Source organism: Podarcis bocagei (genome assembly GCF_964188305.1).
Source record: "Podarcis bocagei genome assembly, chromosome: W".
NCBI classification, from domain to species: domain Eukaryota; kingdom Metazoa; phylum Chordata; class Lepidosauria; order Squamata; family Lacertidae; genus Podarcis; species Podarcis bocagei.
Window position 1 is genome coordinate 867587 of NC_138131.1, and position 576716 is coordinate 1444302.

Genomic DNA, 576716 nt, shown 5'->3' on the forward strand with positions numbered 1-576716 from the left:
CTTGGGGGGTCTGCTTTTTGGGGGCAAACAAGCCAAGCAACGGCTTGTGGTCAGTCACCACGGTGAAGGGCCGCCCATACAAGAAATCATGGAATTTTTTTACTCCCTTCACAATTGCCAGACCCTCCTTGTCAATTTGCGAGTAGTTCCGCTCGGTTGCGTTGAGTGTCTGGGAAAAGTATGCCACCGGTACCTCTCTTCCATCTGGGAGTTCGTGTCCCAGGACAGCGCCAATGCCATAGGGTGAGGCGTCGCATGCTAGCACCACCGGCAGCCTCTCGTCGAAGTGTGCCAAGACCGAGTTTGAGACAAGCAAGTCCTTGACTGCCTGGAATGCAGCCTCCTGGCGCTGGCCCCAGACCCAAGGGGCCCGTTTGTCCAGGAGTCTGTGTAGGGGCTCCGCTACCGCCGCCTTGTGGGGAAGGAAGGAATGGTAAAAGTTCAATAGTCCCAAGAAGGCCTGAAGTTCAGTCTTGCTCTTGGGCGCTGGGGCATCACAAATGGCCCGTACCTTGTCCCCAGTCGGGTGGACCCCTTCTGCGTCCACCATAAATCCCAGAAAGTCCACCTGAGGCACTCCTAGTAGACATTTTTCCCGCTTCACCTTGAGACCCGCCGTCTGGAAACGGTGCAGAACGGTGCGGAGGCGGTCCTCAAACTCCTCTGGTGTGGGCCCGGCAATCAACACATCATCGAAGAAGGGGGTGACGCCAGGAATCCCTTTGAGGAGAGAGTCCATTATATTCTGGAATATGCCTGGTGCCACGCTGACCCCGAATTGCAGCCGCTTTACCCTGAACGCTCCCCTGTGCGTCACAATCGTCTGTGCCTCTGCTGTGGCCTCATCTACTGGCAGCTGTTGATATGCTTGGGCCAAGTCCAGCTTGCCAAAAATTTTCGACCCAGCCAGGGTGGCAAGGACATGGCTGACCACTGGCACTGGGTATGCGTGGGCCGTGAGGGCCTTGTTTATGGTACATTTGTAGTCTGCGCAGATGCGGACCGAACCATTAGGCTTGACGGGTGTGACGATTGGAGTTTCCCAGTGGGCATTAGGCACCGGCTCCAGCACTCCTTGCTCCACGAGTCGGTCCAATTCCTCGTCTATACGGGGTTTCAAGGCGAACGGGACCCAGCGGGCCTTGAGCCTGACCGGTCGTACTGCGGGGTCAAGCTGTAGCGCAACGGGGGGGCGCGTATACTGTCCCAATTTCCCGTCGAAAACCCCTGGAAATTCCTTGCATATGGCGTCCACGTCCACTTGTAAGCTAGTGTGGTTCACCCCGGTGACAGCTAGCCCTAGTGGTCCAAACCATGCCAATCCCAGTAAGCTAATGTAGGGGCCCTTAACCACAAGCAAGTCCAGTTGCCGCGTCCGCCCTCGGTATTGCACCCTGAAGGTCCCCACCCCCATTGTGGGGACCTTACGTTTCTGGAAGTCCCGTAGGGTCAATGGGGCCGGCCTGAGTTTGGGGCCCCCAGTAGGACACAGTTTCCTTAAGGTCCTTGCCGAGATTATGGATAGAGTTGAACCCGTGTCAAGCTCCATGCGGCATGGGGCCCCCTCTATCTGTACCTCTACATAAATTTTCTCTACGTTGGGGTGGGGCAACTGGTATACCTGGCAGTCCGTGAGCTCCGTCGAGTTGCCTTGGTGCATTGGGCCCCGGGACCTGGGGCTCTTGGATTGGTCATCTGATGCCTGGTGTCGGGTGGGCCGAGCCCGACACACCCGGGCGATGTGTCCTGATTTTCTGCACTGCCTGCACTCTGCGTTGCGGAAACGACAGGTCCTCCTCTCGTGACTCTCCCCGCAGCTTGCGCAGTTTCCTCCTTCTCGTCGAGGCAGCTGTGGTCTGTGCGCTGCTTGAGTGCGCTGCTGTACTCGGTGCACCTCCTCCCTGTCGGATCCTGAGTCGTCGGTGAGGTCTTCGTGGTGGACCCTCAGTTGGGATGGCAGGCTCGGCCGTGCCTCTTGCGTCGAACTCTCGGCAGCTTCCGTTGCCAGGGCCTCCTCCAGAGCGACCTGGAACGTTAGGTCCTTCTTAGCGTAGAGGCGTCGTTGCAGCTTCTCATCCTTCAGGCCACCGATGAGGCGGTCACGAAGCATGTTCTCCAGCTCTGAGAAGTTGCAGAACCGGGCGGCTTGGCGCAGAGAGGTCACAAACCCAGTTATGGTTTCCCCAGGGGCTTGCCACTTTGCGTAGAAGGCATTTCGACGAGCCACCACTGAGGGCTGCGGCAAAAAGTGCCCCTTCAGCTGTTCCATTATTGTTTTGTATGGAACAGCAGCGACGTCTTCAGGCGCAAGGAGAGCCCGGGCGACTTCAAACGTCTCCTCTCCGCAGACGCTGAAGAATATCGCCCTCTTCTTGGCGTCTTCTTCGTCGGTGACCCCTTGGGCTTCTAGGACGAAGGTGAAACGGGAGGCGTACGCTTCCCAGTCTCCAGATGCTGGGTTGAATGGCGAGAAGCTGCTGTTGGCTGCCATTCTGAGATCCTTGTCTCCCGGAGCTGAAGCCTGGATACACGGTGCGAGGCAGCGGTGCGGCAGGTGGCGGTGCTGCGGTGCTGTGTGTGGCAGTCAGCTCAGCGGGATCCCACCTTTGTCGCCAGTGAAATATACTCAGAGTCGCAAAGTGATTTCATGCTCTTTATTCAGCTCATAGTGGTGAGGAGGAATGAATGAAAGCCCCCTCACAGTATCTGCTTTATATACACTATTTACACAATGGGCTGCACATGATTGGCTAATTCCGGAATTCTACTGTAAGCCAATCAGGTTGTGGATTCACTTATCTCTGGAGCATGATTGGGTGGTTCCTGCCAACCAATCATACTGCTGCATTGTTCTTGGACCAATCAGACTGCTGCATTCTGAATCCTATTGTTCTAGGACTAATCAGACTGCTGCAATTTGGATCCTATTGTTCTAGGACCAATCAGACTGCTTCAGTTTGGGTCCTATTCAACTCAGTACATAACAGGCTGAGAGCCAAGAGGGCATCTTTAGATGCTTCCTCATCGAAGGAAAATGGCAGAGAGAGAGAGATGGCTGCCTGCCCTGTGCTTTTGTCATTACCTGCACAGGTGAGGCCACACCCACCTCTGGCCACATGCGGAGGAAGTCCGTCCCCAGGAAGTTTGCCTGCTTGCTGGACAGACATCCCTCCCCATGTTCTAACATGTACACTCTAGGAATGTTGTCACTGACTGCTCCTGTGTTAAGGAAACTGTGTCCTACTGGGGGTCCCAAACTCAGGCCGGCCCCATTCACCCTCTGGGACTTCCAGAAACGTAAGGTTCCCACAATGGGGGTGGGGACCTTCAGCGTGCAATACCGAGGGCGGACACGGCAACTGGACTTGCTCATGGTCAAGGGCCCCTACATTAGCTTACTGGGATTGGCATGGTTTGGACCACTGGGGCTAGCCATCACCGGGGTGAACCACACTACCTTACAAGTGGACGTGGACGCCATCTGCAAGGAATTTCCAGGGGTTTTCGATGGGAAATTGGGACAGTATAAGGGTCCCCCCATTGCTCTACAGCTTGAACCCGCAGTACAACCGGTCAGGCTCAAGGCACGCCGGGTCCCGTTCGCCCTGAGACCGCGTATAGATGAGGAAGTGGAGCAAGGAGTGCTGGAGCCAGTGCCTAATGCCCCCTGGGAAACCCCAATCGTCACACCCGTCAAGCCTAATGGTTCAGTCCGCATCTGCGCAGACTACAAATGTACCATAAACAAGGCCCTCACGGCCCATGCATACCCAGTGCCAGTGGTCAGCCATGTCCTTGCCACCCTGGCTGGGTCGAAAATTTTTGGCAAGCTGGACTTGGCCCAAGCATATCAACAGCTGCCAGTAGATGAGGCCACAGCAGAGGCACAGACGATTGTGACGCACAGAGGAGAGTTCAGGGTAAAGCGGCTGCAATTCGGGGTCAGCGTGGCACCAGGCATATTCCAGAATCTAATGGACTCGCTCCTTAAAGGGATTCCTGGCATCACCCCCTTCTTCGATGATGTGTTGATTGCCGGGCCCACACCAGAGGAGTTTGAGGGCCACCTCCGCACCGTTCTGCACCGTTTCCAGACAGCGGGTCTCAAGGTGAAGCGGGAAAAAATGTCTACTAGGAGTGCCTCAGGTGGACTTTCTGGGATTTATGGTGGACGCAGAAGGGGTCCACCCGACTGGGGACAAGGTACGGGCCATTTGTGATGCCCCAGCGCCCAAGAGCAAGACTGAACTTCAGGCCTTCTTGGGACTATTGAACTTTTACCATTCCTTCCTTCCCCACAAGGCGGCGGTAGTAGAGCCCCTACACAGACTCCTGGACAAGTGGGCCACTTGGGTGTGGGGCCAGTGCCAGGAGGCCGCATTCCAGGCAGTCAAGGACTTGCTTGTCTCAAACTCGGTCTTGGCACACTTCGACGAGAGGCTGCCGGTGGTGCTAGCATCCGACGCCTCACCGTATGGCATTGGCACTGTCCTGGGACACGAACTCCCGGATGGAAGAGAGGTACCGGTGGCATACTTTTCCCAGACACTCAACGCAACCGAGCGGAACTACTCTCAAATAGACAAGGAGGGTCTGGCAATCGTGAAGGGAGTAAAAAAATTCCATGATTTCTTGTACGGGCGGCCCTTCACCGTGGTGACTGACCACAAGCCGTTGCTTGGCTTGTTTGCCCCCGAAAAGCAGACCCCCCAAGTGCTGTCTCCTCGCGTCCTCAGGTGGTCAATTTTCCTTGCCAGCTACCAGTATGCACTGATTCACCAACCTGGGAAGGCGATGGGCCATGCGGACGCCCTCAGCAGGCTACCATACTGGAAACAGGCCCCGACCCAGCATCTGCACAAGAGGTTATGAGCCTGGAGCTGCTTCCCGACCGCCCCATTCAGGCACAAGAAGTTGCACACCATTCCAAGAAAGATAGGGTCATCTCCCGGGTCCTGGACTGGGTGTGGAGGGGATGGCCCAGCAGCAGCCCCGGGCCAGAATTTGCTGGCTACACAACCCGCAAACATGAACTGTCGGCCCACAAGGGGTGCCTGTTATGGGGAAGCAGGGTCGTTGTTCCCCAGCCCCTCCGCAAAAGGGTCCTCACAGCCCTACACGAGACACACCCAGGGGTAGTAAGAATGAAGGCCCTTGCCAGGAGTTATGTGTGGTGGCCAGGGATCGACGGAGAGATAGAGGCCTGGGTCAAACACTGCCAGGCCTGCCAAGAATCCCGCCCAGATCCCCCAAGGGCCCCAGTCCAGTCCTGGGAGTCCACCCGAGCACCATGGTCACTCCTGCATGTGGACTTCGCTGGCCCCTTTCAGGGGAAAACATTCTTCATAGTGGTGGACTCCTACACCAAATGGCTGGAAGTCGCACTGGTACCGTCCACTTCTACATCCGCAGCCATCCGGGTACTACGCAGGCGGTTTGCAACCCACGGGCTCCCTGACACTCTCGTCTCAGACAACGGGACTGCATTTACGTCAGGAGAATTCCAAACCTTCACAGCGCAGAACGCCATCCGCCACATCCGTTCAGCGCCGTTCCACCCTGCCACCAATGGCCAAGCAGAACGCATGGTGCAGACCACCAAGGACACCCTTCGCCGCATGACGCAAGGGGACTGGGAGTACCGCCTTGCCACATTCCTTCTAGCACAGCACAGCACCCCCAGCTCAACGGCTGGCCGGAGCCCCGCTGAACTACTAATGGGTCGGCGCCTTGCAATCAGATTGGACCGCCTTCACCCCGATAGAGCTCAGGATGAGGTAGTGGTGGGGGAAGGCAGGAACCCCTTGACCTTCGAGGCCCAGGACCCAGTGTACGCAAAGAATTTTGGGGCAGGCCCAGCATGGGTACCCGCCACAGTCACCAGGGTCACTGGCCCAGTGTCGTACAAGGTGCTAACTGATGGGGGGCAATGCTGGCGCCGCCACTGCGACCAGATACGGCGACGATTCCCAGGAGAAAACCAGGAGGAGGAAAGGTCAGAGGAGTCCCAAGGAAACAGAGGGGCAGTGAGGCCCATAGACCAGGAGGGGCCAACAGGAGAGGCAGAATCAGTAAATACAGAGAGGACCCGCGAGGCCGAAAGGACACCGGAACCAGAACCACGACTGAGCGAGCCGGTTGCGCCAGACCAAACAGGCCCATCACAGCCAGCATCCTTGGAACATGAGCCAGAACCTGGAGCCCGGACCAGGGAACACCACAGGCTGCAACGCACACGTAGGCCGCCGGCGTACCTCGAGGACTATGAATGCGACCTCCCGGGCAGGACTGGAACTTAGAGGGGAGGGGTGTTATGTACTGAGTTGAATAGGATCCAAACTGCAGCAGTCTGATTGGTCCTAGAACAATAGGATCCAAATTGCAGCAGTCTGATTGGTCCTAGAACAATAGGATTCAGAATGCAGCAGTCTGATTGGTCCAAGAACAATGCAGCAGTATGATTGGTTGGCAGGAACCACCCAATCATGCTCCAGATATAAGTGAATCCACAACCTGATTGGCTTACAGTAGAATTCCAGAATTAACCAATCATGTGCAGCCCATTGTGTAAATAATGTATATAAAGCAGATACTTTGAGGGGACTTTCATTCATTCCTCCTCACCACTATGAGCTGAATAAAGAGCATGAAATCACTTTGCGACTCTGAGTATATTTCAGATCTGCTCCAGAATCTTCCCTGGTATTGATGTTAGACTGACTGGGCGGTAATTATTTGGGTCCTCTTTTTCCCCTTTTTGACAACATTTGCCCTCCTCCAGTCTGCCGGGACTTTGCCTGTTCTCCAGGAATTCTCAAAGATGACTGCCAGTGGTTCTGAGATCACATCTGCCAGTTCTTTTAATACTCTTGGATGCAGCCTTTTTTGTTGCTTTAAACCTCTCTAGCAAGCCTGAGTTCATTCTGTGCTTTAGCTTTTCTGACTTACCATCTGGCCTGGGGCGGGGCCTGGGGCCTCATAAGGACTGCGTGCTGCTTGCGGCCTGCTGCCCAGGAAGACTCCCTGAGTGAGTGCCTGAGGGCCCTGCTCTTGCCACTTACCATCTGGCCTGGGGCGGGGCCTGGGGCCTCATAAGGACTGCGTGCTGCTTGCGGCCTGCTGCCCAGGAAGACTCCCTGAGTGAGTGCCTGAGGGCCCTGCTCTTGCCACTTACCATCTGGCCTGGGGCGGGGCCTGGGGCCTCATAAGGACTGCGTGCTGCTTGCGGCCTGCTGCCCAGGAAGACTCCCTGAGTGAGTGCTTGAGGGCCCTGCTCCTTCCTGCCACTTACCATCTGGCCTGGGGCCTCATAAGGACTGTGTGCTGCTTGCGGCCTGCTGCCCAGGAAGACTCCCTGAGTGAGTGCCTGAGGGCCCTGCTCTTGCCACTTACCATCTGGCCTGGGGCCTCATAAGGACTGTGTGCTGCTTGCGGCCTGCTGCCCAGGAGGACTCCTCTGAGTGAGTGCTTGAGGGACCTGCTCTTGCCACTTACCATCTGGCCTGGGGCCTCATAAGGACTGTGTGCTGCTTGCGGCCTGCTGCCCAGGAAGACTCCCTGAGTGAGTGCTTGAGGGCCCTGCTCCTTCCTGCCACTTACCATCTGGCCTGGGGCCTCATAAGGACTGTGTGCTGCTTGCGGCCTGCTGCCCAGGAGGACTCCCCTGAGTGAGTGCTTGAGGGCCCTGCTCTTGCCACTTACCATCTGGCCTGGGGCCTCATAAGGACTGTGTGCTGCTTGCGGCCTGCTGCCCAGGAAGACTCCCTGAGTGAGTGCTTGAGGGCCCTGCTCCTTCCTGCCACTTACCATCTGGCCTGGGGCCTCATAAGGACTGTGTGCTGCTTGCGGCCTGCTGCCCAGGAAGACTCCCTGAGTGAGTGCTTGAGGGCCCTGCTCCTTCCTGCCACTTACCATCTCGCCTGGGGTCTCATAAGGACTGCGTGCTGCTTGCGGCCTGCTGCCCAGGAAGACTCCCTGAGTGAGTGCTTGAGGGCCCTGCTCCTTCTTGCCACTTACCATCTGGCCTGGGGCGGGGCCTGGGGCCTCATAAGGACTGCGTGCTGCTTGCGGCCTGCTGCCCAGGAAGACTCCCTGAGTGAATGCTTGAGGGCCCTGCTCCTTTCTGCCACTTACCATCTGGCCTGGGGCGGGGCCTGGGGCCTCATAAGGACTGCGTGCTGCTTGCGGCCTGCTGCCCAGGAAGACTCCTTGAGTGAATGCTTGAGGGCCCTGCTCCTTTCTGCCACTTACCATCTGGCCTGGGGCGGGGCCTGGGGCCTCATAAGGACTGTGTGCTGCTTGCGGCCTGCTGCCCAGGAAGACTCCCTGAGTGAGTGCTTGAGGGCCCTGCTCCTTTCTGCCGCTTACCATCTGGCCTGGGGCGGGGCCTGGGGCCTCATAAGGACTGTGTGCTGCTTGTGGCCTGCTGCCCAGGAAGACTCCCTGAGTGAGTGCCTGAGGGCCCTGCTCTTGCCACTTACCATCTGGCCTGGGGCGGGGCCTGGGGCCTCATAAGGACTGCGTGCTGCTTGCGGCCTGCTGCCCAGGAAGACTCCCTGAGTGAGTGCTTGAGGGCCCTGCTCCTTCCTGCCACTTACCATCTGGCCTGGGGCCTCATAAGGACTGTGTGCTGCTTGCGGCCTGCTGCCCAGGAAGACTCCCTGAGTGAGTGCCTGAGGGCTCTGCTCTTGCCACTTACCATCTGGCCTGGGGCCTCATAAGGACTGTGTGCTGCTTGCGGCCTGCTGCCCAGGAGGACTCCTCTGAGTGAGTGCTTGAGGGACCTGCTCTTGCCACTTACCATCTGGCCTGGGGCCTCATAAGGACTGTGTGCTGCTTGCGGCCTGCTGCCCAGGAAGACTCCCTGAGTGAGTGCTTGAGGGCCCTGCTCCTTCCTGCCACTTACCATCTGGCCTGGGGCCTCATAAGGACTGTGTGCTGCTTGCGGCCTGCTGCCCAGGAGGACTCCCCTGAGTGAGTGCTTGAGGGCCCTGCTCTTGCCACTTACCATCTGGCCTGGGGCCTCATAAGGACTGTGTGCTGCTTGCGGCCTGCTGCCCAGGAAGACTCCCTGAGTGAGTGCTTGAGGGCCCTGCTCCTTCCTGCCACTTACCATCTGGCCTGGGGCCTCATAAGGACTGTGTGCTGCTTGCGGCCTGCTGCCCAGGAAGACTCCCTGAGTGAGTGCTTGAGGGCCCTGCTCCTTCCTGCCACTTACCATCTCGCCTGGGGTCTCATAAGGACTGCGTGCTGCTTGCGGCCTGCTGCCCAGGAAGACTCCCTGAGTGAGTGCTTGAGGGCCCTGCTCCTTCTTGCCACTTACCATCTGGCCTGGGGCGGGGCCTGGGGCCTCATAAGGACTGCGTGCTGCTTGCGGCCTGCTGCCCAGGAAGACTCCCTGAGTGAATGCTTGAGGGCCCTGCTCCTTTCTGCCACTTACCATCTGGCCTGGGGCGGGGCCTGGGGCCTCATAAGGACTGCGTGCTGCTTGCGGCCTGCTGCCCAGGAAGACTCCTTGAGTGAATGCTTGAGGGCCCTGCTCCTTTCTGCCACTTACCATCTGGCCTGGGGCGGGGCCTGGGGCCTCATAAGGACTGTGTGCTGCTTGCGGCCTGCTGCCCAGGAAGACTCCCTGAGTGAGTGCTTGAGGGCCCTGCTCCTTTCTGCCGCTTACCATCTGGCCTGGGGCGGGGCCTGGGGCCTCATAAGGACTGTGTGCTGCTTGTGGCCTGCTGCCCAGGAAGACTCCCTGAGTGAGTGCCTGAGGGCCCTGCTCTTGCCACTTACCATCTGGCCTGGGGCGGGGCCTGGGGCCTCATAAGGACTGCGTGCTGCTTGCGGCCTGCTGCCCAGGAAGACTCCCTGAGTGAGTGCTTGAGGGCCCTGCTCCTTCCTGCCACTTACCATCTGGCCTGGGGCCTCATAAGGACTGTGTGCTGCTTGCGGCCTGCTGCCCAGGAAGACTCCCTGAGTGAGTGCCTGAGGGCTCTGCTCTTGCCACTTACCATCTGGCCTGGGGCCTCATAAGGACTGTGTGCTGCTTGCGGCCTGCTGCCCAGGAGGACTCCTCTGAGTGAGTGCTTGAGGGACCTGCTCTTGCCACTTACCATCTGGCCTGGGGCCTCATAAGGACTGTGTGCTGCTTGCGGCCTGCTGCCCAGGAAGACTCCCTGAGTGAGTGCTTGAGGGCCCTGCTCCTTCCTGCCACTTACCATCTGGCCTGGGGCCTCATAAGGACTGTGTGCTGCTTGCGGCCTGCTGCCCAGGAGGACTCCCCTGAGTGAGTGCTTGAGGGCCCTGCTCTTGCCACTTACCATCTGGCCTGGGGCCTCATAAGGACTGTGTGCTGCTTGCGGCCTGCTGCCCAGGAAGACTCCCTGAGTGAGTGCTTGAGGGCCCTGCTCCTTTCTGCCACTTACCACCTGGCCCAGGGCGGGGCCTGACAGGCCTCACTAGTACAGTTGTTATTGCCGGAGGGGCACAGGGTGTTTTTAAAATGTTTTTTTAGAAAATTTTCTTTGGATTTTTTGTATGTGGGGGGTGGGGGTGGGATGGATGTTTGGTTGGGCTTGGGGAATTATTATTTTTTTATTTTGATGTTTTTGTAATTTTTACATTTTTTTGTTTGTATTGTTTTATTGGCTTTGTTTGTTTGTTTAAGGTGTTATTTTGTTTTTAGGGGGAGGGTTCAGGGCTGCCGGGGAGTGGGCCCCAGCCCATAAAATGGCTGGGGCATGTTCCACAGGGGGAGATGCACTGGGACAACCGATCTCGGTGATCACGGGTAGGAGGAGGAGTTACGCTAAGGCCAGACCATGTCATTACAGAGGAGGCAGGTTTAGTCGTTGTCTGAGGACTATCCCTGCCTCCGGGTCTGGTCCTGACCGGATGGATACTAGAATCAGCAAGGGATACCCACATGACCTGAAGGTGCTGCTGTGCAATGCCAGGTCAATGATTCATAAGACCACTGCCATCCATGACTTGATCATGGATGGAGGATTTGACCTGGCATGTGTAACAGAGACTTGGTTGGATGAAGCAGATGGGCCTGTCCTTGCCGCTGCTTGTCCACCAGGTTTCTCTTACGCACAGCAACCCAGGTCATGTGGGCGGGGAGGGGGGGGTTGCAGTGATTTTTAGGAAGTCATTGGTTTGCACCAGGCGTCCTATTGGGAAGACCCAGTTTTCTGAGTGCATGTTCTGGAAATTGGGCAATAGGGGCAGTACAGGATTCCTTTTGGTGTACCGACCTCCCCGCTGCACCAAGGATTCCCTGCCCGAGCTGCTTCAGGTCGTGGCGGATGTTCTCCTGGAGACACCTAGCTTGGTCGTCCTAGGGGATTTTAACATCCATGCCGACACGACCTTACAAGGGGCCGCTCGGGACTTCGTGGAAAGCATGGCCTCCATGGGGCTGTCCCTGAATAAGTCTGGCCCAACCCATAGCCGTGGACATGCCTTGGACCTGGTGTTTACCTCTATGGATGTTGGTGATCTGACACTAAGTAAAAGCGAAACGAAAGAAGTGCCATGGTCAGATCACTTCCTGGTGCAACTGGACTTCTCTGCGACCCATCCCCTCTGCAGGGAGGTGGGAGCAATTCGGATGGTCCGCCCCCGCCACTTAATGGATCCAAATGGTTTCCAGAGAGTGGTAGGGGATGCTTTATCCCATGTTGATGGCCTTTCATCTGATTCCCTGGTGGCCCGCTGGAATGTGGAGTTAACCAGGGCTATTGACTGTTTGGCTCCGAAGCGCCCTCTCCGATTGCATGGAGCCCGGACAGCCCCGTGGTTTTCCCCGGAGCTGAGGGCAATGAAACAATCGCTGAGACGGCTAGAGCGCCGGTGGCGGATAACTCATTCCGAATCTGACCGGACACAGGTTAGAGCTCAATGTCGAGCCTACCAAGTGGCGATAGCGACGGCGAAGAAGAATTTCTTCACCGCCTCTATTGCATCTGCAGAAAACAGCAGCAGGAGACTTTTTCAGGTGGTTCACAATTTAGCGGAACCACCTGCAACATCGGGGCCCAGTACGGGCCACATGTTCTCCTGTAATGATTTTGCAAAGTTTTTTGCAGATAAAATCGCTCAGATTCGGGAAGTAGACTCCACCGTGGGAGCAGGGCCGGGGCGGGAGAGTGCTAGAGTTCTGTCTAGTCAAGTTGAGTGGGATCAATTCCAATCGGTTACCTCCGAGGATGTGGACAGGCTGCTTGGACGAGTGAAACCAACCACCTGTCTCCTGGATCCTTGCCCATCCTGGCTTATAAAAGCTAGCCGGGAAGGGCTGGGCGATGGGCTTCGTGGGGTGGTGAATGCTTCCCTCCGTGAGGGAGCCTTCCCAGACTCGCTGAAAGAGGCGGTTATTAAACCGCTTCTTAAAAAACGATCTTTAGATGCGGCCACGATGGCCAATTATCGCCCAGTCTCAAATCTTCCATTCCTGGGCAAGGTGATTGAGCGAGCGGTTGCCGAACAACTCCAGGCACGCCTGGAAGAAGCGGACCATTTGGATCCCTTCCAGTCGGGATTCAGGCCTCATCATGGGACTGGAACTGCCTTGGTCGCACTGGTTGATGATCTCCGGCGGGCTAGGGACAAAGGTGAGAGCTGTTTCCTAGTTCTGCTGGATCTCTCAGCGGCGTTTGATACCATCGACCATAGCATCCTTCTGGACCGTCTTGAGGGGCTGGGAGCTGGGGGCACTGTTATACAGTGGTTCCGCTCCTTCCTCCTGGGCCGTGTTCAGAAAGTGGTGGTGGGGGATGAGTGTTCAGACCCCTGGGCTCTCACTTGTGGGGTGCCTCAGGGTTCTGTCCTCTCCCCCATGCTTTTCAACATTTACATGCGGCCGCTGGGAGAGATCATCAGGAGCTTTGGGCTGGGTGTTCATCAGTATGCGGATGATACCCAGCTCTACCTCTCTTTTAAATCAGAACCAGTGAAGGCGGTGAAGGTCCTGTGTGAGTGTCTGGAGGCGGTTGGAGGATGGATGGCGGCTAACAGATTGAGGTTGAATCCTGACAAGACAGAAGTACTGTTTTTGGGGGACAGGAGGTGGGCAGGTGTGGAGGATTCCCTGGTCCTGAATGGGGTAACTGTGCCCCTGAAGGACCAGGTGCGCAGCCTGGGAGTCATTTTGGACTCACAGCTGTCCATGGAGGCACAGGTCAAATCTGTGTCTAGGGCAGCTGTTTACCAGCTCCATCTGGTACGTAGGCTGAGACCCTATCTGCCTGCGGACTGTCTCGCCAGAGTGGTGCATGCTCTGGTTATCTCCCGCTTGGACTACTGCAATGCACTCTACGTGGGGCTACCTTTGAAGGTGACTCGGAAACTACAACTAATCCAGAACGCGGCAGCTAGACTGGTGACTGGGAGCGGCCGCCGAGACCATATAACACCGGTCTTGAAAGACCTGCATTGGCTCCCAGTATGTTTCCGAGCACAATTCAAAGTGTTGGTGCTGACCTTTAAAGCCCTAAACGGCCTCGGTCCAGTATACCTGAAGGAGCGTCTCCACCCCCATCATTCTGCCCGGACGCTGAGGTCCAGCACCGAGGGCCTTCTGGCGGTTCCCTCATTGCGAGAAGTAAAGCTACAGGGAACCAGGCAGAGGGCCTTCTCGGTAGTGGCGCCCGCCCTGTGGAACGCCCTTCCAGCAGATGTCAAAGCGATAAACAACTACTTGACATTCAGGAGACATCTTAAGGCAGCCCTGTTCAGGGAAGTTTTTAACGTGTGATATTTTATTGTATTTTTGGTTTTTATGGAAGCCGCCCAGAGTGGCTGGGGAGGCCCAGCCAGATGGGCGGGGTATAAATAATAATTTATTATTATTATTATTATTACTTTGTGTCTACACGTGCTGGCTATTTGTCTGAATTCCTCTTTGGTGATTTCCCCCCTTTTCCATTTTTTGTACACATCCTTTTTTAATTTTAACTCAGTTAAAAGTTCTTTAGATAGCCACCCTGGCTTCTTTAGGCACCTTCCATGTTTCCGTTTCATTGGTATTGCCTGACGTTGTGCTTTTACTATCTCCGTCTTAACAAACTCCCAGCCATCAACTCCCTCTTAACAAACTCCCAGCCATCATGAACTCCCTGTCCTTTTAGTATTACTGTCCATGGGATGTCACCCATCACTTCCCTAAGTTTTATGAAGCCGGCTTTCTTAAAGTCAAGAAATTGAGTCCTAGTATGCTTGGCTGCTCCTTTCCGCTGTATAGTAAACTTCAGAAGAGCATGATCACTTGCGCCTAATGATCCTTCCACTTCTACCCCACTAACCAGGTCATCAACATTGGTTAGGACCAGTTCTAAAATGGCTGTTCCTCTTGTTGCTTCTCCCACTTTCTGGACAATGAAGTTGTCTGCAAGGCCAGTGAGGAATCTGTTTGACCTTATGCTCTTGGCTGAGTTTGACATCCAACAAATATCCGGGTAATTGAAGTCCCCCATTACTACTATCTCCCTTCCTTTTGCATGCTTGGCCATCTGTTCCAGGAAGGCATCATCTATGTCCTCCGTTTGGCTTGGGGATCTATAGTAAACTCCCACAACGAGGTCACTGTTATTCTTCTATCCCTTAATTTTGACCCAAATGCTCTCACTTTGGCTTTGAGGTTCTAAATCATGGATCTCTTCACAGGTATACACATCCCTGACATATAACACCACTCCTCCTCCTTTCTTGTCTGGTATGTTTCTCTGAAATAGATTGCATCCCCCCATTATTACATTCCAATCGTGGGACTTATCCCACCAGGTTTCAGTGATGCCTATTATGTCATATTTAGTTTGCTGTACCAAGAGCTCAAGCTCATCTTGTTTATTTCCCATGCTTTGCGCATTAGTGTACAGACATTGAAGTCCATTAATCATTCCCCCGTGTCTCTTATTTAAGGATTTTTTCCTCCCACCACTAGGTCTGCGTGCTGTTTGCTCCATTTGGTCTATGACATTTGGATGATCATCTTCATCAATTGATAGACTCCTACCTTCAGGAGCACTGTCTCCCTCCCCCACATTAGTCAGTTTAAAGCCCTCCTGATGAGGTTTCTGAGATTTTTGGCAAAAACATTCCTCCCAACCGTTGTGAGGTGCAGCCCATCGCTTGCCAGAAGTCCATCTTCAAGAAACTGCAGTCCGTGATCTAAGAATCCAAACCGTTCCTGTTTACACCATTTGCGAAGCCAGCTGTTCACTTCCACTATTTTTCCCTCTCTCCCTGGGCCACGTCTTTCAACTGGGAGGACAGATGAGATGACAATTTGTGCATTTAGTTGCTTCAATTTCCTGCCGAGAGCCCCATAGTCTCTTTTGATCTTCTGGAGGCTATTGCTTGCAGTGTCATTGGTTCCCACATGAACCAAGAGGAAGGGGTATTTGTCAGTGGGTTTTATGATTCCTTGTAGTCGTTCAGTTACATCTTGGATGCTAGCCCCGGGGAGTCAGCACACTTCCCGAGACATCTTGTCAGGCCCACAGATCACTGCTTCTGTTCCCCTCAGTATGGAATCCCCTATCAGCAGGACTGCGTGCTGCTTGCTGCCTGCTGCCCAGGAGGACTCCCCTGAGTGAGTGCCTGAGGGCCCTGCTCTTGCCACTTACCATCTGGCCAGGGGCGGGGCCTGGGGCCTCATAAGGACTGCGTGCTGCTTGCTGCCTGCTGCCCAGGAGGACTCCCCTGAGTGAGTGCCTGAGGGCCCTGCTCTTGCCACTTACCATCTGGCCAGGGGCGGGGCCTGGGGCCTCATAAGGACTGCGTGCGGCTTGCTGCCTGCTGCCCAGGAGGACTCCCCTGAGTGAGTGCCTGAGGGCCCTGCTCCTTCCTGCCACTTACCATCTGGCCAGGGGCGGGGCCTGGGGCCTCATAAGGACTGCGTGCGGCTTGCTGCCTGCTGCCCAGGAGGACTCCCCTGAGTGAGTGCCTGAGGGCCCTGCTCTTGCCACTTACCATCTGGCCTGGGGCGGGGCCTGGGGCCTCATAAGGACTGCGTGCTGCTTGCTGCCTGCTGCCCAGGAGGACTCCCCTGAGTGAGTGCCTGAGGGCCCTGCTCCTTCCTGCCACTTACCATCTGGCCAGGGGCGGGGCCTGGGGCCTCATAAGGACTGCGTGCGGCTTGCTGCCTGCTGCCCAGGAGGACTCCCCTGAGTGAGTGCTTGAGGGCCCTGCTCTTGCCACTTACCATCTGGCCTGGGGCGGGGCCTGGGGCCTCATAAGGACTGCGTGCGGCTTGCTGCCTGCTGCCCAGGAGGACTCCCCTGAGTGAGTGCTTGAGGGCCCTGCTTTTGCCACTTACCATCTGGCCTGGGGCGGGGCCTGAAGCCTCACAAGGACTGCGTGCTGCTTGCTGCCTGCTGCCCAGGAGGACTCCCCTGAGTGAGTGCCTGAGGGCCCTGCTCCTCCCTGCCACTTACCACCTGACAGGCCTCACTAGGACAGTTGTTATTGCCGGAGAGGCACAGAGTGTTTTTAAAATGTTTTTAAAAAAATTTCTCTGGATTTTTTGTATGTGGGGGTGGGATTGATGTTTGGTTGGGCTTGGGGAATTTTATTATTATTATTATTATTATTATTTTGATGTTTTTGTAATTTTTACATTTTTTTGTTTGTATTGTTTTATTGGTTTTGTTTGTTTGTTTAAGGTGTTATTTTGTTTTTAGGGGGAGGGGTCAGGGCTGCCGGGGAGTGGGCCCCAGCCCATAAAATGGCTGGGGCATGTTCCACAGGGGGGGGATGCACTGGGACAACCGATCTCAGTGATCACGGGTAGGAGGAGGAGTTACGCTAAGACCAGACCATGTCATTACAGAGGAGGCAGGTTTAGTCGTTGTCTGAGGACTATCCCTGCCTCCGGGTCTGGTCCTGACCGGATGGATACTAGAATCAGCAAGGGATACCCACATGACCTGAAGGTGCTGCTGTGCAATGCCAGGTCAATGATTCATAAGACCACTGCCATCCATGACTTGATCATGGATGGAGGATTTGACCTGGCATGTGTAACAGAGACTTGGTTGGATGAAGCAGATGGGCCTGTCCTTGCCGCTGCTTGTCCACCAGGTTTCTCTTACACACAGCAACCCAGGTCACGTGGGCGGGGAGGGGGGGTTGCAGTGATTTTTAGGAAGTCATTAGTTTGCACCAGGCGTCCTATTGGGAAGACCCAGTTTTCTGAGTGCATGTTCTGGAAGTTGGGCAATAGGGGCAGTACAGGATTCCTTTTGGTGTACCGACCTGGGGAGGCCCAGCCAGATGGGCGGGGTATAAATAATAAATATTATTATTATTATTATTATTATTATTATTATTATTATTATTATTATTATTATTATTATTATTATCACACGCCTCCTCTTAGGTTTGGTCAGGGTTCTTCCATGAGCTGTCCATTCCAAGGTCGCCTGCACATTCCCTGAGGGCTGACTTTGCTGCTCGTCTTCATATACCTGATCGACTGTCTTGAGGGAGAGATCCTCAAATGGAGTCTGCTCTTCGTCTTCCATGCTAGGGGAGAGGACCTCAAAGAAGAGTTGGTGAAAGAAGATTGGAAGAAATTTAAAGATTATCTACAGAAATATTGTAAAATTAATGAATGTTAGAATGATGTTAGAATGAAGTTAAGTGGTTTAAGCAGTAATGCTATAAAGGTGTATGTAAAAATGGATTGATAACAGGTGAAAATTTAAAGTTATACTATATTAAGTTAAAGGATTAGGAGAAAATAAAGAGGGAAAGAAATTGCTGAATTAACTAATTGAATTGGAATACAAAAAAGGGGAGGTATGAGGAGGTCAGGGAAACAAGGATATGAATGTAAGGCATGGAAAGATTGATTTATTTTTTTCTTTTTTTTTCCTTTGTAAGTGTTTTTATTTTTCTATTCTGTATTTTGTATTTTATATTTTTCTTGTATTTTTATTTTTGTTTTTTATTTTTTAATTTCTTGTTTTTATGTAATTCTTTCCTCTGAAATTTTAATAAATATCATTTTTTAAAAAAACAAAATATGTTGGACATAACATAATGATGGCTGACTGGGAACGGTTATGGACCACAGGTATGAAATTTAAGGCATGTAATGCCTTAAGAGAAAATTTAATGAAAATGATTTATAGGTGGTACATGACACCAGCTAAGCTTCAAAAAATCTACCATTTGCCCGATAATAAATGTTGGAAATGTAATGAGACTGAAGGTACATTCTTTCACCTTTGGTGGACATGCCCAAGGATTAAGGCATTCTGGGAGATGATTTATCATGAAATGAAAAAGGTATTTAAATATACCTACCTTAAGAAACCAGAGGCCTTTCTCCTGGGCATGGTCGGCCAATTGGTGTTAAAGAAGGATAGAACTTTTTTTATGTATGCAACAACAGCAGCAAGAATACTCATTGCGAAATATTGGAAGACACAAGATTTACCCACCAGGGAAGAATGGCAGATGAAGTTGATTGACTACATGGAATTGGCGGGAATGACTGGCAGAATCTGAGACCAGGGAGAAGAGTCAGTGGAAGAAGACTGGAAAAACTTTAAAGACTATTTACAGAAATACTGTAAAATTAATGAATGTTAGAAAAATGTTGGAATGAAGTTATATGGCTTTAGTAGAAATGTTATAAGGAATTAAGTATAAATAGATTATTAGAGTATTAAAGGGAAAAATAAGGTTAGAATGTGTTAAGACAATTATAGGATAGAAAACAGTGGAAGATGGAAAGGAATTGCTGAAACAATTAATAGAAGTGGAATACAAAAAGGGAGGTGTGAGGAGGTCGTGGAAATTAGTGAAAGAAAGATAACATATTGAAATTGGACTGTGTTTTAAATGGTTTTTGTTTTGTTAGTTGTATGTTAGTGTTTTGTAGTGGTTTTTTTCTCTTTTTGTATTGTATTGTATTGTATTATTGTAGGTTTTTTCTTTTTTGGTTTTTTGTAGTGTTGTGTTTAATTTGTTGGAAAACTAATAAATATTATTATAAAAAAGAAAGAAAGAGAGGGGTCGATGAGGATTTGGGTAACTTGTACAGGGGTTTATTTAGGGTTTTCCTATCTCTTGTTGCGTGGCAACTTCCTAGTGATTTTAGTGAGCTCTAACTATCCGGTTTCCTTTTGTTCCTTTCCTTACTTCCTATTCCAAAACCTGGGGTTCCTTTCCACTCTGCCAAATCTCGCCCAATTCCTCCTGGGCTATCCCTCCTGGCAACCTCCTACCTATCGTCACAATCTCAGGAAAAGGGGCCCTACTGAACGCCCGAGCCGTGCGGTGCCAGATCGGGTGATCCCTGGATAGAGTTTTGAACCGAAAATCCCCCTTGCTTTCGGAAGCGGGCTCACTTACGTGGCACCGACCGGTGCGGCTGGGATTAATGATAGAAAGCCAGACCCCTTCCTGCCCCCTTGCCGGGGCACTAGGGAAGTTCGGAAAGAGAGCTCCAACCCCTTGCTTTCAAATGGGATGCCCGTTGCGGTGATTCAGCTGTCTTTCAAGCCAGTTCTCTCCGTCTTACTTTCGGGCTCCCAGTTGGTGCGGCTGGCTGGAGATTTTAAGAAAAGAGATGGAGCTCAGAACCCCCCTTTCGGGTTGAGCAGCGGTGCACGGTCTCTCTCACTAAGCGGACCAAGAGAAAGGTAAGAAGGAGCGATAGAGAGGAGGGCAGAGAATTCAGTTGCCAGGAGATTACCACCCCCTTCCCACCAGTGCACTGGATTTCCCTTTTTCCTTATACTCACGCGTCTTCAACTGTGACCCCGGGATCGATGAATAAGCCGGCTGGATCCCTCTTTGCTCCCCGGCTGAACTCCTGGGGCATTCAATTAGCGCCCGTAAGATGGCCGGAGGTCCAAAAGGATCTTCCTAGGCAAAATGGTCTGAGCCGGCTGAAGATTTCAGGGCCCCCAGTCAGCAACGCGGGAGAACCGCACGTCCCGGTTCGGGTGCCAAATGTTACTGTAAAATCTGGGTGCGAGGCTGCTCTGCCACCCAGCTCGTCGGACTAAGTCCGCGGGTCCCTGCAGAGGAAAATGAGCTCAGCCGGAGACAGGAGCAAGCTGCAGAAGATCCAAGTTTATTGTGCAACAGGTTCAAGGCAAGATTGAACCCCGGGAAAGGGGTGACATGAACTTTTAAAACTTCCCTCCATGTCCCAGAATACAGTGCAAAATACATTACAGTTACATCATGAATACATTAGGAAGAGGTTGGGTTACACTGGATTAACATATGGAGGGGGGAATATGCAGAACTGGAGATATGCACAGATAAGCACATCCTGAGTACCGGTGATGAGAAGACAATGGTTCATGTATGCATAGCCTGCCACCTGGCATTGCCCAGAGGAAAGGCTTGGCAGAGCGATTTGACAGGATTAGGGTCTTCCTGAGTACGTGACACCTCGCTTGAGGGATCGTGGAGGGCAGGGGAGGTTTCATGGAGTCCTGGAGAGACTGAGCCGATTGGCACCAAAAGCAAGAAAATCGGAGTTGTGGTTGATTTTATACGATTTTTTAAAGATTTTAGTCCATTTTATATTGATAATTGAGGTTGGAAACAAAATGGATACATTGTAGCAAGATTTGACACTTTTATGAGTTCACAAGTTTCGGTTCCATTGTTCTCCCAGCGTGGAGCCGTCAGCAGCTTGTCAAGAGGTTGAATGAGGCGTGCAGGAGCTCGCTGAGCTAGCTCTGCAAAGCGAATGCATGGTTCTGATTGGGTAGAACGCAGCCATTGAAAGGAATAGGGAATACAGCTTCGTACGGTCAACCCATAGTAAAGATAGAGCGGGAGGGAAGGCATAAGATTTTGGGCTTATTTCACCCGTAATAGCGGGTCGGTGTAGGAAAGGGGAAAAGGCACTTTATTTATGGGGCTTGGGGTAGAGTGTGGTGCTTGTGCATCGGTGTGGGGGCTGAGGGGTCCACGTGGGGCTGGGTACCCTTGAGGTCATCGCCTCGGACCCTCTGGTGACTGGCAGAAGGGTGAAGAAAGGCATGCCCCCCCTTCCGTATCAGTAGTTGTGTTTTCTACAGATCAGTTTCATTTGTTGTGAGACATTAGTGTTGCATGCAGTGTTGGGTTAGGAAGAACAGAGGGGGAAAGAGGGGGAGGGTGGGGTCGGTTGGCAATGCTTCTCTTCTACTTAGCGTACAGGGGAAACTCGGGAAATTAGAATATCGTGGAAAAGTTCATTTATTCAAGTAATTCAACTTAAAAGGTGAAACTAATATATGAGATAGACTCATGACATGCAAAGTGAGATATGTCAAGCCTTTATTTGTTATGATTGTGATATTATGGCATACAGCTGATGAAAACCCCAAATTAACAATCTCAGAAAATTAGAATATGAAATGAAATCAGCAAAACAAGGATTGCAAATAGAGCAATATTTGACCTCTGAGAAGTAGAAGCATGCATATGTACTCAGTACTTGGTTTGGGCCCCTTTTGCATCAATTACTGCCTCAGTGCGGCGTGGCATGGATGCTATCAGCCTGTGGCACTGCTGAGGTGTTATGAAAGACCAGGATGCTTCAACAGCAGCCTTCAGCTCTTCTGCATTGCTCGGTCTCATGTGTCTCATCTTTCTCTTGGCAATGCCCCATAGGCTTGACAACCATATGTCAGGAGTGCTCTGATGGTGTTTCCTGCTTGGCAGGGGGTTGGACTCGATGGCCCTTGTGGTCTATTCCAACTCTATGATTGTATGATTCTATGATTCACTATGGGGTTCAGGTCAGGTGAGTCTTCTGGCCAATCAAGCACAGTAATCCCATGGGCATTGAACCAGGTTTTGGTACTTTTGGCAGTGTGGGCAGGTGCCAAGTCCTGCTGGGAAATGAAATCAGCATCCCCATAAAGCTTGTCTGCAGAAGGAAGCATGAAGTGCTCCAAAATCTCCTGGTAGACTGCTGCGTTGACCCTGGACTTAATGAAGCACAGTTTGGGGTACTCTCATTTTGACTCAAGAAAATCACCATTTTATAGTTCAAATTGGGGAAAATAAATGCAGTACAGTAAATGGACAAAAGTGCAAAGATTCACAAAATGTTTTGGGGTGTGCGTACCCCTGCATCCCCCCCAGAAAAAAAGCACTGGTTGTAACTGAGACCTGTGGGTATAGGGCGGTATAACAACAACAACAAGGTCTGCCCCTCTCCTTCTCTCCTAGGTTCAGCCGACTGAGGGACATGGCAGCCCGCAAGAAGAAGGGGACCCGCAAAGTCCCCAAGAAGTCCAGGGTTGCTGTGGGCCCACGTGAGCAAATGCTTCCTTTTCATTTTGGAGCGTAAGGAGGGGTGGCCTTCATGCTCTAATCCTCAACTGTGGAAAAGAAGTAGAAATGAACTAACCTGCCCCCATGTCCTTTCCTTCTTCTCTTGTTGCAGATGGTTCAGAGACTGGCAGGGTCTGGGCATCGCCTGTGGTTAGTATTTGAGAAAACAGCACAGTACATACAAAATCCCTCACCCACCCCCATCCACCAGTGCTGTTTATACCCCCATTTTGGCAGTCTCAGATGCAGAGAAGCCCTCCTGCCATGAACTGACAGTCTGACTCTTGCCATTTCAGCAACTGGAGAAGGATGAGATGTTCCTCTGCTGCGTGCTGGCCACTTGCTTGGAGGCCCGCCAGAGAGAAAAGGACAGGTTGAGGTACTCGAAAAAGATGGCCGTCAAGGCAATTGCGGTGAGTGAGAGGTTGCATGAGGTATCCAGGGGTGAGGGGGGCAGGAGAGCTGGGGATGGGATTGGGGGGATGCTGGGCAGAAGGAAGGCCTGGCGGGGTCTGGCCAAGAGAAGGGTTGTGCAGGCATTTGGCATTACATTGCCAATTCCTGCACTGAGTTTGGGGTTGGAGGAATCCATCTGATGTCCATAGGGAACTGACGTTTTCCCCCTCCGCCCTCTGTTCTCTATCAGGATCTCATGGGACGGATTGCGTGCTTTACGCAGCCTGAATTGGCCCTTGCTATGGCACTGGAAGCCCTGTACCATCTGAGGTATACCGGGCTTTTTGAGCTTGGCGAGGAGCTGGCGGGGGGGGGGGAGGGGAGCAGAATGTGGAAAGGTGTTACCAAACCTTGCCACTGCAGTGAATTCGATTGGAAGATTTGCTTACAATTTCTTGGGTTTCTTGCGTTCAAAAAGCTTTATTCATGCAGCAACTATTTACAGGATGAGTGGAGATGTGAGAGAGAAAATAGAAGCTATATTGTCTAGAGATGACTGCGAAATGGCTCAGCTTTTAGGGGTGGGATTAACTAAGACCTAGAGGCTTGCAACCAAGTGCCAGGTAGACTGCCGCATAAACAGTGCCCTCGTGTGTTTATTTTAATTTTACCTTTATTCATTTTTACCCTGTAAAATCTATACGCTGCTTGATTGTCAAAAGTGGTTTAAGCTAACACATGCATTCAGTTCAAGAGAATGAAATGTATTTGATGCTTCCCCCCCCCATATGAGACCGAGTCTAAAAAGGTTTCCCTCCTTCTCTCCAGCCTCATGAAGCCCAAATTACCACTGAAGCTCCACAGCCTGATTGCGCATGCAGCCTTTGCGGCGGTCATTGAGGTCAAAACTGAGCCCGACAAGCAGGTAAGTTGTTAGCCTTGAAATTTGACTTCTCTAGTTGTTGTTTCTTCTTCACACGCTTTAAGCACTGCTCCCATTGCTCAACATCTGATCTCTCTTTTTCCTGCTTGGCGCATCCTCTCCCTCATTGCCATTGCCTGCAGGAGTTAGAGGAACGTTATACTCTGATGCTGGGAGGCCTCCTCTGGGAGGCCCCAAGCACTAAGACCCTGAACTTGCTGATGAATGTAAGTATCTTGATGGCCTCAGTGGCTGTTTGACCTAGAAAGCTTTCATGGAGAAGCCGCCACCTAGCAGTGCACCTCTTGGGCCCTTCCCCTCTTGTAAGGCAAGCTGGCCACATGGACCAGCCAACAAAGGCCCATTTGCCCAGACAGCCAAAGGAGGGCCTTGGATGCAGAGCTACAATTTGGGGCTGGAGGACATTGCCATTTTAGAACAGAAACGGATCTCTCTCTGAGAGTGTAAAGGGCTTCACAGTGGTCTGCCTCTTTCCCCCAGACCAGCCTCCTGATTCTGAGGTCCCCTTTCCTCCCACAGGAACTGAGAGGTTACACAACAAGTGCGATTGCAGCGGAGAGGCAACTGGCAGCCAGTGGCATTAGCTGGCTGATGTCCTATGCAAGAAGGCTCAGTTGCTTGAAGGTAAGTCTCTCACCTTTGGCACCTTCACAGCCCCAAGAGGCTCCCAGAGTGGCTTCTGAAAGGATTCCCACAGGAGGAATCACAGTCTGGTATCAGGCGCACAACACAATGCTGGACAAGGCTGGGATGCCGGACAAGGCTGGAGACATTTCCTGCCCTCTTCCTTGATCTTACACTTCCACCTCTGCCTAGTAGGCTGCAGGACCCATTGAGGTCACCTGGGGCAAGGGATTGGGGCCAGGCAATAGAACTCACTCATCCCATGATGGAAGCAAGTCTTCCCTGGCTTGGGTCTGCTTCCATGTTCTCTTGCACCCATTATTTGGGGGGGAGGGTTTAGGATCAAATCAGTCATCTGATCCAGTACGGTCTTGTCTTTTCTCTACAGCATGCTCTCGTCCCTCTGGAGCTGGCTCACTTCTGCCCCAAAGAAGGTAACACCCACAGCCTGGGGACATGGGACGCACTTTCCAGAGCCCACTCAGTAGCTGCAGCATCCTTGCTTGATGCAGACCTCCTGGGTCATGTGGCTGTGAAATCCTGCCGCAGCACAAACATGGCCAAACTGCAGGCTTGGAAGGAGTCGTTGCCACCAAAGACAGGATCCATAAAGCCTCCTTGTAAATAGGGTGGAATGGGGGCCAGGTCAATTTGGTGAATCAGTAAATGTGGCAGAAATTCATCTCTCTTCTCCTCCATTCTCTTCCAGATGACATAAGACTTGATGTCAGTTTCGATTATGGGGATAAGGCACAAGTTTCAAGGCTCAGCGATGATGGAGTGGCAAGTTTTGCTTGCTGTTTCATTGTGTGTTGTTGCTAATTGTGATCATTGCTGTTGTTTTAGAATTCTTGCCTATGAAATATTACTTTTTTATTGCTTTTAAATTGTTGCTTTTTAAGCTGTCGTTGTAAAGGAAAGTGTTGTGCTAATATTGATTGTATTCTGAATTGCTTCAAGAAGCCTCATAGCAATGAATAATATTAAGAGTAATAATTACTTTACCTGACTTAATTATAAAAAAGCATTGACATGCATATTTTAAATTAGCGGTTAAGGTCTTAAACTACACATTTTAGTAGTTTCACATCTGTATTCTTTACTGTGTTCTAGCTTATAGATTTTGATTTTAACCTACATATATATGAGAGCCAGTGTGGTGTAGTGGTTAAAAGCGGTAGTCTCGTAATCTGGGGAACCAGGTTTGCGTCTCTGCTCCTCCACATGCAGCTGCTGGGTGACCTTGGGCCAGTCACACTTCTCTGAAGTCTCTCAGCCCCACTCACCTCACAGAATGTTTGTTGGGGGGGGGGAGGAGAATGTTAGCCGCTTTGAGACTCCTTAGGGTAGTGATAAAGCGGGATATCAAATCCAAACTCCTCTTCTTCTTCTACATGTTCTCTATCTCTGTATAAGTCCATATTCTGGTTTGTGGCTGTAATAAATTGATTCGTTCATTCAATAAAGCTTCAGTGGTTTTGAAATTCAGTAAATTGTCTCTGCCTCCATTTTTTGGTATTGAGGGAAACGCTCTATAAAATAATCAGAAAACATCAGGGTTGTAGTCAACATCAGTCCTTTCCACAGCAGACCTATTTAAATTGATGGGCACAAATTACATGGCTGTGTTGATTTTCACGCATCTCTTCTGAGTAAAACTCAGTTGACTACTGTAGGGATAATTGCGGAGTGGGCAGTGGGGTCCGGAGGGAGCACACTCCCCACCAGCAGGCAGCCACAGTCTGCCTGCACGCATGACCCTGGGGTGCGTAGCATACTCCCCCTCACAGACAAAGTCATGGCTGTCTGGAACATCGTTCCCTCTGTCTGACCTTTTGCGGTCTCAGCAGTCTGCGGTGTCCTGTCTGTAACCTTTGTCCCTGAGACCTTTTGTCTCCTTCGTCATACACTGTGCAAGGGGAAAATGACGTGGTGGAAACAGGTACCAAAATAACTTTGTACCACCCCACGATCTCGGGACCAAAGGTGAGTAAAGGTCACAGCCCAAAATGTATCTGCCTAGCTTGCATATTTGTCTCAATAAAAGGAGGCTCCACAGGACTGGTCAACAGCTCGCTTCAGCCCACCTGTGAGCAGCTCACATGATGATCAACTCCTGTCTTGTGCCTTCACTTCAGACTACTCCTCACAGGATATCATGGAATTGTAGAGTTGGAAGGGACCACAAGAGTCATCTAGTCCACCCCCTGCAATGCAGGAATATTTTGCCCAACGTGGGGCTCCAACCCACGACCCTGAGATGCAGAGTCTCACACTCTACTGACTGAGCTATGGGCAGATATCTTGTTTGAGAAATGTGTCCCTTGGAAACATTTTGGTTTTATCCTCTCTGCAGGAGTTGCTATGCCTGATCATTCCATCTAGTTCTGTCGAAAGAGAGGTGGGGGTTGTTTTCTGATTTCTTAATTGTGAATATTTTGGGGGGGAGGGGAGGCATAGGTGGAAAGGAGATACTCAGATGGACCAGAGTGAAATGGGGGCTTCGGGATGGCTTGGGGAAGTCTAAAAGTGTCACATCCAAACCAAAACTCTTGGTTGTTGGATGCCCCTGCCTTCTGTCATCATTTGAGCTTTCCTCTGCTTCCCTTTCAAGCTGCTGTCTGGAAGGAGGCCAAAGCCCACTTAAACATAAGAATGATTATAAGAAAGCATTCATTCAACAGCCAGAGTTGAATGAAGACGATGTGCTAGGAGGAGAATGAGCTAATTAAACCATTCTGCAACACACACACACACACACTGCAATCCGAACCCCAGTGCTGTTATGAGGACAATGGTCACAACCACACATTTCAAGAAGCATTGCACTAAGAGTCACAGATTCACCCAACACATCCTGGGAACCTCTGTTTGCTACAGATCTAACATCTCTCAGCACCCTTGGCAAACTACAGTTCCCAGGATTCTTGAGGGAAAGCCTGGACTCTTTCAAGTGGTGTAAGAGCTTTAAATGTGTGGTGTGGAATTCCTCCAAAAGAATCGGGGAACTGTGCAACCCTCTCTCTCTCTCAGGCTACGGTCCTGCCCCAGGCTCAAGAGGAGGAGGAGGGCTCTTTATTAGATTAGGTTTGTATCCTGCCTTTCTATTTTCATGCTCAAGGCAGCTAAACCGTCAGAACTACAGAAATCAATTATAATAATCAATACAATAAGAATAGCAATAAGAGTTATTTACCAAATCTAAATAATCTGATAGAAAATTGAGGGAGGGGTGATCTCTCCATCAGCTGCAGTCTATGGACACAACATTTCAATGATTATTATTATTGTTATTATTATTAATTTCCTTTCTATACCACTTTATATTTTCAAGAAAAAATTCAAAGCAGTTTACAGCATATTAAAACATAAATAAAACAATCTGAAGAATGTCAAATATAGAGTATACAGTTAAAGCAACATAGTTAACCAAAAACTGAAATATTAAAGATTTCAAAATAAAACATTACAAAGGAAGTCAACTACAGAATACATAATTAACAGAAAGTTAACAAAAAAACTTAAGCATCACCCCCCAAAAAAACCAACATTGCTAAGTAAAGTCAAATATAAAATGCACATTTAAAACAGCAGAATTCCCAAGAGAATAAAATATGTCATATGCATGACACGGCTGTTTAGCAGGCACAAAAAGATGGGGCAAAAGAATCCAATAGTTTGGGTTTCTTGTCAGGCCGAGCGATGTCCCTCTGGTCTCACCAGGAGCCTCTTTAGTAGAGCTGGTGTCTGGGCCCTGCCCCCCAGGCCAGGTGGAAAGGGCCTTGCAGGAAGCGGCCTTCACAACTCACAACCGGCCAAGGCCATCATGATGACACACAGTTCAATAGGGGAAGGTTTCTGGCAGGTGGGCATCTAAAGCCTACCAGACTGTCCACGCAGACCTTGTTGGTCCACTTGCAACCTCTCTAGGTGGAGCAAAGTACTTCATGGTATTGATTGATGCTTTTTCCAGGTACATTCATGTGTTCATGCTCAAGCAGAAATCAGAAGCGTTTCCGAGGTTCAAGGAATTCTGTGGTTACAAAATGTCCATGGAAAGCAACTGCAAAACCACTGGTTGGCTTTGTGGGAATGTTCTGGGGTGCAGGAGAGGATATATTGTGAGATTATATCCTAGTCCAACTTGTGCTAACAAGTTCCCAAAATATCAGCAGAGTTTATAACATTCCCCCTTTTAAGTTCGCAACGGTAACGTCTGCACAGGTTCGCTAGAACCTCTATAATAATTACTCTGGTAATTTCCCCCTTTTGATCCCTCTTAAAATACAAGACACGACACAGTCTTTATAAAAGTATAAAAGAGTTTACTCACGTTCTGTTCACAATATGATCATAGAATAGAATCATAGAATCATAGAGTTGGAAGAGACCACAAGGGCCATCGAGTCCAACCCCCTGCCAAGCAGGAAACACCATCAGAGCACTCCTGACATATGGTTGTCAAGCCTCTGCTTAAAGACCTCCAAAGAAGGAGACTCCACCACACTCCTTGGCAGCAAATTCCACTGTCAAACAGCTCTTACTGTCAGGAAGTTCTTCCTCATGTTTAGGTGGAATCTTCTTTCTTGTAGTTTGGATCCATTGCTCCGTGTCCGCTTCTCTGGAGCAGCAGAAAACAACCTTTCTCCCTCCTCTATGTGACATCCTTTTATATATTTGAACATGGCTATCATGTCACCCCTTAACCTCCTCTTCTCCAGGCTAAACATGCCCAGCTCCCTTAGCCGTTCCTCATAAGGCATCGTTTCCAGACCTTTGACCATTTTGGTTGCCCTCCTCTGGACACGTTCCAGACAGGCTTAAAAAGGTAAAATACATTTAGAATCTATCTTATAGGAAGATAGTCCTATTGTCCTCTCTTGGCTGAGAGCCAAGAGGGCATCCTGCTTCTTCGAAAGATGAAGATGAGAGAGGCAAGAGGCAAGAGAGAGAGATGACTGCCTGTCCTGTGCTTTTATCATTTACCTGCACAGGTGAGGCCACACCCACCTCTGGTCACATGCGGAGGAAGTCCGTCCCCAGGAAGTTTACCTGCTTGCTGGACAGACATCCCTCCCCATGTTCTAACATGTACACTCTAGGAATGTTGTCATTGACTGCTCCTGTGTTTACATCCCAACAGGCTTTCACTGAGTTCTGTGGACACAGTAAAAAAAAGCTGCCATCTGGTTTCTCTGTGGATGTTCGGATTGTGGAACACAGATTTGCTCTCCACCGTAACCATGTCTCTCCGCATACCACTTTATTTCCCCCCAGGTAGGTGGCTACTATTCACTTGTAGGAAGATGTGCTTATTTAGATTACAACATTGCAGTGGGAGCAAAAGCCACCTTTCTTCTCTCAAGAGGGTTAGTCGAGTTTCTGTTGTTACGGAAAAATCCAGGTGGGAGGCTGCTCAGAGCCCGTGGGTCCCTGCGGAACAAAGAAGGAGTCCAGCCACCAACCGGAGCAAATAGCGGAGACCAAAGTTTATCGCGCAACAGGTTCAGAGAGGAATTGAACCCCGAGAACGGGGTGACAAGGACTTTTAAAAGTTCCTATCTTATACCAGCAGACAGTTCGCTAAACATCACCACTCCATCAAAAAAGGGGAGGGTTATACATGATTAACATAGGAGGAATGTGTTGGGGTAACATGCAAATACAGGATATGTCTTGGGAAATCTGCTCCACTTCTCAGTGGGGAGGAGTTGCGGTGGACCACGTGGCCACCCACTCCCCACCAGGGGCGGGGGACTCTGTCCCCCGTTGTCTATGGGATCCTGGCCACGTCAGAGCCCGGCCAGCCAACCCCCAGAGAACTTCCTCTTTGGCTCGCTTCCTCAATCACCCGCCCTCCCTCCCTATTTTGCAGGTTAGGCAATGGCCTTGCTATGGACTTTGGTTGGTCGCCTTGGTTGTCCGAGGGGCCTGGTAGGAATTTTACAACTTGGCAAATTGGCACTGGCCACTTGGTTTTCGCCTACCTCGTAGCAATCGTCACAACTTTGTTAGGGTTGCGGTTAGGAATTGTTTGACCTTGTGTGGGGTAGGTGAGGTGTGGCCATCACCTGCCCCTCCATGATTAAGGGTATTCCGTTAAAGGAATCCGGGGTGTTGATCTAGTCTGAAGCCCAGCTGGGGGGCTAAGGCCTTGACACGACCCCGATGGGAGCACCAGGGGGAGCTTGAGTTGGTTCGCATCGACAGGGCTACAGCAAACTAAATATGACATAATAGGCATCACTGAAACCTGGTGGGATAAGTCCCACGATTGGAATGTAATAATGGGGGGATACAATCTATTTCAGAGAAACAGACCAGACAGGAAAGGAGGAGGAGTGGTGTTATATGTCAGGGATGTGTATACCTGTGAAGAGATCCAAGATTTAGAACCTCAAAGCCAAAGTGAGAGCATTTGGGTCAAAATTAAGGGAGAGAAGAATAACAGAGATCTCATTGTGGGAGTTTACTATAGATCCCCAAGCCAAACGGAGGACATAGATGATGCCTTCCTGGAACAGATGGCCAAGCATGCAAAAGGAAGGGAGATAGTAGTAATGGGGGACTTCAATTACCTGGATATTTGTTGGATGTCAAACTCAGCCAAGAGCATAAGGTCAAACAGATTCCTCACTGGCCTTGCAGACAACTTCATTGTCCAGAAAGTGGGGGAAGCAACAAGAGGAACATCCATTTTAGATCTGGTCCTAACCAATGTTGATGACCTGGTTAGTGGGGTAGAAGTGGAAGGATCATTAGGTGCGAGTGATCATGCTCTTCTGAAGTTTACTATACAGCAGAAAGGAGCAGCCAAGCATACTAGGACTCAATTTCTTGACTTTAAGAAAGCCGACTTCATAAAACTTAGGGAAGTGCTGGGTGAGATCCCATGGACAGTAATACTAAAAGGAAAGGGAGTTCATGATGGCTGGGAGTTTGTTAAGAGGGAGATAATAAAAGCACAACGTCAGGCAATACCAATGAGACGGAAACATGGAAGGTGCTTAAAGAAGCCAGGGTGGCTATCTAAAGAACTTTTAACTGAGTTAAGATTAAAAAAGGATGTGTACAAAAAATGGAAAAGGGGGGAAACCACCAAAGAGGAATTCAAACAAATAGCCAGCACATGTAGACACAAAGTCAGAAAAGCTAAAGCACAGAATGAACTCAGGCTTGCTAGAGAAGTTAAAAGCAACAAAAAAGGCTTTTATGGGTATGTTCGTAACAAAAGGAAGAACAAAGAAACAGTGGGGTCACTCAGAGGAGAAGACGGTGAAATGCAAACAGGGGACACAGAAAGGGCTGAACTCCTCAATGCCTTCTTTGCCTCAGTCTTCTCCTCCGAAAAAGAAAACAATGCCCGACCTGAAGAATTTGGAGCAAATGATTCAGCAAAGGAAACATAGCCCAGAATAACTAAGGAGATAGTACAAGAATACTTGGCTAGTTTAGATGTATTCAAGTCTCCAGGGCCAGATGAACTGCATCCAAGAGTATTAAAAGAACTGGCAGATGTGATCTCAGAACCACTGGCAGTCATCTTTGAGAATTCCTGGAGAACAGGCGAAGTCCCGGCAGACTGGAGGAGGGCAAATGTTTTCAAAAAGGGGAAAAGAGAGGACCCAAATAATTACCGCCCAGTCAGTCTGACATCAATACCAGGGAAGATTCTGGAGCAGATCATTAAGCAAACAGTCTGTGAGCACCTAGAAAGGAATGCTGTGATTACCAATAGTCAGCATGGATTTCTGAAAAATAAGTCATGTCAGACTAACCTGATCTTGTTTTTTGACAGAATTACAAGCCTGGTAGGTGAAGGGAACGCAGTGGATGTAGCCTACCTTGATTTCAGCAAGGCATTTGACAAGGTGCCCCATGAGATTCTTGTAAAGAAGCTGGTAAAATGCGGTCTTGACTCTGCTATAATAATAATAATAATAATAATAATAATAATAATAATAATAATAATAATAATAATAATAATAATAATAATTTATTATTTATACCCCGCCCATCTGGCTGGGCCTCCCCAGCCACTCTGGGCGGCTTCCATAAAAACCAAAAATACAATAAAATATCACACGTTAAAAACTTCCCTGAACAGGGCTGCCTTAAGATGTCTCCTGAATGTCAATTAGTTGTTTATCGCTTTGACATCTGCTGGAAGGGCGTTCCACAGGGCGGGCGCCACTACCGAGAAGGCCCTCTGCCTGGTTCCCTGTAGCTTTGCTTCTCGCAATGAGGGAACCGCCAGAAGGCCCTCGGTGCTGGACCTCAGCGTCCAGGCAGAATGATGGGGGTGGAGACGCTCCTTCAGGTATACTGGACCGAGGCCGTTTAGGGCTTTAAAGGTCAGCACCAACACTTTGAATTGTGCTCGGAAACGTACTGGGAGCCAATGCAGGTCTTTCAAGACCGGTGTTATATGGTCTCGGCGGCCGCTCCCAGTCACCAGTCTAGCTGCCGCGTTCTGGATTAGTTGTAGTTTCTGAGTCACCTTCAAAGGTAGCCCCACGTAGAGTGCATTGCAGTAGTCCAAGCGGGAGATAACCAGAGCATGCACCACTCTGGCGAGACAGTCCGCAGGCAGATAGGGTCTCAGCCTACGTACCAGATGGAGCTGGTAAACAGCTGCCCTAGACACAGATTTGACCTGTGCCTCCATGGACAGCTGTGAGTCCAAAATGACTCCCAGGCTGCGCACCTGGTCCTTCAGGGGCATTGTTACCCCATTCAGGACCAGGGAATCCTCCACACCTGCCCGCCTCCTGTCCCCCAAAAACAGTACTTCTGTCTTGTCAGGATTCAACCTCAATCTGTTAGCCGCCATCCATCCTCCAACCGCCTCCAGACACTCACACAGGACCTTCACTGCCTTCACTGGTTCTAATTTAAAAGAGAGGTAGAGCTGGGTATCATCCGCATACTGATGAACACCAAGCCCAAAGCTCCTGATGATCTCTCCCAGCGGCCGCATGTAGATGTTGAAAAGCATGGGGGAGAGGACAGAACCCTGAGGCACCCCACAAGTGAGAGCCCAGGGGTCTGAACACTCATCCCCCACAACCACTTTCTGAACACGGCCCAGGAGGAAGGAGCGGAACCACTGTATAACAGTGCCCCCAGCTCCCAGCCCCTCAAGACGGTCCAGAAGGATGCTATGGTCGATGGTATCAAATGCCGCTGAGAGATCCAGCAGAACTAGGAAACAGCTCTCACCTTTGTCCCTAGCCCGCCGGAGATCATCAACCAGTGCGACCAAGGCAGTTTCAGTCCCATGATGAGGCCTGAATCCCGACTGGAAGGGATCCAAATGGTCCGCTTCTTCCAGGCGTGCCTGGAGTTGTTCGGCAACCGCTCGCTGAATCACCTTGCCCAGGAATGGAAGATTTGAGACTGGGCGATAGTTGGCCATCGTGGCCGCATCTAAAGATGGTTTTTTAAGAAGCGGTTTAATAACCGCCTCTTTCAGCGGGTCTGGGAAGGCTCCCTCACGGAGGTAAGCATTCACCACCCCACGAAGCCCATTGCCCAGTCCTTCCCGGCTAGCTTTTATAAGCCAGGATGGGCAAGGATCCAGGAAACAGGTGGTTGGTTTCACTCGTCCAAGCAGCCTGTCCACATCCTCGGAGGTAACCGATTGGAATTGATCCCACTCAACTTGACTAGACAGAACTCTAGCACTCTCCCGCCCCGGCCCTGCTCCCACGGTGGAGTCTACTTCTTCCCGAATCTGAGCGATTTTATCTGCAAAAAACTTTGCAAAATCATTACAGGAGAACATGTGGCCCGTACTGGGCCCCAATGTTGCAGGTGGTTCCGCTAAATTGTGAACCACCTGAAAAAGTCTCCTGCTGCTGTTTTCTGCAGATGCAATAGAGGCGGTGAAGAAATTCTTCTTCGCCGTCGCTATCGCCACTTGGTAGGCTCGACGTTGAGCTCTAACCTGTGTCCGGTCAGATTCTGAATGAGTTATCTGCCACCGGCGCTCTAGCCGTCTCAGCGATTGTTTCATTGCCCTCAGATCCGTGGAAAACCACGGGGCTGTCCGGGCTCCATGCAATCGGAGAGGGCGCTTCGGAGCCAAACAGTCAATAGCCCTGGTTAACTCCACATCCCAGCGGGCCACCAGGGAATCAGCTGAAAGGCCATCAACATGGGATAAAGCATCCCCTACCACTCTCTGGAAATCATTTGGATCCATTAAGTGGCGGGGGCGGACCATCCGAATTGGGGACACCCCCATGGAGGCCATGCTTTCCACGAAGTCCTGAGCGGCCCCTTGTAAGGTCGTGTCGGCATGGATGTTAAAATCCCCTAGGACGACCAAGCTAGGTGTCTCCAGGAGAACATCCGCCACGACCTGAAGCAGCTCGGGCAGGGAATCCTTGGTGCAGCGGGGAGGTCGGTACACCAAAAGGAATCCTGTACTGCCCCTATTGCCCAACTTCCAGAACATGCACTCAGAAAACTGGGTCTTCCCAATAGGACGCCTGGTGCAAACTAATGACTTCCTAAAAATCACTGCAACCCCCCCTCCCCGCCCACGTGACCTGGGTTGCTGTGCGTAAGAGAAACCTGGTGGACAAGCAGCGGCAAGGACAGGCCCATCTGCTTCATCCAACCAAGTCTCTGTTACACATGCCAGGTCAAATCCTCCATCCATGATCAAGTCATGGATGGCAGTGGTCTTATGAATCATTGACCTGGCATTGCACGGCAGCACCTTCAGGTCATGTGGGTATCCCTTGCTGATTCTAGTATCCATCCGGTCAGGACCAGACCCGGAGGCAGGGATAGTCCTCAGACAACGACTAAACCTGCCTCCTCTGTAATGACATGGTCTGGTATTAGCGTAACTCCTCCTCCTACCCGTGATCTCCGAGATCGGTTGTCCCAGTGCATCTCCCCCTGTGGAACATGCCCCAGCCATTTTGTGGGCTGGGGCCCACTCCCCGGCAGCCCTGAACCCTCCCCCTAAAAACAAAATAACACCTTAAACAAACAAACAAAGCCAATAAAACAATACAAACAAAAAATGTAAAAATTACAAAAACATCAAAATAAAAAAAATAATAATTCCCCAAGCCCAACCAAACATCCATCCCACCCCCACCCCCCACATACAAAAAATCCAAAGAAATTTTTAAAAAAACATTTTAAAAACGCTCTGTGCCTCTCCGGCAATAACAACTGTCCTAGTGAGGCCTGTCAGGCCCCGCCCTGGGCCAGGTGGTAAGTGGCAGGGAGGAGCAGGGCCCTCAGGCACTCACTCAGGGAGTCTTCCTGGGCAGCAGGCCGCAAGCAGCACACAGTCCTTATGAGGCCCCAGGCCCCGCCCCAGGCCAGATGGTAAGTGGCAGGAAGGAGCAGGGCCCTCAAGCACTCACTCAGGGAGTCTTCCTGGGCAGCAGGCCGCAAGCAGCACACAGTCCTTATGAGGCCCCAGGCCCCGCCCCAGGCCAGATGGTAAGTGGCAGAAAGGAGCAGGGCCCTCAAGCACTCACTCAGGGAGTCTTCCTGGGCAGCAGGCCACAAGCAGCACGCAGTCCTTATGAGGCCCCAGGCCCCGCCCCAGGCCAGATGGTAAGTGGCAAGAAGGAGCAGGGCCCTCAAGCACTCACTCAGGGGAGTCCTCCTGGGCAGCAGGCCGCAAGCAGCACGCAGTCCTTATGAGGCCCCAGGCCCCGCCCCAGGCCAGATGGTAAGTGGCAAAAGCAGGGCCCTCAAGCACTCACTCAGGGAGTCTTCCTGGGCAGCAGGCCGCAAGCAGCACACAGTCCTTATGAGACCCCAGGCCAGATGGTAAGTGGCAGGAAGGAGCAGGGCCCTCAAGCACTCACTCAGGGAGTCTTCCTGGGCAGCAGGCCGCAAGCAGCACACAGTCCTTATGAGGCCCCAGGCCAGATGGTAAGTGGCAGGAAGGAGCAGGGCCCTCAAGCACTCACTCAGGGGAGTCCTCCTGGGCAGCAGGCCGCAAGCAGCACGCAGTCCTTATGAGGCCCCAGGCCCCGCCCCAGGCCAGATGGTAAGTGGCAAAAGCAGGGCCCTCAAGCACTCACTCAGGGAGTCTTCCTGGGCAGCAGGCCGCAAGCAGCACACAGTCCTTATGAGACTCCAGGCCAGATGGTAAGTGGCAGGAAGGAGCAGGGCCCTCAAGCACTCACTCAGGGAGTCTTCCTGGGCAGCAGGCCGCAAGCAGCACACAGTCCTTATGAGGCCCCAGGCCCCGCCCCAGGCCAGATGGTAAGTGGCAAGAGCAGGGCCCTCAAGCACTCACTCAGGGAGTCTTCCTGGGCAGCAGGCCGCAAGCAGCACACAGTCCTTATGAGGCCCCAGGCCCCGCCCCAGGCCAGATGGTAAGTGGCAAGAGCAGGGCCCTCAAGCACTCACTCAGGGAGTCTTCCTGGGCAGCAGGCAGCAAGCAGCACACAGTCCTTATGAGGCCCCAGGCCCCGCCCCAGGCCAGATGGTAAGTGGCAAGAGCAGGGCCCTCAAGCACTCACTCAGGGAGTCTTCCTGGGCAGCAGGCCGCAAGCAGCACACAGTCCTTATGAGGCCCCAGGCCCCGCCCCAGGCCAGATGGTAAGTGGCAAGAGGAGGGCCCTCAAGCACTCACTCAGGGAGTCTTCCTGGGCAGCAGGCCACAAGCAGCACACAGTCCTTATGACCCCCAGGCCAGATGGTAAGTGGCTGGAAGGAGCAGGGCCCTCAGGCACTCCCTCAGGGGAGTCTTCCTGGGCAGCAGGCCGCATTCAGCACGCAGTCCTTATGAGGCCCCAGGCCCCGCCCCAGGCCAGATGGTAAGTGGCAGGAAGGAGCAGGGCCTTCAAGCACTCACTCAGGGAGTCTTCCTGGGCAGCAGGCCGCAAGCAGCACGCAGTCCTTATGAGGCCCCAGGCCCCGCCCCAGGCCAGATGGTAAGTGGCAGGAAGGAGCAGGGCCCTCAAGCACTCACTCAGGGAGTCTTCCTGGGCAGCAGGCCGCAAGCAGCACGCAGTCCTTATGAGGCCCCAGGCCAGATGTTAAGTGGCAAGAGCAGGGCCCTCAAGCACTCACTCAGTGTATTTGTAACTGGCTGACTGACCGAACCCAAAGGGTGCTCATCAATGGTTCCTCTTCACCCTGGAGAAGAGTGACTAGTGGGGTGCCACAGGGTTCTGTCTTGGGCCCGGTCTTATTCAACGTCTTTATCAACGACTTGGATGATGGACTCAAGGGCATCCTGATCAAATTTGCAGATGACACCAAACTGGGAGGGGTGGCTAACACCCCAGAGGACAGGATCACACTTCAAAACGACCTTGACAAATTAGAGAACTGGGCAAAAACAAACAAGATGAATTTTAACAGGGAGAAATGTAAAGTATTGCACTTGGGGGGGGGGGAATGAGAGGCACAAAAACAAGATGGGGGACACCTGGCTTGAGAGCAGTACATGTGAAAAGGATCTAGGAGTCTTGGTTGACCACAAACTTGACATGAGCCAACAGTGTGACGCGGCAGCTAAAAAAGCCAATGCAATTCTGGGCTGCATCAATAGGAGTATAGCATCTAGATCAAGGGAAGTAATAGTGCCACTGTATTCTGCTCTGGTCAGACCTCACCTGGAGTACTGTGTCCAGTTCTGGGCACCACAATTCAAGAAGGACACTGACAAACTGGAACGTGTCCAGAGGAGGGCAACCAAAATGGTCAAAGGCCTGGAAACGATGCCTTATGAGGAACGGCTAAGGGAGCTGGTCATGTTTATCCTGGAGAAGAGAAGGTTAAGGGGTGATATGATAGCCATGTTCAAATATATAAAAGGATGTCACATAGAGGAGGGAGAAAGTTTGTTTTCTGCTGCTCCAGAGAAGCGGACACGGAGCAATGGATCCAAACTACAAGAAAGAAGATTCCACCTAAACATTAGGAAGAACTTCCTGACAGTAAGAGCTGTTCGACAGTGGAATTTGCTGCCAAGGAGTGTGGTGGAGTCTCCTTCTTTGGAGGTCTTCCACTGCCTCCCGCAGTATGGTCAAACTCATGCTGGCAGCTTTGAGAACACTATCCAGTGAGCACTCAGGGCTGATTTCCTTAAGAATGGATAGGTTTGATCTTCTTGCAGTCCATGGGACTCTTAAGAGTCTCCTCCAGCACCATAATTCAAAAGCATCAATTTTTCTGCTACAGCTTGTCACACCCAAATCCTCCAGAGGAATCTGCCAAAGTGCTTTTCCAGGCAAAAGGGGGCAGAGAGAGAGAAACCAAGAACCTCAAATTCACTAGACCAGGGATGGGGAATTGTGTGGCCCTCTAGATGTTGTTGGATTCCATCACCCCTGATCGTCGGCCATGCTGGCTGAGGCAGAAGGCCATTGGATCTGGCAATATCTGGGAGCCCACAAGATTCCCAGCCTCCGCCCTACACAAACAACCAGGCACTCAGCTGTGAGGCATGCCTCTTACCGGAGGGAGGGTCACTCCAGAGGCAGCTGTGGCATGAGGGTGCTGGATCATGCCTTTGTGGGCACATTTGAGGATTAAAGAGGACCCCCTAGGAAGCGTGCTTGGAGATCTTCCTTACCACGTGGCTCTCTGGCAAAAACACAACAGTACTAACGGCCATATGGAACCACACCTCAAAGCTGGATCAGACTTCCCAGATCCTGTAGCCTACATCAGGAGGAAGACTGGGGCAGAGGGGTCTAGAGTGGGAGTCAGAGCTGCTGCTCTTAGGGCTGCATGTCTGAAGCATGGGCAGAAATCTTTGGGTGTGAGGTTGCGTGGGGCTGTCTCTTTGTGTTTTGCTGGTGCCAAGCCGCCAGCCAGCCAGAGGCAGGCAACCAACTGGCTTCAGGGGCAAGCTCCTTTGCAAAGCCAGTCTGACTTCACCAAATGCAATGACAGAGTGACCATTCGGCCCGTGTTCTGCTTCGCTGTGAAATTGTGTGTGTTCCTCAACGCAGAGAGCCTCTTTTTCAACGTTAAGCTGGTCTAAGGAAGAAAAGCATAAGAGTTAGTCTTGAATCCCCACACACATGTGCTGGGAGATGCCTGCACACCGCACATGTAAAGCACATCTTCTCCCACCCACACCCAAAAAGTCCTGGGAACAATGGTTTGTTAAGGGTGCTGGGAATTCGTAGCACTGTGAAAGGAAAAGTAAGGTTCTTAGGATGCTTTGGAGGGGGTGGAATGTTGAATACACAGCGGCCACATGGACGGACGGACACACACACCCCAGCATAGCTTCAACTTTTAGCACAAAAAGTCTTCAGCCAGATGTCATGCAACCCTTTGGCAGGGGCAACTTATCATTTTATTGATTTTCCATAACAATTAAAAAGGCGGACAATCTTGCAAAGGAGTGTTGCCATTTAAACTGCTGGTGTGACGTAGGAACCGAACAAAGAAAAGGAACAAGCTATGAAAAACGAAACATCCCACCTGGGCACGGTTTCTGAGAGAGCAACAGCAGAAGACCCAGACTCTGGCAAGATGAGCATTTGCCCAGTGGATTCCGGCCACTCCATGAGGGCAGACAGGGGATGACTGCGGTGGCCGCCAGCCCCTTCCCACTCCATCTCAGATACAGAACTCATTTGCTCTGCCACTCCTTGGCTCTGGCACCACCTACTGTTGGCCTCCTTGCCTTCCACCCTCCCAGTCCCAATGAGCACCATCCACCCCTGTTCCAGAGGCGCAGAGCAGTAGTTAGGTGATCTTGCGCCCCGGCAGAACCGTCCAGATTGCGCCCCCAGCCACGAACAAGTTAGCCCTTCTTTCCTCCGCTCCTCCAACCCCCCCTATTAAATTCACCCTGGAAGTACAAGTATCAAAAAGTAAAATGTTAGAGGTTCCCCCCCCCCCATAGCAATATAATTGGATTCAGCTAGCTGGTCAGTCTACTTTCGGTTTCACTCATGGCTCCTTGTTAAATTAATACTGCATCAGAAACCCCCCAAGCAGATATCCAAAGTTCTTTGGCATTTCTCCAGTTGTTAATGAGATGTCTCTTCTAGTCCAGGGGAGTCTTTTGATCTTCTTCCAGGAAACCAAGAGTGCAATTTTTCTTAGTCTCCCTTGCTTTCCTGGTGACCTTCAGCTTAAAGACAAACTACTCTGGAGTGAGAAAAACCCATCACACTCAAAAAGCCCAGCTGGAGGGACCTGGAAGTGTGAGGGAAAGAGCAGTTTTGTAGTGGGTTTGTTGCACAGCAGCACCAAGTTCACTAACTGACTGATTCAGAGTGAATCCCATTCAAAAATAGTGCAATGGTGTGTGTTTCAGCCAGCCATCCGGCTGCTGCAACTATTCCCTGGGTGCCACCACACTGTCCTGTCTGTGTGTTTGGAAGGGAATGGGAGCTATGCTCCCCCCGGAGACACTCCACTCCTTCTTCCTTAGCTGTGTTGCTCAACAGTTGAGGCAACCTTCACAGTTCTGGGATGCCGATGCCAAAGACCTGGAAGTGTGCTGTCAATATATTTACAGTGCAGGGGTTCCTCCGGAGGAGACGACCACTTGTTTGTTTTGCGTTCATGTCTTCCTTGCCCAAAACTTACAACAGTGGTTAGACTCTACTAAGAAAATGGTCAGAGTGCTTTAATCCATTCTCATTGGAAAAGCTGAAGTTCTCGGCTGGACCTGAATCCCTTCCACAAAATACTGACAGTCTGGAAACACCCTGGGTGCAAACATGTTTTACTGGGGAAAGGATCTTTGCCTCTTCCTCCTTCCTAACCTGCAGTAGTGCCCTGGCAAATCACAAAGTGCAGGCTCCCTTCATGGTACTCACAGCCACACCGCTTCTAAGGTTATACAAATTTAAAATATCAACAATAAACACAATAAGGCTATAATGATACAATCTGAATCATTAGGGGTGCATTGCAGCAGTCATTGCAAATCTCCATGAGTCGCCTTTCAGCCAGAAGCTCTGCAGTACAGGTGGTTCTGATGATTCCCCTGTAAGGAAGGCTTACAATGTAGGAGGCTTTGAGGCTCTGCGAGAGGGGGGAAAGTGGGGACATCTTAGAAGTATGCATGATGTGGGAAAGGTGCAGAGCGATGTTTTCTCCCTCATAATATCAGAACCTGGATCTGGGGCTGAACCCGGGATCTGCACGCCAAGGCTGGAGTAAGAAAGAGCCCTTGCCAGCTGGCCACGTTGGGCGCCTGGCTGAAGAGTGGAAGCTGGGGGTTGGAGGGACATCGTGCTGCTCCTGGCAACCCCCACCCAACCCGACGTCCTCAGATGAGAAAGCCGGGATGAGTCATGCTAGCAGCCTGTGGCCTTGATGGGCTTTGAGGCAGCCCAGAAGAAGAAGAGGAGTTTGGATTTGATATCCTGCCTTTCACTCCCCTTCGGTAGTCTCAAAGCGGCTAACATTCTTCTTTCCCTTCCTCCCCCACAACAAACACTCTGTCAGGTGAGTGGGGCTGATAGAATTCAGAGAGCGAACCTCCTGGGAGGAGCAGCACTTTTCTCAAGGGACAGAAGCACCCGACTTCCCCCTCCCACTTGCCGCCCGCCCCCCTCTTTCTCCGGCGGCTCAGTTTAGCGGCTCATCCCAGGTGGGAAAGGGTGACGGATAAAGACAAATGGTTAATCTATTGAGAGATCTTAAAGTGGAAACGGGGAGATTGTAAAATTTAAACAAGGGTTTTTCTTTTACACTCAATAAAAGAGGGTTGGGGTGTTGTTTATGGGTTCTTTTTCCGGGGGGGGGGTGCTGTTGCTGATGATAATTTTTTTCCTCTTTAGTTTGGATTATATGATTTACGTGGAATCTTATTATTTATGTGGATTTTTTTTTTCAATTTCGTTGTGTACTTTTTGATATTTTGTTCATTGTTTACGACTAGTTTTGTTACATTTGCAGTTATGTAATATTTTATTTTTTTTGTAAGCTGCCTTGCACATGGTTTGAAATTTGGAAAGGCAACATACAAATAAATGATTGATTGATTGATTGATTGAGAGATTCTAGTTGGAAATGAAGACTTGGGGTATGGAAGAGTGGAAGACGGGTTTTGAGATACAATTGTGCACATCATGTGATATCAAAAATGTACAAACTTTTGTTGAAATCCTAAATGGAAGAGGAACAGATTAAAAAGTGCATGATTAAAGGGGCAAGATTTTCTCTTTTTTTTTTGGTTATATTGTACAGTTGGAATAGTGGTAACATATGTGGACTAAAGAGTTAAAATATACATTGAGTTATGGCTTAAAATAGACATATATATATATATATATATATATATATATATATATATATGTATGGTTGGTATCTAACTCCCGAGAAGTTATTTAGAATACATGAAAACATACCAAATATTTGTTGGAAATGTCAAGAAGATGAAGGGACATTTTCTCGTGCTTGGTGCACATGTGAAATAGCTTAAAACATATGAGATACAAATACATACATTGTTTTTGAAGGTTCCTATTCAACTGTTGGGACTTACCGATATACAGTAAGCCTTGCCTGACCATAGCGCTGCAGCAGCTCCCAGCCAAGTGCTAGGAAATGTTCCCCAGCAGATGCCATGCTAGGAGGTCCTGCACCACTGGGTTTTTCAGGCATTCAGAGAAATTGTGGATTTTAGGACTTAGAAATGGGTCAGCAGCTTCATTTGGCACTTCCAGAAAAGACTGCCCCTTCAAATTCTGTTTCTGTTTAGGCTGGGTGTTCATCAGTATGCGGATGATACCCAGCTCTATCTCTCCTTCAAATCAGAACCAGTGAAGGCAGTGACAGTCCTGTGTGAGTGTCTGGAGGCGGTTGGAGGATGGATGGCGACTAACAGATTGAGGTTGAATCCTGACAAGACAGAAGTACTGTTTTTGGGGGACAGGAGGCGGGCAGGTGTGGAGGATTCCCTGGTCCTGAACGGGGTAACTGTGCCCCTGAAGGACCAGGTGTGCAGCCTGGGAGTCATTTTGGACTCACAGCTGTCCATGGAGGCGTAGGTCAATTCTGTGTCCAGGGCAGCTGTTTATCAGCTCCATCTGGTACACAGACTGAGACCCTATCTACCCGCAGACTGTCTTGCCAGAGTGGTGCATGCTCTGGTTATCTCCCGCTTGGACTTCTGCAATGCGCTCTACGTGGGGCTACCTTTGAAGGTGACCCAGAAACTACAACTAATCCAGAACGCGGCAGCCAGACTGGTGACTGGGAGCGCCCACCGAGACAATATAACATCGGTCTTGAAAGACCTACATTGGCTCCCAGTATGTTTCTGAGCACAATTCAAAGTGTTGGTGCTGACCTTTAAAGCCCTAAACGGCCTTGGTCCAGTATATCTGAAGGAGCGTCTCCACCCCCATTGTTCTGCCCGGACGCTGAGGTCCAGCACCGAGGGCCTTCTGGCGGTTCCCTCACTGCGAGAAGCCAAGTTACAGGGAACCAGGCAGAGGGCCTTCTCGGTAGTGGCGCCCTCCCTGTGGAACGCCCTCCCACCAGATGTCAAAGAGAACAACAACTACCAGACTTTTAGAAAACATCTGAAGGCAGCCCTGTTTAGGGAAGCTTTTAATGTTTGATGTATCACAGTATTTTAATATTTTTTTGGAAGCCGCCCAGAGTGGCTGGGGAAGCCCAGCCAGATGGGCGGGGTATAAATAAATTATTATTATTATTATTATTATTATTATTATTATTATTATTATTATTATTACTACTACTACTACTACAATAATTAAATAATAATATTTTTTTATTATTTCTACCCCGCACATCTGCCTGGGTTTCCCTAGCCACTCTGGGCGGCTTCCAGCAAAAGATCAAAAATACATTAAAACACCAGTCATTAAAAGCTTCCCTGAACAGGGCTGCCTTCAGGTGCCTTCTAAATGTCATATAGTTGTTTATTTCTTTGGCATCTGGTGGGAGGGCGTTCCACAGGGCGGGCGCCACTACCGAGAAGCCCTCTGCCTGGTTCCCTGTAACTTCGCTTCTCGCAATGAGGGAACCACCAGAAGGCCCTCAGCGCTGGACCTCAGTGTCCGGCCTGACCGAAGGGGCTGTATTGAAGCACAATAGGGGGTGGTGTAGGGACTTTGCGCAGGTGATCGATGGTCAAGAAAAGGCAACCTTCGTCCTGTTTTATGTCAGGAGTTGGGAATTCTAGAAGTAGTACTCCTTTTTGCACGTTCTTACTTCCTGTACTGCTTGAATGGAAGAGGAAAACTTCACTTCCTAATTAATTATGTTAAGCGAGGCAAATGTTAGGTCAGGAAGCTCAGCGCAGTATACCTGAAGGAGCATCTCCACCCCCATCCTTCAGCCCGGAGGTCCTCCTCCCAGGGTCTTCTGGTGGTTCCCTCCCCGCGAGAAGCGAGGTTGCAGGGAACCAGGCAGAGGGAGGGCCTTCTCGGTGGTGGCAGCCTCTCTGTGGAACGCCCTCCCTACAGGTGACAAGGAGATGAGCAACTATCAAACCTCTGGAAGGCAGCCCTTTATATATATATATATATATATATGTCAGGGTTGCTTCCAGATCCTAGCTCACAGAGGATCACGCTAGCCAGCGATCATTAATTAAAAGTCTTTATTGAGTTACAGTTTCCATTCTCAAGCTGCTGCGTGCAACTCTACGTCTTATGCTTAGATCGGCGAAGCTTCGTCTGAATCTCCGCCCCTTGTGCACCAATTTAATATCCTATCCCTGCTCCACCTTTTCCGCCTGACTGTTCTTCTCTGGGTCCCTCTGCCCCCAGGGGTCTCTTCCTTCCGGGATTCCTCTGACGCGGACCCCCCGGACCCTCCTATCTCCTTGCGCCGGGCTTTAGGACCTGGCTCCCTCTCCGGGCTGCCTACTGCGCCACCTTCCTGTGCATTTGAACTTGGCGCGCGCGCCCAACCTTCCACCTTCCGTCTAACCGTCTCTTCGCTCCCCGATGGAGGTGTGGCCACTCCTGACTCATGCCCTCCCCCCTGTTGTGAGCTGCCAGCGCTTGATCCCTGGCTCCCTTCCTCTTCCCTACTCTCTGGCGGTGACGCTGGTCCTGATTTCCAACTGCTCTCCTCTGAGTCCCCTCTGGCTCTATCTCCCTGGGGTGTCCCCCTAGTCTCCCCCCTTGCCCTGGCCACTGGTGCTCCTTTCTGTGAATCTTCTGATTCACTGGAAAGACTCGGAGATCTCGGGTCGTCGTCATCACTCATCTTTTCTTCTGCTTCCTCCCCCTCGCTCTCTGTTTCCTCCCTTGCCCTTGCCTCTGCTCCTGAACCCCTGACATCCATCCCCCCCTCGAAGCCCCCCGTTCCCCCCTCCCCTCCTTCCGGTGCGGGAGCTGGGTGCTGCTGCGGCAGAGGGACGAACGTCGGATACCGTTCGCTTCCCGTGGTGGGCCTCCATTTGAAGTCTCCCGGTTCTTCCTCCCTGCTCTCGTCGACGACGGTCACCTCCGCGTCCATCTCTGTGCCGCCGTGCTCGAAACCAAGGTCGTCCCCGAAAACGTCCATGTCCGTCTCTCCCTCACTTCCTCCTGGCGGCGTTGCTCGTCCTGGACCTTCCTGCCACTTCCTGCGCCACTGCTCCTCTGGTCTATCGTCCCACCAATACGAGGGTTCCGAGGCAGATCCCGAGGGCGACCCCTCCGGGGAATGGGCATCTCGTATCGGGTCCTCGTCCGAGTCGAACCCCCGGAACGTGCTTGCAGAAAGTGTGGGAGTGAAAAGCCAGTCGTCGAAAAGGTCTGCTGGCATTGGTCTATGTGGGAAGAGGGCATGAAACTCGTCCTTGAGCAGAGGTTCGTCCAAGGCGTAGCCCGGCACCCAGCTGTTCGCACTGGCCGGGGTGCCCTCCTTGGCGAGAAGGTATTCTACTCCCTCTTCCCCCCACCTGGAGTCCAAAATCTCCGTGACTTCGTTGATGCGCTCCTCCTGTGCCACTCCCGCGTGCCCGGTTCTTTCTCTGAGCGGACTCGGCGCCGTTCCGGGTTCCTGAAACCTGTGCGGTGCCTTGTAGGGAGTGAGCACCGATCTGTGGAACACCGGATGCATTCTGGAACCCTCTGGAAGCGCCAGCCTGAAAGCCACCGGGTTGACCTGCTCTTCGACTTGGTAGGGCCCCAGTTGCTTATGCCCTAGTTTCTTCTTGGCCAACGACCTGGTCGGCACTGCGTGGGCTGCTAACCAGACCCAGTCCCCGACATGGATCTCTTCGCCAACCCTTCTGTGTTTGTCCGCCTGCACCTTGTATGCGTGTTTGGCCAGCTCCAGGTGCCGCCGCAGCTGATCGTGGACCTCCTGCAACTCCGACGCGAACGCATCTGCTGTCTGCGGCTCCCCCTCCACCATTCTTTCTAGTCCCGGGAAGGTTCTGGGGTGCCTCCCGTTGTTGGCGAAGAACGGCGTGACCCCCGTGGACACGTGCTTCGTGTTGTTGTAGGCGAACTCGGCGAGAGGCAGGTAATCCACCCATGTCGCAGGCTGTTGATTCGCATAACATCTCAGGTACTGCTGCATGACGGCATTGGCCCGCTCCGCTTGCCCGTTGGTCTGCGGGTGTCTCGCCGACGCCAGGTTGATCTTGACGTTCAGGAAGCCCATCAGCTTTTGCCAGAAGTTCGAGATGAACTGTCGCCCTCGGTCGGACAGAATAGACCGCGGCAGACCGTGAACCTTGAACACGTGGTCTATGAACAGTTTGGCGGTTTGTTCCGCCGTGGCCACCTTCGCACACGGAATGAAATGTGCCATCTTGGAGAACAAGTCGACCACCACCAGCACAGCCGTCTTGCCCCTCGAGCTGGGCAGATCCGTGACAAAGTCCAGGGCCACTCTCTCCCATGGTTCGCACGGGGTTTGCAGCGGTTCCAGCAGTCCGGCCGGCGGTCTGTGTACTGGTTTGGCCCTCTGGCAGGTGTCACACCTCGCCACGTAGTCCGCGACTTCCCCTCTCATTCCTGGCCACCAGAAGTCTCTGGCGACTAATTCCACCGTCTTCTCCTTGCCAAAGTGCCCGGCCGTGGGCGCGTCGTGCAGCTGCTGCAGTACCTTGGCGCGAAGTTCGTCTCCCGGCACGTAGATGGCCCCTTTATGGAGGAGCAATCCATCTCGCAGTTGGAACTCGTCGGTCACCGCCGTGCCCCTGTGCACCTCTGCCATTTTTGCTTGCGCGAAGGAGTCATCCTGCAACGCTCGTCGCACCGCCTCCAGGTCAACCGTCGCCGCAGCGCACGCCCACACTGTCGGTGCGAAGATGTGCATGGCGGCCGCTGGCGTTGCCTCCTCCAGATACTGTGGCTTACGGGATAGAGCATCCGCCATGATGTTGGTGTCCCCCGGGACATACTCTATTCGGAAGTCGAAGTTCGCAAAGAACTCAGCCCAACGTATTTGCCTCTGGTTCAGGAACTGTGCCGTGCGCCAGTGCTCCAGATTCTTGTGGTCTGTGCAGACCTGCACCGTGTGCTTGGCTCCGATCAGGAAGTGCCTCCATGCTTTGAATGCTGCATGAATGGCCAGCAACTCCCTGTCCCAGATGGTGTAGTTCTGTTCGGACTTGCTGAGCTTCCTGGAGTAAAACGCTCCCGGCCTCCAAACCCCCTGCGGGTCCTTCTGCAGCAGGACTGCTCCAACGGCTCTGTCTGAGGCGTCTGTTTCAACCCTCATTGGCCTGCTGGGGTTGACATGAAGCAGCTGTTCTTCCGACGCGAAGAGACGCTTGAGTGCCTGAAATGACTGCTCTGCCTGCGCTGTCCAGATGAACTTCTTTTTCTTGGAGCTGAGCGTGTCCGTGATGGCCGCTGTCTGCATAGCAAAGCCTTTGATAAACTTGCGATAGAAGTTCGCGAAGCCGACAAACCGTTGGACCTCCTTCCGGTTGCGTGGGCTTTTCCAATCCAACACCGCTCGAACCTTGGCGCTGTCCATGGCGAGTCCCTTGTCAGACAACTTGTAGCCCAGGAAATCCACCTCCGTTACGTCGAATTGGCACTTCTCTAGCTTGGCATAAAGCCTATGCTGCTGTAGCCTGCTCAGCACTTCCCTGACGTGTCCGTCATGCTCCTGCTGCGATTCCGAAAAGATCAGGATGTCATCCAAGAAACAGACGCACGTCTTGTAGAGGAGCCCCGCCAACACGTGATGCATGAAAGCTTGAAAAACGTGGGAGCCATTTTGCAATCCAAAAGGCATAACTCTATATTCGTAGGTGCCCAGGGGCGTGAACATGGCTGTCTTCCACTCATCTCCTTCCCGCATGCGAATGAGGTTGTACGCCCCTCGCAGGTCCAACTTGGTGAACACGCTGCCCTTGCGTACCTTTGCTAGGAGGTCGTCGATTCGGGGCATGGGGAAGTCCGATGGCTTGGTCACACTGTTCAAAATGCGGTAGTCCACTACGAGTCTTTTCTGGGGCGTGTCTCGCTTCTTAACAAAGAATACCGGACTGCCCCCCGCTGCCTTGGACTCTCGGATGAATGAATGAATGAATAGTTTATTACGGTCATAGACCAGAAGAAAAGAAAAAAACATAAAAGGCAGCAATAGTTTACAAGGGAATGATGGTGTCAATTTAAAGTTGTAAAATTATACATAAAAACAATACACATATACACACACACACATATACATACTCATATATGCACTACAGTATATGTATGGGCTTAAAAAGGGGGGGGGGGCTTATCCAGGGGTCAGATCTTTTACTTTTTTACAGCTAATGCCCTCCGCTTGATCGCGGCCGCAGAAAACTTGGCCACTTTCAGTGTTACTTCTGGGTTTTTATCTCCTAGTAGGATTTTCAGCCGCTGAGATTCAGATCGACCTGGAAATTTCTGAACTATAGGGGAGATAAACAGTAACCTGATATCCCCGTAAAGGTCGCAGTGTAACAGCACATGTGAAGCCGTTTCCACCTCCTTCAGACCACATGGGCAAACTCGTTCAGCATAGGGTGTGCCCTCGTATCTGCCCTTTAGTAAGGCAGATGGCAATACATCAAATCTGGTAAGGGTAAACGCCCGCCTATATTTTGCGATTTGTAGGTCCAGCAAATATGGGGTTAGATTAAACCCTTTTCCATAATCTTGGATAGCTGGATATTTATCTATCTTGCTCATATGGTCCTGAAGCTCTACATCTCCTATTCGCTGGCTCACCATCATTTTAGCCTTTTCAAAGCCTGAGGCTATGAGTTCTTGTGAGGAAAGCCCCAGGCCCCTCAATTTTTCATAAAGCGACAATCTTCATTTAGACTGGAACGGGTCTAGTAGAGTCAATGGAGCCACTCCCACTGGGAAAAATATGAGTTTTAGCCAGAAGTGAATCTTCAAGATCCATATCCTGGCATTAATAGGGAGTTGGCCAACCTCCAGCCTAATGGCAGTGTTAGAGACACAGGTAGGTAACCCTAGTAGGGAACGATAAAATTTAGTTTGTACAGATTCCAGGGACTTGAGTTTTTGACAGTTAAATATCTGGGTGCCATACGTCAATTGTGGAAGTATTTTTGCAACAAAGACCTGGGAGGCAGCAGGGACATATTGACCTCCTTTTCTGTAAAAGAATCTTATAATAGCTCTGGAAGATCTTTGCGCATTTACAATGGAATCCTTAATCTGATGGCACCAGGATCCCTTCTCATCAAAAATTATTCCAAGATATCTAAAAGATGTTACTTGCTCAATAGGTTGGTTATTAATTTTCCATTTATGTCGGAGTTTTCTCTTGGAGAACACCATAATTTTTGATTTAGTGTAATTTACTATTAGGTGTTCAGCTTCGCAATACTCTGTAAGAGCTCGTAAAAGTTTTCTTAGACCCACACAAGAGAAGGAAATAAGTGCCGCATCATCCGCGTACAAAAGGACCGGGATTGGTGTATTATTTAGATTTGGGGAATGAGTGCTTGCTTCCTCCATCTTTCCGACTAAGGAGTTTATATAGAAGTTAAAAAGAATAGGAGCAAGAACACAGCCTTGCTTGACACCATGGGAACTTTGGATTTCCTTTGATAGGTTCCCATAACGGTCGCATCTAACACAGATCCGAGTGTTTTCATGTAGTCTACGGATAAGAAGCAAAAGACGTCTATCGATGTTTGTGACATTTAGTTTTTCCCAAAGTCTGTGCCGGGGTATCGAGTCGAAGGCTGATTTAAAATCTATAAAGGCTACATAGAGAGAGCCTCCTTTCTTTGAGGTGTATTTCTCCACTAGATGTTGCAATACCAATCCTTGGTCTAGAGTTGATCTATGTGCCCTGAAACCAGCCTGGGCTTCCTTTAGGATGTGCTCCTGTTCCAGCCAGTCCGCAAGCTTTTCACGTAAGTGAGTTGCATAAAGTTTGCTGATGATGCTTAAGAGACTGATTGGTCTGTAATTGGCTGGATCAAGTTTGCAGCCTTTCTTGAATATGGGAACGATGATTGCCAATCCCCAGTCTTCTGGTATTATTGCTGTTTGATCTATGCTGGTGAAAAGGGTGGCAAGGACTGGGGCCCACCAGTCAATATTGGCTTTGAGAAGTTCAGGAGAGATGTTATCTGCTCCCGGGGCTTTTCTGTGTTTGAGTGCCTGAATAAGCCTCCTAATCTCCGCGACCGACACCGGAGGCCACTCATCACCTGCCGCACACTGTATTAGTGGCTGAGTCAAAGGCAGAGCTGAATATGAAGATTGGAAAAATGCCTCCCAAGTCCCTGCAGGTATAGTATACTCCACTTCTGAGGAAGTAGGTCGCACTCCATTTGCTACCAGTCTCCAGAAGGTGGCCGAATCTCTCTCTCTGGATGCATCTATTAGGCATTTCCATTCTCTTTTCTGTGCCAGGAGTTTTTTGTTTTTGATCAAAATTTTATAATTCCGTTTATCTTCAAACCAGCCCGTGGGGAGTTGGGGTAAATTGGCAGATCTATAATTCTTGTATTTTTTCAGTAAATTTAGCTTCATATCCTGACATTCTTGATCAAACCAGGGTTTGGAGTTTTTATATACTGAGGATTGCCTACTTGGCCTGTTCCTTTTTTCCTTCAGGGGATCTTGAAGGAGTAAAATTAACTCCTGAAATAAATTTATCTTTAATTCATGGCTTGAGGAAGTTATAAGGTTTTCTCTCTTAATGAGGAATTCCTTTGAGCATAGCCTACTTGAAATTTCCTTATGCAGTTCATCTGTCCATCTAATGCGCGAATATCTGAGCTCCAAAGCTGTAGGGCTCGAATGCTCGATTTTTTCAGCGCAGGATAAATCCTTTCCCGCATCTACGAGTGCACTTAATGGCAGATGATCACTGTCTAAGCGCTCCTCCACTTTACATTCCAGAACTTTGTTTTGAAGATCATACGACACGATTATATAATCAATTGTGGAGGCGCCATTGTTAGATATAAATGTGAATTCTCCGACCTTCTCCCCCTCTGTACGGCCATTTAATATAACCAGGTCCAACTTATTGACCAAGTGTAGTAGGCATAAGCCGGCATAATTGCAGCCTTTATCCTTTGAGATTCTAGCTGGTATTGGGTGGGTTTCCTCTATAATGGGGACTGTTTCGTGGAAATGGGCACACAAAGCCTCATCAGATTGTCCAGTTCTGGCATTTAGGTCGCCTGCCACCACTACAGAGGCATCAGGAAATTGATTTAGTAGTTTGTCAAGATACTGTTCTAACTGAACCCAAGTATTCCTTATCAATCTTTTCTCTCTTTGTGGGGGTAGGTATACATTAATCAGCAGCCAGCTGTGGGTTCTCCACTGTACTTGCACAGCTGTGGCCAGATGGTCTAGTGGGTCTAGTTTTTTAAATGTGGCCCTTAGCCTTGTTGAGATTAAAGTAACTAACCCACCTTTAACTCGCCCCCCTCTAGTACTTAAAAGACCTGGGAGGGAGAACGCAGAAAAACCATTTAACTCCACTTCACTTGTGCTCCAGGTCTCCTGAAGAAACGCAATGTCATGTCTCTGGATATATTTAGCAAAGGATTGGTCAGAGACCCTCTTTTGCCAACCTGCAATATTCCAAGTTAGCAAGGCAAGGTTGCACGTTGTCTTGCCAAAAATTGATCTTAGTCAATTTGCCTTTGAAAGATTTTTTGGGCCTATCTTTTTATCTGTTGGTTGGATTTCATTCATTTTGGCAATGTCCATAGATGTATTATCGCCCAGGTACTCAATGGAATCAGTTGAAGGGTGCAGCGTGCTAACGTTAGTGATCAGTACTCCTTTTTTTGGCGAATCTACCTTGAGGTGTTCTATTTGACTGATACCAAGTTCATCCTCATCCAGGTATCTCATGCTGGTCCAAGAGCGCGTTGTGGTTGTCATAGGGATGGTTTCCTTCTTAGATGGTAGGTTGTTGCTATCCCTTACGCACTGTGTTAGATCTGTTGTTTTCAGGTTTATCTCTGCAGCTGCAGAGGTAGTATAAGGGTAGTCTTTCGTGGTTGCCATAGGGATGGTTTCCTTCTTAGATGGTAGATTGTTGCTGTCCCTTACGCACTGTGTTAGATCTGTTGTTAACAGGTTTATCTCCGCAATTGTAGAGGTATTATAAAAGTAATCTTTCATGAGGTCTGTCTTGGCTTTTACAGAGAGGTTTTCTTTCTTCAATTGGTCCGTTGCCGGTTCTTTCTCTCTTACTTTTTCCTGAGCATTCATCTCTGTTAACTTATTTCTAAGGGTCTCCAATCTTCTCAAGATCTCAGATTGGGCAAAGAAAGGCAACAATCCAAACTGGTTTATTAATGCCTTTTCTTCTGGGTAGAAGTTATCCATCCCCTCATTAGGCAATCTCATCTCCTGTCTTGGTTTCAAAGGCCCTTGCTCAGTATGTTCCAGTTTGTCTTTTGAGTGTCCTCTCTCCTCCTTTGGTTTACAAGTAAATCTTATCTCAGCTGTCGTAAACTCATCAGGGAACAATTTCAAACATGTGCTGTTTTCGAAGAATCTTGTTACCGTTATCCTTTTCTTTGACAGCAGATGTCTTGATCTATATATATATTTAGCCAAGTTTAGATCTTTGAAGGAGGCAATCACTCGCAGAGAATATCCATTGTAGAATATGAAATCTACTGAGGTAATGTCATTTAATTTTATCTTCCCTGGTAGCATATCATCTAAAATATTCACAAAATGCACCGAGCGTTCTTCCTGTGTAAGGAAGCCCTTTGGCTTCGGGTAGTTAAGAAAAGCTAACTTCCTATCTGCCAACATCAGTTTCCATCCTTTATCCTGGGGCAAGTCTTGCCCTGCTACTGGCTCATCTTGAAATCTGCCATAATCAATAGTATGGGGTGAGTCTTCTTTAATATTTATGGATCCTTGGGGTTTCAGCATAGGGCACCCGGGTAGTGATTCCGTTTCCTCACTTGTTTTATTAGGCAGCAATGATGTTTCTTTCAAAGACTTCAGCTGGATCTTTTTTCCTGGATCCACACTGTTGTTCTCTCTGCTGCCATGTGTAGCAGGTTTATTAGAGTTTGTTTTTGATTTTGTTGGAATCAGCTTATATAGTCTTTTCCAGCATACTTTGCATGCACGTCGGTTTGTAACAGATTTCCTTGCAGTTTTTATGTTCTTACTTTTCTTTTTAGTTTCAGCTTTCTTCTTATGGGATCTCTTACTAATGCCTCGCTTCTTTTGATTTACTTCGATAGGAAATTCAGTTTTAGGGACAGCTACATACAGCCCTATGTCCTTTCCTTGGTGTAAATGATTTTCCGCTGCTGATCCTTGTGTGCACTTGCTGGTTGCTGGTTGCTTTGTATATTCTGGCTCTTGAGGAGTGGTTTGTAGATCAACACCATGAGGTTCTGAGCCTTTAGTTTGGAGGGGATAATTTTCCACTAATGTCAGGAGCAGCCCATTTGTTATTGTTAAGTATTTTTTCATAGCTGCCAGATCCAGATTTATAGAGAGCAGCCAGTCTTGAGGATAGCAGTCATTATTTTCCGTCTGGGAGCCCATAGATGAAGTCTGGGGTTTCTGGGAGTTTCGGGTTTCTTCCTGTAACTCTGTAGATAATATCTCAGCCAAGACTATTTCATGGGCCAGGCTCATTGTATTTCTATTTTGGTTGTTATTCTCTGTGTCCTGTATTCCTCTAGAGAAGGTTGAGTGATCTTGAGCAGCAGAGGGAAAAAGAAGAGCCTCATCCTGCTTCAACTCAGCCATCTCAGCCAGCTTTTGCTCATTTCCATTTCCATTTCCATTCTCGTTGTCCCTTGTGTGTAAAAAGTATTGCGTGATTTTACTCTGTTTCTCATAGCACTCCTGGAACAATGGACTTGTCACTATCCCCAGGTCCCTACGTTTCTTTCTAGTAAGTACCATTTGTAAATCTTTGTCCACCCAGCTATGGGCTAAAGTCCAAAATGAGGCAAGATTTGGGATAGCTGTTTATGATTTGTAATTTGATAGCTTATAGTTCAGAGCGTAGCACGGAGTTGGCAATAAATCAGCTGTCACCCGTTTTCCTTATTGTCGGTCAGACTTGAGGGGCGCGGCATCGCGGGGAGCAAAACCCTCCGGACATCAAGATAACAAGGTAACAAGGTAGCAAAGGAGCTCTTTTTTTAAAAGCAACAGGCTAAAAAGACTATTAACCTACTTAAAAACTCTGGAGGAGTTAAAATATATTATAAAGGGAGTTTCAAAGGTTGGCTCAATGTCGAGCCTGTTTAAAAAGCAGATTTAGAACTTGCCTCAGATAACCTCCAGAACTCTGCAGCTAGTTCGGCGGCCATCTTTTCCTCTTGGACTTGGACTCTCGGATGAAACCGCGCTCCAAATTATGATCTATGAACTCCTTGAGGTCCTGCAGTTCGTCCTCAGACATGGAATACAGCTTCCCTTTGGGCAGCGCCGCCCCCGGCAGCAGGTCAATTTTGCAGTCATATGGTCTGTGGGGGGGTAGCCTGTCTGCCTCCTTCTCGCAGAACACCTCCAAAAATTCTGCGTACTTGTGGGGAACCGCTTGCAGCGTGCCGAGCTGCAGCTGTGACTCCTCCTCCTCCCCGTCCTGCCGGGGCACGATGCAGTGTTCAGCGCAAAAGGAAGAGCCGAAGGTTAGCTGCCTCTGGTACCAAGCCAGCGTCGGGCTGTGCTTGTCCAGCCAACTCATGCCCAATACAATGGGCGTGTCCGACAGTTGAGTGACGTTGAAGCTGATGACTTCCCTGTGATTCCCAAGTCGCATCACCATTGGTGGCGTTTGCTTCACCACTTGCCCCCCCAGCAGCTCCCTGCCATCCACCGTGACAACCTGCAGGGGCAGCGTGGCAGGCAGTAACTGTATAGCGTGCCTGTCGACAAAGTCTTGCCCTATAAAGTCCGCATTGCTTCCCGAGTCGATGGTGATTGGCACGTCTAGGGTGATCCCATTGGGCAGCTGGAGAGACGCGGTGAGCCTTACTACTGGTTTGGGCGGGAGGGGGTCCATGGGCTGTAAAATCTCTGGGGACTGCTTCACTGAGACGTCTGGCTGGGCCCCAGTGCCTCTTCCTCCAGCCAGACTGCGTCGTTTCCCTGCTGTGGTTCTCCTTGCTGCGTTGCTGCAGTTACCATTGCTGAGGCTGCAGTGTGCTTGTGGAGCCTCCGGGGACACTCTTTCGCCATATGCCCTGGCTCCTCACAGATGTAACACTTCCTGTTCCCTCTAGGAGGCTTCGCTTTCACTGCTGCCGGTGCTAGGGCTCTGGCTGCTGACTGAGCCCTTGCACCTCCCACCTCCATAGGTTCCGCCCCTCCTCCGGGCGGAGGCGTGGATTGCGCACGCGCTGCTTCTCTGGGAAGGAAGGAGGAGCCCCTGGCTGGTTCGCGCCCTCCACGCCCTTCGTCCCTGCTCCACGGACGTTCTTCCAGCCGCACCCCCACCGCCAGCGCCCTCTGAACAATCTCCTGCGTGGTCCGGGGTCTCTCCCCCCTCGCAATTTCATCTTTAACTGAACTGTGCAATCCCTCCCAAAACAGGTCTCTTACAGGGGCCGAATCTCTGTCCCATTCCAGGGCACTGACCAAAGCGAAAAAGCGGGCATGGTACTGCCTTACGCTGGCTCTCCCTTGCCTTAGTCCATGCACCTCCTTCCGGGCAAGATCCACGTCAATGCTTGATAAAAAACACCCATCCATCGCTTTAATAAAGGCACCCGCATTTTGGAGCGCAGGATCCTTATCTCTCCACAAATTGCGCAGCCATGCTTTAGCATCTCCATGCAAATGTGACATGATGAACCCCACCTTCTCTTCTTCATCTCTAAAGTCTTTGTGCAGCAGTTGCAGTGCACACATTACATCTGCTCTAAAGTTGGGGTACTGTTGCAAATTCCCATCAAAGTGAGAGACCAGACCGCCTGTGCGTCTCCCCAACCCAATCCCCTCCGGTTTGGGTGTCTGTTGCCCTTGCTTCGTAAGCACTTCCAACCTGACCTGGAGATCCCTGTAGGCGGCAGCTGCGTCCTCCTCTCTCTTCCTGGATGCCAGAGCCTCGGCATTCAGTCGTGATACTGCTTCTCTGAGTTCTGCTATTTGCTGTTCGGCCGTCATATTGTCTGCCGTTCGTGAGCTCGTTAGTAGGCACCCGCTTTCTCTCCTCTCCGCGAGGCCGTGGATGCCCACAATTTAATGAGACGAAGCTTACTGTCAGGGTTGCTTCCAGATCCTAGCTCACAGAGGATCACGCTAGCCAGCGATCATTAATTAAAAGTCTTTATTGAGTTACAGTTTCCATTCTCAAGCTGCTGCGTGCAACTCTACGTCTTATGCTTAGATCGGCGAAGCTTCGTCTGAATCTCCGCCCCTTGTGCACCAATTTAATATCCTATCCCTGCTCCACCTTTTCCGCCTGACTGTTCTTCTCTGGGTCCCTCTGCCCCCAGGGGTCTCTTCCTTCCGGGATTCCTCTGACGCGGACCCCCCGGACCCTCCTATCTCCTTGCGCCGGGCTTTAGGACCTGGCTCCCTCTCCGGGCTGCCTACTGCGCCACCTTCCTGTGCATTTGAACTTGGCGCGCGCGCCCAACCTTCCACCTTCCGTCTAACCGTCTCTTCGCTCCCCGATGGAGGTGTGGCCACTCCTGACTCATGCCCTCCCCCCTGTTGTGAGCTGCCAGCGCTTGATCCCTGGCTCCCTTCTTCTTCCCTACTCTCTGGCGGTGACGCTGGTCCCGATTTCCAACTGCTCTCCTCTGAGTCCCCTCTGGCTCTATCTCCCTGGGGTGTCCCCCTAGTCTCCCCCCTTGCCCTGGCCACTGGTGCTCCTTTCTGTGAATCTTCTGATTCACTGGAAAGACTCAGAGATCTCGGGTCGTCGTCATCACTCATCTTTTCTTCTGCTTCCTCCCCCTCGCTCTCTGTTTCCTCCCTTGCCCTTGCCTCTGCTCCTGAACCCCTGACAATATATATAATGATATTTATTGAAAAAAGATTTTTAAAAAAATTACAAAGAAAAAAGACAAACAGACAAAAACAGAAAAAGTGAAAGTAAAAATAAAACCAACATTTTCAAATTCTCCACCTTCGTTACCTTCTTTCCATGACCTCCTCCTCCTCCCATCTCTTGTATCTTAATTAATAATTATCACAGCAAATCCTTTCCATAATTCATAATATTCTGTCATTGCATTACCTTGCTCTATTTTCATCTTATTTTATAAAAAAACTTAAAACTTAAAACTTAAATCTTATTTTTGCCAACTTCTCATAACCATTACCTTTTTACCTAATTCTTTAAACATTTTTGACAAGAGCCAAGTAATTTCATTTCAGCATTTTCCCAACGTTCATCAATTTTATACAACATTCCTAATGATAAAAAAGAAATAAAAACAATCCAATCTTCTTCCAGCGTCCCTTCCCCCCGGTCCCGGGATTGTCAGTCCTTTTTATCCCATTAGTCTGGCACATTAACCTGGTGATCTTATATCTGAGGACTTCAAGTCTCTTCCATGTCTCTTCCGCAGCTCTTCTTCATATTTTCCTTTCACTCGTGGGAACTCCAGCTTGGTAGTGTTTTTGACCCTTTTCAGCATATCAGCCCCTTTCCCATAGTCCAGACTAGACTCCATATGGTATTTTTTCAAATTCCCTCCAAAATTGGAAGCCCCAACAGCTCCAAACCTCTGACGGCCCATTGCCAGACTTGGAAAGTCCAAACATCCCTGCATAGGGAGGTCAGTCCAACCCCCCATTTCCAAATCAATCCAAACTTTGTCTTTCCTAATCTGGTTTTTTCCAAGTTCATTTGTCACATCCAAAGGCTCATTTTCCTGCTGGGCCAAAAGTCCCTCCATCTCTGGCATCCAAGATTCTGCGACATCCTCTTCTCTCATCTGCTCTTGTTGGCTTTTTGCAGTATAGTAACGCTGCAGAGAGCTTGCTGGGGAGATCATGCATTAAAAAGAAAGGACTCAAAAAGTACTTAAAGGTTTTAATAAGAAAAACAAAAACTCTATTTACACTAAATATATTAACACACAAACATGACCCAACCACCAACCCATCCCCCAGGGTAATGGGAGAGCTAGGTGCTGCTCCTTATATTTTGTTGTTGTTGTTGTTTAGTCGTTTAGTCGTGTCCGACTCTTCGTGACCCCCTGGACCAGAGCACGCCAGGCACTTCTGTCCTCCACTGCCTCCCGCAGTTTGATCAAACTCATGCTGGTAGCTTCAAGAACACCATCCAACCATCTCATTCTCTGTCGTCCCCTTCTCCTTGTGCCCTCCATCTTTCCCAACATCAGGGTCTTTTCCAGGGAGTCTTCTCTTCTCATGAGGTGGCCAAAGTATTGGAGCCTCAGCTTCACGATCTGTCCTTCCAGTGAGCGCTCAGGGCTGATTTCCTTCAGAATGGAGAGGTTTGATCTTCTTGCAGTCCATGGGACCCTCAAGAGTCTCCTCCAGCACCATAATTCAAAAGCATCAATTCTTCGGCGATCAGCCTTTTTTATGGTCCAGCTCTCACTTCCATACATCACTACTGGGAAAACCATGGCTTTTACTATACGCACCTTTGTTGGCAAGGTGATGTCTCTGCTTTTTAAGATGTTGTCTAGGTTTGCCATCGCCTTTCTCCCAAGGATCAGGCGTCTTTTAATTTCGTGACTGCTGTCACCATCTGCACTGATCATGGAGCCCAAGAAGGTAAAATCTCTCACTGCCTCCATTTCTTCCCCTTCTATTTGCCAGGAGGTGATGGGCCCAGTGGCCATGATCTTCATTTTTTTGATGTTGAGCTTCAGACCATATTTTGCGCTCTCCTCTTTCACCCTCATTAAAAGGTTCTTTAATTCCTCTTCACTTTCTGCCATCAAGGTTGTGTCATCTGCATATCTGAGGTTGTTGATATTTCTTCCGGCAATCTTAATTCCGGTTTGGGATTCATCCAGCCCAGCCTTTCGCATGATGAATTTCAGAAGCACTGTTGGGTGCTTTCTGTAAAATAAATGCCCTATTGGATCAGTTAAGTCAGATGACGGATTTGATGACTAATGCGGCCAGAACATTTGAACAGGTAGTGGGAAACTATATGGAACCCACCCAGGAACTTAAACAGGAGTGTGTCCTGATAGAGCTGTTGAATGGTTTCTTTAAATGTAAAGGTTCATCATTGTTCCACTCCATGTGCTTCTGAAAACATTGTCCTGCAAGGTCACAAGTCCTTTCCCACGATTGTAATCTTGACAGCTGCAAGCTCCCTAGAATTGGTTACTGTTTCACGGTCCCCTCTAGGGGGAGAACTTCTGGTCATTCTTTCTTTTAAGGACAATAGCAACACAGTTTCTTTCTTTAAGATATTTTGTCAATATTTATTCCTTTAAAATGCGAAAGGAAACAATGGAATCACAATGTTACTCTTCTTTTAACAATTTGTCAAAAACATTTGTCTCTGGTTAATGAGCTTCAAGACGTCAATTCTGACACCCCGCTCCAGGCTCAGGATGGTGGAAAGTTACTTTACTTTAAACTCACTTCTGCAGGTTTAAACAGTCCAAAAAAAGATCCCCCTTCTTCTCCTGGAAGGCAGCCCTTTATAGGGAGGCTTTGAATGTTTGTTGTTTTAATATGTGTTGGAAGCCGCCCAGAGAGGCTGGGGAAACCCAGTGAGGTGGGTGGGGTACAAATAACACAATTACATTTATAGCCCCCATTTCCTGCAAGGAGGTCCAGTTGGTGTGCAGAGTTCTCCCCCCCCCCCCATTTTATCCTCACAACAGCCCTTTGAGGTAGGTTAGGCTGAGCGTGAGTGCCTGGCCCAGGGTCACCCAGTGAGCTTCAGGGCTGAGTTTGAATGCCTGCCCCCAGCATTCCTCCTCTGCAAGGCCTGCCTCCTCCCATGACAAAGTCTGCTCACACACTCTCAAGCCCCCATGGATGGCTGAGGCAGGTAAGGTTGTGTGTGTTGGAGGAGGGCAGGAGCAGGCAAGGTGAGCCATGCCCCCAAAGGAGGCAGCTGCAGCAGCCCCCTCCTCCTGCTGCCCTCCAGGAACAGGGCGGGGAGGGACCAGCCCCCAGGAAGGACATGTTTGCCTCCCTCTGCAGTGCTCAGAACAAGAGGGGAATGAGGCCACCCAGGCCCTCTGGAGCACAGAAGGGCTCACCATCCTTGACTTTCCCCCTTCAACTGTTGGGAAAAAGCACCAATGCAAAAGCCAGCTCCAGATGGCTGGAATGCAAAACAGGATGTTGTGGTTTGCAGAATAACTGTTGGAGAAAAGGAGGAGTCTATTCTCTGTACTGAGCACCGGATGTTAGCTCAGAGTGTCATGTGACCTGTGCTGGAAGTACAGGGGTGGAGTTGTGACTCTTCTGATGGAGACTGAAGGGTGCAGTCGCATTTCTATGTACTGCTGAATGACAGGAATAAAACATGTAAATAGGACTCCTGTCTGTCTCATTTCCCCTCCCTGGGGACAATGCAGGGAGGGAGAGAAGCAGAGGGTGTGTTCTTTCTCACGTCTAATGAGAAGACTCACCGGTTTGTTTACCTAGCCTGCCGGGAGTCGCAGACGGAAGGTAAACACAGTATCTCACTCAATTGCCTCGGGGGAGGCCAGGTACCTCTGACTGTGAGCTGAGATACTGCCTTTTTACCCAATCCCTCATTTTGAGAAAGTCTCCTCTTTTGAAGTCAAATGTGACTGTTCTGGATTTCCTTAGCAATTGTCCACTTCCATACCGTGTATATTTGATAGCACTGTGGTCACTGTTCCCATTTGATTCAACCACACCTACATCTTGTCAGTTGAGAGCATCAGGCAGAGCACCCAGCACCTACCAAATCCTTTTTTTATTCCAGCAGGTCTTTTTAACGGAAGTCTGATGTCATCAATGTTAACTTTTTCTGCAATGTATTTCTCGTGTGTCACTTCAGAGATGATTATAGTCAGGTGGTGTATAAGCTGTTTAAATAGTAAATAGTTGAATGCAATTTTAAAAATAATAATTGTATAACAAGGGGGAAAGCATACTTGTATCTGACCATATTTTAATGGGCACAGACTTTGATAAATAGCATCCTAGCCATAGGCTAATTTTGTGGAGTTTAAAGCTAAGCATACAAGTTCTCAAAGCATGCTTTGAAATCCATATGAACTCTAGTATGCTGTCGGGGGAAGAGGAAGGATGTGGTTGGCTGAAATGAAGTCCGATCCTGTACAGATAAATCACTAGTGGAAGCGCCAACAGAAACGTGTACAGATTCTTTTATTATTATTATTATTTTTAATTAAATTAAATTTTATTTCCAATATGCACTATTTTAAAATCACAAACATATCACAAACGAAAAAAATAGACAAAGTTATACAATAAAACATCAAGACATAATTACATTTCTCCAAAAGTACTGATTATCATATCATCATTCTAACTTCCCTCCACCACGATTTGAGCTGTATCACCTTATTACCTTTCTTGCATTTCCTTCTTTCAACCTTTATCATTACTTCGCAGATTCTATAATTCACCTACTGTTATTTTGATATTGTCTAAGTTTTTTTTCCATATATAATATAAATTTCTTCCAATCATTAATAAAGTTTTTGTTACTCTGGTGCCTAATCTTCTGTGTCATTTTTGCTAGCTCAGAGTACTCAAATAGCTTGTTTTGCCATTCACTAATAGTTGGGATCTTAGATGATTTCCAATTTTGTGCCAACAGTATCCTGGCTGCTGCCATTGCGTACTGGAACATGGTTTGATCTTCTTTCCTAATCTCCTCACCGACCATTCCCAGAAGGAATGCCTCTGGTTTTTTAGGAAATGTATATTTCAGTATCTTTTTCAATTCGTCATAGATAGAACCCCAAAACCTCTTCACTTCTTCACATGACCACCACATATGATGGAAGTCACCCTCTTTTTTTTTTACACTTCCAACATCTTTTGTCTCCAGTTTTGTACATTTTTCCCAGCATAACAGGTGTAAAATGCCAGCGATACATCATTTTTTCCCATATTTTCATGGAGGCTAACACATGCTGTAAATTTCATATCCTTAGTCCAAAGTTTCACCCATCTCTCATATTCTAAATTGTATCCCAAATCTATGGCCCACTTTATCATGACCTCCTTCACCTCCTCGTCTTTAGTATCCCATTCCAGTAATTGATTGTACATTTTAGATAAAAGTTTACTTTTTCCTTCTAATATTTCCACCTGGAATTTTGATTTTTTCTCATTCATCCCTATTTTTTTATGTTCATTCCATAGGGCATTAATTTGGTGTACCTGTAGCCACCCTATTGACTTATCCTTTAAATCTTCATATGACTTAATTCTCCACCCTTTAACCGATTTAATCAAGAGGTCTTCGTAGGTCCATTTTTGGTTTCCCGTATTTAAATTTTTGGTTGATAATATGTTAACTGGTGATAACCACCAAGGTATGCCCTTTTCCAGCAATCTTTTAGTTCTATTCCATACCTCTAACAAGGCTCCTCTAACAATATGATGGGAGAATCCCTTATGCACCCTTTCTTTGTCCTGCCATAAATAAGCGTGCCAGCCAAATCTACCATCAAATCCTTCTAGGTCTAACACATCCAGATTCTCCAGAACTATCCAATCCTTAATCCAGCACAAACATGCAGCCTCATAATATAGTTGTAAATTCGGGACGGCAAACTCCCCTCTTTCTCTCCTATCTGTAAGCAGTTTAAACTTGATTCTTGCTCTCTTCCCCTGCCAAATAAACCTGGACAGGATCCTCTGCCAGTTCTTAAACATTGTCGTGCCTCTGATTACTGGAATATTCTGAAATAAGAATAATATTTTTGGAAGGATGTTCATTTTTATGGCAGCCATTCGTCCCTCCCAGGAGAGTGTTAATCTGCTCCAGCTGTCTAAATCTTTTTTAATCTCATTCCAGGTTCTATTATAATTATTTTCCACTAAATTTATATTTTTTGTGGTTACCCAAATGCCCAAATACTTCACCTTTTTCACTACCTTGATCCCTGTTTGTTGTTCTAATTGAGTTCTTAAGTCATCAGCCAAATTCTTTGTCAGTATTTTTGTCTTAATTTTATTTAACTTAAACCCAGATAGTTTTCCAAACTCCTCAAGCAGCTCTAGAACTTTTCCCACACCTTTTAACGGTTCTTCTAATGTTATTACTAAATCGTCGGCATATGCCTTGTTGGTATTAAAGGGTTAAGAAGCTCTAATCAGGACACTCTAATCACTGAGCAGCTGGAGGTCGTTAGGCTTCCAGGAATGTGAGTTTGTATAAATAGTCAACTCACTCGTGTGTTTGCCTTTCCCCCCCTTCCTTTTTCTTTTGGGGCGTGTTTGCTTAAATGTGTGATTCTTCACCAGTTTTTGTTTTGTGTAAATAAACCTTTTATTTGAGTTCCAAACCGCTTGCTCCAAGATTCCTTTATTGAAAAGATTCTGACTCTCCAGCCCTTCTTGAGCCGCTGTGCGAAAAGCTCTGCTGTAATGGAACGTTGTCGCATCGGAAGTGCACTGGACATTTGATAAGCATTAAACTAATTAAAGTTTAATGGGACAGGTTATGGTTGTTTGTACGTCAAGAAGGAGATAAGGAGTGCAGTTCAGAGTGATTTATGCAAGGACTGGAGCGAAGACAGAAGCGGTTGCCGACAACGAAAGCCTTCAAAGCAGCTTGAGTCCTGCAACGTGCCTAGGAAAAGTTTTAAAGAGGCACTGCGCAGTTTGTACTCGCTGGAAGACGCCTTATTCCTCGAGGAGCCACCTCAGCAGCTGGGAGACGGTCTACAGGTCTGTGAGTATTGTTCCTAAGCCCCAGGGAGGATGGCAGAGTCCCAGGAAAGTTTTACTGTCCCCTTTACGCGACTCAATGGGAAAAATTGGTAAGATTGGAAGGCTAGAGTAAGGGTTTGGTTGCAAGCAAAAGAGTTGTGGAGTTGTACTGAAGCACCGCCTTTACAGGCAGCTGCAGACGCGTCTGCAGAAGACAAAGCAGCAGCGGCAGCTTCTCAGAAACGCGACAGGAAAGCCCAAGGTCTACTAGTTTTGGCAGTGGGACCAGAGCAAATGCCTTATGTTTCTGAGGTAAAGAACACACATGAGGTCTGGACGGTTTTGCAGCGGTTAAATTCCAGAAACACTGCGGGGGCCAAGATCCATGCTACAAGATGTTTGTTTGATTTACGTCTCCAACCGGGAGCGTGTGTGAAAGAACATATTGCCAAAATGGTGTCTGCCTTTAATCAACTAAGACAGCTGGGCATTCCTTTCTCTATGGAGCAGCAGTCATACATTTTGTTGTCTTCTCTTGATAAAAGCTATGAGACTCTAGCTTTAACTTTGGAAGCTATGCCTTCATCTGAATTAACCCTTGAATACATTTCTTCTCGACTTGCTGATGAACAGGATAAAAGGCAAAGAGAAAGAGGTTTGTCTTCAAAGGGGAGTTATGCTGTGCCTAAGAGTGGGGATGCTGAGTTTGAGAACACAGTAAATGCTTTCGCAGCTAGACACTGTTTTCGCTGTGGTTCCTCTTCCCATTTAATCAGGAATTGTACACGTGAACCTGGTCAAGACAGCACCAAGGCCGTTGCCCCTAGTTACCAGACAAGGAGTTCCAGGGGACGTCGAAGAAGAGGAGGAGGTCGTGGCTACTCCCACAGAACACAGCACATGGCTTCAGCAATGGCGTTGATGGAAGGGCGTGGCCAAAGCAGCAATCTACGCTGGTTGATCGACAGTGGTGCATCTCACCACCTGGTGGCGCCATCTAGTGTCCGTTTGCAGAAGTGCAGACATTTGCAAACCCTTAAAGTTGTGACAATGGCAGATTCAACTAAACGTTCCTTAGAGACTGTAGGCACAGTGTTTTTGAAGTGTTTGCAAACAGAAATTGATGCCTACGTGCTAAAGGGAATGAAGGGGTGTATTTTGTCTGTGTCAGAACTTGATAGAAATGGGTTTATTTTATTTTTTTTATAAATTTTTTATTGCGTTTCTTTCCATAGGTTCACAGATTCAGTTACAAGGCAGGGAACAAGAAACAAATTTTAGAAATAAACAAAAGTAAAAAAAAAAGAAAAAATTAGATATGTTTCAAATCATCTTTCCATAAGTCACTATCAATTAGACCTCCTCACGTCCTCCCAACATTGCGTTCTTTAAAATCACAATATCAGCAATTTATTACCTTATTTCACCGCTTACTGTGCCTTTCAATTATTATGTTACCAATTTCAAAATGTTGTAATTCAATTTTAGTACCTTTATAATAAACATAATATATTTGTTTCAAATTGTCTCCCTTTTTTTTTTGTTATAACTTACTTTATCATTTACCTAATCAAATTGCAGAAGCATAACATTTCCTAATCGTGCACAATCTTAACATTCAAGCAACTTATGGTATTTTTGCAAATAGTCTTTAAATTTTTTCCAGTCCTCCTCAATTGTTTCCTCGCTCAGATCTCGAATTCTGCCAGTCATTTCTGCTAATTCCATATAGTCCATCAACTGCGTCTGCCAGTCCTCCAGTGTGGGTAAATCTTGTGTCTTCCAATGCTTCGCGATAAGAATTCTTGCTGCTGTAGTTGCATACATAAACAAAGTTCTATCCTTTTTTAACACCTTCCGGTCCACCATGCCCAGAAGGAAGGCCTCCGGTTTCTTGGGAAAGGTATATTTAAATACCTTTTTCAATTCATTATATATCATTTCCCAGAAGGCCTTCACTTTCGGGCAGGTCCACCAGAGGTGAAAGAATGTCCCTTCTGTCTCTTTGCATTTCCAACATTTGTTATCAGACAGGTGGTATATCTTAGCTAGCTTGACTGGGGTCATGTACCACCGGTATACCATTTTCATAATGTTCTCTTTCAAGGCACTACATGCCGTAAACTTCATACCGGTGTTCCACAACCTTTCCCAGTCCTCAGACATAATGTTATGTCCAACATCCTGTGCCCATTTTATCATAGCAGATTTAACTGTCTCATCCTGTGTATTCCATTTAAGCAGCAAGTTATACATTCTCGAAAGTACTTTAGTCTTTGGTTCTAACAATTCCGTCTCCAATTTCGATTTTTCCACCTGGAAACCAACTTTTTTATCCATTTTAAAAACCTCTTGAATTTGAGCATAATGTAGCCAGTCTCGCACCTTACTTTTTAGTTTATCCTGGCTCTGCAGCTTCCAGTTATCTCCTGTTCTTTCAATTATTTCCCAATATTTTGGCCAGTAGGCCTCCATATTGGGTCTTTTTTTTAGAACCTTGGCCTCCATCGGTGATAGCCACCTCGGGGTCTTACCTTCTAGTAAGTCCTTATACTTCATCCAGACAGCAAAAATTGCTTTCCTGACAATATGGTTTTTAAACAATTTATGAACTTTCGCCTTGTCGTACCACAAATATGCGTGCCAACCAAAAGCATTGTCAAACCCTTCCAGATCTAGGACATCAGTGTTCTCCAACAGGAACCAATCCTTCAACCAACAGAAGGCTGCAGCTTCATAATACAACCTCAAGTCCGGCAGGGCAAATCCCCCTCTTTCTTTCGAGTCAGTTAGTATTTTAAATTTTATTCGGGGCTTTTTGCCCTGCCAGACAAACCTAGATATATCCTTCTGCCATTTTCCAAAACATTCCACTCTGTCCACGATCTGTAGGGTTTGAAACAGGAATAACATTTTCGGCAATACACTCATCTTTATAGCTGCAATTCGACCCGACAAGGTAAGTTTCAATCTTGACCAAATTTCCAAGTCCTTTTTAATTTCCAACCAACATTTTTCATAATTGTCTTTAAATAGATTCAGATTTTTGGTGGACAAAAATACCCCCAGGTATTTCACTTTTTTAACCACACTTAATTCTGTTTCTTTCTGGTACCCCTCTGTTTCTGTAGATGTCAAATTTTTAGCCAAGACGTTAGTTTTTTGCTTGTTTAGCTTAAATCCCGCCACCCGACCAAACTCCGAGATAAGTTCAAGAACTCTTTTTGTACTAGATTCTGGCTCCTGTAATGTTAAAACTAGGTCATCTGCAAAGGCTTTCAATTTGTACTGTTTCGCTCCGACCACTATACCCTGCACCAACCGGTCCTCCCTAATCATGTTCAGCAACACCTCCAGGACAGAAATGAATAACAGAGGAGATAGAGGGCACCCCTGTCGTGTCCCTTTTTCAATTTTGAGTTCCTCCGACACCACATTGTTCACTATCAGTTTAGCTTTTTGTTCTGAATAAATTGCCTCTAATCCATTTTCAAACCCCCGCCCCACTCCCATCCCTTCCAAATTTTTCTTCATGAACATCCAAGAGATGTTGTCAAATGCTTTCTCCGCATCAATAAAGATTAGCACCGCCCTTGTGTTCCTAATCCGCAAAAGCTCCAATATGTCGATGATGTTCCTGGTGTTATCAGACATATGTCTACCAGGGAGAAAGCCTGCTTGGTCCTTGTGAATTACTTCATTTAGTACTTTTTTAAATCTACTTGCTAGAATGTCTGCAAATATTTTGTAATCCACATTCAGGAGTGAGATGGGACGGTAGTTCTTAAGCTGAGTCTTTTCCGATTCTGACTTGGGTATCAATGTGATGAATGCTTCTTTCCACGTTTCCGGTGCCCTCTTCCCCTCCATAATTTGATTGCATACCTCCAACAAAGGTTGTATCAAATAGTCCTTCAAAGTCTTATAATATTTGGAGGTAAGCCCATCCGGGCCTGGAGATTTGCCAAGTTGCATATTCTGGATGGCACCTTCAATTTCCTGTTGAGTTATTTTACAATTCAAGATTGATCTTTTATCTTGACTTATTTTAGATAGTCCATTTGTCTTTAAGAATTGGTCTATCTCAGGTTCTTTCTGAGGCCCCTGTGCATAGAGTTCTTTAAAATATCTGTGGAAGCACTTCCTGATTTCTTCTGGTTTCTGAACTGTTCTTCCTTCAATCTCTAGATTTGTAACCGTGTTTAGCTTTTGTCTTTTTTTCAGCTGCCATGCTAGCAGCTTTCCACATTTATTTGCTGATTCAAACGATCTCTGTTTCATTTGTTTGATTTTCCATTCTATCTCTTGGTTAATCAATTTCGAATATTGTGCTTGATGGAATTTAATTTCTCTCAGCACCTCCTTTGACTTTGGTTTAATTCTCAACTTCTTCTCTCCTTCACTTATTTTCTCTAAAATTTTCTCCTTTTTTCCATTCCAGAATTTTTTCTTAATTGTGTTCTGTTGTATCAGAAACCCTCTCATGACTGCTTTACTTGCGTCCCAGATCGTTCTTTTTTCCACCGTAGTGTTCAAATTTATTTCAAAGTAGTCCTTTAGCGTTTTTTGGGCCTTCTTCACAATCTCTTGGTCTCTTAACAAGGTGTCATTCATTCTCCATCTAAAGGATCCGGTTGGGATAAGTCTCAATTCCATTTTCAAAGCATTATGGTCGGAGCAGGTTTTTGGGCAGATTTCCACCTTTCTTGTTTTAGGTGCCAGCCCTCTAGATATCCAAATTTGGTCAATTCGTGTCCATGACAGATGGGCCTCAGAAAAGAAAGTTCCTTCTTTACCTAAGGGGTTCCTTGTCCTCCATATGTCAATCAAATCCATATTGTCTGTCATTTCAAAAAAAGTTTTGGGGAGTCTGCCGTCTGTTGTTAGATTTTGGTTTTGAGATTTGTCCATATTTGTTGACACCACCCCATTCATGTCTCCCATCAAAATGATGTTAGAATAGTCCATATAGTCCAGCATAGTCTCATGCAGCTTCTTGTAAAATTCTGATTTCCCGTCATTTGGTGCATAAATTCCTAATATCATAATTTTCTCTCCTTGTGTTTGAATTTCAATTGCCAAAATTCTTCCTTGGTCATCCTTAAATAAAAATTTTGGTGACAGATTCTCCTTTGCATATATCACCACTCCTCTTTTCTTGACTTTATCCGATGAAATAAATTCTTGACCTAATCTTTTATTAATTAACACTTTCCTATGGAGCCTGGTCACATGTGTTTCTTGTAAACATATTATATCCAATTGTTCTTTCTTCAAAATATGAAATATCTTCCTTCTTTTTTCCGGGGAATTTCCGCCATTTATATTCCAACTAAGTAGCTGCAGAGACATCCTGTTCTATTATATTGTTCCTAAAGTGGGGTGTCTTCCTTTTCCTCAGATCCCGAGGGTGTAGGCGTTGGCCCGCCTCCAGGCGGTGCTGGTATAGGTGGGGGTGGTGGCCAAGATGCTCCTTTTTGAAGATCTTCCCCGTGGTCGTGCAGGAACTTTTGGTTGTCTTCGGTTGTTCTAATTTTAACCTTCTTTTCTTTGTAGGTAAAAGATAGTCCTTGTGGAAACTCCCACCTATAGGGTATTGCGTTGTGTCTCAGCAATTTTGCTAACTCTGTGTAGGTAGCTCTGAGATCCAATAGCTGTTTCGGGATATCTCTGTAAATTTCCACCCTTTTATCTTGTATTTCAATTGCTTTTTTAAAGTGAAGGCCTAAAATCTTGTCTCTCTCTTCCTTTGATCTTAAAATTATCAAACAGTCTCTGGATCTGTCCTTCCTTACCAATCTTCCCAGTCTGAATGCCGAAACAATTTTAAAGTCTGTATCTTCCTTTATACCCCAGAACTTGGAAAATTCTTGTGTCAGATATCCAATCAGATCTCCTTGCTCAAGTTCTGGGATACCTCTCAATTTAAGGTTGTTCTCGCGATTTTTCAGTTCCACCATTGACAGGTAGGCTTGTTGTTCACCCACCTGTTTGTGCAGAGGCTTAACTTCTCCCTTTATCTCCTCGACCTCCTTCTGTAGAATTCCCACTTTCTGAATAGCTTCCCCAGCTAATTCACGATTTTCCGCTGTTGCTCCTTGCAGATTCTCTATTACTTGTGTATGCTGGGAAACTTGTTCAGTCAATTTTTGAATCGAGGATGTCGCTTGATCTATTTTCAAAGACTGGTTGTCCACCTTTTGATTTAACTTTGACAATTGCTCCAATATTTGTTTCAAAACTGCATCTGATCCACCTGCTGCCATATCTTCCTCAGTGGGCTTCTCAGTCTTTTCAACTTCCACCTTTTGTGCCACCAACACAGTTGGAACCGATGATCGGCGTCCTTGGGTCAGAGTTGTTTGTAAAAGTTGTGCTGGTTTTTTTTCCTTTTCTTTTTCCTTGGCCTCTTTAGCTTCCTTGGCTTTAGATGCTCTTGTTTTCCCTGCACCACTCATTACACATCTGTCAATGTTCAAGGTCAAATTGTCTATTGTTCCGTGGGAAAGACAGATCCAATTATAAACAGTCAGTAGAGAGAAAGTCAAAACAAAAATCAGTTCCCAGGTTTTTGTAATCCCAAAGCCCTCTAGGGGGAGTACCACCAAACTTCAGGAACAAAGAAGGAAGTTTTCCGCCATTAAAATTCCAATTTGACTCAGTTCAGAAAGTACAATAGTCCCTGCACAGACCCAAAGTTCTCCAAAGCACTTTTTAACGTTAAACAAAGTTTCATGAAAGGTGTCTGTAACAATGTCACATCCAGTCTATTTCTGCTCAAAAGTATCGGTTAAGTTCCAGTAAGTTTCAGTAACTGTATCCGCAGTTTAACAGATCTCTCCTACCTGGCAGCCCGACAATCTGGCTCTTTAAGGTTGTTGCCCAAAGAGTAGGAGGAGAGTCCCAACTTAAGCTTAAAGTCCCTTTTATTCAGTAGCAGTTCCTTTCTTTCACTTAGAAAAAAAAAAACAACTCCAAAAGTGCACGAAAGTTTAAGCTTCCCACTGTCCCTTTTAATGTGCTTCCCGCTTCTCAAATCTTTGCTTTGATCTTGCCAGCAATGCCGGGAGGCGGACTTCCCTTTTCTCGTCTCCCGGTTTCAGCCAAATTTAACAAATTCTTTGTCAGTTTTAATGTCCCTTACTCACGGGTATGTTGCTTGCAGCTTGATGTTTTTAGGAAGAAAGGTCAGCGCTCATCTGTAACAGCCGCGCGGCTTCGCTTCCGCGGAAAGAGCGATGAACTCACAGCACCGCTCCCCCTCCTTCACTCCGGATCTCCTTACGGGGTCCCTTCTGTGATTTCAGGGTAGCTTCTGGTGCCCGCCGAGTCCCACGACCACGGGCTCACTCTACCCGTGGTTTTTCTTAGTGGGTCGCCGCTATGCCGCAGCGTGCGACCCTTTTCCGCGGAGCCCCTCTTCAGAGAACGAAGAGGACCGCCATTACAGTTTCGCGCCGCCTCCGGAAGTCGATAGAAATGGGTTTAAAACTGTGTTTGAAAATGGGGTTTACACTATTTCAAAGAATAACGTATCTCTTTTGCAGGTGGAATGCAGAAATGGGTTATATTATTTTGAGACAAGTCCAGATGAAGTTGAACAGGTTCATGCTGGTTGTGTGAACTCGCCTACCCATAATTCTTGTGTTCATTTATGGCATCGCCGTTTGGGACATATTAATTTTCAGTATGTTAAAAGACAACCTGAATTATCAGAAGGGTGCAAATTGAACAAATGTACTAAGTATTTGAATTGTACTGCATGCAAAAGGGCAAAGGTTCATAATTAATTAATTAATTTTTATAATGAATGATTTTAGAATGTTGTTTATGTTGTACTTTTGTACTGTTTTATTGTTGTTAGCCGCCCTGAGCCCGGCTTCGGCTGGGGAGGGCGGGATATAAATAAAATTTATTATTATTATTATTATTATGCAGCTATCCCAGTTCAAATAGGAAATCTGACAAAGTATTCCAACTTGTGCATATGGACCTATGTAGCCCAATGCCTGTTGCTAGCATGGGAGGTTCGAGGTATGCACTGTGTCTCTCAGATGACAAAACAAAGGTTACATGGTTTTTTCCTCTCAAAATAAAAGCAGATACTGCAGAAACAGTTAAAAATTGGGTTCATGCAGTAGAACTTGAATTCGGTACTAGAGTACTTGCTTTTCAAACAGACAGAGGGTCAGAATTTACCGGGTCTGTGTTGCAGAATTTCTTTAAGAAAAAGGGAATTAAGCATCGTCTGTCTACACCTTATTCCCCACAAGAAGGAGGTGTGGCCGAACGTGAAAACAGGGTTCTGCAAGAGTTGGCAAACTCTATGTTGTTTGATGCTAAACTTCCTCAAAGTTACTGGGCAGAAGCCTGGCAGACGGCTACTCATGTTCTGAACCGAGTATATAATTCGGTAATTGATACTACGCCATATTTTGCTTTATATGGGAAGAAGCCCAAAGTTAATTACTTTCGGGTGTTTGGATCTCAAGCCTATGTACTTATCCCAAAAGCGTTAAGGAAAAAGGGAAGTCCAAGGGCTAGGAAACTCAACTTTTGTGGGTACGAACCACACGCCAAATCTTGGAGGTTCGTGAACCCAGATGGGGATACTACAAGAGTGGTCCTCAGTAGGAGCGCTGAATTTTGTGAGCAATCCGGATGGACTCACTTACATGCTAACCCTGACATTTTGAGAGATGATTTAGGCATTTATGCTGAGAAAGAAAGTCCAGAGGGTGATGAGCCAGAAGGGGATGGTGCACATGGTTCAGATGCAGATTCTGACCAGGCACAAGGTTCTTCTCCTAAGGTAGAAAAGCCAGAATCTAAAAGTGTTCCAACATCGCCAGTCATTAGGCCTAGCAGACAGCAAAAGCGAAGCAGGTCACCTGCAACACCAAGCCCAAGGGAGGTATCTAAACGGAGGTCTTTATCCCTAGAGGCACGTCCAGACATAAAGTCAGAGACAGATTCTGACAGCCAACGGTCAGAGGGGGCACAAGAGGAGCAATTGCGCAGGTCAAAACGTGCCACAAAGGGCAAGCCGCCAGAGCGGTTTAAGGTGACAAGTGTATACGTAAATATGGCACAGTGTGAGCCGGATAGCTATGTAGAGGTACAACAGCTTCCAAGCTCAGAAGCCGCAAAGTGGCAGGAAGCAATGGAAAAAGAGATGGCTTCAATGAAGTCTCTCGGTGTGTTTACAAGTACAGAGCTTCCAAAAGGCCAACAAGCTGTAGGTTGTCGATGGGTATATCGTTTAAAGCCCACAACTACTGAGGAGTTGCAATATAAAGCCCGACTAGTTGCAAAAGGGTTTTCGCAGCGCAAAGGAGTTCACTATTCTCAAATCTATGCCCCTACTTCAAGATCGGAGTCATTAAGAATGCTTTTAGCCTCTTCAGCTAAGAAGGGAAATAAGCTGTTTCATTTCGATGTCAATGTGGCTTATTTAAATGCAGACTTACAGGAGGAAGTCTATATGACGCCACCACCAGGTTTTGAAGGAGACAAGCCAAACCAGGTCTGGCGCCTACACAAATCCATTTATGGGTTGAAACAGTCCGCCCGTAATTGGAATTCCTGCTTAAACGATGCTCTAGAGAGCATGGGGTTCAGAAAGAGTGCAGCAGATGCGTGTCTTTATCTAAAAGGCTCGGGATGTGAACAAGAAGCAGTTTTGATATTTGTTGACGATTTATTATACAGTGGAAAGGACGATAAACTTGGACTTCCGGAGGCGGCGCGAAATAAGTAATGGCGGTCCTCTTTGCGCTGCAAAGAGGGGCTCCGCAGGAAAGGGTCGTTCGCTGCGGCAAAGCGACGACCCATTAAGATAAACCACGAGCAGAGCGAGCTCGTGGCCGTGGGATCCGGCGGGCACCTAGAGCGACCCCCAAAACGAAGAAGGGTCCCCGTAAGGGGGTCCGGAAGCGCGGAGGGGAAGCGGTGCTGTGGATTCATCGCTCTTTCTGTGGGAGTGAAGCCGCGCGGCTGTTGCTGATGAGCGCCGACCTTTCTTCCTTAAGTATTGGACTCTAAATCATCTACGCGTGAGTAAGAAGAGTATTAATTTCGGGACTGTAAATTGAAAATTTGGCTGAAAGCGGGAGACAAGAAAAAGGAAGTCCGTCTCCCGGTAGTGCTTAGAGATCAAAGGCAAAGGAACTGACAAGCTGGAAGCAATAGAAAGGGATTTTAAAACGGGAAGTATCATGCGTCTGGTGGAGCTAGTAACTGAAGGGAAAGGCAAGCTTTTATTTTTTTATCTGCTATTGTGTTGATTTTACTTGAGGATCTTCTCCTTTACTGGACTTTAAAAACTTTAAAAACCCCAGTCCCGGGCTTGCAGGGGGAAAAAGGCTGTTTTGCGGATACATATACAAAGTTGAAATGGATACATAGAAGCATCATTGGTGGATACAATTAAATAACTGTATCTTGCATCTTCAGATAAACTATTGTGGCAATATTCAAAGGGCTTTGCCAGTGGAAAAAAGTTTTCTTTAAGGACTATTGTTAATTTACTTAACTGCAGGAACTTTAATGGCGACTGAAACTTTGTTTCTTCTTTCCTGAACTGCAACAACACTCCCTCTAGTGGAGTTTGGGATTTACAAATTCCTGAGAACCAACTTTGTTTTGACTCTCTGTGGTTTGGTTATCTACTTTGAGGCCTGTCTTTCCCATGGAACATTTGACAGCTTGACCTTGAATCCAAAGACAGGTGTGGAATGAGTGGCCCACCAAAAACAAGAGCTGCGTCGAAAGCAGGAAAAGGCCAATTAGTACAAACAACTCTGATTTCTCAGGCTCGCAGATCTTCAGTCCCTGCTGTTTTACAGGGAGCTGTACCCTCAACAACAGCTCCATCTAAGGAAGCTGAACAGCCAACAACTGAGGATATGGCAGCAGGGGGATCTGGCACTCTTTTAGAGGAAATGCTACAACAATTTGCAATTTTGAACAAAAAGGTTGATGACCAAACTGCAAAAATTGACTTAGCTACATCTTCAATCACTAAACTTTCTGAACAGGTGGCTAAGCATTCACAAGACATTGGGAATTTAAAGGATGCTACATCTGAAAATCGGAAATTGGCCGAGGCTGCGAATGAAAAAGCAGGTCAAGCAATTCAGAAAGTGGATGAATTGAAAGGAGAAGTAAGGCCGCTTCACAAACATATTAGCGACCAGCAGGCCTACCTGTCTATGGTGGAACTGAGAAACAGGGAAAATAATTTGAGATTACGCTCTATCCCAGAGATTGAGAAAGAGGATTTGACCGGCTTTTTGACAGCAGAATTCTCTAAATTCTGGGGTATAAAAGAAGATACAGATTTTAAAATAACAACTGCATTTAGACTGGGAAGAGTTGCCAAGAAAGACAGGCCTAGAGATTGTTTGATCATCTTAAGGACCAAGCAAGAGAGAGACAAACTACTTGACCTACATTTCAATAAAGCACTTGAGATCCAGGACAGAAGAGCACAAATTTACAAGGATATTCCTAAACAACTACTGGATCTCAGATCTAACTACACTGACCTAGCTGGACTTTTGAGAGGCAACGGAATACCTTACAGGTGGGAGTTTCCACAAGGCCTATCATTTAACTACAAAGGAAAGAAGATTAAAATCAAAACGAAAGAGGATAGCCAGAAGTTTCTACACGATCACGGAGAAGACCTGCAGAAGGGAACAGCAGTTCCTTGGCCTCCACCTGAGTCTGGGAAAGAGCCAGCACCCTCGGATTTAGACAAGAAAGAAGACGCCCCATAAAGAGCAACAACAGATTGATACAGGATGTCTCTACAGCTGTATAGCTGGAATATTAATGGCGCAAATTCCCCGGAAAAACGCAAAAGGATTTTTCATATTTTGAAGAAGGAACATTTGGATATAATCTGTCTGCAAGAAACTCACGTGACCAGGCTTCACAGGAAAGTGTTAATAAACAAAAGATTAGGCCAAGAATTTATCTCATCAGACAGAGTTAAAAAGAGAGGAGTGGTGATCTATGCAAAAGAGAATCTATCACCAAAATTTTTGTTTAAAGATGAACAAGGAAGAATCCTGGCAATTGAAATACAAATCCAAGGAGAAAAAGTTTTGATATTAGGAATCTACGCACCAAATGAGGGGAAATCAGAATTCTACAAGAAGCTTCATGAGACATTACTGGACTATCTGGACTATTCTAACATCATCATGATGGGAGATATGAATGGGGTGGTCTCTACCTATATGGACAAGTCACAGAACCAGAACCTGACCAAAGATGGAAGACTACCAAAAACTTTCTTCGAACTAACTGACAATATGGATTTGATTGATCTATGGAGGACGAGAAACCCCCTAGGTAAAGAAGGAACTTTCTTTTCTGAGGCTCACCTGTCATGGACAAGAATCGACCAAATTTGGACAACTAGAGGGCTGGCACCTAAGACCACAAGAGTAGAAATCTGCCCAAAGACATGCTCCGACCACAACGCTCTGAAAATGGAAATGAGATTTACTACTGCCGACTCCTTCAGATGGAAAATGAATGACAACCTGCTAAGAGATCAAGAGATTGTAAAGAAGGCCCAAAAAACTTTAAAGGACTACTTTGAAATTAACCTCAACACCTCGGTGGAAAAAAGAATAATCTGGGACGCAAGTAAAGCTGTTATGAGAGGGTTTCTGATACAACAAAACACGATCAAGAAAAAACTTTGGAATGGGAAAAAGGATAAGATATTAGAGAAGATAAGAGTTGGAGAGAAAAAATTAAGATTGAATCCAAAATCAAAAGAGACTTTAAGAGAAATTAAATTTCACCAGTCACAATATATGAAATTGATCAACCAAGAAGTGGAATGGAAAATCAAACAAATGAACCAAAGATCTTTTGAATCTGCGAATAAATGTGGGAAACTGCTAGCTTGGCAGTTGAAAAAGAGACAAAAATTAAATTATGTTACCAATCTAGAAGTTGAAGGAAAAAATATCCAGAAACCGGGAGAAATTAGAAAGTGTTTCCAGAAATACTTTAAAAAACTGTACACCCAAGGGCCTGAGGAAGTGACTGAGATAGAACAATTCTTGAAAGATAATGGCCTACCAGAACTATCTCAAGAGAAGAGATCAATCTTGAATTGTAAAATAACACAACAGGAAATCGAGGTTGCCATCCAGAACATGCAGCTAGGCAAATCTCCAGGCCCTGATGGACTTACCTCCAAGTACTACAGGATGTTAAAGGACTACTTGACACAACCATTAATGGAGGTTTGTAACCAGATTATGGGGGGAGGGAGGGCACCAGAAACGTGGAAAGAAGCATTCATCACACTGATACCTAAAGTGGAAACTGAAAAGACTCAACTCAAGAACTACCGTCCCATCTCACTCCTAAACGTGGATTACAAAATATTTGCAGACATTTTAGCAAATAGATTTAAAAAGGTTTTAAATGAAGTAATTCATAAGGACCAAGCAGGCTTTCTCCCAGGTAGACATTTGTTTGATAACACTAGGAATATTATCGATATTCTGGAACTTTTACAAACAAATATTAACACTAAAGCAGTGTTAATTTTTATTGATGCGGAGAAGGCCTTTGACAATATTTCTTGGAAATTTATGAAGAAAAACTTGGAAGGGATGGGAGTGGGAAGGGGGTTTGAGAACGGAATAGAAGCAATCTATTCCGAACAAAAAGCTAAGTTGATAGTGAACAATGTGGTGACAGAAGAACTTCAGATTGAAAAAGGAACACGTCAGGGGTGCCCCCTGTCCCCTTTATTGTTTATTTCAGTCCTGGAGGTTTTGCTGAACATGATAAGGAAGGATCGGCAGGTACAAGGAATACGGGTCGGAGTGAAACAATATAAACTGAAAGCATTTGCAGATGACTTGGTTTTAACATTACAGGAGCCAGAATCTAGTACAAAAAGAGTTCTGGAACTGATCCAGAAATTTGGTCGGGTGGCGGGTTTCAAGTTGAACAAACAAAAAACTAAGGTGCTAGGGAAAAATTTGACAGCTACTGAAACAGAAGGGTTTCAGAAGGAAACAGAACTAAATATTGTTAAAAAAGTGAAATACCTGGGGGTCAATCTCTCTTCCAAGAACTTGAATTTATTTAAAGATAATTATGAGAAATGTTGGTCAGAAGTTAAAAAAGATTTAGAAATTTGGTCAAGACTGAAGTTATCCTTGTTAGGCCGAATTGCAGCTATAAAAATGAACGTTTTGCCAAAGATGTTGTTTTTGTTTCAGGCCTTGCAGATTGTGGACAGAGTGGAATGTTTTGGAAAGTGGCAGAAGGATATCTCTAAATTTGTCTGGCAGGGCAAAAAGCCCCGAATAAAGTTTAAAATACTAACTGATGCAAAGGAGAGAGGGGGGTTTGCCCTGCCGGACTTAAGGTTATATTACGAAGCTGCAGCCTTCTGCTGGATGAAAGATTGGATTTTGTTAGAAAACACTGATGTCCTGGATCTGGAAGGCTTCAATAACTCGTTAGGTTGGCATGCGTATTTGTGGTATGACAAGGCAAAAACATATGGAATGTTTAAAAACCATATTGTCAGAAAAGCAATATTTATGGTCTGGAAAAAATACAAAGACTTATTAGAAAGCAAAACTCCGAGGTGGGTATCACCAATAGAGGCCAAGGCTCGGAAAAAACCCAATATGGAGGCCGGTTGGCCGAAATATTGGGAAATAATAGAAAACATTGGAGACAACTGGAGGTTGCAGAGCTTTGAAAGGTTAAAGGGTAAAGTGCAAGATTGGCTTCATTATGCCCAAATTAATGAGGTTTTTAAGCTAGATAAAAAAACAGGATTCCAGGTGGAAAAATCGAAACTTGAGACAGAATTGTTAGAACCAAAGACCAAGCTATTATCGAGAATGTATAACTTGCTGCTTAAATGGAACACTCAGGATGAGACAGTTAAATCAGCCATGATAAAATGGGCTCAGGACATTGGTTATAACATCATGTCTGAGGACTGGGAAAGGTTATGGACCACCGGTATGAAGTTTACGGCATGTAATGCCTTGAAAGAAAACATTATGAAAATGGTATACAGGTGGTACATGACCCCAGTCAAGCTTGCTAAGATTTACCATTTGTCCGATAATAAATGCTGGAAATGTAAGGAGGCTGAAGGGACATTCTTTCACCTCTGGTGGACCTGCCCAAGAGTGAAGGCCTTCTGGGAAATGATATATAACGAGTTAAAAAAGGTGTTTAAATACACTTTCCCTAAGAAACCGGAGGCATTCCTCCTGGGCATTGTCGGCCAGAAGGTGTTAAAGAAGGATAGAACTCTTTTCATGTATGCCACTACAGCAGCAAGGATTCTTATCGCCAAGCATTGGAAGACTCAAGATTTGCCCACACTGGAGGACTGGCAGACGCAACTGATGAACTACATGGAACTAGCTGAGATGACTGCCAGGATCCGAGATCTGGGAGAAGAAGCAATGGAAGAGGACTGGAAAAAATTTAAGGACTATTTGCAAAAGTATTATAAGTTATATGAACTTTGAGATGCCGTATGACTTGGAATGTTAGCCCCAGCAATGAGAGTGGATTATATAAGAAATTGGATAATATTTATGAAAGAACCAAAGTTTAAATGTGTAAAAACAATAATATGCTATATTTCTAGAGTAAATGGAGAATAAGGGATTTAAACTTAAATTGCAATTGAAAGTACAAAGCAACACATGAAACAAGGGTATAACTTGCTGATAATTTTTATTGTTAAGAATGCATTGGGCGGGAGATGTGGGGAAGTCCGATAGAAATTTGAAAAAAGTTGTTGAAACGGTCGGGATTTTCTGTTTTTTCTTCTTTTCTATTTTCTATGTCTTTTCTTTTTTCTGTTGTATGTGTAACTGGAAAAATGTAATAAAAATTATTATAAAAAAAAAAGAAAGGACGATAAACTTGCACAACAATTTGCCACAAAGCTTGGAGAAAAGTTTCAGATAAAATCACTAGGCAATGTATCTGTTTATCTAGGAGTTAAAATTCAGCAAGATGAAGATGGGAACTATTGGCTCAGCCAAGAAGCTAAGATCCAGCAGTTGCTGGAAAGGTTTAAAATGGACAACTGTGCTGGTGTTAAAACCCCAATGGAGTTAAGTTACACAAAGGATGCTCAAACTGAGCAACAGGCAGAGTTCTGTAATCCCGGGGTTTATCAGTCAGCGATAGGCAGTCTACTCCACATTGCACAGTGGACTCAGCCCGATATAACATATGCTGTCAACATGCTGTGTAGACAAGCTGAAAAACCATCAATGCATGCTTGGCAAGGAGTAAAAAGAGTTTTAAGGTATCTCCGAACTACCAAAAGGTTTCGCTTAAAACTATCAGCAGAGGGCAGCACACAACTTGAATGTTGGGCCGACAGCAGTTGGGCAGATGCTGGACCAGATAGAAAATCAGTGTCAGGAATGGCGATAAAATTTGGAAATGCACTAATTGGTTGGAGATCAAGAAAACAATCACTTATAGCTTTAAGTTCAACTGAATCTGAGTTCAATGCATTATCAGATGTATGTAGAGAACTGGAATTTTATAAGCAACTGGTACAAGAATTGTTTGGAGAATGTTCCCTACCTATCAGAGTGTGGGAAGACAATCAACCTTGTATTAAACTAGCTAAATCAGGTCAATTCAAGGCACACACAAAACATTTGGATATCCGTTATCAAAATGTATGCCAAAGTGTAAAACAAGGTTTAATTGAACTAAAGTATTGTCCAAGCCAAGAAAATCTCGCAGACGGTTTTACAAAAGCTTTGAGTCCGCAATCTCATAAACGTTTCTGTTTAGGTTTAAATTTGAATTAAGGTTGGTACAGCTCAGTGTTACGAGCGAGAGGGGGTGTTGGTATTAAAGGGTTAAGAAGCTCTAATCGAGACGCTCTAATCACTGAGCAGCTGGAGGTCGTTAGGCTTCCAGGAATGTGAGTTTGTATAAATAGTCAACTCACTCGTGTGTTTGCCTTTCCCCCCCTTCCTTTTTCTTTTGGGGCGTGTTTGCTTAAATGTGTGATTCTTCACCAGTTTTTGTTTTGTGTAAATAAACCTTTTATTTGAGTTCCAAACCGCTTGCTCCAAGATTCCTTTATTGAAAAGATTCTGACTCTCCAGCCCTTCTTGAGCCGCTGTGCAAAAAGCTCTGCTGTAATGGAACGTTGTCGCATCGGAAGCGCACTGGACATTTGATAAGCATTAAACTAATTAAAGTTTAATGGGACATGCCTTTAATTTATATTCTTTCACTCCTAATTTAATTCCTCTTATTTCTTGTGTTTCCCTTATTTTATTTGTAATTATCTCCAGTACCATGATAAACAGAAGGGGGGACAAAGGGCACCCCTGTCTTGTACCTTTTGAAATCATAAAGGAATCTGTAAAGTTATTATTAATGATTAATTTAGCCCTTTGGCTCGAATAAATTGCTTTGATACCCTCCAAGAAGGGCCCTTCTATCCCTACCCTTTCCATGCACTTTAGAAGAAAACACCAAGATACATTGTCGAAAGCCTTTTCGGCGTCAACAAATACCAGAGCCGCAGGAATTTCATTTTTAGACTCTAAATATTCAATGATGTTAATTATATGTCTTGTATTATCCTTCAACTGTCTGCCTGGTAAGAATCCGGCTTGATCTTTATGAATTAATTTCATCAGATATTTTTTCAATCTTTTTGCCATTACTTCAGCAAAGATTTTATAATCATTATTACGTAGTGATATCGGCCTATAGTTTTTTATGTCAAGTTTATCCGCATCTGGTTTTGGTATTAGAGTGATATGGGCCTCTCTCCATGAGTCCGGTATCCTCCCTCCCTGCAAAATGTTGTTAAATACATCACATAGAACAGGTGTTACATATTCCTCCAAGACCTTATAATATTTTTGCGACAGACCGTCTGGACCTGGGGCTTTCCCTGGTTTCATTTTTTTAATAGCTTCCTTAACCTCGTCCGTCATTATTGGTTTATTTAGATGGAGTATTTCGTCTTCTGTTAGCCTCTCACTCCCATTTTTCTCCAAATATCTTCCTATTTCTGCTATATCTTCATCCTCCTTTCTTTTAATAATAATAATAATAATATTTTTTATTTATATCCCGCCCTCCCCAGCCAAAGCCGGGCTCAGGGCGGCTAACAACAATCAAATAATCAGTCAAATAATCACACAATCTAAAAATATTTCATTATAAAAATTAATTAAATCAAATTGATGGCAACCAATTAAGCAGAATTCTGTGCAGGTTGCCAGAGGAGGGAGTCAGGCTGCGCCCTGACCAAAGGCCTGGTGGAACAACTCTGTCTTGCAGGCCCTGCGGAAAGATGTCAGATCCCGCAGGGCCCTAGTCTCTTTTGACAGAGCATTCCACCAGTTTGGAGCTGCAGCCGAGAAGGCCCTGGCTCTAGTTGAGGCCAGCCTAACCTCTCTGAGGCCTGGGACCTTGAGGATGTTATTATTTGCAGACCGTAGGTTTCTCTGTGGGGCATACCAGGAGAGGCGGTCCCGTAGGTACGAGGGTCCTAGGCCGTATAGGGCTTTAAAGGTTAAAACCAGCACCTTAAACCTGATCCTGTACTCCACCGGGAGCCAGTGCAGCTGGTATAGTACCGGATGAATGTGCTCTCGCAGCGAAGACCCCATAAGGAGTCTCGCCACGGCATTCTGCACCCGCTGGAGTTTCTGGGTCAGTCTCAAGGGCAGCCCCACGTAGAGCGAGTTACAATAATCCAGTCTGGAGGTGACCGTCGCATGGATCACAGTGGCTAGGTCAGGACGAGAGAGATAAGGGGCCAACTGCTTAGCTTGGCGGAGATGAAAAAATGCCGCCTTTGTTATAGCTGTAATCTGCGACTCCATAGAGAGGGAGGTATCGAAGATTACACCCAAACTCTTAACGGCCGGTGCTGGCACTAATTGCACCCCCGCAAGAGATGGGAGTTGCCCCCTCGATCCCATATCGTCCCACCCCAGCCAGAGGACCTCTGTCTTCGAAGGATTTAACTTCAACCGGCTCCCACGTAACCATCCAGCCACAGCTTCCAGACATCTGGTCAGTGTGTCTGGGGCCGAGTCAGGATGGCCATCCATCAACAGATAGAGTTGGGTGTCATCAGCATACTGATGGCAACCCAGCCCAAAACTCCGGACAAGCTGGGCGAGGGGGCGCATAAAGATGTTAAAAAGCATCGGGGAGAGAATTGCACCCTGAGGCACTCCACACACCAAGGAGTGGCGTGATGACAATTCCCCCCCAAGCGCCACCCTCTGTCCCCGACCAGAGAGAAACGAGCGCAGCCATTGAAGGACTGTGCCCTGGATCCCCACGTCGGCAAGGCGGTGGTCCAAGAGTTCTTGATCGACCATGTCAAAGGCTGCTGACAGATCTAGAAGAATCAGCAGCCCTGACCCGCCTCGATCCAGCTGCCTGCGGAGATCATCTGTTAGGGCGACCAGAGCCGTCTCGGTCCCATGACCAGCGCGGAAGCCGGACTGGAATGGGTCCAGAGCAGATGTTTCATCCAGAAACCTACCAAGCTGTTCAGCAACCGCTCTCTCAATCACCTTACCCAGGAATGGAAGATTCGAGACCGGGCGGTAATTGGATAGATCTGAGGGATCTAATGATGTTTTCTTTAAGAGCGGACGCACCACCGCCTCCTTCAGTTCCCCTGGGAATATCCCGGTGCCAAGGGACAAATTGATGATATCCCCCAGGGGGCCCCGCACCTCATCTGGACACGCTCTAATCAGCCATGACGGGCACGGGTCAAGAGGACAGGTGGTGGGCTTTCCAGCTTGGAGGAATCTGTCCACATCGGCTGGAGATATCCGGTCAAAGTGGTCCAATACTGGACCCGAGGACAGTCGAGGGGCCTCCAGTTCCTTTATTGTATCCAAATTGGCAGGGAGGTCATGGCGGAGCAACAGGACCTTCTCCGCAAAAAAGCTCGCAAATGCCTCACAGCTGTGTGTCAGATTGTTATTTAAATTTGGCTGTCCTTCAAGGGACGCTAAAGACCGAATTATACTAAATAATTGCGCCGGGCGAGAGCTAGCGGATGCAATGGAAGCCGAGAAGTAAGACTTCTTAGCAGCCTTCACTGCCATCTCATAGGTTTTCATAAAAACCCTATAAGATGTTCTTGAGGCTCCGTCACGGGCACCCCGCCATACTCGCTCTAGCCGTCTGAGGTCCCGCTTCATTTTCCGAAGCTCCTCGGTAAACCAGGGAGCCCGGTTTCTGCGGGGTCGCAGAGGGCGCTTAGGTGCGATCTCATCGATGGCTGCCAGGAGCTGGGTATTGCAGCCCTCAACAAGCTCAGTCAATGAGTCGCCAGGGGGAGTAAGGTCCCGCAAGGCTTGACGGAATCTATCCGGGTCCATAAGCCTCTGCGGGCGAGCCCAAATCGGCTCGCCACCTAAGCAGGGTGGGGATGGAAAGTCAATCCTGGCTTTCAGAGCGTAGTGATCAGACCATGGCACCTTCATCGAAGGAGACATGATCACATCTATACCGGCGCCAAAGATCAAATCCAGCGTGTGGCCTGCTTGATGTGTGGGGCCCGAAACAAACTGGGAGAGCCCTAGTACAGGGTTTCATAAAACTGGAGAAACTTTCCCTTTATTTCCTTTGGGTCTTCTATTATATATTCCTCTGTTTTGATCTTATTAATCACCATTTGTTTTTTCCTTTTCCTTAGCTGCCATGCCAGCAATTTCCCCGTCTTATTTGCAGACTCAAAGTATTTTTGTTTCATTGATTTTATCCTCCATTCTACCTCTTGCCCTATTAATATTGAGTATTGAGTTTGCAGCACTTTAGATATTTGTTTCATTTTTTCATCCTCGGGATTTGTTATTAGTTTTTCCTCACACTCTTTCAGTTGTTTCACTATTTCTTCCTTTTTTGATTCTCTTAACTTCCTTCTATAACTATTCTGTTGAATCAGAAATCCCCTAAGGACTGCCTTACTTGCTTCCCAGACTATATCAATTTTGGTTTCTTTGTTTAAATTCCACTCAAAATACTCTTTCAGGGTGTTTTTGGCTTTCTCAATGATCTCTTCGATTTCCAATAGGTAATCGTTCATTCTCCACCTATACTGTCCCAATGATTTACATTTTATTTCCAAACTAATTGGATTGTGGTCGGAAAGTGTTCTGGGTTCTATCTCACACTTCCTTGTTCTTAATGAAAGTTCTCTTGAGGTCCAAATCTGGTCGATTCTTCCCCAACTTTGATGTGATTCTGAAAAGTGTGTAAATTGTTTTGTTATTGGGTTTTTATACCTCCAAATGTCAATCAGATCTAGGTTTTCCTGTAAGTCTTTAAAGGATTTTGGAAGTTTCCCTTGGTTCGTTTTTCTCCTTTTTTCACTCCTATCCATTCCTGGGTCAGGGACTCCATTTAAGTCCCCTAATAAAATTAACTTATGATTCTCTAATTCTAGCAACATTTGTTCCAATTTTTTAATAGAATTTTGCTTTTTTGTGTTGGGGGCATAAACCGTTATTACATTAAATTTTTCTCCTTGATGATTAATTTGAACTCCCAAAATTCTTCCCTCCTCATCCTTACATATTAACGTCGGTTCCCATTTCTCTTTAACATAAATCACCAGCCCTCTTTTTTTGCTGACACCTGAATTAATAAATTCCACCCCCAGCTTTTTGTTAATCAATACATGTTTATGTTTTTTAGCTATATGAGTCTCTTGGCAGCATATCACATCATAATTTTTGTTCCTCAAAACTCGTTATTTTATTCCTTTTGGATTTTTCATTTACACCATTTACATTCCAAGACAAAAACTTCAAAGACATTAATAAAACTAACTTCTAATTGCTCCTCGTTCTCTTTCTAACCTTCTTCTTCCGCTTCTTCTCCGCTCTCTAGTCCTTCTTCATTCTCCCCCGCCTCGCCCCCTCCCCCTCCCCTCGCCCCCGCAGCCTCTCCCCCTCCCCCCTCCCCCTCCTTCTCTATCTCTTGTTCTGTCTTCAACCTTGCCAAGTTCCTTCTCATATCTCCTCATAAATTTTTCAACCTCCTGTTGGTCTGTCAGCTTAAATTTCTTGTCCTTAAAAAAGAAGGTGATTCCTTCAGGAAATTCCCATCTGTAACGTATCCTATTTCTTTTCAGGACCGCTACTATTTGTCTATATCCTTCCCTTTTGGGTAAAATTCTGACTGGAATTTCCTTAAGAACGATTATTGGTCTACCACCAATTATTAATTTTTTATGGTAACTCGTTTTTAATATTAAATTCTTCATCTCAATTGAGTTAAATATTACTAAACAGTCTCCAAGCGGTCTTTTGGTTCTATTTTGAAGTACTCTCATTCTTATTCTGAAGGAGTTTTCAATTGTATATGCAACATCTTCTTCTTTCAGTTCTAACCATTTTGCTAATTCTCTGATCATCTTTTCCTTTATATTCTCATTTGTCTCTTCCTCTATCCCTCTAAATTTTAAATGTAATTGTTTCTGTCGCATTTCTGTCATAGCAATATTATCCCAGATTTGTTCCTGCCTTTTATTCACCTCTTTCATCTCTTCCTTTATTTTTTCAGTCTCTTTTTTCTGTTCTCTCATATCTTTTTGCAATTTTTTGTTAGTTTCCTCAAATGCTTTTGATTTAACGGATAATTCCTGGATTTTTGTGGAAAGTTCTCCCACCGCTCCTTCTATCCTCCTATCTATCATTTCTTGCATTTCTTCTAATTTACTTTCTAAATGACTTTCATTTTGCTTAAACTCCTCTTTAATTTTAAGCCATAGAAAATCAAGATCTTTAATTTCCTCTTGTCTAGATGTTTTCCTATCAACTGGCGTTCCTCCCACCTTTTTACCATTTCCCCCCGACATTTTAAACCTTCTACCCTCTATTTGTGATGTCACTAAATCTCTCCCTGTTAGGGGCTCACAATCTCTTTCTCTTCAAATAGTCAAACTATGCCTCCTTAAACGTATATGTACACTAGAGGAACAGCAAGTTATCGTATCTTCTACTTAGCCTTAACGGCTTTTGGTTAGTTAGTCCAGTTCTCTCTTTTTCAATAAACAGCTAAGAGTCTCAAAAAATCTTCCAAGGTTTGTTTATACTCCTTATTTCATTCTAATCAATCTGGCTTATTTCCTCCAAACTTCAGCCACTTGCTGGCCTAATCCCGTGTAGAAAAGAGGTGGTGTAAATCTTAATGATGGCTCTCAGAAGAAGTGCTTAATCCGTTGTTATAATAATCCACTTAAACAAATAATAAACATTTGAAACTATTAAGTTCGTTCCAATGAGGTGAGAGTCAATATACCTATTAAGGTGAGGGACAGTTTTAAATTAGCAGTTTAACCAGTATTATCGTGTTAGAAGACTGTTTTTCCTCCAGTTTAAGCAACCAGACCGTTCTTTGAGTTTACCTTCCAGTTCTATTTCCTCAACAAAGGGAAAATCAGACAAGAAAAGGAGTCACCAAACTGTCCATTGCATTAATTAAACGTAATAAAGAGAGTATAGAAATGAAGGGCAGGGAAGACAAAGGGGAGGAGAGGGGAGAGCCAGCAGGTGGCTTAATGCTATGAAGGCTGAGTAAGTCCAATTATGGAGGAAATAAGCGGGGGGAGTGGAACCCCAGCACACGAATCCCTGTAGCATATATCACTTTTCGCTTTATTTAATTCCTCCGTTCCTCTCTTGGAGCTCCTGTAAAAGTGTCCTCCTTTATCTCCTTATCTCTCTATACCGCTTTTTAGTCTCCTTCTCTCAACTTTAATATCCAAAGTCTCTTTGCAACTTAAACTGTACGTTTGCCGAAAGTTAAAAAAGAAAAACCCATCCAACAAGCTTCTCTTCCAACTAGCACCTTCTATTGTCACTTTGTATCTCCAATTTGGGCCAACTTTATAACCAATAATTGTTTCCTGTTGTCCAAAGTTGCCACAACATTCATTACTCACTCAGTCCGGCCGTTTTGTAAATTTTACCCTTTTAAGCTGTCTGCGATGTAGTTGCCTGCGCCATTTTTAGCTCACCGTCGGGTGTGTTCCTTTTATAAATCCTAAAGCAACCCGGATTCACTCAACTTAAGTTCCAATTTCTCTGAATATCCCGACATCTCACACATTGAGGAATCCTTTCTTATCTGACGAAGGTTTGTCGCACTTCTCGGCAGAAGCTAGAGGCATTACAGCACGGAGTCGTTGCTCTCCCGTTCTTGCGCTTGCGGCTCCACCCTGGGCGTCTTTCCGCTGTAGCGAAAAAGCTCCAAGCTGTGCAAAAGCCGCTCCCACGCTGCCGGGAAGCCTATCCCCCAGGGTTTTCCCCCTGGGATTTTGGGGGGGCGCAGTGCCTTTGCGGCTCCCCCAAGCCTCCGAGCTGCTCAGAAAGCCCTTTACGAGGCTTTCCGCGCTTCCTCGCCGTCCGCGATCCAAACCGGAAGTCCGTGTACAGATTCCACACGATCATGAGGAAGCCTGAATCTGGGCAGGACCTTGTCTCTTTGCCTGTCATTTGTGGCTGCTCCACCCAGGTCTGAGACGCCTTCCGGAGTGAAACAGTGATCGGGGGGGGGGGGCGGGGGAGGCAAGAGTATGGAGCCCTCTAAACCCCTCCGCGGGTAGTTTGAAAACAGACTCCTTTTGTCTGGATCTTCCCCGCGCAAAGATGGGTCTGTATGCATTTTGAGCAGAGGAGGAGGGTCTGTGGAACTGCCCACCACTGCGGTGTACTGTTCCCAGGATAGGTAAAGATCATTCAACAGTTTTCAAATCGAAAAACAGTGTTTCATTTTGAGATCCTTTGTAACACCATCCAGTTCATTTAAGCACAACCTACGACCCTTGAGGTTTTTACTGAAGCAAAGGGATTGATTCCATCCCTGTATCAAACAGCTGTGATTTGAGGATCGTCTGTTTCATAGCAGCTCCTGTGGCCCTTCCCTCTGCTGCATTTGGCATGAAATTGCCGGTGATTTCCCCAGGAGTCAAAAGGCCTACCTACTCTGGGCTTATTCTTGGGAATTACTTTGCAACAAAGAAGAAAGCTTTTCGTCTTCTGCTTCTTTTCATTTTTGTGTTTTCAAAATGCTTGATATCTGACACTGATTTCTGTATATTGTGTTTTCTTTGTTTTTCAAGCTTTCATAAAAAATAGCCTTTGAAACCAGCTGGTACAGTGGTCAGAAGATTTGCCTTCGTGTCCACAGAATGGAGAAGAAAAGTTCGTCCAATGCATCCCTGGGTGCGACCCCAGAGACCTCCGGCTGCCACCTGGCTGAGCCTTCTCATTGCCAGCTCACTTTGATGCCCTCTGTTCCCAGAGATACCACTGGAAGAGCTGCTTCCCTTAGCCAGGAAGAGTTGGGGTCCCAGCAGCCTTCCCAGCAGGCCTCCCACATTTCCTCCTCCTTGGGCAGTGCTCCATTGCAGGTCCCCGAGCAGCTTTCTGAAGAAAGGCCCCATGGCACTGGCCAAAGTGCTTCCCTCCCATCTCTGGATGAGGTTTCTTCTTCCCAGTGCACCACCCAGGGAATGGGTCGCCAGCGTGCAGCGACGTTCTCTAGCCTGCAGTCTGGGAGTAGGAAAAGTGTGATCACCTTTGCGGGGACCCAGGCTGTTTCCTCTGCCTCTAAGTCTCCAGAGGGGTCTGTCCCAGCTCCGAGCACAGCTGATCCGGCTAAAGGCGGCCAGGGGCAAGGCCAGGTAAGTCCAGATTGAGAGGTAGGGAAAGGGCTTTGGGGCTGTAATGCCCTCCTTGAGTCTCTCCAGCTGGTTTGGACAACTGCCCCCATCCCTGACCCCTGGCCATACCGCCTGGGCCTGGTGAGAGATGGAGCCCCAGAACACCTGGAGTGCACCAGGCTGGGGAAGGATGTCGTGAGGTGGAAGGCAACAGGAAGGCAGACAGCCCATCCCGGGGTCGGTCCTTTTCCTCCTTCTAGCTTAATGGCTCACCTGAGCCGCCATCCTTTAAACTGGGGAAGCAGCAGCAGCGGCTCATCACAACTCACAAGTTAGGAAGTCCTATGTTATAGTGCCCATCTTCTTGTTATGTCCTCTTGGTGGGGAGAATCGTGCCGTTTTCCTGTGGGTGGGCAGCCAGCCAGCAGCAGGCTGGCAGGTGGGCCCAGGGAAATGGCTTTGTTGGGGGAGCCTCAGAACTCGTCCTCTGCATGTTTGTTCCCTGTTGCCCCAAAGTGGGAACTGTCTTGCAATTCAGGCTTCTGGCACACAGGTAGAGAAGGGGAGCCGTTTGTCTCTTCAGATGCCTGGGAGAAGAGAGCAGTGGGTGGGGGCAGCCTCTGCTCCCCCTTCTAGAAAGGAGGCCTTTGCCAACCTGGGTGCACTTCTGCTCCATGTGGGGAAAGTGTTTATCCATCATGGACTTGGGGGGATGCTGCTGCCAGCCAATATGGGCTTTGAAGGATATTTTTTTACTGTAGGCCTGTTTATTCTGCTGCGTTTCAATGTTTGCCTATTTTTGGAGCTAGTTGTAAAGTACCTTGAGATTCCCACATAAGAGGTTGCAGGCAAATACTCTAAAAATAAGAACTCCCCCCCCCATCATGTCACAAAGTCAATTGACACAGAGCCTAGAATAATGCCAACGAGCTCTTCTACCTGGAGGTGCAACACCAGCCCTTCAACGTAGATGATGCCTTCCTGGAACAGATGGCCAAGCATGCAAAAGGAAGGGAGATAGTAGTAATGGGGGACTTCAATTACCCGGATATTTGTTGGATGTCAAACTCAGCCAAGAGCATAAGGTCAAACAGATTCCTCACTGGCCTTGCAGACAACTTCATTGACCAGAAAGTGGGAGAAGCAACATGAGGAACATCCATTTTAGATCTGGTCCTAACCAATGTTGATGACCTGGTTAGTGGGGTAGAAGTGGAAGGATCATTAGGCGCGAGTGATCATGCTCTTCTGAAGTTTACTATACAGCGGAAAGGAGCAGCCAAGCATACTAGGACTCAATTTCTTGACTTTAAGAAAGCCGACTTCATAAAACTTAGGGAAGTGCTGGGTGAGATCCCATGGACAGTAATACTAAAAGGAAAGGGAGTTCATGATGGTTGGGAGTTTGTTAAGAGGGAGATAATAAAAGCACAACGTCAGGCAATACCAATGAGACGGAAACATGGAAGGTGCCTAAAGAAGCCAGGGTGGATATCTAAAGAACTTTTAACTGAGTTAAAATTAAAAAAGGATGTGTACAAAAAATGGAAAAGGGGGGAAACCAACAAAGAGGAATTCAAACAAATAGCCAGCACGTGTAGACACAAAGTCAGAAAAGCTAAAGCACAGAATGAACTCAGGCTTGCTAGAGAGGTTAAAAGCAACAAAAAAGGCTTTTATGGGTATGTTCGTAGCAAAAGGAAGTACCATCATGAACTCCAGTATTAAAAGAACTGGCAGATGTGATCTCAGAACCACTGGCAGTCATCTTTGAGAATTCCTGGAGAACAGGCGAAGTCCCGGCAGACTGGAGGAGGGCAAATGTTGTCCCTATTTTCAAAAAGGGGAAAAGAGAGGACCCAAATAATTACCGCCCAGTCAGTCTGACATCAATACCAGGGAAGATTCTTGAGCAAATCATTAAGCAAACAGTCTGTGAGCACCTAGAAAGGAATGCTGTGATCACCAATAGTCAGCATGGATTTCTGAAAAATAAGTCATGTCAGACTAACCTGATCTCGTTTTTTGACAGAATTACAAGCCTGGTAGATGAAGGGAACGCAGTGGATGTAGCCTACCTTGATTTCAGCAAGGCATTTGACAAGGTGCCCCATGATATTCTTGTAAAGAAGCTGGTAAAATGCGGTCTTGACTATGCTACCACTCAGTGGATTTGTAACTGGCTGACTGACCGAACCCAAAGGGTGCTCATCAATGGTTCCTCTTCATCCTGGAGAAGAGTGACTAGTGGGGTGCCACAGGGTTCTGTCTTGGGCCCGGTCTTATTCAACATCTTTATCAACGACTTGGATGATGGACTCAAGGGCATCCTGATCAAATTTGCAGATGACACCAAACTGGGAGGGGTGGCTAACACCGCAGAGGACAGGATCACACTTCAAAATGACCTTGACAGATTAGAGAACTGGGCCAAAACAAACAAGATGAATTTTAACAGGGAGAAATGTAAAGTATTGCACTTGGGCAAAAAAAATGAGAGGCACAAATACAAGATGGGTGACACCTGGCTTGAGAGCAGTACATGTGAAAAGGATCTAGGAGTCTTGGTTGACCACAAACTTGACATGAGCCAACAGTGTGACGTGGCAGCTAAAAAAGCCAATGCAATTCTGGGCTGCATCAATAGGAGTATAGCATCTAGATCAAGGGAAGTAATAGTGCCACTGTATTCTGCTCTGGTCAGACCACACCTGGAGTACTGTGTCCAGTTCTGGGCACCACAATTCAAGAAGGACACTGACAAACTGGAACGTGTCCAGAGGAGGGCAACCAAAATGGTCAAAGGCCTGGAAACAATGCCTTATGAGGAACGGCTAAGGGAGCTGGGCATGTTTAGCCTGGAGAAGAGGAGGTTAAGGGGTGATATGATAGCCATGTTCAAATATATAAAAGGATGTCACATAGAGGAGGGAGAAAGGTTGTTTTCTGCTGCTCCAGAGAAGCGGACACGGAGCAATGGATCCAAACTACAAGAAAGAAGATTCCACCTAAACATTAGGAAGAACTTCCTGACAGTAAGAGCTGTTCGACAGTGGAATTTGCTGCCCAGGAGTGTGGTGGAGTCTCCTTCTTTGGAGGTCTTTAAGCAGAGGCTTGACAACCATATGTCAGGAGTGCTCTGATGGTGTTTCCTGCTTGGCAGGGGGTTGGACTCGATGGCCCTTGTGGTCTCTTCCAACTCTATGATTCTATGATTCTATGATTCTAACACATCTGCATGAGGTGCTGTTGTCACACGGCTACGACTCATAAGACATGAATGCAGGTCTGAATAGTGCCCCTTTGGAAACCCCCACCCTCCATGCAGAAAAAGAGCATCTGCCCCTGAAATCCTTTCAGTATAAAGTGTATGAATGACTGGCAGCTAAAAAACTGTCTCCTCGGCTATTTGGCTCATGTGTCTCATAGAACACTTTCTGGGAGAGCTTGCTTGCAGATAGGGATAGCGCACGGTTGGAGATCCTTTTATTTGTAATTGCTCTGGTTGCTTAAAAGGGTAGTTGGCGGATGAAGTTAATCAAGTAAACTTTAATGGTTTAACCTGCCAGAAAAAGGGCCAGTTTAAAACAGCGGCTGTCTAGTTCACAGAGTTCCTGAACAAGCCTGCATGGAAACAACGGTTTCTATAATGACTGAAATGTGCTTCATTTGCAACTAAGTAGAGCCTCTCTGCTAATGCAGAGCACAATCCACAGCTTCAGGCAAGGCCATTTATATACCCAGAATCCAGGGCAGCCTCTTCTCCTACTCCTCTGAAGTACCACCACTGCAACACCAGCGCTTGGCCTTCTGGCACCTGCAGGCTAGGGAAAGAGCTCTTTAGCACCCTGGGGTGGAGCTCCTTCTCAGCAATAGCACTGTAGGCTCATTCCCAACTTCTTCAACCAGTGCCTCTGTGCCTTCTGCAAATGTCTGGAGTAAATGTCTAGCAGGAAGTGTCTGTCCTCTCCAGGATGTTGAAATACTGAAGAAGGCGCCCAATAGCCCAAAGACGGGGGCGGAAACAGTACTTAAGGATGATCAAGCATTGCCTATGAAGGTCCAGGAGCTTGAAGAAAAACTCCAGCTGTTGCCAAAAATACTCCAGGATCCGCAAGGAAGAGGTATTTTTGAGAATCCCGTCTTCACAATTTCCGGGGACATGGCCCTCCCAGTGTTAAGGTGGGGAGGTGGGGTTGGGAGTTTGCAGATAAGAGTCAAAAGTTAAAAATGTAAAGGCTAATGGAATTCTATTTAAAAATCAAAAGTCGCTGTGGTGGTTCAAGTTATAGTGTGAGACAAAAGACAAGATGGAAAAGAAAAGATAAGGAAAAGAGAAAAGAGATAGAGAGAAAAAGAAAAAAGAAAAAGAAAACACAAAAAATCCTACTGAAAATGGTTGGTTTGTTTGTTCAGAAAAGAGAAGGGGGGAAACATTGTAATAAGTAAATAGAAAAAGGGAGGAGTGGGGATGGAAAAGTAGATATATATATATAATTCTTTAATGAGAAATTAAAAAAACTTTTTTTAAAAAAGTAGTGAATAGAAATGGATGAATAATGAGTAATAATGCATTAATAAAAAAGGGAGGGTTGTGTGTATAACTAAAGAAGGAGGAGGAGGAGGAGGAGAGAGAGAGAGAGAGAGAGAGAGAGAGAGAGAGAGAGAGAGAGAAGGGAACAAGAAAAAGGGGCAGTTTGAATTCTCCCGTGGGACCCCCAGGGCTTGGTGTCGGGTCCCTAGATGAGGGCTGAGGCGGCGGTTCCAGGAAATGGGCTCCAATGGTTCAGGCCGCCTACCTGGGTTCATAGGGCTTTAAAATACGGATAAGAAATGGACTGAAAATAAACTCAATAACATGAAGCATGGTTTTTGGTTTGCCCGCCTGCACTGGGGAGGGTCCACGCCGCGTTCTTCTAGCCCCCAGCCGGTCCCCGGTGCGCAGTTCCTCTGCTCTTTTGCTCCAGCCGCTGGTGATATAGGCTTGGGGTCGGAGCTGGGCTAGGTGGGGGGTTCCCTCTGGGCTCCCTGTCTATCCCGATCCCCTCCTATCCTTACCAATACAGTCGTACCTTGGATCCCAAACGCCTTGCAACTCGAATGTTTTGGCTCCCAAACGCCACAAACCCGGAAGTGAATGTTCCGGTTTGTGAATGTTCTTTAGAGCCCAAATGTCCGACGGTGCTTCCGCGGGGCTCCTGCAGCTAATCGGAAGCCGCGCCTTGGTTTCCGAATGTTTTGGAAGTCAAACGGACTTCTGGAATGGATTCCGTTTGACTTCCGAGGTACCACTGTATATCTTCTCGGAGCAGGGGCAATCCCATTGCCGCCTTCAGTTCTGGTAAAGCTAAGAATTGCTTGTGCCGATCTTGATGCCTTCAAGGCCGAGGCTGTCATCTGATGTGACCCAGTACTCCTATCAGAGAAGCAAATCCTCAAATACAGTCATACCTCTTCTTCCGCTCGGTTCAGGTTACGTCTTTTCAGGTTGCGCCCTGCGGCGACCCGGAAGTAACGGAACGGGTTACTTTCAGGTTTCACTGCTCGCGCATTTGCAGACGCTCAGAATGACGTCACGCGCATGGGCAGAAGCGGCAAATCGCGACCCGCACATGTGCAGACGCGGGTTGCGTTCTGCTCATGATGCGGACGGGGCTCCGGAACGGATCCCGTTCGCAACCAGAGGTACCACTGTAGTTGAAATGCCTGGCTTGTTCAATGGCTTGTCCATTTAGGAGCCATTTCTGCTTCCTGGGCTGTGCCCCCAATACTACGGCTTTTGTCTTGGAATAATTTGTATTCAACTCTTTGTTACGACACAGTCTCCCAAAGTTCTTTAGTAATCGCCTCATACCCACTTGCGTTTGTGCTAACAACACCGTATCGTTGGCATGTAGCAAAATGGATACATTCTGGGATAAATCTGAAACAGGGAAATATCTGGCCATTTGGGTTCCTTTATTACATCATTTACATAAAGGTTAAACAGCAGAATTTTAGAAAGTATTTCAAAGTGTTTAAAATGATTTAGGAATTACAAGGTTAACTTTTTAAAAAAGATATTAAATAAGTTTTAAAAGCCTGTATGTGTAACTGCTGATGATGTTGGGGGGTGGCGGCAGCTGTGCTTGTAAGACTCCCTTAAAACTGATTTACAGTGCTGGTTCTTGGGGATTGAAAGGGCACATAAAAAGGCCTTGCCCCAAATTAAAGAAAAACCAACAAACAACCCCAGTCAAACCTTTAGAAAAACCAGCCTGTGGAGCTCAGATGAACAAGTCCCACTTTTGTGCAACTTGACCCGAATGACATGCACAGATGCTCCCTTCTTTTTCTCAGCGATAGCAGCTCTTTTGGCTGAGGTGTGGCATGCAGCTGAAACAGTATTTAAGGAAGCTCAAGTATTCCATGTGAAGCTCCAGGAGCTTGAAGAGAAACTCCAGGCGTTGCCAGCAACACTCCAGGAGCCGCAAGCCAGAGGTATTTTTGAGAATCCTGTCTTCACATGGCCCTCCCTCCCAATGGGCTGATGAGCGCCGGCCATGTTGGCTGGGGCTTAGGGGAGTCCCACCACAGTCTGGAGCCCAGTTCAGTGCGCCTTTGTGGGCAGCTGGTAGCCATGCCAGGGTCGCCTTCGCTGCGTGGAAGGGGTGGCCTCCCCCCCACCCCCACCCCATGCGCAGGAGACCAGAGGCCAGTAGCAGACTGTGCATGTGCCTCTGAAGGGCACAAAGGTTTGCTGCCTCCTTGTGTGCCCATTTTCTTGCCAAAAAGAATAAAAATACAGCATATGGTTGCACATACCAGGCACCAATGTTAATGGTGGTTCTTTGGCTTTTCCTTCAGGTGAGGAACACGAGGAGGAGGAGGAGCAGCAGCAGCAGGAGGAGAAGGAAAAGTAAAGAAAATGGGGGGGATATATTTTCCTATATATTTCTATTATTAGTTCTATATATTGCTTCTTTGTCCGAAAGCACGTCAAAGTGCAAGTAGATAAATATGTACCGCTCCGGTGAGAAGGTAAACGGCATTTTCGTGCGCTGCTCTTCTGGTTCGCCAGAAGCGGCTTAGACAAGCTAGCAACATAACCTGGAAACTGTACACTTGCTCCCTCGGCCAGTAAAGCGAGATGAGCGCCGCAACCCCAGAGTCGGTCACGACTGGACCAAATGGTCAGGGGTCCCTTTACCTTTACTATTGCTTCTTTATTTAATAAAATTTATTTTAAAAAGCCTGCAAAGTGGTTTACCAAAACAAAAAACAAAAAACCCACCACAGCAGTAAAATCAAGAAAAATCAACAATCCTACTTTAAAACATACAAAAGCTAAAATATTAAAAGAGATGAAAATTACTTCAACTTCCTAAGCTTCTAGGTATGCTTGCCTCAACAAGAATGCTTTTAGCAGGTGCCTGAAAAGCGTCTAGCAAAGGCATGTGCTTTGTTGCAAGAGGCGGGGAGTTCCAAAGGGCAGGTGCTGCCACACTAAACCATGCAGTACAGATATTCTGCGGAACCTGTGGTAGCGCTTGAAACGGTTAGAATTCCAGCTCCATGATTGCAGTCATGGGATTGTTGTCTATGTTTTGACTCCACAGAGTGGGAAGTGACGGCGACAGGATGTTTGTGTTCCTGTGTTCCGTGAAGTGGGACTATTGTCCTTTGTTCTTTTTCTCTTTGCTGTCTGATGCTAGAGAGAGAGGGAGCCATGTTGCAGTGCTCCGTGTGTGTTTTTACATGTAAATCAAGTCGATTAGCCAAAATGCTGAGTTGCTGAGGTCTGTCACGCATGATCCACAAACTCTGCGGATCCCTAAGTGTGCCGGTGTCGCTTGGCATCGGTCGCTGTGATGTTCGGGCTGAAGCAAGCTTATGAAGCTCCCAAACGATCGACCAGGAGGGAGGGAACATGCCAGTCGGGCACGTGTCTCTGCCAGGGTGCTACTCGAGTGTAGGCTGAACTCCTGACGGAAACTACGGAAGGGGAGATTTTAGTGCTCTGAAAAGGAAAACATTGATTTCAAGAGCAGGCCTGCACAGCAGCAATCTACTCGCCTGCGAGTCTCATCATGATCAGTGGGACTTCTTCCCGAGCCGGCGGTGCATAAGATGGGCTGCACCCCTTGCACCCAACTTGTACCTAAAACTCTGCACCAGAGAAGAGTGGAGCTGGAAGGGACCCCTGAGGGTCATCAAGCCAACCCCCTGGGGCAATGCAGGAATCTCAAGTAGACTATCCCTGACCGATGGCCCCCCGTCTTCTGTTTTTCCTCTCAGCCAGGACCCACAACAACGGAGACTGGAGGTGGGGGGAAGATAAATTTTGATGAGGGAAAGGCAATGGGGCCGATTTGTCAGGCGCACACAGGCACAGCTTGAAGACTTTACGCAGAGAGGAACCCCACACGGGAGACACAGATACACAAGCACACAGAAGTCAATAACCCAAGAGTGGCTTCTAAGTGGGGGGTTGGCTGAGGACAGGGTGGGGCGGAAACATGTGGAGCTTTTAGACTCCAGAACTGGCACAAACAGGGATGGAACTCTGCTTCAATTCAAAGGGAGGTATGATTGGCAGGCAAGGTGACACAGCCAGTTATGTGGAAGGGAGGAGGAGGAGGGTGGGGAGGTCACAAGGGAGGAAAGAGCTCTGCCCCTCAGCTCGGAATTCTTTTGGAAGAGTGGAGGGGGAACAGAGGAAACCTTTCTTCCCTTTCAGTCTTTTCTCTCCCCCTCCTCCCCCCCTTTTTTTAAGAATACGGAATTTCCGAGGGGGAAATTCGCTAGGGATCTCGCCTTCCCCAGAAACCCCTCCACATACCTAGGGCGCGAGACAATGAGCTCGAGAAAGCCCTTTCCTTCCCCTGTCGCACCAAGCACCACATCTTTTTTTATGAATAAAAGACCCTGCTTCCCTCTTTCTGGTATGAAAGCGTATCAGTATGAACGGGGACTTGGGAATGAACTCTGTATTTACATACTGCTGCGTATAGCCCAATCAAAAGCATCGGATTTGGACAGCTAGCCAATAGCGCTTAGCGGCCTCTAGTGGACAGAATCTTTCCTGTGCCGCTGCCTGTTTCCGTTCTGCAGAGCAGCGGAGCTTCGCCAGCTTGACTGAGCTCCTGAGTGGCCGTCTGCTGAGAGAACAATGGACTCAGTCCATCAAAAGCCCATTAACTGGTTTCTATTGCCAAAAGTGATCCTTTGTTGCAAGAAATCTGTCAAGCCACTTCCCTTATGGACTGCCGGCTTAGGAAAAGCCCCTCACTTCAGAAAATCCACCCCCTGCATCAATTTCCTCCATTCCAACGCCATTCTTGCCCTTAAGGAAAGGACTCTTTCCCCCTCTATCTCCCGCCATAATCCCTCAAGCGTGAGGACACGTGTACACCCCGCCCCCGGGAAGGGCACAAAAGTGACACTTACTGAGCAGTTAGTTGGCCAAAGAAACCAAGAGCCCATCCCCAGACTTGCCCCAGGGTATGGATGTGCAGGAGGGACGCGTGTGGCGCTGTGGTCTAAACCATAGAGCCTAGGGCTTGAGGATCAGAAGGTCGGCAGTTCGAATCCCCGTGACGGGCTGAGCTCCCGTTGCTCAGTCCCAGCTCCTGCCAACCTAGCAGTTCGAAAGCACTTCCAAGTGCAAGTAGATCAATAGGTGCCGCTCCGGCAGGAAGGTAAACGGCGTTGGGAAACTGCCAGGGAGATAACGTCCATCATGGCCCCCAAGCCGGCTGCCGGACGATCCATCGGCCTCCCGTAGACACGCAGATCCAGCAATTAGGGGCACAAAGCCTTAGAAATAGACAGGCTGCATTCCTAGGCTGGTGCACCCTCTTTCAGCAGAAAACACAGCAGAAAGCTTGCATCGCAGAAGAGCATATTTTACAGACTTTATTTAGCGTAGAACAGAACAAAAGAAAACACGTCCATTCTCAGTCAGCGTCTCTGACTAACTGGCAAAAACGAAAGGAACAACAGCAGAAACATAAACATCCTGTGATCAGGACATGCGCAGACTCTGTGACTCCCAAAGCCTGCTCCCTTTTAAGGTGGAACGGAAATATCCTAACATCCTCCCCCTTTCCGTGTAACCTGTAGTACCTGTGGTTCAACCCAATTGCAACCTTTGTGTGTAAACCTTAAGTTGTTCTCTGTTAACAACCTTAGACAACAGATCAGCAGGAATTTCATTTCCTGCCATGTAGGACACCCGAATCAGTCCTTTCTGAATACACTCTCTTGCACGATGTAGCTTAATCTGCAAGTACTTGGTTCTTTGCTTGCAACTCTCGGAGTTCAGCAAAGCCAAACACGATCTATTGTCTTGATACACTTGTACAGGACATTTCACAGACACTCTGATGTCCTTAAACAGTTGCATCAACCATTCACAATCCATGAGTGAAAATGACAGAGCATTGAGTTCTGCTTTACAGGAACTTAGGCTCACTGTCGTCTGCTTCTTGCACAACCAGTCAAACAGGCAGTGGTTGTACATGTAGCATACTCCAGAAGTGCTTGTACCATCCGTGGTGTCACTTCCAAAACTTGCATCAGCGAAGATTTCAAGACCTCCAGTCTTCTGACTGGTGAACCTCAGCCTGTAGTGCATAGTCCCTTTCAAATAGCGGGCTATGCGCTTCAGAGCTTTCCAATCCTGAATCGTAGGATTGTTGGCATGTCTGCTAAGCAAATTACAGCTTACAGCTATGTCAGGTCTTGAACATCTGGCAATGAAATTCAGCTTGCCTAGAATGCATCTGTATAGCGTTGTGTCAGAAAACGCTTCAGCAGTACTGTCTACCTGGTAACCTGTCACCATCGGTGTGTCTGCTGGGTTTGCATCAACCAAATTCAACCTGGTTAATACATCAGCAATTTTCTGTGTTTGGTGTACCAGAAAATTACCTGCTTGGTCCCTCTCCACCTGCAGAGAAAGATAGTTGGATACCTCACCAAGATCCTTCATGTCAAAGTGCTCCTTCAGTTGAGCTAGGGTGCTTTGGTAGAAAGCCTGATTCTTCCAAAACATCAGAAGATCATCAACAAAACATAAACAATACAGTTTGTTTTGCCCCTCCTCCTTGACAAACACACATGGATCAGCTTTGCCCTGGTGAAAACCTAGAGAAAGCAATGTCTCAGTGAGTTTTGTGTTCCAACACCTGGCACTCTGCTTGAGACCATATAAGGATTTCCGCAGTTTACAGACCATTCCCTTCTGTATCTCCATCCCATCAGGTGGAAGCACGAACAGCTCCTCGTTCAAAATCCCGTACAAAAAAGCTGTATTAATGTCGTGGTGGGAAACATGCAGTTTCTCCTCCGCAGCGATCTTGAGCATCAGCCGAATGCTCTCATATTTGACTGTGGGAGAGTAGGTCTCGTGGTAATCCTGTCCTGGTACCTGTGAAAAACCTCTGGCAACCAATCTGGCTTTGTGTCTGACTACCTTGCCATTCTGGTCTGTCTTGGCCTTGAAGACCCATTTGCTGCCAACCAGTCTCATTCCTGGGACTACCGGTACCAGTTCCCAAGTTTGGTTCCTGTTCAAGGAATCAACTTCAGCCTTCATGGCATTAAGCCAAGGCTCAGCATCTTTAGAGGTTAACTCCTGAACCTCTTTGAAGCTTGAAGGTTCCCACACCTTCTCTGAGCTACTAAGAACAGCAGTTGCTGTCTTAGCAAACTCATCAGCATACCTCTTTGGAGGTCTGCCCTTGGTCGCCCTTTCAGATCTGCGTACTAGACGCAAGTCTTCTGGACTCATCTCCTCCTTCTTAGGAGAAAAGTGACCAATGGTGAACAGTGGTTTTTCCAGTTCATTGTCAGACGCATCAGATGGTCTGACCGAGGCCTTTGCGCTCTCGTAGTCTGCTGTGTCATCACTGTCACTGACATCAGCAGCAGCAGCAGCGCCGCCCACTGAACTGGAATCCGAACTCTGATCATCATCATCATCCTCATCCTCATCAGCTGCAGCTTTCTCATCTTTAGCTGCTTGCTTGACATCACCTTCATCCTCCTCTGGGTAACTCTGGAAAATTCCCACATTTCCCCCCCCCCCACTGAGGATTGTACTCAACACTCCTTGTGAACTTAATGGACTTAGAGTTATTCATCCATACCCTGTATGCACCTTTTTCGTACCCCATGAACAAACCATGTGCCCCACGCTTCCCAAGCTTGTTGGTTTGTTGTGTGCGTACCCACATGTCTGAACCAAAGATTTTCATGTGCTTGATGTTGGGCTTCTTGCCAAACATCTTCTCATAGGGGGTACAGCCAATGGGTGATGACAATCTGCGATTAAAGGTGTAAACCAAATTCCCCAGAGCCTCCCCCCAAAACTTATCAGGGAGATTGGCATCATGCAACAAGGTTTTTATTCCTTGCAGCAATGTCTGATTTGCTCTCTCCGCAAGACCATTCATCCATGGCGATCTGGGCGTTGACATGTCATGCTGGATTCCCTTCTCAGTCAGGAAAGCTTCAAACTGCTGAGAAGTGAACTCCCCGCCCCGATCAGTAAACAAACAGGAAATACGTTTACCGTGCACATTCTCCAACCAAGCACAGAATTCCTTAAACTTCGGAAACGCTTGTGATTTCTGTTCGAGCAAATACACATGAATGTACCTGGAAAAAGAATCAATTAGAATCATGAAATACCTTGCTCCTCCTAAAGAGGGCGCAAGTGGCCCAACCAGGTCCGCATGCACTAGCTGGTAGGGTTTGGAAGCCTGCCTGCTAGACTCCTTGCCTTTTGGAGCAACCTTCACCTTGTTCTCTGCACAAGATACACATTTCATGTGAAATTTACAGGGTTTGATGTTCAAACCTTCAACCACCTCTGGCATCTTGGCCAGTGCCTTCCAAGAGAGGTGACCAAATCTTCGATGCGCATCGTGAATGCAACCTGCATGAAGAACTTTGTTAGATTGTGCAACACAACAAGAATCAGCATTAGATACAACAGCAGTGTCGTCATAAGTTATATGGAACAAACCATCCATAAACTTTGCATGCAAATAGTCCTCTTTGCCTTTACTGATGACACAAACGCTCCTCTTGAAGGAAATCTGAAAACCACGCCCAGTAAGCTGTTGGACGCTAAGCAAGTTGCTCGCCGCTCCTGGAACAAAAAGTACATTACTGATGGTAGTGTGCAGACTTGCAAGTTTCACTGTCCCTTCTCCTGCAATTTGCAACGTCCTTCCATCAGCCAGGTGGATCTCACCTTCCTGAGGCTTGAAGGAGATAAAGAGGTGCCGATCCTTCGAGATGTGGCGATTCGCACCTGAATCAACAATAAATCTGCCTTTGGCTGTTGGAGCAGTCTTTACAGCAAGCAAACCTTTGTTTTCCAGCGGCGTGGGCTTTTGCAGCTTGCCCCCCTGCTCCTGGCCAGCAGACTTGCCTTTAGCCTTTGGTGAAGCTGTGACAGCAAGCAAAACCTTGCTTTCCACTGGCGTGGGCTTTTGCAGCTTGCCCCCCTGCTTCTGGTCAGCAGACGTGCCTTTAGCCTTTGGTGAAGCAGTGCCAGCAAACAACGCTTTGTTTTTCCCTGGCGCGGGCTCTTCACCCTCCCTCTGCTCCTGGCCATCTGCAGACGCCTGCCTGTGTTTACCTTTGCCTTTCCGGCCTCTGCAAAGGCGATGACCTTGGTTCTCACGAGAAACAGAGCTCTCAGCTGCCGACTCCTTGGCTCCCCCTGGAGGCTGGAATGCTGCCTGGGATGACGTGATGGTCAGCTCCCCCTGCAGCTTGCAACCGGTGCCCTCAGCATCCCTGCATTCACTCGCATTCTGGGAAACAGCTAGGACCTCCGATGCAGTCAAACTCTGGGCTGGGATTACTGGCAAATCAGCTTTTTTTCAAAGCATTCCACATTCCACGTGCAGTGGTGTTGCCAGCCAGCGTCTTAATTTCCTCAAGAGATACGGATAAGACTATTACGTCTATCGCTTTCGAATCAGCGGCTTTCCATCTCTCTGTCAGAGGAACTGGGGGGGGGGGGCTCAAATACAGTATGCCATACCCCAAACTGACGCAGCAAACTCTCACACCATTTTGCCCAGGTTTCATAATTCTGCCCATCCAACTTAGGGCACTGAGTATCTCCATAAGCTTGGAAAAACTCCATTTCCAGCCTTTGCTTTTAGCCGTGAGTCTTTTATGCCTTCAAAGACTCCTTATCTTGGCAGCTCATTAATCACGAAGCCTCTTTGGCGCAGCTCCCAGGCCAATTTAGCCTTGCCGGAGATCAAAGGCTCCTTGCCGAGGTAAAACAGAAAAGCGTCCCTTTCTTTCGCTTTCCCCACAACATACCTCTCTGACGCAGTCTGTTGCAGCTTTTACTCTCCTGTAGGTGCTGTGAATCTGGGCCCGAAACCTTGTTCTTGGGAAACTGCCAGGGAGATAACGTCCATCATGGCCCCCAAGCCGGCTGCCGGACGATCCATCGGCCTCCCGTAGACACGCAGATCCAGCAATTAGGGGCACAAAGCCTTAGAAATAGACAGGCTGCATTCCTAGGCTGGTGCACCCTCTTTCAGCAGAAAACACAGCAGAAAGCTTGCATCGCAGAAGAGCATATTTTACAGACTTTATTTAGCGTAGAACAGAACAAAAGAAAACACGTCCATTCTCAGTCAGCGTCTCTGACTAACTGGCAAAAACGAAAGGAACAACAGCAGAAACATAAACATCCTGTGATCAGGACATGCGCAGACTCTGTGACTCCCAAAGCCTGCTCCCTTTTAAGGTGGAACGGAAATATCCTAACAGTTTCGTTGCGCAGCTCTGGTTCACCAGAAGCGACTTAGTCCTGCTGGCCACATGACCCGGAAGCTGCACGCCGGCTCCCTCGGCCAATAAGGTGAGGTGAGCGCTACAACCCCAGAGTCGGTCACGACTGGACCTAATGGTCAGGGCTCCCTTTACCTTTAGCTTTACTTAAGAGGTGCCTGGACATGTTTGCCTGTGTTAAGCTTGTACTGAGTGAGAAGTCTGGACATGTTTGCCTATGGCCTGTCCACCGTCCCTCAGACCTGTGGGAATGTTCAGGGATGCAGGAGAGGATAGATTGTCTGATTATATCCTTATCCAACTTGTCTTAACAAGTTCCACAATTTAGCAGAGTAACATTCCCCTCTTCTAAAATTGGCAGCGGATGCGTTTGCTCAGGCTCGCTAAAGCCTCTATAATAACTGTTCTGGTATTTTCCCCTTATTCCCTCATAAAAGATAAGACATGACACAGTCTTCTATAAAAGTATAAAAAGAGTTTACTCACATTCTGTTCACAATCGGATCCCAGAAGGCAGACTTAGCTTAGAAAAGTAACATACACTTGAAAACTATTCCATAAGAACACAGTTCCTTTTTCCTCTCTTGGCTGGAGGCCAAGAGGGCATCTTTGGCTAAGCAGATGTTGCTTCTTTGATGCATGTGGTGAAAGAGAGAGAGAGATGGCTGCCCTGCCCTGTGCTTTTGTCCTTACCTGCACAGGTGAGGCCACACCCACCTTTAGTCACATGTAGAGGAAGTTTATCCCAGCCCAGAAGGAAACAGGAAGTTTACCTGCTGGCTGGACAAACATTCCTCCCCATGTGTAAACATGTGCACTCTAGGAATGTTGTACTTGACTGCTCTTGTGTTTCACATCCCACAAGAGCATGTGGTGGGCCGGACTATATTTTGAAAAAATATAGTAGCCTCACACCCCAGAATTTTCCTCATCAATGCCAACTCACCCATAGAGGCAGAATAGGAAGCCAGCCCTCCAGGACTTGCTCCTCTGCTGTAAACATAGTTAAAGTTGAGCTGCAGCTAGTAAGACCAAGCACTGGGCGCCTCTCACAGAATCAAAGGCTAAAATTGGGTCGAGTGCTTCTCTCCAGAATCTCTTTGCAGGATTATGGCTTCACATGCCTCCTTCTAATAGCAAATTCATCTGGGGAGACCCGATAGACGACAGCCAAACACATGGAAAGCACATTTGGTGGTGGGGAATAAGAGGGTGCTGCTCCACAAACCTTAAAAAGCACCCTCTCCAATGGCATGGCACTTGGATGACCCTGTGGTTCTACCCCTGGGGCTGAGGGTGATGAAACAATTCCTGAGACAGCTAAAGTGCTGGTGGTGAAAAACCCACTTCAAATGAGACCAAACACGGGTTAGAGCTCAACGTCGAGCCTACCAAGTGGCAATAGCGACGGTGAGGAGGACCATTGTTGCTGGATCTGTTGGTGAAAACAGTACCAGGAGACTCTTTCAGGTGGTTCATAGTCTAAGAGAACCACCTTTGCCATCAGGGTCTGATACAGAGTCCAAGATCTCCTGTAATGACTCCTGTCATGAGTTTTTTTGCAGATAAAAAGAGGTAGGCTCCACCAAGGCAGGAGGGTGCCAGAGCTCTGCCTAGTCAGAGACATAGGATGGCTTGCCAGTTCCCGGGGCCACGTGGAGGAGGGGGTAGGAGGGAGGGAAACAGACGGAGTATGCATGCGCATTCGACTGCCTAATGGCATCCACATCACCCAGGGGATCACAGCCACAGAGATAAGAAAAGCAGAGCCATCCCATTGTCTGGAGAGGTCACTTACCTGATCGCATGGACAAGCTGTTGTCATCGGACCCCAGTGATGGAAGCGTGCAGCTGTATTGAGGCAGCACTAACAATTTTGTGCCTGGGGTGACTGCCCCTGTGCCCCCGCAGCCCACTACGCCACTGGGTCTAGTCAAGTTGGATAGGATCCATTACAACCTGTTGCCTCTGAGGATGTGGACAGACTTGAACGAGTGAAACCTACCAGACCTTGACAGATTAGAGAACTGGGCAAAAATAAACAAGATGAATTTTAACAGGGAGAAATGTAAAGTATTGCACTTGGGCAAAAAAAATGAGAGGCACAGATACAAGATGGGTGACACCTGGCTTGAGAGCAGTACATGTGAAAAGGATCTAGGAGTCTTGGTTGACCACAAACTTGACATGAGCCAACAGTGTGACGCGGCAGCTAAAAAAGCCAATGCAATTCTGGGCTGCATCAATAGGAGTATAGCATCTAGATCAAGGGAAGTAATAGTGCCACTGTATTCTGCTCTGGTCAGACCACACCTGGAGTACTGTGTCCAGTTCTGGGCACCACAATTCAAGAAGGACACTGACAAACTGGAACGTGTCCAGAGGAGGGCAACCAAAATGGTCAAAGGCCTGGAAACGATGCCTTATGAGGAACGGCTAAGGGAGCTGGGCATGTTTAGCCTGGAGAAGTGGAGGTTAAGGGGTGATATGATAGCCATGTTCAAATATATAAAAGGATGTCACATAGAGGAGGGAGAAAGGTTGTTTTCTGCTGCTCCGGAGAAGCGAACACGGAGCAATGGATCCAAACTTCAAGAAAGAAGATTCCACCTAAACATTAGGAAGAACTTCCTGACAGTAAGAGCTGTTCGACAGTGGAATTTGCTGCCCAGGAGTGTGGTGGAGTCTCCTTCTTTGGAGGTCTTTAAGCAGAGGCTTGACAACCATATGTCAGGAGTGCTCTGATGGTGTTTCCTGCTTGGCAGGGGGTTGGACTCGATGGCCCTTGTGGTCTCTTCCAACTCTATGATTCTATGATTCTATTCTATGATTCTACCACCTGAAGAAGTGATTGTTCAACTGCTCATTAAAAAGACATATTTGGACCTGGCCATTATGCCCAATTATTGTCCAGTCTCAAACTTTCCATTCCTGGGCAAGGTGATTGAACGGATGGTCACTGAACGACTCCAGGCATGTCTGGAGGATAATGCAAAATACAGATGTCTTGGTAAAATCTCAGGATATACTATAAATAGGTCCAAATCAGAGTTGATGTTATTAGGAAATATATATTTTTGTTCAACTGTTTAAACAATACCAATTTCATACTTGTACAGAAAATGTTAATTATCTAGGCACATTACTACCATGAGATTTATCAGCAAAGTATTCCCCTCAGCTCCTCCTCCTGACTAGGCTGCTTCTGTGGGAGAAGAGAGCTGTCACGTGCCTTGCCCGCTACTTTTTTAACAACCCAGCTGACCTCAGTGCATTTTGTCCTTTCCCTCAGGCAGCAAAATGTCTTAGGCTGGCCTTGGGCATAAGTACTCGCCAAGTTGCAACGTTTTCTTTCAGAACCCACTTGCATAAAGTAAAAAAGGAAAAGAAGGGAATGCTTTTTTTAAAAAAAATGATGTGCCCAGAACTCCTTTCTCTGATCAGTGAGTAAGCCCAAACAGCTCCCACACATCTGGCCTTAGGACTTCCAGAGCGGATGTGTGATCCCAAGCTATTGTTTGACATGCCATATTTTTCATTTCAGCATTGGAGCGCTCTTGCAGAAACTGTCCCTTTGTTCAGAAGGTCACAGGCCCAGAGTGAAAAACTGACACTCCTAATTTCAAGCTCAGGCCCTCCAGGTGTTTCTGGACTCCAGATCCTATAATCCCAGACCATTGGTCATGATGGTGATGGGCACTGGAGACCAGCAAAATCTGGAGGGACACAGATCAACTCTGAGCCCAAAGTTTGGCTTTTGCTATTTTTGGACACCCTTGGTCATGAGCCAAGTGTGATTCTCGAACTGTGAATGCTGACTTTGCCAAACCCATACAGGCCCTTTTCATCTCTCATGCTCAGGAAGTAGCAGCCACAGCTCAGGAGAGGATTTTTCATTTGCTCCTTTTCCACGGGGTGGGGAAAACTCAACACTTTTAATCTTGTCTTATTTTTATGCAAATTGGGTGGTCCAAAACAAGGAGACTTATATCTGCACCCTCTCTTTAGCACAGATGGCCTGCAGGAGAATTTCCTGTCCTTAAAAGTGAAACGGAACTTTTTTGGCAGTGCAACTGCAGGGAAGGCATTGTCTGCTCTGCCACGTTTGCAGTTGAAGGCAGAGCTTGGGGGGGGGCAGGAATGTTCAACAGAGGGCAACCAAAATTATCAAGGACACGGTCAGGGGTACACGCATAGTGTAGAGAAAGTGGAATGCGATCAGTTTTTCATCCCTCCATAATTCCAGAACCCAATGGGGCCATCCAGTTGTGGGTTACTGGGTGGTTGTTGTTTTGATTTTGATTACAGTCGTACCTTGGAAGTTGAATGGAATCAGTTCCGGGAGCCAAAACGTTCAAGAACTAAGCTGTTTGAAAACGAGGGTACAACTGTATTTATTTTTTGGTTTTATATTTTCATTTTACTCTGTGAAACACCCTGAGACCTGCGGGTATAGGGTGGTATATAAATTCAATAATTAATAAATAAAAGCAAAAAAAGAAGACAGCCTGAGGCACTGCCAGCCCGAGCTGGGAAAAGAGGTGTGCGGGGTCACCACTGCCATGCCCCTTTCCCCAGCTCGGGCTGGCAGGGGCCATGACGGGCAGAGCAGCCCACTCCCGAGCCACCTGAGCCCAAGACCCCAACACCTCCCCCTCAACCTGGACATTTCCTTTAAAATGTAAAAAATTGCCCAGATAGGAATGTTGGTCCCCAAAAAGAGGACATGTCCGGGTTTCCCCAGTCATATGGCAACCCTAAATTGTGGTGGAAGATGACCCTGAAAATACTGGCAAAGCCTTGTATGGTACGGCATGGAAAGGGGAACTAGAATAAAGGACTGAAGGGGCTGCATTAGTGAGGTTGTTAGAGCAAGTTTCCTTGGAATGAGGCTCAGCGGAGACTGTGGTGTCTTTATGATATATGGTTTATTCACACACATATGCAACCTGAACCGAAGATGGAGAGGCTCACAGCAATAATGTCTTGCTTCTTCCAGTTACAGCCTTCGAATGAAGAAGAAATCAGGCATGGCTCTCTCTCTGTGACTTCTGCCAACTTCCAGCCCAGCTCTCTCACACAACTCTGACCTTTTCCTTTCTCATTCCCAGCCAGGCGAGGGAGGAGGCCCACCCTCATTTGCCCTCTGGCACAGAGCAGCCACAAGGTACATGGGTGGCAACTATGACCCTTGCTTGGTTAATTCAACAGTGGAATCCTCCATTAGATTTTCACCCTTGCAGACTAGCTCCCAAACTCACAAGGCTGAGGGACTAGGCAAGACCAAGGCTATTTCAAAACCAGTTTTTAGGTGCATTTAGCTTTGTGTTCTATAGCTTTTAGCCCAATATTGATTGATGGGGAATGGAGGCTTATTTTGGGATGGTTTGTGGTGCACAGCCCTGTCTTGCCTTGTCCTCGTGAGTGTGTGTGTGTTTCAAGGGCTTTTTGCTTGTTCACCGAGATTCTTCAGAAGGAAGAGACAAAAGAGTAGTGGTATTTTAAGACAACATAACAAAAACATATGCAGGCATAGCCTATTTCATCAGAAGCATAAAGGAGACTGAGGAGGTTGATTGATAGTTTAAGGTATTGGTTGAGGCTAAGGCACCTGAAAAATCATATCACCCCTTATATACCCAATGGATGGCTCTGCTCTGCAGATGACGGCTTCCTGCAGGTACCATCTTATGGGGGGTCCCTTCTCTGCTATCTTTTCAATGCCTACTTCCTCTTCCTCTTTCAAGAAGCCTTCTAAGGAGAGATTTTTCTTAGTCTGCTTCTGTGTAGGAACTGTTTTTGGATGTTTTGCTTGTTTAACTGTTGTGTGTTTGCTGCCCTGGACTCCTTTGGAAGGAAGGGTGGGATATAAGGATGCCGAGTAGTGCCTCCTGCCCATACCTGAAGGTTTTGTGGAGGCGCCATAGCCTCAGTGTGTCAGCACCTGCATTGCATGCAGAAGGTCCCAGGTGCAGTCCCTAGCACCTGCAGTTAGAAGCTCAATGTAGGTAGGAGCCTCTCTCTGCCCAAGACCTTGGAGAGCTTCTGCCACTCAGGCTGGAAGTGGGCAATACTGGGCTAAATGGATCAAGGAGGTTTAGGATCAGGGACTTCCTTCTCTTAAATGAGCTACCTTCCCAGGTGGATGAGCCCCACTGCTCGTCACTTCCCTCTACAGCACGGGCAGAAACCACCTTCTTGACTGTTGGACCCCCTAGTGGTCTCATCTGCTCAATTGTCTGGAGCCTGGCTGTCAGGGCTGATTCAGCTGCAGTTCAGCATCAAAACTCAGAGATGAGCAGTAAGGTGGACTCTTTCTTCAGAGAGACAAAACCAGACAGAGAAACTCCACAGGCAGGACTAGCCCCAGTTGCCAGAACGGAGGATCTTAGCCTCCTCCTAAGGCAGGGCTATCAGACATCAACAGCTTCTGGGTCTTCCTTTAAGATGCTCAACAATTTGGGGGTCTTCCTAAAAATAGCTCCACACCTTTCGGGGTGTCTTGGTTTCTACTTTTAGAAATATGGCATCCCTAGCCTAAGGCTCCTCCCCAGTCGGCTGACTTCCCAACAGTCGTGGAGGGGCTCTCTGTGCCTTTTGTTCTGCTCCATGTAATGCCTCCCTTGTTCCTGGGGACAGAGGAGGAGGGGAGAAGGGAACAGTGGACATGGCAGGTGCCTGGGGATCTTTTGCAGCCTCAGCCGCCGCCGCCACCTCCTCCTCCTCCTCAGCTGCCTCAGTCTCCCTTAAACCTGTTGCTTGTTTAGCCTCCAAGCCATCTGCTCCCCCTTCTTCTTCTTCTTCTGACCTGTCTCCTGCATCCCACCAGCAGTCTCCTGGCTTGGAGCCTTCCCACTTTGATGCTTCCCTGGGGGGTTCCCTGGCTGTAGCCTCCCACCATTCCTCCTCCTCTAGCCAGTACCCGACACTAGCTTTGCATGCAGGGGAAGCCCCTAACTCACTGAGGGTTTGAGACCCATCAACTCCCCTCACCTGGTTAGCCCGCCAGTTGAAGCCATTCCTGGGGTGTGGCTGCTGCTGCAGGCTGACAGTTTCTAAGAGCCGCAGGTGAGAGCTGTAGTGACCAAAGGTGGACAAACTACCCCAGAAGGAACACAACGTGCCCCCCACCAGAGGTACTACCCCTCCCCTTGCAACCTTGAGTCATGAAGGACAGAGAGTGGAGAGTTGAATGTGTGTAGAAACCAGCCTCCCTTAGGAAACCAAAGTTTACATTCATCACTCCACCCACTTTCACCTGTGGCCCCTTCAAGGTTTCCCAGAGGAGAATATGGCCCTTAAGACTGAAAAAGAGTCCCCAACTCCGAACTAGTGATGAACTGCCATTGATGGCTCCAGCTGGATGTTGAAATCTCCCTCTAAGCTCCTTCTCAGATCCATGTTCCCTTTCAACAACTGGCTTCCTCCTGCAGGTCAGACAGTCCCCTCAGTACAAGGACCCATTGTTTCTCCATGTGCATTTTCAGCCGCCTCCCATGTGACTGCCAGTGATATCATTTTCCCCATCCTCAGATTTTGCCCCACCCCCAGCAGCCTAAAATTCTAATCAGCTTATATCTTCAAAGGAAATAAGACATCTCCAGCTGAGCAAGACCTGGTATTTCCCCCTCTTCAGATAGCTCTGGATCTTCAGCTGCAGAGGGAAAATGCCCACGGTCCTTTCAAAATTTCCAATGTATTCGTAGGAACATCACCTGTCTTGGAAAAAGGAAGGAACAAATGTCTCAGATGCAAGCCCTTTAATCTGGAATTGCTATTCTTAACTCCATGTGGCTGGGGTGTTCTGGGGCTTCTGTACCTTGAAGTAATAATTTCTTGTTTGCATGCTCCCTGTTCAGTTCAGCTGGGGGATTAATTATGCCTTGTCATTTGATTCGTCAGGGTCTGTTCCATTCATGCCGGGTGAATAAAACGACTAATTCATGTCATGTCTAACTGGTTTGAGCGAAAGGCTTCTCAGAAGCTAGGGCATGTCATAAAAGACAGCAATGTACAAAAGCGGGTGGAGGGTGGACATTAAAATCAGTCCAAAGAATTCAAATGTCTGGGTGCTCAAGAAATGTTTAAATGATAGCACAGAGCTGTTGGCATAAAAAAGGTCTTCAAGAGATGCCTGAAAGTCAGCGTTTCATTACAGATCAGCCTTCTTTTCCTAGACCTGGGCCGAGGAAGCATGGGGCACCAGGTACCTGTGGCTGAGCCTTGAGAGACTGCTGTCCAAGGTGCTGAAGGGATTGAATACAAAGATGCAACTGTTAGCATGTCAAGGGGCATGATGGTGCTTTGAATGCATAAAGCAGATGCGGCCTAACTTGCACAGTTGCAGAATGAACTGAACTGAGCTGGAAGAAGCAGGACTACATGGGATGTAGAACGCTATACAGGAAATGGCTCGGGGTGGCCCACTGGGAGAGGCACATGATGCAAAAAGCGGCAGTTTCAACCCATTCATGGGAAGCAGAGCTCTGAAATCCTGGAGAGCAGCTGCTGGCTGTGGCAGACCATACAGAACTAGATGGCCCAGTGGTCTCACTGGGTTTTCAAGCCAGAACACAGCTTCAGCGCCCCCAGGACAAACCAATTTTTAATTCCCCAAACTCTTACTAATCAGAGTTTCTTTTTTTTTTTACTGATAAAAAGTAGGAATGTGTTGGGGTAACATGCAAATACAGGATATGTCTTGGGAAATCCGCTCCACTTCCCAGTGGGGAGGAGTTGCAGTGGACCACGTGGCCACCCACTCCCCACCAGGGGCGGGGGACTCTGTCCCCCGTTGTCTATGGGATCCTGGCCACGTCAGAGCCCAGCCAGCCAACCCCCAGAGAACTTCCTCTTTGGCTCGCTTCCTCAATCACACGCCGTCCCTCCCGATTTTGCAGGTTAGGCAATGGCCTTGCTATGGACTTTGGTTGGTCGCCTTGTTTGTCCGAGGGGCCTGGTAGGAATTTTTCCACTTGGCAAATTGGCACTGGCCACTTGGTTTTCGCCTACATTGTAGCTGTTGGGATATTTCCGTTCCACCTTAAAAGGGAGCAGGCTTTTGTGAGTCACAGAGTCTGCGCATGTCCTGTTCACAGGATGTTTATGTTTGCTATTCCTTTCGATTTCAGTCGGTCAGAGACGCTGACAAAGAACGGTCATGTTTTTCTTTGTTCTGTTCTACGCTAAATAAAGTCTGTAAATATGCTAAATATGCTCTTCTGCGGTGCAGCTTTCTGCCTGTGTTTCTGCTGATAAACATTGTGCACAAGCCTGGAATGTGGCAATCTATTTCTTTTTTTTATTATTATTATTTTTATATACAATTTTTATTGGTTTTACAAAATTTTAAAGAACAAACAAACACTTAAAAAAAAGACATACAAACACGTATAATTTCATAACGTTTTTTTCATAGACCTCTTTTCCGAGACTCCCCCATACCCCCCCTTTCTGCATCCCAATGTCCATAATTTTATAGCAACTCCCAATTGTTCCTTTCCAACCTCTGTCATCTTAATCTTCTCTATATTCTAACCTTATATCGCTGTATCCCTTTATTCCTGAAGACCACAACATTCTAAGGTTCATCAAGTTTATAATAGTTCTTAAGATAACTTTTGAATTTTCTCCAATCTTCTTCCGCCGTCTCTTTCCCTTGATCACGTATTCTGCCCGTCATCTCAGCCAGTGTCATATAGTCCATCACTTTCATCTGCCATTCTTCCAGAGTGGGTAAATCTTGTGTCTTCCAATACTTTGCGATGAGTATTCTTGCTGCTGTTGTAGCATACATAAAAAAAGTTCTATCCCTCTTTGACACCAATTGGCCGACAATGCCCAAGAGAAAGGCCTCTGGTTTTTTAGAAAATGTACATTTAAGTACCTTTTTCATTTCATTATAAATCATTTCCCAGAAGGCCTTAATCTTCGGGCATGTCCACCAAAGGTGATAGAAGGTACCTTCAGTCTCTTTACATTTCCAACACTTATTATCAGGCAAATGATAAATTTTTGCCAGCTTGACTGGGGTCATGTACCACCTGTATTTTTTTTTTTATATATAAATTTTTTATTGCGTTTCTTTTCATAGGTTCACAGGTTCAATTACATAGCAACAAACAAGAAACAGTTTTTAGAAATAAAGAAAAATAGAAAAAAAGAAAAAGTTAAATATGTTTCAAATCATCTTTCAATAAATTACTTTCCATTGGACCTCCTCACGTCCTCCCAACATTGCGTTCTTTAATCTAACAATATCAGCAATTTATTACCTTATTTCACCGCTTATTGTACCTTTAAATTTATTATGTTACCAATTTCAAAAGTTTGTAATTTAATTTTAGTACCTTTATAATAAACATAATATATTTGTTCCAAATTTGTCTCCTTTTTTTGTCATAACTTACTTTATCATTTACCTAATCAAGTTGCAGAGGCATAACGTTTCCTAATCGTGCACAATCTTAACATTCAAACAACTTATAGTATTTTTGCAAATAGTCCTTGAATTTTTTCCAGTCCTCCTCAATTGTTTCTTCGCTCAGATCTCGAATTCTGCCAGTCATTTCTGCCAACTCCATGTAATCCATCAACTGCGTCTGCCAGTCCTCCAGTGTGGGTAAATCTTGTGTCTTCCAATACTTTGCAATAAGAATTCTTGCTGCTGTGGTTGCATACATAAACAAAGTTCTGTCCTTCTTTAACACCTTCCGGTCTACCATGCCCAGAAGAAAGGCCTCCAGTTTCTTGGGGAAGGTATATTTAAATACCTTTTTCAATTCGTTATATATCATTTCCCAGAAGGCCTTTACTTTCGGGCAGGTCCACCAGAGGTGAAAGAATGTCCCTTCTGCCTCCTTACATTTCCAGCATTTGTTATCAGACAGATGGTATATCTTAGCCAACTTGACTGGGGTCATGTACCACCGGTATACCATTTTCATAATGTTCTCTTTCAAGGCACTACATGCCGTAAATTTCATACCGGTGTTCCACAACCTTTCCCAGTCCTCAGACATAATGTTATGTCCAACATCCTGTGCCCATTTTATCATAGCAGATTTAACTGTCTCATCCTGTGTATTCCATTTAAGCAGCAAGTTATACATTCTCGAAAGTACCTTAGTTTTTGGTTCTAATAACTCCGTCTCCAGTTTCGATTTCTCCACCTGGAAACCAACTTTTTTATCCATTTTAAAGACCTCTTGAATTTGAGCATAATGTAACCAATCTCGCACCTTACTTTTTAGTTTGTCCTGGCTTCGTAGCTTCCAGTTGTCTCCAATTCTTTCAATTAATTCCCAATATTTTGGCCAGTAGGCCTCCATATTGGGCCTTTTTTTGAGAACCTTGGCCTCCATCGGTGATAACCACCTCGGGGTCTTACTTTCTAGTAGATCCTTATACTTCATCCAGACGGCAAAAATTGATTTTCTGACAATATGGTTTTTAAACAATTTATGAACTTTCGCCTTGTCATACCACAAATATGCATGCCAACCAAAAGCATTGTCAAACCCTTCCAGATCTAGGACATCGGTGTTCTCCAACAAAAACCAATCCTTCAACCAGCAGAAGGCTGCAGCTTCATAATATAACCTTAAGTCCGGCAGGGCAAACCCCCCTCTTTCTTTTGAATCAGTTAGTATTTTAAATTTTATTCGGGGCTTTTTGCCCTGCCAGACAAACCTAGATATATCCTTCTGCCATTTTCCAAAGCATTCCACTCTGTCCACGACCTGTAGGGTTTGAAACAGAAATAACATTTTCGGCAAAACACACATCTTTATAGCTGCAATTCGACCTGACAAGGTAAGTTTCAATCTTGACCAAATTTCCAAGTCCTTTTTGATTTCCAACCAACATTTTTCATAATTGTCTTTAAATAGATTCAGGTTTTTGGTGGACAAAAATACCCCCAGGTACTTTACTTTTTTAACCACACTTAATTCTGTTTCTTTCTGGTACCCCTCTGTTTCTGTAGGTGTCAAATTTTTAGCCAAAACCTTAGTTTTTTGTTTGTTTAGCTTGAATCCCGCCACCCGACCAAACTCCGAGATAAGTTCAAGAACTCTTTTTGTACTAGATTCTGGCTCCTGTAATGTTAAAACTAGGTCATCTGCAAAGGCTTTCAATTTGTACTGTTTCGCTCCGACCACTATACCCTGCACCAACCGGTCCTCCCTAATCATGTTCAGCAACACCTCCAGGACAGAAATGAATAACAGAGGAGATAGAGGGCACCCCTGTCGTGTCCCTTTTTCAATTTTGAGTTCCTCCGACACCACATTGTTCACTATCAGTTTAGCTTTTTGTTCTGAATAAATTGCCTCTAATCCATTTTCAAACCCCCGCCCCACTCCCATCCCTTCCAAATTTTTCTTCATGAACATCCAAGAGATGTTGTCAAATGCTTTCTCCGCATCAATAAAGATTAGCACCGCCCTTGTGTTCCTAATCCGCAAAAGCTCCAATATGTCGATGATGTTCCTGGTGTTATCAGACATATGTCTACCAGGGAGAAAGCCTGCTTGGTCCTTGTGAATTACTTCATTTAGTACTTTTTTAAATCTACTTGCTAGAATGTCTGCAAATATTTTGTAATCCACATTCAGGAGTGAGATGGGACGGTAGTTCTTAAGCTGAGTCTTTTCCGATTCTGACTTGGGTATCAATGTGATGAATGCTTCTTTCCACGTTTCCGGTGCCCTCTTCCCCTCCATAATCTGATTGCAAACCTCCAACAACGGTTGTATCAAAAAGTCATTCAAAGTCTTATAATATTTGGAGGTGAGTCCATCCGGGCCCGGAGATTTGCCAAGTTGCATATTCTGAATGGCAACTTCAATTTCCTGTTGAGTTATTTTACAATTGAGAATTGATCTTTTATCTTGGCTTATTTTAGGTAGTCCATTTGTCTTTAAAAATTGGTCTATTTCCAATTCTTTCTGAGGCCCCTGTGCATAAAGATCTTTAAAGTATCTGTGGAAGCACTTCCTTATTTCTTCTGGTTTCTGAACTGTTTTTCCTTGAATCTCTAAGTTTGTAACCGTGTTTAACTTTTGCCTTTTTTTCAGCTGCCAGGCTAGCAGCTTTCCACATTTATTTGCTGATTCAAACGATCTCTGCTTCATTTGTTTAATTTTCCATTCTATCTCTTGGTTAATCAATTTCGAATATTGTGCTTGATGGAATTTAATTTCTCTTAGCACCTCCTTTGACTTTGGTTTGGTTCTCAACTTTTTCTCTCCTTCACTTATTTTCTCTAAAATTTTCTCCTTTTTTCCGTTCCAGAATTTTCTCTTTATTGTGTTCTGTTGTATCAGAAACCCTCTCATAACTGCTTTACTTGCGTCCCAGATTGTTCTTTTCTCTACCGTAGTGTTCAAATTTATTTCAAAATAGTCCTTTAGCGTTTTTTGGGCCTTCTTGACAATCTCTTGGTCTCTTAACAAGGTGTCATTCATCCTCCATCTGAAGGATCCGGTTGGCATAAGTCTCAATTCCATTTTCAAAGCGTTATGGTCGGAGCAGGTTTTTGGGCAGATTTCCACTTTTCTTGTTTTAGGTGCCAGCCCTCTAGATATCCAAATTTGGTCGATTCGTGTCCATGACAGATGGGCCTCAGAAAAGAAGGTTCCTTCTTTGCCCAAGGGGTTCTTTGTCCTCCAAATGTCGATCAAATCCATATTGTCTGTCATTTCAAAAAACGTTTTAGGAAGTCTGCCGTCTGTTGTCAAATTTTGATTTTGGGATTTGTCCATATTTGTTGACACCACCCCATTCATATCTCCCATCACAATGATATTAGAATAGTCCAAATAATCCAGCATTGTCTCATGCAGCTTCTTATAAAATTCTGATTTTCCATCATTTGGCGCATAAATTCCTAATATCAAAATTTTCTCCCCTTGTGTTTGAATTTCAATTGCAAGAATTCTTCCATAGTCGTCCTTAAATAAAAATTTTGGTGACAGGTTCTCCTTTGCATATATTACCACACCTCTTTTTTTGACTTTGTCTGATGAGATAAATTCTTGACCTAGTCTTTTGTTGATTAATACTTTCCTGTGGAGCCTAGTCACATGTGTTTCTTGAAGACATATTACATCCAATTGTTCTTTTTTTAGAATATGAAATATCCTCCTTCTTTTTTCCGGAGAATTCCCGCCATTTATATTCCAACTAAGTAGCTGCAGGGACATCCTGTTCTATTTATGTTGCTCTTAAGATGGGGTGTCTTCCTTTTCCTCAGATCCCGAGGGTGTAGGCGTTGGCCCACCTCCAGGCGGTGCTGGTATAGGTGGAGGTGGAGGCCAAGTTGCTCCTTTTTGAAGATCTTCCCCGTGGTCGTGAAGGAACTTTTGGTTGTCTTCAGGTGTTCTAATTTTAACCTTCTTTTCTTTGTAAGTAAAAGATAATCCTTGTGGGAACTCCCACCTGTAGGGTATTGCGTTGTGTCTCAGCAGTTTTGCTAATTCTGTATAGGTGGCTCTGAGGTCCAACAGCTGTCTCGGGATATCTCTATAAATTTCCACCCTTTTGTCTTGTATTTCAATTGCTTTTTTAAAGTGAAGGCCTAGGATCTTGTCTCTCTCTTCCTTTGATCTTAGAATTATCAAACAGTCTCTAGCTCTGTCCTTCCTTACCAATCTTCCCAGTCTGAATGCCGAGACAATCTTGAAGTCTGTGTCTTCCTTTATACCCCAGAACTTAGAAAATTCTTGTGTCAAATATCCAATCAGATCTCCTTGCTCAAGTTCTGGGATGCCTCTCAATTTGATGTTGCTCTCACGATTTTTCAGTTCCACCATTGACAGGTAGGCTTGTTGTTCACCCACCTGTTTGTGCAGAGGCTTGACTTCTCCTTTTATCTCCTCAACCTCCTTTTGTAAAACTCCCACTTTCTGAATAGCTTCCCCAGCTAATTCCCGATTTTCAGCTGTTGCTCCTTGCAGATTCTCTATTGCTTGTGTGTGCTGGGAAACTTGTTCAGTCAATTTTTGAATCGAGGACGTCGCTTTATCTATTTTCGAAGACTGGTCGTCCACCTTTTGGTTTAACTTTGACAATTGCTCCAATATTTGTTTCAAAACTACATCTGATCCACCTGCTGCCATATCTTCCTCAGTGGACTTCTCGGTTATTTCATTTTTTTTTTTAAATATTTTTATTGGGTTTTCACATTTTATATAAACACAAACAAGACACCAAAACAAACATAAAAAACAACGAACATGAATAGTTCCCGAAAATCTTATTTTCTAACCCTAGTCCTTGACTTCCCCCCACCCCCTCCCCTGCATCCCTATTCCCAAACTTATGTCAGCAAGTTGGCATTTCTTCCATCTTAATATTAGTCCTTTTATAAAAAACAAAAATAAATTTTCCCTAAGTTGGACCCCAATTCTCTTCCCTCGATTTCTCATTTTTTCTTACATAATTTTCTTAATACTAAACCCCCTGGTCTTGAGTGTTGTTTAAATTTGATACTTCCCTCCCTCCCCTCCCCGCTTTGCGTCCTTTCCCGAGACATGTCCAAAATAACAGTTTTTAGCCTGGATTCCGGATATCCGAGGCTCTCAATTCTCTTTTAGTCCCTCTCCGCCGGTTTTGTTGGTAGTCCTTTTTGTCTATCATCGAGTCTCGAAAGATTTCCTTAACAATCAATCCAATCAGTCCATAGTCTCTTCCCATATTTAAAAGCAACTGCTGAGGAATTTCCACAAGGCCTAAGTCTTGCTGATAGTCAAAATCAAAGTCTATGTGGAGGCCCCAATTGTACTTCTTTATTTCGAGCTCCTGAATTCCATAAAGTCCCAGGGCCTCCACTTTCATCTTCTGTATCTTTCGTAGGCTTAGAGTGGATTTAATCCAATAGTCTCCTTGCTTGTGTTCTCCAGATGTCGGCTTCTGGTTAGTACTTTCCCAGATAACTTGTTCTCTTTCTTGTTTTGTCTTCTCCTCTTCTTTGTTTATTGTTTCAAATTCAGCTGTGGGTTCTTTCTCACTCAGGCCCTCACTACTTTCAGCAGAACTACTTGTTTCCAAATCCAAGGTCGTCAATTGTTTACTCATAGCTGTAGTCTGCTCCTGTAGGGTTCCCACCAGTGAGAACATTCTTTCGATTTCTCTCAGTATCTTTCCACCCACAGCCATTGTAATTCCACAGAATTCCCCCTAGAGGGAATCTGGTTACTGAGTAACCTTTTCTCCAACAATCCTCTGTCCTATTATTGTTTCTTTGTTTCTCAAAATTTTAGTTCAATTGTAACTCCTTTTAATCCGGAGAGGTCTTAAACAGCAATTTTTTTCACTATTAATAGTCCATTTGACAGCTTTTGACAGCTGTCAAATTCTGCTCCTCTATACAGGCTCCAAAGCAGGTCGCTCCCGGGCCCGGGAGGGAGGGTTGTTTACCACAAAACAAAGACTCTTCCAACACTCCACTCTCCTGCTCAAATTTACCTTTCTAAATCTTGGAAGTTACTGTCTTTTTAAAACTCACCCTTTACAGGGTAGGCACTCCAGCTTAGTTCTTATTTCGTTGCTCTGGATCGTCTGCAAGGGGGGGTGTGGGGACTTCCTTTTAGCACACCCCCCGGTCGTCTCAAATTCAAAAGGTAAAAGTTTTAAAGTTCAGTTCCAAATTACTCACGGGTTCTTTTTTCAGTCCGAATTTCAAGGAAGGAAGTCAGCGCTCTCCAGTTATGGCTCGCGGCTTCGCTCAGCGGCGGTAGCGGTCGACTCTCAGTGCCACGCCGTCCCCTGTATCCCCTCCGTAGCCTTTAAAAAGGCTCATTGCGAATCAGGGGGGGCGCTTAAGGCACCCGCCGAGTCTTCAGTCCGCAGGCTTCCGCGCCTGCGGTTTTTAAGGGTCCCCGTGTCGCCGGCACGGCAAAGACCCATCCACCGCTGAGCCGATTCCCTCCGGAGCTCGGAGGGAATCCGCCATTTCCCGATCGCGCCAACCCGGAAGTCCCTTCTCGGTTATTTCAGCTTCCACCTTTTGTGCCACCAGTACAGCTGGAACCGACGATCGGCGTCCTTGGGTCAGAGTTGTTTGTACAAATTGTGCTGGTTTTCTTTCCTTTTCTTTTTCCTTGGCCTCTTTAGATTCCTTAGCTTTAGACGCTCTTGTTCTCCCTGCACCACTCATTACACATCTATCAGTGTTCAAGGTCAGATTGTCTATTGTTCCATGGGAAAGACAGATCCAGTTATAAACAGCCAGTGAAGGTAAAGTCAAAACAAAAGTCAGTTCCCAGGTTTTTATAATCCCAAAGCCCTGTAGGGGGAGTGCCACCAGGTTTCAAAGACAAAGAAGGAAGTATTCCGCCATTAAAGTTCCAAGTTAGTTCAGCTCAGAAAATCCAATAGTCCCTTCACAGACCAAAAGTTCCCCAAAGCACTTTTTAAAGTTCAACAAAGTTTCATAGAAGGTGCCTGTAACAATGTCACATCCAGTCTTTTCTGCTCAAAAGTATCAGTTAAACTCCAAAAAGTTTCAGTAACTGTATCCGCAGTTTAACACAGTCTCTCCTCCCCGGCAGCCCGACGATCTGGCTCTTTGAAATTGCAGCCCAGAAGAAAAGAAAAATAGGAGGAAAGTCCCAACTTAGAGTCTCTTTTAATCAGTAACCATTTCTACTTTCCGTTTAGGGAAAAGCAGGTCCATAAGTGCACGAAAGTTAAAACTTCCCACAGTCACCTTTTAAGCGCTTTCCGCTTCTTAAAACTTTGCTTTGATCTTGCCAGCAATGCCGGGAGACGGACTTCCCTTTTCTCGTCTCCCGGTTTCAGCCAAATTTAACAGATTCTTTGCCAATTTTAAACCCCTTACTCACGGGTATGTTGCTTGCAGCTTGATGTTGGTTTTTAGGAAGAAAGGTCAGCGCTCATCTGCAACAGCCGCGCGGCTTCGCTTCCACGGAAAGAGCGATGAACTCACAGCACCGCTCCCCCTCCTTCACTCCGGATCTCCTTACGGGGTCCCTTCTGTGATATTGGGGTAGCTTCTGGTGCCCGCCGAGTCCCACGGCCACGGGCTCACTCTACCCGTGGTTTTTCTTGATGGGTCGTCGCTATGCCGCAGCGAACGACCCTTTTCCGCGGAGCCCCTCTTCAGAGAACGAAGAGGACCGCCATTACAGTTTCGCGCCGCCTCCGGAAGTCGGGTCATGTACCACCTGTAAACCATTTTCATAATGTTTTCCTTTAGGGCATTACATGCCGTGAATTTAATACCGGTGTTCCATAACCATTCCCAGTCAGCAGACATAATGTTATGACCAATGTCCTGTGCCCATTTAATCATAGCCGATTTAACTGTTTCATCCTGTGTATTCCATTTCAGCAGCAAGTTATACATTCTTGATAAATTCTTAGTATTGGGTTCTAGCAATTCAGTCTCTAATTTTGATTTTTCCACCTGGAAGCCAATTTTCCTATCCTGTTTAAAAAACTCCATTATTTGATGATATTGAAACCAATTTTGTACCTTATGTTTCATTTTCTCGTGACTTTGTAATTTCAATTTGTCTCCCTCCTGTTCCAGAATTTCCCAATACTTCGGCCATCCGACCTCCATATTGAGTTTCTTCACTGCCTTAGCCTCCACTGGTGACACCCACCTAGGGGTTTTGTTTTCCAACAGATCTTTGTATCTTATCCAAACATTAAACAATGCTTTTCTGACAATATGATTTTTAAAGGCACTATGCAGCTTAATTTTATCATACCATAGATATGCATGCCAACCAAATGCATTATTGAAACCTTCCAGATCCAAAATGTCTGTGTTCTCGAGGAGCATCCACTCTTTCAGCCAGCAAAACGCCGCTGCCTCATAGTACAGTTTTAAGTCCGGCAGGGCAAAACCCCCTCTTTCCTTAGCATCTGTCAGTATTTTAAATTTAATTCTGGGCTTTTTGCCCTGCCAGACAAATTTCGAGATATCTTTCTGCCACCTCTTGAAACATTCCATCTTGTCAAGAATCTGCAAGGTCTGAAACAAAAATAACATCCTAGGCAATACATTCATTTTAATCACTGCAATTCGGCCTAACATTGACAGTTTCAAATTTGACCATATTTCCAGATCTTTTTTGATTTCTGACCAACATTTTTCATAATTATCCTTATACAAATTCACATTTTTAGATGTCAAATAGACCCCTAGGTATTTCACCTTCTTGACCACCGTCAACCCTGTCTCCTCTTGGAATTTCTCCTTTTCCATATCTGTTAAGTTTTTTCCTAAAACTTTTGTTTTTTGTTTATTCAACTTAAATCCAGCTACCTGGCCAAACTGCTGGATTATTTCTAACACCTTTTTCGTACTAGTGTTTGGCTCTTGCAAAGTCAATACTAAGTCATCTGCAAATGCTCTTAACTTGTATTGTTTAGCTCCGACCTGTACACCTTTGACCTGCTGGTCTTTTCTAATCATATTCAGCAAGACCTCCAGAACAGAAATAAAAAGCAATGGGGAAATTGGGCACCCCTGTCGTGTTCCCTTTTCTATCTTAAGTTCCTCAGTTAATACGTTATTTACAATCAACTTGGCTTTTTGTTCAGAGTATATTGCACCCAAACCATTCTCAAAACCTTGGCCTACCCCCATCCCATGAAGATTCTTTATCATAAAGCTCCAAGAAATATTGTCAAAGGCTTTCTCTGCGTCCACAAAAATCAATACTGCTTTGGTATTTATATTCACCTCTAGCTTTTCCAAAATGTCTATTATATTCCTTACATTGTCTGATAGGTGTCTTTTTGGGAGAAAGCCTGCTTGGTCCTTATGAATCTTCTCCATCAACACTCTTTTAAATCTTTTTGCCAAAATGTCTGCAAAAATTTTGTAATCCACATTAAGTAATGATATTGGGCGGTAGTTCTTAAGTTGAGTCTTTTCAGTCTCTGTCTTTGGTATGAGTGAAATATACGCTTCTTTCCACGATTCAGGTGCCTTTTTTCCCTCTAAGATCTCATTGCAAACTTCTTTTAACGGTTGAATCAACCATTCCTTCAAAGATTTGTGGTATCTAGAAGTCAGTCCATCTGGTCCTGGAGATTTGCCCAATTGCATTTTCTGAATGGCAGCCTCTATCTCTTGTTCTGTTATTCTCTGGTTCAGATCCAACTTACTCTGATGAGAGATTTTTTGTAATCCATATTTGTCAAGGAATTTGTCTATATCTTCTTCGTTTTCCGGTCCTTGAGTATAGAATTTTTTAAAATAACTTAAGAAGCAATTTCTGATTTCATTAGGTTTAGATATGTTCTTTCCATCCACTTCTAGACTTGTAACTGTATTTAGTTTCTGCCTTTTCTTCAGTTGCCATGCCAGAAGTTTACCACATTTATCTGCCGATTCAAATGTCTTTTGTTTCATTTGCTTTATCTTCCACTCAATCTGTTGATTCATCAATTCCATATATTGTACTTGATATAACTTAATCTCTCTTAATATCTCTTGGGACTTTGGTTTTACTCTTAATTTTTTCTCTCCTTCCTTTATCTTTTCCAAAAATTTTTCCTTCTTCTCATTCTGTTTCTTCCTTTTTATTGAGTTTTGTTGAATCAGAAAACCTCGCATCACAGCTTTACTTGCGTCCCAGATCACTCTTTTCTCCACGTCGGCCCTTAAGTTTATTTCAAAGTAGTCCTTTAAAGCTTTTTGGGCCTTCATGAGGATCTCCTTATCACGAAACAGGGTGTCATTCATTCTCCATCTAAATTGACCAGTTGTTGTAAGTTTCATTTCCATCTTCACGGCGTTATGGTCGGAGCAGGTTTTTGGGCAGATTTCTACCTTTTTAATCTTTGGAGCCATCCCACTAGTAATCCAAATTTGATCAATTCTGGTCCAGGTCATCATTGCTTGGGAGAAAAAGGTTCCCTCTCTCTCAAGAGGGTTTCTTGTTCTCCATATGTCTATTAAGTCCATATTTTCCGTCATCTCAAAAAAAGTCTTAGGAAGTCTTCCTTCCTTGGTAACTGTCAGTCTTTGTGCCTTATCCATGTTAGTGGAAACCACACCGTTCATATCTCCCATAATTATCATATTGTAATCCAGATAGTCTGTTAGAGTCTCATGGAGTTTCTTAAAGAATTCAGCTTTACCATCATTTGGTGCGTAAATTCCAACTATCAAAAATTTTTCTCCTTGTACTTGAATCTCAACTGCCAAATATCTCCCTTGTTCATCTTTGAAGATCATTTTTGGAGCCCACTTCTCTTTAACATATATGACAACTCCTCTTTTTTTAACTTTGTCTGATGATATAAATTCTTGTCCTAATCTTTTATTTATAAGTAATCTCCTGTGAGCTCTGGTTATATGGGTCTCTTGTAGGCATATCAAATCCAGTTGTTCTCTGTTCAATATATGAAAAACTTGTCGTCTCCTCAATGGCACATTGAGCCCATTACAATTCCAACTAAGGAATTGCAGGGCCATCTTGTTATTTTTCTGGCACTCCTCCAACAGCTCCAAGTTGTTGCTCTTCCTCTGATGGTGGTGGTTTGTGTCCAAACGAAAGATGCAGAATGTCTAATGCTCTCCTCTGTTCTGCAAGTGGGTCCACAGTTCCCTTCTGTAGGTCCTCTCGATTTCTTTCCAAAAATTTCTCTTTATCTTCTATAGTCTTTATTTTCACCTTCTTCCCCTTATAATCGAAGGACAATCCCTGTGGAAATTCCCACCTGAAAAGTATAGTGTTCTTCTTTAGCAGATAAACCAGATCCTTATAAAAGGCTCTCAAATCCAGGATGTGTTTAGGGATGTCTTTAAAGATCTGTACAGCTGAATTTCCAATTTGCAAGGCCTTTTCAAAATGTAGTCTTAATATTTTGTCTCTTTCTTCCTTGGATCCCAGTGTAATCAAACAATCTCTCGGGGTCTTTCTATTCTGTTTTTTCCCCAGTCTGAACGCTGTTGTAATTTTAAATTCGTCTTCCTCCAGATCTTCCCAACAGTCAGCAAACACTTGTGTTAAAAACTCCACGAGATTGTCAGCTTCGTCCTCTGGAACCAATCTCAGTTTGAGATTTCTCTCTTTTCTCTGTAATTCCCACAGAGCCAAAGTTGCTTCGTGCTCATACACCTTTTTGGCAATCGGTTGTAAGTTGTCTTGAGTCTCGCCAGCAATAGCTCTAACTTCTTCAGCAATTTTACGTGTAGCAGAATTTTCCTCAACTAATTTATTTATAGATTCTGTATTCTGGTCTAATCTTGCTGATATTTCTGTTAATTTTTGTGTGTTTTCTGAAGTCTGTTTTGTTAGAGACTCCAGGGACTGGTTTATCTTAAGTAAGGCTTGTGTCACAGCATCCATGGAGACAGCTGTCACTTTTTCTTGTCCTATTGTTCCTGTAGGTCCTGCAGAAGTTGCGCCTGTGATCGAGCCTCTTTTCTTTAGTTGCTGTTGCTGCTGCTGGTGCTGTTGTTGTTGTTTGGTCTTGGCTCTTGTGACTATCTCTTCTTGTGAACCACTCATGTCAAGGTCGTTTCTCACGGGAGCTGTTTCCCGATGGAAAGTTCCACTGTCTTAAGCTGTGTCGGCCTTTACTTTACCCTCTAGGGGGAGCAAATCAAAATGTCCGAATACAAAGGCAAAGAGAAAATCCAAATACGTAGGAAAAGAAGAAAGGGAAAAATTAAAACAAGTATAGCAGGAGGCTTGTAGCTGCAAGTTGCCACAGTTTCCCAATAAATACTGTCTCAGCCTACTCTGGTATACTGTAGCCAAGCTATGCCAAAACTTTGTTACTCAATGTAACTTTCACAGGAAAAAGTCAGTTCAGTGTCCTATTGTCTTATTAGGCAGACCATTTCAGTTTCTTGAGACAGCAGAGGATTTTTCTTTTAAATAAATCATGCAGTTACTAATGTCTCTTTTGCCTCCCCTCTGCCCTGCTAGCTAGAGGGGAGATCTAAGGTCCAAATGTCAGGTTTAATTAAACAAAAGCAAAGTCTTTGATGGATGCAGCTTTTCGGTTCCGTTGCTTTCACTTTCATGCAGTCGGGGGGAAGGCAGACTTCCTTAATTTTCGCCTCCCCGTTTTCAGCCAAATTTCAGATTATAATTCCAAATAAAGGTTCCTTTCTACTCACGGATTTATTCTGTCCAAAATTTACAGGAAGGAATCGGCGCTCTCCACTAATAGCGACGCGGCTTCACGCTGCGGGCTGGGTAGCGATTCTCAGCACCGCGCTCCCCCGATGTCGTTCCAGAGCCTTTAAAAAGGCTCTTTCTGCGGTAAAGGGGGGGCGCTTCTGGTGCCCACCGAATCTCCTTGTTCACAGGCTTCCGCACCTGTGATTTTAGGGGTCCCCCGCTTGCCGTAGCGGGGCAGACCCGAACTCGCAGGGCAGTCCTTTTCCGGAGCTCGGAAAGAGGACCGCCATTAGCGCTGGCGCCGACCGGAAGTCGACTGTGGCAATCTATTTCAAGGCTTCGTGTCGCTAACTGCTGGATCTGCCTGTCTACGGGAGATCGATGGACGTCCGGCAGCCGGCTTGGGGCCACGATGGACAATATCTCCCTGGCAGTTTCCCAACAACAAGGTTTCGGGCCCAGATTCACAGCACCTACAGGAGAGTAAATGCTGCAACAGACTGCGTTTGAGGTACGTGGGAAAAGCGAAAGAAAAGAGGGAGGCTTTTGGCTTTTCTGTTTACCTCGGAAGGAGTCTTTGAACTCTGGAAGGCTTAATTGGCCTGGGAGCCGAGCCAGAGAGTTCATGATTAATGGTTGCCAAGATAAGGAGTCTCTGAAGTTAAAAGGACTCACGGCTAAAGCGAAAAGCTGAAATGGAGTTTTTCCAAGCTTCTGAGGCAAATGCTGACTGTCCTAAGTTACATGGACAGAATTATGAAACCTGGGCAAAATGGTGTGAAAGTTTGCTGCGTCAGTTTGGGGTGTGGCATACCGTGTTTGAGCCCCTCCCGGTTCCTCTGACAGAGAGATGGAAAGCCAATGATTTGAAGGCGATAGACGTAATAGTCTTATCCGTATCTCTTGAGGAAATTAAGACGCTGGCTGGCAACACCACTGCACATGGGATGTGGAATGCTTTGATGAAAGCTCACAAGCCAATAATCCCAGCCCAGAGTTTGACTGCATCGGAGGTCCTAGCTGTTTCCCAGAATGCGAGTGATTGCAGGGATGCTGAGGGCACCGGTTGCAAGCTGCAGGGGGAGCTGACCGTCACGTCATCCCAGGCAGCATTCCAGCCTCCAGGGGGAGCCAAGGAGTCGGCAGCTGAGAGCTCTGTTTCTAGTGGGAACCAAGGTCATCGCCTTTGCAGAGGCCGGAAAGGCAAAGGTAAACACAGGCAGACGCCTGCAGATGGCCAGGAGCAGAGGGAGGGTGAAGAGCCCGCGCCAGGGAAGAACAAAGCGTTGTTTGCTGGCACAGCTTCACCAAAGGCTAAAGGCACGTCTGCTGACCAGGAGCAGGGGGGCAAGCTGCAAAAGCCCACACCGGTGGTAAACAAGGGTTTGCTTGCTGTAAGGACTGCTCCAACAGCCAAAGGCAGATTTATTGTTGATTCAGGTGCGAGTCGCCACGTCTCGAAGGATCGGCACCTGTTTATCTCCTTCAAGCCTCAAGAAGGTGAGATCCACCTGGCTGATGGAAGGACGTTGCAAATCGCAGGAGAAGGGACTGTGAAACTTGCAAGTCTGCACACTACCATCAGTAATGTACTTTTTGTTCCAGGAGCTGCAAGCAACTTGCTCAGTGTCCCACAGCTTACTGGGCGTGGTTTTCAGATTTCCTTCAAGAGGAGCGTCTGTGTCATCAGTAAAGGCAAAGAGGACTATTTGCATGCAAAGTTTATGGATGGTTTCTTCCATATAACTTATGACGACACTGCTGTTGTATCTAATGCTGATTCTTGTTGTGTTGCACAAACTAACAAAGTTCTTCATGCAGGTTGCATTCACGATGCACATCGAAGGTTTTGCCACCTCTCTTGGAAGGCACTGGCCAAGATGCCAGAGGTGGTTGAAGGTTTGAACATCAAACCCTGTAAATTTCACATGAAATGTGTATCTTGTGCAGAGAACAAGGTGAAGGTTGCTCCAAAAGGCAAGGAGTCTAGCAGGCAGGCTTCCAAACCCTACCAGCTAGTGCATGCAGACCTGGTTGGGCCACTTGCGCCCTCTTTAGGAGGAGCAAGGTACTTCATGATTCTGATTGATTCTTTTTCCAGGTACATTCATGTGTTTTTGCTCGAACAGAAATCGCAAGCGTTTCCGAAGTTTAAGGCATTCTGTGCTTGGTTGGAGAATGTGCATGGTAAACGTATTTCTTGTTTATTTACTGATCGGGGCGGGGAGTTTACTTCTCAGCAGTTTGAAGCTTTCCTGACTGAGAAGGGAATCCAGCATGACATGTCAACGCCCAGATCGCCATGGATGAATGGGCTTGCGGAGCAAGCGAATCAGACATTGTTGCAAGGAATCAAAACCTTGTTGCATGATGCCAATCTCCCTGATAAGTTTTGGGGGGAAGCTCTGGGGAATTTTGTTTATTCTTTTAATCACAGATTGTCATCACCCATTGGCTGTACCCCCTATGAGAAGATGTTTGGCAAGAAGCCCAACATCAAGCACATGAGAATCTTTGGATCTGACATGTGGGTACACTCCCCACAAACCAACAAGCTTGGGAAGCGTGGGGCACATGGTTTGTTCATGGGGTACGAAAAAGGTGCATACAGGGTATGGATGACTAACTCTAAGTCCATTAAGTTCACAAGGAGTGTTGAGTACAATCCTAAGTTGGGGGGAAATGTTGGAATTTTCCAGAGTTACCCAGAGGAGGATGAAGGTGATGTCAAGCAAGCAGCTAAAGCTGAGGAAGCTGCTGAAGATGATGAGGATGATGATGATGATGATGATCAGAGTTCGGATTCCAGTTCAGTGGGCGGCGCTGCTGCTGCTGCTGGTGTCAGTGACAGTGATGACACAGCAGACTACAAGAGCGCAAAGGCCTCAGTCAGACCATCTGATGCATCTGACAATGAACTGGAAGAACCAATGTTCACCATTGGTCACTTTTCTCCTAAGAAAGAGGAGATGAGTCCAGAAGACTTGCGTCTAGTACGTAGGTCTGAAAGGGCGACCAAAGGCAAACCTCCAAAGAGGTATGCTGATGAGTTTGCTAAGACAGCAACTGCTGTTCTTAGTAGCTCAGAGAAGGTATGGGAACCTTCAAGCTTCAAAGAGGTTCAGGAGTTAACCTCTAAAGATGCTGAGCCTTGGCTTAATGCCATGAAGGCTGAAGTTGATTCCTTGAACAGGAACCAAACTTGGGAGCTGGTACCGGTAGTCCCAGGAATGAGACTGGTTGGCAGCAAATGGGTCTTCAAGGCCAAGACAGACCAGAATGGCAAGGTAGTCAGACACAAAGCCAGATTGGTTGCCAGAGGTTTTTCACAGGTACCAGGACAGGATTACCACGAGACCTACTCACCCACAGTCAAATATGAGAGTATCCGGCTGATGCTCAAGATCGCTGCGGAGGAGAAACTGCATGTTTCCCACCACGACATTAATACAGCTTTTTTGTACGGGACTTTGAACGAAGAGCTGTTCATGCTTCCACCTGATGGGATGGAGATACAGAAGGGAATGGTCTGTAAACTGCGGAAATCCTTATATGGTCTCAAGCAGAGTGCCAGGTGTTGGAACACAAAACTCACTGAGACATTGCTTTCTCTAGGTTTTCACCAGGGCAAAGCTGATCCATGTGTGTTTGTCAAGGAGGAGGGGCAAAACAAACTGTATTGTTTATGTTTTGTTGATGATCTTCTGATGTTTTGGAAGAATCAGGCTTTTTACCAAAGCACCCTAGCTCAGCTGAAGGAGCACTTTGACATGAAGGATCTTGGTGAGGTATCCAACTATTTTTCTCTGCAGGTGGAGAAGGACCAAGCAGGTAATTTTCTGGTACACCAAACACAGAAAATTGCTGATGTATTAACCAGGTTGAATTTGGTTGATGCAAACCCAGCAGACACACCGATGGTGACAGGTTACCAGGTAGACACTACTGCTGAAGCGTTTTCTGACACAACGCTGTACAGATGTATTCTAGGCAAGCTAAATTTCATTGCCAGATGTTCAAGACCTGACATAGCTGTAAACTGTAATCTGCTTAGCAGACATGCCAACAATCCTACAGTTCAGGATTGGAAAGCTCTGAAGCGCATAGCCCGCTATTTGAAAGGGACTATGCACTACAGGCTGAGGTTCACCAGTCAGAAGACTGGAGGTCTTGAAATCTTTGCAGATGCAAGTTTTGGAAGTGACACCACAGATGGTACAAGCACTTCTGGAGTATGCTACATGTACAACCACTGCCTGTTTGACTGGTTGTGCAAGAAGCAAACAACAGTGAGCCTAAGTTCCTGTGAAGCAGAACTCAATGCTCTGTCATTTTCACTCATGGATTGTGAATGGTTGATGCAACTGTTTAAGGACATCAGAGTGTCTGTGAAATGTCCTGTACAAGTGTATCAAGACAATAGATCGTGTTTGGCTTTGCTGAACTCGGAGAGTTGCAAGCAGAGAACCAAGTACTTGCAGATCAAGCTACATCGTGCAAGAGAGTGTATTCAAAAAGGACTTATTCAGGTGTCCTACATGCCAGGGAATGAAATTCCTGCTGATCTGTTGTCTAAGGTTGTTAACAGAGAACAACTTAAGATTTATGTACAAAGGTTGCAATTGGGTTGAACCACAGGTACTACAGGTTACACGGAAAGGGGGAGGATGTTGGGATATTTCCGTTCCACCTTAAAAGGGAGCAGGCTTTTGTGAGTCACAGAGTCTGCGCATGTCCTGTTCACAGGATGTTTATGTTTGCTATTCCTTTCGATTTCAGTCGGTCAGAGACGCTGACAAAGAACGGTCATGTTTTTCTTTGTTCTGTTCTACGCTAAATAAAGTCTGTAAATGTGCTAAATATGCTCTTCTGCGGTGCAGGTTTCTGCCTGTGTTTCTGCTGATAAACATTGTGCACAAGCCTGGAATGTGGCAATCTGTTTCGAGGCTTCGTGTCGCTAACTGCTGGATCTGCCTGTCTACGGGAGATCGATGGACGTCCGGCAGCCGGCTTGGGGCCATGATGGACAATATCTCCCTGGCAGTTTCCCAACAGTAGCAATCGTCACAACTTTGTTAGGGTTGCAGTTAGGCATTGTTTGACCTTGTGTGGGGTAGGTGAGGTGTGTCCATCACCTGCCCCTCCATGCTTAAGGGTATTCCGTTAAAGGAATCCGGGGGTGTTGATCTAGTCTGAAGTCCAGCTGGGGGGCTAAGGCCTTGACACGACCCTGACGGGAGCACCAGGGGGAGCTTGAGTTGGTTCGCATCGACAGGGCTCCCCCTACCGGTGGCTTACCCTTACTGGGACTTCCTGCACAATGGGCAGGGGTCACATATAGTCAGGTCCAATCAATGCCTAAGCCAATACCACTCACATTCTTTAATTTCAATAAAGTTGTGGCCAAAATTTGCCCAGTAACATAAACCTAATATCCGTGTCCTTGTGTGAGTTATTTCCAACGAGGGGGGGGGCTGCGGGGTCTCGACACCCAAGTACATTCTAAGCACCTGCTGCAAGAGGACAATAGAACTTTGGGTTGCATAGTCTGCCGCCTGGGTAAGTCCGGAGGAGAGCTTTTGCCCAGCGATTGTCACCTACGGGTAAAGTACCTTCCTGTGAGTAGGTGACCTCCCGCTTGGGGAATTATGGCGGGGACCGAGGGGTTCCCCGAAGCAGACTGGCGGTGGAATGAAGAGAATCGGTGAAACCAGTGGTTTTCTATGAATTTCCAAGTGTTTTTAGGCTTTTTTAATACAGACGGTTCTTTTCGGAAGTGGCCTGGCCTGACATTGCTACATTGTATCTAGCTGGACCATAAAGAAGGCTGATCGCCGAAGAAAGGGTGCTTTTGAATTCTGGTGCTGGAGGAGACTCTTGAGAGTCCCATGGACTGCAAGAAGGTCAAACCTATCCATTCTGAAGGAAATCAGCCCTGAGTGCTCACTGGAAGGACAGATCCTGAAGCTGAGACTCCAATACTTTGGCCACCTCATGAGAAGAGAAGACTCCCTGGAAAAGACCCTGATGCTGGGAAAGATGGAGGGCACAAGGAGAAGGGGACGACAGAGGACGAGATGGTGGGACTGGGTTCTCGAAGCTACCAGCATAGAATCATAGAATCATAGAGTTGGAAGAGACCACAAGGGCCATCGAGTCCAACCCCCTGCCAAGCAGGAAACACCATCAGAGCACTCCTGACATATGGTTGTCAAGCCTCCAAAGAAGGAGACTCCACCACACTCCTTGGCAGCAAATTCCACTGTCGAACAGCTCTTACTGTCAGGAATGTTTAGGTGGAATCGACTTCCGGTCAGCGCCAGCGATTAATGGCGGATTTCCCTCTGAGCTCCGGAGGGAGTCTGCTCCGCGAGTTCGGGTCTTGCCACTACGGCGAAGCGGGGACACTAAAAAATCACAGGCGGTGAAGCCTGTGAGCGAGGAGACTCGGCGGGCACCTTTGCGCCCCCCCCAAACCGAGAAGGAGCCTTTTTAAAGGCTCTGGAACGGTAGCGGGTGAGTGGCGCGGTGCTGAGAGTCGTCACCCGGTCCGTGGAGTGAAGCCACGTCGCCATTATCGGAGAGCGCTGATTTCTTCCTGAAAATTGGATCTAAAAGTAACTACCCGTGAGTAGGTTTTAAAAACTTATTTGGATTCGGAATAAATTTAAAAGGAATTTGGCACTGAAACGGGAAAGGCATAAAAAGGAAGTCTGCCTTTCCGGACTGCAGACAGATTAAAGCAAAGAGACTGCAAAGCTGTAACTTAGGAAGGACTATCTTTGAAAACGAGTAAATCCAATATCAAAAAAGAGCAACCCCCCACTTGCATGCAGGAGCAGAGGGGGAGGAATATGTACTTTATATACCTGCTTGAAAAGGAAAGAAGGAAAATTTATCTGCTGTCCTAAACCCTGGGAACGGACTGCCTTGACAGGGAAGCCGACTAGAGGACTGTCAATTTGTTAAGGGAAATCTCTTTAAACTGACGTTTGATGTAACTCTGTGGAAAATACAGTGTCGTGGGACTGTTTTGAGCTTGGAGCAATTTGGGAATTGTAATTGTAGCCCTTTCAGAGACACTGGAGATTTTTAAAGGAGACATTTTGTTGCTAAAATTGTAAAGTGAAGTTGGAAGTTTCTCCCCCTAGAGGACTTTGCTGTAACAGTAACAATTAAGACATCAGCAGCTAAGCCACTGGAAATTTCCTTTTCAAAACAAATCTACAGGCGTGAGAGCGACCTTGGCTGTATGTGAGAGTGTTATGGCAGATGATAGAACCACTAGGTCTGGTAGACAATACAAGACTGACACTTCACAGCAGCGAAGGGCTTCAGTATCTGGTGGCACAGGAGCGGCTGCAGCTGTGCAACCAAAATCAAAAGCAATGTCATCTGACGTAGTGGCACAAGCACTTTGCAAAATTAATGAATCTTTGGATTTTTTGACAAAACAGGGGGCTGAAACAATTGCTGAGATTTCAGCAAAAATTGACTTGAATACTACAAGCATCAATGAACTGGGAAAGAAGGTGAATTCTAACACACAGTCTATTGAAAAACTTTTAGAGGAATCGGCCACAACTCGAAAGATTGCAGAGGAAGCCAAGGGTATTGCAACTGCTACCCAGGAGAAAATACCACCAGTCTATAAGAAATTAGAGGATCATGAGTTGACTTTGTCTATGCTTGAACTGCAAAGAAAAGAGAAAAATTTAAGAATTAGAGCGGTACCTGAAAGCGAGAAGGATAACTTGGTGGACTTCCTTACAAAAGAATTCTTGGATTTTTGGCAACAGGAGCTAGAGAAGGAAGAATTTAAGATAGTGACTGCATTTAGACTCGGCACAAGACAAAGTAGAAAGAAGCCAAGAGACTGTTTGATAACTTTAAGATTAAAAGAAGAAAGAGACAAAATTTTAAATCTGCACTATCAAAGAACTTTGGAAAGTGAAGATTCCTTTGTGGAGATCTTTAAGGACATACCGAAGCATATATTAGATGTAAGAACCTACTATAAAGACCTGGTTGTTTTACTGAGAAGGAACAAAATACCCTTCAGGTGGGAATATCCTCAAGGCCTATCCTTCAAATACAAAGGAAGGAAAATAAGAATAAAGACAGTGAGTGATAAAGACAAGTTTCTGAGAGACCATGAAGAAGATCTTTTGAAAGAGGCGGATTCTGGAGTGGAACCAATTCCACCAGGAAAAGAAATACTGGACAAAGCGAATTTATCATTTGGGCTGAAACTACCAACAAAAGAAGAACAACTACTTGGAGCAGTTTTGGGGGGGGGTAAATAACTCCATCATGGCTCTGCAACTTCTAAGCTGGAATTGTAACGGTTTGAACCTTCGCCGAAAGAGAAAAAATGTTTTTCACATATTGAAAAAAGAACAATTGGACTTGATCTGTTTACAAGAAACACATGTGATGAGGCTACATAGAAAATTACTTATCAACAAAAGATTAGGACAAGAATTCATCTCATCTGATAAAGTTAAGAAAAGAGGAGTGGTGATTTATGCAAAGGAAAAATTGCTACCAAAATTGATCTTTAAAGATGAACAAGGAAGATTTTTGGCAATTGAAATTCAAGTTCAAGGAAATCTGAATTCTTTAAGAAGTTGCATGAGACTTTACTGGACTATTTGGATTACAATTTAATTTTGATGGGAGATATGAATGGAGTAGTATCTACAAACATGGATAAAGCACAAAGACAGGTAGTCTCTAAAGATGGAAGACTGAAATGACTGAAAACATGGACTTGATTGACTTGGAGAACAAAGAACCCTCTCGAGAGAGAGAGGGAACCTTCTTTTCTGAAGCTAAAATGACATGGACTAGAATTGACCAAATATGGGTCACTAGAGGGATGGCACCAAAGATAAAGAAAGTGGAAATCTGCCCAAAAACATGCTCCGACCACAATGCTGTAAGAATGCAGATGAAGTTAACAACAGCTGGCTCCTTCAGATGGAGGATGAATGACACCTTATTTAGAGATGAAGAAGTATACAAAAAGGCCCAAAAAACTTTGAGAGACTATTTTGAAATAAACATAAAGACTAACATTGAAAAAAGAGTAATCTGGGATGCAAGTAAAGCTGTTATGTGAGGATTCTTGATACAACAAAATGCAATAAAGAAGAGAAGTCAAAATGAGAAAAAGGACAAGATTTTGGAAAAAATAAAAGAAGGGGAAAAGAAATTAAGATCTAAACCAAAGTCCCAAGAGATTCTGAGAGAAATTAAGTTGTACCAGACACAATATATGGAATTAATGAATCAAGAAATAGAATGGAAAATTAAACAAATGAGACAAAAGACATTTGAATCAGCGGATAAATGTGGTAAACTATTGGCTTGGCAAATCAAGAAAAGACAAAAATTAAACACGGTTACAAATTTAGAAGTGGAAGGAAAGAACATTTATAAACCAAATGAAATTAGAAATTGCTTCCAGAGATATTTTAAACAATTATATTCCCAAGGGCCGCAGAAAGAATCGGACATAGACGAGTTTCTTAAGAAACAAGAATTATAAAAAATTTCTCATCAAAGTAAAATAGCATTGAACCAGAAAATAACTGAACAGGAGATAGAAGGTGCCATTCAAAATATGCAACTGGCAAATCTCCAGGACCGGATGGACTGACTTCCAGATACTACAAAGCTTTGAAGGAGTGGTTATTACAACCTCTGAAGGAAGTCTGCAATGAAATTTTAGAGGGGGAAAAAGCACCAGAATCGTGGAAAGAAGCTTATATTACACTCATACCGAAAACAGAGACTGAAAAGACTCAGCTTAAGAACTACTGCCCTATATCGTTACTAAATGTGGATTACAAAATTTTTGCTGACATCTTGGCTAAAAGGTTGAAGAAAGTATTGATGGAAGAGATTCATAAGGACCAAGCAGGCTTTCTCCCAGGAAGACATCTGTCAGACAATGTGAGGAATATAATAGATATTTTGGAAAAGCTAGACGTGGATATAAATACTAAAGCAGTATTGATATTTGTGGATGCGGAGAAAGCTTTTGACAACATTTCTTGGAGTTTTATGAAGAAGAATCTCCATGGGATGGGGGTAGGGCAAGGATTTGAGAATGGTATGTGTCAGGGAACTGCCATCAGAAGGAAGGGAGGTGAAAGGGCTCACACAGGTTGGGAGAGACTCAGCAGCTGAAGAGGGAACCAGTAGGGGGAGAGGAGGTGAGCTGAGGGAAAGGCAGCTGGAGGGATGGCTCAGAGACACTTCCAGCGAAAACAGTGGGGAGGTTTCAGGACCTCCTGTAGGGACACCCACTCCTCGCCGGAAACTGTCACGCAGAGAGTCCAGAAGACGTGTTTCCGTTAAGGAGCTTTTATGTTGGAAGCGATTCCGAAAACAACCACTGTCGGAATCTGCTAGCGACTGACGGAGCCATGTTTAAGGGGCTCCATTACAGACAGAGGTTTGCAAACTTGACCAAACTCTGAGGGACTTGGATTTTACACACAAGCAGCTCATCGTCCCATCACAGCATTCCGACAGTCTCCGTGAGCAGCTTGTGCAGGAGAAGGCATCATGAGCAACCCAGCCGGAACCGGAGAAGCAGGAGCTGGAGCGGGTCCAAGCCTGGAAGAAAGGTACCGGGCGTTGGAGGTCCAGCTAGCGCTGCAGACGGCGAGGCTCGAGGAGAGGAGGGCTCAAGATGCAGAGAAGGGGAAAACCACCCCACTCGCCAGAAAGTTGCCAGGATTGGTGCAGAAGTTTGGGGGGGAGCCCAAGGACTATCATGCCTTTAGGACAGAGATGCAATATGCCCTTAATCTGCAATTTGATGACTTTCCCGACGAGGAATCGCGGGTGGCTTTTGTGATTGGGCATCTCGAAAAGGGGGCGAGAGACTGGGTGAGGCCCCTGATGGCAACGAATAATGACATCCTGAAGGACACGAGGAAGTTTTTTCGTGCCATGGATCTTATGTTTTCCAGCGATATTGAGCAGGGAGTGGTACGCAGACAGTTAATGGCGTGCAAACAGGGGAGCCAATCTGTTCGTGAGTACTGGACTGAGTTTACCATGTTGATCCATAAATTGGGGTGGGATCTATCGGCGGCACCCATTCAAATGCTCTTTGAAGAAGGGCTTTCTTCGGCGGTAAAGGATGAAATTTCCCGGGCGCCCAGAGCGGAGTCTATGGACCAGCTGACCAAATCAGCGCTGACCATAGGAGCGCGCCAAGAGGCGAGAGCCTTGGAGAGGCGGGAAGGGAAAGGGGAACGTTGGAGGGAGCTTCGCATTCCAGAGATTCCAGAGCCACCGTTCCCGCCGGGAGAGCCGATGGAAATTGGAACAGCGCGCACGCGCGCAGTTTCAAAGCCCAGTGAAGAGCGGAAGAAGGAGGGGAAGGGCGCCAAGAAATGTTATCTCTGCCAACAGCCAGGTCACTTTGCCAGAGTCTGCCCCCAAAGAACGGAATGGCAAGGGATGGCGGGAGCTGTTGGGGAGAGGGAGGAAAAGGTACCGGAGCAAGTAAAAGCCAACGCCTGGCTGCCACCGTCGGGGCACAGCAGCCAGGCCAAAGAGCAGTGAAAGTGCCCACGCCGGAACCTCCTAAACCCGCCCTAGTGATAGAGGTGTTACTAGAGCTGCCTAACGGACACCCACTAAAGATAAAGGCGCTATTGGACTCAGGCAGCTCCTGCAATTTCATGAGTAAGGAGTTTGCTGCTGAGCACCAGATACAGACTATCCCTTTAAGTAACCCTTTGCAGGTGACCACGATCGATGGAAGGGAGCTGCTGGGAGGAGAAGTCAGCCAGCAGACCGTCCCAATGATAATGAGGGTAGCAAGGCACACTGAGTTAATAGCGTTTAATGTGGCTACCTTGGGAGGAGCTCCCATTATTCTGGGGATGAGCTGGCTAGCGTTACATGATCCGCTAGTGGGCTGGCATCAGAGAGTGGTCTCCTTTGGGTCAGCACATTGTCTAGAACACTGCAAAGAGCGGGAGGCTCAAGGAGGGGCCAGAGCCACTCTAGCAGGGACGGAAGTAACGGAGAAGGGGAAGGTCCCCCAACAATACGCCGACCTGAGCAACGTCTTCAGCGAGAGGGAGGCAGACAAACTACCCCCACATAGACCCTTTGACTGTCAAATCAATTTACTCCCTGGGGCACAGCTCCCTGTAGGCAAGCTGTACGCCATGTCAGACAGAGAGATGCAGGAGCTAAGGGAGTTCATTGACAAGAACCTGAAGAGAGGGTTCATCAGAGAGTCCAGGGTGGTGGGGGGCAGCCCAGTGTTTTTTGTGGACAAAAAAACACGGACAAACCTAGACTTGTAGTGGACTTCCGGGCCTTAAATGCAGTGTCAGAACCAGTGACTTTCCCGATGCCCAGAATTGATGACATTTTGACAAGGGTCAGGAAGGGAAAGATTTTTACTAAACTGGACCTGAGGGGGGGCGTACAACCTGATACGAATAAGGAAGGGGGATGAATGGAAAACCACCATGTTCACCCCTTTGGGGGCATTTGAATATTTAGTTATGCCCTTCGGCCTACAAGCAGGCTCCGCGTGCTTTCAATCGTTTATGAACCACGTCCTGGGGCCTTTGCTTTACAAGAATTGTGTGGCCTTCTTAGATGACGTGTTAGTATATTCAGAGAATGAGGAGCAGCATGTAAAAGACGTCAGGGAAGTGTTGGCCAGACTGCAAGCCAATCAGCTGTGGGTGAAGCTAGAGAAGTGTCAGTTTCATGCCAAGGAGGTGGAATTCCTGGGGTACCGCTTGTCGGACAAGGGCTTGGCCATGGATCCTGGCAAGGTCCAGGCGGTGCTGGAATGGAAAACACCCAAAACAAGGAAGGGTGTGCAAAGATTCCTTGGATTTGGAAACTTCTATCGGAAGTTCATCAGAAATTTTGCCCACTTGACGGCTCCCATTACTGACTGTCTCAGCAGTAAGAGGAAATTCGTTTGGACGGCGGAGGCGGAGCGAGCTTTTGAGGAACTGAAAAGGGCGTTCGCTTCGGAAGAACAGCTCCTGCATGTGGATTTACAAAAACCGATGCGAGTGGAAACGGACGCATCAGACCGGGCTGTGGGGGCGGTGCTTCTGCAGCCTGGGAAGGAGAAGTCGGAGTGGAGACCGTGTGCCATTTTTTTCGCGAAAGCTGAACAAATCTGAGAGGAACTACACGGTGTATGACCGAGAACTACTAGCCATTCATGAGGCATTCAGGAGATGGAGGCATTTATTAATTGGGGCACAACATAAGGTGCAAGTGTGCACGGACCACAAGAACTTAGAGTATTGGAGAGCGGCACGAGTGCTCAACCAACGGCAAGTGAGATGGGCCCAGGAGTTCTCCAAATTCCACTTTGAAATTTGTTATGTGCCAGGTCCAGAAAATGTTAGGGCGGACGCTCTCTCACGCAAACCTGAATATTTGGAAGGGGAGGGGGCACCCGAAGAGAGACATGTCATCCCAGAGGACCGCTGGGTGTGTGGGGCGGCATTGGTGGGGCAAAGAGAACTGGTAGAGGAAACAGAGAATGATGAATACACCCAGAATAAGCTCAGAGGTCTTAGGGGTGAGGGAGAGGAACCAGGGGGTTTTGAGGAAAGAAATGGAGCTTTGTATTACAAAGGGGCACTGTATATCCCCGAAGGAGACTTAAGGGGGAGGGTACTCAAGCAGTTGCACGACAGCCCCACGGCGGGCCATTTTGGACAACACAAAACCATGTGGTTGGTCACCAGGGAATTTTGGTGGCCTAAGGTGAGGAAAGATGTACGGGAGTATGTAAGAGGGTGTGAGCAATGCCAGCGAGCCAAAGGGGAGAGGTGGGCGCCGGCGGGGCTATTAGAACCCTTACCAACCCCAGAAGGACCTTGGGAGGCAGTGTCGATAGATTTTATGACTGATCTGCCAAAGTCCAAGGGGAAAACAGCCATCATGGTGGTGGTAGACCTACTAACAAAGATGTGCCACTTTGTAGTGTTAGGATATTTCCGTTCCACCTTAAAAGGGAGCAGGCTTTGTGAGTCACAGAGTCTGCGCATGTCCTGTTCACAGGATGTTTAAGTGTTTGCTATTCCTTTCGATTTTGCAGTCGGTCGGAGACGCTGACTCAGAACGGTCATGTTTTTCTTTGTTCTGTTCAACGCTAAATAAAGTCTGTAAAAAATGCTCTTCTGCGGTGCAAGCTTTCTGGCTGTGTTTTCTGCTGATAAACAGTGTGCACAAGCCCTGGAATGAGGCTTCGTGTACCTAACTGCTGGATCTGCCTGTCTACGGGAGATCGATGGACGTCCGGCAGCCGGCTTGGGGCCATGATGGACTATATCTCCCTGGCAGTATTCCCAACAACAAGGTTTCGGGCCCAGATTCACAGCACCTACAGGAGAGTAAAGCTGCAACAGACTGAGAGGTACGTGGGAAAAGCGAAAGAAAGGAAGGCTTTTCTGTTTTACCTCGGAAGGAGTCTTTGATCTCCGGCAGGGCTTAATTGGCCTGGGAGCCGAGCCAGAGAGTTCGTGATTAATGAGCTGCTAAGATAAGGAGTCTCTGAAGTTAAAAAGACTCACGGCTCAAGTAAAAAGCTGGAATGGAGTTTTTCCACGCTTTTGAAGCTTCAGAGGCCACTCAGTGCCCTAAGTTACATGGGCAGAATTATGAAACCTGGGCAGAATGGTGTGAAAGTTTGCTGCGTCAGTTTGGGGTGTGGCATACCGTGTTTGAGCCCCCCCCCCGGTTCCTCTGTCAGAGAGATGGAAAGCCGATGATTTGAAGGCGATAGACGTAATAGTCTTATCCGTATCTCTTGAGAAAATTAAGACGCTTGCTGGCAACACCACTGCACGTGGGATGTGGGATGCTTTGAAGAAAGCCCACCAGCCAGTCATCCCAGCCCAGAGTTTGACTGCATCGGAGGTCCTAGCTGTTTCCCAGAATGCGAGTGAATGCAGGGATGCTGAGGGCACCGGTTGCAAGCTGCAGGGGGAGCTGACCGTCACGTCATCCCAGGCAGCATTCCAGCCTCCAGGGGGAGCCAAGGAGTCGGCAGCTGAGAGCTCTGTTTCTCGTGAGAACCAAGGTCATCGCCTTTGCAGAGGCCGGAAAGGCAAAGGTAAACACAGGCAGACATCTGCAGATGGCCAGGAGCAGAGGGAGGGTGAAGAGCCCGCGCCAGGGAAAAACAAGGCTATGTTTGCTGGCGCAGCTTCACCAAAGGCTAAAGGCACGTCTGCTGGCCATGAGCAGGGGGGCAAGCTGCAAAAGCCCACACCAGTGGAAAACAAGGGTTTGCTTGCTGTAAAGACTGCTCCAAAGGCCAAAGGCAGATTTGTTGTTGATTCAGGTGTAAGCCGCCACATCTCGAAGGATCGCCACCTGTTTATCTCCTTCACACCTCAAGAAGGTGAGATCCACCTGGCTGATGGAAGGACGTTGCAAATTGCAGGAGAAGGGACTGTGAAACTTGCAAGTCTGCACACTACCATCAGTAATGTACTTTTTGTTCCAGGAGCTGCAAGCAACTTGCTCAGTGTCCAACAGCTTACTGGGCGTGGTTTTCAGATTTCCTTCAAGAGGAGCGTCTGTGTCATCAGTAAAGGCAAAGAGGACATTTTGCATGCAAAGTTTATGGATGGTTTGTTCCATATAACTTATGACGACACTGCTGTTGTGTCTAATGCTGATTCTTGTTGTGTTGCACAAACTAACAAAGTTCTTCATGCAGGTTGCATTCACGATGCACATCGAAGGTTTTGTCACCTCTCTTGGAAGGCACTGGCCAAGATGCCAGAGGTGGTTGAGGGTTTGAACATCAAACCCTGTAAATTTCACATGAAGTGTGTATCTTGTGCAGAGAACAAGGTGAAGGTTGCTCCAAAAGGCAAGGAGTCTAGCAGGCAGGCTTCCAAACCCTACCAGCTAGTGCATGCGGACCTGGTTGGGCCACTTGCGCCCTCTTTAGGAGGAGCAAGGTACTTCATGGTTCTGATTGATTCTTTTTCCAGGTACATTCATGTGTTTTTGCTCGAACAGAAATCGCAAGCGTTTCCGAAGTTTAAGGCATTCTGTGCTTGGTTGGAGAATGTGCACGGTAAACGTATTGCCTGTTTGTTTACTGATCGGGGCGGGGAGTTCACTTCTCAGCAGTTTGAAGCTTTCCTGACTGAGAAGGGAATCCAGCATGACATGTCAACGCCCAGATCGCCATGGATGAATGGGCTTGCAGAGAGAGCGAATCAGACATTGCTGCAAGGAATGAAAACCTTGTTGCATGATGCCAATCTCCCTGATAAGTTTTGGGGGGAGGCTTTGGGGAATTTGGTTTACACCTTTAATCGCAGATTGTCATCACCCATTGGTTGTACCCCCTATGAGAAGATGTTTGGCAAGAAACCCAACACCAAACACATGAAAATCTTTGGTTCTGACATGTGGGTACACTCCCCACAAACCAACAAGCTTGGGAAGCGTGGGGCACATGGTTTGTTCATGGGGTACGAAAAAGGTGCTTACAGGGTATGGATGACTAACTCTAAATCCATTAAGTTCACAAGGAGTGTTGAGTACAATCCTAAGTGGGGGGAAAATGTGGGAATTTTCCAGAGTTACCCAGAGGAGGATGAAGGTGATGTCAAGCAAGCAGCTAAAGCTGAGGATGATGATGATGATGATGATGATGATGATGATGATGATGATCAGAGTTCGGATTCCAGTTCAGTGGGCGGCGCTGCTGCTGGTGTCAGTGACAGTGATGACACAGCAGACTACAAGAGCGCAAAGGCCTCAGTCAGACCATCTGATGCGTCTGGCAATGAACTGGAAGAACCACTGTTCACCATTGGTCACTTTTCTCCTAAGAAAGAGGAGATGAGTCCAGAAGACTTGCGTCTAGTACGTAGGTCTGAAAGGGCGACCAAAGGCAAACCTCCAAAGAGGTATGCTGATGAGTTTGCTAAGACAGCAACTGCTGTTCTTAGTAGCTCAGAGAAGGTGTGGGAACCTTCAAGCTTCAAAGAGGTTCAGGAGTTAACCTCTAAAGATGCTGAGCCTTGGCTTAATGCCATGAAGGCTGAAGTTGATTCCTTGAACAGGAACCAAACTTGGGAACTGGTACCGGTAGTCCCAGGAATGAGACTGGTTGGCAGCAAATGGGTCTTCAAGGCCAAGACAGACCAGAATGGCAAGGTAGTCAGACACAAAGCCAGATTGGTTGCCAGAGGTTTTTCACAGGTACCAGGACAGGATTACCACGAGACCTACTCACCCACAGTCAAATATGAGAGCATTCGGCTGATGCTCAAGGTCGCTGCGGAGGAGAAACTGCATGTTTCCCATCATGACATTAATACAGCTTTTTTGTACGGGATTTTGGGGGAGGAGCTGTTCATGCTTCCACCTGATGGGATGGAGATACAGAAGGGAATGGTCTGTAAACTCCGGAAATCCTTATATGGTCTTAAGCAGAGTGCCAGGTGTTGGAACACAAAACTCACTGAGACATTGCTTTCTCTAGGTTTTCACCAGGGCAAAGCTGATCCATGTGTGTTTGTCAAGGAGGAGGGGCAAAACAAACTGTATTGTTTATGTTTTGTTGATGATCTTCTGATGTTTTGGAAGAATCAGGCTTTCTACCAAAGCACCCTAGCTCAGCTGAAGGAGCACTTTGACATGAAGGATCTTGGTGAGGTATCCAACTATTTTTCTCTGCAGGTGGGGAGAGACCAAGCAGGTAATTTTCTGGTACACCAAACACAGAAAATTGCTGATGTATTAACCAGGTTGAATTTGGTTGATGCAAACCCAGCAGACACACCGATGGTGACAGGTTACCAGGTAGACAGCACTGCTGAAGCGTTTTCTGACACAACGCTATACAGATGCATTCTAGGCAAGCTGAATTTCATTGCCAGATGTTCAAGACCTGACATAGCTGTAAGCTGTAATATGCTTAGCAGACATGCCAACAATCCTACGATTCAGGATTGGAAAGCTCTGAAGCGCATAGCCCGCTATTTGAAAGGGACTATGCACTACAGGCTGAGGTTCACCAGTCAAAAGACTGGAGGTCTTGAAATCTTTGCAGATGCAAGTTTTGGAAGTGACACCACGGATGGTACAAGCACTTCTGGAGTATGCTACATGTACAACCACTGCCTGTTTGACTGGTTGTGCAGGAAGCAAACAACAGTGAGCCTAAGTTCCTGTGAAGCAGAACTCAATGCTCTGTCATTTTCACTCATGGATTGTGAATGGTTGATGCAACTGTTTAAGGACATCAGGGTGTCTGTGAAATGTCCTGTACAAGTGTATCAAGACAATAGATAGTGTTTGGCTTTGCTAAACTCGGAGAGTTGCAAGCAAAGGACCAAGTACTTGCAGATTAAGCTACATCGTGCAAGGGAGTGTATTCAGAAAGGACTCATTCAGGTGTCCTACATGCCAGGAAATGAAATTCCTGCTGATCTGTTGTCTAAGGTTGTTAACAGAGAACAACTTAAAGTTTATGTACAAAGGTTGCAATTGGGTTGAACCACAGGTACTACAGGTTACACGGAAAGGGGGAGGATGTTAGGATATTTCCGTTCCACCTTAAAAGGGAGCAGGCTTTGTGAGTCACAGAGTCTGCGCATGTCCTGTTCACAGGATGTTTAAGTGTTTGCTATTCCTTTCGATTTTGCAGTCGGTCGGAGACGCTGACTCAGAACGGTCATGTTTTTCTTTGTTCTGTTCAACGCTAAATAAAGTCTGTAAAAAATGCTCTTCTGCGGTGCAAGCTTTCTGGCTGTGTTTTCTGCTGATAAACAGTGTGCACAAGCCCTGGAATGAGGCTTCGTGTTGCTAACTGCTGGATCTGCCTGTCTACGGGAGATCGATGGATGTCCGGCAGCCGGCTTGGGGCCATGATGGACTATATCTCCCTGGCAGTATTCCCAACATGTAGCCTGCTCGCATGCAGTCACTGCGGAAGAGACAGCCAAGTTATTTGTAGAACACATTTTTAGGTTGCACGGGGTGCCATTGAGGGTGGTCTCAGACAGAGGAAAACAATTTACTTCCAGGTTCTGGAGGAAGCTCATGAGCTTACTGCAGGTGGAGGTCAACTTTTCGACTGCCCGGCACCCTGAAACCAACGGGCAGGCGGAAAGAGCAAACGGTGTCCTCCAGCAATACCTGAGGTGTTATGTCAATGACAGAGAGAATGACTGGGTAGAAAAGTTGGCGCTGGCGGAATTTGCCTACAACAATGCAGAGAATGTGTCCACAGGGATGAGCCCCTTCTTGGCTAATTATGGGTGTCATCCCAGGGCATTCCCAGTGGAAGGAGGGGAGAGATGGAGCGTCCCGGCAGCTGAGCATTTTGTAGAAGAAATGGAAGCAATCCATCGTCAGCTCCAACTCAACTTAGAAAGAGCGAAGGAAGAATACAAGAGGCAGGCAGACAAGAACCGAAGGGAAGGTGAAACCATAAGGGTGGGAGATCGGGTGTGGCTGTCAACCCAAGGGTTGCCGTTCAAAGGAGGTTGTAAGAAATTAAGACCCAGGAGATTGGGTCCCTTTGAGGTCATTCAACAAGTCAACCCAGTGGCTTTCAGGCTCCGGTTACCCAACCACATGAAACTGCATCCAGTATTTCACAGGTCGTTACTGTCACCGTATGAGGGGGGACGAGAAGGGATGTCCACTCGGGGACCGGTCATAGAAGAAAGGGAATGCAGCAGCCATGTGGCAGAAATCCTCGACGCCAGGTGGAAGGGGGATCAGGTGGAGTATTTGGTAGCGTGGGAAGCAAAACCGGAGTCAGAAAACACTTGGGTAATGGCAGAAGATATCAATGATGAGGTATTGATAGAAACGTTCCATCAAAGGTTCCCAAGGAAACCTCAGCCTGTGGAGAGGTTCCGGAGGGAATACTTTGGGACCACCGATGAGGAGGAGGAGTTGGAAGGATTCCCGGACTCGGAAGGGGAAGGGGAGATGGACTCTGAGGAGGAGGAGTACTTCGAGACCCGGAACCGCAACAGGTGGAGAGAAGTGTTCGAGACATCGGAAGATGAAGGAAGTTCCTTCCGGGGTTTTGCCCCCTCACCGCCCATAGAGGAGGTGGCAGGAGGGGGTGAAGGGGGCCCTGGAGGGGAGGTGGATGTCAGGGAACTGCCATCGGAAGGAAGGGAGGTGAAAGGGCTCACACAGGTTGGGAGAGACTCAGCAGCTGAAGAGGGAACCAGTAGGGGGAGAGGAGGTGAGCTGAGGGAAAGGCAGCTGGAGGGATGGCTCAGAGACACTTCCAGCGAAAACAGTGGGGAGGTTTCAGGACCTCCTGTAGGGACACCCACTCCTCGCCGGAAACTGTCACGCAGAGAGTCCAGAAGATGTGTTTCCGTTAAGGAGCTTTTATGTTGGAAGCGATTCCGAAAGCAACCACTGTCGGAATCTGCTAGCGACTGACGGAGCCATGTTTAAGGGGCTCCGTTACAGACAGAGGTTTGCAAACTTGACCAAACTCTGAGGGACTTGGATTTTACACACAAGCAGCTCATCGTCCCATCACAGTATGGGTGCAATATATTCTGAACAAAAGGCTAAGTTAATTGTAAATGTCAGGGGTTCAGGAGCAGAGGCGAGGGCAAGGGAGGAAACAGAGAGCGAGGGGGAGGAGGCAGAAGAAAAGATGAGTGATGACGATGACCCGAGATCTCCGAGTCTTTCCAGTGAATCAGAAGATTCACAGGAAGGAGCGCCAGTGGCCAGAGCAAGGGGGGAGCTTAGCGGGACACCCCAGGAAGAAGGGTCCAGAGGGGGCTCAGAGAGCAGCAGTTGGAAATCGGGGCCAGCATCACCAACAGAACGCAGTGGAGAGGAAGGGCACCAGGTACCGAGCTCTGGCAGCTCGCAGCAGGAGGGAGGGCATGAGTCAGGAGTGGCCACACCTCCATCGGGGAGCGAGGAAACGGTCAGGCGGAAAGTGGAAGGTTGGGCGCGCGCGCCAAGTTCAAATACACAGGAAGGTGGCGCAGTAAGCAGCCCGGAAAGGGAGCCAGGTCCTAAAGCCCGACGCAAGGAGACAGAAGGGTCCGGGGGGTCAGCATCAGAAGCGTCCCGGAAGGAAGAGACCACGGGGGGCAGAGGGACCCAGAGAAGAACGGTCAGGCGGAAAAGGTGGAGTAAGGCTAGGGTATTTAGCTGGTGTACAGGGGGCGGAGACTCAGACGGAGCTTCGCCGGTCTAACCCATAAGACGTAGAGCTGCACGCAGCAGCTTGAGAATGGAAACTGTAACTCAATAAAGACTTTTACAAAGTGACCGCTGGCTAGCGTGATCCTCTGTGAGCTAGGATCTGGAAGCAGCTCTGACAGTAAGCTCCGTCTTGAATTGTGGGCATCTACGGCCTCGCGGAGAGGAGAGAAGGCGGGTGCCTACTAGCGAGCTCACGAACGGCAGACAATATGACGGCCGAACAGCAGATAGCGGAACTCAGAGAAGCAGTAACACGACTGAATGCCGAGGCACTTGCATCCAGGAAGAGAGAGGAGGACGCAGCTGCCGCCTACAGGGATCTCCAGGTCAGGTTGGAAATGCTTACGAAGCAAGGGCAACTGACACCCAAACCGGAGGGGATTGGTTTGGGGAGACGAACAGGCGGGCTGGTCTCTCACTTCGATGGGAATTTGCAACAGTACCCCAACTTTAGAGCAGATGTAATGTGTGCACTGCAACTGCTGGACAAAGACTTTAGAGATGAGCAAGAGAAGGTGGGATTCATCATGTCCCATTTGCATGGAGATGCTAAAGCGTGGCTGCGCAATTTGTGGAGGGATAAGGATCCGGCGCTCCGAGATGCGGATGCCTTTATTAAAGCGATGGATGGGTGCTTTTTATCAAGCATAGACGTGGATCTTGCCCGGAAGGAGGTACATGGGCTGAAGCAAGGGAGGGCCAGTGTAAGACAGTACCACGCCCGCTTTTTTGCATTGGTAGTGGAATGGGACAGAGATTCGGCTCCAGTCAGAGACCTGTTTTGGGAAGGATTGAACAGCGCGGTTAAAGACGAAATTGCAAGGGGGGAGAGACCCCGGAGCTCGCAGGAGATCGTTCAGAGGGCGCTGGCGGTTGGGGTGCGGCTGGAGGAACGTCCATGGAGCAGGGACGAAGGGCGTGGAGGGCGCGAACCAGCGAGAGGGTTCTCCTTCGTTCCCAGGGAAGCTGCGCGTGCGCAATCCACACCTCCGCCAGGAGGGGGAGCGGAACCTATGGAGGTTGGCGGTGCCAGGGCTCAGTCAGCAACCAGAGCCCTAGCACCGGGAGCAGTCAAAGCGAAGCCTCCTAGAGGGAACCGGAAGTGTTACATCTGCGAAAGTCCGCAGCATATGGCGAAAGAGTGTCCCCAGAGGATCCACAAGCTCAATGCAGCCTCTGCAACGGTGACTGCAGCTACTCAGCACGGAGACTCACAGCAGGGAAACGACGGAGTCTGGCTGGAGACAGAGGCACTGGGGCCCAGCCAGACGAGTCAGTGAAGCAGTCCCCAGAGATTTTGCAGCCCACGGATCCCCTCCCGCCCAAACTGGTAGTGCAGCTCACTGCATCGCTCCAGCTACCCAATGGCCTCATTCTGGACGTGCCAATCACCGTTGACTCAGGAAGCAATGCGGACTTTATAGGGCAGGACTTTGTCGATAAACACGCTATACAGCTGCTGCCTGCCACGCTGCCCCTACAGGTCGTCACAGTGGATGGCAGGGAGCTGCTAGGGGGGCAGGTGGTGAAGCAAACGCCGCCTATGGTGATGCGCCTGGGAAAACACAAGGAAGTCATCAGCTTTAATGTCACCAGACTGTCAGACACGCCTATTGTCTTGGGCATGAGTTGGTTGGACAGACACAGTCCGACGTCGGCGTGGTACCAGCGGCAGCTGGTCTTTGGCTCATCATATTGCGCTGAACACTGCATTCTGCCCCGGCAAGAGGGAGAGGGGGAGGAGGCACAGCTGCAGCTGGGGACGCTGCAAGCAATCCCCCACAAATACGCGGGATTTTTGGAGGTTTTCTGCGAGAAGGAGGCGGACAGGCTACCCCCCCACAGACCATATGACTGCAAAATTGACCTGCTGCCAGGGGCGGCGCTGCCCAAAGGGAAGCTGTATTCCATGTCTGAGGAAGAACTACAGGAACTCAAAGAGTTCATAGATCATAATTTGGAGTGCGGTTTCATCCGAGAGTCCGCGGCAGTGGGGGGCAGTCCTGTATTCTTTGTTAAGAAGAAGGACACGCCCCAAAAAAGGCTTGTGGTGGACTATCGCATCTTGAACAGTGTGACCAAGCCATCGGACTTCCCCATGCCCAGAATCGACGACCTCCTCGCAACGGTACGCAAGGGTCGCGTGTTCACCAAGTTGGACCTGCGAGGGGCGTACAACCTCATTCGCATGCGGGAAGGAGATGAGTGGAAGACAGCCATGTTCACGCCCCTAGGCACCTACGAATATAGAGTTATGCCTTTTGGACTGCAAAATGGCTCCCACTGTTTTCAAGCTTTCATGCACCATGTGTTAGCGGGGCTCCTCTACAAGACGTGCGTCTGCTTCTTGGATGACATCCTGATCTTTTCGGAATCGCAGCAGGAGCATGACAGACACGTCAAGGAAGTGCTGAGCAGGCTACAGCAGCATAGGCTTTACGCCAAGCTGGAGAAGTGCCAGTTCGACGTGACAGAGGTGGATTTCCTGGGCTACAAGTTGTCTGACAAGGGGCTCGCCATGGACAGCGCCAAGGTTCGTGCGGTGTTGGATTGGAAAAGCCCGCGCAACCGGAAGGAGGTCCAGCGGTTTGTCGGCTTTGCGAACTTCTATCACAAGTTTATCAAGGGCTTTGCGATGCAAACAGCGGCCATCACGGACACGCTCAGCTCCAAGAAAAAGAAGTTCATCTGGACGGAGCAGGCGGAGCAGTCCTTTCAGGCACTCAAGCGTCTCTTCGCGTCGGAAGAGCAGCTACTGCATGTCGACCCCAGCAGGCCGATGAGGGTGGAGACAGACGCTTCTGACAGAGCCGTGGGAGCAGTCCTGCTGCAGAAAGACCCGCAGGGGGCTTGGAGGCCGGGAGCGTTTTACTCCAGGAAGCTCAGCAAGTCTGAACAGAACTACACCATCTGGGACAGGGAGTTGCTTGCCATTCATGCAGCATTCAAGGCGTGGAGGCACTTCCTGATCGGCGCCAAGCACACGGTGCAGGTCTGCACGGACCACAAGAATCTGGAGCACTGGCGCACGGCGCAGTTCCTCAACCAGAGGCAGATACGTTGGGCTGAGTTCTTTGCGAACTTCGACTTCCGAATAGAGTACGTCCCGGGAGACACCAACGTCATGGCGGATGCCCTATCCCGTAAACCACAGTATCTGGAGGAGGCGACGCCAGCGGCCGCCATGCACATCTTCGCACCGACAGTGTGGGCGTGCGCTTCGGCAACAGTTGACCTGGATGCGGTAAGGCGAGCGTTGCAGGATGACTCCTTCGCGCAAGCAAAGATGGCAGAGGTGCACAGGGGCACGGCTGCGACCGACGAGTTCCAGGTGCGAGATGGATTGCTCATCCGTAAAGGGGCCATCTACGTGCCGGGAGACGAACTTTGCGCCAAGGTACTGCAGCAGCTGCACGACGCGCCCACTGCCGGGCACTTTGGCAAGGAGAAGACGGTGGAATTAGTCGCCAGAGACTTCTGGTGGCCCGGAATGAGGGGGGAAGTCGCGGACTACGTGGCGAGGTGCGACACCTGCCAGAGGGTCAAACCAGTGCACAGACCGCCGGCCGGACTGCTGGAACCGCTGCAGACTCCGTTCGAACCATGGGAGAGAGTCGCCCTGGACTTTGTCACGGATCTGCCCAGCTCGAGGGGCAAGACGGCTGTGCTAGTGGTGGTGGACTTGTTCTCCAAGATGGCACATTTCATTCCGTGTGCGAAGGTGGCCACGGCGGAACAAACCGCCAAACTGTTCATAGATCACGTGTTCAAGGTTCACGGTCTGCCGCGGTCTATACTGTCCGACCGGGGGCGGCAGTTCATCTCGAATTTCTGGCAGAAGCTGATGGGCTTCCTGAACGTCAAGATCAACCTGGCTTCGGCTAGACACCCACAGACCAACGGACAAGCGGAGCGGGTCAATGCCATCATGCAGCAGTATCTGAGGTGTTATGCGAATCAACAGCCCGCGACGTGGGTGGATTACCTGCCTCTCGCCGAGTTCGCCTACAACAACACAAAGCACGTGTCCACGGGGGTGACGCCGTTCTTCGCCAACAACGGAAGGCACCCCAGAACCTTCCCGGGACTGGAAAGAATGGGGGAGGGGGAGCCGCAGACAGCAGACGCGTTCGCGTCGGAGTTGCAGGAGGTCCACGATCAGCTTCGGCGGCACCTGGAGCTGGCTAAGCACGCATACAAGGTGCAAGCGGACAAACACAGGAGGGTTGGCGAAGAGATCCGTGTGGGCGACTGGGTATGGTTGGCAGCCCACGCAGTGCCGGCCAGGTCGTTAGCGAAGAAGAAACTAGGACATAAACAACTGTGACCCTACCAAGTCGAAGAGCAGGTCAACCCGGTAGCCTTCAGGCTGACGCTTCCGGAAGGCTCCAGGATGCATCCGGTGTTCCACAGATCGGTGCTCACTCCCTACAAGACACCTCACAGGTTTCAGGAACCAGGAACGGCGCCGAGTCCGCTCCGAGAGGGAACCGAGCAAAGGGGAGTGCCACAGGAGGAGCCCATCAACGAAGTCACAGAGATTTTGGACTCGAGATGGGGGGAAGAGGGAGTAGAATACCTTCTCGCCAGAGAGGGCATCCTGGCCAGTGCCAACAGCTGGGTGCCGGGCTACGCTTTGGAGGAACCTCTGCTCAAAGAAGAGTTTCATGCCCTCTTCCCACACAGGCCCATGCCAGCAGACTTTTTCGACGATTGGCTTTTCACACCGACGCTTTCAGCCAGCACGTTCTGGGGGTTCGACTCGGATGAGGAACCGACTATAGACACTCGTTCCCCGGAGGGGTCGACAGCGGGATCTGCCTCAGAACCCTCGTATTGGTGGGACGATAGACCAGAGGAACAGTGGCGCAGGAAGTGGCTGGAGGTTCCAAGTCGAGCGACGCACCCGGGAACGCTCGAGGCGGAGACGGACGTGGACATGTACGGGGAGGATTTTGGGTTCGAGCACGGAGGCACAGAGATGGAGGCAGAGGTGACCGTTGTCGACGAGCGCAGGGAGGAAGAACCGGAAGTCTTCAGTTGGAGGCCCGCCACGGGAAGCGAACTGTATCCGACATTCGTCCCCGTGACACTGCAGCACCCAGCTCCCGCACCGGAAGGAGGGGAGGGGGGAAGGGGGGGCTTTGAGGGGGGATGGATATCAGGGGTTCAGGAGCAGAGGCGAGGGCAAGGGAGGAAACAGAGAGCAAGGGGGAGGAGGCAGAAGAAAAGATGAGTGATGACGACGACCCGAGATCTCCGAGTCTTTCCAGTGAATCAGAAGATTCACAGGAAGGAGCGCCAGTGGCCAGAGCAAGGGGGGAGCTTAGGGGGACACCCCAGGAAGAAGGGTCCAGAGGGGGCTCAGAGAGCAGCAGTTGGAAATCGGGGCCAGCATCACCAACAGAACGCAGTGGAGAGGAAGGGCGCCAGGTACCGAGCTCTGGCAGCTCGCAGCAGGAGGGAGGGCATGAGTCAGGAGTGGCCACACCTCCATCGGGGAGCGAGGAAACGGTCAGGCGGAAAGTGGAAGGTTGGGCGCGCGCACCAAGTTCAAATACACAGGAAGGTGGCGCAGTAAGCAGCCCGGAAAGGGAGCCAGGTCCTAAAGCCCGACGCAAGGAGACAGAAGGGTCCGGGGGGGTCAGCGTCAGAAGCGTCCCGGAAGGAAGAGACCACGGGGGGCAGAGGGACCCAGAGAAGAACGGTCAGGCGGAAAAGGTGGAGTAAGGCTAGGGTATTTAGCTGGTGTACAGGGGGCGGAGACTCAGACGGAGCTTCGCCGGTCTAACCCATAAGACGTAGAGCTGCACGCAGCAGCTTGAGAATGGAAACTGTAACTCAATAAAGACTTTTACAAAGTGACCGCTGGCTAGCGTGATCCTCTGTGAGCTAGGATCTGGAAGCAGCTCTGACAGTAAATAATGTGGTTACGGAAGAATTTAAAATAGAAAAAGGGACACGACAGGGGTGCCCAATTTCCCCACTGCTTTTTATATCGGTTCTGGAGGTTTTGCTAAACATGATTAGAAGGGACCAGCTGGTTAAAGGGGTACAGGTCGGAGCTAAACAGTACAAACTGAGAGCATTTGCAGATGATTTGGTACTTACATTACAAGAGCCAGACTCTAGTACTAAAAGAGTCTTAGAACTAATTCAAGAATTTGGTCAAGTTGCAGGATTTAAACTGAACAAACTAAAAACTAAGGTATTAGAGAAAAATTTAACAGCTATTGAAAGGGAGAGGTTCCAGAATGAAACAGGTTTAACTGTGGTTAAGAAAGTGAAATACTTGGGGATCAACATGACAGCTAAGAATGTGAACTTATTTAAAGATAATTATGAGAAAAGCTGGGCAGAAGTAAAATAAGATCTAGAAATATGGTTAAATTTGAAGCTTTCACTGCTAGGTCGTATTGCTGTGATCAAAATGAATGTATTGCCTAGAATGTTGTTTTTGTTTCAAACACTGCAAATTGTGAACAAGATGGACTGTTTCAAGAAGTGGCAGAAAGATATCTCGAAATTTGTCTGGCAGGGCAAGAAACCCAGAATAAAATTTAAGATTTTAACTGATGCAAAGGAAAGGGGGGGATTTGCCCTGCCAGACTTTAAACTTTACTATGAATCAGCAGCTTTCTGCTGGTTGAAAGATTGGCTGCTTCTTGAGAACACAGACATTTTGGACCTAGAAGGTTTTAATAACATTTTTAGGTGGCATGCATATTTATGGTACGACAAGGTCAAAGCTCATAAAGCTTTTAAAAATCATATTGTCAGGAAAGCATTATATAATGTCTGGATTAAATATAAAGATCTGTTGGAGAATAAAACCCCAAGGTGGCTGTCGCCAATGGAGGCAAAGGCTGTGAAAAAACTCAATATGGAGGCCAAATGGCCGAAATATTGGGAAATTTTGGAACAAGAAGGAGATAAATTGAAATTGCAGAGTTTTGAGAAATTAAAAGTTAAAGTGCGAGATTGGCTTCATTATTATCAAATAATGGAGGTTTATAAGATTGACAGGAAAACTGGCTTCCAGGTGGAAAAGTCAAAATTAGAAACAGAACTGTTAGAACCCAATACTAAGAATTTGTCAAGAATGTATAACTTGCTGTTGAAATGGAATACACATGATGAAACAGTGAAATCAGCTATGATAAAGTGGGCACAAGATATTGGTCATAACATTATGTTTGCTGACTGGGAACAGTTGTGGACCACCAGTATGAAATTTACGGCATGTAATGCCTTAAAGGAAAATATTATGAAAATGATTTATAGGTGGTACATGACTCGAGTCAAGCTTGCAAAAATTTACCACTTGTCTGATAATAAACGTTGGAAATGTAAAGAAACTGAAGGTACTTTTTTTCACCTTTGGTGGACATGCCCAAAGATTAAGGCTTTCTGGGAAATGATATATAATGAAATGAAAAAGGTATTTAAATATACCTTCCCTAAGAAACCAGAGGCCTTTCTCTTGGGCATTGTCGTCCAATCGGTGCCAAAGAAAGACAGAACATTCTTTATATATGCTACAACAGCAGCAAGAATACACATCGCAAAGTATTGGAAGACACAAGATCTACCTACCTTGGAAGAATGGCAGATGAAGGTGATGGACTATATGGGATTGGCAGAAATGACTGGCAGAATCCGAGACCAGGGGAAAGGGACGGCGGAAGAAGACTGGAAGAAATTTAAGAGCTATCTTAAGAAACATTGTAAAATTAATGAGTGTTAAAGTGATATGGCTTTAGAAATTAAGTGGTTTACAGCTGTAAAGATTAAGTTAAAAGAAAAGCAAGGTTAACAATTAGATAAAATTAAGGGTGAGGATTTGCTGAATTAAATATTTGAAATTGGAATGCAGAAAGGGGAGGTATGAGGAGGTCGGTGAAGTAAGTTTTAAGAAAATAAGGTTTTGAAATTATACTTGTTTTTCTTGTTTGTGTTTTTTTGTGTATTGTTGTGTTCGATTATATAATTTGTGAAATTCTAATAAATATCTTTAAAAAAAATAAAAAAAATGTTTAGGTGGAATCTTCTTTCTTGCAGTTTGGATCCATTGCTCCGTGTCCGCTTCTCTGGAGCAGCAGAAAACAACCTTTCTCCCTCCTCTATATGACATCCTTTTACATATTTGAACATGGCTATCATATCACCCCTTAACCTCCTCTTCTCCAGGCTAAACATGCCCAGCTCCCTTAGCCATTCCTCATAAGGCATCGTTTCCAGGCCTTTGACCATTTTGGTTGCCCTCCTCTGGACATGTTCCAGTTTGTCAGTGTCCTTCTTGAACTGTGGTGCCCAGAACTGGACACAGTACTCCAGGTGAGGTCTGACCAGAGCAGAATACAGTGGCACTATTACTTCCCTTGATCTAGATGCTATACTCCTATTGATGCAGCCCAGAATTGCATTGGATTTTTTAGCTGCCGCGTCACACTGTTGGCTCATGTCAAGTTTGTGGTCAACCAAGACTCCTAGATCCTTTTCACATGTACTGCTCTCAAGCCAGGTGTCACCCATCTTGTATTTGTGCCTCTCATTTTTTTTGCCCAAGTGCAATACTTTACATTTCTCCCTGTTAAAGTTCATCTTGTTTGTTTTGGCCCAGTTCTCTAATCTGTCAGGGTCATTTTGAAGTGTGATCCTGTCCTCTGGGGTGTTAGCCATCCCTCCCAATTTGGTCTCATCTGCAAATTTGATCAGGATGCCCTTGAGTCCATCATCCAAGTCGTTGATAAAGATGTTTGTCAGGGAACTGCCATCGGAGCCAGAGGGAGAGGGAGGAGTCCAGAGGGATTCCGGAGGGATTCCGGAGGGATTCCGGAGAGTGTCCCGGGAGGGAGAGAAGCAGCCCATCTTATGGGGAAGGAAATCAGCGTAGCACCAGTGGAGAAGGGGGGGCAGATGGGGGAATTGGCGAGGTGGCTCCATGACTCTTTGCCGGAGACCAGCGGGGAGAGCACGGGTCCTCCGCTGCCCACACCCTCCTTGCGCAGAAGGCTTCCGCGCAGGGAGAGTAGGCGGAGACTAGGCGTCAAAGAACTTTTATGCTGGAAGAAGTTCAAGAAACGCCCACTGACGGATTCTGCCAGCGATTGAGACAGCTACGGGTGAATGGCTGTCCGGACAGTGAGAGTTCACCCAGGTAACCCAGCCAGTGGTGGTGCCGATTTACGCACGAGCAACTCCTAGAACCATTACAGCAATCCGTCAGTCACTGACGTTGCTTGTGCGCAGCCCAGGAGAGGCAGCACGATGAGCCAAACAGGGACGGCCGGAGAGACGGAGCAACCAGCTGCAGTGCGGAGTCTGGTCGAGAGGAACCGAGACTTGGAGCAGCATGTAGCTATCCTGATGGCGCGGCTGGACGAAAGACGGGCTCAGGGTGCACAGGTCAGACCCACCCCCATCGCAAGGAAGGTACCGGGGTTGGTACACAAGTTTGGTGGGAAGCCCCAGGATTACAATGCTTTCCGAACGGAAATACAGTTCGCTTTGGAACTGCAGGCAGATGACTTTGCTGATGATGGGGAGAGGGCGGCTTACATTGTGGGGCATCTGCAGGATGGGGTGCACGAATGGATCAGGCTCCTAATGGCGACGCAAAATGATGCCTTGAAGGACCTTAAGAAATTCTTCCAGGCAATGGATGCGATGTACTCCAGCGAGGTGGAGCAAAGTGTGACTCGGCGGGAACTGATGGGGTGCAAGCAGGGGAGCCAGTCCGTCAGAGACTACAGGTCGCGTTTTGCGATGTTAGTCCACCGGCTCGGGTGGGATCTGAACTCTGAACCGATACAAATGCTGTTTGAAGAGGATCTGTCCCCTGCAGTGAAGGATGAGATGTCCAGGGCACCCCAACCACGGTCACTGGATGAGCTCACCAAGGCTGTGCTTGCGATCGGCGTACACCAGGAAGCGCGGGCTCAGGAGAAGCAGGAAATGCGAGGGGAGCGTTTCCATGACTACCACATTCCTGAGATACCAAGACAGCCTTCCCAGGCGGCGGAGCCAATGGAAATTGATGGCGCGCGCACAAGAGAGTTTTCAAACTCCAGTGAAGGTCATAAAAGGGAGGGAAAGGAGTGGAAAACTACCAAGAAATGTTACCTCTGTCAACGACCAGGACATTTTGCCAAGGTCTGCCCCCAAAGAAAGGCCTGGCAAGGGATGGTGGGGGCTGCTGGCTGCGACGAGAAGGGGGAGGAAGAGCAGGCGCAGGGAAACGACAACGCCTGGCTGCCAACCAGCAGGGGCTGCAGCCAGGCCGGCAACCAATAGAAATGCCCCAGCCTGACCCTCCCAAGGCAGCTATAGCCAAGAAGTGGTGCTAGAACTCCCGAATGGGCACCCCGTCAAAGTTAAAAGACTGCTGGATTCGGGCAGCTCGTGTAATTTCTTCAGCAGAGACTTCGCTCTGGAGCACCAACTCCACTTATTGCCTCTAGATTTTCCCTTGCAAGTGACCACCATCGATGGCAGGGATCTTCTGGGGGGGGGGGAGTTACACACCAGACCCCGCCAATGCGAATGAGGGTTTCCAGGCACACGGAGACCATTGCCTTTCACGTGGCCACAATGGCAGTGTTGGGATACTGCCAGGGAGACAAAGTCCATCATGGCCCCCAAGCCGGCTGCCGGACGATCCATCGATCTCCTGTAGATACAGTATCAGCGTTTAGCGACACGAGTTTCCAGAAATAGCTTGCCACATTCCAGAGCTCATGCACACTCTATCAGCAGATATTTCACAGCAGAAGTCACACTCAGGAGAGCATTATTTACAAGTTTATTCAGCGTTGATCAGAACAAAGAAAAACATGACTGCCTGCATCAGTGTCTCCAGACACAGAGAGAAAACGAAAGCAATAGGAAAACATAAATATCCTGTGAACAGGAAATATGCAGACGCTGTGACTCTCAAAGCCTGCTCCCTTTTAAGGTGGAACGGAAATATCCTAACATCTTCCCCCTTTCCGTGTAACCTATAGTACCTGTGGTTCAACCCAATTGCAACCTTTGTACGTAAACCTTAAGTTGTTCTCTGTTAACGACCTTAGACAACAGATCAGCAGGAATTTCATTTCCTGGCATGTAGGACACCTGAATGAGTCCTTTCTGAATACACTCTCTTGCACGATGTAGGTTAATCTGCAAGTACTTGGTTCTTTGCTTGCAACTCTCTGAGTTCAGCAAAGCCAAACAAGATCTATTGTCTTGATACACTTGTATAGGACATTTCACAGAAACTCTGATGTCCTTAAACAGTTGCATTAACCATTCACAATCCATGAGTGAAAATGACAGAGCATTGAGTTCTGCTTCACAGGAACTTAGGCTTACTGTCGTCTGCTTTTTGCACAGCCAGTCAAACAGACAGTGGTTGTACATGTAGCATACTCCAGAAGTGCTTGTACCATCCGTGGTGTCACTTCCAAAACTAGCATCTGCAAAGATTTCAAGACCTCCAGTCTTCTGACTGGTGAACCTCAGCCTGTAGTGCATAGTCCCTTTCAAATAGCGGGCTATGCGTTTCAGAGCTTTCCAATCCTGAACAGTAGGATTATTAGCATGTCGGCTAAGCAGGTTAGTGCTTACAGCAATGTCAGGTCTTGAACATCTAGCAATGAAATTCAACTTGCCTAGAATACATCTGTACAGCGTTGTGTCAGAAAACGCTTCAGCAGTACTATCTACCTGGTAACCTGTCACCATCGGTGTGTGCTGGGTTTGCATCAACCAAATTCAACCTGGTTAATACATCAGCAATTTTCTGTGTTTGGTGTACCAGAAAATTACCTGCTTGGTCCCTCTCCACCTGCAGAGAAAGATAGTTGGATACCTCACCAAGATCCTTCATGTCAAAGTGCTCCTTCAGCTGAGCTAGGGTGCTTTGGTAGAAAGCCTGATTCTTCCAAAACATCAGAAGATCATCAACAACAACTGGCACTCTGCTTAAGACCATATAAGGATTTACGGAGTTTACAGACCATTCCCTTCTGTATCTGCATTCCATCAGGTGGAAGCATAAACAGCTCCTCCCCCAAAATCCCGTACAAAAAAGCTGTATTAATGTCATGATGGGAAACATGCAGTTTATCCTCCGCAGCGATCTTGAGCATCAGCCGAATGCTCTCATATTTGACGGTGGGTGAGTAGGTGTCAGGGGCTCAGGGACAGAGGCACAGGGGAGAGAGGAGATGGAGAGCGAAGGGGAAGGATCTGAGGGCAGCATAGGGGAGTATGACAGTGACCCGAGAGATTCCATGAGCTTCTCCAGCGAATCAGAAGATTCCCAGAAGGAGGCGCTGATGGTCAGGGCGAGGGGGGTCCCAGGGGGGACGCACCAGAAACAGGGGGCCAGCGGGGACTCCCAAAGCAGCAGCTGGAAATCAGGACCAGCTTCCCCACCAGAGCAGAGTGGGGGGGGGAAGAGTCCCAGGTGTCAGGTCCAGCTAGCCCCCCCGAAGGGGGAAGCAGTGACAGGAGCAGTGAAACGGTCAGGAGGAAGGTTACCGGCTGGGCGCGCGCGCCAAGTTTAAATGTACAGGCGCGTGAGACAGCAGGCAGCCCGGATCGGGAACCAGGACCTAAAGCCCGCCGGAGGCAGGGGGAAGAATCAGGGGACTCAGCGTCAGAAGAGTCTAGGAAGGGTGAAACCCCAGCTGACAGGCGGACCCAGCAGAGGAAAGAGCAGAGGAAGAGGTGGAGCAAGGCTAGGGTCTTAAACTGGTGTATGGGGGGCGGAGACTCAGACGGAGCTTCGGCGGTCTAGAGTCTCAGACGTAGAGCTGCACGCTGCTGATGTGAAAGACAAACTGAACTTCAATAAAGACTTTTGTATATAACAACGGACTGGCGTTGGTCCTTTGTGAGCTGGGACCTAGGGCAGCTCTGACAGTAGGTCTCGTGGTAATCCTGTCCTGGTACCTGTGAAAAACCTCTGGCAACCAATCTGGCTTTGTGTCTGACAACCTTGCCATTCTGGTCTGTCTTGGCCTTGAAGACCCATTTGCTGCCAACCAGTCTCATTCCTGGGACTACCGGTACCAGTTCCCAAGTTTGGTTCCTGTTCAAGGAATCAACTTCAGCCTTCATGGCATTAAGCCAAGGCTCAGCATCTTTAGAGGTTAACTCCTGAACCTCTTTGAAGCTTGAAGGTTCCCACACCTTCTCTGAGCTACTAAGAACAGCAGTTGCTGTCTTAGCAAACTCATCAGCAAATCTGTTTGGAGGTCTGCCCTTCGTGGCTCTCTCAGATCTGCGTACTAGACGCAAGTCTTCTGGACTCATCTCCTCTTTCTTAGGAGAAAAGTGACCAATGGTGAACAGTGGTTCTTCCAGTTCATTGTCAGATGCATCAGATGGTCTGACTTAGGCCTTTGCGCTCTTGTAGTCTGCTGTGTCATCACTGTCGCTGACACCAGCAGCAGCGCCGCCCACTGAGCTGGAATCCGAACTCTGATCATCATCATCATCATCATCCTCAGCTTCCTCAACATTATCTGCTTTCTTCACATCAGCTTCATCCTCCTCTGGGTAACTCTGGAAAATTCCCACATTTTCCCCCCACTTAGGATTGTACTCAACACTCTTTGTGAACTTAATGGACTTAGAGTCAGTCATCCATACCCTGTATGCACCTTTTTCGTACCCCATGAACAAACCATGTGCCCCACGCTTCCCAAGCTTGTTGGTTTGTGGGGAGTGTACCCACATGTCAGAACCAAAGATTCTCATGTGCTTGAAACAAGGTTTCTTACCAAACATCTTCTCATAGGGGGTACAACCAATAGGTGATGACAATCTGCGATTATAAGTGTAAACAAAATTCGAGAGAGCCTCCCCCCAATACTTATCAGGGAGTTTGGCATCATGCAACAAGGTTTTCAGGCCTTGAAGCAAAGTCTAATTTGCTCGCTCCGCAAGCCCATTCATCCATGGCGATCTAGGCGTTGACAAGTCATGCTGGATTCCCTTCTCAGTCAGGAGAGCTTCAAACTGCTGAGAAGTGAACTCCCCGCCCCGATCAGTAAAGAGACAGCCAATACGTTTACCGTGAACATTCTCCAACCAAGCACAGAATGCCTTGAACTTCGGAAACGCTTGCGATTTCTGTTCGAGCAAAAACACATGAATGTACCTGGAAAAAGAATCAATCAGAACCATGAAGTACCTTGCTCCACCCAAAGAGGGCGCAAGTGGACCAACCAGGTCTGCGTGCACTAGCTGGTAGGGTTTGGAAGCCTGCCTGCTAGACTCCTTGCCTTTTGGAGCAACCTTCACCTTGTTCTCTGCACAAGACACACATTTCATGTGAAACTTAAAGGGTTTGATGTTCAAACCCTCAACCATCTCTGGCATCTTGGCCAGTGCCTTCCAAGAGAGGTGACAAAACCTTCTGTGTGCATCATGAATGCATCCTGCATGAAGAACTTTGTTAGTTTGTGCAACACAACAAGAATCAACATTAGACGCAACAGCACCATTGTCATCATAAGTTATACAGAACAATCCATCCATAAACTTTGCATGCAAAATGTCCTCTTTGCCTTTCCTGATGACACGCAGAATCAATAATAAACCTGGCCTTGGCCTTTGGAGCAGCCTTTGCAGCAAGCAAAACCTTGTTTTCCACCGGCGTGGGCTTTTGCAGCTTGCCCCACTGCTCCTGGCCATCAGACTTGCCTTTAGCCTTTGGTGAAGTTGTGCCAGCAAACAAAGCCTTGTTTTTCCCTGGCTTGGGCTTTCCACCCTCCCTCTGCTTCTGGCCATCTGCAGGCATCTGCCTCTGTTTACCTCTGGCCTTCCGGCCTCTGCAAAGGCGATGACCTTGGTTCTCACGAGAAACAGAGTTCTCAGCTGCCGACTCCTTGGCTCCCCCCTGGAGGCTGGAATGCTGCCTGGGATGACGTGACAGTCAGCTCCCCCTGCAGCTTGCAACTGGTGCCCTCAGCATCCCTGCATTCACTCGCATTCTGGGAAACAGCCAGGACCTCCGATGCAGTCAAACTCTGGGCTGGGATGGCTGGCAAATGGGCTATCTTCGAAGCATTCCACATCTGACGTGCAGTCGTGTTGCCAGCTAGTGTGGCAATTTCCTCCAGAGAGACGGACAAGACTATTAAGTCTATCGCCCTTAAATCTTGGGCCTTCCATCTATCTGTCAGAGGAACTGGAGGGGCTTCAGACACAGTTTGCCACACTTCAAACTGTCACAACAAACTCTCACACCACACAGGCCAGGTTTTATAATTGTGCCGATTTAGCTTTGGGCACTGAGCAGCCTCTGAAGCTTGGAAAAACTCCATTCCAGCTTTTTACTTGAGCCGTGAGTCTATTTCACTTCAGAGACTTCTTATCTTGGCAGCCATAAATCACGAAGCTTGCTTGGCGCAGCTCCCAGACCAATTAAGCCAGCCGGACATCAAAAGCTCTTGCCACGGCAAAACAGAAAAGCTTTATTCTGCTTTTCCTCCACATACCTCAATGCAGTCTGTTGCAGTCTTACTCTCCTGTAAGTGCCGTGAATCTGAGCCCGAAACCTGTTGTTGGGATACTGCCAGGGAGACAAAGTCCATCATGGCCCCCAAGCCGGCTGCCGGATGATCCATCGATCTCCCGTAGATACAGTATCCGCGATTAGCGACACGAGTTTCCAGAAATAGCTTGCCACATTCCAGAGCTCATGCACACTCTATCAGCAGATAATTCACAGCAGAAGTCGCACTCAGGAGAGCATTATTTACAAGTTTATTCAGCGTTGATCAGAACAAAGAAAAACATGGCTGCCTGCATCACTGTCTCCAGACACAGAAAGAAAACGAAAGCAATAGAAAAACATAAACATCCTGTGAACAGGAAATACGCAGACTCTGTGACTCTCAAAGCCTGCTCCCTTTTAAGGTGGAACGGAAATATCCTAACAGGCAGGACCCCCAATAATACTGGGGATGAGCTGGCTGGCACGGCATGATCCAGTAGTGTCATGGCATCAGCGGTCAGTCACCTTTGGATCAGCTTACTGCTTAGAACACTGTCTGGGAGGGAAGAACCCAAGAATGACGGTGGCAAGGGTGGCTGGCCTGGCCGTGGAACACAAAGGGGAGGTGCCACCACAATATACTGATCTGAAGGAAGTTGTCAGGGCTGCCTCAGGTCTCAGCTCACAAAAGACCAACGCCAAGTTCTTCTTATATACAAGGATGTTTATTGCAGTTCATAGTAAGTTCCACAAGCGAGGCGTGCAGCCCCCACGTCTGTTAACCTTAGACGGTAGAAGTCCCCTCTGAATCGGTCCCTCCCCTACACCAGTTTAATAGGCTTACGCTGCTCCACCTTTTTCTCCCCTTCCTTTTCCGCAGGGTCTTTCTGCCCGCCGGGGTTCCACCCCTCCTGGATTCTCCTGACGCGGAATCTCCAGACTGCTCTTCCCCCCTCCTGCGGGCTTTGGGACCTGGTTCCTCCTCCGGGCTCCCTGTTCTTCCGCGCGCCTCCTCATTTGAACTTGGCGCGCGCGCCCAACCTCTAACCTTCCTTTTGACAGTTATGCTACTCCCCTCACTGCCCTCCTCCCCTTCCGGGAGAATGGCTTGCTCTGACCCCTCCTCCTTCTCTGCTGCCGGAGCTGTTTCCCCTGACACACTGGAACCTCCCCCCCCCTTCGCTGTGCTCTGATGGGGAGGCTGGCCCTGATTCCCAGCTGCCGCTTTGGGGTCCCCTGCTGACCCCCCGCTCCTGACACTTTCTCCCTGGGGCTCCCCTTGCCCTGACCACAGGCGCCCCCTTCTGGGAATCCTCTGATTCGCTGGAGAGACTCATGGAATCCCTTGCGTCATTGCTATCCTCTTCTTCGCTGTCCTGGGATTCCTCTCCATCGCTCTCCATTTCCTGCCTTCCCTGTGCCTCTGTCCCTGTACCACTGACAGAAGTCTTCAGCGAGAAGGAGGCAGATAGACTACCCGCCCATAGGCCCTTTGACTGCCAAATCAACTTAATCCCAGGGGCTCAGCTGCCGGTGGGTAAGCTGTATGCCATGTCCGACCGGGAGATGCAGGAGTTACGGCAGTTTATTGACAAGAACCTGAAGAGGGGGTTCATAAGGGAATCAAAGGCGGTGGGGGGCAGTCCGGTGTTCTTTGTGGACAAAAAAGAGACTAATCAGCCCAGATTATTATTATTTTTTATAAAATTTTTATTGATTTTACAGAATTTTTTAAAGAACAAACAAACACTTAAAAAGACAAACATACACGTATAATTTCATAACATATTTTCATAAACCTCTTTTCTTGGACTTCCCCATACCCCCCCTTTCTGCATCCCAATGTCCATAATTTCATAGCAACTCCCAATTGTTACTTTCCACCCTCTGTCATCTTAGTCCTCTTTATATTCTGACCTTATATCACTGTACCCCTTTGTTTCTGAAAACCATAACATTTTAACATTCATTAAGTTTATAGTAGTCCTTAAGATAACTTTTAAATTTCCTCCATTCTTCTTCCACCGTCTCTTTTCGTTGGTCACGGATTCTGCCTGTCATCTCAGCTAATGTCATATAGTCCATCACTTTCATCTGCCATTCTTCCAGAGTGGGTAGATCTTGTGTCTTCCAGTACTTTGCAATGAGTATTCTTGCTGCTGTTGTGGCGTACATAAAGAAAATTCTATCCTTCTTTGACACCAATTGGCCGACCATGCCCAAGAGGAAGGCCTCTGGTTTTTTAGGAAAAGTACATTTAAGCACCTTTTTCATTTCATTATAGATCGTTTCCCAGAAGGCCTTAATCTTCGGGCATGTCCACCAAAGGTGGTAGAAGGTACCTTCAGTCTCTTTACATTTCCAACATTTGTTATCGGGCAAATGATAGATTTTTGCCAGCTTGACTGGGGTCATGTACCACCTATAAACCATTTTCATAATGTTTTCCTTTAAGGCATTACATGCCGTAAATTTAATACCGGTGTTCCATAACCATTCCCAGTCAGCTGACATAATGTTATGTCCAACATCCTGTGCCCACTTAATCATAGCCGATTTAACTGTTTCATCCTGTGTACTCCATTTCAGCAACAAGTTATACATTCTAGATAAATTCTTAGTATTGGGCTCTAACAATTCAGTTTCTAGTTTTGATTTTTCCACCTGGAAACCAATTTTCCTGTCCTGTTTGTAAAACTCCATTATTTGACGATATTGAAACCAATTCTGTACTTTATGTTTCAGTTTCTCATGACTTTGTAGTTTAAACTTATCTCCATCCTGTTCTAAAATTTCACAATACTTCGGCCATCCGACCTCCATATTGAGTTTCTTCACTGCTTTAGCCTCCACTGGTGACACCCATCTAGGGGTTTTGTTTTCCAACAGATCTTTATATCTTATCCAAACATTGAATAATGCTTTTCTAACAATGTGATTTTTAAAGGCACTATTAATTTTGTCATACCATAGATATGCATGCCAACCAAAAGCATTGTTAAAACCTTCCAGATCCAGAATGTCCGTATTCTCGAGGAGCATCCATTCTTTCAGCCAGCAAAAAGCTGCTGCCTCATAGTACAATTTTAAGTCCGGCAGGGCAAAACCCCCTCTTTCTTTAGCATCTGTCAATATTTTAAATTTAATTCTGGGCTTTTTGCCCTGCCAGACAAATTTCGAAATGTCCTTCTGCCACCTCTTGAAACATTCCATCCTGTCAAGAATCTGCAAGGTCTGAAACAGAAATAGCATTCTAGGCAATACATTCATTTTAATCACTGCAATTCGGCCTAACATTGACAATTTCAAATTTGACCATATTTCTAGATCTTTTTTTAATTTCTGACCAACATTTTTCATAATTGTCCTTATACAAATTCACATTTTTAGATGTCAAATGAACCCCTAGGTATTTCACCTTCTTAACCACTGTCAGCCCTGTCTCCTCTTGGAATTTCTCCTTTTCCATATCTGTTAAGTTTTTTCCTAAAACTTTGGTTTTTTGTTTATTCAACTTAAATCCAGCTATCTGGCCAAACTGTTGTATTATTTCTAAAACCTTTTTCGTACTAGTGTTTGGCTCTTGCAAAGTCAATACTAGATCATCTGCAAACGCTCTTAACTTGTAGTGTTTAGCTCCGACCTGCACTCCTTTAACCTGCTGGTCATTCCTTATCATGTTCAGCAACACCTCCAGAACTGAAATAAAGAGTAATGGGGAAATTGGGCACCCCTGTCGTGTTCCTTTTTCTATCTTAAGTTCCTCAGTCACTACATTGTTTACAATCAATTTAGCTTTTTGTTCAGAATATATTGCAGCCATACCGTTCTCAAAACCTTGACCTACCCCCCATCCCATGAAGATTCTTCATCATAAAGCTCCAAGAGATATTATCAAAGGCTTTCTCCGCGTCCACAAAAATCAGTACTGCTTTAGTGTTTATATTCACCTCTAGCTTTTCCAAAATGTCTATTACATTCCTTACATTGTCTGCTAGGTGTCTTTTAGGGAGAAAGCCTGTTTGGTCTTTATGAATCTTCTCCATCAACACTCTTTTAAATCTTTTTGCCAAAATGTCTGCAAAAATTTTGTAATCCACATTAAGTAGTGATATTGGGCGGTAGTTCTTAAGTTGGGTCTTTTCAATCTCTGACTTTGGTATGAGTGAAATATATGCTTCTTTCCACGATTCAGGTGCCTTTTTCCCCTCAAGAATCTCGTTACAAACTTCTTTTAGTGGTTGAATCAACCATTCCTTCAGCGATTTGTAGTATCTGGAAGTCAGTCCATCTGGTCCTGGAGATTTGCCCAGTTGCATATTCTGAATGGCAGCCTCTATCTCTTGTTCTGAAATTCTCTGGTTCAGATCCATCTTGCCCTGATGAGAGATTTTTTGTAGTCCATATTTATCAAGGAATTTATCTATATCTTCTTCGTTTTGCGGACCTTGAGTGTAGAGTTTTTTAAAATAACTCAAAAAGCAATTTCTAATTTCATTGGGTTTAGATATATTTTTTCCATCCACCTCTAGGCTTGTGACTGTATTTAATTTCTGCCTTTTCTTCAGTTGCCATGCCAAGAGTTTACCACATTTGTTTGCTGATTCAAAGGTCTTTTGTTTCATTTGCTTTATCTTCCATTCAATCTCTTGGTTCATCAATTCCATATATTGTGTTTGGTATAGCTTAATCTCTCTTAGAATCTCCTGGGACTTTGGTTTTGTTCTTAATTTTTTCTCTCCTTCCTTTATCTTTTCCAAAATCTTTTCTTTTTTCTCATTTTGTTTTTTCCTCTTTATTGAATTTTGTTGAATCAAGAAGCCTCTCATCACCGCTTTGCTTGCGTCCCAGATCACTCTTTTCTCCACGTCGGCCCTCAAATTTATTTCAAAATAGTCTTTTAAAGTTTTTTGGGCCTTCATAAGGATCTCCTTGTCTCGAAAGAGGGTGTCATTCATTCTCCATCTAAATTGACCAGTTGTTGTAAGTTTCATCTCCATCCTCACGGCATTATGGTCGGAGCAAGTTTTAGGGCAGATTTCCACTTTCTTAATCTTTGGAGCCATGCCACTAGTAATCCAAATTTGGTCAATTCTGGTCCAGGTCATCATTGCTTGAGAGAAAAAGGTTCCCTCTCTCTCCAGAGGGTTCCTTGTTCTCCATATATCTATCAAATCCATGTTTTCCGTCATTTCAAAGAAAGTCTTAGGAAGTCTCCCTTCCTTACTAACTGTTAGTCTTTGTGCCTTGTCCATGTTAGTGGAAACCACACCATTCATGTCTCCCATGATTATCATATTGTAATCCAAATAGTCCGTCAGGGTTTCATGAAGTCTCTTAAAGAAGTCAGATTTACCTTCATTTGGTGCGTAGATTCCAACAACTAAAAATTTTTCTCCTTGTACTTGTATCTCCACTGCCAGGTATCTCCCTTGTTCATCTTTGAATATCATTTTTGGGGCCCATTTCTCTTTCACATATATTACAACTCCTCTTTTCTTAACTTTATCTGATGAAATAAATTCTTGTCCTAGCCTTTTATTTGTGAGTAGTCTCCTGTGGGCTCTAGTTATATGGGTTTCTTGTAGACATATCAAATCCAGTTGTTCTCTATTCAATATACGAAATACTTGTCTTCTCTTCAAAGGCCCATTGAGCCCATTACAATTCCAGCTAAGGAATTGCAGAGCCATCTTATTCTTTTTCTGAAACTCCTCCAACAGCTCCAAGTTGTTGCTCTTCTTCTGATGGTGGTGGTTTTTGTCCAAACGAAAGATTCAGAATGTCTAGTGCTCTCCTCTGTTCTGCAAGTACGTCCACGGTCCCCTTCTGCAGGTCCTCCTGATTTCTTGCCAAAAATTTGTCTTTGTCTTGAATTGTCTTTATTTTCACCTTCTTTCCCTTGTAGTCAAATGACAGTCCTTGTGGAAATTCCCACCTGAAGCGGATGGAGTTTTTCTTTAACAGAAGAGTTAAATCCTTGTAGAAGTTTCTTAAATCCAAAATATATTTTGGGATGTCTTTGAAGATCTGTATAGCTGAGTTTCCAATTTGCAAGGCCTTTTCAAAGTGTAGTCCTAGTATTTTGTCTCTTTCATCCTTGGATCTGAATGTAATCAGACAATCTCTCGGGGTCTTTCTGTCCTGCTTTTTGCCCAGTCTAAAAGCTGTTGTAATTTTAAATTCGTCTTCCTCGAGATCCCAGCAGTCAACAAACTCCCGTGTCAGATATTCCGCAAGGTTGTCTCTTTCATTCTCTGGAATCAATCTTAATTTCAAATTTCTCTCTTTTCTCTGTAATTCCCACAAGGCCAAAGTTGCGTCGTGCTCATATACCTTCTTAGCAATCGGCTCTAATTTCTCTTGTGTCTCTCCAGCAGTAGCTTTGGCGTCTTCGGCAATTTTACGCGTGGTGGCGTTTTCCTCCACCAATTTATTTATAGATTCTGTATTCTGGTTTAGTCTTAATGATATTTCTGTTAATTTTTGTGTATTTTCTGAAGTCTGTTTTGTCAGAGACTCCAAGGATTGATTTATTTTAAGCAGGGCTTCTGTCACAGCTTCCATAGATACAGCTGTACCTTTTTCTTGTCCTGTTGTTCCTGCGGGTCCAGCAGTTACGCCTGAGATTGAGCCTCTTTTCTTTGTATGTTGCTGCTGCAGCTGTTGTTGTTGTTGTTGCTTAGTCTTAGCTCTTGTGAGTATCTCTTCTTGTGAGCCACTCATGTCAAGGTCGTTTCCCACGGGAACTATTCCCCGTTGGAAAATTCCACTGTCCTAGGCCGTGTCGAACTTTACTTTACCCTCTAGGGGGAGCAAATCAAAATGGCCAAAAATAAAATGTCCAAGTGCAAAGACAAAGGAGAATATCCAAAGATGTAAAAACAGAAAGTTAACACAGTTAAAGTCAATATAGCTGGAGGCTTGTAGCTACAAATTGCCACAGTTTCCCAGTTTATACTGTTTCTTTTTATAATGTACTGTAGCCAGACACTATATAAACTTTGTATCGCAGTATCACTTTTACAGGAAAAAGTCAGTTCAGTGTCCTATTGTCCTAAGAGGCAGACCGTTTCATGCTCTTGATGGAGGAGACAGCGGAAGATTTTTACTTCAGGTAGATCATGCAGTTATTAAAGTCTCTTTCACCTCCCCTCTGCCCTGCTAGCTGGAGGGGAGATCTAAGGTCTAAATGTCCGGTTTAGTTGAATAAAAGGCAAGTTTCAACGGATGCAGGTTTAAAGTTCCGTTGCTTTCACTTTCATGCAGTCGGGGGGAGGCAGACTTCCTTAATTTTAACCTCCCCGCTTTTAGTCCAATTTTCACAGTTTAAAAGGTCCCAATTGTTTTTCAGCTCCTACTCACGGGAATTCAGTCCAAATTTTCTTTTCAGGAAGGAATCGGCGCTCTCCGCTTATGGCGACGCGGCTTCACTCCGCAGGCTGGGTAACGACTCTCAGCACCGCGCTCACTCCCGATGCCGCTCCGTAGCCTTTAAAAAGGCTCTTTCACAGTACCGGGGGGCGCAAAGGTGCCCACCGAATCTCCTTGTTCTCAGGCTTCAGCGCCTGAGATTTTAGGGGTCCCCCGCTCGCCGTAGCGGGTAAGACCCGAACTTGCGGAGCAGTCCTTCTCCGGAGCTCGGAGGTAGGACCGCCATTAAGCGCTGGCGCCGACCGGAAGTCTCTAATCAGCCCAGATTAGTCGTGGATTACAGGGCCTTCAACTTGGTGTCGGAACCCATGAACTTCCCCATGCCCAGAATTGACGACATTTTAACACGGCTCAGGCTAGAGGAAGTTTCTACCAAGCTGGACCTCAGGGGAGCATGCAATTTGATTAGGATAAGGGAGGGGGATGAATGGAAAATTACCATGTTCACCCCCCTGGGGGCTTTTGAGTACTTAGTTATGCCATTTGGATTACAATCAGGCTCCGCCTGCTTTCAAGCATTCATGCACCACATGTTGGGGTCTCTGCTGTACAAGAATTGCGTAGCCTTTTTGGATGACGTCTTAAATCTATTCGGACAATGAGAAACAACATGTCAAGGACGTCAGGGAAGTGCTACAGAGACTCAGAGACTACAGAAGCATCAGTTGTGGGTCAAGCTGGAAAAATGCCAATTTCACACCAGAGAGGTCGAGTTTCTGAGGTACAAGTTGTCAGACAAAGGCCTAGCTATGGACCCCGGCAAGGTGAAGGCCGTGCTGGAATGGAAAGCCCCCAAAACCCGGAAGGATGTGCAGAGGTTCTTAGGGTTCAGCAACTTCTACAGGAATTTCATAAAGAACTTTGCGCACTTGACAGCGCCCATCACAGATTGTCTCACTAGCAAGAAGAAGTTCGCGTGGACAGAAAGCGCCCAGCAATCCTTTGAAAGGCTGAAGAAGGCGTTTCCTTCGGAGGAGCAGCTCCTACACGTTGATCTGGAGAAGCCCATGAGACTGGAGACAGATGCGTCCGACCGAGCCATTGGAGCGGTCCTTTTGCAGCCCTGGGGCAAGCAGGGTTGAAGGCCGTGCACCTTCTTCTCAAGGAAGCTGAGCAAGTCTGAGCAGAACTACACCGTGTATGACCGAGAACTGCTTGCGATCTATGCGGTGTTTCGGCGATGGAGACATCTGTTGATAGGGGCACGGCACAAGATCCAGGTTTGTACTGACCACAAGAACTTGGAATACTGGCGGACCGCGAGAGTGCTCAACCAGAGACAGATTTGATGGGCCCAAGAGTTCTCCAAGTTTTCCTTCGAGATCCGATACGTGCCGGGAGAGGAAAACGTAAGAGCAGATGCTCTCTCCCGGAATCCGGAGTACATGAAAGGAGAGGGACCACCAGAGATCCGACACGTGATTCCCGAGGACCAATGGGTGTGGGGGGGGAGCGTTGGTAGGGAAACGAGAACTGGCAGGGCTTTCTAGAGACGACGAGTTCACTCAAGCGAAAATCAGGGAACTCCGGGACGGAAGGGAAGACCATGGGGGGGGGGTTGAGGAAAAGGAAGGACTACTGTACTATAAGGGGGCACTGTATGTACCGGGGGATACCTTGAGGGGAAAGGTACTGAAACAACTCCATGACAACCCAACAGCTGGGCACTTTGGACAGCACAAGACCATGCTGCTCGTCACCAGGCAGTTCTGGTGGCCGAAGGTGAGGGAAGACGTACGGGAATATGTACGGGGGTGCGACCGATGCCAGAGGGCAAAGGGAGAGAGGGCTGCCCCCGCAGGGTTACTGGAACACTTACCTACACCGGGAAGGCCCTGGGAGGTGGTGTCCATTGATTTTATGACAGATTTGCCCAAGTCAAGGGGGAAGACAGCAGTCATGGTAGTAGTCGATCTACTAACAAAAATGTGCCATTTCATAGCCTGCTCACACACAGTGACGGCAGAGGAGACAGCCAGGTTGTTTGTGGATCACATTTTCGGGCTGCATGGGGCACCTTCGAGGGTAATCTCAGATCACGGGAAACAATTTACTTTCAGGTTCTGGAGGAGGCTCATGAGCTTGCTACAGGTCGAGGTAGGCTTCTTGAAGGCAAGGCACCCAGAAACTAATGGACAAGCAGAAAGAGCAAACAGTATACTCCAGCAATACCTACGCTGCTACGTCAGCGAGAGACAGAACGATTGGGTAGAGAAACTAGCGTTGGCTGAATTTGCGTACAATAACGCTGAACATGTGTCCATGGGGATGAGCCCGTTCATGGCCAATTATGGGTGTCACCCTAGGGCCTTCCCGGGGAGTGGGGAGGAAGGATGGATTGTACCCGCGGCAGAGCAGTTTATAGAAGAAATGGAGGCCTTGCACCAGCAACTCAAGATGAACTTGGAGCGGGCCAAGGAAGTTTACAAGAGGCAGGTGGACAAGCGCCGTCGGGAGGCGGAGGCCATAAGGGTGGGGGACCGTGTGTGGTTGTCAACCCAAGGGTTACCCCTAAAGGGAGGGTGCAAGAAGTTGCTGCCGAGGCGGCTGGGTCCTTTTGAGGTAACACAGCAGGTGAACCCCGTGGCATTCAAGCTCAAGTTGCCTAACAGCATGAAGATACACCCGGTGTTCCATAGGTCCCTACTTTCACCGTACAGGGAGGGGCGGGAATTTCTGGGGCGGGAAGGAGGAGTCACCACCCACCCACTGGCAGAGGAGAGGGAACACCGCAACCAAGCCACGGAAATACTCGATTCAAGGTGGCGAGGTCGTCAGGTGGAGTACTTGGTAGCGTGGGAGGGAGAACCCAGGTCAGAAAACACATGGCTCCCTGCTGAATAAATCACTGACGGGTATCTGGTGGAAGAATTCCACAGTTTGTTCCCGGATAAGCCCAAACCACTAGCGAGATTCTGGGAGGAAGAATTTGGAACCACAGACGACGAAGGGGACTTTATGGGTTTTCCTGCCTCAGAAGAGGAAGGAGGGGAGGTGTCAGAGGGGGAAGAATCAGACTGGGAGGTCCAACCTGCGGGAAGAGATAGGAGCAGGTGGGAAGCTGGCTTTGAATCCTCAGAGGATAGTGACAGCTCCTTCAGGGGATTCCCCGCATCACCGGCTGAGGGAAGAGACGAGGTTGAATTGGAAAATCGCGCCGGGGGTGGAGGGGGTCCTGGGGAGGAGGTGGATGTCAGGGAACTGCCATCGGAGCCAGAGGGAGAGGGAGGAGTCCAGAGGGATTCCGGAGAGCGTCCCGGGAGGGAGAGAAGCAGCCCATCTTATGGGGAAGGAAATCAGCGTAGCACCAGTGGAGAAGGGGGGCAGATGGGGGAATTGGCGAGGTGGCTCCCCTTTTCCATTTTTTGTACACATCCTTTTTAAATCTTAACTCAGTTAAAAGTTCTTTAGATAGCCACCCTGGCTTCTTTAGGCACCTTCCATGTTTCCGTCTCATTGGTATTGCCTGAAGTTGTGCTTTTACTATCTCCCTTTTAACAAACTCCCAGCCATCATGAACTCCCTTTCCTTTTAGTATTACTGTCCATGGGATCTCACCCAGCACTTCCCTAAGTTTTATGAAGTCGGCTTTCTTAAAGTCAAGAAATTGAGTCCTAGTATGCTTGGCTGCTCCTTTCCGCTGTATAGTAAACTTCAGAAGAGCATGATCACTCGCACCTAATGATCCTTCCACTTCTACCCCACTAACCAGGTCATCAACATTGGTTAGCACCAGATCTAAAATGGCTGTTCCTCTTGTTGCTTCTCCCACTTTCTGGACAATGAAGTTGTCTGCAAGGCCAGTGAGGAATCTGTTTGACCTTATGCTCTTGGCTGAGTTTGACATCCAACAAATATCTGGGTAATTGAAGTCCCCCATTACTACTATCTCCCTTCCTTTTGCATGCTTGGCCATCTGTTCCAGGAAGGCATCATCTATGTCCTCCGTTTGGCTTGGGGATCTATAGTAAACTCCCACAATGAGGTCACTGTTATTCTTCTCTCCCTTAATTTTGACCCAAATGCTCTCACTTTGGCTTTGAGGTTCTAAATCTTGGATCTCTTCACAGGTATACACATCCCTGACATATAACACCACTCCTCCTCCTTTCTTGTCTGGTCTGTTTCTCTGAAATAGATTGTATCCCTCCATTATTACATTCCAATCGTGGGACTTATCCCACCAGGTTTCAGTGATGCCTATTATGTCATATTTAGTTTGCTGTACCAAGAGCTCAAGCTCATCTTGTTTATTTCCCATGCTTTGCGCATTAGTGTACAGACATTGAAGTCCATTAATCATTCCCCCGTGTCTCTTATTTAAGGATTTTTTCCTCCCACCACTAGGTCTGCGTGCTGCATGAGTTTGACCAAACTGAGGGAGGCAGTGGAAGACAGGAGGGCCTGGCGTGCTCTGGTCCAGGGGGTCACGCAGAGTCGGACACGACTAAATGACTAAACAACATCTAGTTTTGATTGGATTAACAGGGTAACGAGGTTTCGATTGACTCAGTCCGTTGTTCTTGCAGCGGGAGCTGTCATCACCTTGTCAGCGCTCAGTGGAGCGTGCAAAACAGCTGGAGCTGAGCTGCCTCTGCAGAGCCATGGCATTGCTGCGATTGGCTGAAGGGCTACATTCAACGCCATCTGATTGGCTAGAGCGCATCCTCATGCAAATACATTGTTCATTTATCAAATACATCGATCGTGTATAGCATCGGGATAGGGGGTCAGAAATGGCGCTTTCTTCTCGGGGTTTTGGACTTTTGTGCGGTGCTTGGTGCAACGTTGTGATGGGGCGAGGGGAGTCCTAGTGTGGCAGGGTTCCCTTGAGGTCATCGCCTCGGGCTCTACGTCTCTTACTCGGGAGTAAGACTTCTCCCTCCATTCCGTAACACTCTTCATATGGACTTCATGGAGTGTGCACTCTTGCAGGGTCTGCTTCCAGAAACTACTATTGCAGATGTATATATTTTGGCAGAAATGGTTTACAAATATGCACGATGGCAAGCAGGCAGACAGGAACAGTTACAAAGCAACCTTGGTCCTGCCTAGCCTGGAAGCTGTTTCCAACTAGTGAACTAGAAACCTTTCAGCAACCTTTACAACCATCTACAAACCCCAAAGTTTGTATTTTCTTGAGCTTTCTCTCTTTTTTCTTTTCCAAATGAGTTTTTATTGGTTTATCATTATATATACATATAAACAAATACAAAGTATAATACATAAATTACATGTGTCATATCCAGTCCATGAATCATACATATATTACATAGTTGTTTTAAGCTCCACCAAGCCTTAGACTTCCCTCCACTCCTTTGGTAAATATCAGATAAATTCTGGAATCACGTATTTTATCTCCTTTACTTATTAGTCGTTCGCTGTTAGAGTTATTCGAGTCCCGCCAGTGTTGTCAAAGTTCTACAATTAGTTCTTATATACGTCAAATATTTGTTCCAATTGTCATGAAATTTCTGTTCGTCCTGATCCCTTAATCTTCCTGTTATTTTAGCTAGCTCAGCATAGTTTATCATCTTGATTTGCCAGTCACTTATAGTAGGTATTACCTCCATTTTCCAGTTTTGTGCTAACATGGTTCTTGCGGCCGTTGTGGCATATAAAAATAGATTTTTATCTTCTTTTTAATTTCTTTTCCAGTTATTCCTAGCAGGAAGGCTTCAGGCTTTTTTGGGAAAGTATATTTCAATTTTTTTTTAAGCTCATTGTAAATCAGTTCCCAAAAGCCTTTCACCTTACTGCATGTCCACCACATATGGTAGAAGTCACCTTCTACCTCTCCGCATTTCCAGCATTTCTTATTCTTCAATCTATAAATCTTAGCTAACTTCAGTGGCGTGAGATACCACCTATAAATCATTTTCCAAAGGTTCTCCCTCAATGCCTTACACGCCGTGAACTTCATATTAACATTCCACAATTCATGTCACATTACAAAATCAATATTGTGACCAATATCCATGGCCCATTTGGTCATAGCCTCCTTCACCTCTTCATCTTTTGTGTACCAATCAAATAAGAGATCATACATCCTAGACAAGTTTTATTTTTACCTTCCACATTAGATTTAGATTTTTCATCTTCAAATCCTAATTTCTTTTTGTCTTCTTTTAGCAAGTCGTTTACCTGGTGGTATTGCAACCACCCTGTAAATAAGTTCTTTACCTCTTCATAGGGTTTAAGTTTTATGCCCTGATCAGTTTTCCTGGTAAGTTCTTCATAAGTGGCTTCCCCCCCTCCATATTAGTTTTTTTTGACAGTCAGCACTTCTATTGGTGAAATCCACCAGGGTGTTTTCTTTTCCAGCAAATCTTTATTTCTTTCCCAAACTTGGAATATTGGTCCTCTAATTATATGATTTAGAAAGCCTCTATGAACTTTCACCTTCTCGCACCACAGGTACGAGTGCCACCCGTACCTGTTATCGAAGCCCTCTAAATCCAAAATATCAGTATTTTCCAGTTTTATCCAATCTTTCACCGACATTAAACACGCCGCTTCATAGTATAAACTCAAATCTGGTAATGAGAAACCTCCTCTCTCTTTTTTATCTACCAATATTTTCATTTTTATTCGCGGTCTTCTACCCTGCCAAATATATCTCGCCAAAGCCTTTTGCCGCTCTTTGCATTGTTTCAGCCCCTTAATTACTGGAATAGTTTGAAACAAAAATAGCATTCTGGGCAAGACATTCATTTTGATAACTGGTATTTTAATAATAATAGGGGTTGTTCGTGTGTAAGTTGCCGCCACTCCTGGCTAGGTTGCCTGGTTAAACCTTTCTGTCTAGACAGCCCTTCACTTCGTGCCTGTTTCAGTCGCTAGCAGAATCCGTCAGTGGGCGTTTCTTAAACCTTTTCCAGCATAAAAGCTGTTTGACGCCAAGTCTCCTCCTACTCTCCCTGCGCGGAAGTCTTCTGCGCAGGGAGGGTGTGGGTAGCGGAGGACCCGTGCTCTCCCCGCTGGTGTCCAGTGAGGAGTCCTGGAGCCCTCTCGCCGATTCCCCCATCTGCCCCCCTTTATCCCTGGTGTTGCGCTGATTTCCTTCCCCATCTGCGGAGCTGCCTCTCTCCCTGCTGGGTCCTTCTCTAGCATCACTTGGGAGCCTTCCCTCCACCTCTGGCTCCGATGTCAGTTCCCTGACATCCATCTCCCCCCCAGGACCCCCTCCACCCCCGGCCTGACCTTTTGATCCAACTTCGTCCCTTTCCTCGGCCGACAATGCGGGGAATCCTCGGAAGGAGCTGTCGCCATCCTCTGAGGACTCAAAACCCGCTTCCCACCCGCTCCGATCTCTCCCCACGGGGTGGGCCTCCCAGTCTGATTCTTCTTCCTCCGAAGCCTCTCCTCCCTCCTCTTCGGAGGCAGAAAAACCCACAAAATCCTCTTCATTGTCTGTGGTTCCAAATTGCTCCTCCCAGAATCTCGCTAGTGGTTTGGGTTTGTCCGGGAACAGGCCGTGGAATTCCTCCACCAGATACCCGTCAGTGATTGCCTCCGCGGGAACCCACCTTTTTTCCGACCCGGGTTCTCCCTCCCAAGCCACCAAGTACTCCACCTGGCGTCCTCGCCACCTTGAATCGAGTATTTCCGTGGCCAGATTGTGGTGTTCCCTCTCTTCTATCTGCGGTTGTGTGGTGACTTCTCCCTCTCGCCCTGGGAATTCTCGCCCCTCCCTGTAATGTGAAAGTAGGGACCTATGGAACACCGGGTGTATCTTCATGCTGTCAGGCAACTTGAGCTTGAATGCCACGGGGTTCACCTGCTGTGTTACCTCAAACGGTCCCAGCCGCCTTGGCTGCAACTTCTTGCACCCCCCCTTAAAAGGTAACCCTTGGGTTGACAACCACACCCGGTCTCCCACCCGTATGGTCTCCCCTTCCCTACGGTGCTTGTCTGCTTGCCTCTTGTAAATTTCCTTGGCCCGTTCCAAGTTCATCTTAAGTTGCTGGTGCAGGGCTTCCATTTCTTCCACAAACTGCTCTGCCGCAGGTACGCTCCACCCTTCCTCCCCACTCCCCGGGAAGGCTCTAGGGTGACACCCATAATTGGCCATGAACGGGCTGATTCCCGAGGACACATGTTCAGCGTTATTGTACACAAATTCAGCCAGCGCTAGTTTCTCTACCCAATCGTTCTGCCTCTCGCTGACGTAGCAGCGTAGGTATTGCTGGAGTATACCGTTCGCTCTTTCTGCTTGCCCGTTGGTTTCCGGGTGTCTCGCCGTTGAGAAGCCCACTTCAACCTGCAGCAAGCTCATGAGCTTCCTCCAAATCGGAAAGTAAATTGTTTCCCGCGGTCGGAGATAACCCTCGAGGGAGCCCCATGCAGCCTGAAGATGTGATCCACAAACAACCTGGCTGTTTCCTCTTCCGTGACCGCATGTGAGCAAGCTATAAAATGGCACATTTTTGTCAGTAGATCTACCACTACCATGACTGCTGTCTTCCCCCTTGACTTGGGCAAATCTGTCATAAAATCGATGGATACCACCTCCCAGGGTCTTCCCGGCGTGGGTAAGGGCTCTAGTAACCCTGCGGGGGCAGCCCTCTCCCCCTTTGCCCTCTGGCATTGGTCACAACCCTGTACATACTCCTGTACATCCTCCCTTACCCCGTACATACTCCCGTACATCCTCCCTTACCCTTGGCCACCAGAACTGCCGGGTGACAAACAACATTTGAATAGGTTCAGAGTCCAGATCCCACCCGAGACGGTGGACCAGCATTGTAAAGCGCGACCAGTAGTCTCTAACTGACTGGCTCCCCTGCTTGCACCCCATCAGTTCCCGCCGAGTCACACTTTGCTGCTCATCACTGGAATACATCGCATCCATCGCCTGGAAGAATTTCCTAAGGTCTTTCAAGGCGGCATTTTGCGTTGCCATTAGGGGCCTGATCCATTCCCTGGCCCCATCCTGTAGATGCCCGACAATATAGGCCACCCTCTCCCCATCATCAGCAAAGTCCTTCTGCTGCAGTTCCAAAGCATACTCTATTTCCGTTCGGAACGCGTTGTAGTCCTGGGGCTTCCCCCCAAACTTGTGTACCAGTCCCGGTACCTTCCTTGCTACGGGGGTGGGTCTGACCTGTGCATCGTGAGCCCACCTTTCGTCCAACCGCGCCGTCAGAAGAGCCACATGCTGTTCCAAATCTCGGTTTCTCTCCACCAGATTTTGCACTCCAGCTGCTCCCTCCGTGGCGTCGGCTTCTCCGGTTTGGCTCATTATGCTGTCTGCCTGTCGCTGCGCACAAGCAACGTCAGAGACTGATGGATTGCTTTAATAATAATAGGGGTTGTTTGTGCGTAAGTTGCCGCTACTCCTGGCTAGGTTGCCTGGTTAAACCTTTCTGTCTGGACAGCCCTTCACTTCGTGCCTGTTTCAGTCGCTAGCAGAATCCGTCAGTGGGCGTTTCTTAAACCTTTTCCAGCATAAAAGCTGTTTGACGCCAAGTCTCCTCCTACTCTCCCTGCGCGGAAGTCTTCTGCGCAGGGAGGGTGTGGGTAGCGGAGGACCCGTGCTCTCCCCGCTGGTGTCCAGTGAGGAGTCCTGGAGCCCTCTCGCCGATTCCCCCATCTGCCCCCCTTTATCCCTGGTGTTGCGCTGATTTCCTTCCCCATCTGCGGAGCTGCCTCTCTCCCTGCTGGGTCCTTCTCCAGCATCACTTGGGAGCCTTCCCTCCGCCTCTGGCTCGGATGTCAGTTCCCTGACAGGTATCCTCCCCCAAAAAGAAAGTTTCAGTCTCTCCCAGATTTCTAGATCTTTCTTAATACTCTTCCAAGTAGCTTCATAGTTATCTTTATATGTTTATGTTTTTAGCTGTAATCCACACTCCGAGTTATTTCACCTTCTTTGCTGCCATAATTCCGTTTTTTTGTTCTAATTCTACTATATCTTCCTTGCTTATATTTTTTGTCAACATTTTAGTCTTGTTCTTGTTGAGTTTAAGACCTGCCACTTTGCCGAACTCTTCTATCCATCTGAATGTTCTAGAATCCTTTCCCTTTATCTCCATATATACTTGATTATGTCCAAAGAGTTGAACATAACTGTCAGAGCTGCCCTAGGTCCCAGCTCACAAAGGACCAACGCCAGTCCGTTGTTATATACAAAAGTCTTTATTGAAGTTCAGTTTGTCTTTCACATCAGCAGCGTGCAACTCTACGTCTGAGACTCTAGACCGCCGAAGCTCCGTCTGAGTCTCCGCCCCCCATACACCAGTTTAAGACCCTAGCCTTGCTCCACCTCTTCCTCTGCTCTTTCCTCCGCTGGGTCCGCCTGTCAGCTGGGGTTTCACCCTTCCTAGACTCTTCTGACGCTGAGTCCCCTGATTCTTCCCCCTGCCTCCGGCGGGCTTTAGGTCCTGGTTCCCGATCCGGGCTGCCTGCTGTCTCACGCGCCTGTACATTTGAACTTGGCGCGCGCGCCCAGCCGGTAACCTTCCTCCTGACCGTTTCACTGCTCCTGTCACTGCTTCCCCCTTCGGGGGGGGCTAGCTGGACCTGACACCTGGGACTCTTCCCCCCCCCACTCTGCTCTGGTGGGGAAGCTGGTCCTGATTTCCAGCTGCTGCTTTGGGAGTCCCCGCTGGCCCCCTGTTTCTGGTGCGTCCCCCCTGGGACCCCCCTCGCCCTGACCATCGGCGCCTCCTTCTGGGAATCTTCTGATTCTTTTTTTTTTTTTTTTAATAAATTTTTATTGGTTTTACAGCATTTTTTAAAAAGAACAAACAAACACAAAACAAAACAAACATACAAAATACTTTCAAAGATATTTTCATAAACCTCTTTTCTTGGACTTCCCCATACCCCCCCTCTCTGCATCCCAGTGTCCATATTTGAACTAGCAACTCCCAGTTGTTACTTTCTAATCTCTGTCATCTTAGTCCTCCTTTATTATCTAACCTTGTATCCCTGTACCCTGTTACTTCTAGCAACCACAACATTTTAACATTCGTTGAGTTTATAGTAGTCCTTAAGATAGCTCTTAAATTTTTTCCATTCTTCTTCCACCATCTCTTTACGTTGGTCACGGATTCTGCCTGTCATCTCAGCCAGTGTCATATAGTCCATCACTTTCATCTGCCATTCTTCCAAAGTAGGTAAATCTTGTGTCTTCCAATACTTTGCGATGAGTATTCTTGCTGCTGTTGTGGCATACATAAAGAAATTTCTATCTTTCTTTGTCACCAATTGGCCGACAATGCCCAAGAGAAAGGCCTCTGGTTTTTTAGAAAATGTACATTTAAGTACCTTTTTCATTTCATTATAGATCATTTCCCAGAAGACCTTTATCTTCGGGCATGTCCACCAAAGGTGGTAAAAAGTACCTTCAGTCTCTTTACATTTCCAACATTTATTATCGGGCAAATGATAGATTTTTGCCAGCTTGACTGGGGTCATGTACCACCTGTATACCATTTTCATAATGTTTTCCTTTAAGGCATTACATGCCGTAAATTTGATACCGGTGTTCCATAACCATTCCCAGTCATCTGACATAATGTTGTGTCCAACATCCTGCGCCCACTTAATCATAGCAGATTTAACTGTTTCATCCTGTGTGTTCCATTTCAACAGCAAGTTATACATTCTAGATAAATTCTTAGTATTGGGTTCTAGCAATTCGGTCTCTAGTTTTGATTTCTCCACTTGGAAACCGATTTTCCTATCCTGTTTAAAAATTTCCATTATTTGGCGATATTGAAACCAATTTTCTACTTTGTGCTTCAATTTCTCCTGACTTTGTAGTTTAACCTTGTCTCCATCCTGTTCTAATATTTCCCAATACTTCGGCCATCCGACCTCCATATTGAGTTTCTTCACTGCTTTAGCCTCCACTGGTGACACCCATCTAGGGGTTTTATTTTCCAATAAGTCTTTGTATCTTATCCAGACATTAAATAATGCTTTTCTAACAATGTGATTTTTAAAGGTACTGTTAACCTTGTCATACCAAAGATATGCATGCCAACCAAAAGCATTATTGAAGCCTTCCAGATCCAAGATGTCTGTATTCTCGAGGAGCATCCATTCTTTCAGCCAGCAAAATGCTGCTGCCTCATAGTACAATTTTAGGTCCGGCAGGGCAAAACCCCCTCTTTCTTTAGCGTCAGTCAGTATTTTGAATTTAATTCGGGGCTTTTTGCCCTGCCAGACAAATTTCGAAATGTCTTTGTGCCACCTCTTAAAACATTCCATCTTATCAAGAATCTGCAAGGTCTGAAACAAAAATAACATTCTAGGCAATACATTCATTTTAATTACTGCAATTCGGCCTAACATTGACAATTTCAGGTTTGACCATATTTCTAGATCTTTTTTAATCTCTGACCAACATTTTTCATAATTGTCCTTATACAAATTAACATTCTTAGGTGTTAAATAAACCCCTAGGTATTTGACTTTCTTAACCACTGTCAAAACCTGTTTCCTCCTGAAATTTCTCCTTTTCCATGTCTGTTAGGTTTTTCCCTAAGACTTTAGTTTTTTGCTTATTCAACTTAAATCCAGCCACCTGGCCAAATTGTTGAATTATTTCTAAAACCCTTTTCGTACTAGTGTTTGGCTCTTGCAAAGTCAATACTAGGTCATCTGCATACGCTCTTAACTTGTAGTGTTTAGCTCCGACCTGCACACCTTTGACCTGCTGGTCATTTCTTATCATATTCAGCAACACCTCCAGAACCGAAATGAAAAGTAATGGGGAAACACTTCCGGTCGGTGCCAGCGCTTAATGGCGGTCCTACCTCCGAGCTCCGGAGAAGGACTGCTTCGCAAGTTCGGGTCTTACCCGCTACGGCAAGCGGGGGACCCCTAAAATCCCAGGCGCTGAAGCCTGAGAACAAGGAGACTCGGTGGGCACCTTCGCGCCCCCCGGTACCGTGAAAGAGCCTTTTTAAAGGCTACGGATCGACATCGGGAGTGAGCGCGGTGCTGAGAGTCGCTACCCAGCCTGCGAAGTGAAGCCGCGTCGCCATAAGCGGAGAGCGCCGATTCCTTCCTGAAAAGAAATTCGGACTGATTCCCCGTGAGTAAGAACTGAAAAATAACTGGGACTTTTCTTAATTTTAAAAATTGGGCTAAAAACGGGGGAGATTTAAACAAAGGAAGTCTGCCTCCCCCCGACCGCATGAAAGTGAAAGCAACGGAGCTCTAAACCTGCATCCGTTTAAATTCGTCCTTTGATCAGCTAAACCGGACATTTAAACCTTTGATCTCCCCTCTAGCAAGCAGGGCAGAGGGGAGGCGAATTTGACCATTAACTGCATGACTTATTTGAAGGAAAAAACTTCTGCTATCTCATCTACTTGAAAGTCTGAAACGGTCTGCCTTCTTAGTACATTGAGCTGACTTTTCCCTGTGAAGTGACATCTTGATACAAAGTTTCCACAGTGCCTGACTTTTGTACATTTTAAGAAGAAACAGTATAAACAGTATACTGGGCAACTGTGGCAATTGGAAGCTATAAGACTTTAGTAACATTGATTTTGACTGGGTTAATCTCCTTTCTTTCTACATCTTGGATGGTCTCCTTTGTTCATGTATTTTGAAATTTCCTTCTATGGCCATTTTGATTTGCTCCCTCTAGAGGATAAAGTGAAGTCCAGCACGGCCTAAGACAGGGGAATTTTCCAAGGGAGAATAAATCCCGTGGGAATTGACCTTGACATGAGTGGGCCACAAGAAGAGATAACTACAAGAGCCAAGACCAAGCAACAACAACAGCAACAGCTGCAGCTGCAACAAGCAAAGAGAAGAGGTTCGATCTTAGGCGCAACAGCCGGACTAGCTGGAACAACAGGACAGGACAAAGGAGCAGCCGTTTCTATGGAAGCTGTGACAGAAGCTTTGCTTAAGATAAACCAGACTCTGGAGTCTTTGACAAAACAGACTTCAGAGAACACACAAAAATTAACAGAAATATCAACAAGATTAAACCAGAATACAGAATCTATAAATAAATTGGTCGAGGAAAATGCTACCACGCGTCAAATTGCCGAAGAGGCCAAAGCCACAGCTGGAGAGACGCAGGAGAAATTAGAGCCACTTGCCAAGAAGGTCTATGAGCATGATGCAACCTTGGCCTTGTGGGAGTTACAGAGGAAAGAGAGAAACTTAAAATTAAGACTGATTCCGGAGAATGAAAGTGACAACCTTGTGGAATATTTGACACGGGAGTTTGCGGATTGCTGGGACCTGGAGGAAGACGATTTCAAAATCACAACTGCCTTTAGACTCGGCAAAAAGCAAGATAGAAAGACACCAAGAGATTGTTTGATCACACTCAGATCTAAGGAGGAAAGAGATAAAATTTTAGGACTACACTTTGGAAAAGCCCTCCAAATTGGAAATTCAGCAGTACAGATCTTTAAAGACATACCAAAATATATCTTGGACTTAAGAAACTTCTACAAGGATTTGGTGCTTTTGTTAAAGAAAAATCAGATCCGCTTCAGGTGGGAATTCCCACAAGGACTGTCATTCGACTACAAGGCAAAGAAAGTGAAAATAAAGACAATTCAAGATAAAGACAAATTTCTGGCAAGATATCAGGAGGACCTACAGAAGGGGACTGTGGACGTACTTGCAGAACAGAGGAGAGCACTGGATATCCTGAATCTCTCGTTTGGACAAAAACCACCACCGTCAGAAGAAGAGCAACAACTTGGAGCTGTTGGAGGAGCCTTAAGAAAATAACAAGATGGCTCTGCAATTCCTTAGTTGGAATTGTAATGGACTGAATGGGCCTTTGAAGAGAAGACAAGTATTTCATATTTTGAACAGAGAACAATTGGATTTGATATGTTTACAAGAAACTCACATAACTAGAGCCCACAGGAGATTACTCACAAATAAAAGGTTAGGACAAGAATTTGTCTCATCAGACAAAGTTAAGAAGAGGGGAGTGGTAATATATGTGAAGGAGAAATGGGCTCCAAAAATGATATTTAAAGATGAACAAGGGAGATATCTGGCTGTGGAGATACAAGTACAAGGAGAAAAACTTTTAGTTGTTGGAATTTATGCACCAAATGAAGGCAAATCTGACTTCTTTAAGGGACTTCATGAAACTTTGACGGACTATCTGGATTATAATATGATAATCATGGGAGACATGAATGGCGTGGTCTCCACTAATATGGACAAGGCACAAAGACTAACAGTCACTAAAGAAGGGAGACTCCCCAAGACTTTTTTCGAAATGACAGAAAATATGGACTTGATAGACATTTGGAGAACAAGGAACCCTCTGGAGAGAGAGGGAACCTTCTTCTCCCAAGCAATGATGACCTGGACCAGAATTGACCAAATCTGGGTTACTAGTGGATTGGCTCCAAAGATTAAGAAAGTGGAAATCTGCCCAAAAACTTGCTCCGACCATAACGCCGTGAAGATGGAGATGAAACTCACAATAACCGGTCAATTTAGATGGAGAATGAATGACACCCTCTTTCGAGATAAGGAGATTCTCACGAAGGCCCAAAAGACTTTAAAAGACTATTTTGAAATAAATTTGAGGACTGACGTGGAGAAAAGAGTGATCTGGGACGCAAGTAAAGCTGTTATGAGAGGATTTTTGATTCAACAAAATTCAATAAAGAGGAAAAAACAAAATGAGAAAAAAGAGAAGATCTTGGAAATGATAAAGGAAGGAGAGAGGAAACTAAGAACAAAACCAAAGTCTCAGGACATTTTAAGAGAGATTAAGTTATATCAAACTCAATATATGGAATTGATGAACCAAGAGATTGAATGGAAGATAAAGCAAATGAAACAAAAGACTTTTGAATCAGCAAATAAATGCGGTAAACTTTTGGCATGGCAATTGAAGAAAAGGCAGAAACTAAATACAGTTACAAGCCTAGAGGTTGATGGAAAGAGTATATCTAAACCTAATGAAATTAGAAATTGCTTTCTAAGTTACTTCAAAAAACTTTACACCCAAGGCCCGCAAAATGAAGAAGATATAGACAAATTCCTTGGAAGATATGGATTACAAAATATCTCTCAGCAAAGTAAGATGGACTTGAACCAGAGAATCTCAGAACAAGAGATAGAGGCTGCCATTCAGAATATGCAATTGGGCAAATCTCCGGGACCAGATGGACTGACTTCTAGATACTACAAATCGTTGAAGGAATGGTTGATTCAACCATTAAGAGAAGTTTGTAATGAGATCCTTGAAGGAAAAAGGGCACCTGAATCGTGGAAAGAGGCATATATCTCACTCATACCAAAGTCAGAGACTGAAAAGACCCAACTCAAGAACTACCGCCCGATATCACTCCTTAATGTGGATTACAAAATTTTTGCAGACATTTTGGCAAAAAGATTTAAAAGAGTTTTGATGGAGAAGATTCATAAAGACCAAGCAGGCTTTCTCCCTAAAAGACACCTAGCGGACAATGTAAGGAATGTAATAGACATTTTGGAAAAGCTGGAGGTGAATATAAACACTAAAGCAGTATTGATCTTTGTGGACGCGGAGAAAGCCTTTGATAATATCTCTTGGAGTTTTATGAGGAAGAATCTTCATGGGATGGGGGTAGGCCAGGGTTTTGAGAATGGTATGGCTGCAATATATTCCGAACAAAAAGCTAAGCTGATTGTAAATAATGTTGTGACTGAGGAACTTAAGATAGAAAAAGGAACTCGGCAGGGGTGCCCAATTTCCCCATTACTTCTGGGAATCTTCTGATTCGCTGGAGAAGCTCATGGAATCTCTCGGGTCACTGTCATACTCCCCTATGCTGCCCTCAGATCCTTCTCCTTCGCTCTCCATCTCCTCTCTCCCCTGTGCCTCTGTCCCTGAGCCCCTGACATCCATCCCCCCTCGAAGCCCCCCTTCCCCCCTCCCTCTCTTCGGGTGCGGGTTTCGGGTGCTCCAGTGCTGAGGGGGTGAGTGTTGGATACAGTTCCTTCCCCCTGGCGTGCAACCGCCCAGTCGGATCCGGCCCGTCCGTAATGGGCTCGTCGACGTCGATCTCCTCTGCTTCCATCTCCCTGCATTCGTGTTCGAACCCAAGGTCCTCCCCCAACACGTCCATGTCCGTCTCTCCCCCTGTTACCTCGGGTGATGCTGCGTGCCAGGGCCCCCTTATCAATTCCCTGCTCCACCCCACCTCCGGTTGAGTGTCCCACCAGTAAGAGTGATCCGTGGCAGACCCCGAGAGTGATCCCTCCGGGGAGCTTGTGTCTGGCGCCGTTCCCTCAGCGGATGAGAACCCCTGGAACGTGCTTGTTGAAAGTGTGGGTGTGAAAAGCCAGTTGTCGAAATAATCTGCCGGCATAGGTCTGTGCGGGAAGAGTGCATGGAACTTGTCTTTGAGGTAGTGCTCCTCCAAGGCATAGTCCGGCACCCACCTGTTGGCGCTGGCTGGGATGCCTTCCCTGGCGAGGAGATATTCAACTCCCTCTTCCCCCATCTCGAGTCCAAAATCTCTGTGACCTCGTTGAGTGGCGCCGCCCTCGGTGACCCCTCCCCCGTTTGCGACTTCCTGAGTGGGTGAGGTGCGGTCCCTGGCGCCTGAAACCTGTGGGGTTCCTTGTAGGGTGTGAGGACTGACCTATGAAATACCGGGTGCATTCTGGAGCCCTCCGGGAGTGTCAACCGGAAGGCCACTGGGTTGATCTGTGCCTCGACTTGGTAAGGCCCTAGCTGCTTGTGTTTGAGCTTCTTCTTAGCTAACGTTCTGGCCAGCACTGCTAACCAGACCCAGTCCCCCACTTGGATGTCTTCCCCGACTCTCCTGTGCCTGTCTGCCTGCACTTTGTAGGCGTGTTTCGCTAGTTCCAAGGTCCTGCGGAGTTGCTCGTGGACCTCCTGCAACTCTGCTGCCAAGTGTTCTGCTCCCTGTTGCTCCCCCTCCCCCTTCGTCTCTAAGCCCGGGAAGGTTCTGGGATGCCGCCCATTGTTGGCGAAGAACGGTGTCACCCCTGTAGACCCGTGCTTCGTGTTGTTGCAGGCGAACTCGGCCAACGGAAGGTAGTCCACCCAGGTCGAGGGCTGTTGATTCGCGTAGCATCGCAGGTACTGCTGCATGATGGCGTTGACCCTCTCCGCTTGTCCGTTGGTCTGCGGGTGTCGTGCCGATGCTAAGTTGATCTTGACGTTCAGGATGCCCAGCAGCTTCTGCCAGAAGCTCGAGACGAATTGGCGCCCCCAGTCGGACAGGATGGACCGTGGTAAGCCGTGAACTTTGAACACGTGGTCTATGAACAGCTTGGCGGTCTGTTCCGCTTTGGCCACCTTCGCGCAGGGAATGAAGTGCGCCATCTTGGTGAACAGGTCTATGACCACGAGTACCGCTGTTTTGCCTCGCGAGCTGGGCAGATCTGTGACAAAGTCCAGGGCCACCCTCTCCCACGGTTCGAGCGGCATCTGTAGCGGTTCCAGCAGTCCCGCCGGCTTCCTGTGCACTGACTTGGCTCTTTGGCACGTGTCACACCTAGAGACGTAATCCGCAACTTCTGCCCTCATCTGGGGCCACCAAAAGTCCCTGGCCACCAATTCCGCCGTCTTGTCCTTGCCGAAGTGCCCAGCAGTGGGCGCGTCGTGTAACTGCTGCACGACCCTCGCTCGGAGGTCGTCTCCAGGCACGTAGAGAGCCCCTTTGCGGGTGAGCAGTCCTTCGCGTATCTGGAACTCATCGTCCTTCGCTGTGCCTCTTCTCACCTCCTCCATCTTGGATTGTGCGAAGGCATCCGTCTGCAGCGCGCGACGCACTGCGTCCAGGTCCACTGTGGCTGAAGCGCATGCCCACGCCGTCGGTGCGAAAATGTGTTTGGCCGCCACCGGTGCCGCTTCCTCGAGATACTGCGGTTTCCTGGATAGTGCATCCGCCATGATGTTGTTGTCTCCCGGGATGTATTCTATCCGGAAGTCGAAATCCGCGAAGAACTCCGCCCAGCGGATGTGTCTCTGGTTCAGGAACCGCGCCGTGTGCCAGTACTCCAGGTTCTTATGGTCCGTGCGGACCTGCACAGTGTGTCTGGCTCCGATGAGGAAGTGCCGCCACGCCTTGAATGCTGTATGAATGGCCAGCAACTCCCTGTCCCAGATGGTGTAGTTCTGTTCCGACTTGCTAAATTTCCTGGAGTAGAATGCGCAGGGCCTCCAGTTTCCTTGCGGATCTTGCTGCAACAGGACCGCCCCCACCGCTCTGTCTGATGCGTCAATCTCAACCCTCATTGGTTTGCCGGGGTTCACGTGTAGCAGCTGTTCTTCGGACGCGAAGAGATGCTTGAGTCTCCGAAAGGACTGTTCCGCCTGGTCCGTCCAGGTGAACTTCTTCTTCTTGGAGCTGAGGGTGTCTGTTATGGCCGCCGTCTCCTTCGCGAACCCCTTGATGAACTTGCGGTAAAAGTTGGCGAATCCACGAACTTCTGGACCTCTTTCCGATTGCGCGGGCTCTTCCAGTCCAACACCGAGCGGACCTTGGCGCTGTCCATGGCGAGTCCCTTGTCGGACAGCTTGTAGCCCAGGAAATCCACCTCCGTCACATCGAACTGGCACTTTTCCAGTTTGGCGTAAAGTCTGTGCTCCCGCAGTCTCTGCAGGACCTCCTTGACGTCTCCCTCGTGAACCTCCTGCGATTCCAAGAAGATCAGGATGTCGTCTAGGAAGCATACGCACTTCTTGTAGAGGAGGCCCGCTAACACGTGGTGCATGAAGGCTTGGAAACAATGGGAGCCATTTTGCAGACCAAACGGCATAACTCTATATTCATAGGTGCCTAAAGGCGTAAACATGGCCGTCTTCCACTCATCGCCCTCCCGCATGCATATAAGGTTGTACGCCCCTCATAGATCCAACTTGGTGAAGATCCGTCCCTTCCTCACCGTCGCGAGCAGGTCGTCAATCTTGGGCATGGGGGATGCTGTGGGCTTAGTCCTGGAATTTATGATCCGGTAATCAACAACCAATCTGCGTTGGGGCGTGTCTTTCTTCTTCACGAAAAACACGGGGCTGCCCCCCACTGCTTTGGATTCTTGGATGAATCCCTGCTTCAGGTTGTGATCTATGAACTCCCTGAGTTCCTGCAGTTCGTCCTCAGACATGGAATACAGTTTTCCAGTCGGCAGCGTCGCCCCCGGTAGGAGGTCAATCGTGCAATCGTAGGGCCGGTGGGGAGGCAGCTTGTCCGCTTCCTTCTCGCAGAAGACCTCCAAAAACGCCTTGTACTTGTTGGGCACCGCCTGCACCATGCCTAGGTGCAGCTGCTGTTCATCTCCCTGTCCCTCCTCTTCCTGGCTGGGCCGGATGCAGTGTTCTGCGCAGTAGGAGGAGCAGAAGGTCAATTGCTGCTAGTACCACGCTAATGCCGGGCTGTGCCTATCCAGCCAACTCATGCCCAACACTATGGGCGTGTCCGACAGGTGGGTGACGTTGAAGCTGATGATTTCGCGATGATTTCCAATCTGCATCACCATAGGTGGTGTTTGCTGCAGCACCTGCCCTCCCAGCAGCTCTCTGCCATCGACCGTGACGACGTTCAGGGGCATCGTGGCTGGTAGGAGCTCTATGCGATGTCGCCTGAGGAAATCCACCCCCACAAAGTCTGCATTACTACCAGAGTCAATGGTAATAGGGACTTCCAGGGTGAATCCATTTGGCAGCTGGAGTGATGTGGTGAGTTGCACCACTGGTTTGGGTAGGAGGGGGTCCGTGGGCTGCAAAATCTCTGGGGACTGCTTCACTGACTCGCCTGGCTGGGCCCCAGTGCCGCTGCCTCCAGCCAGGCTTCGTCGTTTCCCTGCAGCTGTTCCCCCTGCTGAACTGCTCCTCTTACTGTTTCTGAGGCTGCAGTGTGCTTCTGGATCCTCTGGGGACACTCTTTGGCCATGTGCTGTGCACTGTCGCAGATATAGCACTTCCTGTTCCCTCTAGGAGCCTTCGTCTTGACTGCTCCTGGCGGTTGGGCTCTGGTTGCTGTCTGAGCCCTAGCACCACCTATCTCCATCGGCTCTTCTCCCCCCCCCAGTGGAGGCGTGGATTGCGCACGTCCTGTCTCTCTGGGCAGGAAGGGAGTTGTCCTGGCTGGCGTGCATCCAATCCGTCCGTCATCCCTGCTCCACGGGCATTCCTCCAGGCGAACCCCCACCGCTAGCGCTCTCTGGACGACTTCTGTGGTACTGTTGGGTCTGTCCCCCCTTGCCAGCTCATCTTTCACGGCTCCATTTAGCCCCTCCCAGAACAGATCCCTCACGGCAGCTGAGTCCTTCTCCCAGCCCAGCACATTAACTAGTGCAAAAAAGCGGGAGTGATATTGTCTCACCGTGGCTTTGCCTTGCTTCAACCCGTGCATTTCCCACCTGGCCACATCCACATCAACCGTTGATTTAAAACAAGAGTCCATAGCCGCGATAAATGCTTTTGAATCCTGGAGGGCGGGATCATCTTCGCGCCATAAATTGCGCAGCCATGATTTAGCTTCCCCATGCAGATGAGTTATTATGAAGCCCATTTTCTCCTCCTCATCTCTAAAGTCTTTCTGACGTAATTTGAGCGCAAAAACTACGTCTGCTCTGAAGTTAGGATACTGCTCCAGGTTCCCGTCGAAATGGGCTATGATGCTGCCCCCCCTCTTCCCGAGGCCAACTCCCTCCGGCTTGGGTCCTGGCAGCCCCTCTTTGCCCAAACGTTCCCACCTGGTTTGCAGATCTCGGCAGCGTGCTTCTGCTTCCTTTTCTCTCCTTCTGGAGGTTTCTACTTCTGCGTAAAGCCTCGTGACTGCTTCTTGCAGTGCTGCCACCTTCTCCTCCGTAGTCATCGTTGCCTATCTTTGTGAGCTCGCAAAAAATTTTTTTTTGTGAGACGGAGCTTACTGTCAGAGCTGCCCTAGGTCCCAGCTCACAAAGGACCAACGCCAGTCCGTTGTTATATACAAAAGTCTTTATTGAAGTTCAGTTTGTCTTTCACATCAGCAGCGTGCAACTCTACGTCTGAGACTCTAGACCGCCGAAGCTCCGTCTGAGTCTCCGCCCCCCATACACCAGTTTAAGACCCTAGCCTTGCTCCACCTCTTCCTCTGCTCTTTCCTCCGCTTTCCTCCACTGGGTCCGCCTGTCAGCTGGGGTTTCGCCCTTTCTAGACTCTTCTGACGCTGATTCCCCTGATTCTTCCCCCTGCCTCTGGCGGGCTTTAGGACCTGGTTCCCGATCCGGGCTGCCTGCTGTCTCGCGCGCCTGTACATTTGAACTTGGCGCGCACGCCCAGCCGGTAACCTTCCTCCTGACCTTTTCACTGCTCCTGTCACTGCTTCCCCCTTCGGGGGGGCTAGCTGGACCTGACACCTGGGACTCTTCCCCCCCACTCTGCTCTGGTGGGGAAGCTGGTCCTGATTTCCAGCTGCTGCTTTGGGAGTCCCCGCTGCCCCCCTGTTTCTGGTGCGCCCCCCCCCGGGACCCCCCTCGCCCTGACCATCGGCGCCTCCTTCTGGGAATCTTCTGATTCGCTGGAGATGCTCATGGAATATCTCGGGTCACTGTCATACTCCCCTATGCTGCCCTCAGATCCTTCCCCTTCGCTCTCCATCTCCTCTCTCCCCTGTGCCTCTGTCCCTGAGCCCCTGACAATAACTAATACGTCTCCTGGCAGTTTCTTCCCTCTAGCTTTAGCGGATTTTACTTTTATCTGAAAGATCTTTTCTATTGAATATCCCATATCCTCTTCTTTCATATCTAACCAAGCTGCCAGTTCTTTAACCAGTTTAGATCTTATATTTTCATTTGGGTCCTCTGGGATCCCCCTGAATTTCAGATTTGATTGTTTCTGTCTCATCTGAGTCATTGCCATACTGTCCAACAGTTCTTCCTGTATTTTATTTATCTCCTTGACCTCTATTTTAAGCCTATCCATATCCTTCCTACTTTCTTTCATATCTTTTTGCACCCTCTTCATTGAGTCCTCAAGAGCTTTGGATCTTACCATCAAATCTTTTACTTTTCCTGTCAGCTCTCCCATCACCCCCTCCAATCTCTTATCCAATGTATCCTGTACTTCTAATAACTTTTTCTCGATATATTGTTCATTATGTTTAAATTCTTTCCTTATTTCCACCATTAAGCTGTCATAGTCCTTGATTTCTTTCCCTTCTTTCCCATTTTCTTGTCTGGATGGTCTCCTTTCTACTGGCATTCCCACCCCTTTTTTCATTTTGTATTTCAGCTCATATTAATTAACTAGTAAAAAATTTTCACCCCTAGAGGTCGCTAAACTGAGATATTGAATTTCTCTATTCCTCCAATGTAATTCTTCTAGTGTAGTTCTCTTCTGCCCCCACACGGTGGCACCTTAGTTGCCTTATATTAATTATCTAGTAAGATTTTCCCCACCCCTAGAGGTCGCAAAGCTGAGATATTGACTTTCTCTATTCTTCCGATGTAGTTCTTCCCATGTAGTTCCCCTCTACCCCCACACGGTGGCGCCTTAATTGCTTTCCAAGACTTAACTCTTAAAATACGAAAAATACAAAGAAGAAGAGGGAAGGGGAGGGGAGAACAACAACAAGAAACCGAGAGAAAAAAGGGGGAGGGGGAAGACACACAACCAAAAAGTTCTCAGGAACAGGAACAGGATACAAGGTGAGTCTCAATGCAAGAGCAGAAACGGGGAAGAGAGGCGGAGTCAAGTGGAAGGAGCTCCACGAGGAGAGGAGCTTCCCGGGGTAACGGAAGGTCTTGCCGAAAAGTCCTGCTTAAGCCTTCCTTTCTTTTCCTCTTATCCGTTTGCCCCCAGTCTCTTCCGACTAAAGCGGTAATTCAATCACTTAAAGTGCAGCGTCCATCTTCTCCTAATTGGTTGTTGTTGTGTACCACTTTAAAGAAGGAGAAGGAAACAAATGTGAAATGGCGGCGGAGAGTCCCACTGTATTCTCTCCTCATACAGTTCATGTTCTCCTCCCAAAGCTCCTTAAAGAGACGCTGCCTCTCAGCGTTTCAGTTCCTCTTATTTCCAGTTCAATTTATAGTCCTTCAGACTCCTCAAGCATAAAACAGCCACTGTTTAAACGTGGGAGGCAGAAATCACAGTTTAAGCACTATTTAAAACAGGCACTGTTTAAACAGGCAAGCAAGAGGGTTGATTGCAGGGTCTCACTTATGTGTCCCAAACTAGTCGCTGGCATAACGCGCACTCCGACCTGGACAAACAAAGAATTTCCATTCACTTCTCTCTAGTCCATTAAGATATTTTCAGTAATTTCGTTGCCTCAGATTTCTTATACTTTGTATCCGAGGTCTCTCCGCTACACCCACTTAGCGGTTACTTTCTTACTTTCTCTCCTCTCCCAGCCTTCCACTATGCTCCATTTTACTCTTACTGCTGCAGTGGACTCCTTCTCCTTTCTCCCCACGTCTTCTTATTCCGCTGGTTTTCTTGGCCAAATTTCTGTTTGTTGTTGCTTTCGTTGCCTTATTTACATCCAGCTTCTTAACTGCTGTTGGAGGCTCACCGCTTTCACTCAGAGCCTGAGGCTTCACAGCACGGGGTTTGTTGCTTCCCCTCGTGCTGCAGCTCAAATCCTGTTAAAAACTAAAAAATGGAGAGCACACGAAGCACCGCCGGGTACTCTGTCCCCCAGGATAATCCTCCTGGGGTTTCAAGGTTCACGGAGCCTTCGTGACGCCTCTGGACCCTCGTGTTGTTCGAGACCCCCCGGAGGGTAGCCTCGCGCTCCTTTTTCGTGGCTGCGGCTCACTGGAAGTCTCAGGCCTTTTCTCTCTCAGCGGCCATCTTCTAATAACTGTATTTTCTTGAGCTTTCTCTAGAGAAGGGGCTGTTTTGTATATTGGAGCAGAATAGTGTATTAGCTCTCATGTTTTGTGTAAAGCAAGCCCTTGTTAAGTACCGTCAGCTGAATTGGGCTTGTGCCCAGATCTTAGCACACTAACCGATGAAACAGGTGAGGGTAACCTCTGGCCCTCCAGACGTTGCTGAACTACAATTCTCATCAGCCTCCCCATTGGCAATGCTGGCTGGGGCTGAGGAATTTCAAGGAAGCTTTCAACTTGCCCCTACCTACACCTACCTACTCACTGAACGAAGGAGTAAGAAAGCAAAAGGCAAGTTCAGAATTCCAGAGTTTTCCAAATTGTGGGATGTAAACACTGGAGCAGTCAATGACAACATTCCTAGAGTGTACATGTTAGAACACGGGGAGGGATGTCTGTCCAGCAAGCGGGTAAACTTCCTGGGGACGGACTTCCTCCGCATGTGACCAGAGGTGGGTGTGGCCTCACCTGTGCAGGGAAATGATAAAAGCACAGGGCAGGCAGCCATCTCTCCCTCTCTGCCATTTTTCTTTCGAAGAAGAAGCATCTAAAGATGCTCTCTTGGCTCTCAGCCAAGAGAGGAGGAAAGGACTATCTTGGACTTCTGGAGGCGGCGCCATCGGCAATGGCGGATTCCCTCTAGTTCTGAGGGAGTAGCTCCGCGGAAATCGGGTCTTGCCGCTACGGCGAAGCGGGGACCCTCTTGAAAATCACAGGCGGGTGAAGCCTGTGACCGTGGGACTCGGCGGGCACCTTTAGCACCCCCCAATTAGCGAGGGAACCCTGGAAAGGGTTCCGGAGCGAAGCGGGGAGTCTGGCACGGTGCTGAGAGTCAACTGCTTCTTCCGTGGAATGAAGCTGCGCAGCTGTTGCCGGAGAGCGCCGAACTTTTTCCTGTGACAATTCGGCCAAGAAACAACTACCCGTGAGTAGGCTAAGTCTGAAGATCGGGGAATTTAAAGAAAAAAAGGACTAATTTGGTACTGAAGCGGGAAGGTGTAAACAGGAAGTCCGCCTTCCTTTTATGTAAATAGATCAAAGCAAAGAGCCTGAAACCGCGTTGAAAAAGACTCAAATCCGACATCATTAAAAAGAGAATTCCCTCCCCGTGGTGCGGGGAGAGGGGAGGGAGAAGGGGAAGTATCTTTTGCCCGCAAAAGAAGAGAGAAAGGGAACTAAGACCACCACTTAATGCCTGGCACCGGACTGTCAAGGGACATTGAAATTGCCGTATTGGGAAACGCGCTGTCAAAGGACATTGTTAACTTTTTGACAGCTAGCTCTGCAAGAAGGATACTTTGATTCTGAAAAGCCCTACTTGACTTGAAACTGTTGTTCTTTCTGACTAAAGGGGGGGATTTTGAAAGTTGGAATAGTTATTTAATTGTTACAAACTGGAACTGCTATTGTGTCCCCCTAGAGGAACTTTGAAATTGCTATAATTGGCCAGGGAATTTTCCACTCTAAACTGGCCATACCAAAGGGGAATTTTCCACCCTAAACAAGTAATTGTGGGACTGACCTTGACTCTTAGATAAAGTGTTATGACAGACTTGACTCAGGAAAAAACAACAAGATCTGGTAAAATTAGACTGCAGCAGCGTAGACCGTCAGCATCTGGCCTCCCTGCCCCACCGGGGGAAGATCCAGCCCAGGTGGCGTCTAAAGGAATGGCAGCTGAAGGGGGCTTAGCTACAGCCTTAGATAAAATTTTTGAATCTCTGGAAAAGTTGAGCAAACAAGTGGCTGAAGCGACAACTAAAATTGATCAAAACACTACAAGCATTAATAATTTGGGGCAGAAGGTGAACTCAAATACAGAATCTATTGAGAAACTGCTGCAGGAATCTACTTCGAACCGAAAAATAGCTGAAGAAGCTAAAGAAGAAGCATTGGCTGTGGAGGAAAAGATATCACCGATTTGCAGGCAGCTTGAGGACCATAAGTCTTTGCTGTCTATGATTGAATTGAAAGAAAAACAGACAAATTTAAGGATTAGGGCTGTACCTGAACTTGAGAAGGACAGTTTGACTGACTTTCTTACGCAAGAATTTGCAGACTTTTGGAATTTAGACTCAGACAAGTTGGGCTTTAAGATAGTAGGTGCATTCAGACTCGGAAGAGGGGGGAGAAAGAACAGGGTGAGAGACTGTTTGATTACCCTCCGATCAAGAGAGGAGAGAGACAGAATATTAAGTCTGCACTTCCAAAGGACCTTGGAAATAGGTGAATCAAGAGTGGAGATATTCAAGTACATTCCTAAATATCTTTTGGATCTTAGGTCTAATTACGGAGATCTAGTGGCCCTGTTAAGAGGAAATAGAATCATCTTCAGGTGGGAATTCCCCCAAGGCCTATCTTTTACCTTTAAAGGGAAAAAGTTCAAAATAAGGTCAGTGGAAGATAAAGAAAAATTTCTGAACAAACACAGAGAAGATCTGCAAAAAGAAGCCGAAGAAGAGCTAAGAGCCTTGAAACTAGGAATACAAGACATAGCACCATTACCTTTGGGACTGGACAAGTTAGAGAAGGCGGTACCACCGACAGAACAAGAACAACTACTTGGTGCAGTTGGAGGAAAGTAAAATAAATACATCATGTCTCTGCAACTATTAAGCTGGAATATTCATGGATTTAATTCCCCGGAGAAAAGGAAAAAAGTTTTTCATTTATTGAAAAAGGAACAATTGGACTTGATTTGTTTGCAGGAAACACATGTGATAAGGCTTCATAGGAAAGTATTGATTAATAAAAGATTGGGCCAGGAGTTTATTTCATCGGACAAGGTCAAAAAGAGAGGAGTAGTAATTTATGCCAAAGAAAGCCTATCACCGAAATTTATATTTAAAGATGATCAAGGAAGATATGTGGCAATTGAAATCCAAACACAAGGAGAAAAATTCTTGATAGTAGGAGTATACGCACCTGTCAGAGCTGCCCTAGGTCCCAGCTCACAAAGGACCAACGCCAGTTCGTTGTTATATACAAAAGTCTTTATTGAAGTTCAGTTTGTCTTTCACATCAGCAGCATGCAGCTCTACGTCTGAAACTCTAGACCGCCGAAGCTCCGTCTGAGTCTCCTCCCCCCAGACACCAGTTTAAGACCCTAGCCTTGCTCCACCTCTTCCTTTGCTCTTTCCTCCTCTGGGTCCGCCTGTCCGCTGGGGTCTCGCCCTTTCTAGACTCTTCTGACGCTGAGTCCCCTGAGTCTTCCCCCTGCCTCCGGCGGGCTTTAGGACCTGGTTTCCCATCCGGGTTTTCTGCTGTCCCGTGCGCCTGTACATTCGAACTTGGCGCGCGCGCCCAGCCGGTAACCTTCCTCCTGACCGTTACACTGCTCCTGTCACTGCTTCCCCCTTCGTGGAGGCTAGCTGGACCTGACCTGCCCTCCGTTCCCCCACTCTCCGACAGAGGCCGTGGTCAGTCCCGACTCATATTCTCTCCCTGCTGGAGGAGACGCTGCCCCTGACACCTGGGACTCTTCCCCCCCACTACGCTCTGGTGGGGAAGCTGGTCCTGACCTCCCGCTGCTGCTTTGGGAGTCCCCGCTGGCCCCTTGTTTCTGGTGTGTCTCCCCTGGGACCCCCCTTGCCCTGACCATCGGCACCTCCTTCTGGGAATCTTCTGATTCGCTGGAGAAGCTCATGGAATCTCTCGGGTCACTGTTGTACTCCCCTACGCTGCCCTCAGATCCTTCCCCTTCGCTCTCCATCTCCTCTCTCCCCTGTACCTCTGCTCCTGAGCCCCTGACAGCACCAAATGAGGGGAAATCTGAATTTTTTAAGAAGCTGCATGAGACATTGTTAGACTACATGGATTACAACATTATTATGATGGGAGATACGAATGGAGTGGTATCTACAAATATGGACAAGTCGCAGAGACAGTTAGTAACCAAAGATGGAAGACTACCAAAAACCTTTTTTTGAAATGACTGACAATATGGACTTGATTGTCATATGGAGAATAAAGAATCCCTTGGGTAGAGAGGGGACATGGACAAGAATTGACCAAATCTGGATAACTAGAGGACTGGCACCTAAGACTCGAAAAGTGGAAATTTGCCCTAAAACATGCTCCGACCATAACGCTGTGAAAATGGAGATGAAACTAACACCTGCCGGTTCCTTCAGATGGAGGATGAATGACACCTTGTTTAGAGATCAAGAAGTTGCTAAGAAGGCCCAAAAAACCTTGAGAGACTATTTTGAGATAAACATGAACACTACCATTGAAAAAAGAGTAATCTGGGATGCAAGTAAAGCAGTTATGAGGGGATTTCTTATTCAACAGAATACAATAAAGAAGAGAACTCAAAATGAGAAAAAAGATAAAATTTTGGAAAAAATAAAAGAGGGTGAGAAGAAACTGAGAGCGAAACCGAAGTCACAAGAGATTCTGAGAGAAATAAAGTTATACCAAGTTCAATATATGAAGATGATGAATCAGGAAATAGAATGGAAAATTAAACAGATGAGACAAAGGACATTTGAATCGGCTAATAAATGTGGAAAACTGTTAGCCTGGCAAATGAAAAAAAGACAAAAACTCAACACCATTACTAACTTGGAAGTGGAAGGAAAGAACATCCAGAATCCAGTGGAAATTAGAAAATGCTTCCAGAGGTATTTTAAACAGTTATATTCACAAGGGCCACAGAAAGAGGTTGATTTAGACCAATTTTTAAAAATAAATGGACTTCAAAAAATCTCTCAAGAAAATAAGTTAATGTTGAACTACAAAATAACAGAACAGGAGGTGGAAGGTGCCATTCAGAACATGCAGTTGGGCAAATCTCCAGGGCCAGATGGTTTAACCTCAAAATACTATAGATCTTTGAAGGACTGGATAATACAACCACTAAAGGAGGTTTGCAATGAAATTTTGGAGGGGAAAAAAGCGCCAGAGTCGTGGAAAGAAGCTTATATTACACTAATACCGAAAAATGAAACTGAAAAGACGTAACTCAAGAATTACTGCCCCATATCCCTGCTTAATGTGGATTACAAAAATTTTGCAGACATTTTGGCTAAAAGACTGAAAAAAGTCCTAGTAGAGGAGATACATAAGGACCAAGCGGGCTTTCTCCCTGGGCAGACACTTGTCTGACAATACGAGAAATATAATTAATATTTTAGAGAAGTTGCAAGTGAATATTAACACTAAAGCTGTTTTAATTTTTGTAGATGCGGAGAAAGCCTTTGACAATATTTCTTGGAGTTTCATGAAGAAAAATCTTCAGGGGATGGGGGTTGGTCAAGGGTTTGAAAATGGTATAAGTGCAATTTATTCAGAACAAAAGGCCAAACTAATAGTTAACAATGTGGTAACAGAGGAATTTAAGATAGAAAAAGGACACGACAAGGCTGCCTAATTTCCCCATTGCTTTTTATTTCGGTCCTGGAGGTTTTGCTAAACATGATCAGAAGGGACCGTCTGATTAAAGGTATACAGGTCGGAGCTAAACAGTACAAATTGAAAGCTTTTGCAGATGACTTAGTATTGACATTACAGGAGCCAGAATCTAGTACTAAAAGAGTATTAGAATTGATTCAGGAATTTGGTCATGTGGCAGGATTTAAGTTGAACAAGTTAAAAACTAAGGTGCTTGAGAAAAATTTAACACCGATTGAGAAAGAGAGGTTTGAGAAGAAGACAGGTTTAACATTGGCCAAGAAAGTAAAATACCTGGGGGTTAATATGACCGCTAAGAATTTAAACTTATTTAAAGATAACTACGAGAAATGTTGGTTAGAAGTGAAAAAGGACTTAGAGATATGGTCAAATTTGAAGCTTTCCTTGTTAGGTGGTGTCAGGGAACTGCCATCAGAGGGAAGAGGAGAGGTAAGACGCTCCAGTGATGCAGGGGAGGGAACTAGCAAGGAGAGAGAGAGAGCTTCCACGGGGGAAGGAAATCCAGGGGACACCAGGGAGAAAGGGGAAGCTGAGAGTACGGCGGAGGGGAGGCTCCGAGACTCTTCCAGTGAAATCAGTGGAGAGAGCACAGGACCTCCGCTTGGCACGCCCACGCTGCGCAGAAGGCTTCCGCGCAGAGAATCTAGGAGGAGACTTGGAGTCAAGCAACTTTTATGTTGGAAGAAATTTAGGTCACGCCCACTGACGGATTCTGCCAGTGACTAAGACAGTCGCGTTTCAAGGGCTGTCAAACCAGGGAAAGTTTTAGCTATACGACTAGCTTGGAGCAGTTTGCAGTTTACGCACAAGCAACCCCAATTCCCATTACAGCAATCCGTCAGTCCCTTGTTGCTTGTGCGGAGAGCAGCAGAGGCAGCGTCATGAGTCAAACTGGAGGAGCAGGCGCCGGAGAGGGGGCCAGGAAGGAACCAACGCTCGAAGAGAGAAACAGAGAGTTGGAGCAGCAACTGGCTATACTAGCGGCGCGGCTGGATGAAAGGCGGACTCAGGATGCCCAGGGGAAGCCCACCCCCATCGCAAGGAAGGTACCGGGACTAGTGCAGAAGTTTTCAGGCAACCCCAGAGACTATAATGCATTTAAGACAGAAGTGCAATATGCTCTGGACCTGCAGTATGAGGACTTTGTAGACGATGGGGGGAGGGTCGCTTTTGTGATAGGGCACCTGGAAGGCGGGGCCAGAGAATGGATTAGGCCCTTAATGGCATCGGAGAATGCCGCCTTAAAGGACTTGAGGAAATTTTTTAGCGCCATGGACCATATGTTCTCAAGTGATGTGGAGCAAAGCGTAACACGGAAGCAGCTGATGGGGTGCAAACAAGGGAACCAATCAGTGAGAGAGTACTGGTCACGATTTGCAATGCTAATCCACAAACTCGGGTGGGAACTGGGTTCAGAACTAGTGCAAATGCTATTTGAGGAAGGCTTATCCTTGTGGGTAAAAGATGAACTTTCCCGCTCGCCCCGCCCGCAATCGATGGACCAGCTGACTAAAATGGCGCTTGCTGTGGGAGTATGCCAAGAGGCGCGCGCTCTGGAAAGGCGGGAAGGGAGAGCGAAGCGTTGGCATGACAATCGCATTCCAGACGTGCCTGAGCCACCTGCACCGCCCGCGCCGCCCGCGGAACCAATGGAAATTGGAGGAGTGCGCGCGGGGTTTCAAACTACGGCGAGGTTCGCAAGAAAGAGGGGAACACAACCAGGAAGTGTTTTCTCTGCCTACAGCCAGGACATTTTGCCAGAGTCTGCCCTCAGAGAAAGGCGTGGCAAGGAATGGTGGGGGCCGCTGGGGGAGAGCAGGAGCAGGGAAATGGCAAGGTTTGGCTGCAGGAGAGCGGGCACAGCAGCCAGGCGAGCAACCAGTGAAGGTGCCCAAACCAGACCCCCCCCCCCGGGCAGCCATAGCCATAGAGGTGGTGCTAGAGCTCCCAAACGGACACCCTATTAAGGTGAAGGCATTGCTGGATTCCGGCAGCTCTTGCAATTACCCTGTAAGTAACAACTATTGATGGGAGAGAACTCTTGGGGGGGGACCCCTCCCATGAAAATGAGGGTCTCCAGACACACTGAGACAATTGCCTTTCACGTTGCCACATTAGCCGGGCCACCAATCATACTGGGAATGAGCTGGCTAGCACTGCACGATCCCGTAGTGGGGTGGCACCAGCGGACAGTCACCTTTGAGTCAGTTCACTGCATAGAGCACTGCCACGAAGGAGAAACCCCGAGGATGGCAGTAGCCAGGGTGGCAGGGATGGCGGTGGGAGAAAAAGTGAGAGTACCACCTCAGTATGCAGACCTGGACGAAGTCTTCAGTGAGAAAGAGGCGGATAGACTACCCCCTCACAGGCCCTTTGACTGTCAGATCAACCTACTCCCAGGGGCTCAGTTACCAGTGGGTAAGCTGTACGCCATGTCAGACAGGGAGATGCAGGAGTTGCGGAAGTTCATTGACAAGAACCTGAAGAGGGGCTTTATACGAGAATCAAGGGCGGTGGGGGGCAGTCCAGTGTTCTTTGTGGACAAAAGAGACTCCAGGGAGCCCCGCTTGGTCGTAGATTATAGGTCGGTCTACCGGGTATCGGAACCAGTGACCTTCCCAATGCCCAGAATTGATGACATTTTGGCCAGGGTAAGGAAAGGGAAGGTTTTTACCATCTGAAAAGAAAAAACGCAGTAGCGCAAATGAAAGAGCTTTAGCTCTATTTAATACATATGCAAGATGGACCTTCCAGCCCATGTTGTGTTGGAGAAGGACTCTCAAGTATTGAAATTTAAAAACTTGGTCTATGGCTTTCCCGTCTATTCTCCAATTATAGGTTTTTCGACTCTTGGTGAAAATTAGGACTTTGGACTTTGCATGATTGATTGTAAGAAAATTTGATTTGCAGTAAGCATCAAAAAATTTTAAGGCCCTCCTAAGGCCAACTCTTTTTTTTTTTTCATGCATAATTTTTATTAATTTGCGTAGTACAAAATACAAAATACAGAAAAAGATTCAATTCTCATTTTCACAGGCTTTTGATATGACTTCCTTCAACCTTTCCACAAATCATCCGTTATAATCTTTATGAAGGTTCGCATTTCCTGTTTTATATTGCCATTATTCATCACAGTTCTTCCAATTCTCTTTAGACAATAACCTTTTCTTTTTACAGAGCTCCTTTAAAGCCCACTAGTGTTATCTGTCCGTCACTTAGATTTTCCAGATATTTCGTAAAGCTTTCCCAATCCTTAATGAACCTCTGGTCTTTTGAGTATCTAATTTTCCCTGTCATCTTATCCATCTCCGCATAATCTAACAGTTTTGCTCTCCATTCCTCAATAGTCGGTAAGCCCTCTGATTTCCAGTTTTGAGCTAGTAAAACTCTTGCTGCTGTTGTTGCATACTGGAACAACTTATGATCTTTCTTCTTTATCTCCTTTCCTACCAATCCCAACAAAAAAGCCTCGGGTTTTTTAATAAAGGTATATCTTAAGATTTTCTTCATTTCATTATATACACTCTCCCAAAACCCTTTAACTTTTTGACATTCCCACTACATATGGTAGAAGGACCCCTCCCTTTCCTTGCACTTCCAGCATTTATTGCAGATTCCATACATTTTGGCCAATTTTGCAGGAGTCATATACCATCGATAGAACATTTTCATTAAGTTCTCCTTTAATGTCACACAAGCTGTAAACTTAAGATGTTTTTTTCCAAAGTTTCTCCCATTCTTCGAAATATATATTGTGACCAATATCTTTAGCCCAATATATCATCACCGACTTTACTTCCTCGTCTATTAAATTCCATTCCAATAGCTGATTGTACATTTTCGATAGGATTTTATAGTTATTATTCAGTATCTCTGTCTGGAATCTAGAATCTTTATCAGCATATCCTTTGTCTTTAATGTCTTTTCTAAACATTCCATTTATCTGGAAGTAGTGCAGCCAATCATAGACTTTCTCTTTGACCTGATCATACGGCTTCATTTTCCACTTTCCTTCTTCTTTCATTAACAGTTGTTCATAAGTGGCCCAATTATTTCTCATGTTAATCTTTTTAACGCTCATGACTTCTAGTGGCGATAGCCAATGGGGTGTTTTAGGTTCTAACATATCTCTATTCCTCTCCCATACCTCAATCAGCGGGCCTCTAAAGATGTGATTTTCGAAGCCCCTGTGCACTTTTTTCTTCTCCTGCCACAAATAGGCGTGCCACCCGAATCTGTTGTTAAATCCCTCTAGGTCTAGCACTTCCTTGTCTTCCAATTTTATCCATGTTTTAACCCAGCATAGGCATGACGCCTCATAATATAATTTCAGATCTGGCAGGGCAAAGCCCCCCCTCTCCTTCGCATCTGTCAACAATTTAAATTTTATTCTTGGTTTCTTGCCCTGCCAGACGAATTTTGAGATCACTCTCTGCCATTCTTTGAATAACTTTGTACCTTTAATTATGGGGATATTCTGGAACAAAAATAACACTTTAGGGAGTACGCTCATCTTGATTGTGGCTATTCTGCCCCAGAATGACAGTTTCAGCTTGCCCCACGCTTCAATATCTTTCTTAATTCCTTTCCATACTATCTCATAATTGTTTTTAAATAAGTCTATGTTTTTTGGCGTTACCCATATTCCTAGATATTTTACCTTTCTGACCACCTCTATCTCCGTTTCATTTTGTAGTTCTTCTATTTTATCTATATCCATATTCTTTGCTATAATTTTTGTTTTCCTTTTATTTAATTTGAAGCCGGCCACTTTTCCAAATTGGTCAAATTCTTCGAGTACCTCTTTTATTGAATCTATTGGGTCCTCCATTGTTACAACCAGATCGTCTGCGAATGCCTTGATTTTGTATTCGTTCTGCCCAACTGTTACTCCTTTTATCCCCTTGTTTTCTCTTATTGAGTTTAGGAGGACTTCTAACACCATTATAAATAACAATGGGGACAGTGGGCATCCCTGTCTTGTTCCTTTTGCTATTCTAATTTCTGTTGTCTCCACATTATTTATTATCAGTTTTGCCTTTTGTTCCGTGTAGATTGCCTTTACCCCATTAAAGAATTCGGTGCCGACCTCCATATATTCCAATTGTTTCAGCAGGAAGTCCCAGATTATGTTATCAAATGCTTTCTCTGCATCCACGAACAACAGCAAGCCTTGTTTATCACACCTATCAGATAAATATTCTATAATATTTACTACATTTCTTGTATTGTCTTTCATTTGCCTGCCCGGCAAAAAGCCCGCTTGATCTTTGTGTATGCTTTCTACCAATATATTTTTTAGTCTCCTTGCCAAGATTCCCGCGAAGATCTTATAATCTATATTTAATAGGGAGATCGGTCTGTAGTTTTTGATCTGCTTTAAATCCGAATCCTGTTTGGGGATTAATGTAATTAATGCCTCCTTCCATGTCTCTGGTATTTCTCTTTCTTTAAGGATGTTATTCATTACTTCTTGCAGTGGAGTCAGCAAAACTGACTCCATTTCTTTATAATAGCTACCAGTGAACCCGTCTGGGCCTGGGGCTTTCCCTTTTTTTAGTTCCTTTATGGCTTCTTTTATTTCTTCTACCTCGATTAAGGCACACAGTTTGTCTTTCTCCACTGTCGAGATCTTTTTTATATTCTTCCCTTTTAGAAATCTTTCTATTTTTCTCAAATTATTCCTTTCACTATTTTTATAGAGTCCTCTGTAGAAGTCCAAAAAGGCCTTCCTTATTTCCTTGTGGTTATTTATCTCTTCACCCTCCACTTCAATTTTATTTATTATATTCTGTTCCTTCCTTTTTTTAAGCTGCCAAGCCATTAGCCTTCCTGATTTGTTTGCAAATTCGAAGCTCTTCTGTCTCAGTTTTTTGACCTTCCATTCTATTTCCCTATTTATCAGCATTGCAAACTGGGATTGTAAAACCTTGATATTTTCTTTTACTCTCTTATTTTTGGGGTTTTTGGTCAATTTTTGTTCATTGTCCAATATTTGCTGTAAAATTTCTTTTTTCCCTTTCTCTCTTTTTTTGTTCTTAATTGCACTCTGTTGGATGAAGAAACCCCTCATCACCGCCTTGCCTGCATCCCACACCACCTTTATTTTTGTATCTTTACCTAAGTTGTCCTCGAAATATTCCTTTAGCCTTTTCTGAGCTTTCTCTACAATCTCTGAGTCGTCTAACAGGTAGTCTTTCATTTTCCATCTATATGTTCTTTCTTCCAGCCCTTTCAATTCCATTTTTATTGGGTTATGATCCGAAATCGTTTTGGCCTGGATCTCCACCCATATAACTCTTGAGGCTAATTCTGCCGAGGTCCATATCTGATCTAATCTCGAGGATGAATCATTAGGTTCTGAGTGGTAAGTATATTGTTTTTCTAGAGGGTATTTAAATCTCCAAATATCCACCAAATTGCAGTTTTGAACCAATGAGAAGAAGGTTCTGGGTAGCTTCCCTTCTTTACTCCTTCCTTCTCTTAGTCTGTCCATGTCTAGGGACACCACACCATTCATATCTCCCAATAATATTATTTTCTGATCAACATATTCAGATAGCTTTTCTTCTAACATTCTGTAAAACTCCGATTTATTGTCATTTGGTGCGTATATCCCCACTATTATTAGGTTTTCTCCTTGCCATTTAATTTGAACTGCTATTATCCTCCCTTCTTCATCTTTGAAGATTTGTTGTGCTTCAATTTGCTTTTTAATATAGATAACCACTCCCCTTTTCTTATTTTCATCCGACGATACAAATTCATTTCCCAATCTTTTATTGATCAGAACTCTTTTATGTTTCCTCGCTATGTGGGTTTCTTGTAAACAGATAATATCTAAACATTCTTTTTTAAAGATATGCTCAATTTTATTCCTCTTTTTCTTATCATTCATCCCATTAATATTCCAGCTCCAAGTCTTTAGCGCCATAGTAATTGTGTTTCGAAAAGCTACTTCCTCTCTTTAAACTCTTCCCGCTCCCCCCTCCTCCTCTTCCTCCTCCTCCTCTTCCTCTTCCTCTCCCTCTGTCCTCTCTGTCTCTTCTTCTGGGTCTTTCCTTCCTTCTGCCTCCTCACTTTTATCTTCTTCCTTTTGTATTTTTAGTTCTTTATATCTTCTTAAAAATTTACCAGTCTCTTCTGGAGTTGTCAATTTTTGCCTCTTACTCCTATAAGTAAAGGAGATTCCTTCAGGGAACTCCCATTTAAACTCTATGTTGTTCCTCTTCAGAGTCTGAACCAGTTCTTTATATGGGTCTCTGCGTTTTAACAGCCTGACTGGGATGTCTTTGAAAATTATTACGTAATTCCCATCAATGTTCAGCCTTTTCCCTCTGTTTTTTTGGAGAATCCTATTCCTCATTTCCTTTTCTTTAAATGTAATTAAACAATCTCCTGTAAATTTTTTATTTCTGACTGATTTGGTTCTCAGTCTAAATGCAGATTGTACTGGAAGTGTAAAGTTAAAGGGAAGTCTTCTTTCTGCACATAACTGTTAATCTCTTTCTACACAAAACTGCTCCATTTTGGGGAAGTTTTGCTCCTCTTTTCTCTTGCTTTCTGAGAAGTTCTGCTTGTAGGCTTTTCCCTGCTTTTGCACACACTGCACGAACCTGCTCTTCATGCCTAGCTGATCACAACTACAGAACCTGATTACATTGTTACATGATATAATCAATCATTAGTAACAGACATCCTAAGCTCATGGAAAACAAACTGTACTTGCTCTCCATGCCTAGCTGACCATAACTATAGAACCCAATTGTTATATTGTTTGTGCCAATTAATCCCTAGTTACAATTCAATTAGGAGGCTTCATGCCTGTCTAGTTCTAGCTCCGATTCTCAGCCTTCTCTCCATCAATGATAAATGATCACATGTAATCCCCACCTTTCAGATGTAATTCCTGCCTTAGTACTTATGTTAACCAATCACAAGTTTCTGTGTGTATGTATCAACCAATCAACCACAGGCCCACCTGTGGCAATGCTTGCAATATTCAATAAAATAGGCTCTCAGGGTCCGCCCTGACAGACGCCTAGCTACACCTGCCTCTCTCGTCTCCCATGATTTTTCATTCCTACATCTGAAGGGACGTTCTTTCACCTGTGGTGGACATGTCCGAAAGTGAAGGCCTTCTGGGAAATGATCTACAATGAGTTAAAAAAGGTGTTTAAATACACCTTTCCTAAGAAACCGGAGGCCTTCCTCTTGGGCATTGTCGGCCAAAAGGTGTTAAAGAAGGACAGAACGTTTTTTATGTATGCAACTACAGCAGCAAGAATTCTTATCGCCAAACATTGGAAGACTCAAGATTTGCCCACACTGGAAGAGTGGCAAACGCAATTGATGGACTACATGGAGTTGGCTGAGATGACTGCCAGGATCCGAGACTTGGGAGAAGAAGCAATGGAGGAGGACTGGAAAAAATTTAAGGACTATTTGCAAAAATTTTATAAGTTATATGAACTATAGGATTTCACATGATATGGAATGCTAGCCCCAGCAATGCGAGTGGAATATATATGAAAACTAGATAATATTAATGAAAGAACTAATGTTTAAATGGCCAAAAATGATAATATGTTTGCCTATAGAGTAAATGGATAATAAGGGATTTAAACTTAAACCGCAATTGAAAATACAAAAGAAACACATGAAACAAGGTTATAATTTGCTGATAAATTTATTGTCAAGATTGCTTTGTGCGGGAGACGCGGGGAAGAAGAAGAAAAAGAAGAGGAGTTTGGATTTGATATCCCGCCTTTCACTCCCCTTCAGGAGTCTCAAAGTGGCTAACATTCTCCTTTCCCTTCCTCCCCCACAACAAACACTCTGTGAGGTGAGTGGGGCTGAGAGACTTCACAGAAGTGTGACTGGCCCAAGGTCACCCAGCAGCTGCATGTGGAGGAGCGGAGACACGAACCCGGTTTCCCAGATTACATGACTACCGCTCTTAACCACTACACCACACTGGGGAAGTTCGATAGAATGTTGAAATAAGTTGTTGAAATGGTTTGTTTTCTTTTTCTTCTTTTCTTCTCTTTTTTTTCTTCTTCTTTCTTTCTTTCTCTATTTGATCTATACTGTATACCTTTATCTGGAAAAAATGTAATAAAAAATATTTAAAAAAAATAAATAAATGCAGATTGTACTGCGTTTGCCATCTCTTCTATTGAAATCTCCAACCAGAGTGCTAATTCTGATATTAATTTCTCTTTTATATTTTCACCTTGTAATTCTGGCACAGCTCTTAATCTTAAGTTGGCTTCCCTCTGTCTTAGTTCATTCATAGCAATTATATCTTTTTAGCTTCCGGTTCCGGACGCGAGCAGTGAGGAAGCACAGAAAGCCAGCTCTCGGCTTTCTGGGCGCTGTGGGAACGTGGGGAAGACGCAAGGGCGCAGCGTACCCCGAAACCTCAGGGGGAAAAACCCTTGGGGGAGAGGCCACCTGCAGCGTGGACGCGGTCGACCTACCTCCTCTGGGAAGGACAGAGAGAGAACGAGAGAACGGCGACCGCCAGCGCAAATTGGGAAGTGCCGATTCCACAGCGAAACGCCCAGAGCTTCAACTGCGAATAGCGTTGGAACCCCTTGGAGATAAGAACGGGGTCTCCAGCGTGTGAAAGGCCTTTTTTCTGTTTGAAGTGCTTACTATTTAAGCGCGCAGCGGACGCGAAGCTAGGAGACGCCCAGGTTTTCCTTTGTTTGCTTACCCACGGGATTTTCCTCGGCAGCGGAGGCAAGATGGCGCAGAAGGGGAGTCGCAGGAGTGAGGAGGTTAGTGAATAGTCTGACTGAGTGAGTAAGAGCCGAACTGATAATAAATACGGACTACAATGATTTTCAATGATTTTATTAAACAAGTATAACGCCAATTCTGGGGCATAGACTGTGACTAACGCTTTTTCAAGCCCTCCGGAGAGGTTTTGCCTCGGCTACGTCGCCGAACCTCCTCGATTCTCCAACGCTACCCACCTCCCTTAAGGATATTTATTTAGAAAAAGGTTGGTGAGAACACGCCAAGGGAGGTGCGGCAGGGGCCCGATATCCGGCTCGCGGCCTGAGGTACATCAAAGACGCCCCATGCAGCGACGTTAACAGCTGGCCAGGTCGCTATTTTAAGCAGCTGGCTTTTGGCGGAGGAAGCTGGACACGGAGTAAACCAACTGTACCCTTTTTATGACTGGGCCTGATCTGTGAGGGGCTGAAGAGGGGGAATGTAACTCTGAGTGGGAGCCTAGACTGCAACCGGGACTGCAACGGTGACCACCACCGGGACTGCAACCTCTTGGTGAGAGGAGACTATAGTGCGTAAAGTGTTTAAAGTGCCTGAAGTTCCTGAAGTGTTGGAAGTTCCTGAAGTTCCTGAAGTGTCGGGAGTAAACTAATTAGGACTAAATTTGAATGTATAGGACAAGAAGCTGTGTAGGACAACTACGTGTCTAAGAGCCATCCCATCCTTCCCCTACCCCCCACCCCTCCCCATCCTCCACCCTCTCCCTGGGTGCTGGGTGTGACGCAGGTGAGGGTAGGTAAAGGATTCGAGGGGAGGACTGAGAGAAGTAAAAGAAAAAGTCAAGGCCCGGAGCGGACTAATTGATGCCTTTGGATCGCTACCTCCCCCAGGGTTTTTAAAGAGCATACCGTGGAACTGCTGCCCTCCCGGGGTTTATATGTGTTTGTATGGGTATATGACGTAGTTAGACCAGATATAATATACATTACCCCGGTGGGCGCTCTTTGAGAGGAAAGGAGGAAAGGTTAGGACTACAGGATAAAAAAGGACTATAAGAAGAAATTAACGGTGAATAAAGGGGGAGTGTTACAAATAATGATGGGGAAGGAGGGGAAGGACTCAAAGAAAGTGGGCGGGACCCCGGGGGAAAGAAAGACATCGCGTCAAGAGGAGATTAAAGACCTAGATAGCTTATGGATTAAAATAAAGGAAGAATTTAAACAAAACGAAACATATATGGAAAATAAGCTAGGGGATATGCAAGACCTGATTGACAAAAAAATAGAAGAGGCAGTAGGAGAGCTCTCATCCAAAATTCAAGACTTGTCAGTAAAATCTAAGATAATTGAGGAATCTAACAAGAAATTACAGAAAGAAATGAGGGAACAGAAAAAAGAAACAGGGAGGATGAGGGAAGAGTTGGGTGAATTAAATAAAGCACAGGACAGGATTTGGGACAACCTCGCCATGGCTGACATGCGACAAAAGCAGCTTCACTTAAAATTTAGAGGTGTGGCAGAAGAAAGAAATGAGGATGTTAGAAAGAAAATGATTAAGGAGCTCTCTAAATGGCTGGGTTTGGAAGAAGAAGAGATAGCTCTAACGATAGATAATGCATTTAGAATGTCTAGACCACAACACCTAAAAATTAACAAATTTTTGGGAGACTGTCTGGTGATATTCAACTCCTTAGAAATGAGAAATCTAATTCTAAGGACGAGTTATCGTAACAAACTCAGAATCGAAGGCAGGCCCATCATTATTTATAAAGAGATTCCAATTAGATTATTACGAAAAAGAGAGGGCTACAGACAAGTGGTTGCTGTCTTAAAGAGAAACGGAATACAATTTAGGTGGGAGTTCCCTGAGGGGATTACTTTCTTCTATAAAGATAAGAAATTCAAACTGACGGACATACAGGAAACAGAGAAGTTTTTGAGAAGATATGAAAAAGAGCTGGGAAGGACAGAGTATAGAGTGCGAGACAAGGAAGAGGTGAAAGGGAATGGTCAGGAAAAGGAAGAGGAGAGGGAGGTGAGCGCGAAAGACCAAGGAGAGAGGGGGTTAAACTCAGGAGACGAAGATGAAGAAGCCGCAGTGGGAGAAGGGGCGGTTGAAGAGGAGGGGCTCCTAGGAAACAAAGGCGCCAGATTTTAACTCGAGTTTTGATTTGAGGTAAAGTAGTTGGAGAACTAAGACAACACTGGACACTTTAAAATTTTTATCATGGAACGTGAATGGGTTGAATGAGAAAGTTAAAAGGAATAAAATTCAAAAAGCTTTGAGAAATAAGAAATGTGATGTAATCTGTTTTCAGGAAACCCATATCGCAAAGAGACATAGACATATTTTGGTGAATAAAAAACTGGGAGTAGAATTTGTAAACTCGGACGTAAACAAAAAAAAAGGAGTGGTAATATACGCCAAAGAAAGGTGGGAACCAATACAAATTTGTAAAGACGAGGAAGGTAGAATACTAGGTATTCAATTAAATTTTCGAGGGGAAAGAATTAATGTAGTGTCGGTATATGCACCGAATACAAATAGAACAGAGTTCTTTGAAAAACTTGAAAGCATGCTGCTGGAATTGGAACCTTATAAGTTAATTCTATTGGGAGACTGGAACGGGGTTCCAACACCGAGTCTGGATAGAAGTGAGAACCAGAGGAACGCAAACAGGGGGAAGCTCCCTAACTCCTTTAATGAGTTAGTGGAAAATTTAGATCTAATTGATATCTGGAGGCACCGAAATCCCACCACCAAACAGTTCACTCATTATTCAGAGCCCCACCAGAGCTGGGGCAGGATTGATCAGATATGGGTGACTAGGGCTATGGTATGGAGAGTTAAGAGATGTGAGATACTACCCAGGACCCTGTCAGATCACTGCCCCTTGACCCTGGAAATTAAAAATGAATTGAAAGGGCAGCCCAGGTGGAGGATGAATGAATATTTATTTGAGAATGAGGAAGTGCTGGATATGGCCAAAAAAACCTTGAGAGAGTATCTGGAGACAAACTTGAATAGAGACACTCCAATAGAGTTGGTATGGGATGCCGGTAAGGCAGTCTTAAGGGGCTTTTTAATACAGCAAAATAGCTATAGAAAGAAGCTAAGGGAGAAAAAGAAGGAAGGTATTTTGGCCCAATTGAGGGACTATGAAAGGAAACTGGCCCTAAATCCGACAGATGAAACGATTAATCAAGCGGCGAGGGTGCTGCAGTCCCAATACTCAGCTATTTTGAATCAAGAGGTAGAACAGAAAATTAAATTTACAAGACAGAAATATTTCGAGTCGGCTAATAAAATGCGGAAGCTACTTGCATGGCAGCTTAGGAAAAGAAAGAAACAAAATGCGATTAATAAACTTATTGTAGATGAGAGGGTGATAGAAGACCCAGATGAAATTGAAAGCAGGTTTGTTACTTTTTTTGAAAAGCTGTATGAAAAAGGAGAAGAGAGCAGCGCAGAAATAGAGAACTATCTGGACCAAGAAGAAAGAAAATATTTTACAGAAGAGGATTGTACACAATTAAACAAAGTGGTGTCTGTAAAAGAGGTCAGGGATGCTATTAATAAGATGAAGAACGGGAAGTCCCCTGGTCCGGACGGTCTGCCTGCAAAATACTATAAAAAACTGGTAGATTTGTTAGCGCCGGCTTTAACGGAGGTAATAAATAATACTCTTCAAGAGGGGAGGATACCCAGCTCCTGGAAGGAGACGTACATCACGTTAATCCCTAAGACCGAAAATGAAAAGACAGATTTAAAAAATTATAGGCCAATTTCACTCTTAAACTGTGACTATAAGATTTTTGCAGATATCATGGCAAGCAGACTCAAAAAATTATTAAATAGATACATACATAGAGACCAAGTGGGATTTCTCCCAGGTAGGCAATTGAGGGATAACGTCCGGCATGTATTAGATATTATGGAGTATCTGGAGGCAAGACCAGATGTGCCAGCGGCCCTTATTTTTATCGATGCAGAAAAAGCTTTCGACCGTGTTTCCTGGGAATTTCTGCTACAAAATCTTGATAAGGTGGGAATAGGGGGCCCCTATTTGAAGGGCATCAGGGCGATTTATACAGAGCAGCAGGCTAGGCTGATTATTAATAACAATTTGACTAAATACTTCCCAATTATGAAAGGTACAAGGCAGGGTTGTCCTCTGTCACCTTTATTGTTTATTTTGGTGTTAGAAACAGCCACAAATAAAATAAGAGCGACCCCGAACATCAGGGGATTAAGAATTGGAGAGAAAGAATACAAATTAAAGGCCTACGCTGACGATTTGGTCCTTTTTTTAGAGAACCCAATTGAAAGCACTAGCAGAGCGATAGAACTTTTGGAAGAGTTCGGTAAATTATCCGGATTCAAGCTAAATAGGGGAAAAACTAAAATATTAACAAAGAACTTGACAGTACAGGAGAGATCACAGTTGGAACAACAGGTGGATATTAAAGTAGTAAATAAAGTGAAATATTTGGGAATTTGGTTATCTCCAAAGAATATTAACTTGGTAGAGGATAATTATAATAAATTGTGGAAAGAAATTAAGAAAGATATGGACACCTGGCGCAGACTGAATCTATCTTGGACCGGGAGGATGGCATCGATTAAGATGTGTATCCTCCCGAGACTGTTATTCCTGTTCCAGAACTTACCAGTTATAAAAGGTACCACCTGCTTTAAAAACTGGCAAAGGACTTTGACCAAATATATCTGGCAGGAGAAGAAACCTAGGGTGAAACTCAAATATTTGACGGACTCCAGGGAAAGAGGGGGCTTTGGTGTACCAAATTTAAGGCTTTATTATGAGGCGGCATGCCTACTTTGGATAAAAGATTGGGCCACCCTGAAAGATACTGATTTATTAGACCTGGAAGGATTTGATTTAAGATTTGGGTGGCATGCCTACCTCTGGCAGGAGAAAGATAAAGTCCATAGAGGTTTTTATAATCATATAGTTAGAGGGTCACTTTTAGAAGTTTGGAATAGGAAGAAAAATGTGATTGAACAAAGTACCCCTTGGTGGCTCTCACCTGTGGACATCATCAAAATAAAGAAACTAAACATGATAGGTAAAAGGTGGACGTATGAGGATCTCCTAATTAAATCAGAAGAAGGGTGGAAACTAAGACCGCAGGATGAATTGAAAGAGAAAATTAAGGACTGGTTTCACCTGCACCAAATTAATGCACTATGGAGGGAACATAAGAGAATAGGTATGGGAGAAAATAAATCTAGATTTCAAGTGGAGATTATGGAGAGTAATAACAAACTACTGTCTAAAATGTATAGGCAACTGCTGGAAAGTGAAAATAAGGAAGAGTTGATTAAAGAGGTAATGATTAAATGGAACAAAGATCTAGGATACGAGTTAGGCTATGATAAATGGCAAACTTTGTGGAAGAAAGGCATGAGATTTACTGCGTGTGCTGACTTACGTGAGAATCTATATAAGATGATGTATCGTTGGTACCTGACCCCGGCCAGACTAGGGAGAATGTATAGAACAGCAGATAACACTTGCTGGAGGTGCAAAGATAAGGTGGGGACTTTCCTCCATATTTGGTGGACCTGTGAGGAAGTGAAGGGTTTCTGGGGACAAATTTACGAGGAGTTAAAGAAAATTTTGAAGTACAATTTTCCCAAGAAACCGGAAGCGTTCCTCTTAGGGGTGATTGGGGAGGAAATAAAAAAGACGGATCAGACCTTCTTCCAGTACGCCACCACTGCTGCGAGGATTCTAATAGCAAAGAAATGGAAATCCCCCGAAATACCAACAATGAGAGAGTGGCAGGTGAAATTGTACCAATACCTGGAATTGGCGAGACTTACACAATATATTAGGCGGGATAACCCCATTAAAAAGATAGAGGACTGGTCCAAATTTTTAAGTTACCTTGAGACCAACTTGGGAATCAATAATTTAACAGTAGACGATGTTTAACTCCTACGACATGTAAAGATAAACGAAAATAACTGCAGAAGATTTATGTAAAATACTTAATCCAAAGCTGAGGTTAATGGAAGTCAAATGTGTGTAAGGGTGTGATTGGAATTTTTCTTCTTTGTTTTGTTTTTTTTTTTCTTCTAGGTGTATGTGTTTTATCTTATTGCTTGTTTCGTGTTTTTTTTTTTACCATACAACTTTTTTTCTTTGTACGTGTAAGTTTATGCGTTTGTAATAAAGTTTATAAAAAAAAAGCAATTATATCTTTCATTTCCTCTTGATTTTTGTTCAACTCCAAAATTTTCGCTTTTATCCTATCCTCCTCACGTCTCACATCTTTCATTTCTGATCTTGTCTTTTTCAGTCCTTCTTCCACTACTTGGGTCCTCCTGAATACCTCTTTCAGTTGACCTTTCAGTTCATTAACTGTTTCATCTATCTTTTTGTCCATTTTCCCGATTCTATTATCTACTTGTTCTAATTTAAGCTCTAAATTTTTCTCACTTTGTTTGATCTCCGCAAACATTCTTAGAATATCTGCTCTAAAGTCTGCTTCTTGTTTGGATCCCTTTCTGTCCACTGGTGTTCCCCCTTCTGGTCTCTTTCCCGTGTTTGACATTCTTGCTTGTTTAATTACAACAGATATTCAATAGATAATAGATCTTAATTTTCCGTACCCTTAAATGATACCCGTTTATCCCTTATAGGTCCGACCCAGAATATTTTAACAGTCTTTTGACAACCCCCGTGAAGCAGCTAAATTCCTTTTACAAATAGGCCTCTTTGGGGATAGCTTCAAATTCTTAAGTTCTTAAGTTCTTAAACTCTTAAATTCTCATAAACACAGTGAGGGAGGTGCTCATAAAAGGTTTTCCTAAATTGCAATTGAAGAGTAGGGGTTCAGACCTTAGTAAACTTTAGGGTTAGAGTTAGAGGGCGGCAAAGAGCATGTATAAAACAAATAAATATATACAGGAAAAAAAGAAAGTCCAGATTATAATATTATACTCTGTTCACCAGGTGGCTCCTTCTTTTGCTGCTTTGCTCCAAGGGCAGTCTCTCTCCGAAAGCAGTCTGAAGAGTCTAACTTGGTAAACTTTAAGGTTAGAGTTAGAGGGAAACACAGAGCATGTGTAAAACAAATAAATAAATGTATGCAGAAAAAAAGAAAGTCCAGATTATAATAGTATACTCTGTCCACCAGGTGACTCCTTCTTATGCTGCTCTGCTCCAAAGGCAGTCTCTCTCCAGAGACAGTCTGAAGAGTCTAACTTAGTAAAGTCTCCTAAGGCCAACTCTTGAAAAAGATAGGATCACTGCGTCGACTGCGTAGAGTAGAAGGGGGCAACGATATTGGGCAAGACGGGGGGCGTGGATCGTCTCTTGAGAATCTATAAGAGGCGCCCTCATATCGCTTATAAATAGATTAAAAAGGGTCGGAGCAAGGATACATCCTTGACGAACACCTCTATTGATGGTTACTGGATTTGAGAGGTCGCCTGCCGGAGTGATTCTTACCCTAGCGGCCGATCCGTCATGCAGTTTAGTTATTAGCCACAGAAGTCTTTTGTCTATTCCCCATCGTGCTAATTTTCCCCAAAGTAGTCCTCTGGGGATGCTGTCAAAAGCGGCCTTTAAATCAATAAAGGCCGCACAAAGTTGGCCTCTATTTGGGGCGGAATATTTCCGGACAAGGTGGTATAAAACTAAGACATGATCGACCGCTGACTGATTCGATCTAAAACCAGCCTGTTCAGGCCCAATCAGGTTGTTCTCTTCGGCCCACTTAGTAAGCTTAGTTAGCAAGAACCGTGCATATATTTTCCCAATTATGGACAATAAGCTGATATTCCTGTAATTTCCCGGATCATCTGTCGAGCCCTTTTTATGAATTGGAATAATAATCGCATCCTTCCATAGCTATAAGTGCATGCCAGCGGTTCAGTTGCCATTCCTGTTTGGCCTTTTTTTGCACATATTTGTAAGCTGATTTTGCCTGATAGTACTCCTTGGGGAGCATAGTCGCCCCTGAGGATTTGTAATCATTATAAATAGCACAAAGATGTTGTTTGGCTTGTTTGCAATTACGATTAAATCACAGTGCACCTGTCTTGGAGTGGGCCCGATTTGCCTGGTGGGTTGGGACAGTAAAGAATGACGTGAGGACATTCAACAGATTGGCAAATAGATTAATAGTTTGGCCGTGTTCATATGAGGTTATGTCAAGGGCTGAATAGGTTTGTATGATCTCCTGATGAAAAAATTCAGAATATTTTTGAGCCTGCGTTGCAGACCACTTTATACCCTTCACTCGTAATGTCATATTAATACCCTCTACCAGGTTTTCTGTGTTAGTGTCTAATTGAGTTGGATGACTGTACTCGTCCCCGTGCCAGTCTAGGTCAAGCGTAGCAGCAAGTGGGAGGTGGTCACTGAGCTGAATATTGTCAATCTTAAAAGAGAGAGCTTTCGGCATCAAATCACTCGAGGCTAAAAGGTAATCTAGTACACTATTTGATTTTATGCCTAGGTGAGTATACTCCCCCGGTATATCGGGAGGGCAGCAACCATTCAGGGGTGCTAGGTTTAAGCGAATAGCCATTTGGTAAAGAAGTACTCCAGCCTCGTTTACTTTAGAGTCTTTTGAGGTTCACCTCAAGGCATGTATCAAATCATAATTTTCGAGGCATGGAGCTGACCACCATTTAGCTTTAGTTAGATCATCCCAATTTGCTGCTATGTGTGCGTTAAAGTCACCCCCAATTAAGGATTGGCTATTGGAATATTTAACTCGGCATGATACTAAATGATCTTCTAATATCTCCCATCTATCATGCAGTTCAAGGGACGAGCCACCTGGTGGGAGGTAGACATTGGAGATTAGCAGTGATACTTCCCCCCCCCCCGACATCAACCCAGATAAAGCATAGGGGGGAGCAGTCAGAACTAATGAAAATTTAAAATGCAGCTTCAGTGAGATACCAATTACTAGACCACCTTTCGGCCGTCCTCCTTTCTGGGAGGGGCAAGCTGGAAGAGATAGAAGTTTGAATCCATTTATGACAATTTCACCCTCCTCCCAAGTTTCTTGCAATAGAATGATATGAAACAAATTGATATACGCCTGGAATTCTGGGTCACATTTTTTCCTACGCCAGCCGGCGATGTTCCAACAGAGGATCGATATTGGTGGTTTTTTGGGTTGTCCGGCTAACCGTCATTTAAATTCTTGTGGGGAGCTCTTATGCAGCAAGGACGCTCCCTTAAAGAAGTCCGTTATTTTCCTTTGCTGAATGTTGACGTCCTGGTGAGATGAGTCTTTTGCTCTGGTGCGCGCCGGTTGTGGTGAGTCTTCTGCTCTGGTGCAATCCAGTTGTGGCACGATCAAATCACAAGGGCCAGAATTTTTGGGGGTCAGAAAAGAGTTAGCATCCTGGTGAGTAGAGATACTATTTGGCGTTTTTAGCTGTCTAGCCCAACTAGGCTCTGATGAGGCTCCTGCCAAGTCCGCTGGAGCCGTCCTCTTTGGGGATCTAACCGATACACTTGTGATCATTTGATTTATATGTCCTGCTGGGTCTTCAGTCCACTCTGTGTTGACTCTCGACACTGTAGTGTCTTCCTCACGTAATTTTTGGATTTTTGGTGGAGAAGCCTGACTTGGAGTGGCCACTACCGTCACAGGTCGTGGATGGTCTTCGATGTATGTTGATTCCAAGTCCGGCATGGAGGGATGCAGGGGCGACGATTTATCCAAGGGAGTGTTATCCTGAGATTCATTCTTTGATCGGTTAATCTCAGAGGGAACAGTTAAGTCTATTAAAAGCAGGGATGTGTTACCAGCGTGAAGGGGAGGAGAAGAGTCTGCCTCCCGCCGTGAGACCTTCCCATCCAATGCCGATGGCACCTTGTATGCTGGATATTGGGGGCTTGTTGTTTCCACCTCCATGGGGCATGGCACCGCTAAGTTAGGGTGGGTATTCTTCCTAGGAACTCCGTTGCAGGCGATACTTAGGAGCTGAAGTTTAAGTGAGTCCAGCCTATTTATAATTTCTTGTTGTTCCCGTGCTGGTAACTCTCCAAAGGAGGCAATAAGCTCTCTTTCCTCCTGGGGTGTCAATGAGTTACTGGCACAATCATAGTGTTTAGTTGAAGAAGTGGGAGTACTATGGGACTGGCCCAGACATGAGGTGTACAGCTCGGCCCTCTTTTGTGGTTCAGGATGGGAAGGTTGTACCGTCTCCTTGATTGATCCCTCCGATAGGAGGGGTCTAATTATGGAGTCCATGAAAACTCTCGTTGGAAAAATGCCAAGACTATTCAAAAACAATTTTTGCTGAATAATGAGAGAGGGGATTTTTGCAGAGTGGAAAGCCAGCATTATTCTCTGGTATCTGTTCTGGTGGATTAAGGGAAGCACAGCACAAAGATCTATTTGTGATGTCTCGAGTTTTAGAAGCCATCTGAGGTGCTCTTTAGTCCCATGTAGCGTTGCCCAACTTGGGTCCCTTTCCCGGATGGTTAGGGAAATCTTCCTTGGATGTAGAATCAGGGATTGGCGATTCAGTGAGGGGTTGATATTGTATTTATAGTTCTTCATACGACCAGTGTTTGGAGGGGCTTTCTGCCGGCACAATGGAACATCTACTGCCCCATCTTGGGCTGACTGAACCGGCTGGTCATCCAGTTTTTGCTGCAGGCTATGCAGCTGAGAGGATAGGCCGTCAATTTTCTTAAATATACAGTTTAGAGTTCTAATTACTAGATGGAGTTGCTCACCTCCTGAGCAGTCTGCAGAATCGGCTACCAACACCTCCTTCGCATAGGGACCCTCCCCATTTGTATTATCATTAGCGTTTCCAATTTGTGGCGTCTCAGGAGCCTCATCTTTTGATGTTGTTTCAAGGGCAATTAGGGGATCGAAACGATTTTGAGTTACTATTGAGTAGGTACATTCCTCGGTGCCTCTCCCTCCTTTAAGTGAACCCTTCCTTGATTGCTTAGGCCTCGGAGAAGATAACGCCTCGTCCGAGTCTCTTGGGCGTTTTCCATGACCCATAAATCAATTTTGCAGGGGACCCGTCGTGGGCACTGTACTGGGGAGCACCTCAAATCCTTTAGTCTTCCACACAAGAATACTGCCTTCCACTTATCTCTCCCAGGTTAGGGAGGCGGCGACAGCCGTGGCGGTAATAAAGGAGATAATAAAACAGCCAGCAGTTCGTTAAAACTCTCGGATAAAAAGCCAGCACAGCCAGCAGATCATTAAAACTCTCGGATAAAAAAACAGGGGAAGATAAAAACCACTTAAAACCACTTAAAACTTTGATAAGGGTAAGCAAACTTACTTGGTGACTACCTTTGTCGCCATCTTGGAAGGTGATCAGGTTCCCCTTCATGGCCAATTATGGGTGTCACCCCAGGGCCTTCCCAGGGGAGGGGAGGGGGAGTGTGCCGGCGGCCGAACAATTTGTGGAAGAAATGGAAGCTTTACACCAACAACTTAAGGTTAACGTTATAATATTTAAAAATTGAAGATTAAGATGAATGAAGAGGGGAGGGATTTGCTGAAATAATAATTTGAACTGGAATACATAGAAGGAAGGTGTGAGGAGGTCCAGGAAATAAGCAAATGAAAAATATGTGATGATTGAATTGTTTTTTTTTCCTTTTTAACTATTTTTATTTTGTATTTTTCCTTTTTGTATTTTTCTTTTTTCCTTTTTATTCTGTAATTTCTTGAAAACCTTAATAAAAATCTTATATAAAAAAAGGTAAGGAAAGGACTATCTTGCTATAAGATAGATTCTGAATGTATGTAACCTTTTTAAGCTGTCTGCCTTCTGGGATCATATTGTGAACAGAACGTGAGTAAACTCTTTTATGCTTTTATAAAGACTGTGTCGTGTCTTGTATTTTAAGAGGGAACAAAAGGGGAAATTACCAGAGTAATTATTATAGAGGTTCTAGCGAACCTATGCACACGTTACCGTTGCGAACTTAAAGGGGAATAGTTACAGATAGGTAGCCGTGTTGGTCTGCCATAGTCAAAATAAAAAAATTCCTTCCTGTAGCACCTTAAAGACCAACTAAGTTAGTTCTTGGTATAAGCTTTCGTGTTTTTTGAAGAAGTGTGCATGCACACGAAAGCTTATACCAAGAACTAACTTAGTTGGTCTTTAAGGTGCTACAGGAAGGAATTTTTTTATTTTAAAGGGGAATGTTTATAAACTCTGCTGATATTTTGGAAACTTGTTAGCACAAGTTGGATTAGGATATAATCTGACAATATATCCTCTCCTGCACCCCAGAACATTCCCACAAAGGGTTATTGGCCCCAGTATTGCATATTTTTGCGTATTTCTGAAGGATTGCATTGGATTGTGATTTTGAGTTGAGTAGTATTTTTCTGAGTTAACTTCCTGGTAAGCACATGGTCCTTTGTTCCATTGTGCAGTGGGGATTAAGCAATCCTCAGAGTTCACAGTGACCCAAGGCAGTGAAGAATTGTTTTGCATTTTGAGATTTTTGATTTTAAAATTTTGAGAAATTTTGAAATTTTGAAGAATTTTCAAATTTTGGATTTTAAGATGGCTAGAGCAGCTTTTGATAGTGATGCAAAGCTAGGAATGCCTGTGCTGAATGAGTACAATTTCATGCACTGGAAGCAGCGCTTGATAGCATGTTTAGATTATAAGCACATTTTGGAAGCTTTAGACCCTCAACCTATGGGATCGTCTGAGGGAGATTTAGCCAAGATAAGTGCTTGGAAACGCATGAACAGCGAAGCTAGACACATAATTTTGAGTGGACTTCGTGATGAGCAGCTATCATTAATAAATAGTACAGATGATGCGTCTCAAATCTTAAGAGATATTGAGCGTGTGTATAGAGAATCTAGCATAAACTTCTTCAGAAACTTGGTGTGTAAATTAACCAGATTGAGGATGAATTCAAAAGAGGAATTCACAGAGCACATCAACAAGTTTACTGAGATTATTCAAAGAATTGATCTGACTCCCAAAGCTTTTGATGAAGATACAAAGATAGCATTTTTGTTATCATCACTTGGACCACGCTTTAGCCCTTTTGTAAGTTTGATGGACCATGGACAAGGTCTGACTTTTAAAGACTTGATTGGTTATTTAAAAGAAGAATGCAGAGATAGAGCTGAATCTCCAGTGAGAAATGCTAGAAGCAAGGACAGCAGTTATGCATCTAGGCAATTTACAAAGTCGAAAGAGATGCCTAAGAAAGTGGTTTGTTTCAATTGTAACAAAGAATTTTTTTAAAAAATAAATATTTTATTAAGTTTTCACACAAAAAAGCATTCAAGGAAAAAAATGCAGAGACAAAGAAAATACAAAATCACAAAAAACAATACAATACAAAAATACAAACATTAAACACATCAAAAAAAACAAGGAAAAAAGATAAAAGCACATATAATAACAAAAAACAAAAATTCCCTCTTTCTTAATTTCCCATCTTCAATTAACTTATTTTCCCGACTTCCTCACGTCTCCCGTTCTTGTATCCCTTTTTAGAAATTAATTCAGCAAATTCATATCCTATTAATTTATCTGTTATTAATCCAATCTTACATTTTACTTTGTTGCTAAAGCCCCTGCGATTCATTTCAATGTCCTCAACATTCAAAAATTTTACAATATTTCTGCAAATAAATTTTAAATTTCTTCCAATCTTCCTCCACCGACTGCTCTCCCTGGTCTCGGATTCTGCCAGTCATTTCCGCCATCTCCATATAGTCTATTAGTTGCATTAGTCTATTAGTTGTCTTCCAAGGTGGGTAGATCTTGTGTCTTCCAATGCTTTGCGATGAGAATTCTTGCTGCTGCTGTAGCATACATAAAAAAGGTTCTATCCTTCTTTAACACCGATTGGTCCACTATGCCCAGGAGGAAGGCCTCTGGTTTCTTCGGGAAAGTATATTTAAATATCTTTTTCAGTTCATTATATATCATTTCCCAGAAGGCCTTGATCCTTGGGCACGTCCACCAAAGGTGGAAGAATGTACCTTCAGTCTCTTTGCATTTCCAACATTTGTTATCGGGCAAATGATATATCTTTGCAAGCTTGACTGGGGTCATGTACCACCTATACATCATTTTCATAATATTCTCTCTTAAGGCATTACATGCCGTAAATTTAATCCCAGTGGTCCACAACTTCTCCCAGTCAGCAAACATAATATTATGTCCTATATCTTGTGCCCATTTTATCATTGCAGATTTTACCGTTTCTTCCTCTGTGTTCCATTTCAACAGCAGGTTGTACATTTTTGAAAGTGTCTTAGCATTGGGTTCTAACAGTTCTGTTTCTAACTTTGATTTTTCCACCTGGAAACCAATTTTTTTATCCGAATTGTAAACCTCTCTTATTTGAAAATAGTGTAACCAGTCTCGCACCTTCTCTTTGAGTTTGTCATAACTCTGCATTTTCATTTTATCACCTTCCTGTTCTAGAATTTCCCAGTATTTTGGCCATTTGGTTTCCATATTAAGTTTTTTCAAGGCTTTCGCCTCCATAGGTGATAGCCACCTTGGAGTTTTGCTCTCCAAAAGGTCTTTATACCTTATCCAGACATTAAACAGAGCTTTTCTGACAAAATAGTTTTTAAATGCCTTATGGGCTTTTATCTTGCCGTACCATAGATATGCATGCCACCCAAATACATTGTCATTCCCTTCAAGATCCAAAACATCTGTATTCTCAAGAAGTAGCCATTCTTTCAGCCAGCAAAAAGCTGCTGCCTCATAATAAAGTTTTAAATCTGGCAGGGCAAACCCCCCCCCCCTCTATCTTTAACATCAGTACGAATTTTAATTTTTATTCTGGGCTTTTTGCCCTGCCAGACAAACCTAGATATATCTCTTTGCCACTTCTTGAAACAATCCATCTTATCAATAATTTGCAATGATTGCAATAAAAATAACATCCTCGGCAATACATTCATCTTAATAACAGCAATTCGACCCAGCAAGGAAAGCTTCAATTTCGTCCAAATTTCTAGATCTTTTTTCACCTCTGACCAGCATTTCTCATAGTTATCTTTAAATAGGTTCACATTCTTAAATGGGTTCACGTAAATTCTTGTCCTAATCTTTTGTTGATTAATACTTTCCTATGTGTTCTGATCACATGGGTTTCTTGCAAACATATCAAGTCCAATTTTTCCTTTTTCAACAGATGGGGGAAAAAAATTCTCTTGTCAGGGGAATTCAAACCTCGAATGTTCCAACTTAATACTTGCAGAGACATTGTGTAATTATTCTGCTTCTCCTCCGACTGCTCCCAGTACTTGTTCTTGATCTGTGGGTGGTATCACTTTTGGTTTGTCCTCCAGTGGTAGCTTTGTTAGGTCCAAAATTCCTGGTTTCAACCTTGGTTCTCTTTTGTCCACCTCCTTGTATAAATCTTCCTCGTGGTCTTTCAAAAACTTCTCTTTATCCTCTTCCGATTTTATCTTGACCTTTTTCCCTTTGTAAGTAAAAGACAGCCCCTGGGGAAATTCCCACCGGAACACAATGCTATTTCTTCTTAGTAAGGTCACCTGGTCTCCGTATTTAGCTCTAAGGTCCAGTAGATGTTTGGGGATATCTTTAAAAATTTCTATCTTTGAACCCTCTATTTCCAATGATTTATGATAGTGTAGGCCCAGTATTTTATCTCTCTCTTTTTTAGATCCAAGCGTAATCAAACAGTCTCTTACCTTGTTCTTTCTTCCCTCTTTGTTCCCTCTGCCAAGTCTAAAGGCTGTCACAATCTTAAAGTCTTTCTCTGGATCAAGGCCCCAGAAGTCTTCAAATTCCTGTGTAAGAAATTCACTCAAATTACCTTCTTCTGATTCCGGTACAGCCCTGATCCTTAAATTGGCCTGTTTGTCTTTCAATTCTAGTAAGGACAGTTGTGCCTTATGTTCTTCTAGTTGCTTGTTAATTGGCTGCAATTTTCCTTCTACCACCAGCACCTTTTCTCTGGCTTCATCAGCAATTTTCCTTGTCAGTTTAGATTCCTGTACCAGCCTGTCAATAGCCTGAGTGTTGGAGTTGATAGTAGTAGTGTTTAAATCAATTTTAGCTGACAATTTTTCCAAAGCTCCAAATATTTTTTCTAATGATGCACTTAAGTTCTCTTCAGCACCTGTGCTTTTTGCACCGGTCTGTCCAGTATCCTCTTTTTCTGAAACAGGAGGTGCTACTATTGATTGTCTTCGTTGCTGCTGTCTCGTTTTAATCCTTGTTGGCTGGGGCTTATCCTGATCCATTGCTTTGTTTTCTAAAGTTCAAGGTCACTCACGCAGTTCAAATTCCTTTCCGCTGGGAAAATTTCCAGACCTGTTGTAGTGGAAAATCCCCAGCTATATTCTAGGCCTCCTCTAGGGGAGTACCTTGGCAACAATGTTACTTTCAAAGCAGTTTTCCAAAGGCAGTCTGTCCTGCTTTCACTTTTCAATAAAAGGCAACAATTACAAAGGGTCTTTCCAATTCCAGCTGCTACAAAGAGTCCCATCCAATTCAAAAGCAGAGTAGTCTCAAACAGTTACAAATATTTATAAGCGGTGCAACACTTTCTTACTGTCTCTGGCAGACCAATATCAGGGATTAGGCAGTGGTCTTTTTCCTCCACTTTCTTATTTTCAAGTCCAAAAATTTCCCTCTCCCCCTCACTCCAGGAGGGAGTTCTTGTTAGGATATTTCCGTTCCACCTTAAAAGGGAGCAGGCTTTGTGAGTCACAGAGTCTGCGCATGTCCTGTTCACAGGATGTTTATGTTTGCTATTCCTTTCGATTTGGCAGTCGGTCGGAGACACTGACTCAGAACGGTCATGCTTTCTTTTGTTCTGTTCTACGCTAAATAAAGTCTGTAAATATGCTAAATATGCTCTTCTGCGGTGCAGCTTTCTGCCTGTGTTTCTGCTGATAAACAGTGTGCACAAGCCTGGAATGTGGCAATCTATTTCTGAGGCTTCGTGTCGCTAACTGCTGGATCTGCCTGTCTACGGGAGATCGATGGACGTCCGGCAGCCGGCTTGGGGCCATGATGGACTATATCTCCCTGGCAGTTTCCCAACAGTTCTTGCCTCTGGCATTAAAATCTAAGTCTTCTTCATTTAGTTTCTCCGGCTCTGGGTTAATAGTCTTTGCTTTGCTCCTATTTACAAAAGCGGAAGACGGACTTCCTTTTTGCGTCTTTCCCGCTTCAGTGCCAAATTCAAAGTCTTTTATGCCGATCAAAGGTAATCCGATCCTCTGATCTCCCGATTTAAAGATCTTACTCACGGGTTGTAGTTTGTAATCCGAATTTCAAAGGAAAGAGTACAGCGCTCTCCGGCAACAGCTGAGCGGCTTCACTCCACGGAAGTAGCAATCGACCCTCAGCGCCGCGCCACCCCCGCTCCGCTCCGGAGCCCCTCATGGGGTTCCCTTGCTAATTGGGGGGCGCTTCTGGCGCCCGCCGGGTCCCACGGCCGCAGACTTCTCCCACCTGCAGTTTTTTTTTCGGGTCCCCGCTGTGTCGTAGCGGTAAGACCCCGAATTCCGCGGAGCTTCTCCTCCCGTTCAGAAGGAGACCGCCATTACCGTTGGCGCCGCCTCCGGAAGTCCTCAATTGTAACAAAGAAGGACACATTGCAAAGAATTGCAGGGCTCCTAAAGCAAAGAAACCCCACCCCTTTCACCCAAAAAGGGATAAGAAGGGGAAATGTGAATGCACATGGTTACTGCAAGAAAGGAATTTAGCTGTCCAGAATCGTGAAAATAAACGTAATAAATGGATTTTAGATTCAGGTGCCAGTTCGCATTTTTCATATAAAAGAATAAGAATAAGAATAAGAATAAGAATAAGAATAAGAATAAGAATAAGAATAAGAATAAGAATAAGAATAAGAATATCTTTATTGTCATTGCCCCCTTCGGGGACAACGAAATTACTTGACTGCTCCATAAAAACACTAATTAAACAATACAATATAATACAGCAAGGGAGATTAGATGACTTTCAAAGTCCGGGCTTCCCATTCAGGGCCGAGATTGCTCTGGAGAAGAAGCTGTTCTTAAGACGACTCGTTCTTGTCTTCATCGACCTGTATCTCCGTCCCGACGGCAAGAGCTCGAAGAGACAGTGACCAGGATGCGATGGATCTTTTACTATGTCCAATGCCTTCCTATGACACCTTGTGGCATAAATCTGCTCTAAGGTGGAGAGTGGGCAGCCAACAATGCTCTCTGCTGCCTTAACAACCCTGCACAACCCCATCCTGTCCTGGGTAGTACAGCTTCCATACCACACACATAAGCCATAAGTGAGCACGCTCTCAATGGCACAGTGATAGAAGGCAAGCAGCAGTTTCTGCGGAAGATGGTTTTTCCTTAGTATTCTCAGAAAGTACAGTCTCTGCTGCGCCTTCTTCACAAGCCCCCTTGTGTTGACACTCCAGGACAGATCCTCTTGTAATTCAATGCCCAGAAATCTGAACGTTGTTACCCTCTCCACACAGACCCCATCAATCAAAAGTGGCTGGACGTTGCTCTTCTGTCTCCTGAAGTCCACCACAAGCTCCTTTGTCTTCCTTGTATTTATGAGCAAGTTGTTAGCTCTGCACCACTCTGTCAGCCGCTCTACCTCATCTCTATAATCCGTTTCACCCTCCCTTTCAGAGATGAGCCCAATCACAGTTGTGTCATCTGCAAATTTGACAACCCTATTACTAGGGTGAGTAGCGACACAATCGTACGTGTAGAGAATATAAAGGAGCGGACTGAGTACGCATCCCTGTGGTGTTCCTGTGTTAGTCTTAAGCATATTAGAGGTATATGGGCCCAACCGAACCCTCTGGGAGCAGTCTGACAAAAAGTCCAATATCCACCCACAAAGTGATAACGGCAGCCCCAGATCTTCCAGTTTAGAGATCAGACGTTGTGGTAGAATGGTATTAAATGCCGAGCTGAAATCTAAAAAAAGCAGTCTGGCATAACCCCCCCGCTGCTCCAAATGTGCAAGGACGGCTCATTAAAAAGGACTATTTTAATGAGATAAATGAGATAAATGATGAAGAAGGAGCTGAAATTGAGGTTGCAGATGGCAACATTGTTAAAGCAAAAGGTGCAGGTTCCATGAGTCTGAAATGCAATATAAACAATGAATGCATTGAGAACACAATCTCTAGAGTTTTATACGTACCAGAGCTGAGCTGCAATTTAATCAGCGTGTCCACTTTGGACAAGAAAGGTTTCCAGATCACATTTGGAAATGGAGAATGCAAGGTGACTAGAAATGGCAAAGTGTTTGCTCAAGCAAAGCTAATAAATGGTGTATATGAGCTTGATCTTTCAGAGAACCAGTCTGCAAAAGTGGCACATTCCAGCCAGAAGGCTGAGGCAGATCTGGACCTATGGCACAGAAGGCTTGGACATAGAGATACCAACGTCATTCTGGATCTACAGAAAAGAGATCTTGTAAGAGGTTTGCAGGTAAAGCAGAGCAACAAAGCTCCAGCAAAGTGTTTAAGCTGTATTACAGAGAAGGCTGTAAAACCTTCATTTCCACGTTGTGCAGAGCAAAGAAGCAACAAAGTGCTTGACATAGTGCACACTGACATATGTGGACCCATGAATGTTCCCTCACTGAAAAAGAATAGATATATTTTAATATTTCTGGATGACTTTTCAAGATTTTGTGTTGTATATTTCCTCAAAGAGAAGAGTGAAACAGTGGAGAAGCTCCAGGAATACATTGCCATGGTCAAGAATAAATTCCAAAGAGTTCCAGCTGTGTTAATGAGCGACAATGGAGGTGAGTACTGCTCAAATGAAATGCAGGCTCTCCTGGCCAAGGAAGGAATTGCACACGTAAGCACAATTCCTTACACACCACAGCAGAATGCCATAGCTGAGAGAAAGTTTAGGTCCATTATGGACATGACAAGGTGCGTGCTAAAGGATGCATGTTTGCCACAGAAGCTGTGGGCCGAAGGAGTGTACACGTCGGTCTATTTGCAGAATAGACTGCCAACCAAAGGGGCAGAGCGCACACCATTTGAACTTTGGCATGGGAAAGCTCCCAATCTGTCGCACATACGTGTGTTTGGAAGTCCGTGTTACTTCCACATGCCCAAGGAACACAGACACAAGCTTGACTCCAAGGTAAAAGCAGGTATCCTGGTGGGATACTCCTCTGGAGGCAAAGGATATAGAATTTTGGACTTACAAACTGGTAAGACAGATGCACGCCATGCAGTTTATTTTGATGAATATGGAAAAGTAGACACTAAGAACACTGTTGTGGACTCTTCCGATGAGTCAGAAAGGACTCAAGAGTTTGTATATTTCCCTTTTGAGACCCCACAAGGTAATAATCTGCCTTTGAGTGTTACAGCGTCCCCTACAGGCGACGCACCAGAAGATGCAGAAGACCAGAACCCTGGCGGCACCAGAGACGAAGAGGAGGACTCAGATGGGGACATGCCTGCGTTGGAGGAGGATGAGGAAGCTGATGTGGTCACAGAACCAGAGTTCATGCGCTCGTCCAGAACCAACAAAGGTGTCCCACCATTACGGTTGTCCTGCTTTGCAGGGTCGGCGTTTCTACAGGAACCTTCCACTTGGGAAGAGATACAGGAGATGCCAGCTGCAGAAGCCAGTCTCTGGAGGAAAGCCATGCAGGAGGAGATGGATGCACTGCATCAGAACAAGACCTGGACACTCACTGAGCTGCCTCCCGGTAAGAAGGCCATTGGCAGTAAATGGGTTTTCAAGGTTAAGAAGGGGTCAGAAGGAGAAGTGCAGCACTACAAAGCTAGACTTGTAGCACAGGGATTTTCACAGAGTTTTGGTGAAGACTATGATGAAGTTTTTGCACCAACGGTGAGGTACAGCAGCATAATAATACTTTTGAGCATTGCACCCTCCAAGAAAATGAGAGTGAAACACATAGACATTGCTACCGCTTTTCTACATGGGCAGATTTCTGAGGAAATTTATATGAAACAGTCTAAAGGTTTTGTGAAACCAAATGAGGCACATTTAGTGTGCAAACTCCAGAAAGGACTTTATGGACTTAAACAGGCTGCTAGAGCCTGGAACCAGAAGATGCATAAAATGCTGACGCAACTTGGGTACAAGCAAGGCGATGCTGACAAGTGCTTGTACAGTAAGTCAAATAATGGACAATTCTCATATATCTTAGCTTTTGTTGATGACCTGATTATTGCCACAGCAAGTGAGAAAGACTATACACAGATAGTAAAGCACCTTAGCAAAGAGGTGGAGGTCAAAGAGCTAGGAGATGTCCAGTACTACCTCGGGATCCAGGTGGAAAGAGAAGAGGACGGCTCATTTCTTCTTAGCCAAAGACAGAAGATCCACGAGCTAGTTGAGCACATGCAGATGCAAGACGCACATCCAGTTGCTACACCGATGGCTACTGACTTCCTGAAGAATCAGCAGGATTCGAAGCAGTTGCCAGACAACAATGACTACAGGTCGGCAATTGGTAAACTTTTGTATTTAGTTACCACATGTAGACCTGACTTAGCTAATGCTGTGGGGATTCTTAGCAGAAAATTGAATTCTCCCACTGAGAATGATTGGGCAGGTGTAAAGAGGGTGGTGCGATATTTGAAGGGTACCATGAATTGTAAATTAAGGTTACCAGCTGTCAGAGACCCTAAGTTGGTTGGGTATACTGATGCGGATTGGGCTGGGGATAACGCTGATTATAAATCAACAAGTGGTCATGTTTTCGTGTTTGGGGATGGACCTGTTGCATGGGGCAGTTATAAACAGAGCTGTGTAGCATTATCTTCCACAAAATCAGAATACGTTGCAGCAACAGAAGCCTGCAGAGAGATCGCCTGGCTTCATCAACTCATAAAGGACTTTGGGTTGGTGAGAAAAGGGCCTGTCAGCTTGCTAGAGGACAATCAAAGTTGCCTGAAGCTGACGCAGAGTGAGAAGTTCCTGGCCAGAACAAAACACATTGGGGTTAGATACCACTACATATGTCAGATGATCCAGGATGGACTTGTGGAGCTATCCTACTGCAGCACCCAAGAGATGACTGCTGACATCCTGACGAAACCCCTACCAAGAGAGAGTTTCCAGAATCTACGTGTCAAGCTGGGACGCTGGGTGGTTGAATAAAGTTGTTTATATTTTGTGTATGTTGTATTGCCTGAAAAGGGGTATGTGGGATGTAAACACAGGAGCAGTCAATGACAACATTCCTAGAGTGTACATGTTAGAACATGGGGAGGGATGTCTGTCCAGCAAGCAGGTAAACTTCCTGGGGATGGACTTCCTCCGCATGTGACCAGAGGTGGGTGTGGCCTCACCTGTGCAGGTAAATGATAAAAGCACAGGGCAGGCAGCCATCTCTCTCTCTGCCATTTTTCTTTTGAAGAAGAAGCATCTAAAGATACTCTCTTGACTCTCAGCCAAGAGAGGAGATAAGGACTATCTTGCTACAAGATATATTCTGAATGTTGTAACCTTTTTAAGCTGTCTGCCTTCTGGGATCATATTGTGAACAGAACGTGAGTAAACTCTTTTATACTTTTATAAAGACTGTGTCGTGTCTTGTATTTTAAGAGGGAACAAAAGGGGAAATTACCAGAGTAATTATTATAGAGGTTCTAGCGAACCTGTGAACACGTTACCGTTGCGAACTTAAAGGGGGAATGTTTATAAACTCTGCTGATATTTTGGGAACTTGTTAGCACAAGTTGGATTAGGATATAATCTCACAATATATCCTCTCCTGCACCCCTGAACATTCCCACACAAATGCCATGGCATCTCAATGGGGCTCCCTTGCAAATTGATGGTAAAGCAAGCCATTGGACAGGCCATCATGCATGAGGACGGTTTTTTGAATGGATTTGAATCACACTTTGCCTTTTTCCTAATTCAAGATTGTGCCTCACGGAAGCAGGGAGCTTTGCAGAGTCGGAGACTGTGGAAAAGATTGTGCAAGAGAGAGGCTTGGCACCAGAAGAAATTCATAACTTGCTGAACATCGCACTCAGTGCCAAGCTTGGGAAAGAAAACATGTTTTGGCTTCTTCTCTTTCCCCTTGGCAGCAAAGTATGTCAAGGGAGCTGCATTGCCCTGCCTTCTCCCTTAACAAGAACCGGGGCTGCTTCGAGCTTGTGAGAAATTATCAAGAGTGAAGATGTTCAGCATGTTAAGCAGTGTCTTTCAAGGTCTTGCAGGCACAGTGATAACCACTAGGCTACTGAAGACTCTGATTCCCATTTCCGTAATAACAGAGGATTCTCTTCTTTCAGCTGTGTCTTGGCTCAGTGTTCTAGTGACTTTCAGGTAACTTGGAAAGCATGGTAATGATGTCTTGGTTGTGAAGAATGATATTTCCCCCAGTCTGACTTCGTCATCCTGGTGATGATTCAGCTAGATCTTGTACACGCTGACCATATTCCAGAAGGGGTTGGTTGTCTTGGCTTTGCTTTGGCTTACTGAGATCTGTCTTCTCCCTATAGGTGCTCATTCTAAAATGGATAATTGTAACGTTTGACTTCATTGATCAGAAGGAAAATATGAATGCTCTCTATGGTTTCTTCTTCCGCTTCTTACAATATGAGAAATGGGTAAGATAAAAAGGAATGTGTTATTTTGAAGGAACTCGCTTTTATTCTGACATTAACCCAAATCAAACAATAAAGAGTACTTTCCGACCACACAACAGGACACCATGTGAAAAGTGGGGCCTTACAAAAACCTCTCCCATTTCCTTCCTTTTCCTGTCTTGTTCCTTCCCAATGGGCGCCGGTCGCAGCGCCCCCCGGGTGCATGGAATGTTCAGGCAGGCAGGCAGGCAGGCAGCTATCCGATGTCGATCCCGCCCGTTCCTCCCTCCACCCCCTTCAAAGACAGCCGCGCAGGCAGCTATCCGATGGAGGGAGGGGGGATCCTGTTCTGCATAGCTATCAATTTGGGTGTGATAGTCTTATGTTTGCATACTTATGGGAAAATAATATATTTTAGAGCTTGTATTTGTGTGTATTCATGGTATCATTTGTAGGCCCAGTAGATGGCAGTGTGGTGTGGAGAGTGTTTTTGGCAGCTCGTGAAAGGATAGAGGGTGGAACGCTGAAAGGATAGAGGGTGGAACGCTGACCGTTCAAAGGCACTATATGGGGCGCGGATCCGGTTGCAGGCGAAGGTTTTTTCTGCAGAGAGAACCCTAGCTTCTTCAGCCGATTTGGGAGGTTTTGAGGGCGAAAAAAACCTCCTGCTAAACCTCTGGAGGGTGTCCAGAGGTCCAGGTACCCAGCAGTGCCGAGGTGCCGTTCGTCCGGTCATCAGGTAGCCTTTGAATAAAGGTGAAGAGAGCGGCGGAACGAGCGGCGGGCAAATTGGGCAGCCATTACAGCGGCGAACCAGCGAAGCCCCGAGCCTGCAAGGCTAAGCGCCCCGCTCTCGATACAAAGAAACTCAGATACTGAAAGGAGCGTTGAAAATAACGTGAAAGGAGAGGATAAGGAAGTATCTGAGTAGAAAGAGAAGAATCCGAGTTTAACGTTGGTTTGACTTCATAGAAAAAAGACACAGCGCGGTTTGCAGAGCCGAAGGAGAAAGTAAGTTGCCGCTAGCGGCTACTGTTTCCGTCTCTCCCATAGACTGAAAGTTAAAAAGAAACTTTCTCCGGAAGCAAAGGAGAAAGGGGAGATAACCGAGGGAGGGCAGAGAAATGCTGCGATAGAAGGGAAAATCCAGTCGATATAGCAACTAAGATAAGCGAAATACAAAGAGGACTACTGCTAAGACTTTTGTGAAGCGTTATATTAAGCGGCTTTAAAAGAGGCAGAGAAAGGGAAGATAAAACACTCTGAACTACTGCGTTGACGTCCTGGGACTCTTCTTCTATTTACTATCCCTCCTTTTTGCCTCAGCTTTTAAGTTACTGAAAGAGTCAGGAATTTAAGAAGGACAGTTAGGAAAAACAAACAAACAGGAAAAACTAATTATCCAATTATCTAAGAACCCTACTCCTAAGCTTGAAAGGGAATGACCCCCCCCCGGTGGTCTAAGTTAAACATCACACCCCAATCTTGGAAAACCTAAGGGGAGGCTTTTTAGGTTCAGTGAAAAAAAAAAGAAGACAATTGGACTGCATACCTTGACCTGTGTGGTAAAGACACATTTGAATAAGGACATCTAATATGAATATTGATAATTATACTCAAATCGACACTTAAATCTGTCAAATTTAAATTTGGAGTATTTTGGAAGTGTCAAGTAAAGTGTCCTCAAACACTCTGGTTAACCTCACATGGACTATATCGGGACATAGATCTTTATAAGTTAAGCCTCTGACGAACGTCTGGTTGGATTAGCCCGAATAGGGACAAGAAGACTACAAACAGGACATTATTAGAATTGATAAATAACCAATCTCCTTCAAATTTCAGGAAGGGGGGACAACATCTAAGTACATTGGTCAAGACGAACGGTTAAGGAAGCTGGGTCTTGTGGCTTCCGCTTTGCTTTTTGGTCAATTGTCATTTGCTATTATATGCTGTTAACATACAAGGGGGTTTATACTATCTTTGGTGGCTAATACTATTTTGGTGGTTAACTGAATAACCTAATTACAAGGATAGGAATATCTATACAGGAAGGACCGGTTAGATAAAAAAAAAAAAATACTTAGTGGAATAAAGGAATTCCCGAGGCTTAAGATAATGTCACACACTCAAAAGAAAGGGGCAGAGGGGGGGAACCCCAACAGATAGGAGAGCCTCAAAACAAGAAACAGAATTTAGAACAGAAATATTGAGGATGTTCGCAGAAATAAAGCAAAGTGAAAAAAATTTAGAAACAAAACTGGAACAGGTGGATAATAAAATTGGGAAAATGGACAAAAAGATTGAGGAGACAGTAAGTGAACTGAAAGGACAGATTAAGGAGGTCTCAAAAAGAGTGGATGAGGGATTAAAAAAGACAAAGCAGGAAATGAAAGAAATGAAGCGAGAAGAAGAAAAGATGAGGAATGAGATAGCAGACCTAAATAAAATACAGGAAGAAATAAAAGACTCTATCGCAATGAATGAACTAAAACAGAGGGAGACTAATTTAAGACTGAGGCAAATCCCGGAAGTACAAAATGAAAATATAAAAGAAAGACTAATAAAGGAAATAGCACAGTGGATGGAACTGGCGGAGGAAGATGTGGCGAGGACAATACAAAATGCATACAGAATGAAAATCAAATCAAATAAAGCTAGGAAACTTCCAGGGGATATCACATTTAAAGATAGAGAGATGAGAAACCTGATTTTGCAAAGGAACAGGGAAAAGAGATTATATATTGATGGAAACTACATAATTATATTTAAAGATATTCCAATAAGGCTGTTGAAACGAAGAGAACCCTATAAACCACTAGTGCAATTGCTTAAGAAAAATAGGATTGACTTTCGATGGGAATTTCCGGAAGGTGTCTCATTTTTCTACAAAGGTGTTAAAAGAAGATTGACTAGCCCCGAAGAAATAGGAAAGTTTACAAGAAGATACAAAGAGCTTCAGTTGGGAGAGGAGGAACCTAAAGGTGCAGAAGGCGGACTCAAACTGAGGGAAGAGCTAGAATTGGGTGAAGAAGAAGAACATAGCAGATGAGAATCAGAGGAAGACGAAGAGGAGGAAGAAGGAGAAGAGACAGAAAGGATATAGGGTAATACCCAAATCTGATTAGTGCTAAGAAATATGACATTAAAATTATGGAATTGGAATATTAATGGAATGAACGATAAGAAAAAACGGAATGGAATCGAACGTATCCTAAAAAAGAAAAATTTGGATATCATATGCCTTCAAGAAACACATGTGGCCAAGAAACATAGGGAAATCCTTATTAATAAGAGGTTAGGGAATGAATTCATATCTTCGGACAAAGAGAAAAAAAGAGGTGTAGTACTCTATATCAAAAACAACATCGAATCACACCAATTATTTAAGGATGAGGAAGGAAGAATAATAGCAGTCCGTATTAAATGGCAAGGCGAAACACTGATAATAGTTGGGATCTACGCACCAAATGGAAATAAAACAGAATTTTTTAGACTATTGGAAGAAAAATTATTTGAATACATGGATCAAAAAATTATAATAATGGGAAATATGAACGGGGTGGTCTCAACTGAAATGGATAGATTAAGGAAGATGAAGACAAAAGGAGGAAAATTACCTAAGACATTTTTCGAAATGATTAAGAACTGTAATTTAGTAGACATATGGAGATTGAGACACCCCTTGGAGAAACAATTCACATATCACTCAGAACCGAATCAATCGATGTCAAGATTAGATCAAATATGGATATCAAATGAACTGACACCAAAAATTATAAAAATTGAAATCCAGGCCAAAGTCATCTCTGATCATAACCCTATAATAATGGAGATGAGGGGAGCTGAAGAACGAACTTTTAGATGGAGACTAAATGATAACCTATGGGATGACCAAAAGTTTGTTGAAAAAATACGGAAGAAATTACTTGAGTACTTTCTGGACAACTTAGACAAAGGGGTAAAAACAAGTGTAGTATGGGATGCGAGTAAGGCAGTAATGAGGGGCCTTTTTATCCAACAAAATGTGTGGAAAAGAAATAACAAAGAAAAAAGAACTAAAGAGATTTTGAGACAGATCATGGACTATGAACAAAAATTGATTAGAAAACCGAATAATGAGAGGATATTGCAGGAAATAAAGTCCCTCCAAACTCAATTTGCAATGCTAATAAATAAGGAGGTTGAGTGGAATATCAAATGGCTAAGACAGAAAAACTTCGAATTCGCCAACAAGTCAGGAAAATGGCTCGCTTGGCAAGTCAAAAGGAGAAAGGAACAAAATACAATTTAGAAAATACAAATAAATGGAGAAGAAATAACTGATCCGAAAGGAATAAGAAGAGGATTCTTGGACTTCTATGAGCAACTATATAGGAATAAAGATAGGAACAATAAAAGGAAGATAGAAAGATATTTAAAAGAAAAAATGGTGAGGAAGATTTCGACAGATCAAAAAGAAAGGCTAAATGCCCCAATATCCAGAGAAGAGGTAGAAGAAGTGATAAAAGAATTGAAAAGAGGGAAAGCTCCGGGCCCAGATGGGTTCACATCGAGTTATTATAAAGAAATGAAAGATATATTGATGACTCCGTTAATTGATGTAATGAATAACACCCTAAAAGAAAGAGAGATTCCAAATACATGGAAGGAGGCATTCATCACAATAATTCCAAAGCAAGACTCGGACCCAACCCAAGTAAAAAATTACAGACCCATTTCCTTATTAAACACGGATTATAAGATCTTTGCCGGAATTCTAGCTAAAAGGTTAAAAAAGATATTAATAAAAATTATACACGAAGACCAAGCGGGCTTTCTACCGGGCAGGCAAATAAAAAACAATACAAGAAGTATAATTAACCTAATAGAGTATTTATCGGATAGATGTGATAAACCAGCCAGCCTAATTTTCGTAGATGCGGAGAAAGCCTTCGATAATGTAGCCTGGGATTTTATGTTGAGAAATTTGGAATTTATGGAGGTGGGCCAAGAGTTCTGGAACGGTATAAAAGCAATCTATACAGAACAGAAGGCGAGACTGATAATAAATAATGTTATTACTGAAGACATAAAAATTTCCAAAGGAACAAGACAGGGCTGTCCGCTTTCGCCGTTGCTTTTCATTGTGGTCTTGGAAGTTTTACTAAATGCAATAAGACAAAATAAACAAATTAAGGGAATAACATTAGGTTCAAATGAGTATAAAGTTAAAGCTTATGCCGATGATGTGGTCTTAACGGTGGAAGAACCTATAGAAAGTATAAAGGAAATTTTGGAGGAGATGGAGAAATTTGGGAAGTTAGCAGGATTTAAATTGAATAAGAGTAAGACAAAAATGATTGTTAAAAATCTGGATCAGGATAAGATAGAATTAGTACAGCAACAAACAGAAATCGAAGTCGTTAAAAAGGTAAAATATCTAGGACTCTGGCTCACCAATAAAAATATTGATTTATACCAAAATAATTACACCCCGGTTTGGAATGGAATTAAAAAAGATCTGGAGGTCTGGGCCAGGATGAAATTATCATTCTGGGGAAGAATATCTATGGTCAAAATGATGGTGCTCCCTAAAATGCTATTCTTATTCCAAACGATACCCATAATAAAAGGTACAAAAAACTTTAAAGAATGGCAAAAGGCGATTTCTAGATATGTCTGGGAAGGAAAGAAGCCCAGAATTAAATTTAAGTTACTAACAGATACAACAGAAAGAGGGGGCTTCGCCTTACCAGACATGAGACTGTATTATGAAGCAGCATGTCTTTGCTGGATAAAAGAATGGGTAAAGTTGGAGGATAAAGAGTTATTAGATTTGGAAGGGTACAACAACAAATTTGGGTGGCACGCGTATCTGTGGAGGGATAAAAAGAGAGTGCATAAGGGATTTTGTAGCCACATCTTTAAGGGACCATTAATAGAGGTCTGGGACAGATACAAAAATATACTAGAACCGAAAACCCCACATTGGTTATCCCCATTGGAGTTGATAAGTGTAAAGAAAGTCAATATGAGGGAAAAATGGGGCACGTATGGAGAAATAGTTATGAAGGAAGGAGGGAAGTGGAAAGTAAAACCATACGATCAGGTTAAAATATACACATACGATTGGCTGCACTACTTTCAGATAAATGAAATATTTTAAAAAGAGGTGAAAGAGAGGGGTTACGAAGAAAAGGAATCGACATTTCAGAAAGGGGTAATAAATAATGACTATAAAAATCTGTCAAATATGTACAAAATATTGTTAGAATGGAATACGAAAGACGAGGAAGTAAAATCTGTGATGATACAATGGGCAAGGGATTTCGGCTATGATATCCAACTGGAGAATTGGGAAAAACTGTGGAGAGTGAATATAAAATTTACGGCATGTGTGCTACTGAGGGAAAATGTGATGAAGATGTTATATAGGTGGTATATGACACCCGTAAAGGGACGCGGGTGGCGCTGTGGGTAAAAGCCTCAGCACCTAGGGCTTGCCGATCGTAAGGTCGGCGGTTCGAATCCCCGCGGCGGGGTGCGCTCCCGCTGCTCGGTCCCGCCACCCGCGTCCCTTTACGGGTGTCATATACCACATATTTGACAGATTTTTATAGTCATTATTTATTATCCCTTTCTGAAATGTCGATTCCTTTTCTTCGTAACCCCTCTCTTTCACCTCTTTTTTAAATATTTCATTTATCTGAAAGTAGTGCAGCCAATCGTATGTGTATATTTTAACCTGATCGTATGGTTTTACTTTCCACTGCCAACCTAGCAGTTCGAAAGCACCCCCGGGTGCAAGTAGATAAATAGGTACCGCTTACCAGCGGGAAGGTAAACGGCGTTCCGTGTGCTGCGCTGGCTCGCCAGATGCAGCTTTGTCACGCTGGCCACGTGACCCGGAAGTGTCTCCGGACAGCGCTGGCCCCTGGCCTATAGAGTGAGATGGGCGCACAAACCCCAGAGTCTGTCAAGACTGGCCCGTTCGGGCAGGGGTACCTTTACCTTTATGACACCCGTAAAATTAGCTAAGATGTATAAAACAGATAACAAATGCTGGAAATGTAGACAAAAAGAAGGGACGTTCTATCATTTATGGTGGGAGTGTAAGAAAGTTAAAAGCTTCTGGGACGAAATTTACAATGAAATGAAAAAGATGTTAAGTTATACTTTTGTAAAAAAAACCAGACGCTTTCTTATTAGGTATTGTGGGAAAGGACATCAAAAGAAAGGATTGTAAACTCTTCCAGTATGCGGTAACGGCAGCCAGAATTGTGATAGCGCAGAAGTGGAAGCAGGAAGAAATGCCAACGGTAGCAGAGTGGAGATTAAAATTGACTGAACATGCTGAGTTGGACAAATTAACAGGGAAAATTAGACATACTAAGGATCAAAAGTTTATTGAAGACTGGGGGAAATTTGCGGGTTATCTGGAGAATAAATGTTTTGTAAATACAACGCTAGTGGGATTTAAAGAGGCACTGTAAAGCACTAATAAGTATTGCTTAATGGAAATAATGTACGAAGGGAGGCAAGAATGGCAATATGAATGATCTGAATGCGTTATAAAGAAACAAATACGAATGAATGTCAGTGACGTTGAAGGAAGTCCAAAATGTATGAGATGTATTAAATACGGATATAATGTATATATAATGGGAAATTAATAAAATTTTAAAATGCTATATATATATATATATATATATATATATATATATATATATATATATATCTCCCCACATTTTCCTAGCTACGTTTTCCCATAAAAGTATACACTTGAATACATTTGAATCAAATATATTTGGAACAAGTGATTGTTACATTTAAGGAACATTCTCTAGGTGATGAGATTGGGGGGAAATACAAAAACCCATTCGGATACATTTGGATACATTTAGAAAAGTACAGCATTTTGAGGAAAAATACATTTCAGTCGAAAAATACATTCAGATCCATTCTTAAAGTCAATGAGAAAGATACAGCAAAAAGGCACAGTTGACCTTCTTGTAGGGTGTGAAGGCAGAATACGATCTATTTGATGTTTGTAGGGTCCTTCTCCTTCATTCCCCTCTCTGACCCTGACTCTGTTACGACACAGGGACCATCCCAGAGTGTGGGCACAACTTCTGCCGGTCCGGCCTGATCCAGTGCAGCGGGGCAAAAAGGAGGCTGGCTTCCTGTCCTCAAGGCCGAGTTGGAGTTCAGAGAAGGAGCCTCGTCCGCAATCGGCAATTGGCTACCTTTGTCGAAGTAGCCAAGACTCTCAGTCTTCCAGAGGGAAAGGAGGAGTCTGTGAGAAGCACCAGGAGCCCCTGAAACTCTTTTGCAAGGAGGATGAAGCCCCCATCTGTGTGGTTTGGGGCAGATCCAAGAAGCACCAACACCACGAGGTGATTCCTCTGGAAGAGGCTGTCGAGGAATACAAGGTACCTTGAGGGGGAGAAATAGCTGTGTATTCTTCTTGGCAGGTGATCTTCTGAATTCTCAGATCCAAAGTAGGCATGGTATTCATTGGTGGTTGTTTATTACCTTAGAAGCAGACAAGGGGAAGCCTGAGGGCTGCTGGGATGGCTGGGATGGCTGGGAGGAGGGAGTCGAAGTCTTTCTCTCTGCCAGGGGGGCCAAGGGATCTTCCCTTGAAATACAGCAGCTTCATGGGACCATGGCCGGGGAGAGAAAGGGTTAACCTCATCCACATCCCCCAGCAAGGTTGCTTTGTACATATTTAGAACACTACAAATGTGAATTGCACATGTCTCCTTTGGCTAGCAGGATGCCTCCTCAATACCCTGCCAAGCAGAGAGCAGCAAGGGGTCAGCTGCAAGGCGGTGGGGACTGGGGGCCAGTGTTATAAGGAAAAAACGGCTCCTTTTCCCTTCTGGGGTACCTCAGAGCCCATATAGAGTCCTTTGGTAGCTTCTCTATCGGTAGGAGAAAAGAACAGAGGCCAACCAGAGAATATTGAGAAGCAAAGCAGCTAGTAAGCCAGATCTTTATTATCTGTTGCAACAGGGTGCTCACCCCCCCCCCCACGCAGGAGGGAGGAGGATGTTAGGATATTTCCATTCCACCTTAAAAGGGAGCAGGCTTTGGGGAGTCACAGAGTCTGCGCATGTCCTGTTGACAGGATGTTTATGTTCTGATATTCCTTTCGATTTCTGACGGCCAGAGATGCTGACACAGAACGGTCACGTTTTCTTTTGTTCTGTTAAACGCTAATAAAGTCTGTAAATTATGCTCTTCTGCGGTGCAAGCTTTTGACTGTGCTTTCTGCTGAAAGAGGGTGCACCAGCCTAGGAATGTGGCTAGGAATTTCTAAGGCTTTGTGCCCCTAACTGTTGGATCTGCGTGACTACGGGAGGCCGATGGAACCTCCGAACTCCGGCTTGGGGGCCATGATGGACGTTATCTCCCTGGCAGTTTCCCAACAACAAGGTTATGGGCCCAGATTCACAGCACCTACAGGAGAGTAAATGCTGCAACAGACTGCGTTTGAGGTATGTGGGAAAAGCGAAAGAAAAGAGGGACGCTTTTCTGTTTTACCTCGGCAAAGAGCCTTTGATCTCCGGCAAGGCTTAATTGGCCTGGGAGCCGAGCCAAAGACTTCGTGATTAATGGCTGCCAAGATAACGAGTCTTTGAAGGCATAAGAGGCTCATGGCTCAAAGTAAAAGCTGGAATGGAGTTTTTCCACGCTTTTGAAGCTTCAGAGGCCACTCAGTGCCCAAAGGCAAATGCTGAATGCCCTAAGTTGAATGGGCAGAATTATGAAACCTGGGCAAAATGGTGTGAGAGTTTGCTGCGTCAGTTTGGGGTGTGGCATGTCGTTTCTGAGCCCCCTCCGGTTCCTCTGACAGAGAGATGGAAATCGCATGATTCGAAAGCGATAGACGTAATAGTCCTATCTCTTGAGGAAATTAAGACGCTGGCTGGCAACACCACTGCACGTGGGATGTGGACTGCTTTGATGAAAGCTCACAAGCCAATAATCCCAGCCCAGAGTTTGACTGCATCGGAGGTCCTAGCTGTTTCCCAGAATGCGAGTGAATCCAGGGATGCTGAGGGCACCGGTTGCAAGCTGCAGGGGGAGCTGACCGTCACGTCATCCCAGGCAGCATTCCAGCCTCCAGGGGGAGCCAAGGAGTCAGCAGCTGAGAGCTCTGTTTCTCATGGGAACCAAGGCCATCGCCTTTGCAGAGGCCGGAAAGGCAAAGGTAAACAGAGCCAGACGCAGACATCTGCAGATGGTCAGAAGCAGGGGGGCAAGCTGCAAAAGCCCACGCCAGTGGAAAGCAAGGTTTTGCTTGCTGGCACAGCTTCACCAAAGGCTAAAGGCACGTCTGCTGGCCAGGAGCAGCAGGGGGGCAAGCTGCAAAAGCCCACGCCACTGCAAAACAAGGGTTTGCTTGCTGTAAGGACTGCTCCAACAGCCAAAGGCAGCTTTGTTGTTGATTCAGGCTGTACGCGCCACATTTCGAAGGATCGCCATCTCTTTATCTCCTTCAAGCCTCAGGAAGGTGAGATCCACCTGGCTGATGGAAGGACGTTGCAAATTGCAGGAGAAGGGACTGTGAAACTTGCAAGTCTGCACACTACCATCAGTAATGTACTTTTTGTTCCAGGAGCTGCAAGCAACTTGCTGAGCGTCCCACAGCTTACTGGGCGTGGTTTTCAGATTTCCTTCAAGAGGAGCGTCTGTGTCATCAGTAAAGGCAAAGAGGACTATTTGCATGCAAAGTTTATGGATGGTTTGTTCCATATAACTTATGATGACACTGCTGTTGTATCTAAGGCTGATTCTTGTTGTGTTGCACAAACTAACAAAGTTCTTCATGCAGGTTGCATTCACGATGCGCATCGACGGTTTGGTCACCTCTCTTGGAAGGCACTGGCCAAGATGCCAGAGGTGGTTGAGGGTTTGAACATCAAACCCTGTAAATTTCACATGAAATGTGTATCTTGTGCAGAGAACAAGGTGAAGGTTGCTCCAAAAGGCAAGGAGTCTAGCAGGCAGGCTTCCAAACCCTACCAGCTAGTGCATGCGGACCTGGTTGGGCCACTAGCGCCCTCTTTAGGAGGAGCAAGGTACTTCATGATTCTGATTGATTCTTTTTCCAGGTACATTCATGTGTATTTGCTCGAACAGAAATCGCAAGCGTTTCCGAAGTTTAAGGCATTCTGTGCTTGGTTGGAGAATGTGCACGGTAAACGTATTTCTTGTTTATTTACTGATCGGGGCGGGGAGTTTACTTCTCAGCAGTTTGAAGCTTTCCTGACTGAGAAGGGAATCCAGCATGACATGTCAACGCCCAGATCGCCATGGATGAATGGACTTGCGGAGAGAGCAAATCAAACATTGCTGCAAGGAATCAAAACCCTGTTGCATGATGCCAATCTCCCTGATAAGTTTTGGGGGGAGGCTCTGGGGAATTTTGTTTACACGTTTAATCGCAGATTGTCATCACCCATTGGTTGTACCCCCTATGAGAAGATGTTTAGCAAGAAACCCAACACCAAACACATGAAGATCTTTGGTTCTGACATGTGGGTATGCACACAACAAACCAACAAGCTTGGGAAGCGTGGGGTACATGGTTTGTTCATGGGGTACGGAAAAGGTGCATACAGGGTATGGATGACTGACTCTAAGTCCATTAAGTTCACAAGGAGTGTTGAGTACAATCCTAAGTGGGGGGAAAATGTGGGAATTTTCCAGAGTTACCCAGAGGAGGATGAAGGTGATGTCAAGCAAGCAGCTAAAGCTGAGGAAGCTGCTGATGATGAGGATGATGATGATGATGATGATGATGAGGATGATGATCAGAGTTTGGATTCCAGTTCAGTGGGCGGCGCTGCTGCCGGTGTCAGTGACAGTGATGACACAGCAGACTACAAGAGCGCACAGGCCTCAGTCAGACCATCTGATGCGTCTGACAATGAACTGGAAGAACCACTGTTCACCATTGGTCATTTTTCTCCTAAGAAAGAGGAGATGAGTCCAGAAGACTTGCGTCTAGTACGCAGATCTGAAAGGGCGACCAAAGGCAGACCTCCAAAGAGGTATGCTGATGAATTTGCTAAGACAGCAACTGCTGTTCTTAGTAGCTAAGAGAAGGTGTGGGAACCTTCAAGCTTCAAAGAGGTTCAGGAGTTAACCTCTAAAGATGCTGAGCCTTGGCTTAATGCCATGAAGGCTGAAGTTGATTCCTTGAACAGGAACCAAACTTGGGAACTGGTACCGGTAGTCCTAGGAATGAGACTGGTTGGCAGCAAATGGGTCTTCAAGGCCAAGACAGACCAGAATGGCAAGGTAGTCAGACACAAAGCCAGATTGGTTGCCAGAGGTTTTTCACAGGTACCAGGACAGGATTACCACGAGACCTACTCTCCCACAGTCAAATATGAGAGCATTCGGCTGATGCTCAAGGTCGCTGCGGAGGAGAAACTGCATGTTTCCCACCACGACATTAATACAGCTTTTTTGTACGGGATTTTGGGGGAGGAGCTGTTCATGCTTCCACCTGATGGGATGGAGATACAGAAGGGAATGGTCTGTAAACTGCGGAAATCCTTATATGGTCTCAAGCAGAGTGCCAGGTGTTGGAACACAAAACTCACTGAGACATTGCTTTCTCTAGGTTTTCACCAGGGCAAAGCTGATCCATGTGTGTTTGTCAAGGAGGAGGGGCAAAACAAACTGTATTGTTTATGTTTTGTTGATGATCTTCTGATGTTTTGGAAGAATCAGGCTTTTTACCAAAGCACCCTAGCTCAGCTGAAGGAGCACTTTGACATGAAGGATCTTGGTGAGGTGTCCAACTATCTTTCTCTGCAGGTGGAGAGGGACCAAGCAAGTAATTTTCTGGTACACCAAACACAGAAAATTGCTGATGTATTAACCAGGTTGAATTTGGTTGATGCAAACCCAGCAGACACACCGATGGTGACAGGTTACCAGGTAGACAGTACTGCTGAAGCGTTTTCTGACACAACGCTGTACAGATGCATTCTAGGCAAGCTGAATTTCATTGCCAGATGTTCAAGACCTGACATAGCTGTAAGCTGTAATCTGCTTAGCAGACATGCTAACAATCCTACGGTTCAGGATTGGAAAGCTCTGAAGCGCATAGCCCGCTATTTGAAAGGGACTATGCACTACAGGCTGAGGTTCACCAGTCAGAAGACTGGAGGTCTTGAAATCTTTGCTGATGCAAGTTTTGGAAGTGACACCACGGATGGTACAAGCACTTCTGGAGTATGCTACATGTACAACCACTGCCTGTTTGACTGGTTGTGCAAGAAGCAAACAACAGTGAGCCTAAGTTCCTGTGAAGCAGAACTCAATGCTCTGTCATTTTCACTCATGGATTGTGAATGGTTGATGCAACTGTTTAAGGACATCAGGGTGTCTGTGAAATGTCCTGTACAAGTGTATCAAGACAATAGATCATGTTTGGCTTTGCTGAACTCTGAGAGTTGCAAGCAGAGAACCAAGTACTTGCAGATTAAGCTACATCGTGCAAGAGAGTGTATTCAGAAAGGACTGATTCAGGTGTCCTACATGGCAGGAAATGAAATTCCTGCTGATCTGTTGTCTAAGGTTGTTAACAAAGAACAACTTAAGGTTTATGTACAAAGGTTGCAATTGGGTGAACCACAGGTACAACAGGTTACACGGAAAGGGGGAGGATGTTAGGATATTTCCGTTCCACCTTAAAAGGGAGAGGCTTTGGGGAGTCACAGAGTCTGCGCATGTCCTGTTGACAGGATGTTTATGTTCTGATATTCCTTTCGATTTCTGACGGCCAGAGATGCTGACACAGAACGGTCACGTTTTCTTTTGTTCTGTTAAACGCTAATAAAGTCTGTAAATTATGCTCTTCTGCGGTGCAAGCTTTTGACTGTGCTTTCTGCTGAAAGAGGGTGCACCAGCCTAGGAATGTGGCTAGGAATTTCTAAGGCTTTGTGCCCCTAACTGTTGGATCTGCGTGACTACGGGAGGCCGATGGAACCTCCGAACTCCGGCTTGGGGGCCATGATGGACGTTATCTCCCTGGCAGTTTCCCAACAGAGGAGACCCCAAACCAAGTCCTTATACAGACATTTGAAATTGCCCACCCTGGAGCCCAAGACCGCCCCTCCATACATCATACATCCATCACAGAAGGGGCGGCCTACAACAGACTCCTGTCTGGCAGGAAACCTCTTGATGGGTTTACCTGGCTGTTCATGGGTTTACCTGCATATTATTTTGTGATGAGAACTACTTACGGTATTTATGTATGTGTTCTGTACTTTTCTTTCCTCCAGTCAATTACTTTGCTATTATAGCAAGGCCACTGGACCCAAGAAGCCAGTATAATATTCATCTCCTCTCTTTGTGTCTCAATCAAAGCTGAGTTTTCCCTTTTCTTGTCAGGGAGAGATCTGTCGCCGCCTGGAGATTCGGAGGAAAGAGAGAGGGGAAATTCTAGCCTATCAAGCAGACCTGGACAAGGAAAGCAAAGACCTCCCTTGGAGGTGCCCCTATTCTTACTAGTGAGGGAACAAGCACTTCAAGAAGCAAGTCCGGACTGAGGAGGGATGGGGAAATCTGCCCATTTCAACATCTCCCCATTTCTCCTTTCCCCATATCGGTTTGCTATTTATTTATTATTCTGAAAATGAATCAAATGCTAGGGTGGCTACCTTCTCGTATAAATATGTTGATACGTGCTTTGCCCTCATAAATACATTTTTTGTGAACATTACCTGGCTGGGTCAACCTTGAGAAATTCAGAGGTGTGAATTTCAAAAGATTGCTGTTTTGGTCTCCATATTTTCCCAAGAATTGCGAATTAGGTAAGTTCACCTTTGAATGCAGCTAAATGGAGTTTATTTCCCATTGTTGTTTATTATGTGAAAAGCAGTCAAGGAGAAGCCTGAGGACTTGTGAACTGAGAGGGTGGAAGCAGTTCAATTCAAGTCCTAATTCTCTTGCTGATGTTTTGAAGGCTGACCCTCTTCCTCACTCCGACCTCCTCAGAACCGGAGAGGCTGAAGACTGTGGAGAAGTTGAGACAACTGCGCCAGTTCCTGGAAGAAGAAGAAGAAAAGCGTCTGCTGAATCATGTGGAAGAGGTGGAGAAGGAGATTGCAGGGACAAGGGATGAGCAGCTGGCCAGACTCTGCAGGAAACTCTCCTCTCTTGAGAGGATCATCCAGGTGATGGAGGAAAAGGGTCAGCAGCCAGCGAGTGAACTGCTGCAGGTAAGACGGCTCCAGGAAAAGGCTGCCTCCCATCCTTTCTGTGGCCTTTTCATGTACGCAAGGAGTGTAGGGGCTCAGTTGACGGAGCCTCGAGTCAGCTTTGTAATGGACAGGAACACCCCAGAGACCTGGGATGCTGAACTCACCTGAAGGCCGACTAGAGATTCTTCAGTCTTCTTGAGGGAAGGGGAGTAGATTTTCTGCTCCTTGCTGATGATTTGCCTCCGAATGCCTTCCCGCTAGGCAATGCTGCCTTCCCGCCCTGCCCTGGGCTTCACCAAGGATGCAGTCAGGCCTCCTTCTGACATGAGCCAGTCTCTTGACCAGGCTTCTCTTCCCGTTCCCTCCACAACATCTGGGTGGATCCCCTTCCCCATAGATCCTGATCGGTGTGGGAGTCATAGCCATGGTAAAGGCTTGTAATATTGCAGGGTGCCCCCTGACCTCGGCTGACCAGCACTCTGAGATTTACAATGCATTGGAATGTATTGACTGAAACGGAGTTGTATTTCCTCTGGGCAGTGTAACCCTATATCGTTTGTGGGTGGGTTAAAGCCAGGACCGGATGTAGGTAACGAGAGACATTGGAATGCAGCCATGTGGCTGGAGAGGACAAAGGAGAGTAATAAAAGGACTGGAGGCAGAGGAGAAGTCTGATTGAGCTGCCCTCTGTCTATGGAAATATTGCTGGCTTCTGTGTCTTTATTTTATGCTAAAAAGCACCATTTGTATAACGGCTGGCTCCGACAAGTGGTGCCCCGCGTGAGGCTAACTAAAAAGAAGAGGCTAACTTAAAAGAAGAGGCAAAATCAAAGCAAACAGTCTGAGGCAGACTAAGAGGATTTTAAAAAGAAACTGTGAGAGGTTTTTCTATCCAAGCAGTGGATATCATCGGCTCACCACGCCCGGCAAGGGTTGCACAGCGCTGAAGCATCTTAGGATCCCTGGTGAGTCCGATCCCTTATATTATATTGATTTTTGAAAAATGGGCAGCTCTTTGTCTAATCCCCAACAGAAGTTTTTAAAAGACTTAAAATTTCTCCTCTCCTCCAACAAATTGGAAGTTCCGGAGGTTGATTTGATACAGCTCATTCTGGCTATTGATGAACATTGTCCTTGGTTTCCTTTGAATGGAACATGTGAATTAAAACTTTGGGACAAGATTGGTGAACATTTTCATGAGCTCCCCAGCATCAGTACTCGGATTTTAAATGCATGGTGCAAGGTTCGATACGCCATGGGCTCTTTATCACCAAAAAATATCTCCCTGGCTGCATTGCCAACACAACCTCCAGCTTCCTTAATCCAGCCTGCTGTGTTAGAGTCTGCTGTGTTAGAGTTTGTTCCAATCCTTGCCCTGCCAGCAGCTCCAGACCCCAAGCCTCTGGACTACAGTTCCTCACCAGAGGACCCAATCCTGCAAAAATACCGTGGTCTGGCTGGCAATAATCCAAATCTTTCAGAGGCAGGACCAGCTACCCCTTTTCAACGTGCAGTCCTTGCCTGTTCCTTAATTCAGGATACTATGGCATTCCCTGTTATTGTGCCCCCTGCTGGTGCTCCAGCAGGAACTCAAGCCCAGCACCAACCTTTTGACTTTAAAATCTTGAAAGAGCTTCCATTGTCAGTTAGGACAAATGGACTTCAAGCCCTATTTAAGGTAAAGGTAAAGGTACCCCTGCCCGAATGGGCCAGTCTTGACAGACTCTGGGGTTTGTGCGCCCATCTCACATCTATAGGCCGGGGGCCAGCGCTGTCCGGAGACACTTCCGGGTCACGTGGCCAGCGTGACAAAGCTGCATCTGGCGAGCCAGCGCAGCACACGGAACGCCGTTTACCTTCCCGCTGGTAAGCGGTACCTATTTATCTACTTGCACCCGGGGGTGCTTTCGAACTGCTAGGTTGGCAGGCGCTGGGACCGAGCAGCGGGAGCGCACCCCGCCGCGGGGATTCGAACCGCCGACCTTACGATCGGCAAGCCCTAGGCGCTGAGGCTTTTACCCACAGCGCCACCCGCGTCCCTCCGAAGCCCTATTTACACAGGCTCTTTTGGAAACCACATTAGCCCAGCTGTTGGTTCCAGATGACATCAAGCTTTTGGCACGTACAGTGTTACCCCCATCAGCAGGTGTATTGTTTGCCCACGAATGGGAAACTGCCTGCCGTGCTCCAGCCTTGTTACAACAAATCAGGGGAAATAATCCAAATGTTACCCTTGCAGATGTCACAGATGCCATGATGGGGCGTGGGCCTTTCACTCAGGCTTCAGCACAAGCCACACTGCTGCAGATCTTATTGAGGGATACTGCTCTTGCTGCTAAACAAGCAATGAGAAAAATCCCAGAACCCACCAGTATTCAATCAAGGTGGGGTTCAATCAGGCAAGAGGCAAGAGAATCATATTCTTCCTTTATGGACAGGCTGCTTACAGCAGTGAGTCGTCAAATTGAAAATTCTGAAGCCAAACAAATTATTATCAAACAATTGGCCTTTGAAAATGCCAATAAGGATTGTAAGGTTGCCTTACAACTGATAATACACAATCCTGCCACAGACACAGCAGCCATGCTTCGCATTTGTCAGTCTGTTGGTACAGCCACCCACAAGGCCCATTTGCTGGCAAGAGCGCTCAATGAAAACCAGCCTGTAGCCACCGATACAATGTTCCCAGCGTGGCAAACCAGGATCACCGATACCTCAGTGTGGGTAGAACGGTGGCCTCCACCAAAAGAAAAATCTGCAGCAATGGCACCATCTTGTTTCTGAACAGCTTACTTCTGAACAATTGACTTTCAGCCACATTGAACCATCTTCATCCCACTGGCTCCAGCAGACAGGGAACGGTTTGCTTTTACATTGCCAGTATATCACAATTCGCAGCCCACCAAGTGAGATCAGTGGGTTGTCCTGCCTCAAGGCATGCGGAACTCCCCTACACTTTGTCAACATTTTGTGAGTGAAGCATTGAAACCTTTCCGCATGCGCCACCTAGAGGTGCTGCACACGAGCTGCACCTGGCCGTATTTGCTACACCATTGTTGCCAACAGGAATTTTATATGCTCAGGTGGAACAAGAAGAAGACTATCTGCATTATAGAATGGTTACATCTACCGCACACCCCATCGAAGAACATTTATTCAGTAATTGAATCCACACCAGACATTGTTATCAAAGGACGTTCACGAGCAATAACTTTGAGCGGTTATGATGTTACATCAATATATCTTCCTTTCTCACAGTCTGAACAGCAGCATTTATTCATAACTAATGCTGCCGTGCAAATTGCTTTAGCTGATTTTATAGGTGTCATCATTTTTAACCCTCCAAAGGATGACCGTTTAACATTTCTGACACAGGTCACCTATGTTTTGGCTACCCCCTTGTCTCTCACACCTCTTCCCTCTGCACTGACCCTTTTCACGGATGGAACAAGAAGTAGGGGAGTAGTGACGTGGGAGGAGGGAGGAAAATGGAAATGTTTATTTACCCCTTCACAGTCTTCTGCTCAGCGAGCAGAGCTAGCAGCTCTGATTCTTGCCTTTCAATCCTTTCCTACTCTGGCTGGCAGCATCCACGTCTCAGCCACTCTCGAACTATAAGAACAGCATTATTGAATAAGACTTTTAGGGTAGAAAATTATCATAAGATATGGAGGAATAATATTTTTGTACAAGATATGATTAAGTTTACCAGTTTATTGCATGCTTCTGAATGTTGGTTATGTATGCACATGCCGCCTTTTGCGAGTCATTCAGGCATAATGCTTCATGATGTGCCTGTCAATGGATCTTTTCGATTTACAAATATTATATCCCCTAAGCAATCTTTTTGGCCCCCAGTACACTTGACCCTCCATGAGCCTGCCCCCATTTGTTTTCAAATTAAGGAGGGGAAAGAATCATGGGGCATATATCCAAACTGTCAATATACATTGAAATTCACTTTTAATAGCTCTTGTTCTCTTACAGGAACATACAATGACCAATCTCAGTGCTATAGAAGTGACACCAGTGCATGGCTAATAAACTAGAAAGGAAGCTACCATGCAGCTTGGAATCAGAATTCTTATATTCTTGGCTTCCGGATGGAAGTTGGCTTCGACATTTATTGATTTTAGTGATCATTATAGTAGTTATTTGCATTATTTTGTGTTGCTGTATACAATGTATTCTTTCTATAATCTCTATATGTACTGCATGGTTCTCCAGTCCGCGGCCCACTTCCGGTCTCACATGAGTCGTCTATCGCTCTCGATATAACCGTATTGGTACTGATTAATTAAATAAAGAAAGAGGGCATGTGGGAGTCATAGCCATGGTAAAGGCTTGTAATATTGCAGGGTGCCCCCTGACCTCGGCTGACCAGCACTCTGAGATTTACAATGCATTGGAATGTATTGACTTAAACGGAGTTGTATTTCCTCTGGGCAGTGTAACCCTATATCGTTTGTGGGTGGGTTAAAGCCAGGACCGGATGTAGGTAACGAGAGACATTGGAATGCAGCCATGCGGCTGGAGAGGACAAAGGAGAGTAATAAAAGGACTGGAGGGAGAGGAGAAGTCTGAATTGAGCTGCCCTCCGTCCATGGAAATATTGCTGGCTTCTGTGTCTTTATTTTATGCTAAAAAGCACCATTTGTATAACGGCTGGCTCTGACAGATCGGCCCAAAATGGTGCTCTGTCACAGTGACCAAAGAGCAAGACAGAAGGACTCATCCAGATTGCGCCACCTTCTCCACTCACAATCCCCATCATCATCAAACCTTTATTGCATTAGCATACAGCCATAGCAAAATAGGACAATACAAAAATGCTAGAGACAAACAACCAAGCAAAATACAAGGCGATATTGCTGGCGTAATGACATTTAAATTACCCTAAGACAATAATGCAAAGATTTAGTTGCCAGTGCCAACAATCTAATATGCGGATATATATAAAAAGTAATAAAAGAATTAAAACAGGTCCAGGCCTAGGACACACTACCCTGTCAGAGTAGCCCTGAGTTTCAGAGCCTGCACGGTGAAGATTGCCACCCCACGTGAAATTTGGGGATTTGCGTCCACGAGAAGCGATTTCAAACAGTCTTCCTTAGATGTAATGGTGGACGGGATCAAGAGGAGGAGCTTAGATCTTATTGGCTCGTAAATAGGGCAGTAGAAAAAGAAATGTATGAAGTCCTCTACTTCATTCATTGTGCATGGACATAGACGCTGAGTAATAGGGGTCTTAGAGTAAATCCCCTGCAGGAAGGCCGTGGGTATAGAATGGAAACGGGCCATAGTAAACGCTCTTCTCAGATTGGGCTCCGTCAGTTCTATCAAGTAGTTGGCAAGTGATCTTACCACTTTCACTTTAGGGAGCCACATGGAGAGGTGGGCTGTGGTGGACTGTGCCCGGTCCATGGCCTCATCTCTTGTAAGAATCCAAGCCCGGATTTTATGTTGGTCCCAAGATGACAGCGTGTCAAGATCTGGGAGGGAGTAGCGTGCAATAATAGTCTCCATGGCCTTGGACCATTTGTTGCTATGAGAACAAGTTAAAAAGGCTTGCCTGGCTAGTAGGGAACCTGGGGCATTGATTAATTTACAATAAAAACTAATAATTCTAATGTGGGCTCTCGCAACAATGGAGGGGAGGCCCAGTTCTGTTCTCAACTGTGCAGCAACCGAGCCCTTGGGGAGACCCAGTGTCTTTCGTGCAAAAGAGTTTTGCAGAATCTCCAGCCGTTGTAGTGTTTTTAAATTCCACCCCCAGATTTCAACCCCATACAGTAACATCGGGAGGACTTTACTGATAAATGCTTTTCTGATTGGTGGAACCAACTGGCCGCCTTTTGCATAGAAGAATTTCTCCAAGGCTTTGATGGTTCTACGGGCAGCCAGGATGGTCATATTTAGGTGAGCTGACCAGCTAAGCCCATGCTGAAAAATGATTCCCAAATACTTGAATGCTGAACAATATTCAATATAGTGGCCCTCAAAATTCCAGAATGCCTTCCGAGTTTTCGTACCAAAAGTAAGAATTTTGGTTTTGGCGAAATTGATTTTGAGGGAGTTGGTATCACAATATGTCATGAGCCCTCTGAGTGTGTTGTTTAAGCCCTGCTTGGTTAATGACAATATCACCATGTCGTCCGCATAGAGTAATATGGGGATCTTGAGCTGTTGTAAGGAGGGGGCAGATTGATTTAGGGCCTTCATAGTTGTAACGTTATCGTTGATATAGAAATTGAATAGAAAAGGGGCCAAGAGGCAGCCCTGTTTGACCCCTTTATTCAGAGGGAAGGAATCAGAAAGAGCTCCCAGAGGGCCGAATTTTACTCTGGCCGATATGTCATTATGAATTTCCATAAGAAGGAGGAGGAGTCTCTTATCTATGTTGGTGTAACTAAGCTTCAGCCATAACCTATCTCTGGGAATGGAGTCAAAAGCGGAGGTCAGGTCCACAAAAGCCGCGTGTAGTTTGCAGTTGAACCTGTTTAGGTATTTATCAATCAGGGTAAATAGAACAAGACATTGGCCGGATGTGCTGTGACCTTTACGGAAGCCAGCCTGTTCCGGGTGGAATAGCTTTGTTTCTTCTGCCCACTCGATTAATTTCTCTAGCAAGAATCTAGAGTAAACCTTGTATGGTATGTCCAGCAGGCTGATAGGTCGATAATTACGCGGATCTTGTGGGTCCCCCTTTTTATGTATTGGGATGACTATGCTCTGTTTCCAGTTAGGTGGAATCTTAAGAGTAGCATTAATAGTGGTAAAGAGAGATGCTAAGATAGGGGCCCACCACGTCTGGTTCAATAAGAATACCTCAGGAGGTATCATATCCTCCCCCGGGGATTTATCCCCTGGTAGCATGCTAATTAGTTGTATACATCTCTCAGGGGAGACTGGCACCCAGGTGGGCAAGGCAGATGTTGGGAGAGTGGAGACTATGTTTACGTCGGGTTCTGGGGCGGAATACAGCTGAGCAAAGTGAGAGTGCCAACTGGCTGCTGTGATGTTATTAACAATGAATGAAGGGGGGGTCTTAAACCGGCATTAATTAAATTCCAGAATTTCTTGTCGTCACGGGTTTTAATGGCCACTGACAGTGCCATCCAGCGTTCTTTCGCAAAGAGCAATTTCTTATGTTGGAGCAGCTTCTTGTAGTATGAACGGAATTGAGCTAACTCCCTGATTTTGCTCTGGGTGCTGTCTGATTTCATATCAGACTGCAGAGATCTAAGCCTACTTCTGCACTGTTTGCATTCTTGGTCGAACCAAGTTTGATTCTTCCAGGTTTGAATCGCATGGGAAGGTTTCGTAAGTGAAGGGAGCAAGTAGGCTAGAATTTGCTGGAAACTTGGGAAATGATTTACATTCATTGTTAACAGCTGAGCTTTCAGGGCTAGGATCTCAGGGGGATTTAGAAGGACTTTTATTTCTTGTTCCAAATAGATATCCCACTTCTTACGTCCGGGGGCTAGGATCAGTGAATCCTGGAGGTGGGGTGAGCTGGGAAGCCCCAGCTGTGAGTGGTGGAAGGAGATGGCGATTGGAAGGTGGTCACTTTCGGTTCTGTTGAACACATTGAAACAATATGCCTTATCATTAAATGCCGAGGAGGACCAGATGTAATCTATAACGCTTGCCCCTCTTGATCCTATAAAAGTATACAACAACAACAACAAATCCGTTTATTGTGAGGACCATGCCTGTACACAAACATCGACACAATAGTAAAAAAATATTAAAATTCATTAGATACTATGCCAACAAAACCTTCATCCCACAAAATAGAAAGAGAGGGAAAACAAGCAACGAGTTAAACAGACGAAGAAGGGGTCTTTGCATTGTCATCCATAAATCTTTCCCTGGCTTTCATGGCCTTCATCACAAAAACCGCTACCACATGGGTAATACGTGGGTTTGCATCAACTAACAAAAATTTTACTCTATCTTCAGGATTAGTTATAGAGTTGGGTATAATTTGCAGCAATGCGTCTCTAAAGCCTGAGTAGATGGGGCAATAGAGGAGGTAATGTGTAAGATCCTCTTTAGTTTTCATAAGACAAGGACATAGACAATGTTCTACTGGGGTTTTTGTGAATCTACCGGTCAGATATGCAGTTGGCAGTGTTTGAAACCGTGCCATAGTGAAAGCTCTCCGAAGGGTGGGATCAATGATCTCTGCCAAGTAGTTGGCACAGATTTTGACTGCTTTTACTCGGGGAAGCCAGTAGGAAAACCCAGAGTTTTTTATCTTTGTGGAGTCCAAAAAGGCGTCTTTTTCAAAGATTCATTCCCGAACTTTATCAGGGCTCCACAATTTGAGAGTATTAAACTCAGGTAGATTATATCTGGATAGGATATCTAGTAGGTTTTTATGCCAAGTAGTATTATTTTGTAATGATACAAAGGCTTGTTTAGCCAATAAGGTGTTCAGGGCATCTGTGAGGTTGGTGAAAAAACGCAGGAATCTTAAGTGGGCCCTGGCAGACACAGAAGGTAATCCTACTTCCACTCTTAGGAGAGCTGCCGGAGTACTCTGAGGGAGGCCTAGAATTCTTCTGAGATAAAAATTATGGAAGATTTCAAGCCGTTCTAACAGCTTCTGGTTCCATCCCCAGAGTTCTACTCCATATAACATCTGGGGAATCACTTTTCCAACAAAAGCTTTTAGTGCCGGGATCACCAGTTGCCCTCCCCTCGAATAAAAATAGCTGAGCAGAGCACCGATTGTCCTACGTGTTAGAAGGGCTACAGTCTTGAAGTGGGCAAGCCAGCTAGATGTAGCTTGGAAAGTGATACCAAGATATTTAAAAAAAAGACACTGTTCAATTTTGTCAAAATAAAAAAATTCCTTCCTGTAGCACCTTAAAGACCAACTAAGTTAGTTCTTGGTATAAGCTTTCGTGTGCATGCACACTTCTTCAGATACACTGAAACAGAAGTTGCCAGATCCTTCTATATATAGAGAAGGTGGGGAGGGGTATTACTCAGAAGGGTGGTGGGAATCGGAGATTGGCAGATAGCTGAGATGAGCCTGTTGACGACTCTTAACGACTGCAATAGGTCTTACAGGAAAAGGCAAGGGGTGAGAAGGTGAGAAATGGCTTAGTCATGTATAATGAGATAAGAATCCAATGTCTTTGTTCAGACCAGGTCTCTCCATTGTTTTAAGTTTGGTAATGAGTTGCAATTCAGCAGCTTCTCTTTCCAGTCTATTTCTGAAATTCCTTTGTAGTAAAACAGCTACTTTGAGATCTTGTATAGAATGTCCTGGGAGATTGAAGTGTTCTCCTACTGGTTTCTCTGTTTTGTGATTCTTGATGTCAGATTTATGTCCGTTTATTCTTTGGCGTAAGGTTTGGCCTGTTTGTCCAATATAGAGAGCTGAAGGACACTGTTGGCATTTGATGGCATACACAATGTTAGACGATGAGCAATTAAATAGTCCCGAGATGGTATGTGTGATGTTGTTGGGGCCAGTAATGGTGTTGTCCGGGTGTATGTGGCAGCAAAGTTGGCATCTGGGTTTATTGCAGGCTCTGGTGCCAGTGTCCGTGTTAAGTCTGGTTGTAGTATTATTGTGGGTTAGGAGTTGTTTAAGATTGGGTGGCTGTCTGTAGGCAATGAAAGGTCTTCCTCCCAGAGCTTGAGAAAGAGAACTGTCATTGTCCAGGAGAGGTTGTAGATCTCTGATGATGCGTTGAACTGTTTTAACTTGGGAGCTGTATGTGATGACTAGAGGTGTTCTGTTATTTTCTTTTTTGGGTCTGTCTTGCAGCAAGTTCTCTCTGGGTATCAGTCTGGCTCTGTTGATCTGTTGTCTAACTTCATCTGCTGGGTATTTTAGTTCTGAAAAGGTTTGCTGTAGATCTCTTAGGTGAGAGTCTCTGTCTGTAGAATTGGAACAGATGCGGCTGTAACGTAGTGCCTGGCTATATACAATGGACTGTTTGGTATGTTTGGGATGGTAGCTAGAGGCATGTAGATATGTTTGTCGGTCAGTTGGTTTACGGTATAAGGTGGTGTCTATGCGTCCATCCTGTATTTTTATAGTAGTGTCCAAAAAATGTATTTCTTGCATAGAATTATTCATTGTAAGGTTGATTGTGGGGTGAAAATCATTGAATTTCTGGTGAAAGGTGTCCAGAGTCTGTTGACCATGTGTCCAGATGATAAAAATATCGTCAATGTATCGCAGGTACAAGAGAGGTTTGAGTGGGTAGGAGTTCAGGAAACGTTGTTCTAAATCTGCCATGAAGATGTTGGCATACTGTGGGGCCATGCGGGTGCCCATTGCTGTGCCGCTGATCTGAAGGAACAGGTCATCACCGAATTTGAAGTTGTTGTGGGTAAGGACAAATTGGCAGAGTTTGATGGCAAGGTCCACTGTGGTTTTATCTGAAATGGTGTTCCTTATAGCTTGTAAACCATCGTTGTGTGGGATGTTGGTATACAGAGATTCCACGTCCATAGTAGCTAGTATAGTATTGTTGGGAAGGTTATTTAAAGATTGTATTTTCCTCAGAAAATCTGTGGTGTCACGTACATAGCTGGGAGCACTGATGGCATATGGTTTCAGAACAGAGTCCATATAACTGGAGACACCCACTGTAATAGTGCCAATAGGCTCATCAGGCTCATCTCAGCTATCTGCCAATCTCCGATTCCCACCACCCTTCTGAGTAATACCCCTCCCCACCTTCTCTATATATAGAAGGATCTGGCAACTTCTGTTTCAGTGTATCTGAAGAAGTGTGCATGCACACGAAAGCTTATACCAAGAACTAACTTAGTTGGTCTTTAAGGTGCTACAGGAAGGAATTTTTTTATTTTGACTATGGCAGACCAACACGGCTACCCATCTGTAACTGTTCAATTTTGTGTTCATCTAAAGACCATCTAAATGTGTGGCGAGCTCTAGTAAATACCACAATTTTTGTTTTGTCATAATTTATCTTTAGAGAGTTTTGGGAACAATAAGCTGCGAGCCCCTCCAGCATGCTGTGTAGGCCCCTTCGAGTGAGTGCCATGACAGCCATGTCATCCGCATATAGCAATATATTCAGGTGTTTGCCTTCCAGGGCAGGAGCTGATGACTTATACTTTGCCATATGTTGAACAGTGTCGTTTATATAGAAATTAAAGAGGAACGGCGCTAACAAACAGCCCTGTTTAACCCCTTTCCCCAGTGGCAGTGGGTCAGTATAGTTGCCTGACACCCCAGTTCTGATTTTAACTGTGGTGTCTGAATGTAACTCTCTAAGTATTTTGAGAAGTCGTCTATCAATATCTGTTTCATATAGTTTTTGCCATAATTTGTCCCTACGGATTGAATCAAAAGCGGATGTGAGATCTACAAAAGCCACAAAAAGTTTGCTCTTATGTACCTTTTATACTTATCTATCATTGTCTGTAGTACCAAACAATGGCCTGTTGTACTATGGCCCTTTCTAAACCCTGCCTGTTCCGGATTAAGCAAGTTAGAGTGGTCAGCCCAGTCAACCAGTTTATTTAGCAGGTAGCGAGTATAAAGTTTATACACAATGTCCAGGAGACATATGGGGCGATAGTTTGAGGGGTCTTGGGGGTCTCCCTTCTTATAGATGGGGGCTACCAGGCTCAGTTTCCAGTTTTCTGGGATTTTGCATGTATCATTTATTACTGTAAAAAGTTGGGCCAAAATAGCAGCCCACCACTGGGCATTTAGTTTAAGGACCTCAGGAGGAATCATATCCTCACTGGGAGCTTTGCCATTCTTGAGTGTTTTAATTAGCTGTAAGCATTCTGATTCGGTAACAGGATCCCAGCCCATTAATAGATCGTTTTTAAGAGGAGGAAACTGGCTCGGTTTAGCAATGTTTGGAGCTGTATATAGCCGGGAATATATATAGCAGTGTATATATGTATATAGCAGTGACCCCTTCATGGATCACTGCCTTGTCATGGCGAAGGGGCTTGAAGAACTCAGAGAAGCTATGAACTACGCCGAGCAGGGCACCCAAGATGAACAGGTCATAGTGGAGAGTTTTGACCAAACGTGATCCACCTGGAGTAGGAACCGGCAAGCCACTCCAGTATCCCTGCCAAGAAAACTCCATGGACAAAGACAACAGGCATATAAAAGTTATGACGCTGGAAGATGAGCCCCTCAGGTCGGAAGGTGTCCAACATGCTACTGGGGAAGAGCGGAGGACAAGTACAAGTAGATCCAGAGCTGATGAAGCGGCTGGGCCAAAGCCGAAAGGACGCTCAGTTGTGGATATGCATGGAAGCGAAGAGAAAGTCCAATGCTGTAAAGAAAAATATTGCATAGGAACCTGGAATGTAAGAACCATGAACCTGGGTAAGTTGGATGTGGTCAAAAATGAGATGGCAAGAATAAATATTGACATCCTGGGCATCAGTGAGCTAAAATGGACGGGAATGGGCGAATTCAGTTCGGATGACTATCATATCTACTACTGTGGGCAAGAAACCCGTAAGAGAAATGGAGTGGCCCTCATAGTCAACAAAAGAGTGGCGAAAGCTGTACTGGGATGCAGTCTCAAAAATGATAGAATGATCTCGATACGAATCCAAGGCAGACCATTTAACATCACAGTAATCCAAGTTTATGCACCAACTACTGGTGCTGAAGAAACTGAAATTGACCAATTCTATGAAGGATTACAAGACCTTATAGAAGTGACACCAAAGAAGGATGTTCTGCTCATTATAGGGGATTGGAATGCTAAAGTAGGGAATCAAGAGATAAAAGGAACAACTGGCAAGTTTGGCCTTGGAGATCAAAACGAAGCAGGGCAAAGGCTAATAGAGTTCTGTCAAGAGAACAAGCTGGTCATCACAAACACGCTTTTCCAACAACACAAGAGACGACTCTACACATGGACATCCCCAGATGGGCAACATCGAAATCAGATTGATTATATTCTCTGCAGCCAAAGATGGAGAAGCTCTATACAGTCAGCAAAAACAAGACCTGGAGCTGACTGTGGCTCAGATCATCAGCTCCTTATAGCAAAATTCAAGCTTAAACTGAAGAAAGTAGGAAAAACCACTGGACAGGTAAGATACAATCTAAACCAAATCCCTTATGAATACACAGTGGAAGTGAGGAACAGGTTTAAGGATTTAGATTTGCTGGACAGAGTGCCTGAAGAACTATGGGTGGAGGCTCGCAACATTATACAGGAGGCAGCAACTAAAACCATCCCAATGAAAAAGAAATGCAAGAAAGCAAAGTGGCTGTCCAACGAGGCCTTACAAATAGCGGGGGAGAGAAGGCAAGCAAAATGCGAGGGAGATAGTGAAAGATACAGGAAATTGAATGCAGATTTCCAAAGAATAGCAAGGAGAGACAAGAAGGCCTTCTTAAACGAGCAATGCAAAGAAATAGAGGAAAGCAACAGAATGGGAAGAACCAGAGATCTGTTCAAGAAAATCGGAAATATGAAAGGAACATTTCATACAAAGATTACCATAATAAAGGACAAAAGTGGTAAAGATCTAACTGAAGCAGAAGACATCAAGAAGAGGTGGCAAGAATACACAGAGGAATTATACCAGAAAGATATGGATGTCTCGTACACCCCAGGTAGTGTGGTTGCTGACCTTGAGCCAGACATCCTGGAGAGTGAAGTCAAATGGGCCTTAGAAAGCACTGCAAATAACAAGGCCAGTGGAAGTGATGGTATTCCAGCTGAACTGTTTAAAATTTTAAAAGATGATGCTGTTAAGGTGCTACACTCAATATGCCAGCAAGTTTGGAAAACTCAGCAGTGGTCAGAGGATTGGAGAAGATCAGTCTACATCCCAATCCCAAAGAAAGGCAGTGCCAAAGAATGCTCCAACTACCGCACAATTTCACTCATTTCACATGCTAGCAAGGTTATGCTTAAAATTCTACAAGGAAGGCTCAAGCAGTATGTGGACCGAGAACTCCCAGAAGTGCAAGCTGGATTTAGAAGAGGCAGAGGAACCAGAGACCAAATTGCAAACATGCGCTGGATTATGGAGAAAGCTAGAGAGTTCCAGAAAGACATCTACTTCTGCTTCATTGACTATGCAAAAGCCTTTGACTGTGTTGACCACAGCAAACTATGGCAAGTTCTTAAAGTAATGGGAGTGCCTGATCACCTCATCTGTCTCCTGCGAAATCTCTATGTGGGACAAGAAGCTACAGTTAGAACTGGATATGGAACAACTGATTGGTTCCAAATTGGGAAAGGAGTACGGCAAGGCTGTATATTGTCTCCCTGCTTATTTAACTTATATGCAGAATTCATCATGCGAAAGGCTGGGCTGGATGAATCCCAAGCCGGAATTAAGATTGCCGGAAGAAATATCAACAACCTCAGATATGCAGATGACACAACCTTGATGGCAGAAAGTGAAGAGGAATTAAAGAACCTTTTAATGAGGGTGAAAGAGGAGAGCGCAAAATATGGTCTGAAGCTCAACATCAAAAAAACGAAGATCATGGCCACTGGGCCCATCACCTCCTGGCAAATAGATGGGGAAGAAATGGAGGCAGTGAGAGATTTTACTTTCTTGGGCTCCATGATCAGTGCAGATGGTGACAGCAGTCACGAAATTAAAAGACGCCTGCTCCTTGGGAGAAAGGCGATGGCAAACCTAGACAACATCTTAAAAAGCAGAGACATCACCTTGCCAACAAAGGTCCGTATAGTAAAAGCCATGGTTTTCCCAGTAGTGATGTATGGAAGTGAGAGCTGGACCATAAAGAAGGCTGATCGCCGAAGAATTGATGCTTTTGAATTATGGTGCTGGAGGAGACTCTTGAGAGTCCCATGGACTGCAAGAAGATCAAACCTCTCCATTCTGAAGGAAATCAGCCCTGAGCGCTCACTGGAAGGACAGATCGTGAAGCTGAGGCTCCAATACTTTGGCCACCTCATGAGAAGAGAAGACTCCCTGGAAAAGACCCTGATGTTGGGAAAGATGGAGGGCACAAGGAGAAGGGGACGACAGAGAATGAGATGGTTGGATGGTGTTCTTGAAGCTACTAGCATGAGTTTGATCAAACTGCGGGAGGCAGTGGAGGACAGAAGTGCCTGGCGTGCTCTGGTCCATGGGGTCACGAAGAGTCGGACACGACTAAACGACTAAACAACAATAGCCGGGAAAAATGTTGGTACCATAAGTTAGATGAAATACTGTTGGTTACAATTTTCCCTTTGGACGAAGCTCCCTGACCAATTATTTCCCAGAACTTTTTGTCGTCCCGCAATTTGATCGCTTTGTCAATTGCCTCCCATTGTTCCTTTCTGTAGAGGGATTTCTTAAGTTTTAGAGTATTTTTATAATGAGAACGCCACCTGTGCAGGTTTTCCACTGAGGACAGGGTCCCTTCCTGTTTTACCTTTTTTTGTAATTTCCTAAGCAAAGATCTTAAATTCCTACAGTCTTTGTCGAACCAGGCCCTCGAATTGTTTTGTTGTTTGGGAGGATTGGAGTTCGTGAGTAGTGGGAAGAGCGACTCTGAGACCTGCTGAAATGTTGAAAAGGGGTCAGAATTAAATAAGATACACTGGTCTCTCAAGGCCAGTAAGTCTGATGAATGCAGGTGTTGTTTGATTTTAGATTCCAGGTCGCTGTTCCATTTATGCCTACGAAGGGCCAGAGTTGGAGGTGGGTCTGCACAGTGATTGCGGTATTTCGGATCCTCCAAACCACGGGGAATTAGTGAGATTGATATAGGAAGATGATCACTCTCAATTCTATTGAAAGTCCTGAAGCCCTGTGACCTCTCCAAGAGTTTTGGGGAGACCAGGATATAATCAATAACGCTCGCACCTCTAGGCCCAAGAAAAGAAAAGAAAAAACCCAGACCTATCTGTCAGGGAACTGCCATCGGAGGGACAGGTGGTGGAAGGGCTCACGGAGGTTGGGAGAGACCCAGCAGCGGAAGCAGGAACCAGCAGGGGGAGAGGTGGGTCTCTGAGGGAAAGCGAGCAAGAGGGAGGGCTCAGGGACACGTCCAGCGAGAACAGTGGGGAGGTTTCTGGACCTCCCATAGGGAGACCCACTCCTCGCCGGAAACTGTCACGCTGTGAGTCCAGAAGACGTGTTTCCGTTAAGGAGCTTTTATGTTGGAAGCGATTCCGAAAGCAGCCACTGTCGGAATCTGCGAGTGACTAGAGGAGCCATGTCTGAGGAGCTCCGTCACAGACAGAGGTTTGTGGACTTGAACAAACTCCGAGGGACTACGATTTTACGCACAAGCAGCTCATCATCCCATCACAGCATTCTGACAGTCTCTGAAAAGCAGCTTGTGCAGGAGAAGGCATCATGAGCAACCCAGCCGGAACCGGAGAAGCAGGAGCTGGAGCGGGTCCAAGCCTGGAAGAAAGGTACCGGGTGTTGGAGGTCCAGCTAGCGCTGCAGACGGCGAGGCTTGAGGAGAGGAGGGCTCAGGATGCAGACAAAAAGGGGAAAGCTACCCAGCTCACCAGAAAGGTACCAGGATTGGTGCAGAAGTTTGGGGGGGAGCCCAAGGACTATCATGCCTTTAGGACAGAGATGCAATATGCCCTCAATCTGCAGTTTGATGACTTTCCTGACGAGGAATCGCGAGTGGCTTTCGTGATTGGGCATCTTGAAAAGGGGGCGAGAGACTGGGTTAGACCCCTGATGGCAGCGAATAGTGACGTCCTAAAGGACACAATGAAGTTCTTTCGCGCCACGGACCTGATGTTTTCCAGCGATATTGAGAAGGGAGTGGTGCGCAGACAGTTAATGGCTTGCAAACAGGGGAGCCGATCTGTCCGTGAGTACTGGACTGAGTTCACCATGCTGGTTCACAGATTGGGGCGGAACCCATTCAAATGCTATTTGAAGAAGGGCTTGCTTCGGCTGTGAAAGACGAACTTTCCCGGGGCCCCAGGGCGGATTCTATGGACCAGCTGACCAAATCTGCGCTGACCATAGGAGCGCGCCAGGAGGCGAGAGCATTGGAGAGGCGGGAAGGGAAGGGGGAACGTTGGAAGGAGTTCCGCATTCCAGACATTCCAGAGCCAACTTTCCCGCCGGCAGAGCCGATGGAAATCGGAACAGCGCGCGCGCACGCAGTTTCAAAGCCCAGTGAGGGGGGAAAGAAGGAGGGAAAAGGCGCCCGGAAATGCTACCTCTGCCAACAGCCAGGTCACTTTGCCAGAGTCTGCCCCCAGAGGAAGGAATGACAAGGGATGGTGGGAGCTGTTGAGGGAAGAGAGGAAGAAGTACCGGAGCAAGTAAAAGCCAACGCCTGGCTGCCACCGTCAGGGCACAGCAGCCACGCCAAAGAGCAGTGAAAGTGCCCACGCCAGAACCTCCTAAACCCGCCCTAGTGATAGAGGTGTTACTAGAGCTGCCTAACGGACACCCACTAAAGATAAAGGCGCTGTTGGACTCAGGCAGCTCCTGCAATTTCATGAGCAAAGAGTTTGCAGCTGAACACCAGATACAGACGATCCCTTTAAGCAACCCCCTGCAGGTGACCACGATCGATGGCAGGGAGCTGTTGGGAGAAGAAGTCTGCTTGCAGACCGTCCCAATGATAATGAAGGTGGCAAGGCACACCGAACTGATAGTGTTTAATGTGGCCACCTTGGGAGGAGCTCCCATTATTTTAGGGATGAGCTGGCTAGCGTTACATGATCCGCTGGTGGGCTGGCATCCGAGAGTGGTTTCCTTTGGTTCAGCACATTGCTTAGAACACTGCAAAGAGGGAAAGGGTTTGGCAGGGGCCCAAGCCACCCTAGCAGGGACTGAAGTAATGGAGAACGTGAAGGTACCACGACAATACGCAGATCTCCGCGACGTCTTCAGCGAAAGGGAAGCTGACCAACTACCCCCGCATAGACCCTTTGACTGTCAAATCAATTTACTCCCTGGGGCACAGCTTCCTGTAGGCAAGCTGTACGCCATGTCAGACAGAGAGATGCAGGAGCTAAGGGGGTTCATTGACAAGAACCTGAAGAGGGGTTTCATCCGAGAGTCCAGAGCGGTGGGAGGCAGCCCAGTGTTTTTTGTGGATAAAAAAAACACGGACAAGCCGAGGCTGGTGTGTGACTTCAGGGCCTTGAACGCAGTGTCAGAACCAGTGGCCTTCCCTATGCCCAGGATTGACGACATTTTGACAAGGGTGCGGAAGGGAAAGATTTTCACAAAGCTGGACCTAAGGGGGGCGTACAACCTGATACGAATAAGGAAGGGGGATGAATGGAAAACCACCATGTTCACCCCTTTGGGGGCATTTGAATATTTAGTTATGCCTTTCGGCCTACAAGCAGGCTCCGCGTGCTTTCAATCGTTTATGAACCACGTACTGGGGCCTTTGCTTTACAAGAATTGTGTGGCCTTCTTAGATGACGTGTTGGTGTATTCTGAGAATGAGGAGCAGCATGTGAGAGATGTCAGAGAAGTGTTGAGCAGGCTGCAAGCCAACCAGCTGTGGGTGAAACTGGAGAAGTGTCAGTTTCATACCAAGGAGGTGGAATTCCTGGGGTATCGCCTGTCAGACAAGGGATTGGCCATGGATCCCGGCAAGGTCCAGGCGGTGCTGGAATGGAAAACACCCAAAGCAAAGAAGGATGTGCAGAGGTTCCTAGGGTTTGGGAACTTCTATCGTAAGTTCATCCGAAACTTTGCCCACCTGACGGCGCCCATTACGGACTGTCTCAGCAGTAAGAAGAAATTCGTTTGGACTGAGGAGGCGGAGCGAGCATTTGAGGAACTAAAAAGGGCCTTCGCCTTGGAAGAACAACTCCTGCATGTGGATTTACAAAAACCGATGAGAGTGGAAACTGACGCATCAGACAGAGCGATCGGGGCGGTGCTTCTGCAGCCAGGGAGGGAGGAGTCAGAGTGGAGACCGTGTGCCTTTTTTTCGCGAAAGCTGAACAAATCCGAGAGGAACTACACGGTGTATGACCGAGAACTACTCTCTATTCTTGAGGCGTTCCGGAGATGGAGGCACCTGCTAATTGGCGCACAACATAAGGTGCAAGTGTGCACTGACCGCAAGAACCTAGAGTATTGGAGAACGGCACGAGTGCTCAACCAACGGCAAGTGAGATGGGCCCAGGAGTTCTCCAAATTTAACTTTGAGATTTGTTACGTGCCAGGCCCAGAGAACATTAGGGCGGACGCTCTCTCACGCAAACCTGAATATTTGGAGGGGGAGAGAGCACCCGAAGAGAGACATGTCATTCCAGAGGACCGCTGGGTGTGTGGGGTGGCATTGGTGGGGCAAAGAGAAGTGGTAGAGGGAACGGAGAATGATGAATACGCCCAGGACAAACTCAGGGGTCTCAGGAGGGAGGGAGACAAACCCGGAGGTTTTGAGGAGAGAAACGGGGCGTTGTATTACAAGGGAGCGCTGTATATACCTGAAGGAGAGTTGAGGGGGAAGGTACTCAAGCAGCTGCACGATAGCCCCACAGCGGGGCATTTTGGGCAACACAAAACCATGTGGTTGGTTACCAGGGAATTTTGGTGGCCCAAGGTCAGGGAAGATGTACGGGAGTATGTGAGAGGTTGTGACCAATGCCAGCGAGCCAAAGGGGAGAGGCGGGCGCCGGCGGGGTTATTAGAACCGCTACCCACACCTGAAAGACCATGGGAAGCAGTGTCAATAGATTTCATGACTGATCTGCCAAAGTCCAGAGGGAAAACAGCCATCATGGTTGTGGTAGACCTGTTAACCAAAATGGGCCACTTTATAGCCTGCTCACATGCTGTCACGGCAGAAGAAACAGCGAAATTGTTTGTAGAAAATGTTTTTAGGTTGCATGGCGCCCCCTTGAGGGTGGTTTCTGACCGAGGGAAACAATTTACTTCTAGGTTCTGGAGGAAGCTCATGAGCTTACTGCATGTAGAGGTCAATTTTTCGACTGCCCGGCATCCTGAAACCAACGGGCAGGCGGAAAGAGCCAATGCCATCCTCCAGCAATATCTGAGGTGTTATGTCAATGACAGAGAGAATGATTGGGTGGAGAAGCTGGCGTTGGCGGAATTTGCCTACAACAATGCGGAGAACGTGTCCACAGGGATGAGCCCCTTTTTGGCAAATTACGGGTGCCATCCCAGGGCTTTCCCAGGGGGGGAAGGGGAGAGATGGAGCGTCCCGGCTGCCGAACAGTTTGTAGAAGAAATGGAAGCGATCCATCGTCAGCTCCAACTCAGCTTAGACAGGGCCAAGGAGGAGTATAAGAGGCAGGCAGACAAAAACAGAAGGGAAGGTGAAACCATTAGGGTGGGGGACCAGGTGTGGCTGTCAACCCAAGGGTTACCATTCAAAGGGGGTTGTAAGAAGTTAAGACCCAAAAGATTGGGCCCATTTGAAGTCACGCAACAGGTCAACCCAGTGGCTTTCAGACTCCGGTTACCGAACCACATGAAGCTGCACCCAGTTTTCCACAGGTCGTTGCTGTCACCGTATAAAGGGGACAGAGAAGGGAGGTTCACCCGGGGACCAGCAATGGAGGAAAGGGAACACAGCAGCCATGTGGCGGAGATCCTCGATTCCAGGTGGAAGGGAGATCAAGTGGAGTATTTGGTTATGTGGGAAGGGGAACCGGAGTCGGAAAACACCTGGGTCATGGCAGAGGATGTCAATGACGAGGACTTAATAGAAACTTTTCATCAGAGGTTCCCACGTAAACCTCAGCCTGTAGCGAGGTTCCGGAGGGAATACTTTGCAACCACAGATGAGGAAGAGGAGTTGGAGGGGTTCACAGATTCCGAGGAGGAGGAGGATTCAGCGACCCGGAACGGCAACCGATGGAGGGAAATGTTCGAGACGTCTGAAGATGAAGAGGATTCTTTTCGGGGTTTTACCTCCTCACCGCCCAGAGGAGAGGGAACGGGAGGGGGTGACGGGGGCCCTGGAGGGGAGGTGGATGTCAGGGAACTGCCATCGGAGGGACAGGTGGTGGAAGGGCTCACGGAGGTTGGGAGAGACCCAGCAGCGGAAGCAGGAACCAGCAGGGGGAGAGGTGGGTCTCTGAGGGAAAGTGAGCAAGAGGGAGGGCTCAGGGACACGTCCAGCGAGAACAGTGGGGAGGTTTCTGGACCTCCCATAGGGAGACCCACTCCTCGCCGGAAACTGTCACGCCGTGAGTCCAGAAGACGTGTTTCCGTTAAGGAGCTTTTATGTTGGAAGTGATTCCGAAAGCAGCCACTGTCGGAATCTGCGAGTGACTAGAGGAGCCATGTCTGAGGAGCTCCGTCACAGACAGAGGTTTGTGGACTTGAACAAACTCTGAGGGACTACAATTTTACGCACAAGCAGCTCATCATCCCATCACACTATCCATATGGGTACCATGCAAATTATACAAATTATGTTTGAAGGCAGTCTCCATTAATGTAATGCCTGCCTTATTCAAGACCTTATCTTCAGAGGACCAGGGAATAAACCAGTCTGCCTCTGGCAGGAAATGAGATTTAGAGCAGTACGCATTAATGTCATTTCCTTTTTTTAAAATAAAATATTTGTTAAAGGTTTTAAACAATATTACACCATACACCTACACAATCCGAAAACAATAAAAAACACCATCACCAAAATGAGAAAGTACATACAAAACAAAACAAAATAAAATCATATAAAAGACATATAACATAGTAAAATTCCATAAACCAAGTTTCATAACCCTCTTTTCTGACTCCCTCACATCTCCCTTTCCTGTGTTCCCGTTTAAAAGATCATGTTCAGCAATACTTCACCTTCTCTCAAGGCTTATTTTAAATTGTACATTTCAACTATTATGTCTCCAATTTTACCCTTTGTTATCAAATGTTTAGATATTTAAGCTTGACATAATATTATTCAAATTTCACCTTTGTTCTTATAGTTCAATTATTATCATACTCCTTTCCGCTAAGTTACTAATGTCATGTTGTCTTTATATCCTGCATCATTCTAGCATTCATACAATTTACAATACTTTTGCAAATAGTCTTTAAACTTCTTCCAGTCCTCTTCCACTGTCTCTTCTCCCAGGTCTCGGATTCTGCCAGTCATTTCTGCCAGTTCCGTGTAGTCAATCAGTTGCATCTGCCATTCTTCCAGAGTGGGCAAATCTTCTGTCTTCCAGTACTTTGCGATGAGTATTCTTGCAGCTGTTGTCGCATACATAAAGAAAATTCTGTCCTTCTTTAGCACCCTCTGGCCGACAATGCCCAAAAGGAAGGCCTCTGGTTTCTTGAGGAAGGTATATTTAAATACCTTTTTTAGTTCATTATAGATCATTTCCCAGAAGGCCTTAACCTTTGGGCATGTCCACCAGAGGTGAAAGAATGTTCCTTCATTTTCTTTGCATTTCCAACACTTATTGTCTGGCAAATGATATATTTTTGCAAGCTTGACTGGGGTCATGTACCACCTGTAAATCATTTTCATAATATTTTCTTTCAGGGCATTACATGCCGTGAATTTCACACCGGTGGTCCATAACTGTTCCCAGTCAGCGAACATAATGTTGTAGCCAATGTCTTGCACCCATTTTATCATAGCTGATTTGACCGTTTCATCCTGAGTGTTCCATTTTAACAGCAAGTTATACATTCTTGAAAGTACCTTAGTTTTTGGTTCTAACAGTTCTGTTTCTAGTTTCGATTTTTCCACCTGGATGCCTGTTTTTTTGTCCTTATTAAAAACCTCCCTAATCTGACCATAATGTAACCAATCCCACACTTTATCCTTCAATTTCTCAAAGCTCTGCAATCTCCATGTATCTCCGTATTAATGTCATTTCCTATCCTGGCGTTGAAATCACCTGCCAGCAGGATATCCATGTCAGGGAGTTCTAATTCAGCCTTCTCCAAACATAGCTCTAAATCTTCCCAGATTTGTAATGACTGGGGAGGGGTGCCTATGGGAGGGATATATATATTAAAGCAAAGGAAATCTCCTCCTTCACTACTAGAAATAAGTAAGATTTGTAAATTGTTGCTCTTCACCCACTGCTGTTGCCGGGCCTTGCACTTTAGCTTGGTAGAAACAAAAGTGACCAGACCACCACTAGGTCGGCCTCGGGAATTTGGTTTTATCGCAGGGTTAGCAAAGGATTCGTATCCCTGTAAAGAAGGGACACGGAGATCTAAACACCATGTCTCCTGTAAACATATAATCTGAAATTTTGTAAGGAAATCCAGAAGGTCGACATCACCCTGCTTAGATAGCCATCCCGCCACATTCCAAGAAAGGATGTGGAAATAGGGTGATGGTGGAAATAGTGGCAGTCAGTTTCTTTTCCGGTGGTTTGAGGCTCCTGAGCTGGGCTCCTCCTCTTTCTGTCCTGCTTGGTGGTTCCAGGTTTGAGGTCGCTGGTCCCTAGGTAGGTGTGATAGCTTTAACTGAGGGGCCATTAGGTTGATTTGGCCCAGAGGATCTTCGATGACACCATTACGAATATCATGATGTTCAGCTGATGTATCATGATGTTCAGCTGGTTTTTGCAGAGCAAGGGCTTTGCCGACCCGTATAGGCTGTACAGGTAGCAGGTCAACAGCTGTATCTTGCGTCGGTACTGTTAGCGGATCGAAGTTTGACAGTTGCTGTGGATCTTGATTGCGTATTGGGCTTAGAATAATAGAGGCCTCCAATTCCGGCATCGAGGCATATGAGGACGAGAGCATTTCAGACTGGTCTTGCTTGGGTAGTCCAATGCCAGGCTCGTAGCACGTAGAGACCAGGGTACCAAGTGGGGGGTGTAGGAAATCAATTAAGTCATTTGCGGGCAGACTTGCCACTCCCTGTGGGGTAATAGATCCCGGCTCCATTCCCCCGTCTATTTGTTCTTTATGGCGCACAGGCCCAGCATCACCACAGACAGCACCTATCCTGGTGCATAGCGGTGTACGGGTCAGATTGGTAAATACCCTTGTGAAAAAGATGTGCCATTTTCTTGTACGGTTTCTTAATTTTAGAATCTTTGCAACAAAATGGGCAGATCTAAAGTTAATAACCATATGTCTCATATAAGGTCCAGAAGGCAGCCATGAAATGTCCACGATATCTACAGGGCGTAATGTCTGCCCCAGCAGTTGGGTCAGGGAATTTGCGACCGAGTATTTATCCGCCCATTTGTTATAATTCAAGGGGTGGTTTCCCACCAGTACTGCAAGTTTGCTGTTCTGGAGTTGCAAACTTGAGTTTTGTACTTGGTTGGGCAGGCATCTCACTTGTTTTTGTGCAAGGTTGGCCTGCACACTTGGGCAGGGGTGAGCGGAGTTTGCAATATTATTAAGCTGAGGAAGTGAGGGGGGGCAACTGGACAAGCCAAAAACTTTTTCAAGCTTCTTTTCAATCCCATCCAGCCTTTTATATAAGTTGGTGATGGTATGTGTTATCAACTCAGTCTGGCAAATTAGCAGTTCCAGTGCCTCTCGGTCCTTGTTTAACTGAGCTAGTGACTGGGATAATTCAGGTGAAGTTTTTTGCAGGGACTCAAGAGTCTGTTCCATCTGTTCCTTCATGCACAGGCTCGAGGCTAGTTGTAGGCCATCCACAATGCCGGCAGGCTCCTCATGAGTAATACTGGGAGCAAGGACCTCATAGCTGTTTGCTGTGGGGAAGTTTCTACAGATCTCATTTAGGTCATTGTCAGGCAAGAAATCCCTGATATTTGTCTGTTTTTTGGCAGTGCTCGTGGCTTCATTGGAATGCTGCCTGCAGCGTTTCTTCCCTCTCATGTCGGCAAGAAAATAGGGAGAAAGTTTCTCAAAATTGCAGGGTCAGGGCAAGTTGTACTGTTAATGAGCCCTACTCCCTTTAACAGTCTTTATCTGCCACATTTTCTTGCAGATTTATGGGAGAAGTAGAAATAGTCTGAACCATAAAACCATAAAACTTCTAAAATAAACGCCTTAAGGTATCTTAGAGCCCTTAGAGCCCGTCAAAGCAGATAGTAAAAACAAAGCTTTACCTAGCATAAGACAAGGCTGCCGTTCACGTCGCCATCTTGCCTCCTTCCCCACCCCTAGAAAAGTATAGTATCCCCCGGACCAGTCTTTGGGTGTGCCATGCAAGCTGTACAGCCCGCAGTTTATGGTAAGCTCTAGCAGTATAATGCCAGCCCTATTAATGATCTTGTCATGTGAATTCCACGTAGGAAACCACTCCTCTTCTATGTATAATTGCGACTTATCGGTAAATGAGCTTATATCTGCTCCGATTCTGGCATTAAAGTCCCCCATTATAAGAATCTCTGACTTTGGAAATTCAGCCACAGATTTATTAAGGATAAATCTTAAATCCTCCCAAAACTGATTTGAATGAGAAGAGGAGTAGGTAGATGGATTGTACAAGTTTACACATATGAAGTCCCCAGCCGAGCTGTTAGTGATGTGCAGAGTTTGAATGCAATTACTCTCTAACCAAAAGAGAGGAGAGGTATTAAGTTGAAGCTCCTGTGAAACAAATGTTACCAGGCCTCCGCTAGGGCGTCCATACAAATGTGTTTTGGTCGCAGGAATCACAAAGGCATCATAGCCCAGTAGGGATGGGGGGGTTGAAGAGTCTAAGCACCAGGTCTCTTGTATACCCACGATCTGGAATTTCGCTAAAAACTCTTTCATGTCCCCGCCATCCTGTTTGGACGTCCATCCCGCCACATTCCAGGATAGCACATTAAAACAGTTTGAGGGGGGACTGTGTGCTAGTCAGTTACTCTGGTTGCTGGTGGGAAAGACATTGCCAGGGGTCTGAGACAGTGCCAGGCGTGATACTGCCAATGGTATCGAAGGGGTGGTGATTTGATTGATGTGGCCAGCAGGGTCTTCAATAAAACCTGAGCTGTCTCTTTGCGCAGTGGCTTCCTTAACGTTTATATATTGACTTGAAGAGGTTGCGGATAAATGAGGTTCTACCACAAGAGGTTGGCTGGCAAAGGACTAGGATATACAGTCATCTGCCTGGACCGCACTGAATGAGGACTCCAGGTCAGGCATAGAAGAATAGGACATTGACAGATTACCAGGATGAGGGGTGTTTGGCGCATTGCTCATTAAGGCGGAGGACGAGGTAGTTGATTGCAGATCTATTAGTAGAGGTGAAGGGGGTCTGCGTTGCGACGGTGTATGAGGAGCTTCCGCCAGGCAGACTGTCATATCATCCGTTATTGGAGTCCCAGTGTTTGGCAGGGGTTTCTGGGGTGTTAGCCCCTTCACGACTGCATTCCTTTGATTTAATAGGTTGCTATGACCAGGTTTTGAGGAGATTTTCTCTTGAAGTACATGTGTAAGTTGCTGCTTGAGTGTATCAAGCCTGTTTATAACTTCCTGCTGTTCTGCTAATGGCAACTCGCCATAGGGTGAAATAAGGTCCCTCTCCTCTGGGGCAGCCATATGACTGGGCCCGCTTTGGTCATGCTTCTCTGTTGCTGGAGTAGATAAACCAGGCAGCTTGGGCTGAGAGGGAGGGTGAGGTTCCCGGGTGGACAGCTTGAGTTTCAAGACTATGTCGCGCCTGTCTGGCGAGCGGATACCTTTTTGTACGATACTACGGAGAAGAGGTTTAATCCTGGTGTCATTAAAGACTCTCGTTGGGAAGATGCCCCAGGTGGCCAAAAACGCTTTACGCGTAACCAGTATGGAGGGAATTTTTGGTGACTGAAAGGAGAGCAGTACGTTTTGGAGCCGATGGTGGTAGTTTAAAAGTTTCACTGAACTGAGGTCTATTAGCGGAGGCCAAATCTGAAGGAGTTGCCTTAGATGAACTTTGACATCTCTCGGATTATTCCACCTTGGGGACCTGAGGTCACTACTGCGTATAGTTAAACATATTTTGTTTGGTTGTAGAATCAGAGATTGAGAGTCCAATTGAGTTTTTAAGAGGTGACCACCAGTACCACTTTCATGTCTAATAGGGGAGGTACACCTCTGTCCCTTTAAATCCCTCGGAGGCAGGGTGTAGTTGTGCTGGAGCTCTAGTAAATGGGCCTCAAGCTTTTGGTGGAGATTATCCACCTGCATGGAGATTCCATTTATGCTCTTAAAGATGCAGCGCAGGGTCCTGGTTATTAATTGGAAATGTTCGGGTCCCATGCCATCGCCCTGGGCCAGCTCGGACTCCCCCTTCGAGGTGACTCTCACTTCTTTGTCATTATCATTAGCATTAGCATTATTCGTTGCCTTCGAGTTCACCCCCTCCACTTCTATGTCGGCTGCGAGGTCAATTAAAGGATTAAAACGATTGTGAGTTTCGACCGTGTAGCTAACTTCCTCGTTATTTCTGCTACAGTTAAGAAAGAAAGAGTCAATCTTGGACTGTTTGGGCCTCGGGGGAGGCATTGCCTCATCCAGGTCCCTTGGCCGCTTGCCATGGCCCATAGTGGAGATTAGGAGAAATATTCACAATAATTGGAAGTATCTTAATGCACCTTGGAGAGTATTGTAAGAAGCAGGGGAGTGGTGAGCGAAGAAAAAAGTAAGGTGAAGTTCGTTGCTTACTTACAATTCTCAGTCATTTGTCCGAGTCGGAACTAGAGTCTTCAGGAGACACATACCACTCTATTGTTCTCCTACCTAGCCACTCCACTCACAATCCCATATGGCCAGACGTACAAGTGCTTCTGAACTTTAAGGAGGCTGAGAAGGCTGACATACTGGCAAAGGCAGGAGAAGCCCTACTACGGAATGATTACCAGATGTCCCCGTCTCCCGGGGACAGTCCCCGGATTTACAAATCTGTCCCCAACAAAATCCGTCCCTGGAATGTCCCCGGATTTCATATAAGGCCCCCAGATTTATATTTTAAGTGTTGTAGATTTATTAGTAGGGAAAGAATGTTGCGTGATTGGTTCAACGGCACAAGACACATCATATAGGGACTTCCGGCGAGGAAAAATGGTGGGTGCCAGGGCAATGAGCAGCTCCTGAAGCCAGCCAGAGCCAAGTGCACTACCAGGCTGGCTCCGGGCTGCTGAGACTGCCGCTACAGCTGCCACTGCCGAGGGGGAACCAGGGATGCCCGGCGCGTCAACTGGGACTCTTTCTTACTCTAGCCTTGGTGTGCAGATCCCGGGTTGAGCCCCAGATCTCTGGAGCGGAAAGGCTCTTGGGCGTGAATATGAAAGGCAGCACCTTTCAGAATAGGTCATACTGAGCCAGTACAGATGAACATGACTATTGGTTCGCTTCCTAGGCATCCCAGAACTGTGAAGGTTGCCTCAACTGTTGAGCAGCACAGCTAAGGAAGAAGGAGTGGAGTGTCTCCAGGGGGAGCATAGCTCCCATTCCCTTCCAAACACACAGACAGGACAGTGTGGTGGCACCCAGGGAATAGTTGCAGCAGCCGAATGGCTGGCTGAAACACACACCATTGCACTCTTTTTGAATGGGATTCAATCTGAATCAGACAGTTAGTGAACTTGGTGCTCCTGTGCAACAAAGCCACTACAAAATTGCTCTTCCCCACACACTTCCAGGTTCCTCCAGCTGGGCTTTTTGAGTGTGATGGGTTTTTCTCACTCCAGAGCAGTTTGTGTTTAAGCTGAAGGTCACCAGGAAAGCAAGGGAGACTAAAAAAAATTGCATTTGTTAATATAATAAGGTTTTAATAACTCTAATAATGACTAACTGTGTGGAAATGACTGGAAAAAGGAAAAAAGGAAAATCAAGGCTGTCTACTCTTGATTTCCTGGAAGAAGATCAAAAGACTCCCCTGGACTAGAAGAGACATCTCATTAATGCCAAAGAACTTTGGATATCTGCTTGGGAAGTTTCTGATGCAGCATTAATTTAACAAGGAGCCAGGAGTGAAACCGAAAGTAGACTGACCAGCTAGCTGAATCCAATTATATTGCTATGGGGGGGACCTCTAACATTTTACTTTTTGATACTTGTACTTCCAGGGTGAATTGAATGGGTGGAGGGGGGTGGAGGAGAGGCAGAAAGAAGAGCTAACTTGTCCGTGGCTGGGGGCGCAATCTGGACGGTTCTGTCGGGGCGCAAGATCACCTAACTACTGCTCTGCGCCTCTGGACCAGGGGTGGATGGTGCTCATTGGGACTGGGAGGGTGGAAGGCAAGGAGGCCAACAGTAGGTGGCGCCAGAGCCAAGGAGTGGCAGAGCCAATGTGTTCTGTATCTGAGATGGAGTGGGAAGGGGCAGTCATCCCCTGTCTGCCCTCATGGAGCGGCCAGAATCCACTGGGCAAATGCTCATCTTGCCAGAGTCTGGGTCTTCTGCTGTTGCTCTCTCAGAAACTGTGCCCAGGTGGGATGTTTCGTTTTTCGCAGCTGCTTCATCCCTGAGGAAGTTGGAGGTGACGCAACTCCTGCATCTCTGACGTGGGAAGGTTTGGGGGTAAAACAAATTCCACCCTTCTCCCTTGGCTCCGTGGAAAGAAGGCATCTTTACATTTTGAGCGCATTTCACAGGCCAGGAGCCAAGCACCCTTGCCTGAGGGGGAGAAGAGGCCCAGAAAAGATGAGCCCTTCCCAGCCCAAAGGCGTTCCCCTGAGATTCAGCTTCCGGGCTATGGCTAACCAGGTTAGGAGCAGGAATATTGGGAGCGGGAAGGAACTGATGTCATCTGCCAGAGCAGCTGGCTAATTGAAGGGAATGAGGTGATAACAAGGCTTTCAAATCTGAACTCTTGTTTGCGGCTGATTAGGATAGAGGGAGGTGGAGAACAAGGGCAATCGGAAGCAGACTCTGGGTAGTTGGTTCCTTTTCTTTGTTCGGTTCCTACGTCACACCAGCAGTTTAAATGGCAACACTCCTTTGCAAGTTTTGCCGCCTTTTTAATTGTTATGGAAAATCAATAAAATGATAAGTTGCCCCTGCCAAAGGGTTTCATGACATCTGGCTGAAGACTTTTTGTGCTAAAAGTTGAAGCTATGCTGGGGTGTGTGTGTGTGTGTGTGTGTGTGTGTGTGTCCGTCCGTCCCTGTGGCCGCTGTGTATTCAACATTCCACCCCCTCCAAAGCATCCTAAGAACCTTACTTTTCCTTTCACAGTGCTACGAATTCCCAGCACCCTTAACAAACCATTGTTCCCAGGACTTTTTGGATGTGGGTGGGAGGAGATGTGCTTTACATGTGCGGATTTGCAAATGAGCTTGCCCCTGAAGCCAGTTGGTTGCCTGCCTCTGGCTGGCTGGCGGCTTGGCACCAGCAAAACACAAAGAGACAGCCCCACGCAACCTCACACCCAAAGATTTCTGCCCATGCTTCAGACATGCAGCCCTAAGAGCAGCAGCTCTGACTCCCACTCTAGACCCCTCTGCCCCAGTCTTCCTCCTGATGTAGGCTACAGGATCTGGGAAGTCTGATCCAGCTTTGAGGTGTGGTTCCATATGGCCGTTAGTACTGTTGTGCTTTTGCCAGAGAGCCACGTGGTAAGGAAGATCTCCAAGCACGCTTCCTAGGGGGTCCTCTTTAATCCTCAAATGTGCCCACAAAGGCATGATCCAGCACCCTCATGCCACAGCTGCCTCTGGAGTGACCCTCCCTCCGGTAAGAGGCGTGCCTCACAGCTGAGTGCCTGGTTGTTTGTGTAGGGCGGAGGCTGGGAATCTTGTGGGCTCCCAGATATTGCCAGATGCAATGGCCTTCTGCCTCTGCCAGCATGGCCGACGATCAGGGGTGATGGAATCCAACAACATCTAGAGGGCCACACAATTCCCCATCCCTGGTCTAGTGAATTTGAGGTTCTTGGTTTCTCTCCCTCTGACCCCTTTTGCCTGGAAAAGCACTTTGGCAGATTCCTCTGGAGGATTTGGGTGTGACAAGCTGTAGCAGCGCACTGAATAAAACAACTCTGAGAAGCTGAAACACCGGGCTGTTTTCTTTTCTAATAAAAATATTCACTGTGCAGTTCACAGGCACAAAACACAATGTTGATATTGTCCAGGAAATGGGTTTTCAGTTGGAGGGCATGGGTTGTGTGAGAGCATGTTGTGTGGGATAACCAGTCTCATATAACCAACATGCTTCAGTCTAATTAGTGCATGAAGGGGTTAACACCATAGAGTGAGCTGTCCTGCCATGTCTCTTCCCCTTACCTTGGGAGTGAGTTCTGATCTATTCTGGTATTCACTTCTTCAGCGTTGTTGTTTTTTAAATATTTTATTAAGTTTTATCAACAGAAAAGTTCAGAAAAATACAAAAACAGAAAAATACAAAATTACAAAATACAAAAATACAGACATTAAACACAAAAAAGAAAAAGAAAAAACACATATAAAAGAAAAGAAAACTCCCTCTTTTTTAATTTCTCATCTTTAGTTAACTTATTTTCCTGACTTCCTCACGCCTCCCTTTTTTGTATCCCTTTCTTTAAAATTTGGTTCAGCAAATTCATATTCAATTTAGCTTATCTATTATCAATCCCATCTTACATTTTACCTTGTTGCTAGAACCCCTTCAGCTCATTTCAACGTCATCAGCATTCAAAAATTTTACAATGTTTTTGTAAATAAGTTTTAAATTTCCTCCAATCTTCTTCCACCGACTCTTCTCCCTGGTCTCTATTAATAGTCTATTAATTGTATTTGCCATTCTTCCAGAGTGGGTAGATCTTGTGTCTTCCAGTGCTTTGCACTGAGAATTCTTGCTGCTGCTGTAGCATACATAAAGAAAGTTCTATCTTTCTTTAACACCGATTGGCCAACTATGCCCAGGAGAAAAGCCTCTGGTTTTTTCAGAAAGGTATATTTAAATATCTTTTTCATTTCATTATAGATCATTTCGCAGAAAGCCTTAATCCTTGGGCACGTCCACCAACGGTGAAAGAATGTGCCTTCAGTTTATTTACATTTCCAGCATTTATTATCGGGCAAATGATATATTTTTGCAAGCTTGACTGGAGTCATGTACCACCTGTACATCATTTTCATAATATTCTCTCTTAAGGCATTACATGCCGTGAATTTAATCCCTTCAACGTTTAATGTACTGTAGGTTTTTCCTGATTTTATGGTTTTATCTTTCTGTAAACGGCTTTGATGTTTCTTACCATCTGGTGTGTATAAATTTTATGAAATAAATCATTAATTTTGAATAAATAAATAAATAAATAAACAAATAGGAAGATGTAAAACCACAACCTCCGAAATGAAAGCTACTGTGCCTCCAGACGGATGTTTTTGCCTGGAGGGGGGCCGTATTCTGCAATGTTCTATCGATGCAATAATAGTGCAGCTTTCTAATGGACTGTCCACGCAAACATCATTCTGCTTTCTCAGTTGCTCTGCAATGCTTCGCCAGGGTTACCACATCATGGCCCCCTGGGGGTGCGCTCCTGTGTTGTAGCTCAGCAAAAGCAGGAGAAAATTCCTCTAGTATGGCTCACAGTGAGGGCTGCTGAGAGTTGGGAGAGATCTCGGAGGCCAAAGAGTTTGCTTTTCAGCTCAGTACAGGGGATCTTGCCAGCTCTTCACCCCTGACTGGCCGAAGATGCCCATCTCTCATCCATGCAGCTCCACAGCGTGCCTGGATGATGACTCAGATGGAGCTGGACACACCATTCCTGAAGGATGCAATAATCTTGCAATAGTGGTGGACCAACTACATGTCATTTTGCTTTGCAAGTTGTTCTGTGATGCGTCCCCTGTGCTACTATATTATTATCAGCCAGAGCGGCCCTCTTGAGCTATAAAGTGCAACTTAAGTGGGACAAATCCCCCACCCCAATAACATTTAGATGGATTTAGGGGAGTGCAACTGGTTTGGTCACCCTGGCGTGAAGTCTTGCGGGCCCCACAGGGGACACCGCAACTGTGATGTTGAATAGACGTTGAGAGGCGTGGGGGCACTGAATTTTGGCATCGTACAGGGCTCCCCTGGAATTTGAGATGCCATGGTTCACCGCTGAAGAACGTTTGTGGTATGAAAAAGGTACCTGGTTTCAGCTGGAAGTTAGGGGGCACTGGTTGGAAGGGTTGGAGTATGTCTGTCCCGAAAGCTTTGCAGGCACGAACAGTACTGAATACAGTCGTGCATATAACTGCCCTCCTACTGTCATGAATAGAAACAATCTGTTTTACAGAGGCTGTTTAGCTTGCTCTTTTTACCCCTTTACTAGACAGGCTGTATTTCTGTGCTGTTTTCAGAGTGGGGAATGCCCATTCCTTCATGGCCAGCATGGAAACACAGAAGGCTAGCCATCTAGGAGGTTTGCAAAGAGGAGAAGGGTGTTACGGGGTAATCTTCTAGCAAACAAGCTTGGCACAGCAGATCTGAGAGGTGGTTTTCTGCTCCCGGAAAGCCAGCCTGGAAACCAGGTTGCCAGGTGAAGGAAGAATGGAGAGATCAACCAACTCACTTGCCTTCAAAGAATTTCTGGTTGCCTGTGGCTACTGGGATAGTGCTTAGATATCAGGCTGGCTGACACATCTTGAAAAATAGAAGGAAAAAGCTTTTTTTCTTTCATTAGCAAAGCTCCTTTGGGGCCCCGAATAGCTAAGCTGAGGAAGAAGTGGCTGGTCTTACTTGTTTGTTCTTGGTCCTGATCTTGCCTGCCCTTGCACACTCCTGTTGTCTTTGCATATTTAACCAGCACCTCTGTTCCGATTGGAGTCCTATTCCTGCAGTTCCACATCCTTCTCTTTGGCACTTGGGCATTCGGTTCCAGGAGCTGGACCTGAGCACAGAGGCTTTCTTCTACTTGGACTCGACAAAGGAGCAAGAGTGGCTGACAGCTGTGGAAAAGGCTTTGCGTTCCAAATCCAAGTACAAGAAAGTAAGCCCAACCCCACCCATTTCTTCAGCAGCCAGACAGCTGTCAGGAGCTGGAGTGAGGAGGAGGAGGAGGAGGAGGTCAGCAAGAAAAAACACCTGGTGTCAGTGGTGTTTTATTCAAAAGAAGCCAACGTTCTTTATTCAAAGAATCCCAAGCCGTGCAGGCCTCGTGATCACAGAAACCTTTCCCAACAGCTCTTGCCCCAGTGAGGTAGTTGTGAAGGCTGAAGGTTGCTACCCTCCCACCACTCTCTGAAGTCTCCTCCTCCCCCTGGTCCTTCCCAAGCAACCTGAGACTCTGACACCTTGCCTGTCTTTGCTCCCTCCTCTTAATTTCTCTGTGTTCTGGGAGACCAGCAGGGAGGGGAGCTGATCGCAGCAGGATGGGGAGACCCCCTGGCTTCTTCAGCAGCCTGCCTGATCTCTGCCTCTTGACCCCCGCCTCCAGCCTCCAGCTCTGCCTCGGATTCTGGGCTGCTGTTTGCCACAGAATCTTCCTGCCCTCCTGCCTCTTCAGTTTCCAACACCTCCTCTTGCTCACAGTCTGCTCCCTCTTCTCCCTCGGACGAGCCCCCACCAGTTCCCTGGCTCTGAGCCTTCTTCCCTTGGGGGATCCCCAGTTGGTGCCACCTGCCACTCCTATCTGCATCCAGCCGGCCCAGGACAGCAAGCAATGAACAGAGCTGGTAGACATCCCAGTACCTTGCATCTTCTAGGTGCAGCTGGTGCTCATCTTTGTCAGGAAGGACCAGCTCAGCCGCATCAAGGAAGTGATGAGGGAGACAGTGGGCACAGGCATCATGGGGAAGATGGGGAGTAGACCCTGACAGCGGAATTCCCTACGTCTATCTTTCTGTCTGTCTATCTGTTTTTCTAATCTCTGCCAACCAGTTTCCCCCTCTTTCCTGCTTGCTCATTAACAGGCATCTTTGCTCCGCCCCTGCAGGGTAACAAGGGGTGTGCGGCCGCGAGGTTTGTCTGCAACAATACCAGCTTCTGCATGGTCAATTCCCACCTTGCTGCCCACGTGGAAGGCTTAGCGCGCCGAAACCAGGATTACAAGGATATCTGTGCCCAGATGAGCTTCCTGCCCCCTGACCAGGGTCTGCCGCAGTTGACAATCATGAAACACGAGTGCGGTTCGAGGGCTTGGAAGGAGAGAGCCTTGGCTGATGTAACTTGCTGGTCTCCGCTATCTGGAGAAGCAAACTGAGTCATGTTTCTGTAACTTTCCTGCCCGTGTGTAGCTCAGGGTAGGCAGCATTTGTTGTTCTTTAGTCGTGTCCGCCTCTTCGTGACCCCCTGGACCAGAGCACGCCAGGCCCTCCTGTCTTCCACTGCCTCCCGCAGTTTGGTCACACTCATGCTGGTAGCTTCAAGAACACTGTCCAACCATCTCGTCCTCTGTCGTCCCCTTCTCCTTGTGCCCTCCATCTTTTCCAACATCAGAGTCTTTTCCAGGGAGTCTTCTCTTCTCATGAGGTGGCCAAAGTCTTGGAGCCTCAGCTTCACGATCTGTCTTTCCAGTGAGCACTCAGGGCTGATTTCCTTCAGAATGAATAGGTTTGATCTTCTTGCAGTCTATAGGACTCTCAAGACTCTCCTCTGGCACCATAATTCAAAAGCCTCAATTCTTCGGTGATCAGCCTTCTTTTTTATATATATAAAATATTTATTGAGATTTTACACAAAAGAAAAACAGTGTGATAAAAAATACAAAAAAAAGATAGTTAAAAAAGTAGAAAAAAAGAAAAAAATCTTTAAAAAGAAATAATCCATTTTTCAATATCTTTAGGTTCATTTGCTTATTTCCTTGACCTCCTCACACCTCCCCTTTTTGTATTCCTGTTTACAAAGTCCTTTCAGCAAATCCTTACCCTCTTTCATTTATCTTTACTCTATATTCTTAACCTATTATAACTGTAAATTTTCATCCATATAACTATCTATATTTACATATTCTTATTAGCCTTAATACCAAAACCACTTATTTTCAGTCCAACATCATTTTAACATTCATTAATTTTACGGTATTTCTGCAGATATTCTTTGAATTTCTTCCAGTCTTCTTCCACCATTTCTTCTCCCTGGTCTCGGATTCTGCCAGTCATTTCTGCCAATTCAATATAGTCCATCATCTTCATCTGCCATTCTTCCAGAGTGGGTAAATCTTGTGTCTTCCAATACTTTGCAATAAGTAATCTTGCTGCTGTTGTAGCATACATAAAAAAGTTCTATCCTTCTTTGGCACCAATTGGCCAACACTGCCTAGAAGAAAGGCCTCTGGTTTCTTCAGGAAAGTATATTTAAATACCTTTTTCATTTCATTAAAGATCATTTCCCAGAAAGCCTTAATCCTTGGGCACGTCCACCAAAGGTGAAAGAATGTACCTTCAGTTTCTTTACATTTCCAACATTTATTATCGGGCAAATGATAGATTTTTACAAGCTTGACTGGTGTCATGTACCACCTGTAAATCATTTTCATAATATTCTCTCTTAGGGCATTACATGCCGTAAATTTTATACCTGTGGTCCACAACTGTTCCCAGTCAGCAAACATAATGTTATGACCAATGTCTTGTGCCCATTTAATCATAGCAGATTTAACTGTCTCATCCTGAGTGTTCCATTTTAATAATAAGAATAATAATAATAAATTTTATTTATATCCCGCCCTCCTCAGCTGAGCCGGGCTCAGGGCGGCTAACAACAATCAAATAAACAATCAAATATTAACACATTCTAAAAATATTTCATTATAAAAATTAGTTTAACAGCAAGTTATACATTCTTGAAAGTATCTTTGTTTTGGGATCTAACAATTCTGTTTCCAACTTTGATTTTTCCACCTGGAAGCCAATTTTTTTATCTAAATTGTAGGCCTCTCTTATTTGGTAATAGTGAAGCCAGTCTCGCACTTTATCTTTTAGTTTCTCAAAACTCTGCAATTTCAGATTATCTCCTTCCTGCTCCAAAATTTCCCAATATTTCGGCCACTTGGCCTCCATATTGAGCTTTTTCTGGGCCTTTGTCTCCATCGGTGACAACCACCTTGGGGGACAAGAGGTGTCATTCATCCTCCATCTGAAGGAACCGGTTGGTGTTAGTTTCATCTCCATTTTCACGGCATTATGGTCGGAGCACGTCTTAGGGCAGATCTCTACCTTTCGAATCTTAGGTGCCAGTCCTCTAGTTATCCAGATTTGGTCAATTCTTGTCCATGTCTTTTGGGCTTCAGAAAAGAAGGTTCCCTCTCTACCCAAGGGATTCCTAATTCTCCAAATGTCAATCAAATCCATATTGCCGGCTATCGGAACTGCTACATTTGAGCATCATTGGACTAGATACATTGAAATACCGTTTCTCGCACTTTTCAGAGACATTGTTTCATATTAAGGATTAACTCTGCTTACTACAAGAGAGCTGAAGGTCTTTTTTATGGCTGTTAGGACATTATTTGGAGTAACAAATTTATTCTTTCCCTCGAGATACTTTTAAACTCCCCCTAGAGGACTTTGGATTTACAGCTGTCTGGGACTTGCTTTTTGTTTCTATTCTCTCCTGTCTTGTTGTTTACTCTCTGGACTGGTGGATTCCCATGGGACTATACACGGTTTGACCTTGGCACGTAGACAGGAGTGGAATGAGTGGCTTTGGGAAAACAAGATCGGCTAAAGCTAAAGCTAAACAATTAACGCAAACAACTTTGACTCCACAGCCGCGTAGATCATCTGTCCCTGCTATTTTGGGGGCACAAGAGGTAGAAACTGAGCAGACTTTGCTAGAAGGTATGGCTGCAGGAGGATCTGCCTCAGTATTAGACCAAATCTTGGAAAAATTGGAAAGTTTGGATAAAAAGGCAGACGAGCATTCGGCCAAAATTGATCAAACCACAGCCAGGGTCAATAAATTGACTGAACAAGTTGCTCAGCACGCACAAGTAATTGGGAACCTCCTTGAAGCCACCACAGAAAATCGTAAATTAGCTGTGGAAGCCAATCAAAAAGCTGAAGCAGTAAAAGAGGAGGTAAAACCACTATACAAACAGGTTGGCGAACAGCAGGCCTACCTGTCTATGATTGAACTACGAAATAGGGAAAACAACCTTAGACTGAGGGCAATTCCAGAACTTGAACAAGGGGACTTAATTGACTATCTGACAAAAGAATTTTTCATGTTCTGGCCTCTAGAGCAGTGTTTCCCAAACGTTTTTGGGCAACGGCACACCTGCTTACCGGAAAAAAATCTCGCGGCACACCACCATTAAAGCCCCGCCCCGTGACGTCAGCGCGCAGCGTCACGCCGGGAGGGAAGCACAAAAGTGAACGTTTTTTCCCTCCCCCTTGCCGGGGTGGGAGGAGGCAGCAGAGCGAGGGCAGCTGAGGCGGCGGCGGCAGCTGAGGCGGCGGCGGCAGCTGAGGCGGCGGCGTCTGCGATAGCGGGCGGAGGAGGAGCCGTCGCCGGGAGTTGCTGCTGCTGCTGTTGCTGCTGCTGCCCGGACATGCCGGCCTCCTCCTCCTCCGCTGTCTCGCGCTCCTCCCTTTTGCGCGCGCTGCCCCGCCGCTCGGCACCACCACCGCGGAGCCGCCCCCGGCTCGACGCGGATCCTCGCCGCCGCCGCCTCTCGCCGCCGCCTCTCGCCCGCCTCCCTCCCACGGCACACCAGCCGGTGTCTCACGGCACACTAGTGTGCCGCGGAACACCGGTTGGGAAACACTGCTCTAGAGGAAGATAAGGACTTTAAAATCGTGAGTGCCTTCAGACTGGGAAGAGTGGCAAGGAAAGATAGACCCAGAGACTGTTTGATTATTTTGAGATCCAAGCAAGAAAGAGCTAAAATATTAAGCCTACATTACGAAAAGTCACTTGTAATTCAAGACAGGAGAGCAGAAATTTACAAAGACATCCCGAAACAACTTTTGGACCTTAGATCTACTTATACAGAGTTAGCAAGATTGTTGAGGAGTAACTCAATTCCTTTCAGGTGGGAATTTCCCCAAGGATTATCTTTTAATTTCAGAGGGAAGAAAGTGAAAATTAAAACAGCCGAGGATCAAGAAAAGTTTTTGAACGACTACGGAGAAGACCTTCAGAAAGGGATCACAGGAATTCCAGGGCCTGGACTATTGCCAACACCTGCACCTCTGGGGCCGGAGGACCAGAAGAAAGAGACGCCACCACCAAAGGAATAACAGATTTACCTAGGATGTCTCTGCAGCTTTTCAGTTGGAATATAAATGGCGGTAATTCCCCGGAAAAAAGGAGAAGGATATTTCATTTATTAAAGAAAGAACAATTGGACATTATTTGCTTGCAGGAAACACATGTCACTAGGCTCCATAGAAAAGTGCTAATCAACAAGAGACTAGGCCAAGAATTTGTTTCATCGGACCGAGTTAAGAAAAGAGGAGTGGTGATATATGCAAAAGAGAGCCTATCACCAAAATTCCTATTTAAAGATGAGCAAGGAAGAATTTTGGCAATTGAGATACAAACTCAAGGTGAAAAGTTTTTGATATTGGGAATTTATGCACCGAACGAGGGGAAATCAGAATTTTACAAGAAGCTGCATGAGACAATGCTGGACTATCTGGACTACAGCAACATCATAATGATGGGAGATATGAACGGGGTGGTTTCTACAAACATGGATAAGTCCCCAAATCAAAATTTGACAAAAGACGGCAGACTACCCAAAACTTTTTTTGAGTTAACTGACAATATGGACTTGATTGATATTTGGAGGACTAAGAACCCCCTAGGAAGAGAAGGAACATTCTTCTCTGAAGCCCAACTGACATGGACAAGAATCGACCAAATATGGATAACTAGAGGACTGGCACCTAAGACTAGAAAAGTGGAAATCTGCCCAAAAACCTGCTCCGACCATAACGCTATGAAAATGGAAATGAGACTTCAGATGGAAAATGAATGACACCTTGTTAAGAGATCAGGAGATTATTAAGAAGGCCCAAAAGATGCTAAGAGACTATTTTGAAATAAATTTGAACACCACCGTGGAAAAAAGAGTAATCTGGGATGCAAGTAAAGCTGTTATGAGGGGGTTTCTGATACAACAGAATACGATAAAGAAAAGAACACAGAATGAGAAAAAGGACAAGATTTTGGAGAAAATAAGAGAAGGTGAGAAAAAATTAAGATTGAAACCAAAGTCACAGGAGACTCTGAGAGAAATTAAATTTCACCAAGCACAATATGTTAAACTGATAAATCAAGAAGTTGAGTGGAAAATTAAGTTAATGAAACAAAGGACATTTGAATCAGCAAATAAATGTGGGAAACTGCTAGCATGGCAGTTGAAAAAGAGACAAAAATTGAATACGGTCAGAAATCTAGAGACTGAAGGGAGAAAAATCCAGAACCCTGAGGAAATCAGAAAGTGCTTCCAGAGATACTTTAAACAACTTTATACGCAAGGGCCGCAAAAAGAGATTGAGATAGACCAATTTTTAAAAAGAAATGGATTACCAAAACTATCTCAGGAAAACAGGACAATTTTGAATTATAAAATAACACAAGAAGAAATTGAAGGTGCCATTCAGAATATGCAACCAGGCAAGTCTCCAGGGCCAGATGGACTTACCTCCAAGTATTATAAGACATTGAAAGACTATTTGATATAACCATTAATGGAGGTTTGTAACGAGATTATGGAGGTGAAGAGGGCACCGGAATCGTGGAAAGAAGCTTTCATCACATTGATACCTAAATTGGAAACTGAAAAGACACAACTTAAGAACTACCGTCCCATCTCGCTCCTGAATGTGGATTACAAAATCTTTGCAGATATTTTGGCAAGTAGACTTTAAAAAGTGTTAAATGAAGTAATTCATAAAGACCAGGCAGGTTTTCTCCCAGGCAGACACTTGTTTGATAACACAAGGAATATCATTGACATTTTGGAACTTTTGCAAACGAATATCAATACAAAAGCAGTGTTAATTTTTATAGATGCGGAGAAGGCCTTTGACAACATCTCATGGAAGTTTATGAAGAAAAACCTTGAAGGGATGGGAGTGGGACGGGGGGTTGAAAATGGCATAGATGCAATTTATTCAGAACAAAAAGCTAAATTGATAGTTAACAATGTGGTGACAGAAGAGTTTAAGATTGAAAAAGGAACACGACAAGGTTGCCCTATTTCCCCTTTGCTATTTATCTCGGTCCTGGAGGTGCTTTTGAATATGATTAGAGGGGACTGGTTGGTTGAAGGAATTCAGGTCGGAGCCAAACAGTACAAACTTAAAGCATTTGCAGATGACCTAGTTTTGACATTACAGGAGCCAGAATCTAGTACAAAAAGAGTTCTATAATTGATTCATGAGTTTGGTCGGGTGTCGGGATTTAAATTAAACAAGTAAAAAACCAAGGTTTTGGGGAAAAAAATTGACACCTTTGGAATCAGAAAGGTTTCAGAAAGAGACAGATTTAAATGTGGTTAAAAAGGTGAAATACCTAGGGGTTAATATGACTGCCAAAAATCTGAATCTATTTAAGGACAATTATGAAAAGTGTTGGTCAGAAATCAAAAAGGATTTGGAAATTTGGTCAAGATTGAAACTTTCCTTGTTGGGCCGAATTGCTGCCATAAAGATGAATGTGTTGCCAAAGATGTTGTTTTTGTTTCAAACCCTACAGATTGTGGACAGGGTGGAATGTTTCGGAAAGTGGCAGAGAGACATTTCTAAGTTTGTCTGGCAGGGCAAAAAGCCCAGAATAAAATTCAAAATATTAACTGATGCAAAGGAAAGAGGGGGGTTTGCCCTGCCGGACTTAAGGTTGTACTATGAAGCTGCAGCTTTCTGCTGGCTGAAAGATTGGTTACTTCTTGAGAACACTGATGTCCTGGATCTGGAAGGGTTTAACAATGCTTTTGGATGGCATGCTTATTTGTGGTACGACAAGGTAAAGGTTCACAAAGCTTTCAGGAATCATATTGTCAGGAAAACAATATTTAATGCCTGGATAAAATATAAAGACTTATTAGAAAACAAGACCCCAAGGTGGTTGTCACCAATGGAAGCCAAGGCTCGGAAAAGACTCAATATGGAGGCCAAATGGCCGAAATATTGGGAAATAATAGAAAAAATTGGAGATACTTGGAGGTTGCAGAGTTTGGAGAAATTAAAGGACAAAGTGCGAGATTGGTTACATTATGCTCAGATTAGGGAGACTTTTAACTTGGATAAAAAAAATGGTTTCCAGGTGGAAAAATCGAAACTAGAAACAGAATTGTTAGAACCTAAGACTAAGGTACTTTCAAAAATGTACAACTTGCTGTTAAAATGGAATACTCAGGATGAAACAGTTAAATCAGCCATGATAAAATGGGCGCAGGACATTGGGTACAACATTATGTTTGCTGAATGGGAAAGGTTATGGACCACCAATGTGAAGTTCACGGCTTGTAATGCCTTGAAAGAAAATATTATGAAAATGATATACAGGTGGTACATGACCCCAGTCAAGCTTGCAAAAATATACCATTTGTATGATAATAAATGTTGGAAATGTAAGGAGACTGAAGGAACATTCTTTCACCTCTGGTGGACTTGTCCGAGAGTGAAGGCCTTCTGGGAAATGATCTATAATGAGTTAAAAAAGGTATTTAGGTATACCTTCCCTAAGAAACCAGAGGCCTTCCTTTTAGGCATTGTTGGCCAGAAGGTGTTAAAGAAGGATAGAACTTTTTTTTTTTTTTTGTATGCAACAACAGCAGCAAGAATACTCATCGCAAAATATTGGAAGACACAAGATTTGCCCACACTGGAAGAATGGCAGACGCAACTGATAGACTACATGGAGCTGGCTGAAATGACTGGCAGAATCCGAGATCTGGGAGAAGAGACAGTGGAAGAGGACTGGAAAAAGTTTAAAGACTATTTACAAAAACATTATAAGCTGTATGAATGCTAAGAAAATGCACGAAAGGAAGTAATATGGCACCAGCAATTTAGTTGAAAGATATATGAGAATAAGTGGAATTCAAGGATAAAGATGAAATTCGAAGTAATGTTATGTTTAAATCAAGCAGTTAAGTATTTGATAAAAATATTTAAAGTTCGAGGCATAATATATGAGAACTATAAAATAAGAACTGAAACAAGGTAATAAATTGCTGTTTGTAATTTTATTATGGAGAACGCAGGAACAGGAGATGTGAGGAAGTCCAAAATGTTATGAAAAAATGAGGTATTAACGACTGTGATTTCTTTTATTTTTTATTCTATGTCTATGTTTTTGTTTACTTATGTTTCTTTTGTCTGTTACTTTTTGGTGAAGGTATTGTATATGTATATGTTTGGTGTTTTCTTTTCTGTTTAAAATTTGCAATAAAAATATTTTTTTTTAAAAAAAAAAATATTGCCAGTCAATTCAAAAAAAGTTTTTGGTAGTCTACCATCCTTAGTGACTACCTGTCTCTGCGACTTATCCATGTTTGTCGATACCACTCCATTCATATCTCCCATCAAAATAATGTTGTAGTCCATATAGTCCAACAAAGTCTCATGCAACTTCTTATAGAATTCAGATTTCCCCTCATTCGGTGCATATACTCCTACTATCAGAAATTTTTCTCCTTGTGTTTGAATTTCAACTGCTATAAATCTTCCTTGATCATCTTTAAAAACAAATTTCGGTGATTGGCTCTCTTTTGCATAGATAACTACTCCTCGCTTTTTAACCTTGTCCGATGAAATAAATTCTTGGCCCAGTCTCTTATTGATCAATATTTTCCTGTGTAGCCTTATCACATGTGTTTCCTGTAGGCAAATTAAGTCCAATTGTTCCTTTTTCAATAAATAAAAAACTTTCTTCCTTTTCTCCGGGGAATTAAGTCCATGAATGTTCCAGCTTAATAGTTGCAGAGACATGGTATATTTAAATTATTTTCCTCCAACTGCTCCCAGTAACTCCTCTTGTTCTGACGGTGGTATCACTTTCTGTAACTTGTCCAATCCCAAGGGTGGTGGTACTTTGTCTGATGTTCCTGGTCGTAAGGCCCTTGGATCTTCTTCCACTCCTTTTTGCAGGTCTTCTTCGTGATCTCTCAGAAATTTTTCTTTCTCCTCCACTGATCTTATTTTAAACTTTTCACCTTTAAAGGTAAAAGATAGGTCTTGGGGGAATTCCCACCTAAAGATGGTTCTATTACCTTTCAACAGGGCCACCAAATCTCCGTAGTTAGACCTAAGGTCCAGCAAGTGTTTCGGAATATCCTTAAATATCTCCGCTCTTGATTCATGTATTATCAAAGTATTCTGGTAATGCAGGCTCAATATTTTATCTCTCTCCACTTTTGATCGAAGGGTGATCAAAAGCATCAATTCTTCGGTGATCAGCCTTCTTTATGGCAGGCAGCATAGTGCTCTCCAAATGTTGATAGACCAAAATTCCCATAATTGCTAAGAACTGGCCTTGCTGACTGGGGCTCATGAGAGTTCCACTTCAGCAACACCAGGAGGGTGCAGTGTCAGCGATCCCTGCTGCTGCAGCTGCACCACTAAGGTTTCTACTAGAGCAGCCAGTAGAGAGCAACATAAACTGAGTGGCAGAGATGTATTAGATTAGATTATAACAAATGTGGGCAACTTCTCCAGTGATCGGGGTGGGAGTTGCAGTTTGTTAAGGGCAGTAACGCGAAAGCAGAGCGGCCATTTTGCATGGAGAAGGTTCCAGGCTCAGTCACCAGTGTGTGCAGCTAGGGCTGGGCATGATCTCTGCCTGAAAGCTGCTGCCAGTCCATGTAGTCTGTCCTGAGCTTGATGGGTCAATGGTCTGCCTCAATATAAGGTAGCTTCCTATGTTCCTGTGTACTACAGCAGGGTTTGGAGGGCCACAAGCGCCCTGCCCATGAATTCAAGAACCAGGGGAAATTCTAAAAGTCTTTGCTGAAAGGACATCAAAGCAGGGGCCAGGTGAACCTCTTTGGGAGATTATTCTGAAAGGTAGGGTGCCATGACTGAAAAGGCCCTGCCATACTTGAAAGAGCAGGAGTTCCCTGGGAAAGGGATTCTAGTCAGTGGAGAGGCAGTGCAAACATAAGTGGGCCTTCTTCTGGTACCCTTTTCCCAAACCTTGAAACACTTGAAAGGCCAAATGGGATGCTCTGAATTGGGCCTGGAAGCAGTTCAAGAGCCGGTCTAGTTCACAGAGCACTAGCCAAATATGATCATACTGCCCAATCCTAGTTATCAGTCTTACTACATATTGCAGGAAGTGGCAGCAGGCTGCCCCCCGCCCCCGTGAGCTAGCCTGTAGCTGTGGTTGCTTTCCTTTTTTCCAGCATTGTCATCTGATCACTAAAAATGAGCTTCAGAGACTTCTGACCTACGACCAGGTGAGAGACATCTTTGTGTTATATGTGGTGGTTTAGGATATTGCCCTGTTTATTTCCTTTGTCTGGGATACCCCAGCCTAGGCTAGAGAAACCACTTTCAGGCAGTTAGGAGCAAAGAACGTAGGATGACTGCGACTTCTACAAATGCTTTTTAAGGTTGCAGGTTTGTGCAACCTGAATTAGAAGCAAGTCCCAATTAAGCTGGCGGGTTGCCTTGGAATAAGTAGGACTGCTCTGCAATTTCCCAGTTAGAGGGCTTTCCTAGCTCAGCACACGCTCCAGATGTTGTTGGACTCCCATCAGCCCCAGCATAGCTGCTGTCCAGCAATATCTAAAGGTCTAAGGTTTCCTGCTCTAGGTTTTGCATCGATCTGGAAAATCTGCGTTGCTCACATGTTCTTATCAGCAGATACTTCCATTAAGTCCAATTAAATTGCTGATGCTTTTTGTTTTACATTTTTCTCTCCAAGGTTTGTGTGTTCATCATGTTGACGACCTTTCTCCCACTTGGCATAAGGATCGTTGGTATTTTGTGTTGAAACAGAGGCCTGATTGCTGCACCTTATGGTGGATTTAAACTCTGTGAGCGTAGTCATGCCTTAGCCCTTTGAGAAGGATGCTGCAAGGAAGGCGTGAGGCGTGAGTTCTCTACTGTATTTCAGCAAATGCTTTCACTTTATCATTTCATTTTCATCTGTATATTTTGTGCACATATTTTCCTGTATATTTTAGACAGAGAGGAGTAGCAATAGGGTTAGAGGCAAGGTTCAGAGTTAGTGTTGTGTGAGCATTTTAAAGCAGTTGAGTTTAAACAGGAGGGGATTTCACCTGAAGAGATGGCCAGCATCGTGAATCTGTAAGTAGGATTTCGTCTGCTTCTTTTTTGTAATCTTCTGGGGCGAGGGCTTGGGGTCCCCCACACGGCCAGCATCCCCATGGAATTCAACCCCTTCCTGAACAGCTTAACTTCTCTTCCCACCCGCCTTCCCATTCTCCCTCAAATCTCATTGCAGCTCAGCTGGTTAGAGGGAGCTGCAGATAGCACCAAGGTTGCAGGCCCGATTCCCATAAGGTACAGCTGCATCTTCCTGCATTGCAGGGGGTTGGACTAGATGACCCCCGGGGTACCTTCCATGATCATTATTTGGGGATGCTTTTTATTACATTCATAGCCCACTTTTCATCCAAGCAGTTCAAGGTGGCATTTATGCTTCCCTTATCTTTCCTTTGCTGGGGGTGGGGGTGGGGGGGTGTTGGAATCCCCTCCCCCCTCAATACATGAGATGCACCACTGTGTTCCTGTGGAGAGCAGTTTGGGGTCTGTGGGTGCATAAAAAAACAAAAAGAGCCCTACTGCGTGGCGAGTTCCCGTCCCCCCCCCAAAGTGGAAATAAAGACACATGACACAATTATTTCAGGTTAATGGGCTAAATATGGCCACAACTTTATTGGTTACAGGTGATGAGTGGTATTGGCTTAGGCATTGGTCCTAACTGACTATCCGGCTTCAGCCCGTCCGCTTGAAGTCCGAGAAGGGTTAACCACCCGTTGGCTCCATTCATGCAATGGAGCTTCTGTGGTACTTGGCTTGGAGCATTTGGCTTCAGCCCATTGGCTCTGGAAGTCACAGCCGCTGCCATCCTGGGGAAGCTCTCAGAGTTACAGTACTTGCCTCTTTCAGGGCTGGGAACAGGGGGGTGCATCAGGCCTTTCTGCTCTTAACTCATGCCCCCCCTTTAGTCCATAGCCCCAACAAATGTGCTCTGCCCCCCCCCCCCGATAGGTGAAGGTTGTGGCTGACCGACGGTACCGGAAAGTGTTTGAGGATATTGTTCAGTTGATGGACAGGATGGAGAACGAATTCCTTCCCTCCCTGGAGGGAGGTAAAGACGAACAGGATCCTCTCCAACCCCTTAAAGAGGGTTTGCTGCAAAAAGACCAGGGGGGAAAGAAGCTGGGGATAGAACCTGGGACCTTTGCATGCAAGGCAGATGCCCTTCCACTGAGCGGCAGCCTCTTCCTCTTCCTCGCAGGCAAAGACTCCAGGGGTAGCCAGCGTGGTGCCCTCCAGATGCTGGACTACAACTCCCATCATCCCCAGCCAACATGGCCAGTGGCAAGTGCAGCAATATCTGGAGAGCCCCACGTGGACCTGTTGCATGTGCAGTCCCCTAAATGAGAGCCCGGGGCCAAGGACAAACTTCCCCCTGGAGCACGTTTCCTTGCCTCTGCTGAAGGCAAGCACTCTCTCCCCCCCCCCTATTTGCTCTGCAGTTTCCGTTTGAGAATGTGAAGTTCCGGCAGCTGCAGAAGGAGAAGTTCCAGATCACAAACAACGGGCAGGTCACCCTCCACTTCTCCTTTATCCCCAAGCTCAGTGACAGCCAGTATTGGAAGCCATGGCTTCGCGCTGAGCCCTGCGAGGGATACTTGGAGCCCAGCGCGTCTCTCTCTGGAATCAGAGAACTGTAGAGTTGGAAAGGGACCCCAGGGCTCATCTAGGGAAGGCCTTGGTTTCCTTTTCATCCCCCCTTTTCTCCTCCTCTTCCCAACCCTCCTCCCTCAAACCTTGGGAGTTCGGAAGAGCAGGGGAGGCTTAACATTTGTGGGCTACACTATGGGATGTAAACACAGGAGCAGTCAATGACAACATTCCTAGAGTGTACATGTTAGAACATGGGGAGGGATGTCTGTCCAGCAAGCAGGTAAACTTCCTGGGGACGGACTTCCTCCGCATGTGACCAGAGGTAGGTGTGGCCTCACCTGTGCAGGTAATGACAAAAGCACAGGGCAGGCAGCCATCTCTCTCTCTCTGCCATTTTCTTTCGATGAGGAAACATCTAAAGATGCCCTCTTGGCTCCCAGCCAAGAGAGGAGATAAGGTCTATCTTGCAACAAGATAGATTCTAAGTGTATGTAACTCTTTTTAAGCTTGTCTGCCTTCTGGGATCATATTGTGAACAGATCGTGAGTAAACTCTTTTATACTTTTATAAAGACTGTGTTGTGTCTTGTATTTTAAGAGGGAACAAAGGGGAAATTACCAGAGTAATTATTATAGAGGTTCAAGCGAACCTGTGCACACGTTACCGTTGCGACCTTAAAGGGGAATGTCTATAAACTCTGCTGATATTTTGGGAACTTGTTAGCACAAGTTGGATAAGGGTATAATTAGTCAATATATCCTCTCCTGCACCCCAGAACATTCCCACATACACTGCCCCATGCTCAAGCCTCCAAGGGCCACACGTCAAAGCAGCTGAGCCCAAAGTGTAAAAGTGTGTGTGACCAGCTTTAAACACACACACACACACACACACACACACACACACACACACACACACGAATTGAAGCCAAACAATGCTGGAGGGTCCCAAAACACCTTTTGGCCTCGCAGGGAACCAGTGAGAGCAGTCCGTCCAAAAATTACTTTTTTAAAAAAAAAAATGCGTATTTTTATGTTGTGGAGGCACAAAAATATCTTGGGGATCATATAGAACTAGCCAAACTTTTAAAAACTCAATGAAATGTAAACTAAAAAAGAAAGTTACATTGGGGGCGCAAAAATCCTTTCCCTTTTTATATTCTTTTGTTAGGACCACTTTCTCTCACCCCCCAGTATCCTGTCACCATCTTCTGTGCAGCTGCTGCTTTGGAGGACTAGAGAGGAAAGTGGGGTGGGGGTGGGAACTGAGTCGCTTCTTCTCCTAATTCTTGAAGTTAAGGTTTCCCCCATAGACCTGTGAGAACAGGATGCTGCACTACATGGGCCATTGGCCTGATCCAGCAGCCTCCTAGTGTGTCCTTCTGTTCAATTCTTCACTGTCTTCACTTTTAATTTACAGACAAGCCAACTTGGCTGTGCCAAAGAGTGTATCTACCTGACCTCCTCCCGTTTTAGGTGAGACGGGGGACATTTCCCTGGATGTGTACGTCAGCAAGGAAGACCAGACTGAGGCTATCTTTCTCCTTCACCTTGACCGTGGCAAGGACTATTTCCTCACCATCAGTGGGAGCTACCTACCAAGCTGCTTCGGGACCTCCTTGGAAGCCTTGTGCTGGATGAGGCAGCCGCTTGGCGAAGTTCCCGTCGCCAGGCTTATTGACCTGGTAGGGAAAGGGGTTGATTTACCTGGCAGGTTCATGTGCTGGATGTCTACCCTTCCCACTCTGCTTGCCTGCTTGAAAAACAGCTGCTCTTCCACTCAGCAATGTGGGGGCTGGGGGTCCTCCGCTGCATTCAGCTTCAGCTTCAGCTTCTGTAGCTGTGCATCCGCTTCCTGTGTGCTGTTCATGCCCTTTGTTTGCCTTGACTGAGTCATCCCAGGTTCTGGTCCTCCCACCTGCCCTTTCGCAGGGCCACTGAACCGTGTGCATTTCCCTGCCATCTGCCCAGATACTGTTCAGCCAACGGGCTGTTTCTTTCTCTTCTCAGGGCCTGTGCCATTAACACCCTTGGTTGTCTTTTGCTCTTGCCTTCCTCCTCTGATCTCAGGGAGAAGACAGCTTCCTAGAAAAGGTCACAGTTGGTTTGCTATCCTCTAGATGTTCTTGTAGCGGGCTCAAATCAGGTACAGGCAACGCCCTGTTTACACGAGGGTTGCGTTCCGAGGTTGCGTATATTGGGGACAGCATTGGGAAAGCCTGCAAACACCCTCTAAACTTCCGGAAGCCCTTTTGAAAGGCCTTTTGAAAACCAGCAGCCTCCCTGAAAAACTCCTTGCTCCAACTCTCCGCAGGCCTGAGAGGTCGGTGCCAAAGCTCCTGGGAGGGAGTCGAGATGCTGTTTCCATGCCGCTTTGCTGCTTTTGCGCTCTTGGGGGGGGCATTTTTGCCCCTTCAAGTGCCCCTTCCAGCTTTGCGGCAGTGTGCATGTGCCTCGAAGGCACGTAAATGGAGTTGCCCTTGTCAACGATCAGCAGCTGCTCCATGCAGTGGCAGCTGGTCCCTTAGGGCAAACCAGGCACTACCCCACCAACCTGACTTTCCTCTCAGGCAACCCGCGCCCGCCTGCCTTCTGACTCAAATCCAGTCCAGGTGGTGGCTCTAGCTCTCTGCTTTGGTCTCTTCCCTAGTCTCAACGTGGCCCTTGTAGAACTCGGCAGAGGAGAACGGAGACGAAACCAGAATTTGCCAGCACTGCTTGTCACTGATTTTGCGCTGCTTGACTCTGGGTCCGCTTGCGATTGGCAGCACGGGAGGCAGAAAGCCCAGTCTCATGATGCAGGCGCCAGCCCCCTCTGGCCCCAAGAGCCAGTTTTCTCCTTGTCTCTGTGCGCAGCAACTGCTGCACAGGCTATGCCACTCTGGCTTACTCTTACCACCTGAGCACTGGCATTTGGGAAGCGGTAGTGGCTGCTTTGGGGTGGCTCAGGGAAATGTCACTCCTCTCGAAATCAGATCTACTTGGGTGTATTATCCTAGCCACAAGGAGACAGTGGTGACTGTCAATTTGGACAGCTATAGACATTTAGAACCCTTGAGGATATGTTTATCAGTGGCTACCGGTCAGGGCTCTTTCTTGCCACTATTATCACAAACCACATGCTTTTGATTACCAGTTTCTGGGGAACATGATGGACAGAGTGCTCTTGTCCCCGTGTCCCTATGGACTCCCAAGGGCATGTGGTTGACCATTGTGGGGGGGAAATGCTGATCTAACCCAGCAAGGCTCCTGTGTTCTTTAGCAGACACCAGCTACTCTTGCACTAAGACTCTGATACAGTATGTGTCATTCCCCACACCAATACTCTCTCTCTCTCTCTCTCTCTCTCTCTCTCTCTCTCTCTCTCTCTCTCTCTCCAGGGGTGGGGAGTATTGGCGGCGGGGGGAGGGGGGATGAACTGGGTCCTAATCCACAGCTGCCCTGGGGATGAGGGGATCAAATTCTCCATCCTTGCCAACTCCTTTTAGTGATGGGCTGCTTGCCACTGCTGTGCTCCTAAAGCTCTCTTGCTCCCCCGCTCCTCTCTTTCTCTTTCTCTTGAATGTGGTAGCTTGAGATAGAACTAACCACCCTGAACATTTCTGGAGAGGAAGATGGGAAGGAGGCAGGAGGCATGGATCACCAGCTGCTGTGTGCTGCATTGCCCAGACAAAGTCGTGGGCTGGGGCTCCAGCTGTTGCTCAGTTTCTACCACTGCCTCTGCAATGTGCTCTAGACAAGGGGTGGTGAACATGTGACCCCATCATCTCATCATGCTGGCTGGGGCTGCAGCCCATCAACCTATGAAGGCCCGTCCATGTTCTGTTGCTGTTTTTCTTACTTATTTCCTGCCCTTCACCCTAAGGTCCCAGGGCAGGTTCCAGCAATTTAAATAAAATGTTAGCCAAACCTCATGTCCACAGCTGCATATTTAGTAAGCTTTTGGGTGAACTGCACATCCGGAGTGGGAGGATTACGAGCTGCATATTAATAGGGGAGGGGGAGCTTGGATTTGGGGTGCAAGCAATTTGTTTTTTGTTTTCCCCCTTGAGATGCTTGCTGTGGCTAGGGCCGGGCGATACGTCAATATAGATATATTTTCAAATCAGCTTGAAGTCTAGATAGTGAGACTGGTTTCATAATTTCTGACCTGGCAATATATTGCGAATCATGATGTGTGTGTGTACTATGCAAAAAACACCATGTGGGGGGAAACTGTGAAGCCAGACAATGCCTCTACATGGCTCCATCTTATTTCAGACATCGTGCTATATTGGTGTATTGCAATGTTTAGCTAGTGATATATCACCGTGTTGAAAGCCAGCTATCGCCCAGCCCTAGTTGTGGCCTCAGAGGGCAAGACTTGTCCACCCAGCTGGAGCAAGGAAAGAATGCATACAGGCACACATTCTGTCAGGCTCTCATGCCAGTCCCCCTTGTCATTGGACCTCCAGGAGAAGCAGTTTCTGGATATCGTACCCCAGGATGGTGATGACTCCACTGAGCGGCCAAGGAGATCTGGCTTTTGGTGGACCACCTCTTCAAAAAGGCGGGATACAATTCTCAGCCCTTGTGCCAGCTCTCTTGGTGATGGGCTTCTCTCCATTGTGGCATTCCTCGACCTCACATTATGCACCCCAGGGCTGGATTGTTCTTCATGCTATCCAGGATGTACCTCATCCCTTCCGAACGCATGGGTGATACTCTGCTTCAGGAGGACCTCTTCCAGACCCCGGGCACGCAGGACGAACTGCAGGAGAGAATTGAGTGCCTGGACACCAGCATTCCCGAGACGATCCGTATCCTCTTTGGGGGACATTGTTGGGGAGCAGGGCTGCTTGGTGGTTTTCTTTCGCTCTTGGCTGGAGTGGACCTCACTTTTATATACCTGGTGGCTTAGGTTCCTAGGCCACCCCATCCTTAAGGCTCTGGGACACAGCACAATGAAATGCCCACAGTCAAGTCCAGTCATGCATCCAAACAGCTTCACAGCTTTAACCCCCATTTGAAAACATCAGCCTGGCTAGATAGAGCAGAGGTGGGGAATCTTGACAGGCCCGCAGGCCCCACATCTAGCATCATACGTGGTGTCAGGTGTGGAGACATGGCTGCAAAGGAGCTTCAAGGGTGCGTTCAATTGTTCTTTGGCAAGCAGGGTTTCTTGACCGCACTTTTGGAGTTGACCACTAGTATTTGCTGTTTGGATTGAAACCATGCCTGCAGAAGGACATTTCCTCGGCAGATCAGCTTTGCAGGCAGCTTCGTCAAGAGGGGAGGTGTGGGATCATTACAGTGGGGTGGCTCAGTTGGTAGAGCATGACACTCTTAATCTCAGGGCTGCGGGTTCAAAATGTGGGGTAATAAGCAAAGGATTTTAGGTATACTAAAAACAACAAGACCGCCCATAAAATGTATGCTATTGCCATGCCAAAATGAGAGGAAATTAGTTGGAGGGAGGCAAGGACCCCTGATTGGGAATAAGGGAACTAGATGGTCCTCGGTGTCCCTTCCAACTCCACAATTCTATGATCCTGTGTCTTAAAGACAAATCTTGAGGCAGTGTGTGTGTGTGTTTCTGTTTGAACTTTCCCAGCCTTTGCTTTATTCTGATTTGCGCTTGCGTCCCTACTCCCCACGTGTAGAATTGCTATACCTTTGGATTTTCCTGGACATTCAAGCGTTTCCCGCATGGACACTTTTTTCCCACGGCCAAATCCCGGCGGATGGCAACCCTACCCACTTGTGCCAGATTGCCTGGCATACATTACAAGCATCTAGTCACATAGATTCTCCAGAATCCCGGGGCTAGCCGACCTGACGGGAAGAGTCCGCGACCAGGAAGAGGAGGAGTACCAGGAAGAATGGACAAAATTCAAAGATTATTTAGCTGAATATGTCAAGATAACCTAACTGGAAAAGCTTGCAAAGATGAGATAGGCTTAGGATTTAAATATGTAAGGATAGGAATTAAGATGTTTCAAGCTAGATTAGAAAGAATGAAAGATGTGAAGTGATCAAGTTTTGTTGTTGTTGTTGTTGTTTTTGAGAAGATTGATTTTGGAAAACTGATAAAATGAAATACAATGAAATTCAACCAGGGGGATTTGAGGAAGTCACTTAACAATGTTATCAAGATTGGTTTAATTACAATTAGGATGTTTCTTTGTTTGTTTGTCTCAAATCTTTTTTGGAGAATTAATTTAAAAAACTGAAAAGAAAAAGACCATAGATTATCCAGAATCCCAAGCAGCGACACTGTGAAACTTTCATAGGAATAAAAGGTAGGGGGGAAGGAGGCACAATGTCAAGCAGGCAACAGAATAAACCCGAGCACTGTGGGTCTAAAACCGGCCCCTGAATCTCTTGCTCCCCACTCTGCCCTTCCAACAAGAACATTGTTTTGCTTGCTGGATGGCTGTGTGCAATGAGAGCTCAGTCACTGAGGAAGGGTGCTGGCCTAGTGGGAGAAGTATGTGCTTGGCATGCAGGCGATCCAAAAATCCATTCAAGAGCAAAATTCCAGTTCTCATGTTTTCTGTCGAAATGGCTAATTTAAAGGGGAATAGCATGGTGCCTTCCACAGAGTCAGACCATGGAGCCGCCTAACTCCTTAAGGGAGGACCAGAGCTCGCTGGTGATGCAGGTCCCAGAGCAGTCTCCAGCATCTCCAGGTGAAACTGAAACCATCACCTGCCTGGAACCTTGTAGAGCCACTGCCAATCAGTACAGACAGTGCTGAGTTAGGTAGCTAGGATCCATCCACCATCACCCTTTGCCCGAAGCAAAGGCACATCGCTGGTCCAAATCTTTGAAAGACTTTCCCTGCTCACCAAGCCACCTGCCCTCCTTTATGCATTGCCGATGGCTTATCAAAGGGATCCTCACTGCAAGTCTCATCAAGGCAGACAGCTTCATGAAATCTTGGTGCCCTTTCTTTCAAAATGCTAACAGGGACAATGGCACCAGTGGCCCTCTGAACTCACAGGGTGCAGCTTACTTGGGAGCCATCAATTGTACACATTTGGAAAGGCCCTTGAGAAATGATGGTCTGCCTATATTCAGCAGCTTACCACCTTGTTGTTTGTTAAAAACTTGAATAAAAAGCATGCTTAAAATAAAACAGGAAAAATGAAATTTTGCTGGCTTCTTGAGAAAAGAATAATGCCTCATTATTTGCATCTGCTTTTAAATGTTGTTTCTCTTCTCTTTGTAATGAGTTTTACTGGGTCTGTGGTCATTTTAAGTTGCTTACCTTCACTAAAATATATAAATCTACTCGACTGGAAACTTTTACTTTCCAAATTCAAACCCACTTTGGATAGCAAAATTCCTGGAGTGGGGAGGAGGGTTCAATGTTCTAATAGATTAGATATGGACAGTCCTTCAGTACAGCAAAACTTGACACTTTGAAAGCTTTGAGTCCTTTCCAAAAGGACTTCACCCACTATTTAGGGGGGAAGTATGTCAGAACTGACCTTCTGCAGTACTGATTCCACATTCTTGGACTCCTAATCTTACACGTAAATTAGAGCTGGAACCATCTCAGGCCCTATGGCTCTTGAAATGACCATGACCTATTGAGCAAAACCACAGAATCCACCTCTCTGGTGACTAAACCCCACTTGCGTTTACAAAATAAATTAACAACAGGTGAAAATCATGGAAGAAATAAAATGGCTTTTGAAATTAACAAAGGCGATTCCTTTTCTCCACATGTATTACGGGACATGTTCAAAGCGCCCCTCAGGAGAAATTCTGTAAGCAAAGGTAGCAGATACACAAGGACACATTGCTAAAAGAAACAAAGGGATGTGGAGGGACCGTGAGTGAACAGGTAGTACCAGAATGTACAGAATTGTACCTAGAAAAACGGTTACAACTGGATTACCTTTTTGTAAACAACAACAACAACAACCCCCAAAATAAAACTCGGAAGCAGCAGGACTCCTTAGGAACTCTTCCAAAAACAAAACACAAAACTGCATATCCCTACCTAGTCACCAAATGTGAGGGGAAACGTCAACCAGCGTCTTACACTGCTTTAAATGATAGCCAGATTCTGCAATTTTTTACCACACCAGAAGTAAAAGCACGGGGCATTAATAAGTTTTTGAAAAATCATGCACTTCATTTGTAGGCAAGGGAAAGCTTTCTGAAATGTACAAAATCTTACTAAGACACACAATCTGTTGAAATGACCAAGCAGAGGACGGGATTCGGGGACAGTGGTGTGCCGCCTGGGGAAATGTTCCTTTCCATTCACCTTAAGCAAAGACGTGGTGACCTTGTGCATCCATAAATAACTTCCAGAAATGTATTTCATTACTTCCCAAAGCTTCTCAATGGGCTACCAAATGGCATTTCTTTCTATTTGGGATGAAACTGGGGAAGCAGCTTTAGAAGAAGGGGTTGCTGACATTCACTGGCCTGGAAAACACCTGATGCCAACATGATGGCAAATTGTGGGTGGTGCATTGATGGAGAAACTAAGGCAACAAATGGGGACATGACGCCACCGGTGTTCTAAAGATACATTTCATGTAAAGATTATGATGGGCTTCTTCAAATGCCCATAGCCTCTTACACGCAGAGGTTTTAGATCAATTTTCTGTAAACCTCTGTCATAAATAGTTGTCACTGAAAATACGACCCAACAATGCAATGCTGGACTCATCCCTCCCGTCAGCGTGCCTGGAAAGCACGGGTCCCAGTAGTTTCCGCCTTACTCTGCTCCTTTCACTGTGAAGGCCTGCTCTTTAGCTTTCACATCGGAGCAAACCTCAACCCACCCCCTCCCAAAGAAACATTTTTTATGAGCCCCCCTACTCTCTGTGTGCTTTCTTTGGCTCCTCTCTCAATGTGCAGAAATTGAGCACATGAATTTTCCAGCATCGGGAGTTTCCCCCAAGACAGTGTCGAGATCAGGCGTGCTTGTGTGGCTCCACGCTTGCAGTTATTGGGGCTTTGGCTAAGAGGAGTGCATGCACTTTCAGCAAGACATAGCTAGCTAGCTAGCTAGCTAGCCAGTTTACCTCCCTTTGCTACCGTTTAAATTTCTGCATGCCATCTGCTGTTGTGGAACAAGTCATCCCCATGATCCCTCTAGCCCAGTGCTCTCTAGGGCGGCCCACAGAAGCTCTCAAGGGTTTCAGACAAAACATTTGTTCACTTCAGCATATAGCAGTCCAAAGAAATGTATGCTCTAGAAGGTCACAGGCTCCCCCGTCTTTGGGGTAGAGGTTTGACGTCTGAGACTAGATCTGCAGGACTCATAAACATTTCACTCTGTAGAGATGAGTAGTCGGCACCGTCCGAGTATAGGAGGAGGGGGGTGGGGGTGGAATACAGGGCTGAGAAATAGAAGAATGCGTTCAATCTCCTACACGAAGCCAGAGCCAATTATGAAGATTGACCAGTTGCTGATAGCTCAAATGCATGGATCATCCAGCTGCAAAGAGGTCTACCCAGCCGCTCCCACAGGCAACATGGAATTCTTCTGTGCAATTTACTGTGTTGTTGCTGTTGTTGTTAAAGATGTAAGACAAGCCTATATTGCACTTCATTAAAAATGCCAGGTCACTTCACAACAATGTACTGATGGACTCAGTAGAATCAGCAATCAGTACTGGGGCAGGGGCCTTGGCTGGCACCCTGAAATGCACGGCCCCTGCGCCAGTCCTGAGGAGGCTCAGCAACCTTTTTCAGCCGTGGGCTGGTCCACCGTCCCTCACAGCATGTGGGGGGCCGGACTATATTTTGGAGAGAGAAAATGAACAAATTCCTATGCCCCACCAAGAACCCAGAGATGCATTTTAAATGAAAGGACACATTCTACTCATGGAAAAACACATTGATTCCCGGACTCTCCGTGGGCCGGATTGAGAAGACGATTGGGCCGCATCCGGCCCCCGGGCCTTCGGTTGCCTACCCCTGCTCAAGGCAATCACTTCCTGCACTTCACGTTAACGCAGAAGACGGCCCAGTTGTGCTCAGATGCTCAAAATTCCCTTTTCACCTTTGAATCTTTGGAGGGTCTGTTTCAGTTGGCATCGGGACAGCTCACCTAGCAGTGCAGCTGCCTTTAGTGCAGAGGCAGGAAGTTCCCTTCCTTTCATATTCAGGATTTCTGTACTCACATAGAAATAACAAAATGGTTTCTGCTGTTTGTTAAAAGTCATGAATGAACTCTCACAACTCGTTGATAAGGTAGCTTGCTTGTGTTTCGAGAAATCGTATAAGAGGAGCATTCATAGGAAGTTGCACTTGACAGAGTCAATCTAGCCCAGCACTGCCTGCACTGACTGGCAGCAGCGCTGCAGGGTTTTCAAACAGGGGACAGTCCCAGCCCTGTCTGGTGGAGATCCTGGACTGAACCTGGGATCTCCTGCATGCAAAGCAAGGCCTCCCTCAACTGTATCATTTCATTTTCATCTGTATATTTTGTGCACATATTTTCCTGTATATTTTAGACAGAGAGGAGTAGCAATAGGGTTAGAGGCAAGGTTCAGAGTTAGTGTTGTGTGAGCATTTTAAAGCAGTTGAGTTTAAACAGGAGGGGATTTCACCTGAAGAGATGGTCAGCATCGTGAATCTGTAAGTAGGATTTCGTCTGCTTCTTTTTTGTAATCTTCTGGGGCGAGGGCTTGGGGTCCCCCACACGGCCAGCATCCCCATGGAATTCAACCCCTTCCTGAACAGCTTAACTTCTCTTCCCACCCGCCTTCCCATTCTCCCTCAAATCTCATTGCAGCTCAGCTGGTTAGAGGGAGCTGCAGATAGCACCAAGGTTGCAGGCCCGATTCCCATAAGGTACAGCTGCATCTTCCTGCATTGCAGGGGGTTGGACTAGATGACCCCCGGGGTACCTTCCATGATCATTATTTGGGGATGCTTTTTATTACATTCATAGCCCACTTTTCATCCAAGCAGTTCAAGGTGGCATTTATGCTTCCCTTATCTTTCCTTTGCTGGGGGTGGGGGTGGGGGGAGTGTTGGAATCCCCCCCCCCCCCACATACATGAGATGCACCACTGTGTTCCTGTGGAAAGCCGTTTGGGGTCTGTGGGTGCATAAAAAAACAAAAAGAGCCCTATTGCGTGGTGAGTTCCCGCCCCCCCCCCAAAGTGGAAATAAAGACACATGACACAATTATTTCAGGTTAATGGGCTAAATATGGCCACAACTTTATTGGTTACAGGTGATGAGTGGTATTGGCTTAGGCATTGGTCCTAACTGAGTATCCGGCTTCAGCCCGTCCGCTTGAAGTCCGGGAAGGGTTAACCACCAGTAGGGGGAGTCCTGCTGATGTACATCAACTCGGAACCCCCCCCCCCCGGGGGGTCACCGCTCAGGGGCGTGCCTTAGGCCCTCACCTCCATAGGCTTCGGACAGGGCCACGCCCCCGGAACCGCTTATTGGACTACCTTTCAATATGCGGGGCAGGTGATGGCGCTTCCTCCCCTCTTCCATCTACAGAACAATACAAATACCAATGCCTAACCGCCAATACCCAGAAAGTTGTGGCGATTTGCTACGAGGTAGGCGACAAACCAGCCGCGCCAGCGATAAATAGGCCCGCAACTCCACCTCCTTTGTATTTTTTTAATAAAATATTTATTGAGATTTTACACAAAAGAAAAACAATGTGACAAACAATACAAAAAAAAGTCATTCAAAAAAGTAGAAAAAGAAGAAAAAAGAAGAAAAATAAATATTTTTTAAAAAAATAATAATCCATTTTTCAATATCTTTAGGTTCTTTTGCTTATTTCCTTGACCTCCTCACACCTCCCCTTTTTGTATTCCCGTTTACAAAGTCCTTTCAGCAAATCCTTACCCTCATTCATTTATCTTTACTCTATATTCTTAACCTATTATAACTATAAATTCTCATCCAAATAACTATCTATATTTACATATTCTTATAAGCCCTAATACCAAAACCACTTATTTTCAGTCCAACATCACTTTAACATTCATTAATTTTACAGTATTTCTGCAGATAGTCTTTAAATTTCTTCCAGTCTTCTTCCACCATTTCTTCTCCCTGGTCTCGGATTCTGCCAGTCATTTCTGCCAATTCCATATAATCCATCATCTTCATTTGCCATTCTTCCAGAGTGGGTAAATCTTGTGTCTTCCAATACTTTGCAATAAGTAATCTTGCTGCTGTTGTAGCATACATAAAAAAGTTCTATCCTTCTTTGGCACCAATTAGCCGACAATGCCTAGAAGAAAGGCCTCTGGTTTCTTCAGGAAAGTATATTTAAATACCTTTTTCATTTCATTAAAGATCATTTCCCAGAAAGCCTTAATCCTTGGGCACGTCCACCAAAGGTGAAAGAATGTACCTTCTGTTTCTTTACATTTCCAACATTTATTATCGGGCAAATGATAGAGTTTTGCAAGCTTGACTGGGGTCATGTACCACCTGTAAATCATTTTCATAATATTCTCTCTCAAGGCATTACATGCCATAAATTTTATACCTGTGGTCCACAACTGTTCCCAGTCAGCAAACATAATGTTATGTCCAACATCTTGTGCCCATTTAATCATAGCAGATTTAACCGTCTCGTCCTGAGTGTTCCATTTTAACAGCAGGTTATACATTCTTGAAAGTATCTTTGTTTTAGGATCTAACAATTCTGTTTCCAACTTTGATTTTTCCACCTGGAAGCCATTTTCTCTCTCTAAATTATAGGCCTCTCTTATTTGGTAATAGTGAAGCCAGTCTCGCACTTTATCTTTTAGTTTCTCAAAACTTTAGTTTCTCAAAACTTGAGCTTTTTCTGGGCCTTTGTCTCCATCGGTGACAACCACCTTGGGGGACAATGGTCCATGTATGCATAGTCTGCCACCTGGCATTGCCCAGAGGAAAGGCTTGGCAGAGCGATTTGACAGGATTAGGGTCTTCCTGAGTATGTGACACCTCGCTAGAGGGATCATGGAGGGCAGTGGAGGTGTCATGGAGTCCTGGAGAGACTGAACCGATTGGCACCAAAAGCAAGAAAATCGGAGTTGCGGTTGATTTTATATGAATTTTTAAAGATTTTAGTCCATTTTATATTGATAATTGAGGTTGGAAACAAAATGGATACATTGTAGCAAGATTTGACACTTTTATGAGTTCACAAGTTTTGGTTCCATTGTTCTCCCAGCGGGGAGCCGTCAGCAGCTTGTCAAGAGGTTAAATGAGGCGTGCAGGAGCTCGCTGAGCTAGCTCTGCAAAGCGAATGCATGGTTCTGATTGGGTAGAACGCAGCCATTGAAAGGAATAGGGAATACAGCTTCGTACGGTCAACCCATAGTAAAGATAGAGCGGGAGGGAAGGCATAAGATTTTGGGCTTATTTCGCCCGTAATAGCGGGTCGGTGTAGGAAAGGGGAAAAGGCACTTTATTTATGGGGCTTGGGGTAGAGTGTGGTGCTTGTGCATCGGTGTGGGGGCTGAGGGGTCCACGTGGGGCTGGGTACCCTTGAGGTCATCGCCTCGGACCCTCTGGTGACCGGCGGAAGGGTGAAGAAAGGCATGCCCCCCCTTTCCGTATCAGTAGTTGTGTTTTCTACAGATCAGTTTCATTTGTTGTGAGACATTAGTGTTGCATGCAGTGTTGGGTTAGGAAGAACAGAGGGGGAAAGAGGGGGAGGGTGGGGTCGGTTGGCAATGCTTCTCTTCTACTTAGTGTACAGGGGAAACTCGGGAAATTAGAATATCGTGGAAAAGTTCATTTACTCAAGTAATTCAACTTAAAAGGTGAAACTAATGTATGAGATAGACTCATGACATGCAAAGCGAGATATGTCAAGCCTTTATTTGTTATGATTGTGATATTATGGCATACAGCTGATGAAAACCCCAAATTAACAATCTCAGAAAATTAGAATATGAAATGAAATCAGCAAAACAAGGATTGCAAATAGAGCAATATTTGACCTCTGAGAAGTAGAAGCATGCATATGTACTCAGTACTTGGTTTGGGCCCCTTTTGCATCAATTACTGCCTCAGTGCGGCGTGGCATGGATGCTATCAGCCTGTGGCACTGCTGAGCTGCCGGTCCGGCCTGATCCAGTGGAGCGGGGCAACAAGGAGGCTGGCTTCCTGTCCTCAAGGCCAAGTTGGAGTTCAGAGAAGGAGCCTCGTCCGCAATCGGCAATTGGCTACCTTTGTCGAAGTAGCCAAGACTCTCAGTCTTCCAGAGGGAAAGGAGGAGTCTGTGAGAAGCACCAGGAGCCCCTGAAACTCTTTTGCAAGGAGGATGAAGCCCCCATCTGTGTGGTTTGGGGCAGATCCAAGAAGCACCAACACCACGAGGTGATTCCTCTGGAAGAGGCTGTCGAGGAATACAAGGTACCTTGAGGGGGAGAAATAGCTGTGTATTCTTCTTGGCAGGTGATCTTCTGAATTCTCAGATCCAAAGTAGGCATGGTATTCATTGGTGGTTGTTTATTACCTTAGAAGCAGACAAGGGGAAGCCTGAGGGCTGCTGGGATGGCTGGGATGGCTGGGAGGAGGGAGTCGAAGTCTTTCTCTCTGCCAGGGGGGCCAAGGGATCTTCCCTTGAAATACAGCAGCTTCATGGGACCATGGCAGGGAGAGAAAGGGTTAACCTCATCCACATCCCCCAGCAAGGTTGCTTTGTACATATTTAGAACACTACAAATGTGAATTGCACATGTCTCCTTTGGCTAGCAGGATGCCTCCTCAATACCCTGCCAAGCAGAGAGCAGCAAGGGGTCAGCTGCAAGGGGGTGGGGACTGGGGGCCAGTGTTATAAGGAAAAAACGGCTCCTTTTCCCTTCTGGGGTACCTCAGAGCCCATATAGAGTCCTTTGGTAGCTTCTCTATCGGTAGGAGAAAAGAACAGAGGCCAACCAGAGAATATTGAGAAGCAAAGCAGCTAGTAAGCCAGATCTTTATTAACTGTTGCAACAGGGTGCTCACCCCCCCCCCCCACGGAAGAGGGAGGAAGAGACCCCGAACCAAGTCCTTATACAGACATTTGAAATTGCCCACCCTGGAGCCCAAGACCACCCCTCCATACATCATACATACATCACAGAAGGGGCGGCCTACAACAGACTCCTGTCTGGCAGGAAACCTCTTGATGGGTTTACCTGGCTGTTCGTGGGTTTACCTGCATATTCTTTTGTGATGAGAACTACTTACGGTATTTATGTATGTGTTTATATCTTAGACCTTCTAATTCTCCTAACACCAGGAATTGACCAGATGGTGCAGGATGCCCCCCCCCCAGTATCTGTTGGAAGCAGATTTAGGAGTGGGGGGTGGAAGCACCTACTGGTGGGGAGCACACTTCTTCTGGGGATGCTTCCTCCTCCTCCTCCTCCTCTTCCCACTTCTCCCTGGGGCCTCAAGATGAGAAGTCAGGCTGGAAGTCTCCTCGGAGAAGACAAAGGAGCAAGCATGGCTGCCTTTCCTCTTCTCCAGACCAGTTAGTTGGACTAGAAACCTTTCCCATCCCAGTTCTGCAGTGGTTTTCAAGCAGTGTGCTGTGGCAGCTGGGGTGCCTTGAATGATGGTCAGGGGTGCCGCGGGAGACACTGGCCTCTGTCCCTCTTTCCTTCCCTCCCTCCTTGGGTGCCATCTCTGCCTCCCCAAGGCTTGCCCAGCTGTTCTCCCTGTAGCAGGAACCCCCCACCCCAATCATTCTGTTTGCACAAACTTCACACACACTCACACACTACATACGCCACATTTCTGTTATAAATTCATAGAAAATCAACCATACATCGGATTTGCACTGTTCCATTTTATTTTACTCCATGTGACAAGGACTATCAAACGGGGGGGGGGGGGGTGGCTTGGTTCTGGTCAGCCATAATCCCTTCAGCATAACAGCACATCCACAGGAGCCCTGCCCAGTTGCTATGTCAGCCCTGATAATCCCAGACAGAAGACAATCAAAAAGACAAAGAACTTGCATATGGGAGTGGATTCAGCACAGACTGAAACAAAGGACAATAATCAGATTTTCCCTCCGGGGGCAGGAAACTGCAAACTCCCCTTTGTCACCTGGAAAGTACTCATGGGGAGGGGGAAAGGAGGAACCAGCCAGGTGACAGGACACTCAGGTTACCACCACAACTCCTCCCTCAACCCCTCCTTTCTGTAATGTATGCATGATGTCAACCCCTTCTGTAATGTATGCATGATGTCAACCCCTCCTTTGTGTAATGTATGCATGATGTTTCTGGGGGTGGGCTTGACCTAGAGGAGGGGAATGCCAAAAGTTTTTATAAGGTCTTGCACACCATCTTTCTAGGTCTTTCCTCTCTCTTGCAAGTGAAGGGAATACCCTGTTGCAACAGTTCAATAAAGGCCAAGCCTACAGGCTGCTGTTTTGCTCCAAGTTATCCTGGTTGATGTCTTTACTTTTTGTCCAAGGGAGCCCTCAGATTTTTCCGTTAACATCCCCCAGAGGATGGTGCCTCTGGGGCTGGCCAGGGGGTGTGGGCTGCCAGGAGCTGAGGAGGCCTCAGAGGAAGCAAGCCAAGTGGCGAGGGGCCCTTGCTGTTGGGAATGGACAGGCAAGTCCCAGGCCCCTGGGGGGTAGCGGGGGGCAGCTCAGAGACCAAGAGGAGGACTCCTAAGGAGAGGGGAGAGGAGAGGAGGCTGAGAGAGCACTCCGCAAGGGAGGCTGTTGGAGAAAGGGGGAGGGGAGGCAAGCAAGGGGGGACCTAACTGGTCTCCTGAGCCCCACAGGGGTGCCGCAGAAAGAAGGGAGTTGGTCCAGGGAGCCGTGGACCCCAAAAGGTTGAAAACCTCTGTACTTTTCTTTCCTCCAGTCAATTACTTTGCAAGGCCACTGGACCCAAGAAGCCAGTATAATATTCATCTCCTCTCTTTGTCTCCACCTGGAGAATTGGAGGAAAGAGAGAGGGGAAATTCTGGCCTATCAAGCAGACCTGGACAAGGAAAGCAAAGACCTCCTTGGAAGTGTCCCTCTTGTTACTAGTGAGGGAACAAGCACTTCAAGAAGCACGTCCGGACTGAGGAGGGATGGGGAAATCTGCCCATTTCAACTTCTCTCATTTCTCCTTTTTCCATATCGGTTTGTTATTTATTTATTTATTATTCTGAAAATGAATCAAATGCTAGGGTGGCTACCTTCTCCTATAAATATTTTGATACGTGCTTTGCCCTCATAAATACATTTTTTGTGAACATTACCTGGCTGGGTCAACCTTGAGAAATTCAGAGGTGTGAATTTCAAAAGATTGCTGTTTTGGTCTCCATATTTTCCCAAGAATTGCGAATTAGGTAAGTTCACCTTTGAATGCAGCTAAATGGAGTTTATTTCCCATTGTTGTTTATTATGTGAAAAGCAGTCGAGGAGAAGCCTGAGGACTTGTGAGCTGAGAGGGTGGAAGCAGTTCAATTCAAATCCTAATTCTCTTGCTGATGTTTTGAAGGCTGACCATCTTCCTCACTCCGACCTCCTCAGAACCGGAGAGGCTGAAGACTGTGGAGAAGTTCAGACAACTGCGCCAGTTCCTGGAAGAAGAAGAAGAAGAAGAAAAGTGTCTGCGGAATCATGTGGAAGAGGTGGAGAAGGAGATTGCAGGGACAAGGGATGAGCAGCTGGCCAGACTCTGCAGGAAACTCTCCTCTCTTGAGAGGATCATCCAGATGATGGAGGAAAAGGGTCAGCAGCCAGCGAGCGAACTGGTGCAGGTAAGACGGCTCCAGGAAAAGGCTGCCTCCCATCCTTTCTGTGGCCCTTTCATGTACGCAAGGAGTGTAGGGGCTCAGTTGACGGAGCCTCGAGTCAGCTTTGTAATGGACAGGAACACCCCAGAGACCTGGGATGCTGAACTCACCTGAAGGCCGACTAGAGATTCTTCAGTCTTCTTGAGGGAAGGGGAGGGGATTTTCTGCTCCTTGCTGATGATTTGCCTCCGAATGCCTTCCCGCTAGGCAATGCTGCCTTCCCGCCCTGCCCTGGGCTTCACCAAGGATGCAGTCAGGCCTCCTTCTGACATGAGCCAGTCTCTTGACCAGGCTTCTCTTCCCGTTCCCTCCACAACTTCTGGGTGGATCCCCTTCCCCATAGATCCTGATCGGCCCAAAATGGTGCTCGGTCACAGTGACCAAAGAGCAAGACAGAGGGACTCATCCAGACTGTGCCACCTTCTCCACTCACAATCCCATATGGCCAGACGTACAAGTGCATCTGAAGGCTGAGAAGGCTGACATACTGGCAAAGGCAGGAGAAGCCCTATTACGGAATGATTACCAGATGTCCCCGTCTCCTGGGGACAGTCCCTGGATTTACAAATCTGTCCCCAACAGATTGTAGATTTGTAGATTTATTAGTAGGGAAGGAATGTTGCGTGATTGGTTCAATGGCACAAGACACATCATATGGGGACTTCCGGCGAGGCAAAATGGTGGGTGCCAGGGCAATGAGCAGCTCCTGAAGCCAGCCAGAGCCAAGTGCACTACCAGGCTGGCTCCGGGCTGCTGAGACTGCCGCTACCGCTGCCACTGCCGAGGGGGAACCAGGGATGCCCGGCGCATCAACTGGGGGAACCGCTGACCCCCCCCCCGGACCCAAATCGAGGCGGGAGCGAGAGCGCCCAGCCACGTGGCCGACTGCCCAGCGGTGCTCCAGGGCCAGTAAAAATGCCAGAGCCAACCCAGGGAGAAGGAGAAGGAAGAGAGAGAAAGAGGAAGGAGAAAAAAGAGGGGAGCCCCGACCTTGCCGCGCTGCTGCCGCTGAGGAAGAGAGGTAGGAGAGCACCAGGAGGGCAAGGACACGAGGCTGAGCCCAGGCCCGACCCGATCCTACTCCACGGCAGATAGCACTCCAAGAGATCAGGCTGGGGCCCAGAGGAAGGCCACGCGACAGAGGAGACCCAGAAGAGAAGATATTACTTCTTATTTTTTTAAAAAATGATTTTTTAAAAATAATTTTTTTTTCTCTTTTGAAAAAGTGTCCCCGGATTCTTTGAAAAAAATCTGGTAACCTTACCTTAAATCCTATGCTTCTAATTCCAAGTCTCTTCTTTCTTAATATCCCCATTCTGTTAACCGCACCAAGCAACAAGCTGTAAAATGCAAGTTTAAAACGCAAACTTTCCTTTGCATCTCGCAGAACATTCTGGGCGGCTCCCAATCAGTGTTAAAAACAGTACAGCATTACATATTAAAAACCTCCCTGAACAGGGCTGCCTTAAGATGTCTTCTGAATGTCAGGTAATTATTTATCTCTTTGGCATCTGATGGGAGGGCATTCCACAGGGCGGGCACCACTACCGAGAAGGCCCTCTGTTTGGTTCCCTGTAGCCTCACTTCTCGCAATGAGGGAACCGCCAGAAGGCCCTCGGCGCTGGATCTCAGTGTCCGGGCTGAACGATGGGGGTGGAGACGCTCCTTCAGGTATACAGGACCGAGGCCACTAGGGCTTTAAAGGTCAACACTTTGAATCGTGCTTGGAAACGTGCTGGGAGCCAATGCAGATCTCTCAGAACCGGTGTTATGTGGTCCCGGCGGCCACTCCCAGTCACCAGTCTAGCTGCCGCATTCTGGATTAATTGCAGTTTCCGGGTCACCTTCAAAGGTCACCTGCAGTAGTCCAAGCGTGAGATAAGTAGAGCATGCACCACTCTGGCGAGACAGTTCGCGGGCAGGTAGGGTCTTAGCCTGCGTACCAGGTGGAGCTGGTAGACAGCTGCCCTGGACACAGAGTTAACCTGCGCCTCCATGGACAGCTGTGAGTCCAAAATGACTCCCAGGCTGCGCACCTGGTCCTTCAGGGGCACAGTTACCCCATTCAAGACCAGGGAATCCCCCACACCAACCCGCTCCCTGTCCCCCAAAACAGTACTTCAACCTCAATCTGTTAGCCACCATCCATCCTCCAACCGCCTCCAGGCACTCACACAGGACCTTCACCGCCTTCACTGGTTCTGATTTAAAGGAGAGGTAGAGCTGGGTGTCATCTGCATACTGATGAACACCCAGTCCAAACCCCCTGATGATCTCTCCTAGCGGCTTCATATAGATATTAAAAAGCATGGGGGAGAGGACAGAACCCTGAGGCACCCCCACAAGTGAGAGCCCAAGGGTCACTTTCATCTGTACTGGCTCAGTATGATCTAGTCTGACAGATGCTGCCTTTCATTTCAGAGATCTGGGGCTGAGCACAGGATCTGCACGCCAAGGCTGGAGTAAGAAAGAGCCCTTGCCAGCTGGCCACGTTGGGCGCCTGCCTGGAGAGTGGAAGCCGGGGAACAGATGCAAAGGAAAGAGGTGGATTTGCCCTGCCAGACCTTAAACTTTATTATGAATCAGCAGCTTTTTGCTGGTTGAAAGAATGGCTGCTTCTTGAAAACACAGACATTTTGGATTTAGAGGGTTTTAATAATGTATTTGGATGGCATGCATACTTGTGGTATGATAAGGTCAAAGCACATAAAGCATTTAAAAACCATATTGTCAGGAAATCATTGTTTAATGTTTGGATAAGATATAAGGACCTACTGGAAAACAAAACCCCAAGGTGGCTGTCACCGAAGGAAGCGAAAGCTCAGAAAAAGCTCAATATGGCGGTCAAATGGCCAAAATATTGGGAAATTTTGGAACAAGAGGGAGATAGACTGAAATTGCAGAGTTTTGAGAAATTAAAAAACAAAGTGCGAGACTGGCTTCATTATTATCAGATAACGGAGGCATACAATTCGGACAAGAAAATTGGCTTCCAGGTGGAAAAATCAAAATTAGAAACAGAACTGCTAGAACCCAAAACTAAGATTTTGTCAAAGATGTATAACTTGCTGTTGAAATGGAATACACAGGATGAAACGGTGAAATCTGCTATGATTAAATGGGCACAAGATGTTGGACATAACATAATGATGGCTGACTGGGAACAGTTATGGACCACAGGTATGAAATTCACGGCATGTAATGCCTTAAGAGAGAATATTATGAAAATGATATACAGGTGGTACATGACTCCAGTCAAGCTTGCAAAAATCTATCACTTGCCTGATAATAAATGTTGGAAATGTAAAGAAACTGAAGGTACATTCTTTCACCTTTGGTGGACGTGCCCAAGGATCAAGGCTTTCTGGGAGATGATTTATAATGAAATGAAAAGGGTATTTAAATATACTTTCCTGAAGAAACCAGAGGCCTTTCTTCTAGGCATGGTCGGCCAAATGGTGCCAAAGAAGGACAGAACCTTTTTTATGTATGCCACAACAGCAGCAAGAATACTTATTGCAAAGTATTGGAAGACACAAGATCTACCAACTCTGGAAGAATGGCAGATGAAGGTGATGGACTACATGGAATTGGCGGAAATGACTGGCAGAATCCGAGACCAGGGAGAAGAGTCGGTGGAAGAAGATTGGAAGAAATTTAAAGACTATTTACAGAAATACTGCAAAATTAATGAATGTTAGAATGATGTCAGAATGAAGTTAAGTGGTTTAAGCAGCAATGTTATAAAGGTGTGTGTAAAAATGGATTGTTAACAGGTGAGAATCCAAAGTTATAATATATTATGTTAAAGGACTAAGATAAAAGCAAAGAGGGAAAGAAATTGCTGAATTAACTAACTGAATTGGAATACAAAAACGGGAGGTGCGAGGAGGTCAGGGAAACAAGGAAATGAATGTAAGGTATGGAAAGACTGATGTATTTTTTTAAGTGTTTTTTTATCTTTTTTGTATTTTGTATTTTTTCTTTTATTTTTACTTTGTCTTTTTTTCTTCTTCTTCTTTTTAATTCATGTAATTCTTTTCTTTGAAACCTTAATAAATATCATTAAAGAGAGAGTGGAAGCCGGGGGCTGGAGGGACATCGCGCTGCTCCTGGCAACCCCCACCCAACGCGACGTCCTCCTCCGCCTGAATCCCGCTTCCCCCGGGACGCACTTTCCATCCTGGAGCGGCTGGGGGGGGGGGGAGCGCTCCCCACCCCCCTTTCCAGACCCCACTCTCCTCGTTCTTCTTCTTCATGCCTCGGGTGTTTTTCTGAGTGTATCTTCAAAACAACCCTCTGTGAGGGAGGCTAAGCTGGCCCAGGGTTGCTAAGCCACGTTGCCAAGGCCAGCATTTAAGACCACGCATCCTTTCCCCTCAGATGATAAAGCCAGGATGAGTCATGCTAGCGGCCCGTGGCCTTGATGGGCTTTGAGGCAGCCCAGCCCCCTTCTCTGCAAGCAGGCTGCCTCCGGGGAGGAGCAGCACTTTTCTCAAGGGACAGAAGCGCAAGGCTTCCCCCTCCCACTTGCCGCCCGCCCCAGTCTTTCTCCGGCGGCTCAGTTTAGCGGCTCATCCCAGGTGGGAATTCGGGTGGCGCTGCTTGCAGAAGGAGAAGTGGCCGGCGCTAGCGGAACCTCCCATCTCAGGTAGGACTTCCGGGATCCAGACGAACGTTTTACCAAAAAGTATGGCTCGACTACTGAGTTCCCATTTAAAGGATGGCAAAAAGACCTAAGTTTGGCGGACAGGTGAAAAAAACCACGAATTACATTTAAAGTTCTGTAAGATGCAAAGGAAAGCTTGCGTTTTAAACTTGTATTTGACAGCTTCTTGCTTGGTGCGGTTAACGGAATGGGGGATATTGAGAAAGAAGAGACGTGGAATTAGAAGGTTAGGATTTCAGGGTTAGGTGGCTTGGACATTTGTGGTAGATCAAGTCAGAGTAAATGCGCACCTTGAGAACCACTGTATTAGACGTGTGTGGCGTGTTAAGAATCTGAAAATAGATATCAAGCTACTTTATACGCAAAGACTCTGTTTCACCAGAAGACACTTTTTATAGACAAAAGGGTGGCGGATAAAGAGAAATGGTTAATCTATTGAGAGTTCTTAAAGTGGAAACGGGGAGATTGTAAAATTAAAAGAAGGGGTTTTTCTTTTACACTTAATAAAAGAGGGGTGGGGTGTTGTTTATGGGTTCTTTTTCTGGGGGTGGGGGTCCTGCACCACTGGGTTTTTCAGGTATTCAGAGAAATTGTGGATTTTAGGACTTAGAAATGGGTCAGCAGCTTCATTTGGCACTGCCAGAAAAGACGGCCCCTTCAAATTCTGTTTCTAACGCGTATAAGAATTTCATAGAATCATAGAATCATAGAGTTGGAAGAGACCACAAGGGCCATCGAGTCCAACCCCCTGCCAAGCAGGAAACATTTATTTAATAATTATTATTTTTTATTATTTCTACCCGGCCCATCTGGCTGGGTTCCCTAGCCACTCTGGGCGGCTTCCAGCAAAAGATTAAAAATACATTAAAACATCAGTCATTAAAAGCTTCCCTAAACAGGGCTGCCTTCAGGTGTCTTCTAAATGTCATATAGTTGTTTATTTCTTTGGCATCTGGTGGGAGGGCGTTCCACAGGGCGGGCGCCACTACCGAGAAGCCCTCTGCCTGGTTCCCTGTAACTTCGCTTCTCGCAATGAGGGAACCACCAGAAGGCCCTCAGCGCTGGACCTCAGTGTCCGGCCTGACCGAAGGGGCTGTATTGAAGCACAATAGGGGGTGGTGTAGGGACTTTGCGCAGGTGATCGATGGTCAAGAAAAGGCAACCTTTGTGCTGTTTTATGTCAGGAGTTGGGAATTCTAGAAGTAGTACTCCTTTTTGCACGTCCTTACTTCCTGTACTGCTTGAATGGAAGAGGAAAACTTCACTTCCTAATTAATTATGTTAAGCGAGGCAAATGTTAGGTCAGGAAGCTCAGCGCAGTATACCTGAAGGAGGTCCTCCTCCGAGGGTCTTCTGGTGGTTCCCTCCCCGTGAGAAGCGAGGTTGCAGGGAACCAGGCAGAGGGAGGGCCTTCTCGGTGGTGGCAGCCTCTCTGTGGAACGCCCTCCCTACAGGTGACAAGGAGATGAGCAACTATCAAACCTCTGGAGGCAGCCCTTTATAGGGAGGCTTTGAATGTTTGTTGTTGTAATATGTGTTGGAAGCCGCCCAGAGAGGCTGGGGAAACCCAGTGAGGTGGGTGGGGTACAAATAACACAATTACATTTATAGCCCCCATTTCCTGCAAGGAGGTCCAGTTGGTGTGCAGAGTTCTCCCCCCCCCATTTTATCCTCACAACAGCCCTTTAAGGTAGGTTAGGCTGAGCGTGAGTGCCTGGCCCAGGGTCACCCAGTGAGCTTCAGGGCTGAGTTTGAATGCCTGCCCCCAGCATTCCTCCTCTGCAAGGCCTGCCTCCTCCCATGACAAAGTCTGCTCACACACTCTCAAGCCCCCATGGATGGCTGAGGCAGGTAAGGTTGTGTGTGTTGGAGGAGGGCAGGAGCAGGCAAGGTGAGCCATGCCCCCAAAGGAGGCAGCTGCAGCAGCCCCCTCCTCCTGCTGCCCTCCAGGAACAGGGCGGGGAGGGACCAGCCCCCAGGAAGGACATGTTTGCCTCCCTCTGCAGTGCTCAGAACAAGAGGGGAATGAGGCCACCCAGGCCCTCTGGAGCACAGAAGGGCTCACCATCCTTGACTTTCCCCCTTCAACTGTTGGGAAAAAGCACCAATGCAAAAGCCAGCTCCAGATGGCTGGAATGCAAAACAGGATGTTGTGGTTTGCAGATGTACTGTTGGAGAAAAGGAGGCGTCTATTCTCTGTACTGAGCACCGGATGTTAGCTCAGAGTGCCATGTGTCCTGTGCTGGAAGTACAGGGGTGGAGTTGTGACTCTTCTGATGGAGACTGAAGGGTGCAGTCGCATTTCTATGTACTGCTGAATGACAGGAATAAAACATGTAAATAGGACTCCTGTCTGTCTCATTTCCCCTCCCTGGGGAGAATGCAGGGAGGGAGAGAAGCAGAGAAGCAGAGGGTGTGTTCTTTCTCACGTCTAATGAGAAGAATCGCCGGTTTGTTTACCTAGCCTGCCGGGAGTCGCAGACGGAAGGTAAACACAGTATCTCACTCAATTGCCTCGGGGGAGGCCAGGTACCTCTGCCTGTGAGCTGAGATACTGCCTTTTTACCCAATCCCTCATTTTGAGGAAGTCTCCTCTTTTGAAGTCAAATGTGACTGTTCTGGATTTCCTTAGCAATTGTCCACTTCCATACTGTGCATGTTGAGTCTGATAGCACTGTGGTCACTGTTCCCATTTGATTCAACCACACCTACATCTTGTCAGTTGAGAGCATCAGGCAGAGCACCCAGCACCTACCGAATCCTTTTTTTATTCCAGCAGGTCTTTTACACAGAAGTCTGATGTCATCCATGTTAACTTTTTCTGCAATGTATTTCTCGTGTGTCACTTCAGAGATGATTATAGTCAAGTGGTGTATAAGCTGTTTAAATAGTAAATAGTTGAATGCAATTTTAAAAATAATAATTTTATAACAAGGGGGAAAGCATACTTGTATCTGACCATATTTTAATGGACACAGACTTTGATAAATAGCATCCTAGCCATAGGCTAATTTTGTGGAGTTTAAAGCTAAGCATACAAGTTCTCAAAGCATGCTTTGAAAGCCATATGAACTCTAGTATGCTGTCAGGGGAAGAGGAAGGATGTGGTTGGCTGAAATGAAGTCCGATCCTGTACAGATAAATCACTATTGGAAGCGCCAACAGAAACGTGTACAGATTCCACACGATCATGAGGAAGCCTGAATCTGGGCAGGACCTTGTCTCTTTGCCTGTCATTTGTGGCTGCTCCACCCAGGTCTGAGACGCCTTCCGGAGTGAAACAGTGATCGGGGGGGGGGGGGGAGGCAAGAGGATGGAGCCGTGTAAACCCCTCGGCGGGTACTGTGAAAACAGACTCCTTTTGTCTGGATCTTCCCCGCGCAAAGATGGGTCTGTATGCATTTTGAGCAGAGGAGGAGGGTCTGTGGAACTGCCCACCACTGCGGTGTACTGTTCCCAGAATATTAAAAAAATATATATTCAAAGTTATAACAAGACATATTATCCAAAAACATATCCTTATTTCCAACCCATTTTCCTCCCTCCCCTCCCCCCCAGAACCCCACCCCCACCCCCCGACTTCCCTCAGTTCCAGTCTTTGGTTTCTCTAATATTGCTATTTTCTGCATGTTACAAAGTTGTATAGATCCTCAAACTGTTTAGCTGATTATTATCAGTAAAAAAAAAATGTGAATGTTTATTCAAAACCTGCCAAGGAGTCCAATTCGCTTTGTTGCGTCTTCAGAGACTTTGTGAAAGGTTCCCATTCATCCTTAAAGTCACAGTTATTCTTGTTCCGTAGCTTATATGTCAATTTTGCCAGTTCTGCATAGTCCATCAACTTTTCTTGCCATGATTCTTTAGTTGGGGTTTCTTCAGTCTTACATCCTTGTGCAACCAGAACTCTCGCGGCTGTTGTCGCATACATGAAGATGTTTTTCAACTTTTTTGGCAGATCTTTCCCTACAGTCCCCAACAAAAATGCCTCAGGTTTTTTATTTTTATTTTTTTATAAATATTTTATTAAGTTTTCACAATAGACAAGCATACATAGACAAAGAAAATACAAAATCAAAAGAAACAATACAATAGAAAAAAAAATACAAACATGAAACACATCAAGGAAAAAGGAAAAAGAGAAAAACAAAAAAAAATATAGTAACAAAAAACAAAAATTCCCTCTTTCTTAATTTCTCATTTTCAATTAGCTTATTTTCCCGACTTCCTCACATCTCCTGTTCTTGTATCCCTTTTTTAAAAATTAATTCAGCAAATTCATATCCTATTGATTTATCTGTTGTTAGTCCAATCTTACATTTTACTTTGTTGCTAAAGCCCCTGCAATTCATTTCAATGTCCTTAACATTCATAAATTTTACAGTATTTCTGCAAATAAGTTTTAAATTTCTTCCAATCTTCCTCCACCGTCTCCTCTCCCTGGTCTCGGATTCTGCCAGTCATTTCCGCCATCTCCATGTAGTCCATTAGTTGCATCTGCCATTCTTCCTTTTTTTAAAAAAAAAAAATATTGCAATTTTTTAAACAACGAACAAACCACCAAACATATAAAATACCATCACCATACAGACAGAAAAAGTCAAAGCAAAGTTAAAAGATAAACAAAGAATAAAAGAAGAATACATATAAAACACAGTTGTTCATAAATCATATTTTCATAATCTTTGGACTTCCCCGCATCTCCCTTCCCTGCGTTCTCAGTCACATAGTTATAGACAGCAATTTATTACCTTATTTCAATTCTTATTTTGTAAATCTCAGATATTATGTCCCAACTTTTAAATAACTATCGTAAATTAAACTGCTTGATTTAAACATAATATTGCTTCAAATTTCATCATTTCCTTAAACCTCACTTATCCTCATATATTTTACAACAAAGTTTCTGCAGCCGTGTTACTTTCAATCGTGCATTCTCCTAACATTCATACAGTGTGTAGTGTTTTTGTAAATAGTCCTTAAATTTTTTCCAATCCTCTTCCACCGTCTCTTCTCCCAGGTCCCGGATTCTGCCAGTCATTTCAGCCAGTTCCATGTAGTCTATCAGTTGCGTCTGCCATTCTTCCAGTGTGGGTAAATCTTGGGTCTTCCAGTGCTTTGCAATAAGTATTCTTGCTGCTGTTGTTGCATACATAAAAAAGGTTCTATCTTTCTTTAACACCCCTTGGCCGAAAATGCCCAAAAGGAAGGCCTCTGGTTTCTTAAGGAAGGTATACTTAAATACCTTTTTTAACTCATTATAGATCATTTCCCAGAAAGCCTTAACCCTTGGGCACGTCCACCAGAGGTGAAAGAATGTTCCTTCAGTTCCTTTACATTTCCAACATTTATTATCAGGCAGATGATATATTTTTGCCAGCTTGACTGGGGTCATGTACCACCTGTATATCATTTTCATAATGTTTTCTTTCAAGGCATTGCATGCCGTGAACCTCACTCCGGTGGTCCATAACTTTTCCCAGTCAGCAAACATAATATTATGTCCAATGTCCTGTGCCCATTTTAACATAGCTGATTTGACAGTTTCATCCTGCGTATTCCATTTCAACTGCAAGTTATACATTTTTGAAAGTACCTTGGTCTTAGGTTCTAACAGTTCTGTTTCTAATTTCAATTTTTCCACCTGGAAACCTGTTTTTCTATCTGCCTTAAAGACCTCCCTAATCTGAGCATAATGTAACCAATCTCGCACTTTGTCCTTTAATTTCTCAAAACTCTGCAATCTCCAAATATCTCCTTCTTTTTCTAATATTTCCCAATACTTCGGCCAATTGGCCTCCATACTGAGTCTTTTCTGAGCCTTAGCTTCCATGGGTGACAACCACCTTGGGGTCTTGTTTTCTAATAAGTCTTTGTATTTTGTCCAGACATTAAACACAGCCTTCCTGACAATATGGTTCTTAAAAGCCTTATGGATTTTTACCTTGTCATACCACAAATATGCATGCCATCCGAAAGCATTATTGAACCCTTGAAGATCTAGGACATCAGTGTTCTCAAGAAGAAACCAATCTTTCAGCCAGCAGAAAGCTGCAGATTCATAGCATCTGCCAATCTTCCAAGGTGGGTAGATCTTGTGTCTTCCAATGCTTTGCGATGAGAATTCTTGCTGCTGCTGTAGCATACATAAAAAAAGTTCTATCCTTCTTTAACTTTAATTGGTCCACTATGCCCAGGAGGAAGGCCTCTGGTTTCTTCGGGAAAGTATATTTAAATACCTTTTTCCGTTCATTATATATCATTTCCCAGAAGGCCTTGATCCTTGGGCACGTCCACCAAAGGTGAAAGAATGTACCTTCAATCTCTTTGCATTTCCAACATTTGTTATCGGGCAAATGATATATTTTTGCAAGCTTGACTGGGGTCATGTACCACCTATACAACATTTTCATTATATTTTCTCTTAAGGCATTACATGCCGTAAACTTAATCCCGGTGGTACACAACTTCTCCCAGTCAGCAAACATGATATTATGACCTATGTCTTGTGCCCATTTTATCATTGCCGATTTTACTGTTTCTTCCTCAGTATTCCATTTCAACAGCAGGTTATACATTCTCGAAAGTATCTTTACATTGGGTTCTAGCAGTTCTGTTTCCAATTTTGATTTTTCCACCTGGAAACCAATTTTTTTATTCAAGTTATAAACCCCTCTTATCAGAAAATAATGTAGCCAGTCCTTCTCCTCAAGCTTGTCATAACTCTGCAATTTCAATTTGTCACCCTCCTGTTCTAAAATTTCCCAATATTTTGGCCATTTGTCTTCCATGTTGAGTTTTTTCAAAGCTTTCGCCTCCATAGGTGATAGCCACCTTGGAGTTTTGGTCTCCAAAAAGTCTTTGTACCTTATCCAGACATTAAACAGTGATATCCTGACAATATGGTTTCTAAATGCCTTATGAGCTTTAACCTTGCCATACCAAAGATATGTGTCAGGGTTGCTTCCAGATCCTAGCTCACAGAGGATCACGCTAGCCAGCGATCATTAATTAAAAGTCTTTATTGAGTTACAGTTTCCATTCTCAAGCTGCTGCGTGCAACTCTACGTCTTATGCTTAGATCGGCGCAGCTTCGTCTGAATCTCCGCCCCTTGTGCACCAATTTAATATCCTATCCCTGCTCCACCTTTTCCGCCTGACTGTTCTTCTCTGGGTCCCTCTGCCCCCAGGGGTCTCTTCCTTCCGGGATTCCTCTGACGTGGACCCCCCGGACCCTCCTATCTCCTTGCGCCGGGCTTTAGGACCTGGCTCCCTCTCCGGGCTGCCTACTGCGCCACCTTCCTGTGCATTTGAACTTGGCGCGCGCGCCCAACCTTCCACCTTCCGTCTAACCGTCTCTTCGCTCCCCGATGGAGGTGTGGCCACTCCTGACTCATGCCCTCCCCCCTGTTGTGAGCTGCCAGCGCTTGATCCCTGGCTCCCTTCCTCTTCCCTACTCTCTGGCGGTGACGCTGGTCCCGATTTCCAACTGCTCTCCTCTGAGTCCCCTCTGGCTCTATCTCCCTGGGGTGTCCCCCTAGTCTCCCCCCTTGCCCTGGCCACTGGTGCTCCTTTCTGTGAATCTTCTGATTCACTGGAAAGACTCGGAGATCTCGGGTCGTCGTCATCACTCATCTTTTCTTCTGCTTCCTCCCCCTCGCTCTCTGTTTCCTCCCTTGCCCTTGCCTCTGCTCCTGAACCCCTGACATCCATCCCCCCCTCGAAGCCCCCCGTTCCCCCCTCCCCTCCTTCCGGTGCGGGAGCTGGGTGCTGCTGCGGCAGAGGGACGAACGTCGGATACCGTTCGCTTCCCGTGGTGGGCCTCCATTTGAAGTCTCCCGGTTCTTCCTCCCTGCTCTCGTCGACGACGGTCACCTCCGCGTCCATCTCTGTGCCGCCGTGCTCGAAACCAAGGTCGTCCCCGAAAACGTCCATGTCCGTCTCTCCCTCACTGCCTCCTGGCGGCGTTGCTCGTCCGGGACCTTCCAGCCACCTCTTGCGCCACTGCTCCTCTGGTCTATCGTCCCACCAATACGAGGGTTCCGAGGCAGATCCCGAGGGCGACCCCTCCGGGGAACGGGCATCTCGTATCGGGTCCTCGTCCGAGTCGAACCCCCGGAACGTGCTTGCAGAAAGTGTGGGAGTGAAAAGCCAGTCGTCGAAAAGGTCTTCTGGCATTGGTCTATGTGGGAAGAGGGCATGAAACTCGTCCTTGAGCAGAGGTTCGTCCAAGGCGTAGCCCGGCACCCAACTGTTCGCACTGGCCGGGGTGCCCTCCTTGGCGAGAAGGTATTCTACTCCCTCTTCCCCCCACCTGGAGTCCAAAATCTCCGTGACTTCGTTGATGCGCTCCTCCTGTGCCACTCCCGCGTGCCCGGTTCTTTCTCTGAGCGGACTCGGCGCCGTTCCGGGTTCCTGAAACCTGTGCGGTGCCTTGTAGGGAGTGAGCACCGATCTGTGGAACACCGGATGCATTCTGGAACCCTCCGGAAGCGCCAGCCTGAAAGCCACCGGGTTGACCTGCTCTTCGACTTGGTAGGGCCCCAGTTGCTTATGCCCTAGTTTCTTCTTGGCCAACGACCTGGTCGGCACTGCGTGGGCTGCTAACCAGACCCAGTCCCCGACATGGATCTCTTCGCCAACCCTTCTGTGTTTGTCCGCCTGCACCTTGTATGCGTGTTTGGCCAGCTCCAGGTGCCGCCGCAGCTGATCGTGGACCTCCTGCAACTCCGACGCGAACGCATCTGCTGTCTGCGGCTCCCCCTCCACCATTCTTTCTAGTCCCGGGAAGGTTCTGGGGTGCCTCCCGTTGTTGGCGAAGAACGGCGTGACCCCCGTGGACACGTGCTTCGTGTTGTTGTAGGCGAACTCGGCAAGAGGCAGGTAATCCACCCATGTCGCAGGCTGTTGATTCGCATAACATCTCAGGTACTGCTGCATGACGGCATTGGCCCGCTCCGCTTGCCCGTTGGTCTGCGGGTGTCTCGCCGACGCCAGGTTGATCTTGACGTTCAGGAAGCCCATCAGCTTTTGCCAGAAGTTCGAGATGAACTGTCGCCCTCGGTCGGACAGAATAGACCGCGGCAGACCGTGAACCTTGAACACGTGGTCTATGAACAGTTTGGCGGTTTGTTCCGCCGTGGCCACCTTCGCACACGGAATGAAATGTGCCATCTTGGAGAACAAGTCGACCACCACCAGCACAGCCGTCTTGCCCCTCGAGCTGGGCAGATCCGTGACAAAGTCCAGGGCCACTCTCTCCCATGGTTCGCACGGAGTTTGCAGCGGTTCCAGCAGTCCGGCCGGCGGTCTGTGTACTGGTTTGGCCCTCTGGCAGGTGTCACACCTCGCCACGTAGTCCGCTACTTCCCCTCTCATTCCGGGCCACCAGAAGTCTCTGGCGACTAATTCCACCGTCTTCTCCTTGCCAAAGTGCCCGGCCGTGGGCGCGTCGTGCAGCTGCTGCAGTACCTTGGCGCGAAGTTCGTCTCCCGGCACGTAGATGGCCCCTTTATGGAGGAGCAATCCATCTCGCAGTTGGAACTCGTCGGTCGCCGCCGTGCCCCTGTGCACCTCTGCCATTTTTGCTTGCGCGAAGGAGTCATCCTGCAACGCTCGTCGCACCGCCTCCAGGTCAACTGTCGCCGCAGCGCACGCCCACACTGTCGGTGCGAAGATGTGCATGGCGGCCGCTGGCGTTGCCTCCTCCAGATACTGTGGCTTACGGGAGAGAGCATCCGCCATGATGTTGGTGTCCCCCGGGACATACTCTATTCGGAAGTCGAAGTTCGCAAAGAACTCAGCCCAACGTATTTGCCTCTGGTTCAGGAACTGTGCCGTGCGCCAGTGCTCCAGATTCTTGTGGTCTGTGCAGACCTGCACCGTGTGCTTGGCTCCGATCAGGAAGTGCCTCCATGCTTTGAATGCTGCATGAATGGTCAGCAACTCCCTGTCCCAGATGGTGTAGTTCTGTTCGGACTTGCTGAGCTTCCTGGAGTAAAACGCTCCCGGCCTCCAAACCCCCTGCGGGTCCTTCTGCAGCAGGACTGCTCCGACGGCTCTGTCTGAGGCGTCTGTTTCAACCCTCATTGGCCTGCTGGGGTTGACATGAAGCAGCTGTTCTTCCGACGCGAAGAGACGCTTGAGTGCCTGAAATGACTGCTCTGCCTGCGCTGTCCAGATGAACTTCTTTTTCTTGGAGCTGAGCGTGTCCGTGATGGCCGCTGACTGCATAGCAAAGCCTTTGATAAACCTGCGATAGAAGTTCGCGAAGCCGACAAACCGTTGGACCTCCTTCCGGTTGCGTGGGCTTTTCCAATCCAACACCGCTCGAACCTTGGCGCTGTCCATGGCGAGTCCCTTGTCAGACAACTTGTAGCCCAGGAAATCCACCTCCGTTACGTCGAATTGGCACTTCTCTAGCTTGGCATAAAGCCTATGCTGCTGTAGCCTGCTCAGCACTTCCCTGACGTGTCCGTCATGCTCCTGCTGCGATTCCGAAAAGATCAGGATGTCATCCAAGAAACAGACGCACGTCTTGTAGAGGAGCCCCGCCAACACGTGATGCATGAAAGCTTGAAAAACGTGGGAGCCATTTTGCAATCCAAAAGGCATAACTCTATATTCGTAGGTGCCCAGGGGCGTGAACATGGCTGTCTTCCACTCATCTCCTTCCCGCATGCGAATGAGGTTGTACGCCCCTCGCAGGTCCAACTTGGTGAACACGCTGCCCTTGCGTACCTTTGCTAGGAGGTCGTCGATTCGGGGCATGGGGAAGTCCGATGGCTTGGTCACACTGTTCAAAATGCGGTAGTCCACTACGAGTCTTTTCTGGGGCGTGTCTCGCTTCTTAACAAAGAATACCGGACTGCCCCCCGCTGCCTTGGACTCTCGGATGAAACCGCGCTCCAAATTATGATCTATGAACTCCTTGAGGTCCTGCAGTTCGTCCTCAGACATGGAATACAGCTTCCCTTTGGGCAGCGCCGCCCCCGGCAGCAGGTCAATTTTGCAGTCATATGGTCTGTGGGGGGGGTAGCCTGTCTGCCTCCTTCTCGCAGAACACCTCCAAAAATTCTGCGTACTTGTGGGGAACCGCTTGCAGCGTGCCGAGCTGCAGCTGTGACTCCTCCTCCTCCCCGTCCTGCCGGGGCACGATGCAGTGTTCAGCTCAAAAGGAAGAGCCGAAGGTTAGCTGCCTCTGGTACCAAGCCAGCGTCGGGCTGTGCTTGTCCAGCCAACTCATGCCCAATACAATGGGCGTGTCCGACAGTTGAGTGACGTTGAAGCTGATGACTTCCCTGTGATTCCCAAGTCGCATCACCATTGGTGGCGTTTGCTTCACCACTTGCCCCCCCAGCAGCTCCCTGCCATCCACCGTGACAACCTGCAGGGGCAGCGTGGCATGCAGTAACTGTATAGCGTGCCTGTCGACAAAGTCTTGCCCTATAAAGTCCGCATTGCTTCCCGAGTCGATGGTGATTGGCACGTCTAGGGTGATCCCATTGGGCAGCTGGAGAGACGCGGTGAGCCTTACTACTGGTTTGGGCGGGAGGGGGTCCATGGGCTGTAAAATCTCTGGGGACTGCTTCACTGAGACGTCTGGCTGGGCCCCAGTGCCTCTTCCTCCAGCCAGACTGCGTCGTTTCCCTGCTGTGGTTCTCCTTGCTGCGTTGCTGCAGTTACCATTGCTGAGGCTGCAGTGTGCTTGTGGAGCCTCCGGGGACACTCTTTCGCCATATGCCCTGGCTCCTCACAGATGTAACACTTCCTGTTCCCTCTAGGAGGCTTTGCTTTCACTGCTGCCGGTGCTAGGGCTCTGGCTGCTGACTGAGCCCTTGCACCTCCCACCTCCATAGGTTCCGCCCCTCCTCCGGGCGGAGGCGTGGATTGCGCACGCGCTGCTTCTCTGGGAAGGAAGGAGGAGCCCCTGGCTGGTTCGCGCCCTCCACGCCCTTCGTCCCTGCTCCACGGACGTTCTTCCAGCCGCACCCCCACCGCCAGCGCCCTCTGAACGATCTCCTGCGTGGTCCGGGGTCTCTCCCCCCTCGCAATTTCATCTTTAACCGAACTGTGCAATCCCTCCCAAAACAGGTCTCTTACAGGGGCCGAATCTCTGTCCCATTCCAGGGCACTGACCAAAGCGAAAAAGCGGGCATGGTACTGCCTTACGCTGGCTCTCCCTTGCCTTAGTCCATGCACCTCCTTCCGGGCAAGATCCACGTCAATGCTTGATAAAAAACACCCATCCATCGCTTTAATAAAGGCACCCGCATTTTGGAGCGCAGGATCCTTATCTCTCCACAAATTGCGCAGCCATGCTTTAGCATCTCCATGCAAATGTGACATGATGAACCCCACCTTCTCTTCTTCATCTCTAAAGTCTTTGTGCAGCAGTTGCAGTGCACACATTACATCTGCTCTAAAGTTGGGGTACTGTTGCAAATTCCCATCAAAGTGAGAGACCAGACCGCCTGTGCGTCTCCCCAACCCAATCCCCTCCGGTTTGGGTGTCTGTTGCCCTTGCTTCGTAAGCACTTCCAACCTGATCTGGAGATCCCTGTAGGAGGCAGCTGCGTCCTCCTCTCTCTTCCTGGATGCCAGAGCCTCGGCATTCAGTCGTGATACTGCTTCTCTGAGTTCTGCTATTTGCTGTTCGGCCGTCATATTGTCTGCCGTTCGTGAGCTCGTTAGTAGGCACCCGCTTTCTCTCCTCTCCGCGAGGCCGTGGATGCCCACAATTTATGGAGACGAAGCTTACTGTCAGGGTTGCTTCCAGATCCTAGCTCACAGAGGATCACGCTAGCCAGCGATCATTAATTAAAAGTCTTTATTGAGTTACAGTTTCCATTCTCAAGCTGCTGCGTGCAACTCTACGTCTTATGCTTAGATCGGCGAAGCTTCGTCTGAATCTCCGCCCCTTGTGCACCAATTTAATATCCTATCCCTGCTCCACCTTTTCCGCCTGACTGTTCTTCTCTGGGTCCCTCTGCCCCCAGGGGTCTCTTCCTTCCGGGATTCCTCTGACGCGGACCCCCCGGACCCTCCTATCTCCTTGCGCCGGGCTTTAGGACCTGGCTCCCTCTCCGGGCTGCCTACTGCGCCACCTTCCTGTGCATTTGAACTTGGCGCGCGCGCCCAACCTTCCACCTTCCGTCTAACCGTCTCTTCGCTCCCCGATGGAGGTGTGGCCACTCCTGACTCATGCCCTCCCCCCTGTTGTGAGCTGCCAGCGCTTGATCCCTGGCTCCCTTCCTCTTCCCTACTCTCTGGCGGTGACGCTGGTCCCGATTTCCAACTGCTCTCCTCTGAGTCCCCTCTGGCTCTATCTCCCTGGGGTGTCCCCCTAGTCTCCCCCCTTGCCCTGGCCACTGGTGCTCCTTTCTGTGAATCTTCTGATTCACTGGAAAGACTCGGAGATCTCGGGTCGTCGTCATCACTCATCTTTTCTTCTGCTTCCTCCCCCTCGCTCTCTGTTTCCTCCCTTGCCCTTGCCTCTGCTCCTGAGCCCCTGACAATATGCATGCCACCCAAATACATTCTCACTTCCTTCAAGATCCAAAACATCTGTATTTTCCAGAAGTAGCCATTCTTTCAGCCAGCAGAAAGCTGCGGCCTCATAATAGAGTTTTAAGTCTGGCAGGGCAAACCCCCCTCTGTCTTTAGCATCAGTAAGAATTTTAAATTTTATTCTGGGCTTTTTGCCCTGCCAGAAAAATCTAGATATATCTCTTTGCCACTTCTTGAAACAGTCCATCTTATCAATGATTTGCAATGATTGGAATAAAAATAACATTCTAGGCAATACATTCATCTTAATAACAGCGATTCGACCCAGCAAGGAAAGCTTCAAGTTCGTCCAAATTTCCAAATCTTTTTTCACCTCTGACCAGCATTTTTCATAATTATCTTTAAAAAAATTTACATTCTTAGATGTCATGTTCACCCCCAAGTATTTTACCTTCTTTACTATTGTTAGATCTGTCTCATTCTGAAACCCTTCTCTTTCTGTCTGTGTTAAGGTTTTCTCCAAAACCTTGGGTTTCAATTTGTTCAATTTAAAACCTGCCACTTGACCAAATTCCTGGATTCCTTCTAGGGCCCTCTTAGTACTAGGTATCGGCTCCTGTAGTGTCATAACAAGGTCATCTGCAAAGGCTTTAAGTTTGTATTGTTTAACTCCGACCTGAATACCCTTGATCAGCTGGTCCCTTCTAATCATATTTAAGAGGTTTTTGAACAAATGTTAAATGGGACATTTTCTTCAATTCATTGTATATCATTTCCCCAAATGTTTTAATTACCTTACACTCCCACCACATATGATAAAATGTTCCCTCCTTTTCCTTACACTTCCAACATATATTTGAACTAGTTTTGTACATTTTCCCTAACTGCACTGGTGTTGTATACCATCTGTACATCATCTTCATGTAGTTCTTCATGTACTGTTCCCGGGATAGGTAAAGATCATTCAACAGTTTTCAAATCGAAAAACGGTGTTTCATTTTGAGATCCTTTGTAACACCATCCAGTTCATTTAAGCACAACCTACAACCCTTGAGGTTTTTACTGAAGCAAAGGGATTGATTCCATCCCTGTATCAAACAGCTGTGATTTGAGGATCATCTGTTTCATAGCAGCTCCTGTGGCCCTTCCCTCTGCTGCATTTGGCATGAAATTGCCGGTGATTTCCCCAGGAGTCAAAAGGCCTACCTACTCTGGGCTTATTCTTGGGAATTATTTTGCAACAAAGAAGAAAGCTTTTCGTCTTCTGTTTCTTTTCATTTTTATGTTTTCAAAATGCTTGATATCTGACACTGATTTCTGTATATTGTGTTTTCTTTGTTTTTCAAGCTTTCATAAAAAATAGCCTTTGAAACCAGCTGGTACAGTGGTCAGAAGACTTGCCTTCGTGTCCACAGAATGGAGAAGAAAAGTTCGCCCAACGCATCCCTGGGTGCGACCCCAGAGACCTCCGGCTGCCACCTGGCTGAGCCTTCTCATTGCCAGCTCACTTCGATGCCCTCTGTTCCCAGAGATACCACTGGAAGAGCTGCTTCCCTTAGCCAGGAAGAGTCGGGGTCCCAGCAGCCTTCCCAGCAGGCCTCCCACATTTCCTCCTCCTTGGGCAGTGCTTCATTGCAGGTCCCCGAGCAGCTTTCCGAAGAAAGGCCCCATGGCACTGGCCAAAGTGCTTCCCTCCCATCTCTGGATGAGGTTTCTTCTTCCCAGTGCACCACCCAGGGAATGGGTCACCAGCGTGCAGCGACGTTCTCTAGCCTGCAGTCTGGGAGTAGGAAAAGTGTGATCACCTTTGCGGGGTCCCAGGCTGTTTCCTCTGCCTCTAAGTCTCCAGAGGGGTCTGTCCCAGCTCCGAGCACAGCTGATCTGGCGAAAGGTGGCCAGGGGCAAGGCCAGGTCAGTCCAGATTGAGAGGTAGGGAAAGGGCTTTGAGGCTGTAATGCCCTCCTTGAGTCTCTCCAGCTGGTTTGGACAACTGCCCCCATCCCTGACCCCTGGCCATACCGCCTGGGCCTGGTGAGAGATGGAGCCCCAGAACACCTGGAGTGCACCAGGCTGGGGAAGGATGTCGTGAGGTGGAAGGCAACAGGAAGGCAGACAGCCCATCCCGGGGTCGGTCCTTTTCCTCCTCCTAGCTTAATGGCTCACCTGAGCCGCCATCCTTTAAACTGGGGAAGCAGCAGCGGCTCATCAGAACTCACAAGTTAGGAAGTCCTATGTTATACTGCCCATCTTCTTGTTATGTCCTGTTGGTGGGGAGAATCGTGCCGTTTTCCTGTGGGTAGGCAGCCAGCCAGCAGCAGGCTGGCAGGTGGGCCCAGGGAAATGGCTTTGTTGGGGGAGCCTCAGAACTCGTCCTCTGCATGCTTGTTCCCTGTTGCCCCAAAGTGGGAACTGTCTTGCAATTCAGGCTTGTGGCACACAGGTAGAGAAGGGGAGCCGTTTGTCTCTTCAGATGCCTGGGAGAAGAGAGCAGTGGGTGGGGGCAGCCTCTGCTCCCCCTTCTAGAAAGGAGGCCTTTGCCAACAGGGGTGCAATTCTGCTCCATGTGGGGAAAGTGTTTATCCATCATGGACTTGGGGGGATGCTGCTGCCAGCCAATATGGGCTTTGAAGGATATTTTCTTTACTGTAGGCCTGTTTATTCTGCTGCATTTCAATGTTTGCCTATTTTCTGACCTAGTTGTAAAGTACCTTGAGATTCCCACATAAGAGGTTGCAGGTAAATACTCTAAAAATAAGAACTCCCCCCCCCCCATCATGTCACAAAGTCAATTGACACAGAGCCTAGAATAATGCCAACGAGCTCTTCTACCTGGAAGTGCAACATCAGCCCTTCAACACATCAGCATGATGTGCAGTTGTCACACGGCTACGACTCATAAGCCATGAATGCAGGTCTGAATAGTGCCCCTTTGGAAACCCCCACCCTCCATGCAGAAAAAGAGCATCTGCCCCTGAAATCCTTTCAGTATAAAGTGTATGAATGACAGGCAGCTAAAAAACTGTCTCCTCGGCTATTTGGCTCATGTGTCTCATAGAACAAACTCCGTGGACGAAAACAGCCTTGCCAGGAATGTGAGCCGACTTTAATCCAGCCTGCCCTGAAATATCTCAGAAGTGAAGCAGGAGAAAGAGGCCCAGTTTATGGCGGTGAGCTGACTTGGTTTTGAGTAGGAGGGTGTGCGCTGCAGGGGACTGGTCTGCTTATGTGAATAGGCTGGACTACAAAATCTCTGGCTGCTCTTATATTCTTTTCCTGCAAGGCTGCAGTTAGGTTAGTGAGTGGCAGGCTATTGCCTATCTTGTGTATCAGCAGCACTGTAGAGTCAGGCCAGATGGCAAATCCTGATAGTTGGGGTCGGGATGAGTGGACACAAGACATTGGTCATAACATTATGTTTGCTGACTGGGAACAGTTGTGGACCACCGGTATAAAATTTACGGCATGTAATGCCCTAAGAGAGAATATTATGAAAATGATTTACAGGTGGTACATGACCCCAGTCAAGCTTGCAAAAATCTACCATTTGCCCGACAATAAGTGTTGGAAATGTAAAGAAACAGAAGGTACCTTTTTTCACCTTTGGTGGACGTGCCCGAAGATTAAGGCTTTCTGGGAAATGATCTTTAATGAAATGAAAAAGGTATTTAAATATACTTTCCTGAAGAAACCAGAGGCCTTTCTTCTAGGCATTGTCGGCCAATTGGTGCCAAAGAAGGATAGAACTTTTTTATGTATGCTACAACAGCAGCAAGATTACTTATTGCAAAGTATTGGAAGACACAAGACTTACCCACTCTGGAAGAATGGCAGATGAAGGTGATAGACTATATGGCTTTGGCTGAGATTACTGGCAGAATCCGAGACCAGGGGAAAGAGACGGCGGAAGAAGATTGGAAGAAATTTAAAGTTTATCTTAAGAAATATTGTAAAATTAATGAGTGTTAAAATGTTGTGGTTATAGAAAGTAAGGGATTACAGCTGTAAAAGATTAAGTAAAAGAAAAGAAAGGGAAAAATTAGATAAAATTAAGGGGAGGATTTGCTGAAATAAATTTGGGAATTGGAATGCAGAAAGGGGAGGTATGGGGAAGTCGGTGAAGTAAGTTTTAAGGAAAAAAGGTTTTGAAATTATATGTGTTTGTTTGTTTTTGTGTGTGTATGTATGTTTGTATTGTGTATTGTGTGTGTTTTATAATTTGTGAAAATCCAATAAATATTTTATATATAAGAAAAAGATAGTTGGGGACGGGATGCATATGGAATGGGTTGGGGAAAGAGGGGTGGCCACTTCCAATCTACCAGGAAGCATTTTTCTGCTGGAGAAACAGCTTGCACCAGCAGAGGGAGGCAGCACTCCACAGAAACCCTCTCTGTCATACAAGCAGTCCTCTACAAGGAGATCCTTGGGCTGGGAGGGGGCTGGAAGTGACCATATTCCAGATGAGGGGGAGCATGAAGCCAGGCTCTGGGCTTTCGTTTCGTGTTGGAATGGAGATGTAAAATCACTTCTTTTGTATTCAGGTCAGGACAACAGATCCACACCTGGGAGCTTGATGGCAGCTGAAGGGATCCACGGTGATCCAGGACAAGCTGCAGCTGCTGCTCAGGTACGGCCAGAAGGAGGCTTACCAGGCGTCCCCGGTTGCCAGGGACAGTCCCCGGATTCAGCAATCTGTCCCCGGCAGAAATTTGTCCCCGGAATGTCTCCGGATTTACGCCTGGGGACTTCCTGCGCTGCAACACGGCTGACACCATGGCAGCAAGCAGCATCGGAGGTCCCGACTACACCGGGGACATTAATTAAACCCGGGGACATTCCAGCCAGTTCCAGCCAGCCAATCCGCTGGCTGGGAGGGGGGGTGTGACCCGACCTTCCTGCAGCCACCGCCACTGAGGAGAGGGACAGCCTGACACGAGATAGCACACCCAGAGGAAGGTATGTCTGCTTTAACGCCTCATTGCTGAGCAACAAACAGCGTTCTTGGCCGTTCCTGTGGCGTACACCCCTCCCCCTTTCCTCCAGCTGGACGGCTTGTCTTTGGGGCTGTGAGGCAAAGCACAGCAGAGGGGATCCCCTGTCCCCCCCCCCACTTTGTGGGAGAGCTTGCTTGCAGATAGGGATAGCGCACGGTTGGAGATCCTTTTATTTGTAATTGCTCTGGTTGCTTAGAAGGGTAGTTGGCGGATGAAGTGAATCAAGTCAACTTTAATCATTTAACCTGCCAGAAAAAGGGCCAGTTTAAAACAGCGGCTGTCTAGTTCACAGAGTTCCTGAACAAGCCTGCATGGAAACACCGGTTTCTATAATGACTGAAATGTGCTTCATTTGCAACTAAGTAGAGCCTCTCTGCTAATGCAGAGCACAATCCACAGCTTCAGGCAAGGCCATTTATATAGCCAGAATCCAGAGCAGCCTTTTCTCATGCTCCTCTGAAGTACCACCACTGCAACACCAGCGCTTGGCCTTCTGGCACCTGCAGGCTAGGGAAAGAGCTCTTTAGCACCCTGGGGTGGAGCTCCTTCTCAGCAATAGCACTGTAGGCTCATTCCCAACTCCTTCAACCAGTGCCTCTGTGCCTTCTGTAAATGTCTGGAGTAAATGTCTAGCAGGAAGTGTCTGTCCTCTCCAGGATGTTGAAATACTGCAGAAGGCGCCCAATAGCCCGAAGACGGGGGCGGAAACAGTACTTAAGGATGATCAAGCATTGGATATGAAGGTCCAGGAGCTTGTAGAAAACCTCCAGCCATTCCCTGCAATACTCCAGGAGCCGCAAGCAAGAGGTATTTTTGAGAATTGCATCCCGCGGTGACCCGGAAGTAACGGAGCGGGTTACCTCCAGGTTTCGCTGCTCGCCTTGGTTTCCAAATGTTTTGGAAGTCAAACGGACTTCTGGCATGGATTCCGTTTGACTTCCAAGGTACCACTGTATATCTTCTTGGAGCAGGGCAATCCCATTGCCGCCTTCAGTTCTGGTAAAGCTAAGAATTGCTTGTGCCGATCTTGATGCCTTCAAGGCCGAGGCTGTCATCTGATGAGACCCAGTACTCCTATCAGAGAAGCAAATCCTCAAATACAGTCATACCTCTTCTTCCGCTCGGTTCAGGTTACGTCTTTTCAGGTTGCGTCCTGCGGCGACCCGGAAGTAACGGAACGGGTTACTTTCAGGTTTCACTGCTCGCGCATTTGCAGACGCTCAGAATGACGTCACGCGCATGGGCAGAAGCGGCAAATCGTGACCCGCACACGTGCAGACGCGGGTTGCGTTCTGCTCATGATGCGAATGGGGCTCCGGAACGGATCCCGTTCGCAACCAGAGGTACCACTGTAGTTGAAATGCCTGGCTTGTTCAATGGCTTGTCCATTTAGGAGCCATTTCTGCTTCCTGGGCTGTGCCCCCAATACTACAGCTTTTGTCTTGGAATAATTTGTATTCAAATCTTTGTTACGACACAGTCTCCCAAAGTCCTTTAGTAATCGCCTCATAGCCACTTGCGTTTGTGCTCACAACCCCGTATCGTTGGCATGTAGCAAAATGGATACATTCTGGGATAAAAGTGAAACAGGGAAATATCTGGCCATTTCGGTTCCTTTATTACACCATTAACATAAATGTTAAACAGCAGAATTTTAGAAAGTATTTCAAAATGTTTAAAATGATTTAGGAGTTACAAGGTTAACTTTTTTAAAAAGATATTAAATAAGTTTTAAAAGCCTGTATGTGTAACTGCTGATGATGTTGGGGGGTGGCGGCAGCTGTGGTTGTAAGACTCCCTTAAAAATGATTTACAGTGCTGGCTCTTGGGGATTGAAAGGGCACATAAAAAGGCCTTGCCCAAATTAAAGAAAAACCAACAAACAACCCCAGTCAAACAATTAGAAAAACCAGCCTGTGGAGCTCAGATGAACAAGTCCCACTTTGGTGCAACTTGACCCGAATGACATGCACAGATGCTCCCTTCTTTTTCTCAGTGATAGCAGCTCTTTTGGCTGGGGTGTGGCAAGGAGCTGAAACAGTATTTAAGGAAACTCAAACATTCCTTGTGAAGCTCTGGGAGCTTGAAGAGAAACTCCAGGCGTTGCCAGCAACACTCCAGGAGCCGCAAGCCAGAGGTATTTTTGAGACTCCTGTCTTCACATGGCCCTCCCTCCCAATGGGCTGATGAGCGCTGGCCATGTTGGCTGGGGCTTAGGGGAGTCCCACCACAGTCTGGAGCCCAGTTCAGTGCGCCTTTGTGGGCAGCTGGTAGCCATGCCAGGGTCGCCTTCGCTGCGTGGAAGGGGTGGCCTCCCCCCCACCCCCACCCCATGCGCAGGAGACCAGAGGCCAGTAGCAGACTGCGCATGTGCCTCTGAAGGGCACAAAGGTTTGCTGCCTCCTTGTGTGCCCATTTTCTTGCCAAAAAGAATAAAAATACAGCATATGGTTGCACATACCAGGCACCAATGTTAATGGTGGTTCTTTGGCTTTTCCTTCAGGTGAGGAACACGAGGAGGAGGAGGAGCAGCAGCAGGAGGAGGAGAAGGAAAAATAAAGAAAATGGGGGGGGGTATATATTTTCCTATATATTTCTATTATTAGTTCTATGTATTTCTTCTTTATTTAATAAAATTTATTTTATTAAAAAGCCTGCAAAGTGGTTTACCAAAACAAAAAACAAAAAACCCACCACAGCAGTAAAATCAAGAAAAATCAACAATCCTACTTTAAAACATACAAAAGCTAAAATATTAAAAGAGATGAAAATTACTTCAACTTCCTAAGCTTCTAGGTATGCTTGCCTCAACAAGAATGCTTTCAGCAGGTGCATGAAAAGCGTCTAGCAAAGGCACGTGCTTTGTTGCAAGAGGCGGGGAGTTCCAAAGGGCAGGTGCTGCCACACTAAACCATGCAGTACAGATATTCTGTGGAACCTGTGGTAGCGCTTGAAAGGGTTAGAATTCCAGCTCCATGATTGCAGTCATGGGATTGTTGTCTATGTTTTGACTCCACAGAGTGGGAAGTGACGGCGACAGGATGTTTGTGTTCCTGTGTTCCGTGAAGTGGAACTATTGTCCTTTGTTCTTTTTCTCTTTTTCACTGTTCTTGCATCCGGGCTGGACTGGAGGCAACTCCAACTTGCAAAAAGCCCTGGAACACCAAGAATTGCAGACTCCCACACTCGCAAGCAAATGAGCTATTGCTTCGCTTCTTAAACCAAAAGAAAAAAACAAACCCACGTCCAGTAGCAAACAGACCAATGAAAGTTGCATTTTTGCGTGGGTAGGAAGGGTGTCATTTTCCTTTGGCTGATTTAGGTCCTTGGCTTTTAGACTCCAGAACTGGCACAAACAGGGATGGAACTCTGCTTCAGTTCAAAGGGAGGTATGATTGGCAGGCAAGGTGACACAGCCAGTTATGTGGAAGGGAGGAGGAGGAGGGTGGGGAGGTCACAAGGGAGGAAAGAGCTCGGCACCTCAGCTCGGAATTCTTTTGGAAGAGTGGAGGGGAACAGAGGAAACCTTTCTTCAATTTCAGTCTTTTCTCTCCCCCTCCTCCCCCCCTTTTTTTAAGAATACGGAATTTCCGAGGGGGAAATTCGCTAGGGATCTCGCCTTCCCCAGAAACCCCTCCACATACCTAGGGCGCGAGACAATGAGCTCGAGAAAGCCCTTTCCTTCCCCTGTCGCACCAAGCACCACATCTTTTTTTATGAATAAAAGACCCTGCTTCCCTCTTTCTGGTATGAAAGCGTATCAATATGAACGGGGACTTGGGAATGAACTCTGTATTTACATACTGCTGCGTATAGCCCAATCAAAAGCGTCGGATTTGGACAGCTAGCCAATAGCGCTTAGCGGCCTCTAGAGTCTAGTGGACAGAATCTTTCTTGTGCCGCTGCCTGTTTCCGTTCTGCAGAGCAGCGGAGCTTCGCCAGCTTGACTGAGCTCCTGAGTGGCCGCCTGCTGAGAGAACAATGGACTCAGTCCATCAAAAGCCCATTAACTGGTTTCTATTGCCAAAAGTGATCCTTTGTTGCAAGAAATCTGTCAAGCCACTTCCCTTATGGACTGCCGGCTTAGGAAAAGCCCATCACTTCAGAAAATCCACCCCCTGCATCAATTTCCTCCATTCCAACGCCATTCTTGCCCTTAAGGAAAGGACTCTTTCCCCCTCTATCTCCCGCCATAATCCCTCAAGCGTGAGGACACGTGTACACCCCGCCCCCCACCCACCCAGGGAAGTGCCCAAAGGTGACAATTACTGAGCAGTTAGTTGGCCAAAGAAACCAAGAGCCCATCCCCAGACTTGCCCCAGGGTATGGATGTGCAGGAGGGACGCGTGTGGCGCTGCGGTCTAAACCACAGAGCCTAGGGCTTGCCGATCAGAAGGTCCGCAGTTCGAATCCCCGTGACGGGCTGAGCTCCCGTTGCTCAGTCCCAGCTCCTGCCAACCTAGCAGTTCGAAAGCACTTCCAAGTGCAAGTAGATCAATAGGTGCCGCTCCGGCGGGAAGGTAAACGGCGTTTCGTTGCGCAGCTCTGGTTCACCAGAAGCGACTTAGTCCTGCTGGCCACATGACCCGGAAGCTGCACGCCGGCTCCCTCGGCCAATAAAGTGAGATGAGCGCTGCAACCCCAGAGTCGGTCACGACTGGACCTAATGGTCAGGGCTCCCTTTACCTTTAGCTTTACTTAAGAGGTGCCTGGACATGTTTGCCTGTGTTAAGCTTGTACTGAGTGAGAAGTCTGGACATGTTTGCCTATGGCCTGTCCACCGTCCCTCAGACCTGTGGGAATGTTCAGGGATGCAGGAGAGGATAGATTGTCTGATTATATCCTTATCCAACTTGTCTTAACAAGTTCCACAATTTAGCAGAGTAACATTCCCCTCTTCTAAAATTGGCAGCGGATGCGTTTGCTCAGGCTCGCTAAAGCCTCTATAATAACTGTTCTGGTATTTTCCCCTTATTCCCTCATAAAAGATAAGACATGACACAGTCTTCTATAAAAGTATAAAAAGAGTTTACTCACATTCTGTTCACAATCGGATCGCAGAAGGCAGACTTAGCTTAGAAAAGTAACATACACTTGAAAACTATTCCATAAGAAGACAGTCCCTTTTTCCTCTCTTGGCTGGAGGCCAAGAGGGCATCTTTGGCTAAGCAGATGTTGCTTCTTTGATGCATGTGGTGAAAGAGAGAGAGATGGCTGCCCTGCCCTGTGCTTTTGTCCTTACCTGCACAGGTGAGGCCACGCCCACAGCTAGTCACATGTAGAGGAAGTTTATCCCAGCCCAGAAGGAAACAGGAAGTTTACCTGCTGGCTGGACAAACATTCCTCCCCATGTGTAAACATGTGCACTCTAGGAATGTTGTACTTGACTGCTCTTGTGTTTCACATCCCACAAGAGCATGTGGTGGGCCGGACTATATTTTGAAAAAATATAGTAGCCTCACACCCCGGAATTTTCCTCATCAATGCCAACTCACCCATAGAGGCAGAATAGGAAGCCAGCCCTCCAGGACTTGCTCCTCTGCTGTAAACATAGTTAAAGTTGAGCTGCAGCTAGTAAGACCAAGCACTGGGTGCCTCTCACAGAATCAAAGGCTAAAATTGGGTCGAGTGCTTCTCTCCAGAATCTCTTTCCAGGATTATGGCTTCACATGCCTCCTTCTAATAGCAAATTCATCTGGGGAGACCCGATAGACGACAGCCAAACACATGGAAAGCACATTTGGTGGTGGGGAATAAGAGGGTGCTGCTCCACAAACCTTAAAAAGCACCTTCTCCAATGGCATGGCACTTGGATGACCCTGTGGTTCTACCCCTGGGGCTGAGGGTGATGAAACAATTCCTGAGACAGCTAAAGTGCTGGTGGTGAAAAACCCACTTCAAATGAGACCAAACACGGGTTAGAGCTCAACGTCGAGCCTACCAAGTGGCGATAGCGACGGTGAGGAGGACCATTGTTGCTGGATCTGTTGGTGAAAACAGTACCAGGAGACTCCTTCAGGTGGTTCATAGTCTAAGATACGGAGATACGGATATGCTCGTACCCCTTCCAATCTGCGCCCCATCCCGAGAGACGAGGGTAGGGTGAGCAAGGATTACTCACCTCCTTCACTGGTGTTGTGCAATGCCAGGTCTATAGGCAACAAAACCGCTACCCTGAGAGATTTCTTTACCTCGCAGGGAGTCGACCTGGCTTGTGTGACGGAGACCTGGGTGCGCGAAGGGGTAACTGTTACCTTACGAGAGATGGCGCCCCCGGGTTTCTCCGTCCTCCACCAGTCACGGACTGTGGGCCGGGGGGGAGGGGTGGCAGTATTAATCCGGGAAGATTGTTCTTTCAGGGCTCTACCATCGCCATCGATCCCCGGCATTGAATGTGTTGGCCTAGTGTGGGGCTCCGAGGAGAGCTTGGCTGTCTGGCTGGTGTACCGGCCACCTAGCGCACCAGCAGCCACCCTGTCAGGCCTGCTGGAGGCGGTGGCCGGCTGGGCCTTGGAGTTCCCTAACCTATTGGTATTGGGAGACTTCAACTTCCACGCTGATGCCACTCCCTCCTCACAGGCTCTGGACCTGGTGTCTTCCATGGCGACACTAGGGCTCTCCCAGTTTGTTTCGGGCCCCACACATCAAGCAGGCCACACGCTGGATTTGATCTTTGGCGCCGGTATAGATGTGATCATGTCTCCTTCGATGAAGGTGCCATGGTCTGATCACTACGCTCTGAAAGCCAGGATTCACTTTCCACCCCCACCCTGCTTAGGTGGCGAGCCGATTTGGGCTCGCCCGCAGAGGCTGATGGACCCTGATAGATTCCGTCAAGCCTTGCGGGACCTTGCTCCCCCTGGCGACTCATTGACTGAGCTTGTTGAGGGCTGGAATACCCAGCTCCTGGCAGCCATCGATGAGATCGCACCTAAGCGCCCTCTGCGACCCCGCAGAAACCGGGCTCCCTGGTTTACCGAGGAGCTTCGGAAAATGAAGCGGGACCTCAGACGGCTAGAGCGAGTATGGCGGGGTGCCCGTGACGGAGCCTCAAGAACATTTTATAGGGTTTTTATGAAAACCTATGAGATGGCAGTGAAGGCCGCTAAGAAGTCTTACTTCTCGGCCTCCATTGCATCCGCTAGCTCTCGCCCGGCGCAATTATTTAGTATAATTCGGTCTTTAACGTCCCTTGAAGGACAGCCAAATTTAAATAACAATCTGACACACAGCTGTGAGGCATTTGCGAGCTTTTTTGCGGAGAAGGTCCTGTTGCTCCGCCATGACCTCCCTGCCAATTTGGATACAATAAAGGAACTGGAGGCCCCTTGACTGTCCTCGGGTCCAGTATTGGACCACTTTGACCGGATATCTCCAGCCGATGTGGACAGATTCCTCCAAGCTGGAAAGCCCACCACCTGTCCTCTTGACCCGTGCCCATCATGGCTGATTAGAGCGTGTCCAGACGAGGTGCGGGCCCCCCTGGGGGATATCATCAATTTGTCCCTTGGCACCGGGATATTCCCAGGGGAACTGAAGGAGGCGGTGGTGCGTCCGCTCTTAAAGAAAACATCATTAGATCCCTCAGATCTATCCAATTACCGCCCGGTCTCCAATCTTCCATTCCTGGGTAAGGTGATTGAGAGAGCGGTTGCTGAACAGCTTGGTAGGTTTCTGGATGAAACATCTGCTTTGGATCCATTCCAGTCCGGCTTCCGCGCTGGTCATGGGACCGAGATGGCTCTGGTCGCCCTAACAGATGATCTCCATAGGAAGCTGGATCGAGGCGGGTCGGGGCTGCTGATTCTTCTAGATCTGTCAGCAGCCTTTGACATGGTCGATCATGAATTCCTGGACCACCGCCTTGCCGACGTGGGGATCCAGGGCACAGTCCTTCAATGGCTGCGCTCGTTTCTCTCTGGTCGGGGACAGAGGGTGGCGCTTGGGGGGGAATTGTCATCGCGCCACTCCTTGGTGTGTGGAGTGCCTCAGGGTGCGATTCTCTCCCCGGTGCTTTTTAACATCTTTATGCGCCCCCTCGCCCAGCTTGTCCGGAGTTTTGGGCTGGGTTGCCATCAGTATGCTGATGACACCCAACTCTATCTGTTGATGGATGGCCATCCTGACTCGGCCCCAGACACACTGACCAGATGTCTGGAAGCTGTGGCTGGATGGTTACGTGGAAGCCGGTTGAAGTTAAATCCTTCGAAGACAGAGGTCCTCTGGCTGGGGCGGGACGATATGGGATTGAGGGGGCAACTCCCATCTCTTGCGGGGGTGCAATTAGTGCCAGCACCGTCCGTTAAGAGTTTGGGTGTAATCTTCGATACCTCCCTCTCCATGGAGGCGCAGATTGCAGCTATAACAAAGGCGGCATTTTTTCATCTTCGCCAAGCTAAGCAGTTGGCCCCTTATCTCTCTCGCCCTGACCTAGCCACTGTGATCCATGCGACGGTCACCTCCAGACTGGATTATTGTAACTCACTCTACGTGGGGCTGCCCTTGAGACTGACCCAGAAACTCCAGCAGGTGCAGAATGCCGCGCGAGACTCCTTATGGGGTCTTCGCTGCGAGATCACATTCACCCGGTACTATACCAGCTGCACTGGCTCCCGGTGGAGTACAGGATCAGGTTTAAGGTGCTGGTTTTAACCTCTAAAGCCCTATACGGCCTAGGACCCTCGTACCTACGGGACCGCCTCTCCTGGTATGCCCCACAGAGAAACCTACGATCTGCAAATAATAACATCCTCAAGGTCCCAGGCCTCAGAGAGGTTAGGCTGGCCTCAACTAGAGCCAGGGCTTTTTCGGCTGTGGCTCCGATCTGGTGGAACACTCTGTCACAAGAGACTAGGGCCCTGCGGGACCTGACATCTTTCCGCAGGGCCTGCAAGACAGAGTTGTTCCGCCAGGCCTTTGGTCAGGGCGCAGCCTGACTCCCTCCTCTGGCAACCTGCACAGAATTTTGCTTAATTGGTTGCCTTCAATTTGATTTAATTAATTTTTATAATGAAATATTTTTAGATTGTGTAACTATTTTACTGTTTGATCATTTGATTGTTGTTAGCCGCCCTGAGCCCGGCTTCGGCTGGGGAGGGCGGGATATAAATAAAATATATTATTATTATTATTATTAACAGAACCACCTTTGCCATCAGCGTCTGATACAGAGTGCAAGATCTCCTGTAATGACTCCTGTCATGAGTTTTTCTACAGATAAAAAGAGGTTGACTCCACCAAGGTAGGAGGGTGCCAGAGCTCTGCCTAGTCAGAGACATAGGATGGCTTGCCAGTTCCTGGGGCCACGTGGAGGGGGGGTAGGAGGGAGGGAAACAGACGGAGTATGCATGCGCATTCGACTGCCTAATGGCATCCACATCACCCAGGGGATCACAGCCTCAGAGATAAGAAAAGAAGAGCCATCCCATTGTCTGGAGAGGTCACTTACCTGATCGCATGGACAAGCCGTTGTCATCGGACCCCAGTGATGGAAGCGTGCAGCTGTATTGAGGCAGCACCAGGTGCTGAAATTGTGCACCTCTAACAATTTTGTGCCTGGGGAAACTACCCTGTGCCCCGCAGCCCACTATGCCACTGGATCTAGTCAAGTAAAGTGAAGTTGATCCTCCACTGTGGGTTACTTTTGTTCAAAGCAAGATTCCTCTGGAGGGAGAGGATGTTGCAAAGTAAGTCAGAGGCAAAGCAGCCCAAAGCCAGGTTCTGTGTTTGCACACATGATTTGCAGTGAGCCAAGGGCTGAATTGCTGCTGTTGCTTCATAGCCCAGAACAGGAGGTGTAGGCGAAAGGTCTAAAGTTAGACAACCAGGTCTTGGTCAAGGCATCCGCTGACCAGCAGGCCATAGAGAAGAGGAACGTCAGCATTTCAACTCTGAGCCCAAAGTTTGGCTTTTGCTATTTTTGGACACCCTTGGTCATGAGCCAAGTGTGATTCTCGAACTGTGAATGCTGACTTTGCCAAATCCATACAGGCCCTTTTCATCTCTCATGCTCAGGAAGTAGCAGCCACAGCTCAGGAGAGGATTTTTCATTTGCTCCTTTTCCATGGGGTGGGGAAAACTCAAGACTTTTAATCTTGTCTTATTTTTATGCAAATTGGGTGGTCCAAAACAAGGAGAGTTATATCTGCACCCTCTCTTTAGCACAGATGGCCTGCAGGAGAATTTCCTGTCCTTAAAAGTAAAACGGAACTTTTTTGGCAGTGCAACTGCAGGGAAGGCATTGTCTGCCACGTTTGCATTGAAGGCAGAGCTTGGGGGGGGCAGGAATGTTCAGCAGAGGGCAACCAAAATTATCAAGGGGGTGGAGCAACTCCCAGATGAGAAGCTAAAACATTTGGGGCTTTCTAGTTTAGGGGGAAAATGAGTAAGGGAGGACACGGTCAGGGGTACACGCATAGTGTAGAGAAAGTGGAATGCGATCAGTTTTTCATCCCTCCATAATTCCAGAACCCAATGGGGCCATCCAGTTGTGGGTTACTGGGTGGTTGTTGTTTTGATTTTGATTACAGTCGTACCTTGGAAGTTGAATGGAATCAGTTCCGGGAGCCAAAACGTTCAAGAACTAAGCTGTTTGAAAACGAGGGTACAACTGTATTTATTTTTTGGTTTTATATTTTCATTTTACTCTGTGAAACACCCTGAGACCTGTGGGTATAGGGTGGTATATAAATTCAAAAAGTGAGTAAACTCTTTTATACTTTTATAAAGACTGTGTTGTGTCTTGTATTTTAAGAGGGAACAAAGGGGAAATTACCAGAGTAGTTATTATAGAGGTTCTAGTGAACCTCTGCACACGTTACCGTTGCGAACTTGAAGGGGAATGTCTATAAACTGCTGATATTTTGGGAACTTGTTAGCACAAGTTGGATAAGGGTATAATTAGTCAATATATCCTCTCCTGCACCCCAGAACATTCCCACACTGTTCGACAGTGGAATTTGCTGCCAAGGAGTGTGGTGGAGTCTCCTTCTTTGGAGGTCTTTAAGCAGAGGCTTGACAACCATATGTCAGGAGTGCTCTGATGGTGTTTCCTGCTTGGCAGGGGGTTGGACTCGATGGCCCTTGTGGTCTCTTCCAACTCGATGATTCTATGATTCTATGATTCTAAGAAAAGCAAAAAAAGAGGACAGCCTGAGGCACTGCCAGCCCGAGCTGGGAAAAGAGGTGTGCGGGGTCACCACTGCCATGCCCCTTTCCCCAGCTCAGGCTGGCAGGGGCCATGACGGGCAGAGCAGCCCAATCCCGAGCCACCTGAGCCCAAGACCCCAACACCTCCCCCTCAACCTGGACATTTCCTTTAAAATGTAAAAAATCACCCAGATAGGCATGTTGGTCCCCAAAAAGAGGACATGCCCGGGTTTCCCCAGACATATGGCAACCCTAAATTGTGGTGGAAGATGACCCTGAAAATACTGGCAAAGCCTTGTATGGTACGGCATGGAAAGGGGAACTAGAATAAAGGACTGAAGGGGCTGCATTAGTGAGGTTGTTAGAGCAAGTTTCCTTGGAATGAGGCTCAGCGGAGACTGTGGTGTCTTTACGATATATGGTTTATTCACACACATATACAACCTGAACCGAAGATGGAGAGGCTCACAGCAATAATGTCTTGCTTCTTCCAGTTACAGCCTTCGAATCAAGAAGAAATCAGGCATGGCTCTCTCTCTGTGACTTCTGCCAACTTCCAGCCCAGCTCTCTCACACACCTCTGACCTTTTCCTTTCTCATTCCCAGCCAGGCGAGGGAGGAGGCCCACCCTCATTTGCCCTCTGGCACAGAGCAGCCACAAGGTACATAGGGGGCAACTATGACCCTTGCTTGGTTAATTCAACAATGGAATCCTCCATTAGATTTTCACCCTTGCAGACTAGCTCCCAAACTCACAAGGCTGAGGGACTAGGCAAGACCAAGGCTGTTTCAAAACCAGTTTTTAGGTGCATGTAGCTTTGTGTTCTATAGCTTTTAGCCCAATATTGATTGATGGGGAATGTGTGGGAATGTTCTGGGGTGCAGGAGAGGATATATTGTGAGATTATATCCTAATCCAACTTGTGCTAACAAGTTCCCAAAATATCAGCAGAGTTTATAACATTCCCCCTTTTAAGTTCACAACGGTAACGTCTGCACAGGTTCACAAGAACCTCTATAATAATTACTCTGGTAATTTCCCCCTTTTGATCCCTCTTAAAATACAAGACACGACACAGTCTTTATAAAAGTATAAAAGAGTTTACTCACGATCTGTTCACAATATGATCCCAGAAGGCAGACAGGCTTAAAAAGGTAACATACATTTAGAATCTATCTTATAGGAAGATAGTCCTATCCTCCTCTCTTGGCTGAGAGCTAAGAGGGCATCCTGCTTCTTCGAAAGATGAAGGTGAGAGAGGCAAGAGGCAAGAGAGAGAGATGGCTGCCTGCCCTGTGCTTTTATCATTTACCTGCACAGGTGAGGCCACACCCACCTCTGGTCACATGCGGAGGAAGTCCGTCCCAGGAAGTTCACCTGCTTGCTGGACAGACATTCATCCCCATGTTCTAACATGTACACTCTAGGAATGTTGTCATTGACTGCTCCTATGTTTTGCTAGCAGGGCAGCAGTTGAAGAAGGAGCAAAAAAGGTTTTCTTGTGTGTGTGTGTGTTTCTTTGTGGCTGATTAGCTGTTCTCCCTGTGTAAAGGTTTTTATGATGGAGGACCGCTGTAGCCACCCCCAACGACACGTTCTCAGGATGGAGGGGGAGGGAGGAGCTGCAGTCGCCTGCAGTTCCTGCGCAATGTTTGCCATCTTGCCAAAGGTTGCAGGCAGCTTTACCTGCAGCAATTGCATGTTGATTGCCCTCTTAAACGACAAAGTCCAGCAACTGGAGGAACGTGTAGCTACGCTCCAAAGAATTAGAGAGCTGGAGCTCTTCTTAGAAGCAACAGAGCACACCGTCTCCACCAAGGAGGAGACAGGGGACTCCCCTGAGAAGGAGGCTAGTTCACCAACACAGGAGCCAGATATATGGAGAAACGTGACTCAAAGAAGTAGGAGGCCCAGGGTTCGCTCTGATTGTTTAAAAATACACAATCGCTTTGAGGTCCTCTCCCCTAGCATGGAAGACGAAGAGCAGACTCCATTTGAGGATCTCTCCCTCACTACAGTCGATCAGGTATATGAAGACGAGCAGCAAAGTCAGTCCTCAGGGAATGTGCAGGCGACCTTGGAACGGACAGCTCACGGAAGAACCCCGACCAAACCTAAGAGGAGGCGTGTAGTGGTGATAGGGGATTCCCTACTGAGGGGAACAGAAGCAGTGATCTGTGGGCCTGACAAGATGTCTCGGGAAGTGTGCTGTCTCACCGGGGCTAAGATCCAAGATGTAACTGAACGACTGCAAGGAATCATAAAACCCACTGACAAATACCCCTTCCTCTTGGTTCATGTGGGAACCAATGACACTGCAAGCAATAGCCTCCAGAAGATCAAAAGAGACTACGAGGCTCTCGGCAGGAAATTGAAGCAACTAAATGCACAAATTGTCATCTCATCTGTCCTCCCAGTTGAATGACGTGGCCCAGGGAGAGAGGGGAAAATAGTGGAAGTTAACAGCTGGCTTCGCAAATGGTGTAAACAGGAACGGTTTGGATTCTTAGATCACGGACTGCAGTTTCTTGAAGATGGACTTCTGGCAAGCGATGGGCTGCACCTCACAACGGTTGGGAGAATTGTTTTTGCCAAAAATCTCAGAAACCTCATCAGGAGGGCTTTAAACTGACTAATGTGGGGGAGGGAGACAGTGCTCCTGAAGGTAGGAGTCTATCAATTGATGAAGATGATCATCCAAATGTCATAGACCAAATGGAGCAAACAGCACGCAGACCTAGTGGTGGGAGGAAAAAATCCTTAAATAAGAGACACGGGGGAATGATTAATGGACTTCAATGTCTGTACACTAATGCGCAAAGCATGGGAAATAAACAAGATGAGCTTGAGCTCTTGGTACAGCAAACTAAATATGACATAATAGGCATCACTGAAACCTGGTGGGATAAGTCCCACGATTGGAATGTAATAATGGGGGGATACAATCTATTTCAGAGAAACAGACCAGACAAGAAAGGAGGAGGAGTGGCGTTATATGTCAGGGATGTGTATACCTGTGAAGAGATCCAAGATTTAGAACCTCAAAGCCAAAGTGAGACCATTTGGGTCAAAATTAAGGGAGAGAAGAATAACAGAGATCTCATTGTGGGAGTTTACTATAGATCCCCAAGCCAAACGGAGGACATAGATGATGCCTTCCTGGAACAGATGGCCAAGCATGCAAAAGGAAGGGAGATAGTAGTAATGGGGGACTTCAATTACCCGGATATTTGTTGGATGTCAAACTCAGCCAAGAGCATAAGGTCAAACAGATTCCTCACTGGCCTTGCAGACAACTTCATTGTCCAGAAAGTGGGAGAAGCAACAAGAGGAACAGCCATTTTAGATCTGGTCCTAACCAATGTTGATGACCTGGTTAGTGGGGTAGAAGTGGAAGGATCATTAGGCGCGAGTGATCATGCTCTTCTGAAGTTTACTATACAGCGGAAAAGAGCAGCCAAGCATACTAGGACTCAATTTCTTGACTTTAAGAAAGCCGACTTCATAAAACTTAGGGAAGTGCTGGGTGAGGTCCCATGGACAGTAATACTAAAAGGAAAGGGAGTTCATGATGGCTGGGAGTTTGTTAAGAGGGAGATAGTAAAAGCACAACGTCAGGCAATACCAATGAGACGGAAACATGGAAGGTGCTTAAAGAAGCCAGGTTGGCTATCTAAAGAACTTTTAACAGAGTTAAGATTAAAAAAGGATGTGTAGAAAAAATGGAAAAGGGGGGAAACCACCAAAGAGGAATTCAAACAAATAGCCAGCACGTGTAGACACAAAGTCAGAAAAGCTAAAGCACAGAATGAACTCAGGCTTGCTAGAGAGGTTAAAAGCAACAAAAAAGGCTTTATGGGTATGTTCGTAGCAAAAGGAAGAGCAAAGAAACAGTGGGGTCACTCAGAGGAGAAGATGGTGAAATGCAAACAGGGGACACAGAAAGGGCTGAACTCCTCAATGCCTTCTTTGCCTCAGTCTTCTCCGATAAAGAAAACAATGCCCGACCTGAAGAATTTGGAGCAAATGATTCAGCAAAGGAAACACAGCCCAGAATAACTAAGGAGATAGTACAAGAATACTTGGCTAGTTTAGATGTATTCAAGTCTCCAGGGCCAGAGGAACTGCATCCAAGAGTATTAAAAGAACTGGCAGATGTGATCTCAGAACCACTGGCAGTCATCTTTGAGAATTCCTGGAGAACAGGCGAAGTCCCGGCAGACTGGAGGAGGGCAAATGTTGTCCCTATTTTCAAAAAGGGGAAAAGAGAGGACCCAAATAATTATCGCCCAGTCAGTCTGACATCAATACCAGGGAAGATTCTGGAGCAGATCATTAAGCAAACAGTCTGTGAGCACCTAGAAAGGAATGCTGTGATCACCGATAGTCAGCATGGATTTCTGAAAAATAAGTCATGTCAGACTAACCTGATCTCGTTTTTTGACAGAATTACAAGCCTGGTAGATGAAGGGAACGCAGTGGATGTAGCCTACCTTGATTTCAGCAAGGCATTTGACAAGGTGCCCCATGATATTCTTGTAAAGAAGCTGGTAAAATGCGGTCTTGACTATGCTACCACTCAGTGGATTTGTAACTGGCTGACTGACCGAACCCAAAGGGTGCTCATCAATGGTTCCTCTTCATCCTGGAGAAGAGTGACTAGTGGGGTACCACAGGGTTCTGTCTTGGGCCCGGTCTTATTCAATATCTTTATCAACGACTTGGATGATGGACTCAAGGGCATCCTGATCAAATTTGCAGATGACACCAAACTGGGAGGGGTGGCTAACACCCCAGAGGACAGGATCACACTTCAAAACGACCTTGACAGATTAGAGAACTGGGCCAAAACAAACAAGATGAATTTTAACAGGGAGAAATGTAAAGTATTGCACTTGGGCAAAAAAAATGAGAGGCACAAATACAAGATGGGTGACACCTGGCTTGAGAGCAGTACATGTGAAAAGGATCTAGGAGTCTTGGTTGACCATAAACTTGACATGAGCCAACAGTGTGACGCGGCAGCTAAAAAAGCTAATGCAATTCTGGGATGCATCAATAGGAGTATAGCATCTAGATCAAGGGAAGTAATAGTGCCACTGTATTCTGCTCTGGTCAGACCTCACCTGGAGTACTGTGTCCAGTTCTGGGCACCACAATTCAAGAAGGACACTGACAAACTGGAACGTGTCCAGAGGAGGGCAACCAAAATGGTCAAAGGCCTGGAAACGATGCCTTATGAGGAACGGCTAAGGGAGCTGGGCATGTTTAGCCTGGAGAAGAGAAGGTTAAGGGGTGATATGATAGCCATGTTCAAATATATAAAAGGATGTCACATAGAGGAGGGAGAAAGGTTGTTTTCTGCTGCTCCAGAGAAGCGGACACGGAGCAATGGATCCAAACTACAAGAAAGAAGATTTCACCTAAACATTAGGAAGAACTTCCTGACAGTAAGAGCTGTTTGACAGTGGAATTTGCTGCCCAGGAGTGTGGTGGAGTCTCCTACTTTGGAGGTCTTTAAGCAGAGGCTTGGCAACCATATGTCAGGAGTGCTCTGATGGTGTTTCCTGCTTGGCAGGGGGTTGGACTCGATGGCCCTTGTGGTCTCTTCCAACTCTATGATTCTATGATTCTATGATTCTATGACATCCCACAGAATGGAGGCTTATTTTGGGATGGTTTGTGGTGCACAGCCCTTTCTTGTCTTGTCCTCTTGTGTGTGAGTTTGTGTTTGTGTGTATGTTTTTCCAAGGGCTTTTTGCGTGTTCACCGGGATCCTTCAGTAGGAAGAGACAAAAGAGGAGTAGTGACATTTTCCTGCAGGTACCATCTTATCGGGGGTCCCTTCTCTGCTATCTTTTATTTTTTTAAAAAAATATATGATATTTATTAAAAGTTTAACAATTACAAAAAAGAAAGAGGAAAAAAGAACAATAAAAAGTTACAATACATAAAAAATAAAAATAAAAAGCAGAATAAAAAAAAGAATACAGCACAACAATAAAAAAACACAAAAACATTCAAAAACAAAAACATTTAAAAACACATCCAGTATTTCCATATCATTGTATTTCATTTACTTATTTCATCGACCTCCTCACACCTCCCTTTTTTGTATTCTAATTCAATTTAGCTATTTCAGCAAATCCTTTCCATCTTACTCAATTTTTGTTCTATAATTTACCTTAACCCAATCTGACCTTATATTTTACACTTTGGCCCATTAACAATCCATTTTTACTTAATTCTTTATAACATTTCTGCTAAAACCATGTGACTTCATTCCAGCATCCTTCTAACATTCATTAATTTAGCTATATTTTTGTAAATATACTTTAAATTTTTTCCAATCTTCTTCCACCGACTCTTCTCCCTGGTCTCGGATTCTGCCAGTCATTTCCGCCAGTTCCATGTAGTCCCTTCTCTGCTATCTTTTCAATGCCTACTTCCTCTTCCTCTTTCAAGAAGCCTTCTAGGGAGAGATTTTTCTTAGTCTGCTTCTGTGTAGGAACTGTTTTTGGATGTTTTGGTTGTTTAACTGCTGTGTCTTTGCTGCCCTGGACTCCTTTGGGAGGAAGGGTGGGATATAAGGATGCCGAGTAGTGCCTCCTGCCCATACCTGAAGGTTTTGTGGAGGCGCCATAGCCTCAGTGTGTCAGCACCTGCATTGCATGCAGAAGGTCCCAGGTGCAGTCCCTAGCACCTGCAGTTAGAAGCTCAATGTAGGTAGGAGCCTCTCTCTGCCCAAGACCTTGGAGAGCTTCTGCCACTCAGGCTGGAAGTGGGCAATACTGGGCTAAATGGATCAAGGAGGTTTAGGATCAGGGACTTCCTTCTCTTAAATGAGCTACCTTCCCAGGTGGATGAGCCCCACTGCTCGTCACTTCCCTCTACAGCACGGGCAGAAACCACCTTCTTGACTGTTGGACCCCCTAGTGGTCTCATCTGCTCAATTGGCCGGAGCCTGGCTGTCAGGGCTGGTTCAGCTGCAGTTCAGCATCAAAACTCAGAGATGAGCAGTAAGGTGGACTCTTTCTTCAGAGAGACAAAACCAGACAGAGAAACTCCACAGGCAGGACTAGCCCCAGTTGCCAGAATGGAGGATCTTAGCCTCCTCCTAAGGCAGGGCTATCAGACATCAACAGCTTCTGGGTCTTCCTTTAAGAAGCTCAACAATTTGGGGGTCTTCCTAAAAATAGCTCCACACCTTTCGGGGTGTCTTGGTTTCTACTTTTAGAAATATGGCATCCATCCCTAGTCTAAGGCTCCTCCCCAGTCGGCTGACTTCCCAACAGTCGTGGAGGGGCTCTCTGTGCCTTTTGTTCTGCGCCATGTAATGCCTCCCTTGTTCCTGGGGACAGCGGAGGAGGGGAGAAGGGAACAGTGGACATGGCAGGTGCCTGGGGATCTGTTGCAGCCTCAGCCGCCGCCACCTCCTCCTCCTCCTCAGCTGCCTCAGTCTCCCTTAAACCTGTTGCTTGTTTAGCCTCCAAGCCATCTGCTCCCCCTTCTTCTTCTTCTTCTGACCTGTCTCCTGCATCCCACCAGCAGTCTCCTGGCTTGGAGCCTTCCCACTTTGATGCTTCCCTGGGGGGTTCCCTGGCTGTAGCCTCCCACCATTCCTCCTCCTCTAGCCAGTACCCGACACTAGCTTTGCATGCAGGGGAAGCCCCTAACTCACTGAGGGTTTGAGACCCATCAACTCCCCTCACCTGGTTAGCCTGCCAGTTGAAGCCATTCCTGGGGTGTGGCTGCTGCTGCAGGCTGACAGTTTCTAAGAGCCGCAGGTGAGAGCTGTAGTGACCAAAGGTGGACAAACTACCCCAGAAGGAGCACAACGTGCCCCCCCCCCACCAGAGGTACTACCCCTCCCCTCGCAACCTTGAGTCATGAAGGACAGAGAGTGGAGAGTTGAATGTGTGTAGAAACCAGCCTCCCTTAGGAAACCAAAGTTTACATTCATCACTCCACCCACTTTCACCTGTGGCCCCTTCCACCACAGGCACACGGCCCCTGGAAGGTTTCCCAGCGGAGAATATGTCATGTCATGTCTAACTGGTTTGAGCGAAAGGCTTCTCAGAAGCTAGGGCATGTCATAAAATACGGCAATGTACAAAAGCGGGTGGAGGGTGGACATTAAAACCAGTCCAAAGAATTCAAATGTCTGAGTGCTCAAGAAATGTTTAAATGATAGCACAGAGCTGTTGGCATAAAAAAGCTCTTCAAGAGATGCCTGAAAGTCAGCGTTTCATTACAGATCAGCCTTCTCACGGATTCAGTCACTTGTGCAGACAGCTCAACTTCTGCAACCAATGACCTCCTGCAGAGTGTAGCCACAAAAGAGAGTTTTGGGAGGACTGTAGGATAGGCTTGCAGTTCATTCAGGCCAGAAGCAATGGGAGAAGGGCCATAGCTTAGTGGTAAAGCAGCTGCTTACATGCAGAAGCTCTCCGGTACAATCTGTTGTATCTCCAGCTAGAATGTCCTCTGTCTGAAACCCTGGAGAGTTTTTGCCATCCATTGTGGACACCACTGAGCTAGATAGAGCCATAGTGGGACTCAGTATAAGGCAGCCTCCTATTGTCCCAGCAACAAGCCTTTGCCACGCACAGAGGACTCCTTAAAGACATGAAATAAATAAAGCTGCCCTGGGAAGGGATGCTGAAAATTAGAAAGCCCTGGGACAACAAAAAACTCGGACACAGTGCCTTTAATCAAATTTTATTAAACGGTCACAGACCAGATTAACTCGTACAGCTAGTCAACAAAGCATAACACCGGAAAAAACAAAGAACAATTTCAATTCAAATTAGGCCATAACAGCAATTTAAAATTAGACAACATACATAAAATTAAGTATTTGCCTTCGCCTGCATATTGACATTGGAAAGCTCTTGTTTCCTGCGCCTAATAGCGGCTACACAAAATTTGGCCACATTGGTCGTAATTTCAGGAACCTTATCTTCTATCAAGGCTCTCAGACGATGGAGTTCTGGTTCATTTTTACGCTTTTGTAAAACTGGGGCAATAAAGGTCAGGCGTAGATCCTCGTAGTATCTACAGTGCAGCAATACATGCAGACTTGTTTCCACTTCCGATGAGCCACATGGGCAAACACGTGACGCATATGGTTTGCCCTCATATCTGCCTAGCAACAGGGCAGAGGGCAAAACGTTAAATCTGGCCAGGGTAAAGGCGTGTCTGTACTTAGATATTTGTAAATCAGCCAGATAATTTGCGGGTGAGAACCCTCTCCCAAAGTCTCTAATTGTGGCATATTTATCCATTTTGCCCATGTGACATTGCAGCTCTATGTCCCTAATGCGTTGGAGCACTTGACTTCTGGCTCTCTCATACCCTGCCGCTATCAAGATCTGCGGGGAGAATCCCAAACTTCTTATCTTTTCAAACAGGGAAGCTTTCCAGGTGGAGTGAAAGGTGTCTAAGAGTGTTAAAGGAGCCAAACCGACCGGGGAAAAAATAAGTTTTAACCAGTAGTGTATCTTTAGAATCCACAACCGCGCGTTAACGGGTGGTTGTCCAACTTCTAAGCGGACAGCTATATTAGATACACGGGGGGGGGGGGGGATCCCCAATAAACACCGATAGAATTTTGTTTGAAAAGGCACAAAATTTTTAAAACTGCAAACCTGGGATCCATAAGTAAGTTGTGGGAGTATTTTTGCAGCAAAAACCTGAGAGGCCGCCGGAACGTATTTACCCCCTTTCCCGTGAAAAAATCTTGTAAGCGCTTTATTGGCCCTTCCTGCATTGGCAATGGCGTTTTTCATCTGTTGATGCCACGAGACCCTTTCCTGAAAAGTTATTCCCAGGTATTTGAAAGTTGCTACCTGGTCAATAGGTTGACCGTTAATTCTCCATTTGTGTTTCCTTCTTTTTTTTTGAAAACACCATAATTTTAGATTTGCTGTAATTTATTGCTAGTTCTTCCGCTTGACAATAGTCAGCAAGTGATCTCAAAAGCTTCCTCAAGCCAACGCAGGAAAAGGAAAGTAGGACTGCATCGTCCGCATACAGAAGCACCGGGATGGGAATACCTGCCAGTTTGGGAGGGTGGGCATTTTCTTTCGCCATATTTACTGCTAGAGAGTTGATATAAAAATTAAATAGCATTGGCGCGAGGACACATCCTTGTTTAACCCCATGAAGCGTTTGAATCTCTTTGGTTAGATGGCCTGACCGATCGCATCTTACCCTCACCCTGGTGTTTTCGTATAGTCCACGGATAAGGCGTAATAAGCGTTTATCTATGTTTGTAGCGCCAAGCTTTTCCCAGAGTCTATCCCTTGGTATTAAATCAAAAGCTGATTTAAAATCCACAAATGCTGCATATAAAGAACCCCCTTTTCTAGAGTATTTGTCTGCCAGGTGTTGAAGGGTAAGGGCCTGGTCTATGGTTGAACGCTTTGCTCTAAAACCAGCTTGAGCTTCTGATAAAATATGCTCTCTTTCCATCCACTCCACTAATTTATCACATAAATGAGCAGCGTACAGTTTACTAATGATACTTAATAGGCTGATTGGTCTATAATTAGCTGGCTCAGTTCTGCTTCCTTTCTTGAATATTGGAATGATAATAGCTAAACCCCAATCCTCAGGGATAATAGCCGCTTGATTTATACTAGTAAACAAGGCGGCTAGCACAGGGGCCCACCATTCAACGTTTGCCTTAAGAATTTCTGGTGGGATATTGTCAGCACCCGGGGCTTTCCCTGATTTAAGAGATTGAATAAGGCCAGTAACTTCTTCTATGGTTACAGGGGGCCATTCCTTGCCAATTTCGCTTGAAGCAGGAAGCAGAACTGGGGCCAGTTGATTTGGTGAATATAGTGAAAGGAAATAGGCCTCCCATGCTCCAGCGGGTATAGAGTATTCAACCTCAATCGGGGAGTCTCTCCAGCTTTTTGCCACTGTTTTCCAAAACGTGGCAGAATCTTTCCTTTGGGAGGCCTCCACTAGGCACTGCCATTCCTCCCTTTGCGCCTGGAGCTTTTTCTTGTTAATCAAAGCTTTATAGCTGCGTTTTAACTCAAACCAGTCTAATGGAAGCGAAGGTAAGTTCGCTAATCTATAGTTCCTGTACTTATCCAGCAGGAGGCGTTTCATAGCCATGCATTCTTGGTCAAACCAAGGTTTGGATTTATGAAAGTGTAGAGATTGCCATGGCGTTTTTTTGTGGGTCAGATAAGGTTGTAGAGACGAGATCAGTTCGCAGAACATGTCTAATCTAGCCTCAGGAGTTGGGGAATTGACAAGGTTCTCCTTTCTAGCAAGAAAAGTATCTGAGTGAAGTCTTTCCGATATTTCGTCACTCAATTTGCTGGACCATTTAATGCGTGAGTATCTTAGCTCCATGTTTTCGAAACATGGGGCTACAAGTTTATCAGAGCATAATAAATGTAAAGAAGCTGGTAAAATGCGGTCTTGACTATGCTACCACTCAGTGGATTTGTAACTGGCTGACTGACCGAACCCAAAGGGTGCTCATCAATGGTTCCTCTTCATCCTGGAGAAGAGTGACTAGTGGGGTGCCACAGGGTTCTGTCTTGGGCCCGGTCTTATTCAACATCTTTATCAAAGACTTGGATGATGGACTCAAGGGCATCCTGATCAAATTTGCAGATGACACCAAACTGGGAGGGGTGGCTAACACCCCAGAGGACAGGATCACACTTCAAAACGACCTTGACAAATTAGAGAACTGGGCAAAAACAAACAAGATGAATTTTAACAGGGAGAAATGTAAAGTATTGCACTTGGGCAAAAAAAATGAGAGGCACAAATACAAGATGGGTGACACCTGGCTTGAGAGCAGTACATGTGAAAAGGATCTAGGAGTCTTGGTTGACCACAAACTTGACATGAGCCAACAGTGTGACGCAGCAGCTAAAAAAGCCAATGCAATTCTGGGCTGCATCAATAGGAGTATAGCATCTAGATCAAGGGAAGTAATAGTGCCACTGTATTCTGCTCTGGCCAGACCTCACCTGGAGTACTGTGTCCAGTTCTGGGCACCACAATTCAAGAAGGACACCGACAAACTGGAACGTGTCCAGAGGAGGGCAACCAAAATGGTCAAAGGCCTGGAAACGATGCCTTATGAGGACCGGCTAAGGGAGCTGGGCATGTTTAGCCTGGAGAAGAGGAGGTTAAGGGGTGATATGATAGCCATGTTCAAATATATAAAAGGATGTCACATAGAGGAGGGAGAAAGGTTGTTTTCTGCTGCTCCAGAGAAGCGGACACGGAGCAATGGATCCAAACTACAAGAAAGAAGATTCCACCTAAACATTAGGAAGAACTTCCTGACAGTGAGAGCTGTTCGACAGTGGAATTTGCTGCCAAGGAGTGTGGTGGAGTCTCCTACTTTGGAGGTCTTTAAGCAGAGGCTTGACAACCATATGTCAGGAGTGCTCTGATGGTGTTTCCTGCTTGGCAGGGGGTTGGACTTGATGGCCCTTGTGGTCTCTTCCAACTCTATGATTCTATGATTCTATGAAAGCTTTTCTTACATCCAGTATTAAACAGAGCGGTAGATGGTCGCTGTCAACCCTCTCCACCACTTTACATTCCCGTGCTCTGCTCAGAAGGTTAGATGACACCAGGACGTAATCGATAGTGGAGGCTCCCATGTTGGATATAAATGTAAATTCCCCACTGGGTTCTCTGTCGACACGACCATTTAATACAGTCAGATCCAGATTGTTGGAAAAACGTAGAAGGCATAGTCCTGCGTAGTTGCAGCCCTTGTCTTTTGAGAGCCTTGGGGGAATAGAATGGGCTTCTTCAGAAATGGGAGGTACGTCATGAAAATGGGCATATAACGCTTCGTCTGATTGGCCAATTCTGGCATTTAAATCCCCAGCCAGCAGCACTGCCGCTGCAGGAGTTTGATTCATTAGCTCATCGACATATGATTCTATCCTATGCCAGAGATTTTTAATAGGCTGCTTGCCTCTTTGGGGAGGGGCATATATATTAATCAAAAGAAGTGTGCAATACCTGCATTTCATTAATAATGCCATGGCCACACTGCTCAGCGGCTCCAGCTCGACGAAAGATGCTCTCAGCCTTGTGGATATTAGAATGCCTAGCCTAGCCCACCCTTAGCTCGTCCCCCTTTGTTGCTTGGTGAACCTGCGAGCGAAAATGAGGCAAAACCATTTACCTCTAGATTCCCTGTTAGCCATGTCTCTTGCAGGAAGACTATATCATGCTCTTGAATAAAGTTGACAAATGATTGGTCAGTCGCCTTATTAAGCCAACCAGCAATGTTCCATGATAAAAATTTAAGATTGGCTTTATCACAATCGAGTCTTTGTCAATTATTACCTAACGTACTTTTAGGGTTTGTCGCTTTATGTGTCGGTCGCCTATCGTCTTTGTAAGGCGGGCTATCCAGCCGTTCTATGATTTCAATAGGTGGATGCAAAGTGCTCACGTTAGTGGACACCGGGTCTTTATTATGCATAAATTCCTTCTGTGGATACTCTGTTGCGGCCTGATTTTGGCCCAATTCTGTTTCGTCTAGGTATCTCATTTTGTCCCATACGTCAGGTGGGGTCACCTTAAGGATATTTCTCCTTCGGGGGGGTGATGGAGTGCTCTCCTTGAAGGGTGGCACTTTCTCTCTTGGTGGAAAGTTAATCTCCGCTTTAATCTGAAGGTTACGTGTTGTGGACTTTTTTTGGTCCCCCTTAATAACCTCGTTGCCTGAAGCTCTCTCGGTCAGCTTGTCTCTTAGCTTGTCTAGTCTTCCCAAGATGTCAGTTTGTATTAATGGTGGGAACGTCCAGAATTGGTCAATTAGGATATTTTCTTCCATAGTAAAGAAGTCCTCACCTTTGTTTGCAGGGCAATGCGGGTTCTGTTTGTCAGGCCAGAATTTTGAGAGTTGTTTCCCCTTTCTAAGATTTGCCTGCTTAGTTTTCAAAAGGGGGCTCAAAGGAGCCTTATTTTCAAAGAGCCTAAGTATTGTTGTCCGTGCTTTTAAAAAGGCAGGTCTTGACCTAAAAATGAACTTGGCCAGGTTCTGATCCATAAAAGTGGTCAGTGCTCTCACTGAGTGACCATCATAGTGTAAATATTCCACCGAGGTGATATCATTAGCATTAACCATTCCTGGCAGTATGTCATTTAGACTAGATACAAAGTTCATTATTCGCTGTTTCCCTGTAAGGAAGCCCTTAGGCTTCGGGAAGTTCGTGAATACCAGTTTTTGGGGATTTAGGATCAAATTCCAATCTCTTTCCTGACTGGAGGCTTGCCAGGTCTGAAGGGGGGTATCATCTCTACTAAACACTTCCTCTTCCCCGCTGTTCGATTTGCGAAGTGTTTTATTGCCTTCATAGGTAGAGGCCTCTACTTCCGCAGCATCAGGTTTATTAAAAAGTTGGTTATCCAGGGACTGAATTGTTACTTCTGCCTTCTGACTTGCTACTGGAGTCAGCCTTGGCGAGTCCTCCTTAGCCGGTTGCTGTATAACTATCTTTGTTTCTCTCTTTTTACCCTTCTTTTTGCTGCTCCGAGTGGTCAAGTTATTTGGGGCTGAGGGAAGGAGTTTAAACAATTTCTGCCAATGGATGTTTCGATTACTGCAGGTGTACTTGGCTTTCCTTGTTGTTTTGATATTTTTACTTTTCTTCACTTTCTTCACTTTTACCCTTGAGTTATGTCTTTGCAGATTCTCCTTTATTACTGGTTTGTTCGTCCCCACTAGCTCAACTGTTTTATGTTCTTGTGACATATCATTTAATTTTGTCTCCTTTGATTGAGGTGTGAAATTTTCTACTAATGTCAGCAGTAGCCCATTTGTTATTGTTAGATAATTTTTTATGTTGGCTAGATCAGTACTTATTGCTAGGAAATAATCCAAAGGGCGGCCGTCGCTCAATTCTGTTTGAGAGAATTTTGAAATAGGTATCTGGTTTTGATGGGTTGATGTATTTTCTTCCGTGGGCAGCTGTTCCTTAGAAATAGAGGTATTTCCCTCCTGAAGTTCCTCGGCTAAAGCTAGTTCTTGCGCTAGGCTGCATTGGGAGTTAATATTTCCAGTATCTTGATATATCTCTTTAAAATCAGACGTCCAATCAAGAACAGTAAGAGAGGGGGGTATTACTTCATCAAGAATTAACTCTTTTTGTGGACTCATGTCCTCCTCCATCTTGGGAAAGTAATTTGTGATTTTGCTTTGTCTTTTACCAGGGCCCGAGGGGCTGATTGCCGGGTCAGGCAATATACCCAACTCCTTATATGTTCTTCTAGTGAAAACCATGGTAGAAGTTGTCTTGATATAGAGAGAGGGCAGTTTACACCGGGTGCGACTGCCTTAAATTGGGGGGCAAGTGGAGGTATCAATCTATTTCCACCTGCTCTCTGCAGCAGCCTCCCAATGTGCTCATCAGCAGCCTCAATATATTTCTCTAATTTGAGGTCTCTGCTTTTAGATCTTGACAATTATCTTAAGCCCGTAGTTTTCACCTCAAACATGCGACCAGCGCTGCTTCACAAAAGCTGCAACCAGCTACTACACCTCCTCTTCAGCTGCGAAGAGGGAATGTTGACCCCAGCTAGTTCACACAGCTCCCCAGTTGGGCGGGGGTCAGTCAGTTCAATTAACCCCCAAATCTCCAAGCTTTATCTTTCACTGTGTTCAACAGAGCTGGTGTCTACGGGCCAGTCTCAAAGCAGGGCTCACAGTCGTATCTCTCCTTACGCTCTTTCTCCAAGCACCGTTGGTCGGGTAAGCAGTTCACAATTCTGTCTTTAGACGTCTTCTCTCTCTGCTCTCAGTTCAGGCAACAGCGTTCTCTCCTCTCTAGCAGCCTTGACCGGGCAGCTGATAAGGAGGGTGGGAGTAGGCTGGGATGAGCTGGAGGCAGGCTGGGGCAAGCTGAAGTTCACAGAGCCAACAGAGTTATAAAAAGCTCAGAGTCTTTAAAATGTTTTCCGTTTGTTAGAAGTTGTCATCCAGAGGGCAATTAAGATAAGGTTTTAAAAGAATAAAAAAGAATAAAAATGAGCGCCAGAGAGCGTGACTTGCCTCGGCGCCATCTTAGAAGCTCCTCCCCAGCATGAAAAGAAGTGTTCCACAGTGCCTTTAAAGCAGTGTTTCCCAAACTTTTTTGGGCAACGGCACACCTGTTTACTGAAAAAAAATCTCGCGGCACACCACCATTAAAGCCCCGCCCCGTGACGTCAGCGTGCAGCGTCACGCCGGGAGGGACGCACGAAAGTGAAAGTTTTTTCCCTCCCCCTTGCCGGGGAACCTCCAAGCTTTGGGGGTGGGAGGAGGCAGCAGAGCGAGGGACTGAGGGACGGCGGCAACTGAGGCGGCGGTGGCTGTTGTGGTGGTGGCGGCGATAGCGGGCGGAGGAGGGGGCGGCGGCGGGGCTTGAGGAGCCGTCGCCGGGAGTTGCTGCTGCTGTTGTTGCTGCTGCTGCCCGGACATGCCGGCCTCCTCCTCCTCCGCTGTCTCGCGCTCCTCCCTTTTGCACGCGCTGCCCCGCCGCTCGGCACCACCACCGCGGAGCTGCCCCCGGCTCGACGCGGATCCTCGCCGCCGCCGCCTCTCACCGCCCAACTCGCCCGCCTCCCTCCCACGGCACACCAGCCAATGTCTCACGGCACAGTAGTGTGCCGCGGAACACCGGTTGGGAAACACTGCTTTAAAGCACGGACCTGGGCCTAGGAAGCATGGGGCACCAGGTACCTGTGGCTGAGCCTTGAGAGACTGCTGTCCAAGGTGCTGAAGGGATTGAATACAAAGATGCAACTGTTAGCATGTCAAGGGGCATGATGGTGCTTTGAATGCATAAAGCAGATGCGGCCTAACTTGCACAGTTGCAGAATGAACTGAACTGAGCTGGAAGAAGCAGGACTACATGGGATGTAGAACGCTATACAGGAAATAGCTCGGGGTGGCCCACTGGGAGAGGCACATGATGCAAAAAGCGGCAGTTCCAACCCATTCATGGGAAAGAGAGCTCTGAAATCCTGGAGAGCAGCTGCTGGCTGTGGCAGACCATACAGAACTAGATGGCCCAGTGGTCTCACTGGGTTTTCAAGCCAGAACACAGCTTCAGCACCCCCAGGACAAACCAATTTTTAATCCCCCAAACTCTTACTAATCAGAGTTTCCTTTTTAAAGCAACAGTAGTTCTAAGCATTGACTAGGGGCTTTTCAATGTTCAAAGGCACTTCGGATGCCTTGACTTGCAATCCTTACAACAACCCTGCAGAGCAGTTCAGTGTTATCTCGAGTTGCAGACTAGCGAGGCGCGATGCCGAGGCGGGCGCAGGGTGGCCCACCTAAGGAGTTCATGGTAGGGGGACCTAATGAGGCCAAACTCCGTCTTTTGCTCTTCTTTCAGCTGTGTCTTGGCTCTGTGCTCGCAAGTGTTCTAGTGACTTTCAGGTAACGTGGAAAGCATGGTAATGATGTCTTGGTTGTGAAGAATGATATTTCCCCCAGTCTGACTTCGTCATCCTGGTGATGATTCAGCTAGATCTTGTACACGCTGACCATATTCCAGAAGGGGTTGGTTGTCTTGGCTTTGCTTTGGCTTACTGAGATCTGTCTTCTCCCTATAGGTGCTCATTCTAAAATGGATAATTGTAACGTTTGACTTCATTAATCAGAAGGAAAATATGAATGCTCTCTATGGTTTCTTCTTCCGCTTCTTACAATATGAGAAATGGGTAAGATAAAAAGGAATGTGTTATTTTGAAGGAACTCGCTTTTATTCTGACATTAACCCAAATCAAACAATAAAGAGTACTTTCCGACCACACAACAGGACACCATGTGAAAAGTGGGGCCTTACAAAAACCTCTCCCATTTCCTTCCTTTTCCTGTCTTGTTCCTTCCCAATGGGCGCCGGTCGCAGCGCCCCCCGGGTGCACGGCATGTTCAGGCAGGCAGGCAGGCAGGCAGGCAGCTATCCGATGTCGATCCCGCCCGTTCCTCCCTCCACCCCCTCAAAGACAGCCGCGCAGGCAGCTATCCGATGGAGGGAGGGGGGGATCCTGTTCTGCATAGCTATCAATTCGGGTGTGATAGTCTTATGTTTGCATATTTATGGGAAAATAAAACTAATATATTTTAGAGCTTGTATTTGTGTGTATTCATGGTATCATTTGTAGACCCAGTAGATGGCAGTGTGGTGTGGAGAGTGTTTTTGGCAGCTCTTGAAAGGATAGAGGGTGGAACGCTGACCGTTCAAAGGCACTATAAGCAATATATATATATATATATATATATATATATATATATATATATATGCAGGTTTTGGTGTTTTCGGGTATCTTCCCGTGTAAGAGTTGGGGTGTCTAGGCGACGTTTCGACGAGGTCTCACTCGTCATCTTCAGGCTGGTGCTTTCGGCTTCTTGTTACTAGAACAGAGCAGGATCTCAGTGTTTGAGTTCCTATAAATACTGTTGAGGGGGTGTGGTGTATAGCCTCCAACGTTCTGGGCAGAGAGGAAGTTCCCAGGTTATTGTGCCTTTTCTTCTTTTGTTCATTAATTACTTGAGGGATATCTTGAGTGATTTCTTGAGTGATATTCTGAGTACCACTTAGGAGGGTCATTAGGTGTGGATTAGTTGCTAAAGCTTTCGTGTCTTGACCTCTTGAGCTTGTGAAGAGTTTTTCTGAGTTTTTCTGAGAAGAGTTTTTCTGAGAAGATGGCTGTACTGCACTTAGTTGTGCTCTGGCTTGGCTTCGTGTATAGGGGCGAGCTGTGGTTTTGTGCCCTGTGCCAGCCAGATCTGTGTAGGGATTGCAGGGGGGTGCAGCATCCGGAGGTGCCACTATGGTTTGGCTACTGGATGGTATCTGTAATTTATCTGTGGAGAGGGTCTGGGTTTGGGTCTGGTGTGGTTGATTGGAGATGGCGTTCTGTGTGCCTCTGGTTCTGTTGTCGGTTTTTGTGGGGAGGGCTAATTTCCAGATGTCTGGCAGGCGGGACGTGTCGTCACGCTTGTTCATGTTGTGAGGGTGTTTCTCTATCTCGATGGCTTCCATGATTATTCTCTTGTGGTGATGTTCCATGTTAAAGAGCAATTTGGAATCTGCAAAATTAATTTCGTGTCCTGTTTCTTTCATGTGTTGGTAAAGAGAGGAAGTTTTTTCTTCTTTTTTGACGGCATTCTTGTGTTCTGCGATACGTGCATTTATTCGTCTGTTTGTTTGTCCAATGTACGTGGCTGGGCAGACTTTGCAGGGTATTTCATAGACCCCTTGGTTTTCTAACTGGATTTTATCTTTTGGGTTTCTGAGGATATTGGCTATTTTTTGGTTGGTGCAAAAGGCTGTTTTGATATTGTGTTTATGGAGGATTTTGCTAATTTTATCTGTGGTGCCCTTGATATAAGGAAGGAGGGCCATGCCATTGTTTTCTTCTGTGTCTTGGTTTTTGGGGGGTGTTTCTTTTTGGATTAGCTTCGTAACCCTGTTTTGCTGGTATCCGTTGGCGATTAACACATTTGAGAGATTCTGTAACTCAGTTGTCAAGTGGTCTTCGTCAGCCAGGCGTTTGGTTCTGGAGATGAGAGTCTTGGCTACGGAGTTTATTTGTGCAGGGTGGTGGTGTGATTGTGCATGTAAGTAGCGGTTGGTGTGTGTTTTTTTCCGGTAGATAGTGTGTCCTAGGGAGCCATCAGGTTTTTTGTAGATTAGGACGTCAAGGAAGGGAAGTTGGTTGTTGGCTTCTATTTCCATAGTGAATTGTATTTTGGGGTGTAGGCTGTTGAGATGTGTGAGGAAGCTATCTAGTTTTTCCTTCCCGTGTGGCCAAATTACAAAGGTGTCGTCAACATATCTGAGCCAAAGTTTGGGTTTGTGTTCTGACTTGTCTAAAGCATTGGTTTCAAAGTGTTCCATGTACAGATTTGCGATGACCGGTGAGAGGGGTAATCCCATAGGTGCTCCTTCTATCTGTTTGTATCTTTGTCCATTGTGGATGAAGTACGTGTTGGTTAGGCAGTGGTTGGTCAGGTCCAGGATGTATTCGGGGGGATTGTATTTGTTTTGAATGGCTGTCAAGGCTTCATTAATGGGCACTTGTGTGAAGAGAGATACAACATCGAAGCTCACAAGTAGGTCATCGGGATGTAGGTTTTGCTTCTTTATTGTTTCTATGAACTGGAAGGAGTTTGTAACGTGTGAAGCGATAGATTCTGCATAGGGCTGAAGTTGCTTAGCGAGAAATTTAGCGAGATTTTGTAGAGGTGAGCCTATGGAGCTGACTATTGGTCTGAGTGGTGTTCCTTCTTTGTGTATCTTGGGGAGACCGTAGAGTTTGGGGCATCTGGATGATTTTTCTCTGGGGATGATTCTTAGCTGGATTTCTTCACTGATAGGAGAGGCTTTTATTTTGGATTTGGTGGTTTTTTCCAGATAGGTGGTGGGATCTGTTTTTATAGGTTGGTAGGTAGGGTCTTGGAGTAGATTTGATAGTTTTGCTTGGTAGTCCGATGTGTTCATCACAACAGTGGCATTACCTTTGTCTGCTGGGAGAATGATTATGTTGTTGTCTTTCTTCAGGTTGGTGAGTGCTTTCTGTTCTTCTTTGTGTAAATTGCTTCTGGGTGGTTTGCTGGAGCAGAGGATGTTGGTGACTTCGAGTCTGATTTTATTGGCTTCATCTGGGTTGATTTTGGTTAGGCTAGCTTCGACTCCGCATATGATGTTTTCCGTGGGGATGCGTCTCGGGGCGACTGCAAAGTTGAAGCCTTTGGAGAGTACTTTGGTTTCAGTTGAGGTGAGGATCCTGTCTGATATGTTATGTACTGTTTGTTTCATGGGTTGTTGTGGAGGGTGGCTGGGCTTCTGGCGTTTCTCTAGTTTGTGGAGTTTGTTGGTGTGTGTGTCTGTCTTATGTGAGGACTCTGTTTCAGCTCTCCAAACGGCTAGTTGTTTGCATTTGTCCCAGAGTGCAGGGTGGATTTTGTTACAGAGTTTGAGGTGAAGAGTGAGCAGATCTTTGTTGGTTTGGTTTAGTAGGTATCTTTTCTTATGTAGTTCGTTTCTGATTAGGGATAGTTCAGTTCGTTTCAGGATCCTTTCGGTAGCTGGGGTTTTAGAGTGGAATTTAAGTTGGAAGCATGTGGGAATTAAGTTGTTGTCTCGGCAGTTGCGTAGGAACAAGAGATCACATAAGATGGTGGCTCTTCGGATTTCTAGTTTCTCGTAGGTTCTTGTCAGCTGGAAGGTTTCCTCCCCGTAGAGGTGAGATATTTGCTTTCGTAGATTTTCACGGGTACAGGAATGCAGGTTTTGGTGTTTTCGGGTATCTTCCCGTGTAAGAGTTGGGGTGTCTAGGCGACGTTTCGACGAGGTCTCACTCGTCATCTTCAGGCTGGTGCTTTCGGCTTCTTGTTACTAGAACAGAGCAGGATCTCAGTGTTTGAGTTCCTATAAATCCACACCTAATGACCCTCCTAAGTGGTACTCAGAATATCACTCAAGAAATCACTCAAGATATCCCTCAAGTAATTAATGAACAAAAGAAGAAAAGGCACAATAACCTGGGAACTTCCTCTCTGCCCAGAACGTTGGAGGCTATACACCACACCCCCTCAACAGTATTTATAGGAACTCAAACACTGAGATCCTGCTCTGTTCTAGTAACAAGAAGCCGAAAGCACCAGCCTGAAGATGACGAGTGAGACCTCGTCGAAACGTCGCCTAGACACCCCAACTCTTACACGGGAAGATACCCGAAAACACCAAAACCTGCATTCCTGTACCCGTGAAAATCTACGAAAGCAAATATCTCACCTCTACGGGGAGGAAACCTTCCAGCTGACAAGAACCTACGAGAAACTAGAAATCCGAAGAGCCACCATCTTATGTGATCTCTTGTTCCTACGCAACTGCCGAGACAACAACTTAATTCCCACATGCTTCCAACTTAAATTCCACTCTAAAACCCCAGCTACCGAAAGGATCCTGAAACGAACTGAACTATCCCTAATCAGAAACGAACTACATAAGAAAAGATACCTACTAAACCAAACCAACAAAGATCTGCTCACTCTTCACCTCAAACTCTGTAACAAAATCCACCCTGCACTCTGGGACAAATGCAAACAACTAGCCGTTTGGAGAGCTGAAACAGAGTCCTCACATAAGACAGACACACACACCAACAAACTCCACAAACTAGAGAAACGCCAGAAGCCCAGCCACCCTCCACAACAACCCATGAAACAAACAGTACATAACATATCAGACAGGATCCTCACCTCAACTGAAACCAAAGTACTCTCCAAAGGCTTCAACTTTGCAGTCGCCCCGAGACGCATCCCCACGGAAAACATCATATGCGGAGTCGAAGCTAGCCTAACCAAAATCAACCCAGATGAAGCCAATAAAATCAGACTCGAAGTCACCAACATCCTCTGCTCCAGCAAACCACCCAGAAGCAATTTACACAAAGAAGAACAGAAAGCACTCACCAACCTGAAGAAAGACAACAACATAATCATTCTCCCAGCAGACAAAGGTAATGCCACTGTTGTGATGAACACATCGGACTACCAAGCAAAACTATCAAATCTACTCCAAGACCCTACCTACCAACCTATAAAAACAGATCCCACCACCTATCTGGAAAAAACCACCAAATCCAAAATAAAAGCCTCTCCTATCAGTGAAGAAATCCAGCTAAGAATCATCCCCAGAGAAAAATCATCCAGATGCCCCAAACTCTACGGTCTCCCCAAGATACACAAAGAAGGAACACCACTCAGACCAATAGTCAGCTCCATAGGCTCACCTCTACAAAATCTCGCTAAATTTCTCGCTAAGCAACTTCAGCCCTATGCAGAATCTATCGCTTCACACGTTACAAACTCCTTCCAGTTCATAGAAACAATAAAGAAGCAAAACCTACATCCCGATGACCTACTTGTGAGCTTCGATGTTGTATCTCTCTTCACACAAGTGCCCATTAATGAAGCCTTGACAGCCATTCAAAACAAATACAATCCCCCCGAATACATCCTGGACCTGACCAACCACTGCCTAACCAACACGTACTTCATCCACAATGGACAAAGATACAAACAGATAGAAGGAGCACCTATGGGATCACCCCTCTCACCGGTCATCGCAAATCTGTACATGGAACACTTTGAAACCAATGCTTTAGACAAGTCAGAACACAAACCCAAACTTTGGCTCAGATATGTTGACGACACCTTTGTAATTTGGCCACACGGGAAGGAAAAACTAGATAGCTTCCTCACACATCTCAACAGCCTACACCCCAAAATACAATTCACTATGGAAATAGAAGCCAACAACCAACTTCCCTTCCTTGACGTCCTAATCTACAAAAAACCTGATGGCTCCCTAGGACACACTATCTACCGGAAAAAAACACACACCAACCGCTACTTACATGCACAATCACACCACCACCCTGCACAAATAAACTCCGTAGCCAAGACTCTCATCTCCAGAACCAAACGCCTGGCTGACGAAGACCACTTGACAACTGAGTTACAGAATCTCTCAAATGTGTTAATCGCCAACGGATACCAGCAAAACAGGGTTACGAAGCTAATCCAAAAAGAAACACCCCCCAAAAACCAAGACACAGAAGAAAACAATGGCATGGCCCTCCTTCCTTATATCAAGGGCACCACAGATAAAATTAGCAAAATCCTCCATAAACACAATATCAAAACAGCCTTTTGCACCAACCAAAAAATAGCCAATATCCTCAGAAACCCAAAAGATAAAATCCAGTTAGAAAACCAAGGGGTCTATGAAATACCCTGCAAAGTCTGCCCAGCCACGTACATTGGACAAACAAACAGACGAATAAATGCACGTATCGCAGAACACAAGAATGCCGTCAAAAAAGAAGAAAAAACTTCCTCTCTTTACCAACACATGAAAGAAACAGGACACGAAATTAATTTTGCAGATTCCAAATTGCTCTTTAACATGGAACATCACCACAAGAGAATAATCATGGAAGCCATCGAGATAGAGAAACACCCTCACAACATGAACAAGCGTGACGACACGTCCCGCCTGCCAGACATCTGGAAATTAGCCCTCCCCACAAAAACCGACACCAGAACCAGAGGCACACAGAACGCCATCTCCAATCAACCACACCAGACCCAAACCCAGACCCTCTCCACAGATAAATTACAGATACCATCCAGTAGCCAAACCATAGTGGCACCTCCGGATGCTGCACCCCCCTGCAATCCCTACACAGATCTGGCTGGCACAGGGCACAAAACCACAGCTCGCCCCTATACACGAAGCCAAGCCAGAGCACAACTAAGTGCAGTACAGCCATCTTCTCAGAAAAACTCTTCTCAGAAAAACTCAGAAAAACTCTTCACAAGCTCAAGAGGTCAAGACACGAAAGCTTTAGCAACTAATCCACACCTAATGACCCTCCTAAGTGGTACTCAGAATATCACTCAAGAAATCACTCAAGATATCCCTCAAGTAATTAATGAACAAAAGAAGAAAAGGCACAATAACCTGGGAACTTCCTCTCTGCCCAGAACGTTGGAGGCTATACACCACACCCCCTCAACAGTATTTATAGGAACTCAAACACTGAGATCCTGCTCTGTTCTAGTAACAAGAAGCCGAAAGCACCAGCCTGAAGATGACGAGTGAGACCTCGTCGAAACGTCGCCTAGACACCCCAACTCTTACACGGGAAGATACCCGAAAACACCAAAACCTGCATTCCTGTACCCGTGAAAATCTACGAAAGCAAATATATATATATATATATATATATATATATATATATATATATATATATATATATATATATATCCACATTTTCCTAGCTACGTTTCCCCATAAAAGTATACACTCGAATACATTTGAATCAAATACATTTGGAACAAGTGATTGTTACATTTAAGGAACATTCTCTAGGCGATGAGATTGGGGGGAAATACAAAAACCCATTCGGATACATTTGGATACATTTAGAAAAGTACAGCATTTTGAGGAAAAATACATTTCAGTCGAAAAGTACATTCAGATCCATTCTTAAAGTCCATGAGAAAGATACAGCAAAAAGGATACAATTCGATACAGCGAAAAAGGATCCATTCCCCAAGGCACCGTTGACCTTCTTGTAGGGTGTGAAGGCAGAATACGATCTATTTGATATTGGTAGGGTCCTTCTTCATTCCCCTCTCTGACCCTGACTCTCTTACGACACAGGGACCATCCCAGAGTGTGGGCACAACTTCTGCCGGTCCGGCCTGATCCAGTGGAGCGGGGCAAAAAGGAGGCTGGCTTCCTGTCCTCAAGGCCAAGTTGGAGTTCAGAGAAGGAGCCTCGTCCGCAATCGGCAATTGGCTACCTTTGTCGAAGTAGCCAAGACTCTCAGTCTTCCAGAGGGAAAGGAGGAGTCTGTGAGAAGCACCAGGAGCCCCTGAAACTCTTTTGCAAGGAGGATGAAGCCCCCATCTGTGTGGTTTGGGGCAGATCCAAGAAGACCAACACCACGAGGTGATTCCTCTGGAAGAGGCTGTCGAGGAATACAAGGTACCTTGAGGGGGAGAAATAGCTGTGCATTCTTCTTGGCAGGTGATCTTCTGAATTCTCAGATCCAAAGTAGGCATGGTATTCATTGGTGGTTGTTTATTACCTTAGAAGCAGCCAAGGGGAAGCCTGAGGGCTGCTGGGATGGCTGGGAGGAGGGAGTCGAAGTCTTTCTCTCTGCCAGGGGGGCCAAGGGATCTTCCCTTGAAATACAGCAGCTTCATGGGACCATGGCAGGGAGAGAAAGGGTTAACCTCATCCACATCCCCCAGCAAGGTTGCTTTGTACATATTTAGAACACTACAAATGTGAATTGCACATGTCTCCTTTGGCTAGCAGGATGCCTCCTCAATACCCTGCCAAGCAGAGAGCAGCAAGGGGTCAGCTGCAAGGGGGTGGGGACTGGGGGCCAGTGTTATAAGGAAAAAACGGCTCCTTTTCCCTTCTGGGGTACCTCAGAGCCCATATAGAGTCCTTCTCTATCGGTAGGAGAAAAGAACAGAGGCCAGCCAGAGAATACTGAGAAGCAAAGCAGCTAGTAAGCCAGATCTTTATTAACTGTTGCAACAGGGTGCTCACCCCCCCCCACGCAGGAGGGAGGAGGAGACCCCAAACCAAGTCCTTATATAGACATTTGAAATTGCCCACCCTGGAGCCCAAGACCACCCCTCCATACATCATACATACATCACAGAAGGGGCGGCCTACAACAGACTCCTGTCTGGCAGGAAACCTCTTGATGGGTTTACCTGGCTGTTCGTGGGTTTACCTGCATATTCTTTTGTGATGAGAACTACTTACGGTATTTATGTATGTGTTTATATCTTAGACCTTCTAATTCTCCTAACACCAGGAATTGACCAGATGGTCAGGATCCCCCCCCCCCCCAGTATCTGTTGGAAGCAGATTTAGGAGTGGGGGGTGGAAGCACCTACTGGTGGGGAACACACTTCTTCTGGGGATGCTTCCTCCTCCTCCTCTTCCCACTTCTCCCTGGGGCCTCAAGATGAGAAGTCAGGCTGGAAGTCTCCTCGGAGAAGACAAAGGAGCAAGCATGGCTGCCTTTCCTCCTCTCCAGACCAGTTAGTTGGACTAGAAACCTTTCCCATCCCAGTTCTGCAGTGGTTTTCAAGCAGTGTGCTGTGGCAGCTGGGGTGCCTTGAATGATGGTCAGGGGTGCCGCGGGAGACACTGGCCTCTGTCCCTCTTTCCTTCCCTCCCTCCTCGGATGCCATCTCTGCCTCCCCAAGGCTTGCCCAGCTGTTCTCCCCCAGAGAATGGTGCCTCTGGGGCTGGCCAGGGGGTGTGGGTGTTGGGATACTGCCAGGGAGATAAAGTCCATCAAGGCCCCAAGCCGTCTGCCGGACGATCCATCGATCTCTGGTAGGCACGCAGTATCATCAATTTAGCGACATGAGTTTCTAGGAAATATCTTGCCACATTCCAGAGCTCATGCACACTCTTATCAGCAGATAATGCACAGCCAAAAGTCACACTCAGGAGAGCATTATTTACAAGCTTTATTCAGCGTTGATCAGATCAAAGAAAGACATGACTGCCTGTGACAGTGTCTCCGACACAGAGAGAAAACGAAAGCAATAGGAAACATAAACATCCTGTGAACAGGACATGCGCAGACTCTCTGACTCACAAAGCCTGCTCCCTTTTAAGGTGGAACAGAAATATCCTAACATCCTCCCCCTTTCCGTGTAACCTGTAATACCTGTGGTTCAACCCAATTGGAACTTCTGTACATAAACCTTAAGTTGTTCTCTGTTAACAACCTTAGACAACAGATCAGCAGGAATTTCATTTCCTGGCATGTAGGACACCTGAATGAGTCCTTTCTGAATACACTCTCTTGCACGATGTAGCTTAATCTGCAAGTACTTGGTTCTTTGCTTGCAACTCTCTGAGTTCAGCAAAGCCAAACACGATCTATTGTCTTGATACACTTGTACAGGACATTTCACAGACACCCTGATGTCCTTAAACAGTTGCATCAACCATTCACAATCCATGAGTGAAAATGACAGAGCATTGAGTTCTGCTTCATAGGAACTTAGGCTCACTGTCGTCTGCTTTTTGCACAACCAGTCAAACAGGCAGTGGTTGTACATGTAGCATACTCCAGAAGTGCTTGTACCATCCGTGGTGTCACTTCCAAAACTTGCATCTGCAAAGATTTCAAGACCTCCAGTCTTCTGACTGGTGAACCTCAGCCTGTAGTGCATAGTCCCTTTCAAATAGCGGGCTATGCGCTTCAGAGCTTTCCAATCCTGAACAGTAGGATTGTTGGCATGTCTGCTAAGCAGGTTAGTGCTTACAGCTATGTCCGGTCTTGAGCATCTAGCAATGAAATTCAACTTGCCTAGAATGCATCTATATAGCGTTGTGTCAGAAAACGCTTCAGCAGTACTGTCTACCTGGTAACCTGTCACCATCGGTGTGTCTGCTGGGTTTGCATCAACCAAATTCAACCTGGTTAATACATCAGCAATTTTCTGTGTTTGGTGTACCAGAAAATTACCTGCTTGGTCCCTCTCCACTTGCAGAGAAAGATAGTTGGATACCTCACCAAGATCCTTCATGTCAAAGTGCTCCTTCAGCTGAGCTAGGGTGCTTTGATAAAAAGCCTGATTCTTCCAAAACATCAGAAGATCATCAACAAAACATAAACAATACAGTTTGTTTTGCCCCTCCTCCTTGACAAACACACACGGATCAGCTTTGCCCTGGTGAAAACCTAGAGAAAGCAATGTCTCAGTGAGTTTTGTGTTCCAACACCTGGCACTCTGCTTGAGACCATATAAGGATTTCCGCAGTTTACAGACCATTCCCTTCTGTATCTGCATTCCATCTGGTGGAAGCATAAACAGCTCCTCCCCCAAAATCCCGTACAAAAAAGATGTATTAATGTCATGATGGGAAACATGCAGTTTCTCCTCTGCAGCAATCTTGAGCATCAGCCGAATGCTCTCATATTTGACTGTGGGAGAGTAGGTCTCGTGGTAATCCTGTCCTGGCACCTGTGAAAAACCTCTGGCAACCAATCTGGCTTTGTGTCTGACTACCTTGCCATTCTGGTCTGTCTTGGCCTTGAAGACCCATTTGCTGCCAACCAGTCTCATTCCTGGGACTACCGGTACCAGTTCCCAAGTTTGGTTCCTGTTCAAGGAATCAACTTCAGCCTTCATGGCATTAAGCCAAGGCTCAGCATCTTTAGAGGTTAACTCCTGAACCTCTTTGAAGCTTGAAGGTTCCCACACCTTCTCTGAGCTACTAAGAACAGCAGTTGCTGTCTTAGCAAACTCATCAGCAAATCTATTTGGAGGTCTGCCCTTCGTGGCTCTCTCAGATCTGCGTACTAGACGCAAGTCTTCTGGACTCATCTCCTCTTTCTTAGGAGAAAAGTGACCAATGGTGAACAGTGGTTCTTCCTGTTCATTGTCAGACGCCTCAGATGGTCTGACTGAGGCCTTTGCACTCTTGTAGTCTGCTGTGTCATCACTGTCACTGACACCAGCAGCAGCGCCGCCCACTGAACTGGAATCCAAACTCTGATCATCATCATCATCATTATCCTCATCCTCATCATCCTCAGCAGCTTCCTCAGCTTTAGCTGCTTGCTTGACATCACCTTCATCCTCCTCTGGGTAACTCTGGAAAATTCCCACATTTCCCCCCAACTTAGGATTGTACTCAACACTCCTAGTGAACTTAATGGACTTAGAGTCAGTCATCCATACCCTGTATGCTCCTTTTTCGTACCCCATGAACAAACCATGTGCCCCACGCTTCCCAAGCTTGTTGCTTTGTGGGGTGTGTACCCACATGTCAGAACCAAAGATTCTCATGTGCTTGATGTTGGGTTTCTTGCCAAACATCTTCTCATAGGGGGTACAACCAATAGGTGATGACAAGCAAAATTTGACAGAGCCTCCCCCCAAAACTTATCAGGGAGATTGGCATCATGCAACAAGGTTTTCATTCCTTGCAGCAACGTTTGATTTGCTCGCTCCGCAAGCCCATTCATCCATGGTGATCTAGGCATTGACAAGTCATGCTGGATTCCCTTCTCAGTCAGGAAAGCTTCAAACTGCTGAGAAGTGAACTCTCCGCCCCGATCAGTAAAGAGACAGCCAATACGTTTACCGTGAACATTCTCCAACCAAGCACAGAATGCCTTAAACTTTGGAAACGCTTGTGATTTCTGCTCGAGCATAAACACATGAATGTACCTGGAAAAAGAATCAATTAGAACCATGAAGTACCTTGCTCCACCCAAAGAGGGCGCAAGTGGACCAACCAGGTCTGCATGCACTAGCTGGTAGGGTTTGGAAGCCTGCCTGCTAGACTCCTTGCCTTTTGGAGCAACCTTCACCTTGTTCTCTGCACAAGATACACATTTCATGTGAAACTTACAGGGTTTAATGTTCAAACCCTCAACCATCTCTGGCATCTTGGCCAGTGCCTTCCAAGAGAGGTGACAAAATCTTCTGTGTGCAACACAACAAGAATCAACATTAGATACAACAGCACCAGTGTCATCACAAGTTATACAGAACAAGCCATCCATAAACTTTGCATGCAAAATGTCCTCTTTGCCTTTTCTGATGACACAAACGCTCCTCTTGAAGGAAATGTCAAAACCACGCCCAGTAAGCTGTGGGACACTGAGCAAGTTGTCTGCAGCGCCTGGAACATAAAGTACACCTTTGATGGTAGTGCGCAGACTTGCCAGTCTCACAGTCCCTTCCCCTGCGATTTGCAACGTCTTTCCGTCAGCCAGGTGGACCTCACCTTCTTGAGGTTTGAAGGAGATAAATAGGTGGCGGTCTTTCGCGACGTGGCGCGTACAGCCTGAATCCACAACAAACCTGCCTTTGGCCTTTGGAGCAGTCTTTACAGCCAGCAAACCCTTGTTTTCCACCGGCGTGGGCTTTTGCAGCTTGCCCCCCTGCTCCTGGCCATCAGACTTGCCCTTAGCCTTTGGTGAAGCTGTGCCAGCAAACAAAACCTTGTTTTCCATTGGCGTGGGCTTTTGTAGCTTGCCCCCCTGCTCCTGGCCATCAGACGTGCCTTTAGCCTTTGGTGAAGCTGTGCCAGCAAACAAAACCTTGTTTTCCACTGGCGTGGGCTCTTCACCCTCCCTCTGCTTCTGGCCATCTGCAGGCATCTGCCTCTGTTTACCTTTGCCTTTCCGGCCTCTGCAAAGGCAATGACCTTGGTTCCCATGAGAAACAGAGCTCTCAGCTGCCGACTCCTTGGCTCCCCCTGGAGGCTGGAATGCTGCCTGGGATGACGTGACGGTCAGCTCCCCCTGCAGCTTGCAACCGGTGCCCTCAGCATCCCTGCATTCACTCGCATTCTGGGAAACAGCCAGGACCTCCGATGCAGTCAAACTCTGGGCTGGGATGACTGGCAGGTGGGCTAACTTCAAAGCATCCCACATCTTACGTGCAGTGACATGGCCAGCCAACGTTTTAATTTCCTCCAGAGAGACGGACAAGACTATTACGTCTACCGCCTTCGAATTCTCGGCTTTCCATCTTTCTGTCAGAGGAACTGGAGGGGCTTCAGACACAGTATGCCACACTCCAAACTGACGCAGCAAACTCTCACACCATTTTGCCCAGGTTTTATAATTGTGGCCATTTAGCTTTGGGCACTCAGTAGCCTCAGAAGCTTGGAAAAACTCCATTGCAGCTTTTCCTTTTAGCCGTGAGTCTCATTAACTTCAGAAATGTCTTATCTCAGCAGCTCATTAATCATGAAGCCTTTGGCTCGGCTTCCAGATCCATTAATCTGCCGGAGTTCAAAGGCAAACAGAAAACCCTTTCTTTCGCTTTTCCTCCACATACCTCTCAACGCAGTCTGTCGCAGTCTTAGTCTCCTGTAAGTGCCGTGAATCTGGGCCCATAACCTGTTGTTGGGATACTGCCAGGGAGATAAAGTCCATCATGGCCCCCAAGCCGGCTGCCGGACGATCCATCGATCTCCCGTAGTCACGCAGTATGAGCTATTAGCGACACGAGTTTCCTGAAAATACCTTGCCACATTCCAGGGCTCGTGCACACTCTTATCAGCAGATAATGCACAGCCAGAAGTCGCACTCAGAAGAGCATTATTTACAAGCTTTTATTCAGCATTGATCAGAACAAAGAAAGACATGACTATCTGCGTCAGTGTCTTCGACAGAGAGAGAAACGAAAGCAATAGCAAACATAAACATCCTGTGAACAGGAAATACGCAGGCTGTGACACAAACATCCTGCTCCCTTTTAAGGTGGAACGGAAATATCCTAACAGAGCCCAAGCCCGACCCGAGCCTACTTCACGGCAGATAGCACTCCAAGAGATCAGGCTGGGGCCCAGAGGAAGGCCACGCGACAGAGGAGACCCAGAAGAGAAGGTATTACTTCTTATTTTTTTAAAAAAAGATTTTTAAAAAATAACATTTTTTTCTCTTTTGAAAAAAAAAGTGTACCCAGATTCTTTGAAAAAAATCTGGTAACCTTACCTTAAATCCTAACCTTCTAATTCCAAGTCTCTTCTTTCTCAATATCCCCCATTCCGTTAACCGCACCAAGCAACAAGCTGTAAAATGCAAGTTTAAAACGCAAGCTTTCCTTTGCATCTCACAGAACTTTAAATGTAATTCGTGGTTTTTTTCACCTGTCTGCCAAACGTAGGTCGTTTTGCCATACTTTAAATGGGAAATCAGTAGTCAAGCCATACTTTTTGGTAAAACTTTCTTCTGGATCCCGGAAGTCCTACCTGAGAAGAACAATGGGAGTTTCCGCTAGCCACCGCAGCCATCCGCTGTCTGCCCTCATGGAGCGGCCAGAATCCACTGGGCAAATGCTCATCTTGCCAGAGTCTGGGTCTTCTGCTGTTGCTCTCTCAGAAACCGTGCCCAGGTGGGATGTTCCGTTTTTCATAGCTTGTTCCTTTTCTTTGTTCGGTTTCCTACGTCACACCAGCAGTTTAAATGGCAACACTCCTTTGCAAGATTGGCCGCCTTTTTAATTGTTATGGAAAATCAATAAAATGTTAAGTTGCCCCTTCCAAAGGGTTGCATGACATCTGGCTGAAGACTTTTTGTGCTAAAAGTTGAAGCTATGCTGGGGTGTGTGGGTGTGTCCGTCCGTCCATGTGGCCGCTGTGTATTCCACATTCCACCTCCTCCAAAGAATCCTAAGAACCTTAGTTTTCCTTTCACAGTGCTACGATTCCCAGCACCCTTAACAAACCATTGTATCCAAGACTTTTTGGGTGTGGGTGGGAGGAGATGTGCTCTACATGTGCGATGTGCAGGCATCTCCCAGCACATATGTGGGGGGATTCAAGACTAACTCTTATGCTTTTCTTCCTTAGACCAACTTGACGTTGAACGAGAGGTTCTCTGGGTTGAGGAACACACGCCATTCCACAGCGAAGCAGAACACGGGCCGAATGGTCACTCTGTCATTGCATTTGGTGAAGTCAGACTGGCTTTGCAAAGGAGCTTGCCCCTGAACCCAGTTGGTTGCCTGCCTCTGGCTGGCTGGCGGCTTGGCATCGCCAAAACACAAAGAGACAGCCCCATGCAACCTCACACCCAAAGATTTCTGCCCATGCTTCAGACATGCAGCCCTAAGAGCAGCAGCTCTGACTCCCACTCTAGACCCCTCTGCCCCAGTCTTCCTCCTGATGTAGGCTACAGGATCTGGGAAGTCTGATCCAGCTTTGAGGTGTGGTTCCATATGGCCGTTAGTACTGTTGTGCTTTTGCCAGAGAGCCACGTGGTAAGGAAGATCTCCAAGCACGCTTCCTAGGGGGTCCTCTTTAATCCTCAAATGTGCCCACAAAGGCATGATCCAGCACCCTCATGCCACAGCTGCCTCTGGAGTGACCCTCCCTCCGGTAAGAGGCGTGCCTCACAGCTGAGTGCCTGGTTGTTTGTGTAGGGCGGAGGCTGGGAATCTTGTGGGCTCCCAGATATTGCCAGATGCAATGGCCTTCTGCCTCTGCCAGCATGGCCGACGATCAGGGGTGATGGAATCCAACAACATCTAGAGGGCCACACAATTCCCCATCCCTGGTCTAGTGAATTTGAGGTTCTTGGTTTCTCTCCCTCTGACCCCTTTTGCCTGGAAAAGCACTTTGGCAGATTCCTCTGGAGGATTTGGGTGTGACAAGCTGTAGCAGCGCACTGAATAAAACAACTCTGAGAAGCTGAAACACCGGGCTGTTTTCTTTTCTAATAAAAATATTCACTGTGCAGTTCACAGGCACAAAACACAATGTTGATATTGTCCAGGAGGATAAAAGTAGAGGAAAAAAGATGGCGCCGAGGTAAGACGCACTTACCGGTGCTCTTCGGATTCCTTTTAATCTTCTTTTAATCCTTTATATTTTATCTTAACTGACTCAGTCAGTCTTTGAGGCATTTTATAATTTCTGCAGCTACATGTTATGGCATCTTTCTGAGAGATTTGGCCCTGCTCCAGATTGCGGCAGACTGCTCCTTGTTTCTCTCTTATCAGCGGGCTGGCGTTGGCTGCTAAAAGAAAGGTGAACGCCATTATCCTAATTGGAGAAAGGACTTAAAAGGAAGACGCTGTGTGGTGTTTAAATGTTATGTTTTTAAGAATCATATAATCCTTGGCCTGAGGAAAGTATGGGTCAGAACAAACGCTTGAGAGACTTTGACGAGCCCCTATCATCCCCTAAACCAAAACTATTAAGGTTGGTGTCACACCGGGATAGAAGAGGGAGTGACAATGCCGAGTATTGCCTTGGGGTGGAAACCCAAAATCGCTTCCTTCCTCTCAGTGATTTAGAAGCCACTCCAACTCTGACGACTCAAAATTTTTCAAAAGTAAAGCCTGTAAAGGAGAATATGGGAAAACTCTCATCACAGGATGATGGTTTAACATCTGATATGGGGGAGTTCCCCAGTCAGGGACGCAGACTTATAAAAAATATTGGGGGGGCCCGGGAAAGCTCATGAATAATAAATAAGCTCATGAATATGCAAATAAAGTGGCGCCGCCTCCTCGTGAGCGAATAGGGGAGAGCGTGCTGCGCCTATTAATCAGCTCCGAAGGAAATTGGGTGGAGCTTTTGCTCGGGAGGGAGGGCAGGAGGCATGCAGCCCGACCCTGTGCATTTTGGGCTGGGGGAGGGGCGGCGATGGCGCTCTGCTGGAGGGGCGCCGGAGATTATTGGGGGGGCAGAGCCCCCCCAAACGAATTTTTGAGGGGGCTCGGGCCCCCTCAAGCCCCATGGAGTCGGTCCCCAGTTGTGTGCAGTTACACTTAGTTATTAAGACCCTTCACTGTATCTTTAAAAGGCTGGATGAGGTATCTTCACAATTATCTAATATCCTGCTGAAAGTCGAAAAACTTGAATCAACAACACAATCTTCAGTTTGTGAGGTCAAAAACTTATTGCCTAATTCAGATAAAAGAAAGGAGACTAAAATTAAATATATCTTAAATTCCCAACTGAATAAGCAGATATTAACTCTGCAACCCAAGAAAAGTTGCCTTTCAGTCAGGTCGGAAATAGGAAGATGGTCATCGCTAGATGGGGCCAAAGACTGTTTAAGCAAACTCTTAAAAATTAAGAAACACCAGATTGACTTATATGCGGTGATGCCCCTTTTCCGACAGACCAACTTCTTGAAGGTGATACTCGCGTTCCACTCTGAAAAGATACCATCTATTATTGCTAGGCGGAAAACGCTTTTGTCCTTGGCCGATATCATAGCAACGAGGGTTTTTTCAGATAGCAAGATCAAACCCCTTCTACATAGATGCCCTGGCAATGAGGACATTAGGACAAGAGACTCCGCCTTACTTCAAAATACTGTCAGGCCCCACTGCGATGATTCTCCAGCGTACCATTCTCGACCAATCTCAATATCCTCTCAAACAGCCATATATGAGGACGGAAACCTACAGACTGCCCTTGATGAAAGGGAACTTATTGATTCGTTCAGAGCCCTCCCTCCGAAAGAACAATCGGCGATGATGCTAAGATTTGATACGCTAAAATCTCAGCTTTTGAAAGTCCAACACAGAGGGGAAGATAATAACGTTGCTTCAAATAACCCCACTGAGGCTCATCGGACAGAAGTGGTTGATCTTCTTCAGCTCAGCCCCACTTTGAAAACAAAAACCATCCTGCAAGACTCAAATCTTCAAGCTGTTTCTGCCCCCAGTGCTACTATACGAGACAACCAGGCCCTGCCTTCCTCACTCAACCTTCATCTACATCCTCCGACTGACACACCTAAGGACGAAACTCTGATTTCCTTGCTTGACTCAAATCCCTCTTTAACTCACTCATCTATGCCAGACCTAGAATCTTCTCCAGTTTCGACCAGATATAGAAGTAGTCCACAAGTGATACCCCCGAGAGAGTCTTCCGCAATTACCGCCCCCGTGGTGTCCCCTCATCTACCTTCTCTAAAGGAAAATGTGAATGTTATTACCTCGGGACCCGTCGCCGGAAACGATTGAAGACCCGATGGGACGCATCAATAAAATCATCCTAATGCCTGATGATAAATCTGCTAGTGGGTTTCCCCCGACGGACTTAATCTCTCCCTCTCTGGGTATTTCTCTGTCAAGTTGTACAAAGAATTTCGAAATGAAGAGATTTCCTGTTCAGGGATCTACTTCTAGTAGATCAACCTCGGTGTTCCAACAGTCGAACCAAATTGCAAAAAATTTTAATTTGGAGGGTTTGCCACAGTTACCATCTTCCCAACGTAAAATAACTGACTTTTTTGTTACATCTTCTGCCTCCTTCAGAGAGTCTGCCCCTCCTTCGCTTTGACTGTTAAAAGAACAACACAGAAGTCCCCAGCTAGCAGTCCTAAGTTGGAATATTGCGGGCTGGAAAAGGAAAAGATTAGATCCCGAATTTCTGTCCTATATAAACTCTTTTCAGATAACCCTACTGCAAGAAACATAGGAAGAAGATAAAATAGATATAAATGTCTTTGAACTGATATCACTTCCAGCTAGTCCCTCCCAAAAAGGTGGCCGGTCCAGAGGGGGTCTTGTAATCGCCATATCGCTTAAAATGAGTGCTAAACTCTCGCTAGTTCAGACTTTTCCTCCTTTTGCTTTTACAGGTCTGATTTCAAGCGAAAAATTCTCCCTATTAATCACCAGTGTTTATCTTCCTCCAGGGGGTCTTATATCGGACCTCCATTATAGATGGGATTCTCTGGAAGATCATCTATTGGCATGCTATGTCATGTACCCTAAAATTCCATCGATAATGGGTGGTGACTTTAATGCACGTACAGCCGCCAATTGGGAGGGGATAATCAAGGCCAAGTGGTGGGTGCCTTCCCCCTATCCAAAATCTGATTTAATCTCTTTTACATCAAGAAGATCTAAGGACATCAGAGTGAATGAGGCGGGAGTCCTTCTATATCAATTGGCCATTTGTATGAATTTGAACATTTTGAATGGCAATTGTCCACCGGACGTGCCAGGAGAATTCACTCATTTGGGCACAACATCAAATAGTGTCCTAGACTACCTTTTAGTTTCAGAAGACCTATTCTCAAACTGCTTTTATTTCAAAGTAGACAATGTTCAATCCAGTGACCACCTACCTCTAGCGGCCAAGCTAACGCTTGACTGGCACCCGGTTAGCGGCTCACACCCAATTCATGTAGGTTTAAATGCTGCAGCTCAAGTAAGAAGCATTAAATGGTCTATGAAACAGGCCCCAAAATATGCAGAATTCTTCCAGAGGAATATCTCCGATCCCCTAAGTGTTTCAGTGGAGGAGTTGTCTGAACCAAATAGGATATTGGAGTGGTTCTCCCACCTCTCTGTAGATTTAACTAGCTTCTTTATAATACCGAATCACCTGGTTAACCGAGATCAATGACTCCAAATGTAAGCAAGCTAGACTCTCTCTCTGTTGTATCTACAACGGATATAAATCTTCTGGAGCTGTAACACTCCCTCCAGAGTACTTGCAGGCCAAAATTGCCTACAAACAGGCACAGAAGTCAGCCAAGCATGAATGGCACCAAAGACGTTGGCAAGCGTTGATTGCTGCCTCTAAGCTTCGCAGCTCTCGTGGTTTTTGGAATTTAATCAACAAAAGATCAAGGAAATACCCATTGACGGTTATACCAGCCCCGACATGGGAACAATTTTTAAGAAAATATTTCTCCCAGACAGCTAACCCTAACATTCATTCTGATACTCTTTCATGTCACTTGCCCATATGGCCAGATACGGACCCGGAGGAAATAGTAGATTTAATTGCTAAACTGAAAACTGATAAAGCACCAGGGCCAGATCTGATCCCGGCGGAAGCTATTAAACAACACCCAGCATGGTGGGCCAAAATTCTTGCAAAAGTTTTTGGTGCAATTAATGCCACGGGCCAGATACCAAGATCATGGAAGGAGTCCATCATAATTCCTATATATAAAAAAGGACCACCAGAGGACCTAGGAAACTATCGCAATATCAGTTTATTATCAATCATCGGAAAAATCTACACTCGCTTCTTGCTAACCAGACTAACCCAATGGGCCGAAGATTCCAATCTGATAGGCCGTGAACAGGCCGGGTTTAGACCAAATCGTGCTTCTATTGACCAAGCACTAATTTTATATCATTTGGCGCGGAAGTATTCTTCTCCCCCGCATGGTCTTTTATATGCCACTTTTATAGATCTGAAGGCGGCCTTTGACAGTATCCCTAGAGAGCTGCTATGGGAAAAATTAGCAAAGTGGGGCATAGATAAAAGGCTGTTGTGGCTTATGATCCAATTACATGAAGGGACGGCCGCGAGGGTGAGGTTAACACCCGAGGGCGATCTCACAAACTCTGTACCAATAAATAAGGGGGTACAACAAGGGTGCATCCTTGCCCCCTATCTCTTTAACCTCTATATTAGTGATATGAGAACTCCCTTAGTTGAGACCCAAACCTCCATTCATGCACCCAGGCTTGCAGACTATCGCTGCCCCTTACTATTGTACGCGGACGATGCGGTGATCCTCTCATATTCAAGAATCGGTTTGAGGAGGGCCTTTAAGATTTTCTCGTTATATTGCCAAACAAATTTACTTACTATTAACCATTCTAAATCTAAAGTCCTAATTTTTTCCAGGAGTCGCAAATTGTATAGGTGGGAACTCGAGGGGAAGCCAATTGAACAAGTCTACAAATTTCAATATCTAGGAATTTACTTCCAGCATAATATGGGATGGAAGGCGCACATCACATACTTACAAAATAAGGGCAAAACCTTTATCTACGCTCTATTACGCTTTTTCTTTACAGAGGGGGCTATGCATGTTCCATCTGCCTTAAAAGTTTATAGTGCAAAAGTGGTAGCAACTATGGCCTATGCGGTCCCTCTATGGGGCGCTTTTGTAAACCTCATGCCTCTGGTGACATTGCAAAATCTTTTTCTCAGACGCCTTTTGAAGCTACCCTCCTGTGTAAGCAATTCTGCTATTCGCTTAGAACATAAGACCCCATCCTTAGAGACCCTGATGTGGAGACATGCTTTGAATTACTGGCTGTCTCTCTGGCATAAATTGCCCAATTACCATCTTATTCAGTGCCTTTGGAGAGATGAATTTACCAGCCCATGGGCAACAAAAATCCATTCCAAACTGTTGACATATGGAATCTCTCCTTCCGGTATACTAAATTTAGATCTAATTACAGCAAAAAAGGTCATCAAACAAAGATTGGAAAAGGTTGATTTGCAACAAAATCTTACTACAGGTGGAGGTACATGTTCCCCGATAAACCAGGGCATTACATTTATGCCCCAGATACCTCGATATCTGTCTACCTTATCGGTTGCGTCGCATAGATTCGCTTTTGTTAGAGCCAGATTTAATGTGTTCCCCTCAAATGTGCTGAACAATAGATTTTCTAATGGTAAAACCTCTGTTTTATGCGCATGTGACAACAAATCAATAGAAACCCTTCATCATATCTTGTTTAATTGTCCTTTATATATTGTTCCCCGATCAAGGATACTGAGTTCAATCATTTTGGAAACTCTTGCAAAACCACCTGAATCACAGCTAGCCTATCTACTCCAGGACATTGATTCTTATAGAACATTACAGGTTGCCAGATTCCTGAATTCAGTTCTTTCATATAACAGACTTCATGGAATGCTGCATGACTATTAAAATCTAGTAAACTCTATCCACCATCTTTATAATCAAGGCCACAATATGGTACACCTAGAGATTGTATGTAAGGTGAAGGAGAGTATGCGTTGAAATATTTTAGTTGATATTTTAGAATGTAAAATGCTATTTTATTTATTGACTGGTTTTTACCTTGTGGGCTTATAGACGAATAAAGTATTATCTATCTATCTATTGTCCAGGAAATGGGTTTTCAGTTGGAGGGCATGGGTTGTGTGAGAGCATGTTGTGCGGGATAACCAGTCTCATATAACCAACATGCTTCAGTCTAATTAGTGCATGAAGAGGTTAACACCACAGAGTAAGCTGTCCTGCCATCTTAGCCATGTCTCTTCCCCTTACCTTGGGAGTGAGTTCTGATCTATTCTGGTATTCACTTCTTCAGCGTTTAATGTACTGTAGGTTTTTCCTGATTTTATGGTTTTATCTTTCTGTAAACGGCTTTGATGTTTCTTACCATCTGGTAGTGTATAAGTTTTATGAAATAAATAAATAATTTCGAATAAATAAATAAATAAACAAATAGGAAGCTGTAAAACCACAACCTCCGAAATGAAAGCTACTGTGCCTCCAGACGGATGTTTTTGCCTGGAGGGGGGCCGTATTCTGCAATGTGCTATCGACGCAATAATAGTGCAGCTTTCTAATGGACTGTCCACGCAAACATCATTCTGCTTTCTCAGTTGCTCTGCAATGCTTCGCCAGGGTTACCACATCATGGCCCCCTGGGGGTGCGCTCCTGTGTTGTAGCTCAGCAAAAGCAGGACAAAATTCCTCTAGTATGGCTCACAGTGAGGGCTGCTGAGAGTTGGGAGAGATCTCAGAGGCCAAAGCGTTTGCTTTTCTGCTCAGTACAGGGGATCTTGCCAGCTCTTCACCTCTGACTGGCCGAAGATGCCCATCTCTCATCCATGCAGCTCCACAGCGTGCCTGGATGATGACTCAGATGGAGCTGGACACACCATTCCTGAAGGATGCAATAATCTTGCAATAGTGGTGGACCAACTACATGTTATTTTGTTCTGTGATGCGTCCCCTGTGCTACTATATTATTATCAGCCAGAGGGGCCCTCTTGTGCTATGAAGTGCAACTTAAGTGGGACAAATCCCCCAGCCCAATTACATTTAGATGGATTTAGGGGAGTGCAACTGGTTTGGTCACCCTGGCGTGAAGTCTTGCAGGCCCCCCAGGGGACACCGCAACTGTGATGTTGAATAGACGTTGAGAGGTGTGGGGGCACTGAATTTTGGCATCGTACAGGGCTCCCCTGGAATTTGAGATGCCATGGTTCACCGCTGAAGAATGTTTGCGGTATGAAAAAGGTACCTGGTTTCAGCTGGAAGTTAGGGGGCACTGGTTGGAAGTGTCGGAGTATGTCTGTCCCAAAAGCTTTGCAGGCACAAACAGTACTGAATACAGTCGTACATATAACTGCCCTCCTACTGTCATGAATAGATGCAATCGTGAATCGACAAAAACGGGCATCTGGAAGGAACCACTATGCCTACAGGATGTCAGACTGAATGGGCCTTGGCCTGACCCAGCAAGGCTCTTCAAATGCGCTTGTGTTCCCCTGACTTTGGGGACGCCTTGCAGGAGTCTCACCCGTCTCATGGCTATTCTTCTAGTGTGGACCAGTTCGACAAGCTCTCCCCCGAAAGCAGGTGCACCATCCAGAACATGCTGGCGCTGTACCTGAAGAAGAAAGCAAACAGACCAGGAGGCAGGGACTTCTAGGGGAAGCGAGGCCTTCATGCGGGAAGCCTTGACTCCTCACGTGCTCCCTGGGATCAGCTTCGACCCCACCACCCAGTCTTCTGCTGGTGTCACTCTTCCCCCTGACCCAGAACAGTGTTTGTTTTCCTTGGCACTCAAGGCACTATTGGCCTCTCCGTTTGCCAATAGGTTATGGGTGGTTGCCAAAGCTTTGAAGACGGACAGGCAGCAGAGCTGCGCAGGGAAACGTGCCAGGCTCCACTGGCCTATTGGCCTCTCCGTTTGCCAATAAACAGGAGGTTCCTTCCCAACACGCAGAATGCCTTGCACGTGATCCATGGGCCTGTGCTCACTGTGACATAGGCAGGGCCGGATTTATGTATAGGCTAAGCAGGCTGAAGCCTAGGGCCTCTAGATCTAGGGGGCCTCGCCAGCCTGCCCGCTCCCCAGTGCCGCAGACAGTCTTCCCTCTCCCCAAATTGCAAACCCAAGACTTCATGCAGGGCATTTCTCCCCATTTCAATGACATTTTGCTTCAAAAGGAAAGGTGGACTTGGAGAAGACAAGCAAAATGCGAGGGAGATAGTGAAAGATACAGGAAATTGAATGCAGATTTCCAAAAAATAGCAAGAAGAGACAAGAGGGCCTGCTTAAACGAGCAATGCAAAGAAATAGAGGAAAACAACAGAATGGGAAGAACCAGAGATCTGTTCAAGAAAACTGGAGCTGTGAAAGGAACATTTCATACAAAGAGTACCATAATAAAGGACAAAGGTGGAAAGGACCTAACAGAAGCAGAAGATGTCAAGAAGAGGTGGCAAGAATACACAGAGGAATTATACCAGAAAGATATGGATGTCTCTTACACCCCAGGTAGTGTGGTTGCTTAAATATATTGTTGTTGTTTAAAATATATATTTTTACTAGCCTGCTCAAGAGGATGGAAAGGCAGGACACTACTAGCATCTCAGCAGACTAGGAAAAACAAACAAGCCTTGCAGAAGAATGATTGAGAGGACTTACTTACAAAGGCTCAACTATCAAGCAGGATCTGTTTTAGAGTCGAATTTGTACGTCAGGATGAACTTGATCTCTCCCTCTGTGAAATCAGCAAAAGCTGTCTTTTGGGTATGCTGAATGTTTAGCTAAAGCCAAAAAAAAATCGCTTATCAGCAGAGAAGCAGAAGACACCCTGTTGCCTGACAATGGAGTCTATTAACAGCCACTGTTGTGCTGGAAGACCAAGGTGAAGTACTAGTAGGTTAAAGGTAAAGGTAAAGGGACCCCTGGTTGGACAGTGTTCTCGAAGCTACAAACATGAGTCTGACCAAACTGTGGGAGGCAGTGGAAGACAGAAGGGCCTGGCATGCTCTGGTCCATGGGGTCACGAAGAGGCGGACACGACTAAACGACTAAACAACAACAACAACAAAGAGACCCCTGACCATTAGGTCCAGTTGTGACCGACTCTGGGGTTGCGGCGCTCATCTCGCTTTATTGGCCAAGGGAGCCGGCGTACAGCTTCCGGGTCATGTGGCCAGCAGGACTAAGCCGCTTCTGGCGAACCAGAGCTGCACACGGAAACGCCGTTTACCTTCCCGCCGGAGCGGCACCTATTGATCTATCTTCACTTGGACGTGCTTTCAAACTGCTAGGTTGGCAGGAGCAGGGAACGAGCAAGGGAAGCTCACCCCGTCGCGGGGATTCGAACCGCCGACCTTGTGATCTGCAAGTCCTAGGCTCTGTGGTTTAACCCACCGCGCCACCCGTGTCCCACTGTTAGTAGTACCCAGTGGCCATTTGTTTTTCATGTCTGCTTTTATGATATGTTTATCAGTATGTGGTTAGCAGCTTCAGATCCTACTGTTTTACAGAGGCTGTTTAGCTTGCTCTTTTTACCCCTTTACTAGACAGGCTGTATTTCTGTGCTGTTTTCAGAGTCGGGAATGCCCATTCCTTCATGGCCAGCATGGAAACACAGAAGGCTAGCCATCTAGGAGGTTTGCAAAGAGGAGAAGGGTGTTACGGGGTAATCTTCTAGCAAACAAGCTTGGCACAGCAGATCTGAGAGGTGGTTTTCTGCTCCCGGAAAGCCAGCCTGGAAACCAGGTTGCCAGGTGAAGGAAGAATGGAGAGATCAACCAACTCACTTGCCTTCAAAGAATTTCTGGTTGCCTGTGGCTACTGGGATAGTGCTTAGATATCAGGCTGGCTGACACATCTTGAAAAATAGAAGGAAAAAGCTTTTTTTCTTTCATTAGCAAAGCTCCTTTGGGGCCCCGAATAGCTAAGCTGAGGAAGAAGTGGCTGGTCTTACTTGTTTGTTCTTGGTCCTGATCTTGCCTGCCCTTGCACACTCCTGTTGTCTTTGCATATTTAACCAGCACCTCTGTTCCAATTGGAGTCCTATTCCTGCAGTTCCACATCCTTCTCTTTGGCACTTGGGCATTCGGTTCCAGGAGCTGGACCTGAGCACAGAGGCTTTCTTCTACTTGGACTCGACAAAGGAGCAAGAGTGGCTGACAGCTGTGGAAAAGGCTTTGCGTTCCAAATCCAAGTACAAGAAAGTAAGCCCAACCCCACCCATTTCTTCAGCAGCCAGACAGCTGTCAGGAGCTGGAGTGAGGAGGAGGAGGAGGAGGAGGTCAGCAAGAAAAAACACCTGGTGTCAGTGGTGTTTTATTCAAAAGAAGCCAACGTTCTTTATTCAAAGAATCCCAAGCCGTGCAGGCCTCGTGATCACAGAAACCTTTCCCAACAGCTCTTGCCCCAGTGAGGTAGTTGTGAAGGCTGAAGGTTGCTACCCTCCCACCACTCTCTGAAGTCTCCTCCTCCCCCTGGTCCTTCCCAAGCAACCTGAGACTCTGACACCTTGCCTGTCTTTGCTCCCTCCTCTTAATTTCTCTGTGTTCTGGGAGACCAGCAGGGAGGGGAGCTGATCGCAGCAGGATGGGGAGACCCCCTGGCTTCTTCAGCAGCCTGCCTGATCTCTGCCTCTTGACCCCCGCCTCCAGCCTCCAGCTCTGCCTCGGATTCTGGGCTGCTGTTTGCCACAGAATCTTCCTGCCCTCCTGCCTCTTCAGTTTCCAACACCTCCTCTTGCTCACAGTCTGCTCCCTCTTCTCCCTCGGACGACCCCCCACCAGTTCCCTGGCTCTGAGCCTTCTTCCCTTGGGGGATCCCCAGTTGGTGCCACCTGCCACTCCTATCTGCATCCAGCCGGCCCAGGACAGCAAGCAATGAACAGAGCTGGTAGACATCCCAGTACCTTGCATCTTCTAGGTGCAGCTGGTGCTCATCTTTGTCAGGAAGGACCAGCTCAGCCGCATCAAGGAAGTGATGAGGGAGACAGTGGGCACAGGCATCATGGGGAAGATGGGGAGTAGACCCTGACAGCGGAATTCCCTACGTCTATCTTTCTGTCTGTCTATCTGTTTTTCTAATCTCTGCCAACCAGTTTCCCCCTCTTTCCTGCTTGCTCATTAACAGGCATCTTTGCTCCGCCCCTGCAGGGTAACAAGGGGTGTGCGGCCGCGAGGTTTGTCTGCAACAATACCAGCTTCTGCATGGTCAATTCCCACCTTGCTGCCCACGTGGAAGGCTTAGCGCGCCGAAACCAGGATTACAAGGATATCTGTGCCCAGATGAGCTTCCTGCCCCCTGACCAGGGTCTGCCGCAGTTGACAATCATGAAACACGAGTGCGGTTCGAGGGCTTGGAAGGAGAGAGCCTTGGCTGATGTAACTTGCTGGTCTCCGCTATCTGGAGAAGCAAACTGAGTCATGTTTCTGTAACTTTCCTGCCCGTGTGTAGCTCAGGGTAGGCAGCATTTGTTGTTCTTTAGTCGTGTCCGCCTCTTCGTGACCCCCTGGACCAGAGCACGCCAGGCCCTCCTGTCTTCCACTGCCTCCCGCAGTTTGGTCACACTCATGCTGGTAGCTTCAAGAACACTGTCCAACCATCTCGTCCTCTGTCGTCCCCTTCTCCTTGTGCCCTCCATCTTTTCCAACATCAGAGTCTTTTCCAGGGAGTCTTCTCTTCTCATGAGGTGGCCAAAGTCTTGGAGCCTCAGCTTCACAATCTGTCTTTCCAGTGAGCACTCAGGGCTGATTTCCTTCAGAATGAATAGGTTTGATCTTCTTGCAGTCTATAGGACTCTCAAGACTCTCCTCTGGCACCATAATTCAAAAGCCTCAATTCTTCGGTGATCAGCCTTCTTTTTTATATATATAAAATATTTATTGAGATTTTACACAAAAGAAAAACAGTGTGATAAAAAATACAAAAAAAAGATAGTTAAAAAAGTAGAAAAAAAGAAAAAAATCTTTAAAAAGAAATAATCCATTTTTCAATATCTTTAGGTTCATTTGCTTATTTCCTTGACCTCCTCACACCTCCCCTTTTTGTATTCCTGTTTACAAAGTCCTTTCAGCAAATCCTTACCCTCTTTCATTTATCTTTACTCTATATTCTTAACCTATTATAACTGTAAATTTTCATCCATATAACTATCTATATTTACATATTCTTATTAGCCTTAATACCAAAACCACTTATTTTCAGTCCAACATCATTTTAACATTCATTAATTTTACGGTATTTCTGCAGATATTCTTTGAATTTCTTCCAGTCTTCTTCCACCATTTCTTCTCCCTGGTCTCGGATTCTGCCAGTCATTTCTGCCAATTCAATATAGTCCATCATCTTCATCTGCCATTCTTCCAGAGTGGGTAAATCTTGTGTCTTCCAATACTTTGCAATAAGTAATCTTGCTGCTGTTGTAGCATACATAAAAAAGTTCTATCCTTCTTTGGCACCAATTGGCCAACACTGCCTAGAAGAAAGGCCTCTGGTTTCTTCAGGAAAGTATATTTAAATACCTTTTTCATTTCATTAAAGATCATTTCCCAGAAAGCCTTAATCCTTGGGCACGTCCACCAAAGGTGAAAGAATGTACCTTCAGTTTCTTTACATTTCCAACATTTATTATCGGGCAAATGATAGATTTTTACAAGCTTGACTGGTGTCATGTACCACCTGTAAATCATTTTCATAATATTCTCTCTTAGGGCATTACATGCCGTAAATTTTATACCTGTGGTCCACAACTGTTCCCAGTCAGCAAACATAATGTTATGTCCAACATCTTGTGCCCATTTAATCATAGCAGATTTAACTGTCTCATCCTGAGTGTTCCATTTTAATAATAAGAATAATAATAATAAATTTTATTTATATCCCGCCCTCCTCAGCTGAGCCGGGCTCAGGGCGGCTAACAACAATCAAATAAACAATCAAATAATAACACATTCTAAAAATATTTCATTATAAAAATTAGTTTAACAGCAAGTTATACATTCTTGAAAGTATCTTTGTTTTGGGATCTAACAATTCTGTTTCCAACTTTGATTTTTCCACCTGGAAGCCAATTTTTTTATATAAATTGTAGGCCTCTCTTATTTGGTAATAGTGAAGCCAGTCTCGCACTTTATCTTTTAGTTTCTCAAAACTCTGCAATTTCAGATTATCTCCTTCCTGCTCCAAAATTTCCCAATATTTCGGCCACTTGGCCTCCATATTGAGCTTTTTCTGGGCCTTTGTCTCCATCGGTGACAACCACCTTGGGGGACAAGAGGTGTCATTCATCCTCCATCTGAAGGAACCGGTTGGTGTTAGTTTCATCTCCATTTTCACGGCATTATGGTCGGAGCACGTCTTAGGGCAGATCTCTACCTTTCGAATCTTAGGTGCCAGTCCTCTAGTTATCCAGATTTGGTCAATTCTTGTCCATGTGTTTTGGGCTTCAGAAAAGAAGGTTCCCTCTCTACCCAAGGGATTCCTAATTCTCCAAATGTCAATCAAATCCATATTGCCGGCTATCGGAACTGCTACATTTGAGCATCATTGGACTAGATACATTGAAATACCGTTTCTCGCACTTTTCAGAGACATTGTTTCATATTAAGGATTAACTCTGCTTACTACAAGAGAGCTGAAGGTCTTTTTTATGGCTGTTTGGACATTATTTGGAGTAACAAATTTATTCTTTCCCTCGAGATACTTTTAAACTCCCCCTAGAGGACTTTGGATTTACAGCTGTCTGGGACTTGCTTTTTGTTTCTATTCTCTCCTGTCTTGTTGTTTACTCTCTGGACTGGTGGATTCCCATGGGACTATACACGGTTTGACCTTGGCACGTAGACAGGAGTGGAATGAGTGGCTTTGGGAAAACAAGATCGGCTAAAGCTAAAGCTAAACAATTAACGCAAACAACTTTGACTCCACAGCCGCGTAGATCATCTGTCCCTGCTATTTTGGGGGCACAAGAGGTAGAAACTGAGCAGACTTTGCTAGAAGGTATGGCTGCAGGAGGATCTGCCTCAGTATTAGACCAAATCTTGGAAAAATTGGAAAGTTTGGATAAAAAGGCAGACGAGCATTCGGCCAAAATTGATCAAACCACAGCCAGGGTCAATAAATTGACTGAACAAGTTGCTCAGCACGCACAAGTAATTGGGAACCTCCTTGAAGCCACCACAGAAAATTGTAAATTAGCTGTGGAAGCCAATCAAAAAGCTGAAGCAGTAAAAGAGGAGGTAAAACCACTATACAAACAGGTTGGCGAACAGCAGGCCTACCTGTCTATGATTGAACTACGAAATAGGGAAAACAACCTTAGACTGAGGGCAATTCCAGAACTTGAACAAGGGGACTTAATTGACTATCTGACAAAAGAATTTTCCATGTTCTGGCCTCTAGAGGAAGATAAGGACTTTAAAATCGTGAGTGCCTTCAGACTGGGAAGAGTGGCAAGGAAAGATAGACCCAGAGACTGTTTGATTATTTTGAGATCCAAGCAAGAAAGAGATAAAATATTAAGCCTACATTACGAAAAGTCACTTGTAATTCAAGACAGGAGAGCAGAAATTTACAAAGACATCCCGAAACAACTTTTGGACCTTAGATCTACTTATACAGAGTTAGCAAGATTGTTGAGGAGTAACTCAATTCCTTTCAGGTGGGAATTTCCCCAAGGATTATCTTTTAATTTCAGAGGGAAGAAAGTGAAAATTAAAACAGCCGAGGATCAAGAAAAGTTTTTGAACGACTACGGAGAAGACCTTCAGAAAGGGATCACAGGAATTCCAGGGCCTGGACTATTGCCAACACCTGCACCTCTGGGGCCGGAGGACCAGAAGAAAGAGACGCCACCACCAAAGGAATAACAGATTTACCTAGGATGTCTCTGCAGCTTTTCAGTTGGAATATAAATGGCGGTAATTCCCCGGAAAAAAGGAGAAGGATATTTCATTTATTAAAGAAAGAACAATTGGACATTATTTGCTTGCAGGAAACACATGTCACTAGGCTCCATAGAAAAGTGCTAATCAACAAGAGACTAGGCCAAGAATTTGTTTCATCGGACCGAGTTAAGAAAAGAGGAGTGGTGATATATGCAAAAGAGAGCCTATCACCAAAATTCCTATTTAAAGATGAGCAAGGAAGAATTTTGGCAATTGAGATACAAACTCAAGGTGAAAAGTTTTTGATATTGGGAATTTATGCACCGAACGAGGGGAAATCAGAATTTTACAAGAAGCTGCATGAGACAATGCTGGACTATCTGGACTACAGCAACATCATAATGATGGGAGATATGAACGGGGTGGTTTCTACAAACATGGATAAGTCCCCAAATCAAAATTTGACAAAAGACGGCAGACTACCCAAAACTTTTTTTGAGTTAACTGACAATATGGACTTGATTGATATTTGGAGGACTAAGAACCCCCTAGGAAGAGAAGGAACATTCTTCTCTGAAGCCCAACTGACATGGACAAGTGTCAGGGGTCCAGAGACAGAGGCACAGGTGAGGGAGGAGACGGAGAGCGACGAGGAAGAATCCCAGGACGGTGAGGAAGAGAATGACAATGACTTGAGATCTTCCATGAGTCTCTCAAGTGAATCAGAGGATTCTCAGGAGGGGGCGCCCCTAGTCAGGACAAGGGGGGTCACAGGGGGGAACTGCCAGGAGCAGGGAAGCAGCAGGGAAACCCCAAGCGGGAGTGGGAGATCGGGGCCGGCTTCCCAGCAGGAACGAAGGGAAGACAGGGGGGTTCCCAGTGTGACACACGGAGCGGAGCAGGAAAGAGACAGGGGAAGGAGATCTGGGGAGAACGTCCTGCCGGAAGAGGCGGAGACTAGTACAGGGAGTAGTGTAAGTGTCAAAAGGAAGGTCAGGGGTAGCGAGCGCGCGCCAAGTTCAAATGTGGAGGCGCGCGGAAATGGAGAAAGCCCGGAGGAGGAGCCCAGCCCCAAAGCACGAAGGAGGGGGGAACAGGCATCTCAGGAATCCGCTTCAGGAGAGAGCAGGAGGGAAGGAACCCAGGGGGGCAGAAAGACCCTGCGGAAAAGGAAAGACAGGAAAAGGTGGTCTAGCACAAGCCTCTTAAGTTGGTGCAGGGGCGGGAGCGAGTCAGAGGGGGCTTCAAATGTCTGACGTTAGACACTCGGGGCTGCACGCCTCGGTTGTGGAACCAATAATGAACTGCAATAAACATCCTTGTATATAAGAAGAGCTTGGCGTTGGTCTTTTGTGAGCTGAGACCTGAGGCAGCCGCTGACAGTAAGTCCCCTCCAAAACTACGCAAAATTTTTTTTTTTTGCAAAGCTCACGAAGTTTGGCAGCCATGAGTATGGACCAGCAGATAGCTGAGCTACGCGACGCAGTCTCCCAGCTTACCACTGCGGTAGCGATCTCCCAGAAGAGGGGGGAAGAGGCGGAAAAGCGGTGCCAAGATCTGCAAGCCAGGTGGGATCATGCATGCCAAGTGGGGTTCCCGGGGACCAAAGCTGCTGGAGTAGCACTGGGCAGAAGAGGGGGCAACTTGGTAGCCCACTTCGATGGGAACCTGCAGCAATACCCCAGTTTTAAAGCAGACGTAGAATATGCGTTGCATTTGCTTCGCGACGACTTTAAAGATGAAGAGGAAAAGGTGGGTTTCATTGTGTCCCACTTGCATGGGGAAGCGAGGACTTGGCTGCGCAATCTGTGGCGCGAGGATTGCCCTGCTCGAAGGGACTCTGATGAATTTATCAAATGCATGGACGCTTGCTTTCAGTCTAGCGTGGATGTGGATGTGGCACGCCAGCAGATCCATGGTTTAAGGCAAGGCAAGGCTTCCGTACGTCAGTACCATGCTCGCTTTTTCGCCTTGCTGAATGTGCTGCGATGGGAGAAAGATTCTCTGGCTGTCAGAGACTTATTTTGGGAGGGGCTCTCTGGCCCGGTGAAGGACGAATTGGCTAGGGGGGACAGACCTAAAACCCTGGCAGACGTGGTGCAGCGTGCGCTTGCCATTGGAGTGCGCCAGGAAGAACGCCCTTGGCGCAATGAGGGGGGTAGCCAGCTTCACGCACCGTCTAGAGTGCCTCCTTTGTTTCCCAGAGATCCAGGACGTCCGCGTCTCTCCCCTCAGCTGCAGCCAGGGGAGGAGCCTATGGAACTGGGGAGTGCAAAGGCTCAGTCAGTGGCCGGAGCCCCAGCGTCCGGAACAGTCAAGAAGAAGCCTCCTAGAGGGAACAGGAAGTGTTACCTCTGTGACAGTGCAACGCACATGGCGAAAGTGTGTCCCCAGAGGCTCCGGCAGCACACTGCAGCCTTGGCGACAGTAAATGCAGCAGCACAGCATGAAGGGCTGTGTCAGGGAAACGACAATGCCTGGCTGGAATCAGCAATGTTGGGGCACAGCCAGGCAAGTCAATAGAGCAGTCCCCAGCGCCTTTGCAGCCTACAGACCCCCTGCCACCCAAACCTGTAGTGCAGCTCACTGCAACCCTCCAGCTACCTAATGGACGCACCCTGGAGGTCCCCATCACAATTGACAGTGGGAGCAACGCAGACTTCGTGGGGGTGCAGTTCATCAAGCAGCATCGCATAGAGCTTCTGCCAGCCACGCTGCCATTGAACGTCGTCACAGTGGATGGCAGGAAGCTGCTGGGGGGGCAAGTGGTACAACAGACGCCGCCTATGGTGATGCAGATTGGCAATCACCGAGAAGTCATCAGTTTCAACGTCACCCGCCTGTCAGACACGCCTATAGTGTTAGGCATGAGTTGGCTGGATAGGCACAGCCCGACCATGGCGTGGTACCAGCGGCAGCTCACCTTCGGCTCGTCCTATTGCGCGCAGCATTGCATCCAGACCGGTCAGGAGGAGGAGGGCCAAGAGGAGGGGCAGCAGCTACGTCTCAGCATGGCGCAAGCAGTACCCCTCAAGTACAAGGGGTTTTTGGAGGTTTTCTGCGAGAAGGAGGCTGACCAGTTGCCACCTCACCGGCCCTACGATTGCGCTATTGACCTCTTGCCAGGGACAACGCTGCCGCCTGTGAAGCTGTATTCCATGTCCGAGGAGGAGCTGCAGGAGCTCCGGGAATTCATAGATCACAACCTGCAGCGGGGATTCATCCGAGAATCGAAGGCTGTAGGGGGCAGTCCTGTGTTTTTTGTGAAGAAGAAAGACACGCCCCAAAAGAGGCTGATCGTAGACTTCAGATTCATAAACTCAAAGACAAAGCCCGCGGCCTTTCCCATGCCCAAGATCGACGACCTGCTCGCGACGGTGCGGAAAGGGAAGATCTTCACCAAGTTGGATCTCCGCGGAGCTTACAATCTCATACGCGTGCGAGAGGGTGATGAGTGGAAGACGGCCATGTTCACGCCGTTGGGCACCTACGAATACAGAGTTATGCCGTTTGGTCTCCAAAATGGCTCCCACTTTTTCCAAGCTTTTATGCATCATGTGCTAGCGGGACTCCTCTACAAGAAGTGCGTATGTTTCCTTGACGACATTCTGATCTTCTCAGAATCGCCGGAGGCTCACGAGAGCGACGTGAAGGAGGTCCTGCAGAGGCTACGGGAGCACAGGCTCTACGCCAAGCTGGAGAAGTGCCAATTCGACGTGACGGAGGTGGATTTTCTGGGCTATAGGCTGTCCGACAGGGGACTAGCCATGGACAGCGCCAAGGTCCGCGCGGTGTTGGACTGGAAGAGCCCGCGAAATCGGAAGGAGGTCCAGAGGTTCGTCGGCTTCGCCAACTTTTACCGCAAGTTCATCAGGGGTTTCGCCAAGGAGACGGCAGCTATCACGGACACTCTCAGCTCCAAGAAGAAGAAGTTCACCTGGACGGACCAAGCGGAGCAGTCCTTCAGGAGACTTAAGAGTCTCTTCGCGTCCGAAGAACAGCTGCTACACGTGAATCCTGGCAGGCCCATGAGGGTGGAGACTGACGCATCTGACAGAGCGGTGGGGGCCGTCCTCTTACAGGAAGACCCGCAGGGAAACTGGAGGCCCTGTGCTTTCTACTCCAGAAAGCTCAGCAAGTCGGAGCAGAACTACACCATTTGGGACAGGGAGTTGCTGGCCATCCACGCAGCTTTCAAGGCGTGGAGGCACTTTCTCATCGGAGCCAAGCACACCGTGCAGGTCCGCACGGACCACAAGAACCTAGAGTACTGGCGCACGGCGAAGCTACAGAGCCAGAGGCACATACGCTGGGCGGAGTTCTTTGCGGATTTCGATTTCAGGATAGAGTACATCCCAGGCGACAACAATGTCATAGCAGATGCGCTCTCCAGGAAACCGCAGTATCTCGAGGCAGCGGCACCAGTGGCAGCCAAGCACATTTTTGCACCGCAGGCGTGGGCGTGCGTTTCAGCCGCCGTGGACCTGGAGGCGGTGCGTCGCGCGTTGCAGGCGGATCCGTTCGCACAGTCCAAGATGGAAGAGGTGCGGAGGGGCACAGCGAAGGACGACGAGTTCCAGATACGCGACGGCCTGCTGACCCGTAAAGGTGCTCTCTACATTCCGGGAGACGATCTCCGCGCGAAGGTTCTGCAGCAGTTGCACGACGCACCCAGCGCTGGCCACTTCGGCAAGGAAAAGACGACGGAATTAGTGGCCAGAGACTTTTGGTGGCCCCAGATGCGAGGGGAGGTCGCGGAGTACGTCGCCAGGTGTGACACGTGCCAAAGGTCCAAGCCAGTGCACCAGAAGCCAGCGGGACTGCTGGAACCGCTGGAAACGCCACTGCAACCGTGGGAGAGGGTGGCGCTGGACTTTGTCACTGATCTGCCCAGTTCGCTAGGCAAGACGGCGGTGCTTGTGGTTGTAGACCTGTTCACCAAGATGGCACATTTCATTCCTTGCGCGAAGGTGGCGACAGCGGAGCAGACAGCCAAACTGTTCATCGACCACGTGTTCAAGGTGCATGGGTTGCCACGGTCCATTCTGTCCGACAGGGGGCGCCAGTTTGTGTCCAGTTTCTGGCGGAAGCTCCTAGGGATCCTGCACGTCAAAATCAACCTGTCGTCGGCGAGACATCCGCAGACCAACGGCCAAGCAGAGAGGGTCAACGCGATCATGCAGCAGTACCTGAGATGTTACGCCAATCAGCGACCCGCGGCTTGGGTGGATTACCTGCCGATGGCTGAGTTTGCCTACAACAACACGAAGCACGCGTCTACGGGGGTGACGCCGTTCTTCGCTAACAATGGAAGGCATCCCAGAACCTTCCCGGGGCTCGTAACGACGGGGGAGGGGGAGCCACAGGAAGCCGATCATTTCGCAGCAGAATTGCAAGAGGTGCACGACGAGCTACGGAGACATTTAGAGCTAGCTAAACAAGCCTATAAGGTGCAAGCGGACAAGCACAGGAGGGAGGGGGAAGACATCCAGGTGGGAGACTGGGTATGGTTAGCGGCCCAAGCGGTGCCGGCCAAGTCGTTAGCTAAAAAGAAGCTAGGACACAGGCAACTAGGGCCGTACCAAGTTGAGGCCAGGATCAATCCCGTAGCGTTTCGATTGGCCCTCCCCGAGGGTTCCAGAATGCACCCGGTCTTTCATAGGTCGATGCTCACCCCCTACAAGGCCCCACACAGATTTCAGGAGTCAGGGACGACCAACCAGAAGAGGACTGGCGCATGAGGTGGCGGGTGGGTCCTTGGCAAGCAGACCCCACCCAGGCAACAGGGGGAGGGGAGGACGTGAACATGTTGGGAGAGGACAATGGGTTCGAGTACACAAACAATGAACTGGAAGCAGAGGAGATCGACGTCGACGACCTGTGTCCGGCAGCGACCTCCGCAACGACGGAGCCCCCGGAACCTGCGCCCGAGCAGCGGGAGGGGGGAAGGGGGGGCTTCGAGGGGGGGATGGATGTCAGGGGTTCAGAGACAGAGGCACAGGTGAGGGAGGAGACGGAGAGCGACGAGGAAGAATCCCAGGACAGTGAGGAAGAGGATGACAATGACTTGAGATCTTCCATGAGTCTCTCAAGTGAATCGGAGGATTCTCAGGAGGGGGCGCCCCTAGTCAGGACAAGGGGGGTCACAGGGGGGACCTGCCAGGAGCAGGGAAGCAGCAGGGAAACCCCGAGCGGGAATGGGAGATCGGGGCCGGCTTCCCAGCAGGAACGAAGGGAAGACAGGGGGGTTCCCAGTGTGACACACGGAGCGGAGCAGGAAAGAGACAGGGGAAGGAGATCTGGGGAGAACGTCCTGCCGGAAGAGGCGGAGACTAGTACAGGGAGTAGTGTAAGTGTCAAAAGGAAGGTCAGGGGTAGCGAGCGCGCGCCAAGTTCAAATGTGGAGGCGCGCGGAAATGGAGAAAGCCCGGAGGAGGAGCCCAGCCCCAAAGCACGAAGGAGGGGGGAACAGGCATCTCAGGAATCCGCTTCAGGAGAGAGCAGGAGGGAAGGAACCCAGGGGGGCAGAAAGACCCTGCGGAAAAGGAAAGACAGGAAAAGGTGGTCTAGCACAAGCCTCTTAAGTTGGTGCAGGGGCGGGAGCGAGTCAGAGGGGACTTCAAATGTCTGACGTTAGAGACTCGGGGCTGCGCGCCTCGGTTGTGGAACCAATAATGAACTGCAATAAACATCCTTGTATATAAGAAGAGCTTGGCGTTGGTCTTTTGTGAGCTGAGACCTGAGGCAGCCGCTGACAGACAAGAATCGACCAAATATGGATAACTAGAGGACTGGCAGCTAAGACTAGAAAAGTGGAAATCTGCCCAAAAACCTGCTCCGACCATAACGCTATGAAAATGGAAATGAGACTAACTCCAATCTGCTCCTTCAGATGAAAGATGAATGACACCTTGTTAAGAGATCAGGAGATTATTAAGAAGGCCCAAAAGACGCTAAGAGACTATTTTGAAATAAATTTGAACACCACCGTGGAAAAAAGAGTAATCTGGGATGCAAGTAAAGCTGTTATGAGGGGGTTTCTGATACAACAGAATACGATAAAGAAAAGAACACAGAATGAGAAAAAGGACAAGATTTTGGAGAAAATAAGAGAAGGTGAGAAAAAATTAAGATTGAAACCAAAGTCACAGGAGACTCTGAGAGAAATTAAATTTCACCAAGCACAATATGTTAAACTGATAAATCAAGAAGTTGAGTGGAAAATTAAGTTAATGAAACAAAGGACATTTGAATCAGCAAATAAATGTGGGAAACTGCTAGCATGGCAGTTGAAAAAGAGACAAAAATTGAATACGGTCAGAAATCTAGAGATTGAAGGGAGAAACATCCAGAACCCTGAGGAAATCAGAAAGTGCTTCCAGAGATACTTTAAACAACTTTATACGCAAGGGCCGCAAAAAGAGATTGACATAGACCAATTTTTAAAAAGAAATGGATTACCAAAACTATCTCAGGAAAACAGGACAATTTTGAATTATAAAATAACACAAGAAGAAATTGAAGGTGCCATTCAGAATATGCAACCAGGCAAGTCTCCAGGGCCAGATGGACTTACCTCCAAGTATTATAAGACATTGAAAGACTATTTGATATAACCATTAATGGAGGTTTGTAACGAGATTATGGAGGGGAAGAGGGCACCGGAATCGTGGAAAGACGCTTTCATCACATTGATACCTAAATTGGAAACTGAAAAGACACAACTTAAGAACTACCGTCCCATCTCGCTCCTGAATGTGGATTACAAAATCTTTGCAGATATTTTGGCAAGTAGACTTAAAAAAGTGTTAAATGAAGTAATTCATAAAGACCAGGCAGATTTTCTCCCATGCAGACACTTGTTTGATAACACAAGGAATATCATTGACATTTTGGAACTTTTGCAAACGAATATCAATACAAAAGCAGTGTTAATTTTTATAGATGCGGAGAAGGCCTTTGACAACATCTCATGGAAGTTTATGAAGAAAAACCTTGAAGGGATGGGAGTGGGACGGGGGTTTGAAAATGGCATAGATGCAATTTATTCAGAACAAAAAGCTAAATTGATAGTTAACAATGTGGTGACAGAAGAGTTTAAGATTGAAAAAGGAACACGACAAGGTTGCCCTATTTCCCCTTTGCTATTTATCTCGGTCCTGGAGGTGCTTTTGAATATGTTTAGAGGGGACTGGTTGGTTGAAGGAATTCAGGTCGGAGCCAAACAGTACAAACTTAAAGCATTTGCAGATGACCTAGTTTTGACATTACAGGAGCCAGAATCTAGTACAAAAAGAGTTCTAGAATTGATTCATGAGTTTGGTCGGGTGTCGGGATTTAAATTAAACAAGTAAAAAACCAAGGTTTTGGAAAAAAATTTGACACCTTTGGAATCAGAAAGGTTTCAGAAAGAGACAGATTTAAATGTGGTTAAAAAGGTGAAATACCTAGGGGTTAATATGACTGCCAAAAATCTGAATCTATTTAAGGACAATTATGAAAAGTGTTGGTCAGAAATCAAAAAGGATTTGGAAATTTGGTCAAGATTGAAACTTTCCTTGTTGGGCCGAATTGCTGCCATAAAGATGAATGTGTTGCCAAAGATGTTGTTTTTGTTTCAAACCCTACAGATTGTGGACAGGGTGGAATGTTTCGGAAAGTGGCAGAGAGACATTTCTAAGTTTGTCTGGCAGGGCAAAAAGCCCAGAATAAAATTCAAAATATTAACTGATGCAAAGGAAAGAGGGGGGTTTGCCCTGCCGGACTTAAGGTTGTACTATGAAGCTGCAGCTTTCTGCTGGCTGAAAGATTGGTTACTTCTTGAGAACACTGATGTCCTGGATCTGGAAGGGTTTAACAATGCTTTTGGATGGCATGCTTATTTGTGGTACGACAAGGTAAAGGTTCACAAAGCTTTCAGGAATCATATTGTCAGGAAAGCAATATTTAATGCCTGGATAAAATACAAAGACTTATTAGAAAACAAGACCCCAAGGTGGTTGTCACAAATGGAAGCCAAGGCTCGGAAAAGACTCAATATGGAGGCCGAATGGCCGAAATATTGGGAAATAATAGAAAAAATTGGAGATACTTGGAGGTTGCAGAGTTTGGAGAAATTAAAGGACAAAGTGCGAGATTGGTTACATTATGCTCAGATTAGGGAGACTTTTAACTTGGATAAAAAAAATGGTTTCCAGGTGGAAAAATCGAAACTAGAAACAGAATTGTTAGAACCTAAGACTAAGGTACTTTCAAAAATGTACAACTTGCTGTTAAAATGGAATACTCAGGATGAAACAGTTAAATCAGCCATGATAAAATGGGCGCAGGACATTGGGTACAACATTATGTTTGCTGACTGGGAAAGGTTATGGACCACCGATGTGAAGTTCACGGCTTGTAATGCCTTGAAAGAAAATATTATGAAAATGATATACAGGTGGTACATGACCCCAGTCAAGCTTGCAAAAATCTACCATTTGTATGATAATAAATGTTGGAAATGTAAGGAGACTGAAGGAACATTCTTTCACCTCTGGTGGACTTGTCCAAGAGTGAAGGCCTTCTGGGAAATGATCTATAATGAGTTAAAAAAGGTATTTAGGTATACCTTCCCTAAGAAACCAGAGGTCTTCCTTTTAGGCATTGTTGGCCAGAAGGTGTTAAAGAAGGATAGAACTTTTTTTTTGTATGCAACAACAGCAGCAAGAATACTCATCGCAAAATATTGGAAGACACAAGATTTGCCCACACTGGAAGAATGGCAGACGCAACTGATAGACTACATGGAGCTGGCTGAAATCACTGGCAGAATCCGAGATCTGGGAGAAGAGACAGTGGAAGAGGACTGGAAAAAGTTTAAAGACTATTTACAAAAACATTATAGGCTGTATGAATGCTAAGAAAATGCACGAAAGGAAGTAACATGGCATCAGCAATTTAGTTGAAAGATATATGAGAATAAGTGGAATTTAAGGATAAAGATGAAATTCGAAGTAATGTTATGTTTAAATCAAGCAGTTAAGTATTTGATAAAAATATTTAAAGTTCGAGGCATAATATATGAGAACTATAAAATAAGAACTGAAACAAGGTAATAAATTGCTGTTTTTAATTTTATTATGGAGAACCCAGGAACAGGAGATGTGAGGAAGTCCAAAATGTTATGAAAAAATGAGGTATTAACGGCTGTGATTTCTTTTATTTTTTATTCTGTGTCTATGTTTTTGTTTACTTATGTTTCTTTTGTCTGTTACTTTTTGGTGAAGGTATTGTATGCGTATATAAGATTTAGAACCTCAAGATTTAGAACCTCAAAGCCAATGTGAGAGCATTTGGGTCAAAATTAAGGGAGAGAAGAATAACAGAGATCTCATTGTGGGAGTTTACTATAGATCCCCAAGCCAAACGGAGGACATAGACGATGCCTTCCTGGAACAGATGGCCAAGCATGCAAAAGGAAGGGAGATAGTAGTAATGGGGGACTTCAATTACCCGGATATTTGTTGGATGTCAAACTCAGCCAAGAGCATAAGGTCAAACAGATTCCTCACTGGCCTTGCAGACAACTTCATTGTCCAGAAAGTGGGAGAAGCAACAAGAGGAACAGCCATTTTAGATCTGGTCCTAACCAATGTTGATGACCTGGTTAGTGGGGTAGAAGTGGAAGGATCATTAGGCGCGAGTGATCATGCTCTTCTGAAGTTTACTATACAGCGGATAGGAGCAGCCAAGCATACTAGGACTCAATTTCTTGACTTTAAGAAAGCCGACTTCATAAAACTTAGGGAAGTGCTGGGTGAGATCCCATGGACAGTAATACTAAAAGGAAAGGGAGTTCATGATGGCTGGGAGTTTGTTAAGAGGGAGATAGTAAAAGCACAACGTCAGGCAATACCAATGAGACGGAAAAATGGAAGGTGCTTAAAGAAGCCAGGGTGGCTATCTAAAGAACTTTTAACTGAATTAAGACTAAAAAAGGATGTGTACAAAAACTGGAAAATGGGGGAAACCACCAAAGAGGAATTCAAAAAAATAGCCAGCACGTGTAGACACAAAGTCAGAAAAGCTAAAGCACAGAATGAACTCAGGCTGGCTAGAGAGGTTAAAAGCAACAAAAAAGGCTTTTATGGGTATGTTCGTAGCAAAAGGAAGAACAAAGAAACAGTTGGGTCACTCAGAGGAGAAGATGGTGAAATGCAAACAGGGGACACAGAAAGGGCTGAACTCCTCAATGCCTTCTTTGCCTCAGTCTTCTCCGATAAAGAAAACAATGCCCGACCTGAAGAATTTGGAGCAAATGATTCAGCAAAGGAAACACAGCCCAGAATAACTAAGGAGATAGTACAAGAATATTTGGCTAGTTTAGATGTATTCAAGTCTCCAGGGCCAGATGAACTGCATCCAAGAGTATTAAAAGAACTGGCAGATGTGATCTCAGAACCACTGGCAGTCATCTTTGAGAATTCCTGGAGAACAGGCGAAGTCCCGGCAGACTGGAGGAGGGCAAATGTTGTCCCTATTTTCAAAAAGGGGAAAAGAGAGGACCCAAATAATTACCGCCCAGTCAGTCTGACATCAATACCAGGGAAGATTCTGGAGCAGATCATTAAGCAAACAGTCTGTGAGCACCTAGAAAGGAATGCTGTGATCACCAATAGTCAGCATGGATTTCTGAAAAATAAGTCATGTCAGACTAACCTGATCTCGTTTTTTGACAGAATTACAAGCCTGGTAGATGAAGGGAACGCAGTGGATGTAGCCTACCTTGATTTCAGCAAGGCATTCGACAAGGTGCCCCATGATATTCTTGTAAAGAAGCTGGTAAAATGTGGTCTTGACTATGCTACCACTCAGTGGATTTGTAACTGGCTGACTGACCGAACCCAAAGGGTTCTCATCAATGGTTCCTCTTCATCCTGGAGAAGAGTGACTAGTGGGGTGCCACAGGGTTCTGTCTTGGGCCCGGTCTTATTCAACATCTTTATCAACGACTTGGATGATGGACTCAAGGGCATCCTGATCAAATTTGCAGATGACACCAAACTGGGAGGGGTGGCTAACACCCCAGAGGACAGGATCACACTTCAAAACGACCTTGACAGATTAGAGAACTGGGCAAAAACAAACAAGATGAATTTTAACAGGGAGAAATGTAAAGTATTGCACTTGGGCAAAAAAAATGAGAGGCACAAATACAAGATGGGGGACACCTGGCTTGAGAGCAGTACATGTGAAAAGGATCTAGGAGTCTTGGTTGACCACAAACTTGACATGAGCCAACAGTGTGACGCGGCAGCTAAAAAAGCCAATGCAATTCTGGGCCTCATCAATAGGAGTATAGCATCTAGATCAAGGGAAGTAATAGTGCCACTGTATTCTGCTCTGGTCAGACCTCACCTGGAGTACTGTGTCCAGTTCTGGGCACCACAGTTCAAGAAGGACACTGACAAACTGGAACGTGTGCAGAGGAGGGCAACCAAAATGGTCAAAGGCCTGGAAACGATGCCTTATGAGGAACGGCTAAGGGAGCTGGGCATGTTTAGCCTGGAGAAGAGGAGGTTAAGGGGTGATATGATAGCCATGTTCAAATATATAAAAGGATGTCACATAGAGGAGGGAGAAAGGTTGTTTTCTGCTGCTCCAGAGAAGCGGACACGGAGCAATGGATCCAAACTACAAGAAAGAAGATTCCACCTAAACATTAGGAAGAACTTCCTGACAGTAAGAGCTGTTCGACAGTGGAATTTGCTGCCCAGGAGTGTGGTGGAGTCTCCTACTTTGGAGGTCTTTAAGCAGAGGCTTGACAACCATATGTCAGGAGTGCTCTGATGGTGTTTCCTGCTTGGCAGGGGGTTGGACTCGATGGCCCTTGTGGTCTCTTCCAACTCTATGATTCTATGATTCTATTCTATGATATGTTTGGTGTTTTCTTTTCTGTTTAAAATTTGCAATAAAAATATTTTTTTTTAAAAAAAAAACATATTGCCAGTCAATTCAAAAAAAGTTTTTGGTAGTCTACCATCCTTAGTGACTACCTGTCTCTGCGACTTATCCATGTTTGTCGATACCACTCCATTCATATCTCCCATCAAAATAATGTTGTAGTCCATATAGTCCAACAAAGTCTCATGCAACTTCTTATAGAATTCACATTTCCCCTCATTCGGTGCATATACTCCTACTTTCAGAAATTTTTCTCCTTGTGTTTGAATTTCAACTGCTATAAATCTTCCTTGATCATCTTTAAAAACAAATTTCGGTGATTGGCTCTCTTTTGCATGGATAACTACTCCTCGCTTTTTAACCTTGTCCGATGAAATAAATTCTTGGCCCAGTCTCTTATTGATCAATATTTTCCTGTGTAGCCTTATCACATGTGTTTCCTGTAGGCAAATTAAGTCCAATTGTTCCTTTTTCAATAAATAAAAAACTTTCTTCCTTTTCTTCGGGGAATTAAGTCCATGAATGTTCCAGCTTAATAGTTGCAGAGACATGGTATATTTAAATTATTTTCCTCCACCTGCTCCCAGTAACTCCTCTTGTTCTGACGGTGGTATCACTTTCTGTAACTTGTCCAATCCCAAGGGTGGTGGTACTTTGTCTGATGTTACTGGTCGTAAGGCCCTTGGATCTTCTTCCACTCCTTTTTGCAGGTCTTCTTCGTGATCTCTTAGAAATTTTTCTTTCTCCTCCACTGATCTTATTTTAAACTTTTTACCTTTAAAGGTAAAAGATAGGTCTTGGGGGAATTCCCACCTAAAGATGGTTCTTTTACCTTTCAACAGGGCCACCAAATCTCCGTAGTTAGACCTAAGGTCCAGCAAGTGTTTCGGAATATCCTTAAATATCTCCGCTCTTGATTCATGTTGTCAGAGCTGCTTCAAGATCCTAGCTCACAGAGGATCACGCTAGCCAGCGGTCATTAAGTAAAAGTCTTTATTGAGTTACTGTTTCCATTCTCAAGCTGCTGCGTGCAACTCTACGTCTAATGGCTAGATCGGCGAAGCTCCGTCTGAGTCTCCGCCCCTTGTGCACCAACTTAATATCCTAGCCCTGCTCCACCTTTTCCGCCTGACTGCTCTCCTCTGGGTCCCTCTGCCCCCCGGGGTCTCTTCCTTCCGGGATTCTTCTGACGCCGACCCCCCCGGAGCTCCCTGTCTCCTTGTGCCGGGCTTTAGGACCTGGCTCCCTTTCCTGGCTGCCTACTGCGTCACTTTCCTGTGCATTTGAACTTGGCGCGCGCGCCCAACCTTCCACTTTCCGTCTGACCGTTTCTTCGCTCCCCGATGGAGGTGTGGCCACTCCTGACTCGTGCCCTCCCCCCTGTTGTGAGCTGCCAGCGCTTGATCCCTGGCGCTCTTCCTCTTCCCTGCTCTCTGGCGGTGACGCTGGTCCCGATTTCCAACTGCTCTCCTCTGAGTCCCCTCTGGCTCTATCTTCCTGGGGTGTCCCCCTAGGCTCCCCCCTTGCCCTGGCCACTGGTGCTCCTTTCTGTGAATCTTCTGATTCACTGGAAAGACTCGGAGATCTTGGGTCGTCGTCATCACTCATCTTTTCTTCTGCCTCCTCCCCCTCGCTCTCTGTTTCCTCCCTTGCCCTTGCCTCTGCTCCTGAACCCCTGACATCCATCCCCCCCTCGAAGCCCCCCGTTCCCCCCTCCCCTCCTTCCGGTGCGGGAGCTGGGTGCTGCTGTGTCAGAGGGACGAACGTCGGATACAGTTCGCTTCCCGTGGCTGGCCTCCATCTGAAGTCTCCTGGTTCTTCCTCCCTGCTCTCGTCAACGACGGTCACCTCCGCTTCCATCTCTGTGCCGCCGTGCTCGAAACAAGGGTCGTCCCCGAAAACGTCCATGTCCGTCTCTCCCTCACTTCCTCCTGGCGGCGTTGCTCGTCCTGGACCTTCCTGCCACTTCCTGCGCCACTGCTCCTCTGGTCTATCGTCCCACCAATACGAGGGTTCTGAGGCAGATCCCGAGGGTGACCCCTCCGGGGAACGGGCGTCTCGTATCGGGTCCTCGTCCGAGTCGAACCCCCGGAACGTGCTGGCAGAAAGCGTGGGCGTGAAAAGCCAGTCGTCGAAAAAGTCTTCTGGCATTGGTCTATGTGGGAAGAGGGCATGAAACTCGTCTTTGAGCAGAGGTTCGTCCAAGGCGTAGCCCTGCACCCAGCTGTTCACACTGGCCGGGGTGCCCTCCTTGGCGAGAAGGTATTCTACCCCTTCTTCCCCCCATCTGGAGTCTAAAATCTCCGTGACTTCGTTGATGCGTTCCTCCTGTGCCACTCCCGCGTGCCCGGTTCTTTCTCTGAGCGGACTCGGTGCCGTTCCGGGTTCCTGAAACCTGTGCGGTGCCTTGTAGGGAGTGAGCACCGATCTGTGGAACACCGGATGCATTCTGGAACCCTCCGGAAGCGCCAGCCTGAAAGCCACCGGGTTGACCTGCTCTTCGACTTGGTAGGGCCCCAGTTGCTTATGCCCTAGTTTCCTCTTGGCCAACGACCTGGCCGGCACTGCGTGGGCTGCTAACCAGACCCAGTCTCCCACATGGATCTCTTCGCCAACCCTTCTGTGTTTGTCCGCTTGCACTTTGTATGCATGTTTGGCCAGCTCCAGGTGCCGCCGCAGCTGATCGTGGACCTCCTGCAACTCCGACGCGAACGCATCTGCTGTCTGCGGCTCCCCCTCCCCCATCCTTTCCAGTCCCGGGAAGGTCCTGGGGTGCCTCCCGTTGTTGGCGAAGAACGGCGTGACCCCCGTGGACACGTGCTTCGTGTTGTTGTAGGCGAACTCGGCGAGAGGCAGGTAATCCACCCACGTCGCAGGCTGTTGATTCGCATAACATCTCAGGTACTGCTGCATGATGGCATTGACCCGCTCCGCCTGCCCGTTGGTCTGCGGGTGTCTCGCCGACGCCAGGTTGATCTTGACGTTCAGGAAGCCCATCAGCTTCTGCCAGAAATTCGAGATGAACTGCCGCCCCCGGTCGGACAGAATAGACCGTGGCAGACCGTGAACCTTGAACACGTGGTCTATGAACAGTTTGGCGGTTTGCTCCGCCGTGGCCACCTTGGCACACGGAATGAAATGTGCCATCTTGGAGAACAAGTCCACCACCACCAGCACGGCCGTCTTGCCCCTCGAGCTGGGCAGATCCGTGACAAAGTCCAGGGCCACTCTCTCCCATGGTTCGACCGGAGTTTGCAGCGGTTCCAACAGTCCGGCCGGCGGTCTGTGCACCGGTTTGGCCCTCTGGCAGGTGTCACACCTCGCCACGTAGTCCGCGACCTCCCCTCTCATTCCGGGCCACCAGAAGTCCCTGGCGACTAATTCCACCGTCTTCTCCTTGCCAAAGTGCCCGGCAGTGGGCGCGTCGTGCAGCTGCTGCAGTACCTTGGCGCGAAGTTCGTCTCCCGGCACGTAGATGGCCCCTTTACGAATGAGCAATCCATCTCTCAGCTGGAACCCGTCGGTCGCTGCCGTGCCCCTGTGCACCTCTGCCATCTTTGCTTGCACGAAGGAGTCATCCTGCAACGCTCGTCGCACCGCCTCCAGGTCCACTGTTGCCGCAGCGCACGCCCACACTGTTGGTGCGAAGATGTGCATGGCGGCCGCTGGCTTGGCGTCCTCCAGATATTGTGGCTTACGGGAGAGAGCGTCCGCCATGATGTTGGTGTCCCCCGGGACATACTCTATTCGGAAGTTGAAGTTCGCAAAGAACTCAGCCCAACGTATCTGCCTCTGGTTCAGGAATTGTGCCGTGCGCCAGTGCTCCAGATTCTTGTGGTCCGTGCAGACCTGCACCGTGTGCTTGGCGCCGATCAGGAAGTGCCTCCATGCTTTGAATGCTGCATGAATGGCCAGCAACTCCCTGTCCCAGATGGTGTAGTTCTGTTCGGACTTGCTGAGCTTCCTGGAGTAAAACGCTCCCGGCCGCCAAACCCCCTGCGGGTCTTTCTGCAGCAGGACTGCTCCCACGGCTCTGTCCGAGGCGTCTGTCTCCACCCTCATCGGCCTGCTGGGGTCGACATGCAGCAGCTGCTCTTCCGACGCGAAGAGACGCTTGAGTGCCTGAAAGGACTGCTCCGCCTGCTCTGTCCAGATGAACTTCTTTTTCTTGGAGCTAAGCGTGTCCGTGATGGCCGCTGTCTGCATAGCGAAGCCTTTGATAAACTTGCGATAGAAGTTCGCGAAGCCGACAAACCGTTGGACCTCCTTCCGGTTGCGTGGGCTTTTCCAGTCCAACACCGCTCGAACCTTGGCGCTGTCCATGGCGAGCCCCTTGTCAGACAACTTGTAGCCCAGAAAATCCACCTCCGTCACGTCGAATTGGCACTTCTCCAGCTTGGCGTAGAGCCTATGCTGCTGTAGCCTGCTTAGCACTTCTTTGACGTGTCTGTCATGCTCCTGCTGCGATTCCGAAAAGATCAGGATGTCATCTAAGAAACAGACGCACGTCTTGTAGAGGAGCCCCGCCAACACGTGATGCATGAACGCTTGAAAAACGTGGGAGCCATTTTGCAATCCAAAAGGCATAACTCTATATTCGTAGGTGCCCAGAGGCGTGAACATGGCTGTTTTCCACTCATCTCCTTCCCGCATGCGAATGAGGTTGTACGCCCCTCGCAGGTCTAACTTGGTGAACACGCTGCCCTTCCGTACCTTTGCGAGGAGGTCGTCGATTCGGGGCATGGGGAAGTCCGATGGCTTGGTTACACTGTTTAAGATGCGATAGTCCACCACAAGTCTTTTTTGGGGCGTGTCCCGCTTCTTAACAAAGAATACAGGACTGCCCCCCGCTGCCTTGGACTCCCGGATGAAACCACGCTCCAAATTATGGTCTATGAACTCTTTGAGTTCCTGCAGTTCGTCCTCAGACATGGAATACAGCTTCCCTTTAGGCAGCGCCGCCCCCGGCAGCAGGTCAATTTTGCAGTCATATGGTCTGTGGGGGGGTAGCCTGTCTGCCTCCTTCTCGCAGAAAACCTCCAAAAATTCTGCGTACTTGTGGGGAATCGCTTGCAGCGTGCCTAGCAGCAGCTGTGACTCCTCTTCCTCTCCTTCCTGCCGGGGCACGATGCAGTGTTCAGCACAAAAGGAAGAGCCGAAGGTCAGCTGCCTCTGGTACCAAGCCAGCGTTGGGCTGTGCTTGTCCAGCCAACTCATGCCCAATACAATGGGCGTGTCCGACAGTTGAGTGACGTTGAAGCTGATGAGTTCCCTGTGATTCCCAAGTCGCATCACCATCGGTGGCGTCTGCTTCACCACTTGCCCCCCCAGCAGCTCCCTGCCATCCACCGTGACCACCTGCAGGGGCAGCGTGGCAGGCAGCAACTGTATAGCGTGCCGGTCGACAAAGTCCTGCCCTATAAAGTCCGCATTGCTTCCCGAGTCAATGGTGAGCGGCACGTCCATGGTGATTCCATTGGGCAGCTGGAGCGATGCGGTGAGCCTCACTACTGGTTTGGGCGGGAGGGGGTCCATGGGCTGTGAAATCTCCGGGGACTTCTTCACTGACACGTCTGGCTGGGCCCCAGTGCCTCTTCCTCCAGCCAGACATCGTCGTTTCCCTGCTGTGGTTCCCCTTGCTGCGTTGCTGCAGTTACCATTGCTGAGGCTGCAGTCTGCTTGTGGAGCCTCCGGGGACACTCTTTCGCCATATGCCCTGGATCCTCGCAGATGTAACACTTCCTGTTCCCTCTAGGAGGCTTCGCTTTCGCTGTTGTCGGTGCTAGGGCTCTGGCTGCTGACTGAGCCCTTGCACTTCCAACCTCCATAGGTTCCACCCCTCCTCCTGGCGGAGGCGTGGATTGCTCACGCGCTGCTTCTCTGGGAAGGAAGGAGGAGCCCCTGGTTGGTTCGCGCCCTCCACGCCCTTCGTCCCTGCTCCACGGACGTTCTTCCAGCCGCACCCCCACCGCTAGCGCCCTCTGAACGATCTCCTGCGTGGTCCAGGGTCTCTCCCCCCTCGCAATTTCATCTTTCACAGAGCCGTGAAATCCCTCCCAAAACAGGTCTCTTACAGGAGCCGAATCCCTGTCCCATTCCAGAGCACTGACCAAAGCGAAAAAGCGGGCATGATACTGCCTTACGCTGGCCTTCCCTTGTTTCAGTCCATGTATCTGCTGCCGAGCAAGATCCACGTCAATGCTTGATAAAAAACACCCATCCATCGCTTTAATAAAGGCATCCGCATTTTGGAGCGCCGGATCCTTATCCCTCCACAAATTGCGCAGCCATGCTTTAGCTTCCCCATGCAAATGGGACATGATGAATCCCACTTTCGCTTGCTCATCTCTAAAGTCTTTATTCAGCAGTTGCAGTGCGCACATTACGTCTGCTTTAAAGTTGGGGTACTGCTGCAGGTTCCCATCGAAGTGAGAGACCAGACCGCCTGTTCGTCTCGCCAACCCAATTCCCTCCTGTTTGGGTGTCAGTTGCCCTTGCTTCGTAAGCATGTCCAACCTGACCTGGAGATCCCTGCAGGCGGCAGCTGCCTCCTCCTCTCTCTTCCTGGATGCGAGAGCCTCGGCATTCAGTTGTGACACTGCTTTTCTGAGTTCCTCTATCTGCTGCTCAGCCGTCATGTCGTCTGCCGTTCGTGAGCTAGCTAGTAGGCACCTGCTTCTCTCCTCACCTCGAGGCTGTAGATGCCCACAATTAAGAGACGGAGCTTACTGTCAGAGCTGCTTCAAGATCCTAGCTCACAGAGGATCACGCTAGCCAGCGGTCATTAAGTAAAAGTCTTTATTGAGTTACTGTTTCCATTCTCAAGCTGCTGCGTGCAACTCTACGTCTAATGGCTAGATCGGCGAAGTCCCGTCTGAGTCTCCGCCCCTTGCGCACCAACTTAATATCCTAGCCCTGCTCCACCTTTTCCGCCTGACTGTTCTCCTCTGGGTCCCTCTGCCCCCCGGGGTCTCTTCCTTCCGGGATTCTTCTGACGCCGACCCCCCGGAGCTCCCTGTCTCCTTGCGCCGGGCTTTAGGACCTGGCTCCCTTTCCTGGCTGCCTACTGCGTCACTTTCCTGTGCATTTGAACTTGGCGCGCGCGCCCAACCTTCCACTTTCCGTCTGACCGTTTCTTCGCTCCCCGATGGAGGTGTGGCCACTCCTGACTCGTGCCCTCCCCCCTGTTGTGAGCTGCCAGCGCTTGATCCCTGGCGCTCTTCCTCTTCCCTGCTCTCTGGCAGTGACGCTGGTCCCGATTTCCAACTGCTCTCCTCTGAGTCCCCTCTGGCTCTATCTTCCTGGGGTGTCCCCCTAGGCTCCCCCCTTGCCCTGGCCACTGGTGCTCCTTTCTGTGAATCTTCTGATTCACTGGAAAGACTCGGAGATCTCGGGTCATCGTCATCACTCATCTTTTCTTCTGCCTCCTCCCCCTCGCTCTCTGTTTCCTCCCTTGCCCTTGCCTCTGCTCCTGAACCCCTGACACATGTATTATCAAAGTATTCTGGTAATGCAGGCTCAATATTTTATCTCTCTCCACTTTTGATCGAAGGGTGATCAAAAGCATCAATTCTTCGGTGATCAGCCTTCTTTATGGCAGGCAGCATAGTGCTCTCCAAATGTTGATGGACCAAAATTCCCATAATTGCTAAGAACTGGCCTTGCTGACTGGGGCTCATGAGAGTTCCACTTCAGCAACACCAGGAGGGTGCAGTGTCGGCAATCCCTGCTGCTGCAGCTGTACCAATAAGGTTTCTACTAGAGCAGCCAGTAGAGAGCAAGATAAACCGAGTGGCAGAGATGTATTAGATTAGATTATAACAAATGTGGGCAACTTCTCTAGTGATCGGGGTGGGAGTTGCAGTTTGTTAAGGGCAGTAACGCGAAAGCAGAGCGGCCATTTTGCATGGAGAAGGTTCCAGGCTCAGTCACCAGTGTGTGCAGCTAGGGCTGGGCATGATCTCTGCCTGAAAGCTGCTGCCAGTCCATGTAGTCCGTCCTGAGCTTGATGGGTCAATGGTCTGCCTCAATATAAGGTAGCTTCCTATGTTCCTGTGTACTACAGCAGGGTTTGGAGGGCCACAAGCGCCCTGCCCATGAATTCAAGAACCAGGGGAAATTCTAAAAGTCTTTGCTGAAAGGACATCAAAGCAGGGGCCAGGTGAACCTCTTTGGGAGATTATTCTGAAAGGTCGGGTGCCATGACTGAAAAGGCCCTGCCATACTTGAAAGAGCAGGAGTTTCCTGGCAAAGGGATTCTAGTGAGTGGAGAGGCAGAGCAAACATAAGTGGGCCTTCTTCTGGTACCCTTTTCCCAAACCTTGAAACACTTGAAAGGCCAAATGGGATGCTCTGAATTGGGCCTGGAAGCAGTTCAAGAGCCGGTCTAGTTCACAGAGCACTAGCCTAATATGATCATACTGCCCAATCCTAGTTATCAGTCTTACTACATATTGCAGGAAGTGGCAGCAGGCTGCCCCCCGCCCCCGTGAGCTAGCCTGTAGCTGTGGTTGCTTTGCTTTTTTCCAGCATTGTCATCTGATCACTAAAAATGAGCTTCAGAGACTTCTGACCTACGACCAGGTGAGAGACATCTTTGTGTTATATGTGGTGGTTTAGGATATTGCCCTGTTTATTTCCTTTGTCTGGGATACCCCAGCCTAGGCTAGAGAAGCCACTTTCAGGCAGTTAGGAGCAAAGAACGTAGGATGACTGCGACTTCTACAAATGCTTTTTAAGGTTGCAGGTTTGTGCAACCTGAATTAGAAGCAAGTCCCAATTAAGTTGGAGGGTTGCCTTGGAATAAGTAGGACTGCTCTGCAATTTCCCAGTTAGAGGGCTTTCCTAGCTCAGCACACGCTCCAGATGTTGTTGGACTCCCATCAGCCCCAGCATAGCTGCTGTCCAGCAATATCTAAAGGTCTAAGGTTTCCTGCTCTAGGTTTTGCATCGATATGGAAAATCTGCGTTGCTCACATGTTCTTATCAGCAGAGACTTCCATTAAGTCCAATTAAATTGCTGATGCTTTTTGTTTTACATTTTTCTCTCCAAGGTTTGTGTGTTCATCATGTTGACGACCTTTCTCCCACTTGGCATAAGGATCATTGGTATTTTGTGTTGAAACAGAGGCCTGATTGCTGCACCTTATGGTGGATTTAAACTCTGTGAGCGTAGTCATGCCTTAGCCCTTTGAGAAGGATGCTGCAAGGAAGGCGTGAATTCTCTACTGTATTTCAGCAAATGCTTTCACTTTATCATTTCATTTTCATCTGTATATTTTGTGCACATATTCTCCTGTATATTTTAGACAGAGAGGAGTAGCAGTACGGTTAGAGGCAAGGTTCAGAGTTAGTGTTGTGTGAGCATTTTAAAGCAGTTGAGTTTAAACAGGAGGGGATTTCACCTGAAGAGATGGCCAGCATCGTGAATCTGTAAGTAGGATTTCGTCTGCTTCTTTTTTGTAATCTTCTGGGGCGAGGGCTTGGGGTCCCCCACACGGCCAGCATCCCCATGGAATTCAACCCCTTCCTGAACAGCTTAACTTCTCTTCCCACCCGCCTTCCCATTCTCCCTCAAATCTCATTGCAGCTCAGCTGGTTAGAGGGAGCTGCAGATAGCACCAAGGTTGCAGGCCCGATTCCCATAAGGTACAGCTGCATCTTCCTGCATTGCAGGGGGTTGGACTAGATGACCCCCGGGGTACCTTCCATGATCATTATTTGGGGATGCTTTTTATTACATTCATAGCCCACTTTTCATCCAAGCAGTTCAAGGTGGCATTTATGCTTCCCTTATCTTTCCTTTGCTGGGGGTGGGGGGAGCGTTGGAATCCCCCCCCCAATACATGAGATGCACCACTGTGTTCCTGTGGAGAGCAGTTTGGGGTCTGTGGGTGCATAAAAAAGAGCCCTATTGCGTGGTGAGTTCCCGCCCCCCCCCCAAAGTGGAAATAAAGACCCATGACACAATTATTTCAGGTTAATGGGCTAAATATGGCCACAACTTTATTGGTTACAGGTGATGAGTGGTATTGGCTTAGGCATTGGTCCTAACTGACTATCCGGCTTCAGCCCGTCCGCTTGAAGTCCGAGAAGGGTTAACCACCCGTTGGCTCCATTCATGCAATGGAGCTTCTGTGGTACTTGGCTTGGAGCATTTGTCTTCAGCCCATTGGCTCTGGAAGTCACAGCTGCTGCCATCCTGGGGAAGCTCTCAGAGTTACAGTACTTGCCTCTTTCAGGGCTGGGAACAGGGGGTGCATCAGGCCTTTCTGCTCTTAACTCATGCCCCCCCTTTAGTCCATAGCCCCAACAAATGTGCTCTGCCCCCCCATAGGTGAAGGTTGTGGATGACCGACGGTACCGGAAAGTGTTTGAGGATATTGTTCAGTTGATGGACAGGATGGAGAACGAATTCCTTCCCTCCCTGGAGGGAGGTAAAGACGAACAGGATCCTCTCCAACCCCTTAAAGAGGGTTTGCTGCAAAAAGACCAGGGGGGAAAGAAGCCCTTGGAGATGCTGGGGATAGAACCTGGGACCTTTGCATGCAAGGCAGATGCCCTTCCACTGAGCGGCAGCCTCTTCCTCTTCCTCGCAGGCAAAGACTCCAGGGGTAGCCAGCGTGGTGCCCTCCAGATGCTGGACTACAACTCCCATCATCCCCAGCCAACATGGCCAGTGGCAAGTGCAGCAATATCTGGAGAGCCCCACGTGGACCTGTTGCATGTGCAGTCCCCTAAATGAGAGCCCGGGGCCAAGGACAAACTTCCCCCTGGAGCACGTTTCCTTGCCTCTGCTGAAGGCAAGCACTCTCTCCCCCCCCCCCTTTTGCTCTGCAGTTTCCGTTTGAGAATGTGAAGTTCCGGCAGCTGCAGAAGGAGAAGTTCCAGATCACAAACAACGGGCAGGTCACCCTCCACTTCTCCTTTATCCCCAAGCTCAGTGACAGCCAGTATTGGAAGGCATGGCTTCGCGCTGAGCCCTGCGAGGGATACTTGGAGCCCAGCGCGTCTCTCTCTGGAATCAGAGAACTGTAGAGTTGGAAAGGGACCCCCAGGCTCATCTAGGGAAGGCCTTGGTTTCCTTTTCACCCCCCCCCCTTTTCCCCTCCTCTTCCCAACCCTCCTCCCTCAAACCTTGGGAGTTTGGTAGAGCAGGGGAGGCTTAACATTTGTGGGCTACACTATGGGATGTAAACGCAGGAGCAGTCAATGACAACATTCCTAGAGTGAACATGTTAGAACATGGGGAGGGATGTCTGTCCAGTAAGCAGGTAAACTTCCTGGGGACGGACTTCCTCCGCATGTGACCAGAGGTGGGTGTGGCCTCACCTGTGCAGGTAATGACAAAAGCACAGGGCAGGCAGCCATCTCTCTCTCTCTGCCATTTTCTTTCGATGAGGAAACATCTAAAGATGCCCTCTTGGCTCCCAGCCAAGAGAGGAGATAAGGTCTATCTTGTAACAAGATAGATTCTAAGTGTATGTAACTCTTTTTAAGCCTGTCTGCCTTCTGGGATCATATTGTGAACAGATCGTGAGTAAACTCCTTTATACTTTTATAAAGACTGTGTTGTGTCTTGTATTTTAAGAGGGAACAAAGGGGAAATTACCAGAGTAATTATTATAGAGGTTCTAGCGAACCTGTGCACACGTTACCGTTGCGAGCTTAAAGGGGAATGTCTATAAACTCTGCTGATATTTTAGGAACTTGTTAGCACAAGTTGGATAAGGATATAATTAGTCAATATATCCTCTCCTGCACCCCAGAACATTCCCACAAAGGGTTAGTGGCCCCAGTATTGCATATTTCTGCATATTTTTGAAGGATTGCATTGGATTGTGATTTTAAGTTGAGTAGTATTTTTCTGAGTTAACTTCCTGGTAAGCACATGGTCCTTTGTTCCATTGTGCAGTGGGGATTAAGCAACCCCCCCCCTTCCCTCAGAGTTCACAGTGACCCAAGGCAGTGAAGAATTGTTTTGTATTTTGAGATTTTTTGAGATTTTGATTTTAAAATTTTGAGAAATTTTAAAATTTTGAAGAATTTTCAAATTTTGGATTTTGAGATGGCTAGAGCAACTTTTGATAGTGATGCAAAGCTAGGAATGCCTGTGCTGAATGAACACAATTTCATACACTGGAAGCAGCGCTTGATAGCATGTTTAGATTATAAGCACATTTTGGAAGCTTTAAACCCTCAACCTACAGGATTATCTGAGAAAGCTTTAGCCAAGTTAAGTGCTTGGACACGCATGAACAGTGAAGCTAGACACATAATTTTGAGTGGACTTCGTGATGATCAGCTATCATTAAAAAATAGTACGGATGATGCGTCTCAAATCTTAAGAGATATTGAGCGCGTGCATGGAGAATCTAGCATAAACAGCTTCAGAAACTTGGTGTGTAAATTAACCAGATTGAGGATGAATTCAAAAGAGGAATTCACAGAGCACATCAACAAGTTTACTGAGATTATTCAAAGAATTGATCTGACTCCCAAAGCTTTTGATGAGGATACAAAGATAGCATTTTTGTTAACATCACTTGGACCACGCTTTAGCGCATTTGTAAATTTGATGGACCATAGACAAGGTCTGACTTTTAAAGACTTGATTGGTTATTTAAAAGAAGAATGCAGAGATAGAGCTGAATCTCCAGTGAGAAATGCTAGAAGCAAGGACAGCAGTTATGCATCTAGGCAATGTACAAAGTCCAAAGAGATGCCTAAGAGAGTGATTTGCTTCAATTGTAACAAAGAAGGACACATTGCAAAGAACTGCAGAGCTCCTAAAGCGAAGAAACCCCACCCCTTTCAGCCAAAAGGGGAAAAGAAGGGGAAATGTGAATGCACATGGTTACTGCAAGAAAGGAATTTAGCTGTCCAGAATCGTGAAAATAAATGTAATAAGTGGATTTTAGATTCAGGTGCCAGTTCACATTTTTCATATAAAAAGGACTATTTTAATGAGATTAATGAAATAAATGATGAAGTAGGACCTGAAATTGAGATTGCAGATGGCAAAGGGTGCAAGTTCCATGAGTCTGAAATGCAATATAAACAATGAATGCATTGAGAACACAATCTCTAGAGTTTTGTATGTTCCAGAGCTGAGCTGCAATTTAATCAGCGTGTCCACTTTGGACAAGAAAGGTTTCCAGGTCACATTTGGAAATGGAGAATGTAAAGTGACTAGAAATGGCAAAGTGTTTGCTCAATCAAAGCTAATAAATGGTGTATATGAGCTTGATCTTTCAGAGAACCAGTCTGCAAAAGTGGCACATTCCAGCCAGAAGGATGAAGCAGATCTGGACCTGTGGCACAGAAGACTTGGACACAGGGACACCAACGTCATTCTGGATCTACAGAAAGGAGATCTTGTAAGAGGTTTGCAGGTAAAGCAGAGCAACAAAGCTCCAGCAAAGTGCATAAGCTGTATTACTGAGAAGGCTGTAAAACCTTCATTTCCACGTTGTGCAGAACAAAGAAGCAACAAAGTGCTTGACATAGTGCACACTGACATATGTGGACCCATGAATGTTCCCTCACTGGGAAAGAATAGATATATTTTAATATTTCTGGATGACTTTTCAAGATTTTGTGTTGTGTATTTACTCAAAGAGAAGAGTGAGACAGTGGACAAGCTCCAGGAATACATTGCCATGGTCAAGAATAAATTCCAGAGAGCTCCAGCTGTGTTAATGAGCGACAACAGAGGTGAGTACTGCTCAAATGAAATGCAGGCTCTCCTGGCCAAGGAAGGAATTGCACACGTAACCACAATTCCTTACACACCACAGCAGAATGCCATAGCTGAGAGAAAGTTTAGGTCCATTATGGACATGACAAGGTGCATGCTAAAGGACGCATGTTTGCCACAGAAGCTGTGGGCCGAAGGAGTATACACGTCGGTCTATTTGCAGAATAGTCTGCCAACTAAAGGAGCAGAGCGCACACCATTTGAACTTTGGCATGGGAAAGTTCCCAATCTGTCGCACATACGTGTGTTTGGAAGTCTGTGCTACTTCCACGTGCCCAAGGAACACAGACACAAGCTTGACTCCAAGGCAAAAGCAGGTATCCTGGTGGGATACGCCTCTGGAAGCAAAGGATACAGAATTATGGACTTATCAAACTGGTAAGACAAATGCATACCATGCAGTTTATGTTGATGAATATGGAAAAGTAGACACTAAGAACACTGTTGTGGATTCTTCAGATGAATCAGAAAGGACTCGAGAGTTTGTATATTTCCCTTTTGAGACCCCACAAAGTAATAATCTGCCTTCGAGTGTTACAGCGCCCCCTACAGGCAACGCACCAGAAGACGCAGAGGATCAGAACCCTGGCGGCACCAGAGACGAAGATGAGGACTCAGATGGGGACATGCCTGCGTTGGAGGAGGATGAAGAAGCTGATGTGGTCGGAGAACCAGAGGTCAGGCGCTCATCCAGAACCAACAAAGGTGTCCCACCATTACGACTGTCCTGTAGATTTATTGATTAGTCCTTGACCTGCTAATTGATTTACAGCGGTCCGGCGCGCTTCCACTGCGCGGAATCTGCTTCTTCCAGGCACGCCCAGCAGAGTAAACACACAGCGGGAAACTGTCACGTAGCTTCCGACAAATACACAGAGCACAGTAATGTCCATTTACAGCTCTTTATTTCATCATTTTCTCAGAAAACTCCAGGACTTCTCGCAGCCATGACAAACTGCGTCTTTCTCTCTCAAAGACCGAGAGGAACAGACAGGAAAACTCCTCCCAGCTTCCAAAGCTGACGTCAGAATGCTGAGGCATCATGGGAACAACTTAACCTCTTAAGTTCCGACTCCCATACCCCCTCTGCATCACATTCTGACAATACCTGTGGAACATCCACATAGCTCTCAGGTTCACACTGTGCGAAACTTACCCACGCACCTGTGGCCTGATACCTTTCAGGTGGAATACCCTTCGTTGTGCAACTGGATCGCCTGGGCACAAACTCAGATGCTTCCCCTGACGCACCATCACCAGCAGGTGTGTCCTCAGCATCTCTGGATTCCCCCTCTGACTTAACACGTCTTTGAACCCTCTCCATCACACTCACTGGAGAACTAGGCTCACTCTTGGCCTCTCTTTTTACAACTTGTGGAGATGCCCCACCCTGCTCCATACCTTGGTCAGTGACCTGATCGTCATCAGCAGACTCAGCCTCTCCTTCCTCCCCCTCAGAACCTTCCTGCTCTGAATCAGAAAGACATTCTGATCGAACATCACGCTTGACAGGAGTCTTTGACCTTTCATCCTGTTCGTAGAACTCAGCGTGTTTGCTGATCAGCAGTTTACTCTGATCACCTGATGGGAACGCAAACCTCCATGCACGCGCTGCTGGCTCATACCCACAGAAGATCATTTTCCGGAACTGGGATCCATCTGGCCCCTGCAAAACTCTAGGCACTGGCACAGATGCTTCCGACCCAAACTTGCGCAGAAAATGAACCTGGGGTTTCCTGCCATGCAACAAACCAAACGGTGTGTCACCTACCACTGGATTGTAGGTACGATTCCAGGTGAAGCTCACATACCTGATTGCCTCCAGCCAAAACTTTGGTGGCAACCCAGAATCTTGCAGCAACACCTTTGCAGTTCTAACCAGAGCCTCACACCTGAGCTCTGCCTCCCCCCTCTGATTGGGTGAAGTCACTGTGTGACGTATCCCTTTCTTGCGAAAGAACTTCTGCAAAGCAGATCCTGTAAACTCAGCACCTCTGTCACTTTTGACTGCTTGCACTTTGGTGGAGAACCTTAGTTCCACCTCCTCAATCCAACTTCTGATCAGCTGAGCTGCATCTTCCTTGGATTTGAGACCAAGAGTCCAGGTATTCTGCGTAAAGTTATCCTGCATTGTCAGCAGAAACCTTGACCCTCCCAGACTTGGTTCCTTTACGGGACCCAACAGATCTATGTGAACCAGTTCAAAGGGTTTTGTGGTTACCCTCTCCACCTTTGGGTAACTGCACCCTTTCACCTTTGCATGTCTGCATGTTTTACAATCTATCGCACATCCACATTCTACAATGTGACAACCTTTGGCGACCTCAGGCAGCGTCTGTAGTTCTTCTAAAGAACCATGAGCTGTCCTTGCATGCCAGACATGGGCACATGACACATGAGCGGGAATTTTAGCACACAGGGCTTGTGCTTTCTCAACCTTCCCCTCACCCTCCAGAGACGTTTTAAGAATGAAGAGATCATTCTGCCCCTTTTTAACCTTGGCAAGTATCCTCCCTCCTTTGGAGATTGTGCAGACATCATTTTCAAAACAAACCTTAAACCCCTTCTTTAACAAATAAGGCACAGACAAAAGACAGTGGTGTATCCCTGGGACAATACAGCACTCCAACTCCTCCTGTAAAAGAGACATAAAGAGATTTGCAACGTTAGTTACATTTCTTTTCTGTCCATTTGCAAAAAGCACAGTTTTTCCGGCCAGAACTGCTCTGCAATTCCACATCTCGACAGCAGGGGTCTCTGGAATCAAGTTGCGATTAGCTGCAGAGTCTATCACAAAACAAAACTCTGAGCCTTTCTCACAGCTGTTCTCAAACAACGCCATACTGGCTGTTATTTGGTAAGTCTCCTCCTGGTGTTTGTCACGTCTCTCAGCCTCAGTCCCACGCCTGGCTGCTCTCCCAGGCTGGTTGCCATGGAAACCCGACTGGTTCCCATGGGAGTTGACCTTGACAACATCCTGCCTTGCCTCCTTGCTCCGGTGGGGGCAATTACGTCGCAGATGTTCAGTAGAATTACACACGTAGCACCGACGAATGGAAAAAGCCTGAACCGTGCATTCCGCTGGCTTGGCTCCGCCCTTACACCCAGAGCTCCCGGTGCCAGCCCTGCCCTCTTTCTGGCGTTTTTCTTGTTCGTCCTGCAAGCGTCCCGTCACGTAATGCAGCGTCAGCTGTTGCGGATCCATAGACTCCAGAGTTAGACACAGATTGTCATAACTCTTGTCCAGAGAGCTGAGCAAAATGTACACTTTCTGCTCCTCTGGAAAATCGATACCCAACAGTCTCAGCTGGTTAAACACGGCCAGCATATCAGTTACATGCTTCCTGATGCTCTCCCCAGGACGTAACTTCATCTCAAACAAGCGTCTGGTGGTGTGGATCTTTGCCCCAGCCGTGGTTCTGTGGTGCACCCGTTCCAACGCTTGATAAGCCTCACAAGCATTTTCCAGGCCCTCAACCAAAGGTAGCTGCGAACCATCCAGGCTAAGCACGATTGCTCTCAGGGCCCTCTGGTTCCTCCTCTGGGAATTCCGGGCTTCTGCTATCTCAGCTGCTGTAGCTCCAGCCCCTGGCGTAGCAAGTGGGGGTCCCTGCACGGCCTCCCAAAGACCCTTCGCTACCAGCCATGCCTTCAGCCTCCTGCTATATTCCCGCCAATTCTTTCCGTCCAATTTTTCGAAAGGTACGGAATATGTATCGTGGCCTTCTGCCATGGTCTCCCGTTCTCCCCAGGTGCCCCAAGCTGTACTCACAAATCACCAGCTCCTCTGGCTCCTGCTCCGTGGAGAAACGATTTCCTGCTGCTCTCAGCACTGCTGCATTCAGCACAGGCAAACCTTTGCGTCTTTCAGCTAGCTGCTTGCCTCAGATACAGGCCTCCGCTTCGGTCAGCTTCACTGCCTCCGAACACAAACTTCAAACATTCTGGCAGCCTCCAGTGACAGCTTTACAAGCGGTAATTACGGGGTCCATAACCTGTAGATTTATTGATTAGTCCTTGACCTGCTAATTGATTTACAGCGGTCCGGCGCGCTTCCACTGCGCGGAATCTGCTTCTTCCAGGCACGCCCAGCAGAGTAAACACACAGCAGGAAACTGTCACGTAGCTTCCGACAAATACACAGAGCACAGTAATGTCCATTTACAGCTCTTTATTTCATCATTTTCTCAGAAAACTCCAGGACTTCTCGCAGCCATGACAAACTGCGTCTTTCTCTCTCAAAGACCGAGAGGAACAGACAGGAAAACTCCTCCCAGCTTCCAAAGCTGACGTCAGAATGCTGAGGCATCATGGGAACAACTTAACCTCTTAAGTTCCGACTCCCTACTTTGCAGGGTCGGTGTTTCCACAGGAACCTTCCACTTGGGAAGAGATAAAGGAGATGCCAGCTGCAGAAGCCAGTCTCTGGAGGAAGGCTGCGCAGGAGGAGATGGATGCACTGCATCAGAGCAAGACCTGGACACTCACTGAGCTGCCTCCCGGTAAGAAGGCCATTGGCAGTAAATGGGTTTTCAAGGTTAAGAAGGGGTCAGAAGGAGAAGTGCAGCGCTACAAAGCTAGACTTGTGGCACAGGGATTTTCACAGCGTTTTGGTGAAGACTATGATGAAGTTTTTGCACCAACGGTGAGGTACAGCAGCGTAAGAATGCTTTTGAGCATTGCAGCCTCCAAGAAAATGAGGTTGAAACACACAGACATTGCTACCGCTTTTCTACATGGGCAGATTTCAGAGGAAATTTACATGAAACAGCCCAAAGGTTTTGTAAAACCACGTGAGGCACATCTAGTGTGCAAATTGCAGAAAGGACTTTATGGACTTAAACAGGCTGCCAGAGCCTGGAACCAGAAGTTGCATAAAATGCTGACGCAACTTGGGTACAAGCAAGGCGATGCTGACAAGTGCTTGTACAGTAGGTCAAATAATGGACAATTCTCATATATCCTAGCATTTGTTGATGACCTGATTATTGCCACAGCAAGTGAGAAAGACTACACACAGATAGTAAAACACCTTAGCAAGGAGGTGGAGGTCAAGGAGCTAGGAGATGTCCAGTACTACCTCGGGATCCAGGTGGAAAGAGAAGAGGACGGCTCATTTCTTCTCAGCCAAAGACAGAAGATCCACGAGCTAATTGATCACATGCAGATGCAAGACGCACATCCAGTTGCTACACCGATGGCTACTGACTTCCTGAAGAATCAGCAGGATTCGAAGCAGTTGCCAGACAACAATGACTACAGGTCGGCAATTGGTAAACTTTTGTATTTAGTTACCACATGTAGACCTGACTTAGCTAATGCTGTGGGGATTCTTAGCAGAAAAGTGAATTCTCCCACTGAGCATGATTGGGCAGGTGTAAAGAGGGTGGTGCGATACTTGAAGGGTACCATGAATTGTAAATTAAGGTTACCAGCTGTCAGAGACCCTAAGTTGGTTGGGTACACTGATGCGGATTGGGCTGGGGATAATGCTGATTATAAATCAACAAGTGGTCATGTTTTCATGTTTCGGGATGGACCTGTTTCATGGGACAGTTATAAACAGAGCTGTGTAGCATTATCTTCCACAGAATCAGAATACGTTGCAGCAACAGAAGCCTGCAGAGAGATGGCCTGGCTTGATTAACTCATAAAGGACTTTGGGTTGGTGAGAAAAGGGCCTGTCAGCTTGCTAGAGGACAATCAGAGTTGCATGAAGCTGACGCAGAGTGAGAAGTTCCTAGCCAGAACAAAACACATTGGAGTTAGATACCACTACATATGTCAGATGATCCAGGATGGACTTGTGGAACTATCCTACTGCAGCACCCAAGAGATGACTGCTGACATCCTGACGAAACACCTACCAAGAGAGAGTTCCCAGAATCTACGTGCCAAGCTGGGACTCTGGGTGGTTGAATAAAGTTGTTTATGTTTTGTATATGTTGTATTGCCTGAGAAGGGGTATGTGGGATGTAAACACAGGAGCAGTCAATGGCAACATTCCTAGAGTGTACATGTTAGAACATGGGGAGGGATGTCTGTCCAGCAAGCAGGTAAACTTCCTGGAGACGGACTTCCTCCGCATGTGACCAGAGGTGGGTGTGGCCTCACCTGTGCAGGTAATGACAAAAGCACAGGGCAGGCAGCCATCTCTCTCTCTCTGCCATTTTCTTTCGATGAGGAAACATCTAAAGATGCCCTCTTGGCTCCCAGCCAAGAGAGGAGATAAGGTCTATCTTGCAACAAGATAGATTCTAAGTGTATGTAACCTTTTTAAGCCTGTCTGCCTTCTGGGATCATATTGTGAACAGATCGTGAGTAAACTCCTTTATACTTTTATAAAGACTGTTGTCAGAGCTGCTTCCAGATCCTAGCTCACAGAGGATCACGCTAGCCAGCGGTCACTTTGTAAAAGTCTTTATTGAGTTACAGTTTCCATTCTCAAGCTGCTGCGCGCAGCTCTACGTCTTATGGGTTAGACCGGCGAAGCTCCGTCTGAGTCTCCGCCCCCTGTGCACCAGCTTACTAACCTAGCTTTACTCCACCTTTTCCGCCTGACCGTTCTTCTCTGGGTCCCTCTGCCCCCCGTGGTCTCTTCCTTCCGGGACTCTTCTGACGCGGACCCCCCGGACCCTCCTGTCTCCTTGCGCCGGGCTTTAGGACCTGGCTCCCTTTCCGGGCTGCTTACTGCGCCACCTTCCTGTGCATTTGAACTTGGCGCGCACGCCCAACCTTCCACTTTCCGCCTGACCGTTTCTTCGCTCCCCGATGGAGGTGTGGCCACTCCTGACTCGTGCCCTCCCTCCTGTTGCGAGCTGCCAGCGCTCGATACCTGGCGCCCTTCTTCTCCCCTGCTCTCTGTTGGTGACGCTGGTCCCGATTTCCAAGTGCTCCCCTCTGAGCCCCCTCTGGACCCTTCTCCCTGGGGTGTCCCCCTAGGCTCCCCCCTTGCTCTGGCCACTGGCGCTCCTTTCTGTGAATCTTCTGATTCACTGGAAAGACTCGGAGATCTCGGGTCGTCGTCATCACTCATCTTTTCTTCTGCCTCCTCCCCCTCGCTCTCTGTTTCCTCCCTTGCCCTTGCCTCTGCTCCTGAACCCCTGACATCCATCCCCCCCTCGAAGCCCCCCCTTCCCCCCTCCCCTCCTTCCGGTGCGGGAGCTGGGTGCTGCCGTGTCATGGGGACGAATGTCGGATACAGTTCGCTTCCCGTGGCGGGCCTCCAACTGAAGACTTCTGGTTCTTCCTCCCTGCTCTCGTCGACAACGGTCACCTCCGCTTCCATCTCTGTGCCGCCGTGCTCGAAGCCCAGGTCGTCCCCGAACACGTCCATGTCCGTCTCTCCCTCGTTTCCTTCTGGGGACGTTGCTCGTCCTGGACCCTCCAGCCACTTCCTGCGCCACTGCTCCTCTGGTCTATCGTCCCACCAATACGAGGGTTCTGAGGCAGATCCCGAGGGTGACCCCTCCGGGGAACGGGTGTCTCGTGTCGGTTCCTCGTCCGAGTCGAACCCCTGGAACGTGCTGGCTGAAAGCGTGGGTGTGAAAAGCCAGTTGTCGAAAAAGTCAGCTGGCATGGGTCTGTGTGGGAAGAGGGCATGAAACTCGTCTTTGAGCAGAGGTTCCTCCAAAGCATAGCCCGGCACCCAGCTGTTGGCACTGGCCGGGGTGCCCTCTCTGGCGAGAAGGTATTCTACCCCCTCTTCTCCCCATCTGGAGTCTAAAATCTCTGTGACTTCGTTGATGGGCTCCTCCTGTGCCACTCCACCTTGCTCGGTTCCCTCTCGGAGCGGACTCGGTGCCGTTCCCGGTTCCTGAAATCTGTGAGGTGCCTTGTAGGGAGTGAGCACCGATCTGTGGAACACCGGATGCATCCTGGAGCCCTCCGGAAGCGCCAGCCTGAAAGCCACTGGGTTGACTTGCTCTTCGACTTGGTAGGGCCCCAGTTGTTTATGCCCTAGTTTCTTCTTCGCTAATGACCTGGCCGGCACTGCGTGGGCTGCTAACCAAACCCAGTCTCCCACATGGATCTCTTCGCCAACCCTCCTGTGTTTGTCCGCTTGTACCTTGTATGCGTGTTTAGCCAGCTCCAGGTGCCGCCGAAGCTGATCGTGGACCTCCTGCAACTCCGACGCGAACGCATCCGCTGTCTGCGGCTCCCCCTCCCCCATTCTTTCCAGTCCCGGGAAAGTTCTGGGATGCCTCCCGTTGTTGGCGAAGAACGGCATCACCCCCATGGATACGTGCTTCGTGTTGTTGTAGGCGAACTCGGCGAGAGGCAGGTAATCCACCCACGTCGCAGGCTGTTGATTAGCATAACATCTCAGGTACTGCTGCATGATGGCATTGACTCGCTCCGCTTGCCCGTTGGTCTGCGGGTGTCTAGCCGAAGCCAGGTTGATCTTGACGTTCAGGAAGCCCATCAGCTTCTGCCAGAAGTTCGAGATGAACTGCCGCCCCCGGTCAGACAGTATAGACCGCGGCAGACCGTGAACCTTGAACACGTGATCTATGAACAGTTTGGTGGTTTGTTCCGCCGTGGCCACCTTCGCACACGGGATGAAATGTGCCATCTTGGAGAACAAGTCCACCACCACCAGCACTGCCGTCTTGCCCCTCGAGCTGGGCAGATCCGTGACAAAGTCCAGGGCCACTCTCTCCCACGGTTCGAACGGGGTTTGCAGCGGTTCCAGCAGTCCGGCCGGCGGTCTGTGTACTGGTTTGGCCCTCTGGCAGGTGTCGCACCTCGCCACGTAGTCCGCGACCTCCCCTCTCATTCTGGGCCACCAGAAGTCCCTGGCGACTAATTCCATCGTCTTCTCTGTGCCAAAGTGCCCGGCAGTGGGCGCGTCGTGCAACTGCTGCAGTACCTTGGCGCGAAGATCGTCCCCCGGCACGTAGATGGCCCCTTTACGGAGGAGTAATCCATCGCGAACCTGGAACTCGCCGGTCGCCGCCGTGCCCCTTTGCGCCTCTGCCATCTTGGCTCGCGCGAAGGTATCGTCCTGCAACGCTCTCCTCACCGCATCCAGGTCAACTGTAGCCGAAGCGCACGCCCACACCATCGGTGCGAAAATGTGCATGGCAGCCGCTGGCGTCGCCTCCTCCAGATACTGTGGTTTACGGGATAGGGCATCCGCCATGACGTTGGTGTCTCCCGGGACATACTCGATTCGGAAGTCGAAGTTTGCAAAGAACTCGGCCCAACGTATCTGCCTCTGGTTCAGGAACTGCGCCGTGCGCCAGTGCTCCAGATTCTGGTGGTCCGTGCAGACCTGCACCGTGTGCTTGGCGCCGATCAGGAAGTGCCTCCACGCCTTGAATGCAGCATGAATGGCGAGCAACTCCCTGTCCCAGATGGTGTAGTTCTGTTCAGACTTGCTGAGCTTCCTGGAGTAAAACGCTCCCGGCCTCCAAGCCCCCTGCGGGTCTTGCTGCAACAGGACTGCTCCCACGGCTCTGTCTGATGCGTCCGTCTCCACCCTCATCGGCCTGCTGGGGTTGACATGCAACAGCTGCTCTTCCGACGCGAAGAGACGCTTGAGTGCCTGAAAGGACTGCTCCGCCTGTTCCGTCCAGATGAACTTCTTTTTCTTGGAACTGAGCGTGTCCGTGATGGCCGCTGTTTGCATAGCGAACCCCTTGATAAACTTGCGATAGAAGTTCGCAAAGCCGACAAACCGCTGGACTTCCTTCCGGTTGCGCGGGCTCTTCCAGTCCAACACTGCCCGAACCTTGGCGCTGTCCATGGCGAGCCCCTTGTCTGACAACCTGTAGCCCAGGAAATCCACCTCCGTCACGTCGAACTGGCATTTTTCCAGCTTGGCGTAAAGCCTATGCTGCTGTAGCCTGCTCAGCACTTCCTCGACGTGTCTGTCGTGATCCTGTTGCGATTCAGAAAATATCAGGATGTCATCCAAGAAGCAGACACACGTCTTGTAGAGGAGCCCCGCCAGCACGTGATGCATGAAAGCTTGAAAACAGTGGCAGCCATTTTGCAATCCAAAAGGCATAACTCTGTATTCGTAGGTGCCCAGGGGCGTGAACATGGCTGTCTTCCACTCATCACCTTCCCGCATGCGAATGAGGTTGTACGCCCCACGCAGGTCCAACTTGGTGAACACGCGGCCCTTGCGTACCGTCGCGAGGAGGTCGTCGATCCTGGGCATGGGGAAGTCCGATGGCTTGGTCACACTGTTCAAGATCCGATAGTCCACTACAAGTCTTTTTTGGGGCGTGTCCTTCTTCTTAACAAAGAATACAGGACTGCCCCCCACTGCCTTGGACTCCCGGATGAAACCGCGCTCCAAATTATGATCTATGAACTCTTTGAGTTCTTGTAGCTCATCCTCAGACATGGAATACAGCTTCCCCTTGGGCAGCGCCGCCCCTGGCAGTAGGTCAATTTTGCAGTCATATGCTCTGTGGGGGGGTAGCTTGTCCGCCTCCTTCTCGCAGAAGACCTCTAAAAATCCCGCGTATTTGTGGGGGATTGCTTGCAGCGTCCCCAGCTGCAGTTGCGCTTCCTCCTCCTCTCCCTCCTGCCGGGGCAGAATGCAGTGTTCAGCGCAATATGATGAGCCGAAGACCAGCTGCCGCTGGTACCAAGCCAACGTCGGACTGTGTCTGTCCAGCCAACTCATGCCCAAGACAATAGGCGTGTCCGACAGTCTGGTGACATTAAAACTGATGACTTCCCTGTGATTTCCAAGTCGCATCACCATTGGTGGCGTTTGCTTCACCACCTGCCCCCCTAGCAGCTCCCTGCCATCCACCGTGACGACCTGCAGGGGCAGCGTGGCAGGCAGCAGCTGTATAGCGTGTTTATCTACAAAGTCTTGCCCTATAAAGTCCGCATTGCTTCCTGAGTCAACGGTGATCGGCACGTCTAGAGTGAGGCCATTGGGTAGCTGAAGCGATGCAGTGAGCTGCACTACTGGTTTGGGCGGGAGGGGGTCTGTGGGCTGCAAAATCTCTGGGGACTGCTTCACTGACTCGTCTGGCTGGGCCCCAGTGCCTCTGTCTCCAGCCAGACTCCGTCGTTTCCCTGCTGTGAGTCTCCGTGCTGAGCAGCTGCAGTCACCATTGCAGAGGCTGCATTGAGCTTGTGGATCCTCTGGGGACACTCTTTCGCCATGTGCTGCGGACTTTCGCAGATGTAACACTTCCTGTTCCCTCTAGGAGGCTTCGCTTTGACTGCTCCCGGTGCTGTGGCTCTGGTTGCTGACTGAGCCCTGGCACCTCCAATCTCCATAGGTTCTGCTCCCCCTCCTGGCGGAGGCGTGGATTGCGCACGCGCAGCTTCCCTGGGAACGAAGGAGAACCCTCTCGCTGGTTCGCGCCCTCCACGCCCTTCGTCCCTGCTCCATGGACGTTCCTCTAGCCTCACCCCAACCGCCAGCGCCCTCTGAACGACCTCCTGCGTGCTCCTGGGTCTCTCCCCCCTTGCAATTTTGTCTTTAACCGCGCTGTTCAATCCTTCCCAAAATAGGTCTCTGACTGGGGCTGAATCTCTGTCCCATTCCAGGGCACTGACCAATGCAAAAAATCGGGCATGATACTGGCGTACGCTGGCCCTCCCTTGTTTCAGTCCATGTACCTCCCTCCGGGCAAGATCCACGTCTATGCTAGATAAAAAGCAGCCATCCATCGCTTTAATAAAGGCATCCGCGGTTTGGAGCGCCGGATCCTTATCTCTCCACAAATGGCGCAGCCATGCTTTAGCATCTCCATGCAAATGGGACATGATAAATCCCACCTTCTCTTGCTCATCTCTAAAGTCTTTGTCCAGCAGTTGCAGTGCACACTGTACATCTGCTCTAAAGTTGGGGTACAGTTGTAAATTCCCATCGAAGTGAGAGACTAGACCGCCTGTTCTTCTCCCCAACCCAATCCCCTCCGGTTTGGGTGTCAGTTGCCCTTGCTTCGTAAGCACTTCCAACCTGACCTGGAGATCCCTGTAGGCGGCAGCTGCGTCCTCCTCTCTCTTCCTGGATGCAAGTATCTCGGCATACAGTCGTGTCACTGCTTCTCTGAGTTCCCCTATCTGCTGTTCGGCCGTCATATTGTCTGCCGTTCGTGAGCTCGGTAGTAGGCACCCGCCTTCTCTCCTGTCCGCGAGGCTGTAGATGCCCACAACTGGGGACGGAGCTTACTGTCAGAGCTGCTTCCAGATCCTAGCTCACAGAGGATCACGCTAGCCAGCAGTCACTTTGTAAAAGTCTTTATTGAGCTACAGTTTCCATTCTCAAGCTGCTGCGCGCAGCTCTACGTCTTATGGGTTAGACCGGCGAAGCTCCGTCTGAGTCTCCGCCCCCTGTGCACCAGCTTACTAACCTAGCTTTACTCCACCTTTTCCGCCTGACCGTTCTTCTCTGGGTCCCTCTGCCCCCCGTGGTCTCTTCCTTCCGGGACTCTTCTGACGCGGACCCCCCGGACCCTCCTGTCTCCTTGCGCCGGGCTTTAGGACCTGGCTCCCTTTCCGGGCTGCTTACTGCGCCACCTTCCTGTGCATTTGAACTTGGCGCGCGCGCCCAACCTTCCACTTTCCGCCTGACCGTTTCTTCGCTCCCCGATGGAGGTGTGGCTACTCCTGACTCGTGCCCTCCCTCCTGTTGTGAGCTGCCAGCGCTTGATCCCTGGCGCCCTTCTTCTCCCCTGCTCTCTGTTGGTGACGCTGGTCCCGATTTCCAACTGCTCCCCTCTGAGCCCCCTCTGGACCCTTCTCCCTGGGGTGTCCCCCTAGGCTCCCCCCTTGCTCTGGCCACTGGTGCTCCTTTCTGTGAATCTTCTGATTCACTGGAAAGACTCGGAGATCTCGGGTCGTTGTCATCACTCATCTTTTCTTCTGCCTCCTCCCCCTCGCTCTCTGTTTCCTCCCTTGCCCTCGCCTCTGCTCCTGAACCCCTGACAACTGTGTTGTGTCTTGTATTTTAAGAGGGAACAAAGGGGAAACTACCAGAGTAGTTATTATAGAGGTTCTAGCGAACCTGTGCACACGTTACCGTTGCGACCTTAAAGGGGAATGTCTATAAACTCTGCTGATATTTTGGGAACTTGTTAGCACAAGTTGGATAAGGATATAATTAGTCAATATATCCTCTCCTGCACCCCAGAACATTCCCACATACACTGCCCTATGCTCAAGCCTCCAAGGGCCACACGTCAAAGCAGCTGAGCCCAAAGTGTAAAAGTGTGTGTGACCAGCTTTAAACACACACACACACACACACACACACACACACACACACACACGAATTGAAGCCAAACAATGCTGGAGGGTCCCAAAACACCTTTTGGCATCGCAGGGAACCAGTGAGAGCAGTCCGTGCAAAAATTACTTTTTTAAAATAATGCGTATTTTTATGTTGTGGAGGCACAAAAATATCTTGGGGATCATATAGAACTAGCCAAACTTTTAAAAACTCAATGAAATGTAAACTAAAAAAGAAAGTTACATTGGGGGCGCAAAAATCCTTTCCCTTTTTATATTCTTTGGTTAGGACCACTTTCTCTCACCCCCCAGTATCCTGTCACCATCTTCTGTGCAGCTGCTGCTTTGGAGGACTAGAGAGGAAAGTGGGGTGGGGGTGGGAACTGAGTCGCTTCTTCTCCTAATTCTTGAAGTTAAGGTTTCCCCCATAGACCTGTGAGAACAGGATGCTGCACTACATGGGCCATTGGCCTGATCCAGCAGCCTCCTAGTGTGTCCTTCTGTTCAATTCTTCACTGTCTTCACTTTTAATTTACAGACAAGCCAACGTGGCTGTGCCAAAGAGTGTATCTACCTGACCTCCTCCCGTTTTAGGTGAGACGGGGGACATTTCCCTGGATGTGTACGTCAGCAAGGAAGATCAGACTGAGGCTATCTTTCTCCTTCACCTTGACCGTGGCAAGGACTATTTCCTCACCATCAGTGGGAGCTACCTACCAAGCTGCTTCGGGACCTCCTTGGAAGCCTTGTGCTGGATGAGGCAGCCGCTTGGCGAAGTTCCTGTCACCAGACTTATTGACCTGGTAGGGAAAGGGGTTGATTTACCTGGCAGGTTCATGTGCTGGATGTCTACCCTTCCCACTCTGCTTGCCTGCTTGAAAAACAGCTGCTCTTCCACTCAGCAATGTGGGGGCTGGGGGTCCTCCGCTGCATTCAGCTTCAGCTTCAGCTTCTGTAGCTGTGCATCCGCTTCCTGTGTGCTGTTCATGCCCTTTGTTTGCCTTGACTAAGTCATCCCAGGTTCTGGTCCTCCCACCTGCCCTTTCGCAGGGCCACTGAACCGTGTGCATTTCCCTGCCATCTGCCCAGATACTGTTCAGCCAACGGGCTGTTTCTTTCTCTTCTCAGGGCCTGTGCCATTAACACCCTTGGTTGTCTTTTGCTCTTGCCTTCCTCCTCTGATCTCAGGGAGAAGACAGCTTCCTAGAAAAGGTCACAGTTGGTTTGCTATCCTCTAGGTGTTCTTGTAGCGGGCTCAAATCAGGTACAGGCAACGCCCCGTTTACACGGGGGTTGCATTCCGAGGTACCGTGCGTTTAAATGAAATTGCGTGTATTGGGGACAGCATTGGAAAAGCCTGCAAACACCCTCTAAACTTCCGGAAGCCCTTTTGAAAGGCCTTTTGAAAACCAGCAGCCTCCCTGCAAAACTCCTTGCTCCAACTCTCCGCAGGCCTGAGAGGTCGGTGCCAAAGCTCCTGGGAGGGAGTCGAGATGCTGTTTCCATGCCGCTTTGCCGCTTTTGCGCTCTTGGGGGGGGGACATTTTTGCCCCTTCAAGTGCCCCTTCCAGCTTTGCGGCAGTGTGCGTGTGCCTCGAAGGCACGTAAATGGAGTTGCCCTTGTCAACGATCAGCAGCTGCTCCATGCAGTGGCAGCTGGTCCCTTAGGGCAAACCAGGCACTACCCCACCAACCTGACTTTCCTCTCAGGCAACCCGCACCTGCCTGCCTTCTGACTCAAATCCAGTCCAGGTGGTGGCTCTAGCTCTCTGCTTTGGTCTCTTCCCTAGTCTCAACGTGGCCCTTGTAGATATCGTACCCCAGGATGGTGATGACTCCACTGAGCGGCCAAGGAGATTTGGCTTTTGGTGGACCACCAGGTGAGCTGAGGGGGACTGCACCATTGAAAGGATGGGTGTGGGCTGGAATCCAGTACCAGTTTTGGGGTGTGCAGGTTCCAAACGTCCCAATTGATTTATATCTTAGCTACCGACTCGCTCTTACAAGCTCCTGCTGTGAGTATAGTGTCACCTTGGTGGAGCGGCAGCGGGTGGGACATCCAGCATACGGTCTTCCTTAGAGCGGCTCAGAAGAACCCAAGTGTTCCCAACCATTGTCTGTCTCTCCCTAGCAAAGCGGCTCTCTGAGACTCGCCACTAGAAGAAGCGGGGAATGATTTCACTCTCCCATTGCCCCAAATCAGGAGAAGGGTAGTAAGAATGCTACTGTGGAAAGCAGGCGGGATACAATTCTCAGCCCTTGTGCCAGCCCTCTTGGTGATGGGCTTCTCTCCATTGTGGCATTCCTCGACCTCACATTATGCACCCCAGGGCTGGATTGTTCTGCATGCTATCCAGGATGTACCTCATCCCTTCCAAACGCATGGGTGATACTCTGCTTCAGGAGGACCTCTTCCAGACCCCGGGGACGCAGGACGAGCTGCAGGAGATATCTGAGTGCCTGGACACCAGCATTCCCGAGACGATCCGTATCCTCTTTGGGGGACATTGTTGGGGAGCAGGGCTGCTTGGTGGTTTTCTTTTGCTCTTGGCTGGAGTGGACCTCACTTTTATATACCTGGTGGCTTAGGTTCCTAGGCCACCCCATCCTTAAGGCTCTGGGACACAGCACAATGAAATGCCCACAGTCAAGTCCAGTCATGCATCCAAACAGCTTCACAGCTTTAACCCCCATTTGAAAACATCAGCCTGGCTAGATAGAGCAGAGGTGGGGAATCTTGACAGGCCCGCAGGCCCCACATCTAGCATCATACATGGTGTCAGGTGTGGAGACATGGCTGCAAAGGAGCTTCAAGGGTGCGTTCAATTGTTCTTTGGCAAGCAGGGTTTCTTGACCGCACTTTTGGAGTTGACCACTAGTATTTGCTGTTTGGATTGAAACCATGCCTGCAGAAGGACATTTCCTCGGCAGATCAGCTTTGCAGGCAGCTTCGTCAAGAGGGGAGGTGTGGGATCATTACAGTGGGGTGGCTCAGTTGGTAGAGCGTGACACTCTTAATTTCAGGGCTGCGGGTTCAAAATGTGGGGTAATAAGCAAAGGATTTTAGGTATACTAAAAACAACAAGACCGGCCATAAAATGTATGCTATTGCCATGCCAAAATGAGAGGAAATTAGTTGGAGGGAGGCAAGGGATGGGGCCACGGACCCCTGATTGGGAATAAGGGAACTAGATGGTCCTCAGTGTCCCTTCCAACTCCACAATTCTGTGATCCTGTGTCTTAAAGACAAATCTTGAGGCAGAGTGTGTGTGTGTTTCTGTTTGAACTTTCCCAGCCTTTGCTTTATTCTGATTTGCACTTGCGTCCCTACTCCCCACGTGTAGAATTGCTATACCTTTGGATTTTCCTGGACATTCAAGCGTTTCCCGCATGGACACTTGTTTCCAACGGCCAAATCCCGGCGGATGGCAACCCTACCTGTTGAATGGTTTCTTTAAATGTAAAGGTTCATCATTGTTCCACTCGATGTGTGTGTCTTTAAGGGGCCAGAGCAAGGGCCAGAGCAAAATAACGAGACCCAGCTTTACAGCTGTGAAACATAGCAGGTGCTGCTGAGTTGTGTTAATCAAGCTGTGTCAGCAATTGGGTGTAGTATATAAGGAGCAGCACCTAGCTCTCCCATTACCCTGGGGGATGGGTTGGTGGTTGCGTCATGTTTGTTTGTTGATGTATTTAGTGTAAAATGAGTTTTTGTTTTTCTTATTAAAACCTTGTTTAAGCTATTTTTGAGTCCCTTTTTAATGCATGGTCTCCCCAGCAAGCTCTCTGTAGCGCTACCATACTGCAAAAAGCCAACATCTTTGGTTATGGGACCAGCTGCTGAGTGGATGACTGCATATTTTTGGACTCTGAGAAAGGTTTGTAAACTCCTTCTCCTGTTAGTGTAGTTTGTGTGGGTCTGGAAGATATCCAGAATGGTTGACTGGGTTCCAGAAGCTGAGAAGGCTCTGGTCTTCCCACAGCTAACAGATGAGAACTATAGTTTATGGTCTTTTCGGGTGGAGGCGCTTTTGACCTTTAGAGAAGTATGGACCTATGTAACTGATGACCCTCCTGACCCTGTGACTAATGCTTGGTCAAAAGGAGATGCAAAAGCCAGGGCGATAATTAATTTGGCAGCCAGCGACCAGCAAGTAGTCTATATAAGAAATAAGAAAACTGCCAAAGCAATGTGGGACAGTCTTGCAGCAGTGCATGTTAGAAAAGAGTCAGCGTCTGCATTGATGTTTTTCAAGCAGTTGTACCAGACGAAGTTGCAGCCTGGTGGTGATTTGGCAGCACACTTGAGACGTCTGGAGGCAATACACGGCGAATTAATTTGAAGGGACATGGAGATGCCTGATATTCAGTATGTTTTTATCATTCTTTGTTCCCTTAATGAGGACTTTGATGGTATAGCTAGCCAGATATCTGCCATTCCACCAGCACAATTAACTGTGGAAGGGGTAACGGCAAGATTAATGGGCGGGTTGGACAGAAGGGAGGCTTGTGCCATAAGCACTCCTGTTTCCAGAAAGAATGAGGAACACCATATGCAAACTTGTGGTGATACGATTGCATTCAAAGCTGCCAAGCGTTGCTGGTTCTGCAATAAGCAAGGACATTTTGCAAAGGACTGCAGATCCAAAAGAAAGCAAAGTACTCCCAAGTCTGTTTCTGTTCGTCAATCATGGTCATCAGTCCAGCAGCTGACATCGTACCGTAAAGACAGAAACGAGCCACGAGCTTTTCATGCTCGGACAACAGATCGTAAAAGAATTAAAGATGCCAAGTGGAAGTCTTTTATTGTGGACTCTGGAGCATCTCAGCATGTTTGTTTATTTCTTTCGAAGAGGAAATTGGTAATGTACATTTAGCCAATTCACAAGTCTTGCAGTCGTTTGGCAGGGGCACAGTTAAACTTGACTCTTTAAACATTACGATAGCGAACTGCATTTACTGCCCATCAGTGGACAATTTATTATCAGTAAGGTGCTTTGCTCGTCAAGGCATAACTGTGCGTTTCTTAAAGTCAATGTGTGAGTTTTTCGATGGGAACAAACATTTATTGTATGCCCAGGACTCTGATGGGTTTTTTTTTTATAAGATATTTATTAAAGTTTCAGAAATAAAAAAAGTTACAATAGTAATAATAAGAAAAAGAAAAAAGGGAAAAAAGAATAAAAAAGAAAAAAGAGAGTACAAAATACGAAAAAAGTAAAAACAATTAAAAACAAATCAATCTTTCCATATCTTGTCTTTCATTCACTTGTTTCCCTGACCACTTCACACCTCCCCTTTTTTGTATTCCAGTTCAGTAAGTTAATTCAGCAAATCCTTTCTCTCTTTGTTTTTATCTTAAAACCTTTGTCTTAATGTGTAATAACTGTATATTCTCATCTGTTAACAGTCCATTTTTACATACTCCATATAACATTGCTGCTAAAAAACCCTTAACTTCATTCCAACATCATTCTAACATTAATTTTACAGTATTTCTGTAGATAGTCTTTAAATTTCTTCCAATCTTCTTCCACCGACTCTTCTCCCTGGTCTCGGATTCTGCCAGTCATTTCCGCCAGTTCCATGTAGTCCATCACCTTCATCTGCCATTCTTCCAGGGTGGGTAGATCTTGTGTCTTCCAATACTTTGCAATAAGTAATCTTGCTGCTGTTGTAGCATGCATAAAAAGTTATAATAATAATAATAATAATAATAATAATATATCTTTATTGTCATTGCCCCCTTCGGGGACAACGAAATTACTTGACTGCTCCATAAAAACACTAATTAAACAATACAGTATAATACAGCAAGGGAGATTAGATGACTTTCAAAGTCCGGGCTTCCCATTCAGAGCCGAGATCGCTCTGGAGAAGAAGCTGTTCTTAAGACGGCTCGTTCTTGTCTTCATCGTCCTGTATCTCCGTCCCGATGGCAAGAGCTCGAAGAGACAGTGACCAGGATGTTATGGATCTTTTACTATGTCCAGTGCCTTCCTATGGCACCTTGTGGCATAAATCTGCTCTAAGGTGGAGAGTGGGCAGCCAACAATGCTCTCTGCTGCCTTAACAACCCTGCACAACCCCACCCTGTCCTGGGTAGTACAGTTCTATCCTTCTTTGGCACCAATTGGCTGACAATGCCTAGAAGAAAGGCCTCTGGTTTCTTCAGGAAAGTATATTTAAATACCTTTTTCATTTCGTTATAGATCATCTCCCAGAAAGCCTTAATCCTTGGGTGGGGATTGGTTTTGTTTGGGCATAATTGTTTTTGGTTGTTTTGTTTTCTATTTTGTAAATGGAGGTTAGTATGAGGCTTGGGATTGCTACCGTGGAGGGGCGAGGGAGGTATGGCGGTGGGGGCAGATGTTATAGGCGAAGGGGATTGAGATACGGATATGCTCGTACCCCTTCCAATCTGCGCCCCATCCCAATCTGCGCCCCATCCCGAGAGACGAGGGTAGGGTGAGCAAGGATTACTCACCTCCTTCACTGGTGTTGTGCAATGCCAGGTCTATAGGCAACAAAACCGCTACCCTGCGAGATTTCTTTATCTCGCAGGGAGTCGACCTGGCTTGTGTGACGGAGACCTGGGTGCGCGAAGGGGTAACTGTTACCTTACGAGAGATGGCGCCCCCGGGTTTCTCCGTCCTCCACCAGTCACGGACTGTGGGCCGGGGGGGAGGGGTGGCAGTATTAATCCGGGAAGATTGTTCTTTCAGGGCTCTACCATCGCCATCGATCCCCGGCATTGAATGTGTTGGCCTAGTGTGGGGCTCCGAGGAGAGCTTGGCTGTCTGGCTGGTGTACCGGCCACCTAGCGCACCAGCAGCCACCCTGTCAGGCCTGCTGGAGGCGGTGGCCGGCTGGGCCTTGGAGTTCCCTAACCTATTGGTATTGGGAGACTTCAACTTCCACGCTGATGCCACTCCCTCCTCACAGGCTCTGGACCTGGTGTCTTCCATGGCGACACTAGGGCTCTCCCAGTTTGTTTCGGGCCCCACACATCAAGCAGGCCACACGCTGGATTTGATCTTTGGCGCCGGTATAGATGTGATCATGTCTCCTTCGATGAAGGTGCCATGGTCTGATCACTACGCTCTGAAAGCCAGGATTCACTTTCCACCCCCACCCTGCTTAGGTGGCGAGCCGATTTGGGCTCGCCCGCAGAGGCTGATGGACCCTGATAGATTCCGTCAAGCCTTGCGGGACCTTGCTCCCCCTGGCGACTCATTGACTGAGCTTGTTGAGGGCTGGAATACCCAGCTCCTGGCAGCCATCGATGAGATCGCACCTAAGCGCCCTCTGCGACTCCGCAGAAACCGGGCTCCCTGGTTTACCGAGGAGCTTCGGAAAATGAAGCGGTACCTCAGACGGCTAGAGCGAGTATGGCGGGGTGCCCGTGACGGAGCCTCAAGAACATCTTATAGGGTTTTTATGAAAACCTATGAGATGGCAGTGAAGGCCGCTAAGAAGTCTTACTTCTCGGCCTCCATTGCATCCGCTAGCTCTCGCCCGGCGCAATTATTTAGTATAATTTGGTCTTTAGCGTCCCTTGAAGGACAGCCAAATTTAAATAACAATCTGACACACAGCTGTGAGGCATTTGCGAGCTTTTTTGCGGAGAAGGTCCTGTTGCTCCGCCATGACCTCCCTGCCAATTTGGATGCAATAAAGGAACTGGAGGCCCCTTGACTGTCCTCGGGTCCAGTATTGGACCACTTTGACCGGATATCTCCAGCCGATGTGGACAGATTCCTCCAAGCTGGAAAGCCCACCACCTGTCCTCTTGACCCATGCCCGTCATGGCTGATTAGAGCGTGTCCAGACGAGGTGCGGGGCCCCCTGGGGGATATCATCAATTTGTCCCTTGGCACCGGGATATTCCCAGGGGAACTGAAGGAGGCGGTGGTGTGTCCGCTCTTAAAGAAAACATCATTAGATCCCTCAGATCTATCCAATTACCGCCCGGTCTCGAATCTTCCATTCCTGGGTAAGGTGATTGAGAGAGCGGTTGCTGAACAGCTTGGTAGGTTTCTGGATGAAACATCTGCTTTGGATCCATTCCAGTCCAGCTTCCGCGCTGGTCATGGGACCGAGACGGCTCTGGTCGCCCTAACAGATGATCTCCGCAGGCAGCTGGATCGAGGCGGGTCGGGGCTGCTGATTCTTCTAGATCTGTCAGCAGCCTTTGACTTGGTCGATCACGAACTCCTGGACCACCGCCTTGCCGACGTGAGGATCCAGGGCACAGTCCTTCAGTGGCTGCGCTCGTTTCTCTCTGGTCGGGGACAGAGGGTGGCGCTTGGGGGGGAATTGTCATCGCGCCACTCCTTGGTGTGTAGAGTGCCTCAGGGTGCGATTCTCTCCCCGATGCTTTTTAACATCTTTATGCGCCCCCTCGCCCAGCTTGTCCGGAGTTTTGGGCTGGGTTGCCATCAGTATGCTGATGACACCCAACTCTATCTGTTGATGGATGGCCATCCTGACTCGGCCCCAGACACACTGACCAGATGTCTGGAAGCTGTGGCTGGATGGTTACGTGGGAGCCGGTTGAAGTTAAATCCTTCGAAGGCAGAGGTCCTCTGGCTGGGGCGGGACGATATGGGATCGAGGCGGCAACTCCCATCTCTTGCGGGGGTGGAATTAGTGCCAGCACCGTCCGTTAAGAGTTTGGGTGTAATCTTCGATACCTCCCTCTCTATGGAGGCGCAGATTACAGCTATAACAAAGGCGGCATTTTTTCATCTCCGCCAAGCTAAGCAGTTGGCCCCTTATCTCTCTCGCCCTGACCTAGCCACTGTGATCCATGCGACGGTCACCTCCAGACTGGATTATTGTAACTCGCTCTACGTGGGGCTGCCCTTGAGACTGACCCAGAAACTCCAGCGGGTGCAGAATGCCGCGGCGAGACTCCTCATGGGGTCTTCGCTGCGAGAGCACATTCATCCGGTACTATACCAGCTGCACTGGCTCCCGGTGGAGTACAGGATCAGGTTTAAGGTGCTGGTTTTAGCCTTTAAAGCCCTATACGGCCTAGGACCCTCGTACCTACGGGACCGCCTCTCCTGGTATGCCCCACAGAGAAACCTACGGTCTGCAAATAATAACATCCTCAAGGTCCCAGGCCTCAGAGAGGTTAGGCTGGCCTCAACTAGAGCCAGGGCTTTTTCGGCTGCGGCTCCAATCTGGTCACAAGAGACTAGGGCCCTGTGGGACCTGACATCTTTCCACAGGGCCTGCAAGACAGAGTTGTTCCGCCAGGCCTTTGGTCAGGGCGCAGCCTGACTCCCTCCTCTGGCAACCTGCACAGAATTTTGCTTAATTGGTTGCCATCAATTTGATTTAATTAATTTTTATAATGAAATATTTTTAGATTGTGTGACTATTTGACTGATTATTTGATTGTTGTTAGCCGCCCTGAGCCCGGCTTCGGCTGGGGAGGGCGGGATATAAATAAAATTTATTATTATTATTATTATTACCTGTCTTTGTGCTTTGTCCATATTTGTAGATACTACTCCATTCATGTCCCCCATCAAAATTAAGTTATAGTCCAAATAATCCAGTAAGGTCCCATGCAACTTCTTTAAAAATTCAGATTTCCCCTCATTTGGTGCATAGATTCCCACGATCAGGAACTTTTCCCCTTGAACTTGAATTTCAATTGCCAAAAATCTTCCTTGTTCATCTTTAAACATCATTTTCGGTAACAATTTTTCCTTTGCATAAATCACAGCTCCTCTTTTCTTAACTTTGTCAGAAGAAATAAATTCTTGTCCCAATCTTTTATTAATAAGTAATTTCCTGTGCAGCCTCATCACCTGTGTTTCTTGTAAACAAATCAAGTCCAATTGTTCTTTTTTCAATATATGAAACACATTTCTCCTCTTTCGAGGAAGGTTCAAACCATTGCAGTTCCAGCTTAGAAGTTGCAGAGCCATCTTACAGTTATTTACTTACTCCTCCTACCGCTCCGAGTAGTTGTTCGTCAGCAGTCGGTAATTTCAGTCCAAATGATAAATTGGCAATGTCAGGTATTGCTTCTGCTGATAATCCAGGTTCCACTCCAGCCACTTCTTTCAGAAGGTCTTCTTCGTTGTCTCGTAGAAATAGATCCTTGTCACTCACAGATTTAATTTTTATTTTCCTTTCCTTGTACTTAAAAGATAGGCCTTGTGGAAATTCCCACCTGAAGAGTATTCTATTCTTTTTCAGTAGGTCAACCAGATCTCTGTAGTGGGCTCTGACGTCTAGAATGTACTTAGGGATGTCCTTGAAAATTTCCACAAAACAATTTCCAATTTCCAACGTCCTTTGATAATGCAGGCTCAATATTTTATCTCTTTCTTCTTTTGATCTTAAAGTTATCAGGCAATCCCTTGGTTTCTTCTTGTTCTGTCTTCTACCCAATCTAAAAGCAGCCTCTATTTTAAATTCTTCTTTCCCCAGCTCCTGTTGCCAAAAGTCCAAAAATTATTTTGTAAGAAAGTCCGCCAAGCTCTCTTTCTCACTTTCAGGCACTGCTCTTATTCTCAAATTTCTCTCTTTCCTTTGCATTTCGAGCATAGACAAAGCAAGCTCATGTTCTTCCAATTTCTTATGAACTGGTGGTATCTTTTCCTGAGTTGTAACAGCAATCTCTTTAGCTTCTTCAGCAATCTTTCGAGTTGTAGCCGATTCTTGTAATAACTTCCCAATAGACTGTGCATTAGAATTCACCTTCTCACCTAGATCATTTATACTTTTCGTATTCAAATCAAGCTTTGCTGCAACTTCAGTCAATTGTTTCCTAGATTCCGCCAATTGTTTACTGGATTCCTCACCTTGTTTTGTCAAATGTTCCAAAGATTCATTTATCTTACAGAGAGCTTGCGTTACGGCATCAGTAGACATAGCTTTTAGTTATAACTGTACCAGAAACCAAGGCCCTTCTTCGGTGTGAGGCGTCAGTCCTCTGTTGTTTACCCGATCTAGTCCCATATGCCATAACACTCTCACACCAGCCAAGGTCGTTCCCACACTTGTAAGTTGTTTTCCAGTGGAAATTTCCAATGGCTTAATTACTACAGTCTCATTTGCAGCTATTTCAACCAAATCCTCTAGAGGGGGAAATCTCCAAAGTTCTTGCAACAAAATGTCTCTTTAAAGTAATTCCAACTTTCCTGTTGTAACAATTCCCCCAAATCTTATAATCCAGTAACTCTGTAACTTTCTCAAAGTTAAGTTAAGTTGAGTTAAGTTTCAGTTTAAACAAAGTGACAGTCCTCTGATTGGCTTCCCTGTCAAGGCAGTCCGTTCCCAGGGTTTAAAGACAGCAAATTGTATTTCCAAAAAAGTTCCTTTTTCATGCAGGTATATCAAATAAATCTTCCTCCCCCTCTGCTCCTGCATTCATGAGGGGGATTTCAAATTCAATGTCGGGTTTACTAATTTTCAAAGTAATCCTCTTAGGTTACGCTTTGCACTCTCTTTGCTTTAATCTCTCTGCAGTCCGGAAAGGCAGACTTCCTTTATTTTTTGCCTTTCCCGTTTCCAGCCAAATTGTCCAATTTATTTGTTCCAATTTCAATTTATTATTTGCATCCTACTCACAGGTAGTTGTTTTCAGTCCGAATTGCAGGAAGGAATCAGCGCTCTCCGACAATGGCGACGCGGCTTCGCTCCACGGGCTTGAGTGACGACTCTCAGCACCGCTCCTCACCCCGCTGCCGTTTCGGAGCCTTTAAAAAGGCTCCTTCACGATTCCGAGGGGGGGGCAAAGGTGCCCGCCGAGTCTTCTTGTTCACAGGCTTCCGCGCCTGTAACTTTTAAGGGTCTCAGCTTCGCCGTAGCGGTCAGACCCGAACTCGCGGAGCAGACTCCCTCCGGAGCTCGGAGGGAAATCCGCCATTTATCGCTGGCGCTGACCGGAAGTCCCATGGTCAGAACTACTCAAAGAGAAGGGAGTCCAAGATGGATGGAAGTTTCCAAAAGGAGAAATATTGAAGACCCCCAATTGCAGACAATTCCAACAAGAAAGAAAAGTGGGAGGCATCTAAGGAAACCACTGTGGCTGCATAAGGAGCTTACAGATGAGCTGAGAGTCAAGAAATGGCAAAAGGGGGAAATCACTAAGGAGGAGTATGCATGAGTAGCCAACAGTTGCAGGGGCAAAGTCAAGCTGGCTAAAGCTCAGCATGAGCTCAGCCTTGCAAGAGAGGTTAGAAATAATAAAAAAGGGGTTGGGGGCTATGTCCGAAGTAAGAGGAAGAACAAGCAAGTGGAGGGTCCTCTGCATGGAGAAGAAGGGGAAAGGCTATTGGGCAACAGAGAGAAGGCGGAACTACTCAACACCTACTTTGCCTCTGTCTTCACCCAAAAGGAAAGTGATGCCCAACCTGGTGCTAACCAAATCAATGATGACTGGAGGGAGCTGCAGTCCAAGACAGGAAAAGAGATGGTAAGGGAACACCTAGCTACTTTAAATGAATTCAAATCTCCAGGGCCTGATGAGCTGCAGCGTACTAAAGACAGGTTTATTGCAGAAAGATAACAGAAACACCTCCGGAGCTTTCGGACATTTTTGCTTCACGCCCCACACAACACAGAGAAAACAAACACTCTTTATATACTGAGCAACTTAACAACTTAACGAGCTTGACTACTTAAAGTTACATGACATTGCTAACTTGCCAGCGTCTTAGGTTTCACACCCTAACAAATTTATCTTAACACAATTTAGCCTTAAATTTACACCTTTACCCAATGTCAATCTATTCATACTTAATTCTTTATAATATTTCTGCTAAAGTCATATAACTTCTTTCCAGCATCCTTCTAACATTCATTAATTTTACAATATTTCTGTAAATATACTTTAAATTTTTTCCAATCTTCTTCCACCGACTCTTCTCCCTGGTCTCGGATTCTGCCAGTCATTTCCGCCAATTCCATATAATCCATCAGCTTCATCTGCCATTCTTCCCTGGTAGGTAGATCTTGTGTCTTCCAGTGCTTTGCGATAAGTATTCTTGCTGCTGTTGTGGCATACATGAAAAAAACTCTGTCCTTCTTTGGCACCAATTGGCCCACCATGCCCAGGAGAAAGGCCTCTGGTTTCTTTAGAAAAGTATATTTAAACACCTTTTTCATTTCACTATAGATCATCTCCCAGAATGTAACTTTCATTACATTTCCAACATTTATTATCGGGCAAATGATAAATTTTTGCAAGCTTGACTGGTATTATGTACCACCTGTAAATCATTTTCATTAAATTCTCTTTTAAGGCATTGCATGCCGTAAACTTCATGCCAGTGGTCCATAACTGTTCCCAATCAGTCATCGTAATATGTCCAACATCTTGTGCCCATTTAATCATAGCAGATTTCACCATTTCATCCTGAGTATTCCATTTCAACAGCAAGTTATACATTCTTGACAAATTCTTAACTTTAGGGTCTAACAATTCTGTTTCCAGCTTTGATTTTTCCTACTGTTGGTAATTCTTGGGTTTTCCACCTTTTAGCTAACAAAATACGAGCAGCAGTTGTGTCATACAAAAACAATTTAACATCTTTCTTGGGCAATTCCAAACCTGTTATTCCAAGAAGAAAGGCCTCTGGTTTCTTTATAAATGTATATTTCAACATTTTTTTCAATTCATTATAAATCTTTTCCCAGAAGTCTTTCACCTTGGGACAGGTCCACCACATATGAAAGAATGTTCCTTCCTTCTCTTTACATTTCCAACATATATTATCACAATTGTGATACATCTTTGCTAATTTTACAGGAGTCAAATACCATCTATACATCATCTTCATAATATTTTCCTTTAACAAAGTACATGCAGTGAACTTGACCCCTTTCTTCCACAATCTTTCCCAGTCTTCAAACACTATATTATGTCCTAAATCTCTTGCCCAATCTATCATCACAGATTTAACTTGTTCATCTTTCGCATGCCACTCCAGCAAAAGCTTGTACAGTGGTGCCCCGCAAGACGAATGCCTCGCAAGACGGAAAACTCGCTAGACGAAAGAGTTTTCCGTTTTGGAGGTGCTTCGCAAAACGAATTTCCTATTGGCTTGCTTCGCAAGACGACAATGTCTTGCGAGTTCCTGCTGGTTTTTTTCCCTTCCCCCCCTTTTTCTAAGCCGCTAAGCCGCTTATCAGCTGATCCGATCAGCAGATAAGCCGCTAAAAGCAGCTGTCAGAGCCGCTTCCAGGTCCCAGCTCACAGAGGACCACGCTAGCCGGCAGTATTGTACAAACTTCTTTATTGAGTTACAGTTTCCATTTTCAAGCTGCAGCGCGCAGCTCTACGTCTTAGAAGCTAGACCGGCGAAGCTCCGTCTGAGTCTCCGCCTCCTGTACACCAACTTAATACCCTAGCCTTACTCCACCTCTTCCGTCTTTCCTTTCTCCTCTGGGTCCCTCTACCCCCCGTGGTCTCTTCCTTCCTGGACTCTTCTGACGCTGACCCCCCCGACTCTTCTCCCTCCTTGCAGCGGGCTTTAGGACCTGGCTCCCTATCCGGGCTGCTTACTGTGCCGCCTTCCTGTGCATTTGAACTTGGCGCGCGCGCAGCCTTCAACCTTCCTCTTGACCGTTTCCTCGCTCCCCGATGGAGGTGTGGCCAATCCTAACTCCTGCCCTCCCGCTTGCGGCGAGCCGCCAGATCCCGATACCTGGGACCCCTCCCCCCTACTGCGCTCTGGTGGGGAAGCTGGTCCCGATTTCCAACTGCTGCTCTCTGAGTCCCCTCTGGTCCCTTCTTCCTGGGGTGTCCCCCTAGGCGCCCCCCTTGCTCTGACCACTGGCGCCCCTTTCTGTGAATCTTCCGACTCACTGGAAAGACTCGGAGATCTCGGGCCGCTGTCATCGCTCATATTACCTTCAGATTCCTCCCCCTCGCTCTCTGTTTCCTCCCTTTCCTGTGCCTCTGCTCCTGAACCCCTGACATCCATCCCCCCCTCGAAGCCCCCCCTTCCCCCCTCCCCTCCTTCAGGCGTGGGTGCTGGGTGCTCCGTTGATATGGGGGTGAGTGCCGGATACAGTTCATTCACCGTGGCGTACATCCAACTGGATAAGTCCGGCTCTTCCGCCTTGCACTCGCCGACGTCGATCTCCTCTGCTTCCATCTCCGTGCCGCCGTGCTCGAACCCAAGGTCCTCCCCGAACACGTCCATGTCTGTCTCTACCTCGGTCCCTTCTGGGGACGTTGCTCGCCCGGGACCCTCCAGCCACTTCCTGCGCCACTGCTCCTCTGGTCGATCATCCCACCAATACGAGGGTTCTGAGGCAGATCCCGAGGGTGACCCCTCCGGGGAACGTGTGCCCAGTGTCGGTTCCTCGTCCGAGTCGAACCCCTGGAACGTGCTGGCTGAAAGCGTGGGTGTAAAAAGCCAGTCATCGAAAAACTCGGCTGGCATGGGCCTGTGTGGGAAGAGGGCATGAAACTCGTCTTTTAGCAGAGGTTCTTCCAAAGCGTAGCCCGGCACCCAGCTGTTGGCACTGACTGGGGTGCCTTCTCTGGCGAGAAGGTATTCTACTCCGTCTTCCCCCCATCTATAGTCTAAAATCTCTGTGACCTCGTTGATGGGCTCCCCCTCCGGTGACCCCCCCTGCATGGTCCTTTCCCTGAGTGGGCTTGGTGCCGTCCCTGGCTCCTGAAATCTGTGCAGTGCCTTGTAGGGAGTGAGCACTGATCTATGGAACACCGCATGCATCCTGGATCCCTCCGGAAGTGTCAGCCGGAAAGCCACCAGGTTGACCTGTGCCTCGACTTGGTAGGGCCCTAGCTGCTTATGTCCGAGCTTCTTTTTCGCTAACGATCTGGCCGGCACTGCCTGGGCTGCCAACCAAACCCAGTCTCCCACCTGTATTTCTTCCCCAACCCTCCTGTGTCTGTCAGCCTGCAGTTTGTATGCGTGCTTAGCTAGCTCTAACTGCCTTCGAAGCTGTTCGTGGACCTCTTGCAACTCTGACGCGAAGGCGTCCGCTGTCTGTGACTCCCCTTCCCCCACCCTCTCTAATCCCGGGAAGGTTCTGGGATGCCTCCCATTGTTGGCGAAGAACGGCGTCACCCCCGTGGACACGTGCTTCGTGTTGTTGTAGGCGAACTCTGCGAGTGGCAGGTAGTCCACCCACGTTGCAGGCTGCTGATTTGCGTAACATCTCAGGTACTGCTGCATGATGGCATTGACCCGCTCCGCTTGCCCGTTGGTCTGCGGGTGTCTCGCCGACGCTAGGTTGATCTTGACGTTCAGGATGCCCATCAGCTTCTGCCAGAAGTTCGAGATGAACTGCCGCCCCCGGTCGGACAGTATAGACCGCGGCAGACCGTGAACCTTGAACACGTGATCTATGAACAGTTTGGCTGTCTGTTCCGCCGTGGCCACCTTCGCACACGGAATGAAATGTGCCATCTTGGTGAACAAGTCCACCACCACTAGCACTGCTGTCTTGCCCCTCGAGCTGGGCAGATCCGTGACAAAGTCCAGGGCCACTCTCTCCCACGGTTCGAGCGGAGTTGGCAGCGGTTCCAGCAGTCCCGCCGGCGGTTTGTGCACTGGCTTAGCCCTCTGGCAGGTGTCGCACCTCGCGACGTAATCCGCGACTTCCCCCCGCATCTTGGGCCACCAGAAGTCTCTGGCGACTAATTCTATCGTCTTCTCTGTGCCAAAGTGCCCGGCGGTGGGTGCGTCGTGCAACTGCTGCAGTACCTTAGCGCGGAGTTCGTCTCCCGGCACGTAGAGGGCCCCTTTGCGCATGAGCAGCCCTTCGCGCATCTGAAACTCGTCGCCCTTCGCCGTGCCCCTGTGCACCTCCTCCATCTTCGCTCGTGCGAAAGAGTCTTCCTGCAGCGCGCGACATACCGCATCCAGGTCGACGGTTGCCGAAGCGCACGCCCACACTTCTGGTGCGAAAATGTGCTTGGCCGCCGCTGGCGTCGCCTCCTTGAGGTATTGCGGCTTCCTGGACAGTGCATCCGCCATGATGTTGGTGTCACCTGGGACGTACTCTATCCTGAAGTTGAAGTCCGCAAAGAACTCCGCCCAACGTAAGTGCCTCTGGTTCAGGAACCTCGCCGTGCGCCAGTACTCCAGATTCTTATGGTCCGTGCGGACCTGCACTGTCTGTTTGGCTCCGATCAGGAAGTGCCTCCACGCCTTGAATGCTGCATGAATGGCAAGCAACTCCCTGTCCCAGATGGTGTAGTTCTGCTCCGACTTGCTGAGCTTCCTGGAGTAGAAGGCGCACGGCCTCCAATCCCCATGCGGGTCTTGCTGCAACAGGACTGCTCCCACGGCCCTGTCTGAGGCGTCTGTCTCAACCCTCATCGGTTTGCTAGGATTTACATGCAGTAGCTGCTCTTCGGACGAGAAGAGGCGCTTGAGTTTCCGAAAGGACTGCTCCGCCTGCTCCGTCCAGATGAACTTCTTCTTCTTGGAGCTGAGCGTGTCGGTAATGGCCGCCGTCTGCATCGCGAACCCCTTGATGAACTTTCGATAGAAGTTAGCAAAGCCGACAAACCGCTGGACCTCCTTCCGGTTGCGCGGGCTCTTCCAGTCCAACACTGCGCGAACCTTGGCGCTGTCCATGGCGAGCCCCTTGTCCGACAATTTGTAGCCCAGGAAATCCACCTCCGTCATGTTGAACTGGCACTTCTCCAGCTTGGCGTACAGTCTATGCTCCTGTAGCCTTTGCAGAACTTCCTTGACGTCTGTCGTGAACCTCCTGCGATTCTGAAAATATCAGGATGTCGTCCAGGAAGCAGACACACTTCTTGTAGAGGAGCCCCGCTAACACGTGATGCATGAAAGCTTGAAAACAGTGGGAGCCATTTTGTAATCCAAAGGGCATAACTCTGTATTCGTAGGTGCCCAGGGGCGTGAACATGGCCGTCTTCCACTCGTCGCCCTCCCGTATGCGAATAAGATTGTACGCCCCTTGCAGATCCAACTTGGTGAACACGCGTCCTTTGCGCACCGTCGCGAGGAGGTCGTCGATCCTGGGCATGGGGAAGGCCGTGGGCTTGGTTTTTGAGTTCAAAATGCGATAGTCCACCACCAGCCTTTTTTGGGGCGTGTCCTTCTTCTTCACAAAGAATACGGGACTGCCCCCCACTGCCTGGGACTCCCGGATGAACCCGCGCTTCAAATTATGATCTATGAACTCCCTGAGTTCCTGTAGTTCATCTTCAGACATGGAATACAGGTTCCCTGTCGGCAGCGTCGCCCCTGGCAGAAGGTCAATCTTGCAGTCATAGGGCCTGTGTGGAGGTAGCTTGTCCGCCTCCTTCTCGCAGAAAACCTCCAAAAATTCTGCGTACTTGTGGGGCACTGCTTGCAGCGTGCCCAGTTGCAGCTGTGCGTCCTCTTCTTCCCCCTCCAGTCTGGGTAGGATGCAGTGTTCTGCACAGTAAGAGGAGCCGAAAGTTAGTTGCCGCTGGTACCAAGCCAACGTCGGACTGTGCCTGTCCAGCCAACTCATGCCCAATACTACAGGCGTGTCCGACAGTTGGGTGACATTAAAGCTGATGACTTCCCTGTGATTTCCAATTTGCATCACCATCGGTGGCGTTTGCTTCACCACTTGCCCCCCTAGCAATTCTCTGCCATCCACCGTGACAACCTTCAGGGGCAGCGTGGCTGGCAGTAGCGTTATCTTGTGCTGCTCGATGAAATCCTGCCCTATAAAATCCGCGTTGCTACCAGAGTCAATGGTAATTGGCACTTCCATTGTAAGTCCGTTGGGTAGCTGGAGCGATGTGGTGAGCTGCACTACTGGTTTGGGCGGGAGGGGGTCTGTGGGCTGCAACATCCCTGGGGACTGCTTCACTGACTCGTCTGGCTGGGCCCCAGTGCCTCTGTTTCCAGCCAGACTCCGTCGTTTCCCTGCTGTGGTTCTCTCTGCTGAGTTGCTTCTGTTACCGTCGCGGAGGCTGCAGTGTGCTTGTGGAGCCTCTGGGGACACTCTTTCGCCATGTGCTGAGGACTGTCACAGAGGTAGCACTTCCTGTTCCCTCTAGGAGGCTTCGCCTTGACTGCTCCCGGTGCTAGGGCTCTGGTTGCTGACTGAGCCCTGGCACCTCCAACCTCCATAGGTTCCCCTCCTCTTCCTGGCGGAGGCGTGGAGTGCGCCCGCGCTGCATCCCTGGGAAAGAAGGAAGGCGCTCTTGCCGACTCGCGTCCTCCACGCCCTTCATCTCTGCTCCATGGACGTTCTTCTAGACGCACTCCAATCGTCAGCGCCCTCTGAACGATCTCCTGAGTGCTCCGGGGCCTCTCCCCCCTCGCAATTTCGTCTTTTACCGCACTGTTCAACCCTTCCCAGAACAGGTCTCTGACTGGAGCTGAATTTTTGTCCCATTCCAGGGCACTGACCAGTGCAAAAAAGCGGGAATGATACTGCCTCACACTGGCCCTCCCTTGTTTCAGCCCATGTATCTCTTTTCTGGCGATATCAACGTCTATATTTGATAGAAAACACGAATCCATCGCTTTAATGAAGGCATCCGCACTTCGGAGCGCCGGATCCTTATCTCTCCATAGATTGCGCAGCCACGCTTTAGCGTCTCCATGCAAATGGGATAAAATAAACCCCACCTTCTCTTGCTCATCTCTAAAGTCTTTATCCAGCAGTTGCAGCGCAAACTGCACATCTGCTCGGAGGTTGGGGTACTGCTGTAAATTCCCATCGAAATGAGATACAAGGCTGCCTCCACTTCTCCCCAGCCCAATTCCCTCCGATTTGGGTCCCGGTTGCCCCTGCTTTGTAAGCACTTCCAACCTGACCTGGAGATCCTTGTAGGCGGCAGCCGCTTCCTCCTCCCTCTTCCTGGAGGCTAGTATCTCGGTGTTTAGATGTGACACTGCATTTTGCAGGGCTGCTATCTGCTGTTCAGTATTCATCTCGTCCGACTTTCGTGAGCTTGCGAAACACCAATCTCCTCCCTCGCTGCGCCCACTCACGCTGCGAGGCTTTTGGTGCAAAATGAGAGACGGAGCTTACTGTCAGAGCCGCTTCCAGGTCCCAGCTCACAGAGGACCACGCTAGCCGGCAGTATTGTACAAACTTCTTTATTGAGTTGCAGTTTCCATTTTCAAGCCGCAGCGCGCAGCTCTACGTCTTAGAAGCTAGACCGGCGAAGCTCCGTCTGAGTCTCCGCCTCCTGTACACCAACTTAATACCCTAGCCTTACTCCACCTCTTCCGTCTTTCCTTTCTCCTCTGGGTCCCTCTACCCCCCGTGGTCTCTTCCTTCCTGGACTCTTCTGACGCTGACCCCCCCGACTCTTCTCCCTCCTTGCGGCGGGCTTTAGGACCTGGCTCCCTATCCGGGCTGCTTACTGTGCCGCCTTCCTGTGCATTTGAACTTGGCGCGCGTGCGCAGCCTTCAACCTTCCTCTTGACCGTTTCCTCGCTCCCCGATGGAGGTGTGGCCAATCCTAACTCCTGCCCTCCCGCTTGCGGCGAGCCGCCAGATCCCGATACCTGGGACCCCTCCCCCCTACTGCGCTCTGGTGGGGAAGCTGGTCCCGATTTCCAACTGCTGCTCTCTGAGTCCCCTCTGGTCCCTTCTTCCTGGGGTGTCCCCCTAGGCGCCCCCCTTGCTCTGACCACTGGCGCCCCTTTCTGTGAATCTTCCGACTCACTGGAAAGACTCGGAGATCTCGGGCCGCTGTCATCGCTCATATTACCTTCAGATTCCTCCCCCTCGCTCTGTTTCCTCCCTTTCCTGTGCCTCTGCTCCTGAACCCCTGACAGCAGCTAATAGCGCTAATAGCGCTAATCCGCTAATCCGTCAATGGGCTTGCATCGCAAGACGAAAAAAACGCTAGATGAAGAGAATCACAGAATGGATTCTTTTCGTCTTGCGAGGCACCACTGTACATTTTAGATAAATTTTTACCTTCATTATTCAACAACTTCATCTCCAACTTAGATTTTTCCAAGGCAAAACCATTTCTCTTATCCAATTTATACAATTCATTAATCTGGTGGTAATGTAGCCAGTTTAGCTTATCTTTAGTTTGCTCAAATGATTTTAATTTATAACCTTCCTCCTCCTCTATTAATAAATCATAATATCTCAACCATTTGGTATCCATATTTAATTTTTTTCTGGGCCTTTGCCTCCATTGGTGAAAGCCATCTGGGCGTCTTTCTTTCTAAAAGGTCTTTGTATTTTATCCAAACATTATACAACGATTTTCTAATTATATGATTTTTAAATGCTTTATGGGCTTTTACCTTATCATACCACAAATATGCATGCCAACCAAACACATTATCAAATCCCTCCAAGTCTAATAAATCTGTATCTTCTAATTTTATCCAGTCTTTAATCCAACACAGTGCAGCAGATTCAAAATAATTTTTTTTAATCTGGCAGAGAGAATCGCCCCTCTTTCTTTGGAATCCGTTGTTGGCTTTTTGCAGTATGGTAGCGCTGCAGAGAGCTTGCTGGGGAGACCATGCATTAAAAAGGGACTCAAAAATAACTTAAAGAAGGTTTTAATAAGAAAAACAAAAACTCCATTTACACTAAATACATCAACAAACCAGACCCAACCACCAACCCATCCCCCAGGGTAATGGGAGAGCTAGGTGCTGCTCCTTATATACTACACCCAGATGCTGACACACCTTAATCAAATACAACTCAGCAGCACCTGCTATGTTTCACAGCTGTAAAGCTGGGTCTCGTTAGTTTGCTCTGGCCCTTGCTCTGGCCCCTTAAAGACATACACATCGGGTGGAACAGTGATGAACCTTTACATTTAAAGAAACCATTCAACATTTCCCCTGCGGTTCATCATTGTGGAACAAAAACATAAAGCATACTTTGTACATGTTTTTCATGTGTAACCTTTGGAAGTGCTTTTGTAAAAATGTCTGCAATTTGATTGTCACCTGGAACATATTTAAATACAACCATTTCATCAGCAATTAGTTTCTTTACAAATTCTAAACGTAATCTTAAGACTCTAGTGCGCTGCGTATTGGTCTCTGAACACAGGATAGCAAGTCCACTCTGGGAATCAAGGTAAACTTTTACTGGTAGTGTTACTTGCATCTGTAGGTCTGCAAATACTTGCAGATACCATTCTACATCACGAGTGGCCTGAACGCATGCACATAATTCACTCTCTGTTGTGGAGAGACAAAGAATGGTTTGTGTCTGGGACTTCCATTCAAATGGAGAACCGTTATAATAAAACACCATACCAGACACACCCCTGCAATTATTTTGTTCTACTGCATGAGATGCATTGCAGAAAATTTCAAAACCTTTGTCAATACTTGATGTAAACTGCAACCTATAATGTTTGGTATGTTTAAGGTACATTACCACTCTCAAGAGCAGAGAAACATTGCGTAGTGGGCTTTTCCACAAATTTTGCCAGAAAGTGAAAAGCATAAGTTATATCTGGTCTTGAGATTCTTTGAATGAAATTTAGCTTGCCTATAGCAGAACGATACAAAGTTTTGTTAGGAAATGGCTTATCTTCACCTGTAAAGGTGAAACCACACACCATAGGTGTTTCCTTCCCATTTGCATTTTCTAAACGTAGCATTTCAACTAGATCATCAATTTTTGCAGTTTGATGAACCAGAAAAGATCCATTTTTGCCTTTCTCAATTTGCATGGATAAGTAATTTTTAGCTATGCCTAATTCCACCACATCAAATTTCTTCTGTAACTGTGAAACTACCTGTTCATATTCCTGTTTAGTTTTTGTAGAAATTAACACGTCATCTACATACACACATATTTTTGTTACAGAGTTTGCCCTTTCCTTTATAAACACACAATTGTCTGCCTTTCCTTGTGAAAAACCAATATCTAGCAATTCTTTTGCTAAAGTTTGGTGCCAATTCCTTCCACTTTGGTGCAGACCATAAAGGGATTTATTTAATTTGCATACCAAACCTTCAGCAGCGTCTATGCCTTCCGGGACACGCATAAAAATTTCTCCCTCCTTGCGGCAGTTTTTATATCTAGGTGATATTTATGAATGTGAATGTCCACGTTGTGATGCATCTTTTAACAAAAGCTTAACTGTCAGGGGTTCAGGAGCAGAGGCAAGGGCAAGGGAGGAAACAGAGAGCGAGGGAGAGGAGGCAGAAGAAAAGATGAGTGATGACGATGACCCGAGATCTCCGAGTCTTTCCAGTGATTCACAGAAAGGAGCACCAGTGGCCAGAGCAAGGGGGGAGCCTAGGGGGACACCCCAGGAAGAAAGGGCCAGAGGGGGCTCAGAGGGGAGCAGTTGGAAATCGGGACCAGCGTCACCAACAGAGAGCAGGGGAGAGGAAGGGCGCCAGGTATCAAGCGCTGGCAGCTCACAACAGGAGGGAGGGCACGAGTCAGGAGTGGCCACACCTCCATCGGGGAGCGAAGAAACGGTCAGACGGAAAGTGGAGGGTTGGGCGCGCGTGCCAAGTTCAAATGCACAGGAAGGTGGCGCAGTAAGCAGCCCGGAAAGGGAACCAGGTCCTAAAGCCCGGCGCAAGGAGACAGGAGGGTCCGGGGGGTCAGCGTCAGAAGAATCCCGGAAGGAAGAGACCCCGGGGGGCAGAGGGACCCAGAGAAGAACAGTCAGGCGGAAAAGGTGGAGTAAGGCTAGGGTATTAAGTTGGTGCACAGGGGGCGGAGACTCAGACGGAGCTTCGCCGGTCTAACCCTTAAGACGTAGAGTTGCGCGCAGCAGCTTGAGAATGGAAACTGTAACTCAATAAAAGACTTTTACAAGTGACCGCTGGCTAGCGTGATCCTCTGTGAGCTAGGATCTGGAAGCAGCTCTGACATTAACCGTTTCATATTTTACACTTGGTGAATAGCACAAATCATAATCTTCGCCTGGAATTTGTTGAAAGCCCCTAGCAACTAATCTAGCCTTGTACCTTACAACTTCATTTTTGCCATTCATTTTAACTCTATAAACCCATTTTGAATCAATAAGTCTCATATCTGGGGTTTGTGGTACAAGAGACCAAGTGTTATGCTCTTTTAAAGAAGCTATCTCAGAGTTCATAGCTTTATACCAATTTACAGCTTAGTGCTTAGGTAAATTCTGAACATCATTGTAGCTTTTTGGCTCAAAAACCGCCTTATTGGCATACACAGTATTAAAATGTTCATCTGCGAAACGTTGTGGCTTCTGCCTCTTTCTATCTGAATGTCTCAGTCCAGAAGGAGAGTCAGACTCCTCAGACTTAATGGGACTAAGTGAACTACTAGTTTCAGGTTGTAAATCATCACTGTTAGACTGAAGAGGTGCCTGTAGGCTAAGCTCACGGTCAGAAAACTCAAGAGAATCTAACCTCCCCTCGGGTGCCTGTGACTTTAAATCCTCAAACAAATTATCCGATTCAACAGGCTTTTTGTCTTCCCCCATTAAGTCAGAAGCATCATTTTCTCCTGCTGCTGCTGCTGCTTCTTCCTCTTCTTCCTCAGTATCATTTATACCATCAGTATCTTGGAAAACAGCAACTCCATTCCAATTTACAGTTTGTATCATGCTTCTGGTAATATGAAATTTGCCAGTTGCTGGTATGTAAATTCTGTACGCCCCCTGCTGGTAGCTCATTAATTTTCCCTGAACACTACTGTCAGAGCTGCTTCCAGATCCTAGCTCACAGAGGATCACTCTAGCCAGCGATCATTAAGTAAAAGTCTTTATTGAGTTACAGTTTCCATTCTCAAGCTGCTGCGTGCAACTCTACGTCTAATGGCTAGATCGGCGAAGCTCCGTCTGAGTCTCCGCCCCTTGTGCACCAACTTAATATCCTAGCCCTGCTCCACCTTTTCCGCCTGACTGTTCTCCTCTGGGTCCCTCTGCCCCCCGGGGTCTCTTCCTTCCGGGATTCTTCTGACGCCGACCCCCCGGAACTCCCTGTCTCCTTGCGCCGGGCTTTAGGACCTGGCTCCCTTTCCTGGCTGCCTACTGCGTCACTTTCCTGTGCATTTGAACTTGGCGCGCGCGCCCAACCTTCCACTTTCCGTCTGACCGTTTCTTCGCTCCCCGATGGAGGTGTGGCCACTCCTGACTCGTGCCCTCCCCCCTGTTGTGAGCTGCCAGCGCTTGATCCCTGGCGCCCTTCCTCTTCCCTGCTCTCTGGCGGTGACGCTGGTCCCGATTTCCAACTGCTCTCCTCTGAGTCCCCTCTGGCTCTATCTTCCTGGGGTGTCCCCCTAGGCTCCCCCCTTGCCCTGGCCACTGGTGCTCCTTTCTGTGAATCTTCTGATTCACTGGAAAGACTCGGAGATCTCAGGTCGTCGTCATCACTCATCTTTTCTTCTGCCTCCTCCCCCTCGCTCTCTGTTTCCTCCCTTGCCCTTGCCTCTGCTCCTGAACCCCTGACAACTACGTTCACCCAATTTCTGCTTAGCGGGATAATGCATAATTACATCTGAACCCCAAATACGTAGGTATTTCAGATTAGGACGTTTTTTAAACAGCTTCTCATAGGGGGTGACATCTAAACCAGAATGATAACTGCGATTTCTAACATAACAAAAGGCATTGAGTGCTTCAGCCCAAAAGACTTTGGGCAGATTAGCATCGTGCAGATAAGTTTTAACCCCTGCCTGCAGGTCACGCTGCACAACTTCAACAAGCTCATTTTGCCAGGGATTTCGGGGGCAAGATAACTCATGACTAGTCCCCTGCGCTTCTAGGAATCTCTCAAAATCCTCAGAAACAAATTCCTCGCCCCGGTCAGAAAACAGGTTCTTAATTGATTTGTTAAAATGCGTTTTTACCCAGTTGCAAGAAACCTTGTACTTCTCAAATGCTTGGGACTTCTCAGCTATTGCATAAGTCCAACAATATCTACTATACTGGTCTATCAGAGTGAGCCAGTACTTAGAACCACCTAATGATGGTGGGAGTGGCCCAACTAAATCACAATGTACATGCTGAAATGGCTCAGTTACTTTCCTATCTGAGCACCTACCCTTGCGTGTAACCTTAATCTTATTCTTGCAACAGGATAGACACTGCATAAAGAATTTACATGGTTTTAAGTTGAGGCCATTGACAATATTCTTTGTCTTAATTACATCAGCAAAATTCAGGTGTCCCAGCATTCTGTGCGCCTCGTGGACACACCCAGAATGTGGTCTTACATTCCTCAACCCCTGGCTTGACTGTGCTGCTCTGCAATTTATAGGCGATTGGGAGTAGGTGCGAAAATACAGTCTATATAAACCATCAGATTCCCGGGCATACAATAGACGTTTGTTCCCATCGAAAAACTCACACATAGACTTTAAGAAACGCACAGTTATGCCTTGACAAGCAAAGCACCTTACTGATAATAAATTGTCCATTGAAGGGCAGTAAATGCAGTTCACTATTGTAATGTTTAAAGAGTCAAGTTTAACAGTACCCCTGCCAAGCGACTGCAGGACTTGTGAATTGGCTAAATGTACATTACCAATTTCCTCTTCGAAAGAAATAAACAAGCTTCGATCATTGCAAACGTGCTGAGATGCTCCTGAGTCGATAACAAAAGACTTCCACTTGGCATCTTTAATTCTTTTACGATCTTTAGTCCGAGCGTGAAAAGCTCGCCGCTCGTTTCTTTCTCTACTCTATGATGCCTGCTGCTGGGCTGACGACCGTGATTGATGAACAGAAACAGGCTTGGGAGTACTTTGCTTTCTTTTGGATCTGCAGTCCCTTGCAAAATGTCCTTGCTTATTGCAGAACCAACAACACTTTGCAGCTTTAAATGCAGTTGTATCACCACAGGTTTGCATATGGCGTTTCTCATTCTTTCTGGAAACAGGAGTGCTTATGGCACAAGCCTCCCTTCTATCCAACTCGCCCATTAATCTTGCCGTTACCCCTTCCACAGTTAATTGTGCTGGTGGAATGGCAGATATCTGGCTAGCTATACCATCAAAGTCCTCATTAAGGGAACATAGAATGATAAAAATATACTGAATATCAGGTATCTCCATGTCCCTTCGAATTAATTCGCCGCGTATTGCCTCCAGACGTCTCAAGTGTGCTGCCAAATCACCACCAGGCTGCAACTTCGTCTGGTACAACTGCTTGAAAAACGTCAATGCAGACGCTGACTCTTTTCTAACATGCACTGCTGCAAGACTGTCCCACATTTCTTTGGCAGTTTTCTTATTTCTTATATAGACTACTTGCTGGTCGCTGACTGCCAAATTAATTATCGCCCTGGCTTTTGCATCTCCTTTTGACCAAGCATTAGTCACAGGGTCAGGAGGGTCATCAGTTACATAGGTCCATACTTCTCTAGAGGTCAAAAGCGCCTCCACCCGAAAAGACCATAAACTATAGTTCTCATCTGTCAGCTGTGGGAAGACCAGAGCCTTCTCAGCTTCTGGAACCCGGTCAACCATTCTGGAACTCTTCCAGACCCACAGAACTACACTAACAGGAGAAGGAGTTTTCAAACCTTTCTCAGAGTCCAAAAATATGCAGTCATCCACTCAGCAGCTGGGCCCATAACCAAAGATGTTGGCTTTTTGCAGTATGGTAGCGCTGCAGAGAGCTTGCTGGGGAGACCATGCATTAAAAAGGGACACAAAAATAACTTAAAGAAGGTTTTAATAAGAAAAACAAAAACTCCATTTACACTAAATACATCAACAAACCAGACCCAACCACCAACCCATCCCCCAGGGTAATGGGAGAGCTAGGTGCTGCTCCTTATATACTACACCCAGATGCTGACACACCTTAATCAAATACAACTCAGCAGCACCTGCTATGTTTCACAGCTGTAAAGCTGGGTCTCGTTAGTTTGCTCTGGCCCTTGCTCTGGCCCCTTAAAGACATACACATCGGGTGGAACAGTGATGAACCTTTACATTTAAAGAAACCATTCAACATCCGTTAGTAATTTATATTTAATTCTGGGTTTTCTCCCCTGCCAGATAAATCCAGAGAGAGCTTTTTGCCATTCTTTAAAACCTTAATAATTTTAGCTTTTTGTTCTTGATAGATCGCTTTAATACCATTTATAAAATCATGACCCATCCCCATACTCTCTAACTTATGTAACATAAAACTCCAAGAAACATTGTCAAAGGCTTTTTCAGCGTCGATAAACATTAACATTGCTTTACAACTCTTCGTTGCTTCTAGCTTTTCCAAAATATCCACAATGTTTCTAATATTGTCTTTCAGATGTCTTCCAGGCAGAAATCCTGCCTGATCTTTATGAATATATTCAGATAAAACCTTCTTTAGCCTATTAGCCAATATATTTGCAAAAATTTTATAATCCACATTGAGTGGATTTGTCTGTAGTTTTTAACATTGGATCTATCCTGACCCTGTTTAGGAATCAGAGTAATGTAGGCTTGTTTCCAGGTTTCAGGTGCTTTGCCCCCCCCCCCGTAAAATTGAATTAGATATTTCTACCAGAGGTTGCATAAGCCAGTCTTTCAATGTCTTATAATATTTTGCTGATAGACCATCAGGTCCTGGTGTCTTGCCAAGTTGCATTGAGTTCATTGCGTATTCCACTTCCTGACTTGTAATTAAGCCGTTTAGTAGATTCTTTATATCCTTCGGAATCTGTTGCAGTGCATTGTTCTTTATAAATTGCTCGATTTCCCCTAAATCTACTTTTTCTTTTTTTGTACAGTTGTTTATAATATTTATAAAAACATTTTCTAATGTCTGCAGGGTTCTCTACCGATTTTCCTTCTGTAACAATGTTTGTAATAGTACTTTGTTTTTGTCTCTTCTTTAATTGACAGGCTAATAATTTCCCACATTTATTTGCAGATTCAAAATTTCTTTGTCTCATCCTTCTTATCTTCAATTCAATTTCTTGGTTAACTAACTGTGAATATTGAACCTGTAAAACTTTAATTTTTTTTGAACCTGCAAATTCTTTGGGTTTCTCCTAAGTTTCTTCTCTTTATCTTTCAGTTGTTCCATAATTTTGTCTTTTGTCTCATTCTGTGACTTTCTCCTAATTGCATTTTGTTGTATCAGAAACCCTCTCATTACCGCTTTGCTGGCCTCCCAAATCACCCTTATTTCCGTTCCTTGATTCATATTAAGTTCAAAATAATCCTGTAGGGTTTTTTGGGCCTTAGTGACAATTGATGAATTTCTCAACAAATCATCATTCATTCGCCATCTAAAGGAACCCTGAACAAACATTTTCAAGTCCATAGAAACTGCATTATGGTCCGAGCAAGTTTTAGGGCAAATTTCCGTTTTTATCACTTTAGGAACCAAGTCTCTGGATATCCATAGGTAGTCTATTCGCGAAAATACTTGATTTGCATCTGTAAAAAAGTGAAGTCTCTTTCCATTGGATTTCTAATTCTCCCTATATCTGACAGATCAAATTTTTCGGTTAAGTCAAAGAAAGTCTTTGGTAACCTGCCAGAGTTCGTAATCTTTGATCTCTGAGTTCTGTCCATCAAAGTAGATGCAACTCCATTCAGCTCCCCCATCAAAATAATTTTATAATCCATGTATTCCAGCAGACTTGCTTCCAGGTTCCTAAAAAATTCCGCTTTGCCATCATTCGGGTGCATAGATTCCTAATAACAAATATTTCTCGCCTTGTGCTGAAATTTCAACTGCAATGTATCTTCCTTCCTCATCTTTGAAAGCAAATTTTGGATTCCATTTATCTTTAATATAAAAAACCACTCCTCTTTTTTTAACTTTGTCAGAGGAAATAAATTCTTGGCCCAATCTTTTATTTATTAAAATTTTTCTATGTAGTCTTGTAATGTGGGTTTCCTGTAGACAGGTTATGTCCAAATTTTGTTTCTCCAAAATGTGATAATTTGTTTTCCTTTTTTGTGGCATGTTCTTGCCATGCACATTCCATGAATTAATTCTCAATGCCATATTGTCTATTTACGAGGAGGCTGCCTCTGCTCCCCACAGCTGTGGAGTTTGCAATCCAAGTTCTACCGAGTGCTTCTGCATAAATCTATCCTTCTCCTCAAGGTTCTTAATCTTTTGCTTTCTTCCTTCAAATTTGAAGGATAGGCCCTCTGGAAATTCCCACCTAAAAAAGATGTTCTTTCTCTTCAGAATATCTGTCAGGTCCTTGTACTGGGATCTCAAATTCAGAAAGTACCTAGGAATTTCCTTGAAAAGGACCACCGATCTATCAGACACTTTGAGGCCTTTTTTATAGTGATATCCCAAGATGATATCTCTTTGTTCCTTGGTCTTAAAGACCACAATACAATCATAAGTTATTTTGGTCTCTTTTTAAGGTTCAAATCTATAAGCTTTCTCCACCCAATCTTCAACTTCCTCTTTTTTCAGATCCCAGAATTCAACAAAATGTCTTATCACACATTCTCTGAGTTTATCTTGATCCTGTTCCAGATTAGGAAATCCTCTCAATCTCAGATGAGATTGTTTCTCGGCCAGCTGTAAATAAGATATAGCTATTGCATTTTCCTGTTGCAAATGTTCCAGGTCCTGGACCCTGACATTCTCCAATTGTGTCAATCTTTCATCATGTGTATTAATTTGCTCTTTGACAACTCGCAGATCGGTGCTTAAATGGTCAGTCCTTTCTTCCAGTTTATTTACAGCGCCTGTATTGCGGTCCAGTCCTTCTTTAATGTTGTTTAACGCTGACAATACCGACTCCTCAAATTGTGTTGGTGCTTTAGAGCCACGTCTAGGCCTTTCTTTTTCTGAAGTCATAACTAAAAAATGTCAAGGTCAATCACACAGCTGCCAGAACAATGGAGAGAAACAGTTTCTCTCCTTTCCACCAGCCAAATCTGAAACAGCTTCCTCAGTCTTTAAAACTGCTTTACTCACAACGAAAAATATGGCAGAGAGAAGTTTATCCAAAACTCTCTTTCTTGAGAGGAAGTAAGACAATTTTTATCTATTTAAAACATTATTAGTCAGTGCAGGACAATTTATAAGCTGTTCAGTGAAGGAAGAGATTAAATTCTTTCACTTCCATTAAAAAATCGCCATGGAAACAGGCCTTCCATCTCGGATGATCCGCTGCCAGAAGAGGATATCTCAGTCTTATTTGGCAAGTTTCCAATTGAAATAAATCATTCACACACCCCTATGTTCCCAAAGGAGGGAGAGGGGCAAACTTGCTTCCAGTTTTAAAGGATTTCCTTTGCTTTTTAGGCTTCGGTCTTTGCACGCCAATATAATTTGTTCAACAAAAGGGGAGCGACCTCTGTTTTCAGTGTCTCCCTTATCTTCCCAGATGGTTCTAAGAATGATTTAGGAGTACTTACAGTTCCGTATTGCTTATTCTTTTTATGGAGGAATTGGTCACTGATGGTTGCCAGTCTCGGAGCTTTGCAGCTTTGAAGAGAGCAGTGCCGCTGTGCCGCGCCTCCACCCCACTCACTCTCGGGGCTCTTATGAGCTTACCGGGGAATGGGGGTCGCAGAAAAGGCATCTGCCAGATAACCAAGTCCTCAGAACGCCCGATCTGAGGTTTTTAATGGGAAACTGTCGCTCTCACAGTCTCTCCCTTCTTCAAAGTGCTGGAGTTCTTTCAGCCGAAAGAACTCTCGACTGCCATAACCACGTGACCAACCAGGAAGTCAGGGGTGTGGAAACTTTTTCAATCCCTTCTGGATAACCTTCAGGTACGGTTGCTGGATGAGGCCAGAGGCAAAAGTAGGGAGAGCAATTGCGCATACAATAAAAACCACATGAAACCATATTTAAAAAGTTAAAACCAGATAGCTACTGTGGGAAGGCATAGTCTTAGCTGCCTGCATAAACAATAGAAGATAGAAAAGCTTTCAGCAGGTGTTCAAAAGGTTGGCACAGAAGGCGCCCGCTGAATCTCTAGTGGCAGAGTGTTCCACAGGACCAGCCCTTGACACTAAATGGCTGGTTTCTTGTTGTCAAATGAGCCTCCCCATCTTATGAAATGACCAGCAATGTGCCTGCAGATTATCTTAATGGCCGAGCTGGAATATAAGAGTTCAGGCGATCCCTGAGGTTCGCTGAACCAAAGTTGATCAGGACTTTGTAAATTTTTTCAAGGACATTGAACCTGGCTTGGTAGCAGATGGGCAGCCAGTGCAGCTGTTTTAACAAGGGTGTCGCATATTGTTGGCCAGGTCACCCCACCAGCAATCTGGACGTCACATCCTGCACCATCTGCAGCTTCCAGACTGGGCCCAAGGGCAGCCCCACACAGAGTGCATGGCAGTAGCCCAGCCCCAAGGTTACCAGCACATGGACTGTCAGTATATGAGAACATCGCAGCTGCAGACAGCCAGCTTGTTGACATCACAAGATGCGGCTAGCTGTGGGAAAGAAGATTCCCGGAAGTTCACAGGCTTCTCAGAGCTCTGTGAAGAGTGTAATTTGAAACCTTCCATTTGCGTATGTACAGGAAGTTTGTCAGACTTGCTAGAAGAACTGAATTGATCAGACATGTTTTTCTGTAGTGCTGTAAAGTCAGAAATAAAAGAATGTAAGTAGACGTTTCTGACTGTCTCCTTTCCCTGCTAGGGACTCAGGAGGAGGGGGTGTGCATTTACCCACGCTGGGAAAATGTCGCCTATCAAAATCTCCCGGGTCTGTCCGGGATGTCAGCCAGAGGAGGTTACCGGTAAACAAGCTCCAAGGACAGTGTGAGGGGCCAGCCTCTCTGGAGGGGGCTTGTAAACCAACAAGTGGTAGCAGAGGATGGTTGCTACAACAAGTGGTAGCACGGCGGATGGCTGAGACTGTGAAGCACTGCTAATGACGGCTGAAGCACCAGGTGGGAGACTTTTTTTGCTGATAAGCAACGATCCACGGACCTCTGTGACTGCTGAATTATGGCTGGATGGTGAACGCGAATTGAAATCTTCTTCGGTTCACTGAGAAAAGGCTCCTGTTTTGGATAAAACAGAGCGGAGAGAAACCACATACTTCGCATTCCAGAGAAACTGATAAAGTTCTGCTGTCGCCTGCCAAGTTCCGTTGCTAAGCGACAAGACGTGAGCACTTCTTGAGAACAAGTAAGCTTCCAAGACATGAGACAAAAGCTTCCAAAGCGAAAGCTAAGCTGATTGCTGTTGGAATTGCAGCGAGGGCTTGTTGTTTACAGATTCTTGGAAGGGAATTTCCAAGCATCTGGGCTGACTGCCAAGTGCAAGCAGCAAGTAAACAGCCCAATAGACTTTTGGATTTTCCAGCTTGTAGCTGAAAGCTGCAGCTTGGGATTAAAGATGGCTCTCTTCTCTCAAAAACTGAATAGCCAAAATTGGCTAGAATGGTGTTTTGCAATGGAATACCTGCTGGTGGGAGAGCAGTTATGGGACTTAGTCCAAACCCCACAGCCTTTTGCTGTACAAGCACAGGGGGAGAAGGCTGCAGTCCAAAGTGAATTGAAGCAGCGTGTGCTCAGAATTTTGGCTGAAAATGTGGAAGATTATCTTGTGCCAGTCCTAAAGGGTGCCGAAGAACCAAGGGTCGCTTGGGAGTCACTCCGGAAAGCTTGTGAAGCTGGGGTGGGAAGCAAGGACCGAGAGTTGGTTGCACCAAAGGGGGAGAGCCAAGTTGAAGCTGGCCAGATTCTTGAAAGCTCATCGAAAGCTGGAAGGAGCTTTGAGCCACAACAAGGAAGTGAAGTGACTGTTGCTGCTGTTACTGTTGATGATCCTGTTACTGCTGCAATGGCTGTAGCTGATGGGGATTGCTACAGAGGAAAAAGCTGTAGCTCTGAACACTGTTCGTCAGGACACACCACATCAGGAGAAAGGAGCTAGAGGGAGCTCTGTAAAGCCTGAGGCTTCAAACAAAGGTCGTACTCAGTCCCAGGCAAAACCAGCTATGCCTTTGATGTCGCTAAAAGCCACATCATCCGTGAAGAATGCATTTATTGTAGACACAGGTTGCACGCAACACATGGCATCATGCCGGGAACTGTTTTCTACATTTGAGAAGCAACGCTTCACTGTGAAACTGGCCAACAGTTAGGAAATGGAAGCAACCGGGATCGGAACTGTTTACCTAGAAAGCCTGAACTTGACTATAAACAATGTTTATTTTGTTCCTGATTTAAAATACAATCTGTTGAGTGTATCTCAAATCACTAAAAAGAAACTGGTGTTGTCCTATGATGAGGAAAGTTGCAAAATCTACAAAGATGGAGAGCTGTATCTTTCTGCCAGAGAGAAAGACGGACTGTATCTGTTGACTTTTGATGAAAATGATTATAAAATGTGCACAGCATGTGAATCTAAAATGCTTTCTCTTGCAAGTATCCCGAAAGAAGACACGAGAGGAAAGGCAACAAAGATTAACAGTCAAAATAAAAAAATTCCTTCCTGTAGCACCTTAAAGACCAACTAAGTTAGTTCTTGGTTGGTCTTTAAGGTGCTACAGGAAGGAATTTTTTTATTTTGACTATGGCAGACCAACACGGCTACCCATCTGTAACTGGAACTAAAGATTAACAGTGTTTTTCAGCGAGTGTATGCTGATGTAATTGGTCCTCTAGCACCATCTAGAGGCAATGCAAAGTACTACCTTGTATTTATTGATCATTTCTCTCATTATGTATGGATTTACATTTTGCAGAGTCCCAGAGAAACATTAGAAAGGTTTAAGGAGTTTTGTGATAAGGTTAAGAATGCTCATGATGCTAATATTGATTTTCTTTTCACTGATAAGAAGCCAATTTTTCTTTCACAGGATTTTCAGGATTTCCTTGAGAAGCAAGGGATAGAGCACAAGGTTGCTCTTTCAGAAGCTGCATGGAACAGAACTGTGTGTGTAAAAGTGAACAAAGAGTTGCAGAATGGCATGAAGGCACAATTGCTGAGTTCACAGTTGCCACATGAGTTTTGGGCTGAATCTTTATCTTGTTTTTGTTACACTTGGGTGAGAAAGGTTTCAAAAGGTATGGAATGTTCTCCTTTTGAGAAGCTGTTCCACGGAAAACCTTCTGTCTCACATTTTAGGGTTTTTGGGTCTCAAATCAGGACGGAAACTCCAGATGGGGTGAAGAATGCCAGAGGCATTTTTGTGGGTTATGAAAAGGGTTTCTACAGAGTAATTTTGTCTGAAGCTGGTCAAGTGGTTCTCACAAAATTTCTAGAGAGTGCTCCTGGACAGGAAGAAGAAGAAGAGTTTGGATTTGATATCCCGCTTTATCACTACCCGAAGGAGTCTCAAAGCGGCTAACATTCTCCTTTCCCTTCCTCCCCCACAACAAGCACTCTGTGAGGTGAGTGGGGCTGAGAGACTTCCAAGAAGCGTGACTGGCCCAAGGTCACCCAGCAGCTGCATGTGGAGGAGCAGAGACGCGAACCCGGTTCCCCAGATTAAGAGTCTATCGCTCTTAACCACTACACCACACTGGCTCTCTCTCAGGAGAGAGTAATTTTTCACACATTTCCCACTGATGACAATTCAGATGATGATTCTGATTTTTCAGATTATAGTGGTACTGAGAGTGACACAGAAAGCTCAGGAAGCTCTGTTGACACAGTCATTGAGAGAGGTTCACACACGATGGCTAGACCTTCACAGGTTAAGGATGAACCACTGTTTACTATTGGAACTGGTTCTCCAAAAAGTCCTGAGACTGAACCAGTCAGCAAAGAGGATCAGCACCTCATACGCAGGTCTGAGAGAATCACAAAGGGCGTACCACCCAAGAGGTATTCTCAAGAGTTTGCTAGTTCAGCTGTTGCATGTATTACTATTGTTGACAACTCAAGCCAGGTTAAAGGTATGTCTAAGTCAGAGACAAAGACACAACAGGGAGTTGCTAAGCGTAACACTACAATCCCTAGCCAAGGTAATGCAGAAGCACTCATTCCTTGGAAAACAGACAACCAGAGAGTTACATTGGTGAAACCAGTGGCGGGTAGTTCCAAGGGTGGAACTGAAACAACAGGGGATTGTTACATGTATAACAACTGTTTGTTTTCTTCTCTGGACCAAGCTTTGTCCGCAGCTAACGATGATTCATATGGGGGAGGATGTCAGTATATGAGAACATCGAAGCTGCAGACAGCCAGTTTGTTGACATCACAAGATGCGGCTAGCTGTGGGAAAGAAGATTCCCGGAAGTTCACAGGATTCTCAGAGCTCTGTGAAGAGTGTAATTTGAAACCTTCCATTTGCGTATGTACAGGAAGTTTGTCAGACTTGCTAGAAGAACTGAATTGATCGGACATGTTTTTCTGTAGTGCTGTAAAGTCAGAAATAAAAGAATGTAAGTAGACGTTTCTGACTGTCTCCTTTCGCTTCTAGAGACGCAGGAGGAGGGTGTGTGCATTTACCCACGCTGGGAAAATGTCGCCTATCAAAATCTCCCTGGTCTGTCCGGGATGTCAGCCAGAGGAGGTTACCGGTAAACAAGCTGTGGAAGAGAGTCCCCACGCCACACTGCGCCGGTTTAGCACAGCACGCGGGGACTCACTGAGTGGGCGGCTTGGTTTGGGGGTGGCTTGTGGGCTGGTTAAACGGCCTTCGTGGGCCACTTCCGGCCCATGGACCTTAGGTTGCCGACATTGGGTGCAGGGATTAGAGTGTTGGACTAGGATCTGGAAGAGACCAGGGTTTGGATTCCAGCTCAGCCATGAAGCTCTCTGGGTGACCTTGGGGGCCAGTCACTGCCTCTCAGCTTAACCTACCTCACAGGGTTGTTGTGGGGACCAAATGAGGAGGGGGAGAATCAAGAAAAGTGGCATATAAATGCAATACATTAAAAATAAATAAATCCCCTCTCCACCTCTCACTCTCTCCACTTCTTCCGTTGGGACTTCAGTCCGGTCTGGAGTGTTGTTCAGTCATCAGCTCTTACTCGGTCAAGAGACACACAACGCACTTCTACTGCTGGGGAGCAAAGGGTCAAGGGTAGTGTCATCTTAGAAAATACTGGGCTTCCTGCAAGGAAATGTCTAACCTGTTCATCAGCCAAACAGTCCACCCATTTAAAAGACAGTTGGAGAGGCTCACCTTCAAAGCTCATGGGAAAGGAAAGATCACGTGTGGAAATGCAGGAGAAGAGAGTGTGATAGGAAAACTGATGTGGAAGCCTGTGAGTTTCCCCTCAAAGGAATTCCTCTGGCATTTGGACCCAGAAGAAGTGGCGCCTAAGAGCATATATCTAACCGTCAAGTCGGACTCAGTTGGCAGCAGTTGCGGCAAGGAAGGGGAGGCGAGAGGCTCTCCTGAATACAACCCCTTCCCCACACAAGAGCGCCACTCTTCTCACTTATAAACATCCCTGCACATCTATGAGCAGGGAAAGAGCTTCTACATGTGTGGGCCCAATAACGCTTAACCCCATAACAAATTTAGAAATTAAGTAATACCACATGACATAAGTTTTTTTTTTTTCCAATTCATGCATTGTTAGTCTTTTAGTCTAACAGTGGGGGGGGGGTTCGGGGGACAGAATTCTGCTCAACATTTCACTTGGTAGGTCTGCCCTAACAGAGTAGCCTGACTGCCGGCATCAGGTGCAAGAGGACTTTCAGCAACAGACTCTGCATCACCTCAGCAATGCTCACCCTGTTTTGTACTCGAGATCTCTTCTTCCCACTGACCACCACCCCCATCCACTTTATAAGTAATTGGGGCAACAACAATATGTTCCTGCTGCGGCTTAGCCTCAGAAAAATGCTCGCTTGGCGGGGGGGGGGGACTTTCCTCTTTTTGTGAAGATAAGTAAGTTATGCGCTGTGCCCTTGAGTATAATCTGTGCATTTTTAAAATCTGCAATCAGTGTTATTTTCTTATCATAGCTCAAGATAAATTTGCAAAACCAAAGAACTCAGTATCTCCTCTTCCACACGGCGCCCTCTTGTGGCACCTGTGTCAAACGTCACCATCCTGGCTGATCTTCAAAACGTTGTTGGACTACAACTCTCATTGGCCATGCTGGCTGGAGCTGATGGGACTTGTAGTCTAAAACACTTAAGAGTGTGTTAAATAGCAGGCCATTTGTGGCTGCAGACCATTGCTGTCACCCAGCTCTAACCTTCAGGCTGAAAATGGCCTGTTACAATAGCCTGAAATCCTGAGGCCTAAGAAAGCACAGCCTACTTGAGAACAGGCTGAGAAGAGCTGTTCTTTGGCTGCTGGGTCAGGCCAAAGGCACAGGGGCCTACTCCTAGGGGCCATGGGGGTTTCGGCCCCCACAATAAAATATTTGAGGGGCCAGGCCTCCACAAAGTGGATGGACATTCCCATTCAAATGGTGTGTGCACACTGCATCATGTGATCAGTTATGCAAGGTGGGGCTTACCTGGCCCCCCACAATATTTTATTTAAGTTGGCACCCCTGGCCAATGGTCCATCTAGCCCAGCCTCCTGTTCCCACAGTGGCCAATCAGATGCCCCAGTGGGGAACTCTCGAGCAGGATCTGAGCACCAGAGCAGTGTGTGTGAGAGTGTGTAGGAACTAACCTACCGCACAAAGGCAATTATTTATAGTAGTTGCTCCACCTACTTCTGCCTCTGGCCTCGCACGCTACTGGCATGTGGCCCTCAGAAGGCTAACCAGAAGGAAAGTTGGCTCGCGGGCTGAAAAAGCTTCTTCACTCCTGCAGCGATAGGACAATGTGGCTTACATGCTTTCATGTAGGCACAGGCAGGGCCGGATTTAGGTTTGATGAGGCCCTAAGCTCCTGAAGGTAATGGGGCCCTTTATATGTCCAGCTGTCCTTTGTCAACAACAAATTGTCACTATTTTTTGTGTTGAATATTGTTATGTACTGACGTTCTCACCCTGGGCCAGCAGGCGGGTACTGTAGATAGTTTTCACTCAGGTCCACATATGCAAATAAGGAATTGAAAGTGACGTTCAGTGATTGGATAGTTACAGAAAGTTGTTACTGTTGCCTTGTAGTTGAGCTCTATATAAACAGGTTGGCTGAACCCTTCAGCCCAGTTCTGTTCTGGCCTGTGAATAAACAAGAGCTGTTTGAAGAATCGCTGTGTCGTCTGATATGTTCACCCACAACTTAACAAATATATGCTATATGGTACTTTATGGACCTAATAGGTATCTCAAGCCATTTGCACATAACAAAATATGTATTTTATCAAAGTAATTGTTGAACTGAAATACAATTAAGAAGAAGTATATTAATAGTGAAATAATTATTAAGCTCTAACTGTACATAGGTTTTATTTTATTTGTTTTTTATCTCATATTTTGGAAATATACATCCAGGTTTTTTTCCTTTAATTTTTTTGGGGGCCCCCAAGAGAGTGGGGCCCTAAGCTATAGCTTGTTTAGCTTATATGTAAATCTGGCACTGGGCACAAGGCTGGCTGCAAACTAATTCAGACATAAGAACATATTAAGAGCCTGCTGGATGAAGCCAATGGCTCCTCTGTCCACTTCTGACAGGGGCCAACCAGATGCCCCAGAGGGAAACCCAGAAGCAGGATCCGAGCTTGAGAGCAACTCTTTCCTCCTGCGATTCCCATCAGGTGGTCTTCAGAAGCATTACTGCCTCCGATTGCGGAGGCAGAACATGGCCATTGTGGTTAGCAGCCATTGCGAGCTTTGCCTTCCAAGCGTTTCTCCAGTCCTCTGTTAAAGCCATCCCAGTTGGTGGACATCACTGCCCCCTGTGTGGGTGAGCTCCGCAGTTTAACTATGTGGTATGTGAAGAAGGACTTTCTTTTGCCTGACTCTTCCAACTTTCGGCTTCATTGGATATCCTATGTTTGGGTGCCATGAGAAAGGGAGAAAATGATTTCTCTGCCCACTTTCTCCATGGGATGCACATTTTATAGATGTTAATCGTGTCATCTCTTACTCACTAGTTCTCTGTGGGATGTAACATAAGCAGCCAAATACAACACTTCCTGTTTGCCCAGCGTGGACACACACAGAGGAGGACTCCCCTGTGTGAGTGCCTGAGGGCTCTGCTTCTGCCACTCACCACCTGGCCCAGGGCGGGGCCTGAAGCCTCACAAGGACTGCTACTGCTGTGCTGCCCAGGAGGACTCCCCTGTGTGAGTGCCTGAGGGCTCTGCTCCTGCCACTCACCACCTGGCCCAGGGCGGGGCCTGGCAGGCCTCACAAGGACGGTTGCTGTCGCTGCTGCTGCTGCTGCCCAGGAGGACCCGGAGGAGGCGCGGAGTTCTTTTTAAAATGTTTTAAAATTTTCCTTTCCCTTTTGACTTTTTTGTATGTGGGGGGTGGGGGTGGAATGGATGTTTGGTTGGGCTTGGGAATTTAATAATAATAATAATAATAATAATAACAATAATAATGAAAATAAATTTTATTTATATCCCGCCCTCCCCAGCCGAAGCCGGGCTCAGGGTGGCTAACAACAATAAAACAGTACAAAAGTACAAGACAAGACAACACTCTAAAATCATTCATTAAAAAATTAATTCAAATCAAGCTACTGGCAACCATTGGGCCAGAGCTCCGCGAAGATTGCCGAGGGAGGGGGTCAGGCTGTGCCCTGGCCAAAGGCCTGGTGGAACAGCTCTGTCTTGCAGGCCCTGCAGAAAGATGTCAAGTTAAAAAAAAAATTAAAACAAATTTGTTTGATTTTGATGGATTTGTAATTTTTACAGTTTTTTGTTTGCATTGTTTCATTATTTTCTGGGTTTTTTTTGTTTTTGTTTTAAGGTTTTATTTTGTTCTTAAGGGGAGGGGTCATGGCTGCCGGGGAGTGGGTCCCAGCCAACAAAATGGCTGGGGCATGTTCCACAGGGGGGGATGCACTCGGACACCCGATCTCAGTGATCACGGGTAGGAGGAGGAGTTACGCTAAGACCAGACCATGTCATTACAGAGGAGGCAGGTTTAGTCGTTGTCTGAGGACTATCCCTGCCTCCGGGTCTGGTCCTGACCGGATGGATACTAGAATCAGCAAGGGATACCCACATGACCTGAAGGTGCTGCTGTGCAATGCCAGGTCAATGATTCATAAGACCACTGCCATCCATGACTTGATCATGGATGGAGGACTTGACCTGGCATGTGTAACAGAGACTTGGTTGGATGAAGCAGATGGGCCTGTCCTTGCTGCCGCTTGCCCACCAGGTTTCTCTTACGCACAGCAACCCAGGTCATGTGGGCGGGGAGGGGGGGTTGCAGTGATTTTTAGGAAGTCATTAGTCTGCACCAGGCGTCCTACTGGGAAGACCCAGTTTTCTGAGTGCATGTTCTGGAAGCTGGGCAATAGGGGCAGTACAGGATTCCTTTTGGTGTACCGACCTCCCCGCTGCACCAAGGATTCCCTGCCCGAGCTGCTTCAGGTTGTGGCAGATGTTCTCCTGGAGACACCTAGTTTGGTTGTCCTAGGGGATTTTAACATCCATGCCGACACGACCTTACAAGGGGCCGCTCGGGACTTCGTGGAAAGCATGGCCTCCATGGGGCTGTCCCTGAATAAGTCTGGCCCAACCCATAGCCGTGGACATGCCTTGGACCTGGTGTTTACCTCTATGGATGTTGGTGATCTGACACTAAGTAAAAGCGAAACGAAAGAAGTGCCATGGTCAGATCACTTCCTGGTGCAACTGGACTTCTCCGTGACCCTTCCCCTCTGCAGGGAGGTGGGACCAATTCGGATGGTCCGCCCCCGCCACTTAATGGATCCAAATGGTTTCCAGAGAGTGGTAGGGGATGCTTTATCCCATGTTGATGGCCTTTCAGCTGATTCCCTGGTGGTCTGCTGGAATGTGGAGTTAACCAGAACTATTGACTGTTTGGCTCCGAAGCGCCCTCTCCGATTGCATGGAGCCCGAACAGCCCCATGGTTTTCCATGGATCTGAGGGCAATGAAACAATCGTTGAGACGGCTAGAGCGCCAGTGGCGGATGACCCATTCTGAAGCTGACCGGACACGGGTTAGAGCTCAACGTCGAGCCTACCAAGTGGCGGTAGCGACGGCGAAGAAGACTTTCTTCACCGCCTCTATTGCATCTGCAGAAAATAGCAGCAGGAGACGTTTTCAGGTGGTTCGCAATTTAGCGGAACCACTTGCTACATCAGGGCCCAGTACGGGCCACATTATCTCCTGCAATGATTTTGCAATTTTTTTTGCAGATAAAGTCGCTTAGATTCGGGAAGAGGTAGACGCCACCGTGGGAGCAGGGCCGGGGCGGGAGAGTGCTAGAGTCCTGTCTAGTCAAATTGCGTGGGATCAATTCCAATCTGTTACCTCCCAGGATGTGGACAGGCTGCTTGGACGAGTGAAACCAACCCCCTGTCTCCTTGATCCTTGCCCATCCTGGCTTATAAAAGCTAGCCGGGAAGGACTGGGCGATGGGCTTCGTGGGGTGGTGAATGCTTCCCTCTGTGAGGGAGCCTTCCCAGACCCGCTGAAAGAGGCGGTTATTAAACCGCTTCTTAAAAAACCATCTTTAGATGCGGCCACAATGGCCAACTATCGCCCAGTCTCAAATCTTCCATTCTTGGGCAAGGTGATTGAGTGAGTGGTTGCTGAACAACTCCAGGCACGCCTGGAAGAAGCGGACCATTTGGATCCCTTCCAGTCGGGATTCAGTCCTCTTCATGGGACTGAAACTGCCTTGATCGCACTGGTTGATTATCTCCGGCGGGCTAGGGACAAAGGTGAGAGCTGTTTCCTAGTTCTGCTGGATCTCTCAGCGGTGTTTGATACCATTGACCATAACATCCTTCTCAATCGTCTTGAGGGGCTGGGAGCTGGGGGCACTGTCATACAGTGGTTCCGCTCCTTCCTCCTGGGCCGTGTTCAGAAAGTGGTGTGGGGGATGAGTGTTCATAGAATCATAGAATCATAGAGTTGGAAGAGACCACAAAGGCCATCGAGTCCAACCCCCTGCCAAGCAGGAAACACCATCAGAGAACTCCTGACATATGGTTGTCAAGCCTCTGCTTAAAGACCTCCAAAGCAGGAGACTCCACCACACTCCTTGGCAGCAAATTCCACTGTCGAACAGCTCTTACTGTCAGGAAGTTCTTCCTAATGTTTAGGTGGAATCTTCTTTCTTGTAGTTTGAATCCATTGCTCCGTGTCCGCTTCTCTGGAGCAGCAGAAAACAACCTTTCTCCCTCCTCTATGTAACATCCTTTTATATATTTGAACATGGCTATCATATCACCCCTTAACCTCCTCTTCTCCAGGCTAAACATGCCCAGCTCCCTTAACCGTTCCTCATAAGGCATCGTTTCCGGGCCTTTGACCATTTTGGTTGCCCTCCTCTGGACACGTTCCAGTTTGTCCGTGTCCTTCTTGAATTGTGGTGCCCAGAACTGGACACAGTACTCCAGGTGAGGTCTGACCAGAGCAGAATACAGTGGCACTATTACTTCCCTTGATCTAGATGCTATACTCCTATTGATGCAGCCCAGAATTGCATTGGCTTTTTTAGCTGCCGCATCACACTGTTGACTCATGTCAAGTTTGTGGTCAACCAAGACTCCTAGATCCTTTTCACATGTACTGCTCTCAAGCCAGGTGTCACCCATCTTGTATTTGTGCTTCTCATTTTTTTTGCCCAAGTGCAATACTTTACATTTCTCCCTGTTAAAATTCATCTTGTTTGTTTTTGCCCAGTTCTCTAATCTGTCAAGGTCGTTTTGAAGTGTGATCCTGTCCTCTGGGGTGTTAGCCACCCCTCCCAGTTTGGTGTTGTCAGAGGCTGCCTCAGGTCTCAGCTCACAAAAGACCAACGCCAAGCTCTTCTTATATACAAGGATCTTTATTGCAGTTCATTATTGGTTCCACAACTGAGGCGCGCAGCCCCGCGTCTCTTAACGTCAGACATTTGAAGTCCCCTCTGAGTCGGTCCCGCCTCTACACCAGCTTAAGAGGCTTGTGCTAGACCACCTCTTCCTGTCCTTCCTTTTCCGCAGGGTCTTTCTGCCCCCCTGGGTTCCTTCCCTCCTGCTTTCTCCTGAAGCGGATTCCTCGGATGCCTGCTCCCCCCTCCTTCGTGCTTTGGGGCCAGGCTCCTCCTCCGGGCTCTCTGCATTTCCGCGCGCCTCCACATTTGAACTTGGCGCGCGTTCGCTACCCCTGACCTTCCTCTTGACACTTACACTACTCCCTGTACTACTCTCCGCCTCTTCCGGCAGGACGTCCTGCCCCGATCTCCTTCCCCTGTCTCTTTCCTGCTCCGCTCCGTGTGTCACACTGGGAACTCCCCTCTCTTCACTTCGTTCCTGCTGGGAAGCCGGCCCCGATCTCCCACTCCCACTCGGGGTTTCCCTGCTGCTTCCCTGCTCCTGGCAGGTCCCCCCTGTGACCCCCCTTGTCCTGACTAGGGGCGCCCCCTCCTGGGAATCCTCCGATTCACTTGAGAGACTCATGGAAGACCTCAAGTCATTGTCATCCTCTTCCTCACTGTCCTGGGATTCTTCCTCATCGCTCTCCGTCTCCTCCCTCACCTGTGCCTCTGTCTCTGAACCCCTTACATCCATCCCCCCCTCGAAGCCCCCCCTTCCCCCCTCCCGCTGCTCGGGCGCAGGTTCCGGGGGCTCCGTCGTTGCGGAGGTCGCTGCCGGACACAGGTCGTCGACGTCGATCTCCTCTGCTTCCATTTCATTGTTTGTGTGCTCGAACCCATTGTCCTCTCCCAACATGTTCACGTCCTCCCCTCCCCCTATTGCCTGGGTGGGGTCTGCTTGCCAAGGACCCATCCGCCACCTCGCGCGCCAGTCCTCTTCTGGCTGATCGTCCCACCAGTAAGAAGGGTCGGTGTCCACCCCCGAACACGATCCCCTTGGAGGGCTCGACTCTGGCGTCGTCTCCTCTGCGGAGGAGAACCCTCAGAAGGTGCTGGCGGAAAGTGTGGGCGTAAAAAGCCAATCGTCGAAAAACTGTGCTGGCATGGGCCTGTGTGGGAAAAGGGCATGGAACTCGTCCTTGAGGAGGGGTTCGTCCAAAGCGTAGTCCGGCACCCAACTGTTGGCGCTGGCCGGGGTGCCCTCCCTGGCGAGAAAATATTCTACTCCCTCTTCCCCCCATCTCGAGTCCAGAATCTCTGTGACCTCGTTGACTGGTTCGTCCTTAGGTGACCTCCCCCTCTTGGGCGACTCCCTGCTTGGTTCTGGTGCCGTCCCTGACTCCTGAAATCTGTGTGGGGCCTTGTAGGGGGTGAGCACCGACCTATGAAAGACCGGGTGCATTCTGGAACCCTCGGGGAGGGCCAATCGAAACGCTACGGGATTGATCCTGGCCTCAACTTGGTACGGCCCTAGTTGCCTGTGTCCTAGCTTCTTTTTAGCTAACGACTTGGCCGGCACCGCTTGGGCCGCTAACCATACCCAGTCTCCCACCTGGATGTCTTCCCCCTCCCTCCTGTGTTTGTCCGCCTGCACCTTATAGGCTTGTTTAGCTAGCTCTAAATGTCTCCGTAGCTCGTCGTGCACCTCTTGCAATTCTGCTGCGAAATGGTCGGCTTCCTGTGGCTCCCCCTCCCCCGTCGTTACGAGCCCCGGGAAGGTTCTGGGATGCCTTCCATTGTTAGCAAAGAACGGCGTCACCCCCGTCGACGCGTGCTTCGTGTTGTTGTAGGCAAACTCAGCCATCGGCAGGTAATCCACCCAAGCCGCGGGTAGCTGATTGGCGTAACATCTCAGGTACTGCTGCATGATCGCGTTGACCCTCTCTGCTTGGCCGTTGGTCTGCGGATGTCTCGCCGACGACAGGTTGATTTTGACGTGCAGGATCCCTAGGAGCTTCTGCCAGAAGCTGGACACAAACTGGCGCCCCCTGTCGGACAGAATGCACCGTGGCAACCCATGCACCTTGAACACGTGGTCGATGAACAGTTTGGCTGTCTGCTCCGCTGTCGCCACCTTCGCGCAAGGAATGAAATGCGCCATCTTGGTGAACAGGTCTACAACCACGAGCACCGCCGTCTTGCCTCGCGAACTGGGCAGATCAGTGACAAAGTCCAGCGCCACCCTCTCCCACGGTTGCAGTGGCGTTTCCAGCGGTTCCAGCAGTCCCGCCGGCTTCTGGTGCACTGGCTTGGACCTTTGGCACGTGTCACACCTGGCGACGTACTCCGCGACCTCCCCTCGCATCTGGGGCCACCAAAAGTCTCTGGCCACTAATTCTGTCGTCTTTTCCTTGCCGAAGTGGCCAGCGCTGGGTGCGTCGTGCAACTGCTGCAGAACCTTTGCGCGGAGATCGTCTCCCGGAACGTAGAGAGCACCTTTACGGGTCAGCAGGCCATCGCGTATCTGGAACTCGTCGTCCTTCGCTGTGCCCCTCCGCACCTCTTCCATCTTGGACTGTGCGAACGGATCCACCTGCAACGCGCGACGCACCGCCTCCAGGTCCACGGCGGCTGAAGCGCACGCCCACGCCTGCGGTGCAAAAATGTGCTTGGCTGCCACCGGTGCCGCTGCCTCGAGATACTGCGGTTTCCGGGAGAGCGCATCTGCTATGACATTGTTGTCGCCTGGGATGTACTCTATCCTGAAATCGAAATCCGCAAAGAACTCCGCCCAGCGTATGTGCCTCTGGCTCTGTAGCTTCGCCGTGCGCCAGTACTCTAGGTTCTTGTGGTCCGTGCGGACCTGCACGGTGTGCTTGGCTCCGATGAGAACGTGCCTCCACGCCTTGAAAGCTGCGTGGATGGCCAGCAACTCCCTGTCCCAGATGGTGTAGTTCTGTTCCGACTTGCTGAGCTTCCGGGAGTAGAAAGCACAGGGCCTCCAGTTCCCCTGCGGGTCTTCCTGTAAGAGGACGGCCCCCACCGCTCTGTCAGATGCGTCAGTCTCAACCCTCATGGGCCTGCCAGGATTCACGTGTAGCAGCTGTTCTTCGGACGCGAAGAGACTCTTAAGTCTCCTGAAGGACTGCTCCGCTTGGTCCGTCCAGGTGAACTTCTTCTTCTTGGAGCTGAGAGTGTCCGTGATAGCTGCCGTCTCCTTGGCGAAACCCCTGATGAACTTGCGGTAAAAGTTGGCGAAGCCGACGAACCTCTGGACCTCTTTCCGATTTCGCGGGCTCTTCCAGTCCAACACCACGCGGACCTTGGCGCTGTCCATGGCTAGTCCCCTGTCGGACAGCCTATAGCCCAGAAAATCCACCTCCGTCACGTCGAATTGGCACTTCTCCAGCTTGGCGTAGAGCCTGTGCTCCCGTAGCCTCTGCAGGACCTCCTTCACGTCGCTCTCGTGAGCCTCCGGCGATTCTGAGAAGATCAGAATGTCATCGAGGAAACATACGCACTTCTTGTAGAGGAGTCCCGCTAGCACGTGATGCATAAAAGCTTGGAAAAAGTGGGAGCCATTTTGGAGACCAAACGGCATAACTCTGTATTCGTAGGTGCCCAACGGCGTGAACATGGCCGTCTTCCACTCATCACCCTCTCGCACGCGTATGAGATTGTAAGCTCCGCGGAGATCCAACTTGGTGAAGATCTTCCCTTTCCGCACCGTCACGAGCAGGTCGTCAATCTTGGGCATGGGAAAGGCCGCGGGCTTTGTCTTCGAGTTTATGAATCTGAAGTCTACGATCAGCCTCTTTTGGGGCATGTCCTTCTTCTTCACAAAAAACACAGGACTGCCCCCTACAGCCTTTGATTCTCGGATGAATCCCCGCTGCAGGTTGTGATCTATGAACTCCCTGAGCTCCTGCAGCTCCTCCTCGGACATGGAATACAGCTTCACAGGCGGCAGCGTTGTCCCTGGCAAGAGGTCAATAGCGCAATCGTAGGGCCGGTGAGGTGGCAACTGGTCAGCCTCCTTTTCGCAGAAAACCTCCAAAAACCCCTTGTACTTGAGGGGTACTGCTTGCGCCATGCTGAGACGTAGCTGCTGCCCCTCCTCTGGGCCCTCCTCCTCCTGACCGGTCTGGATGCAATGCTGCGCGCAATAGGAGGAGCCGAAGGTGAGCTGCCGCTGGTACCACGCCATGGTCGGGCTGTGCCTATCCAGCCAACTCATGCCTAACACTATAGGCGTGTCTGACAGGCGGGTGACGTTGAAACTGATGACTTCTCGGTGATTGCCAATCTGCATCACCATGGGCGGCGTCTGTTGTACCACTTGCCCCCCCAGCAGCTTCCTGCCATCCACTGTGACGACGTTCAATGGCAGCGTGGCTGGCAGAAGCTCTATGCGATGCTGCTTGACGAACTGCACCCCCACGAAGTCTGCGTTGCTCCCACTGTCAATTGTGATAGGGACCTCCAGGGTGCGTCCATTAGGTAGCTGGAGAGTTGCCGTGAGCTGCACTACAGGTTTGGGTGGCAGGGGGTCTGTAGGCTGCAAAAGCGCTGGGGACTGCTCTACTGACTCGCCTGGCTGTGCCCCAACATTGCTGCCTCCAGCCAGGCATTGTCGTTTCCCTGAAACTGCTCTTCATGCTGTGCTGCTGCAGTTACTGTTGCCAAGGCTGCAGTGTGCTGCCGGAGCCTCTGGGGACACTCTTTCGCCATGTGCGTTGCACTGTCACAGATGTAACACTTCCTGTTCCCTCTAGGAGGCTTCTTCTTGACTGTTCCGGACGCTGGGGCTCCGGCCACTGACTGAGCCTTTGCACTCCCCAGTTCCATCGGCTCCTCCCCTGCCTGCAGCTGAGGTGAGAGACGCGGACGTCCTGGATCTCTGGGAAACAAAGGAGGCACTCTAGACGGTGCGTGAAGCTGGCTACCCCCTTCATTGCGCCAAGGGCGTTCTTCGTGACGTACTCCAATGGCAAGCGCTCGCTGCACCACGTCTGCCAGGGTTTTAGGTCTGTCCCCCCTTGCCAATTCGTCTTTCACAGGGCCAGAAAGCCCCTCCCAAAATAAGTCCCTGACAGCCAGAGAATCTTTCTCCCATCGCAGCACATTCAGCAAGGCGAAAAAGCGAGCATGGTACTGACGTACTGAAGCCTTGCCTTGCCTTAAACCATGCATCTGCTGGCGTGCTACATCCAGATCCACGCTAGACTGGAAGCAAGCGTCCATGCATTTGATAAATTCATCAGAGTCCCTTCGAGCAGGGCAATCCTCGCGCCACAGATTGCGCAGCCAAGCCCTCGCTTCCCCATGCAAGTGGGACACAATGAAACCCACCTTCTCTTCCTCATCTTTAAAGTCGTCGCGAAGCAAATGCAACGCATATTCTACGTCTGCTCGAAAACTGGGATACTGCTGCAGGTTCCCATCGAAGTGGGCTACCAAATTGCCCCCTCTTCTGCCCAGTGCTACTCCAGCAGCTTTGGCCCCCGGGAACCCCACTTGGCATGCGTGATCCCACCTGGCTTGCAGATCTTGGCACCGCTTTTCCGCCTCTTCCCCCCTCTTCTGGGAGATCGCTACCTCAGTGGTAAGCCGGGAGACTGCGTTGCGTAGCTCAGCTATCTGCTGCTCCATACTCATGGCTGCCAAACTTCGTGAGCTTTGCAAAAAAAAAAATTGCGTATTTTTGAGAGGGGACTTACTGTCTGAGGCTGCCTCAGGTCTCAGCTCACAAAAGACCAACGCCAAGCTCTTCTTATATACAAGGATCTTTATTGCAGTTCATTATTGGTTCCACAACTGAGGCGCGCAGCCCCGCGTCTCTTAACGTCAGACATTTGAAGTCCCCTCTGAGTCGGTCCCGCCTCTACACCAGCTTAAGAGGCTTGTGCTAGACCACCTCTTCCTGTCCTTCCTTTTCCGCAGGGTCTTTCTGCCCCCCTGGGTTCCTTCCCTCCTGCTTTCTCCTGAAGCGGATTCCTGAGATGCCTGTTCCCCCCTCCTTCGTGCTTTGGGGCTGGGCTCCTCCTCCGGGCTCTCTGCATTTCCGCGCGCCTCCACATTTGAACTTGGCGCGCGTTCGCTACCCCTGACCTTCCTCTTGACACTTACACTACTCCCTGTACTACTCTCCGCCTCTTCCGGCAGGACGTCCTGCCCCGATCTCCTTCCCCTGTCTCTTTCCTGCTCCGCTCCGTGTGTCACACTGGGAACTCCCCTCTCTTCACTTCGTTCCTGCTGGGAAGCCGGCCCCGATCTCCCACTCCCACTCGGGGTTTCCCTGCTGCTTCCCTGCTCCTGGCAGGTCCCCCCTGTGACCCCCCCTTGTCCTGACTAGGGGCGCCCCCTCCTGGGAATCCTCCGATTCACTTGAGAGACTCATGGAAGACCTCAAGTCATTGTCATCCTCTTCCTCACTGTCCTGGGATTCTTCCTCATCGCTCTCCGTCTCCTCCCTCACCTGTGCCTCTGTCTCTGAACCCCTGACAGGTGTCATCTGCAAATTTGATCAGGATGCCCTTGAGTCCATCATCCAAGTCGTTGATAAAGATGTTGAATAAGACTGGGCCCAAGACAGAACCCTGTGGCACCCCACTAGTCACTCTTCTCCAGGATGAAGAGGAACCATTGATGAGCACACTTTGGGTTCGGTCAGTCAGCCAGTTACAAATCCACTGAGTGGTAGCATAGTCAAGACCGCATTTTACCAGCTTCTTTACAAGAATATCATGGGGCACCTTGTCAAATGCCTTGCTGAAATCAAGGTAGGCAACATCCACTGCGTTCCCTTCATCTACCAGGCTTGTAATTCTGTCAAAAAACGAGATCAGGTTAGTCTGACATGGCTTATTTTTCAGAAATCCATGCTGACTATCGGTGATCACAGCATTCCTTTCTAGGTGCTCACAGACTGTTTGCTTAATGATCTGCTCCAGAATCTTCCCTGGTATTGATGTCAGACTGACTGGGCGGTATTTATTTGGGTCCTCTCTTTCCCCCTTTTTGAAAATAGGGACAACATTTGCCCTCCTCCAGTCTGCCGGGACTTCACCTGTTCTCCAGGAATTCTCAAAGATGACTCTTCTCCTCTGAGTGACCCCACTGTTTCTTTGTTCTTCCTTTTGCTACGAACATACCCATAAAAGCCTTTTTTGTTGCTTTTAACCTCTCTAGCAAGCCTGAGTTCATTCTGTGCTTTAGCTTTTCTGATTTTGTGTCTACACGTGCTGGCTATTTGTTTGAATTCCTCTTTGGTGGTTTCCCCCCTTTTCCATTTTTTGTACACATCCTTTTTTAATCTTAACACAGTTAAAAGTTCTTTAGATAGCCACCCTGGCTTCTTTAGGCACCTTCCATGTTACCGTCTCATTGGTATTGCCTGACGTTGTGCTTTTACTATCTCCCTCTTAACAAACTCCCAGCCATCATGAACTCCCTTTCCTTTTAGTATTACTGTCCATGGGATCTCACCCAGCACTTCCCTAAGTTTTATGAAGTCGGCTTTCTTAAAGTCAAGAAATTGAGTCCTAGTATGCTTGGCTGCTCCTTTCCGCTGTATAGTAAACTTCAGAAGAGCATGATCACTTGTGCCTAATGATTCTTCCACTTCTACCCCACTAACCAGGTCATCAACATTGGTTAGGACCAGATCTAAAATGGCTGTTCCTCTTGTTGCTTCTCTCACTTTCTGGACAATGAAGTTGTCTGCAAGGCCAGTGAGGAATCTGTTTGACCTTATGCTCTTGGCTGAGTTTGACATCCAACAAATATCCGGGTAATTGAAGTCCCCCATTACTACTATCTCCCTTCTTTTTGCATGCTTGGCCATCTGTTCCAGGAAGGCATCATCTATGTCCTCCGTTTGGCTTGGGGATCTATAGTAAACTCCCACAATGAGGTCACTGTTATTCTTCTCTCCCTTAATTTTGACCCAAATGCTCTCACTTTGGCTTTGAGGTTCTAAATCTTGGATCTCTTCACAGGTATACACACCCATGACATATAACGCCACTCCTCCTCCTTTCTTGTCTGGTCTGTTTCTCTGAAATAGATTGTATCCCCCCATTATTACATAATACCCCTGGGCTCTCACTTTTGGGGTGCCTCAGGGTTCTGTCCTCTCCCCCATGCTTTTCAACATCTACATGCAGCCGCTGGGAGAGATCATCAGGGGGTTTGGGCTGGGTGTTCATCAGTATGCAGATGATACCCAGCTCTACCTCTCTTTCAAATCATAACCAGTGAAGGCGGTGAAGGTCCTGTGTGACTGTCTGGAGGCGGTTGGAGGATGGATGGCGGCTAACAGATTGAGATTGAATCCTGACAAGACAGAAGCACTGTTTTTGGGGAACAGGAAGCGGGCAAGTGTGGAGGATTCCCTGGTCCTGAATGGGGTAACTGTGCCCCTGAAGGACCAGGTGCACAGCCTGGGAGTCATTTTGGACTCACTGCTGTCCATGGAGGCACAGGTCAAATCCGTGCCCAGGGCAGCTGTTTACCAGCTCCATCTGGTACGCAGGCTGAGACCCTATCTCCCTGCGGACTGCCTTGCCAGAGTGGTGCATGCTCTGGTTATCTCCTGCTTGGATTACTGCAATGCGCTCTACGTGGGGCTACCTTTGAAGGTGACCCGGAAACTACAACTCATCCAGAACGCGGCAGCTAGACTGGTGACTGGGAGCTGCCACAGAGACCACATAACACCGGTCTTGAAAGACCTACATTGGCTCCCAGTACGTTTCCGAGCACAATTCAAAGTGTTGGTGTTGACCTTTAAAGCCCTAAACGGCCTTGGTCCAGTATACCTGAAGGAGCGTCTCCACCCCCATCGTTCTGCCCAGACGCTGAGGTCCAGCGCCGAGGGCCTTCTGGCGGTTCCCTCACTGTGAGAAGCCAAGTTACAGGGAACCAGGCAGAGGGCCTTCTCGGTAGTGGCACCCACCCTGTGGGATGCCCTCCCACCAGATGTCAAAGAGAACAAAAACTGCCAGACTTTCTGAAGACATCTGAAGGCAGCCCTGTTTAGGGAAGCTTTTAATGTTTGATGCATTACTGTATTTTAATATTTTGTTGGAAGCCGCCCAGAGTGGCTGGGGAAGCCCAGCCAGATGGGCGGGGTATAAATAATAAATTATTATTATTATTATTATTATTATTATTATTATTATTATTATTATTATTATTATTATTATTATTATTATTATTTGGTAATAATGGAGCCAATCTCGTACTTTAACCTTCAATTTCTCATAACTCTGTAATTTCAGTTTATCTCCCTCCTGTTCCAAAATTTCCCAATATTTTGGCCATTTAGCCTCCATATTGAGCTTTTTCACAGGTTTTGCCTCCATTGGCGACAACCACCTTGGGGTTTTATTTTCCAACAAGTCTTTATATCTAATCCAAACATTGTATAATGCTTTCCTAAGAATATGATTTTTAAAAGCTTTATGAGCTTTACCCTTGTCATACCATATATATGCATGCCATCCGAATACATTATTAAAACCTTCCAAATCCAAGATGTCTGTGTTCTCAAGAAGTAGCCAGTCTTTCATCCAGCAGAAAGCTGCTGATTCATAATACAGTTTAAAATCCGGCAGGGCAAATCCCCCTCTTTCCTTTGCGTCAGTTAAAATCTTAAATTTTATTCTGGGTTTTTTGCCCTGCCAGACAAACTTCGAAATATATTTCTGCCACCTCTTGAAGCAATCCATCTTGTCCACAATTTGCAATGTTTGGAATAAAAATAACATTCTAGGCAATACATTTATCTTGATAACAGCAATTCGGCCTAACAAGGAAAGCTTCAAATTTGACCATATTTCTAAGTCTTTTTTTTACTTCTGTCCAGCATTTCTCATAATTATCTTTAAATAGATTCACATTCTTAGATGTCATGTTAATCCCCAAGTATTTCACCTTCTTAACCACAGTTAAACCTGTTTCATTCTGGAACCTCTCCCTTCAGTAACTGTTAGATTTTTCTCCAATACCTTGGTTTTTTGTTTGTTCAACTTAAATCCTGCAACTTGACCAAATTCTTGAATTAATTCTAAAACCCTTTTCATACTAGTGTCTGGCTCTTGTAAAGCAAGTGCCAAGTCATCTGCGAAGGCCCTCAATTTATACTGTTTGGCTCCGACCTTTACCCCTTTAACCAGCTGGTCTCTTCTAATCATATTTAGCAAAACCTCCAGGACTGATATAAAAAGTAATGGGGAAACTGGGCACCCCTGTCGTGTCCCTTTTTCTATTTTAAATTCTTCCGTTATCACATTATTTACAATTAATTTAGCCTTTTGTTCTGAATATATTGCACCCATACCATTCTCAAATCCTTGCCCTACCCCCATCCCATGTAGATTCTTCTTCATAAAACTCCAAGAGATATTGTCAAAGGCTTTCTCTGCGTCCACAAATATCAATACTGCTTTAGTGTTTATGTTCACTTCTAATAATTCCAAAATGTCTATTATATTCCTCACGTTGTCTGACAAATGTCTTCCTTGGAGAAAGCCTGCTTGGTCCTTATGAATCTCTTCCACCAGTACTTTTTTCAATCTTTTTGCCAAAATGTCTGCAAAAATTTTGTAATCCACATTAAGTAATGATATAGGGCGGTAGTTCTCAAGCTGAGTCTTTTCAGTCTCTGTTTTCGGTATGAGTGTAATATAAGCTTCTTTCCATGATTCTGGTGCCTTTTCCCCCTCTAAAATTTCATTGCAGACTTCCTTCAGAGGTTGTAATAACCACTCCCTTCAAAGCTTTGTAATATCTGGAAGTCAGCCCATCCGGTCCTGGAGATTTGCCCAGTTGCATGTGTTGAATGGCACCTTCTATCTCTTGTTCCATCTTGATCCTTTAACAGGTCAGCACATGCAAGCCATTTTCCTTTCTTTCCAAGTGGTTTGAGCAGTAACGCTTCACGTGGTGAAAGCCACCAAGGAGTCTTTTGTTCTAACAAGTCTTTGTATCTCTCCCATACTCTCATTAATGATTTCCTAATTATATGGTTGTAGAAACTTCTGTGTACCTTTCCTTTCCCATATCATAGATATGCATGCCAGCCAAATCTGTTATCATGTCCTTCCAGTTCTAATGCTTCTTGCTTTTCCAACCTCATCCAGTCCCTGATCCATACGAAACAAGCAGATTCATAATACAATTTAAAATCTGGGAGGGCAAACCTGCCTCTATCTTTTACGTCTGTAAGTATTTTATATTTTATCCTTGGCCTTCCCCCCCCCCCCGTAAGCCAGATTTTTTCATAATTATTTTTAAATAGATTTATATTTCTTGATGTTAACCATATCCCTAAATACTTAACCTTTTTATGGACTTCATTCTCAATATTTTGTTCTAGCTCCATTTTTTCCTCTTCCTTCAGGTTTTTAACTAATAATTTGGTTTTGTTCCTATTTAACTTAAATCCTGCCACTTCCCCAAATTTCTGAATCTTTTCTATTACTTTAGGGAGTGAAATTTTGGGCTCTTCCACTGTTATCACTAAATCATCTGCATATGCTTTTAGTTTAAGCTCACTTTCCCCAGTTTTTACACCTGTAATCTCTTTGTCTGCTCTTATATTTCTGGCAAGTACTTCCAGTACCAGGATGAACAATAATGGTGATAATGGACATCCTTGTCTAGTTCCTTTTTGAATCTTACAGTCATCCGTTATCACCTGGTTAATAATTAATTTTGCTTTTTGTTTTGAATAAATTGCTGCTATTCCTTTTAGAAATTTAGAGCCACGTTTAATTTGTTCTAACAACGTTGTCATGAATTTCCAAGAAACATTGTCAAAGGCTTTTTCAGTCTCTTTCATCATTGCCGCTTTCTTTTCATTTTTGGCCTCTAGGTATTCTATTATATTCAGAATATTCCTTATATTCTCCTTCATTTGTCTACCTGGTAGAAACCATGGCTGATCTTGATGTATATACTCATTTAGTATATTTTTTAATCTATTGGCTAATATATTTGCAAACATTTTGTAATCATTATTTAACAAAGAAATAAGTCTGTAATTTTTAATTTGCAGCAAATCTGCGTCTTGTTTTGGAATTACTGTAATATAGGCCTCTTTCCATTTGTCTGGAATTTCACCTGTATTCAGTATTTCATTCATGACATCTTTCAATGGGTTCACTAACTGTCCGGGCCTGGTGACTTGCCATTTTTGGAGCCTTTTGTTACCTCTAAAAAATTTTGCACTGTTATCTGGGAGTTAAGAATGTTCCTTTGTTCCTCTTTTATATATGGCATATTACTACTTCTGATGTACTCTTCTATCTCGAATGTTTTTTCTTTCCCTTGTCTATACAACTCTGAAAAATATTTAACAAATCCTTCTCTTATTTCCTTCAACTTATCTTTCCATTTAAATTAATTTTATTTATGGAGTTCCTTTGTTCACTTTTTTTTTTTAGCTGCCAGACTACCAGGCTAACAATTTTCCCGGTTTGCTTGCATGCTCAAAGTATTTTTGTTTTACTCTTTTTATTTTCCAACTAATTTCCTCATTAATTATCATTGAATATTGGGTTTGTAAAGTTTTTATTATCTGCTTCACAGCTTCTTTGTTTGCCTTATTTGACAGCTGTTTCTCCTTTTCAGTGATTTCCTCTAAAATTTCTTTTTTCCTTTTCTGTCTCAGTTTCCTTTTATATGAATTTTGTTGTATAAAGAGTCCTCTCATTACCGCCTTATTTGCGTCCCAGACCATCTGTAATTTTGTTTGTCCTTGATTGTTTATTTCAAAATAATCAGTCAGGACCTTTTTTGTTTTTTCTATAAAATTTTGATCATCTAATAAATCATCATTTAATCTCCATCTGAAAGAGATTTGACTTTCTTTTTCCATAATCAAGGAATTATGATCTGAAAAGTTTCTGGGATTAATTTCAATTTTTTTGACTCTTATTTCCAATTCTTTGGAAATCCACAAAGAATCTGCTCTCGAGCTGCTATCATGTACATGGCTGTAATAAGTGAACTCTTTGTCAAACATATGTCTTATTCTCCATATTTTGAGTCATATCAAAAAAAGTCTTTGGTAACACTGGGCAACAATTTTTTACTTTTTGAATGTTGTATAGATTTCTACAATTGATTTAGGGTATTTTTGCACTGCTGAATCAAGAAGTGGCATCCGTTTCTCTCCATCAGGTCAGGTTTTTGTGCTATGTTGATTTGAAAAAAAATCAGATCTTGTGACAAAATCAATTACATTTTTGTGGCATTATCAGCTGATTTTTGTCAACACATATTGTCAGGGAACTGACATCGGAGCGAGAGGCGAAGGGGAGGCTCCCAGATGATGCTGGCGAAGGACCCAGCAGCAGGGGGAGAAAGAGCTCAGTAGAGGGGGAAGCCAATCAGCGCAACACCAGGGATAAAGGGGGGCAGATGGGGGAATTGGAGAGAGGGCTCCAGGACTCTTCACTGGACATCAGTGAGGAGAGCCCAGGTCCTCCGCTACCCACGCCTTCCCTGCGCAGAAGACTCCCGCGCAGTGAGAGGAGGAGGAGACTGGGTGTCAAACAACTTTTATGCTGGAAGAGGTTCAAGAAACGCCCACTGACAGATTCTGCCAGTGACTGAGGCAGCCACGATGAGAAAGGGCTGTGCAGTCAGAAAGGTTTAACAAGGCAAATCAACCGAGAAAGGCACCAGTTTACGCATGAGTACCGTATTTTTCGCTCTATAACATGCACCTGACCATAACACGCACATCGTTTTTAGAGGAGGAAAACAAGGGGAAAAAATATTCTGAATGAAACAGTGGACGTATCATTTTTGTGCTTCATGCTGTGGCCACAGACATGTGATCTGATGGTGAATTTGGGGTGACCCAATGCAAAAATCCTGAGAATCCCTGTGGATCCATGCTTTGTAACCACGTTTTTGCACCATTGCAGCCCCAGGCAACAGTGGGTGCATGATTTTTGGGGGGCAGGCTGTAGCCATGGACATGCTATGTGCTCTGATGGTGAATTTTGGCTGACCCAATGCAAAGATCCTGAGGATCCATGTGGATCCATGCTTTGTAACCACGTTTTTGCACCATTGCAGCCCCAGGCAACAGTGGGTGTGTGATTTTGGGGGGGCAGGCTGTAGCCATGGACATGCTGTGTGCTCTGATGGTGAATTTGGGGTGACCCAATGCAAAGATCCTGAGGATCCATGTGGATCCATGCTTTGTAACCACATTTTAAGTGGGGAGGGAAGGAAAAACACAGAAGGCTAAGAACGCAGGAGAGGGCTATAACGTGAGGAAAGGAAGGCAAAAGTTTCCCCCCCACCACCCACACAAGCCAGCCAGCGTGCTCTCTCGCTCTCTCTCTCTCCCTCTCCCTCCCACCTGCATGTTTTCCGGCTGCCTGATATATACGTATTTTTTTTAACTGCCTTGACAGAAGAAAGCATTTTAACTGCATTAAGAACTATTTAGCAGCGAAACCTAAGCTTTGCCATCCCTTAAGAGGTACAGACACTGTAATCTTCCAGATCGCATGAATTTACAGGCAAAACACTGTTTAAGGATTTCATCCTTTTAAATGGAAGAAAGCATATTTGAATGCTGTGTGTCTCCAAAAACAAAAAGCAGAAAGTCAAATCAGAATTTTAAACTGAACCTGTAATCTCTCTTCCCTTCACAAACATTGTTCCCTCCGGAGCATGGAGAGGAATTAGAGGGACGCTCTGCTTTCCTCTCTTCTTGCCTGGAGGGGAGGGGCTTTCCCTGCTCTTTGTTTCGTTTGAGCAAACACAGCAAGGAAACAGAGAGGGTGGGCAGTAAGACCCTGAGGCAGAATGCAGGAAAGCCACCACTTCCTCTTTTCAGGTTTCCCTTCTCCCTGAAGCGCAGTTTGATTTTTGCCTGATTTTTCGGCTCCAGGGACCACACATTCACTGCATAACACGCACAGACATTTCCCCTTCCTTTTTAGGAGAAAAAATCTGCGTGTTATAGAGCGAAAAATACGGTAACTCATACCTATTACACATATCATCCTACATATGTTTTTAAGAGAAAAAAATGTTTTTCCAACAACATATATTGATTACCTGATAGAAACATTGATTACTGTAAACTGAATGGTGGGCATTGATAAAGGTAAATTGGTAAAGGTAAAACACGTAAACTGCATGTTGCTTCACCATTTTTCATACTTCAGGGCTTGAACTTCCGTTTCTTGGAACTCCTGGAATGCTCAGCAGCAGGGCGGTCTCTCTTCAGAGTCCAACAGTAGTCAGCCATCTTGACTGCGTCCCAGTGACCCTGATACTTGGTCTCCATCTCTTTCATGTCCTGATGGAATCTCTCCCCCTGCTCGTCACTCATTGAACCGAGGTTCTCAGGAAACCGGTCGGTCCATATGTGAAAATAGGTAGTGCATCTTGACGCTCATGTTGCAGCCCAGGTTTGTGAAAGCAGTCAGCATGTTGTTGACAAGTTCTGTGTAGTTTCTGGCCTTATTGTTGCCAAGAAAGGTCTTCACTACCAGAACAAATGCCTTTCACGCTTCCAGTTCCACTTCGTTCATTGAGTTTCCGAACTCTAGATCTCTGATGAACTGACGGATCTGAGGACCATCAAAGATGCCAGCTTTCAACTTCTCCATGGTCAATCCTGGAAAAGCTTGGCACAAGTAAGTGAAGCAGTCACCATCCTTGTCCAGAGCCTTGGTGAACTGCTTGATTAAGCCGAGCTTGATGTGCAGCGGTGGGAAGAGTATTCTGTCTCTGTCTACCAGAGGGTCGTTGATGACGTTCCTTTTTCTGCAAGGCACCAGTTCCTCCCGCACAGGCCAGTCCTTCTTCGTGTAATGCTGAGCACGGTCCCTACTATCGCACATGCACAGAAAACATGGGTACTTGGTGAAGCCAGACTGTTGTCCCAACAAAAAGTTCACCATCTTCAGGTCAACACAAATAAACCACTTATGCTGATCATAACCAATTTTCTCCAGCACATACTTCACCGCTTCATAGTTCTCCTTCAGTGTACTTGAATGAGCCAGGGGTATAGAGGCAAATTGGTTGCCGTTGTGTATCAGAACACATTTCAGTGATCGCTTGCTGCTGTCAATGAACAGTCTACAATCTTTGGGTTCGTACTGTGGCACTCCAAGCTTGAGCAGAAGCTGCGCAATATCTGCACAGTACACCAAGTCCTTCTCTTCCGAGAAAAAACAGAGGTACTCTTGATGCCTGTTGCGGAAGAAGTTGATGCAAGCACTGTCAGAGAGGAGGTTTTTTCCCTTCAATCTGGATGCCAACAGTTCGGCAGAGTCCTTTGACAAGCTGAGGCTGCGAACTAGATCATTCAACTCCTTTTGGGAAAATGGATGTGGAGCATCATCTTCAAGAACCACTTCTTCTTCTTCATGTCCTTCAACACTGGAGGCATCTTCATCACTAATGTCAGGAAGTTCTCCGAAGATAGGCACTGGAATTTCATCACAATGAGCTACAGGACGACGTGCTGATTGAAGATCAGGATACTTGAGGCTGCTCTGGTTCTTTCTGTTGATCCCAGTCACATCAACAGCACAGAAGTAGCAGTCAGTGACATGGTTTGTCGGCTCCCTCCAAACCATGGGAATTCCAAAGTTCAGACTCCTCTTGCCATTGGTCCACCCACGTAGAGTCTCGGTGCATGCCTTGCACACCATGTGTGGCGCCCAAGCTTTATCCTGGTCACCAAGTTTAATACCAAAATAAGCATGGTAAGCACGCCTTATGAAACTTGTGCACCAATTTATGGAAGATTTCGAGGTTTTATGACTTCAAACTGATCCCTTTTCGACATAATCACCCAGAACTATCGGACCTGAATACTTCTTGTCATTAAAATAATCATTTCCAATCAAAACAATTATTCGACATGGCATTTTACCCCCACCAACTTCTTCTAAAATGCTCCACACAAGCGTACATGTGAACAAAAACGTAAAAAAATGACATGTGGCCATAGCTCAAAAACTTGACCTGATTGAGCAAAACCAATGTGATTTTTGGATTCAGCACATCAGATTTGTCCTAAATGAACTGAAAAAACGCAGACAACAAATTTGTTGTTGACCAGTGTTATTTGCCTTCCTTAGTCTCTTTTTTCCTGGCTGATCTATCTTTATCTAAAGATGGAACTCCATTTAAGTCTCCCATTAAGATCATTTTTTGATCTGCAAATTCAAGTAGTTATGTTTCTGATTTTTTTGAAGACGATTGCTTTTTTGTCATTTAGTGCATAGATGCCAACCAGTATCACTTTCTCTCCTTGGATTTTGACTTGCATTATTAAGATTCTACCTTTTTCATTCTTCTGAATCAATTTGGGTTCAAGTGCAGGAAGTCCATACCTAATTTTTTGTTTTTTTCATGTATGTGAAAGAGATACCCTTTTATGTTTTTTTGCAATGAATGCGTGTCTCTTGGAGGCAGATTATGTCTAATTTCTGTTTTGCTTTTATATGCTCAATCCGAAAACGTTTGGCTTTACAATTTAAACCATTCACATTCCAACTCAGTATTTTAAGATTTTTTTATATAACTTTTATTTTGCTTTAAACAGGTACATATAAATATAGACAACCAAGATTACAAAGGAAAATTCCTTAATAGTAATGGAAAAAACTTTAATAACTACAAAAAATATCAAAGTACATAACACAGAACATAAGCAACTATGGAAAAGATAAAAGAAAAGAAAAAAGAAAAATAGAAAAAAATATAAAAATAAAAAGGAGGATGAGCCAAAGCAGGAAGAGGGCTCATCTATTGTACACTTTCGTCAAGCTCACAACAGATCATTATTCTTATCAATTATCTCTATCTGCATTCCAAAGGAATCCCTCATCTTGGTATCAGGGAACATTTCTCTATGCTGCATCATTCTAGACATAGCCAGATCTTTCTTGCTGAGCCCTTAGCCCCTAAATAATTATTTAAACATTCCCATTCTTCTTTCACCAATTTTTTAGGTTTATCTCTTATTGCATCTGTCAGCTTTGTGAGCTCCAAGTACTCGCACAATTTGACTACCCATTCCTCTTTAGTGGGTGTATTTTTATCTTTCAGGTGTTTTGCCACTATAACCCTTGCTGCTGACGTTGCGTACATAAATAGCCTAGCTTTGTTTTTGGGAATATTATCTGAAACCATTCCTAGTAAAAATTCTTCCGGTTTCTTGCTAACTGTAGTTTTTATCAATCTCTTTATCTCTTCATAAATCATGTTCCAAAATCTTTGTATCTCTAGACAGGACCACCACATATGGTAGTATGTTCCTATCTGTTCCTTACATCGCCAGCACTTGTTATTGTTTGATTTATTTATTTTTGCAAGTTTTACAGGGGTCAGGTACCACCTATAGTACATTTTCATAAGATTTTCCCTTATAAGGAAACAAGCCATGAATTTTATATTTTTAGTCCATAATTCATTCCAAATATTGGGTTTGATCTTATGTCCCAGGTCCGTCTCCCATTTTACTGTAATTTCTTTGATATCTTCCTCCTTTCTTTGCCAATTCAAAAGTAGTTTGTACATTTTAGAAAGTATCTTTTGATTATTATATAAAATATCCTTCTCCAGATAGGATATTTTTGGGTCAAATCCTTTGGTTCTTTTATCCTTTTCAAGGGCGGCTTTTAATTGATAGTACTGCAGCCAGGTTATTCCCTTCTGTTTCAGTTACAGATAGGTAGCCGTGTTGGTCTGCCATAGTCAAAATAAAAAAATTCCTTCCAGCAGCACCTTAAAGACCAACTAAGTTAGTTCTTGGTATGAGCTTTCGTGTGCATGCACACTTTTTCAATTCGCTTAGGCCCTTTATTTTCGGATCACTACTTGTTTCCTCTACTAAATCCTTATATGTTAGCCAATCACTGTTCATATTTATCCTGTGAACCGACATAGATTCCAATGGTGACAGCCACCATGGTGTTTTGGTTACTACTGATTTTTTACTCCTCTCCCATACTTCATATAATGCCCTTCTCACAATATAATTTAAAAATCCTTTGTGGGATTTAACCTTGTCATAGCCTATGTAGCCATGCCACCCGTACACAATATCCCATCCCTCCAGATCTAGGACTTCCATGTTTTTAATTAATATCCTGTCAGGGAACTGACATCGGAGCTAGAGGCGGAGGGAAGGCTCTCAAATGATGCTGGAGAAGGGCCCAGCAGGGAGAGAGGCAGCTCCGCAGATGGGGAAGCAAATCAGCGCAACACCAGGGATATAGAGGGGCTGATGGGGGAATCGGCGAGAGGGCTCCAGGACTCTTCACCGGACACCAGCGGGGAGAGCATGGGTCCTCCGCTACCCACGCCCACCCTGCGCAGAAGACTTCCGTGCAGAGAGAGTAGCAGGAGACTGGGTGTCAAACAACTTTTATGTTGGAAAAGATTTAAGAAACGCCCACTGACGGATTCTGCTAGCGACTGAGGCAGCCACGAAGTTAAGGGCTGCCCAGACTTAAAGGTTTAGCAAGGCAACGAAGCCAGGAGAGGCGGCAACTTACGTACGAGCAACCCATACACATTACATATCCAGTCCTTGATCCATGTCCAGCACGCTGCCTCAAAGTACAGTTTAGGGTCAGGGTCAGATATTGACCTTAAACAGTATTTTAAGATTGGCCATTGTCAGAGTCAGTTACAATATCTGTTTTTTTTTCCTGGTGTTACATCTTCCAATGCTAACCGTTCCAAAGCTTCCTTTTGTTCAGCTCGGGGATCCCCCCAATCTTGTTTGGGATCTAAGTCTCTCCTATTTTTCTCAAGGAACTCTCTTGCCTGGAATTCTGATGTTAATCTATATCTCCTTTTCATGTATGTTAAAGAGATACTCTCTTGAAATTCCCATTTGTCTCTAATGTCGGCTCTCCTGAGTGCTGTTGTTAAAAAACTATATTTTGTTCTTCTGAGTCTCAATTTCAGTGGGATCTCTCCAAAAATGTCTACTTTCTGCCTGGCAACCACAAGATCTTTTTCAAAACTATTCTGAAGGATTGCGTCCTTCACTCTTTATGTTACTAATGTTAATAAAACATCTTCTGGCTGCCTCCGTTCTCAACTTTGGTGTGATCTAATTCTATTTTTTTTTTAAAAAAAATATTTTATTCAGTTTTCAAACATAAAATAGAAAATCACATATCAATATAGAAGTAAAAGAAAAAAGAGAAAAGAAAGGAAAAAGAAAAAGAAAGAGAAAAACACAACTGTTCATAATATTGTATTGTATACCTAACTGGACTTCCTCACATCTCCCTACCCTGCATTCTCCATAATAAAAGTGCCAGCAAATTATTACCTTGTTTCGGCTCTTATTTTTTACCTCTCAGATGTTATACTTCTAATCTTAAAGTAATTTTTAACAATTAGTTATAACTTAAATTGAACATAACATTATTTTAAGTTTCGACCTCTTCTTACATATCACCTAACTTTCTAAATCTTTCAGACCAGTTGCTGGAACCATGTTTTCCTGAATCGTACAATTTCTTAACACTCATACAATTTGTATTGTTTTTGTAAATAGTCTTTAAACTTTTTCCAATCCTCTTCCATTGTTTCTTCTCCCAGATCTCGGATTCTGCCAGTCATTTCGGCCAGTTCCATATAGTCCATCAATTGCGCCTGCCACTCTTCCAGTGTGGGCAAGTCTTGTGTCTTCCAGTATTTTGCGAGAAGTATTCTTGCTGCTGTTGTTGCATACATAAAAAAAGTTCTATCCTTCTTTAACACTTTCTGGCCGACAATGCCCAAGAGGAAGGCCTCTGGTTTCTTGGTAAAGGTATATTTAAATACCTTTTTTAACTCATTATAGATCATTTCCCAGAAGGCCTTCACTCTTGGACAGGTCCACCAGAGGTGAAAGAATGTCCCTTCAGCAACCTTACATTTCCAACATTTGTTATCAGCTAGGTGATATATTTTTGCAAGTTTGACTGGAGTCATGTACCACCTATATATCATTTTCATAATATTTTCCTTCAAGGCATTACATGCCATGAATTTCATACCGGTGGTCCATAACCTTTCCCAGTCTTCGAACATAATGTTGTACCCAATATCCTGAGCCCATTTTATCATGGCTGATTTAACAGTCTCATCCTGAGTGTTCCATTTAAGCAGCAAATTATACATTCTAGAAAGTACCTTTGTCTTTGGTTCTAACAATTCTGTTTCTAATTTCGATTTTTCCACCTGGAATCCTATTTTTTGTCCGAATTAAAGACCTCTTTGACTTGAGCTTAATGTAACCAATCTCGCACCTTATTCTTCAATTTCTCCAAACTCTGCAACCTCCAATTGTCTCCAATTTTTTCTATTATTTCCCAATATTTCGGCCAACTGGCCTCCATATTGAGTCTTTTCCAGGCCTTAGCCTCCATTGGTGATAACCACCTTGGGGTCTTATTTTCTAATAAGTCTTTATACTTTGTCCAGACAATAAATATTGCTTTCCTGACAATATGGTTTTTGAACACTTTATGAACTTTTACCTTGTCGTACCACAAATATGCATGCCATCCAAAAGCATTATTGAACCCTTCCAGATCTAGGACATCAGTGTTTTCTAAGAGAAACCAATCCTTCATCCAGCAGAAAGTTGCAGCTTCATAATATAACCTTAAATCTGGCAGGGCAAATCCCCCTCTTTCCTTTGCATCAGTTAGAATTTTAAATTTTATTCTGGGCTTTTTGCCCTGCCAGACAAACTTCGAGATAACTTTCTGCCACTTTCCAAAACATTCCACTCTGTCCACAATCTGTAGGATTTGAAACAAAAATAACATCTTTGGCAATACATTCATTTTTATAGCTGCAATTCGTCCCAACAAGGAAAGTTTCAATCTTGACCAAATTTCTAAGTCCTTTTTAATTTCTAACCAACATTTTTCATAGTTATCTTTAAATAAGTTCAGATTTTTTGCGTGATCTAATTCTAAAACAGCTCTCTGCTAGCCCATCCAGCCAGTCCTTGCTTTCCTCCATCCATTCTGAAATCGTCTGTGTAACATATGTCTCCAAATTTGGCTCTGAATCAGATTCTGGCAAACCTCTGATTCGTAGTGTTCTGTCTCTTTCCCTTAGTTGCAGAAGAAGAACCTGATCTTCCAATTCATTCTGCTTCCCTTAAACCCCTTCTACAGTTCCCACCATCCCTTTTTGTTCCTCTCTCAATTCTCCTACCTCGTCTTTAATTTTTTTTTTTTTTGAGACTTTGGGACTGACCTTGGATTTGTTAAGTGTTATGGCAAATGAAAAGGGAAAAACAGAACAGCCAGCAGCTGGGGGAACACTGAGATCCGGTAAGACTTGGCAGCAACCCAGGAGAGCTTCAACATCAGGCCCCTCTGCCTCTTCTGCGGCTGTTGTTTCTGCACCAGTACATTTAAAATCAAAAGGATTGTCGACAGAAGAGGCTCTAGCAGTTGCATTAAGTAAGATAAATGATTCACTGGAACAGCTTAATAAGAAAGTGGATACTGCAACTAATAAAATTGTTTTAAATACAGAAAGTATAAATAACTTGGGACAAAAGGTGAACACCAATACAGAATCCATTCAGAAACTGATACAGGAATCCACTTTGACACGGCAGACGGCGGAGGAAGCTAGGGAGAAGGCAGCAGCAGCTGATTGTAAAGCAACACAACTGGAGAAAGAGGTAGTGCCAACCCTACAGAGGCAACTTGACGAACACAAGGTGATGCTTGCTATGATTGAACTTAAAGAAAAACAGACAAATTTGAAGATTAGAGCCATACCGGAATTGGAGAGGGAAAGTTTGATAGATTTTCTTACACAGGAATTTGCTGATTTTTTTTTAATAATAATATTTTTTCTTTTTTTATAATAATATTTATTAGTTTTCCAACAAATTGAACACAACTTTACAAAAAACTACAAAAGAAAAAACATGCAATAATACAATACAATACAAAAAAGAAAAAAGAGGAAAGAAAAGACTGCAAAACATTAACATACAACTAACAAGACACAACAAAAACCATTTAAAACACAGTCCAGTTTCAATATCTTATCTTTCTTTCACTAATTTCCACGACCTCCTCACACCTCCCTTTTTGTATTCCACTTCTATTGATTGTTTCAGCAATTCCTTTCCATCTTCCTCTGTTTTCTATCCTGTAATTGTCTTAACACATTCTAACCTTATTTTTCCTTTAAAACTAATACCGTATTTTTTGCTCTATAAGACTCACTTTTTCTCTCCTAAAAAGTAAGGGGAAATGTGTGTGCGTCCTATGGAGCGAATGCAGGCTGTGCAGCTATCCCAGAAGTCAGAACAGCAAGAGGGATTGCTACTTTCACTGCGCAGCGATCCCTCTTGCTCTTCTGGCTTCTGACATTCAGAATATTTTTTTTCTTGTTTTCCTCCTCCAAAAACTAGGTGCGTCTTGTGGTCTGGTGCGTCTTATAGAGCGAAAAATACGGTAATCTATTTATACTTAATTCCTTATAACATTTCTACTAAAGCCATATAACTTCATTCCAACATCTTTCTAACATTCATTAATTTTACAGTATTTCTGTAAATAGTCTTTAAACTTTTTCCAATCTTCTTCCACCGACTCTTCTCCCTGGTCTCGGATTCTGCCAGTCATTTCCGCCAATTCCATGTAGTCCATCAACTTCATCTGCCATTCTTCCCTGGTGGGTAAATCTTGTGTCTTCCAATATTTCGCAATGAGTATTCTTGCTGCTGTTGTTGCATACATAAAAAAAGTTCTGTCCTTCTTTAACACCAATTGGCCGACCATGCCCAGGAGAAAGGCCTCTGGTTTCTTAAGGAAGGTATATTTAAATACCTTTTTCATGTCGTTATAAATCATCTCCCAGAATGCCTTAATCCTTGGGCACGTCCACCAAAGGTGAAAGAATGTACCTTCAGTCTCATTACATTTCCAACATTTATTATCGGGCAGATGATAAATTTTTTGAAGCTTAACTGGTGTCATGTACCACCTATAAATCATTTTCATTAAATTTTCTCTTAAGGCATTACATGCCGTAAATTTCATACCTGTGGTCCATAACCGTTCCCAGTCAGCCATCGTTATGTTATGTCCAACATCTTGTGCCCATTTAAGTTATACATTCTTGACAAATTCTTAGTTTTTGGATCTAACAATTCTGTTTCCAATTTTGATTTTTCCACCTGGAACCCAACTTTTTTGTCCAAATTGTATGCCTCCATTATTTGATAATAATGGAGCCAATCTTGCACTTTGTTTTTCAATTTTTCAAAGCTCTGCAATTTTATTCTCTCTCCATCTTGTTCCAGAATTTCCCAATATTTCGGCCATTTGGCCTCCATATTGAGTTTTTTCTGTGCCTTCGCTTCCATTGGTGACAACCATCTTGGGGTTTTTTCCCCCTAACAAATCCTTATATCTTATCCAAACATTAAACAATGCTTTTCTAACAATATGATTTTTAAATGCTTTATGAGCTTTTACTTTATCATACCACAAGTATGCATGCCATCCGAATATATTGTTAAAACCTTCTAGATCCAACACTTCAGTATTTTCAAGAAGCAGCCATTCTCTCAGCCAACAAAAGGCAGCTGATTCATAATAAAGTTTAAGGTCTGGCAGGGCAAATCCACCTCTTTCTTTAGCATCCGTTAGTATCTTAAATTTTATTTGAGGCTTCTTGCCCTGCCAAGCAAATCCAAATTTGCAATGTTTGGAACAAAAATAACAACCTTGGCAGCACATTCATTTTTATCACAGCAATTCGGCCTAATAATGATAACTTCAAATTTGTCCATACTTCTAAATCCTTTTTCACTTCAGTCCAACATTTTTCATAATTATCCTTGAATAAGTTCACATTTTTAGCAGTCATGTTAACCCCTAAGTATATCACTTTTTTAACCAATGTTAGTCCTGTCTCCTCCTGAAACTTCTCTCTCTCATTCATAGTTAATTTTTTCTCTAAAACCTTAGTTTTCATCTTATTCAACTTAAAGCCTGCAACCTGTCCAGATTCTTGAATCAGTTCCAATACCCTTTTAGTACTAGGTTCTGGCTCCTGTAAAGTCAATACTAAATCATCAGCAAATGCTTTCAATTTATACTGTTTAGCTCCCACCTGTATACCTTTAACCTCTTGGTCCTTTCTAATCATATTTAGCAAAACCCCGAGGAACGATATAAAAAGCAATGGAGAAATTGGGCAGCCTTGTCGTGTCCCTTTCTCAATCTTAAACTCTTCTGTCACTACATTGTTCACAATTAATTTTGCCTTTTGTTCTGAATAAATTGCACCTATACCATTTTCAAAACCTTGACCTACCCCCATCCCCTGTAGATTCTTCTTCATAAAACTCCAAGAAATATTGTCAAAGGCTTTCTCTGCATCCACAAATATCAAGACTGCTTTAGTATTAATATTCACTTGTAGTTTTTCTAGAATATTAATTATATTCCTCGTATTGTCAGACAGATGTCTGCCCGGGAGAAAGCCCGCTTGGTCTGTATGAATTTCTTCTGCTAACACCTTTTTAAATCTTTTAGCCAAAATATCTGCGAATATTTTGTAATCCACATTAAGCAGTGATATAGGGCGGCAGTTCTTGAGCTGTGTCTTTTCAGTCTCTGTTTTCAGTATAAGTGTAATGTAAGCTTCCTTCCACAACTCTGGTGCCTGTCTTCCTTCCAATATTTCATTGCAGACTTCCTTCAATGGTAGTATTAACCATTCTTTCAAAGATCTGTAATATCTTGAAGTCAAACCATCTGGTCCTGGAGATTTGCCTAATTGCATGTTTTGGATGGCCCCTTCCACCTGCTGATCCGTTATCTTATAGTTCAACATTAACTGTTTTTCCTGAGAGATTTTACGTAGTCCATTCATTTTTAAAAATCGATCAATATCCATTTCTTTTTGCGTCTCCTGTGTATAAAGTTGTTTGAAGTATCTCTGAAAACACTTCCTGATCTCCATTGGGTTCTGTATATTCTTTCCTTCCACTTCCAAGTTCATAATAGTATTGAGTTTTTGTCTTTTTTTCATCTGCCAGGCCAACAATTTTCCACACTTATTTGCCGATTCAAATGTCTTTTGCCTCATCTGTTTGATCTTCCATTCTATTTCCTGATTCATCAGCTTCATATATTGTGTTTGGTATAGCTTTATCTCTTTCAGGATCTCCTGTGACTTTGGTTTTGCTCTCAGTTTTTTCTCTCCTTCCTTTATTTTCCCCAGGATTTTATCCTTTTTTTCATTCTGAATTCTCTTCTTAATTGCGTTCTGTTGTATTAGGAATCCTCTCATAACTGCTTTGCTTGCATCCCAAATTACTCTTTTTTCCACTGTAGTATTCATATTTATCTCAAAATAATCTCTTATAGTTTTTTGGGCCTTCTTAGTCACCTCTTCATTCCTAAACAAAGTATCATTCATCCTCCATCTAAAGGAACCAATTGACGTCAATTTCATTTCCATCTTCACAGCATTATGGTCAGAGCAAGTTTTAGGGCAAATCTCCGTTTTGCAGATCTTCGGGACCAGTCCCCTGGTTACCCAAATTTGGTCGATTCTTGTCCAAGTCATTTTAGCCTCAGAGAAAAAAGTTCCCTCTCTTCCCAGAGGGTTCTTCATTCTCCAAATGTCACCTAAGTCCATATTTTCAGTCATGTCAAAAAAAGTCTTTGGTAGTCTGCCATCTTTGGTGACTACCTGTCTCTGTGCCTTGTCCATATTTGTAGACACCACTCCATTCATGTCTCCCATCAAGATCATATTATAGTCCATATAGTCCATCAAAGTCTCATGTAGCTTCTTAAAGAACTCCGATTTTCCTTCATTTGGTGCATAAATATCTACAATCAGAAATTTCTCTCCTTGTAATTGAATTTCAATTGCAACAAATCTTCCTTGATCATCTTTAAATATGAATTTTGGTGATAGGTTCTCCTTTGCATAGAGGACCACTCCTCTTTTTTAAACTTTATCCGATGAAATAAATTCTTGGCCTAATCTTTTATTACTCAATATCTTCCTATGTAGCCTTATCACGTGTGTTTCTTGTAAACAAATCAAGTCCAAATGCTCTTTTTTCAATAAATGAAATACTCTCTGCCTTTTTTCGGGGGAGTTCAGTCCATTCACATTCCAGCTCAGGACCTGCAGCGCCATCATGTAGTTACTCTGGTACCCCCCCCCCACTGCACCCAATGCTTGCTCCTCTTCTGTTGGTAGTGATGGTGACACGTTCACTGGGAGGTCCAATCCAAAGCATAATGTCGATATATCCAATGTTCCCCTGTTTGGTGATCTTCTGTCCGATGCTCTTTGCTCTGGTCCTCTATCTGGTGATCTTCTATCCAATGCTGTTGGCTCTTTTCCAATTCCCTTCTGCAGATCTTCCTCGTATTTAATCAAAAACTTTACTTTATCTTCTACTGATCTTATTTTTATTTTCCTTCCTTTGAAGCTGAAAGATAGGCCTTGGGGGAACTCCCACCTAAAGATGATTTTATTCCTTCTCAGCAGAGCAACAATATCTCCGTAGCTGGATCTCAGATCCAAAAGGTATTTTGGAACATCTCTAAAAATTTCCACTCTTGACTGATGTATTTCTAGATTCTTCTGGTAGTGCCAACTCAAAATTTTGTCTCTCTCTTCTTTGGTCCGGAGGGAAATCAAACAGTCTCTTATTCTATTCTTCTCTTTCTTCCCTCCTCTTCCAAGTCTAAATGCCTTCACAATTCTAAACTCTTCTTGACCCAAATCCAGTTCCCAAAAATCAGCAAATTCCTGTGTAAAAAAAATCTATCAAGCTTTACTTTTCCAATTCCGGCATACCTCTGATCCTCAAATTTGTCTGTTTTTCTTTGAGTTCAATCATAGCAAAGGTCACCTTGTGCTCATCAAGTTGTCTCTGTAGGGTTGGCACTACCTCTTTCTCCAATTGAGTTATTTTACAATCAGCTGCTGCTGCCTTCTCCCTAGCTTCCTCCGCCGTCTGCCGTGTCAAAGTGGATTCCTGTATCAATTTCTGAATGGATTCTGTATTAATGTTCACCTTTTGTCCCAAGTTATTTATACTTTCAGTTGCAGTGTCCACTTTCTTGTTAAGTTGTTCCAGTGAGGCATTTATCTTACTTAATGCAACTGCTAGAGCTGTCACGTATTCCACGCGGTGTTTTCAGCGAAACACTAAGAGTTCCAGGTTTTTCAGTGCAGTCCTTTTTTAATGTGAGCTATATACAGGCATTTACAAAAGAAACAGTCCATACAGAGTACTTACAAACGAATACTCTCCACCACAGCACCACCACACTACAGCACAACCACCACACCCCCTGTTAAACAGGCTTTCCTTTTTAAAACAGGTGATAGCCAATTACACTAATCACATTCCTGCTGAGTCACTCTGACCCAGCAGAGTATTGCATCATCCTGTTGACGCCTGCAGACTTATCCAGTATCCTGCGAATCCCAACACTCCTCCTTAAGTCAAAGGCTTGAGACCCAATAATTCTCAAGTCTTGAAATTTAGGAGCATCCAAACATTTTGTATACAAATCTGCCACATTACATTTTGTGTTACAGTGCTGTACCTTTAACACATTTTTTCCAAAGTATTTTTCACATTTCCGTATCTTATAGCAATATGTTTACTTTTGCTTTTAAAGTTCTGTTGGTTGGCAAGCTGTTGTGCAGCCATGTTGTCACTTAACACAGTGATTGGCATATCAGAAGGTATTCCAAGCTCTTTTGTTAGGCAAGCAAACCACTCTATTTGTGACACACATTCGCTTATGGCTGAGTACTCTGCTTCACAAGTACTTGTGGCAACAAATGTTTGTTTCTGGGATTTCCGCTGAACCAGGGCATTTCCAATATATATGGCATAGCCAGTGGTAGACTTTCCATTTTCTCTGTCCCCCCAGCTGGCATCAGCGTATGCATACACTTGCTGATCATATCCTGTATCCAGCACCAGTTTGTAATCTTTTGTGCCTTTCAGATACCTTAGGATTCTTTTAAGTGCTACCCAATCTCTCTGAGCCGGGTCTGCACTTCTTTGGCTTAACATGTGCACTGCCAATGTTATGTCAGGTCTTGTCCAACAACTTAAATATAACAGAGAACCCAACAGAGAATGAAATGCTGTTGCATTCTCACTTTTTTGCCCTTCTGGTTCATTTTTGTACTGGGTAGTTATGGGAGTGTCAACCACATTTGCCCTCTCCATTCCATATGTCTTCAGTAACTTTTCGATTTTTTCCTTCTGACTCAGAGAGTAAACACCCTCTTCATTTCTCTGAACCTTTACTCCTAAGTAATTCTGTTTTGTTTTTTTTTATATAAATATTTTATTCAGTTTTCAAACATAAAGTAAAAAGCACATAGTAAACACACAGGTTCCCTTCACCAAGGAAATAACAAACCAAGAAAAAAACAAATACAATTACACCAACGAGCAGTATAGAAAAAGGAAAAAAGAAAAAAGAAAAAAGAAAAAACACAACTATTCATAACATTTTTTATATAACTAACTGGACTTCCTCACATCTCCCTTACCCTGCATTCTCTATAATAAAAATATCAGCAAATTGTTACCATATTTCATTTCTTGTTTTGTACTTCTCAAATGTTATATTTCTAAGCTTAAAGCAATTTTCTTGCATATCACTTAGTTTTCAATATCTCACAGTCAAGTTACTGGAACCATATTTTTCTAAATCGTGCAATTTCTTAGCATTCATACAATTTGTACTGTTTTTGTAAATAGTCCTTAAACTTTTTCCAATCCTCTTCCTTTGTTTCTTCTCCCAAATCTCGGATTCTGCCAGTCATTTCAGCCAGTTCCATGTAATCCATCAATTGCGTCTGCCACTCTTCCAGTGTGGGCAAATCTTGTGTCTTCCAATATTTTGCAATAAGTATTCTTGCTGCTGTAGTCGCATACATAAAAAAGGTTCTGTCCTTCTTTGACACTTTCTGGCCGACAATGCCCAAGAGGAAGGCTTCTGGTTTCTTAGTAAATGTATATTTAAATACCTTTTTTAACTCATTGTAGATCATTTCCCAGAAGGCCTTCACTCTTGGACAAGTCCACCAGAGGTGAAAGAATGAGCCTTCAGCCTCCTTACATTTCCAACATTTATTATCAGACAGGTGATATATTTTTGCGAGCTTGACTGGGGTCATGTACCACCTATATATCATTTTCATAATATTTTCCTTCAAGGCATTACATGCCGTGAATTTCATTCCGGTGGTCCATAACCTTTCCCAGTCCTCAAACATGATGTTATACCCAATATACTGAGCCCATTTTATCATGGCTGATTTAACTGTCTCATCCTGAGTGTTCCATTTAAGCAGCAAGTTATACATTCTAGAAAGTACCTTAGTCTTTGGTTCTAACAATTCTGTTTCTAATTTCGATTTTTCCACCTGGAATCCTTTCTTATTGTCCAGATTAAAAACCTCTTTAATTTGAGCGTAATGTAACCAGTCTCACACCTTATTCTTTAATTTCTCCAAGCTCTGCAACCTCCAATTGTCTCCAATTTTTTCTATTATTTCCCAATATTTCGGCCAGCCGGCCTCCATATTGAGTCTTTTCTGGGCCTTAGCCTCCATTGGTGATAACCACCTTGGGGTCTTATTTTCTAATAAGTCTTTGTACTTCGTCCAGACAATAAATATTGCTTTCCTGACAATATGGTTTTTGAACACTTTATGAACTTTTACCTTGTCGTACCACAAATATGCATGCCAACCAAAAGCATTATTGAACCCTTCCAGATCTAGGACATCAGTGTTTTCTAAAAGTAACCAATCTTTCATCCAGCAGAAAGCTGCAGCTTCATAATATAACCTTAAGTCCAGCAGGGCAAATCCCCCTCTTTCCTTTGCATCAGTTAGAATTTTAAATTTTATTCTGGGCTTTTTGCCCTGCCAGACAAACTTAGAAATATCTTTCTGCCACTTTCCAAAACATTCCACTCTGTCCACAATCTGTAGGGTTTGAAATAAAAACAACATCTTTGGCAATACATTCATCTTTATTACTCCTAAGTAATTCTGAATCTCTCCCAAATACTTCAGTTTGTATTTGTTACCTAGGCTGTTTATAAACCAAGACACTTGCTTTTGTGCAGTTGTTATTAGACAGATATCATCAACATACAAAAGTAAATAACAAACACTTCCTTGCACCATTGCTGAATATAAACAGGAATCAGCCAGGCTTTGTTTGAATCCCATCTTTTTCAAAGTTGTGTCTATGCATTCATGCCATAGACATGCACTTTGGTGCAAACCGTATAGTGCCCTTTGCAGTTTTAATACCATGCTGTCTTTCTCTAGCTCATAACCTGGTATTTGCTGTAAATATACCTCAGCGTCAATAGGAGCATTTAAATATGCTGAGGCAACATCAAAATGATTAACTTTTAACCCTCTCAGACTTGCCATTGCTAAAACTGATTTTACTGTTTCAGCCTTTGCTGTTGGGGCAAACACTTCATCATAATGTAACATTTTCCTCTGTGTAAAGCCCCGTGCAACCAACCTGGCTTTCCTCTGACAACTTCCATCAGCCAGCTTTTTCACTTTAAAAACCCACTTACAGCTTATGGGCTTTTTACCTTCAGGCAATTCTGTAGGTACAAACACATTGTTGTTTAGCAGAGAGTTATACTCTGCCTGCATTGCCTTTAACCACGCCTCTTTCTCTAGAGTAGGTAACTCTTGCACTTCTTCAAAGTTTTCTGGCTCAGTTACACAAACCTGGTTTATGGTGGCTGGGAACCCATAACGGTCTGGAGGTTGACCTTTATTACTTCTTGCAGACCTCCTTGGTTCATTAATCTCACCCCCTGGGCTACCTTCAGGACTGCTTTTGGGGTGGATTGACTCTGGAGATCTACCTCCTCCTGTCCCTGTTGCACTTTCTTCTCTCCCCTGCTCCATGCTAGCAGCTGGAGAAAAATGCTCAACCTTTACTTCCTCCCTTTCAGTTTCTCTGGGAGAGCTGCCAATTCTTAGCTTTGTTTCAGCTGCCTTATCAGGTATGCTCGGCAGTAAAACTTTTTCTGGCAGCAGGTTTGCATGTATCTTGAGCCAATTTCTTTGCTCATTAAAGCTGGCTGATCGACTATAACTCAAAAGGTTTTTATCATCTTCAAACCTGTAGGCTTTCGTACCACTTTCATACCCAAGAAATAGCAACTGCTGTGCCCTTTTCCCACCTTTTCTTCGGTTTTTCACAGGTATGTCAACCCATGCCTTTGTCCCAAAGATTCTTAAATGTTGCAAACTGGGACTTTTGTTATAGAGAATTTTATAGGGTATGTCATCTAGTACCCTTGACCACAAGCGATTCCCAATATAATTCGCGTTCTTAATTCTTTCAGCCCAGTACTTAATTGGAAGATTTGCATCTGCTAACAATGCTTTCATTTGTGTCTGCAAGACACCTCCCCTACGCTCTGCTACTCCGTTCTCCTGAGGCGTTGCCACATTGGTAAGCCTATGTTTAATCCCTTGGGAACGCAACCAGTTTCTTAGGGAGCTTGCCATAAACTCCCCTCCCCTGTCTGTTTGAATAGAGCACACCTTTTCACCAAGTTGCCTTTCTACCCTTCTTACCCAGAACTTCAAAGTTTGGGCAACGTCAGACTTTTGCTTTAATGGATAGACCCAGCCAAATCTAGAAAAATCATCCACTAGGATCAAACAGTAATTGTTGTGGGAGACACTTGGTGGAAAAGGACCAGTTACATCAGCATGAATCAACTCCAGTGGTTTTTTGGTTTCTCTCTGGCTTGCTCTTGCTACTGGGCAAGCCCTGCTTTTAACCTCCTTGCAGATATTGCAGTCTAAGTAATTATCACAACTTTTTTATGTTTTTCATCCCCCCACACAACTCCAATGTTTTGTTTACCACCTTATAGCTAGCATGAGCCAAACGCCTGTGCAGGAGATGAATACACATATCATGGGTCGGGACATTTTGCACATTCGCAACCTTAGACTCACATTGCAGTACATACATATTAGTTCTAAGGTTAGCATTTGCCAGCACTGCCCCATTTTGCTTTATCTGACACTGATCTCCCACAAAATTTACTTCAAAGCCTGCTTTTGCCAAATCAGAAATGCTCAGGAGATTGTTTTGCAAACTAGGCACACACAACACATTCCTGAATGTGTGTCCCAGCTGTGGGAACACAACCTCCCCCTCACAAACCACATTAGCTTTCTGGCCCTTAGCAAGACTTACATGTTTTTTGTTTGAAGCCCTAGCATCAGTTAGCAGTCCTTTTCTTTTACAAAAGGTTTGAGAAGCTCCACTGTCCAGAACCCACAGCTCTTCATTTTCTTGACCATCTGCAGACACCCAAGCAGTAGACTCCCTCTGCTGCCACTTGTGCTTCCGCTGTTTTTGTTGTTTTCTCGGGCAGTCCCACAGCAGATGTCCACTGGACTTGCAGCAAAAACACCTTTTTACTTTGTTGACCACCGGCTGGTCTGCAGCAGCTCCTCCTGGCTGTTTCTCCGGCTCCCGACACCTCTGCTCTTCCCGGCTGTTGTTCCCTCTGGGATGCTCCAACAGCTGGGCTGAGGTCATCTTTCGCTCTGCACGCCTGTCCTCCTCTGCATACAACTGTCCGGTCATGTATTCCAGAGTCAGCTTATCAGTCTCTACAGACTCGAGGGAGTTCACCAGCATATCATAGCTGTCATCAAGGGAACTCAGGACTATAAAGACTTTGTCCTCTTCCCCCACAGGCCTCCCTCTCAAGGCTAGCTCCTGGAAACAGCCTGTTAGGCATTTTAGGTGGTTTACCAGGGAGTCCCCCGGTTTCTTCTGACACCGGTACAGTCTCCTGGTCAGTGTTATCAGTGAGCCAGCTGTCTCTCGCACATGGACAGCCTTGAGCGCATTCCACGCCTCACTTGCCGTCACCTTATCAGCTACGTAGACTAGCTGGCTGTCGTCCACTCCAAGGATGATTGTAGCCAAAGCTTTCTCATCCTTTTCAAGCTGGGCCTCTGCTAGTGCCAGCTTCTCATCGTTGTCCTCATCCTCCTCAGGGGGCTGCGGTGGAGTTTCCACCACCTTCCACAGGCCCTCACGCTTGAGGAAGTGTTGCATGCGGACCGACCAGATGCTATAGTTCATGGCCGTCAGCTTCTCCAGCAACACGCCAGTTCTGGACTGCTCCATCCCTGCAGCTCACCTCCAGCACCCACGGCTAGATAACTGCCACCTGTACTCTTGCGCAGCGGAAGCGTGCTGGGCCCATAACCCTGTCGCGTATTCCACGCGGCGTTTTCAGCGAAACACTAAGAGTTCCAGGTTTTTCAGTGCAGTCCTTTTTTAATGTGAGCTATATACAGGCATTTACAAAAGAAACAGTCCATACAGAGTACTTACAAACGAATACTCTCCACCACAGCACCACCACACTACAGCACAACCACCACACCCGCTGTTAAACAGGCTTTCCTTTTTAAAACAGGTGATAGCCAATTACACTAATCACACTCCTGCTGAGTCACTCTGACCCAGCAGAGTATTGCATCATCCTGTTGAAGCCTGCAGACTTATCCAGTATCCTGCGAATCCCAACAAGAGCCTCTTCTGTCGACATTCCTTTTGATTTTGAATGTGCTGATGCAGAAACGACAGCCGCAGAAGTGGTTGAGGGGCCTGATGTTGAAGCTCTCCTGGGTTGCTGCCAAGTCTTGCCGGATCTCAATGTTCCCCCAGCTGCTGGCTGTTCTATTTTTCCTTTTTCATTTGCCATAACACTTAACGACTTCAAGGTCAGCCCCAAAGTCTCACGATTTCTTATCTTATGACTGGAAATTCCCCTAGCCCAGCTCTTTTAAAGTAACCAGTTTTAGAGACTTCGACTAGGGGGAAACAGTTTCTATTTGTAATAGTCAATTAGTATCCTCTTTCAAACACAAATCCGAAGTTAGTTTCAATTTTTCAATTACTTTTACCCCCTTTTAGTAACAGCCGGAGACAGTAGAAACAATGTATATCTCTTATTTTGCTAGCTGTCAAAGAACGTTCTAAGCACTGTCAATGAACATACCAAAGCGTTGGTCCTGCTAGCAGCTCGTTTCCAGGGTCAGAGCGGCAGTATTTTTGCTTTCCTCACTCTCTCTTGCAGGTATACTCTGTCCTCAACTCCCCCCCCTCTTCTCCTGCCACCAAGGGGGGGGGGTTATACTCTTTTCCGATGGAAATTCAGTCTTTTACAGAAGGCTTTCCAAGACTTTAGCTTGCAGCCTTATTGCTTTCCATCTATTTACAAATGGGGAAAGCGGACTTCCTGTGTTGGACCTCCCCCGTTTTCGATGCCAAATTAAACTTTTAAAATCCAATTCTCCCTCTTCCGCCCTACTCACGGGTAGTTCTTTAAAGTCAAAGAGTCCACAGGAAAAGGTCAGTGCTCTCCAGCAACAGCTGTGCGGCTTCGCTCCGTGGAAGAAGCAGACAATTCAAAGCACCGTGCCGCTCACCCCACTTCACTCCGGATCCCCGAAACCGGGTTTCCCCGCGAGTAGGGGAGGCGCAAAAGGTGCCTGCTGAATCCCACGCTCACAGGCTTCTCCCGCCTGTGATTTTTTGCGGGTCTCCGCCTTCGCCGTGGCAGCCAGACCCAATTCCCACAGGGCAAATTCCTCCCGATCAGAGGAATTCCGCCATTATCCAGAGGCACCTCCCCGGAAGTCCACCTCTGTCAGCTTCATGGCCCTAGGGTCTCCCATGGGTCCTGGTCTGGCCACATACTCTCAAGGATGGAAAGGGATGGTGGACCATCAGGACTGCTTTAGCTTTCTGGATTTCCTGCCTCAAACATTGGGGCTCACCAGACCCCCCCCCGCCCGCCCCTTACTTCTAGGAAGCCATGATTTTACCGGCTTTATTTTGGACCACTCCTCAGCGTTCTGCTCCTCCAGGATTGCCCCAGCAATTGCCACGTAGTGCTGCCCCAGCTGCTCCAGCGTTGCCAGTTCCTCTGGCTCATTGGCATCCATGTCTGAGACCTCCTTCAGCAGTTGCAAGATGCCCAGAAGAGCAGCTGCATCCAGAGATGTCGGCTCAGCGTCTGTCAGGACTGTCTCCACTACCCCTAGGTAACCAGCGGCGACTGAAAGGTCCACACCTCAGGCTTCTGCCTGGAAGACACTCTCGGGAATCTGTAGCCAGAAACAAGACCCCCAGGTTAGAGAAGGGGGACTAAATGGGGGCAGGGTGGGTGAAGGGGTGTGTGTGCCTCCCCTTTTGCAAAAATCCACCCAGGTGTGTCTGATCTGCACAAAGCCATTTTTGAAGTATTTTTAGTAGCAGTTGTTCCAAAATCTGTTATATGGGAACTTTGGGTTGGGAGCAGTGCACAAGCTGAAGGCACTTTAGGGGAAAGTGTGTAGGGAAGCCATAAATCCGGGAGTGGGTGGGGCGGGGACAGAGGGGCAGTGTGGAGAGCTGAGATGAGAAGATGTGCCAATAGATGTCTGTGCCCCACAACCAGACTTTAAGAAGCTTTGCCCACCGTGGGTCTCCTGAGACAAGGCTAGACACTTGTCACGTGTTCCCAGAGCTGTGGCTCAGTGGAAGAGCACTGGCTTTGAGTGAGGAAGGTTCCAGATTCAATCCCACTCCCCATCGGCAGCTCCAGGTAGAGCTACGAATGGCCCCTGCCAGAAATCATCCTGCTCAGCTAGATGGCTCTGGGGTCTGGCAGCTTCTTACAGAAATTACAGAACTGTGAAGCTGGAAGGGACCCCATGGATCTTCAAGTCCAACCCCCTGCAACCTGTACCACCCCAAATTCTCCCAGAAATCAACTTCCCTACAGACTCACCCAGGAAACACTTGAGGGCACTGAGAAAAGGCTCCAGGGCCCATGAGGCCTGGCCAGCAACACAGTGATGCTGGACCACAGGTGGAAGCCCTCAGGGTTGAAGGGCTGAAGCCAATGCTTTAGACTCACCACTGTCGCATTCGCTCATGCATTAACCTGAGCTATGAGGTGTGGGACTGTGTTTTCTTCAAGATCTGAGGGGGAAACAGCAGACATGCAAATGGAAGGTTGTGGAAGGTGGTTTACAAAGTTAGTACCTCGCCCATTTCATGGAGCCAGGCAAAAACATTCCTCTTCAACTAGGGCTTTGGCTGATTAAGCCATCTACGGCCTTTTAAGTGTGATAGTGGTGGAGGGGTGTTGTTGTTTTGCTATTATGCTGTGTAATTTGTGTTTTCATGTTGTATTTTCATGTTGTAAACTGCCCTGTGATCTTCAGGTGCAGGATGGCATATAAATTTTAATAAGAGGAAGATTAATTCTTTCCACAGCCCTGCAAGGTAGACAAGGTCAAAAGAGAGCAACTGGCCCAAAGTCACCCAGAGCACTTTGTGGTCAAGGGGGGAGTTGAACCGGTGTCTCTCTAGGCCCCAGTCTGACACTCTGACCACAAATCCAGGCTGATCCAACAACTGGGGATACCAGAAGTACCCTTCTCCCCTGGAAACCAACCCAGTGATGAAGACCTGCTTCAGAGGCACAGTTTCCTTGCTGAACAAGGCATGACAGGGCCTTCCCAGTGCTGGCTCCAAAACCTTTGAACTCTCTTCCAGAGGAAGTGGAATCTGATCCCTCGCTCCCAGCCTTGTGGCACTTTGGCATGAGATTGAGGAATATGAGCATTTAAATAAATAAATATTCTATTATCATTATCAAATAAACATTTCCATTAATAAAAAGTGGCTTGTGTTTTAATTAATGGGAAGAGGGGGTGAACCACTCTGGTAATTGTAGCTTTGTGAGAGGAATAGGGGTCTCTTGACAACTCTCAGAACTCTCAGTGGACTTGTTGTTGTTTAGTCATTTAGTTGTGTCCGACTCTTCGTGACCCCATGGACCAGAGCACGCCAGGCACTCCTGTCTTCCACTGCCTCCTGCAGTTTGGTCAAACTCATGCTGCTAGCTTCGAGAACACTGTCCAACCATCTCATCCTCTGTCGTCCCCTTCTCCTTGTGCCCTCCATCTTTCCCAACATCAGGGTCTTTTCCAGGGAGTCTTCTCTTCTCATGAGGTGGCCAAAGTATTGGAGCCTCAGCTTCACGATCTGTCCTTCCAGTGAGCACTCAGGGCTGATTTCCTTCAGAATGGAGAGGTTTGATCTTCTTGCAGTCCATGGGACTCTCAAGAGTCTCCTCCAGCACCAGAATTCAAAAACATCCATTCTTCGGCGACCAGCCTTCTTTATGGCCCAGCTCTCACTTCCATACATCACTATTGGGAAAACCATTGCTTTAACTATACAGACCTTTGTTGGCAAGGTGATGTCTCTGCTTTTTAAGATGCTGTCTAGGTTTGTCATTGCTTTTCTCCCAAGAAGCAGGCGTCTTTTAATTTCGTGACTGCTGTCACCATCTGCAGTGATCATGGAGCCCAAGAAAGTAAAATCTCTCACTGCCTCCATTTCTTCCCCTTCTATTTGCCAGGAGTTGATGGGACCAGTGGCCATGATCTTAGCTTTTTTGATGTTGAGCTTCAGACCATATTTTGCGCTCTCCTCTTTCACCCTCATTAAAAGGTTCTTTAATTCCTTCTCACTTTCTGCCATCAAGGTTGTGTCACCTGCATATCTGAGGTTGTTGATATTTCTTCCGGCAATCTTAATTCCGGCTTGGGATTCATCCAGCCCAGCCTTTCGCATGATGAATTCTGCATATAAGTTAAATAAGCAGGGAGACAATATACAGCCTTGTCGTACCGCTTTCCCAATTTTGTATAAATTAGTTGTGCCATATCCAGTTCTAACTGTAGCTTCTTGTCCCACATAGAGATTTCTCTGGAGACAGATGAGGTGATCAGGCACTCCCATTTCTTTAAGAACTTGCCATAGTTTGCTGTGGTTGACACAGTCAAAGGCTTTTGCATAGTTAATGAAGCAGAAGTAGATGTTTTTCTGGAACTCTCTAGCTTTCTCCATAATCCAGCGCATGTTTGCAATTTGGTCTCTGGTTCCTCTGTCCCTTCGAAATCCAGCTTGCACTTCTGGGAGTTCTTGGTCCACATACTGCTTGAGCCTTCCTTGTAGAATTTTAAGCATAACCTTGCTAGCGTGTGAAATGAGTGCAATTGTGCGGTAGTTGGAGCATTCTTTGGCACTGCCCTTCTTTGGGATTGGGATGCAGACTGATCTTCTCCAATCCTCTGGCCACTGCTGAATTTTCCAAACTTGCTGGCATATTGATGGAGATATGATAGCCATCTTCAAATATCTTAAGGGCTGTCGGGTGGAAGAGGGAGCAAGCTTGTTTTCTCCAGCCCCAAAGGGTAGGACTCGAATCAATGGCTTCAAGCTGTGCAAGCTGGTCTATTGGGGCAAATGGGGCCCCACCAACCTCAGCCTGTCTTCTTACTTATAACTGGCCAGGGGGTGACCCTGCCTGTCATTCACTCTGGCTTCATCTCCTTCTCCTCCTCTCTACTCATCCCAGCTGCTATTGCACATTCCTGCCTTGCAGGGGGTTGGAATGGATGATCCTCAGGATCCCTTCCAACTCTACAATTCTACAATTGACTTCTATGGCCATGTTCACACTAAAGCACTAGGATACCAATTTAAACCATTGTGGCTTCCCCAGAGAATCCTGGGAGGTGCAGTTGATGTTGTGAACCACCCTGTGACCTTCAGGTGTAGGGCAGTGTACAAATTCAAGCAGCAGTAGCAGTAGTTTGCTAAGGGAGTTATTTAGGAGGCACTTATTCCCCATCCAGAGCTGCAATTTCCAGAGCAGTTTAACAATCAATCCATCCCATATAAATATATATATGACCAAACGATCTCATGGCTGGCGCATTCCTACTAAATATTATTTTATCTGTCAAAGTTTATGAATGCTTGATATATTTTGAATAAATATCAACTATGGAATATATTTTACATCATTCATCCTTTTAAAGCTGTATTATCTTGTATTTTTATTCCTCTTGACGTTATTACTGTTTTTATGATGTGTGTGAGTATGATGTTTCAATCGTCCCATGTGCAAATCTTATTTTTTTAAAAAAACACTTTAAAAAAGACAATCAATCCCTCTTTCTCAGGGAACTCTGGGAACTATAGCGCTGTGAGAGAAACAGGGTGTTTCCTGGCAATTCTTGGCACCCTAAGTAAACTACAGCTCCCACAGCTCTTTGGGGACGGCATGACTGTTCAAAGTGGTATTGCAACACTTTAAATCTATGGTGGGAATGTGGCCTCTGATTCTATTTTATTGTTTAAAGTATTTATAGCCCATCTTTTTCTCGAAGTTGCTCGAGGTTGTGTACATGATTCTCCCCTCCTCACAACCCTGTGAGGTAGGCTAGGCTGAGAGGCAGTGACTGGCTTCCAAGGACACCCAGTGAGCTGCTTGGCCAAATGTGGATTCGAACCCTGGCCTCCCCGGTCCTAGTCTGACCCTCCAAGCACTACATCACCACTGGCTCTCACACTTCTTCTCCCTAGCAAATGGCATTCAGATATATGTCCTTTTGCTTCTGTGGTGCCCTTCTCTGGAGGGGGCGGGGGCAGCCCCAGGGGCCTCCCGTGATTCACCGGATCTGGATGCCAATCTGTTTTTCCAAGCTGCTGTTGGGGGTCAGCATCCTTGACCGTCGCCGTGCACTGGAGACTGTCACCATCACTGTGGAGTTTGGAGTTTATAGGGTTAAAACCGCTAACCTTCCAGAAGCATGGGGAGTTTTGTGAAGGTCTGTGTTTGGGGTGAGCATTGTTGCTTATTTCCCCCAGATGCAGGACAAGAGGGGGTGTGGAGTTTGGAGTTTATAGGGTTAAAACTCCTTGGTGTCCTGTATCTGGGGAGGGGCCTGACGTAGGGCCATACGTCACAGGCTTTGTCCGTCTTTGTCTGTGAGAGTTACTTTCACTTTAGACTGAGAGAAGCTACAGAGAGGCTGTGTGTGCTCTAAGCACCGGAGAAATGCCGGAGAGTTCCGATGGATTTATGGCTTGTAAATAAACGCTTTTAGAGATAGCAACAAACTGTCTCTGGACTGATTTATCCCTCTATCTCACACGGACGGCAGGACCGCTGCAACTCTGTATATTCTGCCCAGGTCAGTCCCAGCAGAGCTACGCAGGGAGCGCTGACTGGACGGCAGAATTAATCAGCAAAGGTTATGGCTCTTCTATGTTACCTGCCAAGTGTGAGGAGGGAAGAAGGCTGCCAGCTCTGAGCTGCTTTGAGCTCCTGCCAAGGGAAAGGCAGTGGGAGGTGCTGGTGGAAAGCGAAGCCAAGAGAAGGCTGCTGCTTTTAAGGACCGGCAAGCTGGCAATGCGTGAGTACGCTTAAGCCCCGGGGGGAGGAAGATGGCTGCTCAGCCACAGCAAGCCCATGAGAGCTATAACATCCCCTTTGAACGCCTGAATGGGGCAAATTGGGAAGACTGGAGTAAGCGCATGTACTACTGGCTGGAAGGGAAGCAGCTATGGGAATGTACGCAGGCTGACCCAGTTCTTGCCCAGCCCGGTGCTGCAGCTGCAGAGGTTGAGAGGTCTGCAGGCACAGTGGACGCTTGTGAAGCAGACGTGGCTGATTCTCTGGAAAGAGAGCAGAGAGTGCTAGCCATTTTAAGGGCCAGCGTTGATGCTTGGCTGTTGCCAAACCTTCAAGGGAAGAAGCCCTGGGTCGTGTGGCAGGCACTGAAGACGGCATGTCAGGCAGCAGTGGGAGCCAGACCAGTGGGGGTAAGAAGATGCCCAGAGAGAGCTGTGAGCCCAGTGGGGGCTGGGACTGTTCCAGGAAGCTGTTTCTATGCTTCGACACGTCTGTGTGATGGTCTGGGAGAGAGGCTGAGAGCTGGGAAGAGGAAGGCAGTGGCAGGCTGTTCCTCAGGAAGCTATGCACCCAGGAGTGGAGGTTCAGGCCGTTGCAAGAGCTCTGGGAAAGCCAAAGTCTCCAAAAGTTGTTTGTGCTCTGAGGCGAAGTCCAACAGCGAAGGGCATTGTTCTGCAGAGGCGCTGGAATGCAAGGTCGCTGGCCACCTGCAAGGAAGGCAGATAAGCGACGGTTCTCAGACGGCGAAGCGTGAGAACACCAGCAGAGGCCTTGCAACCATGGCAACCATGAAGGACACTGGCAAAGGCCCCAGTCGGGGGGAGAGCATCGCCATAGCAGCGTTGGAAGACAGCCAGAGAGCCACGTTGACTCTTGTTGTCGATACAGGAGCCACTCACAGCCTTGTGCCATCTAGTGGGCTCCTGAGAAATTGCAAGAAAGTTAAAACTGGTCGTTTTGCCTCGATGGCAGATGGCTCTCGGAGACAATTAACTGAGACTGATTTTTTATACTGTCCCTTTATAGATCATGAGGTGCAAGCTTTTGTGGTGCCTGAGCTTGCCCACTCTCTTTTAAGTGTATCAGCTCTTATTGCTGACGGTTTTGCTGTGGTTTTTACTAACAATATGTGCTATTTTTACAGGGATGGAAAGAAGCTCTACAGCGTTGAGGGGAAGGACAGGCTCTTTCTGGTGCAGATGCCTGTTGCTAATGTTGCTGTTGCAGAATCCCCTGAAGAAGCACAAGTGCAGTGTGCAAATGTACCACCACATCATGATTGTTTACATCTATGGCACAGACGTTTTGGGCATGCAGGGTGGTCTTATGTTAAGAAAGCCACTGAGAACACAATTGGGTGTGGGTTCAAAGCATGTGATAAATACTTAGATTGTCAAGCTTGTAAACAATCAAAAGTCACGACATGCACGTATCCCAGGTCAGAAAGGGGGACCAGCAAACCCTTTGAGCTGGTTCATGCAGATTTATGTGGCCCGATGCAGGTAGCTTCTTTAAGTGGATCGAAGCACGTTTTGGTTCTGATTGATGATTTTCCGAGACACACCTGGCTGTTTACACTTAAACACAAGGGGGAGGTGGCTGCACTGATCAAGGATTGGATCACAGCGGTAGAGCTGTGTTTCTCCGCCAGGGTGGTTTCCTTTCAATCTGATCGGGGTGCGGAGTTCACAGGTTCTGCGCTGCAATCTTTCTTCAGGCAGAAAGGTATCAGTCATAGATTGACTGCCCCCTACAGTCCGCAACAGAATGGGATTGCGGAGAGAAAACACCGCACGCTCCAGGAAGCAGCAAATGCTATGCTTGCTGACTCGGGTCTCCCACAGCGCTTTTGGGCCGAGAGTTATAAGACTGCTTGTTTTTTACAGAACAGGGTGTTCAATTCAAGTGTGGGGGACACACCCTATTTTCTGCTGCACGGTAAGAAGCCCAAGGTGGATTTCTTGTGTGTGTTTGGCTGTGAGGCTTGGGTCCTCATCCCAAAGGCCACTCACAGAAAGGGTGATACCAAGGTCTAGGAAAATGATCTTTGTAGGCTATGAGCCGGGCTCAAAGGCGTGGAGTTTCGCATACCCTACTGGCAACCAGTCTAAGCTGCTTATTAGCGGCAGTGCTGAGTTTTGTGAGCAGAGTGGGTGGAAACGTCTTCACGGGAACCCAAATGTTCTTTTAGACTCAGATGAGGAAGAGGAGGACGAAACTGAACCTGTTGCTGAGGTGCACAGTCCACAGCCACAGAGTCCAGAACCGGGGTCTCCAAGGGAGAGGCTCCGAACCTCTCCAAAGGGAAGTCCCAAGACCCCTCCACAGGTCTCTGTCAAGTCTGTGGAGAGCATTGTCTTCCCATCGTGGTGCATGAAGACAATCAGCCGTGCCTCAAATTGGCCGAGACGGGGCAATTCAAGGCCAGGACCAAACATCTAGACATACGTTTTCAGAATGTGTGTCAAAGCATTCGTGAGGTGCTAGTTGCTCTGAAATACTGTCCCTCAACCAAGAACCTCGCTGATGGTTTCACAAAACCGCTAACCTTCCAGAAGCATGGGGAGTTTTGTGAAGGTCTGTGTTTGGGGTGAGCATTGTTGCTTATTTCCCCCAGATGCAGGACAAGAGGGGGTGTAGAGTTTGGAATTTATAGGGTTAAAACTCCTTGGTGTCCTGTATCTGGGGAGGGGCCTGACGCAGGGCCATACGTCACAGGCTTTGTCCATATTTGTCTGTGAGAGTTACTTTCACTTTAGACTGAGAGACGCTACAGAGTGTGTGCTCTAAGCACCGGAGAAATGCTGGAGAGTTCCAATGGATTTATGGCTTGTAAATAAACGTTTTTAGAGATAGCAACAAACTGTCTCTGGACTGATTTATCCCTCTATCTCACACGGACGGCAGGACCGCTGCGACTCTGTATATTCTGCCCAGGTCAGTCCCAGCAGAGTTACGCAGGGAGCGCTGACTGGACGGCAGGATTAATCAGCAAAATCACTACTCAGAAAAGCGCAAAGGAGAGAGGCGAGAGGGTCAGGGACTGGACTTGAAACAGCAGTCAGCGGCTTTAAGAGGTGGCAGTTGTGGAGGGGGGAGATTTCCCAGAATCCTCCTCTCAGGGAACACAGAAACACCCACCCCAGTATATTGTTGTGTAAATCAGAGTTATCTCCCACACACATGGAAAGTAAACGCACCCTGTGGTCTGCAGAGTTCTTCTTTGTCTTGTGAAGGCGCTGAGTTTGAAAACCACTGAATCCCAACATTTGTTCACATGCACCCAATCCTGCCACACATGGTAGCAAGAACCTTTTGCATTGCAAACTCTTCCAATGAAAGGAGGAGCCCCCCCCCCTTTCCTGACACACTTACTGTCAGGACCAAGAGGACATGCCCCACAAAAGCCCAGATGATAACCGTCTGTGCGTTCAGCCAGTAGTGGTTCTCTGCCATGTACTTGTTGAACGACGTGGTCAGGGTCACACCAACAATAAACACAGGAAGCCCTGAAGAGGCAAGCAGGGAAGGACGGTGAACTGCCAACTTTCCTTCTGCATACAACCTGCCCTGGGGCAACTGAGGGGTTCTTAAGCTGTTGGGCCCAAGGCTTGGGGTGGGACTTGGGGGCTTTATCCAGTTGACCAGTCTCAGGAGACTGCCTAAGAGCCCATTTTTCTTTGCTTCTCAGCAGAACACATGGGCCCCCTTAACACATCCTTTCTATTGTGCATTCATGACAATTTGTGCTCATGGTGGTATCTGGGCAGGACAGTTATACATGAATCTCTTTGCACCCTCCAAATGTCCCAATTTTCCAGGGACTGTCCTGGAATTATAGAAGCTGTCCCAGTTTCTGAATTGATCCTGGAATGTCCCACTTTTCCTTTTTCCTCCCCTTCACATCTCAGAGAACAATTAAAAGTGGTGTGGGAGGGTGGGTGGATGCTAATTATACTGAAAATAAAATAACTGCACCAAATGAAGGAAATGGTGAAGCTGGCATACAAAGCACTTCCTATAATTTTGACAGAAAATGTAAGAAATCCACTTTGAATTCTTTAATTGCAATGCTTCAGCAGCCAGCCATTTGTTAGGAAACGTGTGGAGTGTTGATTCCTTTATTGTAGATGGAGCCTGACCCTACCTACTCAGAAGAAAGTCCCACTGTATGCAGTGGAACTTACTCTCAGGTAACTGGGTAAAGACTTAGACTGCAATCCTAAGCATTTTTACTCAGAACTAAGTCCCACTGAGTTCAACAGTATTTATTTGCTGGTATGTTCTGGATAATTCTCCCAGTTTCCTTTACCATTATCATCATCATCAACAACAACAACAACATCTTTTCCCCTCAAGGGAGCTTATAGGCTAAAATTTATTTCATTCTATTAATCTGTGGAAAGTGTTATAAATGATCCCTGCCCTCGCACATTTTTCCTTACAACAATCCTGCAAGGTAGGTTCAGCGGAGAGGTTGTAATTGGCTCAAGGTGACCCATGTTGATGCGCAGATGATGTATACGCGTGCAGTGGGAGAAACTTCCTGATGTAGAAGATGTCCCTATTTTCATCAGAGAAAATGCTGGAGGGGGTGCAAAAGTTTTGGGGCTATGGCTATCCTCTATGGTTATACTACTTCATTTCTGAATCAGCACAGGCTCCATTATGTTAGGGTATTGATGTTCCATTCCGCCTTAAGAGGAACAGATATGTGGAGTTGTAGTATGTCACATGTCTGTTTACTTCCAGCACAGTCTGCTGGGAACTTCCGTTGTATATTGCTTTTGCTGTACTGCTGTTTTGCTTGGACATGAAGGGAAGCAGGCATGTTTTTTCCTTTGTTCCTGAACTATGCTGAATAAACGCCTGTAGATATGCTTACACATGTCTCTGTCCACCACTTCCGTTGTGAGAAGTTATTCACTCTGCTGATTATGAGGACCCCCCAGCGCCTCTGACGGATGCATGGGTGGCACAGTATTCAAAAGCCATGGGAGTAATTTTGCTCTCAGTCGACCCTGAAGAGTTAATCACCCTGACTGGCAAGGCCAGCTTGCGTGAGATGTGGGAAGGGCTTCAGGCCTGTCATCTCCAACAAGAGGCTGGGTCTGTGTTGCTTTACTTCAGAAAACTGCACAAGAAATGTTTGTCACCAGGGGAAGACCTTAGAGCCCACGTTTTGCATTTGCAGCATCTCAGACAGGAATTGACTCAGAGAGGTTTTAATATGTCTGAGTCTATGTTTGCAATCCTTATCCTGGATTCCCTAGACAATAGTTACCACGCTGTGGCAAGCCAGCTGGCAACTTTACCTGAGCAGGAGCTCACTGCTTCAAAGGATTTGGAGACCCTCCAAAACGAATATGCTAGGAGGAACGCAGCGGAACCAGCTTGTGTGCTTCAGGGGGAAGCAGTGTGGGACAGCATTCCAGCCTCCAGGGGGAGCCAAGGTGTTGGCAGCTGTGAAGTGCTGGCACTGTGGAAACGAAGGCCACTTGCAGCATCTTTGTCCAAAGGCTAAAGGGAAACAAAAGAAAAAGCCTGCAGATGGCTGGAAGCAGGGAGGGGGTGAGAAAACCAGGCCTGTGCAAAACAAGACTTTGTTTGTTAGCGCTGCTGCTCCAAAGGCCAAAAGCCATTTTATTGTCAATTCTGGAGCCACGAGGCACATCTGTGGAAATTGACACCTGTTTATTTCTTTTACGCCTCAGGTTGGGGAATCCAACAGGCTGATGGTAAGACTTTGAGAATTGCAGGAGTCGGGACAGTGAAACTGGCAAGTCTGCACACCACCATCAGCAAAGTACTTTTTGTTCCACATTCTGCAGACAATTTGCTCAGCGTCCCACAGCTGACTGAGCAAGACTTTGAGATTTTTCTTCAAGAAGGGCATCTGCGTTATTAAGAAGGGCAAAGAGGATGTTTTGCATGCTAAGTTTGTAGATGGCTTGTTCTTGATAACTTATGATGACAAAGCTGTTGATATGTCTAATGTTGAATCTTGTTGTGTTGCACAAACTAACAAAGTTCTTCATTCAGGTTGTATTCACGAACAGCACAGAAGATTTGTTCACATGGCATGGCAGGCGCTGGCCAAGATGCCAGCGGTGGTTCAGGGTTTGACCATAAAGCCCTGTAAGTTTCACATGAAATGTGTCTCTTGTGCAGAAAACAAAGTGAAGGTTGCTCCCAAAGGCAAAGTGTTTAGCCGACAGGCTTCCAAACCCTATCAGCTAGTCCACACAGACCTGGTTGGTCTACTTGCACCCTCTTTGGGTGGAGCAAGGTACTTCATGGTTTTAATTGATTCTTTTTCCAGGTACATTCATGTGTTTATGCTCCAGCAGAAGTCAGAAGCGTTTCCTAGGTTCAAGGCGTTCTGTGCTTGGTTGGAGAATGCTCACAATAAACGCATTGGCTGTTTATTTTCTGATCGAGGCGGTGAATTCACTTCTCAGCAGTTTGAAGCTTTCCTGACTGCGAAAGGGATCCAGCATGACCTCTCAAGTCCCAGATCTCCATGGGAGAATGAACTTTGCAAGCGGACAGGCCAAAATTTGCTGCAAGGCCTAAAAACCTTGTTGCATGATGCCAATCTCCCTGAGAAATATTGGGCTAAGTCTTTGAATACTTTTGTTTATTCGTACAACCGGAGACTGTCATCACCTATTGGTTGTACTCCCTATGAGAAGATGTTTGGTAAGAAACCTTATGTTAAGCACATGAGAATCTTTGGTTCTGACATGTAGGTCCACACCCCACAGAGCAGCAAGCTAGGGAAGCATGGGGCACATCGTTTGTTCATGGGGTACGAAAAAGGTGCATACAGGGTATTCATGACTGACTCTCAGTCCGTTAGGTTCACAAAGAGTGTTGAGTACAATCCTAAGTGGGGGGGGGGGAATGTAGGAATTTTCCAGAGTCACTCACAAGAGGATGAAGAGGCTGAGGAAGAAGAGGAAGCTGAGGATGATGATCAGAGTTCGGATTCCAGCTCGGTGGGCGGCGCTGCTGCTGATGTCAGCGACAGAGCTAGCAGGGCAGCAGTTGAAGAAGGAGCAAAAAGGGTTTTCTTGTGTGTGTGTGTTTCTTTGTGGCAGTTTGCTCCATCTTTTAGATTTAGGGGAGCTAGTCTCAAACGTTTGTTGGGGGAGACCTAGGTTTTTTGTGGGGGGGGTTATTTGTCCTGTCTTCACGCTTTTTATGATGGAGAACCGCTGTAGCCACCCCCAACGAAACGTTCTCAAGATGGAGGGGGGAGGGAACAGCTGCAGTCGCCTGCAGTTCCTGCGCAATGTTTGCCATCTTGCCAAAGGTTGCAGGCAGCTTTACCTGCAGCAATTGCATGTTGATTGCCCTCTTAAAAGACAAAGTCCAGCAACTGGAGGCACGTGTAGCTACGCTCCAAAGAATTAGAGAGCTGGAGCTCTTCTTGGAAGCAACAGAGCACACCGTCTCCACCAAGGAGGAGACAGGGGACTCCCCTGAGAAGGAGGCTAGTTCACCAACACAGGAGCCAGATATATGGAGAAACGTGACTCAAAGAAGTAGGAGGCCCAGGGTTCACTCTGATTGTTTAGAAATACACAATCGCTTTGAGGTCCTCTCCCCTAGCATGGAAGACGAAGAGCAGACTCCATTTGAGGATCTCTCCCTCATTACAGTCGATCAGGTATATGAAGACGAGCAGCAAAGTCAGTCCTCAGGGAATGTGCAGGCGACCTTGGAACGGACAGCTCACGGAAGAACCCCCACCAAACCTAAGATGAGGCGTGTAGTGGTGATAGGGGATTCCCTACTGAGGGGAACAGAAGCAGTGATCTGTGGGCCTGACAAGATGTCTCGGGAAGTGTGCTGTCTCCCCGGGGCTAAGATCCAAGATGTAACTGAACGACTGCAAGGAATCATAAAACCCACTGACAAATACCCCTTCCTCTTGGTTCATGTGGGAACCAATGACACTGCAAGCAATAGCCTCCAGAAGATCAAAAGAGACTACGAGGCTCTCGGCAGGAAATTGAAGCAACTAAATGCACAAATTGTCATCTCATCTGTCCTCCCAGTTGAACGACGTGGCCCAGGGAGAGAGGGAAAAATAGTGGAAGTAAACAGCTGGCTTTGCAAATGGTGTAAACAGGAACGGTTTGGATTCTAAGATCACGGACTGCAGTTTCTTGAAGATGGACTTCTGGCATGCGATGGGCTGCACCTCACAACGGTTGGGAGAAATGTTTTTGCCAAAAATCTCAGAAACCTCATCAGGAGGGCTTTAAACTGACTAATGTGGGGGAGGGAGACAGTGCTCCTGAAGGTAGGAGTCTATCAATTGATGAAGATGACCATCCAAATGTCATAGACCAAATGGAGCAAACAGCACGCAGACCTAGTGCTGGGAGGAAAAAATCCTTAAATAAGAGACACGGGGGAATGATTAATGGACTTCAATGTCTGTACACTAATGCGCAAAGCATGGGAAATAAACAAGATGAGCTTGAGCTCTTGGTACAGCAAACTAAATATGACATAATAGGCATCACTGAAACCTGGTGGGATAAGTCCCACGGTTGCAATGTAATAATGAAGGGATACAATCTATTTCAGAGAAACAGACCAGACAAGAAAGGAGGAGGGGTGGCGTTATATGTCAGGGATGTGTATACCTGTGAAGAGATCCAAGATTTAGAACCTCAAAGCCAAAGTGAGAGCATTTGGGTCAAAATTAAGGGAGAGAAGAATAACAGAGACCTCACTGTGGGAGTTTACTATAGATCCCCAAGGCAAACGGAGGACATAGATGATGCCTTCCTGGAACAGATGGCCAAGCATGCAAAAGGAAGGGAGATAGTAGTAATGGGGGACTTCAATTACCCGGATATTTGTTGGATGTCAAACTCAGCCAAGAGCATAAGGTCAAACAGATTCCTCACTGGCCTTGCAGACAACTTCATTGTCCAGAAAGTGAGAGAAGCAACAAGGGGAACAGCCATTTTAGATCTGGTCCTAACCAATGTTGATGACCTGGTTAGTGGGGTAGAAGTGGAAGGATCATTAGGCATGAGTGATCATGCTCTTCTGAAGTTTACTATACAGCGGAAAGGAGCAGCCAAGCATACTAGGACTCAATTTCTTGACTTTAAGAAAGCCGACTTCATAAAACTTAGGGAAGTGCTGGGTGAGATCCCATGGACAGTAATACTAAAAGGAAAGGGAGTTCATGATGGCTGGGAGTTTGTTAAGAGGGAGATAGTAAAAGCACAACGTCAGGCAATACCAATGAGACGGTAACATGGAAGGTGCCTAAAGAAGCCAGGGTGGCTATCTAAAGAACTTTTAACTGAGTTAAGATTAAAAAAGGATGTGTACAAAAAATGGAAAAGGGGGGAAACCACCAAAGAGGAATTCAAACAAATAGCCAGCACGTGTAGACACAAAGTCAGAAAAGCTAAAGCACAGAATGAACTCAGGCTTGCTAGAGAGGTTAAAAGCAACAAAAAAGGCTTTTATGGGTATGTTCGTAGCAAAAGGAAGAACAAAGAAACAGTGGGGTCACTCAGAGGAGAAGAGTCATCTTTGAGAATTCCTGGAGAACAGGTGAAGTCCCGGCAGACTGGAGGAGGGCAAATGTTGTCCCTATTTTCAAAAAGGGGGAAAGAGAGGACCCAAATAAATACCGCCCAGTCAGTCTGACATCAATACCAGGGAAGATTCTGGAGCAGATCATTAAGCAAACAGTCTGTGAGCACCTAGAAAGGAATGCTGTGATCACCGATAGTCAGCATGGATTTCTGAAAAATAAGCCATGTCAGACTAACCTGATCTCGTTTTTTGACAGAATTACAAGCCTGGTAGATGAAGAGAACGCAGTGGATGTTGCCTACCTTGATTTCAGCAAGGCATTTGACAAGGTGCCCCATGATATTCTTGTAAAGAAGCTGGTAAAATGCAGACTTGACTATGCTACTACTCAGTCGATTTGTAACTGGCTGACTGACCGAACCCAAAGGGTGCTCCTCAATGGTTCCTCTTCATCCTGGAGAAGAGTGACTAGTGGGGTGCCACAGGGTTCTGTCTTGGGCCCGGTCTTATTCAACATCTTTATCAACGACTTGGATGATGGACTCAAGGGCATCCTGATCAAATTTGCAGATGACACCAAACTGGGAGGGGTGGCTAACACCCCAGAGGACAGGATCACACTTCAAAACGACCTTGACAGATTAGAGAACTGGGCAAAAACAAACAAGATGAATTTTAACAGGGAGAAATGTAAAGTATTGCACTTGGGCAAAAAAAATGAGAGGCACAAATACAAGATGGGTGACACCTGGCTTGAGAGCAGTACATGTGAAAAGGATCTAGGAGTCTTGGTTGACCACAAACTTGACATGAGCCAACAGACTGACGCGGCAGCTAAAAAAAGCCAATGAAATTCTGGGCTGCATCAATAGGAGTATAGCATCTAGATCAAGGGAAGTAATAGTGCCACTGTATTCTGCTCTGGTCAGACCTCACCTGGAGTACTGTGTCCAGTTCTGGGTACCACAATTCAAGAAGGACACTGACAAACTGGAACGTGTCCAGAGGAGGGCAACCAAAATGGTCAAAGGCCTGGAAATATATAAAAGGATGTCACATAGAGGAGGGAGAAAGGTTGTTTTCTGCTGCTCCAGAGAAGCGGACACGGAGCAATGGATCCAAACTACAAGAAAGAAGATTCCACCTAAACATTAGGAAGAACTTCCTGACAGTAAGAGCTGTTAGACAGTGGAATTTGCTGCCAAGGAGTGTGGTGGAGTCTCCTTCTTTGGAGGTCTTTAAGCAGAGGCTTGACAATCATATGTCAGGAGTGCTCTGATGGTGTTTCCTGCTTGGCAGGGGGTTGGACTCGATGGCCCTTGTGGTCTCTTCCAACTCTATGATTCTATGATTCTATGATTCTTCTATGACAGTGATGGCACAGCAGACTTCAAGAGCGCAAAGGCCTCAATCAGACCATCTGATGCGTCTGACACTGAACTGGAAGAACCACTGTTCACCATTGGCCACTTTTCTCCTAAGAAAGAGGAGATGAGTGCAGAAGACTTGCGTTTAGTACGCAGATCTGAAAGGGCCGCAAAAGGCAAACCTCCAAACAGATTTGCTGATGAGTTTGCTAAGACAGCAACTGCGGTTCTTAGTAGCTCAGAGAAGGTGTGGGAACCTTCAAGCTTCAAAGAGGTTCAGGTGTTAACCTCTAAAGATGCTGAACCATGGCTTAATGCCATGAAGGCTGAAGTTGATTCCTTGGATAGGAACCAAACCTAGTGCCAGTAGTCCCAGGAATGAGGCTGGTTGGCAGCAAAAGGCCAAGACAGACCAGACTGGCAAGGTTGTCAGACACAAAGCCAGATTGGTCGCCAGAGGTTTTTCTCAGGTACCAGGACATTATTACCACGAGACCTACTCTCCCACAGTCAAGTATGAGAGCATTAGGCTAATGCTCAAGATTGCTGCAGAAGAGAAACTGCACGTTTCTCATCACGATGTGAACACAGCTTTTTTGTACGGGGTTTTGGGGGAGGAACTGTATATGCTTCCACCTGATGGAGTGCAGGTACAGAAGGGAATGGTCTGTAAACTGCGGAAATCCCTATATGGTCTCAAGCAGAATGCCAGGTGTTGGAACACAAAACTCACCGAGACACTGCTTTCTCTTGGTTTTCACCAAGGCAAAGCTGATCCATGTGCGTTTGTCAAGGAGGAGGGGCAAAACAAACGGTATTGTTTATGTTTTGTTGATAATCTTCTTTTGTTTTGGAAGAATCAGGCTTTGTACGAAAGCACCCTAGCTCAGCTGAAGGAGCACTTTGACATGAAGGATCTTGGTGAGGTATCCAACTATCTTTCTTTGCAGGTGAAGAAGGACCAAACAGGTAATTTTCTGGTACACCAGACACAGAAAATTGCTGATGTATTGACCAGGCTGAATTTGGTTGATGCAAACCCAGCAGACACACCGATGGTGACAGGTTACCAGGTAGACAGTACTGCTGAAGCGTTTTCTGACACAACACTGTACAGATGCATTCTAGGCAAGCTGAATTTCATTGCTAGATGTTCAAGACCTGACATAGCTGTAAGCACTAACCTGCTTAGCAGACATGCCAACAATCCTACTGTTCAGGACTGGAAAGCTCTGAAGCGCATAGCCCGCTATTTGAAGGGGACTTTGCACTACAGAGTGAGGTTCACTAGTCAGAAGACTGGAGGTCTTGAAATCTTTGCAGATGCTTGCTTTGGAAGTGATACCACGGATGGTACAAGCACTTCTGGAGTATGCTACATGTACAACCATTGTCTTTTTGACTGGTTGTGCAAAAAGCAGACAACAGTAAGCCTAAGTTCCTGTGAAGCAGAACTCAATGCTTTGTCATTTTCACTCATGGATTGTGAATGGTTGGTGCAACTGTTTCAGGACATCAGAGTTTCTGTGAAATGTCCTATACATGTGTATCAAGATAATAGATCATGTTTGGCTTTGCTGAACTCAGAGAGTTGCAAGCAAAGAACCAAATACTTGCAGATTAAATCCTTGTGTTTATACAATTCTTGTTGTCTTTCTGTATTTATTTACCACTACTGTTAGTTATATTAGTTTCCTTATACATTTCCCTTCTTCTTATTTTCATTATCCATCACTGTTCTTAATCTTTCCTGTTATGAGGTCTGTTTCCAATTCTACTGGTTTTACTATTTCATCTTATCTTTCCTGTACACAACATAAATTTTCCCCATTCTTTTTGAAATGTTTCCTCGCCCTGTTGTCGAATTTCCTGTTAGTTTGGCTATTTCTGCATATTCCATTACCTTCTGTCGCCATTCTTCTACTGTTGGTAATTGCTGCTGTTTCCAAACCTGGGCTCTGAAGAGCAAGTATAAATGTAAAATATAATACAATAAGTGTATGTGGCGTATCTAATTGAAAAACTAATAAAGATTATTTGAAAAAAAAGGAAAAAAGGAAAAATGGTGGCTCGTATTTTAATTCTGGTGCCCAGACAAATGCCGTTGCAGAAGGCCAGCATTTGCCCACTGAAGCCAATTAGTGCAGGAGACTAATGAGTCTTTAGCTGAGGATTATGGGGAGGGTGGTGTGTGTGTGCATGCGTGTGCGTGTGTGCCCCTGCCTTTCCGTACAGAGCCAGCCAACTGTCCATGCATAAGAATTGCAAACTCCCCCAAACTGCTGCTATTCCCAGGCTCACTTGTGAGGATGCTATTCGAACAGCTTCAGCCATGGGAGGTCTGTAAATAGCCTGCCTACCATCTGCTGCAAAAAGATGTCCTTCAGAGAGGGAGAGAAATGTGCAGAGACAGGGATGTGGCCCTGCTGCTGGAAACTTCTTGCACCCAAGGTGTTGACCACCCATATCATGCTCTCATGGCAGGAATCAGCCCTGAACCTGTAATGTAGTGATAAATTGAGCAGAGTCTCTGATCAGGTGCAGAGTGCCTTTCTGCCTACCGCCCTGAATGGTACCCAACCAAAGATGCAGACTTTTTTGAGGAGGGGAGGAAAAGAAAACACGCACACACAGAGCTATAACTGAATTGAAAACTTTATTGGAATGTCTTATTTGGTAAGATAGTTCACCACTAACCAATGCTCAGAAGGACCTTCTGAGTAAAATGTTGAGAAGGGAGACACTTAAGAGCACTTTTTATTTCAGAAGGAAAAAAACACGTACAGGCAGAGCCTGGCACTTCCAAACTGTCTTCTCCAACTCTTTCAAACCAGAAGAGACACACAAAAGTAGTCCAAACATTATATGTGGAGCAGAAAATGCTGCAAAGCGTAATCAAAACCCACAGGGAAATATATATGAGAATGCAACTAACAGATAACCAACACAAACTATAAAAGGAGCACCAGACTTGCTCAACTCATAGCTGCAAGGCCTCGGAGAAAGGTCTCCCAAAATGAAGCCCCAAGGGGGAGAGTGGTTTCAGTGTATCTGAGGCACAACAAACTCGCTCTCATGGTGGCCCATGGGCCACAGAAATCATCCTTGTGGCCAACCTGGCCACTACCTGCAGAGGGACAGACGGGGTGTGGGGGCCTTCCAATGGGTAGCTGTACTGGGCCTTTTTCTCTCCATCTTTTCCCAGCCATCTAGCTAGAGGACCATGCCTGGAGAGCAGGTGGGGAGCTCGGGCAGATGCCTCCTCTCTCACACACCCTGGGAGAAGACTCCTCTCCCGCCCAGTTAGGAAAGCCAACCCCCACCCAAAGCATCCCCTAAGCAGCCTCCAAGGGCAGTCCCCACACAGCTTAGCCCCATGGCTTTTAGAGAGTGAGAGCCTGGAACTCAGGAGGAATCACACCAAAATGCAGGCAAGGGTTGGGGTTTGCACCCACAGCTGCCTGGTGGGGAAACCAGGCGACCTGGAGCTTCTCAATGGCATGTATGAAAGTCAGAACTGGGAGAGGTCACCTGTGGGGAGGGGATGACAAGACATTCACCCTTCCCTGTCACCCTACACCCCCCAATCCTGGGGCCTGACCTATCTGCCACCACCCTTGCACCTCTGCTGCCGTGAGTCTCTTCCTCAGACGAAGGGGAGGACAGAGAGCCTTGCTTTGCGCTCTCAAGTCCGCTTGGCGTGGAGCATTTGAATCAGGAGGATGTTGCAGGGCACGTCCCCACTCAGGTGCTTGTGGTACAGGTACTCCTCCGCTTGCATGCTCAGGGACCGGACGTCGGCCAGCTGCATCAGAAGCTGGCGGAACCTGTCTGTGGCGTGTGGGTAGTTGCAGAGGGTGTACTCCATCAGGGCTGCGTTGGCTTTTTCCTGGGCTTCCTTCACCACACTTGAATTCTCCACGAATTTCACATCTGCAGCAGGGGGGAGGGGAAATAAGGGGGGGATGCATTGAATGGGGTAACCTCTCTTGAATGGAGGGACTTTCTCCTGGGCACACAGGCCGCAAACATGGAAGGTGTCGCTTGCAAAGCTCGCACAAGCCATCGGCTGATATCTGCAAAACGGCTGAGGTTAATGGAGAGGCTCCCCTGTGAGGAGAGCCTGCAGCGGTCGGGGCTTTTTAGTGTAGAGAAAAGGGGACCGGAGGCGACCTGACGGAAGCATAAACAATTGCATGTGGTGTGGAGAAAGCGGAGTTTTCCCCCTCCCTCTCACATGATGACACCAGAACTCGTGGGCATCCAATGAGGCTGAATGTTGGAAGATTCAGGACAGAGAAAAGGAAGTAGTTCTTCAAGCAGCGCAACATTAAACTATGGAACTCCCTCCCACAGCAGGCAATGACGGCCACCAATTTGGAGAGCCTTGATGGAGGTTTGGACAAATCCATGGAGGGGGAGGAGACGAGCCACAATTACTGCGCTCTGCCTCCATGGTCAGAGGCAGCGACGCTTCTGAATACCAGATGCAGGAAACCACAGGAGGGGAGATCTGCTCTTGTGCAAGGATCCTGCTTGCTGGTTTCCCACAAGCATCTAGTCAGCCACTGTGAGAACAGGACTAGATAGCACCTTGGCCTGATCCAGCTAATGGCTCTTCCTACCTTCAGAAGCTTCATCTGGCCATCTGCCTGGATGAACAGGGTCTGACCTTGCCAGCCTTATGCTTTGCAGATGAGCATCAGGCTGGTAAAGGCTATGCAAGATAAATAAACCATATCTGACAAGCAATCTTCTTCTTACTTTCTGATGTTCCCTAAACAAACCTTCACTTCAAAGCCACTCTGTTGTGTTCCTCTCTAAACACCAGCTGGAGGGATTGGGGCTTAATCTGTTTGGCCTTCCCAGGTGAAAATAGGGCTCAGCTGACATGGAAACCATGTTCCAAGGTGTCTCAAGCAGCTCAGCCAAAGAACAAGGGGTAGGAGGATGAGAGAGACGGGTGTGAAGGTGCAGTGATAAGCACATCCCTCTTAAGCTGTCGCCCACCTGCCTGAAAATGTGCCTGCTCTATGCACACTGCTCTTGAAAACTCGGCAAAAGCTGCCAATGCAAACTTCCTTCCTTGGGCCTGACTTCATCTGTGGGGTGTGGAGGGGGGCCACTGGGGGAGGGCAGGGGCCAAGCAACAGCAGTGGGAGGGGGCTTTAGCTCAATAGTGGGCGGCCACCTGTTCCTCCTATTCTTGCCACGCTCACAAGGGGGAGATGAGACAGGGCCTTTTCAAGGCTAACTGGGAAGACACAGCGGGCCCTCTGGGGGTGCCGCCAAAATCTCTCCTCCCTCCCTCTCACTTCCAACACTCAGCCTAGAACCACAGAATTCTGGCCTCACCTCCAAAAGAGCATTGGAGGGGCTTTGAAAAAATGGCGGACGAGGTGGAGCAGCAACAAACCACAAATACTGTAGAAGAGCCCTTGGATCTCATCAAGCTTAGTCTTGATGAACGAATTGATGTAAAAATGAGAAATGACCGAAAACTTCGAGGCAGATTATTTGCTTGCTACCAGCACTTAAATATTTTGGGCACAACATCCAGATGGAATCATGGGAGAGGTTGTGGAAGGAGGACCTAAAATTCACAGTGTGCTATGATTTGAAAGAGAATTTCATGAAGATGCTCTACAGATGGTGCTTAACACCTGTAAAACTGGCCAAAATGTATAAATCTAGATCAAACATCTGTTGGAGATGCAAGGAGGCGGAAGGCACCATGATCCACGTGTGGTGGAATGACAAAAAAATCAGAGAATTTTGGGAAACAATCTACAATGAACTTAAAAAATTGTTTAAATGTTCCTTCCCAAAGAGGCCCGAAGCCTTCTTGCTAGACATACTGACCAATGAAATCCCTAAACAGGTAAGGAAAATCTTTATGTATGCGGTAACAGCAGCTAGGATTCTAATTGCTAAAGTATGGAAAGGAGATTCTATTCCCTCAAAATTAGACTGGCAAAATAAAATGCTAGAATACGCAGAACTAGCAAGATTCTGAGACCATACATATCAAGTATTTAATAAAGAGTGGAATATCTACAGAGAATATTTAAACAAACATTGTAATAACATAAATTCTTTGGCAGGCCTGGATTGATTTCTGCATGAATTAAGAAATCATTACAGAATTAAAATAACAGAAGAACTTAGGAGAGAAAAAGTTAAGTGCGCAGTGTAATGAAATTTAGGAACCACAGTGGGGGGACCGGAAGTTACGTTAGAATTAGTGATGGATGAACTTAATCATTTCTTTTTCAGTATGTACGTATGGTGTAGGGAGTATTAATTACTGGATTGCCCTTTGTGGCTTGATGCATCTTGTTTTGTATTTGTTTTGTAATGTTATGTTTTTAAAATTAATAAAGCATTGGGGGGGATTCTTAAAACAAGGATCAGTACTGTCTACACGTACTGGCAGCCATGGCTCTCCGTGGCAGGAGATATTTAGCCCCCTCCCAGGCCTACCTACCTGGAGATGCTGCTGAGGATTGAACCCAGGACCTCCTGCACGCAAAGCAGAAGCTCTTCCACTGAGCTATTGCCCTCCCCCGGGAGCCTTTTTGCAAATCTGCTTTTCCTCGAGATCCCTTCCTAGAACCTTCTCTGGAGAAGTGGCTGTTAGAATTCCTGATCTATGATTGCAGTCATGGGATTGTTTATCACATGACGGTATATGTTTTGACTCCACAGAGTGGGAAGTGACGGCGGCAGGATGTTTGTGTCACTGTGTTCCATGAAGTGGACTATTGTCCTTTGTTCTTTTTCTCTTTGCTGTCTGATGCTAGAGAGGGAGGGAGCCATGTTGCAGTGCTCCGTGTGTGTTTATACTGTATGTAAATAAAGTACAGTGGTACCTCAGGTTACATACGCTTCAGGTTGCATACTCCGCTAACCCAGAAATAGTACCTCGGGTTAAGAACTTTGCTTCAGGATGAGAACAGAAATTGTGCTCTGGCAGTGCAGCGGCAGCAGGAGGCCCCATTAGCTAAAGTGGTGCTTCAGGTTAAGAACAGTTCCAGGATAAGAATGGACCTCCAGAACAAATTAAGTACTTAACCCGAGGTACCACTGTAGATTAGCCAAAATGCTGAGTTGCTGAGGTCTGTTAAGCAATGCTGCGAAGACTCTGCGGATCCCTAAGTGTGCCGATGTCGGCTGGCATCGGTCGCTGTGATGTTCGGGCTGAAGAAAGCTTATGAAGCTCCCGAACAAAAGACCAGGAGGGGGAGTACATGCCAGTCAGGCATGTGTCTCTGCCAGGGTCCTACTCGAGTGTAGGCTGAACTCCTGACAGTGGCAAGCTCTCATTTTGTAGACTCTCAAGGCATCCAGCAGCAATGTTGGAGATGGGGGCACCATGAGGGGCAGTCCTCCTTCAGGGCCCAGATTCGCTGTCAAAAGGCCCTCAAGTGTCCGCCAATGTCTCAAGAGACATCTCCTTCCCCTAGGGGTCTTGCAGACAACTGTGGACAGCCTGGCTTCAGTGGCACCTCACCCTAAGGCTTGCACACAGTTCCCAGGGGATACAACCAAGCCTAACCACCTGTAACTGAAAACAACAACAACACATTGCTTCCTGCTGCATCCCACCTGGGTAGAATTTTAGGTTGCAGGGTCCTTGGGGCAGGGACCTGCCCTTGTGTCCTCTGTAAAGCAGTTCTGGAAGGCCTGGTGCCCTCCAAACATTGCAGGACACACCGCTCCCATAGTCCCTGACCAGGCTGGCCACGGCTGATGGCAGTTAGAGGACTGCATGGCTCCCATCCCTATAAAAACACTCAGGACATGCTTCTCTCAGCCGTGCCAAGTTCTGGATCCAGCCCAACTAAAGGCCAACAAGGCCTTCCCAAAAGGTTGTAGTCCAACGACATTTGGGGACCCACAGGTGGAGAACCAGCTGGAAAGAGCAGGAGGGGAGAGGGCACTCTCTGGCGCTTGGGCCCTGCTTGTAGGTTTCCCATAATGGGCATCTCACTGGCCACTGCGAGAACAGAACGCAGGGCGGGGAGGGCCACTGGTCCCATCCTGCCTCAGGGCTCTTTTGACATTCCCCTGACCTGGGCCTTGTGCTTAGCAGTTGAAGTGCTGACTGCCCCTTTCATTTCTGAGTCACTGCTGGGATAATCAGGCACGTAATTATGGAATCTCTTCATCTGCATAACATTACAGTCATACCTCTTGTTACATTCGGTTCAGGTTACGTTCTTTCAGGATACGTACCGCGGCAACCAGGAAATAACGGAATGGGTTACTTCTGCGTTTTGCCGCTCACACATGCGCAGACACTCAAAATGACGTCACGCGCATACGCAGATGTGGCGACCTGCGCACGCGCAGACACAGGTTGTATTCTGCTCAGGTTGTGAACGGGGCTCCGGAATGGATCCCATTTGCAACCAGAGGTACCACTGTATTGTGATTTTCATTTTCAGGAGAAAGGGGGGGAGACACAAAGTCCTCACACTCACACACCCTAGAAGTTACACTGCTAAAGACTTCTCTTCCCTACCACCACCCCCCTACACACACACTTTGAGGTGGCACAAAAATAGAGGGTTCGTCTTGATCAACTCACCTGGTTTGGAGAAGAAACCCTATTCACGATTTAATTGAATATTTGAATAATCTTTTCATTCCTGTAAGGCATAAAGAATGTTGTCCAAATAACATTGACGCACTCCACTGAGAGAGAGCGGCCGCAAAGACTCCGTCCTGCGACAAAAGCCGCCTCACACACAGGCAGAGCTGTCAGGACCATTTCTATGCCCTTAAGAGTTCTTTGCATTCAGTACCGCTTTTGTCTGCTGGAGGCATCAGATAAATTGCAATCGCTTAAGGGAATGCAGGCGCACAAAAGCTGCTCTTGCTCCATGTTAAATAGTGGGGAAGATGGATGAAGGACACAGCTCTGTTAGATTCTCAGCTCTTTATTACAGCAGTTAGAACTGCTCCTGGAGTCAGACTGATTGCAGCCTAGCTGGCTGCTTTATATCATACTAAGTAACTTGTAACAGTAACAACTCCCAACTAGCTAACCAGTCAGTGAGCGACAGTTCTCAGTCCTTCATTTGCATACTGGTGGCCCTGAGTGAGAACTGCAGCTGATCTTAATACAGTCATACCTCGGGTTACAGACGCTTCAGGTTGTGTTTTTTGGGGTTGCGGACCAAAACCTGGAAGCACCAGAATGGGTTACTTCCGGCTTTTGGCAGTCGCGCATGAATCGCAATCCGTGCGTGTGCAGGCGTGCCGCTGCGGGTTGCGGACGTGCCTCCCGCACGGATCACGTTCGCAACCCGGGCGTCCACTGTACATAACACTTTGCATCCCCTCGAGTGGCTGGCTGGAGAATGGAAGTCAGGCCACCACATGTGGAGGGGGGGTGTTGATCCATTAAGCTTCTATTAAGCCCTTCTGGAGAACAAAGCTAACCTGTGCCGCTCCTCATAAATATTGCTGTTCAGAGGAGCCCTAATTTTAATTAAACCTCTTTTACCTGCTCATGAGAAAAATCTATTTAGACTCAAATGGCGCCCTTTCCTCCCCCTCTCGCACGCCTGTGTTTGTGTGTTTGTGTGTGTGTGTGTGTGCGCGCGCACACACACACACACACACACAGATGCCAAGTGCAGCTTGTGAGCTGGAGGGAGAAAGAGAGAGAGAGAAGACGACATTCTTTTCTTCAGGGCAAATACAGCCGGCATATATAAGCGAGGAGGTGGCAGCTCCCATACAGCCGAGCCTGCAGAGGGCACATGGCTTGCAGCATAATCGGCACCACGCTCAGAGAGGGAAGTTGGGCACGGGGCATGGGCAGAGGGCAACCTTTTGTTCCTGGTTTTCTTCGGTGAAGGAGAAAAGCTTCCACACCGGCAGGTGGAAGTTTTAACGCAATGCGTAAAAAGGGAAGGGAAGGCAAAGCCAAAGAGAAACACCAGTTGCTGAAAACCCACACGAGAAGAGAGTGCACTGGCACTCAGGTCCTGCCTATGGGCTGCCCATTGGGGCATCTTTGAGACCAGGGTTCTGGACTCGATGGGCCCCCTTTGGCCTGACCCAAGTGCAGAGCTTGTCTTATATGCTCTGAAGAAGATCATTTGACCCAGAATTCTTCTGGCAGGAGGAAAGGAAGCCCTTCTTCATACAGTGCATGATTAAACTGTGGAATGCTCTCCCCTAGGAGGCAGTGATGGCCACCAACTTAGATGGCTTTAGAAGAGGATTTGACAGATTCGTGGAGGAGGAGGAGAGGGCTATCAAAGGCTAGTACAAAAGCTACTACAAAGGTTATCTCCCGCTTGGACTACTGCAATGCACTCTATGTGGAGCTATCTTTGAAAGTGACCCAGAAACTACAACTAATCCAGAATGCAGCAGCCAGACTGGAGACTGGGAGCGGCTGCCGAGACCACATAACACCAGTCCTGAAAGACCTAGATTGGCTCCCAGTACGTTTCCGAGCACAATTGAAAGTGTTGGTGCTGACCTTGAAAAGAAGAGAGGTGGAAAGAAGAGCTAATTTGTCCATGGCTAGGGGGCACAATCTGGACGGTTCTGCCAGGGGCGCAAGATCACCTAGCTATAGCTCTGGCAGGAGGGAAGAGTGTTCATGTGCTCAAGCCCTGCTTGTGGGTTTTCCACAGGGGCACCTGGCTGGCCAATGTGGGAACAGGAGGCTGGACTAGGTGGGCCACCGGCCTCATCCAGCCTCACGGCTTGATTTATGCAAAATAAAATAAGGCATTAGTAAACTAGTGGAAAGTAATATGAAAATAATTGAATTATAAGAACAAAGATGAAATTTGAATAATATTATGTCAAGCTTAAATATTTAAATATTTGATAACAAGAGGCAAAATTGGAGACATAATTGTTGAAATATACAACTTAAAACAATTTCTGAGAGAAGGTGAAGTATTGCGGAATATGATTTTGCAATCAGGAACACAGAAAAGGGAGACGTGAGGGAGTCATGAAAGAGGGTTATGGAAATGATACTTAAGAAAATGAATTAATTTCTTTTTTGTGCTTTTTAATGTATTTTTACTTGTATTTTTGTATGTTTGTTATGCTTTTTTGTTTTTCCTTTTTGATTTAAGTTTGTTGCACTGTTTGAATTGCTTAAAACTTTTAATAAATATTTTATATATATAAAAAAAGATTTATGCAAAATAAAGAGGCTTGATTTTCATTCAGGTTGCACAATTCAGGTACAGAATCCTGGGCAGGTTTTAGGCATGAAATGGGCAAACACAGCATTTGCCAAAAGGAGGAAACTTTTCTGAACCTTTTTTCTCAAAGGAGCCTGGACAAGAGTTTTGGCAAACGTCAGGAAGGATACTGCTGCTGGTGTCATTTTCCTCAGAGAACTGCAGCGCTGAGCACTTCCACAGAACAGGCAGAAGCTCTGCATTTCAGTTGCTGGGTTCAGCTGCCAAATGGCATTCTATGGGTAGAGGCTGGGATAAAACCGCAAGCCTGAGACCCCAAAGAGCAGCAGCTGCTGCCAGTCAGTGTAGGCAACGCTGGGCCGGACAGACCAAGATCCTGAGACTTCAGCACTAACAAAGCAGCTTCCCAGTGCAGAAAAGGTCACTGCTTGACCCCTGCCGCCCCAGGGCTGGTGTGCAACCTTGCAAGCCTAGCAGATGCAGCCAATACCACCCTCAACCACTGCTGGTGCAACTATTTGTAGGAGAGGTTGTGGGGGGCGAGGTGTTGCTCATACCCACACAGACGGCCCTGCTCCACTGCCATGCACAGGAGGGGAGGAGGCAAGGCTGCCTGATCTGGTGCAAATCAACTTCTGAGCAGAAGGAAGGGGTCTTTGGGGGCGGGAATCAGAAGCAGGTACCAGACAAGCCAAACCTGGCTCCTCTGCAGACTGCACTCCCACATTTCCCTGCATATATTGTGTCAAGGTCAGATGTTGTGCACAGTTCCTCTGGGCAATAGGCAGGGCTGGAATCTCCTGCAATCTCCAATGTGGCTGACCACATCCGAGGCTGTCCTTGAATTCCTCTGGACACAAGCACAGATGAACAGGAACTGCCCCTCACCCCCTCAGCTCTCAACAACATGCTCAAGGAGACCGCCAACATCCATGTTTTGGAAAGGCCTGTCCAGCAATGTTCCAGATTACCAGCTGCTGGTGTAGCCATTCAGACCTTTCCCATTGGTTGGGTGTGTGTTGCTCCCGGGAGGGAGGAAGGAGTCAATAGACACTGAGGGTTGGTTCAGAGAAAGAGTTTATTTCTGCTTTCCGGATAGCAGAAAGGCACTGCGTGATCAGTCACAGCAAGCACACTTAAAGAGCAGTTACATACAGCTTATATACCCTTCAGGTCCCCTTTCCCCCTCCCCAGGAGTCCACCCTCATGAGTTTGTACACGTAAGTTTACATCCTTGAGCATGAACAGATATTCCTGTTCCAGTACTCTTATCTTGGGATAAGAAGGTCACCCAACTATAGGAGTACTCCTGGAGCCATCCCCGGGTGCGGGGGCTGACAGGCAGACCTTGCAAGGTCTGTGCGTCAGCGTGGTCAGGATATAAGATAAGTCCCAGAGCCATCCCGTCTCCACTCGGAACTGACAAGGCCATCCATTAAGCCTTCATGGACTGATAAAGGAGAAGGCTTTGTTTACACAGCTGGGTTTGTGTTATACAGCTCAAGCTAATGGATTTTAGCTAATGGATCCTTGAAGAAGGAATTGGGGAATTTTGGGGCCCGGTTTGGGTGGCTGCACAGTCAGGTTTGGGTAACTTGTTCCTTCATTCCCTCCTCTTCTGTTGGACAGCCTTCCTGCTCGTCCCAAGATACTGGCCGGTATTTTCGTGTCAGTGCTATAATCTGGGGCCAAATCATTCCTGACACCATTTTATGCATCATATTTTGCAAGCATTGCAATAAGCAGGGTATACAGGAGCAGAGAAGCAAGATTATCAAGGGGCCCATTAACATCATAAGTCCTTTAAACCAGTGTTCCCCAACCTTGGGCCTCCAGCTGTTTTTGGACTACAACTCCCATCATCCCTCGCTAGCAAGACCAGTGGTCAAGGATGATGGGAATTGTAGTCCAAAAACAGCTGGAGGCCCAAGGTTGGGGAACACTGCTCTAAACCACCCTAGGTTCGGAAACCAATCAGTCCACCAGGACATGTCCCATCCGTTCCACGTTGGGACAGGAACATGGGCCACTTTCTCTATTTCTGCTGCCAAATATCAAATAGCTTCACCATGATCAGAGATGTTAAAGCACCAGGCTCCTCCCGTTAAATTTAACACGGCACAAAATCCTCCCTGTTTTGCCAGGAGAAAGTCCATCCCTAGCCGGAGTTGGAGGACTGCTGTGCGTGTCTCATCTAATTGGGTGGCAATTAACCGGAGGGCTGTGGCTGTGGCATTGGTGACAATCTCTATTACCGCTTGGAGTCTAATAATGCAGTTCAAATTATAAATTGGTTCCCTCGCCCCTGTTATTAATTCTCCCTGATTCCAAGAAGCCGGATTGTAATAGGCCACTATCCTTTCTGGAGGCCACTGATCCTTTCCCCAATTTTGGGAGCTGCCACCTGCAACTGCTGCTATGTCAGCCGAGCGTGGTTTCCGCCGGGGTGCAGTGGCGAACAGTTCATAAATCCACATGGGAGGACTAGATGACCCTGAGGTTCCCTTCCAACTCTGAAGTCCTTTGATTCTATGAACTGCCCTTCCAAACCGAATTGTGTTTCCTTTGCATTGAAATGGATGTTGTGGAATAATGTAGTAGCATTCCAATCCCCTTAAAATTTATGCTTAAAATTCTACAAGGCAGGCTCAAGCAGTATGTGGACAGAGAACTCCCAGAAGTGCAAGCTGGATTTCGAAGGGGCAGAGGAACCAGAGACCAAATTGCAAACATGCACTGGATTATGGAGAAAGCTAGAGAGTTCCAGAAAGACATTTACTTCTGCTTCATTGACTATGCAAAAGCCTTTGACTGTGTCAACCACAGCAAACTATGGCAAGTTCTTAAAGAAATGGGAGTGCCTGATCACCTCATCTGTCTCCTGAGAAATCTCTTATGTGGGACAAGAAGCTACAGTTAGAACTGGATATGGAACAACTAATTGGTACAAAATTGGGAAAGGTGTACGACAAGGCTGTATATTGTCTCCCTGGTTATTTAACCTATATGCAGAATTCATCATGTGAAAGGCTGGACTGGATGAATCCCAAGCCGGAATTAAGATCGCCGGAAGAAGACTTCCGGGACGCCGCGGCCACGGGAAGGAGCGCGAGGCAACCCGTCCGGGGAGCCTCGAACAACACGGGGGTCTTAGAGGGGTTACGAAGGCTCCGTGAACCCCAAAACCACAGGTGGACTATCCTGTGGGATAAAGCACCCAGCGACGCTGCTTGTGCTCGCCTGAGTTGCCGGCGTTTAACAAGGCTGGAGCCGCAGCGGGAAGGGGAAGCACCAGACTCCATGTTGTGAAGCCTCAGGCTCCGAGGGAAAGCGGCGGACCTCCAACAACAGCGGAAAAGCTGGGAAATAGCTTTAAAACTCTGCAGAGAAAAGCAGAGGAGACAAGTGGAGAATATTGGAAAATAAATAAACTAAAGTAAAAGGAACTTTAACAGAAGAACCCAGCGGAGAAGAAATTGAAGGCAAAAGAAGGAGGAATTCACCACTGGCGGTAAGACAGAAAAAAGAGTATAGCGAAAAGCTGACAGACAGAAATGTAAGAGTAAGAAAGTATCGGCTAAGTGAGGGGAAGGAACATCCTCGGTAACAAAGTAAAAATATAAAGTATAAAGTATAAAGAGTCGGAGGCAAGGTAACAGCGAGACTCTTTACTGGGCTAGAGAGGAGGGAAAGGAGATTTCTGGCTCATCCGGTCGATGTTATAACCAACGGGCTCTGTGAGGACGGCTTTTTCACCACCAGCTTCTTTGTACGTAGTGTGTGGAAAGGGAAAGAGCGAAACGGTGGGTAGAAGCCTGTGCCCTCTCTAGCCTTTAATGTTGACTGTACAAGAACAAAGAACGTGAGTGACTTTCTTTGGGTCTGAACAAGTAGGGGAGGAAGTCATTCCGGGACTTAGTTTGGCTTTTGTTATCCGCCATTCTACCTTGTTAAGCCTGCTTCGCTACGCCTTTGCATGCATCTGGGATTTAAAGGGACATGCGCTAAAGACTATACAGGGGAGTTCGAAACCAACTCTCAGTATAAAGATCACTTCCCGGAGAGCCTCCACGTCTTTATCTAGAAAAGCCTTTGGTGGCTTCGGACTTTTATAATACCAACCCCCAAGAAGGCAAGGACTGTAAAGTTTGCGTATATCTAGGCACTTATTATCTGTCATTTTACCCCAGCGCCACCCTCGATAACTCATTAACCTATTAGAGGTAGTTGGTGAACTTGTGCTCTATTTTTTGAAAGACGCCAGTGCTGTTACTTCTATATCTTACTCTACCTTTCTTGAGACTCACCAAGTTTATAAAATGACAAACGGCTCAAAAAAGGGGGGTTGCAACACCAGCGGAAAGGAGGCCGTCGAGACAAGAATTGGGCAAGGAAGCGAAAGAAATCAAAGACTACAGCAGCTTGATGGCCGAAATAAGGAAATAATTTAAAAATAATGAACAATATAGAGAGAGAAAATTACTTGAAGTACAAGATACTTTGGATAAGAAATTGGAGGGGTGGTGGGGGAACTGACAGGAAAGGTTAAAGATTTATCGGTAAGAGCTAAGGTTCTGGAGGACTCAATGAAGAGGGTGCAAAAGGATACGAAAAACAGTAAGAAGGAGGTGGATAGGATTAGAGTAGAAGTTAAAGAGATAGAAAAGGTGCAAGGAGAGTTGTTGGACAATATGGCTATGACACAGATGAGGCAAAATCAAACCAACTTGAAACTGAGAGGTGTACCAGAGACCTCAAACGAGAACATTAGAACCAAAGTGATAAAAGAGCTGGCAATTTGGTTAGATAAGAATGAGGATGAGATAAACTGTCATTTAGTAAATATCTTTCGAATAAGGTCAAAATCGGATAAAGTTAGAAAGAAAAAAATGCCAGGAGATGTAATTGCCATGTTCAACACGATGGAAATAAGAAATGAAATATTGAAACAGAACCATATCAAAAGGTTACATATTGAAGGAAACCCAATTATTATTTTTAAAGAAATTCCTTCGAGATTTCTTCGAAGGAGAGATCCATATAAAAAACTAACAAATCAATTGAAGAAAAATGGGATCTTGTATAGATGGGAGTTTCCGGAAGGCATTTCATTCTATTTCAAGGAAAAAAGGTTTAAATTATGCACCAGTGTAGAACTCCAGAAATTTGCGAGGAGATACGAGAAGGATCTGGGAAAAGTTGAGGGGGAGGAGGAAAGGGAGGAATGGCAGAGAGACGAGGAGGGTGAAGGGAGTGAAGAAGAAGAAAGAGAGGAAAGTTTAATAGGAGAAAGGGAAGATGAAGAGAAGGAAGACAAGGAACAGTAGTTCCTATCTAGCTCAGATAAATTAGTTAGAACAACATAATAGATGGTTTTAAAAACAATAAGTTGGAATGTGAATGGCTTGAACAATAAAAATAAGAGGAATCAGATTGCGCATGTATTACTGAAAAAGAACTGGGACCTAATTTGCTTACAAGAGACACATGTAATAGGAAAACATAAGAGGGTACTAAGCAATAAGAGATTAGGACTGGACTTTGTGACCTCTGACAAAGTTAAGAAAAGAGGGGTAGTAATATATATAAAGGAAAAATATGACCCGCAACTATTGTATAAAGATGAACATGGGAGAGTGGTCGTAGTACAGATGGTGTTTCATGGAGAAAAAATAATTGTGGCTGGAATATATGCACCAAATGACAAAAAATCAGCTTTCTTTTCTGAATTAGATAACATATTGTCAGAATGGATGGACCAAAAAATGATACTGATGGGGGATTTTAATGGGGTGGTGATGCCAAACGTAGATAAGTTAACAAAAAGGCAAGATATGAAAGAAGGTAAATTGCCTCGATCTTTTTTTGATATGGTAAATAATTTGGGATTGACGGATGCATGGAGATTTAAAAACCCTACTTCGAAACAATTCACTTTCTTCTCAAATCCGAAACCAGAGTTGGGGGAGGATAGACAGTATCTGGGTTTCGGGGGAATTGATACAGAACCTAACTAAGTCTGAAATCTGGCCACGAATCATATCCGATCATAATGCGGTTTCCATTGAGTTAAAAGGCAAAGACGTTAAAACAGGTAGATGGAGAATGAATGAATTCTTATTTAATGACCAAAAGATAGTAAATAAGGCTATAGAAACAATTAAGTGGAATTTAAATGGAGAAACTTCTATAGAGACGGTGTGGGACGCAGGAAAAGCGGTTATGAGGGGATTTTTGATTCAGAAAAACAGCCAATTAAGAAAAGAAAAAGAGAAAAAGAAAGAACAGATTTTAACACAGATTATGGAAAACGAAAGAAAATTAACTGCCAATCCTAGTGAAGAGAGTATAAAACAGAATCTAAAAATACTACAAGCCAAATTCTCCACAATAATTAATCAAGAGATAGAGTGGAAAATTAAACTGATGAATCAGAAGAACTTTGAATCCGCAAATAAGATAGGGAAATATTTAGTGTGGCAGTTGAGAGAAAGCACGATTAGCAAAATAAGAGAAGGAGAAAGGATTGTGGAAGAACCAAAAGAAATAAAAAGGATATTCCAAAAATATTATAAGGATCTGTATAACAGAGGAAAGGAAACAGAACAAGAAATAGACCAATTTTTGCAAAAACATCATCTGAAACAAATTGTAAAAGAAGAAAAAGGGGTATTAGACCAGATAATTACACAGGAAGAGATAAAGAAGGCTATAAGAAAGATGAAAGCGGGGAAGGCGCCGGGACCGGATGGCCTTCCGGCCAAATATTATAAAATATTAGCTAATCAAATATCACCAGTGCTGGGAGAAGTAATGAATAATATATTGAAAGAAGGAAGGATACCTAATACCTGGAAGGAAGCCTATATCACATTGATTCCTAAAAAGAATGTAGATATTATGGAAGTAAAGAACTATAGGCCAATTTCACTATTAAATAATGATTATAAACTATTCGCAGACATAATGGCGGAAAGATTAAAAAAGGTTTTGATTAACAAAATACATAAAGATCAAACAGGCTTCCTTCCAGGGAGACAACTACGGGATAATGTAAGGAATTTGATAGATATTATTGAATATTTGGATATGAATATAGATAGACAGGCTGCATTGGTTTTTATAGACGCCGAAAAGGCATTTGATAACATCTTGTGGAACTTCCTAAAGAAGACTTTGGAAATGATGGGAATAGGGGAAAAATTTAGAAGAGGTATAGAGGCAATATACAAGGAACAGAAAGCAAAGTTGGTGATAAATAATACCACAACAGAATATTTTAATATCTACAAAGGGACTAGACAAGGCTGTCCCCTGTCTCCATTATTATTTATAACAGTTTTGGAAATTCTCAATAAGAGACTGAGGGAGGTAACAGAAGTGAAAGGAATTAAGGTAGGAAAGAAGGAATTCAAAATCAAAGCCTTCGCAGATGATATTGTATTGACCTTGGAAAACCCAAAAGACAGTGTAAAAGAAGCCCTACAAAAAATCGAGGAATTTGGAGATGTGGCAGGTTTTAGGGTAAACAAGAATAAAACTAAAATGTTGGTTAAAAATCTAACTAAGGAAGAAACGATAGAATTAGAACGAAAGGCGGAAATTATGGTGGTTAAGAAAGTGAAATATTTGGGAGTGTGGATCACGGCTAAGAATCTAAATCTATATAAGGACAACTATGAAGTTACATGGAAGAAAATAAAGAAAGATCTGGAAATTTGGGGGAGGATGAAATTCTCCTTTTTAGGGAGGATAGCAGTGGTTAAAATGAATATTTTGCCGAGAATGTTGTTCCTATTTCAAACTCTCCCAGTCATTAAAGGTTTAAAACAATGCAAAGAATGGCAGAAAACCCTGGCGAAATACATCTGGCAGGGGAAAAGACCAAGGATTAAAATGAAAATATTGATTGATAAAAGGGAAAGAGGAGGTTTCGCACTCCCAGACCTGAGCTTATACTATGAAGCAACGTGCCTACTCTGGTTAAAAGATTGGATAAAATTGGAGAATAGAGACTTATTGGACCTGGAAGGTTTCAATAATTGGTACGGGTGGCATGCATATCTCTGGTATGAGAAAGTGAAAGTTCACAGGGCTTTTTTAAATCATATTTTTAGGGGACCAATATATCAGGTCTGGGAGAGAAACAGGAACCTTCTCGAAAGAAAGACACCCTGGTGGATTTCACCAGCAGAGGTCTTAACAATAAAAAAAACGAACATGGAGGGAAAGATCGCCACCTATGAAGATTTGGTAAGAAAAACAGAACAAGGGCCCAAACTTAAACCTTATGAAGAAACAAAAGATCTATTCACTGGTTGGCTACAATACCACCAGGTGAATGATCTGTTAAATGAAGATAAAAGGAAAATGGGTTTTGATGATAAAAAATCAAAATTCAACATAGAGATAGTAGAAGGTAAGAGCAAAACATTGTCTAAAATATATGACACACTATTGGAATGGCACACAAAGGATGAGGACGTCAAAGAGGCAATGATTAAATGGGCAATTGACTTTGGCTATAACATTGAGTTTGAAAAGTGGTTGGAATTGTGGAATAGAAATATCAAGTTTACGGCCTGTACGACTTTGAGAGAAAATGTCTGGAAGATGCTGTATAGATGGTATCTTACGCCGGCGAAATTGGCCAAAATGTACAGATTAAAGAACAAGACATGCTGGAAATGTGGCAATGTGGAGGGAGACCTCTACCATATGTGGTGGCTATGCAACAAGGCGAAGGCCTTTTGGGAAGCAATATATAATGAGCTCAAAAAAATTCTAAAATATACTTTTCCCAAAAGACCTGAGGCCTTTTTGCTGGGAATCATGGGCAAAGAAATAAAAAATGAAGATAAAAAAATATTTCTCTATGCCACCACAGCTGCAAGAACTATGCTGGCACAAAATTGGAAAACAGAAATTATACCTAATATAAGTGACTGGCAGGTCAAAATGATAAATTACGCCGAGCTTGATAGATTAACAGGCAGAATACGAGACCAAGATGATCAGAAATTCCAGAAAAATTGGAGTAAATTTTGGAAATATATTGGAACGGATTTATAAGATGAACTGGTGGGGTTAGAGTAATTCTATCAGCGAACAACTATAAGTTTAAAAATTAAATACGCAGACTTCCGGTCGGTGCCAGCGCTTAATGGCGGTCCTACCTCCGAGCTCCGGAGAAGGACTGCTTCGCAAGTTCGGGTCTTACCCGCTACGGCAAGCGGGGGACCCCTAAAATCCCAGGCGCTGAAGCCTGAGAACAAGGAGACTCGGTGGGCACCTTTGCGCCCCCCGGTACCGTGAAAGAGCCTTTTTAAAGGCTACGGATCGACATCGGGAGTGAGCGCGGTGCTGAGAGTCGCTACCCAGCCTGCGAAGTGAAGCCGCGTCGCCATAAGCGGAGAGCGCCGATTCCTTCCTGAAAAGAAATTCGGACTGATTCCCCGTGAGTAAGAACTGAAAAATAACTGGGACTTTTCTTAATTTTAAAAATTGGGCTAAAAACGGGGGAGATTTAAACAAAGGAAGTCTGCCTCCCCCCGACCGCATGAAAGTGAAAGCAACGGAGCTCTAAACCTGCATCCGTTTAAATTCATCCTTTGATCAGCTAAACCGGACATTTAAACCTTTGATCTCCCCTCTAGCAAGCAGGGCAGAGGGGAGGCGAATTTGACCATTACCTGCATGACTTATTTGAAGGAAAAAACCTCTGCTATCTCATCTACTTGAAAGTCTGAAACGGTCTGCCTTCTTAGTACATTGAGCTGACTTTTCCCTGTGAAGTGACACCTTGATACAAAGTTTCCACAGTGCCTGACTTTTGTACATTTTAAGAAGAAACAGTATAAACAGTATACTGGGCAACTGTGGCAATTGGAAGTTATAAGACTTTAGTAACATTGATTTTGACTGGGTTAATCTCCTTTCTTTCTACATCTTGGATGGTCTCCTTTGTTCATGTATTTTGAAATTTCCTTCTATGGCCATTTTGATTTGCTCCCTCTAGAGGATAAAGTGAAGTCCAGCACGGCCTAAGACAGTGGAATTTTCCAAGGGAGAATAAATCCCGTGGGAATTGACCTTGACATGAGTGGGCCACAAGAAGAGATAACTACAAGAGCCAAGACCAAGCAACAACAACAGCAACAGCTGCAGCTGCAACAAGCAAAGAGAAGAGGTTCGATCTTAGGCGTAACAGCCGGACTAGCTGGAACAACAGGACAGGACAAAGGAGCAGCCGTTTCTATGGAAGCTGTGACAGAAGCTTTGCTTAAGATAAACCAGACTCTGGAGTCTTTGACAAAACAGACTTCAGAGAACACACAAAAATTAACAGAAATATCAACAAGATTAAACCAGAATACAGAATCTATAAATAAATTGGTCGAGGAAAATGCCACCACGCGTCAAATTGCCGAAGAGGCCAAAGCCACAGCTGGAGAGACGCAGGAGAAATTAGAGCCACTTGCCAAGAAGGTCTATGAGCATGATGCAACCTTGGCCTTGTGGGAGTTACAGAGGAAAGAGAGAAACTTAAAATTAAGACTGATTCCGGAGAATGAAAGTGACAACCTTGTGGAATATTTGACACGGGAGTTTGCGGATTGCTGGGACCTGGAGGAAGACGATTTTAAAATCACAACTGCCTTTAGACTCGGCAAAAAGCAAGATAGAAAGACACCAAGAGATTGTTTGATCACACTCAGATCTAAGGAGGAAAGAGATAAAATTTTAGGACTACACTTTGGAAAACCCCTCCAAATTGGAAATTCAGCAGTACAGATTTTTAAAGACATACCAAAATATATCTTGGACTTAAGAAACTTCTACAAGGATTTGGTGCTTTTGTTAAAGAAAAATCAGATCCGCTTCAGGTGGGAATTCCCACAAGGACTGTCATTCGACTACAAGGCAAAGAAAGTGAAAATAAAGACAATTCAAGATAAAGACAAATTTCTGGCAAGATATCAGGAGGACCTACAGAAGGGGACTGTGGACGTACTTGCAGAACAGAGGAGAGCACTGGATATCCTGAATCTCTCGTTTGGACAAAAACCACCACCGTCAGAAGAAGAGCAACAACTTGGAGCTGTTGGAGGAGCCTTAAGAAAATAACAAGATGGCTCTGCAATTCCTTAGTTGGAATTGTAATGGACTGAATGGGCCTTTGAAGAGAAGACAAGTATTTCATATTTTGAACAGAGAACAATTGGATTTGATATGTTTACAAGAAACTCACATAACTAGAGCCCACAGGAGATTACTCACAAATAAAAGGTTAGGACAAGAATTTGTCTCATCAGACAAAGTTAAGAAGAGGGGAGTGGTAATATATGTGAAGGAGAAATGGGCTCCAAAAATGATATTTAAAGATGAACAAGGGAGATATCTGGCTGTGGAGATACAAGTACAAGGAGAAAAACTTTTAGTTGTTGGAATTTATGCACCAAATGAAGGCAAATCTGACTTCTTTAAGGGACTTCATGAAACTTTGACGGACTATCTGGATTATAATATGATAATCATGGGAGACATGAATGGCGTGGTCTCCACTAATATGGACAAGGCACAAAGACTAACAGTCACTAAAGAAGGGAGACTCCCCAAGACTTTTTTCGAAATGACAGAAAACATGGACTTGATAGACATTTGGAGAACAAGGAACCCTCTGGAGAGAGAGGGAACCTTCTTCTCCCAAGCAATGATGACCTGGACCAGAATTGACCAAATCTGGGTTACTAGTGGATTGGCTCCAAAGATTAAGAAAGTGGAAATCTGCCCAAAAACTTGCTCCGACCATAACGCCGTGAAGATGGAGATGAAACTCACAATAACCGGTCAATTTAGATGGAGAATGAATGACACCCTCTTTCGAGATAAGGAGATTCTCACGAAGGCCCAAAAGACCTTAAAAGACTATTTTGAAATAAATTTGAGGACTGACGTGGAGAAAAGAGTGATCTGGGACGCAAGTAAAGCTGTTATGAGAGGATTTTTGATTCAACAAAATTCAATAAAGAGGAAAAAACAAAATGAGAAAAAAGAGAAGATCTTGGAAATGATAAAGGAAGGAGAGAGGAAACTAAGAACAAAACCAAAGTCTCAGGACATTTTAAGAGAGATTAAGTTATATCAAACTCAATATATGGAATTGATGAACCAAGAGATTGAATGGAAGATAAAGCAAATGAAACAAAAGACTTTTGAATCAGCAAATAAATGCGGTAAACTTTTGGCATGGCAATTGAAGAAAAGGCAGAAACTAAATACAGTTACAAGCCTAGAGGTTGATGGAAAGAGTATATCTAAACCTAATGAAATTAGAAATTGCTTTCTAAGTTACTTCAAAAAACTTTACACCCAAGGCCCGCAAAATGAAGAAGATATAGACAAATTCCTTGGAAGATATGGATTACAAAATATCTCTCAGCAAAGTAAGATGGACTTGAACCAGAGAATCTCAGAACAAGAGGTAGAGGCTGCCATTCAGAATATGCAATTGGGCAAATCTCCGGGACCAGATGGACTGACTTCTAGATACTACAAATCGTTGAAGGAATGGTTGATTCAACCATTAAGAGAAGTTTGTAATGAGATCCTTGAAGGAAAAAGGGCACCTGAATCGTGGAAAGAGGCATATATCTCACTCATACCAAAGTCAGAGACTGAAAAGACCCAACTCAAGAACTACCGCCCGATATCACTCCTTAATGTGGATTACAAAATTTTTGCAGACATTTTGGCAAAAAGATTTAAAAGAGTTTTGATGGAGAAGATTCATAAAGACCAAGCAGGCTTTCTCCCTAAAAGACACCTAGCGGACAATGTAAGGAATGTAATAGACATTTTGGAAAAGCTGGAGGTGAATATAAACACTAAAGCAGTATTGATCTTTGTGGACGCGGAGAAAGCCTTTGATAATATCTCTTGGAGTTTTATGAGGAAGAATCTTCATGGGATGGGGGTAGGCCAGGGTTTTGAGAATGGTATGGCTGCAATATATTCCGAACAAAAAGCTAAGCTGATTGTAAATAATGTTGTGACTGAGGAACTTAAGATAGAAAAAGGAACTCGGCAGGGGTGCCCAATTTCCCCATTACTTTTCATTTCGGTTCTGGAGGTGTTGCTGAATATGATAAGAAATGACCAGCAGGTCAAAGGTGTGCAGGTCGGAGCTAAACACTACAAGTTAAGAGCGTATGCAGATGACCTAGTATTGACTTTGCAAGAGCCAAACACTAGTACGAAAAGGGTTTTAGAAATAATACAACAGTTTGGCCAGGTGGCTGGATTTAAGTTGAATAAGCAAAAAACTAAAGTCTTAGGGAAAAACCTAACAGATATGGAAAAGGAGAAGTTTCAGGAGGAAACAGGTTTGACAGTGGTTAAGAAAGTCAAATACCTAGGGGTTTATTTAACATCTAAGAATGTTAATTTGTATAAGGACAATTATGAAAAATGTTGGTCAGAGATTAAAAAAGATCTAGAAATATGGTCAAATCTGAAACTGTCAATGTTAGGCCGAATTGCAGTAATTAAAATGAATGTATTGCCTAGAATGTTATTTTTGTTTCAGACCTTGCAGATTCTTGATAAGATGGAATGTTTTAAGAGGTGGCACAAAGACATTTCGAAATTTGTCTGGCAGGGCAAAAAGCCCCGAATTAAATTCAAAATACTGACTGACGCTAAAGAAAGAGGGGGTTTTGCCCTGCCGGACCTAAAATTGTACTATGAGGCAGCAGCGTTTTGCTGGCTGAAAGAATGGATGCTCCTCGAGAATACAGACATCTTGGATCTGGAAGGCTTCAATAATGCTTTTGGTTGGCATGCATATCTTTGGTATGACAAGGTTAACAGTACCTTTAAAAATCACATTGTTAGAAAAGCATTATTTAATGTCTGGATAAGATACAAAGACTTATTGGAAAATAAAACCCCTAGATGGGTGTCACCAGTGGAGGCTAAAGCAGTGAAGAAACTCAATATGGAGGTCGGATGGCCGAAGTATTGGGAAATTTTAGAACAGGATGGAGACAAGGTTAAACTACAAAGTCAGGAGAAATTGAAGCACAAAGTAGAAAATTGGTTTCAATATCGCCAAATAATGGAAATTTTTAAACAGGATAGGAAAATCGGTTTCCAAGTGGAGAAATCAAAACTAGAGACCGAATTGCTAGAACCCAATACTAAGAATTTATCTAGAATGTATAACTTGCTGTTGAAATGGAACACACAGGATGAAACAGTTAAATCTGCTATGATTAAGTGGGCGCAGGATGTTGGACACAACATTATGTCAGATGACTGGGAATGGTTATGGAACACCGGTATCAAATTTACGGCATGTAATGCCTTAAAGGAAAACATTATGAAAATGGTATACAGGTGGTACATGACCCCAGTCAAGCTGGCAAAAATCTATCATTTGCCCGATAATAAATGTTGGAAATGTAAAGAGACTGAAGGTACTTTTTACCACCTTTGGTGGACATGCCCGAAGATAAAGGCCTTCTGGGAAATGATCTATAATGAAATGAAAAAGGTACTTAAATGTACATTTTCCAAAAAACCAGAGGCCTTTCTCTTGGGCATTGTCGGCCAATTGGTGACAAAGAAAGATAGAAATTTCTTTATGTATGCCACAACAGCAGCAAGAATACTCATCGCAAAGTATTGGAAGACACAAGATTTACCTACTCTGGAAGAATGGCAGATGAAAGTGATGGACTATATGACACTGGCTGAGATGACAGGCAGAATCCGTGACCAACGTAAAGAGATGGTGGAAGAAGAATGGAAAAAATTTAAGAGCTATCTTAAGGACTACTACAAACTCAACGAATGTTAAAATGTTGTGGTTGCTAGAAGTAACAGGGTACAGGGATACAAGGTTAGATAATAAAGGAGGACTAAGATGACAGAGATTAGAAAGTAACAACTGGGAGTTGCTAGTTCAAATATGGACACTGGGATGCAGAGAGGGGGGGTATGGGGAAGTCCAAGAAAAAAGGTTTATGAAAATATCTTTGAAAGTATTTTGTATGTTTGTTTTGTTTTGTGTTTGTTTGTTCTTTTTAAAAAATGCTGTAAAACCAATAAAAATTTATTAAAAAAAAAAAATAAAAATTAAATACGCAATCATGGAATTTATTTGATACTTACCAAAAGGGTGAAGGGAAGTCAAAGGCTCGGTAGAGCCTAAAATATTATGATTTTCTTTTTTATGATTTTACGTTTATTTTCTGTTTGTATAGTATGGGGAATGGGAATAATAATCTATGTAAATGTGTTTATTCTTGTATTTGTTTGTTTTTTATAAATTCTGAATAAAAAATTTAATGAGAGAAAAAAAAGATCGCCGGAAGACATATCAACAACCTCAGATATGCAGATGACACAACCTTGATGGCAGAAAGTGAGGAGGAATTAAAGAACCTTTTAATGAGGGTGAAAGAGGAGAGTGCAAAATATGGTCTGAAGCTCAACATCAAAAAAACAAAGATCATGGCCACTGGGCCCATCACCTCCTGGCAAGTACAAGGGGAAGAAATGGAGGCAGTGAGAGATTTTACTTTTTTGGGCTCCATGATCACTGCAGATGGTGACAGCAGTCACGAAATTAAAAGACGCCTGCTGCTTGGGAGAAAGGCGATGGCAAACCTAGACAGCATCTTAAAAAGCAGAGACATCACCTTGCCAACAAAGGTCCATATAGTTAAAGCCATAGTTTTCCCAGTAGTGATGTATGGAAGTGAGAGCTGGACCATAAAGAAGGCTGATCGCTGAAGAATTGATGCTTTTGAATTATGGTGCTGGAGGAGACTCTTGAGAGTACCATGGACTGCAAGAAGATCAAACATATCCATTCTTAAGGAAATCAGCCCTGAGTGCTCACTGGAAGGACAGATCGTGAAGTTGAGGCTCCAATACTTTGGCCACCTCATGAGAAGAGAAGACTCCCTGGAAAAGACCCTGATGTTGGGAAAGATGGAGGGCACTAGGAGAAGGGGACGACAGAGGACAAGATGGTTGGAAAGTGTTCTCGAAGCGATAAACATGAGCCTGACCAAACTGTGGGAGGCGGTGGAAGACAGGAGTGCCTGGCGTGCTCTGGTCCATGGGGTCAGGTCACGAAGAGTCAGACACGACTAAACGACTAAAACAACAACAATTCCAATCCCCTATAATGAGAAGAACATGTTGGACATCTGGTTGGGTCCGGTACGTTTCCACTGCTCCAGAATTCCCAGTCAGCAGTAGAGTGGCAGTGCGTGCTTGATGTGTGAGTGAAGAGAGAGTCCATACGCTATTTCTTTCTAAACTAAACAGCTTTATTTACACAGACAGATAAAATAACAAACACCGTCCGAGACAGCAGACATCACGTGTGTCTCTCTCTCTTCTCCGTTGAGACGTGAAAGTAACTCACAGACAAAGAACTCAGCTCCTGGATGTAGGAAGCTCCTCCCCAGATGCAGGACACATAGATTAGCTTTAGATTATATTTTGGCCTCTACCGGAGGCGTTTGTGCCCTCATGGGAACAGAGTGCTGCATGTATGTCTACAATCAAACCCTGAACATCACAGGACATTTAAACAACATACACAAACTGACCGGCGAACTTAGAGACATCCAACATGAAGGCCTTTCTGACACAGAATTCTGGAGCTGGCTACCCAGGTCTGGATGGATAAAGCAACTTTTGGGGAATGGCCTCATGATACTGATCGCTGTGGCAGCTTGCGTCGCTTTATTCTGCTGCGCGATCCACTGCTTTCCGCTCTGCTGTCAAACATGCAACGCCTGCGTCCCAGTTCATCAGCCGCGAACATCAATTCGCTCCAGAACGGGGCCTCAGGTATGGGATGATCACTCCACTTACATCGAGATGAGGCCCCTCAGGTCTCAGAGAGATACAGGCTTTGGTTTTGACATGTCAGATGTCAAATTTGTGTGGAGAGAAGGATTGTGAGGTACCCACCTTCGTAATCTTATCTCCGAAGGGAGGAACTGTCGCAGGAACAGCCCCCAACCATTCAGTTTGCACAAGCATGACACACACGCAGACATGACATACGCGCCACTTCCTTCAATAAACTTTATTTGAAAAGCCTTCAGTAAATACAGAATCGTAACTCTATCCCCACGGAACCCCATTCACTATTTTCAAAGCAGGTAGACCAGTTTCCCCATGCAAATGAACTGCTGCGCTCCAGCCAATGAGTGTAACAGAACAGCGCCCCTTGTGGCGACCAAGCAGGTACTGCAGGGCCGATGTCTTCCTCTCAATGACTGTTGACAGCTGCTAATACAATATATCCAGGTTTAATTGACCGTGACTGATCCAGTCAAAATGTATCCAAGTGTTTCCTTTTGGGGTGAAAGTGTTTTTACCTCTGTAGTGTTTCTGTTATAAATTCATAGAAAATCAGTCGTACATCGGATCTGTACCATTCCACTTTTGTTCTGCACCTTGGAAGAAGGACTATTGAAGGGCGGAGGCTTGACATAGGGCAGCCATAATCCCCCAAGCATACCATCATGTCCGCAGCGAGCCCACCCCACCTGGCATGCCAACATTGATGGTGCCAGACAGTGGACCATTTCACTAACAAAGAACCTGCATATGGAAGTGGATTCAGTACGGACTAAAACAAAGGACAGTGACCAGCCCTTCCCTCTGGGAGCAGGAAACCGTGAACTCCTCTTTGTCCTCTGGAATGTACTCATGAAAGGAGGAATTGGACAGGTGACAGGACACACAGATTACCACCTCAACCCCTCCCTCAACCCCTCTTTTTTGTGATGTATCAATGATGTAGTCGTGATGTAGTTATGATGTAGTCTTAGGGGTGTAGCATGGGGGATTAGTGGCTAATAAAAGTTGGGGGTTTTCTTTTGTTCGGGGCTTCCATCTTGCTTCGTCTTGCAGTGAGTTGGAGTCCTGTTGTAATACCCCATTACTGGAATAACATTCCTGCTGCCTCTGGAAGAGTAACATCCAGTGGGAACATAATAGTACATAATATTATTGCACTGTACATTATTAATTGAAAATACTCCCCAGCTGTTCTCCTATTATTTATATATACTTTTCGTATTTTCTTCCCCCTCTTTATTCCTTTACAAATTATAAATAGCATTTTTATTATTACTTTCTCTTGCTCTATTTTTCTTTTACCCTCCCATCTTTTCTTTTCTTTTTTCTTTTGTAATTTTCTGTTTGGGTATTTTTTTTGCTTTTTTTGTTTCCTTTTTTGTTTTTCTGGTTGTGCTTTTGTGTGGTTTTTGACTTGTGTGGTTTTGTCTTGTGTTGTTGGGTTTTTTGTTGCTTTTTGTTTTTGTTTTTGGTTTGTTTTTTCTTTCGCTATCTATCGGTAGCTATTGCAGCTGATATTAGCATCGGATGTCATTAGTTTTGTTGCAAGGTGCTGATTTATTGAGCCGCTAACCTGTTTAAAGATTTATATATATGATCTATCACCCTGAATGAGCAAGTGAACGCAAGGATTGCAATCATTTATTATATTTATTTGATCTGATGAATTTGTGATATTGCTGTATTGATGATAAGCTGTAACTAATTAGATAATGGTTCATAATCAATTTTAAATATATTTAGTGAAACTGGTGAATATAAAGAATTAGTGAATACATAGGCCGGAGATTATTATCAGATTGGTAAAATTGTCGTGATTGTATTAAGAAAGATTGAATTTAATTGATATCCAGTCTGTAAGATAGAAAGAAAAGGAACAAATTACCTTGTGAACTAATTGAATTTCATAGTGATGTCTGGTAAAAAAACAACTGTGTCAGGTTCTGCGGCAGTTTCAGCCTCACAAATCAGGAGAACTTCTGTTATTGACATGGATCAACTGCTAGATATGAGAGAATTAATTTTAAGTTTGAAGAAAGATATCCAAGATTTAAAAAATAATGTGAATGAAAAGGCAAAAGCAACAGAAGAAAAACTTATTTCAATGGGAGTTAAAATAGATGAAAATGTGAAAATGTGAGCCCGAGCCCCCAACAACTCCCCCCCCCCCAAAAAAAACCTGGACATTTCCTTTAAAATGTCAAAAATCACCCAGATAGGCATGTTGGTCCCCAAAAAGAGGACGTATCCGGGTTTCCCCAGACATATGGCAACCCTAAATTGTGGTGGAAGATGACCCTGAAAATACTGGCAAAGCCTTGTATGGTACGGCATGGAAAGGGGAACTAGAATAAAGGACTGAAGGGGCTGCATTAGTGAGGTTGTTAGAGCAAGTTTCCTTGGAATGAGGCTCAGCAGAGACTGTAGTGTCTTTGTGATATATGGTTTATTCACACACATATACAACCTGAGCCAAAGATGGAGAGGCTCACAGCATTGGCGCCCCAGAAGGTCTTGCTTCTTCCAGTTACAGCCTTCGAATCAAGAAGAAATCAGGCATGGCTCTCTCTCTGTGACTTCTGCCAACTTCCAGCCCAGCTCTCTCACACAACTCTGACCTTTTCCTTTCTCATTCCCAGCTAGGCGAAGGAGGAGGCCCACCCTCATTTGCCCTCTGGCACAGAGCAGCCACAAGGTACATAGGGGGCAACTATGACCCTTCCTTGGACATAACCTGTTGTTGGGATACTGCCAGGGAGATAAAGTCCATCTTGGCCCCAAGCCGTCGGCCGGACGCCCATCGATCTCCTGTAGCGATTAGCGACGCGAGTTTCCTGAAAATACCTTGCCACATTCCAGGGCTCGTGCACACTCTTATCAGCAGCAGCAGCAGAGGAGGTTAAGGGGTGATATGATAGCCATGTCCAAATATATCAAAGGATGTCACATAGAGGAGGGAGAAAGGTTGTTTTCTGCTGCTCCAGAGAAGCGGACACGGAGCAATGGATCCAAACTACAAGAAAGAAGATTCCACCTAAACATTAGGAAGAACTTCCTGACAGTGAGAGCTGTCCGACAGTGGAATTTGCTGCCAAGGAGTGTGGTGGAGTCTCCTACTTTGGAGGTCTTTAAGCAGAGGCTTGACAACCATATGTCAGGAGTGCTCTGATGGTGTTTCCTGCTTGGCAGGGGGTTGGACTCGATGGCCCTTGTGGTCTCTTCCAACTCTATGATTCTATGATTCTATGATTCTATGATTCTATGATTCTATTATTCTTCAGAGAACAAACAAATCCCTGTTTTACCTGTACGCCATCAGGTGGAAGCATATAAAGTGATTCACCTAAGGTTCCGTATAAAAATGCTGTATTCACATCGTGATGAGAAACGTGTAGATTCTCTTCTGCAGCAAGTTTGAGCATAAGCCTAATGCTCTCATATCTCATGGTGGGTGAGTAGGTCTCGTGATAGTCTTCTCCTGGTACCTGCAAAAAACCTCTGGCTACCAATCTGGCTTTGTGTCTGACTACCTTGCCATTTTGATCCGCTGCCCTGCAAGCTCTGATAAGCTCTTCCCACAGCTAATCACCTTCCTCAACAGAAACCCTGCCCCTTTGACCTTTGCACAGGGAGAACAGCTACTCAGCCACAAAGAAACACACATACACAAGATCTGTCTTTGCTTTGAAGACCCATTTGCTGTCAAGCAATTTCATCCCTGGAACTGTTGGAACTGGCTCCCATGTTTTGTTCCTCTCTAAGGAATCAAGCTCAGCCTTCATGGCAGTTAACCATGGCTCAGCATCCTTCGAGTCCAAATCCTGGATTTCTTGGAAACTTGAAGGTTCAAATACCTTCTTGGAGCCATTAACAACAATTACAGCTTTAGCTGCTTTAGCAAATTCATCAGCAAATCTCTTTGGAGGTCTACCTTTTATGGCTCTTTCAGACCTGCGAATTAGACGTAAGTCTTCAACACTCTCCTCTTTTTTCTTAGGAGAAAAGTGGCCTATAGTGAACAGTGGTTGCTCCAATTCAAGATCAGATTCTTCAGAGGGTCGCAGAGAGGCCTTACCACTCTTGAAATCCTCTGAACCATCTGAGTCAGTTTCAAATTCAGAATCAGAACCTTCATCAGTGGGTGTGGGGTTTTGCTGCTGTTTATCCTCAGACTCTTCACTGTCATCAGGTGTCAGGGATGATTGGTGGGTGCTAGAAGAGATAAGCGTCTGGGCCTCCAGCCAGTTTTACAGGTTTATTAGGTCCATTTTCCTATTTACACACAGAGCACTCAGAGCACGTCCGGCTCATCAGATGCAGAGACTGAATGTTGCTTTCATTTCCCCCAGCACAGCCACTTCCGGAGCCCTCCCCTTCTCCTTCCTCTTTTATGTGAAGACCTAAGCCCAGGAAATTGCTCCCCCCTCTCTGATTCATTGTTTCCTGACATCCCTTCGTCATCCTCCCCCTCTGATGAGGTGCAACTACTTACGATCAGAGGCTTATGTCTGTATTTTCCCATCATTTCCCCCTTCTCAGCCCCCAGTTCCCTGACATCAGGATAACACTGGAAAATTCCCACATTCTCCCCCCACTTGGCATTGTACTCAACACTTCTAGTGAGCCTAACTGTATTAGTGTCAGTCATCATTACTCTGTAAGAACCTTTCTGATACCCTAGAAAGATACCATGGAAACCACGTTTACCTAACTTGGAGCTTTGTGGTGTGTGAACCCCCATGTCAGAAACAAAAATTCTCATGTGCTTGATGAATGGCACATTCTCATGTGCTTGATGAATAGCTGAATGAAGGAGACCGTGGACTTGAAAGGTCAGCTTGAATTCCTTTCTCAGTCAGAAAAGCTTCAAACTACTGAGAAGTGAATTCTCCCCCTTGATCTGTAAACAAACATTTCACTTGTTTACCATGCACATTTTGCAACCAAGCACAGAATTACTTGAACCTAGGAAACGCTTCTGATTTCTGCTTGAGATTGAACACATGAATATATCTGGAAAATGAATCAGTGAGAACCATGAAGTACCTGGCTCCACCCAAAGAGGGTGCTAGTGGACCAACAAGATCAGCATACACTACCTGGTATGGTTCTATAGCTTGTCTACTAGACACCTTACCTTTTGCAGCCATTTTGACCTTGTTTGCTAGGCAGGCATTTTGGAAACTGCCTTGAAGTTTAAATGACCAAGTTTCCTGCATGCAAAACCTTGTTAGTATCTGCAATACAACAAGTTTCTTTTTTTATATATAATATTTTATTAGGTTTTATCAATAGAAAAGTTTAGAAAAATACAAAAACGAAAAAGATACAAAATTACAAAATACAAAAATACAGACATTGAACACAAAAAAAGAAAAATGTAGGAATGAAAAATCACGGGAGACGAGAGAGGCAGGTGCAACATGAGGCGTCTGTCAGGGCGGGCCCTGGGAGCCTCTTTTATTGAATATTGCAAGCATTGCCACAGGTGGGCCTGTGGCTGATTGGTTGATAAATACACAAAGAAACTTGTGATTGGTTAACATAAGTACAAGGCGGGGATTACATGTGAGAGGTGGGATTTACATATGATCATTTATCACTGATACATTAAAGGCTGAGAATCGGAGCTAGAACTAGACAGGCATGAAGCCTCCTAATTAAATTGTAACTAGAGATTAAAATGGCACAAACAATTACTAATGATTGATCATAACATGAAACAATATAACAATCAAGTTCTGTAGATGTGGTCAGCTAGGCATGAAGAGCAGGTCATGTTGTTTTCCATGAGCTTAGGATGACTGAACAAGGAAGGAATGTCTTGGTGTTTGGAACAGTTTTGTGCAGTTTGTGCAGAGGCAGATTATAAGCAAGACTTCCCAGGATGCAAGAGAAAAGGAGCAAGGCTTCCCCATAATGCAAGAGAAAAGAAGCAATGCTGTGCAGAGAGAGGACTTAACACATAAAACACATAAAAGAAAACAAAAATTTCCTCTTTCTTAATTTCTCATCTTTAGTTAACTTATTTTCCTGACTTCCTCACGTCTCCCATTTTTGTATCCCTTTTAAAAATTGGTTCAGCAAATTCATGTCCTATTAGTTTATCTATTATTAATCCAATCTTACATTTTACCTTGTTGCTAGAACCCCTGAAATTCATTTCAATGTCATCAGCATTCAAAAATTTTACAATATTTCTGCAAATAAGTTTTAAATTTCCTCCAATCTTCTTCCACCAACTCTTCTCCCTGGTCTCGGATTCTGCCAGTCATTTCCGCTATCTCCATATAGTCTATTAGTTGCATCTGCCATTCTTCCAAGGTGGGTAGGTCTTGTGTCTTCCAATGCTTTGCGATGAGAATTCTTGCTGCCCATTTTAGCGTGGCTGCCCTTAGTCACTCGTAGAATCTGTCTGTGGGCGTTTCTTAAAGCGCTGCCAACATAAGAGCTGTTTGACGCCCAAGCGTCTCCGCCTCTCACTGCGCGGGAGTCTCCTGCGCAGGGTGGGCGTGGGTAGCGGGGTGCTTGGGCTCTCCTCACTAACTTCCAGCGAAGAGTCCTGGAGCCCCAGACTTCCGGTCGGCGCCAGCGCTAATGGCGGTCCTTTTTCCGAGCTCCGGAGAAGGACTGCCCTGCGAGTTCGGGTCTGCCCCGCTACGGCAAGCGGGGGACCCCTAAAATCACAGGCGCGGAAGCCTGTGAACGAGGAGATTCGGTGGGCACCAAAAGCGCCCCCCCCTTTACCGCAGAAAGAGCCTTTTTAAAGGCTCTGGAACGACATCGGGGGAGCGCGGTGCTGAGAATCGCTACCCAGCCCGCAGGGTGAAGCCGCGTCGCTATTAGTGGAGAGCGCCGATTCCTTCCTGTAAATTTCGGACAGAAAAAACCCGTGAGTAAAACGGAACTTTTATTTGGATCTAAAACTTGGAGATTTGGTTGAAAGCGGGGAGGTTAAAATCAAGGAAGTCTGCCTCCCCCCGACTGCATGAAAGTGAAAGCAACGGAACTTTAAAGCTGCATCCGTTAAAGACTTTGTTCTTATTTAATCAAACCTGACATTTGGACTTTAGATCTCCCCTCTAGCTAGCAGGGCAGAGGGGAGGCGAAAGAGACTTTGGCAACTGCAGGACTTAATCAAAAGAAAAATCCTCTGCTGCCTCAGCTGTTTAAGTGCATGAAACGGTCTGCCTTTTAGGGCAACAGGACACTGAACTGACTTTTTCCTGTGAAAGTTACACTTTGATACAAAGTTTCTGCATTGACTGGCTACAGTACATCAGAGTAAGCTGAAATAGTATCTACTGGGAAATTGTGGCAATCTGCAGTTACAAGCCTCCAGCCACACTTGCTTTAATTTTTCTCTTTCTCCCTTTCCTACGTATTTGGATAATCTCTTTGCCTTTGTATCTGGACATTTTATATTTGGCCATTTTGATTTGCTCCCCCTAGAGGGTAAAGTAAAGGTTGGCACGGCTTAAGACAGTGGAATTTTCCAGTGGGGAACAGCTCCCGTGGGAAACGACCTTGACATGAGTGGCTCACAAGAAGAGATAGTCACAAGAGCCAAGACCAAGCAACAACAGCAACAGCTGCAGCAACAACAGCCAAAGAAAAGAGGATCAATTACAGGCGTAACTGCTGGACTTGCAGGAACAACAGGACAAGAAAAAGTGACAGCTGTCTCTATGGAAGCCGTGACAGAAGCCCTGCTTAAGATAAATCAATCCCTGGAGTCTCTCACAAAACAGACTTCAGAAAACACACAAAAGTTAACAGAAATATCAGCAAGATTAGACCAGAACACAGAATCTATAAACAAATTGGTTGAGGAAAATGCTACTACACGTAAAATTGCTGAAGAAGCGAAAGCTATTGCTGGAGAGACACAAGAGAATTTAGAACCGATTGCCAAGAAGGTCCATGAGCATGATGCTACTTTGGCTCTGTGGGAATTACAGAGAAAAGAGAGAAATTTGAAATTGAGACTGATCCCAGAGAATGAAAGAGACAATCTTGCGGAGTACTTAGCACGGGAGTTTGTTGACTGCTGGGATCTGGAGGAAGACGAATTCAAAATTACAACAGCTTTTAGACTGGGCAAAAAGCAGGACAGAAAGACCCCGAGAGACTGTCTGATTACATTTAGATCTAAGGAAGAAAGAGACAAAATACTAGGATTACACTTTGAAAAGGCCTTGCAAATTGGAAACTCAGCTGTACAGATTTTTAAAGACATCCCAAAATATATCTTGGATTTAAGAAACTTCTACAAGGATTTAGCTCTTCTGTTAAAGAAAAACTCCATCCGCTTCAGGTGGGAATTCCCACAGGGACTGTCTTTTGATTACAAGGGAAAGAAGGTGAAAATAAAGACAATTCAAGATAAAGACAAATTTTTGGGAAGAAATCAAGAGGACTTGCAGAAGGGGACTGTGGACCCGATTGCAGAACAGAGGAGAGCATTAGACATTCTGAATCTCTCGCTTGGACAAAAACCACCACCATCAGAGGAAGAGCAACAACTTGGAGCTGTTGGAGGAGTGTCAGAAAAATAACAAGATGGCTTTGCAATTCCTTAGTTGGAATTGTAATGGACTCAATGGGCCTTTGAAGAGAAGACAAGTATTTCACATTTTGAATAGAGAACAATTGGATCTGATATGTCTACAAGAAACTCATATAACCAGAGCTCATAGGAGATTACTTACAAACAAAAGACTAGGACAAGAATTCATCTCATCAGACAAAGTTAAAAAAAGAGGAGTTGTGATATATGTAAAAGAGAAATGGGCCCCAAAAATGATGTTTAAAGACGAGCAGGGGAGATATCTGGCAGTGGAGATACAAGTACAAGGAGAAAAACTTTTGATTGTTGGAATCTACGCACCAAACGAAGGCAAATCTGACTTCTTCAAGAGACTTCATGAAACTCTGATGGACTATTTGGACTACAATATGATAATTATGGGAGACATGAATGGCGTGGTCTCCACTAACATGGACAAGGCACAAAGGCTAACAGTTTCTAAGGAAGGGAGACTTCCTAAGACCTTTTTTGAAATGACGGAAAATATGGACTTGATAGATATATGGAGAACAAGGAACCCTCTGGAGAGAGAGGGAACCTTTTTCTCCCAAGCAATGATGACCTGGACCAGAATTGATCAAATTTGGATTACTAGTGGCATGGCTCCAAAGATTAAGAAGGTAGAAATCTGCCCAAAAACTTGCTCCGACCATAACGCTGTGAAGATGGAAATGAAACTTACAACAACTGGTCAATTTAGATGGAGAATGAATGACTCCCTCTTTCGAGATAAGGAGATCCTTATGAAGGCCCAAAAAACCTTAAAAGACTATTTTGAAATAAATTTGAGGACTGATGTGAAAAAAAGAGTGATCTGGGACGCAAGCAAAGCGGTGATGCGAGGCTTTCTGATTCAACAAAACTCAATAAAGAGGAAAAAACAAAATGAGAAAAAAGAAAAGATTTTGGAAAAGATAAAAGAAGGAGAGAAAAAATTAAGAGTAAAACCAAAGTCCCAGGAGATTTTAAGAGAGATTAAGTTATATCAAACACAATACATGGAATTGATGAATCAAGAGATTGAATGGAAGATAAAGCAAATGAAACAAAAGACATTCGAATCAGCAAATAAATGTGGCAAACTTCTGGCATGGCAATTGAAGAAAAGGCAGAAATTAAATACAGTTACAAGTCTAGAAGTGGACGGAAAGAATATATCTAAACCTAATGAAATCAGAAATTGTTTTTTGAGTTATTTTAAAAAACTTTATACTCAAGGCCCGCAAAATGAAGAAGATATAGACAAATTCCTTGATAAATATGGATTACAAAAAATCTCTCATCAAAATAAGACGGATCTGAACCAGAGAATAACAGAACAAGAGATAGAGGCTGCCATTCAGAATACGCAATTGGGCAAATCTCCAGGACCAGATGGACTGACTTCCAGATACTACAAATCGTTAAAGGAATGGCTGATTCAACCATTAAAAGAAGTCTGCAATGAGATCCTTGAGGGAGAAAAGGCACCTGAATCGTGGAAAGAAGCATATATTTCACTCATACCAAAGACAGAGACTGAAAAGACTCAACTGAAGAACTACCGCCCAATATCACTACTCAATGTGGATTACAAAATTTTTGCAGACATTTTGGCAAAAAGATTTAAAAAAGTGCTGATGGAAAAGATTCACAAGAATCAAGCAGGCTTTCTCCCAAAAAGACACCTAGCAGACAATGTAAGGAATATAATAGATATTTTGGAAAAGTTAGAGGTGAATATAAACACTAAAGCAGTACTGATTTTTGTGGACGCGGAGAAAGCCTTTGACAATATTTCTTGGAGTTTTATGACAAAGAATCTTCATGGGGTGGGGGTAGGCCAAGGTTTCGAGAATGGTATGGCTGCAATATATTCGGAACAAAAGGCTAAATTGATTGTAAACAATGTAATAACTGAGGAACTTAAGATAGAAAAAGGAACACGACAGGGATGCCCAATCTCCCCATTACTCTTCATTTCAGTTCTGGAGGTGTTGCTGAATATGATTAGGAATGACCAGCAGGTTAAGGGAGTGCAGGTCGGAGCTAAACATTATAAGTTAAGAGCTTTTGCAGATGACCTAGTTTTGACTTTGCAAGAGCCAAACACTAGTACGAAAAAGGTTCTAGAAATAATCCAACAGTTTGGCCAGGTAGCTGGATTTAAGTTGAATAAACAAAAAACCAAAGTTTTAGGAAAAAATTTAACAGATACCGAAAAGGAGAAATTCCAAGAGGAGACAGGGTTGACAGTGGTCAAGAAGGTCAAATACTTAGGGGTTTATTTGACATCTAAAAATGTGAATTTGTATAAGGATAATTATGAAAAATGTTGGTCAGAGATCAAAAAAGATCTAGAAATATGGTCAAATTTGAAATTGTCAATGTTAGGCCGAATTGCAGTGATCAAAATGAATGTATTGCCTAGAATGTTATTTTTGTTTCAGACCTTGCAGATTATTGACAAGATGGAATGTTTTAAGAGGTGGCAGAAAGATATTTCGAAATTTGTCTGGCAGGGCAAAAAGCCCAGAATTAAATTTAAAATATTGACAGACGCTAAAGAAAGAGGGGGTTTCGCCCTGCCCGACTTAAAATTGTACTATGAGGCAGCAGCTTTTTGCTGGCTGAAAGAATGGATGCTCCTCGAGAACACAGACATTTTGGATCTGGAAGGTTTCAATAATGCTTTCGGTTGGCATGCATATCTATGGTATGATAAAATCAGGCTGCATAGTGCCTTTAAAAATCACATTGTTAGAAAAGCATTGTTCAATGTTTGGATAAGATACAAAGATCTGTTGGAAAACAAAACCCCTAGATGGTTGTCACCAGTGGAGGCTAAGGCAGTGAAGAAACTCAATATGGAGGTCGGATGACCGAAGTATTGGGAAATTTTAGAACAGGATGGAGATAAATTGAAATTACAAAGCCATGAGAAATTGAAACATAAAGTACAAAATTGGTTTCAATATCACCAAATAATGGAGTTTTTCAAACAGGACAGGAAAATTGGCTTCCAGGTGGAAAAATCAAAACTAGAGACTGAACTGTTAGAACCCAATACTAAGAATTTAGCAAGAATGTATAACTTGCTGCTGAAATGGAATACACAGGATGAAACAGTCAAATCGGTTATGATTAAGTGGGCACAGGATGTTGGTCATAACATTATGTCAGCTGACTGGGAATGGTTATGGAACACCGGTATCAAATTTACGGCATGTAATGCCTTAAAGGAAAACATTATGAAAATGGTCTATAGGTGGTACATGACCCCAGTCAAGCTGGCAAAAATTTACCATTTGCCCGATAACAAATGTTGGAAATGTAAAGAGACTGAAGGTACCTTCTACCACCTTTGGTGGACATGCCCGAAGATTAAGGCTTTCTGGGAAATGATCTATAATGAAATGAAAAAGGTACTTAAATGTACTTTCTCTAAAAAACCAGAGGCCTTTCTCTTGGGCATTGTTGGCCAGTTGGTGTCAAAGAGGGATAGAACTTTCTTTATGTATGCTACAACAGCAGCAAGAATACTTATCGCAAAGTATTGGAAGACACAAGACTTACCCACTCTGGAAGAATGGCAGATGAAGGTGATGGACTACATGACACTGGCCGAGATGACAGGCAGAATCCGTGACCAAGGAAAAGAGACAGTGGAAGAAGAATGGAGAAAATTTAAAAGCTACCTTAAGGACTATTATAAACTTGATGAATGTTAGAGTGTTGTGGTTTTTAGGAACAAGGGGATGCAGTGATAGAAGGTCAGATCATAGAGATATCTAAGATGACAGAGGTTGGAAAGTAACAATTGGGAGTTGCTACCAAATTATGGACATTGGGATGCAGAAAGGGGGGGGTATGGGGGAGTCCCAGAAAAGAGGAGTATGAAAAAATGTTATGAAATTATACGTGTTTGTATGTCTTTTAGTGTTTGTTTGTTTTTTAAAAAATTCTGTAAAATCAATAATTTTTTTTTATTATTTTTTTTAAAAAAGAGTCCTGGAGCCCCTGCACCTCCGCGTCCCGTTGCTCTCCTGGATCTCTGGTGTTACACTTATTCCCTTCCCCTTCTTCCCAGCTGAGTCTCCCCCTAGCGCTGGGACCTTCTCCTGCAGAATCAGAGACCCTCTCCTTCTCCCGTGCCTCTGATGTCAGTTCCCTGACATACACCTCCCTCCCAGGGCCCCCTTCACTCCCCCTCCGACCTGTGGGCTCTATTGTAGCCTCTTCTCTGGTCGGCGAGCCAAGGAAACCCCGGAATGAGCTGTCCTCCTCATCTGTGGGTGTGAAAACGTCTTCCCACCTGCTAAGGTTCCCACCCATGGAATGCCCCTCCCAATCCGATTCTTCTTCGGATTCTGAAAACCCTTTGAAACTCTCTTCCTCCTCTGTGGTGCCGAATTGTTCCTCCCAGAATCTCTCTAAGGGCTTGGGCTTATCCGGGAACCGTCGGTGGAACACTTCCACCATATGCTCGTCGCCAACTGCCTCTGCTGGCACCCACTGGATTTCGAAGGAAAACTTGGAAAACTCCTGCGCCCAGCGAATCTGTCTCTGGTTGAGCACCCGTGCTGTCCGCCAGTATTCCAAGTTCTTGTGATCTGTACAAACCTGGATCTTGCGCTGCGCCCCTATCAGCAAATGGCGCCACCGACGGAAGGCGGCGTAAATTGCTAGCAGTTCTCGGTCGTACACGGTGTAGTTTTGTTCCGACTTGCTCAGCTTCCTCGAGAAAAAGGCACACGGTTTCCATTCTTGCTTGTTCAGTCCTGGCTGCAACAGAACCGCCCCTATGGCTCTGTCTGACGCGTCCGTCT

General features: G+C 46.4%; 2 protein-coding genes and 1 long non-coding RNA gene across 3 annotated transcripts; 2 read left to right on the plus strand and 1 right to left on the minus strand.

Annotated features, from left to right (window-relative positions):
* Positions 1-23527: 23527 nt before the first annotated feature.
* LOC308578181 (uncharacterized protein) lies at positions 23528-24798 on the plus strand (the record flags this gene model as incomplete). The annotated part of the gene is made up of 5 exons (XM_081178436.1): positions 23528-23620; positions 23761-23844; positions 24158-24262; positions 24651-24725; positions 24775-24798. 5 exons carry the CDS (start codon positions 23528-23530, stop codon positions 24796-24798), a joined length of 381 nt encoding a protein of 126 aa, XP_081034562.1.
* A 65362-nt stretch (positions 24799-90160) lies between these two features.
* On the plus strand, positions 90161-341999 carry LOC308577850 (uncharacterized protein). Its single transcript, XM_081178250.1, has 6 exons — positions 90161-90181; positions 337493-337604; positions 338979-339064; positions 340088-340238; positions 341428-341568; positions 341935-341999. Exons 3-6 carry the CDS (start codon positions 339011-339013, stop codon positions 341988-341990), a joined length of 402 nt encoding a protein of 133 aa, XP_081034376.1. The 5' UTR covers positions 90161-90181; positions 337493-337604; positions 338979-339010; the 3' UTR covers positions 341991-341999.
* Positions 162811-377844, minus strand: LOC308577874. Its single transcript, XR_014003741.1, has 3 exons — positions 377715-377844; positions 165093-165176; positions 162811-163019 (listed from the first exon to the last, which is right to left on the minus strand). It is a non-coding gene; the product is annotated as an uncharacterized lncRNA (long non-coding RNA).
* Positions 377845-576716: the final 198872 nt, after the last annotated feature.

What these genes read in the sequence shown, in the direction of transcription:
- LOC308577850 (XM_081178250.1), top strand. Translation starts at nt 339,011, where the DNA reads ATGGCAGCTGAAGGGATCCACGGTGATCCAGGACAAGCTGCAGCTGCT. An exon ending in AAGCTGCAGCTGCTGCTCAG is followed by an intron (nt 339,065 to 340,087) that starts GTACGGCCAGAA and finishes TGTCCTCTCCAG; the next exon opens with GATGTTGAAATACTGCAGAA. An exon ending in CCAGGAGCCGCAAGCCAGAG is followed by an intron (nt 341,569 to 341,934) that starts GTATTTTTGAGA and finishes CTTTTCCTTCAG; the next exon opens with GTGAGGAACACGAGGAGGAG.